At 36.1% G+C, this 559,543-nt stretch overlaps 51 protein-coding genes and 1 long non-coding RNA gene across 103 annotated transcripts; 29 read left to right on the plus strand and 23 right to left on the minus strand.

Moving 5' to 3' along the window:
- Nucleotides 1–9,307: 9,307 nt before the first annotated feature.
- LOC148167461 (uncharacterized) lies at nucleotides 9,308–16,220 on the minus strand. Its single transcript, XM_088047665.1, has 2 exons — nucleotides 16,159–16,220; nucleotides 9,308–12,548 (listed from the first exon to the last, which is right to left on the minus strand). The coding sequence occupies exon 2, from the start codon at nucleotides 12,508–12,510 to the stop codon at nucleotides 9,436–9,438; it is 3,075 nt and encodes a 1,024-aa protein (XP_087903791.1). The 5' UTR covers nucleotides 12,511–12,548; nucleotides 16,159–16,220; the 3' UTR covers nucleotides 9,308–9,435.
- A 2,684-nt stretch (nucleotides 16,221–18,904) lies between these two features.
- LOC148167462 (uncharacterized) lies at nucleotides 18,905–30,929 on the minus strand. Its single transcript, XM_088048021.1, has 9 exons — nucleotides 30,658–30,929; nucleotides 21,987–22,239; nucleotides 21,793–21,936; nucleotides 21,630–21,743; nucleotides 20,590–21,582; nucleotides 19,617–20,543; nucleotides 19,253–19,571; nucleotides 19,056–19,206; nucleotides 18,905–19,007 (listed from the first exon to the last, which is right to left on the minus strand). The coding sequence occupies exons 2-9, from the start codon at nucleotides 22,209–22,211 to the stop codon at nucleotides 19,001–19,003; spliced, it is 2,880 nt and encodes a 959-aa protein (XP_087904147.1). The 5' UTR covers nucleotides 22,212–22,239; nucleotides 30,658–30,929; the 3' UTR covers nucleotides 18,905–19,000.
- A 3,896-nt stretch (nucleotides 30,930–34,825) lies between these two features.
- Nucleotides 34,826–45,358, plus strand: stol (voltage-dependent calcium channel subunit stolid). Its single transcript, XM_088047996.1, has 25 exons — nucleotides 34,826–35,187; nucleotides 38,148–38,229; nucleotides 39,081–39,191; nucleotides 39,244–39,466; nucleotides 39,519–39,650; nucleotides 39,714–40,006; nucleotides 40,056–40,166; nucleotides 40,221–40,413; nucleotides 40,461–40,597; nucleotides 40,693–40,773; nucleotides 40,820–40,900; nucleotides 40,948–41,022; nucleotides 41,117–41,236; nucleotides 41,283–41,354; nucleotides 41,407–41,548; nucleotides 41,595–41,640; nucleotides 41,695–41,882; nucleotides 41,935–42,022; nucleotides 42,130–42,162; nucleotides 42,572–42,676; nucleotides 42,752–43,004; nucleotides 43,051–43,408; nucleotides 43,455–43,755; nucleotides 43,805–44,003; nucleotides 44,049–45,358. The coding sequence occupies exons 1-25, from the start codon at nucleotides 35,066–35,068 to the stop codon at nucleotides 44,151–44,153; spliced, it is 3,651 nt and encodes a 1,216-aa protein (XP_087904122.1). The 5' UTR covers nucleotides 34,826–35,065; the 3' UTR covers nucleotides 44,154–45,358.
- A 96-nt stretch (nucleotides 45,359–45,454) lies between these two features.
- Nucleotides 45,455–46,777, minus strand: LOC148167464 (uncharacterized). Its single transcript, XM_088048008.1, has 3 exons — nucleotides 46,272–46,777; nucleotides 46,100–46,227; nucleotides 45,455–46,051 (listed from the first exon to the last, which is right to left on the minus strand). The coding sequence occupies exons 1-3, from the start codon at nucleotides 46,583–46,585 to the stop codon at nucleotides 46,011–46,013; spliced, it is 483 nt and encodes a 160-aa protein (XP_087904134.1). The 5' UTR covers nucleotides 46,586–46,777; the 3' UTR covers nucleotides 45,455–46,010.
- Nucleotides 46,778–47,073: 296 nt separating this feature from the next.
- On the plus strand, nucleotides 47,074–47,562 carry LOC148167465 (uncharacterized). Its single transcript, XM_088046909.1, has one exon. It carries the CDS (start codon nucleotides 47,074–47,076, stop codon nucleotides 47,560–47,562), a length of 489 nt encoding a protein of 162 aa, XP_087903035.1.
- A 681-nt stretch (nucleotides 47,563–48,243) lies between these two features.
- Nucleotides 48,244–53,940, plus strand: ewg (DNA-binding protein Ewg). Of its 5 annotated transcripts, none has more exons than XM_088047997.1 (9): nucleotides 48,244–48,480; nucleotides 49,776–50,004; nucleotides 50,053–50,177; nucleotides 50,227–50,652; nucleotides 50,702–51,004; nucleotides 51,324–51,464; nucleotides 51,567–51,720; nucleotides 51,815–51,954; nucleotides 52,033–53,940. In XM_088047997.1, exons 2-9 carry the CDS (start codon nucleotides 49,803–49,805, stop codon nucleotides 52,237–52,239), a joined length of 1,698 nt encoding a protein of 565 aa, XP_087904123.1. In that variant the 5' UTR covers nucleotides 48,244–48,480; nucleotides 49,776–49,802; the 3' UTR covers nucleotides 52,240–53,940. The 5 variants fall into 5 exon arrangements, with proteins under 5 accessions (XP_087904123.1, XP_087904126.1, XP_087904127.1 ...); XM_088048000.1 differs by having other exon boundaries at nucleotides 48,245–48,480; nucleotides 51,830–51,954; XM_088048001.1 differs by having other exon boundaries at nucleotides 48,246–48,480; nucleotides 50,702–50,842.
- Nucleotides 53,941–54,033: 93 nt separating this feature from the next.
- LOC148167467 (neuroglian-like) lies at nucleotides 54,034–55,977 on the plus strand. 4 transcript variants are annotated; one of them, XM_088048004.1, is made up of 5 exons: nucleotides 54,034–54,144; nucleotides 54,753–54,844; nucleotides 55,157–55,344; nucleotides 55,394–55,573; nucleotides 55,623–55,977. In XM_088048004.1, exons 2-5 carry the CDS (start codon nucleotides 54,775–54,777, stop codon nucleotides 55,878–55,880), a joined length of 696 nt encoding a protein of 231 aa, XP_087904130.1. In that variant the 5' UTR covers nucleotides 54,034–54,144; nucleotides 54,753–54,774; the 3' UTR covers nucleotides 55,881–55,977. The 4 variants fall into 4 exon arrangements, with proteins under 4 accessions (XP_087904130.1, XP_087904133.1, XP_087904132.1 ...); XM_088048007.1 differs by lacking the exon at nucleotides 54,034–54,144 and adding an exon at nucleotides 54,152–54,210; XM_088048006.1 differs by lacking the exon at nucleotides 54,034–54,144 and adding an exon at nucleotides 54,396–54,546.
- Nucleotides 55,978–56,035: 58 nt separating this feature from the next.
- On the minus strand, nucleotides 56,036–56,795 carry LOC148167468 (cytochrome c oxidase subunit 5A, mitochondrial-like). Its single transcript, XM_088048009.1, has 2 exons — nucleotides 56,562–56,795; nucleotides 56,036–56,420 (listed from the first exon to the last, which is right to left on the minus strand). Exons 1-2 carry the CDS (start codon nucleotides 56,690–56,692, stop codon nucleotides 56,096–56,098), a joined length of 456 nt encoding a protein of 151 aa, XP_087904135.1. The 5' UTR covers nucleotides 56,693–56,795; the 3' UTR covers nucleotides 56,036–56,095.
- A 535-nt stretch (nucleotides 56,796–57,330) lies between these two features.
- Nucleotides 57,331–66,549, plus strand: Nrg (Neuroglian). 2 transcript variants are annotated; one of them, XM_088047090.1, is made up of 13 exons: nucleotides 57,331–57,648; nucleotides 59,800–59,895; nucleotides 60,323–61,061; nucleotides 61,119–61,309; nucleotides 61,362–61,637; nucleotides 61,685–61,954; nucleotides 62,003–62,284; nucleotides 62,332–62,519; nucleotides 62,569–62,748; nucleotides 62,798–63,023; nucleotides 63,074–64,336; nucleotides 64,408–64,504; nucleotides 64,772–64,863. In XM_088047090.1, exons 2-12 carry the CDS (start codon nucleotides 59,826–59,828, stop codon nucleotides 64,500–64,502), a joined length of 3,780 nt encoding a protein of 1,259 aa, XP_087903216.1. In that variant the 5' UTR covers nucleotides 57,331–57,648; nucleotides 59,800–59,825; the 3' UTR covers nucleotides 64,503–64,504; nucleotides 64,772–64,863. The 2 variants fall into 2 exon arrangements, with proteins under 2 accessions (XP_087903216.1, XP_087903215.1); XM_088047089.1 differs by lacking the exon at nucleotides 64,408–64,504 and having other exon boundaries at nucleotides 64,772–66,549.
- Nucleotides 66,550–66,650: 101 nt separating this feature from the next.
- On the plus strand, nucleotides 66,651–68,303 carry Sc2 (trans-2,3-enoyl-CoA reductase Sc2). The gene is made up of 5 exons (XM_088047922.1): nucleotides 66,651–67,021; nucleotides 67,075–67,517; nucleotides 67,566–67,782; nucleotides 67,830–68,022; nucleotides 68,067–68,303. Exons 1-5 carry the CDS (start codon nucleotides 67,010–67,012, stop codon nucleotides 68,192–68,194), a joined length of 993 nt encoding a protein of 330 aa, XP_087904048.1. The 5' UTR covers nucleotides 66,651–67,009; the 3' UTR covers nucleotides 68,195–68,303.
- Nucleotides 68,294–69,375, minus strand: LOC148167471 (pleckstrin homology domain-containing family J member 1-like). The gene has a single exon (XM_088047923.1). The coding sequence runs from the start codon at nucleotides 69,184–69,186 to the stop codon at nucleotides 68,548–68,550; it is 639 nt and encodes a 212-aa protein (XP_087904049.1). The 5' UTR covers nucleotides 69,187–69,375; the 3' UTR covers nucleotides 68,294–68,547.
- A 105-nt stretch (nucleotides 69,376–69,480) lies between these two features.
- On the minus strand, nucleotides 69,481–89,548 carry LpR1 (Lipophorin receptor 1). 4 transcript variants are annotated; one of them, XM_088047317.1, is made up of 13 exons: nucleotides 89,295–89,547; nucleotides 83,296–83,421; nucleotides 73,994–74,116; nucleotides 73,822–73,944; nucleotides 73,542–73,768; nucleotides 73,223–73,487; nucleotides 72,920–73,171; nucleotides 71,956–72,830; nucleotides 71,708–71,906; nucleotides 71,568–71,639; nucleotides 71,318–71,430; nucleotides 71,113–71,268; nucleotides 69,481–70,203 (listed from the first exon to the last, which is right to left on the minus strand). In XM_088047317.1, exons 1-13 carry the CDS (start codon nucleotides 89,386–89,388, stop codon nucleotides 70,159–70,161), a joined length of 2,670 nt encoding a protein of 889 aa, XP_087903443.1. In that variant the 5' UTR covers nucleotides 89,389–89,547; the 3' UTR covers nucleotides 69,481–70,158. The 4 variants fall into 4 exon arrangements, with proteins under 4 accessions (XP_087903443.1, XP_087903442.1, XP_087903444.1 ...); XM_088047316.1 differs by having other exon boundaries at nucleotides 72,920–73,487; nucleotides 89,295–89,548; XM_088047318.1 differs by lacking the exon at nucleotides 71,568–71,639 and having other exon boundaries at nucleotides 72,920–73,487; nucleotides 89,295–89,548.
- A 1,216-nt stretch (nucleotides 89,549–90,764) lies between these two features.
- shf (WNT inhibitory factor 1) lies at nucleotides 90,765–92,843 on the minus strand. 2 transcript variants are annotated; one of them, XM_088047402.1, is made up of 8 exons: nucleotides 92,645–92,843; nucleotides 92,452–92,542; nucleotides 92,190–92,339; nucleotides 91,754–92,137; nucleotides 91,500–91,706; nucleotides 91,345–91,440; nucleotides 91,087–91,296; nucleotides 90,765–91,037 (listed from the first exon to the last, which is right to left on the minus strand). In XM_088047402.1, exons 3-8 carry the CDS (start codon nucleotides 92,335–92,337, stop codon nucleotides 91,027–91,029), a joined length of 1,056 nt encoding a protein of 351 aa, XP_087903528.1. In that variant the 5' UTR covers nucleotides 92,338–92,339; nucleotides 92,452–92,542; nucleotides 92,645–92,843; the 3' UTR covers nucleotides 90,765–91,026. The 2 variants fall into 2 exon arrangements, with proteins under 2 accessions (XP_087903528.1, XP_087903529.1); XM_088047403.1 differs by having other exon boundaries at nucleotides 91,500–91,700; nucleotides 92,645–92,842.
- Nucleotides 92,844–95,120: 2,277 nt separating this feature from the next.
- Khc-73 (Kinesin heavy chain 73) lies at nucleotides 95,121–108,926 on the plus strand. Of its 6 annotated transcripts, XM_088048319.1 has the most exons (25): nucleotides 95,121–95,418; nucleotides 95,688–95,775; nucleotides 99,557–99,720; nucleotides 100,258–100,412; nucleotides 100,462–100,575; nucleotides 100,623–100,870; nucleotides 100,918–101,254; nucleotides 101,306–101,819; nucleotides 101,871–102,014; nucleotides 102,066–102,550; nucleotides 102,599–103,094; nucleotides 103,144–103,818; nucleotides 103,866–104,057; nucleotides 104,105–104,398; nucleotides 104,448–104,590; nucleotides 104,656–104,676; nucleotides 104,741–104,900; nucleotides 105,355–105,369; nucleotides 106,220–106,294; nucleotides 106,428–106,594; nucleotides 106,642–106,920; nucleotides 106,970–107,288; nucleotides 107,335–107,511; nucleotides 107,972–108,136; nucleotides 108,193–108,926. In XM_088048319.1, exons 1-25 carry the CDS (start codon nucleotides 95,364–95,366, stop codon nucleotides 108,270–108,272), a joined length of 5,562 nt encoding a protein of 1,853 aa, XP_087904445.1. In that variant the 5' UTR covers nucleotides 95,121–95,363; the 3' UTR covers nucleotides 108,273–108,926. The 6 variants fall into 6 exon arrangements, with proteins under 6 accessions (XP_087904445.1, XP_087904442.1, XP_087904443.1 ...); XM_088048316.1 differs by having other exon boundaries at nucleotides 102,066–103,094; XM_088048317.1 differs by lacking the exon at nucleotides 105,355–105,369 and having other exon boundaries at nucleotides 102,066–103,094.
- An 890-nt stretch (nucleotides 108,927–109,816) lies between these two features.
- Nucleotides 109,817–111,188, minus strand: LOC148167475 (phospholipid scramblase 1-like). Of its 3 annotated transcripts, none has more exons than XM_088048325.1 (7): nucleotides 111,085–111,188; nucleotides 110,969–111,013; nucleotides 110,770–110,922; nucleotides 110,503–110,723; nucleotides 110,282–110,452; nucleotides 110,093–110,242; nucleotides 109,817–110,048 (listed from the first exon to the last, which is right to left on the minus strand). In XM_088048325.1, exons 1-7 carry the CDS (start codon nucleotides 111,116–111,118, stop codon nucleotides 109,992–109,994), a joined length of 831 nt encoding a protein of 276 aa, XP_087904451.1. In that variant the 5' UTR covers nucleotides 111,119–111,188; the 3' UTR covers nucleotides 109,817–109,991. The 3 variants fall into 3 exon arrangements, with proteins under 3 accessions (XP_087904451.1, XP_087904449.1, XP_087904448.1); XM_088048323.1 differs by having other exon boundaries at nucleotides 110,969–111,022; XM_088048322.1 differs by having other exon boundaries at nucleotides 110,969–111,037.
- Nucleotides 111,189–111,262: 74 nt separating this feature from the next.
- On the minus strand, nucleotides 111,263–114,178 carry LOC148167476 (uncharacterized). The gene is made up of 5 exons (XM_088047091.1): nucleotides 114,063–114,178; nucleotides 113,620–113,837; nucleotides 112,242–113,570; nucleotides 112,083–112,192; nucleotides 111,263–112,036 (listed from the first exon to the last, which is right to left on the minus strand). Exons 2-5 carry the CDS (start codon nucleotides 113,834–113,836, stop codon nucleotides 111,842–111,844), a joined length of 1,851 nt encoding a protein of 616 aa, XP_087903217.1. The 5' UTR covers nucleotide 113,837; nucleotides 114,063–114,178; the 3' UTR covers nucleotides 111,263–111,841.
- A 158-nt stretch (nucleotides 114,179–114,336) lies between these two features.
- egr (TNF superfamily member 12 eiger) lies at nucleotides 114,337–116,965 on the minus strand. The gene is made up of 5 exons (XM_088047096.1): nucleotides 116,353–116,965; nucleotides 115,309–115,607; nucleotides 115,185–115,263; nucleotides 114,822–115,139; nucleotides 114,337–114,772 (listed from the first exon to the last, which is right to left on the minus strand). Exons 1-5 carry the CDS (start codon nucleotides 116,587–116,589, stop codon nucleotides 114,512–114,514), a joined length of 1,194 nt encoding a protein of 397 aa, XP_087903222.1. The 5' UTR covers nucleotides 116,590–116,965; the 3' UTR covers nucleotides 114,337–114,511.
- A 463-nt stretch (nucleotides 116,966–117,428) lies between these two features.
- Nucleotides 117,429–121,122, plus strand: LOC148167478 (oxysterol-binding protein-related protein 2). Of its 4 annotated transcripts, none has more exons than XM_088047094.1 (10): nucleotides 117,429–117,569; nucleotides 118,541–118,690; nucleotides 118,743–118,960; nucleotides 119,012–119,032; nucleotides 119,123–119,360; nucleotides 119,406–119,603; nucleotides 119,650–119,872; nucleotides 119,920–120,051; nucleotides 120,101–120,318; nucleotides 120,366–121,122. In XM_088047094.1, exons 2-10 carry the CDS (start codon nucleotides 118,665–118,667, stop codon nucleotides 120,466–120,468), a joined length of 1,377 nt encoding a protein of 458 aa, XP_087903220.1. In that variant the 5' UTR covers nucleotides 117,429–117,569; nucleotides 118,541–118,664; the 3' UTR covers nucleotides 120,469–121,122. The 4 variants fall into 4 exon arrangements, with proteins under 4 accessions (XP_087903220.1, XP_087903218.1, XP_087903221.1 ...); XM_088047092.1 differs by lacking the exon at nucleotides 117,429–117,569 and adding an exon at nucleotides 117,611–118,334; XM_088047095.1 differs by lacking the exon at nucleotides 117,429–117,569 and adding an exon at nucleotides 117,611–118,334 and having other exon boundaries at nucleotides 118,659–118,690.
- A 55-nt stretch (nucleotides 121,123–121,177) lies between these two features.
- LOC148167479 (trans-1,2-dihydrobenzene-1,2-diol dehydrogenase-like) lies at nucleotides 121,178–122,479 on the plus strand. The gene is made up of 4 exons (XM_088047480.1): nucleotides 121,178–121,494; nucleotides 121,545–121,836; nucleotides 121,881–122,278; nucleotides 122,323–122,479. The coding sequence occupies exons 1-4, from the start codon at nucleotides 121,293–121,295 to the stop codon at nucleotides 122,436–122,438; spliced, it is 1,008 nt and encodes a 335-aa protein (XP_087903606.1). The 5' UTR covers nucleotides 121,178–121,292; the 3' UTR covers nucleotides 122,439–122,479.
- A 205-nt stretch (nucleotides 122,480–122,684) lies between these two features.
- On the minus strand, nucleotides 122,685–126,684 carry LOC148167480 (uncharacterized). 2 transcript variants are annotated; one of them, XM_088047411.1, is made up of 4 exons: nucleotides 126,594–126,684; nucleotides 124,348–125,807; nucleotides 124,199–124,297; nucleotides 122,685–124,150 (listed from the first exon to the last, which is right to left on the minus strand). In XM_088047411.1, exons 2-4 carry the CDS (start codon nucleotides 125,769–125,771, stop codon nucleotides 123,034–123,036), a joined length of 2,640 nt encoding a protein of 879 aa, XP_087903537.1. In that variant the 5' UTR covers nucleotides 125,772–125,807; nucleotides 126,594–126,684; the 3' UTR covers nucleotides 122,685–123,033. The 2 variants fall into 2 exon arrangements, with proteins under 2 accessions (XP_087903537.1, XP_087903536.1); XM_088047410.1 differs by having other exon boundaries at nucleotides 124,199–124,303.
- Nucleotides 126,685–129,917: 3,233 nt separating this feature from the next.
- Dhit (regulator of G protein signaling double hit) lies at nucleotides 129,918–133,578 on the plus strand. The gene is made up of 6 exons (XM_088047412.1): nucleotides 129,918–130,073; nucleotides 131,665–131,933; nucleotides 132,208–132,294; nucleotides 132,482–132,543; nucleotides 132,594–132,760; nucleotides 133,263–133,578. Exons 2-6 carry the CDS (start codon nucleotides 131,665–131,667, stop codon nucleotides 133,536–133,538), a joined length of 861 nt encoding a protein of 286 aa, XP_087903538.1. The 5' UTR covers nucleotides 129,918–130,073; the 3' UTR covers nucleotides 133,539–133,578.
- A 1,177-nt stretch (nucleotides 133,579–134,755) lies between these two features.
- LOC148167482 (uncharacterized) lies at nucleotides 134,756–139,019 on the minus strand. 6 transcript variants are annotated; one of them, XM_088047156.1, is made up of 8 exons: nucleotides 138,883–139,019; nucleotides 137,941–138,099; nucleotides 137,719–137,893; nucleotides 137,538–137,677; nucleotides 137,186–137,427; nucleotides 136,961–137,131; nucleotides 135,855–136,909; nucleotides 134,756–135,811 (listed from the first exon to the last, which is right to left on the minus strand). In XM_088047156.1, the coding sequence occupies exons 2-8, from the start codon at nucleotides 138,097–138,099 to the stop codon at nucleotides 135,633–135,635; spliced, it is 2,121 nt and encodes a 706-aa protein (XP_087903282.1). In that variant the 5' UTR covers nucleotides 138,883–139,019; the 3' UTR covers nucleotides 134,756–135,632. The 6 variants fall into 6 exon arrangements, with proteins under 6 accessions (XP_087903282.1, XP_087903280.1, XP_087903278.1 ...); XM_088047154.1 differs by having other exon boundaries at nucleotides 134,756–135,805; nucleotides 135,855–137,131; nucleotides 137,186–137,424; XM_088047152.1 differs by having other exon boundaries at nucleotides 135,855–137,131; nucleotides 137,186–137,424.
- Nucleotides 138,761–139,329, plus strand: LOC148167483 (uncharacterized). The gene is made up of 4 exons (XM_088046910.1): nucleotides 138,761–138,764; nucleotides 138,860–138,899; nucleotides 138,962–139,199; nucleotides 139,249–139,329. The coding sequence occupies exons 1-4, from the start codon at nucleotides 138,761–138,763 to the stop codon at nucleotides 139,303–139,305; spliced, it is 339 nt and encodes a 112-aa protein (XP_087903036.1). The 3' UTR covers nucleotides 139,306–139,329.
- Nucleotides 139,330–139,372: 43 nt separating this feature from the next.
- On the plus strand, nucleotides 139,373–143,886 carry HDAC6 (histone deacetylase 6). Of its 5 annotated transcripts, none has more exons than XM_088047148.1 (11): nucleotides 139,373–139,457; nucleotides 139,563–139,612; nucleotides 139,662–139,888; nucleotides 140,640–140,829; nucleotides 141,077–141,348; nucleotides 141,398–141,590; nucleotides 141,754–141,813; nucleotides 141,933–142,529; nucleotides 142,579–142,880; nucleotides 142,928–143,123; nucleotides 143,178–143,873. In XM_088047148.1, exons 2-11 carry the CDS (start codon nucleotides 139,571–139,573, stop codon nucleotides 143,724–143,726), a joined length of 2,628 nt encoding a protein of 875 aa, XP_087903274.1. In that variant the 5' UTR covers nucleotides 139,373–139,457; nucleotides 139,563–139,570; the 3' UTR covers nucleotides 143,727–143,873. The 5 variants fall into 5 exon arrangements, with proteins under 5 accessions (XP_087903274.1, XP_087903273.1, XP_087903275.1 ...); XM_088047147.1 differs by lacking the exon at nucleotides 141,754–141,813 and adding an exon at nucleotides 141,665–141,724 and having other exon boundaries at nucleotides 139,374–139,462; nucleotides 143,178–143,886; XM_088047149.1 differs by lacking the exon at nucleotides 141,754–141,813 and adding an exon at nucleotides 141,665–141,724 and having other exon boundaries at nucleotides 139,374–139,462; nucleotides 139,671–139,888.
- Nucleotides 143,887–144,074: 188 nt separating this feature from the next.
- LOC148167485 (prolyl endopeptidase) lies at nucleotides 144,075–147,204 on the minus strand. 3 transcript variants are annotated; one of them, XM_088047356.1, is made up of 12 exons: nucleotides 147,106–147,204; nucleotides 146,812–146,908; nucleotides 146,557–146,764; nucleotides 146,221–146,507; nucleotides 146,035–146,174; nucleotides 145,832–145,988; nucleotides 145,579–145,779; nucleotides 145,341–145,529; nucleotides 145,029–145,291; nucleotides 144,765–144,977; nucleotides 144,396–144,723; nucleotides 144,075–144,342 (listed from the first exon to the last, which is right to left on the minus strand). In XM_088047356.1, the coding sequence occupies exons 2-12, from the start codon at nucleotides 146,875–146,877 to the stop codon at nucleotides 144,277–144,279; spliced, it is 2,118 nt and encodes a 705-aa protein (XP_087903482.1). In that variant the 5' UTR covers nucleotides 146,878–146,908; nucleotides 147,106–147,204; the 3' UTR covers nucleotides 144,075–144,276. The 3 variants fall into 3 exon arrangements, with proteins under 3 accessions (XP_087903482.1, XP_087903479.1, XP_087903480.1); XM_088047353.1 differs by lacking the exon at nucleotides 147,106–147,204 and adding an exon at nucleotides 146,958–147,084; XM_088047354.1 differs by lacking the exon at nucleotides 147,106–147,204 and adding an exon at nucleotides 146,962–147,081.
- Nucleotides 147,205–149,556: 2,352 nt separating this feature from the next.
- Dyrk3 (Dual-specificity tyrosine phosphorylation-regulated kinase 3) lies at nucleotides 149,557–152,605 on the minus strand. The gene is made up of 2 exons (XM_088047357.1): nucleotides 151,430–152,605; nucleotides 149,557–150,267 (listed from the first exon to the last, which is right to left on the minus strand). The coding sequence occupies exons 1-2, from the start codon at nucleotides 152,342–152,344 to the stop codon at nucleotides 149,575–149,577; spliced, it is 1,608 nt and encodes a 535-aa protein (XP_087903483.1). The 5' UTR covers nucleotides 152,345–152,605; the 3' UTR covers nucleotides 149,557–149,574.
- Nucleotides 152,606–153,586: 981 nt separating this feature from the next.
- LOC148167487 (isocitrate dehydrogenase [NAD] subunit gamma, mitochondrial-like) lies at nucleotides 153,587–155,421 on the plus strand. 2 transcript variants are annotated; one of them, XM_088047361.1, is made up of 9 exons: nucleotides 153,587–153,742; nucleotides 153,800–153,859; nucleotides 153,910–154,120; nucleotides 154,168–154,358; nucleotides 154,406–154,539; nucleotides 154,585–154,816; nucleotides 154,865–155,051; nucleotides 155,100–155,178; nucleotides 155,327–155,421. In XM_088047361.1, coding segments are annotated over exons 1-9 (1,152 nt in total). In that variant the 5' UTR covers nucleotides 153,587–153,685; the 3' UTR covers nucleotides 155,328–155,421. The 2 variants fall into 2 exon arrangements, with proteins under 2 accessions (XP_087903487.1, XP_087903486.1); XM_088047360.1 differs by lacking the exon at nucleotides 155,327–155,421 and having other exon boundaries at nucleotides 155,100–155,182.
- Zw (glucose-6-phosphate 1-dehydrogenase Zw) lies at nucleotides 155,409–159,320 on the minus strand. 2 transcript variants are annotated; one of them, XM_088047359.1, is made up of 8 exons: nucleotides 159,108–159,320; nucleotides 157,233–157,357; nucleotides 157,036–157,182; nucleotides 156,771–156,988; nucleotides 156,566–156,724; nucleotides 155,877–156,519; nucleotides 155,667–155,827; nucleotides 155,409–155,613 (listed from the first exon to the last, which is right to left on the minus strand). In XM_088047359.1, the coding sequence occupies exons 1-8, from the start codon at nucleotides 159,124–159,126 to the stop codon at nucleotides 155,517–155,519; spliced, it is 1,569 nt and encodes a 522-aa protein (XP_087903485.1). In that variant the 5' UTR covers nucleotides 159,127–159,320; the 3' UTR covers nucleotides 155,409–155,516. The 2 variants fall into 2 exon arrangements, with proteins under 2 accessions (XP_087903485.1, XP_087903484.1); XM_088047358.1 differs by lacking the exon at nucleotides 159,108–159,320 and adding an exon at nucleotides 157,405–157,672.
- A 178-nt stretch (nucleotides 159,321–159,498) lies between these two features.
- On the minus strand, nucleotides 159,499–160,509 carry LOC148167489 (uncharacterized). The gene is made up of 4 exons (XM_088047364.1): nucleotides 160,147–160,509; nucleotides 160,010–160,100; nucleotides 159,846–159,964; nucleotides 159,499–159,795 (listed from the first exon to the last, which is right to left on the minus strand). Exons 1-4 carry the CDS (start codon nucleotides 160,283–160,285, stop codon nucleotides 159,653–159,655), a joined length of 492 nt encoding a protein of 163 aa, XP_087903490.1. The 5' UTR covers nucleotides 160,286–160,509; the 3' UTR covers nucleotides 159,499–159,652.
- Nucleotides 160,510–160,705: 196 nt separating this feature from the next.
- Nucleotides 160,706–162,482, plus strand: CycG (cyclin G). Its single transcript, XM_088047362.1, has 5 exons — nucleotides 160,706–160,866; nucleotides 160,916–161,294; nucleotides 161,344–161,622; nucleotides 161,677–161,880; nucleotides 161,930–162,482. Exons 2-5 carry the CDS (start codon nucleotides 161,031–161,033, stop codon nucleotides 162,107–162,109), a joined length of 927 nt encoding a protein of 308 aa, XP_087903488.1. The 5' UTR covers nucleotides 160,706–160,866; nucleotides 160,916–161,030; the 3' UTR covers nucleotides 162,110–162,482.
- Nucleotides 162,478–169,304, minus strand: LOC148167491 (VWFA and cache domain-containing protein 1). Its single transcript, XM_088047352.1, has 9 exons — nucleotides 168,899–169,304; nucleotides 168,567–168,852; nucleotides 168,283–168,516; nucleotides 167,807–168,217; nucleotides 167,522–167,755; nucleotides 167,324–167,473; nucleotides 165,209–165,375; nucleotides 164,957–165,158; nucleotides 162,478–164,908 (listed from the first exon to the last, which is right to left on the minus strand). Exons 1-9 carry the CDS (start codon nucleotides 169,076–169,078, stop codon nucleotides 163,140–163,142), a joined length of 3,633 nt encoding a protein of 1,210 aa, XP_087903478.1. The 5' UTR covers nucleotides 169,079–169,304; the 3' UTR covers nucleotides 162,478–163,139.
- A 944-nt stretch (nucleotides 169,305–170,248) lies between these two features.
- On the minus strand, nucleotides 170,249–172,610 carry crn (pre-mRNA splicing factor crn). Its single transcript, XM_088047376.1, has 2 exons — nucleotides 172,467–172,610; nucleotides 170,249–172,362 (listed from the first exon to the last, which is right to left on the minus strand). Exons 1-2 carry the CDS (start codon nucleotides 172,503–172,505, stop codon nucleotides 170,389–170,391), a joined length of 2,013 nt encoding a protein of 670 aa, XP_087903502.1. The 5' UTR covers nucleotides 172,506–172,610; the 3' UTR covers nucleotides 170,249–170,388.
- A 1,211-nt stretch (nucleotides 172,611–173,821) lies between these two features.
- Nucleotides 173,822–177,298, plus strand: ttv (exostosin glycosyltransferase 1 ttv). The gene is made up of 4 exons (XM_088047088.1): nucleotides 173,822–174,993; nucleotides 175,043–175,162; nucleotides 175,213–175,458; nucleotides 175,670–177,298. The coding sequence occupies exons 1-4, from the start codon at nucleotides 173,926–173,928 to the stop codon at nucleotides 176,390–176,392; spliced, it is 2,157 nt and encodes a 718-aa protein (XP_087903214.1). The 5' UTR covers nucleotides 173,822–173,925; the 3' UTR covers nucleotides 176,393–177,298.
- A 31-nt stretch (nucleotides 177,299–177,329) lies between these two features.
- LOC148167494 (synapse-associated protein of 47 kDa-like) lies at nucleotides 177,330–181,363 on the minus strand. Of its 5 annotated transcripts, XM_088047084.1 has the most exons (9): nucleotides 181,289–181,363; nucleotides 180,991–181,176; nucleotides 180,029–180,247; nucleotides 179,902–179,987; nucleotides 179,728–179,849; nucleotides 179,402–179,679; nucleotides 179,192–179,328; nucleotides 178,996–179,106; nucleotides 177,330–178,142 (listed from the first exon to the last, which is right to left on the minus strand). In XM_088047084.1, exons 2-9 carry the CDS (start codon nucleotides 181,116–181,118, stop codon nucleotides 178,000–178,002), a joined length of 1,224 nt encoding a protein of 407 aa, XP_087903210.1. In that variant the 5' UTR covers nucleotides 181,119–181,176; nucleotides 181,289–181,363; the 3' UTR covers nucleotides 177,330–177,999. The 5 variants fall into 5 exon arrangements, with proteins under 5 accessions (XP_087903210.1, XP_087903211.1, XP_087903208.1 ...); XM_088047085.1 differs by having other exon boundaries at nucleotides 179,902–179,981; nucleotides 180,991–181,355; XM_088047082.1 differs by having other exon boundaries at nucleotides 180,991–181,355.
- Nucleotides 181,364–185,574: 4,211 nt separating this feature from the next.
- LOC148167495 (uncharacterized) lies at nucleotides 185,575–186,173 on the plus strand. Its single transcript, XR_015770862.1, has 2 exons — nucleotides 185,575–185,763; nucleotides 185,814–186,173. It is a non-coding gene; the product is annotated as an uncharacterized LOC148167495 (long non-coding RNA).
- LOC148167496 (double-stranded RNA-binding protein Staufen homolog 2-like) lies at nucleotides 186,164–193,281 on the minus strand. The gene is made up of 9 exons (XM_088047120.1): nucleotides 192,935–193,281; nucleotides 192,774–192,865; nucleotides 192,632–192,721; nucleotides 190,291–190,793; nucleotides 189,743–190,073; nucleotides 189,256–189,692; nucleotides 188,876–189,205; nucleotides 188,469–188,827; nucleotides 186,164–186,880 (listed from the first exon to the last, which is right to left on the minus strand). The coding sequence occupies exons 1-9, from the start codon at nucleotides 192,985–192,987 to the stop codon at nucleotides 186,826–186,828; spliced, it is 2,250 nt and encodes a 749-aa protein (XP_087903246.1). The 5' UTR covers nucleotides 192,988–193,281; the 3' UTR covers nucleotides 186,164–186,825.
- A 2,713-nt stretch (nucleotides 193,282–195,994) lies between these two features.
- Cht5 (Chitinase 5) lies at nucleotides 195,995–198,234 on the plus strand. Its single transcript, XM_088047168.1, has 8 exons — nucleotides 195,995–196,254; nucleotides 196,301–196,470; nucleotides 196,516–196,681; nucleotides 196,726–197,072; nucleotides 197,123–197,320; nucleotides 197,367–197,660; nucleotides 197,708–197,965; nucleotides 198,010–198,234. The coding sequence occupies exons 1-8, from the start codon at nucleotides 196,203–196,205 to the stop codon at nucleotides 198,139–198,141; spliced, it is 1,617 nt and encodes a 538-aa protein (XP_087903294.1). The 5' UTR covers nucleotides 195,995–196,202; the 3' UTR covers nucleotides 198,142–198,234.
- On the minus strand, nucleotides 198,197–203,185 carry LOC148167498 (uncharacterized). Of its 2 annotated transcripts, none has more exons than XM_088047167.1 (16): nucleotides 202,918–203,185; nucleotides 202,576–202,791; nucleotides 202,458–202,517; nucleotides 202,128–202,412; nucleotides 201,993–202,070; nucleotides 201,591–201,944; nucleotides 201,403–201,540; nucleotides 201,069–201,356; nucleotides 200,568–201,020; nucleotides 200,460–200,519; nucleotides 200,124–200,408; nucleotides 199,649–200,074; nucleotides 199,472–199,601; nucleotides 198,768–199,421; nucleotides 198,381–198,720; nucleotides 198,197–198,333 (listed from the first exon to the last, which is right to left on the minus strand). In XM_088047167.1, the coding sequence occupies exons 2-16, from the start codon at nucleotides 202,781–202,783 to the stop codon at nucleotides 198,232–198,234; spliced, it is 3,861 nt and encodes a 1,286-aa protein (XP_087903293.1). In that variant the 5' UTR covers nucleotides 202,784–202,791; nucleotides 202,918–203,185; the 3' UTR covers nucleotides 198,197–198,231. The 2 variants fall into 2 exon arrangements, with proteins under 2 accessions (XP_087903293.1, XP_087903292.1); XM_088047166.1 differs by having other exon boundaries at nucleotides 201,993–202,082.
- Nucleotides 203,186–204,017: 832 nt separating this feature from the next.
- Nucleotides 204,018–206,560, plus strand: LOC148167499 (uncharacterized). Of its 2 annotated transcripts, none has more exons than XM_088047521.1 (10): nucleotides 204,018–204,129; nucleotides 204,181–204,548; nucleotides 204,596–204,812; nucleotides 204,859–205,200; nucleotides 205,251–205,536; nucleotides 205,587–205,732; nucleotides 205,781–205,834; nucleotides 205,991–206,065; nucleotides 206,116–206,211; nucleotides 206,271–206,560. In XM_088047521.1, the coding sequence occupies exons 1-10, from the start codon at nucleotides 204,127–204,129 to the stop codon at nucleotides 206,358–206,360; spliced, it is 1,677 nt and encodes a 558-aa protein (XP_087903647.1). In that variant the 5' UTR covers nucleotides 204,018–204,126; the 3' UTR covers nucleotides 206,361–206,560. The 2 variants fall into 2 exon arrangements, with proteins under 2 accessions (XP_087903647.1, XP_087903646.1); XM_088047520.1 differs by having other exon boundaries at nucleotides 204,019–204,129; nucleotides 206,116–206,214.
- A 560-nt stretch (nucleotides 206,561–207,120) lies between these two features.
- klar (klarsicht) lies at nucleotides 207,121–260,684 on the plus strand. 2 transcript variants are annotated; one of them, XM_088048295.1, is made up of 20 exons: nucleotides 207,121–207,494; nucleotides 216,641–216,697; nucleotides 218,439–218,683; nucleotides 218,862–219,011; nucleotides 219,064–219,262; nucleotides 219,506–219,630; nucleotides 241,306–241,506; nucleotides 247,376–247,495; nucleotides 248,416–248,567; nucleotides 248,620–249,195; nucleotides 249,246–249,465; nucleotides 249,547–249,758; nucleotides 249,811–249,952; nucleotides 250,033–250,341; nucleotides 250,397–250,502; nucleotides 251,227–251,408; nucleotides 254,208–254,362; nucleotides 255,051–255,261; nucleotides 257,243–257,523; nucleotides 259,154–260,684. In XM_088048295.1, exons 2-20 carry the CDS (start codon nucleotides 216,682–216,684, stop codon nucleotides 259,398–259,400), a joined length of 3,849 nt encoding a protein of 1,282 aa, XP_087904421.1. In that variant the 5' UTR covers nucleotides 207,121–207,494; nucleotides 216,641–216,681; the 3' UTR covers nucleotides 259,401–260,684. The 2 variants fall into 2 exon arrangements, with proteins under 2 accessions (XP_087904421.1, XP_087904422.1); XM_088048296.1 differs by lacking the exon at nucleotides 207,121–207,494 and adding an exon at nucleotides 215,960–215,978.
- Nucleotides 260,685–265,847: 5,163 nt separating this feature from the next.
- Nucleotides 265,848–320,574, plus strand: trh (PAS domain-containing protein trachealess). 4 transcript variants are annotated; one of them, XM_088047477.1, is made up of 12 exons: nucleotides 265,848–266,245; nucleotides 281,586–281,618; nucleotides 286,614–286,661; nucleotides 311,637–311,875; nucleotides 316,013–316,086; nucleotides 316,418–316,507; nucleotides 316,910–317,072; nucleotides 317,456–317,577; nucleotides 317,632–317,932; nucleotides 318,001–318,148; nucleotides 318,231–318,355; nucleotides 318,428–320,574. In XM_088047477.1, exons 1-12 carry the CDS (start codon nucleotides 266,016–266,018, stop codon nucleotides 319,513–319,515), a joined length of 2,661 nt encoding a protein of 886 aa, XP_087903603.1. In that variant the 5' UTR covers nucleotides 265,848–266,015; the 3' UTR covers nucleotides 319,516–320,574. The 4 variants fall into 4 exon arrangements, with proteins under 4 accessions (XP_087903603.1, XP_087903602.1, XP_087903605.1 ...); XM_088047476.1 differs by having other exon boundaries at nucleotides 317,456–317,932; XM_088047479.1 differs by lacking the exons at nucleotides 265,848–266,245; nucleotides 281,586–281,618; nucleotides 286,614–286,661 and adding an exon at nucleotides 307,830–308,030.
- Nucleotides 320,575–321,217: 643 nt separating this feature from the next.
- Nucleotides 321,218–323,633, minus strand: Arp8 (Actin-related protein 8). Its single transcript, XM_088047443.1, has 10 exons — nucleotides 323,340–323,633; nucleotides 323,123–323,290; nucleotides 322,876–323,076; nucleotides 322,547–322,831; nucleotides 322,385–322,501; nucleotides 322,183–322,335; nucleotides 321,913–322,134; nucleotides 321,657–321,867; nucleotides 321,479–321,607; nucleotides 321,218–321,432 (listed from the first exon to the last, which is right to left on the minus strand). Exons 1-10 carry the CDS (start codon nucleotides 323,370–323,372, stop codon nucleotides 321,260–321,262), a joined length of 1,692 nt encoding a protein of 563 aa, XP_087903569.1. The 5' UTR covers nucleotides 323,373–323,633; the 3' UTR covers nucleotides 321,218–321,259.
- Nucleotides 323,634–327,274: 3,641 nt separating this feature from the next.
- On the plus strand, nucleotides 327,275–337,345 carry Sema5c (Semaphorin 5c). The gene is made up of 9 exons (XM_088047074.1): nucleotides 327,275–327,669; nucleotides 332,922–333,034; nucleotides 333,470–333,569; nucleotides 334,029–334,236; nucleotides 334,288–334,590; nucleotides 334,650–336,088; nucleotides 336,141–336,529; nucleotides 336,583–336,738; nucleotides 336,791–337,345. The coding sequence occupies exons 2-9, from the start codon at nucleotides 332,935–332,937 to the stop codon at nucleotides 337,168–337,170; spliced, it is 3,075 nt and encodes a 1,024-aa protein (XP_087903200.1). The 5' UTR covers nucleotides 327,275–327,669; nucleotides 332,922–332,934; the 3' UTR covers nucleotides 337,171–337,345.
- Nucleotides 337,346–337,353: 8 nt separating this feature from the next.
- Nucleotides 337,354–338,294, minus strand: LOC148167504 (uncharacterized). Its single transcript, XM_088047078.1, has 2 exons — nucleotides 338,062–338,294; nucleotides 337,354–338,013 (listed from the first exon to the last, which is right to left on the minus strand). The coding sequence occupies exons 1-2, from the start codon at nucleotides 338,123–338,125 to the stop codon at nucleotides 337,655–337,657; spliced, it is 423 nt and encodes a 140-aa protein (XP_087903204.1). The 5' UTR covers nucleotides 338,126–338,294; the 3' UTR covers nucleotides 337,354–337,654.
- Nucleotides 338,295–338,410: 116 nt separating this feature from the next.
- Nucleotides 338,411–340,315, plus strand: LOC148167505 (cysteine-rich hydrophobic domain-containing protein 2). 3 transcript variants are annotated; one of them, XM_088047075.1, is made up of 4 exons: nucleotides 338,411–338,640; nucleotides 338,699–338,843; nucleotides 338,896–339,106; nucleotides 339,602–340,315. In XM_088047075.1, exons 2-4 carry the CDS (start codon nucleotides 338,722–338,724, stop codon nucleotides 339,767–339,769), a joined length of 501 nt encoding a protein of 166 aa, XP_087903201.1. In that variant the 5' UTR covers nucleotides 338,411–338,640; nucleotides 338,699–338,721; the 3' UTR covers nucleotides 339,770–340,315. The 3 variants fall into 3 exon arrangements, with proteins under 3 accessions (XP_087903201.1, XP_087903203.1, XP_087903202.1); XM_088047077.1 differs by having other exon boundaries at nucleotides 338,709–338,843; XM_088047076.1 differs by having other exon boundaries at nucleotides 338,411–338,843.
- Nucleotides 340,316–340,700: 385 nt separating this feature from the next.
- Nucleotides 340,701–341,778, plus strand: LOC148167506 (uncharacterized). Its single transcript, XM_088047575.1, has 2 exons — nucleotides 340,701–341,305; nucleotides 341,352–341,778. Exons 1-2 carry the CDS (start codon nucleotides 340,793–340,795, stop codon nucleotides 341,637–341,639), a joined length of 801 nt encoding a protein of 266 aa, XP_087903701.1. The 5' UTR covers nucleotides 340,701–340,792; the 3' UTR covers nucleotides 341,640–341,778.
- Nucleotides 341,779–342,202: 424 nt separating this feature from the next.
- Nucleotides 342,203–344,329, plus strand: LOC148167507 (uncharacterized). Its single transcript, XM_088048077.1, has 3 exons — nucleotides 342,203–342,889; nucleotides 342,939–343,212; nucleotides 343,263–344,329. The coding sequence occupies exons 1-3, from the start codon at nucleotides 342,577–342,579 to the stop codon at nucleotides 343,801–343,803; spliced, it is 1,128 nt and encodes a 375-aa protein (XP_087904203.1). The 5' UTR covers nucleotides 342,203–342,576; the 3' UTR covers nucleotides 343,804–344,329.
- A 114-nt stretch (nucleotides 344,330–344,443) lies between these two features.
- Nucleotides 344,444–348,066, plus strand: LOC148167508 (protein DENND6A). Its single transcript, XM_088048017.1, has 8 exons — nucleotides 344,444–344,779; nucleotides 344,823–345,095; nucleotides 345,140–345,325; nucleotides 345,371–345,603; nucleotides 346,272–346,456; nucleotides 346,505–346,776; nucleotides 346,822–347,034; nucleotides 347,083–348,066. Exons 1-8 carry the CDS (start codon nucleotides 344,648–344,650, stop codon nucleotides 347,278–347,280), a joined length of 1,692 nt encoding a protein of 563 aa, XP_087904143.1. The 5' UTR covers nucleotides 344,444–344,647; the 3' UTR covers nucleotides 347,281–348,066.
- A 308-nt stretch (nucleotides 348,067–348,374) lies between these two features.
- Nucleotides 348,375–351,737, plus strand: ScpX (Sterol carrier protein X-related thiolase). Its single transcript, XM_088047844.1, has 7 exons — nucleotides 348,375–348,594; nucleotides 348,648–348,774; nucleotides 348,825–349,018; nucleotides 349,066–349,256; nucleotides 349,304–349,541; nucleotides 350,164–350,794; nucleotides 351,424–351,737. Exons 1-7 carry the CDS (start codon nucleotides 348,556–348,558, stop codon nucleotides 351,612–351,614), a joined length of 1,611 nt encoding a protein of 536 aa, XP_087903970.1. The 5' UTR covers nucleotides 348,375–348,555; the 3' UTR covers nucleotides 351,615–351,737.
- Nucleotides 351,738–351,856: 119 nt separating this feature from the next.
- Nucleotides 351,857–352,725, plus strand: LOC148167510 (uncharacterized). The gene is made up of 3 exons (XM_088047980.1): nucleotides 351,857–351,941; nucleotides 351,990–352,148; nucleotides 352,191–352,725. Exons 1-3 carry the CDS (start codon nucleotides 351,873–351,875, stop codon nucleotides 352,515–352,517), a joined length of 555 nt encoding a protein of 184 aa, XP_087904106.1. The 5' UTR covers nucleotides 351,857–351,872; the 3' UTR covers nucleotides 352,518–352,725.
- A 7,231-nt stretch (nucleotides 352,726–359,956) lies between these two features.
- LOC148167511 (uncharacterized) lies at nucleotides 359,957–364,134 on the plus strand. The gene is made up of 2 exons (XM_088048045.1): nucleotides 359,957–360,115; nucleotides 360,968–364,134. Exons 1-2 carry the CDS (start codon nucleotides 360,101–360,103, stop codon nucleotides 363,917–363,919), a joined length of 2,967 nt encoding a protein of 988 aa, XP_087904171.1. The 5' UTR covers nucleotides 359,957–360,100; the 3' UTR covers nucleotides 363,920–364,134.
- A 24,572-nt stretch (nucleotides 364,135–388,706) lies between these two features.
- On the plus strand, nucleotides 388,707–534,782 carry LOC148167512 (cytotoxic granule associated RNA binding protein TIA1-like). Of its 4 annotated transcripts, none has more exons than XM_088047548.1 (10): nucleotides 388,710–389,515; nucleotides 453,909–454,077; nucleotides 498,508–498,595; nucleotides 516,483–516,558; nucleotides 526,949–527,051; nucleotides 532,256–532,436; nucleotides 532,521–532,650; nucleotides 532,705–532,874; nucleotides 532,936–533,065; nucleotides 534,649–534,782. In XM_088047548.1, the coding sequence occupies exons 1-10, from the start codon at nucleotides 389,429–389,431 to the stop codon at nucleotides 534,688–534,690; spliced, it is 1,176 nt and encodes a 391-aa protein (XP_087903674.1). In that variant the 5' UTR covers nucleotides 388,710–389,428; the 3' UTR covers nucleotides 534,691–534,782. The 4 variants fall into 4 exon arrangements, with proteins under 4 accessions (XP_087903673.1, XP_087903674.1, XP_087903675.1 ...); XM_088047549.1 differs by lacking the exon at nucleotides 534,649–534,782 and adding an exon at nucleotides 534,224–534,566 and having other exon boundaries at nucleotides 388,711–389,515; XM_088047547.1 differs by having other exon boundaries at nucleotides 388,707–389,515; nucleotides 532,521–532,874.
- Nucleotides 534,783–559,543: the final 24,761 nt, after the last annotated feature.

The raw sequence follows: 559,543 nt of genomic DNA on the forward strand, positions 1-559,543 counted from the left end.
GAATAAAATCCGTTTATCGGTTTCTAAGATTTTATCACCACGATAAAAAATGTAAAATATATAATATTTAATTGTCTTACTTCTGGAATCTTATATTTTAGATATTATAAATTATAACACACAATTAATCACAGTTAAATCAGCAATTAAAGAAAATTAACATTTGAGTTATGTTTGCGATAAAATTTAGACCGGCGAATATATTGAGATAATTTTTAAATTATTAATTTTCTTCTTGTAAAACCACTGATAAGCTTGCACGATGTTTTTCACACGTTTTTCCTATGATTACTTTGATTTGATAACAAAAGAACTGTTTTGTCCCGAGTTTATTTGTTTCTGGCAAATAATCCACAATTTTGCAATTATTACAAAATGGATTTCCCACTTGTTTCTCACAAACATTAAAAAAATCACGTTTTTTATCAGAACCTATTTGTTTTACATTTTTATGATATGCTTTAAGGCTACCACACGCTACAATATCAAAAACATAATTCTGATTAAATAATTGTAAATACCCTGTAGAACAATAACGCGAGTTTGATCGTAAAAATAATGAGACGTTCATTTGTGGTTAATTAAACGGAAAATTGTGGATTAATAATGCAACTAAGTGCGTTCAAGAATGTCAAATAGTGACACGTGTACAATGAAATAAGCCAATTCAGAAAATATAGCTATTTTTTTAGTCGCGTGGATTTTAATCCGAGATGATTCAACTTATTTTTATTACACCTAAATTATTGGGACAATTTTAATAGAAATCAAAGAATGTTACCATATAGTTCTACTATTTTAGACTAGCTTAAACGATTAAGTTGTCCCCAAAGTGGAACTCGCGTGATATTTGATCTTGTCCGGTCCCTTATATTTAATTCACAATCCACAGAAACTCCATTTGAATATCTCCAAACATTTTTATAAATAAATATGTTAATATATTTTACTATTAGAACTTCGTCAAAAATAGGTTTTATCAAGATATCGATACCAAAAAAGTATAAAGTCGGCAAGACGGCATTAAAATATCTTTAAAAAGCGGAATTTTGTTTTCGTGTTGTTTATTGATAAGAATTTGAATAATGTGGCAAAATGTATTTGCAAAAATAATTTATTAAAAATTAAGTATGTATCTTGATGCAGTCCCGAAATATTGATGATAATATCATAATTCATTAGCATATTTTTCATTGTAAATAATATTATATATCGCTGTTATTTCTTTTAATACTATGACATTTATGTCTTAAAGGTATTTAAGTTATAAATAATTAACCCCAAATTCCTGCGGCCCCGAAACCAAACGCTACCTTCTATGCTAACACCAACAAATTAAGTCGTTTTGCTTCATCGATCTGGCCGACCTTATCACAATTGGATCACTGGCTAGTTATTCACTTTATACATTTTTGACAGTTCTTTGCAACAAAAAGGCACGAGAAAATACGAAAGAAAAACGCAATATTAGAATCATAAAATTTGCATAGCAGGAATTTGTTTTGTTTGGAAGTAAATGTTTTGAATCGTCAGAACAAAGACTCTTTAACTTTTATGACTTATATGCAGTGCGTTTAGTATAATCCGAAGTTTTGCAATAGATTTTTGAAATAATTCATCATTGCAGATAATTTGAAAAAATGGACTTATGATAAAATATTTGTACTATAATTAGATTTTAATCTTGATATTCGAAAGAAGAGAGTTGCTCACCTGTTTCATCTGAAAACCTTTCCTAATAGTATTGAGAGCCTCTTGAAAAATTCCATTTATGAATTTTTATTTTGATTTCAAATGGGATTTTTTCCAGCGACCTCGAATCAGTTTCAACAATATTTTTGATCAATTACAACATAAAAACACTCAAAATGCAATTTGTTTCCGTTCTCAGAACTAAATGACGTTTTTTCTTTGTTTTAGATAGAAACTGTTTTGCGCGATAATAAAAATGTACAGAATAAAGTATAGTGGACTAAAGTGATTTTATGAGGAGACAATTTTTGTTAGATCCTGAATTTTAATAACCGTTATTATACCTCAATTACATTGAAATTAAACAAATACCTTTTTTATAATGTGACAAAATTACAAGTGTCATTACAAATATTACGTGACATGACTAGTTGCGTCACTTTTGGGCTTTTCTCATAACTTCTAAAAAAACTACAAACTTTTAATTGTACTGACAAAAATTTTGAGTCGTTTTGGCAGCTTAGCTTTGCTATTATCACACGATAATTAACACTGAATTCTCCATATTTCATTTAATTTCTGAATATAAAATCTGTCAAATATTTTGACTCATCAGCAAAGCTGGCATGAGATTAAACTATTTAATTATTGTTAATGAGCACTAACAATATTAATTAAAGTTATCGATAATAATAATAAATAATAATAATAAAACTACGTTGTCACAGAAGATCAAATCTTCAAAGAAAAGTACTGAAATATTGCACTTACCTGTCGATTCTGAACTTTTTTGCTTTCCTAATGAAAGAGTTGTGCGAGGACTTGAAGCTGTGCTTTGAAAATGATGATGATATGTATAGTAAAATATTGTATTGTATTAAATTTTGAAATTTCTATATTTGTAAATTATGTTGTTAAAGATGACTGTAACAGTATAATCTTAATCAGATGACATTTAAGCAATTAGCCACTTCAGACAGATATTATCAAAATTGACATTTGAATTTACGTCAATGGCGTTGATAAAAATTACATCCACTTAACGTAGATGCATAGTACCGATTAAAGAAAATAAGAAATTTGGACGATTGTTTTTAACGTCAATGTACAACACAATTATTACGTTCTGAACATATAATTTTAGAATTGAAAAGTAACTGGAACTTTGAAGTATATACGTGTATAATTCCGTTTGGTTCAAACTTCCTGTAGTCAATATTGTATAACGTATTATTTTTATTAAATAATTGCCTTAATAGTTTGATTTGAATATCAAGTTGAATGTTTTGAATGAAATATTAATTTTTATAAAAATACTCGATGTCGGTCGGGGAAAAGAATCGTATATAGCATGTTTGTAATAACAGTCTAAATCTTTTTCTTTTTTTAGACTTAGTAAGGGTATTAATGAAACCCCCTCGTGGTGTAATTATTGTGATTTGGCCGTATAAGCAACTGATATCAGAAAATATATAAAGTGACTGAATGCGTCGTTAAAAATTAATCAAATTACCAAATTATCGTATTCTTTGGTTGCCCAAGCTGTAATTATCTGATTTGAGGTTTGTCCGACATTTATTCTCAACTTACATAATTAATATGGCTATAAGTTCTCTTTTCTATCGATTGTGCCTTTATTCTTGTTTAAATATATTGAAGGAAAAATTGCGACGAAAATTATCTCGAGCTTAAGTCGTCGACCTGTGGTCCTTCGGCCGAATATCGCATTACGAAGTCCTTACAAAAATAACAAGATAATACATTAAAACTTTGCTTCAATATTTAATACGACGTTAACGACGTATCTAATATTGTGGAAACATGAAAAAAAATCATTTAGATGATGGTTTTGTTAATTTTTAATCAAAACGGTCTTTTAATTAAATTATCGTTGTGCGTGTGTTATGACCTGGGTCGATTGTAGATTGGGGTTGTTCTAATTATCAGATAAAAATGAATGCAATATGCAACCAAGAATACTTACCTGTGTGCCTGTGTGGAGGGGACCGAGTTAAAAAATGATTTTTCTCCAAATATTTCTTTATTTTTTTTTTCTTAGGTCTATTCATAATACATAATTATTTGCCACTAAACCGTATGCTTAGCAAGTACAATACATTTCATTTTAATAATACTCATTTCTGAATATGAAAATGTAAAAAGTGTAAGTTACTACAGAAGTTACTAAATAATTAAACGGTCGAAACATGCGCCGTTTTATAATAAATTTATTTATATCACCCTTTGTATTTTATGATTAAATAAAAACTAGATTAGACTAGATCAACTACGGGCACATGGTGCGAGCGTTTTTTACATTTGATTAAATATTTCCAACGACAAGAATAGAACTTAAACGTTAAAAAAAGACGGGTTGCTATAGTTATAGGATTGACATTTCGATAGAGTATCGTCACAATTATTATGCAACCTCGACAGATTCATCAACAAAAATTCAACAATATATCTGAGCGTGGTTGCAGAATATTTGGTTGATGCGTTCTATTCTTGTTGGGTAGGTAACTTGTATAAAATATTTAACAATAACGGGGGCTCAGGTCTGTTGTTGTTGTGTAGGAAGTTCGAAAGAAATCAGGGATGGCAGTTAGGAGATAATAGTTGGTTGATACGTTATACACAGACATAACACATAAAGGATAAAGCATAAACACTTACACAATCTATTCCAAACCATTCATTGGGCGCCTTATTTAAAACGCAGAATAATATGAAAATAGTTATATTTATATGTATATTTTATATATCTGAGTCTCCAATGTAAATAGATATAATCTCATGTGAAATACTCTACAAAAACATTCTATAACTTATGTGGTATCCTAAACATCCTTAAGACTAATTTTGATTTTGTGCCTCCGATTTTATAGTATAATTATAACAACACGCCTTTCAGCAACATTCGCGCAGAGTCACTTACTTACTCCAGATACACATATACGCTATGATTTCCGTTATCGCGAGTGTCATCTTCGCGATAATGGAAACTGAGGTTAATTTGATTATAAAGCTGACAGGAACTCCTCGGTTTGCACCGTGGTCATTCAAATCCGGAAACCGGAAAGATATAGAGGTAGTGACGGACACAGCGGCTCACCCGCTTCTTTGATCACCTATCACAATTGAGATTCGTCTCGGTTCTACGAATGCACCCACGCAAATTTTTTAAGATTTTTCTGAGCGATGCTTTTCGTTAGAACAGCGACGGATCCGTTCAAGTTGTTTTGTGTGGCGTCATGGCTTCTAAATGTTTGGACTACTCAGAAAAAGCATAATCCTCAGTTTTTGATAAAGGATTACAGTTGACAATGGAACGGCTGCTACTTGCCAATTTTACCCCGTTTGCCCCTAAAATTGTGTTTATTTTATTTGTGCATTTGAAATTTCACCCTAAATGTGAAGGGAAAAATCAATTTAATCTTCCCGTTACAATTTTGAAGGATTTAACAAAAGAACAGCTTTAATAATAATAGAAAAGGACACACGTGCCTGACGATTTTGCACAAATCTGGAAATCAACATTCGGTTAAACCTGTTGTTTGTCATCAGACTACCCTTTTTTGATGAAATTCCCCTTTTGCGTAAAATACGACCCTCATTTTACAATAATTACATATTTTGATGTCATTTCGAACATCTGCCTGTCGCCACAATAACAACGGATTAAACGAAAACTTGGAAAATAGACATTTTTAATAAAAATCCACACTTTTGCCAGCTGCATCGACCCCTAAGCAGCCACCCCTACTAAATCAGAAAAACTTGAAACAATTCGTTTATTAAACACCGTGCCTTCTGAAAATTTTACGGTAATTGCGTCAAGGGGTGTGAAAGAAAGTCGTTAAATTTCATTAAGCACGGTTTGATTGTCTCGATGAATATTTTATAGAGCGAGGCACAAAACTAGAAATTTTCGCTGCAATATTAATTCACCCGCGGTAATTAATGTTTTTAGCCGAGTCAATCGAATAAAAGTGTGCTAGCCTCGTTTTTATGAATGATATATGAGCGAGTTTTGTGAAAAACAATTTAGAAGGTAGAGAAATAAATAAAAAAGGAAAAATGTGTAAAGAGACAGAGAAAATTGGAGTGATTCCCAGAAATTAAGGGAGGAAAAAGATAAATTTATAAAATAGATAAAAGACAGAGAAAACCTCGATGCGTGTTGTGAAAATTAGATTATCAGCGTCGGAGAAGAAACTGCTTCCGGCAAAAATACACTTTTTCATTTCGTATCTATACTAGCGAGATGACAAAGAGGAATTATAAAAATTGTTGTCTTGTACATAAAGAAAAACTTTTAATAATACAACGGTTTCAATTTCATAATTGGGAAGCCGGCCTATTTCATTAAGTTTCTCCGAGTGTATGACGTTGCTTTCCGCACACTGAAACCGCGCCTTTATATGTGAGTCGTAAATTTACTGAAATGTGGATTTGGAAAAATATAGGTTTATCCCATTTCTTTTATCAGGGGTGGCAGCTAAATGACCAAACAAGCGAGGGCAAAATCCATAGTCGCCGGACCTTTATTATTTTCATCGCGCTACACAGTTTTACAAAACACCAATTTTCTTTTACGACTTTCATTAAAAGCATTGAAACAAATTTCTAGATTGAATACGTAAATTAAAGAAAATCATAAATTTTGAGCCGACTCGGATTTTCAGATAGAGATCGAGTTAATAAAGCTGCACGCCAATGAAGCGACAAAGGTTCTGTGGTTTGAGATGTGCTAGAGATAAACGAATACGATAGGAAATCAATAGGACAATAATTATAGAATTTCTGTAACGTCGAAAACATTCTGCAACCTTTTGTTGCTAAGGGTTTCTATTATTATGGGCGATTTCTTGTTATGTAGACCAAACATTTAGACAAAATTATACACACTGTTACCTAAAAAAGTTGAATGAGGAACTTAAACTAAAACTAACGTAATCTGACTAGAAATCAAGGACTAGTTTTAGGACTAGATTTGTGCACAATTTTAGGACAGTGTGCTAGAAATTCGTGTAACACGTAAATTTAATCAAATCAGGTAAAACTCCAACGTGAAAACACATAAGAATAGTAGCGTAACGCAATTATAGAACCCGTATTAAAAAGTTTTTTAACGAATAAGAATTTGTGCCACGTTTCGTACCTCGGGAGTTCTGGAACATTATACTACGAACAACTTATGATTAACATGGAACCTCCGCGAGATACGAACCGTGATTTTGATTTTTGCTCATTTAATCCTAATCGAACACCTTACATTTTTTTTTGTTAAAAAGTGAGGCCTTTCTACGTGGTCGCCTGCTAAATAACAACTGACGTGCGAATAGTGTTTTATCAAGGCTCACTTCCATTTCTATGGCGTTTTGCACATAAATTATGCACGTATTGTTACACAAGTAGCACGATTGTTCGATCCCACGTGTTCGTATTCAAATTTTTTCCAATAGAAGCGCATTGACGGGATTGCAGTAATTGATTTATGCGAAACGATAACGGCAAACCCCCACTCTGAACGTTAATTAAAGCGTTTAATTAATCGTTTGCCTTCTTGGCGACGTCTATAATCGCCGGTGACCGATTTAATAAATCTTTCTAGATTGAGCATGGTTAATACGAGTTGAACAGATGCATTAATTTATACGTATTCCGTATACTTACTGTATGTATAAAAAATGTATTTTAGGGGTTTTTCAAGGTTAGCGAGGGGAGGCCGAGGGAGGCGGCCACGCGCCAAGGCAGATGTTTACAGAATTTAGGAAATGGGGACGGGGCTTCACAATAATACAAAAAATTCTAAAGAAATCACAAATAATTTGCATTCGGTCATAAAACCAGAAATGGTTGCTTTATACGGTGGCACACTGGCCGTCATCGATGTAATTACAACGAACGCTTGTGTAATTTGAATACGAACAGTGCATCGTTATAAAACATCTGTATTTTGTACCTTACAATGTAAAAACATAGATATAATATTTCATAGCACCCAGGCTGTTACATTATGAAATAGCAGGTCATTTTGCAATTACTCAAGGCACACAGCTTAGTATTATAACTAGTAATTAGCAAAGGTAGTCAGTTTTGTACTATACAACAATTCAAAATTCAATATGTTAGTTACCGGTGGAATGTTCGCCGACGTTAGCGGCTTCAAAGGAAATCTATTCAAAGTGGCACCTGATTCATCCGAAGGCTTCAAAAACAATCTCTCACTTTTAAATAAAGATTTCGTTTGAAATCGACAAATCGACCCGCTGCAACGGGCAACTTTATCGACTGGACTGAATTGGTTTTTTTTCAAAGATCGCAGGTGGACAACACCAATTTTGTTTTTATTTATTTATTTTCGTCTTCACCGCGACCGCCCGCTATTTTTTCACTTGAAGAATTGACCGATACAACATCCGTCTGTAATTGACAGCATTCGATCACTTAGTCGTAGGCACGTTAGAAATGTGGCATATAACAAGTGGAACGAAAATGGCAAATGATCTTAAAGTAATCAGAAATATGGCAGATAAGGTCTGGCGTTTGTAAAAAAAAAATGGATTGTCTTGTTCTTGTTGTCATTTACAAATTCAAATCTCATTGCTTCAAGATCACGAAGTTATAACGCGGATTTAAGGTCCAGTCTGACAAGCAAAAGTTGCCTCGTTTGCAGGGGTTGAAATCGGGGGATGCTACCGGAACGACTTGGGCGCTTATGTCTTGTGGAACGTTTAGGTTGATTCTTGCTCGGTGGAGGTTAGAGTAGAGTGGCATAATTGACAAAGTTATGAGGGTATTGATTGTACTGCGGAGGCAACGTATAACGTATAACGTATGGCGTCCAGTAGTTATTCGGCGTCACGTCGTCCGGCAACATTTTAATCTGGAGTTTATGAGGATATGGAGCGTGGAAGACGCCCGGCCGTGGGACTGAACAGAACAACGAACTAAAAAATACGAAATACGGATAAACGGATAAACGACGAGTCAGAAGAGGCGCGTTGCTGATATAGGCCGTAGAAGGGGCGGTCCTCGGTCCTCGGTCCTCGGGGACTGCCTCCCCGACGGAGACAAGTGATCATGTGAACGTGATATATCCTACTACTAGTCAGGAACTCGAGACAGGAAAACGGTCATGCCGCGTTGAGGTCTGATTGTACTCGTTTCAGCTAACCCTGAGTTGCGCTTGTCCGGAGACTCCTCGAAAAGGCTACCAAGCAAATTGACCAAAACCACGATGGTTGGTTGATCATTGGTAGTTGGATGGGCAAGAGGAGCGATTTCGATGAATTTACCATGAACCTGAGTTGCGTGGACTGGGCATGCGGAACGTTAACTGACTGTTGAGCAAGCTACATCTAACAACTCAATACATACACACTTGTGAACGAATAGTTATCATATCGAGAGATAAAATAGGAACTTCTTTAAACATCACCTAAAGCTTTCTATCGTACAAAACATCAGTATCTCGATATTTTAAAGTGAAAATCAACAGACTATATAAAATTTCACTCAGTCTTTCCGGTATTTGCATAAAAATATGTGCTCATATGTTCCCCATAATATATGAGGCCTCTTGCAAATATAGGAATACGCTTATATATACTTTTTTTTAAGATTATACAATATAATCAAATAAAATTAATAAAAATCACAGGTGTCGTCGAATCGCCATCGATAGTTTCTTAAAAAAATATGTCACATCTATGCAAACTACGTGTAGGAAACTGCTTAGGCCGGGGTGAGAGTGAATGTAACGGTGAGAGGTGCGGGCTGCTTCTGGAATACCGGCAAGAACACCACGGCCGGCACAATTCTTTTTTCCGCGGCAGCCTCCTCGACCAAAAACGCCTGCATCACATACCCCGTATCCTCGCCCCCTTGAGGCAACGCATATGCAGCAGGAACTTGCGCCCTTTTCGCCACGTCTTTCAAACTCTGTCCGACTTCTGGCGACAGTTCGACTCTTTTCCCCTTTCCTTTCTTCTTGGTCTTGCTTCCTTCGTCTTCGTCTGCGTTTTCGGACGGCTCCTTGGACGTCTCGCCAGGATTTTCGTTCCCATTAAAAAACGGTGGCAAGGGAAGAAACGGATGTTGAGCAAACATGTGATGCTGCAACAGTTCTGGCTGCAGGAAGCTTTGAGTGCACACTGGACATTTCAATGGTGCACCGTCCGTCGACATCGAATGAGATCTTTCATGTACGAACAGCAACGGAAGGAGAGGAGTCGTAAAAGGGCAATAGGAACATGGATAACTTTTTGTACTTGATTCGTCAACGCCAAACAAACTTGACAGTACATTCTGGATCCCGACTTCTTTTCTTTCTTGACCACCGTTCGGTATTTTCAATGTGGGACTACCGCGTTCACTTTTAATTCCAGTCACAGCTTTAGAATGTTGGCCGATGCTCTGTTGAAGTTGTTGTTCTAATTCGGCCCATTTTTCGGCACCAGCTTGACCGTGGTCGCTTAATAAATGCGCTTTCAACCATTTTGTACTGCGAAAACGCCGACTGCAAATAGAGCAAACTTCGGTGAAGTGGGTAAAATAGCGATGACTCAAATCGGCCAAATCGGCAGGTTTCAACGCTGGATCTGGTTCTGCGGTTATATGAGGTGTTGTGGTTGGTTCGCCTTCGTTTTTACGCGGTTGCAGAAGGCTTGTACCGTATTCGACAATTCCGTGAGTATTGTGCTTGTGAACTCTTAAAAAATATTTACTGCACAATTCTTTATTGCATATGTCGCAGATGACACCACCGATCTGTGCGCCATTCTCGATCTCTATCCCGTGCATTCTTTGCATATGCGTCTTCATGAAATATTTATTACACAGTTCCTTATTGCAAATGTCGCAATAACTGCTAGTCGGAGTCACGTTCATGCTAATTCGACGTTCTGCACTGGACACCGGTATCCTGTTAACGGTCTTTTCAGGAGTACTAAAACCATTGAACTCTTCCTTGATGGTATCTAAGTTCCCTTGGTGATTAGGATGGAATTCCAGTAAATGCTTTTTCATCTCGTCTACATTTTGAACATCTTTGCCACACAAATCGCACATAGTGTTGTTGTTTGAACTGTTTTCCGATTCAACAGGTTTATCAACGTCTGCAACATCGTCAAGTAAAATTCCATGTTCTGTCATCATGTGGGCGTGTAAAAAATAACGATTTTCAAACTCCTTGTTACAAGCATTGCAAGTTGTACAGACTTTACTAACATCGAGTTCATTTAATTGCAAAATCATTGTTTGAAGTTTTTGTAGATCTTCGCTGATTGCTTCGGCGTTCAGCGATTTATCTGCCGCAGGGTTATCTTTTTTCGATTCTTCATTTGTTTGTTCTTGGTGTTGTTCTTCTTCTTTGGAATACAGTTTCGAGTGAACGCTGACATTGTGCAGCTGAAACAGGCTCGCATTTTGGAACTTGATTCCGCATATATCGCAGCTGATGTCTGAGGGTGAGGTGGTTTTACGGTCGGTATTTGATTGTTCAGTCATTATCAGATTTAAGGGACTAGTTTGCATATTGTTTTGCCAAGGAAAAGAACTACCACCGTCGGATTTAATGTCTTTATCTTTGTCATCTGGAATGTAAATGCCATGGCGTTTCATCTTGTGGGTTCTTAAGAAGTACTTGTTGCAATATTCTTTACAGCAAATCTCACAAAATGCTTTAGGATTCATAACACCGATTCTTCTTAGGCGATTGGATATTTCGAGATCATTACCTGGAGACATTTTACTTTGTGGGATAAAGTAGATTCCGCCTTCGGAATCGTTTTTAAATGAGGTAGATTCGGTTTGTACGTTTCTAGGACTAGAAGATTCTTCAGTTGGTTGGTCATCTGGTGTAACTTTATCACTTTCACTGTTTGATGAGAAACCATTTGAATTAGGAACATTTTCATTCGATTCACTTTCATATAAATTCGGGAGATTCGGTTTGTTTGCTTTTTGCGGGAAGGATTTGTTTGAGAACGGAGTTGGGAATATGTTATTGAATGGGTTGATGATATTGGCTGGTTTTTCAGTTTTAACAGTTGATATTTCTACACTTGGCACGGAAGTTGGGAGTTTAATCGTTCCAGCATAAGAAGCAATATTTGGATTATTCACTAAAGGCTCTGATGAGGGAGGATCCGAATAGATGCCGTGTTTGTTAGCTTTATGAGTCTTCAAAAAATATTTGTTACAAAATTCTTTGTTGCACAAGTCACAATACGCATCCGGATTGAAGATTCTTATAGGCTGTCTCGGCAAATTATCAGGTTGTGCAAACTGAGGTAAAGTCATAAACATCGGATTTGCTGGGTTGAAAGGCAAGCCGTGCAAACTTGGATTCATCCATTCTTTGCCTTGCAGCTCGTTCATCCATGGTACCTCCGGCCTGTTCGAAGTCAACTCTAGAGGCGTCTCGACTCGTTCCGATGACGGATTCAGTGCAAAATCTTCCGGTTCTTTCTTGCATTCAACCGCGGAATGATCCGATACTATATGATTCTGAACTTGCTCAGGGTTGTTGAAGAATAATTGGCACACGGGACACTGCAGTTCTGGCTCGGGGGAGGTCGAACTTGGCTTACCTTCGGTATGAATGTCGGATTCGGCTGCTGAAATTCGGACTGGGGTCGATTGTTTTCTCCGCTTTTTGCATGAATCGGATAATGGTGTTACTAGACAACGTTTCACTGGACGAGGTGTTTCGAACTCGGGCTCGCTGCTTGTTGTTTCCTCGGCTACTGAGGAGTATCCTCCATGTAAGGGACCAGAAGTTGAGGGTAACGTGACGGATGTCATCATATTGTCGTGTAGGCGACATGCAATGATTCTATAGGTCCCTGCACATAAAAGAAACTCGATTTAATTTACCTTTTAATCATCCACAACAATTTTCTTAAACAGAAAAAGAAAGTTGTTTCAGAAAAATCTTACACTTGCCCCTATTGATCTGCGTCAACGTCACGAAGGGTCAAAATAGCTGTCCTTTTTATTAGATTACAATAAATTTTATTCTGGCGTGGTATCGGGGGCCTAGCGTTCTTGTCCCCGTGACCATTGCCGAATTTCTCCTAATGATCCCATCATTAAATATTTGCGCGTCGTACGAGGTTACAGTCAAATCCGTAAGGAAGTATGATTCATGTTGTTTCCCTCATTTTGGATTCTCCCCTCAGTTTCGTCAGTTTCAAGAGAAAATAGCAAAGAGCTTGGATGTGGGGTGACAATAGTCGAATAGTTTTATTAACACCCGCATACATAATTGCGAGAATTAGACATTTTATTACGTTTAGATCAATATGCAAATTCGATTAATGTGGGTCCACAAAAGTTCTTATTAATTGGTAAGCTCGAAAAAGTATTTTTTACACGACAACTGTAACACGTTTCGTAGAAATTAAATTTGACACAAAGTTTTCATGTAAAGGTAGACGGATTAGATCTTACTACAAAAACTTTATTATTTTTCCACTCCATCGAATTTTATATCCGTAATTTAGATTAAAAACGGAAAGAAAGAAACGTCATGGTCAAGAGTGAAATAAATAATGCCTGAACTTTTGTTTTTCTAAACAATAATCATTTATTTATAATAGAAAATTCTAGAAGGAAAACTCTAGAGGTTCGACTTTTCCACCGAAAATGGCGTTGGTTTAATTTTGAAATTATATCTAGCGACGGAAATATGCAGTCGTATGTTAGATAACATTTTCTAAATCCATCACGCTATATACAGTATTTAAATGGCAGCTGAAAACTACATTTCAACGTGTCACAGGCACTTAACATTTGAATACAAAGACTACAAATTTAAATCAGCAATTAATTTTTTTCTAAAAATTAACAAAAAGCAGACGGTAGGTAAATTTTTCTGTGACATGCAATCCTTCTTGATTTTAAAGTATAATAGACTTTTGTTGAGTGTAATTCGATATTTTACTAACGACACTCAACGTTTATAAAGGGAAATTAGAAGAAAATGGAAAATATAATTTTTTTATACGTTCAAGAACATTACATTATCTACATCAACATCAATCATTGTTTTATACTGTAAACAAATGAATGTGCATGGAAAATGCATTAGACTATTGACATTTTGTTTGTTGTGCTCCTAATTTTTTTAAAGTGGGCGGTAGTGATCAATTAAGTAAATGACAACGAATTTATAAAATGGAAAATATCGAAGAATTGTCCGCTCAATTAATGTAACGTCATTATTAACATTCTTGTATTGAATTAAAAATATGCCTTACCAACTAAACGAAAAATTCACCAAAAATCACCACATAACTGTCAATTAACGTGCACGTGAACCCTCGGAGTAGAGTACAAACAGAATATACTATCAATAAGGGATACACTATGACAGAATCCCCCACTACCACTACCAAATACACCCCCTCCCCTATATCAACCACTCATATTTAAAATAATTCATAGAAAAAACTTGCATGTAAAACGAAACTTATGTTATTAAAGTCAATTATTTTAATTCTCTTCGATTTAGTGAAATTTCCGAATTTGTTTGAATGGACACTGAGCTATAATCGTGGAATTATATGGATGATTTTTTTTATTAATTATGAATGTTTGAGTCCACAGTTGCTACAATTCCCACTAATTACTTTGAAAACGATCAAAAAGATAAATTAATGGAAACATCAAACTAAACATAATTTTTCATTATTTTCACTTTTAACTAATACTTTTGTTATTTATGAGAAAAAAATGTCAATTCTTATTATATATTGATTTATAGGTAACAATAAAATTCGGTTGAAGACAATACAGAGTCGTTTGTATATTTTATTCAGGTTTGTGGTTCGTTCGGTTTTTGTTGAAAAAGTAACTTTAAACTATGGTAATTTAATCAATTATTTATTTAAACATTATCATGATGTTAAACAAAATCCAACAAGACTTTGAAAATGAGAATAATGGGAACATCTTTAAATTGCCGGCTGTAAAAATCTCGTTACGTGCAAATCAATAGGGGAAAATAATTAATTAAGTTTAAAATTCTATTTTTAGATATTTATTTAGTTATTTATTATGATTAAACTTAAATAATATGAAGGTGTGCTGTGTTTTTGTATAAAAGTGATAATTTTCTGACTACATGTTAATAAGCGTCGTGGTGGCTTTTAAAATGACAAAAATAAAGCCTTTATCTTTTATCGGTGCGGATTTTATTGATTTATTATTAATTTTATCTCTAATCAGTCATGAATAATTTAATATTTAAATAAAATTGAAGAGAAACTGTGGTAAATAAGATAATATAATCGAAATTAAAAGCAAGGTACGTTGGTTATATTGATTTTTATTTCAAGTGATATTTAATAAAATAGATAAAAAAGGTCTGTTGTGGGTCGAAACCACCTGTATTTACTATTAGAAACGAAAGGGAAAACTGAAACACGCACAGAAATGCTACAAATTTTAAATAAAAACGCAACATATATATACACAAATTGTAGATTCCAAGAACTGGGGGAATTATTGATCATCAGATAAAGGCAACACAGCTATCAGAAAACATAATGACGAATGGAAACATAACGGACAGCGCAAATGAGACTGTAGGGTGAGTATATGTGTGCGTTAGATGCGTGTGTATAGTGGATCAATAGTCCTCCCACGCCGAAGACCACTGGTCAGAAAACGGCTAGTCGCGCAACTTTCATTTCAAGACATAAGGTGACACGCCTATACCTTAAAATTACTAATTTCCTTCTTGGTAATATTATAAAAACAACTGTAGGAAATTGCAACATTTGCTATAAACATGATAACAGTATTTACTGTATTCTGGATTTGTTTTTCGCATATGTCACATTAAAAAATTATGCTAATCGGCCATCTTCGGCTGTTTACTACCCAAACCTGACCGCCGACAGATTTTATTCGAAAATTTACAACGAACGATGAAAAAGGACACACTGGCGGTTAGAGATAGAGAGCATAGGTAGCACGTGCATCAATTCATGCATAAATAATTATGACGTGAAACTTTCGATTTCTGCATGCAAAAATGAGAAAAATTCATCGAATTTCATTCTACACGAACGAATCATTTTTAAAAGCAAATATCCACACTTATTGATTAACTCAATTATTACACTTCCAATGAATTGTGGATTGATACAACCAATTACACTCTATTTAATAACACTCTTAATAATAACAATACTACAAAAATAACATGTAACAACTTTATTAATCAAGCAATTCCGCCGCTAATTAATGTGACAATTTTTAACGCTCGAGGCAACTTCCACAATCCCCCTCCCACATGTCTAAACATTCTCTTTAAAAAAAAAGTAAGTAAACAAATAGGGTTAAGTTCACAAATTTTGACATGTTGCTTGAGAAATTTCTATCATGCATGATAATCCAATTTTTTTTATAAATTAAACTAATTTTTGCTTGTTGAAATTTACTTACAAAGACCACAGCCGAATTTTAGAAAATAGTCATTGCGAGCACCTAAACGACACTAGCGCGGTCTACCTACTGATAATTTAAGGGAGAGCGTCGAATTTCGACGCCGGTGCGCAACTCCATCAAATTTAGATGACAAAAGCCGCCATTTGTTAAAGAAATGCGTCGATTTTATGATTCGCGTTTATTGCGAGTTTTATTTATTTTTTATACTGCCGCATTTTTATTTTTACTTCTAAACAATAAAACGCAAGACGGTCTTTTTGATAACAGTGTACTTCGCAAATATGGTATAAATGTTTATTTTGATTTTTCCTTTCTAAATGATTGGTAAGTTTTCGAAAAACTATCGACATGACATGTTGGCTGTGTCTGGAAAAAATATTTTCTTTCCAACGCAACCCTGGCATTAACAACAAAGGAAAGGGATTGCAATAAAGAATAAGCGATAGAATTGCCTCTCAAGAGAGAGGGCCCATACCAATTTTTTACTTCACTATTACTGATGTTGACAGTTTGTTTTGGTTTCATGAATTGTCGCATTGTTACCAAGATCCTTTATATTTTTAAACTCGGATTCTATCTGATAAGAAGAATCTCGTTTACAGCCAGATTTTTTTACACGACGAATCTACACAAAAATTTAAATTGAGCAATCACACAGAAAATCTTTTATAGGATAACTACACTTTCAGAAGCTCGATCGAGTTAATTACTTTAAATTTTTAATCACTTGCTCATTTATCTGTATCGACCTGTTTAAATCAAACATATTTATTTGTATATCCGAATTTACAGTCACACAGGCTGTTCAGTCAAACAGAATTATTTATCTACATGCTTTTTTCGGGTAATTAAACAATAGCATATTCAGATCAAAGCAAATTAGAGATGAGAAAATAGATTCTGTTTCATCACGAACGGAATGTTTAACAAAAATTTTATCAAATACATTTTGTAAAAATTCCACAATGAAAGATGTTTGACTGGCTAACTGCTAACTCATTAAGATAGAAATTCTTTTGCGTGAGCGAAATGCTCGGTCAAATTTACACAAAGTTCTCATGATATAATTCCTTCAACATTTGTTGTCGTTTTTTATAACTTTGCATTGTTGAATTGTATCGAAGAAATTTTTTCCAACCGAAAGATTATTCCTTTCGGTACGAAAGTTTGGAAATGTAATTCTATAAAAAACGTATGGATATCGATTATTAGCTGCTTTCATTTAAAAAATACCGAAAACTATCATATTTCTTTTACATAACAGCAATTCTCTATTATTTTCTAAATCATTCAAAGTTAATTTAACGTTTGTATTAGTCACGTGCGTGTAATTAAATTAAAAAAAAATGTCACGCGGCATAATTTCTAATGAATCATGAACGTGTATATTCATCTTGAAATGAAATATTTTATGTACTTAAGTGGGTGAGCGATTTAAAATTAGCACTTTTAATTTTTTATAAATAAGCTTCTGAAACAAAATATACCACAACAGTTTCAAAGAAAACACTTTTATGGTGTTGAGGCAATTTTATCACAAATTGTTTACTGTTGACATCTGAATCACAATAACTCTTATCATCTTATCCTTTTTTTCAATTATTGTTCCGCGTACCTTGGTTTTTAACTTGTGATTCTTCTAGGTTATAAAAATTTATTATTTGTTGTGAAAATGAATTATTGTTTTATCTCTCGCATGTGTATCAAAAAAATAAACAGAAATAATTATGGAAGACCTTGCTAGTTTGCCGTATGTTGAGTATTATTTATCTGGTTTAATGTTAGTATGACTTGATTGTTATTGTACTCAATTGGAATTCTCCAAATGCAGGTTTAATAAAAAATCACTGATTTATCACAATGCTTTTGATTCACTGCTGTATCTTAAAATATTTCAAAGGCACCGGATGTAAAAAATGTACGCGTGCATATTACACCGATTTTTTTCTATTACTTCCTGTTGTTTATTTGTTATCAGCGCATTTATTTTTATACTTTAATAAGCGACAGTTTTAAAAAATCTAAATAAATGAATCACCAGTGAGTAAATAGGATATGATAAACAGAATCAGTAGAAACAAAAAATCGACCACTTGGAATAATCCAAACCATAATAAAACTTATATCAATTTTTTCTGTAATTATTTTCGATCATGCGAATAAAACGAATGGCCAATCCGAGCGAAGTTTCTCTCACTTGCAAAAAGTACGTTGAAATGAAATATGAAGGTTATTTAAAAAAGGTCCGATCTTCACGGGTTATAACAATAAAATTTTATTATTTTTACTTGACTTGGGGCAACGGAGATTTTTCACGAGTTCAACAAGCTTCACAAAGCTTGATTCCACGATTTGAATTACAAATTGAAGCTGATTTTAGGAGGAATCAAAAGTGATGGGAATAAAATTTATTAGACCCACAACAAATAAAGTTAATAACAATAAAAACATACAAAGCGTCCGGAAACTCTAAATTAACAATGACGAGAGACGTAGAAATTACCACTTGTTTTCTCAAGTAGGTTCTTCTGATTTAAGAATTTTCAAATTCAATTTGAACACTCAGTTTTATTATTTTATTTCATGGAAGGATGTAATGATCATGGTGGCGCCATCTGGATTCTAAAACTCGAACGAAGATGGGGTTCTTTGGGTTCACTTCCAATGTGTTAAGCTCGAGTTTGCCTCAGAAGATGGCGCGGCATTACGGAATACAAAAAGGTTACGAAATAAAACACACGAATCATTAAAAAATTATTTTGTTCTATATACATAACTGTCGATAAAATAAGTAATTGTTAAAATACATAGGTACAGGGTTAATTGACTATATAAAATTTTAAAACCTGGAACAAATCAATCAAAATTGGTTAACTTATGCCATGTAATCAGACCTTGTTATAGGAGCATATTTATTATGGTACATCCTGGGAGAGTTGTTCCTTGACTGTGAATCCTCGGAATAACTGCTTCCTGCAGATCTTGTACTTTTAACTCCGTGAGCGAAATCTTTTCTGTAATTCGTACTGCTAGTTTTATTAGAACCTGGAAAATATTCATAGACATTGTTTTTTTTTCCTTTCCAATTTACCTTGTTTCGCTTTTGGCATATTACACGTAACTTGTGGATGAACCGTAGTTTTGGTATGATTTACGTCATTCAGGTCACTTAAGTAACGAGTACTTCCAGTATACTCTTTGTATTCTCTTTGAGGATGCCTGTACTCTGATAAAACCTGCGTCACTTGAGCTTTGGTCCTTGTGTCTTCACTGCTTTCAGAGCTGGGTCTATGTTTACTAAGATGACCGTTTGTGGTGGCTTTCTTATTTTTTTGATAAACTTTTTTGGGTTGCTCGGCCGGTGAAGATGTAGCAGAAGAAGAGACAGCCCCATCAGGTTCCGGGCGCTCCTAAAATTCACTTTAGCTCATGAGAACGTGATCAAATCCCCTTACCTCGTCTTTTGGTTCTAAATTCGGAGGTAGACTAGTCCATGCAACGTCATCCATTGAGAACAATCGCAATTGTTGACGAATACTTGCTTTTTCTCTTGCTCTTTTTTTTTGGAATTCTTCTTCAACTTTTTGCATGGCTTCGAGTTCTCTTAATCTTTGTTTTTCCTTTTTTTCGGCTTCCCGAGACAACTTCTCCGCCAGTCGTCTCCTTTCGATTTGGCGCACGGTGCTTTGGAAGGTAAATCGTTTGGGTTTTCGGCTCCAGTGTTTAGCATCTGCGAAAGCCCGTGGAGGATCCTGGAGGTCTTCCGGTTCTGGTTCTGATGATGATTTAACTTCTCCATTGATATTTTCACAAGATTTAGAAAACGATGATAATTTTTGATGCGTTCTCGAGCGATCGGCGCTTTTAGATCGCTCGCGCACTTCGTCTTTAGTTTTTGACCGCGGAAGTCGGTGGTCTTGGACGTTGTCGAACTCTGGCAGGTACATCACACGACCTCCGCTTTTGGAGCTTGGCACTAACAATTGATCTTTTTCTTCGGATTTACTCGAAGTTTTCATTTCAAGGGAATTGAAACCGTTATTAAGAGAATTTGGCGCAGATTTGCTTAGAAACCAGTTGTCGCTTTGGTCTTGGGCGAGATTTGGTTGCATCATATCTTTTTTATTGCTCAAGTTGTTTAAAACACCGGATACTGAGCGTTTTATTTTTTGCAAGCCGGTGTAAGAGCTTTTTTCTGACATGTACGCAGAAAGCTGATTGTCTCTTGGTAACGACAGACTAAAAACGTGAGGTTTATTGGTGTACTTTGTTTGGCGTTTGTATGTAGAATTTTCATTGTTCAAGCCGTCCTCCATGCTGGAGTCGTCTCCCAGGTCCTGTTGCGGAGTCCAGGAAATTCCCTGCGATCTAGTTGGAGGAATCTAAAACATCCGTGCGAATTGAAGTCACAAGAATTTTGGTTTTTACCAGAAGGCTGTTGCGGCTATTCATGATTCCTTCAGGAGTGTCATCGTATCCTGCAGGTCCAGCGTCTCCAGAAATTCCGGAATCTCCAGATTTGTCGTTATTGGAGCGTTGTCCAGCTTGCATCGTGGGGGGCGGAGGTCTAGCATACTTTTCTATTCGATCTTCTATAAACACAGGAACATCATCGCTAGCTATGGTACTAGCAGCAGGATTTGTATCCATCGTCGATAAAAGTCTCCACGCGGCAGCCGGCGAAAACCTCGGAATTTCTAACTGTTTCTTCGGCAAAATTGGGCGTAGTTGTAAGTCAATACCGTTTCTTATCCCAGTGTGGTTTTCATCGACTTCGATTTCACTCGAAATGTCCGACTCGGATGAGTTTACAATTTTTTGTATGTGTGTCATCGAATGAAGATTCGATGCGAAGTGCTCAACAATGTCATCATCATTCTGTATGGGTTCATCCATTCCGAAGTAGAAAGTTTTCGGTTGCTCTTTACTTTTGTGAATTACTCGAGGTGACGTCTGCTCCGGAGATGAAGACTCTTTTCCTGAACCATCTCCGCGTATTTCGTTCGGTTTTTTCTCTTCGACGGTTTCCATCTGCTTCAGTCTTTGTCGAATGTTGTCTTTTTTATGTATGTTGTGATCGAGTGTTTTCAATTTTTCTTTGTTTCTGTTATTGATCTCTGTGACCGTGTTGTCCGCCGCGGCACGAGTGTGTCTTAAACGCTTAGTAACTTCCTTCAGTTCCTGATGGAAGTTCGGCGTGATCATTTCAGGAAGTGATAATCGATTAGGACGCAAATCCGGATTCCTGTCGCGGGTCCTAATTTGAACTACTTCCTCGTGTTTTTCTAAAGATTTATGTCTATTTACAGGACTAGAGTAAATTTTTTTAGTTTCTGCTCGCGTTTTGAAGAGGCGAGCCCGACGACTAGGACCGTTGTCGCCGCTGGAATTCTCATCCCATTCACGTTGAGACCTCTCCATCTAAAAATTGACTTTAGTTGTCGAGTCAAAATTAGCAGTAATCGTACCATTTCTAAATTCGGCGGGGGCGGCGCTTTGTATTTTTTCTTACCCCTCGATCTATCTTGGGTTTCCATTCTCGACGGCTGCCGCAAGTCCGGCTCTGACCCGAATTTCTTCATCTGAAATAACGAAATATCAGTGCCAGTTTAGACTTTTGATTAGCATTACGTTGTCTTTGAAACCGTTTTGTAAATGTTTGTACTCCATGGCCTGGATGTATCTGCTTCCGGATTTATGAAGAGGATCCCTTTGGTTGGAGAGGTAAGTCCTTGAGGGTCTTTCCGAGGAGATAAAATCCTCAGAACTGCCATTCTAGAAAATTCGAATTATTTTATGTAAAGATAAGTTTCGGGGGGTGTTACTTCACGTAAGGACAGTCTGTTGGGGTGTTGTCGTCCACTGAGCGTTCCTCCAGATTGGAGGATTTCCCCATTGTTCGTGTGACGCAGTTTTTGGCGCGCGTCTCGTTCAGGAAGGACTTTATGTTGGTGGAGACGAGGTTGCGTTCTTGGGAAAGAGTGAGCCCATTGCTCTTCTGCGTGTGGACGTTGAGTAATTTGGCCAGTTTGGCTACCGATGTTTCCCATACTTCCACAGTACTAATCCCGACATATTCTGTAAAAAGAGTAGTGTTAGACAAGAACATGAACCTGACCCCGAAAGACCTATTATGGTTACAGAAATGGATACACGCCTATTTACATCAACAGCGTTGTTTACAAAGATAATTATATGGAAATATGAAGCGAAGAGATACTTTTTTATATAATTTTATCACATTACATAACTTTATAGGAATTTTATCGACGAGCTTTTAAGAAATAACATTTGATTAATTAATTTGCACTTTCTACATTGGTTAATTTATTATTTGAACGTTTCATAAGGATTTTAGCTCGACTTCGGCTTTTACGTATTTACTTGTAATTTCTCTGCTCGAGGCATCCCTTCTTTACGTGAAATTTTCTACTAAATTCAAACAATATTTATTGCGTTGTTATTAACGTTAATTGTTCGTCAACGTATCGAGGTCAACTGCTTAACCTACATGATAATGTTAATTTGTTGCCACAAAATTTTACTAAATTATTTTGTTTCCTCTTCGGAAAAGTCAAAACGATTACAAAATAAAACACAGACTTTCATTTTTGATAAGATGACATTACGTCATATGAATTTCCTCGTTTTTTATTGCTTCAGATTTGTTAACGACCAATGTGTTATCTTTCCGGGTAATTCAGATACGTGAGAACTTGGCGGTAAATACAAGACTGTTGTTTATTTTTATTTTACAATGTAATAAAAATATACGAAATGAATTGTTTTGAATGCTTAAAACAAAGGCCGCCTACAAACCAAATCGCCAGACATTGCTTTTTGCTAAAGGTAAGATAGCAATATTAGCAACGCAAATTTTCTACTTTGTTGCCATCATAAATAAAGTCTACAGAATGAAAGTGATCAAAATAAATCGCTATCATAAAAGTGCCACATTGTTGTAACAATTACACCCACTTAAAGAATTGAAAATGGCGTAATTAAGTAACAATACACTTTCAATAATTGAAAAATTGATCTCTTCACTTTGTTGGTTGAGGCCATTCTACTGTGACGAGTATGAAGTTAGATTTCTCTTAAATACATGGTAATAGAATTTCACAGTTGGTTGATAAAAAACCGTACATGAAAGAATGCCAAAGATTTTCTCCTCGCTGCTTCAAAAGAAGAAAAATTGATTCGACAAAATCAGTGAAATAATCTGTTTTTAACGCGACTTTCACTTAAAGCCTTAAAATAGTTTTTTTCACATATTTTTCAATGTCACATTGTTGTATAAAATAAATTGTGGTAAATGCGGCAAGGTCGTAGCACCATAATACATTTTTTTTTATAAGGGGAATGCTTTGTAAATTAGAATAGTTGCCTCAGTGATAATGATAGCAAATATAATTTTAAATACCGACATATACAAGAATTGTCATTACACTGTGACCGGCAATTTAGATTTATGTCACGATAACAATAAATCGGTGAAGTAATTATAAAGAAGTTAGTATTATATAGTATCAATAAATGGTCATAACCTCATAACTAATAAACAAAAATACATATACGCGTCCTTACAATCCCTTTTAGTTGTCAAATGATTGTATAACAATTGGATTGTTCTTCTGCTTCTTTCTTGTCTTACAAAGAAAAAAAATGTAAATAAATCAACTTTCACTGCTTGTATGGAACAATTGTTCTTCTAAACTTTACTTGATGAATATTAGTTGAACTAGAAATTTTACTTTTATTTTTGTTCTATTGTTTCTGTGTGAATTTTCGCGAATGGTGGGAAAAATAAAGCTACTTCTTTTCTCAAACGTTTCATGTCTATGCACTTTTAAATTTGATTTAATTGCTTCTCTACATGACTTACAATTAAAGTCCAAATGTGAGTAAAAAAATCTTATCTTGTGACAGTCTTGGAGACGAAACGATGTGAGAAACTAATTAGGTCTTCCCTTCTGATTCGTATCATTGATATTTCAACACCTCATTATACGCATCTTGCTCATAAGAACGAAACTGATTTATATTTCAGCCTTGACATCTTCTACCGCAGTTCGATTGTCTAATTAGAGTTTATAGATCATTTTCGTCGTAGCTAACTAAACGGTGTAAGACAAAAAGTGCTCTGCTTTTCCTCACTGATTTCTTCTTGCATCGTCCTCATTAATTGTGTTAACGCATAATATGCATGCATGTCATGCAATCAGTGATGCAAGAAATTATTAACAGATCCTTTAATCTATAATTTAGAGGTCAGTTCTAGCTGATTTAAAAAATCTTGCGTGAATGTGAAATAGAGCAATGTACAAGTTTTCTATAATTAATATAAATTCCATTGTTCAAAGCTAGCACATTCTTGTTTATTTCATAACAATTAACGAAAAGAAGAAGAGGGCAAGTTACTAATTATTTTATTATTTGAAAATTCTCACCGTTTATGTGGCAATTTATTTTTTTACTGCAAAACTGTGCAGCGGTAAAAACCTGCTCTTATGTCACAGACTAGTTCCTCCACCAAAAGCCTTAAGAATTTCTATTCTCATTATGACTAAATCTTTGTCCAGCTGATGATATTCTGATGCAGCTGAAAACAGGTCCCAGTATAGCCTTGGAGTAGAAAGTGATGTGTATAACACACCGTATAAAGAAGTCGAAGGCAATGCATAGCTAGCCTCGTTTACCAATTGCAGACGTTAACAACTATTTAACGGGAAAATATGCGGTCATTCTTGTTGAAAATAACTACGCCTTATTGTCTGGCGTGCTTTTGAGAAACTTTAACCACCATAAAGACGTTGCAAACTTAGAAGTAATTGTGATAGTTTTTTTAACGAACGCACGCATTTTTCCGAAAGAGTAGAGCAGCCGGCCTTCGACTGTTCACAATTGGAAATGATTATGCAACGATCTTTCCAATCTGATTCTGAGCTAAATTTTAGTCGAATTCTTGGCTGTCGCAATAAATACTGCAGAAGAATTAACGTTGCAAAAACAATCTATAATATTGGCTGCTGTTTTCACAATTTATAAAATGTGACATAATAAACGGAATAACATTTGCACTTGTAACAGGTAACCAGTTCTATAAATCTAAAAGAAGCACAGTTAAAACTACGAGTTTTTACAACTGAATTATTTTAACTCTTATGGGGATATCAAACAAATTTCAGTATAGGGCAAATTCAATGTATTTTTCCAAACACGATTACTCGAAAACTATTTGAGTAAATTGCTTTCTGTTTTTTGCATATGAATCTGTTCAACGTGCACTATGTTGAATGCTATATATAATTTTTGTAAAATGATTCTTTAATGACTTTTTGATTAATTAAATACGTAAACTTGACTGAAAGCAAAATCATTTTTAGCATTCCACATGCGTAGACTAATTTTACATAATGTCGACTAAACAGATTTTTTTTAAAGTTAATAGTTTGTGAGAAATCGTGTTTCGAAAATTTCATATTCGAAACATGTTATCCTTGTTTAGCAGTAACATCTCTTTTCTCTGTACCAGAGAGGTCTGGTAGGTAGAAATGCGGGTACCATAAATCAATTTTGTAGCCGAAGGGATAGTTTACAACTGAAGCTTTTCCATAAACACACAAAATCTTAAATTTGCCTGAAACAAGATTTTTCTCTTTTATTCAAACTAAACGTAGCTTTGAGGATACTCATTTCAAAATTTTGAACTTTATATCTGATGAATTAGGATTTTAAATTGTTTTAGAATAGTTTTAGGTGATAAATATTTGTCTTTATCTTTATTTTTAAGGGGATCTCGAACAAATTTGAATATAAGGCAAATTCAATGTATTTTTCCAAACACGATTACTCGAAAACTATTTGAGTAAATTGCTTTTTGTTTTTTGCATATGAATCTGTTCAACGTGCATTATGTTAAATGCTATATACAATTTTTGGAAAGTGAATATTTAATGACTTTTTGATTAATTAAATACGAAAACTTGGCTGAAAGCGAAACAATTTTTAGCATTCCACATGCGTAAACTTTTCAAAATTCACACATACGTATTTTGAGAACAACTAGACAGTAATATAACGTCTTGTTGTCAAAATTATGACTTTGGGGTAGTGAAAATACTGAAAAAATTTTCGTAATTTAAAGGTTTTAAAAGATAGATCAATCACTAAAGCAACAGAATATAATTATTATATATAATTTAATTATTTATAATTATGTTCACTATTTTTTGTTACATTCACAAAAATCTTGGACAAAATTCGAAGATCCCAGTGCATCCATTAATTCTTCAATTTTTGCAATTACACAAATCCCACCTTTTCGGGAAAAATTTAATTTATTTATGAAGATAAACATTAAATAATAATAATGAGATATTGTAATTATTAAGTTTCACGGGTCTAATTTGTAAAATATCGGACTCTACTATCAAAGTATTTAAGATTTACTGGCCATGGGCAATAATAATTTGGCCATCAGTGCAGTCAAAACTATTAGCTATTGTCCTGACCACAAGATGATGGTAATAATAATCTAAACTACTCGGGCTGGGGTTTTAAGAAGTTGTTTTTATTTATGGTTTTATTACCGTAGTAAGCAGACTGACCATGGGTAACTCACTAAAAGAGTGCCGTCTACAAATAATGAGGGTTGAAGGAAGATGCTGCATTTAACGTTTGGATGTTTAAAATGTTTCATATAATTTTTCCTTTACGCAGAATTTTGAAGCAGAATTTACCGTTACAGTTTGTTAGATATCCCCTTATTATATGAACTTATTTGGAAGAAATTGTCGGGTGATGAATATGACAGATGATATTTTAATTGGTTCAAGCTTTCACGTTGTGATAAAACTTTAACGAGTGCATAATCGTGAATATATTTATATAAGGATGTAGAATATTTTGCTAATTAATGAAGAACTAAAAAATGTTCAACTTGAAACCGGCTAATAGCCGCTCTGAGACAACTCTTTGGAACGAAGAACATAAGAGAAAGGCCCTTCATCAAGGCATTCTGTAACTCCATTGATACAACAAAATCGAGGTCAATAATGGGAAGAGAAATTATGTTCAACAAATATTCACTCAATTAAATCCCACCGATTGCAATCAGCGACAAAATAATAAAAAAAAAACACGAAAAATATAGACGGAAGAAATTTTCTTAGTGGTAATTACAACCGCACGTGTCACATTATCACGATTCTAGCCTATCATTTCCTTCCCGCTCACGTCAAAATTTTGATTTTTTCCTAAATTACTACTTCTTTGTGTTAATTCAGTGAACAGTGCTAATTTTGGATAGTGATGCGCACCGGAAGTCGACTTTCTTCACTTTTACCTCATTGCTTTGTTCTGTTAATGAATTCAAAAAATAGGTGTAACAACTTTAGTCACGGGGACTTTAAATCCACATTTTCCACATGAATTGCTCCACGATCTTCAAATTTATGTATCTCGCAGCAATTTTTATACAGTTATGTTGTTTCTTTACACACTGCGAACTTGTGTGGTCTGTGTGGTTCAACACATCACCCAAAATCTTCAGACTCGGAAAAAGTCGGACTCTCATTTCGACCTGTCGCAGTTTCTATGCGTTTGAAACTGGGTTATCCTTTTTTCTGAAAAGTGAAATTAAACATGTCCCAAGGCCAGATTTTATGTCCAGATTAACTTTTCTTAAGTGATCGATATGATGGTGATGTGGGTCATATATTGCGAGTAATGTATTTCGGAACTTTCATTTGTTCCCTTAGGCTAAACACACCTTTAAGTGAGAGTATTTGGGAACATCTTTCTCGTCGTTTTGATTCCAGTTTTTTATTTGTGTCCGAGAAATTGCAGTGACACACCCTTATATTCGACTTAATTGTCTTTCTACGCGAAAGTCGCGAGAAATTCGATTAACTTCTTTAGTTGCGTGCTTTTTAGCTGATACAAAAAAAAATACGTTTTTTGCTGATTTAAGTAGGTAAGAACGCGCTAAAAACTGCACCGACTACACGTAATGTAGTATTAATAAAATTGACTAATGGAATAGTGAATTCTACTGAGAAATATTCTAAAATTTCATTGAATTTTCGGCGCAGTTAGCCGAGTATAGTGTCTCTTTTCCTTGTTTTTTTCTGTCGTAATTAGAGCCATCCCGTTAATGTCCAAAGCAAATGAAAAAGTGTTGCTCCTATTGCTGTTTATTAATTTGTCGCAACATTGGTTTTAACGGTTGCGGATGGTCTAGAGGTTATTGACGCAAAGATTTTCAAATGGTTTGCCAAATTCTTCGTGTTCAACATAGTTTTACCGATATAAGCGTAGAATTATGTACATAATTTATAACATATTCCCTTACTTTCCCAAGTAACAATTTTGTTCTTTTAATTCATAAAGTGTGTACTGCGATGTTTTCCAGTCAAGTTACTAAACTATGTGGCAAATATTTTCACTCTTAAACAAATACTGATTAAAACTCATAGTAAACAATGAGTATAATAACGTCTTTCTAAATGGATATGAAACAACTGAAAGACGAAAGTTGCACCTTCAAATTCACCTGTTATCGATAAGATTGAATCTGATGCCAACAAGAATTTCTACCAGATTCAGGTCAGATTTACTCTTTCTCGGTTTTTGGTAGATTCTGGCATGTTTTACAATGCTAGGAGAGTTCTTCTCAGTTCCACATTTTTGTAAAAAGTCATTGTTTTTACAATTGCGAAATACCGGTATTATGAGCAGTCTATAATTACAGCATCATTAAAGGTTTTTAAAACAATACTTTCCATTTTGCATATCAATCTATCTTTATAATGGTTTTGTAACACAGAGGATTTAAAACTTTGATTGAGAATTTTACAATATTAATTTGTTCCCATTCCTTTTCTCACTTTCTATAAAGGAAATAAAGGAACATTTATTATTTTTGATTCTCTTTACGAAAGCCGAGGAAAATCTCTTACGCTGTTAAAGCATATGTCAATTTCCTGGGAAAATAAGAACCACAAAAGCCGCAAAATTCTGTCCTACATATTATGCAGAGTAAATTCAAGTTGTAATTGAATTTATGAATGTATTTAAGGCAGAATGTGAAATTAATATTAACTGTACAGAACGCAGCCATTGAAAAATCTATGGATTCATTTACAAATAAAGGTCACAGATTTTTTGAAAGTAATTCTCATAACAACTTCTATTACAACAATAGTCGCGATGACAAAAAGATTTGAAAGTGAATGACACTTTTGGAAAAACGTCAACGTGATTCGATTTACTGGTCAAGATCATGCTAAAGGAAGCATGCCCAGTATAATAATTTGTATTAGCGCTTCATCTTTATTATGCTACTGGCATCTTACAAAGGAAGACAAAGGAATGCCTTGCATAATATTCTGTTTTATTTTTAATAAGTTCTTAAATGGTCAAGGTGTATTCAAAATTAACATACTTTAATATACAGAGTGATCAGGTGAAAATAAGTGGGATAATAAAAACAAATATTTGACAGAGAATAGTAATAAAAATACTAATGTTAGATGGTTTCTCTGACCTATTGAGTTTTTGTTAATGAGCACATTCGAGCATACACAAAATGAAAATAACTTTGAAGTAACTCCGTGTCCAAATAAAACAATTAGTTTCTAATGTACCTTAGTACTTTGGTTTTAACATACATAAACACAACATTGAAGTCACTTTAGCTTACATACGGAAACACTATAAATAAATTCTGTCGTTTCCAAGGTTTCTCACGTTTCCAAATCCAATATTTCCAATTTAGCTATTGGAAGAAATCGATGTATTTTCACTAACAAGAACTAAGTTAATTATTTTCACGAATGTGGCACACTCGGATCAACTTGTTTATAATTTATTACTAAAGAACACGGAATTGTTGCTAGAGAAATTACTAAAGACTTGGCGTACAAACATTACCTCCCATTAGCTCGCCTCCCTTCAAATTGTATATATTTTAACATAGAAATAACTTTATCATGACAAGCAAATTAAAGTTAAAACGAAATTTTTCTAGTTGCGACATGGTACTTTCACATTTGCATGCCTGATTTTGGCAATGTTATTATCAACAGTTATTTATATTTTTAACTGTTGATTAAAAAAAATGAAAAGCAATCCTAAATTTTTGGGTCAAGTGAGATTCGTTTGTTGGAGGCACATTGTAGAAGAAAATTACACGTGAGTTAATGCTCTTCCCCGTTAATCCGGATGTCGTTTTTTTAGAGATCTCTGATAATTGTACCAATAACTGCACTTTTGCGTTAATTTGACACCCTGCCGGTCGCCTGAAACATTTCCTGTGTTGTAATAGAAATGGTACTCATTAGTATTTTTTAAGAAACGTGGGTTGTTGTTGTTTAATTACAATGTGTTTATGGTTCGATGGTAATAACGTGCGTGGAATAGCTAATCAGGGTTTGTAGAGTCTGATTGTTGTTTGATGTAAGAGAATTTTTGGTGAAATTCTGAAGTTCTTACATGCAGCAAGTGCCATCAAAAGTGTTTTCCTCAGTACAAAGCGCACTTCTTCCGCCTTGGTTCCTCAATGATTTCAGTAGAGCGTAACTCCTTTGATTCGGCGAAGAGTTGTCTTAATTCCGTGTTTGGGCCACCTCACACACACACACACACGACAAAAATATACTGGTTATAGTATTACTGTTAACATTTTGTTTAAGTAACGCGCGACTTTCGCTCGCTCACTACCTTTACTGAGTGGGTACTGACAGGTAAAAAGTGCGGAATAGCATAGCGGTATTCAGCCTCTACTCTCTTAGATAGAGGGGATTGGATTAAGGTAGTACCATACCTACGTGGAATGCGGATTGGATTTAAGTACCTGTTTCGTTTGCAGAGGTGTTAGCCGCTGCGGCGCCACTACCCTAAAGTAACATAACACGAACATTATACACCTGCAACGGATCTTCGGTTTGACCACGCGTTCGAGCCGTTTCCGCATAGCGCGTACAACCACCAAAACCACTTTATTATAGTCATGATTGATCTTTTTTACGCGAGCGCCTGTTTTACTTCGAAAAAATCTGAATGCACAAGTAACGAGTGCTAACACGTTAGAAATTGGAGATTTAGGCCACATTTGAATTTTGAGACCAATTTTCTTGTCTACTGTTCAGAATAAAAAGAAGCAGCTTTCACAGTTCAGTTCCTTCGTTTAGCATGTCTTACTTCCGATTTTCAAATTCTATTCTTCAAGTGCTAATGAATGCACAAAACAAGTGATAGTAACCAGTAACACACTTTTGTCTTTAAATAAAAGTCTTTGTTTTTTTGTCACCATACATACAGTCGCTACAGAAACACCTAAAACTTACGTGCATCTTTTGCAAAGCAGTTAAATTCTTTATCAGCAATTTCTTTAGAAAGGTAAAATTCCGCGGTTAGAGAGTTTACTAAAAAAAAATAAGATGTAATTCATCTCAAATCGCAATTAAAGATGAAGTAAACTTAACTTTGTGTTCTATGACAATAGTAGAGTCATTATTCATTCCGTCGCCCCACAGAAGCCGGAAGTTACGTCATCCAATTATTACCTGACAAAACCATAAAGCTAAAAACTGAAATTATCGCCCACTCTAGGTGGCGCGAAATTCGAAATAAATTAATTAACTATAATTGCCTCCTCCTTATCGACAGAAACAGTCATTATTGTCAACAGAGTGAAACAAATGATTACTACTGTATTATGTCATTGTAACTCCCATTTTTAATGATCCATGATTTTTTCCTGGTTCACTGACTGAGGAATATTAAAAAATAACAACAAATAAATCGTACAGCGAAAGTTTTGCAAAAATCGGTCAAAACTTTTATTAAAATCGAAAAGTATATCCAGTTAAACGAGTGTTTGATGTCTTCAGCATCAGATTTGGCACACGTTGTCTCGCAGATTCAACTCTTACTTTTATCCGACTTTGAAAGTGTAATTAATTATTGTTCCATTTGCTACACTAAATTTATCAATAAAGGGTCGGTTTCTCAAACAAATTGCGTTTGTTAATTCTAGTGATAATAAATTTAGTATGGAGGGTTCGCATCTGTGCTTTATTGTTTATTGAAAAAATCGTCTAAAAATAGTAACTGAGACGATTGTGATAACTTGCCACAGCGATTTAAAATAAAAATAAGGGCGGTAACAAAATTATGCATCGATTCGGAACGACGTTATTAAAAATGGATTATTTTTACCATTGAGAATAAAAATCAGAGATTCTTTTTAAATAACTCTTAAGCTAATCAATATATCTAATTCTGTCTTTTAAGTCTGAAGTAACAAAGGATGCTTCCTTCCGCCTGCGCCTAATTAGCGTCTTTTGTGTGCAGTGTAAGAAATTTTTCTGTGTCGTCGAAAGTGAAAGTATTTTTCGATTTTTTGCGTTTTAAATCTAATAAGTCTAGTAAAACGTAACGTAAATGAGTAGACGGCAAGCGTAGTAATAGTGAGGGTCTCAACTCGCGTCCTCGTGCGCTGGATATTGATTTACCTCAAACTGAGTACAGCCTTCTGCAAAGCGTCCTACATATATATCCGCTTTTTGCTACTTTTGAACCTGCTGTTACTTTGTAACAGTTTTAGGTTATAATGTTAAAAGTTACACGAGTTTACCGAATTTTTAGAAGCTTTTGCAATTTTCGGTTCGATCATTTAGCCGTTCTTTATTTTTAAAATAATCTTTAGTATGTTTCAACTTGTTGATAGAACGAAAATGAGTTGTTCAAATTAATTAAAATTGAATTAAATAATTACACGCATCAGAAAATATTCATTACTTCAAACCGTCACAAAGTAAAGATACGAGGGTGTCGAAGTGCGAACCAGTAAAATTGGATTATTGCAATGAAATTTATTTGCTGAGATGTTGAGACGTGCACTACATTTACAACTTGTCGCAATAAATAAAGTTCTTTTTTGATGTATGCGAATGCGCTAATGTTACTTGTTTATGTATTCCATCCGTTTACCCCTAATTACAAAAAATTAGATTAACTGCATGTACAAGGAATTTGAAAGAGTTACTGAGTTACGCAAACATTATGAGGAAATGGAAAAGTGAGTGTGAGCCGCTTTTCCACGATTAATCACCCCTTGCTCACTTTAATTAAACCCATTCAATATTTATACATAAATTAACTATAATAGTTTACGCTTAATTACAAAATCTCTGCGATAAACCCTCGATAAATCAACTTGCCCGGAAAAACCCGCTTTCACAGAAAACTACACTTATTGTGTCCAAAACAAATATGCTTGTGTTATTAGCCGCCCCAAATTACCAAAATTCCGACACAAATACACAGAACTACCCAAAGAAAAAATTCCGAAATCTGACTAATTTTTTAAAAATGGTGGATGCGCCTCTGAGATGGAATAATCCTCTAATTTGGCCAACTGTCTGGAATAACAAGAACAGACAGAAATTAAATGCGTTTTTTCAAGTAGACATGCAACCATGCTTGCACGGTCTTTACTAAAATTGTTTTCAAGAGATCGCCTCTTTAAATGAACACAAAACCCTTTATAATTTAAGTTGGGTATCGAAAAAGCCGATACACAGCTGGAGGTTGTAAATGATAGATTTTGTTCGTTTGTCTGTCGGACTGTACGATGCCCGCAAAAAGGTGGACCGACGGATTAGTGAAAGGGCTTGAAAATGTGATCAAAAACACCAAAAGCAGCAAGGAAAACTTGGTGGAATGGAAGAAGAGTGGAACAGTGACGAAATTGTAGTAACAGCGCCCATCATCAAACGATTATCTCCGACTTATACTGTAATAACTACACGTTTTAATTTATCGCCGCGGTTAAATCTGCCTAAAAATTACATAATGCGACAATTACTGGAGCTACCCTCAGTTTCCTCCGTTCTCTCGTTTTTTCAAAGCATATTTCAGCGGCGAGATTGCCCGAGTAACTAGACGAAATAAATTCATTTTAATCAACCTGTTTTAATATGAATCAGTTGAAATTTGTTGTATCCGTTGTATCAATTAGAATTTTCCTGTCAATATTCATTCATTAATGTGGGTGAACGCGGCGCGTGTATTAATCAAGTGCCGTTTTCGAACTTCATGCAGTTTCATGATTAAACTAGTTGAACACCCACGTCTCTTGTAATTCTTTTTTAAAGTAAAAGCGTGGGCTGTGATGATGTCGCAAATTTGAGACAAATCGAAATTAAAAATCCACTCGAATCTTATTTAAACCTGTTGCGGGTCAACTATATCAAGCTGTATTAATGAAACAGTATTTATTTGTCTCCAAATATGAAGAAAACAAACTGGAAAACTGATAAAATGTCAATTTTTCAATGAAGCTTAAAAATGGTGGATGCGCCAAAAGCTCCAATTTTATGAAATGCGCCCATAACAAACTAAAAATCAGTTTTCAAAACTGAAATTTACAAATTGTGGTGCATGGGAAAAATGGTGGAGGCGCCAGGTTTAGTTCTTGAATTACGTGACTTCCTGTATGTCTTTGGTTGGTGAATGAAAAATTTGAATTTGTTGGCGGTAAAAACGCATCCTGAAAGTGGAAGCGTGTGGAAACACGCATCCGGGTTGAGGTGGCGGGGTATCGACGAAGCGCTCCGGTGCGATTGGAGTTTTCCGTAATGTAGTGAGGGCGGCGTCGGCGCAAGAATGCAACCCCCAAATAGATTAGGCCGACTCGGGGTGTGTACTACAGCCTAAACGCCACCGGTACAATTCACCCTTGCTCACGGTTCTAATGAAATTAACATGTGAAAAATAGTTAGAGTGAGTGTATGACCGGTGAAAACGATGCACAAGACAAGCGAAAATCAAGACTGATCAAAATGCACTTAACCCTCGCAGATTGACCGGAAGTAGTGTAAATTTTCCAGTGAACATGGTGTGTGAGAGTCTTGTGCGAAGTAGGACCTTCAAGAAACTATTTTACGTGATTATCGTTTTATTCGTTAGAATTTACCCGGTATTTATGGATCAAGGAGAAGACATCCCCCATAACGAGTAAGACTCGAATCTTATAACCCTCTGACGTAATAACCTGCTCAAAATACGCAATTAAAGCCACGGAGCTCGAATTTTTCTCCCGCTTTGCCGAGCTTTGTGGCTGTCCGAGCACACGAGGACAATTTTCAATTTTTTAACACTGAAATTCAACAAAACAAAACAACTTCATTAAATTTGGAAAATCTGAATCACGTGTAAAACTTCCGGATACCAGTCATCCCCCAAACGTGACAAGCTTAGTAACTGTATTTTACCCCTATAACCTAATAAAACTGATATTTGACAAGTAAATATGTACTACAATTCACCTTATTCCAATGGATGACGATTTCACCCTCTATTTTCTTATAATTTAGACTTTTCACCTTTCTATTCACTGAAGTACCCTTTTATTTGCATATTTTACAAGATACTTATTGATTTTGTGTTCTGACGCTTAATGAGGTCCTAAAAACAAAATCACCGAGAAAAACCATTGTGAGACGGTTTCTACGATTTCTTCCAAATCACAAGCAGAAATGTCCACAACACGTGATCACACTTATCGACTCTTATCCAGCTACATGCATGACCTATCCCAAAATACAACCGGCTTCAGATGAAAATAAAAGTAATACACCTTTCCGGAAAATTGATTTAAAATTAATTAAAGAAACAAATATATTTGAGAAAGAAGCAAAAAGTTTTCATGAGATAAATTGCACATACCACGCATTTTTAATAGCTGATTGTTGGCTATGTTTAATGGCAGCTATTTGCGTGAATTACCTTGTCCGTCTCCACCATTAAGACTTTTATGCAGCCACAGCAGCTATTTAATAATAGAAAAGTGTGGTTTTATAACTAGTTTTTCATTAATTGCACCTGTTTTTAAAACGTTTGCATTCTTTTTATTAAAGGTTTATTAAAGCAAATATCAGGTTTTCTAAAGGATTAATTACATTCTTTCAAGTTCTGGGCCCCACAATTACACGAAAATTTCTAAAACTGCTCAAACATTCTTTTTTGTAATAAATCATCTACATCCCGATATTTTTGCTGTTTAAGTTTCTCATTTTCACTGTTTGTTTTGGCCATGATATTAAGCTCACAATTTACATACTCATTCTCTTGAGATTCACGTAATACGTGTAATTTATCAAGTTTCACTAGGACAAATTCGTGAGAGAATTAGAATTCAGCAACTGAGAGTAAAAATAAATTTCACTTCTTAGCTTTCATTGCATCTGCTCTAAATCGGTTCTATCAAGATACACACTACACATTAACATAAACGGGTGGCCCAAATAATCGAAGAAAAAAAAATTCGAAAGCTTAATTCCAAAGGTACACAAAAATTTAGAACATTTACTTCTTTCCTTGAGAAGGCGACGAAGAAAGCCGACTTTCTGAATAATTACTTAATTACTAAAATTAATTATCCAAGAAAAGATTTAATTATGAAACAATATACATACATAATTAATTATAATTCTGACCATCTTGAGCAAATCACTTATTTGCATCAACAACGAGAAAAACCAAAATTATACCTTTTATACATTTTTTCAGTGGATTATGAATGCCGCGTATTTCACGACTATTAACTTTTATTTTTAAAAGATTTGTTCATTCAAATTAGATGAATTACATTAAAAATGTACTATTTGTAAGGTTACAATAAGTAATTTGTTTCTCCTTACATAGCAAGGTTAGTAACCCTATTAGAATATGATAGTGTCTGTTGTCTACTGTTTATAGGTAATTTCATTAAAGTGTAATATTGATCAAAAGTAATATGTAAAACATAAGCTATCAATAAACCTATAAACCTTTGTTCCACTTACAGTATTTCTCGTACAAATAAATAAAAACTGTGTTCATGTCATTGGCACGAAAAATGAATTATTTCCTCACCTTTTTACGTAAAATCTGTCATTACACTTAACTCTCTACGACATATTGTTTAATAAAAAATTTGGGCGTGTGTGTTTTACCGAAAATAATCTGCTTCTGATGTGAAAATGTACAATTTGTATTTATGGTTATTTCTTTTAAGAAATATCAGATATTTATTTAATTTAAAATAGAAATTATTTTTTCTCATTCAACAAAGTTAAAATAAGAGAAATAAAAGCATTTGATTCACCTGCGACCTTTCTTATTTTCCGATTGCAATTATAAAATTTTTACGACATCAAAGAAATGTCATCGTTTCATTTTGCGTGGGTTTTTAACGAATGAGAAATAATTTCGATATTTATTAGTTTTACTGTCAGCAATTGGAGGCCACGAGTGCACGCCTTAGGAAAGTAACATCTGTCACATCGACGACGAACTATAAGAATTAGTTTCGGAATTTTTCGATCAGAACTTTGGGATTTTTCCTAGTTTGTCTCTGCTGGCACGTTTTTGGAAAATTGGGTGGTTTATAATTAATTTTTACGTAGGCGTGAAGTTTTTTCTATTTTCCAACGGCATTCGCTGTAGTCATAAATTTACAGAGACTATGGGAAATTTATTCATTAGTGAGCAAACAGGCTCTTTATACTTTGTTAGGAGAAACTCGCGTGAAAAACCATTGACATAATTATGCCAGACTCGGCGTCTGTTCATATTAGTGCTACCCTTGTGAGTTGAAGCAATTTTGAAAAATATTGTTATGTGTCGGGTCCAAGAAGTGATTCCCGTAGGACAGCAAGGGTCAGAGCATAAGACAGGAAAGGGTATGTTATGCCAGAGGTAGAGGGTGTATTGATCTACCCCTACTATCGTTCTTGCCAGGCTAGAGGGGACTATTCTTGCCTTTTAGATTGAGAAAAGCCGTAATCTACAATTTTCATAATGCTTATACCTCCATAATTTCACGGCCTCAATCAATATCGTTTAATGTGCCTCAAATTCAACTAAAATTCGCGGCTTTTATGGATTTTTCTCGTCGAGTTCACTTTTTACGCGCTATGTTTTCTGTGTTTCAGAGTGAGGAACTGGGCGCTCAAATTTGGAGTAGATTTGTGGCAGTATGGCAAATTGTCGACAAGAATGAACGAGTTACAGAGGGTAAGGATGCTTAAACAACGATCCCCATATATAAAAGTTGAGAGATCCAATTCAAACCGACGTTTACAGCTCACCCATCTCATACAACCAAATACAATAGCTCCTATGTTTTGGCGCATTTTCCAATAATATCCACTTTTATCTTCAAATTATTGGCCTTTGAGCAATTTTTGCATCACATTGTAGATGCGGAATCATCTACCCAGAAATTTCAACCCCACCTTGAAAACAGCACATACATATTTAAAACCCCCAAATCGAACAAAACATTTTTTCGTTCGTTTGCATGTATAAAATTTAAAGACAGCAAAGCATTTGTGACGCGTGATTGCAGTCTGGTGGAAGTTATCGAATAAAAAGAAGATTCGATTTAAATGACAGTAATTGGTCCTGGAAGGTATACGAATCGAAGTTCTCGGTTATGAGCTTACAATGAATATCGTGAAATTAACCCTCCCTGAATTTAATTGAATTTCCAATCTCGACGTCGTCGCTCACCATTATCCAATGTTTTTGTCATTTTTAGCTTTGTCTCATAAAGTATGCTCACAGATAAATCTTCAAAAATTAAAAGTTTTTCAATAGAGTCACACTAATTCATCTTAAATTTAATAAGTTAGAGAAAACGCCATCCATCCATTAAGCAGACTTTGCTTTATATAAATACGTCGCAAGAGCTCGAAAGTAAATAAGTCTTTGTGTTAGTGAATAATCTAGAAATATGTCGGTAAACCACGTTTGAAGCTTCCAAAGTTCCTGTAGGTCTCAGTTGTTTTGTTATTAGAAAGAAGCTTTGCAGCTTGTGAGGATTTTATATGCTGCATAGTGTTGACTATAAAAATCAATTTCAGAAATACCACGACGAAAATATTAAAGTTGCTAGAAAGGATGGCTTGCTCCTGATCAGAGACATGGCCAAAGAGGTCCAGAATATGATGAGTTTCAAAATTGAAGCTGTTAGGGTAAGTTTACTCAACTCCTTCGGTTAAATCCCTCAACAGGACTTTTTCCCAGAGGATAACAGAGTCGGCTGAACAAGCTGCTCTGACGCCACAATCTGATAACGGACAACCCTTCCGTTACTACAATGCTAAAAGACTGAATTCGTTTGGTCCTGATGGTCGCCCGGTGGAAGGTACCAGGGAAATGACACTAACGCCAAATCCTCATTTCGACCATTTGCCAGTTAACAGTAGCCTTAGCACCGTTCTCGTTCCACCAAGTGTAGAAGAATATGGTAAGCACAACTTTACTCCAAAAAGAGTTTAGTAACAACTGAGTTCAATTAGATTCGGAGGTTTCAAGTGCTATTCAGTGGTCCGAACATTTAGACCCTCTTTTTATACACAATTATGAAGATGATCCATCACTTTCTTGGCAATTCTTTGGGAGCTCTGCTGGATTTTTAAGGAGGTACCCAGGTAAATCAACTTGGCCCTCATCGCACACTGATCCAAAAAATCTATTAAAAATACATTCAACAGGTATTGCGTGGCCCCCTGAGGATATGTCAACAGTCTGGCAACGTCCCAGAAATTCGCGTAACGTATACGATTTTCGATCCTCGGCATGGTACGTTTCTGCAGCAACCTCACCTAAAGACATAGTAATCCTCATTGACAACTCTGGCTCAATGAGTGGTCATAAATCTAACCTCGCCAGAGCCACAACTGAATCCATTTTAAACACTTTAGGCGACAACGATTTTGTTAATGTGTACAAATTCTCCGATATCACAGAAGAAACAGTTCCTTGTTTCAAAGATATGCTTGTGCAAGTAAGTTCTGACAGGCTTCGACTTGCGGAATTTAATAAATTGTTTTAAGGCCAACAACGAGAATGTTCGGTGGTTGAAAGAGTCTCTGGCGACGTTTAAATCGGAAAATATTGCCAATTTCACTGCAGCGCTCGTTACAGGGTTTGAAATTCTACATAAAGTAAGCGAATCGACGACTTTAAGTCGATTATCTGATTCGGATTTATTGTTTTAGTATAATAGGACAGGTCAGGGATGTCAATGTAACCAAGCGATCATGTTAATCACTGATGGACCACCATCCAGTTACAAAGAGATTTTCAAAACATACAATTTCCCGCATCATCCTGTTCGAATTTTCACTTATTTAGTAGGAAAAGACTCCAGCAGCGCCCACGAAATGCACTGGATGGCGTGCGCTAATAAAGGTAAACATAAAGTCCATCTGACTCAATCTGACTATCTTAAATTCTAGGGTACTACACCCGAATCGAGAATTTTGGCGAGATCAATGAGAAAGTTCTCCACTATATCGAAGTCTTGGCACGACCAATGGTCATGTACCAAACCGATCATCCCATTCAGTGGACGCCAGCTTACGTGGGCGGTCGAGTAAGTAATATTGAATTCGTATTCTTTGATAGAAACTGATAACCATCTTTTATTATAAAAATGTTTCCACTATTTCTAACTTCAAATACTTTCAGGCTGACAGCTTCCTGAACGACAAAGTAGGGCAATTAATGACGACGGTAACCACGCCAGTTTTCGATCGACGGAATCACACGGTAAAAATTTCCACCCTTAAGCAAACGTACTGATTGAAATTTGCAGATTCGTGTTGCTAACTTACTAGGAGTAGTAGGCACGGACGTGTCTGTCGATCAAATCAGGAAATTAGTTCCACCATATAAGGTAGATATTTTAAAAGGTTCCACAGATATAACTTGAAATTTTTTCAGCTTGGTGTAAATGGGTACTCTTTCATCATTAACAATAATGGGCACGTTTTGTTCCACCCCGACTTGAGACCTTTGGTAACTGTCTAGAATGCTGACGAACTGGTTACATGATTTTGTAACCAGTAGTTCAGTTTATTTGAAATTTCTTCTTGACGACTACCTTTTTCAGCAAAGTAACGAGTTGTATGAAGACACTTTAGAGCCACAGTATATCTCTGTGGATCTAACTGAAGTCGAATTAGTGGAAAATGAAAACGGCCCACGCGAGAATCATTCTGTTCTCCTCGATGTAAGCCAATTAGACGTTTCTATAAATTAGTAATCTTTTTTTGCAGCTGAGGTACGATATGATTCAGCAAAAAGAAGGAGAGACAGAATTAGCAGTGAAGATCCATTACGACAACGTGGTGAGTTGTCCATAAAATAAGTTTATAGAAACACTAATTAACAAATTTTTAGCGCCGCGTTACAACGAGAAGGCATAAATATTTTTACACCCCAATTGAGGGCACGCCTTTCTCGTTGGGGTTAGCAATCCCAGAACGCTACGGCATGTATGAGTTACTAGCGGAGCAGGAAATCAAACACAGCCAAAGAAACGGTGAGCATCCCTTTGTGACATCACGTGATAAACACTTTTATTATAGTTACAGACTATTTCAAGGGTAATAACTGGAAAGTACACCCCGACTGGTAATTACTTGCACATACAAGTAGCAATTCCGCCTAACTTTATCGTACTTAAAGGGTCTATTGTGAATATACGAGTGGTGCGTCAGGCGAACAGTGGTTTCGAACAGCAGAAGAACGAGTTTTGCATTTTTTATCCAGAAGTCGACGACCAGGCTGGAAATGGATGTCTTTACGACCACGTTCGCCCTCTCAACGTGAACATCACCACCAAACGACCAAAAAGGATAAAGATGCTTATTTTTGTAACTGCATACAAATATCACCAGTGCAAAGTACTATTTTTCTTCATTACAGGTGATAAAAATCTTCTTCAGTCGCTCGTTTTAGATGCCATGGTAACTGAAGAGTTAGAACGACACAATACACCCTCTGAAGACACTCAGTAAGTTCCGATAAGACATTGTGCATGTTCCTCAACACTAATGTGATATATTATAACGCACTAATTAGTTTTAACGAGTTAATTTACTAATTTTCTCTGCACAATAGCCCTATTGGCACACTTTTGGTACAGTTGCAAAGGTAAAGTCATCAAGAAGATCCTAGTGTTGTCCTTTGATAATTTTTAGACCATCGAAGCATTTATTAAGGCCAACAAGGCGCACACATCTGACATGGGCATACAGGGCGGAAGTTAATCAAAAATTAAAAAAAAAATAAAAGACGCCAATAGTAATAAATGCTTCATGCTACTAGCTTAGTTAATGTTTCTCTTCCAGGGTACAATATTCCTCCACTGTGCATTTAATTCTAATATTGCTAACAGGAGAAAGTGAGTATGATGTAATAAAGTGGAAAAAGACAAATTAGGTACTTGGATCATCGCGCTCTTCGCCTGCCAGTTTATAAATATTTTCGAATTTCAGGTTTTATTGTACGATTCTTTTAAAACTCTGCTCGCGGTCCTAGTCTAACGCAGGTGTACTTGCAGGCAAGGACATCAGATTTTTGGTCTCACTTTGACTTTCGTGGCTACAAGAAGTGGACTCCTTAGATGGACTGATCATGTTAGTCCTGGGGAAAAACCGCCACAACCGTAAGTGCTCAGTTTAGTTTCTGGGGTTGATTGTTAGTGGTCTTTGTAAACGAGTTTTTTTTTTATTTGTCGTAGGCATTTTAGCGATTCGAACGTGAAAGCAATGGACGAAACTTGGTATAAACGCGCAGTAGACCAGCATTCCATAGAACCAGAAAGCTTTGTTTTTTCTGTACCATTCGACAGTAACTTGCAGGAGAATCCTTTAATCACAGCAACTCATGCGGTTTTTGTTGAACATAACGGTCACAGAGCTCCTGCTGCAGTAGTTGGTCTACAGTACCAACATTCCAAATTAGCGTCTCTCTTCTTAAATATTACCTCAAAGGTAGAAATCTTGAACTTTTTGCTTGGAATAATCTATGAACTTCCAGTGTACTGAGACGTGTCACAAGACCTGTGCCAGTGAGAAATTGGATTGTTACGTGCTTGACAATAATGGTTTTGTTATTATTTCGGAAAAAACCGAGCATACTGGACAATTCTTTGGTCAAATCGATGGAACAATCATGGACTCGCTTGTTCAGGATCGAATCTATAAGAGAATAACTGTGTACGATTACCAGGGGGCTTGTTCTAATAGCAAGAGTCATTACAGTGCGGATGGTTACAAAATCAAACCATTTGATCCAATCAAATGGTTTTTCAAACATTTAGTAAAATTGGTGATTTTATTGGTGGGTAAAGTACAAACGGTTTATGGGACAGCGATCGCTTATGCACAAGATGAAGGTAAGAAATCTAATTTTTCTGTAAAATAATAACGTGATTCCTTCAGGAGATCAATTAGAAATCATTTATTCGGATTACGACACGAATTTCGATCAGTATCCCACGGGAGAAGATGTTATGGGTGAACAGGATCCCATTATTCCACCTCCGTTTACGAATACACCTTCCTTCGTCCCTCCTTACGAATCTGATCCCATGGAAGGCGTGGATATGGGGCAATTTGGTGTGAGACCTTGCGACCGAAAAGTTGACTTGTATATTCTTCAACCAGACAAACTAAATGTTAGTGGACAAAGCGATCCATTGAAGGGTAAACTGACAAACTGTCATGTGACAGCTTGTGAGAGGTAATGACACTGAAAGAAACTTTTTTTTTGTAATTTCCCAACATTGCAGACCATTTAGTGTTCAGAAAATTCCACATAGCAATTTGATTTTATTGGTTGTGGACACTTTGTGTCCTTGTGGGAGCAAGCAGTTTAGCATTGCTCCGCAAGAACTGATTTACGATACAGGGAACGGAGGCTGTTTGCATAAACCTAAGGATAGTTTATATAGAAGACGTCCACCGAAATGTATTAATTATCATCCAGAGGTAAGAAGTTGTTGCGTAATTTATGAAGGTAATTTTTTTTTGTAGGAGAGTGAAATCAATATTTGTGGTAAGGCATCGATAACTTCTGTTAGCATCGCAACTCTGATGATTATAAGCGCGATGCATTACATTTTAGCCCTTTTGTCGTGACTGTAAGTTACCTTTACATGACATACCTTTAAAACGTAAAGGCGACTATTGTTGCCCTTCATAGACTACGAAATTTCTTATATAACAAGTTCATTTTTATTTATGATCACAAATCGAAATTCTATTATTTAATAGCATAGCGAGCCGTTTTTTAAAGTAAATATATAATATATTGACAAAACTAGTTGAATTTTTCATATAATTTATAAAATGTGGAGGTAATTTTGGGTGTATTTGTACATATCAAATGTTGTACTATTTATAACCTGTGATTTTCACTGAAAATTGCAAATCCGTTATTATTTAGTACGTATTTATTACGACAATAATTGAGTCTCTTCGTTGGATTTTATTTCGAAATGTACTGATCGGACAGGGCTGTGATGGTCGGCGGAGTCTGGTGACCATCACAGGCCTGAACGACCTGTAACTATGACAATACTTATAGTAAAACTGTGAATATTGGCATACAGGTTACTTAGAGTAGTCAACATAATCTGCTGTTGTAAATAATAAAACGAGATCTGTGTGTCGTAATAATTAGTTCGAGGAATAAATTTAATAGCAGTTACGTTCGAATGCAAACATATTTTCTAATTATAATTACATATTGTAAGTGCCAGTTTTTCTACTGACTTCATTTTTTCGTTATTTAAAATATAAGACAATTGCAAACGTTTTGCTTTGTTTTGGTATGTGTCAAAAAGTATTTGTACATTATAAAAATTAGAATTTGTACATTATTAGATACAATTAATGTATGGAATTTATTTCAGGTAATGTAACATAACTATTTTAAATAATTGACATTAATTAGTCTACTAATGTACATGTAGCTAGGGTAAATTTTGTAATTAAAAGTTACTTATTTTGTAATGTGGGGTGAATGAAAATGTCAATAGTATAGTGTGTTTGATACAGCCATTTTGGTTAGATCGAATTATGCTAACTTATTTCGTAAACTTAACTACACTATACTAAAACTGAGTCTTCCAATTAAAACAAATAATTAATTGTAAGTTATTATGAAAATATAGAGAAATGTAGTACTACTAATGTATTCAATTTTAAGCAACATGTGTAGAACAGTTATCGAGCATCGTTTATTTGTCAAACGTTGATTGTCTGTTGTATGTACAATTCATACTAGACTTCACCATATCTTAAATGAATTGCATAGTTTTAATTAAAAACTAATATATTTACCAAGTGTCTACTTATTAACCCAAACAAAAATGAAAATTAGCTTTAATAAAACAGTTTCAACTTCAAGATAAAAAATGGTAAAAAACAACTCTAAATTAATATAAACTTTTATTTTTGAATATTTACAACTATAAACACGTATATATCTTAAATAAACCTGGAACAATGTCTTTTCCTGTTTTTTTACAATTTTTCAAATTGACGCAAGTGAACACGTTTGGTATTTTGTTTTGATCACAAAACACCAACTTTCAAAAAGGGTACTTAAAATTTGTTCTAACTTGTAGCGCAATGTTTTTTTCACAATACAGTAGAACCTCGATTATCCGATTTTATATATTTTGATTTAAAAAACGGTTCAAATAATTGTTGCCTTAAAACGTATGCTTATTAAACAATTCGATTATCCGTGCAGGCTTCGGTCCCGAGCAGCACGGATAATCGAGGTTGTACTGTATTACAAATCTTCTTAAAACCACTTTGATACAATTAAATAATGGTATGCAACAAAAATCTAAATCATAAAATTTTAAATATATCTCTTCAAGTTATTAAATGAAAGTTTGAATGGCCATGATCTCCGTTTTTAGGCGACAGTCGCTGAATATTGCTTAACACAATTCAATTAATATTATTGAACACGTGAATGTCCTACACTGTAATACTGTCAGAGGAGAAAGATACAGTTGAGGCTAAAACAGATTTTATTACAAAAACAAAAGACTGACAGATTTACTAACCACTTGGTGATGAATCAGTTTCATGATTGAGATCAGTGTTACACAAGTCATTTTTTAAAGCAAAAGTAAGACTTGATAGCTTTTCTATTTCTTTCTTAGAACCCGCATCTCCTGTATCCCAATATTTACTAAAAACAAAAATTAATATCCATTTTAAATGTTTCAGTACTACCTTATATCCTCCTTCAGTCTGAAGTTTTTTCTGCGTATATTAAAAAGATGATCTGAAGATCTTAGGCGCCAAGGCTTTAAATAATTTGGTCGGAAAATACATCGCCATCGTCTTCTTAAGACTTCCTTTTCCACTTTATGTTGATCAACAAATTCTCTAATTAATGATTTCGGGTCATTATGACTTTCATTTTCAAATTTAGGTGAGTACTCAAAGGTATAACTGTCTGGATAATCTTCTGTTTCGTCCTCGCTGAATTCATAATCCAACTCGTCAAATTCATCATCAGATGTGCGATCTTTTGAAAAACTCATAATCGCTATATTATTAACCTCAAGAAGCGAAAAGGTTGAAATTTTTTGTCTGAGTTATTCCTTTAAAAAACATAAAATAACGTTTGATAAAAACAATGTTCATGTTGTCTCTAAAAAAAAAGAGGTTATGTCCACGTGATGTACTGCAAGATTAAATTAATGTTATATGCGGGTATGTCAATTACCTTATAAATTTATAATAAATGCAGAAAATCTCTGTTTTTAACAAACATTAAATTTTCTGACTTTGAAGTTGAAATATAAATAAGACTCTGACATTTGACATTCCCAGACTAAAAATTACTAAATCTAGGGACTTTAGTCAAATTCGATCACAATGACATCTACGGCGTCCACGTGCATCAAATTAGGCGCAAAAATATAAATTGTGTTGGTTGTCATCAACTTAACCCAACTTTTATCAGGTTCTTTTTGTATTGTATTTCTCCGCATTTTCTTATTATTACTCAACTTTTTGTTACAGACAAATGAACGTACATAGAGCTCACTTCCTTGTTCAGGATCTGTTATCCGCAGAACAAAAAAGCGAGTATTTTCTGAAACACGAGATAATTTTCACAAATGTTATACTTTGTGGAGTAATTACAAGAGTCGAACAAATATTTGATGAACAAGATTTTTTCATTTTCACAGTTGATGATGGCACAGCATGTATTACCTGTGTGTTATATGTGGATCCAAATGATACTCAATGTGTTAACAGTGAAAAGATAAGGGAGGATGACATATGTCACCCTGAGGACTCGGTAATTAATATGATTAAATTGTCAACTCTTCGTTTGGAGCGACTTAAGAATCTTTCTAAAGATTTTAAAGTCAGTGATGACGTAGAGTTGATTGGGGTGTTAAAACAAGAAGAGGATTTGAGATACATTTTCATTGAGGGAATTCAAAAATTGGATGTTAGTCAAACAATAGCTAACAAAAAAATTGTTTTTGCTTCTACGAAGTATTAATTTTGAAATAAAATTTGGTTACGTTTTTCCTATTGTCAATAAACTGTTAAAAAAAAACGATTATTTGATTCCTAAAAAAGGTGTGTATAAGCACACAATTGATTGATGAAATTACGTCACAGTTGTATTTCGGTGGTCATTTCCGTCAAAATGGTATATTTGGCTGAAATGAAACAAAATATCTCTGTTTACGTTGTACTGATAAGAAATCCAGAAGAAAATCCGAGCGAGATGCATAAGGATGCTGTTTTAAATAATTTTTACATGCGTCATCCCAAACCTTGACGCGCCACTGGTCGGATGCGAATGGAAATTTTTCAGAATAGCGCTCTGGAGTTTCAAATTTGAACTCCTAAGCAAAAAGAAGGAAATTGTTTATTGATTTAAGCGGTGATTATTTTCACAGAATTTTTTCTGAATCGATTATCACTAAGTTGCCGTATTTCGTGTATTTCCTTGAATTTGCGTTCGTCTACTATTCGTCAGGGGGCGCAACATTCGGGGAAATCGTGAATTTTCAGAATAGCAGTGTAGAATTTGTTTAGAGAAGCAAAATCGTTTGTGGCATTGAACAAAACCTTGTAGTATCGTTTGGGAGTGTAAATGTTGGTGTAAGTAGTGAAAATTCCCGAAAATTTTTGGAAATCTCTCCGTTAAAATTCCCACAATTGTCATTGCGCAGACTCCTATGAAGTGTTTGTGAGTGAAAACAATGTCGGGCATTACCAACACTGCTTGCTTCGATCGATATCAGAGAATGTGACGTAAATTTATCTGTCATTGTGCAAGGCGAATATTTACCCATGTAAAAATGTTGTACTGAGTGTTGTGGACGTGGCAAGTGCGAGAAGAAATAAATAATTGTGAAAAATGCGGTAACAGACATGTTTTTCTGTTAAATGTGTAACATACACGCAGGTGCGTACGCAGCCGTACTAATAATTTTAACTGGGCCTGCTCCATTGCTTGGGGACGCGCGATTCACTCAAACAAAATTCCTTCAATTATATTCAAAAATGCGTTCGGATGCAATTGGGCCCGTGGAAACAAACGCGTGCCCTCCGCCGCCTTCTGGCTTTAACAAACTTTGGAAGCCATTTTAGTTAAATGTCTTTCTTCACGACACGTCTGGCGCCAAACCTCTGCCCTTTTGCGCAAATACTGTTTATGTTCATGTGCATGTGTTAAAAATAAGATGCACAAATGCAATGCATCAACACAACACACGATTTTTCGCAAATTCCTAATTCAGACCCTCAATCGAAATATTTTATCTATAGGGAATGTTGGGGGCAAGGGGGAACATCAATTATTGATTTTGTACTGTAGCATTTATACATATATCCTATATTCCAATAATATATTCACGTTATTAACTATTTCAAGCTAAATTCATTATATACTACATTCTACTGTTTTCTAACTTCTCAGAAATGATGCTAACTAAGAAAATCACCTATGAGGTAGGTTAATCTAGACATAACCTCAATAACTTGTAAATCATCCAACTGTTTACATCTCCAAGTCTAACTACAATTCAAAACCAACTCACTTTTTTAACTAAAATTATTACTAGGTAACCTAGTGCGGTATATTATATAATAACAGTGTAGTCATGTGTTTGCAAAAACCCACAGAAAATCTTTACTTCAGAACCACTGGCAATATTTTCTTCAATCAGTCAAACCGTTTTCTTCCCAATATTGTAACCACAACAGCATGTTGATCTATATGTGAATAAGGTAACACTCTTGCTACAATTCCACTTGCCTCCAATTTTCCATTGAGACAACCAGAAATTATTCTAGGGCCCAGTTTAACTAAAAGAACCAAAGCTAATCAAACTCATGGGCAAAAACGATAATATCCTTCACCTCCGAGGAAAAACGTTCCAGAGGATTTATCTAATTTTCTTATTTGAAGCTGAACTATTCTATTTACCATATTTTACTATTTGATTTCGCACATCGTCAGCAAACAAGCCGAGATATGACAAAAAATGAATGCAAATACGGTTTTTAATTAAATAATTACGTGTACCTTTTTTACCCAGTTTTGTGTTTTCCTTGTACGCCGATTCAATCTACTTTTTATCCGTGTTATATAGTCAATTTTTCTTTGCCAAAACGAAATGAACATAACGGTGGCTACATCCAGCAAATTTTGTGTTTTTATCTTCGATTTTGTCTTAATGAATGTTGCTGTTTGTGCAGGGGGCCCGTCTTCCACACTGCGGGTAAATGGTTTTGATAATGAATACGTCAAATGGCAATCAGGCCAATAGTGAGGAAATCGCAATGGTTGTTGGTTCACCGATGTCAATCCAATCCGATGATGACGATGACAATTGTCAGTCGTCAGCGGGGTCGGCCTGCGAAGAAGGATCCGACTTCATGACGGCGGCAATGGACGATGAAGTCACTGCTCAGTTAGCTGCTGCAGGTACGTTGGTCTAGTCGTTTTTGAATGAGGTAATGTTTGGATTTCTAGGTCCAGTAGGTGTCGCCGCCGCTGCAGCAATTGTCTCAGCGAAGAAACGCAAGAGACCTCATTCGTTCGAAACGAATCCTTCTATAAGGAAAAGACAGCAAAATCGTCTACTCAGGAAATTGAGAGTAGGTTGTTTTAAAAATGGAATGAAGTTGTAATAGTTGAGATTTTTAGCAAACCATAGATGAATTTGCAACACGTGTAGGTCAGCAAGCTATAGTTTTAGTCGCCACTCCTGGCAAACCAAATATTAGCTACAAAGTGTTTGGAGCTAAACCATTAGAAGATGTAATTAAAAATCTCCGTGGAATGATCATGGAGGAACTCGAGAATGCGTTAGCCCATCAAGCGCCCCCACCAGTACAAGACGATCCGTCTCTTTTCGAATTGCCTCCTTTGATTATTGACGGTATCCCGACACCGGTGGAAAAAATGACCCAAGCACAACTTCGTGCTTTTATTCCTTTGATGCTAAAGTATTCTACCGGTAGAGGGAAACCTGGATGGGGGCGCGAATCTACTCGACCACCATGGTGGCCAAAAGAATTACCATGGGCTAACGTCCGAATGGACGCAAGAAGCGAAGACGAAAAACAAAAAGTTGTAAACACGACAAGTTTCGCTTTGTTTTTTATATTTGAGCTTTTAGATATCTTGGACGCACGCGTTGCGACAAATAGTCATAAATTGTTACAAGTTTCATGGCAGAGAAGACTTGCTACCGGCGTTTACGGAAGAAGATGAAAAGGCCAATGCCACAGCTACTGCCAACGCCAATGTCAGTACATCGGTTGGTGTTTTAAAAATGCATTCCTCAGGAATAGTACCTACACATAAGATACAGATCCAAGCTAACGGGTCGCCCCAAATTATTGCTGCTTCGCCTGATGGCTTGTCAGGGTCCTCTGCGCAGGTTTGCCTCGATCCTGCAGGCTATAGTTCTGACGTTGATGTGTGTAGCAAATTTTATAATATGAGTGTTGTCATTTTATATCATTTTATTTTTTTTTCCTTAATTTTTAGTTATCATCTCTTTCAGTGATTTTATTACTTATTATTATTATCTTTTGATGCCTGCTTAGCTTGGTTTTGTTCTTTATTACGTTCAGTTTTTATTAGTACACACCTGAAGTTTATGCAAACGTGTTGTAGATTTCTACTTTATAGTGCGTTTTTGAATGCCAATTTCGTCATTTAAAAACGTGGTATTACATTGTTATACTGTCTAAAAAACCACAGTTCATTATTAAATGAGCAAGTTTTTTTTTTAGATAACAACACAATACACCCCCACGGTACTACATACAATTACCAATCCAGATGGTACTGTCAGTATTGTCCAAGTGGATCCCAACAATCCCATTATTACCTTGCCAGACGGCACAACAGCTCACGTTCAGGGAATGGCCACTGTAAATATCCTTTTATTACTTCCTGTGCAGTAAAAAAATGATACTGCAACGGTGGGGGTAGTTTTCTTTGAATTTTTTTATGACGATTGTATAAATTTGCAGATTCAAACTGGTCAGGGTGATGGTACACCAGTTCATACCATCCAAGCAATATCCGAAAGTGGCTCACAAGGTGAGGTTGTCGATTTGAATTCAGTGACAGAAGCGACACTCAATTCGGAAGGCCAAATAATATTAACTGGGGAAGATGGCCATGGTGAGTGTGAATTGGAAAGAATAACAATTTGCGTTGTCGATTCCTTTTAGTTGTTTTCTTTTTGTTTATTTTGCCTATGACCTAATCTGTTCAGGTTACCCAATTTCAGTAAGTGGCGTGATTACCGTACCTGTAACTGCATCAATGTACCATACCATGGTAGCAAATATTCAACACCTTCATACAAACAGTGATGGTACAGTTTGTGTTACACCAGTTGTCCCAGTACCAAAGGTGAGTGAAAAAATGTGTCGATGGTGTTGTTTTATGTTTATTATTGAACGGGGTTAACACTTTTAGTCTGTTAATAAGGTGGAACCAAATAATGGCGACAACATGGAAACGCTGGCCGTGACACCGAGCGGATTAACAACACATTCGATGATGATACAGAGTTCAGGTAATGAGGGGCCACAAGTTTTACAAGTTTTATCGCTAAAAGATGCCACGGTTTTAACAAAAGCAATGCAAGGTATTGCTGATGTTAAAACGGAAGAAACTATTTTAAGTGACCAATAGACGGTACTGTTGATACAGAAGTAAATATTTATAAAGTATCTTCATTAATTTTATATAAATAGCTTTTTCTTATCTTTAGCAAATCGGTTTTAAAAAAATTATTGTTGTCTGAAAATTATTATTTGACTGTTAGCAAAAGTGGTGGTAAATTCATTAGTTGAAAACTTATTAGGGTATATGTTATGTTTCTGGATAAGTGTGGTAAACCTTGAAACAATGAACATTAATTAAACTATGCTGTATATATATTTATAAATATATTAAATATAAGGTTTTTGTGCTAAATTATAACGTGTGTGTACAATTTTACATAACTGCAGTTCGTGAATCGTACAACAGCTTCTATTTCATTTTGCGCAAGTACTTAGATCATCCACAGACGGCCAGGCCTAAGTAGAGGCGGGTAACCATATAGCAAGCATACATTTCCAAAATGTCTATAATTCATGAACAACGACCTTTTTACCGTAACAGTACTTATGTGATCTTAATGTTTGAAGAACCGTGATCGTCTTTCTTTTGTACATCTTATCGTGGGTATTGTTATTTACGAGCAATCTAGTATTCGACAAATTATTTTTATTTTGCGTTTTCCCACTTATCTAAAACATGAAGCACTAATACTACGTATTTTACTAGTCACTTTTGGCATAATAACGATGTTAGTTTTATAATGAAAGATTAGTGTTCAGAGAGGGTATTTAACATGTATCAGCGTATTAGTAAACGTCTCATTTCTCGGTCAATCTGTGTTAAGTTGTAACTTTTTATACATGTGCATATTAAGTGTAAGTTTTCTGTATATTCTGATTATTTACTTTAATTTAAATTTGTTAATTATTTTTAGTTTTATTGGGTATTTTAATTGTTAGTTCACTGTGCACTAGAAAGGTTTTATGTGTGTTTACAAACAATGGTGGTTGTTTCTGGTGTGTATTGTATGGTTCCTTTTGTTATTTGTGCCATACATTTGCATTGCTTGCTTCACTAGTTTTTTTTTTATATATATATTTTGGTGAATTTCCATTTATTGTTAATTTTGTATTATGTAAAGAACCAAATATTAATTAGGCTTGGTTTAGAATTTCGTGCCAAAGGCATATTAAAGTACCTTCATTAAATAATTTAATATTAAGTTGTTTTACTCATGATTTTACGGGATCTTTGAAAATAGCTAGATCAAGTAACAATTTTTTTTTTTTGTAAAAGTAAGAACACTGTACATTGTATATTTTACAAATCTCACTGTAACTAACTTTTTGACAAAATAAATGTAATAGTTTGTTTCAATGTGGTGTGACATGTTAACTTTTAAATGTTATTTTTATGGTATGCATGTATATTAGACTTTAGATCTATATGGCCAATTACCTGTAGTGGTAACGAATTGTAGCACCATATAAACATCACACTAAAGATATCTTCCTCTTATCACCCTATTAACACAAATTTGAAGATATCTTTCTTTGTTTCTGTTTATATTTAATGTGCTGGCACAAGAGGCAGTTGTTTGTCCATAAAATTAAGAAAAGATGTATATTACACTTTACCAACTGGCCTTAAGTTATTTTGAAAAAAAAGATGCCTTTGGTTCTGCGCACTAATAACGAAATTTTAATGATCTTGGCCTGATCATTAATTCAAACTTGTAAATTTTAATAGAATTCTGTAACTACCAAATAAAACTATCAATTATGACAATAGTTATTTTCATTGACCTCTAAAAGTCAGAGAAAATATAGTATAAGTGAAACTCATAATTTTTTATTATTATTTATGTAATAATATAACACATTACATGGACTTATTAAATTAATTGTTTAGTGAATGTCATAACAGACTAGTGCAAGCTCTGGCTTGTCATATCCCAGCTCTTCAGGTGTTTCAATTCCTAACTCCGTCAAGGTGGGTCTTGTAGTGTAGTGATAAATCGTTATCATGGACAAATAACATAGATTTTGAAATATTTTGGTGAGTTTTAAAAGCTCAAGATGTATCTTGATAAGCGAGATAACGGAACTGCCAACTTCATTGGTTCATTTGTCAAATGAAAGAAATGATCAAAAATAACATATTTATGAACTACAAGAAAAGTGGTGTCTGCCGTTGACAATTCATTGCAAAAATTTATCAAATTTCGAATTTATTACTTCTTTGATGACAAGATTTCATTCTAGTTTCACTTGCATCACTTCGCTTGTTTTTTTTCAATCCTTTAGTTAGTTGATTAAACATTCCAGTTTTAAAAACGCGGTAAACTGCTAGTCGGCAAGATTCTATTACTTCACTGTTAATAACGCAGAATAGGTAATAACAACCAAAGAAACCACTTCTTTAAAAACTTTTGTTTTTTTTTTCTATCAAGTACATTCCTCGACATAGTTCTTGGGTACAGTCCCAAATTTCGGGCCAGGATCGACCTTCGGACCTCACTAGGGTTTGATATGAAGGATATATATAGAGATGTTACGAAAGAGCTTATCCGTTATTAATTGCTTCTTTTTTTCTTACAGGGCTAACTTACACATCACAAATATGGCAAATCAATTCATTTTCAGTTTGTTGTTGACGGTATTAAGTTTATCATGCTCATTAGGACAAGAAGGTGAGTGTATTATCGTGTTAATCAATTTCTTTAGTGCATTTTTCCTATTACACTAAAACTGCCGTTAGACGACCAGACCGACATTACCAGTTGAATTTGTAGATGACTGCTTCGGTATTTGTATATTTTAGTGGGGTGGTGTTAATGTATGCCATCGAATATGCATCATTTGAAAGTTTTCAACGTTGTCGTTTCATAATTAAAGTGAACTCAACGGATTTTTTTATTAAACAAAAGTTTTTTGGGCAGTTTTTACCAATCAATAATGATAAATGTTTACTTTGAATGCATACTAAAACTCTCAAACTGTAGATGTGCCCAATCCGCCCTCAATGGAGGGAGTCGAGTGCCACCCCAGAGATGCCACCATCAAATGGAAGTCAATGGGTGACAATCGTGCTCCGATTTCACATTATATAGTCGAATACAATACGACATTCACGCCAGAAACGTGGACTGCAGCGTATAATAGTGTTCCGGCCACCGATCTGAGCTTCAATGTAAGATCAAATTTATTAAAGAATGGATAGAACTTTTTACGCTTTGTAGGTACCGATGAGTCCATGGACCAATTACACTTTCCGAGTGATCGCAGTCAATAAAATCGGTAAATCTTTACCGTCGACTCATTCTGATGTTTGTCAGACTGAGCCCGATGTGCCATATAAAAATCCGGACAACGTCAAAGGTGAAATTGACAGCTCCGACAATTTGATCATTACGTGGACGGTAAGACGAAAAATTGAACAGTGTGAGATATTGAAGGTTTTTTCTTTAGCCAATGCCAAAAATCGAACATAACGCAGAGAAATTCCAATACCGAGTGTTTTGGAAACGAGATATTCCCGAAGTACCTTACGAAAGCTACTATATTACAAACTGGAAGACGAAGCGCTATATTGTCGAAAACCAACCCACCTCCCAACAGTATAGAATAAAAGTCATAGCCATAAATGCGAAGGGTGTCGCTAACGTGGCGCCGCAAGAGGCAGTTATTTACCAACCAAAAAATGATGCATTTGGTTCTGCGCTCTAATAACGTAATTTTAATGATCTTGGCCTGATCGTTAATTCAAACTTGTAAGTTTTAATAGAATTTTGTAACTACCAAATAAAGCTATCAACTATGACAAGTTTTTTTCATTGACTTCTTAAAAGTGGAAGAAAATATAGTATAAATGAAACTCAAAATTTTGTATTATTATTTATGTAATAATATAACACATTACATGGACTAATTAAATTAATTGTTTAGTGAATGTCATAAACAGACTCTAATGCAAGCTCTGGCTTGTCATATCCCAGTTCTTCAGGTGTATCAATTCCTAACTCTGTCAAGGTGGGTCTGACTTCCTGGACAATGTATGGGTAAATTTCATTAACTTTTCCTCCACATTTATCTTTCACTGCTTCAAGAATCCTAACAGCTAAAGCATAGTCATTGACACGGCGGCAAGCTTTCAAAGCAGCAATTAAGATTTTGGGCTCTGGGACCAAATCGTGACCACAAAGATCATTAATCCCTTGCCGGATTTCCCAACCATCAATATCCTTCCTGTTGAAGAAGTTCTCATACCTGAAACCAACTTTTCCATTTAAATTTCAAGCCACGCCAAGTCAACTCAGTTAAAAAAATTGGGATTTGCCAATAATAGTTCCTTTTTCCCATTTAGATCAATTTTCTTATAAGATTAAGGTTATGAATTACGTAATTTACCTGGAGTCGAATTGTTCGTCTGTTTCAGTACTGTGCGATGACATGAATCTGGTTGCTGTAATGGAAGGTTTGGAGACATTTAGGGCCCCTTTTACAAGGGAGCTCACACGGAGCGCTGTGGTGCGGAACATTTTTGATAATTCTCAATAAAACAAAATATGGCGTGAATTTACGATCAATGACAGATTGCGAGAGCGAAGTTAACTACGCAACTGCAGCGCGACTGCGTAGTTCGCATGTCGCGGTGGCGTGTCACAATAAGGTTCGGCGCGGAATTTAAACTCGAAATGAACACTTTTTTGAAGGTTTTTGTTGAACGGACGACAGAAAATAGAAAAATATTTTTATAAGAAGTACCAGTAGACCAATAACACGCAGCATTGTTGAAATAAGAGTAGGTTGATTGCAAACATATTCATTGGAACTAATTCCGGTGGGGATGATTTTTTTTAAATACAGAGACGCCGCAAGTTTTTTTTTTGCTTATTGCAGCTGAATGAGTGAGTGGGTAATCATAATATTTTTTGGTGATATAATTGGTTGATTGCCAAAAAATAATTTTCCTTCTTCGGTGATGACCTGATGACCAAAAAAAAATTGTGATACCCTGACATTTGGTAAGCAGATGAAATCACGACTTTTGCAATAAATGCATCACTCAACATTTACATGAATTTAAAATAATCAATATTAATAAATAATGACGTAATGCTTAAGGAATTTTCTTTTAATTTGTTTTAAATTTGACATGAAATGGTTTTAAAGCTCCCCGTGCGATGGCGCTGAGAAAGTGACCACACCACGCCTACCAACACCAAATGGTTTCAGTGTAAAATAAAATAAAAATGAATAGTATTCGTTGATGTATAATGGACAGTCAAATCCTTTATCTAGATATTTTTAATAGAATAATAGTTCTTTCTGATTGAGTATCTAGATATTTTTGAAGTAGTGATAGTTCGCAGTGATAAATAATCTGATTAGTGAGTGTGACGACCGCCTAGACCGCACCTATCTCTGTTGTGTGTTTGTAGTGTAGTGATAAATCGTTATCATGGACAAATAACATAGATTTTGAAATATTTTGGTGAGTTTTAAAAGCTAAAGATGTATCTAGATAAGAGTTTGCTATCTTGATAAGCGAGATAACGGAACTTGTCGTGGGTACAAAACAAAAACATTTCAGTCAACTGCCACCTTCGTTGGCTCATTTGTCAAATGAAAGAAATGATCAAAAATAACATAATGCTTCATTTTGGGCCAACGAACCGTTCGAGAATATGCGTCATGTAGCATTGATTTAAGCCCAATATTCAATATTCCCATTGTGTAATGCAGACTAAATTTAGTTAACCTAATCTGAAAATATTTTCTTGTGCAAGAACTGGATTGCTGCCGGTTAAAACTGTCATTTCCAAAATGATGTCATTTTAGCATAGCCTCCTTGATGGCCTTTTCGTTCCCAACTGCTCCAGAAAATCTTATTGAAGCGTATTTATCATAAGCCCAATTTGTTCGCCTAATCTATTCTTAAATTTAATGGATATAAATAGCACAGTTCAAGTAATTGTATTCGTAATTTACATTTAACTCATAGACACGATTGGAAGAAACGGTCGACGTGTTAAGTCCTCCCACATGTAATTATTGTCAAATTTTTCTCTGCATAGTCAGTCCCTTCATGTTTACCTACACAAGATGCTTTTTCACCCCTTTAATGGGTTTCTGAAACCGTATATTTCCAGAGAATTGTTTGCCTTTCTCTTAGAATGACTCATTCAAGGGAGATGACTCGTTTCAGGTATCAATTTTATTCTGAGCTCAAATAAACTCATTCCTAATTTTGATATGATGTCATTTTCTGGAAATTAAATTGAAATAAGTTACACGAAATTGTTGGCGTTTAGTGAAAGAAAAATGAATCCAAAATAGTTTTTGTAAAGTGCAACAAAAGTAGCGTCTTTAAAATATACAAACGTGTTGGTACTCCTGTGATTGTTTGACAGTTGGGAATTAAGCAATTATGTCATTTCTAACGTGTTCCTCATGACTGTCATTCAGTAAAAACATTCCTTAAATCTAATGGAGCTAAAGGAACAGTTTCAGTTTTTTGTCAACATTTCTATCGCTAATTATTACATTTAATTATAATTATTATAATTTTCTTTTGGAATGTATGAATCGTTTTTGTAATAATTTGATAAAAAGTTTATTTGGAGCAACATTTACTTGATGTAAAGGAAAGGTACATATCGGGAACATTAAATCGGTAGTGTTTTAACCATTTTTAATGGCTGTTGGTTATCTACATTATAAATCTTTTATTTGTGTTCCAATTAATTTTGAACTGGAGCATTTTTTCCCATTTTTTTCACTTTTGTTTCCTTGTACGATTTCTTTCTGACTCATCTCTTTGCTAGTGTTTTTCTTGGTAATGCACACCAACAATAACAAAACTGATAATAACTCTTGCGTCACCATTGGTGGTTTTTTAGGCCAGAGTAACTGCAATAAAGCGGGAAAATATAATAAAATCTTTTTGATGGTATTTAATGAATTGCTTATGACTTTGGTGCATATCTTAGTGGGAAGAATGCTGTAATGAAAATTACAACCTATATAACATCTATAATAAAATTTCTGAATTTAGAGAAATAAAAAGGATAATGAACCCCATCTGCTGCCACGATAACATAAACACTTTAAATCGATAAAATTTGACTGTTATTTGTACCACATAATGTGTAAACAAAAGTATAAATTGGAAATGGTTAAGTAAAGGTTTTAGTAAACTGTTTTTTTTAGTTGATCCCGGAAAACTGTTTTCCACATGGCTCGCTTCGCGGATGCGGAATTGACGGGTAGAAAAGAAACAAAGAGTTAACAATATTTTACCGGAAAAGTGCTCTTACAAAATTTTTAAATAATACCATCAGTCTCCGCTTATAAATATTTACACAGTAACTGCAATATTATTTTTTCTTTGCTCTCAGTACACATCCCTAGACTGTGTGCTTTTGAGCTTTCCTCCGTCTTAATGTAGTTCAATAACTTACCTTTTTGAAACGAATGAAACGACGAGTGTGCTATGACAATTGTTTCTAAGTATAGTTTTATTTTAGATATGTCATCACTAATTATAATTGGATTACGGTATTGCAACTTTAAATATTCGTCTATATATAGAGATGTTACGTATGAGCTTATCGGTAATTAATTACTTCTTTTTTTCTTACAGGGCGTAACTCACTACACATCACAAAGATGGCAAATCAATTCATTTTCAGTTTGTTGTTGACGGTATTAAGTTTATCATGCTCATTAGGACGAGAAGGTGAGTGATTTATCGTATTAATTAATTTCTTTAGTGCATTTTTCCTATTACACTAAAACTGCCGTTAGACGACCAGACCGATATTACCAGTTGAATTTGTAGATGACTGCTTCGGTATTTGCATATTTTAGTGGGGTGGTGTTAATGTATGCCATCAAATATGCATCATTTGAAAGTTTCCAACGTTGTCGTTTCATAATTAAAGTGACCTCAACGGACTTTTTCATTCCCCAAAAGTTTTTTGGGAAGTTCTTACCAATCAATGTTTACTTTAAATGCATACTAACTCTCATATATGGGAGTTGATAATTGTTTGTCATTTAAACATCTTAAACATGCATCCTGTTGAGTCATAGGAAAATGCGGTTTAACGGGACTGATGGACATTACTAATTAGGTCTTTATTATCATATCGTGTTTTTTTTAGTTCCATCTCCCCCGTATATCGTAAAACAACCCCCAACAGACGAAGTACTTTTCCAAGTAGAAAGCGGCGGTGAAACCGACAAACCTTTTTACATAGAATGCGAAGCAATAGGCGAACCTGCACCAAAATACCGTTGGATCAAAAACGGCAAACCATTCGATTGGCAAGTGTATGACAATCGTATTTCGCAGCAACCAGGACGTGGGACATTGTCAATCTCGAAACCCCAAAACGACGACTTAGGACAATATCAGTGTTTCGCTGACAATGAGCATGGAGTTGCTACTTCAAACTCTGTTTTTATGCGAAAAGCAGAACTGAATTCATTTAAGACAACACAGCCCATTTCATTGACAGGGAATGAAGGCGAACCCTTCAAATTGACTTGTGAACCTCCAGATGGGTGGCCGAAGCCTACAGTTCACTGGATTTATTTATACACTAGTTTGGGCTTCAAAACTATTAACAGCTCCAGAATGACAATTGATCCTGAAGGAAATTTGTGGTTTTCAAATTTGACCAAAGCTGATGTTACTGATAATTTCAAGTACGCTTGTGCTGCTACCTCGCCTTTTAAACACGAATATAAGTACGGAAATAGCGTTTTGTTGAATGTCGTGTCCACCGGAGTGTCTGCGGTCTCGAATAAGCACGAACCAGTTCTTCAATATGTTTCCAGAAGGAATACTGTAGCGTATTTAGGAAAACAGCAGAAGCTCTACTGTATTTTTGGAGGAACGTAAGTCACCCGGAAGTGCACAGTTAAAAGCGTCCTTCATTTTCCCCTTGTTTTTAGACCGCTTCCTCAGACAGTTTGGTATAAAGACGGTCAAGTTATACAGTCATCAGATCGAATAACACAGGACAATTACGGTAAATCGCTGGTGATACGAGTGGTAAATTTTGAAGACGAAGGTACCTACACGTGCGAGGTCAGCAACGGTGTTAAAGAACCGAAAAGTCATTCCATCGAACTTAAAGTCTTTGGTAACTAATCATCTTGAACCACACTGTCTGCATATTAACCACGACATTACAGCTGTTCCCTTCTTCACCAAAGAACCCGAGCGCGTGAACGCAGCTGAAGGAGAAACAGCAGAGTTCCGTTGTGAAGCTGGTGGAGTGCCTAAACCGGAAATAAAATGGATCCATAACGGAAAGCCTATTGCTGAAGCTCCTCCAAATCCTCGAAGACGCGTCGAAAATCACAGAATTATAATCGAAAGTCTGACGAAAGATGATACTGGAAACTACGGTTGTAACGCCACCAACTCCTTGGGTTATGTTTACAAGGATGTTTACGTTAACGTGCTTTGTATGATCTTTATTCTTAACAAACAAGTGTTTTAATTTTCATTTTAGCGCTTCCTCCGGAAATCATCGAGGCACCGAAAGATATGCAAGCGGTCGATGGTCAAGACGTGACCATGACTTGTAAGGTTTTAGGTGCACCCAAACCTTCAGTTAAGTGGAGTTTGAACGACAGAGAACTAACAGGTGGCCGCTACTCCGTACAAGCTAACGGAGATTTGCACATATCGAATATACAGTTCGATGATCGAGGAAATTATACTTGTTTCGCCGAAAATAAATTTGGCAATGTGAGGGAATCGGCTCAACTGCTCGTTAAATGTAAGAAGGTTCTTGACTAATAACACCATCGAGACATTATTTTTTTAGTCCACACTTATATTACCGATGGTCCGGAGGATTACGAAGTCGCAGCTCATACCTCCGCAACCTTCCGTTGTAACGCTGTTAGTGACGACTCGTTAGATTTAGAAATAGTGTGGTTAAAGAACGAGCAACCTATAGATTTTGAAGAAGAACCAAGATTCGTACGTTCTTCCGATTATTCGTTAACAATCACTCAAACTATCGAACTGGATTCAGGGACCTACACATGCGTTGCTAGAACTGCATTAGATGAAGCCTCCGCTAAAGCTCAGTTAATCGTACAAGGTAAGTTGATCGCAAAATTGTTCTGTATGGTTATGGTACCACTGTAGATGTGCCCAATCCGCCCTCAATGGAGGGAGTCGAGTGCCACGCCAAAGATGCCACCATCAAATGGAAGTCAATGGGTGACAACCGTGCTCCGATTTCTCATTATATAATCGAATACAATACGACATTCACGCCAGAAACGTGGACTGCAGCGTATAACAGCGTTCCGGCCACCGATATGAGCTACAATGTAAGATCAAATTTATTAAAGAATCGATAGAACTTCTTACGCTTTGCAGGTACCTATGAGTCCATGGACCAATTACACTTTCCGAGTGATCGCAGTCAATAAAATCGGTAAATCTTTACCGTCGACTCATTCTGATGTTTGTCAGACTGAGCCCGATGTGCCATATAAAAATCCGGACGACGTCAAAGGTGAAGGCGACAGCCCCGACAATTTGATCATTACGTGGACGGTAAGATGGAAAATTTACTAGTGTAAGATACTGGAGGTTTTTCCTTTAGCCAATGCCAAAAATCGAACATAACGCCGAGAAATTCCAATACCGAGTGTTTTGGAAACGAGATATTCCCGAAGCACCTTACGAAAGCCACGATATTACAAACTGGAAGACGAAGCGCTATATTGTCGAAAACCAACCCACCTTCCAACAGTATAGGATAAAAGTCATAGCCATGAATGCGAAGGGTGTCGCTAACGTAGCGCCGCAAGAAGTAATCGGATTCTCAGGTAATAATTTCTTATTATTAGTCACCACTCAACTCTTGTCGATATTTCAGGTGAAGACCGTCCAGAGGAAGCTCCTACCAACTTCACTTTGCTCAAGATTCAGGGTCCAAAAACCGCCCTTCTAAGTTGGAACCCAGTCGATAAGAGAAAAGTCCGTGGTCACTTAAAAGGCTACAAAATTAAAACTTGGAGCGACACTTCCTTACCAATGCACAATGAAATTCAAGTCCAAGGCTACGTTACGAAGGCTTTGGTCGATAATTTGGATCCATTTACCAGAAATTACGCTCAAGTGTTTGTCTACAATGGTAAATACAACGGACCACCCAGCGAGACCTTGAGTTTCGTAACGCCAGAGGGTGTTCCGGAGTCAATGTCATATCTAGAGGCATATCCTCTAGTATCAATCGCATCAAACGATCCCAGTAAAGCCGCGACATCTGCTTTCCTTCTAACGTGGAAAAAACCAGGAAAGCCGAACGGGATTTTACGAGGTTACAACATCTACTACAGACCGATGATTGATGGAACAACCAACAGCAGAATGGCGCGGAATCCACAGATTAACGGAGAAAATATCCTCAGCGCCAAGTTAAGTGGACTTAAACCAGACACGAACTACGTCATCTATATTACTGCTCGAACCGAAGCGGGAGAGTCAAAAGATTTTTACATTGAAAGAAAAACAAATCCTGTAATCGCAAGCACAAAACCTGGTATCCCCGATTTTGATTACGAGAAATATAATGTAGCGGACGATGGAAAAGTCACTGTGAGAATTTTGTGGAAGCCAGACCGAAAGGAGAATCCTGGTTCTCATTTCATTGTTAAATACAAAAAAGAAGCCGAACCGAATTACAATGAAATGCAAGTTCTTAATGAGGACTACGCGGATATTCCTGGGATTATCCCTGGGGAGTCCTATGACTTCAAGGTTACGTCAGTTGATGGTGAACACCATGTCGACAGTAGGGTGAAGACCATCAACTTGGATTCCGACGGACCTGTTATTAAAGCGAATGAGAATATGGCTACCGCTGGCTGGTTCATTGGAATGATGCTCGCTATTGCTATTCTTTTACTCATTTTGATTATTGTTTGTATAATTAAGAGAAACAGGGGAGGAAAATACGCGGTGCACGAAAGGGAACAGGCGAATGGACGCCATGACTACCCGGACGAAGGAGGGTTTCATGAATATTCGCAACCTTTAGATAATAAGTCACATGGTAGAGCTTCTATGAGCAGCGAGCCTAAAGTAGGACCAGAGAGCGACACTGACTCGATGGCGGAATATGGTGATGGAGATACGGGTGGGTATTTTACTTTTAGCCTCATTTATATTTTTGTTTTTGTTTTGAAATTTTTATTTTAATTTATATAGAAGGTATGAATGAAGACGGTTCATTTATTGGGCAATATGGTCGTAAACGTGGTCAAGGAGAAACGACGTCGCAAGGGTTTGCTACTCTTGTTTAATAGTAAGATTATTTTGTTTATTTATTTTAATCGGATACAGTGGACCAGTGGTACAAAGACCGCGCGATAATTTTTTTCCTGTCGTAAAACCGAGGGTCCACTGTAGTCGCATTTAGTTTTTGATTGGCTGTATTAAGCAGTGGTGGTGCGAGCTTGGGACTCTCTCTGATTCTTTTCTCTCTTCAAAGCAAATAACATTCTTTTTTCCGCAGTGTGATTTAAACCGTATAATTGGTGTTTTTCTCTGGTGACATTTTTGTTTCTTACAGGACGTTTTACAGAAGACGGATCCTTCATAGGTCAATATGTTCCAAGCAACATGAAGCAACTAGGCCCACCCTCAATTACGGCAGGGGTTAACAATAATGCAATGGCCACGTATGTATAAACATATGTGCCCAGTAAGCTTATTATAAACTAATTCTTTTCATTACTTTTTGCTATAGCAGTGTTGTGACATTTATTTAAATTTTATTTTTGTGTACTTGATATAGTGAAAAAAATCAAAAAAAAGTTATTTTTGTGGAGATATTTATTGATTTGACAATGTGTTCTGACTTTCTTTCGGGTACATTTAATTCGTCCATTCTTAGGTTAAAGGATTAATTTAAAAGAAGAAAATAATCAAAAGAATTTAATGTATAGTAATATATTTTTGTTTTGCGTTTCAATTTGAAAATGACCAACGTTTTTAAATTGTAACGACTCTGTTAAGTACTGGAATACTTTGTGTATCTTTATGTATTATATAGTTATTAATTATAGGATCATATATTTATAATGTTTTCATATTATTGCCCAAGGAATTACGTTCTCATATATATAACATTCAAAGAATCTATAAATTTATAGACATGTTTCATGCTTGAAGATTTATTATTTGTAAGTTAGGTAATAATCCTCAAAATTGCTTTAATAAGTCATTTCTGAATAAGTTATATTTCGACACTGCCTAATTTAATATCAAGTGACATTAATTTGGCTGACAGGAGTACAATAAGCAGGATCCAAGCGATGAAGGGCTTTAAGTCGTTTTGTCTGAATTCAGATCGTCACATCACACAAAATGACTTGAATATAAGACTTATTGTACAGAATCGCGTTTAAACATGCTATTATAAAGTAATTCAAATTAATCTAAGTAAAGTAAGTTAAGCTGAATATTTTTTTTACGATTTTCGTAGTTTGTAGATTTTTGAAAATTTACAATGCAATAATTTTACAGTTACATGACGAAATGGTAAATGTAGATTATTGCGCTTATTTTTTTGTATGAGTTAGGGAGGCTAAGCTAATGCGGAAATATCATTGTAAAAAAAAATGTTTTATTTTTGTGATCAGGAATGAGACATATTTTCTCAAAATTCGGGAATTTTGACACGAAACAATAATAACTGTGTCAATTTTGCTTCTGTAAAACAAGACATGGGTGCTAGTATTGTGGTTATTAATTTGTTGTTGCTTGTTACGTTACACCACGGCTTCCTGGGTAAAAAAGAAAATTGAAAATTACAAGCTTTTCTTTTGTAGTTTGGCTTTTGTAAGTGTATAATAAAATGTTTTGTCGCCGAGCACGAATTCTTTTGGCAGAATGAATGCACTGTTGGATATTAGGTAAGGTTCAATCTAATTATTATCAACTATTATAACTGCTTTACTAGTTGTTCTAATATAAGATGATTATAGTATTTTTTTAATGTCTTGTACAAATGGATAAGATAAAAACAATTCAGTTGTGGTTTTGTAATGGCAGTTGTATCTTTATTATTGTATCATAATAAATGGAAGTAATTGTAAATGTATGCTTTCAATTTTGTAAGCTGTAAAAATTCGTAGTGTTCTTCCTGGGATATGTAATTATTCAGTCTTATAGCCTCTACAAATAGTCCACTAGTATACTATAAAACACTTGATCGTTATTATTTTTATACACTTTTTTAAATATTGTAAATGCCTTCTATTAACCTGAGTTGTAAATTTTTTATATGATCCCCGTTTTAAAAAAATATTGTCATAATTTTTGCACTTGATAAAACTTTAATGAAAATTTTTCTTTTTCATTAAAACCCTTTCAATATTCCCGTCCTGTTTAATATTCAAACTGATATGCTAATCGGCATTATTTAAGCGTGACCAAGTGAAAAAATTCAATGCAATGCAAATGGAACATTGTTCCCACAAGCTTATTTAACAAAGAATTTTTTTTAAATTCTGTCTTTCTCCCACGCTTTGTATTTTCTATCTAGGGACTTTATTTAATTAGTTTGTTTACACACTAGACAGGTGGTAAGGTGAGTTTGAAAATCCATTTCGATTCTATTCAATTGGAAGCGGTGGACGTGGTAGTTTAAAGTTCAATCGTGTTATTGTTAAGTAATAAAAGATTACGAACATAATTAGTGTGTGTGAACAGTGTTGGATAAAATTTGACTCAAAATTTGAAGGTTATGTTTTACATGATTTGAGTCCTTGAAGTTTGGATTTCTCGTACGATAATTTGATTCAACATGGCTTTGGAGGTAAGGAAAATTAACTAAAATTTTCTAGGTGTAATGACTGGCGTTATTTTCAGCTTGAAGTAATTAAATCATCGGGCAAACCGCTGGGGAAAATTTCCATAACGAGTTCCTCGACCGTCAAAGACTTGAAAAAAGAAATCTATAAATCGTTTAAAATTGGAGTTGAAAGACAGTCTATAAGGAACGGCCCTAAAGGCAAGGATGAGAAAGACACCCTTCAAATTAGCAAGATGAGTCTTGAGAGACCAAATACAATTTACGTTAAAGATTTAGGACCGCAAATCGGCTGGGACACTGTTTTTTTCCTTGAATATGCCGGCCCTATTTTCCTGTTTGCGGCGCTTCTGTTGTATCCGCAATGTTTCTACTCTAACAAGGCAATTCTTGTGGGAAAAGGCCAAGATGCAATAGCGTTCTTCCCATTCTACATCTTTCCAGTTAAACTTATAAATGAAATGTGTGGAGGCAGCACAATTAAAGTTCAAGATACTGCCTAGTAAGTATACAAATAAAGGAATTTGTACCTACTAACCCAACATTATAGCTATGCTGGCATTCTTTGGACTATACATTACGCTAAGCGCATTCTTGAAACCGCGTTTGTGCACAGATTCTCCCATGGAACTATGCCTATATTTAATTTATTTAAAAACTGTGGATATTATTGGGGGTTTGCGTTGTATGTAGCGTACCACATCAACCACCCACTACACACGCCGCCCCCTTCATGGCTGTTTTATCTAGGAACATTCATATTTCTCGTATGTCTCCACCTGCCCCCTGAATTGGACTAATTGTCTCATTTTAGTTCTGTGAAATTGGAAACTTAAGCATCCATTTACTCTTGCGTGACTTGCGCCCACCGGGTACCAGCGTCCGTAAAATTCCGCTTCCAAACTCCAATCCTTGGACTAAATTATTCGATTTGGTGTCCTGTCCAAATTACACGTATGAATTTGGCGCGTGGATCGGATTTACCCTCTTAACTGGATGCTTGCCAGGTATAAAGAAAATGATTAAAACTGTTTTTAGTGTTGCTTTTTAGCTTTTATCTTTGCGCTCGCGGGTCTGTATCAAATGACCGTGTGGGCTATTGGAAAGCACAAGAAATATCGTTCGGAATTCCCTAATTATCCTAAGAAGAGGAAATCAATCATTCCATTCCTTATTTAAGACTAAAACGATTTTGGGATTCCGGGGATTATTTATGCATTTAAAAGTTGTTTTCTCTCTTATTTTTTATGTGGTGTTTTGATTAATAAAAGTGGTTGATTGGATAAAATTTTGCTTTTAACATTTTTATTTGGAAAATAAATCACAATACAGTAAAATGAAGCTACTTTTTGTCAATTAATACTAGGTGAAATAAATATTAGACAATGCAAGCTACACAGAATGTACAAATTTGACCTGAGATGTACTAAATTTACATACTACAGTAAGATTTATTGAATCTTTCAAAATTGCATTTAAGGCAAGACAATGACGACCGTCATTGTAATTAAGAGATCTTGAGTTTTCTTTCTTCATAATTCAATTAGATTGTCGACGGTGACATTGTTTGTTTTTACGATCTTGGTTTCGCTGTAACTCTGATAAAACGTAGACGTTTCCACATGACTGCAGAAAGTGGATTTCTTTTCTTTGTGTTTCACTTTCTTCACTTCCACGGCTTTGGGTTGAATTTCTTTTTTCTTGTTTCTCATGTGGTCTAAAATGGGATCCTGTCCCGTCTTCATACTGATTTTGGTTTTGAGAATATCAAACTGACACTTCCAATACTCATAAGAATGCACTTTTAATGTAGAGACCCATTTGTTTACGTCGGCGTCGCAACGACACGAAAATATATGTTTGGCTTCATTGTCTTTATACTTTTCGTTTATTCTAAATGTTATGGAGAAGGCAAAGGGGATTCCTCTGTGAGGTCGTTCGTAAGCCACTTGAGCGTTTTCTAACACCAACACACCAAGAGGCTGTTCTTGTTCGTTGACACGATAATAAAACAATAAATTACTGATTAATTTGAAATGGCGCTCTTTAAATGATGACTGTTGGTACCAATCAGACCAGTCGTTTCCTTGGGGCTTCATGTGGTGAAGAATTCCCTCCAAGTCTGCTGGTTTTTCACCCACTGACACTAATTCTCGGTCGTTGAAGCGCATTTTTAGAACTTGCAGAATCACACTTATTGTTGGATCTTGAGCACAACACGTGATTTGAGATGCAAGGAAATTGGCAAGAGTTTCATTGTCTGAAAATTATTTTGTAGAATAAAACATAACCAAAATATTTGACACTTGATCTCTTGTCAAGATGACATTCCAAGTCGCATCTTTGACACTTGATATCGTCAGTGTATTATTGGTTGCCTACCCCGAAGGCTCTTGTTATTAAATTTTAACATTTTTGTTTTAAAGGATGTGAAAAAGTAAACATAAAAAAAGAATAAACGAAAATATGTATTATACATATATTTAAATTGTAATAATTAATTACAGAAACAAAAGGAAAATTGAAGATGTGATAAATAACCTTAGACAGTACAAATGTAAATTCCTAGAAAATTCAAAAGGAATACAAACAATATAATCACAGAATTTTAGAGCTACATTAGTGTTATGTTTGACTGAAATATACAATTTTTTACATTTTGATTTATCGCAGGAAAATAGTTCACAAGCTTAATATCGTGATGTAATAAATAATTTAACAATACAAACATTTCTAAAAAATTTAATATATACAAACAGGGGCGAAAATAGATAAATAAAACTGAGGTACGAATTTGAACAAATAACACGGAGGGGGGGGGGGGGGGGGTCAAAATATGACTATTAAAATTACATTGGCTTGGATTACTCGCTAATACAATCTTTGGAGACAAATTAACCATACCTCAAATCTCACTCACTCTAGTTTCAGTCGTTAAAATCCCATTTTCTCCTGAGATCACACACTGATTAGTTCAAATTTTTAACAAAACTCTGTCCTGAAAGTGGAATTTTAACAAGTCGCATAGTTCTTTTATGGCGGTACAATAAACACACATCTACACAAACAGAAAAGATGACTTAAATAAGTTGTCTTTAAATTCACTGTAATAATTGAGCACTTTGAGTAAAAAAATTCACTGTTTAAACATTGTCATTTGGGTTGGCACCAGTCAGAGGCTGTTGGGCCTGAAAAACATAAAGAAATCACAAGAAATTCATTAAACTCAAACACGTCGGTGAAGACTAATCTGTGTACTCGCAAGAAAATAAAAGGCAATGTTTGATGCGAACAAAAAAGAAATCTGTTCCTCCACTAAATTGGATCCAACGAAATCTCGTTTGCGTGAAAAACGAGTTTTCGTTTTTAATCTATTCTACACCGCACTAAATCCATACAAGTATGTCGTTAGTGCGGTAAACGAAAACACTACAAAATGCCCATACTCACCAAGTATCGAATTCATGACGCGTGAAACAAAAGAAAAAATACTAACGATATTTGAATGATGCAAATGGTTAGAAATGACGTACAATTCCTTGAAAGAAAGCAGTTGCTGGTCAGCAAATGATTTCTTCAAACAAGCATTTGCTATATTAAGAGTTACAACTAACAGACTGTTATATTATATATACAACAATACAACAAGTTAAAGCACACATACATAAAATTTTACTACAAATGTTATAGAAGGTGTAGTTTTTAATTCACAGCTTAAAATAAGCTATCATGTTGGCACAGCGTTTTTATCAATAAAGTTGATTACAAAAATATTAGTTTGCAATCCAGTTAGAAGCTAATACTGATGGACAAGAATATATTACCTATTAGTAAAAATGTTACGCTATTTAACACTTTCAAGTCTTCAGTGCAGTTTTGCACATATTTTAACCTAATCAGTAATTCACTTGATTTGAGCATGCCTTTGTACGAAACTGTTTGAATTCGAGTCAAATCTATACTGGCTTTCAGTTTCCAATGGTGTAACAAAAAAAGTATGAATGACAATCTCATGCAATACTGAGTATGTTAAAAATAATTTAATGGACTGATTATCTGGATGTTATATTGTTATAATCCAACGTCAGAGCTCTTACCTCTTCACCTACTGTACTTAAATACGGCCGTGACTGCGGGTACTGATTTTTTTCTAACGAAAACTGATCTTCCGTTGTTTTACGATACACAGGATTATCGAAATTCATGGATGTCATATTACGCTTTCGGAATCTTTGGTAAAATATGTATATCACCTAGGAACAAACTGTTATTTCAAACACCAAATTAAAGTTACCCACTTACCAAACTGATTACGACTATAACAGATAATGTGATACCGATGGCTATGATGGCAATTGTGCCATCGTCTGCGGTTTCAGGGACTGCGTTGGTCGTATGCGATTTGTTAGTTGTACCTAAAATAATCCACGATTAGAAATGATCCACCGCAACCAACCCGAAGAAAAAGGAAACAAGCCAAAAAAAAGAAAAAGCAAAAGAAACAGAAAAGAAAGACCATCACCAATTTCTCAAACAAAAACGTTTTACTCACTCTCTGTGACAATTTCTGTCATTGATGAATAATCTGTATACGTTATAGAATTTACGGTGGTGGTTAATGACTCTGTTAAATAAATACAACAAAATAAATGAAACAAATCAATAAAAAAAAATCAAAAGTCATAAACCTACCGTCTTGAACACACGTTAAGCCATCTGGTAACATCCTCAGATTTTCTGGACATGCACACGAAATGCGTGGAGATTTTGAATTTATCTGAGGAGCTGGGAGACAAAGATGAGAGCAGTGACCGTTAACGGCTTGGCAGTGGTTTTCGCCATCAGGTTGACGGTACGGGTGGTATACGTGGATAACCATAGGATTTTGAATCTGCAATGAGACGTATATACATAAAATCATCCACTTTGAAGAGCTTTACCATTTCCGTAGCTGTAACTGGTTGTACGTCGCTTCCCGTAAATTTGTTGGCTCTAAAAACGGCCGCTTTGTCCCAGTCGGTCCAATATACCCAATCCTCAAAGGTAGTAATGGAAAATGGATGTCTTAAAGAATCCGGAGAGAACAGAATAAGCCGTCTGTTTCTACCATTATAATCACAGGACGAAATCACGTTCAACTTGGCGTCGACCCAATAGACCCGTTTCTTTACTAAATCCAACGTTAGACCGTTGGGCCATTTCACGTCATATGTTACAATAGCTTGCCTGTGTGATCCATCCATTCCCGACCTTTCAATTTTAGGATCGCTGCCCCAGTCTGTCCAGAACATCCAACCTTCAAGAGGATTAAGCGCAAGCGCTCTCGGTTCTTCCAACACGTCTTTGATTAAAACTTTCCGCATTTTCCCATCGAAATTCGCCAGTTCTATTGTGTTCTTTCCCGTGTCCGTCCAATAAATGTGGTTGTAAATCCAGTCTACCGCAAGACCGTCTGATGTCGTTGTATCGTTACTGATCACGACAGACCGCTCATTCCCTTCGTCTATTGGGGCTTTGTAGATTTTTTTATCTGTAACGTCGCTCCAAAAAATCATTCCGGTTCGAAAAACGAAATCAAGAGCAGTCGCTGAATTCGTTTCATTCACTATACTCGTCATTTCATGGTGATCCAAAGATATTTTGCGGATGTCTCGGCGGCGGGCGAAGAGCAGAGAGGCGTGGCCTTCAATAGCCTTACATTTGGTCAGGTCACGAGGATCTCGCATATAACCTGCCTGGCAGTCACATTTGAAACCGCCTTTATCATTGATGCAAATCTGAGAGCAGCTTCCTGGGATTTCACATTCATTTATATCTGAAAACGCGCGATTCGGAAATCAGTTTCTATATTTATAATTTCAAATAGATTTTGTCGTAGTTTCCCTAGAGCTAAAGGAAACTTACCTTTACATGTTCTGTTGTCCACAAGCTTGTATCCATGGTTACAATCGCAATAAAATGACGATGGAGTGTCGACGCAACGTTGTGTGCAACCACCATTATTTTCATTACATTCATTAATCCCACATCGACCTACAGGCTCGTCCTCGCCATCGGGACAATGCTGACGCTTATCACAAACTTGGGAAAGGGGTATACAGTTTCCACCCCCACAATCGAATTCCGTCTTAGGATCACATTTAGGGACTGGAGCGCCTGTCAACAACAAGTTTACAGAACATTTACGTAGCGACGAAAAAAACTCACCACAATTGAGTTCATCGCTGCCATCTGGACATTCAGGATGTCCAGAGCAATGTAAATGTCCGGCAATACAAGTGCGGTCTTTACATTGGAACTGATCTGCTCTGCAGGTGATATTCTGACAATTGTCAGGCGACTCGTCCGAGCCATCCGGACAGTCTCTTGTGCCGTCGCAAAGCCACCCTTTGTGAATACAAGTCAAGCGATCGCTGCATTCGTATTCCTCAGCCAGACAAAACGAGCTCGAACTCACGATTTTCGGACAACCCTAAAAAACACCACTTTGAATTGAAATTTGAAGAGTTTTTTTGAAATATTATACCTGTTCGTCTTTCCCGTCTACACAATCGTACTCTCCATCGCACCTCCATTTAAATGAAATACAGAAATTTTCGGCGCACTGAAATTCCGAATCTGGCGAACAAGTCACAGGCGGACAATCTTTCTCATCCGAACCATCACCGCAATCGTTATCTAAATCACAAACCCATCTCTTCTGTATACATTTGCCGTTTTTACAAGTGAATTCATCAGACCTACAAGTCTCATCTGAAACAAGTTCCATGGTTAAAATAATTTTTCAACTATGTTTTAAGACTTACTGCACGCTTTTTCATCACTACCGTCAGAGCAGTCAGGGTTGTCATCGCACATCCAAGTTAATGGAACGCATTCACCTGACGCAGAGCGACATGTAAATTCGTCCACACCACAAACTTTTTTTTCTATAAAATCAACGTCAACTTTTTAAACAATCCTGGAAAATCTACTTACGGCAAACATGCTCGTCTTCGTCGCTACCGTCGCTACAGTCTTGTTCGTGATCACATTGCCAATGGCCTGGTATACAACGTCCGCTGTTGCATCGGAACTCGTTTTTTGCACATGTTGTGTTTTCTGAAACGCAAACGGAGAGAACATTCAAAAAACAGAAACCATAATATAAAAAACAGATGCTGGTAGTCAAACTTCTCCGAGTTTTAGCCCAAGATTCATCCCGAAATTGGCGATTGTTCCCGAATTCCCCGCTCCATTGTTTTAACTCGATTGACCGAACTTTTATTTTACCTTGGGGTCACACCATGCCCCAATAAATGAAATGTTAAATAAACAACAAATATGTTTTCGTACACATGTTTCTAAATAACATTAACAATTCTATTTCGGTAAAAATAAGCAAGATAAGAACCAAAAAACTGTTGCCGACAGTCCTGTCATCCCTGGCAACAAATGTGAACAAACTAAGCCACGTAAGTAAATATTAAAAAACTGACCCCTGTCAATATTCAGTGAACTGTTATTTTTCTGATACGACAATCAGCAAAGTGTTTACGAATTGGTGGTCCAAAATCAATCTTTCACTGCCGATTTTAATGGAATTTGACACGGCAGGTCAAGTTAATTCATCTAAGGAGACTAAATGTTTGTCGCCAGATCAAGACTATTTGAGATAAATTAAAAATATTAACGCTACAAAATCAATTAACTACATTGACCCGAGTATCTTAATTAGTTAATTTTTCGTAAATATTCGGACGAATTCTTCAAGGATAAATCAAGGTCCGGTCAGGAAATTTCCGATCATACGACAAAATTGTGTAACAGCCCATTTATTTCTGCTTGAAATGGGAACAGTTTCACTGAAAAACCAAGAAAAAGTGACCCTACAATTAATTTAACACACCCTCAGGACCCTGGAAAAGATTCCGTTTTGGGATTAATACCGTTGAATTTTTGATGATCTTGTCTTTGTCGCGTCTGGTAAGCTAAATGGCGCTTTGTTGGTCGCCTACTTTCACAACAAATGTATTAGCAACAAAGGAGAGATTACGGTCATTTTGAGCGTGATTCGCATGTGAAAGTGTGTAATTTCTATGTACTAAAACGATGCTTGACAATACCGTGTCGACTGTATTTACACGTTTGTAAAACATAAATTAAGTTAATTAAAACCTCGAAACAAAACCATATCCAGTCTCAATTTAATTAGAATTATATGGTTAATAATATCGCTCAAACTGCAAGAAAAAAATCTGGTTATGAAAATCACGACGTTCGAATTAAAAGCTTTTGCTAAAACACTCGTGTAAAAGCTGTGTCAGGCTTATTACATTACAGCAGTTAACTGAAGCAGCAATTAGACGATAGCGCCAGTAGTTAAAAACTGACGCATAATTCCTATTCTTCTTTTAATGTATATAATTCCTCTTAACTTAGCTCGACTACCAATCGATTCGTTGGTTACACTTTAGCTTAAACGATCAAGTAATTATGAGGAGTAATTACAATAATTATAACTAAAGTGGACCTTTGTTTTCCAGTAATCAATTAATTCGTGTGTTAGAAGTCAAGTGATGTGCTCTTGATTTTGTCGGTTTATTTATCCTTGGGAATGTGACAGCTGACAAATCGCTCGGCCTGACATTCATTAATTCGAGCACGTTTTCCAGAACTTGCCGATATTGTCTTTTATATTTTATAAATGTTTAAAACAGGATCGTGAATCGTTGAAAATTTCAAATTTCATTTTCTCGCCAGTTAGTTCATCTCATATCATGATTTATTTAGTTCAATTTTTTCGGCGGTAGTGAATGATTTTTTTTTATTAAGCGCATTGTTCGTATAGACCCAGTGTTCCAAACTTTGGACATTACCGAAGTTCCAACAAACTTTTTTAAGCAGAATATTGACCAGTGATGGAAGTTCTTCCCTCTGACAAGGATACAATCAGTCCCCGGATTCCAAACCGAAACATGTCCTTGACAGTTTGTCACAAGTTTAGCGAATTATTTAATTAAAACGAACCCTCAAAAAAAAAATTAATAAACTGATACCTGATCAGTGTTTACTGGAGAGAAAAACCGAGTTACAAAAGAAAAATAATGAGAGAACATCGATAATTCAAAATGTTTAAAGAGTCGATAAATGGCTTAATCGCAAGCCCTGGAATCTGTAATTATCAAACCCCCGTTTTCTTGAACGAGCTTAGGTTAAACTGCGACCTGCAATTTGAAGTTTTTTCGAAATTTTGCTTTGTCAGATAAATAAATCTTAGGATACGAGTTAAGTTTGTTAGTCTTCTTATTTGAGTCACACGTCTTGCTGACACGGATGTTATTGTATAAAAATTGTACGTTCGGAAGTATGTGCCTCAAACTTCTTAAAGTTAAAAATACTCTCCTCTAGATCAATATTTCCGAGCCCTACATATCACACGTTTGAAATTAAGTTTATTATGGCACTTTCACGATTTTTCTATCGAGGAGTAAATTTTAATATCCGAACGTAGCCTGGAAGTTCTTCAAAATAAACATGAAATGCGCAGCAAAGTAAATATTCTTTCTGTTATTAAAGTTTAATTAAACATTACGAAAAATCGATCAAACTCTGCACTTTTCCGTAGAAATTTTAATTTCAATTTCGGATATTTGCAGTGAGCACGAATTGTATGTGAAAATCGAGCAATTGATTTTCGAACAAAACGTGCGCTCTTTGACGAACACCCAATTGCAACGAACTAGTCAATCAAATCAAATACGATTTAATTCCGATTTATATTGAGTGTATTAGCTTTTTTTTTATCGTCATAATTGCTCGATAAGCACGCTCGCCAGGAACTTTTTCAGTTAATTAATTTGTACGTTCACGAACGTAAAAAGAAAATTTTTCTAGAAAAAAAGAAACTGTTCTATAGTTGTACGTATTTCCAAAAAGATGTTTAAAATTTACTTTCGAACTTTCTCTAAAGTTTCCCTACGAATGTTCATGATTATTACTGCGGCATCAAAGACCTTTCTATGCAAAAAAAGGCAAAAGGGGTAACTTATTTATCTTTTTATATTTATATAATGTAGCACCTTACAAGAAGCAAGATAAGCAGTTTCTCGTGTTGGCAGGAATGTTTTCCAATTGAGAAAAATCAGCAGCAAATGTTGTGATGATTTTGGATATGTTACCTAATGTGCATTTTATTAACCACCGTGTTCTGTAATGTTGTGCAGCATTACGTGATTGATTGTAAATATAAGGATATATCTAAATACCTAATTACTGTTCTACTTTCATCACTTAACAGAATTTTGTGATAAAAAGTATCCCGTTTTACATTAGATAATTCACCACTCGCTTATCTACATAAGGAAAATGGATATAAGTTCGTGTTATTACTTGAGGATCTATTTTCTAGCCTCCAAATCCACGACCTCTTTCGCCTTAACCTTCACACAATTATTATTGCGTATAATAAGTGAGAAACCTTTGACCCTTCGCGGAAGCAAAACCACATCGATATCGATGCCGAAAGCTTCTTCTTGTTGTAGAAAACTTTTGTTTTAATAATTCGAAAGAAATAAAAAGTGCTTTCATCAAAACGACGCCGCATCTGCTGGACAAAGGAACAAACGGAACTTTGATGTTTGTTAGACACCTCTGACGACCCTATCGGGCGCTCGCCACCCTCAACTGGTCTGTGTTCACTTCACTGTTTCTCTACGAATCCTTTTATCTACCAGAAGTACATACTTTTATATCTACACCTGTTCAGTCACATTGCAATATCTCCGAGAGAAATGTAATATCGGGTGAATAGAAATAATAATAGAAACAGTAGTTAATTTCGGAGAATGGAGCGTTTTAATTAATTGTCTGCACAAAATAATCATCTCATGTTTTTTGATTGGAAAACAACAACAAAAATCGGAAATGGCGTTATCGGCAAAATTGCATGTGTATTAAAATACGACTGGAAACGAATTGATACAAGCTTACGATTTATAGAAATTCAATTTATAAGCGCCCACAGATGATAAATCATTTATGGAAATTTTTGAAAAAAATAAACAATATCACTCTTGCTCCTTGCAACATATAAGGCTAGAAATATCATATCCTAACATATTGCAAAATTTGATAAAGAAAGAGGACTAACCTTCGACGAGGGCTGTAACAACGTAGAAATTGAGAAGGCCCACGATGGCAATTTTGATAATAAAATCCATTTTATTGTCACAAAATGTTACTTGATGTGCACACCACGAGAGTTGTCAGGAATTTGAGTGTAGATGTAGAGTACTCCGGTTCTTGATGTTCTCCCTATTACTATCAAACCGATAACATATTGACTCGCTTCGCGTACATCAAGTGCAGAAACATAAGCTGAATGGTCAGTATAAGTGGTGCATTGCATTTCACAGCCTGGGGGCCCTTTTTCGTATCATATCTGATGTAATTCTACAACTTATTGACTTGACAATTTGTACACAAATCCACGTGGTGCACGTAATTTATGACATCGAGTACTACCTGTATCCCTTGTCATCACCGACAAATACAAGCTTAATTAGAATTATCAAAATCGATGCGTAGATTTCTAACTACGCGTTCTTAATTTAGGGTCTTAAAACTTTGAAGAGGTCGTATTATGGAAATGTGTTAAGGCGAAGAGATAACAGATTGCGCAGCGCATCACGAAATAGACAAAATTATGTTGTTATTGTTTTGCTAATAAGTATAATTGAATTTTAGCCTTTTTCGGCGTGTCAGGGTCTTTGATTAACGATGTAATTCGCAATAGATGATGATACTCTAAACGCAGCTTTATGCTAAATTTCTCACGAATGGCGACACGAAATAAAGGATGAAGTAATAAAACAACAGATAACCATATGATAAACAAGTATAATCTTCTCAAACAAAAAAAAAAAACAAATTTATATCTCAAAACTACCGAGCACCAGAATTGATTTATCCTGCCATTTTTCACACGTATTTTCGAAAACGCACCCAAGTGCACTTTGCTCCTTGACGTCGGTATCAAAGATCCTGCTCAAAATACACCACGGAAAGTCAATCATACAAGTGCCAAATTTTGAAGAAAACTCAAGTTTTTTTCGAATTTAAGTCGTTTTACAATCCTACTTGCAAAATTGGAGGAAAGTTCGCTTTTACGCTTTTTTGAATTTCAGGCACTTCTGGGAAATCTCGTACTAAATTTCCGACTTTCAAGTTCCGGAAGTTCCTGTTTTATTTATTTTAGACCTACCTCCAAATTAACCTAACAAAATAAGAAAAACTACACTGCGGTTATAGTAGCGAAAATGGGAAAGTTGCATCATTCCGAGTTCATCGAATTCGTTTTCAAGGCGAAGCACGATGCAGACGGCAAATTATCTTTCTTTTTACCTTTTAACTAGAAGCTGATGCAACCGAGAGACTACGAATATCAGATAACGGCTACACATAATTATCAAAAAATTATAATTACAATACAAAGGTTTATAATCACAAATAATTACGCCTTTTTTTCGACGGAATTTCTTGCAACTTTGAGGCCGCTTTATTACGTTAAAATCATAATTCCGGATATTAATATGGTAATATTTGCGTTCAATTATAAGTGTAATTACACGGGGATAAGAATTTAGTCCAGTTTATATACGCACATTCTAACGAAATTGTTGCGAGAAAAAACACCCTTCGCAATGAAGCGATTTAAAATTTAAATCGGTATCTCTGAGACTCACTTGTTGATTAATTTGCTGAAATCCTAATTTGACGCCAATTATGTGTTATCCCTGACAATGTTTTTCTTTTCAACTCATTAGAGGGTGTACTTTTATTTTCCCTGTGCTATTTTCTTTAAGCACTTTAAATACTAATCAAGTTTTCTTGTTGTCTTTCCCAGTTAAATTCAGAACCCTAAGATAATTAGCCAAAAGTTTCGTTCTAATAATCCTTCATATTTCCCAGGCGTTCGATTCATTTTGGCGAAAAAAAAGTTTGAATTTGTTTCTGCTGCGAAAACTCTTACAAATAACTCCCCAGCTTTATTATTTAACAATCAGATGCGTTAATCCAACCAAATTAATTAAGTTAAAATTATGCCTGGTGAATTTTGAATCAGAGAACAAAGCGATTGTCCTCATGTTCGCTGCTAACTGGTATCGTTCCAAATCTATTCGCCTAGACATTGAAAATCTGATAAAGAAACTTGGATTAATTAACATTTACGGTTAATAGTTTAGAATAAACAGATTTATTTCCGTGTTATGTCGATCCTGTAATTTAATTTATACATTGACTAATTACGAAAAACTAAATTTCCGCTCTGGCATTTCATTACATTAGCGTACCCAATTATGAAAGTTTAAATTTTAAAATTTCAACTCCAAAGATAACGCTATTAAAATCGCAAAGTAGTTCATGTTTTGTCGTGTTTATTTTCTGCATTGTCAACAACAAAGTAATTGTCTTTCACAGTTCAATTACATATGCAACCAACTTCGCTCTTTGCCGTACTTGTTGCCGTAGTGATTACTCTATTAGCGATTAATTATTCACCATTGGCGTACAAGCGTTTTCAAATTTAAATTCGTCTTTCGAATTTTCTAAAAATTCTCACAGTTGCAAAATGTCGAGGTCACAAAAGTTAACCTGCGAAATTCAGGATTTACGAGCAGCGATCAATCGATTGTTAGAAAAATCTGAAGCGGGAACCATATGACGCATTATTTGCCAAGTTTGATGATTTTTTTCTACGAAACTTGTGCCGCTTTTATCATGTAATCGAAAGTTTTCACGATAAGGATTTTCCTAATCAATAAAGGCGGCTGATATTAAAGGCATGTCTGAAAAATTGTAAGCCAATTTCAAACTATCTACGAGACTATTGTCTTTGACAAAGATGGTATTATAAAACAAACAACGCCACGTGACTTTCAGGTCAATTATCTCAATCATGCGAGGTATTACGTAACATAATCAAACATGTAAATTATGCGACGTAGATGTCACCCCTCTTTACCACCCCATTCTCTTGTCAAATGCACTGAAACATTTATTGAACTTGCAATATTAGATTATTAGCATTTATCCAATCAGCAACTTACTCAATTTAATAAATTTCGTGTCAGTCTTCTAATTTTGAAATTAGATTTGAGTAAGAAAGTGTTCAGTTTTCATTTTGCCCCCAAATTAAATTTATCTATATCAATCATCGTTCCCGAATGATGGATTAAACCAACGAAAAAAAAATCTCGAACAGAGCTGAAAATAACCGCGCATTTTTACGTAGTGTTAATTTGTATTTTTTATGAATTGGGAATGTAAAGTGGCCCAAGTTGAGCAGTGCGGAGAAAGAACAAAGAAAAAAAAACGACTGGTTCGCGTTACTCTTCCTTATCTTCACACCTTTCTTAGCTTAGAAAAATAATTCCCCATTCCGCGTTTATTTGGATTTACACGCATTCTGGGAATTCCAACTTTTTATCCAATTATGTGACCAAAGAAAGACTACACGGGTCATTTACATAATCGGGCTTTTCCAACAGTCGGAAAACAGATCATTTCACTCATTTCATTGGCCGTTAATCAACAAGCTCATTGTCGGCCATCTTGGTTCCCCAAATGCAATTCCGCTCCGGTGCTAATTAATTTGACTCAAAATGGCGCGTCTCTGCCATATATAATTAATGAAAACTTGTGTTAATTGTATTATTCGCGGCAGAATAAATTAAGCATCAATAATTTAGGCCGTAGCAATGTTAGACTACATGTTTCAATTTAAATCGAGCGAATTTAATGTTTATTAACTATGACAGCTGTGTGGAAAAGGTCAACAAAGTCAAGTACGGGAAACATTTACTAATTCATCGAAATAAAAAGAGACCACCACTTGATGGTGGAGGTTATAAGAAAATTCGATGGATAAAAGACACGACGTCTCTCTGACAGGTAATTTTATGCGGAAGAGTTTTAATTGACTGCATCCCACCATGTTAATTTCTTAATTGAATTAACAAAATCAAATTGTGTTTCATCAATAATTCGCAAACTTCACCCTAACTTCCACCGAAAAAACTTCCAGTCGACGTTCAAACACTACTGCAAATTGTACGAACCCAATTACTAAACTACTCCATAATTAAAAAAGTAAAAGTTGAAATTTTCTACCGAAAATTACAAGTTTCAATTAAATTTAAAACGACTTTCCAAGAGATAGAACTCGATAGATAAAAACACAAAGAAACGCCGAAGCCGAAAGTTTTTCTTCATCACAGTTTTAGTACCTTGAAATCTTTATTTACGCAAATATTATAATGTTTATTTACACACATTATGTAAGTAATTTCCGTTGTTCAACAAAAATAGTTCGGCATTGGGCGGTAAAAGAAATTTTGCAAGATAAAACTACGTATTTAGATAAACTGCGCAATTATCTCCGTATGTTATTTAATATGATCATTGTTTATTGAAGTACGAAGTTTATCATTTCACAAATAAAAACTGCATTGTATTTCTTGTTGTTTCGCTTTTTAAAATAAGAAGTTACTATTCGCGATTTATCCCACACGTTGACTCTTCCATTCCAATGTTTTAAGATTACATACTTTCAATGCAACTTCAATTTTGCCACGAGTGAGGATGATCCTGGATCTCAAGAAAATGAGAAGTTCGAAGGAGAAGCTATTACAAGGCCATGACTTCCAATTGAGTTGTTTAAAATTTTGTGGGAAAACGTTTTATTTCGCATTTGCTGATATTTATTTTATCGGTAAAAAATCCAGATAGTGGATTTAGCTCGTCGTCAGCAAGCTTTGTCTGTCGTCTCTGAAGTTTAAGTCAACGGTTGTTCGGTGTAATAAAAATGTCTACGTAAACAAACTATTCAAAGCTTCATTTTATAACACCTCCCAAAAACATCCTTATTTAAGTTTATATTTAGGAATGTTTATTTTTTACGGAAAATAGAGAATTTTAAGGATTTTCTATGAACGTGCTTCTGAGTCGCCTTTCAGTCTCAATCCGATGAATCAATATGGGAAAAATCTTAACTTCGCTGGAAAAGCGCACTTGGCACATAAAACATGAACGCATAAATAAAATTTCTTTCAGAGATCGGAAAAACGGAACGTTCATTGTGGCTATTAAAACTGAACTTAGTAATCAATACCACCACCCCTTTAAAAACTTCGTAGTGTCCTTACAAAACCGAGCATTTTAGAATACAGAATTGGCCCTAAATCGAAACGAACTTGGCTATTTTCCCATGAAAATAAAAAGGAATAAAAGGTACTTACTTGGGCACTGCTCAATGCCTTCGTCGGAACCATCTTCGCAGTCGTCATCCCCGTCACAGATAAACGATATTGCTATGCATTTTTTATTGGCACAAGTAAATTGTCTTAAGGAACACGGCACACCATCTGAAAAAAAACCATTTCTGGTAAATTCAAAACCGCATTTTTAAACAGAAAGAGGAAAAACAAATACAAAAACCGACCGCCTGTCCGCTCTAAACATACTCAGATGACAGACTAATTAAGAAGTTTAATTAAGTACATCAATCAAAAACGCTATTAATTTTAATCAAATGGGAGCTAAATGCAAATTTCGAAGATCTTATTAAATGACAATACTGCACTAATTTTCAGCCGGTGCTCGGAAAATCTTATCTGATTTATGTAGTAATTCTGATATTTTGAGTGTTTATACGATTAAATTTACCAACAAAACAGACTCATTTCAGAGGGAAAGGGATCCCTGAAAATAAATTGAAACTGTAAATAATTGGCGCATCCACCATTTTTATAGCATATTTAATTTTTCAAATTTGCCTTCATGAATATAAACCGAGATCCAATCATAGCCAAATTAAATATTTTTTTATCAAAGAAAGTTATTTTTAGAGCCGTCCTTTTATTGTCTGGAAAATTCTGCGTACTTACAGACTTTAATATCATGTAATACCCATCATTCGATTCACGGGGGAGTTGAACCGAGAAGAATTATTACCGAAAAAAGCAAAGCTTCCATTCTCATATAAATGGAAATGACATTATTAGAGCCAACAGGTATTGTGTCTAAGTTAAACAATAATTTTTTTTCAGTAATATTTCATGAAATATCTGGAACACAAATACAACAAGGCGAAATTGTTTGCCAGACAGATTTGTATTGGTCACAGCCAGCAAATACTTCGCCTGTCGTTTTGCTACCCTCATATATCTCAAACTGTGGAGAACAGCTTAGAATTTGAATTAGGATAAAAATTGAAAAACGAAAGAAAATCGCACTTTTAAGGTTGGCTTTCTAATACTAAAGCAGTGTATAAAATTTTAATCAAATTGACAAGGACTGCGACTTTCCCACAAATAAGCACAAAAAACTCACCAGCTGCAGTCGAAAAAAACGAATGTTTTGCGTTTACAGTGTAGTAATCCCACAGAATGTTATCAATTGTTAATAAATATTATACAATGTTGTTAAAATACCGCATTGCCAAAAGCGTTAAATAAATAATTTCATTTGAATGATAAACAATTCGGAATTAATTTGGTCCGAACAATATTCTGCAGATGTAGCGACTCAGCAATTTAACACTAGAATAAATAGTCCTAATCTGGCTAACTTCACCCCAATTATTGTCCATTCAAATTGCATTTCCAGGCAAATTCTCGCGGTGTCATCAGTGTCATTGTTTTTCGACGTCTTTTTATTCTAAAAACAACCTTATTAAATTGCATTGCGTTATGAAAATATAACACTGCCATCCATCAATTTGACGGGCAATTCCCGCCGTGTGAATCACGTGTCAGATTCGCTCCTGTTGTTTTTTAATAACGATTTTCAATAATAATGAGTTCTGAAACATTTTCCACGTAAAAGAAATTGGCACAAAATTTGCGTAGATTTTTGAAGAATCCAAATACATTTACAAACAATGTTTTCACAAAAAGTCAATGACATCAAGAGTGCTATGAATACGTTTTGTTGAGGTTCTGCTTAGGTTTTAGATTCGATTGTCGCCTTCTTAATTACACATCAATTTCCTGGAATAACCATTTCGAAATTCAGGAGGACAAGGGTAAAAGAATGCGGTTTCGCCGATCAATAGAGCACCACATACAGAATGTCGCATTTTAAAATATCTCTTGATCCTGGTTTCTTTGGAATGCTCTGATTATCCTTTTGAACATATGCACGAATTTTGAATCTTACGAGCTTAATTGTTCTTGTGTTGTTTCTGGTTCGAAGAATTCAATTACAATTTCTTTATGATGTTCATTAAATGAATGGGTTTCAAGTAAAATCGCATTATAACAAATCCCAGCGGAATATTTTGAATTTCATTTTCAGTTTAATCTTCGTCAATTTCAGCGTAAAACACGCCTTTATCAATTACACTTTTGAAATAATTCAACACAGTTAAAAATTCATATTTATCATAATTATTGCATGTTAAAATGTATAATGTAATTATGTAAATTCGCGATTTTTTGTAACTGTGGAATTTTAGAGCAATAATTGCGAGCTCTTATTAATATTCAGACAATCCGAATATACATAATAATGAAGGAAAAGGGTCAAGTATTTTCGACGGCTTCAAGTACTCGTGAGAACGGAATTTCGACTGTAGAAAACCTAAAACTATTTTCATCCGGAAAATTGCTTTCCCATTTCGAATTGAAGTTCGAAATAATTATCAATCCATCATAATTAATACCACTAAAATTAGCACAAATATTTTAGTCTAAAGCTCACTTCTACAAATTTTCATAATGGAAAAATAACATGCTTTATTTAAAAATCGATCAAACCCACGCGGAGATAAAATCAAAGTAGAGCGCAGTTTCCTACAAATTATATTTTAATACTAATATAAAATATGACATTGTCGTGAATTTAATAAAATCAACAAGAACCTTTATAATACCCATTAAAAGGAAATTGCAATACGAATTTATATCAGAGCTTTACGTTCTTATTAAAGCCTCTAACAAAGGAAGTTTGTTTTAGACTTTATTTCGAGCTATCGTTTATAAAATGGTTTCAATAATAACCACAAATGACAAACAAATTACAATCACAGTTATTTTCCAACCGTTCAAAATCCACCATCTGTTAATATCGACACAATCGCCATAATTGCTACAAATAAATCATGAGGATAATGAATTGCATTTGCTTCATTGTCAAGTACAATATTCAGTCTGCAAATCTATATCTCACGCTAATTCATAAGATTGTTAAATTATTACACAACAGATATCGAGAAAATCCGGTCATATCTCTAATTATTAATAAATTTGGCGAATCCACCATTTTTACGCATCTCTAAAATCAGTTTTAATTCCGGGGATATTTGGAAAAATCCTCGCTTCTGTGTAGGCATAACAAAGGAAGAAAAAAAATTTGTACAGAAAATTGAATTGGCGCATTCACCATTTTTCGTAAAGCTGGACAAAATCCAAAATATTGCGGGTAAAAAAATATCTGCATCCTCCCCGATTATAAATGACCTTATCTACTCAATCTGGACAGTAAAAAAATTCCATTTCGTTTTTTTTCTTAGTAATTTTCGCGATTGATTTTTTCACCAACTTCAAAGGGTCGATCGCTCAAAAACTAAAGTGCTGTAATGGTAGTGTTATTGATCACTAGTTCGTTCTCCGCCACTTTCGATCAATTTGGCTTTATAAAAGACACAAGAGCATGTTGAAAATGTGGTGAAGCGTGTTACTGAAGTAACAAGCTAAAACACAAGTAGCGCGTTGTGTAATAAAGTTTTATTTTATTTGATGAATTAGTGAACCTGACCGTTCATAAACTTATCGTAATAAATGAGGTCCACTGTTTAAAACCGTGTATTGTGTGATAACTTAACTCAATCCCGGCGGCTTAAAAAACGGCGAAGAAAATCCAATTTCATTGACGTTTGAGGTTTAATTCGCATAATAGACACAATAATCTTCATTATTAATGCTACTATTGGTACGATAGTGTTTCGAATTAATGTCTGGGTACGTCAGAGGGATTTAAAGTGAAGCGGGAAATTCAATTAATTTGGTAATCTCGTGGACGTGACCATAAACGAAATTCTAACAATGAGATTGAACGTATAATCAAATACCGGTGTTGTATTTTTATGTAATTACTATGCAGTTGTTCTCTTCTTGAATTATTCAAACCAAATCGGGTGTAATTAGTGTGGATCACATCACTATAAACTCAATTTAAGGTTGCATGAGAAATACATGTTTGTTCTCAATGTTTTTAAATGAAGCCAAGTTTAATATTTATGCTCACATTAATTTCGATTTAAGTGTAATTAGACATTTTGTATTTTCAATTCATTATGGTGTAGAAACAGTTTTAACTGCCCTTCGGGTTCACTTCAGTAAAATGAATTAGACTATTGAAAACCATCAAAACATCGTCGAAAAACAGAAATTAGTTACCTATCGGAACAAATAATTACCCTCACGATGAAGTGTGAAAATTGGAAACGTGTTTACATATAAAACAAATGTGAGTGACATTTTTTTAATATCAAAACGCGCGTTCTGGAAGTTGATAACCACGTTAATTCGAACACATTTCCACTCCAGAAAAATTATCGTTACCACAAATCCATACCACGGATAGTTTATTTCTCAGCTTGAATTTTATCGAAAGGTTATTAATTATAATGAATAATTACGCAAGTGTCAACTGCATTGTTGAAAATCGAGAAGAACCGGCGCACGGATTTTCTCGAAAACTTCCAATCTAAGTTTCCGAGTAACCCAAACGTAAAGACAATAATTTCAAATGGGTTTTATTACTCAGCTGATATGAATAATAATAAAACAAATATTAACGCTTTTATCTATAATTTTTGTGGATAAATTAGTTCCCGAGTGTGTTACCTCGACTTTATTCAAGCGAAGCGAATGGGCGATTTGGTTTTAAATTTTTTATTGTTAAGAAAAAACGAACAGTTCGGCTGTTAATTTAGGAATTTACATAGATACCCACTTTTGGATTCCAAATTGTTTGTCAGCTCTACAATGACTTTTTACTTGTGATTTTTTTTAAATTACTGTGATAATTGAAAACGTCTGACGCGTTGTACCTTTTACGCAGTAAATTTTAATAAATTTAACATCCAAGGAATTGCGACTTTGAATAATGCATGTAAATATTTTCTCGAGCTAAAAATAACGGCACGTTACAAACGAAAAAATACATCACCAATCAGGTTTCCCGACTGTAATTCAAATTTTCTATTCCCATTTAAAACGCAAAAAATGTCAAATTGTTTTGTTTATATTATAGAAAACAAGATGATTGAGTTTGAATGCAAATTCAACCGTAAAAAAAACTACTTAATTAGATCATGCTGATGTAGTATTATGAAGTATTGCTTACAAACAAAGTATTGAGTTCCATAGTATGTATTTACATTTCGATATAATTAAATCGGTTATTATTATGTAACGGTAGAGTATTTTTATCCACTTCGTAAATTGGGTTCGAAGCGAAAAATACAAGGAACAGTCACGGTTTTCCGCAAAAAGCTTGCTGTGCATCAAAATTTATAATAAATTGGAAAATATGAGCTTTTGTCTGCTGAAACTGCGCCAATTTTTGGAAATTTTAACGAAATAGCGGAACTGTCATTTTGGAGGTAAAAAACGTTTTATTTTTCGCGGGTATTCTTTTTTTTATGAGCGAAACTAGTCTTAAGAATAGTTAAATTATATTCAGTGAGTGAACCTAATTAAATTACGGTGCTTTAATGATCAAGTGCATTAACGACGAGTGCTTGAATGACAGGGTATAGTGCGATTTTAGACAACGAGGGAGCCCCCGAGGTGGATGAATATCCAACAAACTGCTGGAATTACACTTCAAAAGCAACATTTTGAAAATTAATGACTTTCAGAGTCATTTTATAGGAGCTCCAAATGAACTGGCGCGTTATTACCCTTTTGGACGAAGTGACATTATTTGCAATGCAGCCAGGCATTCAATTGGGTGTTTTGCACCCTATAATCATTAAAATTTGAAAAGAGGTGTCCATCTGGATAAACAATAAAAATTAAAGTCTCGGGCGGCATTCACTTAAGAATAAGCGACACCTTCGAGGCTATTTAAAGGTTATGTGTACGATTTTTGTGTGCACGCAGGTAGCACAGGTACACACATTGACGATCAGGTGATGTGACGTTGGTGCGCCATCGGACTGAATTAGCCCTAAGAAAAATCGCAAGTTATACCTCAACCCTGTGGGGGAGGCTCAGGCGCGACTTACCCTCATTTAACTCCGAATTGGCCCAAGAAGCACCGATTAGACAACACAAAACTAGACTAAATGCGAGTTGAGTCTCGCATATTCGCGGCAGCATTTTTGGAAAAGGGGCCCACACGTGCTTTACGACATAACCAACTTTTATAAACACCGACTATAGTTAAATCTTAGCAGAGGAACGTCTGCCGTGTGCGAGATCCACCTTCATCGAAGACTAACAGGCTCTGAGACTGCGCAACACCGCCCTGCTACTAAAAGCTCAGCGGCACAATTCAAAGGTGTTTTGTCTAACCCCACCATTAGCGATACGCGATAATGGATGCGTTTTTACCACGACAAAAAGTACAAAAAGGGCGCCCATCAAACCAACGTTCTTTCCATAAACAGTCCAAACCATGAAATTTTCGTTTTGGTCAAACTTCACCTCAAAGATAAGAGGAACTGTTTTCCATATTTTTTTGACCAATGGGAAGTGCGAACAGCAGATTATTACGGAAAATGATATGCTCGTGTTCACGTTCTTTTTGAACACCCTTCGACACCTGATTTAATTCCTTAAATTCCGACCTTTTGAAACACGACGTTTTTGTATCGATCGGTTTCCTCTCATTTCTTCAACCAAACTCTTTAGTTTTCAAAGTCATTCTCTGTTTACGTCATATTTTTCCTATCACAAAAGAAAGATTTATAAAAAGAAGAAGCCGAGTAACAATGATCACATTGAAGCCTCGCAGTGACTACATAATTACGCCGAATATACAGTAGAATCTCGATGCCATAGTACGTAATATTCGCTAGAAATCAAATTCATCGTTTATAAATCCGACACCCAGGACCTTTGAACCGGGCTGTAAACAGATCGAAGCTTATAAATTATTTTTCGTCCCTGTCGCTACTTTAGCACGCCAAGCATTTATTTATGGGAAAAGCGCCTTTTGACGTAAGAATACTGCAATGCAAATATACATTTATCTTTTACAATTACTTTTGCACTTTATACCATATCACGCGAATGAGTGAAATTAGGAACTGGCTTTTAGCTTCAGTTCTAGAGGGAATCGACCCGACTCAAGCAATATTTACTGGAATAACTATCAAGAGAGTAAACTCGCTATTCATCAGTGTAATAACTGCTTCAATCAACGTCTGCCTTCAGGCGGCCTCGACAATATTTTCGCGAATAATCAAATATTTCCGTTGATCGATTATTCAGTTGATTATTTAAAACTGACTCAGCTTCGATAAATATAAACAACAAAGCAAATGAATTCTTTCTGTATACAAATAAAGTAAAATTTCGTTTTCCAGGACTGATAAAAAGCGGATAAAAAGGATTTATGTCCTTAACAATAGATGGCGTCACGTGTAAAGTGATAGCAAAACAAGTTTGTTTATTGTTTTGCAGTAGAATTTTTCACTGATTAATAAATAATTATCTAAATTAGTGGGAATTTTTAGATGGAAAAAAACTCGTTGGTAAAATAGTTTATTCGTCTAAATTAGGATAAAGAAATTTCTACAGATGAATTAAAGCAATGCTGCCAATTTTATTAAAAGTCGCAATATCAAAAATACACTTTTATATCACAAGCGATTGTCATACAAACAGAAGCTTACACTATACGTATAAACTACAAACTTTACAAAATAGTTTTCGTATAATAGAGTTAATTTGTTGTACATCAATTTTAATTACGTAACAATATGGCAAATGTATTAAGTACTCGTGTGAATCCTACATGGACTCTGAAACAAATCCATGAAATAAAATTTCTTTTTTTTTTATTTTACTTACTGTGATGACAAAGCCGGCCGTACCATCCAGAATCGCAAACACAAGCTGCGTCAACGCAAGTCCCGTGTTTACAATTTAATTTACAACTACTTCTGATGTGTGTTTTTGCTTTGCCGATTTCGCAATGGTCGCCGCGAAACCCTGGAGGACACCTGCACTTATTGATGCCTCTACATTTTCCGCCGTTGAGACATGGAATTATGCATTTAGCTACAAGAACTGAATGAGTTTCCGTAATCTAAGGGAAAAAATACCAACAATATTCACAATGAGGACCGTAGTAACCTTTGGAACATTCGCAGGTGTCCTTCTGGACGCATTTACCACCGTTCAGGCACTTTTCGCTGCAGATTCCTGTAAGGGTAATGTTTAGAGAAGTGTTCGTTTTGTCGGTGTCTTAGGGCGCTTTATACCTCCTTCGCAGTGCCTTCCTTGGAATCCAGGCGGGCAGCTGCATCTTCCAGGCTTGGTGCAGTTTCCTCCGTTCATGCACTGAGGGTAACAAAGTGCAGTTTGACAATACTGTCCCATATAGCCCTCAGGGCATTGACAGATTTTTTCGTGGTTGCACCATCCGCCGTTTGCACATTTTTTATCGCATTCAGGATCAGGATCTATAACTTTAGATTTTTGAAAACTGAATAAAACTTTTCTATGTGCTTATTACTTCTTTGGGAGCATTCTTTGCGTAATTTGAGTCGTAGAGGGGTCCCATTTAAGGGTTTTCCCTTTCTTTCAATCAAAAGTCCTATTCCAAAGGGTGCAACCCCTGAGCTATTTCCTAAACATGGTAATAAAATACTAAATTCTTTAGGCCGTTTTGGCACTCTTCCTTTAGTTTTAATTGATATCACTGGAGCTTCTAAAATACTCTCATCAAATGACTGTAAACGATCAAAATTATATAAATACTTCTTCATCCCTGATTTCCAAGTAAAATTAACGTAACTAACTTCAGAAGGTATGACTGGTAAATATTTTTCAAAATTTGGGTCTAGAATATAAGGTGAGACGTTGCCATTTAGAATGGCGTAAATTTCCATTGACATACCTAAATAATATTTACTTAACAAACGGCTGTGTAAACAGATATGCTCACTTACCACTGAACATTTTGACTTGTTTTTCGTCAATCCACAAAGCTAGATCTCCGTTACTACGAGGATCGTTCTTTGGATCATTTCGGGATGAAACTGAGTTTACAGTCAATAAATAGGCGAGAAAGAGTGTTTTCAACATTGAAACCAACATTGCTAAAACAAAAATTATGTTAAGTTTTTAATTCTATCAATTTGATATATATTAATATAAAGCAACGGCAACAAAACTGCGGAAACAACATTAGATTAAATAAAGTAAAATTACCATCAAGAATTTAAGCTTCATTCCTCTTGGAAAGTGCCAGAAACTTAGCACAAAGTTTACAGCTACATTAAAGCAAATTACGGCTGGATTCCTATAAATCAAAGCGTTTTAAAGCATTGTTTACATTTCTAATGCTAATTCTAACCCATAGGCAAAGCAAACTATTTATAGAAAATGGTTATACAATTCTTACCTTTGATTTCTTCAAGCTTGCAGAGGAGATATTGAGAAATGGCCAATAGTCAGAACAAGATGATTCGAGTTTTGTTTGATTTCAGATAATTCTCAGAAAATAAAATGTAAATAGAATAAACGTCACTCCCTACCATCTAAAATGTAAACAGCAACGAGCTGGAGAGCTAAAAATCCCTGCCATTTGGTTTAGTGTAGTTATGCAACCAGTATTACAACTTTTTACATAAGAGCATTTATATACATATATTTATATATATATATATATATACATACATATTTACCATAATATACAGGGTCCGGCAACACTTGTGTCCACCCCCAAAATCGTCTTTCACTTTAAAGATAAACTTTTGAAAATTTGCACACACTCATAGTTGACAAAGTTCTAGAAGCTGACGCAAAAATTTGTTTTTTATCAATGATAGTTTTGGCGTCGCGACGCCTTAAAAATCTAATTTTTAGGTAATTGTGAGGGTTTGTGATATCCCCATAATTTTATTTTTTTTTCAATATAAATGTGTTAAAAATATCATTGTTGTCATTTTAGATTCAATGCAAATTGTCTTTAAAATTTGAGAAAAAAATGCTGTTTTATCAAGTTAGTTTCCAATTTCATTACGTCAAAATTGGGAACTACGTTTACACCCATCTGTCAACATCTTGTGTCACAAATGACATCTATTCATTGGTTCGCTTTAAATTGTAACAAAAGTCTTACTTGGTGAAATTGTCGCTTTGTCGATGTTAATTAACGATTTCTGGTGTCCATAAAGTGCAACATGCCCGAGTTAATCAAAATTGACCTTTATAAGAGTGAATAAAGTGACTTGTGAAATTTTGGTGTAAACGTAGTTTGCCACTGCGCTGTCATAATTTTGAAAACTAACTTGATAAAACAGCGTTTTTTTCGCAAATTTTAAACACAATTTGCATTAGATTTAAAATAAAAACTCAGATATTTACATCACAGTTATGTTGAAAAAAATTGAATTCGCGAATATTTCCGCGAAAACTCAAAAATCGCTAAAAATTATACTTCTTAGGCGTCGCGACGCCAACCAAACCGTGATAAAAAACGAATTTTTGCGTCAGCTTCTAGAGCTTTGTCAACAATGAGCGTATGCAAATTTTCAAAATTGTAACTTTAAAATTAAAGACGATTTTGGGGGTGGACACAAGTGTTGCCGGACCCTGTAGAACTATGACTAGTTTACGCTTTTATTGTTAAATGGCGCTGTAAAATTTACATATTTTGATTGTAAACTTTATTTTTTACAAAAATTTGTTAAGAAAACGATACAAATAAGAACAAGAAAAACAGTTGAGCAAACCGTATCTTTCTATCTGTTCTAGTTCTAAAGATATCAAGCTTCAAAAGTTCCGAAAATTTCAAAAAAATTGCATGTTTTTGTCACTGGGTAGCACCCCGAAATTTCAGACGCCACTAACTTAGTTATCTGTTGTCATAGGAAAAATTTTAAAATACATTTGGATTCTACGTAAAATTCTGCGTTAATAAGAATAAATACGACATATTGACATTAATAGATTTTAGTAATGGGTCATTTTCAAGAAAATCAATATTTTTGCTCAAAAACGTCGTTAAATTTGTTTGCATTTTATATCAATCGAAAGAGCAGCTCAAAGTTTGTAAGTGGGCGAAATCCTGGGGTAGCTGAAGTATTTTAGTAGTTACAGCAAAAACCCGAAAAATTAACACTTTTAGCCCTTTTAGTTAGATTTTTTTAAAAGTTGAGATAAGACTGTATTCTGTTTTTTAAGAAACAAAAAAATACGATGGCGCAAACCGTATATTTCTATTGGGACGAGTTCCGGAAATATCAAGCTAAAACAATAATCCGGAATTTCAAGATTTTTTTTGCAAATTGACAGCATTCCGAAATTTTAGTAGTTTCTAATCCAGTTATTTGATTTATTCAAAAATTTTGTCGTCTCTCTAAACAGTTTTACGACATGGTAAGGATGTTAATGAGTGGTTTATTGTTTTGAGATTCTGTTGCTACAAAATTTTGTGCTAATTAGCAGTAATCTCAAATTATTCGTACTTTTCCAAATTATATAATGGGCCGAATTCAGTGCTCATAAAAAAATTTGATTAGAAATTGGGACAGAACTACGTTAAATCGTCAAATTTTGAACTTGCGTCACGATTTTTGCATCTCATTTGTGAAAAACACTTCGGATCAATATGAAATTTGGTACTCTCATAGATTTTGGGTTGCTCTTTGGACTGACACCGGAACCAACCTGATCCGTCATTTTTTTCTTATGAAAGAGCTTTTCGATTTCAAAAAATGCTGACTAATGCAACTTTTGAACCCGTTTTTGAAAGCATGCGCAGGAAAGACCGAAGAGGATACAAGATCTTATATAATCGTTCATGGCAAGAACCGGAGGAGAAAGCTCTCTGTATGGTTGTTTCTGTAGATGGCGCTATCTGTAAAAATGCTTATTGTTAATAACTAAACACGCTAAAATTTGCGCAGTCGTCTCTGGAAAATGTTTGCTTCAGCGCAACGTCCAATATTGTGTGTTCTCGAATATGGCGAATGTAGTGAATGTCCGTGTTGTGATAAAAGCTCTGTTGTGACTTACTATGTTTGAAAATGGATAGTAACATGATTATTTATACAAAGAAAGTGTGATAATAGTGTAAATACTTATATATTTTGTTGTAACTACAAGGAAATACCAAAATGTCTACAGATAAAATAAAAGTTGCAGTAAGGGTCCGTCCTTTTAATCGTAGAGGTATGTAATTTGGTGAAATCTGCAAAAAAAAACTCTTTCAATTGATGTCCGAATTAGTCCAATAGTTATATTTTGACTGTCATGTTGTTGTTGTCCTCCGCGTAAACTTGTTAATGAACAGATGAAACATCACCGCTACAATGAATAAGTCTATTTATTGCTGTTGCAACATAAAGGTGAGACGTCATGCCAAATTGTTGCAAATTGAAACTAAGGTCAACAGCAACGTGTCCACTGTTTTCCTCAAAAATAAAACCCTTCTTTTCCAGAGCTTGAACTGGGAACACAATGTGTTGTCAAAATGGAAAAACAACAAACCATCCTCCAACAACCCACGACCCTGGATAAAATTGAAAGGTAAGAAGACACAACATTTACCTAGTCCTCTTTTAAATCAAGTTTACAAACTTGTATGATCGAAGATCGAATGTAAGCAACACGTCTCTGATAACAATCGATAACAGGTGATACTTCCAACACAACAGTTGTTTATAAAGACAATTCTAGACACAATTCAATTTCAACTCTCAAAATGGAAAATTTCAACGACGCCCCAACCAAATTAAACTCTCTTGCTCATAAGATTAACATCGGCTGTTTCAAGCAAACCTCGGTAGAAATTGAGCCCTTGATGCCCATTCCTTCTTGAATCATCCAAAAACTTTCACGTTTTGCCTAAATTTCATCGACATCACGTCAGTCGAATTTTGTGGCATGATGATTCAACCATACGGATCGCCGGTTTTTACCTTCTACGGCAGCGTCGCGGAGAATTGGAACTGGGGGGGTTGATTTTCACCTCCGAAGGGGTAATTCCTTACACTTTGCTATTCACCTCCTACGAATATGAATTGCGGTACGAGGTAGATAACCAAGTTGTAGTACGCTTTACTATTGTGCTTTTGTACGTGACGTGAGAATATAAACAGCGTAAAGTAGTTTTTTTGCATTGAATTAATTATAAGCTAATCCAAGCAACAATTTTTGTAACTTTACCACATGTTTGTTTACTAAACAACCTTAAAAACATGAAACACTGGTGGTTTGTTTTATCAGCCACGTTTTCACACATTTATTACATAAATAGATCTACACTAGTTTTGCTACTGGATTAGGATTGTTTATTTATTTTAGTCGGATGAATATCAGGGCAGGATTTTGTTACATCACAGCGCAACAAAGTTGCTGCCCATGCAGCTACAAATATGAATTTATTGTTTACTCCCCATTCTGTCAGATAAAACAATTGCGTGGGCGTGTCTAAATAAACACATAAAAACTGAACTTTATCTTTACCGAGAGTCGGATGGTTTCGAAATATTCGAGATTAATCATTTTAAGAATATCACTCCTCGTAAGCGTTATGTAATAATTTAGAGTGTTTTATATTGATTGGAAAAATCGATTTGGGAATTTTCGTTCCTGGAAGTCTGACTAATTGCCGGGAAAATCTTATTACGGTCTATTTGGTTCATTTCCCTTTTACTTGACAAAATCAAGTTCAACAACACAAAACAAAGAGCTTGTTACATTTTTACTTGCATAATAAATATTTCGCAAGAATTTTACTTGACACATCTATTTTCCTAAAAAGGAGCAAGCTCGGAGAAAACTTACATCTTACAAACATCACGCTTTATTAATTGTACCGAATGGTTTGTGGAGATAAGATTGATGATGATAAGGTTTAATGACAGTTTATTTAGAATGATTAAAAAGTCGACACGTGAAGTAAAACTTGACTAATTTCAATGGGAAATTACCGCGATGATCCAATTCAACAGAACAAGGAGACTCGCTTTGACTAATTTCCGTAAGGAACCAAGCGCCGTAAATTAAACGGACAGGTAAAACTCTTAAGAACAATAATAGAAAAACGCCCGCAATTCAGTGCCATGAAGGAGTCAATCCAACTCTCTAATTCTTGTAGACTGTGCTAATCGTCCCTGACGCTACGAAACGACAATCTCTTCCGGATTTTAGCAATATTTTTGATAATGGAGGAATTCTGATTTTTGACCCCGCCGGCGCAGTTTCGGATTTGCCACCCCTGGGAAAGTGACAATAACTTGGTTTAGTACCTACACCTTTTGACAACCTCATATTGATTCGAATGAATCGATTTATTATTATTTTACGCAGCACGTGGTAGCTGCATACATATTTTATCAATGCACTCAATTCAATGTAGTCAAAAACCGTTCTTTAAATAAACTCGACTGTTATATTTATGTACAATTTAATTACGCCTACGTACGTTTACTTGGTTATTTCAGTTCGCGGTCACATCAAGACTTCTGGAACGAGGAAAAATTGGAGAAAGTGTTCGAACTATTTCAATTTTATTGCGTGTTGCAATAATTGCTTTCACAATTATCAGTCAAGTAGAATATTGTTTTACCGATTCTACATTGCGATCAAATATCGTGAAGATAAGAAAGTATTCTAAAGATTTCCTTGACGATATTGACGTTATATTTTAAACCTCTTGCACAGAACGATTGAGTTTTCACCTTCGTTTTCATTGCGACGAATTTAAGGTGAAAACTTGGAAATCGTAGAAGAGCGAGATGCTGAAACAGTTATCGTGTTGGAGCGGGTAGTATCATCATCCTTTCAGCAAAAGTGTATTTTTAGAACTGTCATGATCGAGCTAATTTTACAAAATGAAGTTTTGACAGCTGTTAATGTTTAATTAATCTATTAATTTCCCCGCTTGCAACCGAGCCAGGTCCATTGAATAATAAATAAATGAATGCATTCAGAATTGGCACATATGAGCGTTACTCACAATTAATTGCATAAAATTATATACAATTAGAAAGTATAGCGTGTCTCGGCTCGGTCGATGATAATTTCTGATAATGCAGGATTGTTTTTATAAGTACCTACTGGAAATCTAACTTGAACGGATCGTCTAACTTTCCAGACTTCTCCGGCTCTTGTTCTGTTAAATTAGTTAAAAATAACTCTCGAACTTCAAAACCAGATCAGTTTCAAGAGCCACCGTTCAACTATTATCGGCAGCGGTCGAAAATAGCTTGAATTATCCCGAGAGATTCTTGTGTAAAGTATGATTTCATTAATTAAACCTGTGAACTAACGTCGATTGTTCGAATATCTTCGAGCTTGTTGTCAGAAAAATGATAACGGGGGTCAAAGTATGTCCTGTTACAAATGAGTAATAAACGACTTTTTCCAACTACAATTATTTACCTATTTGTTTAAAAGGGCCATTTTCTCCGGAACGTATCGAGTTTCCTTTGGCAGTAAAATTGCAAATTGCGAGATATAGTACTGAAAACATTTTATGGTAGTTGCAGTTTTGTGAAATGGACGAGAAAGAATGTTTCCGCAAAAGATTGCATGCTTTGGCGATAAAAAGTTTCGTAGTTTGGATTTAAAGAAAAAAGCAGCTGCACTGGATTTTGTCTCGAACTTTCTATTGATGCATTTAAACATAGCGAAATGTGCTGTCACGATTGGCAGAGTTGGGAACACGAGACTAATTAAAATTCGGAATATTTTGGTCACCGAAAGAAACCCATAATTCTAATTACGTCGAGCATCGAACACTAGATAAAACCAGATTCTCGTATCGATTGCGTTAAAATAATAAAAGTAACAAAAGTAACTCTCTACTCCCTACCTTTATTAATTTTAGTATCTAATCGGTAATGGCATTAATAATTGGGCTTAGGTAGAAAGCCAGCGACTCTGAAACTCTTGAATTCTATTAATAGAGACGTGTTGCCCTTCCATTAAATTACACATGAAATTTTGCATTCTTGATTTTCACTTGGCTGGACATTGTTTAAATTTCTCTATGTCTGAAAGTGTGGAATCCATCGAATTTTCCGTGTGTCATTGTCCGATCGATTTTCTTGTCCACGCAGTAGATGCTCAACAAATACCCATTTTATTAACACCGGAATCGACGAAAGTGAAGGGACCTAGAAAAAACCACTATATGCATCAGTTTCCGGTCTTCTCCAGACGCTCTCGTTATTTCCGGTGCGACTATTTTTGGTATTCCAGACGCTTCCGAAACTCGTGTGAATAACTCAATATTAATTTCTCCGACACAAAACGTCGGTTTCGCTTTAGCAAGGTTTTTCAAAGAGTTTTTCTTTTGCAGGAAACAACCAAAGACTTTTGCATTCGATCATTGTTTTTGTTCGGTGGATCCGAGCACGGAAGATTTCGCTTCACAGGACGTCGTTTTCGATAGCCTTGGGCGGGATATCCTTGATAATGCATTTCAGGGATATAACGCCTGTATCTTTGCCTACGGCCAAACAGGTAACGCGCTGACGCCATCGATAGATATTTTTATCGTTATCGATTATTTTGATTTTAATTAAAGATGGAAATTTCCATTTCCGAACACGTTCGATTTTTTTTAAATGGGGCAAAAGTCGTATTTGGGGGACTTTTGAGCACTCGTGCACTAGTGCAAGCAGGTTTATTGATTCTTTTTCATTTCGCGTGTTGTTTATTTGTCACACCCAGCTTTTATGTCATCTGTTAATTAACGTATTCCTAAGGGAAACACGAATGTTTAGTGCATCCACGAATTTTCATCGTGGCCTTGTTAAACACAAAGAGCTCTCGTGACTTATCAAACTCAAGAAATTTATAAAACCTTAACACCATTTCTCAAATGGATCGATATTGCTTTTGACCTTCGTCTTTATTTACATGCTTGTTGTCCACTTTTCGCAGGTAGAAGCAAAATATCAAAGTGAAATGTGGTCTAATTTACTAACCACTGAAATGCGAATGGCCCCTTGTAAAGTTTGTATTAGTTTTCTCGGTGATTTATGCTCCATTCTTTAGGTTCTGGTAAATCGTACACGATGATGGGTTCGCAGGAAAATAAGGGAATAATACCGAGATTATGTGACGCGTTGTTTGGCCTAATCGCAAAACAACAAAGCTCTGAGCTTACTTACAAAGTTGAAGTAAGTTACATGGAAATTTACAACGAAAAGGTAAGAGATCTCCTTCGGTTTGGGTGGAGAATCATTAGCGTCTTCGCAGGTTCACGATTTGTTAGATCCTCAAACGAATAAGCAATCATTAAAAGTGAGAGAACACAATGTCCTTGGTCCCTACGTGGACGGGTTGTCCCAATTAGCCGTTACGTCATTCCAGGTTGGCAAAATGTCACAATTTTACTCTTTCTAATAATTTATCATTAGGATATCGATAATCTGATGGCCGAAGGCAATAAATCAAGGACAGTGGCTGCGACTAATATGAATAGTGAATCATCTAGGTCTCACGCAGTTTTTACTGTCGTTCTGACCCAAACTTTGGTGGACACTCGCAGTGGAGTCACGGGAGAAAAAGTTAGTCGTATGTCTTTGGTAGATTTAGCAGGATCAGAAAGGGCTGTGAAAACGGGGGCTGTGGGTGACAGGTTAAAAGAAGGCTCCAATATTAATAAGTAATGATCTGAAAGTGTTTTGTGACGAGCTAAATAGGCTATTTTAGGTCGTTGACAACGTTAGGTCTAGTTATATCAAAATTAGCTGATCAATCGTCTTCAGGGAATAAAAACAGACAGACAGAGAAATTTGTACCGTACAGAGACTCCGTGCTGACATGGATACTAAAAGACAATTTGGGAGGGAACAGTAAAACGGTAATGGTGGCGACAATTTCCCCTGCAGCGGACAATTATGAAGAAACGTTATCGACTTTGCGGTATGCCGATAGAGCAAAGAGAATTGTCAATCATGCCGTTGTGAACGAAGATCCTAATGCTAGAATTATAAGAGAGCTTCGCCAGGAAGTCGAGGCATTGAAAGAAATGTTGAAACACGCTACCGTAACGTATTTGGGTATTATTTCGTCCACTATGATGTAAATTTGATTGTAGGGTTCCCCGGTCGGTGATATTCAAAGAGTTGATATTCACCAGAAACTGAGCGAAAGTGAAAAATTATACAAAGAAGTGTCGCAGACGTGGGAAGAGAAATTAATGAAAACAGAGCGAATCCAGAATGAAAGACAGCAAGCGCTCGAAAAAATGGGAATTAGCATACAGGCTTCGGGGATAAAAGTTGAGAAAAATAAATATTACTTGGTCAATTTAAACGCGGATCCTTCGCTTAACGAGCTTTTGGTATATTATTTGAAAGAGCGGACGATTGTTGGTGCGAGGGGTTGCGGTTCTGGCGTGGAACCTGATATACAGTTATCAGGATTGGGAATTCAGTCCGAACACTGCATAATTACCATAGAAGACGGGGGGTTGTTTCTAGAACCTTCGGCCAATGCGCGCTCTTATATCAACGGCTCACAAGTAACACAAAGAACGCAATTACGACACGGTGATAGAATAGTTTGGGGCAATCATCATTTCTTCAGGGTTAATTGTCCGAGATCCGTCTGTAAGTTCGCACATAAAAGACACTTTATTTTCTCATTAATTCATTTTCTAGCTGCTACTTCGGAACCACAAACACCAGCACAAAATATCGATTACAATTTTGCCCGCGACGAACTTATGTTAAATGAACTTATTAACGATCCAATACAAGCTGCTATTTCCCGACTGGAAAAACAACACAAAGAAGATAAACAAGGTGATATATTACTTTCAAACGTAGCCTTCGTTACTTTTCGTTCGTTTTTAGTTGCTCTGGAAAAACAGAGAATGGAATACGAGCGCCAATTCCAACAATTAAGAAACATAATGTCGCCATCAACCCCTTACCCTCCGTATTCCTATGATCCGTTGCGAGCTAATTTTGGAAAGACGACTCCATGCACGCCGACCACGCAAATGAGAGTCGAGAAATGGGCACAAGAAAGAGACGAAGTCTTCAAGAGAAGCATAGGACAGTTGAAGGAAGGCATATATCACGCTAACTCTTTAGTGCAGGAAGCTAACTGTTTGGCGGAGCTTATGGGGAGGAAAACTAAGTTCAGCGTTACATTGCAAATACCTCCAGACAATTTAAGTCCAAATCGACGAAAAGGAGCGTTTGTCAGCGAACCCGCCATCTTAGTCAAGAGAGGCAAGCAGAGCCAAGTGTGGTCAATGGAAAAACTTGAAAACAAAATTATCGACATGAGAGAACTCTATGAAGAAAAGAAAGAACACGGAGATTACACTAAAGCAAGTTTTAGGAAACTCTGCGGGCTACCACTAAACTTTTTATTTCAGGACTCTCCGGTGAAGGAACAGGACCCGTTTTTTGAGTCCCAAGAAAACCACAATTTGATCGGGGTAGCTAATATTTTTTTGGAGGCGTTGTTCCACGATATCAAACTAGATTATCACACGCCGATTATAAGTCAACAAGGCGAAGTAGCTGGGCGATTACAAGTCGAAATTAGTCGCGTTGCGGGAATGCTTCCTCAGGATCGAATGTGTGAAGCTGCGTCCGATAACTCTTCAGTCAGTAGTCAAGAGGAAGACGAGCCAGTTAGCTCTAGCATTACTTGTCGCGTGCACATCAAACAAGCCTCTGGTCTGCCACTGTCTTTAGCACATTACGTTTTTTGCCAGTATACATTTTGGAATCATCCTGATCTCATCGTTGTCCCCACTAAAACCGACGGTCATTTACCCATGCCAAAAGATTCTACGATTTTTAAGTTTGATCATGTAAAAGACTATACTGTGCCCATCACGGAGGAATTCCTCGAGCATTGCTTAGGTTTGTCGATCAATACAACGCGACTCATTTATTGATTTTTTTTTTGTAGAAGGTGCATTGTCTATCGAAGTATGGGGAAACAGAAGTGCAGGTTTCTCAAAACAACACCCAGGTTGGGAAGTCGAACAAAATCAGTTAGCTACCGCACGATCGCTGGTCGACCGATGGTCGGAGCTAACGAGAAAAATCGAACTTTGGGTGGAAATCCAAGAGTTAAATGAGCAAGGAGAGTACGCACCTGTGGAAGTTATGGTAAAGAACGAGGCTTCAGCTGGAGGAGTGTATCAGCTCCGTCAAGGCCAGCAACGAAGGATCCAAGTCAGAGTCAAACCTGTGCAGAATTCAGGGACACTTCCCATCATCTGCCAACAGATAATCAAAATTGAAGTTGGAGGAGTCATGGTGCGAAGTCGATTACAAAAGCATTTGGACTCGTACCAAGAAGAGGATCTCACCATTTTGAGAGAAAAATGGGGCGACGCTTTAACAAGAAGACATCAATATCTCGAACAACAGATCAAAAAGTTACTTGAAAAGACCAATAAAACTGAACTGGATATTGAAAGAGAACAAAGCCTAATGGATCAGTGGGTTAATTTAACTGAAGAACGCAACGCTGTGATGGTTCCCAGCCCAGGAACTGGAATTCCTGGAGCTCCGGCTGTGTGGATTCCTCCTCCAGGAATGGAACCGTACGTTCCAGTTTTATTCCTTGATTTGAATGGTGAGATTCTTTCAACACTTTTTCTTGTTAATAACAAGGAATTTCAGCCGACGATCTTACCACTCATCACTCCGGTGCTGAAGTCACCGTCGCTGGTGTTAATTCTATTCTTCCTAAAGAAGTTGGGAGTCCTTTTTACAATTTGCACATTATACATAATCTAGAAAAGGACGTTTGCGCGGTTGCTAGCTGGGACTCATCGATCCATGACAGTGCCTGTTTGAATAAAGTTACCGAACGTAAGTTTGTAGAACTTATTAAATTTAAGTTAATTTTGTTTGTACAGCGATGGAACGGGTCTATATGATCCTGAAGATAACAGTGCGCTTGTCACATTCAGCTCCAATGGATTTGGTGCTTCGCAAACGTCTCGCGCTTAATATTTACAAACGACAAAGCATCACAGACCGTATAAAACGGAAAATTGTTAGGTCTGATGTTGTTACACAGTGCGGTGTCACCTATGAAGTTGTATCTAATGTCCCGAAAGCCAGTGAAGAACTTGAAGATAGAGAATCGCTCGCACAGCTTGTGGCCTCTGGTGATGACTCGTCTTTGTGCGACGGAGAAACATACATAGGTTTGTTTATGTCGTATTTGTGGTGTTAGACTAACAATTGTAAATTTAGAAAAATATACACGTGGTGTCAGTGCTGTGGAAAGCATATTGACTTTAGATCGCTTGAGGCAAAGTGTTGCAGTAAAAGAATTGTTACAAGCTAAAGGTCAACCGTTGATGAGGAAAACTGCGAGTGTTCCTAACTTCTCACAGGTAAGCGAGAGAATAGTTGAGTAGATCATAAATTAGCACTAATTCTCTGGGTTCTTACATGCCAGGCTTTGGAAACAAAGAATGGGGTATGTCGTCAAGACTCGCGGTGTTAATTATCTTCCTGTCTTGTAACTTTTTCTTTTTTTTTAGCTAATGAGGTTAGACACTAGTACGGAATCTCTTCACATGTCGCGTTCTGAGAGTGTCTCAGAACTCAATAGTGAACTCCACGGAAAAACGACACCGCTAAGACCAAGGGCAAGTTTCGGAAAAGACAACGAAGGCACACCCACAAAGCCCTTCGGTATAGGTACGTCACAAATCGATATTTTCTTCCACTCAATTTCAAGAAAACGATAGGATCTAGTTCAATTATGTGGTACATTTTAGCGAGTTATAGTAATAGAGCTAGTTTTCAGAGTTAATAGTATGTCTGTCCGACTTTGACGCCATTGCTGTTATGCTTTGGTCTTTGCTGGTTTGGGGCAGTGTGTTCTTTCAAAACGTCTTAATGTTTCAAAATAAAACGTGCCCATCACCATGCAGCTGTTCGTTAAATACTAATTTTTTAATGTTGCAATTTTCTTGGTCATTGTCTTTTTATTCACTTTCAAAAAATTGCACAATTTCCTTCTTTGTTTTTAATCCATTAAGGCTTCTCTTTTTAATATGATGTTTTAATATTGATGTCGAGCCCGAGGCTCTTCGAGTTTTTCGATTTTTGCTTGACTAATTTGGATTGAATTTTTTTCTGCAACCACAAGGCTCCATTCTTTCAGGTAAAATGGAGGCTTGCATATTGAGATTGCTATAGGTGGATACAAATCATGACTGTTTAAAAAACGTCTGCTTGTCGCAACATCAGTTTTGAGATTCAAACTTCGAGTGAAAACCAGTTGCAGTTTGAACTACCGCTGCATTACTCTGGGTTTCTCATGGTTTTGTTTATTACTATCATTTCTTTGAGTAATTCATCTCAAAACTATGTTTCTCATGTAGTTGTTAGTTTAAACTGTAGAGAACAACATTCCGCATGTTTTGGTCTAAGTTGCCATTTTGATTTTAGCTTACCTGAGCATCAGTACTTCTACAGACAAAGTAAACTTAAAGCTAATTGTGCTGCTTAAGGTCTGAAAGAGCGTAAATAAAAGGAATTTCATTTCATTGTTACTTCTTGATTGTAATAAAGTCACAGAGACTTCAACATTACTTAATGTAATGTTTTCGGTCTAAAATGGCAGCAAAATAAAGGTGTGCTTTACATATATCAAACTGAAGCATTCTTATTCCAATCTCAATCAATCCGAGCTTCTTTTGATATAAAACCCTCCAGTTTTCTTGCCATGACCTTAGAACTAAATGTATCCTTAACAAGATAGCATCGTGAGTGAGCATGAGTAGTTTAAATTTAGATTAAATAAATAATTAGTTCCGATGTATAATTGGCTATACTGCATGTTCTGTTTTCTGTTAGATTCAGGTCTCTTTGACTTTAACACGATACATGTATCATATACTGTAGTAACTGTCCAGATAAAAATTAAAGTGTCACCTTACAGTAAATAAAAGTTAAGAGCACGGAGCAACTCTTCAGATGTAAACCAACAACTAACTGTCTTGATATTTCAGCTCGGCCGACTTTCTTAAATCTCAGCTTAAACCTCAACTCTTTACGGTTGCAACAGCCGACGGGGAGTTCGAAACGTATGTCGTCATTCCTGTATCGTTGGTTGTTTTTCTTTTTTTTTTGTACACGACAGTTTTGGTTTTTACAGCATGTTTTTATTTTTAGTATCAATGTAAAATGATTCTATTTCGGCTAAACGTTACTTTTTAGTTTTCCCGGGAATTACGTCACCAGCTAACACAAAATTGGGTCTGAGGATGACTACTCTTCACGAAGAACAACCGTCTTTGCCGCGGAAGCACTCGCTTGATCTTCTGAGCGATGACACAATTGAAGAACAGTGTGAAGACGATCATGATGAGAAGAAAGAGGATATTGTTGGTAAATCAGAGATGTTTATTGTTTTTATAGCGTTGGTTTTTAGTATACTGTGAAGAGTCGAAGGAATGGAAGACGAAATTTGCCAACATCGCGAACGCTCGACTCTTTGGTGGAACTGGCGCCTAAATCCGGCACTCCGTCCACCACCTCAAGTGGTTATGGTTCGCAAGCTGTTTCGTCGAGTAACTTGTCCACTGATGACGCCATGTCGTTACGGAGTATGAGTGTGGACGAAACTCCAGATATGGAAAATAAACCAACGTTGTCCAACGATTTGCAACCGGTTACTGAGGCGTCTGATAGCTCCAGCGAAGCATGCCAAGTCCGTCTATCTTCTGCTCAATAAAAAAAGTTAACTAATTTGATTGTAGGAGAGCACTGATGGTCAAGACCCCGTCAGTAGTGAAGAGTATAACGATGGATTTGTTACCAACGGCGTTGACAATCATTCAGAGGAAAAATCTTGTGACAACGAAGTTACAACAGTTATCAAAACGAACCTTTCACCAGGTCGCGTGGTGCGAAGGAAAAAACCATCAAAAACTCATCATTCTCAACGAGCGTCATTCCCACAAGCACGGTCACAGCTCTCAGAAAGTAAAGTTGCTCAAAATTTAGAACAAAGTCTCATTCAGACGAATTTAATACACGACGACGAAGGTTTAGACAGTTCAACTGATCGATTGGAAGGTAACTACGTCTTCAGTTGTATCAACATTCTAATTTATGTATTCAGATTTTGGGTCGAAACCTGACTTGAGCAAAATATCTGACGTCCCGGTTCCTGATTGGGTTGTGTTAGGAGAAAGTGTTCTTATAAGACCGTACAACTCGTCGGGTGTTGTTGCTTTTATCGGCGGCACAGAGTTTGCTTCCGGTACTTGGATTGGCGTTGAACTTGACGCACCTAAAGGTATGAAGTTGTGAGTAATGTTCGCCCAAAATATGCTCCCTCGTACGGTCCTGATCAATTGTTTGCCAATTATACGCCGAATAGAATTTTGACATGCGACTTGTTGCGAAACAAATAAGATTAACGTTTCGATAAAAAAAGCTATGTAAAAACATAATCGAACGCTCACATGGTCGCATCACGAATTAGCGCAACTGAGGGGGTGGGGCAAGACAATAGCAGCAGCGAATCAAGTTTTTAGACTACAAACCGATTTTTCTGTATTAAAGTCGGTTTTCTTTACACATGTTTTGTGAAATTCATCTTTGAAAGATTTAAAAGATTCACAGTACTAAACAAACAATTACATACATCAAAATATGACAGGTTTAATTGGTTTTAATGCATTTTTGGAAGTCGGTTTGCATATTTGGTTTGAACTCTGATTGGTTGAATATGTGGTCAACTTTGGTGTTTTTAGGCAAGAACGACGGAAGTGTTCAAGGCGTGCGTTATTTCAGCTGCCGGCCGAAATATGGCATGTTTGTCCGTGCCGACAAACTGATACTGGACCGCAGAGGACGAGCAATGCGGGCTTACAAGGCTGATTCTCTTGCCAACAATAATAAGTGCGCGTCTGGAAAAGGTAAGTTTTTCTAAGTGGTCTTGGGGGTATATTGTGGAGTTTTTGTTTTCTTATAGGTGAGGGCCTTCCCAGATCGCGTTCACGTGGCGATGGTCTGAACAGTGTGGGGACGAGACCCAGTTCTAAAGCCAAATAGGCACAATAACTAGTCCCCTCCAACAATCCACCCGACTATGTGTTAAACACATTCCATATGTGTAGCTGTGCCGTCCATTTACGTGGCATAGAAACTTCCTATTAAAATTTGTTAATTACGCTCTGTTGCATTGCATTGCTGTTTGTTTGCTACCAAAAATCGACTTAACTTGGCCAACTGACTAAATGACTACCTCCAAGAAGAATTTCCTATGTACCGGCAATCGTGTAAATTGGCCCATTGGGGTTAGGTAGTTTTACATGTGCCGTAGCTTAGGTATCCTCAGGCACATATCAAATTAATTTAATTGAACGTCAATGGAAATAGGATTAATCTTGTCAAAATAATCCAGTATTATCGGCTCTTCACGTTATTTTGTGAATAATGGAGGCAAGAGCTCTTCGTACCTTGATCGCTTAACGGGTTATTTGAGGATTAAATAAATTTTGTTAGATTCTGTTAGCAGTTATTCTTGGTTTTATATTTTAAGAATTTCTTTCTGTGATAATTGCTGTTAGTTTCCACAGAAGCCCTGGCAAAAGAGAAAGTCTGTGGGTTATAGGTTTTGCGTGCTGTATAGCTGAACAGATATATATATATATATATAACATATAATTGTAATAGAATGTAGTTTACATAAAGTATTTAAACAATTCTGTGTGTTTGTAGAACATTCTAGTGATAAGAAACGGTAGGTCTGTAGTGGTGATTTGTTTTAGCTATGATTTCGTCACGAGTAAGACTGCAATTAAGTTTGTCACTTGCAACTTTTTACATTCCATTGATTATGTAAATGAACATTGTTATCTAGTCTTTACTATTTGTTTGTTGCTCAGTGATTATGTTAATCACCCATTTAATTCGGGTTTAGTCGTCCAGCCGACCTACAACGTCGACAGAATAAATACTAAACCTGCACCTGTCCAATTCGAACCGTTCTGTCCAATTTTGAGATAATATTAATGGTAAACTATATACCTGATGATGTAAATTACAAGTACTTCATATTTGACATTGCTAGAAATTCACGCTTGGGTATATTGCATTCACTTACACCACATGATTGTGTGTCACTCTATGTTAGACAATGAACATAATTGTAAAATAATCTAGTTCTCCTATGTAAGTATTTGTATGTTCATCCAAGAGTGTGCCCTTTGCAATTGACGGTACTTATACTATTTCTGGTTTCATTATTTTTCTATTCATGACCGGACGTCCATAGCTACACAGGCCAGGATTCTAGCCACATGTAAATTCTCCACTGTAAATATAGATCATTTTAATATTTATCATTAACTAGTAGAACGCTTTATTGTTGTTTCATTGCTCGACCTGACTTTTTATTTATTTAGATCAAAGCAGCAATTTCTCTTTTTATAGTTAATATTTTATCTACTATGTACATTTTTGTTGTTATTGTGTATATCATTAAATTATTTTAACACATTTTGTAATAGTTTTTAAAAATCATTTGTAGCTGTGGTCCTACAAGCAATTTCAATAAAATATATATTTAAAAAAGTACGATTTTTCAAACTACATACACCTTACCAGTATTTTTTATTAAGATCTTACGTGGAATATAACGATAGATTATATCAGATACGTATAAAAATGAGTGAATAGGCGTCTTATCCCTATCCGAATACAATAATACTAAGATAAGATATAAGATAAACGAAATTCCATTCTGTCGCGTAAACAGGTTGCCTTGCGTTAACATATACAGCGGCAAAGTCCTCTTCGTTTTGAATTCTCAAAATACATGTATTCCTACAATCAAAACTCAAAATTTGTTCACTTTTCTTCCTTCTTACCAGTAAAAATGCGGCACCAAGCAACAACGCTTTATATTTCGTATTATTTTCGTGTCCGGGCATTTGCATGTATAAATTGTACGCAACTTGAACTTGATCCCACTGATGAATTATACTGCCTATTTGCGTGGATCCATCGCTGCTGAAAATCTACACAACATTTAGTGGTCTTCAAAGACGCCCACCTACCTGGAAGTTATGGTTTTTGTTCATTAAACACCCGAGAGCCGCCTCGGGCCCTTCAATTTTGTATATCACTTCATAGTGTTTGTTGTAAATAACGAAACTCGGTTTCGTCGCGCTAAATTGTTGCGAAATTTTCCCCACGTATTCCCCAGGAGAAAGCCACACTTCTAGTTCCTATAAGTTTTAGTTTTATTAAAACTCGTTTTTTTATCAAGTTTACTAACTTGTAAATATAAGAAAAAGGAACAGCAGGAGCCACAAGCGAGCCTCCTTCTGAATTGCACCGCTTCTTGTTGCGTGGGATCGTACAGTCTCATTGTGAACGTCCTGTTAGATCCGAAGCAACTCCTTTGAAAGGAAGTCGAGCTTTCAGTGGCGTAATAAATGGTTTCGCCTCTTGGAACCTTGACAGTGTAGCGGTTTTCGGAATCAAGTGTAGACATAACTACAAGAAGTTGTTACATTTCGTGGTACAATCTTCTATTTTTTACCATCGGTTAGTTCAACGGTCTGTTGGATAATAAGTTGGCTAACATCTTGGAGGAAATCTAAACCGCACAGAGGGGAAAAATGTGAAGTCATAGAGCTCTGCCAGTCAATGGTGGATACAGGGATGGGGCGTCTGGTAGCTTGGTTGAGACGCTCTAAAGATTTCTGTCTAAAAGTTGTCAATTAAGTTATTGATATTACCTTGTTCTCGTGTTAAAGGGGGCTCGGTAACCACACAAGGACTGTCTGAAAAAACTGGCATACTTATTTCTGGAACCCCAAAAGTTACTCGTTTTACACTTCATGGGGTGGCTTACCTTCAAGACTATCTGGTTGCGACGTTGAAAACATCGTCAAATTTGTAGAAATTTGGTGTAACTATATGAAACTACTAAAGTTTTTTTGTGAAATTTTCTTTATCTAATCTATATTGTTCGATAGAGATAAATGATTTCAACAGTATCACAATACGGGAGTGAGGGTAAAAAAAGTCTGTTTCAACATCAAATAAAATTGTCTATTTTACCATTAAAATATATTGAAACCGTTAATACAATTAGCGCAGTCCTTTTTTTCCAAGCAAAATTTCGATGATTGTTGATGGTGATTTCAGGGGTAGTTTACAAAGAACTGCTCTGTCAGTGTTTATTATTATATCGGTTTTATTGTCACGTTACAGGGCCGTACCGAAATCACCAAATACGCTAATCGGAAATTTGCTCATAGTAAAATCACGTTCAATGCATTCCAGTTACCAAAAAATTCGGAACAATAAGATTTGAAACCTGTACAGTTGTGAAGTTGCAGTTTATTACTTTGAACGTGTTTTAGAATGTGATGGTTATACTCGCTGTTAATAGAAATATCCCGAATAAACAAATAGAATATAAATATTTAACAACGAACTTCAGTTTAATGTCTTTTCTGAAGCAACATTTACTATGTATACATTTAATAAGTTACAATGATAAACACCCATTGAAATAAATCAAGGCTGTCAATAATATCGATACAGTTTAGATGGCGTTTGGATATTCAACCCGCGAGAGGCTTCATTGATCGACAAATTCCTATTTATCGCCTATCGGGACAAGCAAGTTCGCATTCTTCCAATGGTTCCAACCTGAGGGAGCGATTTACATCCAATAAATACCTGACTGATCTTTGGGCTTCCTTTTGACATTCTTCGTCGCCATAGCATAATTCAAACGCCTTCGTCAAAAACAAAACGTTGCACTGACGTGTGGGCGCAAACCAACTATTGTTGCTCTGAAAAGAAACCTAAAAAACAACCCAACCCGACATCTTAACTTACACATAATAAACACATCTGATGCATATTGCATGCAGTTTCGAAAACTCGTGCGTGATGACCTAGCACTGTGGCAATTTCGTTACACGCCCTCTGGACTTTCGGACACTCCTCTGAAAAAAAATTATCACGAAACCATCGTTGCGAATTGAAGATAATCACCGAAAACCGCCTGGTCCAACACGTCGGAAGGAGTTCGATAGTTCGCCTCTTCGCAGTCTTCGTCCCCTTGCGAACATTTAATGTTATTATCTCCCTCGGGGATTTTTTCTCTGTCATCATCAATGGCTTGTTTCCGTGGAACCGACAATCTCTTTTCTTCGGTGATATCGTAATCATCATTGGTTTTGTGAGGTTTTAATCGATCACGTCCTTTAGACACGCTAAGTTTGTATTCGCCCAACGCCTGGCGCATTTTCTCCAAGCTGTAAGCAGCGGCCAATCGTGAAATCACGCGATCTTTCACTTCTTGGATTTCTTCTGAGTCGGTTGTACCTTCGTGCGCACCGGTATATTTTAAAGCGTCGTCAATGATAGTGTCCTCCATATTTTTCAATTTCGTGTCCATCTCTGATATTTTCACTTCGTCCGATGTGGTGGATTCCTTTTTGCTAGGTTGGTCATGATTCTTGAACGACTGGAGAGGATATTCTGCGTTCCGTTTCAAAGCCACAGCCTTGTGATACCGTTCGATCAACCATTCGTTGTCTAATTCGTCTTCATTTTTCTTACGACGATCCAAACCGAAGTAATCCGACCAGTTGATTGATTTCTTCTGGATTTGCAAAGGCTTGTCACTGACGACCTCAGCGACTTCTTCTTTAGAATTCGGTTTTTTTCCTTTGTCTTTACCTTTCTGCTTCTCTTGTTCCTTTTTTAAAGCTTTGGATTTTTCCGGTTTGGCTGTGCTGCTCGCCGAACCAAAAATATTGCTCAAGTCTTTTGCGACTTTTGGGTCTGTTTTCTCGCAGTCTTTCTTTGTAGTTGATCTTTTGTGTTCGTGAGTGATTACATTGCTACTTCTTTTGGAAACTGGGAATCGCTTCGCTGGAGGTTTTCTGTACACGTTTTTCGCCCATTCGTAATAGTTTGGTTCTTCCTCGTCGTTATAGAAGTTTCTACTGTATAAATACGGACTGTCGCTTAAAGTATCCTCGTACTTGTTTCGCTTCCGTAGTCCTATGCTGTCAAGTCCTAATCTGGGGTAGTACGTCCTTTTCTTGTCACTATTAAAGTACACCCTTGGATGGTTGTACGAGTTCCTATGTTTTTCCCAAAGTTCTTTAATTAGATCGCTGTAACTTTCTTCGCTGTTGTCACGTTCATTCTCTAGAAAACTTTGTGCTAATTCTTCTAGTTGTCGCTCTTTATCCTCTTCCAATCGTTCTCGAAACGACGACGAGATCCTCTTTTCGTCACGATTAAGTCGGGAATTCAAATATGCTCCGTCTTCCAAATAATCTAATAAAGGGTTTTTGTCAAAATCTCGTTCTAAAAGAAAAGTGGTTTAATCAGAATTTTGGAAGCGACATTAAAATACCTGAGTAGTCGGATGGAGATAGAAAAGTAAGATCGTCAGGACTTTCCAACGAATATCCGTATTCTCCTAAATTGTCGTCGTATCTAGAAAACTCGGACAAATCTTTCTGGCGTCGATCAATTGCATTTAACGCGCTCCGAAGAGAATCCTCTTGAGCCCATGTCAATCTTATTATTATCAGTAGCCGTCCAAAAGTGGCGAAGCTCTTAAAGTTCATTCTTTAAATAAAATTCATGTGTAAATTTAAATAAAAATAAAAGAGACCTGTTGAGCTATGCAACTTAATCACAGGTTTCACAACGTCGTCAATTTTAAGCACCCACAAAACGAATCCAATCCATTACTCAAATGCATTTAATTAAGTTAATTTCTTTAAGTTAATTAAAAAAATCCCGAATTAAGTCATTTGGACAGATTTAAGAAGCAAGCAACGTCAAACTTACCTTAATCCTTCATGCAGAGTTATTTATCAAAATTTGATGATGATAAACGAATTTCCAACGAACGAATACTCTTAGAATCGAAACCGTGAATTGTTTATATACACGCAGACGCACAGCGTCCCGAGCGTCGGGTCGATAATATTTGAGTCAAAAAAAAGGATAAAATTCCACATCAACGTAGATTTATTTGTAATTTCAATATTACTGCAGCTTTAGTGCTTTACTTCAATAACGTCTCAATGATTTCGCAATATTTCGTACAAAATAAACAACATTTACGTATCAGGATTTTTATTAATATTATTGTAATAAAATATATACATTTAAATTCATTTAAAAAGTATGGCAAGCATGAATATATGGCAACAGAACCTTCGTGCTGAAAATTGTCGTTCTGTAGGTCCATTATTAATAAATTAAGCCTACTCTAATGCTTAAAGCTTTAATTTTCACTTTATTTTAACATCTCCTAGTTTGATGACTCCAAAGAAAGACTTCCCCGGTTCAAATAAGGAATATCGAGACTGCGATATGTCTCCAATGCTAATTTTATCGTTTTCATTCAAATATTCAACCGATGCTGTAAAACAGGTGTTGCCCTTTAGCACCCTTCCGGTCGAATGCGTTGTGGTGGTGCATTGCAACAATGTTTCGTTATCGTTTCTATGGACTCTAAATCCATTAACGTCGTGTTCGTCGTAGTAATAAATCTGAAAATAACGCAGATATATCGAACTGTATTAATTTTTTTATGTATACCTGCGCGTAAATGAAGTACAGTCCGGACTCTTTAATGGTAACAACTCCATCAGAGAGGGAAAAATATCGGTTCATCCCCAACGTATGGAACCAGCTACTTTCGGACCAGTCCACGAAAATTCTGTGGGGGTGGCTCAGATGACCATTCCCGTTGAAATTGTCATGTTGACCAAGAACGTACTTAGAAGTATCCCCGGAAAAGTGAGCGGCGGGCAGAGGTTTAATTCTTCCGGTATGACTCTGTTGGTCATCCAGTTCCAGCCGTCTTTGCCGATGGCGGGTGGGATTGTCACCCACCAACTCCACGTTAGAGTTCTCCTGAAAAAACTAATTGAATTTGAAGTTAAAGTCGGACTACCGTACCTGAGTTTCTTCAGGTTGAAACTCGTCTTGATAAACGTGTAATCTCCTGGAGTACAACTGGCGGGATTCTTGTGAGGAACTAAAATGCAGTTGTAAGACTGAGTCATCTTCGTTGTTTGATTACCTGGAAGGAGACATGCCACCTCTGTAATTCCTCCTGTTGTTTTTCTTCGGATATTCTTCAGCGTTGATAGGAGTTCCATCTTGGTTGTAACTGATGATACTTCTTTTAGGTCTTGGAGGAAGAGTTTTAGCGTCCTTGGTGTAGTTTTCTCCCGTCAACGGCTGAGTGTTGTTATCATCATCATATTCGTCATTGTCGTAGTTTTCGTATGACGCATAATCAAGATCGGCTTCATACTCGTAGTCTCCCAAAGAGGCATCGTTGTAGTCACTAAGTACCTCCAGTTTAACACCGTCTTGCTACAATTGATATTAATTGGAACCTAATTAAAGATGACACTCGAGTCTAGGTTACTAGTGAACGCTTGGACGACAAAATAAACGTGTTTATGACCCGTAAATTGATTATGTGTAAAAGTATTGGTTTATTTTTACGCAAAAAGGCGTGTTGGCTCCAAAATTAACAGCGCCTAGTGAATCAGTTTGAAGAGAAATTGATTACACGAGAAAATCTGCGATTTGGTATTTTTAAACCGGTAAATAAATAGCGGCGAATGCTGCTCTCTTCATAAAATTTTAATTAACTTGGCGAAAAATGGTTTGATGAACATATTTAGAAAAAGGGGAACCTCATCGTACACCAAACAAGGAGATAATATAATACACAATATCGACAGACTGCAGACTGTGTATTTTGATTTCAAGTCGTAAAATGTAATGACTTGTTATGAAAACGCTACAGATAGAGGCGGTGGTTGAAAACCAAAATCAATGACTAAGTTAACTACTCAGAATAGAAAATGCTTATCGTTATGCTTATCGAAGCATTCATAAAAGATGATATCACAGTGGTAAATTTACATTTGAATAAACAAACAAGACAAAAACTGTTAGCTTCAGGTTAAATGTCTACAAATTGTTGGTAATTAAAGAAATGATCCAATTAATCAGTTTGCGGATGTAAACAACCTAATCTCTCTAAGTTTTGCGAAATTCAACTTCCCGCAAATAGAATGACGAAGAACTTGTGACTACGAAAACTTACATGTTTTTCCTCCTTTTGTTGAAGCTTCTTAAGGGCCGCTTTGAGATCATCCACTTCCTGTCTTAATTCACTAAGGCCATTAATTGATTGGAAAGTAAATACTGTCATCAAAGTCATAGCTGTGAGCAAAAGCACTACAGCGACAATCGCAAATTTCCTGTTCAGTGTTTCAACCTTCTCTTTCCTCAAAAAGTGATGACCCTCTTGGATCGGCAGTTTGTAGTCTTTCCCTATCATTTTAAATCTGGACCGCACTTTACCACTAAAACCCGAACACTGCGAGGTCTATAACTCGCTGTTTATTTGAAGCGCCAATGCAACTTAGTCCACGATACTCAAGGACTTAAGTCGAACTGATTTCGTTTGTTATCGTCCAGTAATCATTCGGTCATTGTGCATGCAGTAACCCCTATCATCCCAATTTAGAGGGGAGAAAAGACTCCACCAATGATTTTTACCAAAGTTTCAAGTGTGGGCAGAATTAAATACCGCCAAAGGTTGTTTTCCATTGACATGTGTTAAAATTAATTTTCTCGAAACTTTAGAGGTTTCTTGGGGTTTGGACAGTGGTTAGAACACAAGAAAGTGGAAACAATGTTATTGTCAGTTGTGTCCCCATTCCCCGACCCCTGTGCATCGCGATGTTATCGCACCGCAAAGCTGAACTTGACATTGGACGACGAAATGCATTTCTCAGATAACTCCATAATAAATGACCGTAGTTACATAATGGGAAAAACAAGTTTTTGTAACGAATCGATGATTTATTCCGACCCCGATTAAAGCAGATTCATCACGAACGAGATTAGTTCAAGCTGTTTGTAATTAAGAATAAATCTCTGTTTTTTACGCGTCTTTCATAATTTCTGCGTTTTGATCTAACTGTTTTATTTCCGCATTCTGTGTTATTTTTTGCTTCAAAAACTCGAAAATAGAAATTTGCTCTATATTGGAAATTATGGTGTTGATAAAACGAGTAAACACGCGTAGTTTTCATTAAACTCGACTAGCAGATCTTGAAATTTGATAACCTTTTTGCCATTTAATTGATCCCCCTGACTTAAGTATAAAGTCCAAGCCTCGGACAATGTGTTAAAGAGTGAGAGTATAAGGAAGTGTCAATTACTGTGGAGTCCATCAGTGCATTTATTTTAAGAATTTCTCGTTTGAAATATTTTTAGCGCAAAGCTTGCTCCATTATCGCCAGATTTTGCAAGGTGAATAAGTGAAGTGAAACTATGTGAATGCTTCTGTAAAAGCAATCAAAACGTTGTAAACACAAAATCTATTAATTTATATAACGTCATGATAAAGACATCCACTACAACATCAAAGTTGGAGTTTTTTAATTTCAATTAACATTTTCAAGTGGCACAGATTCAATCATAAAGACATCATTAGATCACGGGTATTCGAAACACTGCCCGCTCAGTTTAATATGAAACGAAGCTTTATATTATTTCCTGCGTGCTAGACGTTTCGGCATTTTCTACTTATCCCATTCTCGTTATTTATTCAGCTTCCGTGCTCCCTTTCAACAGGTTCGCGGAATAAAGTTTGATTCCGATTAATTTTATTTAATAAAGTCTTGTTGTTTTGACCTTCTTTTCATCCATCGTTTTACAGAATCAAATAAAATGGCTCTTTCTCCGATACAAATGTACCCAATTAGAGTAGAAAAGATTTTCTGAGTGGCGCATCCACCATTTTCATCTCCATTTCTTAAATTGACCTAGATTCAGTCGTTTTTATGAGCGATAGATTTGTTATTTGGTGGTCTTTAACAGCCGGTGTAGATTTAACATAATACAACACTTGTTGGGACCTAATTCTGGTGCATGCGCCTTTGAAGTTGTGTTTCGGGGGCGGAATATAGGTGGAAAACAGAGAAGGTTGTAGGTTTCTGGGAACGAAGGGTGTGCTAATCGATTGGTTACATTCCAAGCTCTATAAATATGTCGTAGATTTGTGTTAAGAATCAGGTAAGTGAAATTCTAAGGAATAAAGATGTTCTATTTTCGATCAATACTGCTTGTTGTTTTTTAATACATAGGTTCATTGTTTCATATCGACGTTCGCTTGGTTTATCACCTGTCATTAAAATTTTCATGTTTGGGTCCTTTGTTGTAACTGTGGTAATTTTAATTCGACGGTCTAAGTGTTGTGTCCAATTAGAATGTTTTTGTAGGATTATTTTTCTTGATCAATCAAAGGATATGATGCTGCTTTTGATATTTTGGATTATCCTTAATTGATCGGATGTGCGATTCACTGTTAATTTTTTTTGGGGGGATATTCTCGTTTAGAGCAGGATGGAGGCAGAAAAAAAGAAGTATAGGTAGGTTTATATTTATTCCATGGTTATACCCTTTAGCCACATTTTTTTTAAGACTTATCCTGCCTGTACCCATGTATCACAATGATTATAACATTTGGTCAGTTTTAAAAAACTGTATTGGGAAAGAATTGAGCAAAATCACCATGCCTGTGGTATTTAACGAACCGTTGAGCTTCCTGCAGAGGATGGCCGAGTACATGGAATATTCATACCTGCTGCGGCTAGCGGCCCAGCAGCAGGATCCTACCATCAGAATGCAATACGTCATAGGTACACTCAAAACACTCTAATTTCAACCAATTCTCATTTTATTATGTTAAGGTTTTGCGGTGAGCGCTCTAGGTAAGTTCGCACGTTGTTCTGGCACACGTGGGATTAGAAATCCTAATCCCAAGTGCTCTAGACCCAATAATTTGACAATTAGGTTCTTAGCATCTAACTGGGAGCGACTTGGAAAACCGTTTAATCCTCTCCTGGGGGAAACTTACGAACTTGAACGCGAAGAGTTTAAAATTATTTGCGAACAAGTAAGTCATCATCCACCGGTATCAGCCTTCCATGCCGAAAGCAACGATTGGATTTTTCACGGATCGATCCACCCCAAGCTTAAATTCTGGGGAAAGAGCGTGGAAATCCAACCAAAGGGCACCGTGACCGTGGAATTGCCCAAGTAAGTGTCACGAGGTTTTTTGGGGCGTTTTTAATACGATTGTAGACTTAATGAGGCCTACACTTGGAGCAATGTTCAGTGCTGCGTCCACAACATTATTGTTGGAAAGCTCTGGATGGAGCAGTGTGGAACGATGGAAATTCTTAATCACTCCACCGGACATAAAGCTCATTTGACTTTTAAACCGGCGGGTTGGAACTCCAAAGATCTTCACAGAGTTGAAGGCTACATCATGGACAGATCGTAAGTAACCAACATAAATTGTCCATCAACTTTCTTCGTTCTTTAGGAAACACAAATTGTTTTTTATCTACGGGAAATGGACGGAATTTATTAAATGTACGGACCACGTATCATACGAAGAATATCTTAAAGAAAATTCGCACAAGTTTAAACGCGATGGAGATAAGAGCAAGAGTCCTAACGACTCTCCCTCACATACTTCCAGGAAGGTTTTACAAAAGTTGAACAGCTTGAAAGTTAGCCCTTTTAAATCTACCTCCAGCCAAGAGGTAAGTTTGCCGAAGTTGGTGATTAATTTAAGGTAAAAACTCGGTAGAGCATGGATGAATGCGCCCCTCCTGACGTCCCTGACGGTATTGTCCCAAAAAGCGAGTCAACGTATTCTATTGACATTCCGAACTCCGTGACAATCTGGAAAGTAAAACCGAGACCCATGCAGAGTAGTGACGTAAGTATCGAAACATGTGCACATTTAAGAGTAGTTGGAAGTTTTTCAGTATTATCAATTCACTGAATTTGCCATGTCCTTGAACGAGGTTGAATCGGGGATGGACAAATCGTTGTGTCCTACCGACTCGCGGTTGCGACCAGATATACGAAAATTAGAACAAGGGGATATTGACGGCGCTGCTATTGAAAAAACACGACTGGAGGAAAAACAAAGAGACGCGAATAAGCACCGCAAAAGCAAGAAAGGGACTGAGTGGCATCCGAGGTTCGTTTTTTCTTCCTTTAGATTCTGGCGTCAGTTTTTGGTTACAGATGGTTTAGCGCTGGTGTGAACCCGCATACTAAGCAAGATGACTGGATTTACAATGGAAATTATTGGAAGAGGGAGTACGCCGATAATCCGGACATTTTCTAAACACATTCCCTCCCTTTGTGATTATATCCAAAATTTTCACATAAAGTATACTCTGTTGTGCATCTAGAATCTCAATCGAAATAAATTATGCCTTGATGATGTAGAAAACGTGCTCAAGGACAAGTACCTTTGCGCTTCGAAACTGTTAGACTTATTACCTTATTAGGAATTAGAATTAGAATCAGTGTCTAATAATTGTGCCAAAAGCGCACAATACCACCACAATTACGATGTATAGGTAGAGCTTTAGATACTTCTAAATTTGGAATATACCTATACCCCTACAAATATCACTTATGCAATAATTCTAAACATGAGAATATCATTCGTGACGCAATAGGGGTTACTGTATAACTGTTGGTATTTTCTTGGTATTTTAGGGCACGATGATGGCTAGTTTTAGTTATTTTGAAAATACTTGTTGCAATTAATGACGTTGTCTGTAGGTAGGTATCTGTTAGATAAGGCCTCATGTTGAAAATTTGATATTTTTTAATTTAGATCTGAATTAGTTTGCTACGATCTTCTTGAAGCAACATAGAAGTCAATATATTGGGATCATGAATCAGTGATGTAGGTAAAGTAAGGCGCGTATGTACAATAACTGAAATTATGTTCTCATTCTGTAAATTATCAATAAATATTTTGTTATGACGTCTGAGTTAGACTTCTTACAATCCAGTCAAGTATATTTTTGGTTGCCTCTATTTCCATTTCCTCTCTATGATGACGAAATATAAATAAATCAATGAACCACTTATCAGTGTTTTTTAACATAAACAAGTTATTTATCTGATACATTAAACACATTGAAGTGGTACAACATGGTTCTCCACTGGGGTATTGCAAGCGCTGGTAAAATTAGCAATGACTTTGTCTGTGCCCTTCAAACACTGCCATCGTCGGACCACCAGCTTGTTGCTGTCGGCGCCAGATCACTAAGTTCGGCCCAAAGTTTTGCCACACAGCATAAAATACCCAAAGCGTATGAAGGATACGCAAACTTGGCTAAAGATGAGGAGATTGGTAAGAACAAAACAACCACAATTTTAAGTTTAAAGTTTAGACTATTACAGATATTGTCTACATTGGCAATCTTAACCCCCAACACTATGAAGTTTCCAAAATGATGTTAGAGCATGGAAAGCACGTTCTCTGCGAAAAACCACTAACAATGAACGAACGACAAACTCGCGCTTTGGTTGACCTCGCTCAAAAGAAGAACTTGTTCTTAATGGAAGCCGTATGGTCACGTTGTTTTCCTGCGTACATCGAATTAAAAAAACTCTTGGATTCCGGTGTCATCGGCGATGTTGTGCAACTAAACGTGGATTTCGGTTTCAACTTACAAGAAATTCCAAGACTAAAGTAAGATCTTCAAACACGTCTCCTCCCATTCATTGTATTTCCAGATTGAAAGAAATGGGCGGCGGTACAATTCTAGACCTCGGTGTGTACGTTTTACAATTTCAGCAGCTAGTTTTCCAGAACGAAACCCCAATAAAAGTGGTGGCAGTGGGTGGGTTAAACTCCGAAGGAACCGATGATTACACAACTTCAATCTGGAGTTACTCAAATGACAGATTAGCGTGTCTAAGTACTTCAGCACGCGCGCAATATCCAAACGAAGCTGTAATTATTGGAACCAAAGGAATTATAAGAGTTCCAGAGTTTTGGTGCGCTACTAAGATTATTACGCCTGAGAAAACGTACGAATTTGAGCTGCCGCAAAGTAGTGCCACTTTTAATTTTCACAAAAGTGTTGGTTTGTCGTACGAGGCCGAACATGCCAGAAAATGCATTATAGCTGGTACGTGATCAAAGTCAAAGTTTAGGGTGTAATGGTGGTTTTAGGGATGTTTGAAAGCCCGCTTATAACTCACAAGCAGTCCGTGCAGTTGGCTCATAACATGGATACTCTTAGGCGATCCGTTGGAGTGGTTTTTGCCGAAGATGAACAACAGTATTGAACAGAATTGATATGTTAATAAATGCAGTTTTTGTTGTTTGATTGTTTGTTTATAAACATGTAAATTAAATGCAGCTGTCATTGTACTGTACCTCCATATTGGTGCTCTTTTATTATTCATTTACAAATGAATCATGGATTACGAAATGTCTCCACAGATGTTTTTATTATTTATGTGAGAATCTGTTGGAATAGAAAAGGATGCAATTGGACGCAAGGTCAGTTTTTTGGTACCAACATTCTCATGGATGGTTTACAGTTTTATTAATAATAAAAAAAACACATTACATGACATGAATAATAGTAATTGTCAACAAAAGCAATAAGTATGAACAATAATATACTTACAAACATAGATGTTATCTATTTTTAATATACAAAGAACAAAAATATTGCAGTCTTTTGGTTTACAATACATTTAAAGTAAATACAATAAACTTCACCAAGTAACAGATATTGCACGAAAATTTAGTCTAATGAAAAATATGGTTGCATTTAAGTTTATTCCGAAAATATTTACCATACAAGCATGTAAAGAAAATCTTTGAAGGTCACTTTTTATAGTACCTAGCCATGTTGTCGGTGAAACAGAAAATTCAATTTGGTGGAAACGTGGGAATGATGATTGGCATATGGCTATTAATGGCGTTGCTTGGATGTATGAATGAATGATCAAAAAATGACATTCCTAATTTATGCGCATTGGATGACGCGTCAGGTACAGTAACAGTTTGAGAGTTGAAGAAATGATGGGCATCCTGGGAAGCAGGTACTGTGGAATGAATTGGTTCTTTAATAGGCACTGTTTGAGACTTAAGGATCGGTGGTTTATTAATATGCTCACGACTAGAATGCAGCACACACTGATACCGATGGCGGAAATGAAGATCACAATGCTCACATTTAAACCTTTTGTTCAAATGCTTCCAGTAGTGATGTAGAGCTAAACTACCTTTAGTATGGTACCTGTTGACACTGGAACTTTTGCAGAGGACGCAGTACAGTCCTTTGCGAGCGACCATCTTTGCTATGTACTTCTTGGAGACTTCCATTTTCGTGGAACTTGAAGCTTCATTTCCATTGAGGTGCCGTAACACTTCCACTTCGTTTAGTTCCCAAAATGGCAAAACCATCTTCTTCGGACGACTTTGTTTCCTAGGACGCTTCGTTAAATTGGCCTTGGCCGCTTGCGTCGTTAGGCTAGAATGGGACAACATATGTGCCATGACTGAAGACTGACTTTCAAACGCAAAATCACATAAACGACAACGATACTTCAAATTTGGATTGACATTCTCTTTGGAATTGTCTGACTTGGCGGGAGATGTAGAGCTGTGACGGTGCGTGTACTGATGGGTTTCAAGTGACATATCGTCCTCAAACTCGCAGCCGCACGTGGGGCACACGAACAGAGGGAGTTCCATCTCTTCACCCTCTTCTTCGTCCGCTTGGCTACCAACATCTCCCGCCTCAAGAAAATCCGACTGTATTCTGTGGCTTAAATTCACACGACTCATATCTTCAGCTCCTCGTGACTCTGATTCTGGCTCAGATCCGTCGCTGGCTTCCATGTAATTAAACAGACGGGCAGCCCCATGCTGCTTAGGCGTGTGAGTTTTCCACTTGTTATCGCTATGAAGAAGACGATTGCTGTGCTGCAATAAGGCGGCAGCTGCACTCAACTCGTGTGGTTTAAGACCGCTTTGATTTTGGCTGCAAACAAAATTATTGGTTTCGTCTTTTTCAATGTAAGAGTACTACCTGCAAGAAGAAGAAGAGGAAGAAGACGTAGCAGTACTACTGTTGAAAGACGTGTTTCTTAGGATGTTGTTCCCAGATCTATGTCTTTGTTCCAGTGGACTAAAACTGGATGTTTATTTTATTGTGTCGGGTTAAGAAGTTACACTTACTGGTGTTCCTGTTGATGGACAGTCAGTTGTCCGGGATCGTCTGCCAAAAAACTACATTTTCCGCAAGCCCTCTTGTTGTGTACTTTAAGAACGTGCGTCGCCAACCTTTCTGATCTTGCTGCTTTATAATCACAGAGACCACACACAAATGGTTTTAAATGAGTGTTCATGTGACGTTTTAAACACCAATTATCAACTCCCGACCAAGAACAATAACAACAAGAAAATCGTTTTTCTCCTTTTTTCTTGCCGTTACCTTTAGACATTCCTGATTTAATATTAGCAATTCCGTTCTTCATTTCGGTGTTATTACCTGCTCGGACATTTGTAACGTTACGTGACACGTTGTTGAAACCATTTGGGATTGACAACGAGTTGATGTTGGCAAGAGACGGTATGGTTTCTGCGGTTTGGTTGGTGGAATTGGCGTTATATTTTTGGTAATACGACATACCGGAGGCGTTCTTCGGTGGATGTCTACGAATTCTATTCAAATCGTACGGATGTTCTCGATGCATCCGAAGAAAATGTTTTTTGACATGATCGGCTCTGTTGAATTGTTTTTGACATACGTAACATTGGAATGGTTTTTCTTCTCTATGAATGTTCTCATGTCTCGTAAAAAGATCTCTTCGATCAGTAGCGTATGGACAGTACGTACAAGTATATCTTTTAGTGGAGTTTGTTGTCGCCTCGGAATTCGTAGCAATGGTTTGACCAGAAATTTGACTTGTTGAATTGGAGGCAGTTTGATACTCTTCCAGAATTTGCGAGTTGGTTTGTTTGGTACAGTCTAATTTATTTTTAAGTCTTTGAAGATATTTGGTGACTTCTTGTAGTATTGGATTGTTTTTTGACAAAGTGTCGGACGATTCGTCGGTGTTGATGTTATGTTGGCGACACAAATGCATTCTTACACATCTAGCCCATGCACTTTCGTACGGACATTGCGGACATTGAAATGCCCTCAAGTTCGAATGTGTTCCCAGCCAATGTTCCGCAACTCGAGGAAGGTAACCGACACAGTCGCATTCCGCACAACGGAATAGTTTCTGCGATGGGTTATATGTAGCAATTTTTGATTGTGTCCATTGCAAAGTATCTTCATTTGAGGTCCATTTATCTTCAAGCGCTGTCGTAGATTTGTGTTGTTGAAATGTTGAATTTAGTATTCCAGTAGTTGGGAAGCCATTTTGCATCAAAGCAGCTAAGCCAAATGCAGTTAAATGTTCTTCCGGCTTTAAAATTGGATTGTCTACGTCATAATCGATTGGAGTTAAACCGCGATCCTGGTTTGTAGGGAGTCTTTCAGTTCCAGTTAACTCAGGCAAGCCGTCTTCGCCGTAGAGCTTCCTGGTTATTTCTTTAAACATGTCTTCATAGCAGTCGATGGCAGTACCCGACATGGGCATTGCCACCTCCATGGCACTGCTGGAACCTCACTGGGGAGGCCTGTTATCCTGCGAACAATAAATGTTAGATTCTAAGGCTACAGCGGAAATAAATTCTTATGTGCAATTTGGGACCGGCAAACTATTAAGTACTCATAGAACACAGAAGGGGACTCATTTCTAGAAATGTAACTATGGAACCGACTTTAATTTGAAATTTGAGTACTTATGCTAATCAAAAGTTTGCGTATTCGGCTAAGTGGAAATTAATTCATTTAATTATGGCTATAGACAAATCTAAAAAGGTGTTTAGATTTTCTTCTAAAAAAATTCTGGAGTAAATGAACAAAGATAATTTAAGAAATGTGTTGAGAGAATGGTGAGGTGTGTGTGCGTGCGTGTGTGATATTTTTTTGAGCTGTTATTGATGTTAAGTGGTAGATCCCTTTTATATGATGCAGAAGAGTATTTAATTTGATTGTGGGGCTGGATGTGGTCGCCGTGGATGTAATTGTATGTCAAGGCGGATATCAAAATTAGGTAGTTTTACGGGGTTCATTGAATGTGCGAATTTGATCGGATGCGCGAGTTGCGCCGAGAATAGGCATAAAAATTGAAGTTGACGCTGTGACAGCAATCTGATTTTTGCTATCATTGTGTGTATGAGGGTGTTGGGAGGGATTAGCGAGCGTACGCGTGACAAGGCAACAGTGAAATTGACGAAAAATTAAGAAAAATTGCAATGAGTGTGCTTGCGCAACGAGCGCAGCGGTAAGTTGTAAGTTGCATTCGTGCAAAGCGCTTGAATGCCCTTTAGGGTCGGTGGCGTAGAATAGGCAAGATAGAGAATTTTACCACTTTTCGTGCCGTGTCGCCAGTGGAAAGCATGACAGCTTCTCCGTTTGTGGATGCACCGATCACTGCATGTCACAGAATCACTACTACTACAGACTATGGAGCGCGTAGCGAACGCATGGGACGTCTGCTTCTGCGATGTCTGACCCACCCAACACTGCGGCACCCACTGCCCGGGGCCCTCCGCCCCCGGCCCTACCCCCCCCATGCCACCCCACTATCGCTCCCCTTTCCCGACCCCGACCACCCCCGGCCCACACCACCTTCGCGGCCGTTCCAGATCTCACCCTCTAGCCTCTACACACAAGGCTCTTAACGCGAAGGACGCGACTGACTGCTGACGTCTCCAAATTTAACTTCTTCCAATTTAAACCAGCCAGTGTAAACTAATACAGTTCGAAAAAGGGCCAATTCTGAAAAGGGATGAGAAAAGAAAGCTAGTTTGATCAACTACAAGAAAGCCATCGAAGCTATCATATAAAAACTATTGCGCGAGGGGTTTCGTCTCTCGCGGGGAAGTTTAAGGGGTGGCTGGCAGGGGTTGCCAAGCAACCAGAATTACGGGAGGGTAGCTCACCGAACGGGCTCAAAAGAACGCTGATGTGGCGGAACTCGACGAACATTTATTTACCAGACTCACCTTTTTAAATTACGCCCACACCTGCTTCGGACAAGATGCTTCCTAATCATACATACTATACAAAATAGACAATTCTGGAAAACAAACCACCAAAACAAAATCAACACAAACCGAACAAATTGATTAATTACACCATTTCAGCGATTTTACAACCTTTTTTCAGGCCAAGTGACCGCAATAATGTCTTGACAATACAAGCGCTTGAACGTTTTTTCCTTTATATAATATTTATAATTTAATAACTTTACAAACAAACAAATTCGATTTAGTATACAATCTACTGCGTTCTTCTTTATGTAGTTTGTTTTGCAATAAAAAAAACGAAATACTATCTAGGAATAGTTAAATCGAATTTATATGTTCCGTATCAGAATTACTTAAATCTTTATGTTACTCACTCAGTCTTATTAATCTTTTATACTCCTCCAAAAGAAAAACGTTTGTTTAAAAAGGAAGCAACTAACTAAAAGCTAAGTCTATTATTGGAATTATGTATGCTATTGTATTATTATGTCGCTGAATAAAAATAAATTCCTCCTCTTTGATTTTCTGGCGGTGCCGTGTGTTCCTACTGTTGTTAATAACTTAAAAAAAAGCATAAATAAGAAAAAAAAATAGCTTTTCAGGGTTAAAATTGGAAGATCCGTCATTAGTGGCGTGAGTTCTTCAAGACCAACAGAGTGGAGTGTCAACAAAACAGCGCAATCGCAAATATCAATATCGATCGACGATGTAGATGTAGTGCATGTGGGTCGTGGGCTAAAACCACTGGTGTCAATGTGGGTATTGTCGCCAATCGAACTCTTGCAAATGTCTCAGAACTGCCTTTCCATAAGTTGTTTGATCAGGTGCTGGGATTTACAGACGAAGGAGTTTCCATAAACTCCGGTTTACAATCCGATTTGTTACGTGTCGAACTGGCTGGATACTCGACTATAAACTTGAGGCACGATTCAGTTGTTGCTTACAAAAAGTTAAAAAAAATATTTTTGCGCGCAATTCAGAAAATAAAGCCTATTTTAATTTAAGTACGATAAGTAATGAATGATGATTGATGATGACGATGAGGAATAAAATTGACGATACTCACAGATAAATCGATAAATGGATAAATAAATTTATCGAACGTGCTTTTTAAGCTCGGAAGGAGATGAAATATGCATCCAAAGCTAGTAGTAGATAGTACTACGTTATTACGTTTTGATCATCCGGCTTTACAAGATTTCAATATAATACTCTGCGATTCAATATTGTCTCTCTGAAAATAGTTGCATTGAAATTTTCATTTGATAACTCAGAAATCAGTAACAGGATTTATTCAATTTGTTTATCGAATAATTGAATTTTTGAGTACATTTTTAATAAAATCGTAAATTCAATCTTGCGATAATTTGTAACACGTGATAATCCCACACTAAAATGCAAATTAAGGGTTTGATTCCGGTGGTTGTGTAAAGGTGCGGCTTGTCGGGAAACTGAATGTCTGTCCAGATCATAAATTTATATAGTCATACATTCACATGTTTTATTATTGCCAAATATTTCAATATCACCTGGCGAGACACAGCTTAACTGTTAACACAAAAATGCTAATTTCGCCATTACCATACAGCGGAGTTTAGATTTTCTGTTTTCCAATCTTATTTTCAGGTTCAACTATCATCATTTTGCTAAATGAATTTAACATTTAATACATGACGTGCGTTATTAAATTAGCACATTAGCATTTTTGCAGTGATTCAACATACGCATGTAGCGTAACATGCAGCATTGAAATAAAGATGTGTACGAATTCAGGGAATAGTTAGCATTGACCCATTTCGCAGTTGCGATTTAAATTTTTTGTGGCGGCACGTGTTAGAAGGATAGCACTTAAGCACTTTGTAAGAATAATGTGGTGAAGAGTTGTATTAGAAATTTTTGAAGTTGTGTGAATTGTATTTATTTTACTGTCTTAATTATCACTATTCGCAAACAAAATTATTACGTTTTTGTACACATATTTATACAGGTGTAGATTTGTCTAACCTAATCAAATTTCATTTGTTGCCTGTTTCAATATTGATAACATTTTTATAGGTTTATTAAATATTTAAACAATTTTGAGGCCGGTTTACCCAATTTAGGTTTTTAAATTTAGCCATGCAATCAGTGGTAGACTGCAGCAGCGTGTTAGCGCTTGGTACTTTGACTGTGTTATTTTTTAGTGTAGACAAAATCTGTTTATGTAGTTTTTGTGGTGTTTGGTATTTGAGACATTGTTGTATGTAGTAAAATAAAATAGTGAAATAAAGACTGTTGGAAGGATATCTTCCGTTGAGTGTTAAAATGCAAGTGTAATTGTTCGTTTGTGGCAGCGTGCGAGTGTTGCGAGTGCGGGGGTGGGGCGTACGCCTCTGTTCGCCGTAGTGTCCAGCAGGTTCGGCGCCGCTGAGAGGTCGGCGTTGGCACCGACGCCGCTCGTGCCAGCATCGCCATGCGCCATATTGCATCGGCGCAGGACGTCGGTTCAGGACGCGTAAGCGCAAGTTCTCAGTCCACGTACGGACCGTGCGAGCGATCTGTACCCGCGCCCATCGCCTCGACGTCCAGCGTCAGTAACCGCGTCCGACGTTCCGCGATCGTTCGTCGAGATGGGTGTAACGTTCGACGGGGCAAGTGAGCGAGTGCGGCGGAGTGTCCGAGTGCGGCAGTGAACTCGTCGCCCGCCACCAGGTGACCCGGCACGGAGACCGCGCCATGGCGCGCGACCTGTAGGACCCCGGCCCATCGGGCATGGCCCAAGGCTCGGCTGCAGCGGGCACGTGTGCCAACATCTACCTTCATGGCCATTGATAAAGGTAGGCGCTGACGTCAGGCCGCTCCACGCTCTCAACCGCCCCTCCCCGGCCCGCGATCAATACACGCAGCCCGGCCCGGGAGCGCGGATCGCAACAAGTGCGGCGAAGACGACGCCATCCTCGGCGCGTCTTCGCCGTCATTTTTGAGCAACACGTCCTTACATCTCCACGTCTCTACGTGTCCACGGCGACGACGCCGGTGCCGGCCCCTGCTGCGGCGACGCTCGCACCTTCTCTTACATATCGACCTCCGGCACGAGGCGGCGCGCGGTGACCCACTTTTCGAGGGCCTAATGATTTTCCACCAACATCAACTTACATTAACAATCTTAATAAATATATTTACTCTCAACTGGACATTGTAATTACTTGCACCTCAACCTCCACAACAAATTACAATAAAAACAAATCTCGCACTATCTACAAATAAAAGAAGTGACCGACGTGAAGCCATCTTCTTTTAGGGCATGTCCTATGAATGAGAGCATTGTAACGTAGTATTTTGCATTTACACACATTTGCATCCTTTTCTAAGTTGAATTTCACAACCGCCACCCATGTAATTTGGCATTGTCCAGTTATAAAAAAAACACAAAGCCACAATACCATATCAATTCTGTAGTACTACGTATCCTCTAATAGCCTCTTCATGCTCATTTATATTTAGGTTTAGGTTTTTTTGTTTTTAAATCGTAATTGCACATTTCAAACCGTTTTGTTCGAGTTAATTGTTTCCTGAACTTGAATCCTACTGAAATATGCGGTATATTTTTTATTTTCCTGAAACTGCTTATTAAATTCCCGCAAATCGTCCACAGTTTTCAGTTATAGGTACGTAGTTAAACTACAATAATAGAAATACTAATTTTGGATATTATTACCGGATCGACAAGTTCATAAAATATGTAAACGACATTTTCATTTAATTCTTAGTGCATGATGCATGAAATATTTTACATTGTTCCTTATTTTGAGAAAAATAAATCTTATAATCCAATGATAAGAGTCGCTTATATCACCGTTTATTCCCAACAACAGGAGTCATTCTATAGCTTCATTATAAAGCCGAGTTTGAGAACAATATTACACAGTACAATGACAAACTAACTACACAAAACAGCAATTGAAAGATAATATTGTAATACCTATAGTACAAAGTTATAATTGGTTGCAATATTCGCAGATGTATTTATTAGCAATCATAATCAATAACAATAAAATATAGGTAAAGGTTCGTTTGCTATTTAAAATTTTACACCGCTGCAAAAGTTATTTATTTTTGCAATTGTGGTAAAACTGGTCTACCCATAAATGAGCTTTAAAATTATTAATAGCCAAATTTATTCATTTATTCGTTAGCAAAAGTACGCAAAATAATTAGTACAACTTGGTAGAATATTTGGAGACTGAGTGTACCGCGGCCGATGTGGAGTCAGGAGTCAGATTATAACGTTATTTTTACTACAGCAGTGTCGAATAATAAAACTGTATTATAAACCCATAAAATTCCCCATAGCTCGCCCGATTTTCATTGAATGAACTAAAATTAGAAATCGGAATGTTGTCTAATGAAGGTTGAATTTGTTTGCAGATGTCTTGTAGCGTAACTGAGCGGGTGACGGAAAACAGAGCGGGGCCTGGGGGTGGACCAGCGGCCGGTCCAGGAGCCGCAGCCGGGGCAGGTTGTAGACTTCGAGGTTCCAGCACCGCGAGCCTCAACACGCCTCCCAATTCCAGAGGACCCCCGACCTCGGCGGGGTCCCAAACCGGACCTCAGAATGGCCCCCAACCTGGACAAGGCGCTCCGCTGCGACCCAAGCAATGCTGCCTTTGCTGGTGCTGTTGCTGCAGCTGTTCCTGGTAATCACCGTCCTCCACGTCGCGACTCATATTCTCATGTGCTCCTTCTTAAACAAATAAACAAAAGCGCCTCCGTAATCCTAACACTCAAACGAGATCGCTGCATTATTTATATTACAGAAATATATTTCTTACGTAAAATCATAAATTATTTCAACTTAAACGCGGTGCGGCTAATTGTCTCATAAACAATAATTACCACAAAAATCTGGAAGGATTTCAAGTCTCAATATGCGTTGTGTTGCATGAATTTAATAACTCAATTCGCTTTCAGTTCAACCCCTGGAAAAGGAAACGATGAAAATGGCCCTACAAGAAATTCCAATAACTCAGATCTTTCAAATTATGATGGGGATCCACCGTGAGTACCTTTTTCATTGTTGGTCTTTCCGCCGGGAGTAGGATATGTGCTTTGTGTCAAAGACCCAATTTACTTTTCTCGCGATATTAATTTTTAATGTTTCGCGAGCGTTTTTGACACGTGACTGCCAAAAATATCGACTTCCGAGCGCATTGGGAAAAACTCTCATAACAAAAGTGCTTTTCAGTCCTACTTTAGAGGAAATCAGAAGTTGGGGTAGATCTTTTGATAAACTTATGCGGAGTTCCGGTAAGTGCGACCTACACCACCATTATCCATAGTAAAACGCTTTCTTTCAGCTGGACGAAAAGTTTTTAGGGATTTCCTACGGTGTGAATACTCGGAAGAAAATATATTATTCTGGCTGGCATGTGAAGAGCTGAAACGTGAAAACAACCCGGAAGCAGTTGAAGAAAAGGCAAGGATTATATACGAAGACTATATTTCGATTCTTTCACCTAAAGAGGTAAGTCAAATGTCTAGACCTACGACAATCTTCTTACATATCTTGAGTTCGATTAAGAAAATTTTACTCCGGCGCTATTTCCGGCCCAATTCAATCTGTAGTCACGTTATTGACGTTCGCGGACGTAGTTACTAAACAGTTTTGATATATCACATCCTTCCATTAAATTAACAAAGTTTTAAGTGCCACACGGTTCTATTTTAGCCAAGTTTTTTAATTATTGAAATAATAGTGTAATCAGAGTTTTCCATCAAACACGATATAAAATTACGTATAAATAAAAAACCGATACCTCTCTTATCTTGACGATAATTTTCCCCGTAATGACAGAGTCGCGTTGAACGCAAGCAAGAGCTAAATTACGATCATTACGGACTACTTTAACAGTATATGGTAGAAATGACGCTTTTGAAAACTAAAATGGTGGTTTTATGAGAAATGCAATGCAATGTGAGTCAGGGAAAAAATGTGTTGTAGATGTTGCATATGAGTGTGATTGCAGGTATCGCTGGACGCAAGAGTTCGTGAGATCGTAAACCGGAACATGGTGGAGCCGACGCCGCACACATTCGACGATGCCCAGCTGCAGATATACACTTTAATGCATCGAGATAGCTACCCGCGCTTCGTGAATTCCCCGCTGTATAGGTCGTTGGCGCAACAGCAAGCGGTGTCGACGACGTCAACGACGACGACGGCGGTGACGGGATCGTCCGAAATTAAGGATGAACGAGCGTCGGGGGCACCGGACCAAGACGGACCAGGACCCCATGGGTAGCGTCTTCCGGCCTTTGACGGCGGCCTAACGAGACTTAGACTCGACAGTCGACAATAACTCGGCCGACGCCGAGGCGGCGCTAAGGCCCGCGCCCTCTTCGGATCATTCCTCGCTCCGGCACCGCCACACACCGTCGCGAGTGCGTGATCGTGGACCGGTGTCGCCCCACGGACCAATCCCGAAATGGGACAGTGACGTTACAAACCGTTATTTTGTTACCGCGTGCATTTCATAGCAATCAGACTGGACGCCACTCGTCGCTCACTTCTTAAATATTAGTGTTGTGTAATAATAACGAAGTTATGGTTCATCTCACTTCTAGGGTTAGGAAAATGTGGCTAAGTTAAGTAATAATAAGGGCTACTTGTCTCACTAGTCAACCTATCCCATCCGCCACGACGCCGCTCGCCACGACTTACAATATGAAGATGTGATATATACGTAGCGACTCGACCACGGCGGTCAGCCCTGCCCTCATTCTACTGCACTACACCATGTACCCCAATTATAGTACACTAATAATCGACACACTGTGAATTCATATAAATAAATATCAAATATACGTTTGTTGTCTTCATTTATAATCGCTGTTTATTTTCCACCCCATCACCACACGCACGACTCGCATCTTCCCTCATTTATTTCTTAATCTGCTACAAACAAAACATTTGTCTTTAAATTTTTCCCTTCAATTTTTCAACCAATCAATACCGTTGCGGAGACGTCGTTTCTTGACATACTTGTCCTAATATTGATTCAGACGTATTTATTTTCATCGCACAGATTTTGTACAACACAAAATAGCACAAAATCTATCTCAGACAGAATGATAACATATTTCTGCCATTCCGGCTGAGATCACAATCACACTTTTTTTTCACTTATTTTTTTTTTATTTAAAACGGTCACTTTATATCAATTTTCTCGCCTGTCGATTGTTGTAAAAATGGTGGATGCGCCGGTCATGATCCCACTTTTTATAACCGGAACTTTATGGGAGCTTAAAACTGGTAAGTACGAAAGGAAAATAACAAATCGGGATTAACGCCAATGAAAATAGACATTCTCTTATGTTATGCATATTTTGCATTCATTTTGAATAGCGAAAATCTGAAGCCAGTATTGATCCAGAGCGCGCGTTCCAGCTACTTCAGCGCATTTTGTAACGATATTAAATCATTCTGTTCTACGAGAAGGATAATGAAAAAAGCTTTGTATCATTTATTTTTTATTTGCAGTTGAACATTTGAAAACTGTAACAATTCAGGAATCACAACATGGATACGATGATAGCTGTGGAGTGTCAAAACAGGCACATTTTAGATAACATCGTTATTAAAATGCATGTAGGCGGTCACGTATTCATTAGTGCCTATAAAAATACATGTATTGAAAATATATTAGTGGAACAGTACAGTTTAACAGGGAATGCGTGAAAGAAGCCCAGTTGGGGCTCGGTCAGTCAAAAAATTTTAGTGTTATTTTTGTCAAAATAACATTTCCCTCACAGGAAATAACAAATACTGTCATAATTTAACTACAATTAGAGTAAAACCTAACAACGGTTAATCAGGCCGTATTGTTTCAAAAACAACGTAATCCGAGATCATATTCACAGATCATTAGTCCGTTCCAAATACCACATTCAAATTATACTAAATTGTACTACATTTTACTAACCGATATTGTTACATAATTGATTGTGGCCCACTTAAATGATCAATAAGCACTTGGTTATGAGTAAGAAATCAATAGGAAGATGGTACCATAGTGGATGCTTCGCTTTAGGAAAACTGGGGAAGTGAGCCAACAAACTACAGTTTTTCTACGTCATCTAATCTACTATTGTCTCTACTAACCCAAACGCTACGGTTTTGAAAATAATTCTACGTCCGTTTAAATATTTAACAACTACAGGTTACTTTGTAGGCTAAAAATCTAAAGACATTGCTTTTCAGGGCACGACAACTTTCATCGCCACGCGCCTTATAGCGTGATATTATCAAAATAAACAAAATGTTCTAGTCTACGTGGTGTTTGTCTTGAACATCGACTCAGTATAAAATTATAAATATATTTGTATACGGCAAAAAATTATAGACGTATGTTGTGGGAACTCCTGTACACCTGCTTCAAAGAAGCGGATTGATCTTCCAGACTCTTCTTTAGACTGGCAATGGTGTTCATTAAAACTTGCTGTCGTAGATTTTCCGAGCTACTTTTGTACTCCTGCGCCCCAAGCCGGGTGGGGGAATACGGCGGCGAATCTGCAACTAAAATCAATAACACTTCACCACCAAACAAACCTTAACTTACTGCAAACATTTTCGTAATTGAGGTTAAACGCAACAGTTTTTCCACGTCCTGAATAAACTTTCCTTCGCACCGGTTCGCTTTGAGGACATCCGAAACTTAAGGAACCTGTTTGAATTGCGTGACCGGAATCTCTCTTTTTACCCACCCCATCATTGTCGGAATCGCTGCTTGAACTGGAGCATTCTTGCAATTTATTTTTATTTGGTTTCTTTCGATATTTAGGACTTCTTCGGTTTGGTTCGTTCCTAATGTGACTTCTGCATAGTTTCGAGGAATCGGGGCGTTTTGCCAGCGGCGACGTAGGAAGCTCTAATTCCCGCCTGAGCAACGCGGGAGAATTATTAATCATAAACTTAGTAATGTGATTTCTCTTAGGGCTAAATCGGGGACAATTAAAATTACTGGACGGTAGATTAGAAAATGGTGGACCTGGTTCTTCGATCAGTCTGTTCTTCATGAATAATTCCGGTTTGGCACATTCAGTGTTCCGTAGGATTTCCACGCGTTTATTTGCGGGGCCTGGAACCCGCCGCGGAGAGAGACCATTAGTTTTCATGCTCCGCAATATGTGTTCAGCCTCAACGATTAGTTCTCGATATTTCTGATCCGCTTCTTTATCTCTTTTATCAATAGTCGAAAACGGATCATCGTGGCTGAAGCTAATGGAGTTAGACCGTTTCTTGAGGCAATCATCTAAAGCCAACTTCGACGTTGGATGGTGCTTCGATCGACGGACGGACAAAGGAGTAGCACCAGCACTCTTAGAACCATTTTGTTGAACAGTTGGGTTTCTTTCCAACTTATGTTTCTTTTTGTTTGAACTAGACCTGCGTCTCTTCTCGCTTTGTTTACTCCGACGAGTTGTGCGTCTCCTGGAGGCTTTCCTCTGTAAGTCGAAATTATAATACGTACAATGTCCTGTATTTCGGTCCTCTCTTGGATCAATCTCTAGGTAAGAGCCGTTATCTATAAAATCGAACTCTCCTTCGACAGGTTCATCCTCATCTCCTCCATCTTGACCCGTATCTATATCCGTATCACAATCTGTCGGATCGCTATCAGTAAGAATGTCATTTTCCTTCTCGTATACGTAACTTTCGTCATACTTGCCCATCATCTCGTTCAGAGTACAATCATCTTCGTCGCTGGCAGAAGGTTTTTTAGTCTCCCAGTGGACGCTGGTAGCGCTCAACGAAGAACAAGATGACGATGATAAAGACTGTTGCCGCAAAACAGAACTGCGAACGGTCGATGGGCTCAAAAACCGCCCCGAAATTCTGTAATATTAAATAATCAGCAAATCAAAAAAAAATCTTCCACGGCTTCCTTACGGACTGCCAATGCCCGGTCCGGTTGAATTGATCTTGGGGATCTCCTGACGGAACTGGCTGGGACTGAGTGTAGCTCCTGGAAGCCACGGATTCGTCCTGATTCTATTGCGTTGTCTAGGAGAAGTTAGAACTGGGCTCGCAACAACTTCGCTTAATCTCGGAGGGGTAATCCCGCTGGTGCATTGGAATGTCGGGGTGGTGCGCGCCTGTACGGTGTGCACCCTCTCCATCTCTTGCGTCTGCTATTACTCCGCTCCAGTGAGAATTCGATTCACACATCGAAAAGCATGCAGACACTGATATTACTATGCTCGAGCTCCAACTTCTACTTTAACAACAACGAATGATTTACCATATTCGGAGGTCTGGATGGAGACACGCACTTTGGAGATGGAGGAGGCGGCTTGGATTTTATCTCAGTTCCATTGACACGTTGGTGTAAAGTCCGTAGTTGCTCGTGGTACTGTTTTCCATCTGAAAAATATTTCACACCTACAGAGAAACTTTGATAGACGTCGTTTTGCAAGAATCACCTGTACGGATATTAATGTAATAGTCCGGGGGAGCACCAGGGGATGTTCCATCAGTAGAATAACCGGTAGAGTATGCGGATTCCGGAGATGAAAGATTATTGGCGGAGTAGCGCGTGGCCGGCTGTTGAGCGGCTTCGTTCCCGGTTTTCCTGATTGTGGCTCCTTTTCCGGTTGTCTATTTACAATCAATTACTGACCATCATGAATGAGACGCAAACTTACCAATATATCGTCTTGTGAAGACCTGCAACTATTTCCCTTCTGCCAGTTCGATGCCGACAAAGGCGGAGGGTTTAAATTCTTAACTTGTTTTTCTTTCCGGTGTTGTTTCTTGCGCGGCCTCACTGCTTCCATCCATGACCGAAGTTTGCTACCAAACATCTGAAATTCGCAAGAGTTCTTCCGATTGAGAAAGCCGGATGTCATAGTAATAATTATATCATTGTTTACAAATACTGAAACTAATATTAGAATAAAGGAAGTGAATTAAATAGACTGACGCTGTACAGATGGTATAAACTGAAATATGTACGGAAAATTACGGAATCTTATACTTTGGCCACATACATCAGTGTAAGACTTCCAATTAATTAAATTTGATAATTTGAGTAGATTAAACAAGGTGATAGGTGCTGGGGGCCTAACGAAATGCGCCGAACAAATCTACCGCGACTGTGGGTGTCGCCATGGTGACCAAAGATAGATAGCGAGCTTTTAGACCTAGGAAATTATAAACGCATTCGTGACATTTTATGTGGTAAATACGTGTCTTTTTTGTTTGCTTTGTTACGATTACCTAGCCCTGTGTCAATAAGTAGCAACTTTTTTGTGCCAACTGAATAAAGCGCAAAGATACAAAAGAGCTTTTGTAAGCATTGTATTTCAGTTCGACCCAGATAAAATAATTGTATTGCTATAATTATATTGACATAATTAACAACAAACAACGCGTGCAATACAGGTGGTTCATTTAGCTATTTCAATGGGGTTTATACAAGCGAAACAATTTTGTAGTCGCTAAATAGTCCAAATAAACAAACAAATGGGTAGATCCCGGGGGCGTAATTAATTTTTTTTACAAAATCAATCGACTAAAAATACGTTTACGGCGTCAATTAAATTATATATTAAAATGGTAAAGCATGCACACTTCAAGCTACTTACCTTGAAATCTCCGCTTAGTTAGTCCCGGTCTAGATAATTAATAGGTAACAAAATTGTAACAAATAATATGGATTTTGAGCCATGTTTTCACAGGCGTGTGCGTACAACCACCAACAAATTTCTTCTGGGAGAGCATCACCTCCGGACGCCATCGACGCCGCTTCGGCAGGCGTCGCCAGCGTCGTCGCTCTCTATTTCAACGCCACAACGTCTACCATTTCATCATCAGCAACCACCTAACTTTTCCCGATTTTATGCTCAAATTAAACACAAATCGCGTTCAAAGAAACAAAAATGGTGAATTTTGGCGGAGTTCGGTAAGTAACGTTGTTACAATTTACGTAAAACTGTAAATAGCACTTTTAGAGAGCCTCGGGATTCGTTTTCTATTTGAATTGTTATTCAAATTATTGTAGCCTTTGATTTGAATTTGGTATGATTTCGCGGGCTTTCGTCAGCCAATCACAAGCGAGGACCGTTAGAAACCGTTACAATCCGCCATTTGCAAGAGTAAAGAAGACGGTTCATAGCGCAACAAGACCGCGTCGGTGTGGTGTAATTGTAAACATCAACAGGTGAGGTAATTCAAACAAATAACTTGATAAAATAGTACAATAACACTCTGTTTGTTATGGAATTCAACTTGGATTTACTGATAAACTTATAGAAATCATTTTCAGAACGTGAAATGGATAAGAAGAAGGGCAGAGGACCGGGCCCAAGCCGCCAGGTTTGTTTTCACGTTGCCGGTTACAAAACAACATAATTTACATTTATAGTCCCTACAGTCGGTAATAAGTAAGAAAAAGAAGGAAATGGAGGAGAAGAAGGAACCCGATCCCGATGAAACCATTGTCGTTGATCCTTACGAAAATTCGGAGGCATCAAGATTGGTCACAAGAGGCTTCACGGGGATTGTCCACGACCCAGCAGTAAACACTCATCGTTGCGAGTGGGATCGGGAACATCCAGAAAACCCGGAACGACTTAACAGAGTAATCCATACGTAAGTGCTTCAAGCTTTCAATGTTTTAAGAAGTTGTGCACAATAAATTGACTAACAAACAAAATATTTGTGCATGTGATCAATAAAATTTTTATTTTGGGGCCATCACAACATAGACAAACGTGCCAATGATATGTTTTGATTGTAAAGTTGTAAAAATGTTTTTCCAAAAAAAATTGACGATTGAATTATGGATATGTGAGGGCGGATTCTTAGGCAAAAAGCCACCTGCCTATCTATCTGTCTTAGTTTAGGAAATATGGAGCTCTATTTCATACAAAAGTCTGCGTAGCCTACAAATTCCGGTTCCAAATTTCTATTAGTTTCATTTTATAACGTCGGTTAAAGTGCAGAACTTCGATTTTTTTTTGTGTTTTAAAGTGATTTTTTATTAAGATAATCTAATGAACTTTTAATTTGAAAAAATTAGAATTAAGTAGATCTAAGCTTAATATGGATTTAATTAAATAGAGTAAGGGCCAGTTTGAAAAACATTTAAATGTTTCTTTAAAAATGAAGGGTTTTGTCATAGAAACAATGTTGTAACAATAATTTAAATTTTCCTTTTTTGTAAAATTGACTTTTAGCGGTTTATTTTGAACTAAACGCGTTTTGTCGCTTCTGTAAAATGATCAAAAAACGATTTTAACCGTCGTTATGAAAGTGTATGACACACAGCCGAGACTATAGTTCTCAAGTTCGTGTTAACGAGGGTTTACTGTATTAATTGTTTGACTTTGAATTTTTTTAGATGCTTGGAATACGAATATCTCGGCCGCTGTGTAGACCTACAGAATATTCTACGGGATGATATTTTTGAGCGTATCTCGAAGAAGCATTCGCCTGAGCACTTCAAAAGATTGCAAAAGCTGTCTATTTTGAACGATGTACCGTCTTTGGAAGTAGAAGCCTCAGGCTTCGACTCTGTCTATTTCAATAACGTAAGTACAGTAGAACCTTGATTATCCGGGTACGCATTATCCGTGCATTACAAAAAATCGAAAACCAACTACTTGGTATTTTTGCTTTCAATGTTAGAAAACTTAATTTCACGAGTAACAGTTGGTGTAGTTTAATGTGTTAAGAGCAAAAAGAAAATTATAAGTTAAAATTTCTGTTTTTGAATAGTAGTGTTCGCAAACATTAACAAAAATGCTTGAAATAAAAATTACGAAAAAATTGTTTTAGTTCACTTTTGAAGCCGCCAGCCGTGCAGCATCTTCTGTCGTAAATCTTGTCTTCGCCGTCGCAAAAGGTGAAGTCATGAATGGTATGGCCTTCGTTAGACCTCCAGGTCACCACGCCATGGCTGAAGAATACAATGGCTATTGTTACTTCAATAATGTGGCAATTGCAGCTGAGGCTGCACTGGACGACAAACTTTGTTCGAGAATTTTAATTGTCGACATCGATGTTCACCATGGACAAGGCACACAAAAAATGTTCTACGATAGAAAAGAGTAAGTTGAGTGTTGGGTGGTATTTGTGGTTGATTGTAAAGTTTTTTAGTGTGCTTTATTTCTCCATACACAGATATGAACACGGCAATTTCTGGCCGTATTTGCTTGAGAGCAATTTCAATTTTATAGGGCAAGGTGATGGACTTGGGTACACGGTAAATGTTCCTCTCAATACGACGGGGCTAATTGACGATGATTACCTGGCTGTCGTTTTTAATCTTTTGCTGCCAATTAGCTATGAGGTAATTGGGAGGTTTTTATTTGTTTTAATCACATTTCGCATTTACGCATTGCACTAACCCATTATTTTTGCTAGTTCAACCCTGATCTCATTATCATGTCCGCGGGATATGACGCAGCAATCGGCTGTCCAGAGGTAAATATTAACTTCTTTCTCTTTTTTAGTTTAACCCAGATCTTGTTATTGTATCTGCCGGTTATGACTCTTGCATGGGTGATGAGAAGGTTACTATTTTTAATGACTACTACTGAAGAGTTTTGGCACAGTTATGTTGGAGAGGTGGATGGTTTGCCAAAACTCTTCAGTAATTTTTCAACATATTCTAATCAGTCTTTTCTCTTAGGGTAAAATGAATGTAACCCCGGGATTTTACGCTCACCTCACGAGTCTTCTACATGGATTGGCCAAGGGGAAAATCGCCGTGGTTTTAGAGGGTGGTTATTTCCTGCCGACGTTGGCTGAAGGTGCTGCTTGCACCCTCAAAGCGCTCCTAGGCGGTGCCTGCCCTGTTTTGGAACCCATTAGAAGCGTGCACCCCATGGTCAGAGAAACTATTCAAAATGTGAAGCGGGCGCTTTTTGGAAAATGGAAATGTTTCCAAGTTTGTGACCTATTTAGCCCCGCCGACTCCAATGACGAAGAAAATTTGTACAAAATTGGCTACTTTGGAGCAATTGAGAAGCCTCCATTCCCCACACGTAACTGTTATCCGAAGAATCCTTCTGTGGATAATAAGTTCTACGATAAGCTCAACTCAGCGTTGCACGAAAAGTACTTGGCTCCAGTAAGTGCCCCGGTTTTGTACACTTTCGACGAAACCATGTTGCTTCACACTCCTCAAGTTGGAGATGTTGAACGCCCAGAAAGGCCCGAGCGACTGACGTCGATACTCAAGACATTCGACGAGTTTGGTGTTGAAAACCGCATGAAGCTGGTTCCGGTAAGCTAACACATTATAATAAGATGGTGTGTACATACTTTTGTTACAGATCGTGGAACGCGAGTTCGAGGCGTACTCTCCACATGCTCCGGGGTACTATGAAAGTATCCCTACAAGCAAGCAGACAAAAGACGTGTATGTCAACGATTTTACTCCCGGCGCCGTCCTCTACGCAGTCAGTGGACTTCTATGTCTTATCGACGAAATCATGGCTGGAAAGGGTTGTTCTGGGATTGCTTTAATCCGTCCACCGGGCCACCATGCAGAATATGATAAACCGCAAGGTTTCTGTTTTCTGAATAATGTTGCCGTTGCAGCTAACTACTTCCATATTAAATACGACTTTCAACGGTAAGAAATGCGGTGCTCATAATTAAAGATAATTTATTGAATTTTAGCATCTTGATTGTCGATTTTGATATCCATCACGGAAATGGGACTCAAAGCCTGTTTTATACCAACCCCCACGTCATGTATATTAGTATACATCGTGACGACGACGGGAAGTTTTTCCCTGCAAACTCTCCGAGGAATTACACCTACGATGGACACGGTGCCGGAAAAGGGTTCAATATCAACATACCCTTCAACAAGGTACAATCTAGTCACATTGTCATATCCATGGTTGGTTCATTCATATTTTTTTAGGACAAAATGAGCGACACTGAGTACATTGCCGTTTTCCATAACATCATTTTGCCGGCGGCTTACTCCTACGGCCCTCAAGTTGTTTTGGTTTCGGCTGGATTTGACGCGGGGATCAACGATCCTCTTGGAGGTTACGCAGTAAACCCTGAAACCTTCGGTCACATGATTGCAATGCTCAAACCCTTGGCTGAAGGAAAGATGATAATTGCTCTTGAAGGAGGTTATAATTTGACCACTACCAGTTACGGAATGGGTATTTGCGCGAAGGCTCTTTTGGGAGACCCGATTGTAATGCCGAGAGATCTTTACCAAAGGTTCTCCAAAGAGGCAATCAAGACAATCAGAAATGTGACCAAACATTTCAAACAGTATTATGAAATCTTTGCTGTTAACAATACCTTGCCAAATGTTCCCGTATTGTTAAAGCATGTGGAGAATTTTACTGAAGACGTGTATTCTCAAGAGCTTTCCAAGAAACTCGATGCCACAAGAATTGATGATAATCAGTATGTTCAAGATGAAATCAACGCTTTTAACAGTTCCAATTAACATCTAGTCTAACCTTGTGATTCTAGTCTGGAAATGGACTAATTTTTGATAGTTTTTCATATATTTAATCATTTTGTTTGTTCTTTGTTTTGAGTTACTGTTCTTATCTTTAATATTGTTTGTTCGTTCTTTAGTTTAATAATTGTTTGTTCGTTCTTTAGTTTAATAATTGTTTGTTCGTTCTTTACTTTAATAATTGTTTGTTCGTTCTTTACTTTAATAATTGTTGGTTCGTTCTTTACTTTAATAATTGTTCGTTCGTTCTTTGCTTTAATAATTGTTCGTTCGTTCTTTTCTTAAATAAACGTTTTGTAACAACTTTTTTCTTCTTTATTGAAAGGAAACAAATTTTGCACAAGTAGGTATTTATTGTTATCAAAACAAGATGTCAAGACGTTTTTGTAACAACACAAAATGGTAACAAAGCTTTCCATTTAGGTAAAAATGGCAACATTTTATAATATAGCAATATACAAACGACTTTCCTGAATACAATGCTAAAATTAAAACAAAATTAAGTTAAATGAACAAATCGATGTAATTCCGGTCCTTAGGAAAGGAAAGTGAGGTTCAAAGCCCGGGAGATGAAGCAGAACGTGTCTGTTACTTCTTCAATCTACAAAAGAAGAGTTAGCATTCGGTTTTTCAAATAGTTTTTCTTGTACATACCACTTTCGACGTAGGTTTTCCCTTTCCATGTCCAGCTCTAGTTTCTATCCGAATCATGAGTGGATTCTTCTGCGCTGGAACACCCCCAATCTGGTGTTGTAGTTCAGCAATAAACTTCAACGAATGTAAAGGTACAACGCGGTCATCATGGTCAGCAGTCATAAGAAGAGTTGCCGGATACTGTCCACCGTTCTTAGGGATGTTGATGTTGTGTAACGGCGAATATCTGTATAAATACTCGAACTGTTCTTGTTCTTCAGAACATCCATAATCGGACTTCCAAGCGTAGCCAATGGTGAACTTGTGGAAACGCAACATATCCAAAACTCTGATTCAGTAGGAATACTCTTATCATTTGACCTGACTTACCCCACTTGACAAATCGCAGCTCCGAAGAGACTTGGCGCTTGGTTAATACAAGCAGCTACGAGGAGTCCTCCATTTGAGCCTCCTTGAATTATGAGCTTTTCCACACTTGTGAATTTGTTTTCCACGAGATATTTCGCAGCGTGTTGGAAGTCGTCAAAACAGTTCTGCTTTTTGCCGAAGCGCCCGCCGTTGTGCCAGTTGTCGCCGTATTCCCTACACAATTCAACAACGTAGAGCAATTTTTATAAATAATAGTTTAATTACCCTCCTCCGCGAATATTGGCCAAGGCGTAGACGCCGTCGAAGTTCTCGATGAACACCAAACGCGACACACCAAAAGACGGTGTTAAATTCACGTTAAAACCTCCGTAGCCGTAAAGGAGGCATGGACGGCTTCCATCGTTGGGTTGTCCCTTTTTGTTGATAATAAACATGGGGATTTTAGTCCCGTCTTTACTTTTATAGAACACTTGCTTAGTTTCGTACTTCGAGGGTTCGAAATTTCCGACTTTGGTCTCATGAAACAACTAAAAAAACTCCTTCATATTTGTCACGATTTTATATAAACAATCTTACTGATTCTTTAACAGCACCATTGTCATCGAAATCAACCTTGAAGATTATATTTGGCGTAAGGAATGAGCAGAAACTGAAGAACATTTGTTTGTGGTATTTTTTTCCAGAAATGGCAGAAATAGTTCCTACGTCCAACGTAAAATCGTGGAGTTTCTTCCCGGTAGATAAATCATACAGATGCATAATATTCTAGAATTACAATTAAATTAAAAGTCTTGAGGATCTGAACAGTTCGTACTTTGACATCCTGAAGGTAGCAGACTACCAGCATATTGTTGTTGATCGCATGGGCCCAATCTAAGACATCTTTCGGGTGTTCAGGGATGAGATCTTTCCACTCGGATTCCACAGGATTTGCAAAGTCGATGCTCACGATTCGGTAGTTCGATGCATTTTTGTTCGTGTAAAAATAGAAGATGTTGTCTTCATTGGTGATATACTGAAAGAGTAATTTTAATACTAAAGGGGAAAAAAAGGGAAACTGTGGATACCTCAAAATCGGCCACAAATTCGGTGACCACTTCCGTGAGTTTCAGTTTTCCTTTGATTTCTTCCGAATTGAATTTGGCAAAATATAGCAAGTTGTTTTTGCAGCCTTTTGTTCCTGTTATCACGAGATAATTACCGCAATGGCTCACATGAGCCCCACTGAAAAAACCGCTTGCACAACTACTAAAAAAAATACACGACTTACATTCGTAGTTGTGGATCATCAAACTCCACAACCACAATATCCTGGGATTGATCAGTTCCAAGTTTATGGTAATACAACTTCTGATTTTCGTTGGATTTCGTTTCGGAACCGTCGGCTTTCCCCATTTGATCCATATAAGCCTGCAAAGTATTATTCAGCAAGGAAAGGGTTGCTTGTGAGTCTCACCCCATAGAAAAAGCCTTTGTTATCATGCATCCACATCATTGGTGAAAACTTGACTTTCTTCAATATTTCATCATAGTCTTTCCCAGTTTCCACATCTTTGAATTTGATTTCGAGCCAGTCAGAGCCGCTACTGCTCAAACCATACGCAAAAGTTTTACCATCTTCAGAAAATGCAGTTCCTGAGAGAGCTACAGTTCCATCTTCTGACAAAGTATTAGGATCAAGGAAAATATTGGCGTCAGCGTTCAGGTTTTCTTGGACGTAAATAACACTTTGGTTTTGAAGACCTGTGAAGTTCTCAAGCTCAAATTTTATCTTAACTTTGGTGATGCGTACCTGTGTTCCTGTACTGATAATATCTACTTCCATGTCTAAATGGCGTGGAATACTTGGTGTAATTCCATAATTCGGTAATTTTATTTTTGATGTTTTCTTTGAAGACACAACCATCTAAATACGGTCGAGTGATAGCGTTCTGGGCGTCCACAAACTTCTGAGTCTCTGGAGCATCTGGATCCTCCAACCATCTATAGGGATCACTTATCTAGAAGAATAGGAATAAAAAGGAGTCGTGGAGACTGTCTTAGTTACTTCAACGCCGAAATAGTTGTCTTTTACGGTTTCGTCTCGGCGAGCTTCTGGATACTTGAAAGACATATTTCTCTTTGTACAAACAGAAATGCACCTACTGGAAGAGAAAACAGATTTGGGACACACAACCTTAGAGAATATTTTACCTACTCCTAAAAATATTTAACAGAATATACATTAACAGAATGGGAAAATTGTACATGTAGCATACACGTAAATGTTAGGTTATGTTTTGATCGGCTTAGCCTGTCAGGGAGTTTTGGGCGACCAACCAACAAAAACTACCAAACTTACCATCATTGACCCAAAGAGTATAAATTCGGAAATGATCAAATTTCGCTGCGTTTACTGTAAAAAACTGCAAGTAATTGTGAAATTCTTATCAGTTCGAGGACAATAAAAACCAGATAATAAAGAAAGATTTATTTAAATCCTATTAGTTAATGATATATAAACATGACTTAAATTACATACAATCACATCTTTTCTAAATTGAATGGTTAGTTAGCAAGTTATAAGTTATGTGTACTTGAGAAGTAAAATAAAATGCAAGATTTGTGTAGTTAAAATAAAAGAACACAATAGGGTGCTCGCATTTGCACCAGAACATGAACAATAATTACACTGGAACAAGTTACAGTTCAATAAGGCCTGAGCACGAACTATCGCCGAGCTTCTACATAAAATAAGTAACATTAAAGAGATCAAGCCCTTTGCAGCAGTCAGGGGCCATGTCTGTATGTACAAGTGAGCACAACGGGCCCCTACAACAACTTACACTAACTACTCTATTTACTCAGGAATTTATTTAACTAAAATCATTAAGTAAAAAAACTATATTAATTGTGAATTACCGCACCAAAGACTTTCGGGTCAGACCATATTCAGAGTTGATCAGCGGGAAACTTATTGCTGTTAGCATCACATTTTCTATTTGGTACAAATTTGTGACTTAAGCAACAACAAACGCCTCACAGTGTAATTCGTACTTGAGACGGTCAGTCAAATTGATATCACACAATGATAAACTATTTTAATTTAATTAATAATAAATCACATTATATATAATGCAAATGTGCGTTTTAAGATTCTCGCTTTTGTATAAAAATATGAAAAAATATGAAGCTTTTAGAACTTAACTTCTTTATACAATTATGATACATTGTCATTTTGTTGGTAACTGAATATGTTGATAGGAATCTTCCCAAAGTATGGTGCGATAATGTGTGGCAATAAATTACATAAAAAAATCAGTAAAATGGACAAACAAATGTGCGTTATCTTTCAAATCAAACAACAAAACGTGTTTATATACTTAAATTTATGGACGTGGGAACTAATTCAAAGTGTTAAACTGCTGACAGATTCGCTTTTTTTTGTAACTTATTGGAGGATCTTCGTCTACGCTGACAGTCAAACAATCAATCCTTAAAAATTAATATGTACAGTAAAGTCTACTTACAAGTGCAACTTAAGACGTCTAGTTTCATTGCTATAGGCACTATCTGTACACAATCAGCTAACAATGAGACAAGTTCTTCAAATCATAAAAAAGACTGAGAAATGAAAGACCTGCCACATCATCCACCGACAATTTGTTCTTTTGTTAATATTATTCTACATTACCGAGCTTATATCATTAATCTATAGTCCTTAAATTCAATCACAGCAATTCAAGGACCTTTACATAATTTAAATAACAATCAGGCAAGCGTTTTACAACATTTTGGTACAAAAATGTCTAAATTCATACAAACTACGTATCACTTGACGGTTTAAATGTACCCAACATTGTACAGACGACAAGCAGTTTATCCGATCGAAAAAATAATTAAGCTCTTTGTCTTGATTTAGTTTATAAAAAAAACCTAAAGAAAGGCCTTTCTGACAGATCATAAACGTCGTTGTGCTCAAAACAAAACAAACTACTTAGTTAAACCCTGAAACAGTCATCTCACATGCTCAAATAGTGATTATTTTGGTCTGCAACTTCCAAATTAGACTCAGTAAATGCGAAAAAAAATTGAGCAAATAGCAACAAAATATCAGTTAACATAAGGTCATGATTCGGAAGTTTCCGCGTCTGGGTACCGTATTCTCATCGAAAAAACGCCAAGCTCGTTAAATTAGCCTAACGTAACCCTCAATCTCAAAAAATCTCCATTTCACTTTACTCTTCATTTCATAAATCATATTGCCTATTTAGCTTAAACGAGGAACAAGTCAATTAAGCAGTCAAAGTCTTGAGAAATGATCAAATAAGTGACTCTATGTTTATTTAAATTTACAACACGTTCAATAATTTATTTCTTATATGTACATGCTTCCAGATACATAAAAAAAGTTTTGATATATTGTGTTACGCACAGTTCTCAAGTGATAAAATACTTTATTAAAATCAATTAATCACGTGGTCGAATAAAACATAAATAAATTAAAAAAGTGAATAAATACGAGTGATGATCTTGAACTGCCTCGGTGGAACGAGGGGTAAGCGATGTGAGAACCAATGGTGTGTCGAAACCACGCCCACGCCACCTCTGAGGCACGAATGTTAGGTATTGCACAAGTCTAATTGGAGCATGAGCACGATGACAATAAATAAATAACATGACACGAACATAACGAATATGAGATGGAGGAATTGACACGGCGGAATGTACACATTCCACAGTCTCACAGTCCGAATTGGCAGCGTCGCTGACATATGCAATCACAATAACGCATTTCGCGATATGATTCTAACTAACCTAAAGGGCTTGGCTACGTGACTGGTGGTAGTTTGCCTGAATGCAGTGTTGCCGAACGTTCTTCACTGAGTTGTACGCGGACCTTGTTGCTGCTAGTGAGAGTGTTACTCTTTGGGGTGCGCACCCCCGTAGGCGTAGACCTAGCACCGGAGGGCTGCTCTGCTTTTTCGTTCGGCGGACGCGGCAACCTTCGACGTAACCACGCATGACGTAACGCCGCACTAGGTGTCATTCGTACCTCCGGATCCCAATGTAGACACCTTTGAATGAAGTCTAGGAAAAGAGGGTCGTCGCACCCTTTGAGCGCTCTTTTCAGGTCTTTTGAACCCGGAGGACCTCTAGGTTTGCCGCGTCGGCTGATACCCGCGCTTAATATCACTTTGCCATCTGGCATCGTAGAGCACGTGCAGTACCGGGGGATACCCTTCGAGCTGATGAAGTTTTTGGCGCGTTTGGATTGGTCCAATAGCTTCTGAGGAGGCATGCCCAACAGTTCCATTATACAGGCTAATTGGTCGGCTTCGTCTTCGCCGGGAAGCAAAGGAAATCCTGTAAGCAGCTCAGCGAGGATGCAACCCAATGACCACATGTCGATGGGCATTCCATACTTCGCACCAAGGATCACTTCAGGAGCACGATAAAAACGTGATTGTATGTAAGTGTAGACACGGTTTTGTTCGTAGCAGGAGGAACCAAAATCTATTACCTAAAACAAAATTCGTATGTTAGCAAAAACCTTGCTGGGAGGTTCTACTGTACTTTTCTGTCGCACTGTATCACCTGTCTTTTTTTAGTATACTTTCGCAATTAACTATAAAAAATTAAACAAATATTTATGCTTAAAATGAAAACTGAAATATGATAATGATATTGATAATCAATAAAAACTTGCCAATATGTACATTAATTAAGAATAGAACGTGACGATCTGGTTGACCAACTAGTTGTGCACCAATTTCTCATCACAATTTTTATCGATCTCTCGACAACGAACACTTTTCCAGAACAATTGTGATGCAAATTACATTTTTATATTTTGCAGACACGTTATGAACTTATGACAATGTTTGTTTTTCAGAAATATATCAATGTCACCACACTTTGATGAAGTTTAATTAACAAACTTCCCAAGTCTGATTGTTTTAATGAAAACATTAAAATGTGAGCGTTGTGAACCAAAATAGCGTGTGTACGTAATCAATAACTCCACATCATTTTTTTTGTTTACGATTTATTGGATCTAATCTATAAACATCGATTAGGCAATCATGTGTTAGCTAACAGGGAAATTTATTGCAGAATTTACAAACAATAGGATGAAACAATGCAGGGTGTTTTTTTGACGACTGAAAAAAGCGGCGATGTGTGAAATTTGTGAATATAACCGAAATGGGAAGCCTTACAACTGTCCTGTATCTGTCCTTTATTTTTCAGGTCAGCCATCCGAATTCTAAAAATAAATCGAAACGTGGGAACGGAGTAGCGCGAAATATAAAAAATTCAATTACAAATCTTATAATTAAATACTGTGTCATTTTTATTGTTGAACGTTTCTTTTCAATAGTATCACCTATTATGAGAAAATTGTTTCGCAATTACAACAATGACAAAATCGAAAATGACCGTGAAAGGCTCTGCATTTTTTGACATCTTGGTAGCTGCAACAACTTTTTAAATCTTTGAAGATAAAGGTAGAAATTTGTGATTCAAATATGAAACAGTTACTATCAATTTACCAACTTAAAACATGAAATCGATAATTGTTCGTTCAATAGACACCGAAATTGGTTTTTGTGTTCTGCAAATTTTTACTGAGCGTTGTAAAAATAATAGGAAAATTGGGGTTTAATATGGGAGATAAAACTGACCTTGAGTCCACTTCGGCCTTGTTGCTTAAGAAGGACATTTTCAGGTTTCATATCGCAGTGGATAATTTTGTTCCTATTTAGAGCATCAAGACATTGCAGCAGCGAGTGACTAAATTTGCGTACTAGCTGTAGACTAAAGCCCTGAAACTTGTTTTTCTTGATAAGTTCATAGAGATTGATGGACAAGAGTTCAAAGGTGATGCACATGTGATTCCGAAAAGTGAAGGAGTCCAGCATATGTATAATATTCATAGTGTTGTCTTTATCCTGCTTCCGCAGGTGTTCCAGGATGCGCACCTCCTCCTGTGCTTGACGATGAAACCGCTTCTCGTTGCGCACCATTTTGAGAGCCACATGCATGTGGTTCTTGTGATCATAGGCCTTCACCACCTGGCCAAAGGAACCTTTACCAATGACCTTGAGAACTTCGTACCGGTATGCAACATGGTCATGGGGAATGTGCAAATAGGAGCCCTGGTCGTTGTCGTATTCGCAGTTGTTGGGGTTGCCAATGATGCCGGGGCGCTTCTTCGCGTTGGCTCCAATGAAATATATCTGTGAAAAGTTGAAAATCTCGTGGTGCTCGTAAGGAGTGAGCTTGTTCATATAGAGCTTCATGACCTGGTCGGGGGTGGCCACCATGGTTTTGTGCTTCTCCGACGGCGGTCCCGGAGAGCCTTTGGAGGGACGCAACACGTGGGGCTGCATGCACTGTAAAGCACAAGAGCCTACCACCTGCAGGTCCGGCAGCCCCCCGGACGCGGTCGTGGTGGCGGGGGGGCTCTGCTCCTTGGCCGCCGGCTTCAAAGGCGGCAGTGAACCCCCCTCGGGTAGGTATGAATGCGACGACACGGAGAACAGCTGGGTGCGGGACATCGGCATCTTCACGGAGTTGGCCACTGCGGCGCTAGACATCTCTAGCGCATTTCCGACAACCCAGAGGTTGATGGCCAACCATTAGAGCGAGAGCTGAACACATTCACGCACCACTGCGATCGAACCTTCAGAACCCGCACAGAACCCTCATACACATGTTTCACCACCGATCCAGGCACCCGCTTTCCCTTGTCCCGTTCAACTTTATTACAAAAACATTTTAACTATAACAAAGAGATTTTGGTTATTTTACAGCCATATTTCCAATCAGCCACCGAGTCCTGCCAATTGGTGGCGCCACCACACTCTGGACCGAACTTACTCGGCTAACCCCGGATCTACTCGCCACATTTTTTAACTCACGCTATTGGTCCCCCAAAAACCGCTTATTTCAATTTTAAAACAAACATTATTTTATGCTCATTAATATCAATTAAAATTCACAGATCACTAACACTTCAGTTCTGAGTGCATTAAATTAACACTTTTTGCACGTCGCCATTCCCATTCCCTATTTGTAACAATTATGTACGTTTATTCGTCCTTGACTCAACAAATAAGGGTCAATGACTTCCTCGAAAGTTATGCCAGCCAATGTAATTGCGACTGTAAAACATTGCACTTACGCTGATAATCTACAAAACTTACAACTTTATCAAATCCGTTTTTTACAATCTGTTCCAACATAACCATTTCTAATCCACTTGCCATTGTTTCATAACATTTATATTATCAGATAAAAACAAAACTAAGAAAATCCGAACCCTATTCATAACATTTAATCTAACTTTAATGACTATTTTGATAAGAATCGGTTATTAGTCATTAGTATTCGTAAACTTCAAAATTTGGATACTTTCATTTTTGTATGGAATTAAATTATTATTACTCGTGTTTACCTGTTACTTTAAACAATTTTTGAAAGTTTTAAAATTTAGAAGGATCACAACAATCTGACGGGTACCCCAATCTGAGATTTTTATATACATAGATAATGATTTAAAATAAAGTCTTTTAGTTATGTCCATTTTTATTTATCTTAAATGCCTTAAAAAAACATTTTTCAAAAAATTTCTTTTACAAATTTCGACCAAAACGCAGACCACTGAAAAATGGAACTAAAAGAAATATTTTCGATTTGTAAAACTCACGTGGCGAGAGCTTCTATATTTTACATTTTTAGTCCTAAAAACCAAACGTTATTCTACCCGTAGCTCGCATACCTGCGCCGCCACTGGGTCAAACGTCACTTTAAAAGTCATTAAATGTCAAAGTGGTCAAACTGCTAATGCGCCATTTTAAGTCATCGGTAGACACGAAAATATATAAATAATTAAGTCCTAGTATTATTTTCAAGTATTTTTGTAATTTGTGGTCATAATGGCATCACGAGTGTTATTAAAAAAGCCATTAGAGCTTGGGAAAGTCCTGTTTAGAGTAAGTAAGCACCTTGTTGCATAACCTATAAACTAATTTTATTTATTCAATTTTTAGAGTCAGTCAACGTTGTCAGCTTTTGAAATTCAGCACAAAACGCCCTTGATTAAGAAGCTTGTAAGTTTATCTAATATTTTGTGTTAAAGTTCCTTTAGACTCTGTTTTAGGATGTTATTCCTGTGGCGTTATATGGGGGCCGTCATGCGGTTACTATGTTACCAGGAGGTGGAATCGGCCCTGAATTGATGGCATATGTTCGAGAAGTGTTCAAATATGCTGGAGCTCCTGTTGATTTTGAAGTTGTTGACATTGGTGATGAAAATTCAGACTTGGAGTATGCTATAACTTCAATTAAGCGCAATGGGGTTGCAATTAAGGGTAAGTTTGATCTTAAATGGTGTACACAGTCTTAAGACTTCCTTCAGGTAATATTGAGACCAAAAGTGAAAGCGCCAGTATTGTTTCAAGAAATGTTGCGATCAGAAATGAATTAGATTTATTTGTTAATGTTCTTCACTGTAAGTCATACCCTGGAGTCCTTGCACGCCAGAAAGGTATAGATATTGTTATCATAAGACAGAACACTGAAGGAGAATATGCCATGTTAGAGCATGAGGTAAATAAGTCAAAAAGACGGTCATCATATTTTACCATTTTTTTTAGAGTGTTGATGGGGTCGTTGAGAGCATGAAAGTTGTTACAAAGTCAAATTCAGACAGAGTCGCGAGATTCGCGTTCGAATATGCCAAGAAAAATGGCAGGAAAAAGGTCACAACCATCCACAAAGCCAATATTATGTAATACTTGAATTTTGCTTAAAACAGACTCATAAGGTTTTTCAGGAAACTCTCTGATGGTTTGTTTTTGGACACTTCAAAAAGGATAGCTGAGGAGTATCCTGAAATTGAACACAATGACATGATTATTGACAACTGTTGTATGCAGTTAGTGTCCAAACCTCATCAATTTGATGTCATGATTATGACGAATCTCTATGGTAGTATAGTATCAAATGTTGTGTGTGGTTTGATAGGGGGCGCAGGACTCCTGTCGGGAAAAAATTACGGCGATCATGTAAGATGTATTAAGTAACACCCTCATCACTTCATTATTTTATTTTAGTATGCTGTTTTTGAGCCAGGCACTCGTAACACAGGCACTGCAATTGCAGGCAAGAACATTGCCAACCCCATTGCTATGTTGAGTGCCTCAATTGCCATGTTAAAGCATTTAGGTCACACCCAACATGCTGAACTTATACAACGCGCTCTTGAGAAAACCGTTTGTGAAGACAAGATTCACACGCCTGGTAAAAATTCAATTTCGGATGAATGAAGTACTTAGTTGTCTTTTCCAGATCTTGGGGGCTCCGCCAAAAGCACCGACGTCGTTCAAAGAATTATTGATCACATTTTACAGTCTGATATCAGACCTTGGTAATTTTTTTTTTATTTTACTGTGTTGTTGCTTTAGCTAACTTTTAACTCTAACAATACTAACTTTTTTGCTGCAAGTCTAACAACTCTGTAAGTTGTGTTTTTTGTTGAACTTTTTTTTAATGCTGTTTTTCTTTTTGTTTTCCAGAATGTCTTCAGTTGAAGTGTTATTTATTAATTGTATAAAATGTATATAGATCGTAAACCACGTTGGAAATTGAATAAATTACTTCAGCGTAAAAATACCATTTTATTGTCATAAGTTAAAAGTTTAAAAAATTAAAATTGTGCCATAACCATTATAATTAAGTGGAATGCAGTTTGACATGTCATGGAGTTTACATTTTTGGTGCGGCCCATTTGTACGATCCCGTGTATGTGAAATTGTTATTTATTAACATTTCGTCCGCTTCTTTCGGACCACGGCTTCCATATCTGAAGACATAAACGACATAAAAAAGGGAATTATAAACAAACATGTCACTTACAAGTAAGGAATAGGTTTAATCTTTTCACTTTCAATTTTGTGCAGAAGCGGTGTGAAAATCCTCCAGGCCTCGCTCAGTTCATCAGAACGCACGAAATGCATTTGCGAACCGCAGAAGACGTCCAAAATCAATCTCTCATAAGCATCAGGTAGTTTGACGTTCTAATAATAACGAATTAGTTTAAATTAGATAAAAATAAAAGTAACATACAGCATATCTGTGCCCATATGTGAGATCTAGCTCCGTTTCTTCCATATCAAAGGCCATTCCTGGTGTCTTCACCATCAATTTTACATAAAGTGCTTCACCGGGTTGTACCCTGATGACCAATTCGTTACGTTTCGGTTTCCCATCGAAAATGTCTCCAGGGACATCTTTGAATTGGATGCGCACTTCTGCCTTCCGTTCGTTTAGTGCTTTTCCGCATTTAAGAATAAAAGGGACTCCGTCCCATCGTTCGTTATTGATGTGTAAAGCAGCAAGGGCGTACGTTGGAGTGACTGAGCCTTTAGGTACTGTAGGGTCGTCGAGGTAACCCATTCGTGCCTCGCCTTCACCCTGGGGATTCCCCGCGTACTGCCCAAGAACGACGTCTTTGCGATCTATGGCTTTGATGCACCTCAAAACCTTCACTTTTTCATTTCTGATATCATCGGGGTGGACGGATGCGGGTTTTTCCATCGCCACGAGAGTGAGGATTTGAAGGAGATGATTTTGCATAATATCTCTAATAATACCAAATTCATCGAAGTACCCGCCGCGACCTTGGGTGCCGAAGGGCTCTTTGAAGCTAATTTGGACCGAGGCGATATTATCTCGGTTCCATGTTGGATTAAAAATGCGATTGCCAAACCTAGAAACTCTTATAAGACGCGACGAAAAACTACAAAATGTTGTACCTAAGTGTCATGAGGTTTTGTACCATTTCCTTTCCTAGATAATGGTCAATGCGGTAGAGCTGTTGCTCAGTGAATAAAGAGGCCAAGTGATCTGAAAGTTTTTGCGAAGTGGCCGAATCGCGACCGAAAGGTTTCTCTATAATGATCCTTGTCCATCCTCTGAAACCAAAAGTATTACAAGGTCGAGCGACACTTTCCGACTTACTTGGGTGCCATGCAAGAATTTCTGATGTGAACAGTCACAGATTCAAATACTGACGGCGGGAGAGCTAAATAAAACAACCTATTAGCCACCGGGCCCTTTTCAGAGGTACTAAGCTCTTGATTGAGATGCTCAAAATTAGTCCTTGAGTCATAAGTACCAGAAATATAATGGTTCAAATTCCAGAACTGTTGGTACCGCTCTTCTTCAGCGGGTTTCACCTTTAAAACCAAGGTCAATTGATGAGTCACCCACATCTTAACTATACCTTCATGTACGGTTTACATTTTTCCTTTATTTCTTGAACAGAAGTCTTGCTTCTGGCGTATCCATAAAAAACCGTGTTGGCTGGAAGTAGGTTGTCTCTATACAACCACCACAAAGTAGGGTAAATTTTTTTTCTAGCTAGATCACCCTGTATATATGTGTTATAATAAAATAGGTACCAATTGTGTTAAAACTTACAGATGCGCCCAAAGTTATAAAAACGTGTGGGTACTGTCCATCGAAATGAGTCCCGTCATGATCCATTTCTTTGGATTTGAGTGATTTTCTGTATAAAGCCAAACACATTTCCGAGGTTGCTCCATCTGTAACAAAAAGACTAAAATCCACCCTAAACTTACCACTAATTTACCCTCATCGTCTATTTTTAGCAAAGGCATGATCACACCGTGGTCAGATAAATAACAGACTAAGTTAAATACACGATTAGATGACTTTCATTCGTATTTCAATAACACACTTTTTCAAGGTTGTTAAAATAATGTTTATTGCGACTATTTATAAAATTTCCCGCCATTGCTCATTTCTAGACTATTAAATGGGAAATTATGGGCTAACTTGAGCCAAGAATTAACTCTATTTCTCTAATATGACTACTGGAAAAACCTAATAAACTAATAACGACACGATGTAATTAAGTATTAATAGCAACTTTACGGTATCGATTATGTGTCGGAAACCAACATTGTCGCTATAAATTTGTATTATAAGAAAAACACTAAAGTAAGAAAATAAAAACAGAATTGCGTCGTTGGAAACTGATGGAAGTGCATATGGTAGTCATTATCATTACGTCATCGTAGATTAATTTAAATTCCTATAATAAATGCGTCGATAAGAAAATCAGCAACATTTTCTTTGTTGTCGGAAATGGACGAAAAATAATTGATTTAGAATCAAAATAAATGAGTCACAATAAAAACAATAAACAGTGACCGATAAAAATATGAAAATTAACAATAATAACAACAATAACCGTTTCAAAACATTCCAGCTCTAATTGATTTTCCTTTATTATGTACTAAATATTTACATTAAATTGATGAAGTAAAGAGGATAATAGATAAAAATTATATCCATGGTCAAATTTACTATAAGTAATTAAACATATAAATAAATCGATGGTACTTTTGATTTTGATAAAATGATAAAATCGTTACGTGTGAAGTAATCAGTAGATTTGGAGATATTTACATCATGGAAATGTTCCTAGAATTTGACTAATTACTAGATTTGACACAGGTCATAAAGCGTTACTTTGTAAATATTAAATTATTGATCTGTTGTGCTTCAGCTGCCAATTTCCTGAGCATTTTCATACAACGCTCCACTTTAATAGTATTAAGCAGTATTACCAAATTTTTAATCATAGATAATGGATTAAATATAAATTTTTATAATCCTCAAGCTAAATTTTGAATTTTCATATTATCAATTCAAGAATTACTGTTGTAATGAACAAAACTGCCATTTTTCTGTTTAATGGCAAAACCTTTCGGATCGCGGAATGTAAAATTATATAATTTCCTGCTCATCTGATTTAATAAACGATTGTTTTCTATTTCTCGGTACAACAATGATAAGGTGACTTTGACACTGAGTATTCACGCTTCAATTGCAATTGAAGTTTAAAAATTAAATTGGTCGTGGGTGTATTACTATCATTATTTAAACAAATTGGTGGTTGCCTAAGCCACGGCCGAAACAATTACACTTCAAAAAATGATTGCGGTTTTCGATGACTACGCACAATGAAATGCACTTTTTAATCGACATTTATCAGTTTTATCACGAATTTTATTTAACCTTTTCCTGCTTCGAAGGGTGACTTTGTTTCCGTTTCAAAAAATATTCAAATCTATGTTCAAAACTCTTCGGAGAAATTGAAAAAAAAAATCGGCGAACACGTGTTGCGGCTACCACGCTTTAGGGATAGTTTTTTTGGGTTAGTGGCAACGGCAACCCTTTGAATGTGGCCTTGACTTTGTAAGCCATACAAAAAACCCGCCAATTAATGTCGCGCACATTTAGAATACTAGATAAGAGTCTACTTACGTTGCGTTGTGTTGGCCATGTTGGGTTTTGCACAAAAAAATGTTTGGGATCCTAAAACAAGTAAACCTAGAAGACTAAACCCAAGTTGTTTGAAAGGTTTTCAGGTAAGAAATACAGTCGCGCTAAGACGCACGTGGTTCAAGATGATTTCGTGAAGGAAAGAGATAGAGAGTAAATAGCGTGATTTTCTAACAGGTATGATCGCACACTGTCGTCCTATTGGTTGGATTTTCATCAGTTACCCGACAAATTAAATTATCTCAAATTTTTGCCTTTTCATGCTGCTAACAACAGTAAGGTTTGAGGCCCATTGTGGGAATTACGTAATCGTAATTAAGGTGCTTGAAATATCAGTCACTCAATTAATGATACATTAGAGGTATAATCACAGTGAGATTTTAAAATTCCTTTATTCATTTAACGCTTTAACTGGTGTTTTCTACAAACAATCCTAAAAAGTATCAGCAAAAGCATCAACAAGTTCTAGAAATTAAAAAAAAAAGTATAAAAGGACTAGCTCATCTTTGGCAGAGATATTTGAAAAATTAATTGTTTTTTCTAACATGGCGCCGTCGTTTCAAGGCCCCCGCTTGTTTGAGCAGTTGCACGTTCTCGTCGTCGCAGTCAAGTGAAGGGTCCCAAATTCGCAATCTTTTTGGCAAATAAATGAGTCCCCCTAATGTGACACCTAAAACAATTTGGTACAAAATTGTTACCTTCCAACTCAGGCAAACTCACAGTTTAAAACACAGGGAAATACTACATAAAAATTTAAAGTTGCCGCGCGAAAATACAACGTTTCTGTAAAATACATCACGATTGTCACAAGAAGAGAAAAAATTCCCATACTGACAACCCTACAACTTCCTATCAAGATTGAACACATTTTTTTAGGAACTTACGGTTTGTAGTGGATGTAAAGGGTGCAGTGGATTAAAGCTAACGCTTTGAGAATTGAATAGACACCCAATATCCGTGAGGTAGTGTATTCCTCTACAAACTTTCTATTACTTTTGCTCAGACCCTTTGAACCACCTACCATCAACAAAGTCAGTTTCTGAGAAACCTTTACTCAAAAATGAGCGTTTTTCGATATAACTCCTAACGGCGGTGCCCAGATCCATGAATGCAACGAAGGCTATCCACCCTCGGAAGGCATATATCATTTTTCTATCCATTTTAAGTTTGTTTTTTCCTTATTAAAGACTCGTTTAACAACACTCATTAAAAGGCACGATAATTAGCTCAACAAACTTTCATTGTAACAGGAAAAAGAACAGAGAGATATGTTTGGAGTATTTTGTAAAAACCATCATAAGAACATTTTTGAACGGTGGGTGTTGCTGAAAGAGGGGTTATGTTGTAAGAATGACATTGACTGAAACAGTAAACAGCCGTGCGTGCGGAATCTGTAATACCGACTGTTCGTTTTTGAATTTTTAATAAATCTATATTTATGCCCCACAGTAGCGTAAAAATTGACACGAAATCCGAACGGATAACAATTACGATAACAATTTAGCTTTGAGTACATATTTACGGTACAACTCGTGGAATATTCTAGAAACCGTTGCCGGTAAACTAAAATGAAATATTTGCCGACCGGGGATGGGACTCTAGCCACCAAAAGTGACGTTTGACAGTGACGTCATTCCATTGTATTTCTTTCTCGTTTGTAAATTGTAAACTGTGTTTGTGTAATAGTTGAATCTTAAGGCGTAAAAGCAGTTATTTCAAGCGAATTTACACAAGCATCCGGGTAAGTAATCGATGAATATTAAAAAAACCAAATCTGATCGCTGATATAGGTTCTAGGCCTGCTTCTACTTTTGCCTGTTTAGACTTGTTCTATTGAGTAATGGTGAGTAATCGTTCGTGAACGTCCAACAAGAAGAATTGCAGCAAGAAAAGACGCTCAATAAGATGGAAAAACAAAGCAAAGGAAGGAGCCGGCCTATGCCGGATGCTAGGAACATAAAAAACATCACACTTCAACTCCAAGCAGCCCTAAAAAAAGAAAATCAGTTTGTCTGTACCTATTCAGACCGAAAGCCTTGGGAAGTTACAATGTCTGCAAGAGATGGTGCCGTGCATGTGATGAGATTCCTCAAAGTTTGGTTTGATCTTCCAGAGACTGTCTTTTTCACTGCTGTCAACTATCTTGATATGTTTTTGGCGCGCATGAAGGTAACGTTATATTGCATCATTTTTTTCAAATTCTTATTATTTTCTTTAGGTTCAAGAGAAGTTCCTGTCTTGTTTGTCAATAAGTTGCTTCAATATCGCGGCTACTTGCCATGGTTTTGAGATCAACACTAGTCGACTGGTCTCTTTGTCACAAAGCAAGTGCTCTGTTAAAGACATGGAGCGCATGAGTTCCATCATCGGCCAAAAATTGGAAGTTGGAACAACTGAATTCTGCAATGCTTTGGATTTATTGCAGGTTTACATGGACATATTTAGATACATTGCTGTGCAATTCAGGATTGAAGGGCTCCTTAATAGGATGCTAGAAGTACGTAAATTGGAAGTGAGAATATTTTAAGAATTTCACTTTTCTTTTTTCTAGTGGCAACAATTGTGCACCAGGTTAGAGCTGCTGCTGTGTGATTCATTGTGTGCTTGTTACAAGCCTTCCATTCTCGCTTTAGCTTTTATCCATTTTGAAATGGAGCGATTTTTGTCGCGGGAGATCCCAAGAAAATCGAACTACTATACAATGGAAATGTTTTATGTGCTGGCGGTGATGATTGAGCTTCAAAATTTGTGCAATGTAAGGTTTAGATTGGGGATCTTATCTGGTTACTTATAATTTGTTCTAGATCAATTCAAGTGATTATAAGTCTTGTTTTGAAGCTGTTACTCAAGTTCTCAAGGAGTATGACAGTAGGAAGAAAACACGACATCGCCAAAAGCTTATGTGGCGATTCTCGGTGTCCACTCATGCCTTGACGGGGTATTCTCATCACTATTCCAAGCTCAATACTGTCACAGAAGAATAAAAAAAATACAAAAAAGTCAATATGAAAATTAGGTTCAACCTGTTGTAAATGTAATGTGTCTGCAAAAACTGGTTTCTTTTGTTCTCGTTTAATTCACAGTGTTGTTTATAATTTCCGATGCCAGTTTTTTGTGGATACACCGATATGTAATTAATTGGCCTATGTTTAACCAGTGTTTTATCCAGTCCCACAAAACGTCAGTCCTCCTGACACCAAAAAAATGTGTTTACATGTTCCTTTCAGTTTTTGTAGAGAGTTTGAAAACATTCACATGAGATTCTGAGTTTTGTAAACTAGTCGTGATGTTACCATTTCTCTCAAACCGTGAATTTTGCAAATTGTAACATTCTCAAATAAAATACTTTGAAATATATCAATATATTTATTTTTTGAAAAAAGTACACAAAAACTATTTAAGACAGGTACATTATATGTTAGCTACGAATTATTGCACCATTATTAGCTAAAAACATTGGTTAATGGGAAATAATAGCTACACATAAGTTGCCAATCTGCCCCCGCGTGATCAAAAAATGGCAGTTTTGAAACTCGAATTCAGTCTTTTGACCACTGAACGGATAAATCAGTCTTCATGTTTTTAGATAAAATTGGAAGTGAACGATTATAATTTAGATGCCCAACAAGAGTGTGATAACATATTTACAATTGGTGTTTTGATTTAGATGATTGGACGATTACGACACGGAGCCCTAATGATATAAGATAAATGTAACAAGTTTTTCGGAACTCCGCTTAACTAACAAGCAACTTCGCACATCCACATTAAAAAATGCTATAGCCGATCCACGGTACATTATAAAAATATACAATAAATGGTGTTACTTACAGGAATTAACATTATCTAGAATAAATAAATTTACAAATACACAAAATTTACAATTAAGTACAATGAATAATGTACTTGCAACGCCGCTTCCAATAATAGATAAATGCAAAGCCTCTGCATAATAACAACAAGCTGAGACTTGAAACTGTAACTATGTACATAACACTACATAAAAAGCAAATGTTACGTCGTTTCCATATTTCTATGGACAGTAACCGGAACAACAATGCATTTGTTTCTTGGAATACGAGTAAACTGCGAAGGTTGATGTCCATGCGGTTTCGTAGAAACGCTGGTGTGTATAGACATACTATCTGACCCCAAGTCACTTTCTAAGGAATCTAATTCAACAGGAGCTAGCGACATGTGCTCCGATTCGTCGTGTTGTGTCATGGTGGAGTATCCATGATCGGATTCCGCAGCTAAAGTAGTTCGTTTGTAGTTACTCGAAACGCAATATGGCGAAATAGGGTCAGGTTTGTCGTCTTGAAGTAACTTATCTCGATGATTTCCAACAGTATGGTAGTTATCACTTAAATTAAGATCACTCATCCGTAAATGATTATCTTGAGTTGAAGAAAGGTACAATCTTTCGGCAGTTTGCGGAGATGTCGACCGGTGATAAATATAAAACATACACACGAGAAGGAGTGTTCCAAATATAAACAACGTAATAATGCTAATAGGCACATTGTAAGACTCTTCAGGAGTATCTAAATCGTGCAGTTTACGATAAGGAGTAACTGAGCCGATAATTCCATTAAAACAAGTGGACATGGAAGCACAAAATGGGTTTTCAAGAGGTGAGCCATCCACGTCAAACTTACACCATTCACATCCTGTGATGCCCAGACATCTCAAGTGTGTTTTTTCTTTATTACAACTCATTGGGAAGCACGACTTCATTTCTCTGGTAGATTCTTCATGGAAGTGCGCGTTTGGGGAGACATGCTCCGGGAACCAATTACAAATTTGATTATTGGTGTTGTCAAAATCGGTACATTTATTTTGTTCTAATGGACACTCGCATGGACATTCGCATTCTTTTTGTTCCATGCGGTTGCAGTTGAGACATAATCGATCTACTACACTGCACGGACAAAACGTCACCTCCATATTACAAGTGGCGTTTACTATACCAACAAAAACGTTCGTGTTATGTAAGGCGGCAATGTGATAACTAACGCAATGTTCTCCTTGAACTGAGCTGACCAAAACATCGGTGTAGCTCGTATTTAGTTTGTAAAACCTCTGAACAGTACCACCTCCATAACTATTGCATAAAACCTTCTTAATAAACAATTTGTGACTCAAAATATCGTTAGCAACCAGTGATTCTTTATGGACGATGTGCTGTTTTTCAACGGGGCCGTGACCATTCGGATCTATCAAGTTCGGGTGATAAATCAAATACCCTCGATCATCCATCATAAAACACGTCACATTTGTGGACAAGCAAAACGGCATTCTATTCAATAACAATCTGAAGATGTATCCATATGTTACATCAATCGCTACGACCACATGCTCCATTGCGTATGCGATGGTTACGATATAACCAGCACCTCCTTCGTCTAAATACGGCGGTACCATTATCAATTTTGATTTGTGTTCCATCGCTTGAGCAAACCACGGTCTTGTTGTTGGGTCCAGACCTTGGTTGAGGATACTACCAGGGAACATTTCCAACACACCATTATAGGAAGCCACGTACCGCCGAACGATATACTTAGATTTCAAACTGGACAAATGTTGAGTTCGCAGAAAACTCAAAATGTGAGCCAGAGACGCCACTTCATCTTTTACTTCTTCTCTTAAACCGGGATTTGGTAATGTCTGAGTATTGTCTTGCAAGAAGTCCATGAAGAGCTGCAGAGAGTCGTTATTTTTCGTGTTTTGGAGAGCTGCGAGCGATTCGAAACACGAGGAACTTAAATATAGAGAACCAGCGTCTGAAAAAAAGTTTCAGTTTTGAACCGTTATTAATAGTGAGAATTTACCCAACGTCGCCACTTGGTTTAAATGTCTGCACAACTTTGAGTTTTCGGTCTCATGAAGATGCTGGTAAACGAGTCTAATGCTCTGAGCTTCTGAAACGTTTAACGGCCATCTGACCGCGTAAGGTCGCGGTGAAGACACAAGTTCGCGTTTAACCACGCAGGCGATGTACCAATTTCCTACTCTTTTCCAAGACCATTTAATCTATAAAGACAATACTTACTACTACAAACTTCATAATTTTTTATACTAACAGGTAATCCAAATTGTTGCATGAGTTGAACTCCTTCTGGCTCTGTCAAGAGGCGATTCTTCACTGTATGAAAGAGTGGTACGTTTTCGAAGTATGATATATCGACAAATTTGAGTTGTTGCTTCACTGTGGCAAGAGATGCGAATTTTGGATGGATTATAACACGACCTGAAAGTAAAGTGGCCCAAAAAAGTTATTTGTGTACCAAGACCAAAAGGTGTTCCTTTTTTGGCCAAGCCTTTTTTTAATGGCCGAGACGATAGCCGAGGCCAGAAAGAAGGCGAGGGCAAAATGGCACTTTTTGGCCGTGATACACACAAGATTTTTTAGGCGACATCATAAAATTTACTAGTTAATTAATTTTTACTTATGATTTATTGGTTTAATCATTTATAACAACTAAATAATTGGAAATATTTATGAATCCTTTAGAAAAGTTCATATTTTTTTTATTTAAATTTGCAGTTTCGGCATGTGTAGCTTCACAATTGGTATGAATTAGGTTTGATGTGCTTTTTGATGTTGTTGCAGCAGCACTGCTATCCATGTTCATTTTCAATAATTCAACATGTCTTTGTTGCACTTTACAGCAAATTGTCGATTTGATTTTACCCAAATAATTATAAAATTGAGGGTAATATCGGTATCTTGATGTAATATGCAAAACTATGGATAGATGGCGCCACCATAGATCGGCCGAAAATGTTTGCGGCCAGAAAAGACTCACTTTTAGGCCGCTTTTAAGGCCTAAAAATTTCATTTTCAGTTTAAGTCGCCTAAAATAGTTATTTGTGTACCAAGGCCAAAAAGTGTTTCTTTTTTGGCCGTGATACACACATGGTTTTTTAGGCCGCATCATTAAATTTGTAAGTTAATTAATTCTTATTTATTATTTATTGATATAATCATTTATAACAACTGAATAATTGTGAATATTTATGAATCCTTCTGAAAAGTTCATATTTTGTTTATTTACATTTGCAATTTCGGCATGTGTAGCTTCAAAATTTGTATGAATTAAGTTTGATGTGCTTTTTATGTTGTTGCAGCAGCACTGCTAGACATGTTTATTTTCAATAATTCAACACGTTTTTGTTGCACTTTACAGCAGTTTGTCGATTTGATTTTACCCAAATAATTATAAAAATGGGGGTAATATCGGTATCTTGATATAATATGCAAAAATATAGATAGATGGCGCCACCATAGATCGGCCAAAAATGTTTGCGGCCAGAAAAGACTTACTTTTAGGCCGCTTTTGAGGCCTAAAAATTCCATTTTTAGTTTAAGTCGCCTAAAAAATTATTTTTTTTCTTCTAATGCATAGATTCTGACACTAGATATCGAACACTAAAATATCTAATCTTAGCTTCTAAAGTTTGCTTTTGTGTGTTTTACATCAATAAATAAGTTTTCATTGATTTTACGAGCAGAAAGTGGTAGTACATTGATCAAAACGGTAACAAATTGCATATTACAGAGTAGTGAGTGTTTACTTGTCTACCATTGTTGTAAAAACCGTTTTTGGGTATAACTGAATTAGAAAATGGCGTCAAGATAGTGTAAATAAGATATTGATACATTGTTTTATTTGCGATAAATTTATTAAAGGATAAAGCAAAAAAATTGTTGGCAACAAATTTGAAGCATTGTGAAGCTTATGAAGCCTATTTTAACTTCATAATCCGGAATCAAGGTAAACATTGGGTACCTCATTTTGCCTGACTTGAATATTCAATAACTGTAATTACTATACGGAAAAATTATCAGAATAAATCCCAATTTATCTTAATTCTCATACAAGCAAAAGAAAATCACTAAATATTCATTTTTGATATTGATTTTTTATTATTTTAAATTTGTATGCTATTATTCTTGAATTAAATAGACTCCGATGTTCAGCAAAAAAAATCTGATTGTACTTTATAATAAATTTATGAAAAATTCTTAAAAATTCGAAAAATTGCTCGGGGTTTTTAAAAAGCAAACTTTGATTAAAAATAGTTTTCCCATTGTTGGTAACGTAGAAGAAACCAAAATTTAACATTCAGAAGCAGACCCAAAAATCGTGTCGACCAGTGGTATAATAAAAAAAAATGGCAAGACGTATAAATACCTTTCATATCGATTAAAAAAGCGTAGTAATTCCTTTGTTTATTGACAAAATAACTGAGATCTTCCACCAAACTCGCAAAGTAGACGTCAACACCCAGAAGTCCGAATTGGTTATCGCCTGAACAACCAACTGAGAAGGAAACAGTCAAATCTATAAAATTACAGATTAGAAATCATTTTGTCTAATTTCTAGCCTAACCATTAGAGCTCTTGTCCCACTGTGGAAGAGAAATCTTCTTTTGTAGATCATAAGAAAAGTTGCTATTGAAAATGGCATAAAAGCGACTGAGAGCAAATCCAAGAGCCTCTGATGAGTTAACAGCAATCATCGTTCCGTTGATAACATTCCCAGAGTTAGAAATATTATATTTATTGTAATTTTGAAAAGCTATGTCTTTTAGAAACTGAGTCTCCAAGATTGTCGGTCTATTATCTAAATAAGAAAAGAGAGTATAACGTGCAAAACTAAGTATTTAATACTTACCATCAATTACAGCACAGGTGTTAATAACAAACGGACAAGTTATATTTTCCGACGCTTCTTGTATTGCTTCCAACACAACTTTTGCTTCAGTTAAAGAAGATAATAATCCACGACTAACGTATAAAATCATCACAGTTTCGTTTTGTATTTTGCTTGATTCAATAACCGTTAAAGCTTTTTGAAGGCCTAGCGTATGGTTTGTGGCACCGCTTCCTTTGTACATTCCGTCTATAAATTTGTACAATAATTTCTTCTTTGTGGCATCTACTGAGGTAAACTTTGGAACATCACTAACTACTGGAGGATTTGGCAAAAGACATTCCTCGTTTAGCTGAGGAGAGATGCAGTCGTTTGATATGGCAAGAATGGCTAAATTATCTCCTTCATTCAGACTTTCGATGACTTGTTTTGCTAGAAGGAGTTACAGTGGATTTAGATTGTGATGCAAAAATCGACTTCAGTTTAGTAACACTCACCCATTGAAGTCACTATGGCAAAGTGTCGCTTGCTAAGAGAGCCCCCATGATCCAGAAGTAAAATGATATTTTTAGGAACATAAGTGTTCCTAGTCATGTAATTATTCCATAATAACATATGATCAATTTTTTTACACTCCAAAAAAGGTGAATATAAACTTCCTTCTAAATCAGAAGATGAAATAAAATACTGCTGTTTAATACCATTTTTCATAACCATCATTTTGTGTATAACTAAAAAAATCAGAAAAAATAAACAAACGAAAATCCAGTGCTAAACTTACTATAATCTAAATTTAGGTGATTTTTTGGATCATCATCTAATGTGTAATCACACAGTTTGGCATTTTTCTTTATGGAATCTTCAGTTCTATTGTCATTGCAAGGTAAAAGTGAGGAGCTCGTTTTGGTTGTATTATCCAAAGTTTGCATTTTTTCAATCGCCCCCTTTGCACGTTCAAGAGCTGAGAAAATGTCTTCAATTTTTTCTTCTAATTTTTGCGCTATTTCATTAACTGTTTTATTAGCATCGACCATCGTCGATGTGTACTTCAAAGTGGTGTAAAATTTCTACAAACGATTCGTGAAATAATGAAAATAAAAACACAAAGATTACCTTAATGTAACTGATGGCCAATTCATCGTTTTTTATATCTCCTAAATCTTCATTTAAATCTTTCGTTATGCTTCTGATCCACACATCATTTAATGTATTTGTAAAAACACTAATCGGCACCAACGTCAGGGTTAAAATAAGACATTTAAATAAACAATTACAGGGAAAAATGGTTCTCATTATTAAAAACTTTTTGGTTATGGTTTCACACGAGCAACACAACAAATTCCGTTAGTAAGGCAATTTTCATGGTGTTTAGTTTAGAATATACTCATCCCATGTTAATTTTTAACTTTTTGTTTATCGGACTGTTTACTAACTGCCCATATTTTTTTAACCCTTTACAGAGTAAACAAACAAGATGACGGTCTTGGATTTACTCGCTTGACGTTTCAACGACACCACTTGTGTGAAGTTAGCGCTTTGATCCAGCGCTCTTAAATCCCCACAACTAAGTCCGTTGCACACAGCTAAATGTAACGTGACGACTTGTTGTATAACTGGTGGCCTAGTTCAAATGTCAATAATGTCCTGAGTTCGAAAATCTTCTAAAACTACATATGATTTTTGCTAATTGGTGGGGTGAATCTTTTTAATTTTCAGTCATTGCAAAGTGAAGTAAGTTTTGCATTTTTAATTTTGGTGTTAATAATAGAAACAAAAATTTATTTTTTAAACATACAATTTCAATTTGCACAATCTGACAAAATTCGAGTTTACTGTAATTTATTAGCAGCAATATTGAGAAAATTACTTCTTTCTGCTTTTGGAAAGATTCCAAAACCAACCTTTAAATTTTGTCCATTGTTTATCACAGTTCTTAAATCGCAGATAAAAATTTGTCAGAAGTAAAAAAAGTTTAAATTAAGCACAAACACTGTAGATTAATCTACTTTTGTATGCTCGTTATTTAAATTTAAAGCTAACTTCACTTTGTCTTATCAAAAATGCTTTAAATTAATTACTTATTGAAATGAAGAGATTAAGCCATTACGAAATTTTGGTAATTGAGTAACTGTAACTTGTATGATAATTTATCTTAAACATAAAGACTGTATTGTTGATTGTCAACCCCACAAGTTCTTCATGAGTTTATAGAGCGGTGTATGACAGTCTTTGTGGCAGAGGTTCTTCAAGTTAGGAGGCTAGGTTCACACATGTCATTCGACGTCACAATTCATAACCGCCAACTTAACAAAATACAATCACTAACTTTTGGTTACTTTTATTTAAACTTGTCTTCATAAAACGATTTCGTTTTACGATCAATTACAATAATTTGACGTGATTATGAAACTCGACTCGAGATAACCATTTTTAAATTCCATAAAGATTACTGACAAAGCGAAGTCGGGACAAAATTTTAATGTTTAAGAAAAGGGAAAATCACGTAATATGTAACCACAAGAACTATCCTTTCAAATTACAAAAACACATCTTATTTATTCATTTACAAAATATCGAATTATCTAACAATTTCCTTTACTAATTTAGTTTTCAGCATCTTTCTGCTTCTTCCAATTTTTGGCAGCAGCCAAGAACTTAAGATTAGGTTTACCAGCTTCGTCCTCTGGAAATATATAATCAAAGATTTCTTCCCATCCTTGTTCAATGCCTTCCTCATCAATAACTTTCTGTCTCTTCTTGATCCGTTTAGGCATTTTCGTGAGGACTTTTTCTTTGGTATTTTCAGTACCGTTCGCATTCTCAAAATCTCTCCAGTTTTCTAACAATAATACTCTCGATTCTTTTTCTCCGCACGATTTTAAACTTTCGTTTGCGCGCTCATAAACTCTTCTAGCCAAAGCAATGTGTATGTTATCTTCAGTTGCGTTGGTCAACTCGAACTTCGCGTACGATAACCAGACTTTAACGTGTGCCGTTCTTTCGAGAAGTCTCTCATAAAGTTGTCTAGCATTCGCGGGTTCTTCTTGGGAAATTTCAAAGTCAATGTATGCCTTCCAGAGCAGCTCAGGCATATCTAATCTTGGTTGGGCCACAGCAAGCTCGTAAATTGCTCGAGCTCTTTCAACGTCACCAAGGAGTGTTTCAAGTTCAGCAAATTTCATCCAAGTAACGCAATTTTCAGGTCCAAATTCTAGGAATTTTCCATATAGGATCCGGCAGCGATCAAACTCCCGAAGTTGGATTTCTATGTCTATGTAGCCTCTGAAAAGTTTGTCTCTAGGACATCTTCCGATAGCCATTCCGAGAATTTTTCTTGCAGAATTGATATTCTTTTGGCGAATTTCGAACTGGGCAAACAACAGCCAAATTTTTGAGAAAGTAAAAACTTTGTGAGGGAGTAATTCAAGACAAGCTTTGTAAACTTGGCGAGTACGTTCGTAATCTACAGCTTCCAGTTCTTCAAAAAGTGCATAATTGATCCAAAGGTAAATGTATCTTCTCCAGTATTGCTTATCTTTTGTTGGCGGAACATTGGCAATGGCGCGTTCATAAGTTTCTCGGGTAATATCGACTTCGCCTTCTCCTTCCACGAGTCGTAAGTAATCAAACCAAGCGTCATAATTGGTCGGATTTTCAAGGATTTCTTGTTCATACTGGAATTTACGTTTCGAGACGATAACATCTTCAATTCCAGACCTATCGCCGTATTTCTTCTCATGAATTGTGTAAGCTTTGTACAGTTCTTTAGCTTGTTCTTTTGGCATGTGCTCCAAAGCATATTTGTAAATAATCCTAGCTCTATCATGTTCTTTCTGATTCTCTTCAAATCTAGCAAAAGCAATGTAAAGCTTTTCATCTAAATGATCGTCTCCATAGAAATGTACAGCTCGCTCATAGATCTCCCTGGATGAATTAATAAATCCGTGATTTTCTTCAAACCTCGCGTACTTAATCCAATGCTTAACTTCTGGATGCGTTATAACAAATCTTTCATAAATCTGTCTCGCCCGATCAATTTCTTTATATCTCAACTCGAAGTTAATGTATGTTTGCCATGCTTGCTCGTCTGGTTGCCACTCCATCCAACGTTCAAACACAGCTCTAGCCCCAGCCACATTCTCTAACATTTCTTCCATGTAAGTGTATTTGTACCAAAACTGATTTATACGCGGCAAAATCGTTACCGCTCTGTCCCATAAATTCCTCGCATGGTTCACTTGCCGGTTTCTCATCTCCATTTCCGTGTATTTGAGCCATATTGTAACGTTTCTATGATCTACATCCAATGCACGTTCATAAATAGATCTTGCTCTTTGGATTTCCTTCTGCGACTCTTCCCAATGAGCGTATTTAATCCAATTAGAAATTACAGTTCGATTTTTACGAATATTATCCTCGAATTGTTTACGTCTGCGTAACTGGTAGTCAGCGAGCTCAGCAGGATCGGAAATCTTCTGCTTTGGAGGTGGTGGAAGAATTTCCAAATCACGTTCCTTAGCCTCGCGGAGGAGCTGTTCGGCTGTGATTTGGATCTCCGCAGGGGCTTTATTTTTCACCTGAAAATCGTAAGAAAAGCAATGAAATACTGGGCTAGAATCTTTAACTTTTCAAGGAGTTTAACGGTTTTCTTTGAATGTTTTGAGAACGTGAAGTTACTTACCTTAGCCACTTTGGGCATTTTCTGCGGTTTCGTCTCCATGGTTAGTCAATTTTGCGGATTTTTAACACCAAACACTGAAAACGCAAGAGATAAACATAACCTGTTTGCGTACCACTTTAAAATGAGGTTATGTAGGCGTTCAGTGACTTCGCGGACGTAGGTTGGTACGAGAAAAATTAAAAAAATTAAAGGATAGGGGTAAAATTTTCCTTTATTCATAAATCTATCAAATAACATGGTTGCTTTGAATAAAATGCAATTTTAGAACGAATTTAAGTCGTTAAAATAAATTTCCAGCAAATGATGATTTTTTGCATGGTCAGGGCCGGATTCAGAGCTGCGCGCTCGACAAACAGTGGCAAATTTTTACAAACTAAATGTTTACATATGTTTACAAGTTTCTCAATTTTTTTTACCGTTTCAATGAACTTAATGGCAAAAAAAGCGCAAATTTGCAACCGTTGCCAAGGTATGAGCAATGTGATTGGCGTTGCCATGTAGCAAATGAGATTTGCAGTACCGCAAGTCACACTTGAAATCGACCCCTAAGACTGTAAAAAAATTAGAACTCGTACATTTTATAGATGTATTGCTTTGAATGTTTTGAAATGTCGATTATATAGCTATGAGCGTTTTCCAATATTGTTGATAATCGAAAAACACGGATAATCGAGTTGTTAAATAAACATTCGTTTTAAGGCAACAGAATAATTTGGAACGTTTTTTTAATTTAAAATATGTAAATATTTTAACGAAATTTACCAACATCTTAACAATAACAATTCTTAATATTGAAAAAAATTGAAACTATTAACTCTTATCAGATATATTACATCAAAGTAAATATTTTGTCGTAAAAAAATCTGGTACTTTCATTTGGGTATTTCCTTACGGAAATGCTTACTTAGGAAGGTTTTCATTGCAAAAGAATTCATCATTTCAAGCATTTTTGTTAATGTTTGCGAACACTATTATTTAAAGGCAAAAATTTTAACTCATAGTTTTGTTTTGGCTCTCTACACTGACTTAAATCTACTCTACACTAACTCGTGAAATTACAAATTTTAAGTTTTCTAACATTGAAAGCAAAAATACGAAGTATTGCGCTCGTCGTGGTCAAAACTCATTCGTGTAATAATGTACTATTACGCACAAAACATTACAAATAAATCTACAAAAATATTATAAGCATTCAGGGACGTTTGACATACTAAAAAGTGAACAATGAAATCATTATTAAAAACAAATAAAATGAAAAAATTGTTGAAAATGTCAAAGTGGGCCTGCAGAATTTCGGAACCGGCCCTGTCGTTTGAACCCGTGGTTTGGCTAGGGTTTTCCGCGTTGCCAATCCACCCCTAGATATTTTTAAGATGGCCCTTGACAGTTGACGTAACGATGACATTTTCATAATGGTGTATTTGTAAAATGAATGTGATATAATTCATAATTTAAAAATATGCAAGCAAAAAAACGATACTTGCTTTTATTTGTCTCATGTGCATTCTTAGCATATTGGTACTTTGGCGGCTATCGACTGAAAAGCAGCAATATAATGGCAGAAGAGCTCCTACCCTCTTTCGTCAATCTGACTCAAATTTCCACAGGAAGCCCCCTAAAGGAAAATGAAAAATCTCCAGTTAATAATAAATTGTGCAGTATGGAAACCTGTTTCGATTTTAGTAGATGTGAACAAGGCTTTCGGGTGTTTGTGTATCCTCCTGAAGATAATTGTGTGCCCAGTCCGTCCTACCAAAAACTGCTCAATGTTTTAATGGAATCGCGATATTACACTGCCGATCCTCGATTAGCTTGTTTGTTCGTTCTGAGTATTGATACTCTGGATAGAGATAGACTCAGTGCAGACTACATAAGGAACATGCAATCTCGTTTACAGCATTTACCACATTGGAACAATGGTATGAATCATGTTATTTTCAACTTATACTCGGGTACGTGGCCTAATTACACAGAAAACAATCTCGATTTTGATTACGGCATGGCGATTCTCGCCAAAGCGAGCATGTCAGACAGCCACATGCGACCTGGGTTTGATATAAGCATCCCCCTATTCCACAAAGTTCATCCAGAGAAAGGCGGAGAAATGGGCGCTGTGGTCGCCAACAGTATGCCTTTACAGAAAAACTATTTATTGGCGTTTAAAGGAAAACGATACGTTCATGGAATCGGATCAGACACGCGGAATTCCCTCTACCATCTTCACAACAAGAAAGACATGATCATGGTGACGACGTGTCGCCACGGAAAGAGTTGGAAAGATATGAAAGACGAGCGCTGTGATCAGGATAATAAAGAATACGATAAATACGATTATGAAGTCTTACTGCAAAACTCTACTTTTTGTCTAGTTCCTAGAGGAAGGCGTTTGGGATCTTTTAGATTCTTAGAAGCTTTACAAGCTGGATGTATTCCAGTCTTACTCTCAAATGGTTGGGCGCTACCTTTTGCTCAAGTTATTGATTGGAGCAAAGCGGCGATTTGGGCCGACGAAAGACTACTCCTTCAAGTAATTTTCACTTGTTATTCTTCCCAAGTACATTTTTTTTTTATTTAAGGTACCATACATCGTGAGATCATTATCACCTTCAAAGATTCTCCAACTGCGGCAACAAACACAAGTTCTGTGGGACAGATATTTTTCTTCAATTGAAAAAATTGTTTACACAACTTTAGAAGTACGTTCTTTTGAGTTTTTTGGGGTTCTTTATAATCGCTTTTTTTGTAGATTATACGCGAACGCTTGCCGAGTGAACCCTTTAGGGACACCACAGTCTGGAATAGTTTACCAGGAGCTCTGGTCACATTACCAGGATTTTCAGACTCCACTGAAGGTTTTCCCTTTCAAGTTGATTACGAGAATGATGAAGGTTTTACTGCGATCATATACTGCCAGTTGGGATTGTCTTTAACTCCATCAGCGCCTCTGTACAGACTTGTTAATAACGTGGCTCGCAGTAAATATGTTTCCAAGGTAAAAATTAATATCGATCCCATTCGCATTTTTATGTTTATTAGTCGATTACGTTATTCACATCAAAACAAATGAGCGTGTTTATAAAACTGCAATGTTTTTTTTCCTAATCGGACCATATAAAACGATATTACGTGAGAGAACAATGAGAAAACAATCCATTGTTCCTTCCAAACCGGTGTCAACAGAGACCAATTATTTTTATTTACAGATAATGGTGGTATGGTCTAACGATAAGCGCCCTCCTAGTAAAAGTCGCTGGCCTCAGTTACCCCACAACATTAGCCTCCATGTGATACAACCCGAGGGTGAACCCACCAAGCCCAGTATCTCCCAGCGATTTTACCCACACTCTCAAATCGAAACCGCAGCGGTGCTGTCTTTGGACGAAGACTCCGTCCTGACCACGGATGAAGTGGATTTTGCTTTTACCGTCTGGAAGCAATTTCCCGATCGCGTGGTGGGTTATCCTGCACGATCACATTATTGGGACGACACGAAATCCACTTGGGGATACACTTCAAAGTGGACGAATGACTACTCCATCGTTTTAACAGGAGCAGCTTTTTACCACCGATATTACAATGTTTTATATACGGAGTGGTTGAGTCCACTCTTGCACAAAACCGTTGAGCAAAGTCAAAATTGTGAAGATATTTTGATGAATTTTCTCGTCAGTCATGTGACAAGACGACCACCGATCAAAGTTACACAAAGAAAACAGTACAAGGAACAGCCGACTGTCGGAAGTTGGTCGCCTTGGAATGATCCCGATCATTTTATACAAAGACAGACTTGTTTGAATACTTTTGCTGCCGTGTTCGGGTATATGCCATTGTTACGGTCGAATTTAAGGCTAGATCCGGTGCTTTTTAAAGACCCTGTTTCGAATAAAAGAAAGAAGTACAGGAGAATTGAACTAGTGGGCAGTTAGTCCTTGGTTAAGCAGTGATATCTGCAAGGTTGGCAATACATTTTTAACTGTCTTGGTTCGATTGTATGTATTTCTGTTTTATTGTCTGATTGTTGAAATTCCAATTTACGTAATCGTTGTTTTATACGTTATATACCAAAGACATGAAAAACGTAAAGATTTTATTTAAATACGTAAAAAGTACACATATTGACAACAAAAACATATCTTTTTTAGTATCAACACACAAATTTTCACGGCGAAATCGATACGACCAAAGATATGTTTCTTTAATTTTAACTGTGATAATTTCCCTTCAAAAAATTCTAATGGAAACTTGCATTTTTTGTTTTTATAGGAACATTGCCAACTGCGGTGTAGGTTTTTCAAGCTAGAATGTTTAGATGTAGTGTAGTACAATAACTTTTATATTTTGCCACGTTCTGTGTTATGTAGTGGTACTAACGTGAGACGTTTCTTATATTTTGTGTAAAATACATTATACACTCCACTTTTCGTACTGTGTGCAATTTTATATTTTCAATAATTTTACTATTTGCTACAGTTTTGTACTTTTGTATAAAGATTTTATAACTGCTAACATATTTTGGAGAATTTCAACAATGATTCAAATTGAATGCTCTATGTTACGTATGTTTGTGTAGTGAAGAACGTTGTATCCAACACCAAAACGCTGCTTGAGAGCGCCTACATTTATTTCATTTCCGAAAAAACGTCTGTGTTACATTCATCGTGGATGCAATGGAACACTCACAAGTTTGGTAATAAGGTGTAAGGGATTTTTACACATATCTAAAAAATATGGCGGTGTTTGGCATTCAGATCTGTTGCATCCTTGCATATGAATAATGTATTATGTGATTCGATTACTAAATCCTATGAAAATATACATTTTTATGAAGGAAAGTGTTTTAATTAAGGTGGGGAAAGAAAGTCGTTTTCACTGGGCACAGTTGCTACATTTATTTAACAATTTTATGATGTATAACAATTAGAATACAGGATAAACATGCGTAACACACATAAGCTACATTTTAGATGCTATGACATTAACATTAGAAACGAACTGCAAAATAATATAAAATTTAATATCATTGGCAACACTACAAATAAACTCTGTGGCTTGTCGCATTAAATTTTGCCAAGTTTTACTTGGATATTTGACACATCTACAAGAGAGCTCGCTTGTAGAGTGACTAAATATTCAAGGATAAAAATAGACTTTCTTACATATATTTAAAATAAGTATACAAAGAATCATTGTACTTTGACTTTGAAAATAACAGTAGCTACGTTAAGAGTGTTGAATGATTATTTACACAAGTACCTAGTTACTAAAAGGAATGATTCGAAACAGCCTCCATAGCAAATGCACACAATTTTATTACATTTATTTAGGTGATAATAATTATTGTATTTCTCTCTTGCAAGTTTAAGATGTAGACCCCGAAGTTTACCTATCACAAGTCACATAAAATTGAGTAATCCCGGAGAAAATCATTCCCAACTTTGATAAATAATGACTAGATCAATAAAACAAGATCAAAACGAATGGAATGCCAAATCAGTCGATCAGATATGGATAGAAGCCCTAAATATCCACACGTCTACTTTAGATCAGTTCCATCTTTCAGCATTTCTTCAATCTCTTCAATTTCTTGTTCCCAGATGTCTCTTTTTCCGTCTGGTTTTTCTTCAGCGACGACTTCGTAGTCGTGAAGTTCGGCCACGAGTTCGCGTTCCCACTCTTCTATGTGAAAAACACGAGGGATAAGGAAAGGCACAAAATAAAATAAAATAAAACGGGTTACTTTGAGCAATCTTGCTTGAAATATAAACCAGATGCTCAGAGCGTTTAGTTTCCTGTTTGTACACAAAATGGTGGTCAATTCTGAGCAACTGGCGGGTCCACACCGTAAAAATTGAATCGCAACTATAACTGTCGATCCTGTTAGAGTTACTTGAATACAATTAAATTCTCTTAACACTTGACTATATTACAGCTGACCTTTCCAGTATTGTCTTAGTAAGCAACCGAAACTGTGTCCTTGAGGATAATTTTAGGAAGACACATATAGTAAAACCTACAGTTATATTGCCAAAATACACCACATTTACAAGAGATTTAAAACTTGTCGACAAAAATTATTCAAGTGACACAGTTTAGCCGACGTTCGATATTTTGGTTGATGTTCCAAAAATCGCGCGCAAATTGGTGCTCAAATTAACTAAGTAACAATTGCACGAGTTCACCTAAATGTAGCAGTTACACCACCATAACTGATCCAAATTTAGACCATTTCAATAATCACAAATCATTAGTAAGGAACTACGCATCTTCTAACAACTTACTTAATTATACAACTCGAATAACCCATAAAAACAAAAGAGGAAAGACTGGATATGAGGTGTAGAAAACGAGACAAAGGGAAAGAAGGATAATGGAAGCTAGAGTTGACGGCGTTCTTCTTAAGCTGCGACAAAATCAAACAGGAAACTAACCACAGCTCTTAGATTAGTCAAAAGTCTACTTTCTCCGCGATTTCAGAACACAATGTTCTAAAACCCGCGAAGTTTCTACACCAAAAGCAAAGCTATCTTACCCTTCGGTTGTAGCACTGTTTTCATCATGCGCTCGGCTACTTCAATAAAATCTTCACTGCTAGCCTGTAAACTATCTGACACAAATTCTTCCACCTCGTCATCGGAACTAGCTACCGCCCAAAAATCAATGAAAACTCAAAATAAAACGCTACTCTACGACAGGCATGATGCTGCGGATGAAGATGATGACCTTACCTATAGGTTGATCAGAAGTGACAGGTTTTGTGGCCGACAGACTGTCACCATCGCGAGACATAAATGACAGCTCATTTGCCTGGCAAATTAGGCTCACGCGGTAGAAATAATTCCTCCAAAAGTTTTCTTCGCTTATTCTAAAGTAAACACTAATTAGTTACGTATCAACAATATTTTTGTCTAGTTAAAAGCGTTTTTCCACCAACTTACACTTTAGGCACAAGTTCATATCGCATTTTTTCCAGATTAGGGTCCTGTTCCATTATGGCCATTGCAATGGGGTAAGAAACTTGATAGTCAAACTGGAAGTCAATTCCAGCTGGAGGACTACGAACGAAATTCTTCTTATCGGTCGATAAGCTGAGGCACTCTTCTTTAAGGGCCTCTTCGTTGGAGCAGCCGGCCCATGGTGGAAGGGCGGTGGCTGTATTACCAGCCTGATCTTTCATGAACGCTTCCTGCTCCTTATTAAACTCCCCAAGAATACTCTGCAAGAATACCTTTAATCTAAGATGGTAACCAGAAGACAAACATACATTTTTTTCTACAGTTTCTTTAATTTTCGCACTTGCTTCACTCACGGTTTTCCCCGCTTTGTTCACAGCCGAATACAAAAAACTTCCAAATGACTTAGCCCCTGCCAAAGCCTTGCTTTGCACTGTCAAACAAAATTATAATTACAACCTCTTTATTTAAAAAGCAAAAGTTACCATTTCCAAATTGACCTTCTTTTTCTTCAGTTGGTGTTTCAGCGGCAGACTGTGGTCCAGAATCTGCACCTCCAGTGGCGCTAAATCTAAACATAAACCTTCAATTTCGCACAATTTACAAACTCACCTGGAATTGTCATCTTCATCTTTATGTTGCGGAGAACCTTTGACGGACTCTGCTGAAGCTGGCGTGTTACTTTCATCAACACCAGCTGGTTGCTCTTCGCCGCCCTCTTCGCCCTTTCGCAATTTTGGGATACTAGAACCTAACCAACCGCCGATTCCCTCGATTTGGGACTTCACGTTGGTTAACATCTCCAGTCTACTGCCGGTAGGCTTCGTAGGGCTGAAGGAAACAGTCAAGGATTACGTGTGGATTTTTATTCAACGACAAAGAAAAATGTTAAAAAATTTCACAATTCCTCCAAGGTGACAAAATAAAAAAATGGAAATAAACGAGAAAAGTAGCCAAGTTTCCGAGAACTTCTGCTGTCAGCGTAGAAGTTTTAAATAAAATACCTTATAATCATCATAGACTAGCAAACTTTAAGTAAACGCTCAACTACAAACAGAACAATAAAGAAAAATAAAAAGACGAGTACTAAAAAGCGTATAAAGTCAACAACACGTCGAGCTTTTATCAAGACATTTCATCTCTTATGCAAGTTACTTTTCTTTTACGTGATTTCCCGGTTGCAGTATTTTATCATACTTTTTTTTTGTAATTATTTAGTGAAGTTAAAAAAAAACTCGGAGAAGAGAAAACTGGAAAAATAGCTCATGTCTGAGATTATAACTCTGATTTTTTTGTCATGTCTTAGTTTACTTTGGTCAGATTCTGATCATATCAAACAAGAGTTGTCATGATTCGACAGTTCCGATGCCTACTCCAGTTCGAAATTTTGTGACTGACACGGAACAACTCCTGAAAAAACGATGGCAGAGGGCAAATATGTCTGGAGAGATGGGAATCGGAAGAAACAATGTTAAAACTAGCAACGATAAGAAGTGGCTATCGACGGATGTAAATACGTGTTATCGTTTTAATTTGCATATGGTGATCGATAAAGATCACTTAAAAATCCTCACCTGGCGTCTTTTTTGTCTGGACTTAGAACCACATTTCCCTCTTCGGTCGGGGTGGGCACTTTTTCCTCTTGGTCCCCTTTCGCGGAACCCATCCAAGATGTGACCTGATTAGTAAGTCCCGAGAACATTTTCACTCTCTTTGGGACACACTACGACACGAAGACCAAATACAATGGCAGTGGCGTCCTGAAGCGCGTTTAAACGTCAAATGAATACATATTAAGTGTGGTTAAGGTATTTATATTATTGTTTAAATTCCAAAATCAAGTTACACTCTACAATTTGGTGTCTTACTCACTCCACTTTGCCGTCTGCTACCGCGATTGCGACTGCCCTTTGCCTGCGCACGCAACTCGCAGCTCTTAACACCACAATATAACCAGTAATGTCACGGATTTTTAACTTCCATAAGAAAGCATTAGACGGCCTTGAGTACCAGATTCTGACCAATAGCGTTGAGTGAGGCGGGCTAGTCCTTGACAAACGCTTGGAACTGCTTGGCACAATCTAGTGGAAAAGTTAGTGATATTTGTCGCGATGACCGAGCCAAGCTGTCAATACAAAATTTCGAGACATTTGGAGGTTATATTGTGGTAGTGGTAAATCGAAAACGATGTTCGCGCTAATCAGCTGTTAATTCAAAATTTAAAGGTTTTAAAAAAGTAAACAAATTTGTTAAGTTATATACAGCAGTGTTTACAGGAAAGCTTTTTATTCATAAAGGAACTTTTATAAATTGATTATAAAGGGAAAATATAGTTTCAATTAAATCAATAATAACTTACAGGCAATTGGAGTATAGGGAGTATGTAATATAATACTAAAATTTAATAGCACACATGTGTATTTCTGATAATAATAAGGAAACTGCATATCTAATTCAAAATTTAAAAAAAAAGGTATAAAATGTAGACGCCTGATAACATTGTATGGTTCGGGGACTGAAATACCGTGTTTATGACTTAATTGGGGTACTCACTGCACAAAGAGGCGAAACCACAAGATAAAGGAATCTTCAACGGTGGTGGTTTCGTCTCTTTGTGCAGTGAGTACCCCAGTTAAGTCATAAACACGGTATTTCAGTCCCCAAACTATATTAATGCTTACGTCGATGAGAAATGTTATTGCAGGCCATTTTAAACTACACGTCATATAAGCGCTGAGATAAAACGGTTGAGGCGGGCCGTCAGGCCGGCAGCCGTGTCACGCTAGCTGAGAGGTGGGCCATTTTAAATTTAGCGCCGAGAAAAAACCGTTGAGGCGGGCCCTCGCGCATAAGGACTGGTATCGCAAATTATGGGCCCGTGACATTACTGGTTATATTGTGTTAACACCGCATGTCATATCAAAAGTGGAAATTGTGAACACCGATTTTTCCCCACTTCCAACCAATGGCGCCGCGAAATCAAACCGCCGAAGTTGCAATTTGAAAAAACTACGCTATTTCAATGTCAAAATCATTTTTTACACATTTTCATTGACAGTATTCACATTAACCTACAAACTCTGACGTTTAATCCAACGCGAACTGTCAGTTTAGTAATTTTTTTTCCTTTTTCCTTGCAATAATGCAAGGCGCGAAATTCAAAATAAGTCCAAAATTCACTGTACCAAAATCAAAAGGAACCCAATTGGTTATTTTGAGCTACAGTCATTATAACACCGTTTATGAGACAAAAATGAACACAAAATTCAATCAAATCCGATAATCCACCAGAAACGACTTTATAATTCGTCGTAATCTCCTTGTTTTTTTAATTTTAAATAAAATTATACAGGCGACAAGTTTAAATTTCCAAGCGAAAGTTATCGTCGCCTTCATTTTGACCCGTCTTTCGCACCCTAATTCGCAGATAATTATCGTTTAGACAACATTTTTGTGGTGACGAAAAAAAGATCACGAAAATTTGTTACATTTCATTTCATTTCATTTACTACAGCTACTAATAATTTATATAAGCCTTACAATTTATGTTTTTTCTAATCTTATCTAAATCTTAGACTTAAAATAAACTGTGCAAACTGTGAGTGGTTAAGGAAATAGAACCTGCGCAGGATGCAGTTTTAATATTACATAATATTTGCATCAAAAAGGATTATGATTTTAAAACCCTTTAAAATAAATAATTAATCAATTGGTATTAGTGTAAATATGAATTTGTATCACGGAATTACTTATTCAAAGACCCGAATTATACTTAAACCACGTATTTCTTTGTAATTCAAATTTTTTGAGTGCTTGATAAAAGAAGCTTATTACTTACTACCAAATTTATATCGTTACATTAATTCGGATTCTATTTGAAATTTAAATAGACATTTACACATTTCAGGGATCTGAAAAAAGAATAACTGAAAATACACTTTTTTAACATACGCGAAACATTAAAGATGTAAACGCAAAGAATTGGGAGTGAAAATGTGAAATCCTTCCCTGATAATACGATAAACTGCATTAGCTTCACTAATTTACATCTATTAGAGTCACCCTTTTTATATGTAAATGTATAAAAATGGTGGATGCGCCAGGAATGTAAAGTTTTGCAATTTTATTTTTTTTATAGACTCCTATTGTGTTTCGCAAAACTATCCTGCCAATAAAACAGATCCACAAGTAATCCCCGTTGGATACTTATAGTCATTCAGTTTCTAAAAATCTCAATTTTTCCAAAAAAACTTTATTCTAATCTAGGAAGCTTTTACAAATGTTTTATAATTGCCCACCTTGCAACCAATCGTACTAGAAATTACACGTCATAGCCTGTTTTTCGACTGCAATTCGACAGATTTTCAGGTGAAAGTGATCCCGTTAGTAGGCCGATTACGGATTCAAAACAAAAACAAGTTTTTACTACAGTGGGGCGACATAAAAAACTGGTATGTGACCTTGCAGGTGTTTATAACTAGTAGTTGCGAGTACAAGGGATATAACGAATGAGTCATGAATGAAATACGTTTGTTTAGTTTCAAGGTGGCCTTTGGGATTTGGTTTCTGTTGGCACCTCTGTTTGGTCTCTCCATGTCTCGTCTGATAGTTTCAAAAGTTAATTAACTGATTAATTATTTGATTGTGATGCCACGAGAAAGATAATTTTGGATGAGTTTTGTTCTGTATTTTAAGTCTAAATGCATAATGCAAGCATAGGAAGTACTATCAAATGTGTACATATGTCTAGCAAAAACTGAATTTTTTGCGAACTGAATATTTTTTGGTTGTGAAAACGGTGGCGCGCCGATTATTTTTTATTTGTGGAAAAAACCCTCAAAGGCAAAACGAACTTTGTTTAAAAATGAAATTACATTTGACGAAACAAAACGTTTATACTGTCATTTAAATTTTGTTTTATGTAGGTATTTATAATTCTTTCATATAAAAACGTTGACATAATTTGCTCACCTTTGTGTTTTATATTTGGGATTTTTGTTTTTGATTGCAACAGGAATATGACGGAAGCAGCAGCGGTTTCAACGTGCAAACCGCATCAAATTTTTTGGTATCTGACTACATACATTTCGAAATTTCAATCGCTTCTATTTCAGTTATGTGTTGGAATACGACAATCTCAACGATTGATTTGGATTCTACGTAAAATTCTGCGTGAAATAAGTACGCATTACGTAATGTTTACCCTACAAATAAATTATAAATTGGCCGAAATAATTTTCGGGGCGAAATCGCCATTGAAAACCTTTGTACTGTAATAAATTTAAGTATGTATGTATTACTATTATCGATAATAAATAATCCGACGATGATCTCGAAAGATTTTTTTCTTGTCATGTATACAGGTCAAAACACTCGTATTTAGGTCAAATCTTTCTAAAATAAATTGCATAGTTAAGGGTAGGCGTCTGCGCAACGTATTGATCTGATTTTACTCATCATAGTAGAATTGATCTTCATTTTACTTTCAACCTATCTTTATTGCCTCTTATCCTATAAATAATTTTTCTTTTATATTCCATACCTTCAGCAACATCGCTGTAACCTTTTGATTTAAAAGCTAAAATAGAGTTACAGTTTTACGACGTCGTGCTACAAATACCGAGAAAAATATAATTATTGATTTCACTAACAATGTAGAAAGGAAGCAGCAGTCACATCTATTGTAGAAACATACAGTGATGGAACAAAACGAAGGGAAACTTTTTATGCATTTGGCTTAGGTTTGTTTCTCTAGTTTTATATTGTTAGGTCATAAGTATACGAAAAATTAGATTAAAAATTGACGGTTTTTAAATTTCGCGCCAAAATATTAAAGAAACACGTCTCGGTCATTCATTTAATTGTGACGTCGAATTATTTAACATAAATTAATCTAAATTACGGTAAAAATTAGGCATGTTCATTAAGTATTTAATATATGAATATTAAACACGATCTGATAACCTTATCAATATTATTTTATAACCGTTGCGTGTTAAAAATTCATTTCATTCATTCAACCTGGAATTTACTTTGCATAAAAAGGTAAGAAGAATCAAAAAGCAGTCAAATGTTCGCGGGGTGAAGAATTTTATTGTAAATTTAAATATATGCAACGTTATGCAACCAATAATACACGTAACAACCATGCGCAGAGTATTTAAGTGCACACGCGCAACCACCTTCGTTCATTTTCAAATTCTTTTGAAAAAGTTAGTTGGTTAGTCACCGCGTGGTCGTTGTAAGTTGGTAGCACAACTGTTCGTTCTCTCACAAAAAAGTTCTTCTCTGGAAACTTAAAGAAGTTGTTTTCTAACACGTTAATTCAATCTGTGATATTATAAAAAGTGAGGTAAAGTGTTTATAAAGTTTCATTATTGTAAAAAGGGAGTTTTAGCTCAAGATGTCTACTATCCAAATTGGTTTGCCTGAGCACAATGCACCCAAAAAAACCGGTCATCGAAGTGCCCATACCGATATTTTCGGCAACGGTGCACCAGATGTGCCGACACCGAAAAAGAATGCCCCAGCATCGACTTTGCAAAATCCCACAGTTGAAGAAACGGATGGTGGAAAAACTGAGGATAAGAAACCCCAGAAAGAGAAAGAGACTGAAAATGGCCAGACTGAACAACCAGCTGGGTTCCAACGCGTTCGTATGCCGCCAGGTGGTTTTTCGTCTGCTTTGTGGTGATTCTTTTCTATCTTAAAGCACCTTGTATTTATGTATTTTTGAAATAAAGTCAATTTTGCTTAATGTTTATTGATTTCAAATTCAATGGAGTCAAATTACAATATTTAGATGGTCTACAATAAATACAGTTAATTTTAACTTACTCTTGTAAGTTTTACAATGATAACTAAAAGTGGAAAGGTTCTAGAAGTAAAAAAGAGTCAAAAATAAAAGTTTCCAAGTGTGTTCTGTAAGTCTCCTGGAATACTGAAATCAATCTACAACAAATGAAACAACCAGCAGATCAGAATTGCATTGATTCTAAAAAATAGCAGCACTTTTTCCAGTTAAAAAATTTGATACGTAAACAAAACGACTAAATATAAAAACGATTGGTTTGAAATCAATTCTGAACTACTGTGGTCCCATATTCGTTTTCTGCCCTTGAAAACGAAATGGGATAGCACTGATTTACAAACAGTGCAAGCAATAACCAGAATTACACAGATACATGAAATCATTTCATATAACATCATATGTTAATGAAATCACATAAAACGAAACAATAATTCTTAGTTATTAATATGCATACTTGACATGGCCACATGGAACTCTCGTGAGTACGTGTCTGTATCAATGAAAATACAATAAATATGAGATTTTTACAATTTGGTACTTCAACAGTCTAATCTTAATTTTTTTCATTGATGCAGGCCATAGAGTTCATAGTTTACGTTTACTTCTTGACTCCGTTTTGGATTCCAATCTTGGAAGACCCTTGGGAGGTGGTACTGCAACAATTATATACGACCTTATTTATGCTACAACACCCACGAGAAAGTGAAAACAATTACACCAACGTGCACATGTTAACAAAATGTATCATTGACCGTTTATGGACACATAAAAACTTCAAAACAACTGGTTAAGTGTTGAGTCATTGACCGGTAAAGATGTTAAAACCAAGGTCACTTCCGAGAATCACTGATAACAGACAGACTTATCTTTTATTTATACCATCTAACGGAAAGCCTTCGAAAAAGCACGTCTTGTTCAAACGCATTGTTCCAAAGACGATAAATTCATTATAACACAACCGCAAAAACTCCTCCAGTCGCATTCAAAATGCGAATTTCTATGCGAAGGTCGCAACTGGGCGAAAACCTTTTCCAACACTCAAATTATCTAGTTTTTCACCTTATAATCACATCTTAATATTCAGTTTCGAAACAGCATAAACATTAGCAATTAATTAAATTCAGAAACTCAATCCGTCGAAGTGGGAAATTTATATTCATCCAAAAAGGAAGACGAGAAAAGTTCAATGTCTATCCCACGTGAGTAACAACTAGTTCAGACCATAAAGACGCAGATCGATTAATTTGTACATATTTGCAACTGCGAATTAATTTTTAATTATCCAGTGAAGCAAAACACATTTGATTTTCAGCCAGAAGTGATCCAATTATTCCTCGAACACTACAAGGTCGTTTTATTTAATAATAATTCTCAAACTTTTTTATATACGGCGCGGTAAAAATCACGTTTACAACATCACAACAAAGAAAGTTAAATAAAACACGAAAATGTTCCAATTATTTCCCCAATATCCCGTCCCCTACGTCCTAGAATTTTCATAGCGATAAGATTTTATTCCCGCTGACGCAATCATAAAAATAATAAAAACATTATTAGACTTTGGAGCCCTGGTCGGTTAAATTAGATAACAAAATTTTGCTGGATTTTCAAATTTGACCGATTAACGTTTCAGGTTTAGCTATTGATTACGCAACATAAAACGATTAGATTAGTAGAAATTCCAAGATTGAGGAACACCCACCGACAAAAAATATTGATATAATCCTTGGAACACAAATAATACAATACGTGGGCCACCAAGAATTTATTTAAAGGTGTTTGTCAATCGAAATCGATTTTAAAGCTGCATTAATAAATAATAACGTTTAAAAATCATTAATTTAGATTATAAATAAGTTAGTTGGTGAGTATTTTTAACTAAATGGGTTATGGTTCAAAAAATGTTCAGTGAATGTGCATAAAAGCCAGACAAGTTTAGCACCACCACCGGAGAGGCACCGCTGTGTTCCTTTTTCTTAAAAATAATACACAAAAAAATTCACACTGTATTGTAAGAATTTTGTTCAGGAAAAACGCTCCAATAATACAGAAATTGTGTATTTAAACGAAAAACATTGAAAACAAAGAACATTCCAAACGAAAAATACTTCAAAAAAGAACACATGAAACGGAAAACACTTAAACAAAAGAACTCATGAACAAAAACAATGTTATAAAAAAATAAACAAAATGAATTAAGCTTGTCTTCATGCTACCCAATGCCCAAGCAGTCAAACCTACATTTCGTTACCGCCTTCTTTGTTGGGGCCAACGATGTCCAAACCCAGCTCTGACAAAACTTTGAGTGCTTCTAGCGCAGCTTTTTCATGAGAAGCCTCAGTTGTGGGACCTTCTCCATGACAAACCTGTGGAGGATTGGTGCTTAGAGACACCAGAGTTAAATACATCTCATGATTAGCCTTAGGAAAATCAGAGAACTGAACTTGGATGTTCATCAGTTGTGCCAAGTACAACAACTGATCTTTAGAACGAACACCTTGAATCGGCTGAGGAGGAGTCTTCATCTGAGCCTGACCAGCCTTCTTAGTTTCACCACAAGCACCGGAATTGTTATTCATAATACTTTCCTTTGGTTTGTTCTGAAAATCAGTGCCGTAGATAATGAATCAGGAAAAAATTTTACTCACTTGGAAATTAGCAGATTGATCACCTACTAATAATATTCCAGGGACTAATTGCCTACCGCCGGTTCCACCAACGGACGGGGTCGATTCGGATTTCTCTTCGACGAAAGTTACTTTGCGAGTTTTATCGCCCATCTCAGATTCTTTCTCAGTTTTCAAAACCGGCTTTGGATTGGAAGGTGCGTTACCATAACCCAATTGGTTCAATAGAGCCTCAGCGGCGTTGCGTTTTGCTATCTTTTTATTAGGACCTACTCCAGTGCATGAGTGCCCGTTCACGGAGGCTTCTATTACAAACTCGCGGCGGCGGGGAGCACCGCGCTCTTCCAACACCTAAAAGCACAAGGATTTTATTTGGCGCATCCACCATTTTCTATATTTACAGTGTAGACCGGTTCTCTTTCCTTGTTTGCCTGTTGAATCTGGATCAAGCGTGAAATTGGGTTAATTTCCTCTTGAAACTCGTTCGATTTATCCATGTTAACCTTAATCAAATTTCTAGTTTTCTTCTTGTTTGTGACCCTCTTCCGTTTAAGATGCACCATGGTATGCATGTTGGGCAGTGGCGGCAATTTCCCTAGCTCTTCTAGCATTTTTTCAGCAGCTCGTTTCTTGGAAATTTTCTTTCCATTTCCTTCGCCTTCTGCAACGAAATTGCCAACGCGGCATTGAGTTACAAACACCTTCATGTGTGGTGGACCCTTCTCGCTCAGCACCTCAAAAATGACATTGAGGTTTCTCTTCAAAGCGATTTCGTGGACGAGTGAGATTGGAGATTTTAATTCCGTGTTGATATCAGCAGGTGCCCCTTCAGCTATGGCTGAAAAATCTGCTTCAGTTACAATATTACTGTCGTTGAAGGTAAATTACCGGTTTGTGGAGCGCCCGCTTGGTCAGTGGTGTCACCCAGTGCTTTGATGTCTTCTATTGCTTTAGCTGCTGCATCATGACGAGCCGCTTGGACTGTATAACCGACACCCGGATATTCACGATCTCCAACTCTTAATCTCACTGTGTATGGATCGCCAGGATTGTGCGGTCCAGTTGGTCTATATTGACCATAATAGCGATTCTCATGGTATGGATAATGAGGGCGCATGTTCCGACGAGCGTCATATCCATACCTGGGCTGGTTCTGAGCACCATACATGTTCTGGCGAGGATAGTAGCCGGCCTGACCAATATAACCCTGGTAGGAAAACTGAAAGTTATTTATGATAGACGGCGGAACTGAACAATCAAAATATAAATAAAAAAGGAAAATATATTAAAAAACCTGCTTGCGTAAGATATTGTTTGCATTTCCGGTTTTCCTTTGAATGGAACAATTAGAAATCGATAACGAAAGAAGGGTGCAGACCCCAAGTAGTTTATTCAACTTTACAAGATTCTCATCAGTACAGAGAAAAAGACTTTACCTGTGAATGATGCGGTGGCGGATTTTCCACGATGTAGACCGGCCTTTCGCCTCGTTTCATGGCAAGAGCATTTAATTCTACAGTTGGGGTCATCACACCGGGATTTGTAGCTCTATTCCCTGGCCGATTTCTGACTGTCTTTGAAGGCGGATGTTTGAATTCTGTCTTAGCTAGTGACTGTGCAGCTGCAGAATGTTGTGCTTTCTTAATACTGGGACCTTCAGATTTATATTCTTCATTGCCCAGTTTTAGAGTTACGGTGAATACTTTCTTGTGTGCTGGTCCTGTTTCCTCTGTCAGCTGATACTGGTGTTGGATTTTATTGTACCTTGCCAATTCATTGACCAAGCACATTGGTGTTTTTTCTTTTATGTTTGCCAAAGTAGTATTGGGCGGTGCAGACGAAGTACTAGTGTTCGGACCTGATGGATGCTGCGGTTGGGTGTCGTTGTTATGTTGAGGTTGTTCCGTTTCAGATGCTCCCGCATTCTCGTAGTGATACACTGAAATTTCATAATCATGATGCCTCCTCTTAAGTATAGGTTTCATCTTAGAAAAATAAATAAATGAATTTTCTTCTTTAATTTAATTTAACGGAAAAACCTGTAGTTAGATGCACTCAGCCGGTAACTAAAGATTTTGTTTATGATAAAGTTGGTATCATCACCCCCGAAATTATCAATTTTGACAATTTTGTAGCGGAAAATCATTAAGAAATATTCACATTGACCAAATTAACGCGATTGTCTTTTGTACTTCAAAAACGGATTAATTAACGCTGCACGTGTCCATAGTGAATTGTTTATTTAATGTTGCAATCCTGTTTTTTTATGACAAGGTTGGTACTACTCTCGATCCTTAGAAATCAGTGTTGACAGTAAATTTGCCGTACATTTAGTTTTCATTACAATTAGTGCCTTAGAAAAAAAGGAAAGTTTATTAATACGCGTTCACATTACCATGGAGTCTGTATAGATTAAAGTGCCAATTTGTCCCGTTTTGACCGTCTCGGAATACAAACTTCGTCCCATTTTTGAGAAAGTTCGCTTGATTCGACGAGATTCGATAGAGAGAGCAAACGAAAATCTGCCCCCAGACGTGATCTTTTATAGGTATGTTTGGTTACTACGCCTATTTTTAATATTTATTGGGGTGGTACCTAACAAAAGTTAACATCAAATTGATACTCCATTACTGTAATTTTATGATTTTTTTTCCTAAGGGTTGGTTTACACGATAAGTTAAATTTAGTTACTCTTGCGTCTAACTTAACGATTGTTGCCCTGTGATTGGCGGAAAAACAGTCACATGTCGTCCCAACGTCTCCAAAAATGGCTGAAGGACACAAACTTGTCCCATTTTTGAGAAAATTAAGTTGATTCGGGGTTAAAAATTGAGAGAACAATCGAAAAATCTGCCCAAGACGTTTTTTTGTAGCAATTTTTCCTAATGCGACATCAAATTGATACCTTATTAGTGTAATGTAAAAATCTTTAACCCTAAGGGTGGGTTTACACGATAATTTATTTAAAGTTACGTTAAACTTGCGTCTAATTTGACGATTGTTGCCCTGTGATTGGCGGAAAAACAGTCACATGTCATCCCAGTGTCTCCAAGGACGGCTTAAGGACACAAAATTGTCCCGTTTTTGAGAAAATTCGGTTGATTCGGGGGGTGAAAACGGAGAGAACAATTGAAAATCGGCCTCAGCCGTTTTTTATAGTTTTGTTATTAAATGCGACATCAAATTGATTAGTGTAAGTAAAAATTTTTAATCCAAAGGGTCGGTTTACACGATAATTTATTTAATATTACGTTAATTTTTCATCTAATTTGACGATTGTTGACATTTTATTGGCGGAAAAGCAGTCACATGTCATTGTATTTTAGTTCAAATCATGAATTTGCTTATTTATAATGGACCAAAGACCCGTTTTGAGTGACTATATAAATGAAATGAGCTGCGATTTAGATTAAAATCTAGTGACCTTAGACGATTTTGTACCCCAAAACCCACCACCCACCACCAACCTTGCAATAAATTCGCAACGATCTCAATGGAAATTAAAAAATTGTGACTTGTTATATGAACAGACTGTATATAACAAAATGACGTCACAGTGTTGTTGCCTTTAAATGTTTTTATTTACAATCGTGAAGACATCAATTAGCAGCGTCAATTGTGGAAATATTAAAAGTGGTTTTCGTATTTTCATTGTGTTGTTTTAATAAAAACATTTAGGCTGAGAAAAAATAAAACTAACCTCATTAGAACAAAAAAAAAATGTATTTGAAAAAAAAAACAGTAATGTTATAAATGTGACTTAAAAAAAGGACATACCTTGCTGTAGATTATTCTTAGGCTGGGGCTGTTGTGGTATAGATGGGGTTGAAATAAGAGTAGATCCTGGTGGCATTGAAACTAAAACACCTAGAAAAACCCTTCAAAAGTGAAAGTTTCTCATGAAAATTTAGCAAAATACCTGCATGAGTGGCGGGCACAGGAGGCTGGATGCTCATAAGCATTGGTTGGTTCCTATGGTTAGGAGGAGGCCCCATTTGTTGCATTCCCATCCTGCACCAAAAAGTGTAAATCCTCAATGGAACTGGCAGAAAATGAGCCCAATGCTGGGCAAGACTTTACCTGGCATTCCTCTGCATTCCGTTTTGTGACATGTGGTGATGTTCTTGCAGCATTATATAGTAAATAAATTCGGTTTCTTCTTGTGGTTTCAAAGGGAGGAGTTGAATCAGAGACCGGTAATGACGTCTTAGTCTCAAAATTCAGTTGGCTAACACTGTGTTTTTACGATTGAGCATTTACAGGACAGTCTAAAGTTTGTTCAGATCAAGTCTCTAGCCAAACACCACTACTAAATCTTTGTTATTACGTTGGCAAACAATAAAGAAAATCAGTAACTAACATGCGGCCATGTTAGAACAATCGCGGTAACATGCAAAAACGCAACGCAACGCAGCGCGGATTGTACGCTTGCGCATACGTAGACCACAGACCGCATTGGTAGCGCGATATTCAAAGGAATATCAAATTCTTCAAAAATTAGATCAAAATGTAGAGCGTTTTTAATTTGGTCTTTGTCATGTTACAGCAAATACTGTCATTTCTTTGATATCAGAATTTAGTTTCTATCTATGCCGCGCTCCTCTTCAATTTCCACACCACTGCAGTTTTCATAATTTTTTATTACTGAATATGACTAAAAAAAGCTAGCCTATCTGTAATGACTAATAAACTAAAATAAAAATGCCACTGAATTGCTCTTTTTCTCAAACAGATTTGTGGAATTATTGAATAACTCTGTTAGATAGGCAATCCAAAATACAACCGCTTGATTCGTGGCCAGACAATAATGATCCGAATACATAATAAAGGGATCTAGAATGGTTCATGTGCAGCTGAATTATTTATAATGCATTGCTTTACGACTAACATTTCCCTCGAAACTGAAACTCTGTGTAAAATGAGCTTTATGCTCCAAAAACATAGATGTTGGTATTTTTTTCGGGACAAAAACGAAATCTAATATTTTTGTTCTTATATCAATAGAAAGAGCAGCTCGAGATCTATCATTTGGCTAAATATTATATTGTTCGGTCCAGTAGTTTATGAGAGGCTGTCAAAAAAACGAAAAATTGAGTTAATTTTTTTATCGTTTGAATGGTTTTTTTTTTCGAAACAAATCGACTATCGAATTTTGTATATCTGCAGATTCTAATGAACCGTAATTTTTTATCTGTTGTTGTTTCGAAGATACTGAGAATTGAAAATTTCGAAAATAAAAACTAACTATACGAAACTTTAATATACAGGGTGAGTCAAGCTTGTGTAATCCTTTTGTGACGATTTTATGAATAACTAATTCATATTTTTGAGAACGTGAATAAATAATGAATAAAATTAATCCCAGTTGTCAGAAGTGCACCACTTTTGCAGTTTTAAATAGCGTTGTCAAGTTTTAAATTTTTTTAAGAAAGTTTTTGAAGTTGCAGTGTTCGACTTAAAAATATACGGCACCATTATCTTTCGAGATATTAACACAAAACTTGACACGTTTAATAAGCAAACTATGCTTTTTCTCTTGATTTGACTAGAAATATAAAATAGTTATTTACTCACTTGTATATAATATAACAGTTATAACTCAGATATTTGTTGTCGTACGTGAATTTTGAGTACGGATTTAAAATCTGCATGAAAGAGTACCATATAACTTTAGTTATAAAAAATAAGCGAGATACCGACCAATATTTACATACAATTTTGCTTAAAATTAACGAGAGGAATAAAATACATTGAATATTTTCAATTTTTTGAGAGAAATCGAAGGGATCGGGAGAAAACTTCAAAATATCGAGGTTCAAATTATCAAGAGTTTCCTGTATGTAGTTTTTAACGAGATTTTTTTTTCGAAAAAATTACACGTTTGAGTTTTGAAAAATGTAAGAGCAAATTCTCATCAAACAAAGTGACGAAAATTTCATCTCTCCATCTGTCGTAGTTTCCAATATCTGGAGCACCGAAAATTCAATAATTTTCCGCTGAAACAGATTTACATATGTAGTTCAAAAATTAAACAATTTTTTTAATTTGGGACCAAATTCTGAACAATAAAACATAAAAAATGCGAAAAAAACTATTGTGCAAAGCCCATTTTTTTATTTGTCGTAGTTCCGGAAAAATGGGGCCCGAAAAATTCCGGAATATCGTAAATATAAATGGAAATTTTCTAAAATTTCAATCGATTCAAATTGGTTGTAACGAATCTGTAAGAAGAAAATCATGCTAAAGTGCCAAGTGACCGCCTGGAAAATTTTTAAAGTCGCTGTGCTGTCTTAACTTTATCGTCCAATCAATCAGAATCATTTTATCTGTACAGATTGTTCTAACTGTAAAAAATTCGTAATGAAATGTGCAACTCAATCTCCTCCGACATTACAATGCATACCTTATACATCCCACGGGCAAAAAGAACGTGATTCAAATAAAAAAACTATTTATTGTTGTCTTCCAAAGTCAATAAACTTTTAATGCTCGCGAAAAAAAGTTGGTGGTTTTATTTCCACATAAACCACACGTTGGTAATAGGTCAAGGAACGATGGTCAAAACATTTTGAAAAGGGTCTAAGGACATTATTTTTAGGTCCAATAATTGTAGCAATCGTCAAGAATTTGAGGACTCCCTGTGACGAAGAACGGTACCTTGGTGTTGTAATATTCAACAATTCGTCTGCATTAATTAACATCTTTCTTTCTTCATCCAATCCATTTCTCCTTCGGAATTAAAAATAAACCAGTTATATTAATATAATACTGTACTATTCCCTGGGTCAGTGATCTCAGGAAAATTTGATCACGGTCAAGGTAAATAAAGATTGTGTAAATTGCATGTTTATTTTTTCTTGTAAATGCAACGGAATTTAAGTTGTACAACCCAAACCTTATAAAAAACCAAATATATTTCCTAATATCATAGGAAGTAATAATTTATTCCCAACACATTCCCAATGATTTATACTATCAATTTAAGGACCAATGCATCGAAGGTTTAACGTTTGTAGCATACGCATTAGCAGGAATAAATTACGAAAAGTAATCACTCCAAAAAAGGCACCACAAATACAAAACCATTTATTTTAATGCGGGACCGTTGAGAGTCGTGTATCCACCGTAGGGGGGTTATCATTAACATGTGGTACTACAAATAAAAACGGACAGTGCAAGCATAACTTTATGATTCCGAAAGACGTCTGCTGTCTCTTGGTCGATGACACATAAAAAACGATCAAGATCTACCGCATATAAAAGTTGAAGGAGCGTCAGAACTAACATTTATTCAAGTGATTCCGTGCCTGTTAAGACCGAAGAAGAGCTAACGGTACATTCAGTGAAAATGAAAATATTTTTTTCGGTACTTACCGCGCTGGTGCTCCTGCACTCCATCGGTAAACCCTCAAGTTGTTAAAATACGTCCTAAAAATTTTTTTGTAGACGCAACTCCTGCTAGGATCGTTTGTTATTTTAGCAACTGGGCCATTTATCGTCCAGGAATTGGAAGGTACGCTCAAGAAGATCTTCCAGTAGATTTGTGCACTCATATTGTGTATTCTTTCATTGGAGTTAACGATGCCGATTGGAGCGTCCTCGTCATTGATCCTGAGGTAAATTTTCTTTTTTTTGTCGGACAAATCACACTGAGTTTATAGTTGGATGTCGGACAAAGCGGTTTCCAAAATTTCACAAATTTGAAAAAAACCCACCCCAAAGTAAAATTCCAAATCGCCGTCGGTGGTTGGGCTGAAGGAGGCTCCAAATACTCAGCAATGGTCGCGGACAAATCCAGAAGAGACGCTTTCATAAGAAACGTCGTTAGTAAGTTGTAAACATAATATGAGATCACATTAACACGACCTCAGGTTTCATGAACAAATACGAATTCGATGGTTTTGATTTGGATTGGGAGTACCCTGGAGCAGCAGATCGCGGTGGTAGCTTTAGCGACAAAGACAAGTTCTTTTACTTCGTTGAAGAACTTCGCCGAGCTTTCGATAAAGAAGGGAAAGGATGGGAAATTACAATGGCTGTACCCATTGCCAAATTTAGGCTCCAAGAAGGTTACCACGTCCCTGAATTATGCGAGTTATTAGACGCGATTCATGTCATGTCGTACGATTTGAGAGGAAATTGGGCCGGTTTCGCCGATTCGCATAGTCCTCTGTACAAACGTCCCCATGACCAATGGGCTTATGAAAAATTAAACGTCGTACGTGTCGGATTGTATACCATCTAAAATCACTAATGAAACAATTCCAGAACGATGGGTTACAACTATGGGTAGATTATGGGTGCTCTCCGAAAAAACTGATCGTCGGAATCCCGTTCTATGGCAGGAGCTTTACTTTGAGTAGCAGCAACAATAATTATAATCCGGGAACTTACATTAATAAAGAAGCCGGGGGCGGCGACCCAGGCCCATACACTAACGCAACTGGATTTTTAGCGTACTACGAGGTAAATTAAATTTTTTGGAAATTTTATTTTACCACAAACTTTCCAGATTTGCCCAGAAATCTTGAACAAAGAAAGTGGTTGGACGAAGAAATGGGACGAACATGGGAAAGTGCCCTATGCTTACAAAGGCAACCAATGGGTGGGATACGAAGACCCCGAAAGCGTCCAGATAAAAATGGACTACATCAAATCTAAAGGGTACGGCGGTGCCATGACATGGGCTATCGACATGGACGATTTTCATGGACTTTGTGGGCCCAAAAACGCTCTAATCAACATTCTTTACGCTAACATGAATTCTTATTCCGTTCCGGAACCTACGATTTCGACAACGCCACGGGTAAGATTCTCATAAAAACTTTACGGAGATACGGTATTGTTTTTCAGCCTGAATGGGCACGACCTCCCAGTACACCATCAGCTGATGGTTCGAAGCCCGTGGTGACGACTCCGAAACCTGGTCAATGGGTTCCAAGTCAATCTTCGACGACGCAGAGAACCACAACGACACAGGCGCCATCAAGTTCGAGTTCCGTTCCAGCGTATGTTCCTCCTAGCTCGACTGAAGGGAGCAATGAAGTAAGCCAGTCTGTGGAACATAAGGAGTGCGACCAGGATTTCATGCCACATGAGCGTTGCGATAAGGTAAGTTAAAAATGTGTCTATGGCGTTGTAATTTTCGTTTTCAGTACTACCGTTGTGCCCACGGTCAACTCACTGAATTTTCCTGTAAACCAGGAACCGTCTACCATACTCAAAGTCACATTTGTGACTGGCCTGACCATGCAGACCGCGGTCAATGCAGGAATATACAGGAATAATTGACTGACTCTTGACTTAGATTAAAGTAGAATCGCATTAAGTTCATGTAATACGTATTTTTTATAAAATTTAATAAAAAACATACAAAGTTATGATTTGTTGAGATTAAATTCGTCTTGTTCTTCGGGTTTAGAAATCCAAGTCCCTAGGTTGGCGCCAAGAAACGCGCCATACAAATGGATTTTCGTCATCTACAAAAAAAACTCTTCCTTACAGGAAATCACAATCATTTCCTCACCTGATACGCAGTTGCTGCCTTTTTCACCTCACCGTAAGTCTTCAGATTTCTATTTTCGATGTCTGTGATACTTGTAAGCTTTTCACAACCACAAAGTTTTACAAATCTGTTTGATAGCTCCCGTTTCGACAGTCCCGAAATTCCGTTTTCTGGTTTCCCTGTGGTGGTTTTCACGATTTCGGGTTTCTTGTTGGGTATGGACCAGTTGATGGAAAATTTTGGCGGTCTTCCAACCTGTCTTTTAGTTTGTCGCGAGGTCAAAAGAAACATCGAGGGTTTATTGATACGGAAAGGTGGTGGTATATAGCCGAGTTGGTCTTCGATCCGCCCACATATTGCCCTAGGAAGTGATTTTTATTTCTTCAATACGTCGAAGCCGTTTCTTACCGATATAAATGTGTTTCGTGCATAAGATTCCCCAAAATAATGGACTTTAAATAAACTGGTTCTATGAAATGCGACAACAGTGCGCCCTGTAATCCTACAACATTCCATCGACAAATCTTATCAGAACACGACATGGTTAACAAGTGTTCTCCTTCTTGTATTCCATCCCAAGTTTGGAGTGAATTCCTAACACAAGTTCCTGCCAAAGCCTCGATTTTCACCCTTAAAACCCCCCGATTTTTTTGGTTCGTCTTTTTGTTGTTGTCGTAAGGACCAAAAATTCTTGCATCCCCACAAGGCGCTGTGTTAATAAACAAATGAAACTCTATCCCGTTTTTCAGTTTATAGCCTCTGCCATTTTCACGTAACATAAAAATTGAGTCACTCCCTCGAGAATTTGCAATGAGATCAAGTTGATCGTAGAAAAACTTCAACAGACATCTTCTGGATAATATTTCTGCGTGCATGTCATTGAGAACAAATCCCTCCATGCTCATATGTCCACCGGATATACATTTTGTACCCGTGGTCACCGAAATCACTTTAGATGCAGATAGATCTTGATTTTTGACCATTACAATTCCAGCAAGGACTTTGAACTCTGTATGGGCGGAATCTCCCACCATCAGAGATTTAAATTTGTCGAATATTAATCTACATAAAAACAGTTATAAATTACGACAAACTGATAATGTTTTACTAACCTTCCTATGTAATCGGCTTTTTTTTGGTCATTTGACACATGGATTGTAGTTTCAGGAGAAATGTTTGGAGCTGTGATTTTCGCTAACGCTTCCTCCGCTGCCGCGTGTTTTGCGAGCTTTTTACTCGTGCCTGTAAGTTGACTTTCAGAATTTAAAAGCAAAAAGTTACGGACAAACCTGTGCCGAAAAACTTCTTGTCGCCGATTGTAATAACTACATTGAAACCACTTCTGTTTTTGTTTTCCTCACACGTGTATATGGCATTTGGGTACAATTGATTCAAAGGAATTGCAGGTTTTGAACTCCTCTTTCTTTTCCTTCTCTTCCTCGATGCCTTTTCCTCAGAAACTTGGACATGCTTGTTCAAAGACTGTAAAATTTTAGAGGCAACATTTTGCTTTGCACCTTTTTTGGAATCTGCTTCCGCTTCATAAGTATGGTTATCCATCTTAATTGTCGCTTTAAACCTCTGTTGACTTGTGGTCCCAATATTAACCACTGAATAGTATAAATTGGGGTGTAGTGCGTTAAGAAGGCAAGTTGGCTTTTTCTTTGGAGAGACAGGAGCAGACACTTTGGCAGGTTTGGGTTTAGACGTTTTACCTAAATAAATGAACGTTATTCTAGAATTGTTTTGATTTTAATTACTGACTTGTTTCTTGTTGAGTTGTTGCATTTTTGTGTGTCCCTTTTGCCCTATTATTTAAGAAAAGTAACACTTGTTCAGCAATATTTGCTTTAACAGTAGCTTTTGATTCTCCTTGTCCTTTGAAAGTACGACCTTCAAACTCAACACTTGCTGTAAATTTTTGAGCATTTGCAGAAGCGATCGGTTTAACAAAAAAACTTATATTAGGTTGTACGCGATAAAGAAAGCACAGAAGTTTTTTTTTGCGATTTGATGTTGAAGAGTTCAAATCTTGACGGAACCTGTTGACTGAAAGCTTAGTAATAAAAAGCTTTACAATTACAGATTTTATGTTCTTACTTAGAGCTTCATCCGTCTTTGTGGTTGTAGTTGAAGTTGATCCATTTTGCAAAATTGTGCCTGAAAAAAATGTGCTCCTATCGGTTCTTTTATGTGCACCTGACGTACCTTTTACTGTAACATTCTTAGATTGTTGGGCACAGTAGTCTTTGACTTTCTGAACTGCTTTCTGTTGGGCAAGTTTTTTCTTTTTCGCTTCTGCTGTAAAATTTCGACCCTCAAACACGACAGTTGCTTTGAAAACCGGAGCATGTGCAAGTCCCGTCTGTTCCACAATACATGTTACATCTTTTCTTAAATCATTAAGAAAACAAGTGAAACGTTCCTTTTTTGTAACAGACTTTTTGTTAGTTTTTTTTGCAATTTCACCAGTCATAATATAGTCAACACCACTTAGAAATTCTTCAGTTTTGCAACATGTCGTAGTCAGTGCATTGAGAAGCTTATTTTGTTGCTTAGAAAGGTCATCATTCTCTTCAAACGAGTTGTCTAAACTTAATGCACCGTCAACAAAAGATGTACTTCTCTTTACGTCCGACTTTAAATCAAGAGACGTTTTACCTGCAAAATTCAATTAAATACTGAAACTGTCAGTAATAACAAACTGACTCGATATTGTAGAGTTTGAATTCGTTCTTTGTAGGAGGCCTTCATCAGGAAAAGCATTAAGAAAATGAAGAACTTGAAAAGCAGCACCTTCTTGAGCAAGTTTCTTTTTGCTGCCTTGTACGCGGTAAGTACATCCATCAACTTCAATAACTGCTGTAAAAATGGGTTTGTGTGATGGACCCATTTGAGAAACTGAGCATGTCAAGTCAGGACGTAATTCGCCTAAGCGAGTGAAAAGTGGTCCATTTTTCTGTTTTTCAGCAGATTTTGGGGTGACTGACGACGAATCTAGAAAAATCATAGTAATTACCGCAAATCGGATAATTCCACTAACCGAGAGTCGGGTTAGACAACACGGTTTTCTCTTGAGATGTTGATGGAAAAATATTTGAATCTTGTAACCAATCTACATGTTCAACACTACCAAATTGTTTAGTTTTCTCTTTTTCGAGAATTTTTTGAGTACTCTTACCTACAATAGAAATGGTAATTTGTTACGAACCTACAGAATGAATAACGAACTTGAGTCTGGAGATATTTTGAGAAAATGTAAAACTTGTTCCGCAACTTTCTCCTTTGCAAGTTTTTTCTGTTTTCCTTCCGCTTGAAATTTTCTATCATCAATTTCAACAGTTGCTATAAAAACTGGGCAGGTTTTAGAACCACCTTCTTCAACTGAAAATTTTAAGTCAGGCCTTAAATTACTAACAAGTGTACGAAATTTGGGAGCTAATTTGTCTTCAGCCATTTGTTGTTTTTTAATTAAATTATCTGTTAAAAAATGTTCATTGTTTGATATGTCGGTTTTACTACCAAATCCTAACTGATCAGTAGATTTTTCTTTTTTGTTAAGAAACCCGCAACCAGCCACCGTATCTACAAAATAAATCTTTAGTTAAAAACAGTGAAACTCAATTTTCCCACCATTTTCCGTTATTTTGTCACTAAATGTTGGTACATCAGATGAAGACGTTATTTTCGTTGCGTCAAGAGACGTTTTGCCTACAAGAATACCTTCAGTTAATTTCTAATACCTACTGACTAAAATAAAAAACAAACTTGATATTGTTGAATTTGAATTCGTTCTTTGTAGGACGTCTTCGTCAGGAAAAACATTAAGAAACTGAAGAACTTTATGGGCAGCATCTTCTTTGGCAAGTTTCTTTTTTTTGTTTTCCGCGCAGAAAAAATTACCGTCAACTTCAATAACTACTGTAAACATTGGACAATGTGATGGACCTCTTTGGTCAACTAAGAATTTCAAGTCGGGTCGTAATTCGTTCAAACGATTGAAAAGTGCTCCATTTCCTTGTTTTTGAAGAGGTGTCGGGACAACTAACAAATCTACAAATTTTTTCTTAGTGCTTAATTATTCCGAATTGATTTTACCATCAAGTCCAATTGTATTAGGAATAGATTCTTTCGTTTTATTAATCTGCAAAATTTGTTCTGAAATAAACAACACGTCTATTAAATATACAGGGGGAGAAAACTCAAATTTTCGCACCACTTTCTGTTGGGACTTCAGCATTAGAGAATTTCTTTTCAATGAATAGTCCTAGTTTTTGGTTTATGGTTTCAAAATTGTTATCAAAATATATTTTCTGAGTTTCTAAACTCTTTTCAATTGTATCTAATTTTTTATGGATGTGAAAGGTCTCAGTCAGAAGCTGATTTAACATTAAATTTTCAAACTTATCCGCGAGGCTGGCCATTTTTCAATCTGCAAAAGAAAACAACAATTATTAGATTATTACTTATATCCATTGAATTATCGTAAATGTTTCGAAACGTGGAATTTGAACTTGTTTTGTACAATGAAACGAACCTGCTGGAAACCGATACTTACCTGTAAAGTGCTTATCAAGCACTTTCATGAGACAGTGATTTTGAAACACACACACTTGTTACACTAATAGAATAAATTTGGCAAAAAATAGTACGATGACAAAAAACTGGAGCAAACGGGGGGATCCCACTATTACTTAGTAAGTAAAAGGGAGGAGAATTGTGATAAATTGTTCAAACCAGCTAATCAGCGACGACTAGAGATAACTCTGCGATTAAGCACAGTTTACTCTACAGCTGTAGCATAAACGTACACGAATAAAAATACCTCTCTTGTGTTGGGTGGGAGAACCACCACTATTCAGGAAAGTGGCCTTGACTTCCAAATGATTAAGAGGAGAAAATAAAACATTGATAAATAGGGATTTTTTTTATCAGTAATCTAATCACTAGAATTCGAACAAAACTAATATGCAGTTATCGCAACAAGATCAACTAATTTTTTCTCTACTGTTGTTTTGTCTCGCTTTATCATAATTGTATTTTGGGCCGAATTAGTGTACTCACATTAATTATAATACCAACAAAGAAATGTTAGCTTTTAAGTAATATTTTATACATTTTCATCACATGTTTTTTGTATAAATACGGCAAATGAACCAGACCAACCAGTTTCAATTTGAGAAACAAATCAGAAGAAGAACCACAACAGTACATATATACTTTTTTTAAACTATATTAATCACACAACACACTGATTACACTGTTAATTCTTACTTTATTAATCTTAGGTACCATATTAGCATTACTGATAAATTAAAAAACGAGTTTTGAAAATGAAAGTCAAATTAGATAAATTAAATAGTTTCAGAATTGTATAATTTGACAAAAGTAAACAAGAAAACAACCACTTTACTTTCATTGTCTTATTACAAAAAAGGTTCATTCAATTTTTAAACTACCGCCACAGTAACGGGGTTGGTGCTTTTTTCCACCAACCTTGTAAATCGTAACTCACTAAACTTAAAAATTATTGTGTTTCGACTTTTTCTTTGCCTCAAAAATAAATTTATTACAATTTCTCATTTGATATGCAACCATTTGTAAAATCAAATACTTTTTGGAATTTATTCCAGCTTTTCTTGATCGATTCAACTTAAAATTTAGTGACTTTACTCCATGGCAATTGGCTGCACTTTTTTAGGTTAGGTTATTTGTTTATGTTTATGATTGAGTGTGGTGCTTTGAAAAGTGAAAAAGAAAATTAAAAATGGTAAGTTTATGAAGATATTAGGAGACGTCTCTATGATAATGTAATTTATAGACACCAGGTTATGCAATTGCACTAGTGTGCAAATCTGGTTTAATTCTCGACGAGGATTTCGACTTGATTATTTCTTATTACTCAAATGATGATGAGTTTTCTCCAAATAATACGATCTATCTTGGTCAGACATTGTTTTCGGGGGTTTCAATTGCCGGCATCATTTTCCTGTTGAAATGCAAGTTTTCCAAATCATACATTATATGCATGGCAGCTCCCTTGGTATTTGTTGGAACATATCATTTGCGAAATCGTTTATATCGAAGACGCCAGAGACAGGATGTGGAAATATTGCTTAAGACTGTTGCAGATATTTTAAAGTTGTTGAAAATTATTCTAGAGTACTTTAAATTAAAGGATTCATTGAAGTAAGTTTTGGATGGGGCGTAGATGGTTGTTAATTATTTTGTTTTAGTACTGATGAAAGCCAGTTTACTAAACCTCATCAAAATTTGATTGAGGTAATTTTTTCTGAAATTTGTCTTTACATAGATGGATATGTCGGTTCTATCAAGCAGTTTGGACTTCTTGTGCCTTCTCTAGCTGATTATGTTTATCTGGAGCATCTTCAACTAGAACAATTTAATACGTCTAATGTAAATGGGGTTAAAGACTGCATTAGCTATCTCCAGGTTGGTATAATTTTTTTTGTTAGGTTTTTCAAATTATCAATTTTAGAGACTCTGTGATATTTTCATATTGGTGTCTTCCAATACTCTCACTTGTGTGGCCATAAGTCTTTGCACAAATGTTAAGACTAAATTTAATATTAACACTTGCGAAGTTTTCGATGTGATGGTCCCTAAATTGAAAGCAATGGCCAAAGCATGTTATGTAAAAATTCATAAAGAATTTGAGGATGTAAAATATCATAATTTGAATAAAAGTGCAATTATAAAAACACGACAGGAGCTACTACCATTCAAACGTGGGAAAATATACATGGGAGCTACGAGAATATTGGTGTACACATCAGAAATTCTGGAAAAATCTGATACTGTTGTCAGGCAACTGGAGAAGGTAATAACTTTTTTTTCAGCTAAAGTTATTATATTTTGACATTTTTTCAGCCCCATGCCGACAGCGTCTCTGAAAAAGAAGAACTTCTTGTTGTTTTAAGTCAACTGCGAAATCAAGTTTTTGAGTATTACGAATGCTTAGATGTGTTACATAAAATAGTTGAAATCGATCTTAAAAATGTGAAACCATCCTTGACACATTTGAGAGATCCACTAGGAACCAATTCTGATGCTTCTGACAAATCCTCTTCAATTGTAGTTGATGGACAGTGTGATGAATCGAATCCCAATCCCATTGAAGGAAGTGACGATGAGGAATACGAGGCTTACGTTGGCGGTAAAATTTGTTATTTGTTTTTTATTAATTCTCGGTTATTTTTTATGTAGCTAATGATCCTCCGGAAGAAGCGGCCGGATTTTCTTACTATGAAGAAAATGATAATCGTGAATATGCGGCAGTGTTGGGCCAAGAACTAAAAACAAAATTGAAAAGTAACTCCGCTTTCGTTGCCGCGAGAGACAAAAGAGGAATTGTATGTGGAATTGTAAGATGTTGACATTTTTTAATGTTTTTTTTTTAGGTTGATGAAAAACCTAAAAATGCTGAAGCACTCGATTTTCCTTCGTTCCCAGAGGTATAAAATCCCTTCACGAAACATCTCATTAATCATTCTCTCCCAAACTAGTATGAGTTGCCACCGCTACCGCCTCCGCCTCCATTGCCCCCGTCCTTTCTTCTCCGAGTAAAACATTTTTTCACTTAACTTATGAAGTAAATTTTTATTTTTCAGCTTGAGGCTATGTCTGTTCCTTCTTTTCCTCTTCCAGTTGCAGTTCCAGATCCACTACCAAATTGCGATGATTTTGTAAGTTTCTGTTCCTAAAATTCTAACATGACTATAACTATTTACTTTAGAATGTCAGAAATCATATTCCACCACCACCGCCGCCCCCACCGTTGCCTCCGATTGACTTAGGACCTTATGGTGATGGAGCAGTGTCGTCTTATACAGTAGTATTGGTCACAATCGCCTGCTTATAGACTTATACATCACCGGATTTTTTTTTCAGGTTGACAATTTCCTGGAGGCAATCAGGAAGATTTCATCTCAGACATCAGAGGAAGTGTTTGAAGATACCAGCGAGAACGAAGCAGAATAGTTATAATCGTTCAACAGTTAAATTGTTCTTATTTTCTCATTGTTAGTTGTTAATAATTGATATTAATTCGAGCATGCCACTGTTTGTAAGTTATTTATTATGTTGAAAGTTTTTCTGATTTTTTGGTTTTTGTTTTTGTAGTTCTTTTGTTTTGTTTTGTTTTTGTGATGTTATGAAGTATTAAAATTTGATATTTTTGATACTGTCGTATTTTTTGTTTATTTAACATTCTGCGATGAATAAACTCAAAATTGTAGTTTTTTTCATTAAAATCTGAATTATTTTTTCATGTCAAAAAATACGGACTTTCTGAAATGAAAGCCTTAAATTACCTACTTTAATATATTTTTCAGATATTATTGCTGGGGCGGAATTTCATTTGAAAATCAGTTTTTTAATTGATTTCTTGTTATACTAAAGCTATAAAAGTCTAATAGTAATAACAGAAACGTTACAATTCAATATAAACATAATATTTGCAATTATTGTTTATAGGTGATTTAAAAGTGTGAAAATCGGGTTTACAACAATATTTAATTTTATTGTTGTATAAGGGGTTGCCTACGCTGAAGAATTAAAAAAAATAAATAAATACAATTAAAGATGAGTTTTATTTTTTAAATTCCTTGTCTTATTATTTGTTGACAATATTGTGCTTTGGTCTCATAATTGTTTGAACGAATGCTCCTTTGAGTCCAAGGTAAAAAACAGTTGAATATTTGAACTGATGTCTTCATTACTTCAGTGGTGGGGGAAGTGACCGTCGTGAAGTTGGCAAGATCGGTGTGAAGTAAGTGCTTTGAAACAAGCAGAACAGAATGGAGTCGACGATGTTTCGTAGATAATGTAACGTAACTTATGTTTAAAATAATAAAGTGAATAACACGTGTAAACACAATAGGGCATATAATGCCCCAAGACGAAACAAAAAAAAGGCAGTGCAGGAAGTGAAGTGTAACAGATTTGCGAATTAAGTCATGAACAGTGTGTATTACAACATAACCAAACTTCAGTCCACATTATTCTTGTTTAATGAGTGAATCATGAATGGTTTGTGCAAATGTTTAGCGGATATTACCATGCCCATTGGAACGGCAAACAATTTGGGAAACCAAGAAACCATCACAGTCTAAGGTGAGTTTTGGGGTTACTTCAAATGACATCTTCATGTATTGCTACTTTCAAACTGGTACAAAGTCTTAGAATCGACTCTAATTAATGAAATTACACCCTCATGTAATAAAACAACAGTGGTAGTTACCCCCCTTTTATTTACTTACTAAGGAAGTTGTAAATTCTAAATATTGACATAACTGTCATCTATTTTTTATCACGAACTTTTGAGGGTTGGTGTTTTTATTACTCAACAACGTTTCACATTATCAAATTGTTCGATTTTCAAGGAACTACTCCTAGTAATAAAATTTAATTAGTACTATGCACTCTGTACTGCAGTTATATCATTACAACATTAATTTAATAAACGCTTGATATAGCAAAAATGGTCATTGCGTGGTTAATAAACGGTTGAACCAAGTGAAAGGCCTCCTTTATTACATTTTTTCAAGGTGTATCAACACTAGTCTCAACCAATTGTTGATTTTTTCCTCATTGCAAAATTTTAGATGTACTCTTGAACCTTCCAAATATGTCAGGTGCAACTTGTTTGCAACTTCTTGTTACTTTAACAGGTATTGCAGAAAAGTAGTCTTGAAGCATTTGTGTCATACTGGGCGAAAGAGAAAAGAATTCAATATCAAATAGATATTGTTACGTCAGGTCACATAAATAATAATAATGTACCATTAAAGGAGTGATTTAATAATGCTTCTACCATATTTGGTTTCAAGAAATGGTAGATGGTTAATAAGCCCTTCATCACGCCAGAATAAAATGATTGGTATTTTTCAGAATCAATTACACTTCAGTTAATGTTTTCATTATTGCACTGGGATCGAAACACTTGAATGAAAAATGATACATACATGCATGTTTGCGGCGAAGGAAGTGCAGCATACTTCGGAATTCTGCTTATGATGAATCACCAATTTATGTCTTATTGAATTGATTTTTTTATGGTCTGTCTATAAAAAAGTTTCTTAGGAACTCTCACGGTTCTGTGGAGAACATCGATAGATTGCTAATTCTAGAAAAAAAATTATTTGTCTTTCTGCAGTATTTTCAAAGAGACAAATTTCTTGATTAAAGACAACTATGTAGAACGTGGACAAACAGGATACTTTCCTGCATACATTTGCAAAATTAGGTTACATTTAAAAGTAAAGCAACGAGGGATATCCTAGAGCATTCGTTTGAAAAAAGGACCTCAACGCACAGCTCCTTTTCAAGATGATGATCAGATCATACTTAAGTAATAAAAAACGGTCCTCTTCAAAAGATCGTTTTCAAAGCGCCGGCACAAACGAAAGTGGCATTGTAAGTTTTAGTTACAATGAAGTCTTTGATCATGTGGGTGTCGAGAGAAAAACAGTTTCACAAATATATGAAAAATAACTGCACGGTTGTATCAAACATTTTCATATAATCGTAGAAATTTATAAGTGTTGACATGCCTGTTACAGTTAATTACGAGAACTTCTCTATTTATATTCAGTTTATAAATACTTGGTCAAAGAAATGAAGTATTTGACACTTTACACCAGCAGGAATCAATTTTATTACCTATCAGAAACCTATAGAAAAACCACATCTACATATCGATACAAAATGATCAGTTGTCACAAAATATAAAACGTACATTGACCGTATATTTCCTACCTTGTTTTCTTTTATAACTCGAGAAAGCCTCGGGAGATTTTTACCGTACATCGAATATTTAAATCACCATTTAGTAATTCGTAGCTTTGTTATTTCGATCGCTTAATGATTATAACAAAAAAGATGAAACGTAATTTGCTAGATTAGGAGTATACGTCATTTTTTTAGCCCAATAATCTTTCTAAATATAGCCATAGATATTACCAAAACTGACTTCAATCCGTTTTTGGGCTGTCACCCCCGGAAATTCGTAAATTAATTTCAAAATTGACCAAAAAGCGTGAGTTAGAACAGGTCGTACATTAAACCACTTATATTTTTCCAATTATCCTATGGAGCTTCAAGCGAATTTTTGTTGATAATTGTGGTGTTGAGTGAAACACATTAGTTGCGGTTATTAGAATTTGGATCACTTTTACAAGAATTGATATTAGTGTCATCTTCACTTTTCTCAGCTTGGTGAAATTTGCTGTTATCGGATAAATCTAAAAGAAATTTCGAATCGATGCGGTGAAAAGTTTAATTGTTTGTTTAAATTACAGGAATGAGGTTAAGAGACAAAATTTTCATTTGATTGTTAGTGAAGTTTCAGTTTTTTATTGTTTGTTTTCGATTGGAACTTTCAATTAACATTTTTGTCGTAGAAAAGTTAGTGAGTCATCACCATGAACGGTTTTAATCATTTCCTTCGTCTCTATAAATGTACAGAAAGGAAATTTAAAAGAACGTATTTATAGTTTGTATTTACATAATTATTTTTGGAAATTGCCGGATTTAAGGGATTGAATATCATATAAAATCCGGTGTAGAACCGGACGTCTGAGTTATGCCAGGGTTATTATTAGATTTATAAATATTTTAGAATTCTGATGTTTACTCTTTGATTTTTTGTTTTTCTTGTTGGAATTGTGTTGTCTAGTGCTTACTCAAGCATGCCACCAAAAGAGTAATATAACTTTTTTTGCATAACCGGTGTGGATTATTCAAGAACCGGCTCAGTTTTTAACAATAAACAGTCAGATTTTATTATATAATTTTTATTTCTGTGAGAATTTACATATTATCTCATTTAATCTCAGAATTTTACATATCTGTGCAAAATGACACATGTTTAAGAGACAGGTTCTTTCACATCGCTCTTCAACCATTCAGAATTTAAAAGGAACGTTCTCAATCTTTGTGGGAGGTAGAATGAGGTTTTTACTTGCTGTAGTAGATTTTAATTGAGGACGATCATTCTATAAATCGGTCATAGCAGCCGTTAAAAAAAATAATGTCAAGATAGTGTTGAAATGTAGGGTATCCAAGACGTTGTCGTTATTAGGAAACTTACAAAGCTTGATGTTTCCCATCCTTTACAAAAATCGCTTCCTTCCAAGTCCGTTAGTACCGATCTGGTTTTTAATTATTCTTAACGGAAACAAAGTCTCTAAATGTTGAAAATTAGCGTGGGAGAGTATAAAAGAATAAATTGTAGTGTTCCTTCCGATGAGACCTACTTTGGTATGAAACACTTCTTGTCAAACTTTGTTTATTTTTTAATTCATTTTTCAATTTATGTTCATTTTTTATAGTAGATTTCTACTTATATGCGAATCATTATTATGCCATACATTAATAAATTATAGGATAAGACGGATGGTTGTGTTTCTGAAAGTAATGTTGTTTATCATATTTCTGTTTCTATATTTTCTTTTTTTGTCCGTTGTAATAAATAGCAAGATGGTTTTTGTCGAAAGCGGAATAACCCGACATAATTAAGTCCATTTAATTATCACAATTCCATGCGTGTCGTCCTTTTTTCTTCTTGATTTATGCGTTAAAGTAGTGACGGAACGATATGCGTTCACACACATTCTTCTTAATGTTACGTTATATTATCATCAAGGACAGTTCACTTTTGACCTCTGATAAATCTGTAACCGAAATGCTATTTTAATACGACTAGGAAGTGGAGGCGCTTGGACAGCAACTTTGAAAATTTAAATTCAAGCAGGAAGCCCAGTAAATTTATTCCCGTAAACTGACAGTAATAACTGCCGCAGAAGAGAAATTGCGTTTTGTGGTGTGCAGTTTGACATTATAATATGGGAAAGGAAAACGAAAGGGTCGAAGATGGTGCCCTGCGGGATTTCGATTCAAAGCTTGACTGTGGATTTAAATACAATACGACGTGATTTATATCCGGAAATTTACTGTATTAGCGAGCGATAAAACGATAAATTCTTGCTGATAACACAGGATTAGCCTCTCAGAATTCAATCATCGATAAAGATCAGAGTCATAAAACTCAAAAACACCTTTACAAGCACCTTTTAGAGTGGAAGCGATCTAATGATGCATCAAAATTTTGCAGTTTTTTTCCTTTCTAATTGTTTTGTTTATCCACGCGTTCGTCGTACTCAAATCCCACTGTAATTAAATTTGAAAGCGTCCACTCTGTCAATTTAATTATGAATAATAAGCTTTCAATTAAATGTAAGTAATTGCGTTTTCATGTGGTGAGATTAATTGTCTTTATTGGGAATTGTCTATCTTAACGTGTCAAGTGTTAGAGTAATTTTATGTGTAGAGGAAATACGATTTTCAAAAGACAACATTTACAGTACGATCTAAATTGAGTGCACCTAATTGTAAAAGCGTCAAAAGAATTGTCCCAATGTTGAATGCAAGGAAATTAATTTCTGCTGCATTTTAAGGTGTGTTGGCTTCATTGTATAAAATTTGAAATGGAAATGAACTTACCGTGTAAATTGTCATTACATCATATTAACAATAAATTCTATGATAATTGAAAAAAAATGTGTGGTCATGAATGCTTGACATAGTTGTAAGATTACTGCACCTGAGTCAAAATATTCAAAGTTTGAGACATGCATGCATTTTCCAGTCGAAATGCTTTATCGATTATGTGAGTCACCCACACGTTGCACGTGCTGCACCACTTTGTTTTAGTCACATATTCAAAGATTTTTCGTGTCATGTGGGATCTGAAAATTTTGATGCAACAATGTTTCGTTTTGTATGATTGAACATCATCTCGGACTTGTTAATTATAGTGGCACGTTTTTGGTCAGAGTTCATATTTTTCGGTGTGGTAACTACAAATTAGTGGACACATTTTGTGAGTGATTTCCATTTAAAAGTTTGTTTCGAAATTTTTCGTTTCGTGACAGAGCCAAAAAGAAAGGAATTTGAAAACTACAGTGTGGAACGATTTTAACTGTACGTTACACCTAAATAGTATGTATTTTGTTGCTATTTTTTTTCGAATGTGATATCGGTTATTATGTTAAAAAAAATCTAGTTAGTGTGTTGCCTATGGTTACGTCCTATTTTCTTCGCTAATGATAGTTTTATCAAATTTAAATGTTGCTAGAACATTTATGAATGAATCAATTAAGAAAATTAGAAATTTCAACCAGAATCTATGTTAGATTTTTTACAATCAATCGGTATCAATTACTCAACAAAACCAACACGTTTCTAATTGTTGGAACTGAATTATCTAAATTGTTATTCTTACTGCTAGCTTCAAGGATTGCACGTAGAAAAACCGGCTCCATTTTGAAATTGCACGTTGGTAGTTGTGAATGGAGGCAGTAAAAACTGACTCATTGGGTTAATAAATTATCGCAGAATCCAAATAGTAGGTATTAAAATTTAAATTCCTTGATAATCTAGTTAATAAGCCGTTTTTAACCTACGCGTAATAACTGTGAATTTTAGAAAAACTTGACAACTGGTTGTAGACAGGTTTCGCAGTTTTGATATCACAAGGTCTCAAGTGGAAATACGAGAAAAGTGTTAAATTTAAATAGGAAAGAGGTGGTACAGTAATAATATATTTTTCACAATCGTTCCGTTATATCCCATGTGTGTAAATTCACGCGAGCTATAAACGCGTCAAGTGAATACAATATTTCTAACATTCAAAATACCAATGCTGATAAATTAGTAACCTATAATTCTGTTGCGGTAAGATAAAATATGAGGTGTTGCCGTACATTCTTGGGACATCTTTCATCGCTTCCGCATTCATTTCTGTTAAAAAACACCTTTATCAACTTTTACAATTTCTAGTTCAGGTGGAAAAACTATCGCTTTTTGCGATTATAGTAGTTATTTTTAGGTACGGTCATGTGGGGGGTCTTACTTTTTAATCACCGTAATGTGTGACTAAACATGCAAAGTGCGTTATTATTCAATTCAATCCGAAAAGAATTTAAGATGCAATAAAAAGAAACCAACACGAATGCTATCAGCTGTCTTCTTCTGAAATTAATTTAAGGATATTATAGTTCCATATGTTCTTTTTTTCATTAATAAACACGATCCTTTTAACTTCCAAGCAGTGAAGGCATTATTATACAATTTTTGTGTGGGTTAATATGTGTATTACACCTCCACAGGTTTGTTGTGATGGGTGTGTTTTAATTTAGTACTACTGTTAGTAACATGGAATTATACAACAAGAAGCAAAAGATCTAATTGTAACTTCTAACTTAACCTTTCTCTACAAGAGGTTAACAAGTAAATGTTAACAGAAAGTGTAAATTTCCGTACAATTCGAAATTTTGGGAAAAACGCAAACAGCTGCACTGAAAAATAACAGTATTAAGTAGAAGGTCATGATTCTAAAGTAATTCGAGCTGTGAATAAGCAAATATTGCTATGAATTTATATTCATGTATGTGGAGTACAGTAGTACAGACTCTCAATCATGGCAAAAGCAAGTCTGAAGCCGGAAAAGGCAACGTTCCTGCTTTCCTAAAACTGTATTTTAATTGTATGTAAGTTTGAAATTTCCCGTGTTAAATAATTAAACACCACATGACTTGTACCAATACTAATGCTGTTAATAAAAATAATAGGCAACAGTTGCAGAAGAATAAAATAATGTACGCAATTCTTGAATGTGCATTAATGAGTAGTATTGACGTTAATTTTTAAGACTATTACAAAACGCCTACGCTTCAGTGAATGGAGAGATGCACTGACATGTCCACAGTTTTTATAGATTTATTCATGCATTAAAATTTGGCACAATTTGATCCGCTTGTACTTTGTAATTACGTTTATTGTTGACACAGTAAACAGTCTGAGATTTTCGTGTGTACTTTTTTCGGGATTACAACATAAGTGGGTGTGTTTACAAACAACGCATTTACTCAGTCTGATTCTGAGCGTAATCTTGAAGAGAACAATAAAGTTCGTCCACAAAAGCATATATTTGGATTTTCTTCCCAGCGGAAACCGTTAGATTTTCCGAATAAATGTAACGAGGACTGTTTGTTTGAATTCACTTTCATTGTAATTATGCACTTCCAAATTCGGAGACAATTTCTAATTAAGTAGGTGAACATTCGCAAGTTGTGATAAATAAAGTTAAATGCGTATGGAATGAACTGGCTGCGACCGTGAAATTCGATATTCTCGTGAGGTGTGATTTTCTATGCGAAAGAATTCAGATGTTGATATTTTAAAACGTTCACATATTTTTCGAAGTTCACCTTCGGAATGAAAAATAAGGAGCGAGAACACATAAACATCCGTGAATTTTCGAAAATCTGACCAATTAAATATTGCAACTGAAGCGTAAGATCCAAGCCTTGTGCAAAGGCCACGCTCTGGATTACCATTTCAATGGAATTGTTGTCTATCTTTGGTTATGTATGTCACACTTGTAGGGACAGAGTGAGGACTTTTTTTCCAAATGTTTCGTCTAAAAATATTGTGTGCAGAGATCATTGCCTTCGGAACAAGTAGCGATTAATATTCAATGTAGCCAACTGGCGGAAGTTGCCTCAAATAATTAAATCTGAAGTGCAGAATTGATTGGAATATTCATCACAGTCGGAATAACTTTTACTGATTTGGCCATAAAATTTCACTATTACGTGCCAAAAATGTTGGAAGCAGCCTCAGACGCCGCTGTCGACGATCACATAATGAAGTACGTTCACATCCTGTAATGATCTATTCTAAAAATAATAACTTCAGATCCGTTTTATTTATCCTTTTTAAATTCTAATTATGTGTAGACTTCGAATACGTCTCGATTGAAACGCGTCGCAAGATTCCAACTTGGTCTAAAATAATACTTAACAGCAAGCAACACCAAATTTTATCGATCAAACTGCGACGGATAATTAACTCATTTTCTGATAATAATCGATCGATTAATTAAGTGGGGAAAAGTTATTTCGTGATTTTTACCCACCTGGAAATAAAACGACGAAAATGAATAATTAATGGCACTTTCAATTGCTCCAAAGACGTTGGCCAGGAAATTAATTCGATTTTTGTTTGTTTACAATACATTATACTAACTTGATAATTACAGTCTCCGGTCGAGCAATGTTTCTTTTGATATTTCTGTCTCCAAAAATACGCGTTGCATGAACCTGCACGTGGTGCACTTCCTTTACTTGGAAAGCGCCAAGAGTACAGAGGAGTGAAAACAGACATCTTACGAAAGTATGAGCAGATTTTTATTTATTTAGGAACAGCAAGAAAACCAAATTAACATGATTGTTGCCTAATTGCTGTTTGCTCCGTTAAATTAAAAGTACACATTTGGTAATGTTCTGTTGTAACGATATTTGATGAAGGATTATTTTCTATTGACATTCTTCCTATGCTAAATTTTTCTTTATTATCAGCCTTTGATGTTTTGGTTTCATATTCTTTATGTTAGGAAGACCGAGATAAAATTTCATATTACGTAATAAGGTTAAGAAAACACGATGACCAAATACGTATATTATTGAGATAGCACATTTTCTTGTAGATCGTTGTACGAGTGTGCTGCAGTTAGAAAAATATGACCCAACAGAGGTAGGTAATAGAAACAGGTTGCGTTTAATAGGTGTGTTTAGTACCTCGTCAAATATCGTACTTTGTATTTAATGTAAAAGTGTAAAAGTCCATGGTCTTCACCGTTATTAACTGTGTCACCAGTGACTATTTTAAAAACGTTCCTTCATTTTGAAAATACCTCGGCCACATATTTCTGAGAGAAAGGAGCTAAAATTAACGACATTTTGTAATTCAAGTCGAGGGATGCAAAATAGCTCAGCTTGAAACTGCCTTCGTTAAAATTACCGCAATGCACACAAAGTTTACGGCTATTTTTTATACCTTTCTGGTTATCAATTATCATTTTTTGTTGGGAACTTTACGACCACTGTAATTTAGGATGCATCTCTCAAGTGGGAATGTTGCTTTTTCAAGCAATCAGATAAAATTAGGCAAGACAGGTTGAACTCGTGGAGAGGTAATGTATGAACTTTTAGAAGATTTTCTTCGACAAGATGTATTATGTCGACGATGTGAACGATCGTTTTATGGTGATTTTTTAATGCTAGTGTGGAATTAGAACATGTGCTGTTCGCCATAATGTATGCACATGGCAAACGCCGTTTTCACCTTTTCATTGATTATATTGTTATCGAGTACAAGTAATAGGAGCGAACTGATTCTTTTCCATTTTCTTGCAGAACGTATAACTGCTAACCTCCAACTTCACTAAAATATCAAGATGCCTGTCGGAACAAGTGAGTACAATTTTTTATTATCATTTGTAATTTAATCATTGTTTTGTACGGCGACCATTCTTATCAACATGCTTTAATACTGCTGGAGCGTTGTGGGAAATAAACTCGAATCACACGCAGATTGTTTTACTGAAATTTATTACTGATTTTATCTACTTGTTATTTTAGAAACTGCGGATTTTTTCAAATTTTTACCGGTGAAATCATCTCTTATTTACATAAATTTGTTAAAATGCTAACAATAATTTCTAGCACTTGCAAATGTAAAAAAAATCTTTTAACTATTCTTTAAAGTTGAAAGTCCGGTGACATTTTTCACCGTTGTGAAATGTGAAGTTCGCAAAATCCGAGCAATACAAGTAAAATGTTACGCGTTTTATTTCCACGAAGTTTAATAAAATTTCTACAAAATTAATTTTTCGGAGAGTATATTGTGGAATTTGTTCGCAGTAAAATGAAATATGTGAGTCTCTGGCAAAGTTCCGTATTTCAATCGTCAATAAATTATTTGATTAATGATTTATTAAACTGTTTCTTATCCAAACCGTTCATTGTTCCATGATTAATAGACGTGAACTTTTCGAATTAAAATTACTACATAACAAAAAGAAAAGAAGTTTTGAAAATAAAAATTTTAGTTATGTAAGTGAAAAAAAAGTTCATTCCGAACGAGAAGATCATCACTTTTGTGTAAATTAATTTAATTGGTATGAATTTTCTGAGAAATTAGTTGGATTTAATTAATTGCAATGAGTACTGGATTGCGGAGACTGTTACATAAGAACTTCAAAAATTTATTATAAAAAGTTGGAAGATTATCGTAAAAATGTAAATATTTAGTAGCCTGTTTGGATGATAAGGTGACCATTATTTCAAGGTTTTGCTAACTAAAATGTTTCGTTTTTAATAAAATTTCAGTGGATTTAACAATAATGCACAAAATGTTTAAAAATGTTTGACGATGGAGATAAAGTAACAAATGATAACGTTAGAATACATCTGGAACGACAATTTCTATTGAACTTGGCAGACTCGTAATTTTATTTTTAAACCAACTTGAGTGAGTACAAGAAGTGCATATTCTAAATGAAGTGGAAGAACAGACAGAAGATTCTATTTGCAGATTTCTCCACAGAGTTGATTTGAAAGCAAAAAATGTCAGTTATTTTTCTTTGTGTTCATCGGTGATTATTGGCAATAACACCTAGACCATTTGCCAGCTGATGGTTCGTTATGTGATTATTTCTCATCTACAGGTGTCAAAATAGCAATGATATAATTTTCTTAGCATAATACTTGGCAATGAACGATGTTTTTCTTTTTAACTGTTTTATTGTGAAATTGTAACTTATCACTTTCTTCCATATATTTAAATATAACGAGTTATAGTATTGTTAGAATAATTATACCCAAGAACGTGCTTTCAAGGTATTTAAAAAATAAACTGCCGTTAGAAATAATAATAAACGGTTTCCTGATAGTGTCGTATCGAAAGAAGCTCTTAAAGGTTTAAATGAATCCGGTAATCGTGCTCGCGCTTAACAATTTGCAATTTCATGACTGTTGCATATTCGCCATGTTTGTCGTTATATTAATGGCCTTCTTTCTAAAATGTCGATAGTTTCTTTATAAACAATTTAGTAACCACCTTCGCATCTCGATTAAAATTTTAGTACAAAATGAACGAATTATTGCGTGAGGTTGTAAAAAAACTTTCTAATTCGATTTTTATATTTTCCAGGTTTCGAAAATTCTGCAATGAAGACCTGCTTCTCTTTATCTTCACTACCTGCCACCGATACTACTCCCGAAAAAGGAGTAGTGAAACCTCGACTCTACAGCAGTTTGACAAAAAATCGAGTCAAAGCAACAGCTGTCAGACGATCGTGGGGAAGTACAGCTAGTGAACATAGAGAAGACTTCTGGTCAGCACTTCAGGCAAATTATAATTACATCATGGATAACCAATTGATTGATAAGTGCCAAGTAAGCTGCAATGTTTAAAAAAAAAAATTTTGTTTCTAAATTACCTCAAGTTTATTAGTCATTCTTAAAATCAAAAGTTGATTGCAAGCCAAACGGGCAAAAAAATTAACATCCGTTGTTATATAATGACTAAATATAATCCAATTAACAGTTTTGGCTAAAATTGTGTTTATTTCAGGAAGCAAATAACGATTTGGGTATCGACACTGGGACATGGTCTTTGAAAGAATTTTACGCACAGTTCTCCGAGCTCTATTTATGGTTGAATAGCGTTCAGGAGACGATTTATGGCAAAGAAGAAAACATCACAGACAAGGCTTTGCGTGCAGTATGATATTCTCGAGTTTATGTACTTTTTTTTCCTAACATTTTTGTTCCAGCATTGTGTCAATGTGGTTCATGAAAAAAGTCCTTTGCTTGCACTATTTAATGATCAAGCTAGTCAACTTGTGCAAATACACCCAAAAGTACAAGAAGAAGTGGGATGGCGTGTGACGCACTTAAATTCAAAATGGGACTCCATTTTGAGCATTTTAGGACCTTCAGAATGCGAACATTGCGAGCAGGACAGTTGTTTAGGTAGTTATTTTTTTCATTGTTTAGAACAGCCGAAGCAGAAAAATTATGGCTGTACACATATCGGAATTTAATTAGTGTTTAGACGAATTACCGAGTTTTGTATAAAGTTAGAAGTAGTGGACTTTGTACTCTGCTAAACCGCAAATGCTGTTATAATTTTGAAAGAAAAAAATTACAAAAAGCTGTTATAAACAGTTTTTTGTATCATCTTATTAAACTTATTGTTATTTTGTTTTTTTATAGATATTGATCACGAGATTAAGTGTCTGCGGAAATGGTTTAAAAACTTGGAATCGTGTTTGCAGCCACTCAACTTTAGAACCAAATATACAAAGACTGAAATTGAAGCTAAGGCTTTAGAGCTAAAGGTTAGTACTGTGATTGTAAAATATAGGTAGACTAGACTAGACCGTTTGAAAATACTGTAAAGAATTATTGTTAATCAAAGTTTATGGGATTTAAACTTCTGAAAGATGGCAGTTTCAGATTTCAGTTTACTAGACATATTAAATTAAAAACCTCAATATCTATTTTCTGCTGTTACATTTAGCTCAAGGATTTTCACGTTTTCGGCAATGTTCAGTTATGTTGTTGCTTCGTGAGATAAAAAGATATTGATTTTCTTCCAGTGAGAGCTTCCAGTCGGGCTCATAGATGGCAGGCTAATAAAACGTTACAGGTTTCTACATTAAAACCATGCGCTTAATTTCCGAGACCGTTCCTAGATGTCTCTGCGAACGTTCATTTTAAATCTCTCTTGAATTATGAAATATTTTAACGGATTCTGAACCGCGTACGTTATTATTATGGCGGCATAATTCTTGTAAGGCGATTTTTTTAAAATAAACAACTGTAAATTGTAAAGATCAATAATCGATAAAATAACATTGGATAGAAAAAATAACTTCTGCTTCTAGTTTCTCGTTTTCCACACGTTCATTATTGGAATGTTTATTGATTTGTGGAGCTTTTTCTTTAGGATTAAAAAATCTACACAACTGCATACCTCGTGATTAATTATCAGAAAGAAAATGTTTGCGCTGACCTTGTTTCGGTCGTTTTCAAAATGATTGTTTCAATTTAATTAAATAACTCCTTTGTTCTGAGCGGTTTTATTATATCACCGGTGTTGCAATGGAGACTGCGAATGTTTTTATGAGTACTAGAATTTTCTGTATCGATCGAATATCACTCAAATAAAGAAATCTTAAATACAGAAGTTTTTTATTTTTCTTAACTAATCGATTCGAAAATATCGCGTTTAATGCCGCTTTCTCATTGATAGAAAAATTCCGATTGATTCTACGTTACAAAAGATTTCGTGTGTGAGCAGAACTTGATCGAATTTGTCACGATGACTTAAAGCATTCAACGTTCGTTTCGAATGTGAGACTTCTGGTTTGTGGGTGGAAAATGTCATTCTTATCGTTTTATTACCGGCTGCGTGTCTGAACTTTCTAGTTTTTATTGATAACATCATCGGTGAGCAATCATGTTTTTTATAACGACTAAATAAAGATAAATATTTTTTGTTTCAATAAAAAGTGTTTGTTTTTCGTATGCATTTTGTGGATTCTGAAACGACGTAATTAGTTGACTTTCTAATTAGCATATAAGCTAGAGTTATGAATTATGATCTTATTTAATTATTAATTATAATATGTAGGGGAATTATTGATAATTATTTTTGTAAATTTATTGATGTATCCTTTCTAATGTTTTTCTTGGAATATTAAATTGATACGACAGAGCAAAAAATGTCACTAAATGTAATAACATAACAGAAGATCCACAAGAAGTTAATTAATAATATTAATGCAGAAAATACTTATAGACTGCCATATTAAAACGTATTTATTGGGGTCTAAATTTAAATTAATGTAAATGAAGTTTTGTAATTAATAAAACAATATTTAAGTAATAAAACACGCTGCTTCGGAGAGACTTTTCCAGTGAGTGATTTACTAGAAGTAACTTCAATGTTAGAAAATATTTTTATTTCAAATCCCTGGGAAACTTAATTGGATATTTATTTGAAGAATTGTCCATGTACGGATGTATAGCAATTAACGTGTCGCAAACAGATGTAAGTTGCTTTTTCATCATAAGAAATTTTCTTTATTGCATACAAAGGATAATGCTGATAATATCAAATAAATTTCACGTTTTATATGGACTTAGCGTTTGCATAAATTATCAGTTTCTAATTCCATCGTAATTTTTGTGTTTTCACTGAAATTTACTTAATTCCAAATACGGTAATGTTTATAAAATTTGGAGCTCACATTTAGTTAATTACAAGTTTTTAGTGTTTTTCGCAATATTTTTAACAGCTCTTGATTTAATTGGAATAGAACAGTAGTCCTTTCAGAAAAATAGAAAGTAATTAAACTAGTAGATTAATAAAATGGTTGGTCCTAGGATTTACTTCCTAACATGAAAAACTTTCATTTTTAATCTGAAATCTCATCACAACATTGTACACAAATCTTTTTATCTTAGCTCATGTATCGCATATTTTTATTTCCGATATTAATTATATCTGTGTATAACTAACAATGAGTTTATTGTTGAAAAGAGAAAGCTTCCTGGTAATTGAAAAACATTATTCTTTTTAATGAAATAACTTAACTTTTTCCTCAAACTGCTCCTTTCGTTCCATAAATTGTCAAGGGAAATTTGAAACCATACCATTGCATGCGGTACCTTCATTAAAAACTAGTTCAAGGTGTATAATGCGTGCAATTTATTAATATTTTGCATAAAAACAGACAAGCTGAGTAGCTAAAAGCTCGAAGTTCCTGTTAGTAAAGCCTTCCTCGGGCTATCTTGGAAATTGATAGTTGAACGTGAAAGGATTTCATGTACTTTCTTTGCTGTTAGTCACCCCAGTGATTACAATTATTAACGCCTCGATAAAATCTATTACATCTAAAGCAATTTGGATATAAATGGATGATTTCTATAGTTTAAAAGTCAATACATCGGTTTAATCCACTGCCGGCTGTGAAAATCTGTATTTTTGCAAACGAGTCTTGTCGGGAAAGTTTTACAATAAAATAACAGTGCATATGAAATGTTTCAGCATATTTGTTCGCTTGAGATTTTTTCCCATCGCTTGTGTTATGCCGTGTTATTTAATCATACAATTAAAATTCCAACCATTTGCGAAGTTCATAAAATGTGTCCTCTTGCATAAGTTCGACTCCCAAGTGTGAATTAAGTAAACAAACGCTATTTTAGTATCAATATAAATTTCTTCACGTTTTTTTATTTACACCGCAATAAAATCATGTAAGCAACGACTGAAAATTTGTTTTTATAAGAACTGAGGAATCCTGGATTCCTCGCGGAAACTTTAACGTGTATTGCACATGATTACACTTAATTGCGCTTGAATATTTCAGCTGCATTAAAATTTTATTGACGTATTAATATTTCAACTTGCAAAATATTACCTCCTTAGTGGCGGATGTTAAGGATGGCCAATGGCGAAGGATTTAATATTTCTAGTTGTCTTCCCATAATAATTTTAACTTCGAATTGATTTTTTGTGCTGGTGCTAATTAATTACCTCAATCATCCTTGATGTCCATGAAAATTTTGTAAAGGCCGCAAAAAATTGTTTGAAAGATACGAGTTTGGTTGTGTCTAATCTTAAATTAATGCTAAATAACCGACAAAATTCAGTGGGCGTCGCATCGATTATTTTAAACGATTTTACCCACACGCTTTTTTTTTCTTTGGTGATAAACTGATAATGATAAATAACCAAAAACGCGAGTCGTATAGTAAAATTAATTGAGGTTGACGGTAAAGCCACAAAGAAAATGTGTGTTTTTCACATTAACATTCATTAATATTAATTCCCAGTTGTATCAAAAACTCAATTGAGTTTTACGCAAATTACAGAAAAAAATGCGGGAGCTTTGTTAATATTTTCGAATTTGGACAGACGTTGGCGGTTGAGGCCATGTAAATAAAGGAGTACCCACTTTTTCCTTAATTTTGTCAAATAGCTTTGATCTTAACAAGTGTAAACTCGGTTTGCAAAGTAACTTGTAACTACTCTGCAGAGGCGTTTTCCCTTGTTCGCGGCAAGGTTAGTGTGGGCATTGTAACATCTTCTAAAGCGAGTTGACACATCGAGGAGTGGCGAAATTAAACAAATGTTGCTATAAAGGCATTGCCGTCGTTTCATTCCACGATCGTGATTAATTGCGATCAGATTTATGTCCAATTGAAATCGTGTGGAGAGAAGCGCACGCGTCCCAACCCGGAAACATTTGAGTATTTGCTACCAGAATTTGATGATCAAAGAAGAGAGCTTTTGGTAATGGACCGCTAACGGGGACACACGAAACCTTTTTTCATATAATTGTGGTTATTTTGTGGCTAACTGTTTCTAGGTTTTAAATCAAAATCATTTGTTTTCAGACTGTGAGTAGACACGACATTGTCATAAAAATCGTTATTAAATTGAAATTCTCTTTATGGGAATGTTTTGCTTCTAATTGGTTGTTCTTTGTGTAATGAAGTGGCCATTTCGTGGTTGTAAATCTGAAGTTGCCGCGAAATGCCACTCAACTTTGTATTGTTATAGCTTCAGTGTGGGGTTTCTTCACTAGACTTCAATTGCTTGTGAAATTTCTTGGAAAGTCTGTTACTTTGGCTTTATCTTATGTCTTTCAGAACGCCATTTCTAACGATTGAATGGAAATAAAACTTTGCTTCGTTCGTAAACTTCTCAAAATATTTTCTTGGCTGGAAATAACCGGACCGCGGTTTTGGTGAGGCCAATGTTTATTTTCTTAGTCTGCTGGAAATTTGTGGATTTAGAAATGAATTGTAAAAGTTCCATAAATAATTTTAATAGCTTCTTTTCCAATATGTTGTGTTGATTGAATGTAGTCATTGTAAACACAGAAAGAGGGGCTAAGAGAAATGAGGTTTGCAGCAACACGCCAGGAAAATTTTACCTGTTAAACGGTCAAGATAATAAAAAGTTAGGGTTTAAAGTTTTACAAAAGGAAGATAGTCGTTGTCATTTTTGTTTATGGATTTTACTTTGGCAAGGGCTATAAATATTGAAGTCTATTTGCAAAGGGATTATGGAGTAAAATTACGATAATTTTTACCTGAACTTTGGTATTTAAATTTGAATACTTGTTCGTCATGGTGCACGTTGGATCTCGATAATAAATAAATAGAAGTAGATCAAAAGGGAAGATACGGTCTCCGTGATTAGATCTTGACTTGATCATTATTTAAATCAGTTCTGATGTGTTATTTCAATTTTCATCGCTTCTTCAGCGGTGTAATTTAAAGTGGTCGTGGTTCGTTGTGTGTTATTTCAGAATTTGGTGAAACTGGGAAGACGATAAATTACAAGAATTAAATACACCACGAAGTCGAAGGGGAATGTCGATACCACATGAAACCTAAATACCAAACGCGGTTAAGAAATAACGAGCAAATTACCGCTGTTTAAGTTGTAACCGATCATAAATTGCCATCTTTTACCAAAGTAATGAATTCATTTCTCTTCGTAAGTGGATAGTTCTCTAGTTAACTGTTTCAACAATGACGACGCCCGATTTACCTGTAATTAGCTCTATCTTCTGCATGTAACGTCTCTATGGTTTATTCATCCACCATTTCAATAGTCACTGCATAAAATTGGACAGTGGAGAGTATTTTTCATTTCGTTATGCTTTCACTCACGGTTATCTATTATAAATAATTACCGTCAATCCACTGTTGATGTTGTTTAATTGTGACCACACTTTTTTTTGTAGTAATTGCTTTGAACTTTTAAAATTGTCACTGCGTAAAACGCATTGAAGATTGATGGCGCGGTACAATTTTTGTCGCTGCTTGTAAAGAAAATTTAAAGTCACCGGTTGTAATACAGTTTCATAACCTTAACAAGACTGGAATTATTAAGTGTAATAATCGATAAGATCTATAGACCATTCAACATGCATCTGTGACTAATTTAGATTCACAATTGTTGTTACAGTATCAAATGACTTGTTGTTTCGTGCATAACCCATTGTAGAAATTCCCGTTAAACTAAAAATAAAACATACAATTTAGTGTAATTGTTTCAAGTTGCGTACTCAATTGAATAACTCCAATCAATACACTAAAAAAATCAATTGCTTGTGTCACGATAACATAAAAATACTTCGTGATTCCGTTCACTCCCAGAAAATTAACCCTCGAGTTCGATGCCCTTTTCTTACTATTTAATTCACATTTAATCTTTTCAGCAGTTAAAAGGGTGCGGTAAAAGTTGATCGCTTATGACATCAAAAACATTTCATGCTAATTGCACCGTTCAGTTTAATTTTACATGACTACTGTATTTCTACAAAGACGCTTCCGGTCGCAATTTTGACTAATTAATTTTGTTGCCCACTTTTTTACAGTTGCCCTCGATATAATTCCGCAATTTAGGCCATAACTGTTTTTGCCCAAGGAAGTACACATCAAACCGGTTGCTAAGGCAGTATTGACCCTTATTGTAATTTTCATATTTTCAATTAATGGAAAACATGTGTACGTGAGGTGAGCGCGATTGCAAATGCACCTGGATTTACTTCCCTTTGAAATTAACGTGCTTACTCCACTGCGACACTGAGATAGGGTTACGTGTTTCCATGACATTTATTTTTTTTATTTGATTACTTTGTTTATGTGTTTTGTTCTGTGCAATCTTCGGTAGGAAATAAGTGAAAGTTGGAGGGAGTTTGATGCTACTGGATTATTTCCGTTCCACATTTTCCACCCCCAATTTATATAGAAAATTGCTTTCAAAATGAAATCCAGTGGAACGTATGTCTTAAACAATATTGGAACTACAAACAAAACCAAATACAGTAGACTCTCGATAATTTGAAGTTTTTTCCCGGTCTCCTTGATTTTTCTCGATAAATTGAAAAATTTCAATGTATTTTGGTCCTCTCATTAATTTGAAGTAAAATAGAGAACTTTTTCCCGCCAGCACTCTGTAATTTGAATTTTTTTTCTCTCGAACTCCCGTTAATTTGAAGTCCCTCGTGTGGGTGGACAAGGAAACAGGAAACTTCTGAACAAGCCATTCTTAAAAATTATATCGCAGCTTTAAAATCAGATTTTACATTTTTTTGACTTTTTTAATAAAGGGTTTTTGGAAGTACATATCGTCGTAGCATAAATCTGTTTCACCAGAAGAACTTATAACTTACAAAACAAAGTTTTATGATATTAGGATTTTACGCTCTCTTTTCTGAACTCTCGTTTATTTGAATTTTTCTTCTCTTTATCTCGATTATTTGAATCACACTATATTTTGAACTCTCGATAATTTGAACTTTTTGCCAGGTCCCTTGAATTCCAAATTATCGAGAGTCTACTGTACAATGAACATAAAACAATCGTTTGTAGTGAGACAAGTATTTCTTTATTGTAAGACAGTTACACTTCTTGGTAACGCGCCATACTGAAATGTTTTCATCGAATCACACGTGGATCAAATGGACTGAAAAGGGAGAATATCACCGGATCCACTTCTCAGAAATGAATATTTCCAATAAAAGCGTAAATTGTGAGTTTATTAGGTTTCCTCAGTTTTAATTACAAAGAAAATTCTGGATGACTTAAAAAAATTTCGTTATATCCGGCCTCTCGTTATAGCGGGGTTCTACTGTATACCCTAAACACAAAATTCGGTTGTAAACTGAATCTCTGCCATGTAATGTAAACCGAAATAAAAACCTGAAACCTACAATAAAAAAGGGTAAACCAACTGACCAAAATTGGAAGCAGATCTTCAAATAGTTCTACACGCCTGAATTCTAATTGAGCACCTTCACCAAACCTAAGAAGTTGATTGATGACAGACCTAAAGGTGGAATCGATAATTCTCAAGTTATGCTACATTAATTCCGCGTAGTTTTTACCAAAACAATTGGAGGGTGAATTTAAAAAATCTTTAGACATAGCTCACGCAAACTTCTCATTAGAAACGGTTGGTTTGGCTCGTTTTTTGGCGAAACACCCAACGAATTTTTTGTTGCTCATTGTTACACATGAGCAATGGTCATATTTGGTTAACCGCTGACTACGCGAATGTTGATTTTTTGGCTTAACTTTTCTTAATACCAATTTGAAAGGGAGCAAATTGAATGTCGTAACAGTGTGAGGCTTCCATGGATGAATAAATCCGAAGTTAAAAGCGGTAGATCAATCACCGAAGACACGGAGGGTTGATACAGTTTAGGAACTTTCTTTTCTATTTAGCATCGCAAAATAATATGCAAAAAACAAGATTCCAGTGATGCTTACTTTCACTCGTGCGTTGTGTCAAAATCCGCAACTTTCATCGAATTTGAGAATTGAACATGTTTAGAAGTAAATGACTTGGAGATGCTGGAATCTCCTTCGAGTTGAACAGCCAATGCTAATTTTAGAAGTTGTAGTGATGTCATTTTAAAACCGTGTAATGTAAAACGCTCCACAGTGTACCGTCTAGGTTTATAAGTCGGTTAATATCGGCGTTGGTCGGACGCTCAGCCAACAACTTATTGTGGAAACCATCTGTACTTGTATTCTGTATCCATCCACTCGGCTCGTACTTTACACAATGCAACCAGTTGGTAGTTGGTGACTGAGCGCGTTTGTGTGTGGCGTTGTGTTGTTCAGGTGCTTGTGCAGGTGCGATATATGTACTACAGACCATGGCTGAATTTTGCAGATGGTTCTCTTGCGGACCGACCCACTGAATACTACAAAACTCAACAGCAAGAAAAATTGAGTTAGTACAATTTTTTTCAAAATTTTCACCATTTTTAGAAATGACCAAACTGGTTAAATAAAATCATAAAACAAACACTACACTTTATTATTTTCACGCTCTTCGGCTGTTGTCTTCCACGTTTGCCGTATTTAAGGTTATGTAAAGCAATGCGGTGAGTTTGAACTTGTTTCTGTCTTGCTCTTGACATTTTCATGTTTTTTTTTTAAGAATGAAAATAAAAAGAGACGTCGCAGTCACAGAAATAGATCAAACTACGTTGGTTTACTTTATATACCGACGTTTTCCGTCATTGATATTTGAATGCGTTCGGTTAATTTTGGCCACATGCTTGAGTTTAGAGGGTGTTGTGCATTTCCTGTTATTTTCTGTTAGTCATAGAATGAAAATTTCCTCATTATTGTCTTTTATCAGTGTGCAAATAAATTGCGAATCTTACTCATCTTTCAGTACATAAGTTTATCTTTTGAGGGCCTAAACGGAGCGAGTGTATTAATAAATGATTGGAACAGTCTCTCCAATTTTGACGATAAAATACCATTCGATAATAAATTGCGAGTAGTTTTTCGAATATTGTAACACATTTGAAAGTGTTTGGTTTTAATGCACTATTTACCGATTAATTTATTTCATCACTGATTTAGAAACACGATTTCTTATAAATGAATTGCAATTTGCTAAATTGATTCAACTTCTATTTTAAAAGGTTGGTAAAAATGACACTTCCTTAAAAATTCGGTTAATTTGACTGAAATTTAAAGACTCGACGAATGAAAATTCCAGTCGTTTTGTTGTTTTGCTACGCACTTTTTGATTGAGCTTATAATGGTTATCACTACTTTCTCATTGTTCTCGTTTCGTTTTATATTTGTGGGACATTCTTAGGATTACTACGGTCTATTATCCTGATTCCTGTTAATCAAAAAAGTCGTAAACTAACTTCCAACTATAGTATCTCAATGCTTTTATTAATGGTAATAACTCGAATCACATTATTATCTAGTTAGATCACACGATTGCTTTATGATCCGCGATGAGGTAGCTGCATTTAGAAACGACACATTTATTAATATTTCATCAAAAAATGTTAATTGTTTGTGAAAGTACAACGCAATTGTTCGAAATAAACATGTTATTTCGTTCAATTTCAATCTTAGGGAAAGTACATAGCATCGATATAGCAAAATTTAATAGTTCCCATCGAAATGTGGTGCAATTTAACATCTGCCGTTCAATTATTGTATGCTACAGTTTGTTTGTCTTTTTTTTCCTTCTGATGAATACTTCAGAAAAATCTAGCGTAACATGATATTCCTATATAATGATCAAATAATGAATAACAAAGGATTAGAGATTTCTAATAAGCTTTCTCGAATCACAGGGGATCTGAATCGAAAAAGCCACTATTATGTCTGATCAGAGAAATCATAGTGCCAGTCGACATGTAAAAATTTGAATAAAATGCAAAGTCATGATGGAATTGATTTCGATTTTTACGTCTATTTGGTTGTTTTGACATCAGCGTCCGCTTATTTTTGAAAAAATCCTGATTGCTACCATTACAGTGTAAACTGATCTCAATTTGTAATTAAATCGCGGTGACGCGTTGAACTTTCGATTCAACGGTAGAAACAGTGAAGTGATCGAAGACGAGTATTCATTTTCCGCCAAAGCGTCATTCTCATTATTAATGCACGAATTAATTATTTCTTCCCTGTGTGTTTTTCATCTTCGTAATAAATCACTCGGAACTAAAAACCGCGTGGAGTCAAATTTAATTAAATGGACCAAAATTAAAGTTTTTCAGTGTGTGGTCTTTAGAAAACAACGTCCTCATTTTTCTGGCGCAGAGTTTTATTAATTTATTTCGCATTTCTTGAGCAACGGCACTGAATCATTCTATAATGAGACTTAATTAGTGCCCTTGTATAATGTTGCTATTTGCTAATTAAAAAACGTGAAAGTTGTTGAATATGAACGAATTGGAAAAATATAAATCGATTGCTATAAGGATATTTTACTATTAAAAATATGATTTATTCTTCAAGGTTAAAACAATTGTGTTGTCGTGCATCATACTAATTTTACATCATTTCGCACAAAGCTGAGTTCGTGGGTAATTAACCCGTGGGGTTTTTTTAAAACCATGACATCATCATGATGAACATTTTGAGGTTAGCATTTTTATCCTTTCTAGTGTATTACCATTCTGTTGGCATCTGTGGGTCCGAAGAGTCATATTAATTTTAGAAGTCGGAAGATAAAACACTGAGTCAACGGATGTCCTGTATGATACGACTTTTCAAGATGCGGGTCATATCATAATTAAACTCTTCAAGTTTCAAAATGACACTTTTCGATAAGTTGGGAAAAGCTACAGCTTCAGCTTGTAAAACGGAATGAATTTGATCGTTTTGTTTAGAATAAATCGCGTTTTTGTCATCTCGTCAAGAGTAAAAGCTTTGAACATTCTTTCGCGTTTAACGTTAGTTTTAAAAAGTTACAAGTCACACCCTAGTTATTCACACGCAGCTAATTTCTGAAAAGAAACTACAAATGTTTTAAATTTCACGCAATGTGTTGTAAATCGGAATTGAGATGAGATTTTTTTAACTGCCATTTTAAAATGTTGAAGGTATATAAATGTTTATTAGTTTTACTAGTAGTCTGGAGACTTTCAAAATGATTGTTTAAGACAGTCGTGTACACCATGAAATTGCTTTTAACCCACACAGTTTCTACTTGCGTTTTTATTTGCGTCACACTGATAATAATTTCTTTGTTTCAGGTGAGTAGATGTGAGCCTTTCGTCACATTCATCAAAACTGGCAAGTTATAGCTTCTCCGCGTTATTGTGTCTCAATTACTTGATTTTCTCTCCGTAGAATTTTTTCGAATTCACACTTTGTGGGTATCTAGGAATATGATGGATGTCTTTTCGTGCGTTATCTGTTGAATAGATTAAACAGATGTGGCCATGTAAAGGGCATCAGCCGGGCTCGTCTCTATTTTTCTTATTTATTAAGGCGAAGAATAATTCTCTACTTAAAATCGCCCACGATGTCCATCTAAGTAGGCGGCATAAACAGCCCAAGTAAATCGGTTATGTATATTGTAGTTGTCGATAAAACCGAGATGTTACAACATCAATGTTTCTTCTTCGATCGTTTTAATGTAATGACGATAATAACAGTAAGAAGTGTCTTCAAGAACCGAATGATGGTAATAACCCTAATAGAGGGTTAGAACTATAATCAGAATTTAATAAAGTACCTTGTATTGTATCCGGTTAAAACCGTTAACTACGTTGGTTTATGCTCAGCCGCCATGATTTCCTACAAGACTAAATACTTTAACTAAACATCTGATAATTGAGTCCGTCATTACGACAAATAAGGCACATAACTGCGCTTGGTTTTTTCAAACGTACACAATAAAACTAAAGAGAATTTTGATAGAATGAAGTCTCAATTCTATTTCAGTTAGCCTAGTTCTAGTTGTCAGATGGCAAATATAAAGTATTTAGGTTGCTCTTAAAATAAGTCCTGGAAATATAACGAATTCGATTCAAACAAGGAAGAAGAGTGCAACAGCATACGCAACCGGACTAACCCTCTAGAACGAAACACGTGTGCATCATTATGCGTAACCCCAGAATGAAAGAAATAAATGGGTTATAGAATTCGAAGTAATTATCATCGTAATTGCTTTGTTTAAACGACTCCGAACATAAATATACGTTACAGGGTTCGAAAAAAGTTATTATAAAGCGACTAACACGAAAGAATAATTACCAAACGAAAACACCCTGTAATTATAATAGATAAGCGCCCACAGCACCGTTCGAAATATCAAAATAAATCGACTTGTGTACAAATTAATATCCAAATTATTCGTGCCTGTGAGGTAGTTTTTTCTACACCACGAACACTCAAATCATTCTTACGTCATCGCTATTTATATTTGTACAATTGCATTAGACAACAACTTCCTATGCACTGGATAATTATGTTGCGAGGGTTTTCTTTAGACTAGTTAAATGGTTTCCTTCGTCAGTTTGATGGAAGATTTGATATTTCCTTAATTATCACTGCGATTATAAATGTAGGGGAACTAAGAAACTTGTACAGATCCACTTTCAACGTAATTAACTCCATTTTTAACTATTGAGAGAAGCACCACATGCTGGTAATTAGTAAACTATATATTATCCTTACACCGAAAGTGCAAAATTAGCCGTGAGAACAGCGATTTTTGATTGATCTTCACTCATTTTTGATTGCTTTAATTTGTGGTGCTCAAATGATCTGAGTAGAAAACGCGTTTCACGTTGAATAAACACTTTCTCAGTTTAGATACAATTAACACCTTGACACGTGTTAATTAACGACGAAAATGTTGTCAAAACATTAAGGGAAGAATTGCTATTAAAAATTCATCTCATGTTTTTGGTTAAATGAAAATGGAGGTCATTTCTATTTGTCAATCTGCTTATAGAAAATTTGAATTTTTGCCACCTTTGACGACTCTCTAAACAAGCAAATCTTGCCTACTTTTTCCAATTTTTTTGTTAGAAATGTGAAGTTATGCAATAAGTCATATTGAAGAGATTCGTTGCATGCTTTTTTCTATTTTAGTTCTAAATATATGATCGTCGGTGTGTTGACGCGCTTGAACTAGCATTCTCATTTCTTGCTGTTGATTTGGAATTCTATTTTACGATTTCGGATTTCCGGCTTACAATCGCGGATCAAAACGAGTCAGAGAGTAAAAGTAAAGAAAGTCAAATGGATTTTGGTTTTTTTCCGGAAGCCTGAAGGACATGCAGATTTATATTTTGATTGATCATGTCCGGTATATCTATCTATTTAATAAAAGCACTAGTCGTGATAGAAAATTTTTGAAACTATTTTTATTACTTCCTATAATATAAAGTTTAATTTAATAAAGCGCTAATTTACACGTGACAAAATTAAAAAAATCAGTCTGTAGAAACTCAGTTTTGTTTGTATTAATTAATCTGACGTGATTTCATACGTTGAAATATCAATGAAGATAACAGTTTTCGGTCACTGAAAGACGAAACCTTTTGTGGTTAATTATTGAGCCTTCATTGACATATAGTTTTACTTGGTTTAATATCAGTGAATCAACTATGAAAATAATATGTTCATTAAAATGCAGACACGTGCAGGAAGCAAATATAATATCCAACGTTCAATTACATGTAGGTACACCTCTTTGACACCGATTTTTGCAGTGGCAATCTACGTAATATTGCGACAATATTGTGGAGGAAAGATGCTTCGAGACTTAACAATAAAAAAAAGTTACGTTCACGAATTTGCATTTCTTTTGTATATACATAATTGGATATATTAAATTTTTTATTGCAGTTGAGAACATATACCTTTGAAAATTTCCCAGTGTAAATGGAGACCTCGTTTTTAAAACTTCTAGGTGTGCGGTTGGTTATGCATGTCCAACAATAAAATTTCTTTCTCTTGTCACTTTCCTATTTTCCACGAGTGAAATTTCTTAAAATACCGTGCACACTTTTCATAATTTAATTGTAATGGCGAAAAAAAAACAGCTTTCCTAGTTCCTTTACCTTCGATCCGTCATTTTCTTCTATTTATTTCTTATCCCCCCAGGATAAATATCTCGGCGGTAGTTGCTTGAAGGTTCTAATACATTACTTGTCGTCATTTGCATTTCCTTTACTCGGTAATCAGTGTGGGTAACATCGTTAAAATTATTCTAGGTACCACAAACATTTCCAATTTTAGTTTTTGCACAAATCAAGAAGAAACCAGTTAACGGAGAGTACCTTGAAATTGTCGAAGGCAAAAATTCTTTCTAACGGTTTTTAAACCGTGCTGTGTCTAAAGATGAATTTGCAAGTACGTATGACCTTGTGAGTACAATCTTTTTGTTATTATTACAACCGAGAAGACTGTAATCGGTTAAATAGATCGATGCTAACAAGAGTCGTTTTGGACGAATTGGTCTAGCTAGTTCCAAAGAACCACAATGTGCACACCTTTACAAACCGGTTCCACTCGCCAAAAGTTTGGTTTTATTTCAAGCTTGGTTCGACCAAAAAAGACAAAAGGATTTCAACCCGTCTGTTTCATCTGCTGAATTTGTGGAACAATATTATTCTAGTGATGGTACTGATCGGGAACAATACGCGTAATTTTGTGTTTTGATGTAAACGTTGTTGAAACATCCTGTATGATTCACTTGGATTGTTCTTTTTCACGAAAAACGACAAGGTCAATGATTTCCAATGTATTCACCGTTTGACAGGTTGCAAATGTTTGAGTCATGTCTAACGGGCATTGTTTTCAAGAATGTTGCAGTCTAGATTTGTAAAAGGGAAAATGAGAAGACTTGCAGGAAAATTGTAAAGAACGTTTCTCTTGTCACATAAATCAACATAATACAAGCAATAATGTAGAATGTCAAGCATACAGCCAGCAATTCTGGTAAATAAACATTTGCGTACAGCAATTTTCAAGAAAAACGAACTAAAAACGTAAAAATACCAACATTAATTATAATTAACCTAAACTGTCTTGACATTCCCTGCCTTTATGACTGTTAAACCATGAAAACATTTCGAGATAATTACAAAAAATGTTTTTTTTTCCTGATGCATCTGGAGAAATTCGGTTAAGGTCTCATGTGTGTGATTAAATTTGTTCTGCTCTGATTCCATTTTAAAGAAGCTGAGACTTGTTGGCCTAAAATTAAATAATAGTTCTTAATGAACGCGTGAATTGATGTAATGACAGCTGGTGATTTGCCAAATTTCAAAATGATCCCTGATTAAATTTGGACAATGGCGACAGGAAGAAATCTTCTTCTCCAATCACCATAAAAACATAACTGTTGTGCGAAATTCTATGAAGGTGAAACGAATGAAAGAAAAGAGGAGCGGAATTTCCGAGTTTCATGATTAGATTGGTACTGATTAACAGTGATGAAAATGACAGCTTATTTCACTTGGGTTAAAGATAATGAACTTTGACTCGTCAATTTCATTTTTTCGGGTCATTTTCAACTTGAAGTAATGATTAGTAGTTGTCACAAATTAATCATGTTATTTTGTGATGAGATTTGTAGTGAAACGCACGCAATTTTACGAGTTTACAATAGAAACGACTGATTTCATACAAACAATGCCTTCAAGTAATTAACTGATTGTGCTGAAAAGGTTTTTGGACAATGAAGTAGATTAACTCTGACGATCTGACTATTTAAACTCCTTTAATTTGTACTTTTCAATGTTGTGACAGGTAAACTATCACAAATGCAAATTTTTGCGATAAATCACAATAGAAAAGGCTGATTTATTCTTGGGAACGTACTGCCCTGTTTACTATTTTCAAAAATAATGAGCTCTTACGAAGTAATTACTTGTTTGTGTTCGAATTTCGAAATTTAAATGCAAAAACAATTTTGCTTTTAATTAATGATTTGAAAAGTCACGAACTTTCCACGCTCTTTAAGGATTTTGATCTGCTGCAAAAATTAATTGTGGAACGAAGAAAACAATTCAGTGTTTGATCATCAGGTATTTGAATCTATCATAAATCAATGAAAACATTAACACCTGTGTTTCGTAATTTGTAATTTACAATCTCCGGAGTTTCGAAACGTCAGATTGATTTTATGAAAAAAACTACATGCCGCTTCGTTAGTTAAAAAAATGCGTTTCAATACTTTCTGGGTTTATTGGTCATTGTCATCAATAGCTTTCTTCTGTGTTCATAAATCGCGTTCTTGCATTTTTCGGTGTCCAAACGTGGTTTCACAAATTGATTTTTTATTGTTTTATTAAATCTCCACGAATATTGAAGATCAGTTTCTTGACATACTTATTTCTGAATACGTAATGTTCCGTGAAATAAAATGCCACATTTGTCAGATTTAGGTGTTATAACTTGTTTTATTTTGTTGCCATAAAGGTACTCGGTACTTTCCTCTTGAAATGCGAATCGATGTTGACATTAGAAACTGCACAATTTGCTTTGAAAACACCAATAGAAGTGATTTTCGACGCTATTGTTCGCGGTCATTTCAAATTAATTGATACTTCTCGGTCATTCTATTAGAGTATTGTTTTCATGATTTATTCTTTCTGTTATGCGGCCTTGAGCAAGTCGGTTGTACAGGTGTTCATAATTGATATTACCCAAATCCGCCCGAGAAACCAACTTTTCATTCACTCTATCAGTGATTTTTTATTTGTTAATTAATTGAGGTATTGCTTGACTAGCGGGAGTTTTATTGCCACGAGATGAAGTGATTGCTTACGGATTTTTCAACCCAATAATTTACGCACTAGCGTTAATTTGCTCGAGGAACTAGTTAGTTTACTACCCAAATTATAAACTCATTTACTATGAGATCTGAAACACAGTAACGATGTTATTCTAGGAAGACGAACACGAATCATTGAGAAATAAGCGGATCACTATTGACATACATAGAAGTAATAAAAAACAAATCAAATGAAAGGAATTTTGGGAGATACAAAAAAGCACAAGTGTGGTAAACCATTGTTGGTCAAAAGTGGAACGAAATTTAGACCGAACTATTTTTAATACCTTGTTTTTAATAAACTTCTGAAACCAAAAATGTAAAATCCACTCTGTGATTATAATAAAAAGCAACATTTCCGTGTATAATTAAAGCAATCGCCTGAGGTTTCGGTTCTTCGAATTACAATAAGACTCCTAACTAAACTAAATCATTAAACCTGTCATGTTTTTCTTACATTTAAGATGCTTCTATGACAGTCTTAAAGGTCATCTAAAACTGAACCGTTATTCGTTATATCTGATTTTTAACTTGAAGGCGGTACCAATACCAATGCGTAGTCTTGTACTACTTTTTTTGTAACAGAATGAGCACGTTTGAAAATTTAATTACTAATCCTAGGTAAGATATAACAAGTGTCGTGAATAGAAATTTGAAGCTATCGATTGAACTGTAATTAAATGAAAAAAAACGAAATCTAAGCTTCATTGAATTGAGTTACTTCTAAATTTTTTTCGGTATAATGTGATTAATGTTCCTTTGAACGTGCGTGTAGTTTTTAAAGAGCAACGAAAATTAATAACGGAGTTTAATTTAATTTGACTAGTTTTAACAGTTTAGAACGTTGATATAAAAACTGAGAAAAATAGTGCCGTTAATTTAACTGGGTTTGTTGTCAGCAAAATTGCGAAAACTGTACAGATGTCATTGATAAATTATTGATGTAACCACTCTCCTTGTACGACACCCTTTTTTAATTTTTATAATGAAGTCGTTTGTCCAAATTAAAACCAATTTGGGCGTAGATGAAGCTATTAAAGATAACATTCTTATTTGATGAACATTTATTAATGAATTACGAGAGAGTAGCCATCTGGGAAGTATTGAATATTTAATATAAATGCATGTTTAATGCATATCGTGTGTCATCGCTGCCGCTCATTATGGAGTAAAAACAAGAATGTTTTGAAAATATACCGTAACTTTAAAAATGAATTTATTTGAATAATTTCTCCATCAAAGAGGATGGTAAAGCGGAATGTAAATATTAATCATTCTTAATTCTCTACAATTTAATAAATTTTGACTTAACTAGACTTTAATTACTACATATCAAGAATTATTCCACTTCAATACAGAAAAGAGATACGCTAAGAGCTTTTAAGTTAATAGCTTTCTGTTTATCTGGGTGTGATCGACAAAAAATCTTTTTATGATGTAGAGTTTTTTAGTTGATATCTCAACTGTCCATCTCCAAATGTGAGAATTGAATTGTATTTGTTCTAAAATCGCGGTGTGTGGTACAACCGCTTACCATAAACTCAATCAAGTATATCCATATTGATTTTCTTAAATTTATAGCTCTCCCATCGGTGCTTTCAGTTATCGCAATAAACTAATAATTATTGTAATGTAGATCCTGTAATCACTTTCTGGCCTCTGGAAGGAGTAATTTTTTCCTCGGTGGACGTTGGTAATTAAACATTAATTTTTTCATGTATTTTATTGCAAATCTCGTAGGTGTGTCTGAACTGAAAATATTACAACCTAAAAGCAATCTCCAACAATGGAGTTTAATTTAACTGAAACACACCTAAAAACGCCCAATGCAAAAGATGGAATATTTACCCAACAATAACGTAAGACACTAAACATCACTTATTGAGGATAATTCTAAGAATCGTCTACAAATAAGGATGTTTTAAAATTATGGTAAGACTTGAGACAAAGGATTTATTAGTGACTACATTTGTAAATGGCACCCACTCGGTTTGGTCTGGCACGAGATCTGTTTTTGTTTTCTTTTATTTCGAGTTGAATGCTGGAACAAGTGTTAAATAAAAATTAACTGCGTTAATATTAATAGTTTAGTTCTATATCTTTGAATTATAAGTAGTGTAACAATATGTGTCGGCCATTATTCACTTGCAAGCTCCAGGCTATTGTAATTTAGGTCTCAAACTTTTGCACAATATCATAAAGGGGAGATTTACATTTTATTCAAGCTCTTTTTTTGCCGTTCCACTGTTCTTGGTGAATTCAATTATCACCTTGAGGCACTAACAACTCGTTACAAACAATCACAACCACAATTTAAGCGTTGAAGAAATGATGTTCTCAGTCACTAAACACAAGTTCATTGTTTTTTACTGCGAGCAAGTGATCGAAATAAAAATGGTTCCAAAAACTGCAGACAAAATAATACGTTGTAATTTTTTTTGTTTGGAACCATCTGCGCTTTTTGGGATCGGTTTACACATTATCGATTTTAGCACGTTTTGTGGGTTTCTCGGTGAACCAAACAGTACTGAAACACCCTTGTTTTAAAAGGGTGTTTTAGTATAACAGTTACTTCCGATGTTTACCATGACACCCCTCTGTTAAAAATTTTTTGGATACTGCTTTGGTTTATCTGATGCCGAGATAACATGTCAACATCTATCATCACTGAGTTGTCTGCTATTTCTTCCGTTAATTGGCCGCAATGGTTTCATATTAAATCTAATTGGAGGCACGGTGAGATCTAATCTGTAATCTCTAAACATTTGGTGATAAATTAACGTTTATCTTAACGGACAACTTCCGATTTTGATAGATCTGCACTGTGTTATCTGTGTTTCTCGAACTAGACCAACTGGTTTTTCAGCGATTTGCGAATGACAATGGATTTCCCTTGTGCACAGTTTCAAAAAAACTAGTTAGACAGCGAACTACTTCTCGCTAATAAACAAGAAAATCAATTAAATCGTAGCAACTTGTTTAATCACAATGATATGTTGATGAAAATGAAAGGATGTAATTTTTTTCTCTAGTCATCCAGTGTTGCAACTACAATCATTTTTATTCGTTATGGTTTCATAGCCTTTTTCGATGCTTAGAAACGAATAACCATGGAATTTCAATGATGATTTGGGAGAGTAACCTAACCGATAATCGGAATTTTTACAGACGTTGTGTAGACTTGTTTGTTCGACACAAATAATGACTTTTCTGTGTTCAGATAAGTCAAAATTTACGCCGTTATAAAGGAAACATTGTTGTGTAAACAAATGATTTGAATGTTGGATTTTAAAGTGGTGTTAATTAGTTTTTTAGAGCGTGGGACTTTTTGTTGATCTTGTAAAATAAGCTGTGCTAAAAGTAGAAACAACACATAATTCTTACGGTTAAGGTATTCCGGTGCACTTGGTCTCAAGTTGACATCACCGGAAAAGTATCACACTAATTGCTGTCAAGGTAATTGTGCGGTAATCAGTAGTAGAACTAGTATTACAAGTTCAAAGGTTTTTAACATCGATCGCCGTAATGGTTACAATTTTTTTATTGTGTTTGTAAAACTAATTTCCCAGATCTGTTTTCGAAAGTTTATTCAACTTTGTTCGAGTTGCACTTGCACAGGAAGTACAATATCAACTACTTTAATATTCCCATGTGTAGTTTTAGTCTTTTTTGCGAAAAAGCCCCCAATTTTGCGGTAACATGTGGCAAACAATAATTTCAAGCTCACAAATAACAGATGTTTGAATATCGTGCTTAGTCAGTATCGACATTATGAAATTCATCGAAATGTGACATCGACGTCTCATAAACATTTCCTGACTATGGGCGATCGTTATCAAACTCCTTAGCTTGTCTAGAACGATATCGAACGTGATGACACGTGATTGAAAGAACGTGCATGCTCACTGTTGTAGTCAAAGAAAACGTCATTTTTTGACGTTAAAATCAATGTATGTATAATTTTCCTCTCACTCGTTTTTTTGAAGTTTTGAACATTCGATCGCAGTAATTACCGGGTTTTAGAATACCACAAAAATTGATTGAAAAGTAATTACAAGCGAGACTTTCCACAATAAGTCCGGGGCATTAACCTTACAACCATTAAATGTTTTATTATAGTCGAATCTTACGGGGGAATGTATTGTACTCGAGGAGTATTTTTGGGGTGATCATGGAAGGAAAATCCGGTAATTATAAATGGAATGTTTTATTGATGCGAGATTCGATTCGTGGTACAGCGGATTAAATTACGGAAAATAAGCTCACTATTTCGAAATTTCGAAATTCATATTTGCTTCCACTACTGGTGTTAAAAGCTGTTTTAATTAATTTCGCACAAATGAGCTTTTATTACGTGATCAGATTTATCTGATTGCTTTAGATGAAATATGTTTATGCAAACGAGCGTTTATGAATGAATAAATTGCCATAATTGTTGTTTATAAGTCGATGGTGTGAGCTTATTAATTTATCAGGAAGCTTTTGAAACCTTACATTTGCTGGCGACCTATATTAAATTATTGGCATGTCCTTGGGTTTGTTTCCGGTTGAGTTAGTTTTAAAATTTTGTAATCTTGAAGAGAGAATCGCTTCCTAATTAATCTAGAGAAACTCACGGTAGTTGAGCCAAAGATGGTAGTTAAACTTGTATTAAAATAGACATTGCGACTAAGCAACGTTTCTAATATATTATTTAAATCACAATGATCGGTTGCAATGTTATAATTTACTAATAAGTGGAAGAAAGTAATAAGTCCAAGTCCTACGTTATTCGCAACAAACGATTACCTCTTCGGTCACGATTTTAATAATAAATCTGCAAAAGCTGATATTTAGCGTTTTGTTTTGGTATAAATTTATGGCGGTCGCGACCTTGTTGTCAATGAGAGTTCATTTTTGCTATTTGTTTCAGGTGCTGCACCGGGATATTGAAAATCACGGTAAAATTGTAAGTTCAGTGGTAAAGTTGTGCAAGAGACCCGATGCAAGTTGCAACACTGTCAACGTCCGGCGAATTGCGAATGGCCTCGAAAGGCGTTGGCATCTTCTGTTCTTGAGATCTTTGGAATGGCAATGCTACTTGGAATCCTTATCTAAAAAAGAAAATTGCAGGGTAAGTAGAAAAGAGATAACACTTTATTTCCCAAGCTTTTTCTGAATGACAATATATCTAAAAGCGCAACCAAGTGTTCATCACGATTTGCTTTTGTGATCTTTTCAAACAGCCACTGTAGCTTTATTTGAATCAAGTCAATGACTTTGAATCGCTATTGTTTGGCAATGTGTTATTATTTTTTGTGTGTTGCAATTGCTTAAACTGTAAAGCCTCATTTCCACGGTCCGTTCTAGAGAGAACAGAATTTGATTTACGATGGAATTTGAGTTATTGCACCATATTTTGCGGTCCGAAAATTTGCAAATCCTATTGCACCCTTGGTTTACAATCCTCTGTTCCGATTCGGGCGGACAAGCTGGTTGAAACGCCGACCCAACACACGGACTAAACAGTTTTAATTACTCCAATTCTTTTAATTTGAACACTAATTTTTTATCATAATGTTAATAAGGTAAATAACACGTATAAATGTGGATTAATTTTAATAAAGATGGCGACAAATGTAGATGAACCAATTTATTTCCTGCATTGAAATTTACAGAACCATTGTATGAAAACAAGCGGGAATGAATGCAGCTATGTACGTTTCTTATCTCTGTGAGTGGATTAACCTTTTTGAAATAACCGACAAGTCTGTATTTTTGTGGATTTGGTTATTACCTGAGGATTTGAATTTTTAATTTCGTTCTATGAATTGAATTTTTTGGATATTAGTGAAACTTAACCATACATATTCACGTAATAAGTAACTTGAAGTATAAATAAAATGAAATAAATTCATGAACATTCTGTTCTGGTTCAAACGAACGAACCATCTTGTCTGTTCGACATCGGTTCGGCGGACATTTCAACACAGAACCGAACGCACCGGACAGTTCAACACAGAACGCACAGAATCATTGAAATTAGACGCTCCTCTAGAGAAAACTTTGCAAAAAATCAATGCATTTCAGAATTTTTTTATAATTAATCTCGTTAAATAGGATAGAAATTACTGGATTAGATTACTGGATTTCAGTTGATGATTCCTGGCATTATTTTACTGGTGGAAAAGTTATTTTAAGATTAAGCTAATATTGCAATAAAATATACAAAATTATTGTATGAAAACAGGCTAGAATGAATGCAGGTAGGTAGGTTTCTTATCTCCGTAAGTGTATTTACCCTTTTGGGTAACCGACAGGTAGTATTTTAGTAGATTTGGTCCGACTCATTACCTGAAGATTTGAATTTTTAATTTCGTTCTATGAATTGAATCTAACCTACAATACAAAGTTTACTGCTTCAATTGAACGAACTATTTTGTCTGTTCGACATCGGTTCGGCGGACATTAAAATAACTTTTCCACCAGTAAAATAATGTCAGAAATCATCAATTTAAATTAAGATTTTATTTATTCCTACTTAACGTGAAACAAAAATTCTAAAATGCATTGTTAATTTGCAAAGTTTTCTCCAAAGGAGCGGCTAATTTCAATGATTCTGTGCGTTCTGTGTTGAACTGTCCGGTGCGTTCTGTCCTGGTTCTGCGTTGAAATGTCCGCCGAACCGATTCTGTCTTGGTTCTGTGTTGAAATGTCCCCCGAACCGATGTCGAACAGACAAGATGGTTCGTTCATTTGAACCAGAACAGAATGTTCCTGAATTTATTTCATTTTATTTATACTTCAAGTTACCTATTACTTGGATATGTCTGGTATGTTAACTTTCACTAATAACCAGAAAATTCAATTTATTGAACGAAATTAAAAATTCAAATCTTCAGGTAATAACTGATCAAATCCACAAAAATACAGACCTGTCGGTTATTTCAAAAGAGTAAATCCACTCACAGAGATAAGAAACGTACTTACCTGCATTCATTGACGCCTGTTTTCATACAATGATTCTGTAAATTTCAATGCTGGAAATAAGTACGTTCATCTAGATTTATCGCCATCTTTAAAATTAATCCACATTTATATGTAGGTATGTGTTGTTTACCTTATTAATATTATAATAAACAAATAGTGTTCAAATTAAAAGAATTGGAGTAATTAAACTTGTTGGTTATTATCAAATGTCCGTGCGGTGGTTCGGCGTTTCAACCAGCTTGTCCGCCCGAATCGGAACAGAGGATTGTAAGCCAAGGGTGCAATAGGATTTGCAAATTTTCTGACCGCAAAATATGGTGCAATAACTCAAATTCCATCGTAAATCAAATTCTGTTCTCTCTAGAACGGACCGTGGAAATGAGGCTTAACCGTTTTCCAATTTTTTGTGATTATTCATGGTGCCAAACTTTTTCTACTTTTTAATCAAACGTTGTCATTGCCATCTAAACTATGTGAACTTTTTACGTAAAAGTAGAATTTTCTGTGACGGCGAAGTAATTGGGTACGTACGCTGGTAATCAACAGTTTTTGCACATTTTTATAAAATGGATTGATCGACCTCGATAAAACAGTTTTTTGGAGAAGGTGCTTGGGGAAATAACCGATTTTTATTCTAAACATTCATTGAGACGAATGGAATGAAATTACTATTTTTCTTTGCTACCGAGAAATGATATTACCATCACTGCCGCACGTGTTAATTCAGTAGCTCTTAATTTAACTTTTAAATTTTTGATAAAACATCATTTAGAACTGGTCGGACGAAGCTCTAAAACTAAATGGTCATTTATGATTGCCTTTACGCAAGTTAATCCAATAATTGAAACACTTAAGGGATTATTGATAAAACAAAGTTTCGCTCGATCAGCTATTTATTTATAAATCTTACACTTATGAATTGCCAAAATTTCATTCGGTGAATCCGCGGCCTCCACAGTTTTAGCATCGATGACACCAACCTTCTAGTGCTATAATTAGTGGGTAATTTTCCGTTGGACTTCTCAACCTTGAAACTAATAATTTTAATAATAATGAGGGTGTCATTTTTGAGTAGTACGTTTAGTAATCACCGCGAAAGAAGTTTTTTTCTATCGTCAAATCGTTAGTAAAAGAGACACGTATCAGGTAGTGTTTGTAATTCGATGTTATTAACTTGTTTCTTATTTGACTCTTATTTTGAATGCAAATGAAGCAGATGCATTGACTCTGCTTGCTTTCATCAACATAATGTTGGAAGGAAGATCAAGATTATCATCCTTTTTTTTCGTGTTAAATTGTTGCAATTTTGTTGGTAAACGTAATTACGGCGACCTTATAATCCGAAAACCGATTTTGTGACCTGTTGAGTTTAGTAGTTCAGTCGAAAGTCTCACTAAAAATCTCAAGTTTTTTGGTTGTTAAACGGAAGAAAATGTTTCTACATTCAAGTAACTGATGAATCACGTAGTTGTAGATTTTTTGTTCCATTTCTGCTTTGCAAAAAGTAAAAACTTACGTGAAAAGCTTTTCACTCTCTGGTCTTATTAATCAAAAGTAAAGAAGGCAGCTGCATTTGCCTTTTAAATGAGCATTTCACTGCAAGAAAAGTGGGAGCACACAATTACTTCTTTCAAAAGTAATAATCAGTGCGGAAACAGTAGTTAATCAATTAAATAAACCGATTTTTTTCTTTGCGAATTTAGTGATACAGGGTTATAGACTTCAATTCGCACCGCTGCTTTTTATTCTTTTTGAAAATTCAGATTTAACAGGAAATGATCTCATCTCACATTGTATAAACTAGAAATTATTTTGTAATAGCCAACTGATCGGAGCACAAAACCACTTCAGCCTGAATACCAGGTTTGTGTTAATTGAATTCTGAGTTGTTTATTTGAAGACTTGATTTATAGTAGTGCAAATTAATCACATCATCGAGGCTTCGATTTTTCAATTAAAGTCGTACCAGTTGTGTAACAGTTCACCAAACCTTAATAAATTAGTTATGTTAAAAAGACAAGTGCAGTGGAATGGTGGAAATCATTTGTAATATCACTACAAATTGTTACAATTACAATAATTTAATTTTATTACAACTTCCTGTTCATTGTTATTTTTTGATGTGCCAGAAGCCATAAATAACAGGAGTTCGTGCACGCAAATGCACTTGGATATAGTTGAGGTACTTGACTTTAGTGTCGGGATGACACCTATCCGAATATTGATTTCTATACTATTATCGATGTAATTGTACAAAAATTTCCCACTTTCACATGTGAACTCCTAATTTATGTACCGCTTTCTGTTTACCATATTTAAATGTCACATCTTTGTATTCAGATTTTATCTCCACGATTATAGTCAAAATATCTTCAAAAGAATCTCAAATAGTCGATCATTTTATTTTCTACGTGTTTCTTTCCGGCAACAGTTCAAAGACTTCTCAAAGAGAGTCCAAATATCCTGGAGGTCTAAGCATTTGCATATGAAAATTCTCCAATGCATGCCAGAGGTTTTATTTGAGTGGCTTATGTAAACAAAATAAAATAGAAATTTTCATAGTAAAAACGATCTAAAGAATTTGTGGCACGTAAATACATAATTTTAATTTATTTAAGTGGCTACTTTGAAATTCGTTATGCTGCCTGCAATTTGTAACGTTTTGTGGCAGAAAGGCGGCGGCGAGCAATTAATTTTCCAGACATCATAATTTGTCGGAATTGAATTTATCCGCATTAATCAGGCAATTATAATGAGGTGCTTTAATTAACACGGAGTTGGATACTAATCGGCGGAATCGCATTTTGCTTAGTATATTTTGTTTATTTGTGGTATAATTTTTTGCATTAATTGTTTTGTCCGTGAAATCTCGTTTCATGCGTGCTGATTATGTATGTATTTTTAATATGCTTTCATGGTCGAACTATTTTTTCATGGCGCTTTAAATCTGAGAACGAGTAAATCAAGCTGTTCTCTTTAATTCATTAAAATTTTTAAAATAGCGCAATGTAAACAGATATTTTATTTTAGTAGTACACTGCATCATGACGAGAAATACATAACTTTTTTTTGTTTAGTTTCCGGTGTCTGTGGGAACACTTATTTATAATTCATGGACGTAATGTATATTTAACTGAATATTGTAAGCCTTTGACAGATATACACCAACACCTCGTGTTTAGCAAAGGGCATTGTCCGACGTATAAACAAAATAAAATTTAATGACAAAATGAGGGTCATCCCGAAAATAATAAAAAGTGAGTCACCGATGGCGTTAGTTTCTCTAATTTTAGAACTGAAGCCGGGAAGAAAATAACGAGTTAAATTTATAGGAAAGACGACGTTTGAGTTAATGAGGCGTCTGATTAAAGAGATCACCTTGAAATGCTTTTTTTTATCGATTGCAAATGCTCTTATCAAGCGGTAAACGTGATAGATTGCGTATGCTGAAATGCAACTGTTTTGTTAATTTCGCGTGAATAATTGAAGTTATTTTATAAAAGTAGAACGGGAGCTTCATTAAAGTTCAATTTTACCACGTAACGTCACATTTAGTAAGTAATTAAAAGCGATGATTGTGAAGGAAGTAATTCTATTCATTTTCCGAAGAAAATCGCTTAACTTCCATAATAAAATATTGTAATGGCTTTCTACTATCGCCACGTTTTTAGTCACCCCTTTTCCGGTGATATTACTGTAATTTTGTAGCGTTCCGCACAAATAACGGAAACCTCATTGTTTAGTTCAAAAGTTCACATTTTTGTTCCGATTCAAACGAGAACTAAATTGAAAACATCTGTATATGGGAAGTTGATCTATCCGATTTCTTGAAAATCCTCCCACTTGCTAACTGAAGCAGGTCTTCGGGTAACAATTTCAAACTCAATTCAACTTTGAATTGCAAAAGTGCATGTGCACAAAAGTCATGCCTATTTAAGTCACGAAAGCCAATTTTTGCCGTGCAAAAATATTGATTTTATGATTATCCGTCCTAAATTGATAACATATTCCAGAATACATCCACATCGTCTGATGACACTGACAGTGATTGTTATGAAGAACCAGTCAACAAATATCCACGGCTGAGCAGCAAGGAGCATTCGTACAACAACGAATACAAGACAACGATTGAGGTAATCATTTATTTATTGTCTTGAAAGGAATTTTCTTCTATTATCTGATGTTACGACATTGTTAATTTTACAGTGATTGCTTTCTTGTTACTTTCAATTAATAACAAAACGCGGTCTTCATTGCCAATTTAAAGGTTTAATTGAAAAGAGAAATGCGTTTCTTAATGAAATTAAATGACAACAATTCTAGTTCTTGAAGGTAACATTTTTTTAAATACCAGAATTCTAACTGAATTAGTCAGCAATCGTGAAACAGGCAAAATGGGAAAAGATAAATATCTATTATACATTTTTCTTTTTGCAATGACGTGATTAATATTTTTAAGTATGACATAACTAACGAAAAAGGTTATTCAGTTTCATTCTTTTTTTAGAACGTTAGTTTGTACCGTTTTTTGTTGATGTACTTGTATTTTTAATAGTCGTAAATTTTCCTCATCATTGTTTGTTTATCTGATAATCTTATCAATTGCGAATTCTTTATCACTGACAATTTATGTCAAAAATAACGGCCGCTGAGTTACTATTTTTGTTTACTTTTCACTAGAGGGATTATCGATAGTATATCTAAAACTAGTTGCGCTAAAAATTGACAGTTTTAGTATCCATTGTGTTAATAAAGTTTAAGCTCAATATGAGTCACTCAATAGATCTCTGATTAGCCCAACATGCTGCAGAAACATCCACCAGCGCTCATAAACAATTTTTATTATCAACGCTGCAATTTATTTAATGGAGTATTGTAAGTACTAACTGTTAATCAACTTATTCGTAGTAAAAATTGAAGAAATACTTACCAAATAGCACGTAAAATGATAATGGTCAAACGAAGGAGGAATTAACCTTTTGGGGTCATTTAAATCTTGCAATGCTTCGTGCTGCGTTTTATACCAAATCTTTATAATTTTTTTCTTTCCCAGAATGATTGTGGTCTTAACCAGGAAGCCCCAGATCCGCCCATAATATTCAACGACGTAATGAACAAGAACGCCAATCATTTCGCTCATACTGGTGGAGACACACTTGATGGTACTTTATTCAGGTTTGGTGAAGATACGTCACAGTTTACAAAGTAAGTTGTAGCATAAATATTCTCCAGCAAAATCAACATTTTGTTTTTGTAGGTCTAACCGTAAAGCACCAAATTTAGGAACTTATTACTTCCGCCACGAAGACACAGACTCGGACATGGAGAAGATCGAGCAACATTCGTTGAGAAACGAAGTACAAAGTACAGTTGAAGAGACGTCTGAAGAGGAATGGACATACACGAAAAACGAAGAAATGGATGTTAACGAGTTGCCAAAATCAAAATCAGTGCCAGAAGAGACAATCAGGAAACTTGTGCTAGAAGCAGAAGAGTTAGTGAGTCCGGATAAATGCCGCAAAATCGATCGGATTAACTCAGTCAATAAAATGACGAGAGTGAAGAGATGGTTAACAATGGAGAAACCTGACGATAGTTGCGACGCTAGCGGTGAAGATGATGAACGAGAATCGCAGGTTTCTGAAGATTTGGAAGAAAGCACCACAACTTTTCGAGCTACACAAGGATATAATTCGCAGAATACCTCGTTTACTGAATTGAACCATGCGGAATCTACACCGAAAGTTAATCTAAGACAGAGAAAGTATAACACTAATCGACCGTGGAGTGTTTCTTGCATATCACAATTAGACCAGTCTTCCCCGACAAAAGTGTAAGTACGCGTTTTTTGATCGTTTTAAAATGATTACACTGAAATTGTAGGATTCAAAATGATATAACGAACTTTTCTATATCTGAATCCGCTCTGCATAAACTCGCCCTCACTTCAAAGAACTTGGAGCGCCTCAATGCCCTCAGTGCGAATAGTGTTGGGGTCAATGGAAATCATTCTACATCGTCGACAATGGAAGAGACTTCGAATTTACAGGAAAAGGCGTCCCCCAACAGGAGGAGACGACTTCGGTTTAAAAAGAAATCTCTGGTAAGAAATTGGTGGTGTTATAATCTCTTGCGGTAAAAAATGGATTTAGCACAAACTGTAATGAATGTATGTTTGTTTCAGAGTGGCAAAAGCGACGTCCACGCCCCATACAATCCAATATCTTCAAACAAAAATCGCAACTTGAAAAAATCCGGTTCTTTCTCTGGTTCAGCCACAAAAGTAAACTACAATGAACGACACACTTCAAGCGACCCGCCTGCTATATATTCGTACCACAAGGGTATATATGAAACAACCAGTGGCGCAGATAGTGAAGAAGATCATAGCAAGCGGTATGACGAAAAACTACCTTGAATCTTCGAATTCTATTATTTTGGTTTTTAGGATGCCATTTTTTAAGTTAGGATCTAAGACGCACTACCTCAACTCCAATCTTAGGAATTCTAGTCCAGGCAAAAGTAGTTTAAATACGACAGAAGAACAGAGTAGTTCTTTGTCGGAACAAGCGGCATGGGACAGTTATCAGGTTTGTTTTTCATACTTTATGATGAACGTTATGGTTTAACCCAGTTGTTTTTCTGGTGTCTTATTATGAATTTTTTGCAGGAGAAATATCTCTCTGAAGCGTATAGTGAGACTCACGATTCGGACGCTGCCAGAAGACTTCTGGATTTTGGCGAGGACTACAGAAACTTCCTAGACAGCAGCCAATCCGATTGGTCGACAAATCCAGATTTTTCGCCAACTTTCCGAAGGCGAACTTTGGTAGCTTTTACGTCTCCTGAGTCTGATAGCGATACTGAATCTCTTCGTCAATTACTAAAGAACTCAAGAGATCAACTCAACTTTACTAAAAATATTTACAAACAACAGGTTTCTTTGGGAATTAACGATTACTTAGTGGCTAACGAAATTGTAAGTTTTTTGAATGTGGAAAGAAGTGTGTACTTAATTTATTTATTTTGTTTAGGATGAAATGATTTCGACCTGCGATCGTCACATCGATTCGTTGAACGACGTGGAAAAATCTTCCGATGAGTTCGCAATGTCGAAAGCTGACAAAGGGATAGTGGCAGGTAGGAACTGGTTTCCTAATCCATTTTCCTACACTTGGAGATCCTTATCTTCTTTCCTGTTAAGAAAATTGTTAGGATTTCTCATTTATATTTTTCTTAAAATAGGACAGCTAAGCAAGCTGAAAATTCTGTAGAATTGTTTTGTTTTTGCATGGAGCATATAATTTGTATCATGAATTTATTTTGCAATTCTTGCCTTATAACAGCATGATTTTTGCATTAAATTATTTTTTGCTTATATACGCTTTTTATGCTCCTGAATCCTCTCCTTTTCTTCTTTGGACACGTGGTGAAAAAGTTTCTTCTCTGCATGAGCTAAGCTCTGATTTAAAAAAAAAGACAGGAAAAGCTAGGAATATATTTAGTGTGATCGTGAGAAAAAGGATAGCACACATGTTGAAATCTTGTAAAGTAAATTTGACGCCTACAGCTATTGCCCACAGACACCAGTTATAAACATTCAGTTAAACACTAAACTTACAACAGTTTGGAGGTTACCAATGCTGTGGTGACGATTTTCGTGGATTGTGTTTTTTGTGACCAGTGACATCAGGTAGGTTAATTTTAGCTATGCTTTTCATTCATTGTATCCTCACAATGACACAATCTAATCATACCATTGTTAACAGTTGAATAATGACCACAAGAAATATATTTTTTGTTTTTCCTGTACTAAAGCGTAGCTCGTCTAACTCATAATTAACACGAAATAACTCGTTTACAGAACTATTAATGCAGTGGACTAGCCTGAGAATGAACGTAATGAAAATGCAGGAGTACCGCAACTTACAAAAGGACATCATTCAAATGAAAAATTCATTATTAACAATCGAAATTCCGAGCTCTGACTGCATGCTCAATTTAGGATCAGTCGATGATCTTCCTAAAGAAGTGGATTATTGCGAGGTGAGTGAAAAACCGGTTTTCTTACGGGATATCAATGCTAAATATGTGGAAATTATTTGCGTAAACTGTGACAAGAAAAAAGTGACTCACCGACTATCTTTTAATTTACATATTATCGCGCCTTGGGCGCCGATTGGACTACTTCTCAATGGTACATTCTAAACTTAAATTTAAAACCAATGAAAGTCTGTTTATTTAAGAAATTTCGGGTCTGGTTCCTAAAACTGTGCTAACATCTAATGGGTCATTAATGTGACTATTAATCCAAATGTAACACGCGATGATTTCATTTCTCTGGACATTTGATCATAAAATTATTTATAACTGCAGTTTATTGTCTTAACTGGCCGCGTCAAATTAACATCATTGACTTGAATTCGGTAATTTTGTTCATCTTCTGCTAGAAATTTCGAAAAAGTTTGTTTCGGGGAAGTACAGAGATGCCACTGTAGAGCTGTGGTTAGCAAAGATATCTGTTTTCGGTTTGCGTCCAGGCTGAGTTTGATGTTCTTCAGAAATTTTCCTTTTATTGTTTTAACTGGCCGTATCAAATTAACATCATTGACTCGAATTCGTTGAATTTTGTTAATCTGCTAGAAATTTCAAGAAAGTTCGTTTCGGGGAAGTACAGAGATGTCACTGTAGAACTGTAGTTTGCAGAGAAGTCTGTTCTCGGTTTGTATCCAGGCTAGTTCGACGTTCAGTTCAGAAATTTTCCTTTTCAATGATAGGCGGCGCCACGTACACACCTCGATAATTTCGAATATTGAGCCAAAGTTTTTTTTGTAAATAATTTTATTGTTGTTTATTAATACGGAACACTGGACGCACTATTTTCACAAAAAATTTTAAGAGAATATGGATTCAAATTTGCATAATTTGTTGCAAAAAATCGTGGGGTTCGCGGGGTTCGGAGATAAATATTTAACGTCGGCGTAAAGAAATTGGAACAGTGGATATTTTATGTAGAGCGAATTTGAATCGATATCGATCTATGTACGTGGCAAGAAGTTGAAGTCGGCATAGGAGGGCAGCATTTGTACTCTGTACTGGTGGTGCAAGATTAAGACTTGGACGTGTCTGCAAGCGAGCCGTGATGGAGGCCCTACGTCGTTACAGAGTCCCGTCACGTACTCAGCCGTAGCAGTAGCGCGACACGGGTACGCTTTTATCGTCATTTCAAACTGAAAATATCACACACCACCAGTTTTTAGTTTGAAGTATCGTTTAATTCCAGACGCCGTAAAAACGGCCTCTTTTGAATTAATACAAAGACAGCCGCAAGTGTCTAAAAAAGTATAGTTAGCGAATACTGGAACGCACATTCTCATAAGGAAGATGTGCAATTTTTTCCTCGACTAGTGCGGAGACCACGTCGTTTACTTACCATACTTCACTATCAAATTTGTAAATTCGATAACCGCAATTTGGCGCAGGGCTTGGGTAAATACATGGCCCTACAACACGACCACATTGGTATGCCGCTTGTAAAACTTGCTGCAGACACGCATTCCAATGTAATTCAATTTACAATCAACAGCCAATCAATTGATTCGAATTCAGTACAGTTCTGTACAAAACCGAGAGTAATCGACGCTCTTTTTACCTTTGCTCCTATTTCGAGATTCTAACAACGCAATTTTTCTTCACCTTGCACCATATTCGGAGAAGAATAGCATTTTTGCTCTATTGTCAACGAGCTTCTATAGGATGCGGGTCAGGATATTCTCTTCAAGATCATTAAAATTCTTCGTCGCATTGAACTCCCTAATAATGTTTATCTTGCATTGCAGAATGCAACGACGTTGCATTTTCATGTTAATTCAAACTCAAAATGACTGTGTTATGTACTGCATCGGCTGCAAATTTCTTAAGAGAATTCTATTTAATATACGCGGTATGCCCTTTTTTTTATCAACATTTCAAATGAGTTTTCCATGAAAATAAACATTAACTGGATAAAAACAAATCCACTTCTAGGTCAAGATTTTTAAGATGACTTGCACAACTACATTTATTGGTTCGATCTCGTGTTTACGTTTTTTGTATTAAAGTGAAATTTAAAATTATTTATTAATTGATTTTGGGAATGATGATGATGGGTCGATTGTGTTATTTATGCGTTTTTTGAAGAAGCTCATACAATTTGATGATCGTAAAAGTTACCCCTTCGTTCGAAATGATTCGGAATCTAATTAGAGCATTGGGGTTGCTGAAGGGCTTATGTGGTGTGTATGGTATGAAAAAGCCCTTCTAATTTTTAGGGTGATTTTTACAACAATTGTGATTGAGCAGGAATCTCAATTTAGTTAATGCGATTCGTGAAATAAATTTTGCAGCGTCTCGTGAAATAGCATTCGCTGTAAGAATTAAAGATTTGTATTTGTACGTGGTGCGTTTCTAAATAATCTATTTTAAGTGGCTATAAAAATAAATAATTGAATTAATTGTTGTTTTGTTTCTTGGATTGAATCTAGAGTTTGTGTCGCGTGTAAAATTCTTGGTGATGCTTTGAAATATTCAAGGGCAAGTTTGATGATCCTTGCAGGTCACCACCTTCAGTAGAGTAGACTGTCCGTCTTGTTATCCCCTGAGGGCTTTCAAGAGCAGTTCCTTTTCGTCCAACTTGCAACTGCCACGGCGGTCATATATTCTATGTCGTCGTCCAGCGACATTGATAGCCACATGTATATAAATTACTCAAATTTATGACCAGACTTGGACACGAGCTCTGTTTATATATCGGGAAATGAATTTTTGTGGTACGAAGGGGGTGTAACGCGTTTGTTTTTCTTTCAGAAAATATTGCAAGACGTTTATGAGTATAAGAAGAAACTGCTCGCTCTCAACGTGGCAGTACATCGTTTTGTGGTGGAAAACAAGGAGTACAACACTTCCTCCCTGAAGAACGACGTTTCCGAGCTGTATCGCATTTGGGACAATCTGTGCACCAAGTAAGTATTGATTGTTTGGTTCTCACGATTGTCCAGTTGGGGCAGTGTAGGTGCGTATGCAGTAGTACCAAGTATTTTGTAATTAGTATTCTGGTGTTGAAAATCTCCCCCCTGACGCCCCCCGTTGGGCGACTACATGACGACAGCTGCACCCACATATAACGTGGTTTGTTTTACAAGTATCATCAAATCTATTTTACAATGTGACATTTTTACCGTACGTCAGCGTGATTTATTTCGGAACATACCTGCGTCGAGGTGGGCCCTTGCATGACGCGCCATTACATCTCGTCATTTTTATTTATTGTCATAACTCGTTTTCACTATACGTCAAAGTGCAAATTCATCAGTGAAAACACGGAAAGCTCGACGTTTCAGGGCGATATAATAAATGATTCATTAAAGTGGGGAATATGTTGTGACCTCCGCCTAAATAATCTCCCGAGAGCTGAATGATTATTGCCCTGAGCTGGATACACCCCTCACGGACGGAATTCATTTCTTGAACAAATGTTGACCTACATCACCGTCCACTCACCATTGGAAACTGGCAACCCCTAAGTAATTGGTACCGACGATTTCATCACCAGAATGTCGCGTCGACTGATTGATTTGTCAATAAAGACTGATTTACTCATAATCTCTCTTTACTACTTTTTTTTCCTCCAATTTCGCTTTCTTTTTATAGCACAAATGAACGTCTAGCTCAACTCAAACCCCTCTTACAACAGTGGAAAACGCTCGACAATAGACTGGAACAGTTACAAGTGGATTTACGAAGTGATGAGAAAACATTGCATCTTCTCGACACTGCTCTGCAGGGAGGTGCGCTATCAGATCAAACGGCCACTTATGTTCGGGATGTCGCCAAATTGCTCTCAGAAACCACAACCATACAGGTACGATACCACTTCCTACACCAAAAACATTCAAAATATTTTCTCATATTTCTTCTTATCAATATTATGTAATTGATTTTCAAAGGAGCGCAGCCGAAAAGTGGAAAAAGCAAGCACGTGTTTTTTATTCTTGTACATAACTGCCGCGTAGCAGGAAAAAAGAACCGGAAAAGTGCGAAAACGACGAAAAATTGAAAATTACGCTAATCGCAGCGACTAAAAAATGCCATCGTGACAAGGTAGCGGGCAAGGATGTCCAGCGGTGATCTGAGTGGGCGTTGCATAATTCAGGGGTACTTACGCGGCGGAAATAAAAAACTCCCGAGTCGGGAATATAAAGTTTTATTTACATGTATGCGGCCTCTTGCCGGTCCTGAAATATAAAGTGATACAATATGTATATGAGTAATTTGGTCGCAGGCTCCATGATGGCAGACAGGATGCTTTGCGACGCCGCGGATGGGTCTGACCAACGTAATGCTGCTGTTTCCGGATCGTTAATCGTGCTCCTGTTGATTTTCTGGTCACGTATCTTGAATGTTCCACGGAATCAGCGTAAAAATACAAATTTAATATCGGATCGGAGAGCTTAACTTCGGCCCGGAGGTCAAGCTTTACTACATGCCTACAGGATAGTCAGATTATTACCCACGATTTCCACCGGCGACCTTGCGGAAAACCCATGTTTATGTAAACGAATACTGCCTACCCAAAATTTCTTTAAACGTCCTGCGACCAGGGCATCCACGCCCCACAATAAACGCCAAATAAATCAATTCAGACTTCCAACACACGGAACTTTCGATATTGCTCCGGCCACACAGGGGCGGATTCAGGAGATCTTCCGGGTTTTTTACAAGGAGAGTGTCCCTCAAAGTTCGATTTAAGGGTCTATTCTATTTTCTATTCCTTATTAGTGAAGACAATGTATTTGTTTTTATCACCTATAAATCTATTTCAGCAGTACAACCGTTAAAGTAATTGATTCTGGCGTGCAAAAAGGTGAAGTAAGGCCGTTGTAAACACGTCTTGGCTCGGTTGTAGCGTTATAAACAGTATTTTTACTTGTCGTGCTTATCATTGTGTGACTACTGTTTTTATTATTTATCTGATGTCTATTAGTTGCACTGTTATTAGTGTCAGCGCGGTGATAATCGGGGTCGATGTAATACAAGGCCGGGAGTCATTGGTATTTTAGCGATGATTTTCGCGCGTAGTGACATGGTGGCAGCCGGCAGATGCTCCTGCCTTTGCCCATCACCCCTGAAATCTGTTTAGTATGCGGCGCTGTGCTTTTCATTACCGGAGCCGAGCGTCGAGCGCTTCATTCCTATGTGGAAGTGCCGAACCGGCAATGCGCTCAAGTGCCGAACTTACACTCGTTCTATAGCACTGTCCAAAATATGTTAAGTCCACTCTGCTGCACTTGAAAGAACTGAATCGAACATTGGGACTTTTGCCCACAATACCGGGAATAATCGATTTTGAAAAGCTGTAATTTCTAGCAACACCTAAAGTTGATGTAATATACTGAGTTTTTTTTAATTCGTGGCACGATGAGGAATAAATATTTAGTGCTGTTTTCATTATAATAACTAATAAGGATATTTGTATGCACGTGTGCGACTGTTGTGAGGAAACGCCTATTAGTAGACTTGACATTTCTATTATTTTTTTACCATTCATTGTTCAGGGTTAAAATCTAATCAAAACAAAATGGCCGCGATGTACTCAAAACTCACCCATTAGCGAAAAATTCATTGTTTTTGTACGATGTAACGCGTGCTTTTCTTTTCTTCAACTCCACTAACTCGATGGTTCTCCCCTTGAATATCGAAACAACTTGTTTTTTTGCGGAACGCAGTTTTTCCCATTTTGGCTCGCTAGCTATGCCCAGTTCAAGAACAAAAAATGCTTCTTGTTCCGAGCAGCGAATGTTAAAACGCCCTATAAATTACTCTGAATTAATTATTTTTTTTAGGGTTGTAAAATTCCGGAGCTTTTCACGGAAGGAGGTTCTCTGTCGGACAGCGGCATTTCAGATGAGGGTTCAGAGCACGAGATCGGCGAGCGTGAACGTCGTTTGGCGGCGATCAGGCGCTTGGTGCGTCAGCTGGAAGTGGTGTTGGCCCCAGACTGCAAAGCTCGCGTAAAGATGGCGGAAAGACTAAATGCTGCTGAAGAGGAACTCAAAGCTTTGCAGAAACGTTGTCGATCGTTGATCGCATGCACTGCTGCGTACTCTCTACCAGTTCGGACTAGGTGAGCTACCACTTTTTCTTCCCACGTGTCGACAACATAAACTACTGTCTATCAAACACAAGTCGCTTATAAATTACTAGAAAATATTTCTGACACCATGTTCGAAACGTTTTTTTGTTTAATCACTGCCGTTCTCACCTAGATGTTGGCAGCATCCAAGCGACGACTACTAATGATGTTTTCATGCAGTTTTTACTATCGGAGACTTAATTCTTTTAATGCTTTACGTTCATACTTCTTAATGCAATCATAAATTTATCGCGGATTTATCGGAATAAAATGGAAGCTTCTGTCGATAACAATCCTTCCTTAAGACGAGACTAACCGCCTCATAAAGTTTTATTGAGAAATACTGGATACATCCATTAAATTTTTTGGTTCGGAAAATCGATTGTAAGAGATCCAACGGATATCTTAAATCACTTCTTCATTAATCATTTTTATAATGTACGAATTGTTTGCACCTTTTTTACCCCAAGCAAATCTCTCAACTTTCCTCATGGGAATCGATAAAACGAATGTTGCGTATTTCGTAAATTTTTGTTATTTATAGAATAATTCCATTGTGCGACATTCTCATTGTTATCGAATGCCGGTCTAATGCGCTTTACGTTATCAATTTGAAAAGAGTTGCACAGACATGGCGAAGTCCGCCGGTTTTTGATGTGGATGAAGTAAACTGTAAGCAGGCCATTCATATGCAGTGCGTGTAGCAGCGTCGTGGGCCGCCATTACTGCCTATTTAGTTGTGAAGCACCAAGACGCTGCCAAGACATTGCTCCGTTGCTCTCATGGAAATTGTTACGATAGACAATCATTCATGTTCACTTAGCGGGGAGATTAAAGCTCGGAAAGGCATTGTCACGTCGTTTAACCCCGAGATTTGTAAACATAAATGCCGACCCTTTTCAACCACTTCGAATCAGGTGATCGGCATTTTTCATGGAAAGGTCTCACGATGGATTTCCCAATTTTGACGTCAAGAATCAGATAAAATTTTAAATGGATCTCATATCATGGCGTCATCCGCGTTATATTTGAAAAATGAACTTCGATATGTTAAAACTTGAGGCAATAACAAGTGGATCTCCGCAGATCGCTCTTCGTAGCACAGCATGCCCGCTGGCTCCAAGCGATCTCTTAAGATTAATTGGTGTTTTACCGACCCGTGAGCGAACATGGGACTGCTTTAATTAATATTAACAAATAAACAACAAATCTCTTATCGCAGTCATGGGCCGCAACAGATTAACGAAATATATCATTTTTAAAGGAGCTTCTTGCGGGTGACAAGAAAATTGATAGATATTCCAGGAAATAAAAGTAGCCTTTGACTACAGTTAATTACGAAACGACTTACATGGCATAAATTCAACACTACAGTAGAGCCGTTTTACTAGGAACTGTCAAATAACATGATGTAACGTAAAGGTTATGCTATGTATTGAAATCTTGGCGCATCCGGTAAGTAATACAAACGCGCTTTGAATGACGATAACGTTATTATGTGAGCAACGCCTTTTCTTTGACAGTAATGCTTGGAATAAAAATCACCACACAATTCCAATCGTCGATTACCATATTTTTTGTTTCTAATGAAATTCAATATTAACTGTTTGTTTCAATGTAGTGAGGAACAAAGAGAAGTGGAAGTTACAACAAAAGATCCAGACGACGATGACGATCCTGGCAACGAACCAAGCACTTCCTCTTGGTTCAAACGTGTGATGCGAGCTTCAGTTCCTTTTCAAGTCGTCATCATTACTCTTTTGTGTGTGGCATGTTTGTTAGAACCACAATGTTGCGACAACATGAATAATTTCGCGATGTCGCTTAGCCCACAATTGCGTTATATTAAGGGACCACCGCCGATTTAAAGTAACACTGCCTGGGTACTTGGTACTTATAGCACAAGGGAATCATTTTCGATTTTCTTGTTCGTTCGGAAAGAACGTAGCATATTGTTATTTTGTATATAACGATTTTTTATAGTAAAAGATGCGTATTTGCAATTAGCAAATGAAAAAATCAATTTATATTCTTAGCCACTACTAGATTATATTTTTTTGAGGAGGTAGTCGCTAAAACACGGATCGTAAAGTATTATATACGAAGAAGGAGATAGGAAGTGAATATAAGTTTCGCTTCCGATGAGATGACCTGGCAAGACTATTTTTTTTATTATTTCCATTTTGATAGTGTCATGTGCCTTATAACGGGCGCCTTGCCTTCGTGGCCTTTGTATCTCTAATAGAGTATAATATTACGTTTAACACATGAGGAAATGGTGGTTTTTCTATATTCTAAAGGGCTCCGAGTCGCGTCATTTTTATACAAAGCGACTCTAACGAGCGATTGTCCACGTTGTGCAACAGGGCACACGTAACAATAATTATTTTATTTAAACTATTGCATGTTAGTGTTAACTAGGTTTGCATTTTGCATGTGTTTACGTGATTCTGGCAACATCGGTGTTTGAGTATTTATGTTTTATTTATTGCGATGACGACTGGAAAAAACATCGACGTTGTCTTTCAACCAACTGGATGTAATGGTTGAATTTACGTATAATTAAAGTTTGATTGACAACTGTAATGTCGGGATGTCGTCAATCTGGTAGGCATTACATTGTCGACAAACTTATTTTATTTAAGAAACTTTCAACGATTTGCTTCAAGTTGCCAGTATTTTACTATTTTTGCGATAACTTGAAATTCATCGTTGAATTTTTCTGTATTTAACACAATTATTTATGACAATATTGGGCATTTGCGTAAGTTATTTTTAACGACCGCGTAAAATGATTACTGTGGTCTTCCTTGTTTTAAGTTTATGTTAAAGTTTCAGCTAAATCCTAATGTCGCACTTCGCTTAATGCGGCAACTTTCTTATGGTAAGCTCGGTAATTTGAGTTAATCTTTTTACTGCGGTTTTATAGTTTGTACCATTTGTTCTAACATAATTCAGTTTTAACTTAAATTAAGTTTATTATAAGTCAAGTTTCTTGGTTGCATGGTTCAAATTTCCTCTTAACGCATTTGCCAACGTCTGTATTTCTCCAATGGTATTGTTCATAATAATGGAGTTGTGTAGGTCTTGATTGCTTAGTGTATTACCACTTTGTGGAAACAAGCCGCATTAAAATAAAAGATTTCTAACGACATTTGTTTTTATTTCTTACACTTCCATCATGCGCCACTTAGATCCCATAAATTAAAGAAGAAAATTATATAATTAGAAGAAAATAAATTATTCATACCTGTGGCAATAATCCATCATCAATTTAATTAATATGGGATTCTTAACGGGATCTATCATTAAAATTATTAACAGCGACTTAAGTATACGCTCATTTGATTACACCTTTTTGTTCAATAACCAATAATTTCAAGATTCCTAATGCTATGGTGGTTTATCCTTTTCACCGGTAATTATTGCCTTTTTCTGCGTTCAGATCCAACGCTTTGTTTTAAAACTTCCGTGGTTAATTAGTGAAGCACAGGTAAGAGAAAAAAAGTTATCCCGGGAGAACATGACCACCAAACAGGTAATGTATCTTATAAAAAGTTGTTGGTAAAAACACGAAAGTGGTCATAATCCGGTAAAGTGAAAAATTGCGTTTTTAATAAAATTACCAGCTTTTTATGTTATGAAAAATACTGTATGACGAAAATATCAAAAAACTGCGATCGTGTAGTTCTTTAGTTAAGACGAATGAATTGCAATTTGTAGCCTGACATCTAATAACTTTATCAATAAGTAAAATTTCACATGGAGGTCTTTTTACAAAGCCTTAATTCTCATCATTCCAATGCAATTTTGCACAGTTATAAGTCATTGTAATACAACAAAATCTGTATTTCCAGCGTGAGCCGTTTGATTTTACGGTTTACCATTAATTCCTTAGGCGAGTTGTGTAGGTAATTTCATTTTCGTTGGGCATATTACTTGAATAATAATCGTGAAAAGTAGATAGTATATGGTTTATGATTATAGTTCGAGAATTGTTGAAGCCGTGGAAATGAATGTCGGCCCGTATGGTATAGTTATGAGTATCCGCTCACACTATAATCAAAAGAAATGTTAAAGGTACCGGTACCAAGATGCCGGGGACAACACCATGAAGACACGCGGTGAGAGCCGCGCGATACACGTTCTCAAAAAAGATCAAATCGAAAAATAGCTTTAATCGCAAGCCGAGGTGAAAATAAGTGGCCAACACAATGCAATAACAGCTATTGTTGCTGTAGTCTTACAGGGACGGACACCGGCGGGAAAGGCGCGCACAGGGACGCGACAACAAGTTTATTTATTATTTACGGGACAAATTCAAGAAATAAAATGCACCTTGTACTGCAAAAAATGACAGGAAGAACAAGAAAAAATGCGAAGCTACTTAAATTTGAAAGCCATGACGTCATGACAGCATTCGTCAAAAACTAAGAGAAGTTGAGAAATTCAATGAAGAAAATGGTCTTTTCCCGTTAGTTCTCATAAAGGAAAATCTAAGTGGAAGTGAAACGATCAGAATTCTGTGGCATTTGAACAGTTGTGAATTTTTGTGTTTTTCTATTAAAATCGATTTGTTTGCGGCAAAATTCCTTGTTTTTAATAAGATAATCCGGCCCTGTACGTCGGAATACACCTGGCAGGTTTGACGGTCGGACGCTAGCTTGTTATTACCGGGCCGATATTATTACACCCACTACTTTTGCCGCTATGGTATAAGCTCAAGAACAGAATTTGTCGTGTGATTTTTACCATAGTAGGTACCTATTAAACATGAACAATTTACCCTTGAACATGCTGCATTCACGACTATCATAATTTACTACTACCAAAACACCCTAAGGACCTAAATAAATCACATCTTCATCATCTTGTTATTTTGACATAATTCTTAGCTTAGTGTTAATAAGCTTTCTATTTTATAATAGGACAACGTAATTGTCGACAAGATAAAAGCCAGGATGCCCCGCAATGGGACCACAGAAATTGTTTTAACCAAAACCTAGAGTCAGGATAAGCGAAAGATTTTCGCCCTTTTTCGTTCCGGGATTGAAACGGTTTGGTATGACGTGCTACAGTTTTTCTACGTGTCTGGTCGATTTGGGCAGTAGTTGCAATATTTGATGGCAATACATAAGCAACAGGTGACATGTGATGGCGGAAAGTTGTAGCGGGTCGTTGAGGGGGTGTTGGTCGAATACTTGTTAACATGCGCCATCCGTAGTCTGTGGAAACGCGTATATGCAGCGAGGGTAGCGGGAAGAGACGCACAATGAACGTTTGGGACGGGACTCACGGGACCCGCATGTTAAATACTTTAATACGTGATGCGTACAGGTCGTACGTCAGTACTCTGTGTCACTGCACCGGATGTTTGATTCAGGTAGTCTTGTGATCGACTCTCAAGTCGTCTGTCCAAAACTCTTGGAAGTTTGAGGAGCGAGATGTATCGATTTGTTGCGATGTGTTACATTCGAAAGACGGTCAGAACGGTTTCGGAGAGAGGATATACCTGAGAATAATCCTCAGTTGTTTTTAATTAAAAACATGCATGATTTATTAAAAGTCACCATGACCTTTTGTGCAAGAAATGTAGACACGAAACGTATAAATATTAGACAGTTATTTCAAGTTGTTAAACAAATAAAGTGTATACTGATTGTAATATAACTATAATGACTGCAATAAAGATTCCAGCTTATTAAGAAGCTTCGATTGATTTGCGGCAACAGCTCAGGCGGAACAAGGACTCGTAAATCTTTTCCCACACACATGTCATTCACGCACATGCAAAGTACGAATTTAGTCTTGTTCCTTCCCCCATGGGAACGATTTCCATATTTTATCAAGTTTTTTTTCTTCCAATAGTGGTTTAAGGACGGAATCTTAGATAGTCAATTACGAAGTTGGTGCATCAGAGGCAATATTTTACCAAGTTAATTTGACGCTTCACTGGAATCTACCATACCATTGTTTTTTTTATTTATTTCCTAAACTACACCTTACTGGATTTTTTGCCCCGCGGGAAGCGTCTTCAGGTGTAAACCTGTTTAAGACTTAGCTACCAATATCGATTACAATTACAAATGTGGTCAAAAGATAAAATTACAGAGAATAAACTTATCTAGGAGATTTGGACATGTCCATCCATAGCAACGTGGTGTAATTTTGGCGCCATTTGTAAATTATTACCGCAGCGAGGCGATTGTTTGTGACCCTCTCCGTTGCTGAACAGCAATTAGAGAAGTCGACCGAATAATTACTATTCTATACTCAACTCCCACGAATTTAAATCGAACATTTCGGATTAGAAACTTTCTAAACTGCCCGTGAAATAATTGCAAATGGCGAGAAAAATACGCGAAAATCACAGAAGAATGCTTCCTTCCTCCGTTTTTTTTTTTAGAAACCATAATTATCCACAATAGAGCCTACTCTGTATTCGTTGTATGTAATGCAGTTTAAGAGGCTAGTCACGGATCCTTCTCGATTCATATTTTGGAAAAGTGAATGAAAGGAGTATTGTATAAATAACTCAAGAGAAGTTGCCGGTACCTGCGTTCTCTTCCCCTCAAGTGGACTACACGTAGACGTGGTTTATGGTCGCAGGTCGCAGCCATCAAGATAGCACTGCGTTGTTTCCCGTGTCCAAACTGTTTGTCCGATCTAACCTTCCGCTGCGGCTTTCTTCTCCAACCGAAATATCAAAATCTTTAATTCATTTACTCTTCATTTAGATTTTATCGAAATCCTCCCTTGATTGTCAACAATTTTACACTACATTGCCCTTGTATTTTATGAAATAAGGGCAAGTACCATTCATAACTGGAAGCTTCATTAAATTGGTCCTTGTACACTTCACTCATCAATCATGGCACCGCAATGACAGAAGCAGGAAAAAACTGAACCTGTTGTTGATTGAAGTAACTTCTTGGTACTTTGTACGAGATTTCTTTTTGTAATTATTCTAATTGGGTACTATCATTATTCCAGACCGTCAGTCATGACTAGTTAGCCCAAAAATGTTCTTTATAGAGTCTACATGACAACATGAGCGGGAGCAGTAGCCACAGAATCTCACTGCTTGTTAGTTGTCGTAACTCTGAGATGACACGATAAAAATGTCCTTTCCTCGACCGCATCTATAATTTGTCGTACATCAACTTTATATAACTATTCTCTCACACTCCTAGTACGTCCGCAGATAAAAATAGTTTCATTCATAAAATTAAATTATATTTTCATGTGGATGTGTGCCAGATTTATGAGACGCGACCTGCGAATTCTCATAGGAACCGCTACACCGCGGTGGTACTGAATTTACGTACAAATATCAATTATTGAAGATGTCGTGATATCTTCACTATGATGGACACTAATGAAGCTATAACAAATTGTTCTGGTAGTGTGATAGTAATCATAGTGGATCCGATCAAGCGTAGCAGGAATGTCCGTGAGTACTGATCAGTACGGCACATGCACTTTAGATTCGCGCCATAACTAAACACTAAGTATAGATATTTGCACTGTGCATTAATATTATTTTAAATTCTAGTTCCGTTGTTGTGGTTAACCATTATTTTAATCAAAAACCATACAAAATTCCGAAACTTTTACCGCAAAAATTTGTGTTCTAGGATCGGAACCACTCATAGTTGTGTTTTTACGCATCCAGTACTCTAAATATTCGAATTTGTTGTTGTAAATGCATATCAACCAAGAAACGAATGAATGACGATGGAATCCATCAGTAGGTTTTTGCTTTTATGGATTTATGGTATGTGGGATGTGTGACTGTGTTGGTAATGTAAGAATAATGTTTCTTCAATGAGGATTTAAATAATTTCTTGAAAATGAAGTGTATGTATGTAATTGGATAGATGTTGAGACAAATGATTTATAAATGTAATGTGTAGCGTTATTAGAGTAGGGCAGTGTAATTTTATCCTGATGAGCAAATTTCCTTCCCTAGTAAATAAACGAAGGGTAAGTCGGTAGTGTGAAGGCCGCGTGTCTTGATCGATAGGGGTGATAGTCGTTTCGAACCGAACCGAAAAGATATAGGGCAGGGGTGAAGCAAAGTCGTGCGGTTTGCTAATAGTGGCGCGATACACCTCACACTCGCACCTTGGACTGACAGGTGAGCCTCAAAGGCTCAGAGCCTCATGCAGTAATTAGATAGTATAGTCGTACGTATCGGTATCTCGGCGCAAACCCGCCTCGAGTGGGAGTATCGCGGATAGGCGGGCTAGGCGTCGGAACCAGTAAGCGGCTCCTCCCGCCTTGTCACGTGACGGTCGGCCACGCACGCGAGCACCCAACTCCGCCTCCGTTAACTCTTTCCTCATTCAAGTCCAGGTCGGACTCCTAGGAGTCCGCGATCAATGGCCGAGTGTCCGCGCTCGCCGACGCACGTGTGACGGCTACTACGACTATAGTGACGACGGTGTACCGGGATGCCGTTGGTGTAGTGTTGTGGCTGCATGCACTTAAGTGTCGTGGAGAGGTGCGCCTTCGAGCTGGATCATCCAGGAGGGTTCGCGTCATCGCCCTGGGCGGCCGTCTTGGGGCACCACCACACGGCAGCAGCCGCCGCCGCTGCGGCCGCTGCCGGGACAATGATGCAGACAGGGGATCACCACGGCTACGGCGCCGCACACCATCCGGCCGCCCCCATGGACCTACACATGCCCCAAGCCTTTCCCTACTACCGGTGAGTCCTACCTAGACATTTCAAATCGGACGCCACTTGTTGCTCATTTGCATTTGGGCTGCCACGTGATATCTCTTCCTGGGCACGTGCTGGCCGACGCTTATGCTTCATCCTGCACCACGTTCAAAACACCAAAATATTCATTCATTCCCCACACACCAAAAACACAAATACAAATCATTCTGGATCACCAATAAACAATACTTCTGAGTCTATGCCAAAAAAAAAGTTGGATTCGATTTTTTTTCAAATTTTTCCCCAAGATTCAAATACAATTTTCTTTGGATTACTGCTCAAGAGGCAATAAAAATTAAAGTGTGGAAAAATAACTAGAAAACAAAATAATATTATGACAAATAGTATCTCCTAATTTTTATAAATTTTAACTTTTCAATTAAGAATATTGGGGTAAATAGAGCATAAAAATTCGCATATACACTACAAGTTCATTTCGAAGTAAAAATTATATTTTTTTTTGGAATTAAAACTAAGCATTAAATTTTGAAAGTTATTTTGAATTTATTCTGATATTGCAAATATCCAAATACGTATATTTATTGTGGACGTTATCCTTTTTCCATTATTGAAGAAAAGTAAAGAAAAGAAGAACTTGGCAGCTTTACAACATCATTCAGGACGAAAATTGAAATTTATAGTTTTGTAGTATCTTCAAGATCTCATTCTAAACCACAAATAAGAATGAATGAATAAAAATAAATTCGATCGATGCGTTATAAAAAATATTTGAAGTATTTGGCCCATTTTGTAGTAAATTTGGGCCTCCTTACCAGCTGATTTAAAACTGTCGATTTGTTATGGTTTAGCAGGTCTATTACTAGTAAATTTGATTCGGAACAAAAACTCTTTTGTATCTGGTAAAGTGTTAATTCTTCGTATAAGATTTTCGATTCGGCGCTTCAGAAGTAGTGAAGTGTCATTTTTCACGAGATGAATTATCGGTGACGGTGTTGTTTATTTTTGGTAGAGGTAAACCATAATTGAAATCACACGGACATACCGCATGGTGCATGTTCTTCAGCGGGAAGCCAACTCCTGCCGGTTGAACTCCATCATCCTATCCCAGTCCAAATGAGCGCTTATTTTTAAGCGGCTTCTTGTCGCAGCGGGCGCTACCTAATCTACACAGCGTGCCTAACATATTCACACCAGATTATTTACACACATACACACACCTGGAGACTTAGCTCAATTTGTTTGAACCAACTTGGCTGTTGGTTCCGTGCTGTCTGCCACTTAATCTCCGTCTAATTAATTAATATCTCTAATCGCCATAATGCGATACGCCTTCTGACTGGACGTTTTATTTAAAATTCAATGAGTCAGTAGACGATCTATCGGTTCGATGATTAAATTTAGATGCTTTCTAAGTAGCTCGAACGTCACACGACACAACAACAAATCAAGAATAATTGACCAGTTCCTATCTTCACCGTGGAATTGCTAAACAATTTCATAAATGTAGACGTTTTGTGCAAATATCTGATGCCGCGAAAGCCCTCTTCAGCAAGGTCAACGCTGCAAAATTATGTTCCCACATGAATTTGTCCCGTCTTCTGTCGTAAAACAAAATCGTGATCTTTTCAAATATTATCGCGTATCTTGACAAATGCGCAGCAACACTCGGATAAAAAGTGGCCTTTAGTACCGCGTTGGAAGTTGTAAGCGAGCCGTTTGTTTGCTTACATCAAATATTGGAGACTTTGAGCACCTGTTCTAACTAGGTTCCTTCCTAGAAGATGCTTTCCGCCACGTAAAATATGGTCTTGCTGACTTGCTCTGTATCGGTCAACATACATGTTGATTTAACACAATCTGCCGTTAGCGCACCGTTTCTCTTCGAACCGTCTTGTACTAATAGTTTACCTACTCATCTTTCAAAGCAACAACTATAATTTAGCATTAACCGGCTAATAGATGCCCAATAACACCTATTAAGCAACCCCAAACACAAACACACTTTCAACATGCTTATATTTCTACAACCATTCCAGATTGCTCTTAAAACGCAATTTTTCAAATTTAGAACCTGCTTACTTTCTCGTGCTATATTAAAACTAAAAATTATGATTAAGCGGACGTGCAATGGATGTTTCATGTCCACATTCTACCTAGATTCTCAACTCGGCCATTGTTGTTGCAGACAGAACTAACTGTCCTGACTTTCCTTTATCGAACATAAATTTCTGACTCGACATGTAGAAACGATTTAATAATCTCTGGCAGGTCTAATGTAAAATGAGCACAATATGAGTTCGTCCACTTCGCGACTTAAGTCAGTTATTGTGATAAGATCTCACTTTGAGCATCTCCAGTTTACAATAACTGACCTAAAAGGCACTTGGTGGTGGGAAAACAGCAAAAACTTTTGCGCAAACAGTTGTGTCTTAAAATTGAAAATTTCTGACTTTTTTCCCCAAATTTAAAGATTTATTAAATTAAATTATTAATTAATATTATTAAATTCAAAGGAAGCTTTTTCAACAGATTGATTCTTTTTAATGTTAATCAAAAGTGGCTTTGCATATTAGCACGTAGGTCTTAGCGAATTCCCCGAAAACAGGCGAGCGACATGAATTGAAAATGAAAACAAATTTGTTTAATGGCGAAATGTTGCTACATGATCAGCCAATGCCTCCAAGGTAACTGTCATGAATCTGTCATCTGTCAAATTTAATTTTCATTCTTTATTTGACGGATTGCAACTATTGGAAGAAGTTTAAGCCTTATTATTAAGCATCTATTAATTGTGGTTCAAGACAAACATCTCGACAACTTTTATCCCTTTTTCCTATTTGTGCAAAATTGTCGGGTGTAAGAAATAATCGAAAAATTTCAATATTTTGATTAATATTGAAAAGAATTACCCTGTATAAGCAGAACTGGATATTTTTCGCCCACGTAATGTTGTTGCGAATTTGTGTGTTTGTCCAATAAAAGCAGTATGTTGAAAATTTTGTGAACCCTTTCCGTCGGGAACTGCACTTCCGAGCTATAAATTCATCAAATAATAGCATCACTTCCTGTGTGTTTTCATTAGTTTGAGAAACCAGAACAAACAGATGACATTAACCCTTCCAAAGGCTAAATTGGGGTCGTGAAGAGCCAAAGAGGGGTTGGTGTTGATTTTGAGGTAGGTTCGTTGAGATTACCCTTGTCTATGAATTCTTAGGATTATCAATCATTGTAAGTCTGTATGAAAGTGCGCTACCTCAATTTTTTTCAATGGTCCATAAAAATGTCGGTGGCAATAATTTTTAAGTAAGTGGCGTATGCAAATGTAAAAAGTGGGCGAGCACAATATTGAGCAAAGTGCTTGCGAACAACTGTTTCTATAATTCTCCTTTAATATAAATTCGAGCATACGACGTTTTAAAGCAGGGGTCGAACGGTGTAAATGTAGGAGGCTAATGTCTTTACGGACTGTGAAGGGGGCAATCAAAAATTTGCAAGTCTGATTTTTTTCCAGTAGGGGTATGCACTTGATTATTCTTTAAAACAGTAGATCCTTTACTCCCCCTTGCCATTCACTTTGTTAAAGTCACGGGAAAAGTCATCGAGTCAGAAGTATTTACATTAATTTGTGACTGTCACAACAGCTTGTAGGAAGAATTTATTTTTTTACCCCTCGAGCTTGTACTTTTCATAACGAAGTATTGGTGTGAAATTATCGCTATTTCCTAATAGCCTCTCATTAATAAGTGTCTACGAGATTTACTCACTACTTGAATATGTTACTAATGCTGACTGCTCAATTAATTATTTTTAAATTATCAACGCAAAAAGAGATTCAGATAATTAGACACCTGCGGGTTTTTAACAAAATACGAGAAAACTCGATCGGCTTCCTGACATCCATTAATCTATTCCTAGTAATATTGATGAGAACAAATATGTTATTAGTGCTTTTGAACCTACTGTAAACATACCAAGATCAATAACCTCATATTTTATTTTTCTATAATTTGTTAAAGCTTTCACTAAGAGTAGCATAAATCAATATGTTTGCTTTAACAATTTCCAAATTAATCACAAAAAGGAAGTTATTACTAAGCCCAACAAGTTACTATGACCGGAAGTGACACCATTTTAGGGCTAATTTAGCATATCTCATTTATGTTAAAGTTTGATGATTTTCCTGCGACGAAAACCCAAATAGCAATTACTAATTCAGCAGAATCTGCTTGTTTAGTCTGTTGTGAAGTGCAGTAATCTGATCTACACAACATTTCTTTCTTTTTAGAAAAATGATACATTTTACTTGTTTGCAACTTGGAGCAATGCAGAGCCTCCATTAATTTCCATAATCAGTATATCTGTAAGTAATTAATATTCGAACAGAAACGCTCGTTCATTAGCCGGGAATGACGGAAGCCGTCAAAAGAAGAATGAGAAAAAGTATAATGTTTACTATGGTGTAATAAATAGCAAATAAAATGATAATTAATTAGGTAATTAATTTAACTCCAACGACATAATGACTAACGATTAGAATTTATTGCAAATAGCCGGATTATTTTAGAGCCGGAAGCAATGAAGTATAAATTTTTATGTAGAAAGGAGTTTAAAAAGTCTACCGATTCGATTAAAACCCTCCGGTGATCAAGAGTAAGTTAGAAAAATAATTTATGCATGTAAAATGAAAACATCAAACTTCAAATGTTAACAAGTTAAACAGAATGTTATTCACAAACGAGCTTATAATGATCATTTAAAGTGTAAATGTCTGTATTAAATTTACATCAATTAAGATTTAAATAAGATAGGTGGAATTATATAACCGGCGGTGTTTGAACTAATTGATATATATGTCGTGGAGGTGGGGCTGAATTTTTAAAATTTGTAATTTATCTACTTTGGTATTCATAAGAATTCAAATGAATTCAAAAATTCGCGTTACTTACAGTGGCGAAATAAAAAATCCAGAGAGTTATGATTTATACATGGTAGCTCTTTGACACAGTTCGTCTTTAAGGGTTTTATAAGAGAAGCCGTAACGTATTCATGAGTTGAATCAGGACGGAAAGAAAAGCACTTTGATTTTTACCCCCACAAATATAATATGAATATGATAACACCGCAATGGGGGTGGACTAATCAAAATGCATAGCTTATGCTTACAGCGTTCTATACTAAGCCCAAATAAGAAGAAATTAATGGAAAACTTTTCAAACCGATACCGCTAATGCCAGGAGGATGAAAAAATATGTCTGACATGAAAAATTTTTGACGGAATCCGGGAACATCTCCACCTCCGATGCCGGCGCAAATCGAAAGGAATAAAACGGGATTATATTAGAGTGCAGCGAACGGATCTAATCGATCGGAAGAGGCATCAGGTAATGCAATTTTAAAGCGGCAGGTCTTCGCCCCTTAAATGACTCATTTGGAGCTCTCATACGCAAACAGGAGATCCTAAACGCGATAGCGCCTGCCAAGATGGTTATAGTTCCGGTCGTTCCAGCACCACCAGAAATCTTGCAAATGACGTATGCCGACGCTGATGAATGGGAATAATAGTGATTGTTTGCATTGTGCAATTTCCTTCAAGTGACATGTATCCGGAAATTGCTGCCAATCTCGGGGGAGGCGCAGACGATTAGATATCGCACAAAAGGTTGAGACAGATTTAATAAAGCACTCGACGATTGTCCGATTTCAGGCGATGCCTTCACGCTTCGGTTCACTCTTTTGCAGATCAAGACAACCACTCTATTGATATGCATTAGACTTTTGCTGTCAGCGATCATCATTCCTGTTGCTCCGATAGTCCCTTGATACCAACATTGCACCCGCTTCGATGCTCATATTCACCTAAAAGTCTTTCAAACGAAACAATTCAATTCGCTAAAGGTACTTCTTTATTCCAGCAGTTCTACAAAATTCACGCCAAAAATTCTATTTTTTACTTAGCAGATTTCGGAATTACTAAAATATAAAGTCCTCAGGCTGTTAACAATTTTTTTCCAGGGTCTTAGATTACTAGCAGGATTAAAAGTCCATGATATAAATTGTATTGCTAAATTATCCTTCACATTTTAAATTTGGTGCATGCAGGAAATATATGCTGCAGGAAAATAAACTACCTATAATTTGGTCACCTTGCAACTTCTCTTCGTTATAAACTTTTTTAATTGCCCCAGATTTCTGTTGGTAGTTTGTTGGAATTGTGCTGCGTAGGCGGAAAATTCTAAATTAGTTATTCCAAGAAATTAAATCTGAGGTAATAAACATTCAACGCAAAATATCAACACAAATTAAAAAATTTTTGCTGCTTATAATAATCAATAAACACAACTGTTATGACGCAATTCTATTGTATTCCAAAAGTTTGTAAATTACGTATTAAAACATTAATTGGTTAATATGCTATTGTTACTATATTCAAAATTTATAGGTTTTACGTGTCTTTAATTCATTCCTCCTATATGATCCTGTGTATGGAAAAAACTGTCAAAATCTGAAAACTGAAATTCCGTTCTACATGAAAATCGGTATCACTGGTAAAAGAGGAATACAGTTGAACCTCGATTATCCGTGCATTACAAAAAACACATAAATCGAGGATATAATCCTTCGTATTATTGCTTCCAATAGTAGAAAATTTAAAATTTAGAATTTCACAAGTATCAGTTGGTGTAGATTAATGAGATTTAAGTCAGTGCCGATAGCAAAAACAAAATTATAAGTTAAAATAGTAGTGTTCGCAAAAATTAAGAAAAATGCTTGACATGCATTTTTTTGTGATGAAATCCTTCATAGTTAACCCATTAACGCCCGCTACCAGAATTTTTTTTTTTTCATAAATTTTACTTATGAGGTTTAGTTTAGATACCTGAGTGATCCTACATAAAAAAATTGAAAAAAAATGTTTGTCTTCTATTTTTTCTAAGCTGTCCTATATATAGGACATATGGGTGGATTCATGTAGACACTTCATTAAATAAATAGAGGTAATATATTTTACTGATCAATATAACATGACTCAAAACCTTCTATGCTGAATTGTATATTTTATTTATAACAAAAAATTTTTTTTTCATAAATTTTCCCCTCACCCCTTAAGTTAGGTGCAACCCCTAAAGTCTGAACTTCATAGTTTCGCAACAATTCTTCGAAAATCAAAAGCGGCAAAAATTTTGTGGGATAGATTATATAAAATTTGTGTATAGATGATTGTTCATCTTTCATTTTCTAATTTGAATGGAATATTTATCTGGTAAACAGTCGTATTGTTCAATCCCTCTCATAATTGGTAAGAATTTTTTTAATACATGATTGGAAGTGTCCGGCTTTTTTTCTACTACCTCTAGCCTTAAAAGCTTATTTGGAAAAATTTGAGATTGAAAACTTGCTCATTCCATCAAATCGGTGATCATAAGTACCTTTTTGCAACACCTTATGGCTCTAAGTGTAATAAATTTTAAACTTTTGCGACTAATAAAGTTTTTTAAAAAATGCTACGAGTTACATTAGACATTTGGAAGTATTTTTGATCGACCAGACTTGATTTTTGCTTTATTTTTATGTCCAAATCTTACCCATGTATGTCAATTTCTAGGTTTCCAAGTATATTATATAATCATCCCCCCTCCCCTGTGAAGACTATCAACCCCTTTATAGCTAAGGATAAAATTGTTTGCCTTGGTAAAGCAATATGTAAAAATTCGACAAGAAAAATATGCGCAGACATACTTCTGTAAATTTAACGAATCCGCCCAGTGTCCTATATACAGGGTCCGGCAACACTTGTGTCCACCCCCAAAATCGTCTTTAATTTTAAAGATAAAATTTTGAAAATTTGCATACGCTCACAGTTGACAAAGCTCTAGAAGCTGACGTAAAAATTTGTTTTTTATCACTGATAGTTTTGGCGTCGCGACGCCTTAAAAATGTAATTGTTAGCTAATTGTGAGGGTTTGTGATATCAACCCCTAATTGAATTTTTTTTAGTATAAATATGTTAAAAATATCTGAGTTATTATTTTAGATTCAATGCAAATTGGTTTCAAAATTTGAGGAAAAAATGCTGTTTTAACAAGTTAGTTTCCAAGTTTATTATGTCAAAATTGGGAACTACGTTTACACCCATCTGTCAACATCTTGTGTCACAAATGACATCTATTCTTTGGCTCGCTTTAGATTGTAACAAAAGTCTTACTTGGTGAAATTGTCACTTTGTCGATGTTAATTAACGATTTCTGGTGTCCATAAAGTGCAACATGCCCGTGGTAATCAAGATTAACCTTTATAAAAGTGAGTGAAGTGACTTGTGAAATTTTGGTGTAAACGTAGATTGCCGCTGCACTGTCATAATTTTGAAAACTAACTTGATAAAGCAACGTTTTTTTCACAAATTTTAAACACAATTTGCATTAGATTTAAAATAAAAACTCAGATATTTGTACCACAGTTATGTTGAAATAAAATTGAATTCGCGTATATTTCCGCAAAAACTCAAAAATCGCTAAAAATTATACTTCTTAGGCGTCGCGACGCCAACCAAACCGTGATAAAAAACAAATTTTTGCGTCACCTTCTAGAGCTTTGTCAACTATGAGCGTATGCAAATTTTCAAAATTTTATCTTTAAAATTAAAGACGATTTTGGGGGTGGACACAAGTGTTGCCGGACCCTGTATAGGACAGCAAAATTTACGACCTATTAATTGCTATGAAAAAAGCAGAAAATATGTACAAAATATGTGGCTTTGTTAAGAATAAACCTTACATGTAATAATCCATAAGTCAAATTGTATATTCAGTTTATCATTTTACAGCAAAAAAATTAAATACGGTGAGGTGACAAATGCACTGAAAACCGAGGTTTTTCAATATTTTTTGCTAAAAACTGAAACAACCATTTGCTTGAAAAAAAATGATTATGGAAAGTCAAAAGGCAGGAGTTTATGGTAAAAATTAAAACATACAGAAAAAACAATTTTAAAGTACTTTAAACAAATTGTAAACTGGCTGTCCTATATATAGGACACTGGGCGGTAATGGGTTAAGGATACTAAAAACTCGAGCGACAGAGAAAATTTTGGGACCTAAAAAGAAAGAAATGAATGTACCAAATTTTTTTTTCTACAAAATATTTACTTTTAGTCGATATGTCTGAGAATACTTGCTTGTTTTTAATTTCTTTCAATATTTTAAAATTGTTATTGTAAAGATGTTGATATATTTTGTTAAAATTTTTATATATTTTGAACTAAAAAACGTTCCAAATAATTCTATTGCCCTATAACGTATGTTTATTGAACAACTCGTTTATCTGTGTTTTTAAATTATCCTTGCAGGCTCCGGTCTCGAGAAGCACGGATAATCGAGGTTGTACTGTATTAGATTTTTTCCGTAGATCAATCAGAACTGCGGCATTCTTCCTGTGGGAAGAAAGAGTTTTGTTTCTTTTATTGTCAAACTGTTTTTACTGATGAACGAGATATTTTCCATAGCGCCATACCCTATTTATAATTTTTTCTCAAGGTGTGCCAGTCAGATTATCATCTTAGTCTTTTGCGGGGCAGTTCCTGAAATACTGCGGCCCAACTAAGATCCAGCAACATCGCATGTTGCTTGATGTAGTCTTATGAGAGGTTCAAAGGTGAAGGTTGACCGGACAGAGTTCTCATGACATTTTTACATGCGATGAACCCTCGACATCTAAGTGCATTAATCTGTGTTGTAATTAACACTGCTCTCATTTATTAAATCTGAAGGGACCACGGCGTGACCGTGAGACAAAGTTGTCTTACTTTTGCCAATTTGCTGGCTTCATGTGTGATCGCTCATCTCATCATTCATTCAAGTGTGTGGGCGTTGTTGGGTGTAAAAGGGCACGGAAGCGACTATTCATTGATAGTTTGATAGAACCTGTTCTAACGCTACTATCTTTCGTTTGGGATCAGGGGCGTTATCCATATTTTACCAGGAAAAATTGATTGTCTTAATTGAGTTTCATGATGCGCCAATATACAGATTTATAGAAAGAAGCATGTATTAAGTTGTGGTAAATCAATTTGATAGCATCTCTTAATTGCAAAGCATGAATTTTCTCATCATATATCTTTCATATTTGCTCAATGCTCACTGGAATTGGCCAGCACAACTTCTCTTCCATGTCCAACGTACAGTTTACTATACTTTTTTTATGTTCGTTTGATGGCTACATGTCGTACGAACGATGACATCAAGTCTGGTCTAGTACAAAGCTAATAGCTCTATCCATGTGTCCTCTCAAGGCTGCAAGTCAAACTTGTCGGTGTGTATTTATAATAATTTTTTACTACCTGCAAACATTCCGTGAATAAAGAGTGAATTTGAACAACCGTTGAAGGTATTTCAATTCTAAACATTGACTCAAAATTTTTCGTTGTTTGGACTGACGTGAAAATGTTATAAACAATTTGTCGCCGGTCGACCGGATTGATTAATTTGGTCTTGGAGGCAAGTGTTTTTCAGCACGATGTTAGTTCTCATGCATTTCACAGCTGAGTTGTCCATTACTCATGTAGTCGGGACTCAGCACTTCACACCCACCGGTCTCGGCTCGATTCGGACCTAAGTCACTCACTCAGTCACGCTTCACCAGTGAAATCTTTTAGGCCCATATCATAAAAACTCACATCTAATTTGTTGTTTAGAAAATGAGATTTCGGCTCGAAATTTTTTCTTCTTGGAGTTCTGCATCTTGTTTTGTATCAAATCTTGATTCTTAGTATTACTTGTTATTATTAACATTTTCACAAGGGCGTTCGGTTTTTGTTGACAATTTTCAATATTGACACCATTTATAGTCCGACAAGAAACTGAATATGTTACAGAACATTTATTTATTGCGATAAAATTACTGGAGAACAAAAAGTTCCGAAGGCATTTTTACCAGTTACTCAACAGTGTAACCACAACACAATTATATCCACTTGTTTTTGTTGGCGTTGGTATTATACATACAATCTAACAGTAAAACTTATTTTTTATTATTTTTCCACTATGTTGCACCAAACCCAATTGTAATTGTACTAAATAATAGATAACAAACCAACTGAACCGCGCCGGCTACTTTTTGCATTTTTGTCTTTTACCCATCGAGCCTTTATCAAATTTATATTATTGGAATCCTGTGTGGTCCTTCCCGACTTAATCAAAACTGGTTTGGTTAAGTATAAATCGAAATTCTATTTAAAAGAGAATCACCAAATGGGATGCTAATCCAAATGATTTTTGATTATGCTCATTCTTCGACCTTATTATACAACGATTTTTATCTGAAATCTGATTCTAAATCCGACCATCGGCTTATCTGATCTTGTAGTTTCAACCCAGGCATGAAAACTGTGCAAAGTTTCGTGTTTTTAAAGAACGAATCATTCTTCCTACTCATCCTTAATTAAAATAATCAAATTTCTTTCTCAGTTCCATTCGATTAGCAGTTACCGACCGTAAAACCAACCAGTTCCTTCGGTGAGCTGCTGCCACAAAATAATTTGTTTATAGGAACAAAGATAAAAACCAAGCGATAGAATGGGTCCTAGAGCGGACCTCTGGGTAAACCCAATTTTTTCCGCGAAAGTTATCAAAGCCTTTTGCAATGTCCGAATAAGATGCTAAGTGAGATGAAGACAATTTAAATCAGTCAGCATTTAGCGCTTGCGTGTCGCCCGCCGTGTTCGTGTTGGCATAATAATCAGCAGCGGCTATAAATCTGTAGCCTCATTATTAAACGTGTCGTTTTAATTGAAATCTCATGTTTTGTTAGGCAAAGCGGCAAACTGGCCCCTATATTTTCCACACATCACCCTCTTAGCAGCGGTCATCTTCTGGCGCCGGATTCAGTGTTCTTTACGACATACCACCTTGAAACATTCTTTTTACCACTCGTGCCGTCTAGTTTCATCTAAAATTTAAATAAAACATCCCTAGCTACTTCCTTAAGATTCCAAATCTAGAGCAAGACTCTTGTTTTCTTATCCGTAATAATGAGTTTTCTGTTTGGTTTACTGAAAGGACTCTAATGGAAGATAAACACGGAAGCGGTGATTATAAACATGACTCGTCAACTCTACGAGTCGCTTCATTGAAAAGATCAAAATATTTCGACAAACAATAGAGTTTTTGATGGCTTAAGTAAAATTGAGCGTTTTGACTTGAATGAAAGCCACCACGTGTGATAGGTACTAATAAAACATCCTAATAAATTTATGACTTTACGTGCGGTAAATACAGTACATGTGATGTAGAATTTGCTATATAAATCATTTAAGTAATGAAGCAAAGAGCTGGAAGTGCATCCTCACGACTATTATAATTACTTAAAAGGGTTTAGTACGCGTTCCTATTGCATCGCCGTTCTGGAACGTGACCTACATCGTTTTAACACCACAATATTATAAACTATAAAGAACCAAACTAGAAAAATTTAGTAAAAACTTCAATTGCAGCAGCACCAATGAAAAGAAATTGTTTTTTAATACGAGACAATCTCAAATCACTTAGAGAACAAATTTGTCCACAGGATGTGGTAAATTTGATAGGCGGTAAATTACCCAATTGGATCGAAATTGACGAACCATCGACAAAACTCATTTGATCTAATCACTAAAAAATTCTACGAGTTTGTTTATACAATTTATACACGGTTACAAGTGTAATAATAATAATTAACCACAAGAGGATGTTCGTCCATTAGAGAATTTATCGGTTGCGTTGCGTGTCTGCACTATTATCGAAAGTGAAACATCATTTTCCGTTCCCGCAAATTCTTGCAGTCGATTAAGTGATTTGTACTGAAGTGCTCTAATTATTCGCTCGTCGATATAATACCAAGCAGGAATAAAAAAGTCATCACTCACGCCGTGGAAGAATGTTATTGCACATAAACACGAAGCAATTTACTTATTATAAGAACCCTCGAAAACTGATTACAATTTATCAAATACGTAACGAGATCGTTTTTGTTGCCATACTAACAAAAGATTCAAAGTAGCCGCGAACGTCACGTTTCGGAAAAAACAGAGGCGGCTCGTGACCTGCTGAGTCAATGATCAGAGCAGACCGATTATATTTCTGCAGGTCTAGGCAATTTTAAGACAAGCTTCTGATTTGGAACATTTTTCCGGCTTATCGTTTCTGCTTATGATAATTACTTGGCGCTGCTGGAGGCGCACCTGTAATCATTTTTGTCTGAAATATGGATAGAACGTGCAATGGCAAAGATTTGTCTTTGGAATAAATTTATGGACGCGCGTTCCCCTTAAACATATCTGGAGTTTTCCCTCATTTGGGCTAAACGGAAATTTCGTTATAATAAACAACCTACTTTACATGCTCATTCTGAAGGTCTGTTGCATTTCAAAGGCATTTTCCCTTCCAATATATCACCTACTCACTCAGGTTGAGCGGAAAGCAACTTGACAATGCTACCTCACATTTTGTTAACTGACTGCGAAATATCGCGCAACTTACGAACTCTTTGTCAAAGAAATGCGTTTCTTTTTTAATTTCCACGCCCAAAACGGGAATATTGACATTCCTGCGACAAAATCTTCCTTCAATTTTTGAAATAGTTTGTTTTTGTGAGTTTCTTTGCATTCTTTCGGCTCAAATAATTCATTGTTATCTCTATAAATTGTTTACTTTTTTCGGTGTAATGTAACAATCGAGCGGATCGAATCGATTCTACTTTGAAGCAATAGAAACAAAAATTAATCAATCGAAGCCGAGTTAATTCTTACATTCTCCAGTTTGTTTAACAGCATATATGCGATTTTTCGACAGTTAAAATTGGCAAGTGTCAAACTTGTGGGTATAGAAATTTAGTCACGTGTAGTCGTTGTAAGATTTTTATGATAGCGCATCCCAGAAAGGCTGCCGTGTTGTCAAATACGGCGATAATGTGACGTTAAGCGACGAAAACTCGGTGTTTGTTTTATGTATAATAAGGTTGTTAAAACTTGGTTGCAGGAAAGTAATAAGCGCTCCGGTTTTATGTTTCACATCGCGATATTAGGTGTTGTAGACGGTACAAATAACAGCTGTCTACGATTGGCGCAGTTTCATTTGAAAATTTGGCGTGGGGCATTTTTGCAGGGGGTGTAAAACGATGGCAAGTGTAATAAAACATGTTATTCAAAAAGACAGGCTTGCTTTACGAGCAAATCTACAAGACACAATATAGGTGGTGAATGGCGGGTGAGTATTTACAGTGATGGCACGTTTAGCGATAGTATGCAAAGAGTGTGGGGTATGTCATGTAGCGCGAATAAAGCAGCAACCCAAAGTGTAACATGTGGTTTGAAGTGGTGCTCCTCGTAAAGTTGTCAGTGGGCATGTGGTGGTAACGGTCCCTACTCGTACCGCATTTCAAATGAGCGACCTCTCGAACACGTAATGACAATGTGATGAGCCCGTCGACGTCGTCAGTCACGGCTTTCCACAACTACTGTCGAAATTTTACTGCCAAGCCATTGACAATTAACCCTCCCGATACAAGAATGCAATTAAAACAAACCGAACCACAATGCGAAGTTTTTCTGATTTCCACTCAAAATTTATTGTGGAAGCGTTGATAATAATTTTAGTTTGTTTTTATCCCTCGGTTCGTGTTGTTTCTTATCGCGATACACTTCTAGAGCATGTTTGTCCTCGCAAAAACATTTGAATTATATTGCGAAAGTTTTCGGGCTGGTCGGCATCGGTCGAGCTGTCGGAAGGTCGGTGCGATCCATCGGTGAGCGACTTATCCCTCTAACTTGGAGAAACTACTTTTTACTCATCCAAAGACCAACTAAAACGAGCGTGCAGCTGCATTGAGGAAAAAGTCAGTTTGAGTTGAGCCGACAATCGGGGGTAAGTTCATAGAGCGGGGCATTATAACCAGACATGTCCATGTTGGGATCAAGGTGACTGTGCCTGGTAGCTTTAGCTCACTGTCATTGCCACTGTGGATTGACTTTGCTGATGGACGACATTTACAGTCGCGGATGCCCTTTTTGTATGGTCTTTACAGAATCTCTTCGGATTGCAGACTTGGAGCAGTAAACGAATTTATTACGAAAACTTACGTACATTAAATTCATGAGTCACGTCAATTAAAGAATCATTTTAGAAGCGTGGGTCAGGTCATCCCGTAATTTTTTTATTATGACCGTGCGTTTACATGAACTTGTTTATATTTAGCATTCTCAGAACAACACACCTATTTTTGCACGTTTATTACCAAAGAAATTTTATCCAGATTGTCTTCAGTTTGAATATATTTAATTAATATACGCCATCAAGTTGTGATTAATTTCGTGCTATTAAAGTTCTTTTTGTTGCAGGTATAGGGAAGAAGCGTTGTGCTGGACGGAGCGGTAAGTAATCTAATTTGCCCTGTAAGTGGGAGTCGGACATGGTAGGCGCTTGATAAGCCTGAATAATGTGTAGGTGTAAAGCACCGCCGAGTTCTTGTAAAGTTCGCCGTCTTCCCAAAGTTCGAGTCGATGAGATGGTGGCCGAAATTCGGATCAATTTAGTTCGAAACGAGTCGTCAGTCAAGTTTTTGTTTTGTCACAGCCATTATATAGACAGGCATCGATACTGGCCGAAGGTTTTTCTGTAGGATCGTGGTCTCGCGGTACGTCGGTTAATGAGGGTGGCAAATAAAACAAGAAGGTTATAAATTATCTTCCAGTCGATTAGCCCGAGTCTATCAACCTTAAATCGAAACCTGTTATGAAATTACTGGACATGATTACTCCTCCGATGCTGGCGGATAATTTGCTTGAATAAGTGAAGGTCTTGTTGGTGTCAGAAGTTCGACCGCCGACCGAGCACATCCCAACTCTACCAAATTACACTGCGGTCAGGTGTTATCGATATCTTCGAAATAGTATCAATGTCAAAACATTGATCCCGAAGACTGTAAATTCATTAGAGGGTGGTATGATGGATGAGAGTAAGGTTTTAAAATTGACACAATGGGTTGGTGATGTTGTCGGCAAGCGTTTTGACGTGCTCTGAAGTTTGAAGGTATTATCTGTTGCGTTTCCGTTCGTATTTTTCGTCGATACGTCGGAGTAGACAAAAACGGACCCATTGTTTGAGAGTCATGCTCCCTTATTAGGAGATTGCATAAATTAACGGTGAGTTGGAGGGAAAGGTCCAGCCCGACTCGGCCGGCACTCGTCACAATAGCGGCGTGTAGTAACGAACTGATGTACCTTTAGATATCTGGTCGAATAAATCTCCCGAGTCCAAATCAAAGATGATTTTTTGTGCGAAAATATACAGTGCAGTTGTATTGTTGACCAGATAGATGCAATATTTATTGTGTCCAGCAGGCAAGCAGAATGCGACGGCAGTCAGTCGAGTTGCATTTCCACATTCTCAACATACATGGGTTTTAATGAGCAAATCCTACTAGTTCTGCCGTGCGCTCGCCCGCAGCACCAAACGCACTCCCTGCTTTTTATAAGAATGAAGAGAGACCAAAAGACCGCCAGAGCAACAGCGGCCTTCTTTGGACATTCTGTCATTCTGTAGGCCGACGCAAAACCTCTCTCGTCTCGAGTCCATAGCCCGCTTCTTGTCGCGCGATGACGTTTCGCCGTCCAACTCCGGATTCCCTCTACAATTGGAATTATTAAGAAGGGAGATAAATCGAATCAGACCGCATACCTCCCTGTGGTTGTGCTTAACGTGGTTTTGATGGTACCGTCCCTCTGCTGTTTTTCAAAGCGAGCACGCGCCACCGTGTCGTTTCCAAGAGCAGGGATAGACCTCCTAGTCGATAGAGGATTTATTAATCGCCCGAATAGGGCCGCCTTTCTAATTAAAAGTGCATTTATTAAACGCTATAAATAAGAGTTCAGAAAATCAATGTTCTTTCTGAAAACCAATTAGACCATAATTGGTAGTTGCGGATTGCTGAAGGCTAGTGACATATATGGAGTTGTATTTGTTTCAAGAAACGATTGAACGGTGGCCGATATGATATTATCGGTAGAGGCGGCCGAAGACCGGCTATCGAAGACAAGAGAGCGGCTTCTCAGCATCAGCACACCGTCAAACCCGAGAGTCTGCTTAGGTAGTAAGGAAGGCACGCGAGCAGAACGCGCCCTAAATGCTCGGATGCTGATCACGAGAAGGCTGCGACCGGCTAGTGTTGTACACAATGCAATACAACTCGATAGTGACCATTAATCTCCCATCTGAATAATGCATGTCGTCATGCGTTACCGTATGGCGATTCAACCAAACTAACTTATATCACAAGATAACCATTCTACAGCGCGTGCTGTATAAACACCATTAACCCTTAACTGGACAAGCGTTAAAAACTACTTACAGATCACCTAAATTATTACACACATTTATGTTCTTTCACGATCATATCAAATCCACTTATACCTTCATTACATCGCAAAAACAAAACCATAATACCCAAACGGTCGAAACGTAAAACGCTTAAAGTGCTAATGATTCTCTTCACCTGAAGTAACATGACATTGAAACTTTGCAGACTGCTTAGTCAGTGCTTCAATCGCGACAGACACCAATTTCAGAAGTTTCCGTTCAAAACCCTTTTTAATGTAACGTTTAACAAAATACTATGAGCTCGATTTCTGGTAATTGGAGAAACATGACCAAAATTTACCGGTTGATTAGCACGACACCACGACGTCGGTTCCTCGCCTTTAACGGATTGACTGCTCCCCTTAATTACACGCGTTTTCGGTGGGGTGTTGATTTATAGGGTAGTTACAGATCTCATAAACAGCACATGGGCTAGCTGGAATGCTCGCTGTCATATTTGATGGGACGATCGCGCATTCTTTCTCGTCGTTCATCTTTTACTTCACTCAAAACCACTAGCCTTCATTTGGCGCTTCTTCATCATTTAGGAACGCATAAGTAATGAATCTATTATCTTTTTATAGCCGTTCTTGACCTACATATTTCTTCCAAAATAGAAATTCATTCAATTTTTAGATTTGAACATTTGATCGGGGTTGCTTTATTTGTACCCATAGCACATTCTAGGTTGTGTAACTGTTGACCACAACGTGTAAAGTGTTGCATGCAATTATGATAATTTATTATTTGCCACGTACGCGAAATAATTAGAATGGGATATGATTCGAATTTTTTATGTTAAGGCAGGTCGTAAATATAAATTTTCCTAAATCCTTTAATTGTAAAAAAATACTATTCATTATTAGGTACAAGATATGTGTTGTTAATAAAGCCGCTAAGAGGGGACCACCTAAGTACTTCGACTCATTTTACGACTTAATGGTGGTATTAAACACATCATTAATAGATTATTCACGGACGTTATTATAAGTATTTGCTTACATTCTAAAACTAATAACATCTTTTATAGCAATTATTTATGTGCCTGTGAAATTTTTCACGAAACCACAGACATGCGAGCCCATAAATATAGTGAAGACGATCAAATTTCACACACCGGCCGCTATATCTAAGTGGATGAAGATAACTCGTTTAGGGTGACAAATTGTGGGAGGTCGAATTGTCAATCCAATGAATATGAATAGTGTGATCCTTCATTTCATTATTTCTAGAATTCAATCGTGGAGTCGAAAATGTTGTTACGTATAAAAATTTAATGCCGCCATTAGAGAGGTTGGAAGAAGAAACATTCTGGCAACGTAAAAACAATAAAGAATCCGGGTATCCTTACATGACATGCACTATGGAAAATTAGACAGACGTGTCCCCACATGGCGTAAATAATACAAGGATAATGCCACTAGGATATGCGTTCCACGATCGCTGAAACTACGGGGATATAATCCCACCTCGGTCACATTTACTAACACAATTATAATCTTGTTCGGCGATTTTTTCCTGGTCGAGAAATTGGATTGCATCGGTGAGGCTTTTAGGCCAGCAGTTCTCGAAAGAAATTGCTAATTGCCGATCTAATAAAAAATCGCCAAGAATGTTAATGTCAATTGTGGTTAATTAGTATTAATTAAGCGAGTGATTTTGCTTTCCGACGTGACCGACAGAACTCTTTCTACTTGAGTACGGTCTATACCCAATAATAAAACAAGTTTTAAAGTGAAGTTTATCTAATCCGGTATTACCGCGCTCATTTTCATTAGAAACCGTATTCAGTCGGAATTACGGATCCTTTTGGCCATTGTACTTGAGAAGTCATTCCAACGTCGCATTGCTATCTCCCATCTACATTACTTTATGTGATTTGCTATTAATTGGCATACGCTTAAAGACCAGCCTTATTTGTGACAACACAATGAAATAAACAATTTTATTCCGCATCTAAAATCGCCGCTATAAATTCAATTACTATTTGAAGATGCACAACGACGATTGCGCTCTCTTTTTGAATTAATTTAATATCTCCGCTAATTCAAAAACCTGCTGTCAAATCCCATTTTCCTACAAAAAAGAAGAAAAAACCAAATTACCATCGCCGTAATCGACTCCAGCATAATTATAGTAATTGAAGCGCAAACCAATTTCCTCAAGTGTATGAAACTGCAACAAAGTGAACATTTTTAAAGGGTTGCTTTTTTCACGATCGCAAAAGAAGAATCGTCTCCGGGAGATTTTATGCATGCTAAACTTCTAACAATTGTAAATTGCCGCACGTCTGAACCATAATCGCTCGCGCTTACTAACACTTCCATTAGCCATTAATTGCTATTAAATTAATCATACCTTCGACCAGTGTTATTAGTTGTATCTTAAGTAGCGCCAGCGAGAAGTTTTTGATCAGCTATGCAAACATCCGCTCAAAACAAACCATTATCAAACTCATCACGACCAAATTTACATGTGATCAAACGGCAATGAGACTTAATAATCACACATTTCGTATAATTCCCAAACAAATTGGTTCATAGCAAAATGATCTCGACACCTTGCGAATTTTAATGGGATCTTGATGATCAAAACAAACAAATCATTCTCATTGGTAGTCATATGAAATTTTATTTATCGATTAATTCGTGTCGGTGAAAGAGAGAGTGGTGAATGAATACTCCTCTCAATTTCGCGAATGAGTTTGCAAATGCAGTGACGGCTGCTCATTTTATTAGTTTTTCTTGAAAAGCAATCCGTTATCAGTATTTGGAAAATGAAGTAAGGGTGGGAGTATTCTCCCATATTAAGACTTATTTAGGGTAGCATGTAGAAGGGGATCTGAACGACAAGGGCAGTGTCAGATTATAGCACCGGCAGTTGCATTTTCAACGTTACGCGCGTTTCACGTCAAATGAAAGAGACTTTACCATCCGACTCCTACACGTGGTTAATTTAACTGTTGATATGTTGTACGGACTAGCTTATCCAGAAATTTGTTTCTATTCCAGGAAGCCCACAGTCGACGATGTTGGAAATCCCTCATCAGTCAATGCACGGTAAGTTAATTTTATTAATCCTCTTCCACTTTTGAAGATCACGTTTATGTATGACTACGTTATTTGCACATAAACAAGTGCATGTTAGCTTCTTGTTAACGCTTGTGGTGAACTATTACGCACACGAACACGTTTTAATTTTAATTAATTTAATTAATAAAAATTTTTGTTATCAATGAAAAATCTGTTTTGAAGTGCAATTTGATATAATCTCAGCAAAGATGTCCTCGACTCGGCTCATTTCTTGTTACTATTAACTTTCCGGTAACCATGGGTCATCATGATGGGTAATCACCGTCGGTTAATGCAATTTTAGGAGATTGCGCCGTAAATCTCGGACCATGGTCCTCTGATCGCTACCTACACCTATAATTTAATGGCTCCGATCACTCCCCTAGGGAAATAAGATTTTATGCCGGTGGAAGCGCTGCCGAAAACAGGTGCAGAGCTTGGGACCAACATATTTTTCCATACGCGCACCATTGTCGCTGCTATTTTATTAGAACGTTATGTACGGCAGCATAATTTTAGAATTTTTAATTTACATAAATTACCCTATGGACTTTATATGGGTAATTAGTATGTCCATCAGAGTTACTAATTGTTCTGTTGGTAGAAAATCGTTTCTTTAAAAGGACTAAAATTTGCTTCAGCGGTCTGGTGAGTGTATTGAGTCGGTTACGTTGGAGGTAAGACAAGTTTTCAATTGTCATCGGATGTGGTTGTGGGGCACTTCGTGCCGTCTGGTCGCGTCGGAAAAATTTGCGAATCCCGAGTTGGGTGGTTCGAGGAAGTTGAAATTGGAGGCCGTGATCTGGAGGTTTGCGATCCGAAAGGCGCTAATATGAGACCAGTAGAACCCCAAACACGTATGCAGACGTGACACAGCTGTACCGCAATATCTGGCTCTGATGACCTATAGACTGACGTCAGACGACGAACCTTCGTGACTAGCGTACCCGGGACGCTCACGTAGGGCATCGTGGCGTGGCGTGCCGGCCGTCGGAGGCGTCGTCTTCTTCATTACTACCACCGATGCGGTAGAACACTAACCGAGCGTACGTTTTGGGTCAAACACGTACTTGATGCCATAGAAAACGTTCCTTCAACAGAGATGATCATATCACACGGGACCGCGACGCCTCTTGGTGTTATTCAGGCAGTATTAAGCGCTTTTTGTGAAGAGTTGCCAAATCACGATGGGTTTAGACAGGCCTGCGACGCGGTTAGGTCAGCAATCTCATGTCAATGAATGATGCATAACCGAAAGTTGGAGCTTACATGGGACAAAGCCGCCGACCACGACAGACAGACAGGGGCCGCCGGCCAAACCTGCAGCACCGCTAAACAGGCGTCCACGTAGAAAAGATGTCACAATAGAGCACAAAGTCGCGAGACGATCTGTTCTCTAGGTGGCCTTTTTTGTGCAACAGATTGTTGATTATGCTGATGGTTTGTTGATGAGGTAAATAACACCCCGTGTCGCTCAGGTTGGCTTGCCAGATTTGGGCTTGGCCATGTGCGGGTTGTCGGTCGGACATAGCCAGACACCCATTATTTCGAATTTTTGCTTAGCAAATTGGTTTTTATGGGTCTGTCCAGTTGCGATAGAATCATCGGAATGTGGTAGTTGTCGAACAATGGGCATTGAATCTCATATTTACTGATATACTCAAGATCCGGTCGTGGTTATTGGCGATGATAGTGGTCATATGAGGCTCTTTCTGATGAAATCGTGTAGAGAAACTGGATTACAAATTCGGGTATACATCTAGATGGCATCTGTATTCGTTACACGCGACTCAGTTAGCCGTGGTTAGGTCAGGGATGGGTCCATCGTGAATGCCGAGCAGGCGCGCCCGTAACGGGACCGCAACATAGAAGCTTATACATATCTTGTTTTGGACTTCGTACGACATGTAGAGCACCCTTACCCGGTGATCCACGTTTTCGCTATTAACCCTCGCTGATATCAATCGGCGACCGTCCGGAGGAGTGCGTCGCGCCTCCTTTCTTTGAGACATGTGCGAGGATAAGTCTTGCCCTTCTGCATGAAAATTGTGTATTAGTGTCCTAAATCCGAGCCGCACAAATATCGGTAAGCCGGGTCTGATTGGAAACCGCAGCGGAACATTAAAAAGTAAAGCTCGTACTAAGTCCCATGACCAATGCTTGGATTAATGCGAAATAATGTGCGTTCCATCTGCGTGTGTCTGGCGTATCGAATTTCCTCGCACCCTGTTGTGAAATCCGGTTTAATTTAAGTGAGATTGTAGGGGTGAATGGAAGCCAGTAGCCAAGGGTCAGTTCTTGTAACATCCACGGATTCTGTTCCCCTTCGAAACGGATTATTATTATTTCAAGTCAATCATAAAATATCACTGCTCTTTCTATCGATGACATTTCCATGAATTCTAAATATACCCTATCACACTGGACGTTCTTTGCTCTGCGCACACAACCGACTTCACGTCCGTTTATAAAGATTGATCTCCACCCATGAACATAACCATTTGTCAACTTCTGCAGCCGCAGTGCTAAAATTGCATCATTTATGTTTTAAAGTCACCCATCGTCTACATTCGGATCAAAATGCGAAATCCTGCCTCCATTATTTATCACACTTCAGGAAGTATTCCTAACACGTGAGCAGGTTACACGATGTAACACCGGACTTTGAAATTTTTGAATTACTTTCCCTAAATTAACTTTAAACAAATCCGCGATGATAAATCTGGAAGACTGGAAGACTTGTATCGAACCTACTAGTATATTGTCGGGTTTGAACAAATGTCCTGTCAAGCTTACACGTTATTGGCACAGCAATACAAACGACAGGATTCCGGGATTAGGTGTTTGATGAGATGCAGAGTTCTCCACCCCCAGCGGGACTCAGTTTTAATGACTAGCATGTCTCGCGCTCTGCCAATAATTAAGACAAACACTCATGGGATATAACTTTACTTCCTGCTGCTACATCTTGAAGCACTTGGAACGAGATTTTTGCGAGTCCTCGTCCTTCCAAAATATTTTAAATTTAATCTACCGACATAATTTCATCAAAATATGTAATGGTGCAATGTTTAATTACTTCCAAGAAAAGTGAGAAGATTTTTATGCATGTCTAACTGTAAGGTAACTTCCTTGTAGTAATTATCCGTCCGTATTGCGTTCCCTTTGACCTCAGAATGAAAAGAGCAATTAAGTTACATAAGGAATTATTCTAAGGTAAGACGGCGAATAATAAGTAAATAAATAAGACGTAACAGCTTCCGAGGTGCTACGTTAAGTGGAGGAAAGAAAGGTAATTTTTCGTGTTGCAGGCAGATATGTGTTGTAGATAAGTACCATGAGAAATGGGTCCCCCGAGACGTCAGAACTTGACGTGAATAATTGATAAACATTCAGATTTAACATTTCGTATTCCCGTATTATGTGGCTTTTCCAATACAACAGAAGCGATTCCGATGCGGTCCCGCTTCAATTCTGCCACTTCGAATGTCGTTCTTACTTGATTTATATGTTGGCTGTTCTATATCTATCAATTTTATATATCCCTAGTGTGGCGTGTTTCACTCGGAAACAATATCCAAATCATCTGTGCTTGCTCTATTAACTAACTTATTTGCATTGCAATAAAAACGAGGATTTTTGTTCAAGAGGAAGAAGAAAATTCTACAGTTAGGGAAATATAATGTATTAATGGTGCATGCATTCGGAATGTCATAGCCGCTAAGATAATAAGAAGGAAGAATTCCGTAAAGAACGATAATGAAAGAGTATTCGAGACAAATTCGAAACAATCGAGTTCTTCTCTGTTATTCTACATGCTAACATTTCTCGCAAGCCGTGGTGGAGCTTTTTTTATTCCAAGATATTTCTACAACATTTAACACGATATTAGTCGAGTTAGTTCTCAATGGAGCTGCTTTGCAATTTGTAGAATTTAAACAAGTTGAAATGAAAGAAATAAAACAAGAAACAGCCGAAATTAAAGGGTAAAATGTGTCGGTTTAAAATAAAGAAGAAAAAATAAATGGTTCGCTCGTCGTACGAATCGCAAACAGGGACTTGTAAACAAATTGCAAGCAAATACCTACCCTTCTACGCCTCAGGAAAAAAACCCATAAGTTCTTTTAATTAGCGCAGAGTCTGAGGGTGAGAACGCGCCTCTACCTTGCATAATTTACATGCTCAGACCAATCGCGGATTCACTCAAAACAAAAAACTTTCATTAACGAAATTTACAGATGATAAAACGCAACATCAGCGAGAGATAATTAAAAATACTGCCGACAAGAGAATTATTGCTGTTCGCACCCCAACCTGCCCAAGGGGTGCCTTTTGCCTTTTTTATTATCAAATTTAACCTCGCGGAAATTACCGTTTTACAATATTACTTCTGTTTGCAAATCGGATCGCGTGCAAGGAATGCACTTGGCCCCGTCTTCTTAATGCCCATTTGCTTTAATTTGCAGCCCATTCTATTAAATGCCAATTTGTATAAGCACTCTATTTTTACACGCTCTCGCGAATTTTTTACATTTTTACAGCGTTATGGTCCTTGAACAAACGCCACTCTCGTTCCTTCTGTAGTTTCATTTAAGTTTTATTGTCACCAAGCGACGACACAACTGAGGGGCCTTGTCGTTGCTATAATTATCTACGTGCCCTTTCGTCCCACCTCAAGCAACAAAAAATGTGTTCGAATTAACAGTCACCCTTCAAGTAATTACATGACAACGGGCGATCTGCTCCTTAAAAAAAATGCAGGAAGGGTGAATATTTATTATATGGACACGGGGATTTTGTTTCTTGTACAGTTCGGTTGTATGATAAGAAAATTTGATCTTCCGCGATGGTTGGCCCTGAGGCAGAGGGGGCCGGTCCATGGCGACTTGATTCAATAAGTTCACCTCAAGCGACCTTTGGTCGGCTGCCCTCTCGGTCGTCTTCTTGTTTACATAATGACCGTCGTTTAGCTGGACAGCGGTCTGTGCCCCTTTTATTTCACCATATAAGTGTCCCAAAGCTGTAATCGATTCTTCAATAATGTCCGTCCGGCCCTCGCATGCCGTCCTGCGGCCGTCCATCTATACATAAATATGCCGCATACGGCACGTGCAACGTTCACTTGCTTTATTAAACGCGATTTACGATTTGCTGTTTTACATATATACACCGAATTCGGGATATTTTGTTCCCGAACTTACAATAATCTCGGAACTTTATCACTGGACACGTTCCTGCTTCCGGACAGTTCGCATCAAATTTAGGAAATAACTTAAACACTTGCTCGACTTATGGAAATCAGCTCCTTGGAAATGAACGAAATTTATGTTGAGCGCACTTTATACAATTTAGAGCATTCGCCTAAAAGCCTACGAATGTTTTTAAATAAGTTATGCACCGCTAGCACTTATTTGAGCACAGAAAACCCCAAAACATAAAAGAAACATTCAATAAAACGTGAATTATGCTTTATGCCCAGACCCCATCTAATGTAGTTTTACTGTACACGATTCAACTCCCGCATTATTATCAAATTATGGTGAATTAACTCGACGAATTGACATAATTAGACACGCTTGTTCACTCTTATTGATATGTGAGCACAGGCACATTCTTGCAAAAAGATCTGAAAACACCACATTTACTTGTTACAATGTAACCAACTCGTTTATGATGCGAGTATGCATCAGTCAGTTAACTAACAATTTAACTTCTGACAACCGGGTCAATGGTTAATTTAAACGTTTCAGATTCGTTATCCTGAAAGTTTGTGTCAGAACTCGCTTCATCCTCCCAAGCCGGTCCTGGCTTGCGTCAGTGGCTCGTGTACCTATAACGTTGATCATGGAGACGAAATAAAGAATACGTGGCTTGTAATCATAAATTTTCAGGGAGAATAATGAATCTTTCATAAAGGAGATGCGCTTCCGCTTAGCACTGTAAAAATGTTGAAGTTATTTTATGTTGCTGGATGTAACATGTAACAACAGCAAAGCGACCTACCTCTATACGCGTCTTGGTACTAACGAGTTTTGACATTTTTACTGCCACGAGGGATGTGTGAATCACCAGTTATCGTGATATTAGTGGACTAGTAGCATTTAGATGATACGTGGTGTTAGTTACTACTGTAGTATATTGCGTTTGCCACAATCGCGGCTGTTGCTACAAGTATTGCGCTGGCGATTTATATTAGGGTCGTGTCCAATCTGTCGTGGACATTAAGACAATAAGCTCGGACTTTATCGGGTTCGTTGGGCGGCGAGATTTACGCGCTTATTATTTATCTGCGGGGTCTTCTTACAAATAATGGACTTATTATCAATGGGCATAAACTAATTTCACGTCAAGCTGTCACTGACCCAATTTCTAACACTTGGTGGTCACCTTGCATTGCGTAACATTGGAATGTATTGTAGTACTACAACCGTCGAAAAAATTCACATTCATTTTATTATACTTTCAATTTTCTACGCTAGATTATTGAAATGAATTTTTTACAGGTATGTATGTAATAACTTTTTGTTATTGTTTCATTAAGAGAAAGCTTTGTTTTTGTTGGTGAATTTTTCGGAAACTTAAAGGTCGATAATAATAGTTTTCGAGTGTGAAATTCCCTTTAGGACTGGGCGATCGGAAACCGTTCTTATAAATAATGCCATAAATGACTGGGCCAGTGAGTTGTTGTTTAAAAGTCGGCAATAAAAGAGTGCAATTTTTAGCAATATAAAATATAGTGAATACCAGGCGAAGGATCAGCATCACAATTGGAAATTGAAATGATGCTATAAGTTTGGGGCTTATTGCCCCTGTAATAGGGCATTTACACGTTGATGGCGCGGCCAGATGGGCCTTTGCAGAATGATAGGGACTCTTACTTTGACCCCACAGAGACTGACCGCTGACCGCTAGCCGCAAACCACTCAACCGCGTTCTGGACCGATGCTATATTTCATTTCCTCGCGATATTTAACAGGTTATGGTTACATCAATGAATTCATTCTCACTGTTGGAGACGGTCCGATTTATTTAAAATATTAGTGACATTGTCGCTGAAACTGCTGCGAAGTGCAAAAGAACCGAAGAGAATTGTCTTCTAATAAATGATTCAACGACTGATCGGACGTACGGGTCCACACGGATCGCCTAAACGTCAGCCAGCCACTTTTACGACACTCTCTAATGTCGCCATTACGGTCCGATAAGACCAAGCAATGACCAGGAGCAGTTTTCGGATCCAAAACCCCCAAAGCCATTTAATGATCTTTCTATTTTTACGAAATTAATATGAATCACCCACGCATATAAAGATTTTCAAGTTTTAACTTTTTAATTTAGCACCTCGGAAGACCAATTTATTACGTTTTTAATTAACCAAGAGCAAGCGAGTGTCAACGGGGACGGAAAATCGGATAAATTTCGTTCAAGTGTTTATGTTTACTGTAGGAAGGAGTCTTTAATTCATGGCACTTCCAGGCATTGGGGCGGTTTAAGCTATCAGGATTTAGCCACTCTCGGTAAGATTGAGGTTAGCAAACAGCCTCCAGGTCCGTCATAGTGTGATAGTCGCTCGAATGCCAACGGATCATAAATAATGGTCTCTTGGCTCTACGTACATTAAAAATGATTCATTAGCTTCGTTGAAACTCAAAAATTAGTTGAGCAGTGGAACTTTATTAAACGTTAATGTAGTTAATTATACTCCACTAAAGTCTTGAGTTATCGATCATTTTCAATAAGCACTTACAAATAAAAGGAATGAAACCCAATTATTGATTAGTCGGTGTGGGAAATTAGGGCTTCTCGCGAATATTTTTGTATGCTCAACATAAATTATTACCTAAAAACCCCACGTTAATTGTGACTGCCAATAACAAATCTGTGCCTAACGAGCCAGTCGACGTATTTTTTTACAACCATGCGAGCCTTAATGTAATACGTAGATTAAAGATTCGTGAGTGTTAGACACGAGCATGTAATTATTTTTAAAATTACTAACATTCTACGCATAGTCAAAGATGACGGATCTTCTAACAGAGTATTATAATGATGAAGATTTAAGTAATGAATCTATTAGACCAGCACGATATTAATTTCAAAGTGTACGCTTGGAAAGCCAAAATTGAAGACATACCGGTTCATACGATTTGCAACCTACGTAGCTAGAAGATCGATGACCATTTCACCCAAATTTAGACGTACCATTAATTGATCATTGATAGACTGATTGTTTTCAATGGGACCGACAGGTGAGTTACCGTCCAAAGATGTAGTAAAGTAGTCGAGAGAGATAACTCCATCCATGACGGCTTTTTTGAAAAGATCACATAATTTCATGTGCGGAAAGTTAAAAACAGAACGTTCCCGCGGCGATGTGCGAAGATAACTTTGATTAGTGGAATAACATTTATTCAGCTGGCGATGCGATCACGTGTGTTTAAGAATGCCGTAATAAGGAAGAAGTTTGTTAAGATGCAGCGGCGGCTCGTGGCGTCTGTATATTTGAAGTACCTCCGTTTCCAGTACTAAGCAACTGCGGGGTCACGTTGTTTTGCTCATGTGACGAAATCATCGCCGTGGGAACGAGAGGTCGACTCATAGAAACCGCCCGCTGATGATGATACTGATGGAGGTTCTGTGTCTTGGCCCGCAAACGGATGAGAAAACAACACCCAGCACTTTGTGGATGCTGTAAGATTATACATCATAAATTATTTTAATTAACATTTTCTTCGGGAAGGTGCTCGCTGTACCGACAGTTCTACAAAGTTATGGACATCATTATCAATGATTCTACTGAGGTAGATCAATTATCAAAAGTTTTTTCACACGGTTGTGTCCTTTTTAACGCCACTTTAATTTGGAAAAATGTTCGTAATGAGGCCGCGCCGAAATCGGATCGAAAGAAAATAGAGAAAAAAGGCAAAATTAATTTCACACATAATTGAGCATATTTTCGTTATAAAATAAGAAAAAACTTAATCGAAATACTGACGATGTTGTCTGGAGTAATTTTCTTAATTCAATCGTGGATTGCAACGAGTAGTTTAGGGTTAATGTACTGCTCTCTGGAGTTCAATTTAAATATTAAATATGTGGAGATGCCGCATGCCAAATGAGATTACTAAAATCGCCCTTTCTTATCCTATTTCTAAAATTAGAGAAACTCAACATTAATTACCGTGTGAAGACAGGATTTAATATTTGTAGGTACATAGTCTATGAGATGTTGTCTTAACGACGTCGATAAATAAACGAGTGGTAGTAATAAATTTATGGTTTCACAAGTGATTTTATTCCTTTCAGGAGCCAAACATTGGAAATAAATTTTACACTTGTGTTTTAAGGCCGGCTTAAAATAAACCCGTTTTATCTTCTGGTCGGTGAGACGCACAATGTAACATAAAAAGAGCCGTTTCAGCTGAGTCAATGTCTAAGTAATCGAAAACTTCGATTTTGGATCAAGGTAAATACAAAAAATAGTAGAGGCGCAATATTCATGAACACAAAAATTACAATCGAGAAACACCTCACGGTAATAAAGCACTTCATTTCATGGATGTTTAGGGATAAAAGCCACACAAAAACCATCACTGTTTCATTCTATACTTAGAATTCAATTACACACTATTAAATATTTGATTTTATTTCTACTCGAATGAAAAAAAACACAAATCACACTTTCTTTATTCAATGCGACCACTTTTACTAGAAATTTATAAATTGATTAATTTATCAGCTGCTCAAGTTTTTGTGAATTCGTTATTGTGAAATTCATGGTTGATATGGTTGATACGCCAATTGCACTTGTTTTCAACTATTAAATGAAAATAAGAACTAGGGCTATGGAAAATTGACACTAATTTATTTAATTTGATTTGTTAAGCTCCAGTTCATTATACCTCTATAAATTGAAACCACAAGTTTTTTAATCCAACACGGTGTATGCCTTCCATTATTTAAATAACCAAGTAAGTTCCGCAAAATTATATGTGCTGCAACCATTTGACAAAAAATCCGAAAATGACCGCAGCTATTGTGAAATAACAACAACCTGGTTCTACATATGGTTAGAAAATAATTTCCAAGTCGATTTTTTTTTGCAAAATTGGCATGTGCGGGTGTAATTGCACGTTGTGTTTCGATTCCGAGAAATTCGTCTGGGTGACGATTGTCTTTGGTTTGGTTGAGTGTAGATATAGCCTGCATATGTGGATTGGGAGAAGTGATTATTATCTTTGCATATAAAACCTGTGATGACAGTGGGCTCTCTGGACAGAACCAGGTATCGGCGGTTTCGTGGCTATTAAGCAGAAGAAAGTGGTCATATTTTAAGAATGAGGACAGGAGGGTGCCAATCCTGGCCGTTTTTAACGTCTTCAGTGTCGCCTCGTGGCCGCTAAGAGATTGCTGAGTGCAAACTCTTGTTAACTTCCCGAGTTATTTCTCGAGCTTATAATCCGTAGTGCAAGGGGAGACGAGGGTCATGATTCTGGGATGGCGCGACGCCTATTTCTTCTTTCCCAACGGGTTAAACCGCTAATCTGGAATCTAAGAGTCTAAGACGACACGTCTTGTTTGCACCTCGGGATCTTATTATGTCGCCCAGAACAGTGCTAACTGCTTAACGATGGCATTAGGAGTTGAGTAAGTTGCACAAAGTCGAGATGGTAAACAGTTGGCGGAGACGGCGTAATGTCGACAAATTTCCCTCGTAAAAACTTACGTTAACAGCACTTGCGGCCATCATTCGGTAATGACGCATCGACCGGTCTTAAAAAGTTATTAGTGTCGGGATCCTTATTCGATTAGGCTCCCTCAGGTACATGGCAGGTTGCTTCTGGAATCCCTTGCTCTGGAACTTGCAACTACCAGCACCCCGCTCGACTCCTTCGAGATGCACGCTACGACCACCCAGGGATTCGGCCCGACACGATTCCCGATTTATTGCACCATCAAAGCTATTTATGAATACTCGTGAAATTGCAATGATACATATCATTGCGCACCATCTTCCGGCCCTTTGAACCCATTGTTCTCCATATCTTCATTCCGTTTTTAAAAACTCCTTTTCTTCGTTGGGTTAAATTCTATTTGCAAATTTTGTGTCGGGGGTGTAGTTGTAGAAAGGTTCCCATCGGTTCAACGCTCCAAGGAGCAAGAAAGACAATTGATGTTTCATCCCATTTGCACAAATTGATTTTGACCAAATCTCTAGGTAACCTGGACTGTATTTTGGTTTATAGCCCCAAATTATACGGTCCAAGTTAGTAATTGGTTGACAGCGAGCGGACGACGGTAAGTGACGGCCTAAGGCTGATTACACGCCAGCGGAGCTCGGAATCGTCGGAATCGGATGGGATGAAAGATGAGAAGCGCGGTGGCAATGGCAACTGGTTGACGGTAATCCGGAGGGGCATCGGCATCAGCGATCGTCGATCGGCCCTTGGCCCACTTCCCGCAATATAGGGGCCCAAGGGCCGACACCCGGTGGCCGAGCAACCGCCCGGCAATATGTTAGCCTCCATAAATCATTGTTAGAATGACTAACAGCCTCCGAAGACGCGTCTCGCAAAACCCCTAGCTCCCGCCCTTCTTTCCAGAAATATGATGTAATTTATATGGAAATGCATCGAAATCTTTGTCATTTGGAGATATGAATGAAAAATTCAGTGTCCTTCTGCGGCCAAATTCGGGCGCTTGAAGCATGTGTTGGAGAAGATAGCGGCCGCCTACTGATTTGTCAAGTTATCTGTCCTCGTTGTTGATTTTGCGTACGAAATGCCATGATTTATGTGGCGGACCTCTTGTCCTATCCTCTCTTTTATGAAACATGCCCTGCAATAAATGCGTTCCTGAAAAGCAGTTTGTCACTCCCAGTGCGAACTGGAATTCGTCCATCACTTCAGATGCAATGCAAGAAAGAATTCTACAAGCGCGCTCTAATTGCGCCGCCCTATTCTTATTCATTCACATTCTTCGCACACCTCGCGAAATGTGAACCTAATAAGATATGCACGCTGAAGGACCGCCACAGAACCGAAATCAGCCCTTCGCCGAGCGCCAAACTTACGCATTTCATCATTATCATGTCGACACTTCTATACATATTAATAACAACACATCAACTTTTTTCCTCTAAACCCCTCATCTTTCAAATATTCCACCATTTATCTCTCTTATTCTTTTCCTCTGACATGCCATCAGAAATCACCATTGACAAACCCAATCAATAAATACATGATAAAAATTCGAATTGACGAGGGTGCTAATTTTGAAACGCAAATCTCAATAACGCCGCCAAGCAACCAACATCTCTATATCATTTTCTATTATATACCTTGCAAAGACCGCGCCTTAGCTTATACATATTGCAATTTGCATGTTAACTAGATACCATCTTCAAATATCGACAGGAACAAGGGTATGCAAAGACGGGAAGCTGTTACACTGTCGCGATATCTTGTCAAGACTTGATGATCTGGTCTCGACGAGTTAATCATATACATAACCACTAGAAACGACCATCAAATTATGCACATATTTACAAAAAACACAAGAAAAAATTTGCAATCATTATCATGAATTTCCTTTCATTGTTGATTCGACAGTGCGGCTCATACCGTAACTTAAATCGACGCATATGAAAACATTTAGTCGTAGCTAATTTGCATTTAACACCCCCTTTGCTGCTGTCACTCACCATCAGTTAACGCCACTTTCAACCCCCGTTTTGCCATACTTCATACTGACTACGTTCTCATTAAATTGGGCAATGAAGCCCGCACAATTAGCAATATGTTCCCAATTACTCATCGACCGGAATCCCTTCACACTTTAGGTTGCCATTCCCTCCAAAGTGCAACCTGTAGCCTCATTTTATTCATTTTTAACAAAAAAAAGTTGATCGCAGGATTAGCTGATCACGCGCTACTCCGCCAAACGGCCGCAGGCCACACTACGAGCTTTCCAAAGCCACGTCGAGGTGGCGCTGCTAGCGAAGTTCAAAGCTCCATCGGAAAGCTTCACGGGAAATCGTACCCAGGCAACAATTTAGAATTTATTTCAGAAAGCGCTTCAGTTTAGAAATTGTCAATTATGGAAAACTAATTTTTAATTATAATATAATTAATGAGAGAAATAAAGCGGGTACATGACTGCAAGAAGTTTATTTCTTCCAACTAATAATTTTACAGCACATTTATGGTTTATGGTCTATTGCAGTTTATTGCAAGTTTTAAAGTGTTGAAAAGTTCTGTGCTGTCGTTTTATTTTTGGGAAGTGCGGTATGATTCAGCATTCGCGCAGTGTTCGCAGGTAAATAGGGCGCTATAAGAACCGATCCTCAAGTTTTATGACATACGTTTGCAATCCCTCAAGAGGATAACATATACTCACTGCTTATTTCGACAATTCGAGATCAAAGTAGATCTGACGTGATTTAGTTTTATTATACTGCATTTACATATTACAGGATTTACATTGGTGGGCTTTTCGCTGGTGAGGAAAAGAGGAATTTTTCATCATCAACTGCGCACTGCCATAAACGTATCAGTTTTATTAGTTTAGGTATTTTTGGCACTTGAGAGCAATTTCCGGTTAAGGCAAAGCGCGGAGGATTTCTCTTGTGGCCAATGTAGATGCATATTTAAAATGAAATTGCTCTTTTAAACCGTCAGTAATTCGAAATTACCGCGAAAAATCATGCATTTGAGGCGAATAAAGTAACCCTTTTATCCTTCTTATATCCGCGCGTTATTGTGTGTGAAATTGAAACGTAAATTCAACCCTTAAAAGACAAACAAATGCACTCATTTAGAGTTAATTTTGCATCTTAGATGCGACGCGACGGAGTCAGCGGAGGACCGGAAAAAGGGGAATCCTCATCCTCACTCCTTTATGACACTTTGCTGTTTTCATTCTAATCGCTTTTTCAACTAGAATTATCCTTGGGCGAACGAGATCGTTTACAAAACAAAACATCCATTCAGGAAGATTTGCTGCCTTGTCTTCTTTTGATTTGAATCATTTCCAAGGTAGTCGCTTCGTGTAATGGAGCACAGGATTTAGCGTTCCCTCGAGTCATTTTCTGCGATAATTTAAAAGCCATATTTTCTTAAATAAATTTTTACAGTACATATTTCCTGTCACATGCTCGTTACATTTTATTGTTACAGATTGACTATTTCTGTATGCAAATATGATTCCCTCTTTCCCATTAAGTTCTCCATTTAACCAGACAGAATCGGTCTTGAAAAATTCTCGAATGATAAAGCTTTTATTCTCTCCATTAATCGCTTGAATCTTTTACGTACTAATTGACTCCGCCGAAACACTCGAATGAAATTCTAATCGCCCCATAATAATGTTATAAAGGGAGCACACGCATCATAAAGTAAGTATGTGGTTGAGTTGCTCGACACCTTTTATTAAATGATTTGCATTTTAGTACGATACATAGAGAACTAGCGAGATTACGGCAGTTACGTCGTGTTTTGTAGATTTAAATTATCTCGGGGACCCATAAGTGTAGTGAAGCTGAGATGGGGTCTGGATTACATGCATTGCTCGACGTAAGCACACATAATTTGTGCAAAATGACTGCTACTATCTCCCTTCTACAGTTTTAAAGCTACATTTCAATACTCAAGTCAAAACTTAAAATTCAAACTATATATAAATGAGAGAATTAGTACTTGAAGTTTTCGTGTCATGCTATAGTTGCCAAAGTTGGTCTTTATCACAAAACGAATCAGAATAGGCGCAATTTAATATCAAGTGGTTTATTATATATGAAGATCTGAGGGACAGGAGTTATGTTTTCATTTAAATGGGCAAATAGCCGATAAGAATCAGTCGTTAAAATGAGAAAGTAACGGAGTAAGAGATATATGGCGACAAGCGGGGTTCAGCAGTACCGAACGGAAGATGAGGCCGAAGCCGCACAACCCTCGCGTTACCTGATGCCTTCGCGTGATTCATTCGCAGCATTATACTTGTCAAAGCAACATTATCTGATAAGTAATTGTCCAGTTCTTGAAAAAACGCCGCACCCGTCAAAATATAATTCCAAGATTCGTCCTTCCATGAAAACTTGTCAACGTAATTATCTCGTCGCCTCCGTTCTACTCCGACGAAATTGATTATGTAAAGGAAGTCCTTTAAAGGATCATCCCTTCTTCAAGAACATGCAGGAGATTTATCACTCACGGTCATCTTACGTTTGTAATGCAGATTACAAGTAATTCCCGTAAGGAATGTGAAGGGGTGTTGTGCGAATCTGCTTAGAAAAACGGTGATCGAAGCTCGCATGGTCATCTTAGTGTTACTCAGTCCTGAAGCTGACCCTCCTGCTTTTCGGACGCTTTAGCTGCAGGCGCGAAACTGCCACGAGGGAATAGACATTCAATACTGCTCACCAGCCAGGAAACCTAATCAGCTACCATTGAGACTGCCATTTCACGATATGGAATTAATTTATAGCAATATCGGGTCCTCATTCCACTGAATTCCGGAAAGTTTTGGATTTTCGCTAGTCATTTCGCTAGTGTGATCCACCTACATATTTGAATTGACGGAAAGGTCGAAAATTATTGTTGGGTAGATGTGTGCACCTGGCACGAGTCCCCGGTTGTTTACACTCCCCTAATAATTATGATGGTCGAAATTTGTTTTTTCGAGCTACCTGTCAGTTAGAGGTTTCGGGCTAACTGCACAAGACAAGATTTTATCTGTCACCACTTTAGGGAATAGAGTTATCGTAGTTAAAATATATTTATTTCGTTTCATCTTATCTTGCGGCAAAAAATTTGAGTCGTGTAATATTTCTAGGGTTGAACCTACACGGGGTGTAGATGGTAAGCCATGATTTGAGGATGAGTTATATTATTGTTAAAGTTAGTGCAGAAATTTCATTTGAAGAAAGAATTCTAAGAACTGGTGTCCTAATGTCTAGCAAATTTCATTTGTGAGGTTTTTATCGTGCCAAACTGTATACTGTATTGTTAATGAAGTTCGGCGAGAACGTTCCAGTGTTTCCTATTTAGTCTCAGTTTTCTTTCTTCCGTTTTCTTTGGCACGCTCGGTCTGTATCGTGCACTTCGCATCTTGTACAACATTTTTCACTTGCTTTATCGAGATTTTAATTAAAAAATCATTATGAATTATAATCTTGAATCGCGTCGGGGAGTTGTGATTAATGAACCCAGACAAACTCGCTTGTTTATTACCTCGCTATTTATAAAATATTCTCTGAAAATATTTATCTCCCGACATATATCTTAACAATATCTAAATTACAAACGAACTCGATCATTTGTAAGTGTGCAAATTTAACATGTGGAGTTCTAATATCTCGGAATATCATATTTTCTTGGTCGAGGGTTGAGCAAACAAATTCATTATAAGAGTGCGACATTAATATCTAGACTTTTGTTAATTCATTTTTATTATCATCGGAGGAGTAGTGATAGTAGTTAATCGCGAACCCTCCGGTGCTGTATAAATATTCCCGTCGTGTCTTCAGACGGAGATAAGTTTTGTGCAGTAGCACGTACATCAACCCAACAGTCCGGCTCTTTCTATCCCTTTTTTCAAACCTTTTCGCCTTGTCATTGTTTTATTTTTCTTCTTAGACTCTAAATTATTTTGTGCAACGTCGATAAAAGCTCGAACTCGTTCTTCTGAAGCTGTTGGACAATTAGGATCGTATTGATCTGGGGATGAAATATGACAAAACTGATAGTCGAACGATTAAGTTGAAATTCTTTTATCAAAAACATATGTTGGAACATGTTTTAAAATGCAATTTTGTGAGATAATGCGAATAAGCACGACCCCAATATTAAAGAAATAGGGGGCGACAAAAACAAATGTGAATTGCATTACGTATTCATTCGAGCGTGTACATAGAACGCGATGAGGAATGTATCGCTTTCTCGTTCTTCCATCATGATTTCGACTGCAGAGACCTAATAAAACTATTTATGACAGATTTGTTAAATTACTACCTTATGCGAACATGAATGGAGCGAGCAAATAAGCTATCATTTGAGTTGCAGGGGTTGTAGACACCCCCATGTCGATTATGACGATGTAAAAGTCAGGTAAGATGTCAATATATAATATTAGCTTCACGTTCTCTGATGGGCCGATCAATCACCCTTCCTCTGTTGGGGTTGAACGAGATTTCGACGTACATTTCGATTGTGGTATGTATTGGTTATTTCACAGAGCATTGCCCTCATTGCATTTCTGTACAAAATGCGCGCCCTAGCGAAATAGACTGTCCATCACCCAGTCCATCAATTTTGTGCAAATGACACTCAATATGCTCGATTATACGTGAACTGCGTCTCAAATCCACAATTAATTTATGCCCACGACGAATCAGATATGATTTAATATAGAAAACGAAAGGGTGAGAGAACCGTCGTCGTCGTCTTAATACACACCCTGCAATTTCCGGTTACGCAAAGGGTGAAGAAGCATCTTCGATTAATTTATGTCGGTGATTCACGAGAGGAATTACTACAACTTATTAACACATTGATGAAGACCGTAAAAACTTGATTGTTAATTAATGGAGCAAAGAGATGAAGCAGTTTTCTCGATCAAGCTAATTAATTAAATTTCGATTAAAGGAAGGAACTGGGGACCTAATTGTGTAATGATGAAGAAAACGACAAATTGATCAACTTATGTTTTTAAAAATGAAACTTTCGGGAAGTTTTCTGCACATTATCTTCTTCCCCTCGCCACAGTTTCACTGTCATGCATAATTGGAAAGACAAATGTAATTATAATCGTTTAATGAGAAGAGGGAATAAAGACGCGATACCACTTGAGGAAATTGGAGGGTTCAGACAGCTGCCATGTTTACAATGTAGTGAAATTCATAAAACACATGTCCGAATTAATCGGTTCATTATCAGATTTTCTTACCATTTTGCTCTCATTTTTATTATTAAATCTTTTTGCATTCAGATCAGCTCTGTTCGTTCCACTTGGGTTGTTCCTTCCGTAGTAGGAGTTTAAAGGTTTCGAGTGTCAGAATTTCCGCTTTATTAGATCTAGCCCTTGTGCCCTACCCTAACATTTTTTTTCGATCAGTGGTGATGACGAAAGTAGCGCATTTCTGCTGATTCTGTCGTCTTCGGACTGGCACTATAATTTCACACAGAAGACCGCAGGGGTCGTAGGTTCGATCTAATGAACTTTATGATTACTATGTATTTACCTACTTACACACGTTGGGTGGAACTGGGGGGAGAGAACACGAGCAATCATCTGGTTGAGAGAGAAATTAACTGTAACCCTCCTTATCTGTCAATATTGCCTCGAAGTGGTAAAATTTAGACCGAAATTAATTCAAGGCAATTGTTGGCTTGTTGGCGTTTTCTAGGTGATGGGGATACAAGTCTCGAAAACCGTACAGAAATTAGTCTGTTCTCGTATCAAGCGACCCGTCTTATCTCACGTATCACCATAATTATCGTCGTACTAATCAGGCCAAATAATAAAAGAACATGTGAGCGCGCATACCAAGTAACTGAGCTTACGTACACAGTCATACATGAAGTCAGCTATGCAGTCACATATTCGAAGGGATGCAACTCGGGGTTGGTTTGGTGGCAATAAAGTGCGCGCTTGAGAATAGATAAGGTTATCTGAGGACCACTAATTGAAAGCTAATTGAGCAACTCTCGCAGTTAGAAGAGAATGAACGCTAGCCCTGTGGCATAATGCAGATTTAGTGGCCCGTGTGTAACACAACTTACTGCCCTCAGGTCTTGATAAAGTGCTAGTTACTATCGAAATTGCCGCAGCGATCCAATTGTCTGAAGATTTAACCGTTTCACAAATTACCCGTTTTTGCAGTTAATTTCACTTCAACCGATTTACTGCACCCCCAGAAACTTGCACAGAGACGTGATCATTTAGTCACCAACTAATGAAACAAATACTGCAATTTGGTCATATCGTACGGGCTAGATAACCACCTTTAATGCAATAAGGCTCTTAAATAGTCAATCAAATATGACAAATGATCGATTTCTTATGTCCGTTTTTTCCTTAATTTATTTTTAATAATCTGGTTGAAATGAAAGCAGTAATAGATGTCTATCAAGAAGATATAATGGCTCAATCAGAATCAGTTGGCATCAAAATTATAGATCACTCTTCATAACGGCAGAGTAAACATACCAGTATGCTAAGAGCGTACACGGTAATTATAATAAGGGTACACGCAATTGCAGACCCCTTAATTGTCCATTTGATTCGAACAAACTGTAGGCGATAAATAACATAATGGGGGTAGTAAAGTCGAAATTTGAATATTAGCAAAGTCTTGTTCAACAATCAGAAAAGTGCGGAACGGTCGGCAATAGAGGTCGAAGATCAGGGTGGCGATAGGGTGTATCGGAACCCCATTATCGATTAGAACAGAGCTGTTCCTATGGAGTTTATTCAATAGGATTCGTTAGGGCCAATTTAAGGTTACTATTTTCTCGATAAATAATAACATGGGTCGGACTGTATAGCCAAGGAACTTGACATGGTCTAATACAGTCTGATTGCCGCCGAGGCAAAATTTGGGTTATTCGGAGCGACGTCGTGAAATACTGTTCAGATTATTTTTAGAGAAGCGTATATCTTGTAGTGAATTAGCAATGCTGGAAGGGGATATCAGATCATCAACAGACCGTTGTAGTATAGGAACAGTAGCAAATGAAGACCAGAAGCAGGGGTCGGGGTTCTTGTTACGCGCGTAATTAGAATATCTTAATTTGTATCTCAGCTATCGGCTTGACCCTCGTTTAATATATTCCATGACTTTTAATTTATCTTGTATAGTGAATGTCGCCACTAAAATCGCCAGCCTTTGCAATACCCACAAGTCCAATACAAAACATTTTCTTTTCCTTTCGTTCACACTAATTTATATGCATTGCTCAACTGACTTCAATTCAGACTTCTCCAGAGAGTTGACAAGATATCTTCTAATAATCCCAGCATGCTAACGTTTTGTCTAAACGCCACATTGTCGATGCTATCACAAGACCAATAAAAAGAAACGATTTTTTTCGGATTTTACAAGCAATCAACAATGGATAACTGTCGCATTTAATTTAAGTAAATGCTCGTAAAAATTGATTATTATCGCCAGAAACTTTTCTAAACCCTTTGAATAGAAAAATGTTTCATTTCTAACAAAAACATTCGCTCCCGATTCCATTCGAGTTTATTAGCTTTCATCACGTGTCGTTACTAATGCTATTATAAATTATGGATACATGTTAACCCCGCATTATTTAATTAACGACATGATTAGCGGGTGTTCAGCAATGACACGGTATTAAAGGTGTAATTATGTTAATAAATCGAACAGGTGTAAACAATTTGGAGGGAATAAAAGGCAGTTTTTACTGTAGGGGTTGGTTTTTTAAGCCGCCTGTAAAATAGAATTAAATTTTGGGGTGTATAAATCATAACCGGTTGCGATGTTGCTGTTTGTAAGATTATCGAGTGCGAAAAGTCAAAGTCAGTTTTTATAGATGAGGTTCCGCTGTCATAAAACCTGAATAATTCAGGCGAGAACGTGCCCCAGTGGCGTGCGTGCGGATAGAGGGTCGACCCTTCAAAGAGTTGCAGTAGTTGAACTGCCACAAATAACCAATAAGTCGGAATGTTAATTCTTAGATCATTATTGACCTCTTGGTAATTTTGAATTGCGACTTTTTTTTTTTTTATGACACATAGTATATCTGCAGTTAATCGGTCGAGCAATATATTTGTTGCGCATCATGCGACCAGAATGCAGTTGTAGTAATGATTTTTTGCGGGCGGCGTTTAGCCGAGTTAGAGGGGCTCGCTTTTGGAATTTGCGGCGAAGCGATGAGACAATGAGATCCACATAAAGCAGAGAGCGGCGCACCGCCACTGCATCTCATAGATTAGCCGAGGTTTTAGGTGACGGTGGTGGTGTATTGGCTACTTGTTGCTACTCGGCGGGCGCGAGCGTGGCGACGGCGTGGGGGCGGCGAATAGCTTCGCGGTAAATAGCACAGCTGCGTGGCCGCGTCCAACCAGCGGTTCTCGCTCCGCCTGCTCACGCCCACCGTGCCGTCACTCGTTACTACTGTCATTAGTCACTTGTTGGTAGTAACGGCAATAGCTTAGCACCGGGCCTCCGCGACTTGGACCTCGTGTGCTGTGTGTGCTGTGGGTGATTTCTTCAGTCATGTTGCCTTACCAGGCGGTTGCCATGGACTACGCCGTTTCTTCGGGCTTCCAGAGGCACCAAGCGCCTATTGGCATCGGAGTCAACATCAACCCGGCGTTCACCCACTCCTGGTTCGTACCAGCGGATATGTGTGTCTCCTACAAACAGACTCCTCTCCTCGAACCAGGGCATGTCAACTTATATTTTCTGATTAAACACCTATATTACTCGCTCGTTACCGTCACATTTCAATCAACCACCCCCGGCTCTCGAAATCTTAAGTATCAATACCATAACAAAAGCAGTATAGCTGAAATCTCATATATGGCCAGCTATCAATTATCAAACGTCAAGTTAATAGTTGCACTACTCTAAATGTCAAAATGATCAATATCAATATCATCCATATCTTGTATAGAGAGCATTTTGATTACCGGAAGACTGACAATCTTAGCATGAATATTTTTGATATTGCAATTGTGTATTTTCTGTTGTGATTTGTATTATTTTTGCCATTTAGTTGTTGATATAAAATAATATAATCCACAACTGCCAATATTTAGCAACGAACTGTTACAATGTCTAAATTTTGATCGATTTTGAACCGTTTTTTGATCAGAATTGACTTGTAGTGGTTTGTTGTAAAACTACTCATTCTATATTATTAGCATTAGCACTGCATTTACGGATTGAAATATCATTTTGATAATCCGTATGAATAAAAATCGAATATCAATATCATATACTCGTATGGTCTAAAACATCCAATTCGTCATCTGTTGTTTTTTCTTACATTTGTCCGTCCATTGTGGTTACACTTTAAACTCTCATGCAAATGTTTCTGATTTTTCGTGCGTCAGATATGTCTGAGTGTAAAATATTTCCCTTTGTCTTTTAGCAATCGTATTGATAGTTGATGTCCATATTGCCACAAAACCTGACGATACATGAATATTAAACAAACTGTGGCCAAATAAGCTTATATAACGTTTATTTATAGCAGCAATTATATGTACGTGTATAGTTGCAGACAATTTTCTTTGAGGCAAATGAGTAATGATTCAATCAGATAAGCAAATTTGATATCATGTAAATGAACATGCAATATTTTATGGGTTATGAGTTTTATGTGGGAAAATTGCAAATCTGTAATATGGAAAGTTGTACAAAAATCTTCACTGTATTCTAGATTTATTAGGGTTTTAGAGTTTTGTGCTCCTCCAAACTACAATAGAAATAATAAATTTTTAAGAAATATTCTAGCGGTGATACTTTACATGTAACTTTTCCCTACACATACATTTTTCATTTGAAAGTTAAATAATTAAGAACTCGACTACGCTTTTTGCAATATTCATGTAAATTTATATTTGTAACTAATCGTTTAAATTAAAATAAAAAACGCATTTGTTAAGTAACAATAATCCCATATTTCTTTTCTAAAATTTAGAATAGTCTGTACTAATGTGTTTTAATATAATCGTTAATAATTAAAAAAATACAATTCCGTACAGATTTCGCACAAACACAATTTGTAAATAAAACTGTTATTTTCTTAGGAAGATTCGCTTTTTATTTATCGCCTTACGGAAATATTATCCAGAAAGTATTTTTCCATGATGTGGTTTGCTTGTGGTAGAAATAAAATGTTGTTTGTTATTTATGTGAGACAATAAATATTTGCATTTAATTAATAACTAAATGACACTTAAAAATATGATAATTTGTGGATTGGTGGTTATGAGGTGATAAATGCAATTTTAAAGAAGTGTAAAAATGTGAAATTGGGTATGTATGACATGATATGTCGTGTTGATAGAGGGTGCGAAATAAGCTTGGGAGATCAATGTAGTGATTCATTTACATTTGGGAAAATCTCAATGTGTGATTGAAAGAGCCACAAGGGGCCAAAGAAATTACGCTGAAGCAGCGAAATCAACAAATCCAGACCGTCGCGCCGGCAATTGGAGTTGTTTTCATTTTATTTTAGTACACCCCTATAAAGCGGCATTCCCAATATAATCGCATTATCTCATACTACCCTCCTTTAGTCCAATAAAACGAAAAAACTATAAGAATTGATCATAACAGAACCGCAATAACAGAGGTGGCGAGTAAAAGCGACCGCTTCGCCGGACTCCGGAAGGAACGGATTCCGGTCTACGGGGACCGGAGCCGATAATTGAACCAAAGAATTGTCTCTGTCGGCATCGCGTCTGCCCAATTTACGGCACTTGCGAGGGGCAGCGTGTGAAAACAAAATTAAGGCGAACTTTCGACGAAATTGGTAGAAATTGGCCTATGCTACTTCAACCGTCATTTTGCCCCCCCGGGACCCGGCCCTCAGCCGCCGATTATTAGGTTATCCGGCCGGGGGCGCATACCTGGCGACACCTCGGCCCCCACTGCCCGTCCCCAGGGACGGCGGTCGCCTTTCATCTCTTCCAAAGTGCAAGATCCCTTGCATAGGCGATTCCGGCGAGAAATAGCGCACGTCGCATCACTGCCGAAAGACGTTTTCTTCCCGGAATGCTGACTGGCAGCCGCGGATGGTCCGGTTTATGACCGACCTACGTGCGATCGTATGTCGCGCTAATGACCGGACCTCCCGGGGGACCCACACCCGGACCGACATCAAAAAGCTTCCGGATCTAATGTTCCAACATGTTTACGCTTCCCAGTTCCCATCAAACAACACTGGAGAAATGCTATCTCCGTTTCTTACCCAGTCACTTCAAAACACTTCAAATCTCACAGTCGGCTCTTCACAATAAAATAGCAAAAATCGCTTTTAACTTACAATTATTATCTATAATATAAATTGTTTAAAATGACTATCGGTGGTTTTTATTCTAGTAGAGAGTTCGTATTAGTAAATAATTCCAATTTTCTTTTCTTGCTTTCTCTTTTCTATGATATGGATCAATCTGTAAGTATTATTAATTATTTGTATATATTTTATGGAAATAATGGGAAAGTCAATTTATTGTATTCAAAGTGTCTTTTAGAGCTAAATAAAATCAAATTCTATCAAAATTAAGACATCGCGTGCACTATTCTTGTACATTTAAAAATGGTGGATGCGCCAGGTTAAAACTAATATTTGATTATTAAGAGATTTCAGCCGTATTTGTTTGTTTCCAGTGTCAAAATATTCAATGAGAGTGCAACTTGTGTAGGATTTTTTGTAACTTAGAGCACATAGTTGTCGAAGAAGAAAGAAATCGGAAATTTGAGTGGATGATTCTTAGTAGGTAGTCAAAGTTTAGATCGTGGTATTGCAGTAATCGAATGGGGATGCGGGGGTGGCGGCAATCGGTAGATTGGCGTTGTTGTACGTGTCGTGGAGCGGTCGCGCTCAGAAGGCTCGTTAACCTGCCCCTTTCCGTCCGAGTTAATTCTTCGAGTAGAGTTTTCGTCTACTGGACGTTTCATTTTAGGATCGCCTAATCATCACCGTCAGCTTTCCGGCTTTCGTATTTCCCCGATCCGGGTTCTGATCCGAGTGCGTTACTTTTCACTTTTATCCATCCTCAGGGACCGTTGTCCGGCCCGATTTCCGCCTCTTTTCATTCGCGACTTTTCCCTTTGGGAGCCTTGATTTCAATACGGACCTGAATATCGCCGTGTTTCCCGATAACACTTAACACTTAAATTAAGGGTAAATAACGGCGAGAAGTTTTAGGCCGTTTTCAATACATTGTCCTCTACTAAAGTTGATTCTTCTTTTGTTACAGTATTCTTGAACTTAGGAAAGAGAAAAGTAGAGACGCTGCACGATCGAGGAGAGGAAAGGAAAATTTCGAATTCTATGAATTAGCCAAAATGCTTCCGCTTCCTGCTGCCATCACCTCACAATTAGACAAAGCTAGTATCATTCGACTCACTATATCCTATCTCAAACTTAGAGACTTCTCAGGACATGGAGACCCCCCATGGAGCCGCGATGGACCTCCTCCCAATAAAACGCTCAAAGGTAAGAATACATTTTACCCAGCAAAAATGACAAAGTAAGAACATTGCTTGTATGTTAGCTTAAGAAGCGCAAGAAGTAATCCGTGATTTATGCATCTTACAACAATGAAAAACCCGTGCGTAAGAATTCTAATTAGATTAGAAAGTTGAAATCTACATAATTAATTCCTTTATGATCTTGCCCCAAGCACGTATACACAAATTTTACTACGAATCCTTGTATAGCAATCGGACAGTAATGAATTTACAGTGCTTTCTAGGTACTTTGTCGACGAACAATGAGGTTATGACACTACCCTGGATTTACGTTTGTGACTACGGAATAATAAAATCGCCGACCATTTTGTTTTTATTTAGTTAATATTTTAGTCCATTCGCTGGTACGCTACGTGATTCTGAATCGTAATTTGAAATTTTGCTTAATGTTTATGTTGTTGAGTTGCATACTTAACCACAAAGTCAAAAGCAGGAAATGACAAACTAACGCCAACAAACCATTCAGTCTACCGACCGTATAAAATCAAAATAGAGACCTCGATAAAATATTATCGCCGATAAAAGGGATTAATAGAGGCCGTTCCCATTTGCAGCTGCAGATGGGAGCAACATCTTTCATAAAAACAATATTGAGGCAGTCGAGGACCTCTCTGGAGACTTTTCTTCGCCTGGTCAGCTCGCCGTGTATACCAATCTCACCCCTAACATGCCGCCGTGACCAGCGGTCACTATTCCTCCACCGAGATAATTCAATAACAGACCTTTAGCTCGTCAGCACAGGAAACGCACGCCCTTTTTGCTCAGTGAATCATTAATCCGATTTTTCATAAAACGAACGAACACAACGATGAAGCTTCTCGTTATTTTATTACCTTTGTTGCCAGCAGTGGCCAAAAAAGCTATTTAAGGGTGTTTTCATCAAAATTATTAGAAATCGTTTCTGAATGTTGCTGTGGATAATTCAATAGTGTGAAAATGTGAAAAACAAGTTAGCGACATTGTGGGTGTGTATCTATGGGATGGCGGCGGCGGCGGCGGCGGCACAAAGTTATGCAAATGTAATATAATATCGAATTTGTGTAATTCGCGGTTTGAGTTGTTTGAAGAGCGTCAGTAGCGGAAGCAAAGTAAATTTCATTTGAAAACTGAAACAAAACCCCCTAACCCTCTAGATCAATGTCAATTCATTAAAAGTGTTCAAGTAAGAATGTTCAAGCGCGGTCTAATTCTCCATAATTATTTCACTTGGAACCCTCGCTGCCACAAGTACACGAATTACGGCTGTGAATTTTCCGAGTTTGGTTTACAATAAGCACCACCTAATTTTATCATTCTCGGCCGGGGATAGAATTGGATTTGCGAGTTTAACAGCGAGGGTTCATGATTAGATTTACATGTTGTAGTTAGGGGCCCACCGCTCTAAGCGGGACCGAGTTAGCGTGATGACACACTTTCAATCAAGCCGAACATACACGTCAGATTGTCACAGTGTTAGTTAAAGACAACCCCGCTTTAAAGACAACCCCACATGTACCAACTTCCACAATATTACCATACATGGACGTGAACAAATTTCGACCGAAACTTTCAAAAGCCTTGGCGAATATAACTTTCTACAACTATTGATGTTTTGTCGCTTTTCCACGCTTTTGTAGAAATTTTTAAGATACATCTACGCAAAAACTGCAGTGAAATATTACTTAAAAGGCGATTTAATCTGACGGCAGATACCATCGTAAACAATTACGGCGATTTACAAAAGATTTTCCTGTCTTGCATGAAAACGGAGGTAAGAGGTCACTTTCTCATTCCCAGAAGACAAATTTGCGATTTATTTTTAACTCCCACGCGTAATTACACTGGTCTGCAACGAAATCCTCCTTCAAATAAAAAAATGATAAATACTAAGAGTTTAGGGTGCTAATTATAGATTTGCATTTATTTTTTTACTATCATATATCATATCATATCATATCATTCTCACGGAAACAAAGCTATTATAGCATTCTGTGTCGAAATGGAATATTATAGCATTGAAAACCAATGCGGAATTAGCGGAAATAGCTTTGTTACAAGAGCAAATTAGGAAAAATAGTATAAAAAAAACTTGCCATGCCGCTCGTTTCAAAAACTTCGTGCCTTTAATTTTGCCTTGTGAAACTCGGTGTTTTAATATACTAGTTTAATCTTTTTTTGTGTCTTAAAACGAGTATTTTTTCAGTTATGGAATTTATTTTTTCTACTTTGCGTTAACAATACTTTCATTGTGAATCGCAAACGCGTTTCACAATAAAAACAATTGTTTTTATTATAGGACGCAAAACAGTAATTTTTTTTAGTTATGTTGGCTATGTTTTTATGCCGACACTTAAACGTTGAATCAAAACCTCAATGATGATCATCATCATGATCACGAAAATGTGAATTTAGGAATAATGAATCAGAAGAAAAGCAAACGTTGTAATTCCTAATTTTGCAAAATTAAACAGAAAACGTCAGAAATTTTGTTAGACAAATGTCATTACCTCTTTTGTCACCAACCTAACTTGTCAAAAATCCCTAATCGAAAATAATTTCTTTCAAATGCAATTTTTAAATTTATTTACAATGCAAAGTAGAAAAAATAGTATATTACACTCATTTCATAAGACGACTTGTAGCACTCATTCTATTTGACCACTCCTCGCTGCGCTCGTCGTGGTTAAAACTCATTCGTGCTACAATACTCGCCTTATGAAATACGTGTAATAATGTACTAATTTAAATTTAAATCAAAACATGAGTATTATTTTAAAAAAATTATACGTCATACATATTTTTTTTTAAGATATCTTTATTCAGGAGTAATTAAATCTATAAAAAACATGCGTAATAAATAGAAGGAGAAAACAAGTTTTTTTGCAGACCAGTGTTATTGGAGCCAGAGATCTGTCAGAACAAAATGGAGGATCTCATTAAATTCCGATTAAAACACACAAAGAATTAGTTCATTGGCTGTCGTCTCAGTTTTGTAATAAAAAAGGCATAAAACAACCAAGTCGAGTATGAGCACTCTTTGCACTTTTTGCGCAACTTTTCATTGGCTAGATGCACACAATTGCTTATTGGATGAGCACAAAAAACTCTTCGATTTGCAATCGTAAAATTATGAATGTTGATAGGGTAGTTTAAGGGATTAGAGAAGCTATTTAAAATCTAAAAAGTGTTTGCTTTTGTTAGCGGAATGCAAGTCCCCCTCTGATTAGCTCTAATTTTGAAGCAGTGTCGGTATATATTGCATCTAGGTATTTACATTTGTGCCGTTCCTCAAATCCGATTAATTCAAATTTTGTTGACATGTTTTAACTAGGGAGGTCGTCATTAACCCTATCATGTCAGTAAATATTGACATATTGGCTTTAGCTAATTGTATGCGTCGGTGGTAAATTGGTAACAATTTGTGAGATATGAAGAGGATGTATAAAATAAAAATGTTGGTTGATCCCTATCGTCGGCGTGAGCTCTTTACTCAGTCTATTAGCAAGTTGAGCACGTGCTTTCATTATCACGGAGATCGATGTAGTAATGCTCGGAAAAGCTAAAGAAATACTTTCAATTAATTAAATTTTCCGTTGTGGTAAAATTTTGAGTACGTGAGATAGAAGATTAGTCGAGTCATATAATGACTGGGGTGAGTCAATCGGATAAGTCGCAGGAGTACATTTCCGGTAACTGTCTATAAAGTTAGGTATAGGGCGGTAATATTTTACAGATGACATTATATCCAATTTATTACAGGTTTTGGGCCTGTATCAGACAGGGAACGTCTAGTTTCGTGCGAGTCTCATATGTTATGTCGCAAGTATAGATTGTAAAAACTCCAATATTGTAGCAAATATATCACAGGGAAATTAATATATCAGGAAAGCCATTCTTCACAACTATCACAACAATCATTTGTTTTATGAAGATCAAAATAGACATAAATGTCAATATATGGCCCGTTTTTCCACCTTACCCCAAATATTTGCGCTTAATTTATCATCTGGATCTAGATAGAGAGATAAAAACTGGTGGAGCAGTAAATCCCATTCAGTGTGATGATATTCATAGCTTTGTTACCCTTTGCTTGGGTTTGACTCATCTATTAACTTTGTTACAGCTGGAAGGAGTCGATCTGCGGCGGGGTTAGCGATGGATATTTTCGAACAGCATCAAGGCACGCATATACTTCAGGTGAGGGATTGCAGAAAATCTTCATATCGCATTATTTATACAAGTATTTGTCAAAGAATATCTTCGAAATGGCAAAAAGTCTCAAAGCGTCGTGAGACAAGTTACTTATTCCTGTCATGTCTTGACGGTCATTCTTTATACACCGAAGGGATCAGACTTCAGTCGGGGAAAATTGGGTGGAAGGAAGTAAAAGGCTTGACGAAACGAACGGTATTAGATCAGCAAGTCTTGTTGTAATAAACGACTTTGTATGACTCATCGTCATGGGTTGATTTGTTCAAAAAATGAATGATTGGGTTATGAAAATTGAAATGTTTTTTATCTTTTTCAGTCTTTGGATGGATTTGCGTTAGCTTTGGCATCGGACGGTCGATTCTTGTACATTTCTGAAACGGTGTCGATATACCTTGGTCTTTCTCAGGTAAGTAACAATGAGACAAAATAGCATTTATCGAAGCAAAAGTAACTCGCGACAGTCGACACTATGCGCCTGTTTCTCGCTATATTCTATCCGCCATCCGCCACCCGCGGCCGACCGCCCCGTTGGCGAATGCTCCTCACGTAGTCCTCTGCAGCAGCGTGCCTGCCATTCATAATAGGACTGGCGGGTTCCACAATCAATAGGGTATTTGCAACTGCGGGAACATGGCAGACCTTAGAAGAACACGTACACGTTATCACCTATACTCGCCTCGGACAAACATCTTTATCCTTCAACTGCCTCAAATCACCCATTTGACAAAATAACACAATACCCTCGAATATAGCACGAACTTTAATTCAATTCAATGAAACCGTAAAATCATGCAATGTATGTATTTAGGTGGAAATGACTGGCAGTAGCGTTTTCGATTACATTCACCATCAGGACCATTCAGAAATGGCAGAACAGTTGGGTTTAGGACTCACCCAAGGACAGAACTTGGCATCTCCTGGCAGCGGTTCAGAAGAAAGCGCTTCCACAGCAGGTACCAATAATCCTGACGGTAAGAACGATTCAACTACGCGTCCGTTTGGAGGATTTTCTAATTGAATTGGAATTGACTTGGTGACTTTCGAGTCGATGCAAAAGTTGGATGCAATCGTATGATTCCGACAGGAAATAGTGGTTAAGCATGCAGAGGCTGCCTCATGTACGTGGTCAATTGTTATTCTGTAGTGGTGTTATGTGTCACGCCCAGGAATGCTGCGGCAGAGCCTGTATGTGTATACCACTGGATTTCATTCAATTGCTTCACTGGACACTCTAATATGCAACCGTAACCTCGATCATGGCCAAATTACCGAAAGCGTGACTCACCAAATTATTTCAAAGATATTTACTCCAAACACTATCGGATTCTTGTCAATTCCACGCTTTTAATTACAGTGGCGACGGTCATGTCCATCGGAACGAACCCTACTTTCAAAGGATTAGATAGAGCTTTCTGTGTTAGGATGAAGTCGACATTAACCAAACGCGGATGCCACTTCAAATCGTCAGGATATCGGGTACGAAATTCATCAACAATATCAAACAAACTTTTTGTAATTCCAACTTTACAGGTCGTGTTAATGTTATGTCGGCTACGACCACAATATACCTTTTCACATTCTCGAAAATCTCAACCTCCACTCTTAGGAATGGTCGCATTAGCCATCGCACTTCCACCCCCTAGTGTACATGAAATTCGATTAGAATCTGACATGTTTGTAACTAGAATCAACTTCGACTTTAGAATAGCACACTGTGAGCCGAAAGTTTCGGATCTCTTAGACTACACCGCTGAAGAACTAACTGGTAGAAATTTATATACGCTGTGCCATGGTGAAGACGCTAATAAACTAAGAAAATGTCATATCGACTGTAAGCTAATTTTCACGTCTTTTCTATTACGGCATCCCTTCACTTATTGTCTGTTTCCATTATTGCAGTGATAAACAAAGGACAAGTATTAACGCATTACTACCGACTAATGAACAAAAGTGGGGGATACACTTGGATGCAGACCTGCGCTACAGTAGTATGCAATTCAAAAAACGCAGACGAACAAAATATTATTTGTGTAAATTATGTAATAAGGTGAGATAATTTTTCATACAATTTCAACTTTTTTGGATTTATACATTTCCTGAGTTTTTCTGCTAACTTCTGGTGGTTCTAGCGGTCGCGAGTACGAGAACATGATAATGGACTGCTGTCAGATGGAGGACAATACTCATATGGTGAAACGGGAGGAAGCGAGTAGCAACGACCCCGAGAACGGCTCGCCCGACGCGGACCGTGGAGGTACGTTAACGTACCACCAATGCTAGTTATACATTGTATTTGAATATAGTGTTAATCTGATTCTGTGGTAAGATGGCCGAAATAGCGGAGGCCCGCCCAATCCGCCCCAGGATGCAACGCAGAATCTGGAGGATGCGGCGAGCACGGCTCCGGGCAGCGGCACCGGCGGGACCATCGAAGAAACGGGCGATCTGCGCACGCGTCGTTTGGAACACGTTCCTGTTTCGCAACTCCAGACGGCTCCGACGGATCAGAGAAAAACCGTTTCGTCGCGACGCCCTTCTAAACGCAAGAACACGTCTTCGGATGACGACGAAGAGGAAGAGCAATCGCCAGCTCATAGGAACACCGTGATGAGTCCCGCATCATCGTGTCATTCCATGAGTGCGCATCCAGTTGCATCGGACTCATCCGGAACAAGTCCGAAGAACTTGGAAGAGAACGTTAATGGAGGCGGCGGCGCAGGGGGTGGTGCGTCTGTCAAAGACCTGGAAAACGCCATGTCGAAGCACCTGCCGTCGTGTAAATCGCCAGCGCATCAACCGACGGATTTCAGTACCGACGCTCTTCTCAAACAACAGCAGCGCACCACAATACAATGGATTGGAGCACATCACCAACAGCTACAGCAGCAGGGACCGCTGCCGGCGTCGGCGTTGCTGCGCCAACTATACGCGAACAGAGAGAGCGTGATCCGTGCTAATGTTCACGGTATTACAAGTGCAACAAGTCGTTCTAGCAGTTCGGCCGGGTATTATCCTGGGGAAGGACAAGTTGGAGTGGGTCCACTGCCCACGCCTCCCGGGAGCGAGGGCTCGTCTTCGTACAGTGAACACCAATTTCTTTTATCGCAACACCAAAACTACCCGACGAGTTACTCGATGGACTATCACTCTGCGATGACACCTCCGTCCAGCGTTTCTCCGCGTGACAAACATCAGCAGTTGCACGGAGGAGTTCCGTTCGATACTCCTGTGCCCTACCAAGACGTATTGCGCCATCAATATCCCGATAGTCCGCTTCCTCTCAAACCGCAAGTGTACTCTTACGTGGAGCAGCCGCAATTTTACCACCATGGAGCAGCTGGAGCTGGATTTCATTTGTACCATCCAGGGAAGAGTACCCCCGCCGCTCCCGCCAACTGGTATTCCCCCTCATAGTGTAAATATGAACTCGCAGTGAATTTGACTATGTTCCTTATATAATTTATGTGAACAATTTATAATTGTTAATACTGATGTGGTACTATTATTTTTACTGCTAGTGTAATATTAGTACTGTTATTGTATTTTTTAAATGCAAACAAACTTGAAATGTAGTCGGCAAATTAACGAAAGTGCTCGTTTAACTATTTTTAAACCAAAGAAAATAATATAAAATGACATGATTCAATTTTCATCTACATTATCCAAATACTACCCTGACATATCAGATATGTTAAGAATTTTTAGTTACAATTTTAGAACAAAACCATCAACTTTTATCATGTTATTTCGTATTATTTACCATTCACAGTGTCATTGTCACAATTGTTTTGTGAATTATTTATTAAGATTTATTATATCGGAGTTTCGTAACCATACTTTTTGCCGCGTAAAAATCAATTCAACTTAAAGATAAATGATGTGTCTGGAAAATAAAATGACTCCTATATAGTAAATGTGTTGTATAATTTGATAATGCTGATGGTACAGCATACCAACTGGTATATTATACTATGTACATAATTTTTAGATAGCTGTATGTATATTACTCTTTTGTTGGGCATTGGTGACAGTATTTTGGGCTATTTACATTGAAAAAAAAACACTCTTGAAGATACAAAACGGATCATATCTACATTCCAAGTTTTGATCGGTAAATAATCAAATTTCTGGAGATGTGAGTGTTTCAAAAACAATGCATTAACTTTACGATCACGAAAAGGTGCTGACAATGTAGGAATGTGATATTCTCTTTAATTTGTTAATTTTTCTTGTTCCAGATGTTAGAATTAGTTGTGTTATGTTGTCACATGGTGTTCAGTACAAATTTAATATGTGAATTATGACAGCTTCATGGATATGTAGCAACATATTTATGTGCAATATATACTTAATTCCAATTTTGTTTAATAAATTACCTTCACAATTTAGTTAAATGTGTAATTTGTGACTGCTCAATTTTTATATTTTTTATTTTCTAAATAAATTTTAGCCATTTTGTTTGTATGAACCAAAGTTTGTATTTTCATTTAATCGAATTACTTATTACAAAAAACACCTTTTAGTACACTGTTCTACCTCGAAAAAATTATGTCACAAGCTCGGATATTACGCATATTTGTTATATTTGATCAATTTCATTGTACATACACATTTTTGGCAAAAAATTGTCAGTTTTATTCATTTTTTTTCACAATAAACCACATACATAATTAGACGTATTATTTTACAAAAAAAGCTTTGAGTTACAGTACAAACAGAAAGTTTCTTACAAAAAATTAATTGTATTATTTTGTTCGAGTTCTACCACTTTTTTTTTCAAATTTCGCTTTGGCAAAAGAACGGATAATCGAAATTACATTGTGGTCGAAAAATGAGAAAAACGGTACCAGGCGCGCCATCTGTTAACAGTTATCAAAGTCGATATTACAGACGACAAATTTCTGGAATTACCTTCTTACAAACAGCATTTAAATTATCACGATTGGAAAAAACGTTTCAAATTCGCTTAAAATTGCATTCAGCTTATTATAATATGACAGTTAATCAATAATAAAATGGTATATTACAGAACGAGGACCAAAAGTACGATATTTCACACATGTGGGAAGTTTGATACTAGGGGTGGCCCCTCAAAAATTCGAATAAAAAACGTAAATACTTCGTAAAAAGTCTTTATTATCAGTACAAAATTTAAATATCACCATGTGAAAGGTGCCCTCTCTCTTAATATTCGCACTCCATATTTCTCCCACTCTGTGGATAAAATCCACAATTCATGAGCTGTCTCTAAACACGACATTATGCAAGCTCCTTTCCAAGCTACCATAGCTGGATCCATATCTCTAGGATTTGTTATAATATCCAGTTGCTCTAAAAAAAATACCAATATGATCAATAAACTAATTCTTTGTTTTACCTGCTCTGTATAAGTATGGAATTTGTAAGGAAATTCTATTTTGTAACCATGTACCGATTCCTGAGAATTTCATTCCTCCGCCAACAATTAAGATACAGCCGTACATCTTCCTTTTGAGATCTTCATTAGCTGAAACAGTACCTATAGTTTTTTAAAGACGAAATAATAGGAGATTTACGGCATCTATCAATGCTTTGTAAGACCGCTTGGTCTAAACCAAGAATCTGTCCAGGAGCTATAACAAACTCTTTGTCGCAACTAGGAGCAACAGTATCAATAGCGTCCACTACAACATCATCTTCATTTGTAGGATTCTGTGACTGCTCTAAATATGATTCGTTAAGTAAATCCGAAGTTGCTTGTTCCATGTTGTCTTTCATTCCTTTGCGCTAAAACACAAGATTATCCGTGGAACCAAAACCATAAAACTTTACTCTAATCTCTCTTAAATAAGTCTCATCATGTGAGTCTTCAGGATCACCAGTTGATGGTTTCTGTGTCCTTATCGTCTTCGGACCGGTAATCCCGAAGAGTTCAGGACTGAACATACTAAGAGGTGCAACAATGCATTCGTCACCAACTTGTATCGTATATCTTAAGATTGGTTTTCCAGGTTGTTTTAAAATGAGGGTTTTTTCTTGGGAACCACAAATATCCTAAAGAATGGTAGGTCAAACGAAATTAATGAGTTTAACAGGACTAACCAGATTGACGTGACAGAAGTCTTCTTTCAACTTGCGTAAAAGCATAGTATCTAGTTTATTTTGATCGCTACATTCTTTGTACGGAAAAGCACACTTTTGAAGAAGCCAGTAGAAGATTTGGGTGATATCGCCACCACCGTATTCTAATCTGACCTAAAATTAATAATTAATAAATTATATTTGAAGGGTCCTTCCAACGTACCCTTGTGTTGGGGTGACAAATTCCATCTTCAACACAAGAAACTGAAGTTTTTTGGTCCCCCACATCAACCACGCAACCGTAACTTAAACCGGAACCAAAAGTAGCAGCCACATGATCCTAAAAATTGTTTTAAAATGATCGTAGTTCGGATTTATTTCATACTTGGACAAGAAAACAGCTCCCGAAGCCCATTTTGGTCAACAATAAGTACATCAGTTCCCGCAAATAAGTTCTATTATAAACATCAGGTATAATAAGAACAGCTTTATGGTGCTTAAAATCCTTCTTCTCAATTTGGAAATGCGTCTCTAGAACGTGTGTCCAAATTGTCTCTAAATCTGCTAATACTGCCGTCATGGAGCCCCCAGGCCCTGAATGTATATTAAAATCGCCCCTTTTAAAAGGAAAATGGATGTTAAAAGTCTCTTTAGGGTCCAGTTTCAAGATCTGGAAAATGTCGTTATTACGCGAAATCGAGTTTTACGCCATACATCATTTCCTATGACTACATCTCCGTCGGTTTTCAACCACTCGCCCCCACTTGGACCAACAGTTTCTGCAGTGGCTCTGCGATTAAAAGCCGCAATTTGCTGTGGAGGCGTTGCGTATCTTCGCCTTCCGTCTGATTGCAAACATGACTGTAACGTGTGAGAGACGGAAAGTCTAGCATCTTCAAATTCTTGCGGTTGGCTCTAAAATCAACCATTAAGAATATACCAGAGGTTTGGATAAATTTACTAGATCAACTCTTGGTGGAAGAAACGAGTCTCTATATTGATACTTCTTATTCAAACACCTCCTGGCTATTGCATGTAAAATCGTTAATGGGTTCAAATCAGAAGCCCGTCCTATTCTGAGATTTAAAGATCCTGGATGGATGACTATGATGGTCTTGGATTGTAGATGCTTAAATAACGACAATGAGGTGTTTATTGGGTACAAAAAATTATTTTACCTCTGGAGGAGTCTCGCAATATGTAGGCATCATTCAAATAAATGAAGAAAAAACGAACAAAAAAGATTTAAAGGTGAACTTCTAACCTTACTTCTCACAAAAACTGAGAATTTGAGATGGATTACATGAACTGATTCAACGTCATGTTGTTATTTTGTCAGTTTTATCCAGTTTTATTTAAATCCGCGGGTCGTATTCGTTGTTTATACCACTTGAGACATTTAAATTTAAAAAAAATAGCAAACAATTCTAACCTATAAACAACTGGGCGCAAGCGCTGCCATCAGCTGACCAGAGATTGGAGGTAATTTCGGTAATTTCAAATTCGCTATATATAAAATCTAAATCTTTGCAAAAAATAGTGAGAAAAACGATAGCGTAAACCGCATTTTTCTATATGTCGTAGTTCCGGAGATATGGAGCTTTAATAATCCAAAACTTCAAACGCTTCTAATTCGGTTATTTGTTAACATTTGTGAACATTGCATTCTATGTAAAATTCTGCGTTAAATGAGCACCAATAACTTTAGTTTACTTCACAATTAAACGAGATATCGTTTATCGAATTTTTCAGGTTTTTAGGTCTTTTTGAAGTGATTTTTAAAAAACTTTTTTGGGGTGAAAGCGACGTTTCATAACTTTGAATTATATATCAATTGAAAAAGCAGCTCGAAATCTATCAATTGGCCAAATCTCAGATCGGTAGGCTAAGTAGTTTACCAGCGGCAATCAAAAAACAAAAAATTCAATTTTGTTTGTCATCACTTGAGTTAAAAAAAAAATAAACATTTTGCATATCTGAGAACGGTTTCTATCTACCTTTCTATCCGTCGTAGTTCCGGAGATAAGGAGCACCGAATTTTCCGGAACATCAAAATTTTTCGCTCTAGCTTCAACACAAAATTTCAAACGCTTCTAATTCGGTTAGTTATTAACTTCTCTTAAAGGTTCGCACAGATTTGGATTTTGCATGAAATTCTGCGTTAAAAGACCACCAACAATTTGAGTTTTCTTTTCAAATAAAAATATTGAGAGAAATTATGAAGGCAGCACTCGCGCCCAACTTCACATCGGTGTTTTATGAATTGCCTAATTATATCAAAAATAATTTTGTGAAGAAAGGACTAAAGGAAAGAAAGAATAAACAGAAAGAGCTTTGAGCTTGTCGCTAAATTTAAACAATTTTTTCCCGGCGTTTATTTAATTTTTAAAATTAATTATATAGCTGAATTAAGAATTTCCGAGTTAAGACATTCAATGGCGTCATCTCATTTGAGCATAAAAATTTGAAACATCCGGAAAATGCAGTAAAAATGATCTAGTATTGTTATTATTCACAGTTTTTACCCGATTTAGAACGTTGTACGTGACCAAAACAATGGACTACATCTCAATTTCAAAGTGTAAAACTTGCTAAAAAATAAAAACAATTATATCTACTCTTGAGAACAAGTGATAGTATCTAAAATTGAATGCTGATCATATCGTAAAATCACAAAAAAGTCTATTAAAATAATAATAACAAATAAATAATCTTCACAACATTTTATTATCTCTATGACCGATAAACCTGACAGGTAAAGTACAATAAAATGAACGACAATTACATGATATTCGTTCCATCTAAGCATAGATAGATTTAAAATTTATGAGAACAAATAAATAAAGTAATAAATTTAGCCATTTTCAAGCTCCACAAATCAGTGGAATCAATATTGTGCTCCAATGAAGAATAACGAAGATTTAACCGGAAATGCCTAAAATTTTCGAATTTTAAATTTAACATCTGTTAAGCCATTTATAAATCGTGTTGACGTTTTTGGGTTTTTGAATACTGAGACGGATCAAAGAGAAATCGAAAATGCAGATAGCCCAAATTTCTTTTGTTTACGGGCAAAGTGTGAAATTCCTTATGTAGTTACTGTCTGGCTTTGAATCACTTGTGTTCAATTATAATCGCATTATTCTCTCTAATAGTCTTAATTTAAAGTAATAACAGTAGTAAGGATAAATATTACGTTTGAACGTGAAAGTATTACATTTCATGTACCTAAATGCTTATGGGTATATTCAAAGCAACAGACATGTAAATTAATTATAAAATATTATCTGCATAATGGCAGTTAGACATGTAAGATTTCACGGTTGCTTAACAATATGTAATAAAATAATAAATTTCGGACTTCCACGGTAAATAAATAACAATATGAAAAAAGAAATTTGCGTACATTTTACCGCTTGATTATATCAAATAAGTCAGTTCACGGTTACAGGTTTTGTACTTATGTTATACTCCTTATTTCATCCAACTGGTTTGTTTTTTTTTAATCCCACGTTCAATTCGCGACAGCAAACACATGGCTCGTTTATTAACCATATTGTTGCAAATCCTTTGTTTTAGATGATTTCTTAAAACATTTCGCTTCTCATCATCACGCAAAAAATGATACAAACTAATGATTCATGCATCAATGAAGATTTTACTGACAATATGTAAATCATAGGTAATGTACGTAGGCGACCTTCTTTTACTGACCTCGGTCTGATCTGTTTTGTTTTTGTTAATTTCAATCGACACTAAAAGAATTTTCTATTTCACGCCTTGTACTTTCCAAAAAATATAGCACCAATTTGGATGAGAGGAAAATCTCTCCAATCGCCAAAAATAAATTTATCTCCTTTTATCTAATCACTGATTTTAATATTATTGCGAAACAATGGTGGCAACGTGACCAGGATCACCTACAGATATTTTGTACTGATAGGGTATTAGTGCACTAAGTTTTAAATACGACCGTCCTTTTAAACAATGCTGATGGCATCAGAGATTAAGAATAAAATAATTGAGATGAAAGTCAGTTTTGCAATACAAAGAAGTGCAACTAAATAAATAGTGATATTAGAAAGCATTTTAGTCAACATTAGTATCATAAGAAAAACCACATCATAAAATTGCGCCAGTAAAGAAGACAAATAAAGTGAGCTTTAAAATTCTGATTACCATGACGTCCATAGGTACATTTATTTAATTAATTAATCATAATTGCTCATTTTAACAGGATGTTTTAAGTAATTAATTACATGATTTCAAAACTAAAAGTAAGTTTGAGATCAAAATAAAGCACTTTTCTTTTTATTTGCCAATAAATAATAAGTGTCTAAGTACACTTGTAAAATGACGCAAGGTCGTTATGACTATCACACGATTACTTGTGAAATTAAAGTCAGATGATATAAGATAATGATAAATAAAAGATAAATGATTCTGCGAATTTAAAACTGCCAGACTTTCCGGAGCGTCAAGAAATAAATTTTCGTTATGTTCAATAATTTGTAAATAATTTTGATAGGTTCATGAACTGGCAATTTTGATTATGCATGTTAGAGATAACAAAGTGAAAAATTTTACTCAAGTTTTAAAAACACTCAAAGTACTACATAATAATAAATCGATCTGACGATAATTTCAAGAAAAATATCATTTTTTTGAGAAAATGAGTTCTCATATTTTTGTATAAAAGTACCAACATGGACTGTTTGATCGAAAATGATGTCAACAAGTAAAATGAGTAATTATTCACGAGACAGTTTTGAAAAATTGTAGTTTCTAAATGGTTAATAAATATAAACAATATAAAAGGTTTATATGAAGACTTTCTCTAAAGAAAGGTAGTTAATTTTTTTGAAGCAAAATCCCAAAAGTGGAAAAATGAAAATATAACAGTTTTAACAGGATCCATCAGGATTTTTTTGGGAAATTTTGGGAAGCTGTGGGTGCCCTCCTCTTCAAAACAGGCCATAAATTTCCCTGTTCATTTATCCGCGGTATGCGGTTGTGCGGTTGAAATGATTTTTTTTCTAAAATCTCTAGGTAGGTAATCTAATCACGGAGCCGCTTTCGTCTCGAAAGCTACATCGCCATAAGATGGAGTTGCGCAGAGGATAGGCTAAAGCCAAGCTGAGAACAGTTCTTTAGAACAGTTCATAACACACTCCAAGTCCATGCAATCGAATACCGTTCATGCAATGAACCCAAACGTTTCGCTTCACAGAAAGGCAACACAGTGTTTATACCCAAACAACCTAGCCAAGGTCGTTTAATAATTTCATTTATTTGTGGGCATCTGTGGTGTGTTTTCACGCAAGTTAGTCATTTTTTGGGTGGACAATTCGACTAGTGACTGTGATTTGTGTTTATCATGGACATTTTCAGTGATATTTGCAGATTTATAAACAGATTTTTGATGTGATGGAAAGTTGGACGATGTTTTGCCGCTCTCCCCTCTATACTGACCTGTCTACCCAGCTATGAACATAGAAAATCAAACTTGTAAGTTAACAAAATCTTTTTAAATCAGGATGTAAAAGTTCCGCTAGTTTGATTTTCGGTACCATCATCAAAAAGTACCACTCTAAATCCAAGAAGAGATTTTTTTTCTTGAGGTAGATGAAGCGTAGCGGTATTAAATTCCTCCATTAAACGATTCAAATCATAATTTATTTTTTGGTTTTCCACGGCGATTCCTCGGGCAAAAGCATGATGACAATGCAAAACAGTTTTTTAGATGATCCAGTAAATTTTTAAAATAGAATGGCAATGAACTCTTTTATTTCCTACTTACGAAAAACAAACAAAACTTGATTTTAATTTTTAAATAGACTACAAGGTTGCCACGCAAAAAAATTATTTCCAACTCGCGTGCATTTAATGATCAAAAATCCGGCTCAGAAACAAAAATCATCTTATGTAACGTGTTACAACAAATCTAAATGATAACTCTGAAAGATTCATCTTATTCACAAAAAATATAAGTGCGACAGTAAGGCGTTAACGAGCTGTTGCACCATTAGCTCGACCTGCTATTACCATGAAACCACCAGAATTACATTTTACGAGGGGTGCTTAGTCACTCATAGTCTGCAAGACACTCCTTTGAGACCATTATTGTTTTTTTTATCCGCAGACAGTGTGGCGTACGAGTGATAAAACAAAGCGTGCAATCACAATTTTAAAAACCAAACTGAATAATAGATTATGGGGCGACTTTTTGTTAGACCCTTGTCAATGTCACTCCAAATGGTCAATTTTCAACGACCCAACGTCTCATGGACACAAAACGGACGTGGCCAATATCGATTGCTAATATTTAGTAATTTATAGCGATAAATGATAATAATTGAAAACGTGACATGTGACTAAAAACTCCACTTAAACTAATGTAGATTGCTAAACACGTACTGTGTATAATCGAAGATAAATTTCAATTATTCTAATTTTTTCAAATTTGTGGGAAAGTTAAGATGTCGGCTATGAAATGTATTATTAGTGCGGTCATCTTTATGGATGCTCACAGTTGGATGTCAATATTATACGAATATTTTAATATAAGACACACTAATCGTAGAGAGAATTTTATTTTAGTAGTAGCAGTATATCAGTCGACGATAACAGTTTTTATAGTGTTACAGTTTCAAGTGCTTTGTTTTTACACCTGTACAAGTAATAAAATTATATTACATAAATCTTTGATTCCACAGGTCTCATTTTAAAATTGAAAAAAACGGGCGAAAAATTGCATTTCTAGTTTTCAAAAAAATGGAGAAGCTAACGCACTGTTTGGAATTTCATTATTTGGACTGGCAACAGGATGCGACAAAGTTTCCGTAAAGATTTGTCATACTTTCCATTTTTTAAATAAACATTTAGTACGTAAAATAGTGAAGCTTCGTCAAAAAGAATCTCAAAACTTTCTGGTTGCACTTTACCGCCATCTTAGATATCGCCGAAATTTCGTGTTGTTGGAAATGAATTAGTCTATAAAACAAATATAGATTAAGAACCTTGAAAATACTAAAAACCAACAAATGCAGTCGTACTCAGAACGCTAAAAAACAACTTCTGCCCACGGTTTATGTGGACACCAAATCTGAAGATAAATTCTCGAAAACAAACAAGATCCCCACAGTTGCTTGTTTCGAAACCAACTTGTCAACTCAGATCTTGATAATTTCTTGAATTCTGTCATCTTTTCCGTCAGTTGTCTAATGGGGTATCGTGCATCTGATCATTCTCCCGATTAGCAGCTCTTGATGAAGTTTAAAAGCAGCAACTTTAAATAACTGTTAAATGGGTTTCAACACTTGGACCATGTCCGTATTGATAATAAAACATTACGAAGATTCGCAGATGTTCAATTAAAATTATCTTTCGTGATAGTAATTTGTTTACGCTCAAAAATTTCTATTTTCTTTATGTCCAAACCGCATTGCAATGAAGCAAAGAATAGTTTATTAAAAACTAGTTACAAAGTAATCCAGCCTTCACAATCAATGATTGATTATGACAAGTTTTATCGGTTTCAAAATTGTAGAACATGGAACATAATCCCTGTTCTATTTAACCAAAACAATTTCCAAACAGACGAAAGTGTTTATTAGCGATTAAAATTAGTTTAAATTGAACATGGTGTTTGTATGAATAATTGTTACAACACATCATTCACTATAAAATATGTGACTTCAATAAAGAGTTAATTGCGGACTGCTACGAAGTCAATGCATTAAATATTCTTCGGGTCAAGAGGTTATAATCTCCGCGTTCATGCCGTTCTTGAGATAATCTACTATAATAAAACGGAAATATGTAGTTTTTCCAAAAACGAACGAAAGATATCTTTAAACCGTCAACCATATTTGTGTGTTAAATACAAGTTGTTCGAAAAGTTAACAAGTGAAGTGTCTGGTTAATTTATTCGTGTTGACAGCCGTTACAAAATTGGGACACTCGAGTGCATTTAAAGAGTAATTTTATATGTCTGGGGCAAAGAGATATTTCAGAGCGACCGAAAAGAAAATTCAAAACTCCACTCTTTATTACGCAAAAAGTCTAATCAAGGCTGAAAAGTAAACAAACCTTATAGCGCTCCAAAACTAGACGTTAATGATGTTGCCCAAATTCGTGAGTTTTACGCAAGTCTTGAGTAGTAAATTTCAGAAACGCAGTTTTCTACATACAAAATTAAGATGACTATCAAAGTCAATTAGCTCACACAAACAATTTCGCGAGGATGTAATCAATTAATGTGAGGCATAATTAATTTTTTAGACAAATCAGAGTGACACCACGATGTCTGCAAAACTGATTAACTGTAAAGAGAATCCTACCTATGATCTCATCTTAAATATTTAGCAGCAATTAGTTAGATCGAAGTACAGCGTTATCTTAAAATGATTTGATGACGTCATGTAATAAATTGTTTAATAATGAAGGAAACCAAGAATCTCACGGATATTGGGTATATCAAAAAGCGAAAAAGACAAAACGCTGAACAACCATGAAGAAAAATCCGATTACACTCCTTTCACCGGAAAGAGCATAAAACCCGGACTTGCAGCGAAACGGTTTAACTTGAACTGCATTTTTTCCGTGTCCAAGTTGGATTTGGGCGAAATTTTCGTCGATTGTTGATAAGTTACGATAATCTAGGGTTCATTTTTCCGCGGCACGTGACGAGGAAACGCACCTGCAGCATTCTAGTTATAATAGAGCTGTCATGAAAATGCATAGAATGTTCCTCCGTTGCTATGAAGACCCAACAATGTATTGTAACAGAGCAGAGGCGAGAAAAAAGGCGTATTAGCTCTCAAGTATGTGCAAAGCTAATAAATCCGAGGCTCGGTACTTCGCCAATTTGAATTCCTCCAATGCCGAGGTTAAATAATGAAGGTTTTACGTTGTCTTTTATAATTGACCCTGTGCAAGAAACTGTGGTCTCGTATTGTATTCTTGACAAGGAAAAGACTCGAAAATGTGAGGTTTCTTTGTATTTGGTTGCGCCCATCTTTTATTTCGTTACTATAATTTAGATAGCCTTGCCGGAGAAATTGTTAATGATACTATGCTTGCATTTATGGCCTTTTTTATGTGTACAATCAAATAAACATTACCTCACGGCATACAAATTGCTTTAATAGTCGTACATGCACTAGTGCGGAGATATATTAAGATAAAATTAATTTAGCACCTTTCAACGCGATTATTACCGCATAAAATAAATTATTTTGAGTTTATAATAAACAATTAGGTGAATATGCAACTACATCTTGTGCGGAGGAGAAATGTAAGTGGTTTATTACCAGGAAACATGATCCACACTTAAAATTAAAGCGAGAGGAGAGTTGTGGTCATTAGGTGTACATTTGTCTTTTTTACCACACAAAGCTTCTTTTGTCTGGCACTTAAGAGATGATACGGGCAGACATTCTCTCTTTAAACCGGATGCTGCTTTTTGGCGCTTTTTCCAAAGAAATTGTAGTAGTCGATAAATATCGCCCACTTTACCTGAAATGAAACAAGACTTTTATGGAAAACAACGTTATGTAAATTTGACGATATTTCTTAATAGACGTTTCGAAATGGATCCTGAAATTCGATACTTTCAGGATTGAGGATGAAACCCGTTGAAATTATACTTAGGTTTCAGTTATTACAGTAAAAAGTGTATAATCATCATTTTTTGCTTCTTTATTCATCAAGGAACTCGCAATCACGTTTTCTACAACTTACTCCTGGGGCATTCCATAGTGACGCAAGTTATACAATTGTTTCCCTCACGGAATGATGGAATAATTATAAATATTAAGTTACTACTATAAATTAAGATATAATAAACATGTCGAAATAACAAGAAATAAATGAGTGTCCACCAGGCGCCTTCGCGAGTTTTGCAATCAGCCTTGGACCGCCGTTTTTGGATCAGCTGGTTCTTTACCATTTAGACGATACAGGTACAATAGTAACACGATTTACATTATTATATAATTACAAGCCTTTTAGAAATCACTTAATCCTCATTGTTTATTTACTTGTGTTATCTTCACGTCCTCAATTCGATGATAGAACCAAAAAAACCTTAAATACTATCTATAACTATGTTAACACATGGATCATCTCAGTGATAACAAATTTGGCGCATGGGCGTTCAAATTAAGTCATCGCAGGGAGATACCGTCAACTACTTAATTCATTATTGATTCCAATCACCATCTTCCAAAACGTCTTGTTTAGGAAGTAGCACAAAAAACAGAACTTAAGTAGGTGTCTTCATGTTTGTTTTTCTGAAATTTGCGGTTCTTCGAAGCTGGACTTGAAAAACCACGCTAATTAGTTTCTAGCAATTTTCTCTTCTAGGAACAGTTGAGAGCCGTGCTTTAACAGTTGTCAAGAAATGAAATAAAAAACGTGAGTCACGCACCAATCAAAGATTAATACTCCTAATTATATATTTGAAAATATAAAATTATATCTGGCATTAGAAAATTACAAAGCGCCGAGAAACAACAAATTTAATCATCCTGTCATATTATCTAGACGAGGTTTAGCGATCAAAAACTAATTAGACTGAGAAAATGTGAATTTTCGTTTTCTTTATCAAATATTGACACCATGGCGGAGTTTTTAGCGTGACTAAATATTTTTTTTTGGTTTTAAGGACCTTGAAATGTTTGGGCAAAACCCCATAAAGTGGTCAATAAATGTTTTCCCTGCACATATTTTACAACTACACAGAGATTTTTTTGCAGAGAATGCGCAAGAATGAAGCCCCATGGAATTTTAGCGTTGTTACTTGGTCTGTTCGTTTTGCCACGATTGACCACACCAGAGGAGCATGATTTTCGATATATTTCATTCCAAGGTAAGAATGTGCAAGATATGTGATTTTAACGTAATGTTGTACATGACCGTATCCCGTACGTGAATTTAAATAAAACAATTTAAGACAAAGTCACAAAACGGGTATTTAGACGCTGTCTTGGTGTTTCGAATTGTTTGTATGCTGTTTATTCTTTGATAAGAAATAATCCGACTCAGCTTACAGGTAAATTATCAACTTGATATTCTGAATAAATGTTTGCTTCGTCGAGAAAACAGTACGTTTGCTCAGTTACCACACAAGAAATATTTGTAGAATTAACAACATAAAATCTACTATTTTTCCAAAAGTTTTCCAAGATAATTATAAATCTCTTTTATCAGATGAGCTAACAAACAACTCGTCTAAAAAGGTCATTGCAACATTACTTCCTTATTAACTTTGTTTCGAAAAATTATACAAGCAACTTCCTTTTAGATCTGCAACAATCGTTAAATAAATTTTCACAAGATGAAGTTATTTCGTACTCGCAAATGTTATTCGACGTGGCAAGGAACCAAGTTCTAGTTGGAGCTAGGTAAGAGGATTGTTAAATTTAATTAAAACTGAAAGGGTAATCGACAAAGAACTGCGTCAATACCATTCAATCAATAATAAAAAAAGACCTTGATACACAGAGAGGAGGAAAAATTCGTGGATTATGACACACTTTAACTCCAAATGTGCAACAAAAACGCTTTTGCTGAAAGGGGAATTTACAAAAGGCGTTTTGTGCCGGAATTGCAGATATCGTTGTTGATATAATCTAGAAAATTCCGTGATATCAAGTATGATACCTCAAGAAACGTAGACGCGAAACTTGCAATAATATCCGTCTCCGTTTCGCAACAATGTAAAAATGATTGAAGTTTTTTAAAAGGCGTCGGGTTTTCACTTAATGAATATAAATCTTACGGTAATAAAATAAAGAAACGATCCATAAATACATAAACCGAAGCCATTATTGTAGCTAATAATTCTGTTTTACAACTTGCAGAGATGTGTTGTTTCGGCTTTCTTTGCCAAAACTTGAACTCTTGGAGTCTGCGGAATGGCCTGCGTCCAACACTAAAAGAAGTCAGTGCACATTTAAAGGACAATCCGACGAATCTTGTCATAACTACGTCAAAATCTTATTGACTAACGGCAAATTCGTCTTCGCCTGCGGTACCAACGCCTTTTCCCCGCAATGTTCATACAGAAAAGTACTTGTAAGAACGACTTCTTGGCGTCGGTATTGATAAGTTCTATTTTAGATCGAAAATGTGTCTGATGTGATCCACTGGGTTGATGGTCTGGCGAAATGTCCGTACAATCCCAACGCAAATATTACAGGATTTATGTCGGAAAAAGGAGAGTACTACTTTGGCGGTCCGACTGATTTCTCGAGTTCTGATTATGTCATCTCCAAAAACGGAGATGCTGATACCACCATCAGAACCATGCAGTATAACAGCTTCTGGTTGAACGATCCGCAGTTTGTCGGGTCCTTTGAGACGGAAAATTTTGTTTACTTCTTGTACAGAGAAGCGGCGGTGGAATACATGAATTGCGGGAAGGTACGTGCATTTTTTTCAAAGGAATTATATTATAGGATGTACATTTTTTATTGTTGCAGGCTGTTTATTCGAGGATCGCGCGCGTGTGCAAGAACGACCCAGGAGGTCACACCATATTGAAAGACAACTGGACGACGTTTCTAAAGGCGCGTTTAAACTGCTCAATCAGTGGCGAATACCCGTTTTACTTTGACGAAATTCAAAGTATGTCTTACGTACCTGCGGAAAACTTAGTTTACGCCACGTTTACGACTTCCAGTAATAGTATAGCCGGTTCTGCAATTTGCGCTTTTAACTTAACCGCTATAGAGAGCGCGTTCGCAGGCCCTTTCAAATATAGAGAAAACATGGATAGTGCATGGGGAAAACAAGATATGAACCACCGGGATCATTTTAACTGTAAATCATCCGCGCGAAGTAGTTATTTATTAGAGATTTCCAAGTACCAACTGATGGATAGTGCAGTGCAAGCTACTACTTTAAACCCATTACACGTAGCGGAACTTGAACGATTCACTCATATAACCATCGATGTTCTTTCGACGAAGCTTCATACTTCTGTTCATGTTATTTACGTTGCAACTACGGAAGGTTTGGTGAAGAAAATATCCATTTTACCACGAACCCAAGAAACGTGCGTTGTGGAAATCTGGCAAACTGTCTTAGACGTGCGAGCGCCAATCCGAAGCATCCAGTTTCTCAAAGAAACGAAGTCCGTCTACATCGCTACAGACAACGCTGTAATGAAAGTCCCCGCGGACCACTGCAATCGTCACACTTCCAAAGAAAGTTGTCATAACGCGATGGATCCGTACTGCGGATGGAATGAACGTATTGAATTGTGTTCAACAGCCCCCAAAGGAGACCCTCTGGACAAATATTGGACACAGGCTGTTACTGCTTGTCCTGTTCTAGACGCCATCATCGACGGTGGCTGGGGAAGCTGGTCGTCATGGAACCCATGCATCCAACAAGACTCTTCCGACAACTGCTTGTGTCAAACTCGCGAATGCAACAATCCAGCACCGAAAAACGGTGGTCGTAAATGTGTCGGCACGTCCATTGCGGTGACAAACTGCACCATCCATGGAGGATGGTCGGACTGGTCGACGTGGTCTGCATGTTCTGCGACGTGCGGGACAGCTGTTAAAACCAGAACACGGAGTTGTACCAATCCAGCACCTGCACATGGAGGAAGAGTTTGTGTTGGACAGGATGTTGCAACGGCTTTCTGCGATGCGGAAATTCCTCCTTGTCCGGTTACACCACAGGATGGAGGATGGGGACCATGGGAAGAATGGACAGACTGTTTTAACTGCACCACAGGGTGCAGAAAAAGAGTACGGAAATGCGACAACCCACCCCCGAAATACGGAGGGCGAGACTGCGAAGGCAACGATGTCGAATATGAATCGATGTGTGTGGAACATCGAAGGTACATCAGTTCGCCTTGGATCACCGCGTCCAACGCTACTGGAGACTACAGCAAGAGATTCAGGTTTGTTAAAAAACCAAAAAAAAAACGTATTAATACCAATAGTTTTGTTTAGATTCACGTGTAGGGCACCGGTAAGACAATCTTCCATCAAAGTCTATGTCAAGGAAGAAGTTTGTGTTAACAACAATTGCGTTACGAAAGAAAGTGAACATCCCAAGTGGGGTGCGTGGGGACCGTGGGAAGAGTGTTCCGCCCCCTGTGGGGGTGGTTTCCAAAAGAGATTTAGACACTGCGAAGGGGGTAATTGTGCGGGACTTTCCGAACAAACCAAAGACTGCAATAAACATCCCTGCCAAGGAAATTGGAGTTGTTGGTCGGATTGGTCTCCTTGCAATGTTTCATGCGGCTGGGGCGTCAGAACGAGACATCGAGATTGTCTTAGCGACAATTGTACTGGTTCGCATTGGGAGAAAGAGGCGTGCGATAACGGCCCTTGTCACTGTAAGTACTAAAAATGAAGACATGTTCAATGTTATAATGAATCTATTTCGCAGCATCTCTTGGTTGGAGCAACTGGACAAGTTGGTCCTTATGCGACAGAAACAATGAACAGCACAGAAAGCGCCAATGTCGCACGTTAGCCCCTGGCCCAAAAATGTGCCAAGGCAGCACCGTCGAAACTAGGATGTGTATACCCGACCAATCAAACGGTATTTTTCTTATATAACTTCAAATACCAAATGATTGATTATAATTTTACAGACGTAACGAGTTTACCGTCAGAATCCCCCAAGCTCTCCTCTGCTGGAGGAGCAGTTCTCTTTTTCTGCCTCGGTGTTTTGGTGGGTACTCTACCAGGAGCAGCAGCGATGCATTACTACCAGAAAAAGAAGCGGATCACAATTCCTAGTTCGCCGCATTATATGAGTTCAAAACAGAATCCGTATATTTCTATGCCTTTACAAGAACGGCCGAAGAAACACAGTGCTTCGACTTCAAATAACATTTTAAATAATGGGACGTTAAAATCGAAATATAATAGTGATTGCGAATCGGCGACTCTTAAAAGAAATAGTCACGCGTTGAATAACGGCCATGTGAAACAGGACTTACTTGATGATGACAAGTATTATTACGACTGACTTTCCTAGTGAAAATTTAAATGTGATACGCAAATTGTTAAATGTTTGTACCTGTTGTAGATTTTTAAATAATGTTGCTTTTTAATTTAAGTTGTAACAGTTTTGCCATACAAATGTAATAATTTAAATATGTGGAATTGACTCATATTGAGTTACAAATAAATTTTTATACAATGGAATGTCTTTTTTTTAAGGTAGCACTTTATTTATGACAAAAACTATTCATTTAAGCATATTAACTAGAATTTATAAATAGTATATCATACATTACATATAACATTTATATACTTTTATACTTAGCTTATTTGCTTTATGATCAGTGTGTGACATAATATACTTATAAATAATCACAGACTAAAATGCTTGGTGCTTGTTTGGTAGAATAAAAGCATTGTGCAGTTGCTTCAAATCAATGAACTCCACAACGAAACATTTAATCTAATGAAATCAGCAGAACTCTTAACTTCACAACAAAAGAACACATTCACTTCTTCTTAATTTTTGGAGAAGTTGATTGAAAAACGCTAGAAGCTGACATTAAATTCTCAATATACTGACCCAAAACTTGGTTTTCAGATCTCAGTTTGAGATTTTCTTCTTTAACACTATCAACTCGTTGAGACAAGTCATCTAGAGTATTCTGTAATTCCAAAACCTGAGATATTAAACGAGCTTTTTCTTCTTGTTCATCAGGACTGGTGTCAGGTTCTAAACTGTTATGCTGAGGACTAGAACTACCATTTGTAAAAGTTGATTGGATTGAATCCATACTTCTGCCGTGAATCATACTGGAGGAGTTGCCGTCAGATATAGAGTTTTGCTCCGGTTCATCGTTTATTATAACTACAAAAGGCTTAACCTAAATCTGGGCAATCACAACAAAGGGCTTACCTTGAGGATCGTCGTCAGCTAATGGAATATTGTTTATATCGTCTTGCAATTTCGCGCCTGCCATTATAACTTATCCGATTAATTAAACTATTATTCTACGAGACATCAATTAAATTTAACAAATAATTAGGCTTGACAGGTTGACAAGTTTGACACTTCTGCAGGTTGCCAACCACCTGGTGTCAAAACCGTAAAAGTTTAAAAATCAACATTTTTTTTGGTTAATGACCAAATTAATTAATTTAACCACTAAGTTACACGATTCAAATTCAGATATTAATAATATTGAAACAAAAGTTTGAATTAAAAAAAAATGTTGATTTCGGGACTTTTTGTTTACACAGTTGGAAAAAAGTAGCCATGATTTGCAGAATGACAGTAATGACATTTGTGTAGATGGCGCACTGGTCGCTGTTTTTGTAGAAAACGGTGTTGTACTATAATAAAATAAACCAAAACCATGTATGTTCCGGAAATAGAGAGTAAACAAAGAATTCAGATCATCCTGTTTAAATCTTGAAGTTAATCGGTATCACTCAGTTTTAATCGTTGCTGTAATTCCGTGATAAATTCGAATCCGTAAGTCTGTTACAAAATAGCGTAAACAGTTCATGTGCCCATTACAGTGATAAAATAGCTTTATCTAGATTTTCAAGACACATGGAAGGTTTCGATGCAATTTACTATGAAGAAGAAGAAGAAAACGTGGAGGAACCAGAACCAGCAGATGTCTCTTTGGTTCCTGACCCTGTGGTCATTCGAGGTGCAGGCAACATGACTGTGTATGCTACTTTTTCCTTACAATAAAAAAGAAACATAACAATCTTTTTATAGATTTGGACTGAGTAACCGATTTAGCACTGAATTTCCTAGCGGGCTTGTCTCGCGTGTCGCTCCTGAAGAATTTAAGGAAACTGTTATACGCATCAATGCCATACTAAAAAAGACGCTTCCAGTCAATGTGAAATGGCTTTTTTGCGGATGTCTCTGCTGCTGTTGTACTCTAGGTTGTTCATTATGGCCCGTCATTTGTCTTAGTAAAAGGGTAAGCATAGGATTATTCACATAACCTAATGAGTCTCATGAGAATAAAATACAACTCAAAATACATTTTACATGGCTATCTGAATTCAAAAAACGACTTATTGTTTTTGTGCCAAGGTCATCTTATCGAAAATCGTTAAGTTTTATGACATTTACAAACAAGAAACGCTACAGGGAACGATAATGTGGTTTAAATTGTAAGATTTCACTGATAACAAACGAAGACTTCGTTTACAGAAGCTAGTTGCAAGATTAACGTAATTTCAATTCATTTATTATGTGAACTTGCCCTAAATGTTTGAACTGTAATTTTTGATTATCTTTGGCCTATCAAATGCAAATATGTTTATTGATTCCATCGCAATACTTCACACTTCTATTACAATTGAATTGATTGACCATTCACTCATTACATAATCTGTTACATCATGTTTTTTGTCTTGAAGCCTAAAGTTTTTTTTTATTGGAAGTAAGAACGGCATCTTTTTTGTTTCAGACGCAGCATTCCTTAAACAAGCTTTTAGAATGGGAAAATAGTTACCTTTATAATAAACTGGGATTACATTGGCGTTTGACTAAGCAACAATGTGATTCGTCTTCAATGATGGAGTACGTAATTTTAATAGAGTTTTTACCAAAAATTCCTATATACAGACCCGACTAGCACACATTTGTCTATTTGATGTAAATATCTGGCATTATAGATTTCATCGGGAATCTCTATTACTATTAATTTTGTATATATTGCAATATATGTGATAGTAGGTCATATGAATATTTTGCTTTTCTTAGTTAATTGATCATTACAAAATTATACAATAGTACAAATTTTAATGAAAAATATTTTAGTATCAAGAGCGTAAGATGCTCGATCAATATTTTCCTAATCTGCAAATTAAATTTATTTAAAATAAGAATTGTAGTTACTGTGTACAACTGTTAGTTGCTTATGTAATTAATTTTTAATATTGTAATTCTTTAATTTTTGGATAGGGAATGTTAGTTTTAAAGTTGGTTGATCCATTTCTCTCAGAGAAATGCTTTGATCTTACTTACTTTGAAATTCATGGAGGATTTGAATGTTATTTTTCGAATTGTTTGAAACGTTAATTGTAGTTCTAATAAATTGTTAATGACAGATGTTTGTTATTTATCAGACTTGTTTAACGTAATTTTGTAAGTTAAGTTTAATTATAGTTGATTTTACCAACTCCTGCTGCAGCTTTATTTTCTGTAGAGTAATCAGTGAAAAACATGTCGGGACAACCTACTCAAAGTTAGTTATGTATATTTTTTAAGTATTTGATACAGTATTTTATTAGTGTTGGTAAATAATAACGGTAATATGGTAATTTTTAATAATTACTGCATGTTATGTTATATGTTCCAAGCATATCAACTTAATCTAAGTAGTTCTAAGTGCTGGAGAATATTTTTTCATTAAAAATTATTATTTTGTAAATGTAATGTGCCATTAAAGTTACGCCAACACGTACGTAAGGAATGTAGTTTAATTATTTTTTTTAAACTTTTCAGGGTTTTAAAACGGGCGCCTTGTTGGTAGGCAACCAATTTAACGCGAACATCTGTTTCATGTCATGCCAACCTAACGCCCCCCATATCGAAATGTCATATTTACGTCAAAAGTGAAGAAACTTCCGTCCTGTTCCAACCGTAAAATCTTCCAATGAAATCAATGTTTCAACAAAAAACGAAGAAAAAGCCACCCCCTAGACCTCCGCCCCCAAATTTTATGAAGTACAAGAGTAAGTCATCGTTCAATCTCAATCAACCTCCTGTGAATTTAATTGATTGGAGTCCTCCAAATTCACCAAAACCAGATCACTCGCATCCGTTTGGCGGAAGTGTTTCTAGTTCGTATAGTAGTAGTACCAGTAGTTTAACTTCAAGTAAGAAGAGCCTAGAAAATGATAATTCGTTATTTAATATAAACTCTGCGACCCTGAACTGGATAAGCAATAATTCCAATGTGCAAACAAAAGAGAACTCAGCTGCTGTAAAACCAAGGATCATTCGACCAGCGCCTCCAAAGAAACCAATTTTGAATAAAAACGATTCGCTTCCCATGCCGAAAGTGCCTCCACCGAATTTACCACAGGGGCGCTATGATGTTGTAACTCCTTATGGGGTTGCTTTGTTTGATTTTCCAGGGTCACAACCAGGAGATTTAACTTTGCAGGTAAGTACTAACTTGAATCTTTCTAGTCTTTAAAATTCACTTTCAGACCAATGATGTGGTGGTAATAATAAGAAGAGTAAACCAAGAGTGGTTATATGGAAAAGTATGTGATAAAGAAGGAATTTTCCCAGAGAGTTTTCTACAGATCCAAGTGCCTCTTCCTGGAGAAGATAAAATTGTAACTGCTTTGTACGAATTTCGGCCACAAATGGCGGGCGATTTACCATTAAAACCGGGCCAAAAAGTCAAAGTTATTAAAGAAGTTTCAAGTGATTGGCTCTATGGGGAAAGTGAAGGACAGACCGGGCAGTTTCCAAGAAATTTTGTCTCATAGCAGCGTCGAGTATTAATATGTGATTATCTGCACATAAAATGTGATAACTTTGTGCCTCAATATGGCTACAATAGTTCATGTTGGATAGCTAAATATTTTTTTAACGTGTACATTAAATTTAATACAAATTTTACCTCCACCTCATTTTTATTTTAAGTCAAAATTTGACCATTTTAACTTGAATTTATGGGCTGCCTGCCACTGGTACTGCTATTTACAAACGATAATCAACTAATTTGTGCGGCTGCGCATTATGAAATTTTTAATACACATCCGTTTGTTTTGATTATATTTAACTTTCACGAGCTGTATGTATGGAAATCTTCAAGTTCTTGTATCGCATTTCAGTTGTTTGTTCAAAGGCGTGACCTTAGAAAGACCCAATTTTTAGAGGGCGTCTGATACATTTGTTACAGAAATCTATTTTGTTTAAAAATTAAATAAACTAAAAAATTCCGTCTTAATGTTGTTTTATAAATAACGAAATCGTAGAAACACCAAGTATTTATTACTTATCCTCGTTGAAACTAATTTGAATTTAAAAAGACTGTCAATTTGACAGTTACATAACGCAACAGATGTCACTAGTGACGTATAAATTATACGGTTGTCGTTCTGTTGTTGTTTTTTTGTCGATTCCACCTGTCAAAAATGGTGAAAATGTAAGAATTTGCATCGCGTCCAGGTCAGAAATGGCTTCACTACCCCCTAAATCTGTTAACAGTTAAAAAATTTGTGTGAAAATGTGTAAGGTTAGCGTGAATTTTACAGTTATCCGGCAGTAAAATTGTTTGTTAAAGTTGGCCATGCTGTTGTTTCCCTCCAATTTGTCGCGCCATCTTCAGTGGAATCGGTGCAATTAGTGATTAAGGTTTGTTTTGGTTGGCGTTGTGTCGTTGAAAAAATCGTAAAAATAGTGAGTTAAACCTTTTAAATTATGTTTCGTACTCCCAAACGCGGTAAATTGGCAATTAGTAATGATGATCATGTGAATGTAACTCCACCGAACCGAGTATTGAAACCCAAGATATTAAATTCGTTGGACAAAGGACCGGTTAACGGTAGCTCGAGTCCAGGAACTGAAAATGTTCTTTCGCCTGGCGAGACAAGAAGAGGTCGACCGAGGGCTGAAATACTAAACACTCTAATTCAGGAAGGATCTACCTCTCCAAGTTCAATTAAATGTACCTATTGCAATCGTGTATTTCCGAGAGAAAAGTCGTTACAAGCTCATCTAAGAACGCATACAGGTGAGTTGTTATTTGAAATGAAAATTCGTTAAAGTTATGGTTCGCTCAGGTGAACGTCCCTATGAATGTGACTATCCAAGATGTACCCGAAAATTCGCCCAATCAGGTCAACTGAAAACACACCAAAGACTCCACACAGGTGAAAAACCTTTTGTATGTTCCTCTCCTAATTGCGACAAACGATTCACCCATGCTAACCGCCACTGCCCGGAACACCCAGATAAGCAACTCAAGCGGTTTACGTCACCTGGAGGTAGTTTTGAGAAGAAATTTGATGAAGGACACAACGCTGAAGTTAGACAGTGGCTAATGAAGTTAGAGAAGTAAGTATGATCATATTATCAAACTCCACCTCATTGTCTTGTGTTTCCAGACGCAGCAATAAGAGATCCAACAATCTTGACCTAGAAACAACCCCTAAAAAGTCGCGGATCAAACGAGAAGAATCCTCATCATATAGCACCCCTAATTCAACCTACAGTCTCTCAAACGACGGAATAGAGAACTCGCCAAAATCCGAAATTGATGACAACATTTCCGTCAACTCTGAGAATTACGAAAACGGACAAAGTGTCTCCTCTCCGCGGACTTCCCTTCACAATTTTGAATTACCGCGGGGGCCGAAGAAACGTTGGCTTCAAGCCGTACAGGACCAGCAACTCGCCAAACCTTTGAATTGGGGTGAAGATGCTCCTAGTTCCGACGGTGACGAAGTTAAAACTGAACCCGTGACTCTTGCCGAATACGTGGAGCCTCCTGTGGTTGCTGAGAACCAGAAACGTCCCACTGTTTTAGTCTGTGTGCAAGGGGGGAAGAGCAAACAGATTACCAGTGATGATATGCAAGGTGCTATAGCGTTGGTAGAGTTGAAGAATGGACAAAAAAGTTGTGTTAACTATAATTACAGACTTTGAGGAGGTTCTAGTTCTTTTTTCTTTGTGATACATGTGCTCTGTTCTGTACTTCTGGCAGTTTGGTCTTTGAGATCGCCGTTTTTGCTTTTCTATGCTCTGAAGTTAAGGATCATATTATAAAGTTGTAATCGTCTATTTTATTGTGTTCATTATGTTTTTTTTAATTTATGTTACTAATTTTAAGGGATGCACGGAAATTTTTTCAGGAATTGCACAGACTTTCTTAGAAGTACAATTAATCGCAGGTTACACTGCAGTACAAAGACAGTTTACATCCATTGCGACTATCTTCAATTCAAATGGATTGTAAAAATAGTCCAAAGAGTAGGAGATGTAGTAGATCGCTTGTAGAGTAGCCACAATCCTTAACTTGAAAGTTTTATTGTTATTTATGTCTAAATTAATGTTTATGCTTTAGGAAAGAGATGTGATGTGTTTATAACAGTTATGAATGTTAAGTATTTATTAATGAAGTTAGGTATGCATTGATAACATTTTTTACAATAAATAAACGGTTTCCCAATAATTCTGCTTTTTTTCCTCGAAAATTACGTGTGTGGCTCACATCCTTTAAAATTTAAATAGGAGGGTTTTTAAATATTTAAAAGTCCAAGGATTATGTCGATTTCACAGTGGGGATTTAAATCTGTTGTCGTGGCGTCACTGGTTGCATAACTGCTTGTTGATATTTTTGACATATGTTTTTGTTTTGGGGTACAAAATTCCTTCGATGTTTAGAATAAAAGCATGTGACAATAAGTTTGTTTTTCGCGGAAATTTGTGATAATTTCACCAGAATATGATTTCCAATTAGTTCGTTTCCAGTTACTGTGGTTTCCTCATTATGTCAAAATTAGCAGTGAAAACAAGCAATAATGACGAGAAAGTTGAAGAGTACACTTGGGAAAATTTCGAAAACTGGATTCATTGTATTTGTATTGTTAATTTTGACTTAGAATTAGGACAAGCGCTTGAGGTAAGACGCGATCCTGGTGAACATAACCTAAAAATTATTCTAGGGAATTTACCCCCGACATGTGACCCTCACGAAACAAGAAATTTCCAACATTTGCTATCTAGCCTTCCCTGATTCTAATTCGGGATGTATGGGAGACACGACGTTTATAATCAGACTTCCAAACAGCCCTGGGAAAAACACTCGCCGGGATGAACACATGCAATATAACACGAAATGTGTACCTGTCTTACAAATCCACTCGTCTTATTACTGGGGTTACGTTTATTTTAGACAAGTTAAAGACACCACGTTACCGCGGGGTTATTTTCAAAAGGTAAAACCCAAAATGTTACCTCTAAAACTAACTCCATTTCGTAGAGCGTCGTCATTTTAACCAGACTACCTTTCAACAACCTGTTTATGAAAATTTGTGATTTAATAGCGCCTGAGTATTTTGAACATGGAGAACTAAGTCTGGAAGCTGCTTGTTGTAATATAGAAAGGTGGCCACCTCCAGCCCCTGGAGAAACCCTCAATCTTCCTTTATTGGGCTATGTCTTTCAGGTTGAGGGAATTTTTATTTAATCATCGACTAATTTTGTGTTGTAGATTCATATTCCTCAGTCTAACTGTAATTCTCCAAGTCGCCAATTTGCTGCACTGACTGAACCCACAGAAAACCAAATACAGACTTCAGTTGAAGATCTGAATTATTTTGAAATTTTACAACCTGTTTTATCACACATTCACATGTTGTGGGAACTTATGCTAACTTCAGAGCCTTTGGTTGTTATGGCCACCTCTCCTACGCATTGCTCATCTATGGTGCTGGCCCTAACAAGGTATAAGACGGTTTTATTATTTTTTGGACTTAGTCCAGTAGCATTGTCCTGAGGCGCTTTTTTATTTATTAATCTTTCTTAAGACTTGTTAGCAAATCTTTATATAAAGTTTTGAATTTTTAGTATGATGAAGATAACAAGATAAAATAACAAATATTGTTAGATATGATGATAACAGTTACAAAATTTCCATTGAAAACATAAAAATCGCTTAACTTTAATTATTTTATGGGGAAAAAACGGTTTAAACTCATTGCACAACCGCTAATTATACAGTTACGGGTCGATTTCAAGTCACTGCGTTAACGCAAATTTGCAACCGTTGCCAAGGTATGAGCAATGTGATTGGCGTTGCTATGTTGCAAATGGGATTTGCAGTAAGGCAAGTCACACTTGAAATCGACCCCTAAGAGCCTAAACTTATCGATTTCCGTAATCTCAAAAGTGCACGTTTTTCATAATTTTATAATAGTGTTATCTCATGTAAAGAAACCTTTTTTATGTACTGCTCGACAATTGTAATAAGGTAACTTGGGGTAAATCCGAACGTGGAGTAAACGAGGTGCACAAAATTCTATTCAGTAGAGACAGAATCCTCAACTAGTCTAAATTACGTTCTAACTTGCCCCAATTCACCTTACTTTTCATTTTAATTCTCGAATTTTTAGAATAATTTCGCCTTTGAAGTTCTGCGGCGACTACCGCCCATACTTTACAATCCACGACAGTGAATTCAAGCAGTTTACAAGTAAAGTACAAGGACCTCCGCCAGTAGTTTTAGGTGTGACGAATCCTTTTTTTGCTAAGATTCTTCATCATTGGCCTCATACAATAAGATTAGGAAATGACTTAGGTGGGTTTCACTGCTGTTAAAACGATTTTCTAGCGATTTATGATTTAGGTCAAACTCAGAAATTTAAGCTTAAGAAGAATGGTAACACGAAAATGTTAGATAACAGTCCGGGAGTATACACGACGTATAAACCGTTTTTACAAAAGGATAAGAATATTATTAAGAAGATACTTTCTGGGGTGACTTCTAAACGACCTTTTGAAGTTCAGTCGGCCTTATTAAGAAGACATCTTTTGGAGCTTTCTCAGAGTTTTATGATACCTTTAGAAAGGTATATTGCTAGTCTAATGCCACTACAGAAAAACATATCACCATATAAGGTAACTAAATATGATTTAGTATTGTTACTAAAAAAAAACTTGCAGGCAGCCCCGACTCCGTTGCCTTTCAATCCTGACGATTTCATTGCAACTTTAGAGACGGCAGGGCCCCAACTTACTACGGGAATCAAAGGCGATTGGATGGGGCTGTATAGAAAATTTTTTAGATCCCCCAATTTTAATGGATGGTTTAACATGCGATACACTGATTTAGCATTGAAGTTGCAAGCCTTGCACCTGGAAGCGCTTTCCAATGCTGTAAATATCACCTAGAGACACTATAATCATAATAATTCTTTCTTTTAGGACTTGAAAGACTGGGTACAGGGTAAACCGGAAGTTGAAGTTGTCGATATGATGTTAAAAATAAAAGATAAAATAACGAAATGCCACGAAGTTAACATCCCCGTAAACGACAGAGTTAAGGAGAAACTGAATCAAAGACTACAAGATATTATTAGCTCTCTCCCCGATGATTTGAAAAACGTTTTCCAAGTTACATGATCGGTTGTGTTCTCCCAGTTTTAATCAGATCGATGTATATGTAATTAGTTTCTAGTCGTATTTTAATACATTTTATGTTTATTTCGAGCTTATCCAGTTATATTTTAATTTCTAAGTTATTCTTAGTCTTCGATATTTTACATGAGGGAGATATGTTGGTTTATAAGTGTTTTGTGCGACGAGAAGTTGCATTATTTTTTTACTGTTTTTATACAATCCTGAAAATTTTATAACTTGTTGAACAAAAAGAGTAACTAGAAGATACGTTTCTCGTTTATTTGCATTTATATTGTTTAGATCAAAAAACGAGCGTAACTGAATGTGCAAATTTTTCACGATTTGGTTCATTGAAAGACTCAGGGTTTGCACAACAGTTAGCAGTTTCAAATTAAGAATGTGCCAAAATGGCCTTAACTGCCAGTCAATTTCCATCCGATTATTATTGTGAGATATATTAAATTAGTTTCAGTAATTTTCGTAGTGATTTGTAGTTTTACGATAAGTCCCTTTACGTCAATTATGTTACATAGTTTAGAAGAAACGATTGTAGTGTATAAATTATAATATGATGATGTAGAAATTTGGTTGGATTCCAACTTCACAGCCTTCATTGCAGCAATAAGTAGACAGATGATTTAACTATGTTTACTGAATTTTTAAATTTACTTTATGTTGTTAGAATATGGCCAAGATGTGAATTATTTTTTTAAAAAATTGAATAACTTATTTATGCTTCAAAAACATGTATAAATTAACTGATTGTAAAAATAAAGTTATTCTTTATCAGTGTATTTGTTTTTATTCAATCTTTAACCTTGCTTGAGACATTTACAACATAATAAAAGTTTCATTACCGAATAAAACGAATTTAAATGTTTTAATTGAACGCAGCCATGTGATTGGTGCTCAATGACATCATAATAAAAATAATTTTTGGATCACTCTGTATATTTCTGTTAACACAGAAGATATTGTTTCTGTTGTAATTCTAAATTCGTTTATCAAACTGGCTACCACTTGTATTGTAATAAACAGCATAAACAGCAGTGATAAACAGATTACAAAGGTGAAAGTCCCCTAATTACTGTGACAGTCGTGTAAACTCTCTTTAGTGAAATTAACCAATCACAGTCGCGCTAGAAATAAGGAGGTGAAGTGTCAAAGTCGACTTTCAGCACTTATCGAACAAAAAATTGTTTTGTAAATTTGTTGTTTACGTCAGTTGATTCGCGACTTTACATTGTTGTTGAGTAAATTATCCACAGATCCGTAAAAATGGGACGTGTTTTTGTTGTTGGTGTTGGAATGACCAAAGTAAGTAAAACATGGTTAACTTTCAAAACACTTTCAAATTTTTTGAAAATTAGTTCGAAAAACCCGGAAAAAGGACCGATGACTATCCGGGATTTGCTAAAGAAGCCATTTTGAAGGCTCTCAAGGACTGTGGAGTTAATATTTCAGAAGTTCAAGCTGCCGCTTGTGGTTATGTTTATGGTAAACACCTCAAAATGTACCCCATGGAAATGTAGCAAAATGTGTCTTAGGTGACTCTACTTCTGGGCAAAGGGCGATTTACGAAGTTGGAATGACTGGAATTCCTATTTTTAATGTCAACAATAATTGCTCAACAGGTTCAACAGCATTGTTGCTAGCGAAAGAATTTGTAGAGTCTGGAAAACATGACTGTGTCTTAGCTGTAGGTTTCGAAAAAATGGAACGAGGCAGCTTGACTTCAAAAGTAAAACCACCTTTTGTTTGTTCAATTATTACTAATAACAATTCTAGTTCATGGATCGCACCAACCCCCTTGATAAGCACGTTGAAGTCATGGCAGAGCTAACAGAAATGAACGAGTCTCCTATTACAGCCCAAATGTTTGGAAATGCGGGAATTGAGCACATGAAGAAATACGGAACTAGACCTGAACACTTCGCTAAAATTGCGTACAAGAATCACAAACATTCCGTTAACAATCCGTAAGTTTTCCCTCATCACACCTTCATATTTTTAACGGAATCTTTAGTTATTCTCAGTTTCGCGATGAGTACTCTTTGGACCAAATTAAGAGCTCTCCATCTGTTTATGGCCCCCTTACCAAACTACAGTGTTGTCCCACAAGTGACGGTGGAGCCGCTGCGGTTGTTGTTTCAGAAAGATTCGTGAAAAGTCACGGATTGGAAGGTCAAGCTGTTGAGATTTTAGGGATGGAAATGGCAACGGACCTTCCATCAACCTTCACGGAAAATAGCTGCATTAAATTGGTAATTGTCTTATCAGTTAGATTGTTTTTATATCGGGACAAACAATGAATTGCTGTTTTGTTTATCTCAAATATTTATTAAAATGCTTGACTTGAAACAACCGGACATTAAGATGTTAATGACGCACACTGTGGGCTCAGTTTTATACTTTTGGATCTGGGGTCAAATACGAGGACTTTTTAATGCTCAATCATTTGATGGCGTCATCGTTATGAATTTGGTAAAATTAGCAAGAAAGTTACATAATTTACTTATTTTAATCTCCGTTTCTAATTAACTGCTTAACAGAAAACTAACTCATAAAATTCATATAATTTAGCGGTAGAGCAACACTAATTAAACAAACTTATTTCCAAGTAATTAAAATCGGCCTTACGAAACCCAAAAAAACTCAAAAAATACTTTTTATTAGTTAACTAACTCCTGACACCCGTTGTAGACAAAACGTGCTAATTCTGATTGTATTGTATAAAAAGCGCACGATTAATTTTTTATTTGGTAATTTAAATAAATTCCAAGTTAATCTTTTTATTGAAAATCAGAATTGATGGTCTCGTAATCCCCTTAAATCTCATATTATCGCAGTTCAACAACCACTTGGCTAAAATCGTATTATTTTTAGGTTGGATACGATATGACAAAAACCGCAGCCGATCGCCTCTTCCGCAAAACCAACACGAAACCCAACGACGTTCAAGTTGTGGAACTCCACGACTGTTTTTCAGCCAACGAACTAATAACTTATGAAGCTCTTGGTCTGTGCCCTCCTGGCAAAGCAGGAGAGTTAATCGACCGTGGAGATAACACCTATGGAGGCAAATATGTAGTGAATCCAAGTGGAGGTCTCATCTCTAAAGGGCACCCATTGGGAGCTACTGGTTTAGCTCAATGCGCGGAGTTATGTTGGCAACTGAGAGGCCAAGCTGAAGCTAGACAAGTTCCAGGAGTTAAATTGGCGTTGCAACACAATATAGGCTTAGGGGGTGCTGTTGTTGTGGGGTTATATAGGCTGGGATTCCCTCAAGCGGTGAAGAAGCAGAGTAGTGCGAATACCTCTGGAGCAGGACCGGATGATTTTGTTGTTTCACCTTATTTGAAGATTTTAGCTCAGGCTATGGAGCAAGATACGGAGAATTTGATTGAGAAGCATAGAGGCATTTATGGGTTTAAAGTTAAGAAGCCAAATGGAGCTGAGGGGTACTGGGTAATCAACGCCAAGGTTGGCAAAGGCACCATTGAATTTAACTCAAAAGGTAATGAAACGCACTCTTTTAATTTAATCTATTTTTAATAACTACACTTTTTTGTTGTTCATTTGTTCTTCAAACGGAATACATGGTGTTTGGAGATTTGCCAGCCAAATTTTAAGTGGCAATCTTGACTTACTGAACAAAAAATGTAAATAATGCATGGATTTAAAGTTTAGTTTAACTGATAAAAGGACATGCGACCACTGATTGAGAGCCCCTAGCACTTACCTTACAGAAATGCTCCAGTTCTTCCAGATTCTGAATTTAATCAGGACGTTGTGGACCACACACACACCAATTCCGACGAAAAACTGCAATTAACTAAAGAATTTATTGGTAGTTATGTCAGTTCTCAAAGCAAAAAACTCATCCGAACTAAACAAAAGGAGACCCTTTTTTGCAAGAAAATATTGACGCTAATGTACGAATTTTCTGATCTCGATTAATTTATGAATATTTGTATCAAACCCGTTGTCTCCAAAAATTGAAAGTCGTCTAGTTCATTAACGACTGTTCAAAGCTAAAAATGCTTTAAATGTTTTTTACTCAGATTTATTTGGTAGTAAGAAATCCAAACACCCTGTATAAAAGCTGTAACCTTCGAAATGTACTAATTAACATTCCTTTTTTAGTGAAGCCTGAGGTGACGTTCATCGTGAATGACAACGACATCGTCGATTTAATTACTGGAAAACTGAATCCTCAGAAAGCCTTTTTCCAGGGTAAAGTGAAAATCCAGGGTAACATGGGTTTAGCACTGAAATTGGCAGAGTTGCAACGTACTGCTGCCAAACAAATCGCGGACATTCGTTCTAAATTGTAACTGTTATATTGTTGGTTTTTGTTGTTATAAATGGATATATTTTTACATTTATAGATGGTTTTGGACTGATTCTGGTTTAGATTATATACTTTTGTATAAAATAAAAGTTGGTTATGAGATTAATTGTGTTTAATTGAATGTTGATGACGAAGGTCAACGCTGATTACTTTCCATAATTAAATGTCTTGATGCAATGATAAAACTGTTATTAAAACAGGATGAAACAAGAATATTTAGTATTGTTTCAAAATTCGAACAATGACTATTGGAAAGTTGGTATTGTTAACTTTGGCGATCATAGCCATCGCAAAAGTTCTGGACGCTGTGGTAGATAAACCAGTTTTATTTTTGTTGGGAACTAGGTCATAATTTTAGCGCCCGAAAGCCATCAGAATTTTCAAGTTTGAGGGGGTATGTGAAGGGCACGAGAACATCCCTTTGACTTTACGAGATATCCATTTAATGTATTCTAATAAAATACATTTGGTATCTTTGAAATCGGTCGCAACGGAAGACATCCCAGAAGATTTAAAGGTAGTATGGGTTTTTCTAAGTTATGATTGAAAGTTATTGTAGATGACGCTAGAATTAAAGAGATGCCAATCTAGGGAAGCTCTTGACACTTGTGAATCGTACCAAACCATTCGTTTAAAGAATTTATGTAGACTTATTAACGCTGACAACAAACCTTGGTCACCACTTACGAAAATGTTGGAACCACGTATGGAGTGCCCCATAAAGAAGGGTACCTACGTGGTCAAAAATGGGACTTTGGACGCAGGCCCGTTTTCCCATTTCCCAATAGCTGGCTGGTACTGGGTGGTCAAAGTTCTTATTTACGGACAACAATCAAATCAATTGAAATTATGTGTTAACTTCGAGGGACAACTCGTCTCCTCTTGATTTAAATTCCCGCCTGTGTAGTTTTGTCCCTCCTTCCTAGATGTCGCATTATGCGACTTTTCTTGATTTCTCCCTCAAATTGGAGTTGGATTTCTGGGTTCAAATTAGCATGCACGTAACTCACAATACAATAAATTTTGTATCGATTAAACTTTTTTTTAACCGACGTTAGAGTAAATACGCGTCAAATGAAGAGTGTTGAGACCAATCGCCCGTGCCCTCATGACATAGATTCTTGCAATGACCTGTCGTTTCTGCAGACGTAGGTCAATGGCAAATTTTCTTTTATTTGTAAATTGTGTGTAATTACCAGTATCATTGAATCAATGGAGCTACTCTAGCGTGGCGCCTAGCCGACGACTGCAGACAAGAACTTTTTATGAGAACTTTTTTTCTTGATTTGTAGTTCCGCGCTGCTGGTATTATATAATGTTACATTAAAATATACCATCAAAGACTGTGAACATTAACTTTTTGCCGCTCTAGTCGCACAAATTCGTGACAAAGGAGTTGCGTTTTGTATTTAGTTTTTTTTGCTAATTAAATGTAATAATGGTAATGTTTCAGTTTTATTTTTCTTTGCAGTGTGAACTTTTTTATTCAACTGGTGCATTACAAGTCTGTGTGAAACAAATACGAAAAATTATAAATTATTACACAGCGCAACCAAAATTTGTTCCTTTTCATTTGATCTTAGTTTCCGCTAAAATACATTAGTTTAAGCATGTTTTAAGTATTCATTCATCAAAACTATCAATTTTGGAAAAAATATTTAAGAAAACGTATGCAAAATTTGTTGTTTTTATCAATTTTGGCAGCTATTTTTTTGTGTTATTAAAACTAATATATTTATAACAATATGTTCGACGGATAGCTTCAAGCTTCTAGTAGGTGCACCCAGCAAATGAAACATTAACATGATGGGAAAAATTCTAGAAAAATCCTCTATTTTTGAAGAAATTGAGTTTACTTGTATTTTCTTCAAAATAAATCATAATTTGACAATACAGTGTGATTCAATTATAACTAAGCTCTTTTAAATATTATCTTCTACACCAGAATAGGTAAAACAGAAAAAAAGTAAAATTAATGATCTGTTAAAATCGATGTCTCGATAAAATAGTTGGTATTATCTGAATCAGGTAAGTTTAATTTGTCAGAAACAAAACCAAAAATTCAGAGGCACAACTTTTTAAATTTTTGTTACACTGTGTTATAATTTCTGAGTCCTGCAGAATTTAAAAAACAAAACTTTTCATTAATTTGAGATCTGAAATGAAATTCTTTAGAAGTTGAGATGTGCGATGGTAGTTTAACTTTTAAATTAAGGTGTTCAAATAGTATGAATGCAAATATCAGAGAATCTAAAACGGAGCCTTGTGTAACTGAGGTCGAAAAAGGAATGTGCCTTATGACTGATTTGATATAAAAATTAGTTTTGTGTTGAAATTTTTGTAAGAATTACAAGATAATTTCGTAAAAGAGAATCCTCCATACTCATCCAAAAGCCTACTTGTTCTCATCATTGCTTAAAAAATCAGTTTGGTAATTTACATCTTGCAACATTTAGCTGTCCAGACAATTGTTACAGTGCGTAATTTCGAAAGAATGTTTGTTAGGAATTGAGTTTTGCAATGGTAAAATTCGGATATTTGCAGCATCCTATTCACGGTATATGAGCTTAAGGATAAACAAAATTTTGTTATGTGGAGAAGATTTCCATAGAATTTGCGAAGTGTGTCGGGCAATTTGCAATACAAATGGAAATTGGTAAACAAAGAGGTGGGTTGCGGATAACGCGGTGAATAAATTCTTTACTGGTGACATACACTTTGCAAGATGATTTCTCATGACCACACCATTAACAAATCGAGTACGAATCCGGCGTAGCACTGTTTAGACTCGAATAACCTGATGGGAGAAAGCGGAACCTTGAATAACCATGTTGAACTTGACTCTGTAGCCTCTGCATTCTTGGGCAATACAGGTGGGATAGTCGCTTATTTTAATACATCCGTTCCACGATATTTCATCTTTATTATCAGTACAAAAACTTATCAACAACACGTTTTACATGGAAATGACGACAGTGCGGTCGTAAGTCCCGGAATTAATTAAATAGCTTGGAAAAGTTAAACGAACTTTCCCGACATTTATTTTATTACTAAATACTAAACCTGTGTATAATTCGGTTTATTTTATTTTTCCACTTCTGAATGCGAACAAAACTACTGACCCGTAAGCAAAATGTAATTAGACAACCTAGAAACAACGTCCCTTTAGGGACTGACACTAAAATGATGCAGTAAAACCGTTGGGCCTGGTTTTTTAAACTGCTACATTCCAACCACAACCAACGATTAATCTCTGCTTCTTTCGGTTTTTCATTTATTCTTACAGACGAAATTTTCCAATGTTTCATTTAAATTTGCGACACAAATTTTCACCGGACAGGATGAAAATCCGGTTCCCTTGGCCATGTCACTGGTCAGTGGAACGAAGTTAAAACGCAACAATGGTCATTGTTGCAATTTTTATTGCTACTTGTTTTCTTTTAATTGAGATGTCTAATTTCAGCTTGTTAAAAATTCATCGTTATCGAATTTCTAAATTGGAGAATGCACCGTTTTTTTAACTAGTGAAAGTTCAATGATATATAATGCACATAGTCACTTTAGATGGAGTAAAAGTAAAAAATTTTAAGTGAACTGGAGTTTTCCAATTCCTAAACAAATGTTATCACTTATAACAAGTATTTGTCACACGGCGCGCGGTTTATTAATTTCTGTACAAATTAGTCCAATTAATTACAAAACCCATCAGTTTTCCGACCAATTTGTCACTAGTACAAGATTAATTGTAGACATTTTTCCCGCAATTTCCGCGACTTTTTAATTTTAATTAAAATTCGTAAAACCGTGACCTGTAATTTTTTATCTTCCTCCTTATTAACGATTTTCTATTTTCTTGTTAATTGTCGTTTACATCATAACAATCGATTCCAGTCCTAGTCGTGTCTGGGAACATCAATCATATATAATTTAACCGTCAATAAATAATTGCTGCTGCACATTATCCATCTATCAAAAATTTTTCAGTTAGATTCCCGCAGGATTTTATTCTAGTGACATTTACAGTTTTTGCAATTTATTAAAAAAAACACGCACACATCCATTAGCAGGACGTGACCGTGCATTTTTTTTTAGTCTGAAACAGAATACTGCTGAAATAAAATTGCCTTAACTTAATTAGACCACATATCAAATAAACTGTGTTATTTTTTTCAACAAACTACTCCATGCTCCTAGAAAGAGTCAGATAAGACCTCTCCAACTTCTTCAAACATTTGATTAGTGTAATTTTCCGAAAGAGACTACAACACTGTTGTTTTCTGGAGCCAATTGAAACTTATTATTACGCGCCACTGACTGCCTTTAGATTAAACTCCCAAAATTTAAAAAAAGAAGGAAAGAAACGCGCTCGTAAAATTAGAAGATCAACAGTACGACAGTAAATCTAACTTTCATGATCATTTATTATTTTATAGCACTTACAATCGTCTGGATTAGTTGCACATCACAATCAATCTGAGTATTACTATTAATACTGAGCGTCAGAATTGATTATCTAATTCTTGATACGAAGGACGAATCAAGTTTTGATTTATTTGGTGTAATAATAAATAATTACTGAAATTCTCACCGTTACGACAATCATTTTAACCATTACACGACGACAAAACATAAATAGCGACGAAAAGAAATAAGTTTTTGCGTTGCCTTATTGAGTAATTCCAACCCCGCTGTAACTCCAATTATTTTTAATGTGGAACATTAGGGTACGTTTTGTCTTGTGCCTCACCCATTTGGCTTTGAAGTATTCAATAAATATAAAGTGACTACTAAAGTTTGCCTGGGGAAATTACCGAACCCGAAATATTTTCAATCAGATTTTGATACAATTGTGTAATTAACAATGGATTACATAAAATTTTACTCAATATTTTTTCTTTTATCGTCTGTAATTTTCGCAAAACTTGAGAAATTTCTAATCACGAAAATATAATAATAGTGCTGACGTAACCACGAAGAAAATTCAGATTATGAGGACACAAACACATTCTGGCTATTTTATGCAAACCAGGAGTCTTCGACGACCTTTACTATTTTCGCAAGACTCGCCTTCTGCTTTTTCTGACGAAAACAATGCATGCGTTGTCAAGGATGTAACATGTTCTTAATTGCGGAAAGAAAATACTTGGTCACAGTTTAGCTGGGCGTCGAAGAAAGCATGTTGTACCCTTGAGGTAAATACCTTGTCTGGTCAGAGATGAGAGAAAGTAATGTATGCCAAGAGCATTGTGTGTCACAGTTGAAGCAAATTGGTTTATTTTCAAAGCCGCCGTCATCAACAGATTCAAATACTTTTCATTTCACGAGTTCACTGGTATCTTGAGACATGAACAAACACCGGAACGTTATTACCTGTTTTCAAATTAGGAGCTTACTTTCGATGACCTATTATGTTATTTTTCGAGATGACTTCGTAAATGGAAAATACCGAGCTGACTAAACATTTCGTAATTCGAATTTTCACTTTGCGAGACACTTAAGTACCGGATTTGACTTTTTCTTGTGCAAATATGAGGATCACCTATAAACACGTGAAGAATTTTTCAGATTTTCTTTACACCATTTTATTAATGCTGTTTATATTGGGGCCAATTTCTATTTTATCGACCACAAACTTAATAATTTAAATTGAAGTCCTTTTGTTTTAAATGAATGGAACAGTAACCAAACGTACAATAAATCTATAAAGTTCGCATTGAATACAAAAGAAATTTCTCCATTTTACTTTCGGTAATACATACTCCAATAAACACTGTACTCATGACAACGAGCTAATTTTTAAGATTCCGTCTTTAATTAGAGAGACAATAAAATACTAATCCGGTGATTCGCTTTGTTGAACAATTCTCTCAAATATGTTCCACATTTTACCCACGGGCTGCGACAAATTCAAGGTAAATAAAAAAGAACGTTAAGAAATTAATAAGATTTTATTTTATCCCCACTGGAAAATTGCAAAATGCTTTTGCGAGTATTTATGTCAGGCCAAGAATGTACGAAACATTTTCTGATCGTAAATAAAAATTTATTGGATAAAAAAGACGAAATTAGTTTTATTGCTTCACATCGACTTAAAAGATAATATCAATTTCATGAGAATAAAATTTCAGTTTCGTATTTTGTAAAAATAACTTTTGGGGGCGCTATTGATTGTCTTGCATATTTCATAAGCGACAGGAAACGACGTTTTTTCTAGCCAAGGACGTGAAACTTAAATAGCATCTATTTAAGATTCTGCAATAACAACGAATTTCTTGGTCCTGTGATTTCATCCTTTTCAAGGGTTTACTAGTTTTTATAAATAGAGAAATGTATAATCGCTTGCGACATGAGAATGTTTCCTGTCTTCAGCGACAGTTTTTGTTTTGAAAGAAAGTGACTTAGAATTCTAATTAAGGAGTCAATTAACTCGCCCAATCGCCAAATTCATTAAAATTCAACGTTCACAGAATGATACAAAAAAATTTCAGATTTTCACTTTTGGATAATGCTGGAAAACATTTAATAACGACAATAAACTATTACAGTTAACAATTTCACTTTTCCACAAATTCGCGTGATATTCATACAATCATGAACCAAAACTTTTACGCATTATTTGTTTGTTCACTCTGCTTTGGAAAAATAAAGGCAATGTGTATTTTATGACTTTCACTCTTTCGGGATGTAATATTGTGCTTAAATTTGTACTTTGCAAAGAAAAAGTTTTTAGCGGAGCTTGATTACGAAATGCACTTTGCGTTTTACATACTGGCAAAAATACAAAGTGATGAGAGGGTAAGTAAGAGTAACGTTTCTGGCAAAACGTAATGTTAATCAAACAAAATTCCAAACATTTTATCAGTGTTTTAAAGGGAAAACTCAAATATTTTATTTTTTGCACTTAAGTGAAACTTATTTGAAGAAGCAAAGATAATATTTTCAGTCGTATTTTACTTTCTTTTTTTTACAGGTTCGTATTTAACAAGATCAATATTTAAAATCAATTTGTAAGTGTTGTTTTGCGAGACATGTTGATACAAAGCTATTCTATTACTGACAGCATTGTAGTTAATTACTGCTGTAGTGCGTTACGCAATTAAAATTAAAATTCAATTGACTGTTTATTAGCTCTTTTATCTTCGGAAAAGTTGTTGTGCACATATATGCAAAATAATTATACCAACTAGTTGGTATTATTCTGATTGAAACGTTCATTATTAATTAACTCGAATTTTCGTGGATTCTTATTAGTTAAAATGACATCTTGGGAAGCTTGACCGTGACAATTTCCATTAGCTCTAAGAATATTCTCTTTCACTTAGATTTAATTACTGTACTAGTTTGTTTACTAATGGGATGAGTAAGTACTATTTTGTTCCACCTAGATTTGTGCAAGTAATGAATTAAACTGCTTGAGAATTAGGCCAGTAGTAATGAAGATTAAATTAATTGTTATTACAAATTACAAATCAATATCTTCCTTACGACCTAATTTAAAATTTACAAAACACATAAGTAACAATGATTTAATAATTAGAGCCTCATTGCGCGTCTACATGTTTCGCTGACTTGCATAAATTAAAAATAGTGTTTTGAAATTAAATAATGTGCGCGTGTATACAAATTGTTCCTAATTGTTAAATTTATTTAAGATAATAAGAAAACAAATTATGTAATTCTCTAAATAAAATATTTAGTTATAAGCAGCTGTGATTTACTGTCACGTCCAGTTAAAAGTATTTGAATTTAAATGGAAATGATTACTATTTCTCTTATTAAATACGTTCACCGATTATGCAAGAAAAGTGTGCGTATTATTATGGAGTTAATAATAATGAGAAACATGAAACAAAACGTTACATGAAATTTTTTAATCAGCAATTTCACAGGCTGCGAATTTATGTAAATGCAGTTGTACAGATTAAAAGTAGCTCTTTGATGAAGTTTGCCGATTAAAATTGCATTATTGTCACTGTAGTGTAAATTTGACTGGAACACTAATTGAGTATTTTTGTGCCAATAGAAATTAACTGAAAATCTATTACAATGTGTTTTTATTTTACAAAGCTGGTTCGCTTTGATAAAAAATAAAATGTCCTGCGATTTATGATTTGTGTGAAGATGAATTTTAGAATGTATTCTAGTATAATTCATGGGCAGATCACATTGCTTTGTGATACTTATTATCAGCGACTACTTTCATCATCCTACTTTCTCTGTTGGCTGTCCGTTTGGTGCAATCTTAGCTTCTTCGGTGTCCCTACTTTTCCAACTCGTGCTTCACACTTACCACGAAGTGGGGGCTTTATCTCAACTTCCACACTGAATGTATATAACCTAGTATCCTTTTTACACCGGAATTATTTTTGAAAACGCACCGATATGCTCGCACCTTAGGTTGTAGTGTAGTATAGTGTTGAGTGAGTGTTGACTTTTATTTAAGGATAACCTGGACTTACAAGGATTACGATGACGGTACAACAGGTCAGTCATGCGAAATGCACGATTTCAAATTAATAAAGCTAACTGAAGGAAATTTCAGGCCGTAGCCCTTTTGTTAGTACTTAATTATAACGATTAAACTCATCATATTATTCTACGCTTTGGATTTCATTTATCATCGCTCTCTTAAATTAATTAAATTCGCTCAAATCGATGGCAGGAAAACAATTTTTGAGGAAAAATATTTCGTTTTAGTGCGCAATTTAACGGGTGTCAAGTCGCTAAAACAACACAACCCTGTGACAATTTATTATATAGAAAAATATTTTATAAATCATCCGATCTGCGCAATTAGTAATTCATTTCATTGGGTTAATGAAATTAGCGCATTTTCTGAATCCGAATTTCGTGTAATGAACTTGAATTAGTAAATACCAATAAACAGTCGATTGAATTTCAGAAACAGTCTCAATTATGTACACACAATCTACAATTGAAACCAGATCAGTGGTCGTTGCACATAATAACTAGGTGTTCAGTATACGGTGAAGCATAAGGTATTCCCGGGTGATCGAATCATTATGTAGCATAATATGTTGCACATGGTGTTAGTCTAACACTGTACGCTCTCAATGGTAGCATTTAACAAATCCCTCAGTCACAATACCACTCAATGGGAAGCTGTCACGTCCTCAATTAACTTACAAGCGATCGTATTTGCATTGTCGTAATTGACCTAATTACGGACGTTGTCAGAAAATTTCATCCACGTTCGTTACACATTTTAAACAAATATTTTGTTTTGTTACGGTTATTATTGTCCACCGCAACTAACTCACTTAAAATTATTAGACTGTGCCGAAAACCACAATTAATACTCTTCTTCTTTTGCAGATGTTTGTTGCATACTTGTGCATTTTATTGGCAACGCAACAAATTGCAGCTGTCGTAAATAATCCAAAGAGTGCGAATGTAGACGAAACCACCGATAGCAAAAACGTCAGCAACACTAATACGAAAGTGGCAGATGCAGTTGCGGCTGCATCGGAACAAGAGGCGAAAAGACGTGAAGCGCCGATTCTTGCCATCAGTGAAGATTATGGATTACCATTAAGTGGAGGTGGTGTCGATTCGTATGTTCCTTCAGGTCCTAGCAATCCTTCTCTTCCTCTTCCAGTCTATGGCGTTCCTGACGCACCCTCTAATAATATTATATACCCAGCACCACCTCCAGATATTCCGCCACCGCTCCCGATCTCTAATTATGGACCGCCTTTGAAAACGTACGGCGTACCACATTCCGACGGTTTTGGATCTTCTCATTCCGACGGTTTTGGATCTTCTCATGACGGTTTTGGATCTTCTCACGACGGTTTTGGATCTTCTCATAACGGCTTTGGATCTTCTCATGACAGTTTTGGGTCTTCACACGTGAACTTCATCCCGCCACGTCCACCCACGAAGTATTTGCCGCCTATAAAGTCACATAAACACTTTGGAGGATCAAGTTTTCACGGAAAACCTCTGCGACCAAGACCTCAGTATGGACCGCCACATAAACCGCTTTTTGTGCCGAAATTGCATAAACCGAAACCAGTTTATGGTCCGCCGCCACCAAAAACCCCATTGTTTGTGCCGCAAAAGCTGAATTTTCCACAACAAGCAGTGACGATTCTTACCATTCCAACAGCTGAATATGGAGTTCCGGGATTGGGGGGATCACCACCAGAGGCTTTGGGTCCGTCATCGCCAATTTCACATTATGGACCGCCAGAACCTATAGCACATGGACCTCCACATCCTGGAATTCCTGCACCACCAACACCGCCAGATATTAAATATGATGGATGGCAACCTATTCCCGGTTTGGTATCAAGACCTCCTTCAGATTCGTATGGAGTTCCTGAGGGAACTCACCATGGAACTGCCGATCTTCAGGACAACTCTGACTTTACTCCCCCGCCTGTTGGAAGTGCTCACTTATCAACATCGTCGCATTCTGTTAATATCGGTTATAGTCCTCCTTCACAAGGAGTAAGCGATTCTTATGGAGCGCCATTGAACGCAGTCACGGGCTCTGGAGCAATTGACAGTTCCTCTGGAGACGCCCATCACGACGATCAATCACTATCTCTTGGTCTTTCGGCTGCCGGAATTAACGGACAGAGTCATCTCTCTGTTGTTAAAAGTATAGAATATGAGCTTTTCCCGAATTCTGGATCTGTAAGTCACAGCGGTGACACATACAGCTCTCCTCCGTTAAGTGCGTACTCTCCAGATGGTCCATACGCTGCGGCTCATTCTCATAAACCCAGTGGTTTATCGTTTGGTTCATCCATTAAATCCCACGGACATGGCCACGGTCATGGTCACGGTCATAGTCATGGTCATTCTCTATCATCCTCAACTATTGGTTTAATTCCGCCCAGTGGACTCTATGGAGCACCACCTAGCAGTCACTACGGAACTCCTTTGTTGTCAAAACCAAGTTCACAGTACGGCGCTCCTCTAAACGCGCTAAAGATAAATCCACCTAAACATCCCGTCGTGTTACGTGAACCGGTTCCTGCAGGTTTAATAGAGTCAATCGGCCAACACACAGCTCATAAAGATGCGCACGGGATAATTGGAAGTTCTCATTCTGGTGGATATTCTTCAGGTCCAACTTACATTCCGCCCCCGATCCCTGATCTGACAAAACCTGTAAGAGAAGAAGAGCCTCCAGCGCCGTCACATTTGTACAGTCTTCCTCATTCATCATCCGCAATTTCATTCCAAAATGTTAATCACGGGTCTTCTATTGCTTCACTTGGTCTCGATTCTGGACATTTCGGTGGCGGACATGCACTGACAAGTTACACAGCGCCTTTAGGAAGTATCGACGGTTCTTACAGTTTACCTCTTCATGCTGGTCCCGGATACTCTATTGGTTTAGATAACGGACATTCCGGAGGGTTAACGGTGGGCATTGATAATTCACTTCCTCCCGTATCAATTGACTTAACTTCCTCTACCACCAATGTGGGCCATTCTATCGCTCAGTTACCTCATGGTTATGTCCATGATTGTAAATCGCACGGTTCTCAACCTTTGCCGTCTTTATCTTATGGAGTCCCATCAGCTAGTAGTTACACAGCTGCGTTGTCTTCTTTGACTACAAATATCGGAGGAGCATATCAAGGACCAATTCCTTCCGGTTCTTACGATCTTGACTCCGCGCATTCGAAAAGGATTCCCATTGTCGTACCCTTAAATTCTCTAGACACCCATGGGAAATCCTACGGGAAATCTTTGGCTCAAAAATTTGGTCCAGACGCGGAACTAGTACAGTCTGACAGCATTGATATCAACAACATCCCAGTTAAAGGATCCTTAGGGAGTTACACCCTTCAAATTCAATCAAGTGATGGTCCGAAAACCAACCCCGACATTTCCCACACTCAAGTTCTGAATGGAGGCCTTCTTCAGTCTATTCTTGCTGCCATAGAACAACCGGAGCGCAAAGAGACGACTATATTAGGACGTCCCTTATCCCATTTGCAACCCTCTGATTCCGAGGGGCAGAATTCCGTAACGAATGCAGTTGTCGTACCGGCGCCGGTAACGGAAGCGACGTCGACGACGACGTCAGCCCCGGATTCTGACACCGACGTTTCTCTACCATTAATAGACAACAACGAAATCGCTTTATACTTCAGCAACAAAGCACAAGAGGATAAAAACAACACAGAGAGTGTCCGAAATGGTCAACAATATGGAAACTATGTTTCGTTCAAAACGCCGAATGCCAGTTTCGCTTATGAAACAGTGCCCAACGACAAGGGGCAAGAAACAAGAGAGGATTAGTGTGTCGAATCTGCTCAAGAACTTTTTAGTCATGAACTGAGTTTCACTTAAATAAAGTGGAGTTCGGGGATATTTATGTGCGGTTCACTTTCGAGGCAATGCCTCCAAAGCGATCTGATATTATTAGTGATCGACTTAATTTATTTTATTAATTGATACTACCTATAGAGTTAACTACTTTGTACAAAAATTTAACTAATAAAACAGTCTGAGAAGTTTCTTGTTTCATTGGGATTTCGTTTAACTGGACATCATTTACTACTTGTCGAATCCGTCCTGACAGATCAGGGTGCGAAACCAATTATTGAGTGATTAGGGAGTTGGAATGGAGTCGTGTTACAACTTGAATGGATAATCCATTAACAAATAAAGAAGATACGAGTTGAGTAATCTGTTGAGTTGATGAACGACTATTTAAGACAGAGGTAATTCTATATCATTACCGTCTGCTTTAGAGATTAAAAATAATCTTGGTCACTCCTTCAGCGCGAAAGGAGGCCACAAATTATTCGATTTTCGTACTATTGTTTCTGTGCCAACAAGATTTGTTCGATTATATCAGCACTTTTAGAAATTTCAAAACGCTCAAACTTACAAACAATAAACAAAATATATCGTTGTTTAAAATGAGTGCATTAATGGTGAACTTGTTCACCGTAAAGTTGGTAATTGGTTGCTTAAGTGATATTTCGAGTAGTTGTTGAGTGGTCACTAACACTTTGACCCAGCTACTTTCTCCATTCCATCGACGAAATTCTCGTCAAGGTTGTGGTCATCCTCATTTTTATCGGATACAAGCCGATGAACTCCAGATTATCAAAAACACAAAGAAATGAAAGTGTAACAACGTTTGTACACCCACGTCGAGAATGAAAGTGTCATCAATCATGCAATTTTATTTTTTAATATTTCTAGGACATGCAAAGTAGTTGCGTAATTATTTCAAGATGTGACATTGCCTTAGTCAACTAGAGTAAAGACATGGGGCGATTTCTCCCGGATTTGGATTTTCGATGACGCCGTCGCCAATTTTCTCATAGAAAATTCCAACCCACGCCCCAGTAGAATAAATTTCTCGTGGAAATTAGCGAATTACGACGAACAACACCAATATGTTGTAAATCACCTGTTTTATAACGGATGCCCTGCTTTAAAGCGACTTTATTAAGACGTCTTCAATATTTAAACGGAATAAATAGCACAACTGTTAGAATGATATGTAATGACGAGCAATCTTTAATTCAATACTCGAATAAGAGGGTGAATAATCGTTCAGATTCAACAAGAAGACGAGATATTTAAAACATCTGCCTAGGGAATTGACGAGACAAAAAACACAAGAGGGTTGAAGCGTTAATAAGATCCCAAAAATAGTGTAGGGGTAAATTGGATGAAACAAATAAAACTAACGATAAGCTTTGTAAAAATGTAGTAAAATTTTTAAACACTATTATTAATTTTGGGGATAATACGTTATATTATATGGTTTATAATCTCGAGGGCATGAAATATATTGGATGGATAACAGGATGTGGGGTTTATTAGAGGCCAACCTAAAATGTATAATGAAATGCGGTGTAAAGCTTTTTGCAGAATGGACAGTATGGATGAAACATGTACATTTATGAACGACAGGGGCATAAATGAACTACTGGACATTATTATTTGTAAAGGCTACTGTTTGATATTTCATTACATTAGTGTTTGTTCCCTGTGTTGTGTAAACTTCGAACTCGAACCAAAATTTCGAGAGCCCTCAATAATATAAAATAATCACCAGTGTCCTATTTTTGTAAAGGTTTCTAGACTATTCTAGCCCGCATATTTATAGATAAAAATATGAAATCATAAAATTAAACCCAAAATTTATAGCCATTACGCATTGATTATGGATTTACGCTTTTTTTATTTAAAACGTTTGTAAACAACGAATTTATTTTGTGTTGTTTAGTTCCGGTGGCAGCGTGACACAATGGACTATTTTAAATGAATGAATAAAAAGATAAATGTTCGCAAGCGAAAAAGTGTTAATGTTTGCGAATAGCATTAGCGTGTAAATACACGGAAACTATCGAAGTCTTACAAAGTCGACAAAATCGTAAAGTATGAATTATGATATAAAAGCCTCTTGCCTGGAATACGCTGCTGTGATCAAATACAGAAAATCCTTTGTTGCAGAAAATTGAATGGAAGTAATTCAATGGATACAGGCTCCTTACTGAATGCCAAATTGATATATTATTGAGAAAGATAAATTTCATGTTGTTGTAAAATAGACTAACAATCCCGATGTTCATTCTGAAAAATTCTCCCTCACGAAATAATATTCATTTGCTTCTCTTGTTAAAGCATTGCTTTCCTGAAACTCAAATTAAAGGAGTTTCCAAACCATTTATACTCTATGATTTTACCTAAATTTGTTCTTCACTCTGATTGATGCTCGCTAATTTTAAATTGTACTCATTAAGTTTCAGCCAAACTTTTACGCGCTCCAAATAAGAAAAACGTGAGCAACAACATCAAAATTTTGCTTCATTTGTAATCACCGTTTTAAAGGCTAATTGACTACATTTATGGTTAAAACCCTGTAATATTCTAACGCGAGATCATCCAAGCGATGAATTACAAAACAAACTCAGAATGTGTGTAATTAAAGATAAATTACGTCCAACTAATGAATAGGATGAGCCAGAACTTCATGCTTTGCAAATTTACCTAGTGTATAATTTTAAACTTAAATAATAATACTCCCTTGAGTGATTTGTTATAACGAAGAAAATAAAAGTCAACAAAACGTGCACGAAAAAACAACAACGTGTTTCAGTTATTTACTTACAAATAGTTTTCGCTTTCGAAGTTATAAATATTGGGAAAAATGACTGTATCTTCATATGTACATACAATAAAACTGTTAAGTATATTATGTTACGCCAAACAAAACTTTTATCGATTCCTAATACCGCACTACTTTGTACGGTATTTCATACAATTCGTGTTCAAGATTTAGCAAATATTCTTGTCATTTTAAGCAACAGTTAGGTACTATCCATAACAAATTTCTTTTCAAACCTTAAGCCACTTTGAATACTTAGAACCAACAAACTGGTCTTTTTCTTTTTACTTTTCGTTTCTTTGGAGCTAGAATAAAATTTATTTTGTTATTTACATATTTATATCTAAAATCGACCAGCAAGCTTCCGTAAAGTCTTATTGAGAATATCATCTTTTTATCGACGAGCCCTGATTTTGCTCCGCAATAAAATTTATAAGACAGCTGGGACTCGCACAATGTTACCATCAGTTAGAAAGTTCGTTTTTTATAGTTCCGTCTCGGTCATATTTAAATTGGAATAAAGATCAAAAAAACTACAAAATTACGTTGAGACAATTTGCTTAAATGTTTATCAACGGAAATGTAATTGTGAGTAGTTCTGTAAAGTTTAGTTAGACCGAACTACGAAATTGATTTCTCTGTATGAAAACAAACCGTCGGGTAATGTTTGTTTTAATTTATTAATTATCGGTTAGGTTCTGTAAACTGGGATCTTCTCAATCCCAGTTTGTAATTTATTGGAAAAAGTAACAAAGGATAATAATACAGAAAGTGATAATAAACGTCCGTTCCCGCTTGCATATATTAGAGCTGTCATTCATAATATGAGAGATGAACTTTTCTCGCACGCAACGAGCTTCCTGTGTGGGATTAAACTTTATTCACAACGAAAATTCACTTGGGATTTACTTCCAGATTTTTTCAAACTTTGCTGTCTTCGTGGCGCTGAAGTAATTTCTCGACTTCTTTTTAATTGTTACAATCGCTAAATTATGGGTACAATAGAAAGCCCTGATGATAAAGTTCACAGAAAATACCATGAATATGTAATGCTTCACTTTCTATCTTAGTCATATCAATGAAAAAATGGAACGAAAGTTGGTTGGCTTTCGACTATTATTTCTTCAAAAGCGGTCTTTTATTTGATGACATCACCTATTTTAAACCACGTCGGAATACTAATTTACCAAACCATAATTGTTCTATGTGAAAACCAATTGTGAGGCTTTTTTAACAAAAAAGCCATAATTTAACGTCTGAATGGTAAAACAAAGAACCTCAAAATTTATGACTAACCTTTCTATGTTAGGAAACAATAACCAACAGTGAAGGGCCGATTTACTAATTATAAGTCGATTGAGATACTCGATTTTAGTTGCGTGATAAAATTCTTCGTTACTTTGTATTCCCAGATTTAAAGAAGTTCGACAATCCATAAATTTTTTAGGAACATTTCTTTATTTTATCATAGCAGATGTTTAATATCTCATGAGATATGGATTAAATATATTTGTTGGAAAATAAATAAAACTCTTACAGTTTTTATATTTTTATTTATTAGGTGTCACAATCTAACAAAAACTTATCGTATCGATTAGAAATCAGTTTTTGTTATGTTATTACGTTAGTTTTCAACACTGTCTGCAAGCTAGTGAAACAGACACGCGTTTTATTCCTGTTGTAAGCGATTATTGCAATGTCAAATTACAGCTTTGCGCCCCAGCGAATGTAATTTATTAGCGTGAATAACACGAGACACAGACAGAAAGAATTTTTCTGATACATCTTTTGTTGCCATGAAAATGGTGGATGCGCCAAAACTCTTTCTAAATAAAAACGAAGTGTTATCAGTTTATAAGTGCAATATTGTCGATCGAATTTAAAATTTTTTGTTACAATTTTAGTCCTCCGGTCCTGGAAAATTTTGCACCTGAAAATCCGATTTCGTGAACGTAATAATTTAAAAACTGGCAGTCTAATCGAAAGTTTGATTTAGTTGACACCTTCATATCTGTTTCTTTATCGGTTCAACTTTCTCCGGTTAAAACAAGAGCGTGTTCTTGACAATCGCGCCCAAAGTCAATGTCGGTGTTCGGTCTGAAATGCTAAAAAGGGAAAGCCCATTATTGCCAATTTGGTAAAATTATAACTGCTCAAACTATTAAAATCGAATATAAAATATTAATGATTCCAGTCACTTCAGTTTTGTAGTTTTTCCTTTTTTTCGGAAAGGACTAACTTAACCACATCATACGTGCTTGGCGGTGCAAATTTCTTCTATCAAGAATGTTGCCTGTGTTCGTTTTATGTTGTTGGCGGGTTTATTTCTCAAAAATTACACATAAAAATATTTGCAAGCTTGTGCTGGATTTGACAGTTTTATGACTCCAGATGTTGCAACGATTTGTATAATTTGCGGAAAGAAAATTTAATTGAATTAAACATAGGTAATCATACTGATTTTACCCTAATTAATATTAATTTCTTTGAAAAGTGAAACTGGATACTGAGAATAGTTTGACTTATATAAGTCACTGAGATTATGAAAATAAGACCAAAAACGGTTCTCTTTTAATTCTCTTTAAGTGTTCATTAATAAGAAGCAACATAAGAAAGTGACCTTGTAGTTTCTCTATTTTATTACAAGATAAAACAAGAGATTATGAATGTAATTCCATAGTAAGGATGGCAACTTTGGTTAATTAAGTGAGACGGGATTCAGAAGGACATGAATATTTGTCAGTAATATGTGGGATAGTAGTAAATGTTTATATAATGTTTGAAACTAGTGCTATCCTGGTGTTAATGAATCGAGTCGTTTCGAAGTTCTTCGGAAGATGACCTCATCATGTCCCACTTCCTGGGTAACTTCCCTAAGGCTAGGTTTCTCTTGTTTCTCATGTGGAACACATCATTGAAGAATTACGACGATTAAATAAACGAAGCGAACATTTACGTTTATTGCGCTATAATAATTGTCTTTTTTCTTATTGGAGGGGTAAAACGATCACATAAAGTCCGTCCGGGCTGAACATGGTCGATTCTTTGAAAAGAGTGTAAAAAGTTCTGCAGAGGAAATTTTTATTGTTGTCGTGAGAAGGGAAGTTGATGCAACACGTATTTAGTAAACGACGGTATAAAACGAAATAAAAACCGATACTCCTTTAACAAATCTAACATCAAAATAGAATCCAATAAAAGTTAACAAAAGAGGGTCCCCAATCTATTTGCGGCAGACGCTGAATGGCGTCCCAAGTCTCGAGGGCAATCAGCCGATCACTAAATCACTATTTTAGATGTCACTCAACCTAACAGCCATACAAATGATATCCCTGATAGAATTTGACCGGTACAAAAAAACTTTATCCTACATTTTAATCCAAATTCTGTTACCCCTTGACTGTCGAATATTTTATTGCGATATTTTTTATTGTTTGACAGTTTGTCAAAAAAAGAGCATTCTTCTTTCAACGGTTATATTTCAGTTCGTTCTTTCGTTTCAGTTCTTGGTTTTACGTATGTTACTTTCACGTGTTTGGTGTATTTAGCGTTGCCTAACAAAGCGGAAATATTTACGGTTTGAATTTTTTCGTAAGAATCTTTGTTTCATCACGAATTGATTCTTGATTTATCTTCGAAAAAGGTGGCTGTAAATCTGATGCTACGCCCCTGTTGGTAGAAATGTAAATTGCGTTTTGTTCAAACCTAAAACATGAGAGTTATTCTATTATTTCTCTGCATATTTTTGTAATCCGAGCTAGCGTCGTCCTTGTACTTTCCTACCCCATTAGCCGAATTTAGACCAAACTGGGAAGGTTAATTAACTCTAAAATACGAGGCAACTTCTCACGTCCATATATTTGAGTCCAGTTGTTATAGTTTGCGTGAAATTCGAATTCGTGTTGACTGTCTGTGATTAAAATACAGGGTGTTTGGGGTAAAAAGAAATAGGAGCAATTATTCCGAACCACCAGGACGTTGTCGGGAGTAGTTGACGAATTTGGTGATGTGTAAACGTGAACAGCAAGCCGACTCACACACTCCTCACACTCTATTAAATTGAAATAATCCGGAGGAAAGACCGCAAACACCCTGTATAGGTTGAGATTGATGAGACGTACCGGCAAAGTATATTAATTTGTTAAAGCAATTATCTCAGGGGGTTGACATGTGATGTAATTACGTAACAATAGTAAAACGCAGTATGCTCTAGTTTTGTGAGGTAGTATCACGGGTTGGCGAACCGAGTGGCCTTGCTCACTTCCGCCTTATAACTTTATTACATCCGGAGTTGACCACCCTGTTTCGACCGTCTCCCATGCACTCCACCATCGTGTTGATTTTATGCTTAGCAGTAAATTGAGTTGCTTGAGAATGTAAAAAATTGGATTTGATTGCAAAGATTTTTTTCTAAAATTAGTTCTTCTTTGTTGTCAAATAGTACGGAAAGTACGAGCTTTGTTTATTGCTTCGGAGGGTTGTTTTTTTGGCTTGAGTATTATTTACAATTTGCGCATTCGAATTGAGTTAAAAATTCCACGCAAGGGTAGCATAAACAGAGTGTTGCAAATGATAACGCAAGTGAAGTGCTTTTGTCACGACTAGGAACACATGTAAAGCAAACATTTTGAGTAATATTAATGCGAATTCGTCCACATATTCAATAAATCATCATATGTAGGGATGAACACCCCTATATATCAATCACAAATTCATGGTTACATTAATAACTGTGTACTCAGAGTTAATCGGCATGATGTATTTTTGCCGTAACCACTGATATTATTCACGTTTTGTGTCGAATCGCCCCATCATGTGTGTTCTATTAAACATTGAAATATATTTACACAGAATTTAACAAAAACAAATTATATAAATTGTTGGAATTTGTAAGCCTAATTTATTGCTTGTAATCTACGCATTGTGCTGAAGATAGTTTTGAAACAAAGTATCGATAACAGAAGTAAGCTGTAAACTGCAAATAATGGCATTTACACTTGGCGTCCGATGCGGTCGTATATGGAATCGTAATATAAAACAAGGCGTCTGGAGTAGCCAAATGTGTCATATGGTGCAACGAGTAGTTACGCTACACTGAGTAAATTCTTTAGAGCAGCATTTCCACCTTCATTGTGGTCTTAAAATTGCGAATTTCAAAACAAAACTAACCTTGAATTAATGGGAATTGAGCTGAATAGTGTAGTTGAAGGGGCATCAACAATATAAGACGGTGCTTGTGTTAAGTTTTATTGATTCTAAAGAAGTCTGCGTATAAGATTATATTGCCACTTCACTTTGTTGAAGAGGCTATTTACAACAAACCTAAATAGTAGCCATAAATTAAGCTCCGCTACCTGCGAATTGCCACTTCAAGTTAAAGTTCTTGTGATGAAGTAGCACATTTGCCTGCTTTACATATTAAGTGACGCCTTGTTTTATCCTCAACGTTAATCACACCTTGTTGATTTTTCAATATAAAAAGTTATCAGTTGAAAAAGGCTCGCAGTCACAGGATTAATGAATGTTTGTCTTGGAAAAAGCAGACTTAAATTATATGAAGTGTGAACAAAGCTTTATGCAAATAAATGAACGCAACACAAAAGTTTCGAGCCTGAAACAAAGAGGACAGAGAGCGCGCAAAATATATTTTTTAGAAAGCGAGTTAAACTTTTTATAAGTAACATAGTAGCAAGTAAAAGAATTCCAACGAAGATTTATTCAAATCAAGCGGCGTCTCCAATTCCCAGCTCATCCTCTAGTCTATATAAGTTTGCAACTTCCAAAAATTCCAGATAACAATACTGAGTTTCAGCGCCAACACGTTTATGTAATTTAAGTCGTGCAGATTGCGCGTCAGCAATAATAATACAAGCGTCAGAAAGGGATGATATAGCCATTGAAACGTTCTTCGCAATATGCGCAGCCTGCTGCAAAAATAGCTCGATTCAAACCATTTCGGCGCTCCCTCAAGCTCGACACCCTTTTCGCACCCCCGCGAAATTCCCGTCCTTCGCGCCACAACTGTTGCATTGTGGTCACTCAGCTACGTTCTTACTCTTCACCCCGTCAAACAGTTCTCTAATTAAACTCGGATCAAAACTTCAGAACGCCAACTCGCACCTTTTTCCGTTTCCGTCGTGGATATTTAAAGACAGGTTTCATTTGTCTTAACGACTTTAAAAGAATTCCATGAACATCTTACTGTAAACGCGAAGGAAATTTTAATATAAACTCATCCCCAGGACAAGTTTTTGTAAGAATAAACGATAGAGCTGCTTTATATTTTTAGTGCACTTGAGTGAAACTTAGATTTTTACCTGTTAGTCACAATGGTGGATGCGCCAATGAACCTAAATGTTTTTCTTTAAAGCTTGAAGATTTTAAATAGTATTTGATAGTGTTTATCCTGATGACTGAAAGTGTTTTTTTCTCAAAACAGCAAAAACTGCACTTAGCAGCTCTTTCACGCGGACAAAGTAGACAAGTAATTTCAACTTTTATTAATTTAACGAGTTTAGATTGCAATTTTTATTTCCGTATTTTTATTACAACTAACTTTGATCATGTTGTGTGTTTTAGACGTGTTATCTTATGGTTTTACTTTTCTCTTTGGTGGTGAGTTTTTAATGCCGATTTTCTGGTGTATTCAAATGTGCTGGAGTTGACGTCTGCTTTCCAGGTGAGTAGTTTCGAGGTTCCACCGAAGGTGGAAGAATGGAATGTTTATACATACGTTTATTGTGAAAGTGGCAATTTTTGTCGGTGTGATCGAAACGTGAGTATGTACCTGACTAGGGTAGAGAGTAATATTTCGCAAGAACTGCAAAATGACGCAACATAAATATTGGTCATGGCATAAAATTAATATAGGAAGATATCGTATCCATCTTTGCTCGTATATTCACATATTTATGAAATATAGTTGGGCAATGTAAACATTAATCAACGCTAATACATGTAGCTGAATTATCGAGTATTTATATTTGATATATTCATATACTGCGTGCTTTTAAATTATTCATGGGCTATGTAAAATACAATCCTATTCCCGTTGAATTTAATTACGTATTCTCGCTGCGGGAAAAATGTTCCAGCAGCTGTAACTACAGAAACTTTCAATTTACAGAGATCGCTGCTTTTTCACGGTTGAGACTTCAAGGGAGGGAGCCTATAACTATAGATCAGCTGCCGGGGTTGTATCATCGCCTAGTCAGAAACTAATAATCTCCGTGAAGCAACGACTTTATCACGCTCAAGTCGAAACAGCGAAAGTAGGCTAGCCTTATCACTTTAAACGTGTACTCTGCCATGACTAGATCGAAACACCCTTAACTTTTTATTTATACGACAAGCATGGCCGCTTTATAACCTCACATTTAGGTATATTGTTTTTATAGCTGTTTTATGTTTTATTTAATGGAATAGCAAACCGGTAATACTTTCACATACTCAAACTTTACCCATTTCAAGCACCGCTAACAACTTAGGAACTTGTGTTGCTCAATCTATTTTTCTTATTCTACTCTCACATTCGCACCAGTAAATACGGAATACTAATTATATACCAAACGACACTTTTCTGATCTAAGCCATCGAAAATACGCTTTTTTTTGTCTACTTGTAGGAGAGAAATTTTATTTCACAGTTCGGAAATAGGCGACATAATGACATGAAAAAGAATAACAATTAATAAGAAATGCAAATGCGACTTAGGAAATATGTGATGGAGCGCTGCGCATCGTACGTGTAAGTCTGATTAATTTTGCGAGCCTTTGTCTCGTTCTTATCTTTGTCTTGGTGTTTTGGAAGGACCAAGCAGTGGGTACGTGATACGGGTTGAAATCTATTGAAACAATTCAATTCTCCTCTAATCTTTTTAGCTGTAATTATTTTTTTATGGAAAGCAATAATTCAAGCAGCTCCCTGTTCAATTTTTAACAGTTCCGTATGATATATTTGCAGTTTTTCTCTCCCTCGCTTTTCGTTGTTGCTATAAATGAAATTAGCGCTGTCACTCTAGGTGCCTTCTGACTTTATGAATCGTTGGAGAGTATTATTAATCTCTGATTTTGGAATGTTTGAGATAGTTGTGCATTCCTTTGAAGTACGAGCATCAACGAGACGGAAACTGCAATAAGGGATGCAAAGCGAGTCCTGTGAAGGGTGAGCAGATTGCGGAACGCGATGGGATTCGGGGGTATGGTGGTACAGTGGTCAGCAGTGAGCAGTGTAATCTACACATGTGACGGCGTGTGTCCGACAAATCAATAGCCGTCGCGACCCCAGCTCCCAAGCACGTCTCCGAATGAACACAGAACGTTCGCCGTTGGCCGCATGGCGTTGTTTTATTCCCTATATTTCACCGGAAGACTTTAGGGCGAGCCTTGGAAAGTGAAAATGCTCGTTTGTGGTGGCAAAATTTACTTCGGAAAATGTCATCGGGGGATATATAGAGGAGTGCCTGGACCATAGTCTCAATACTCCATTTCCTCTGTGATGGCCCGTCGGACCACACGAAGATTTCAGACTCCAATTACTGTCGCCGACGTTATGCTGCTAACGTCTTGCAATAACACTGCACCACAATTTATCTCCACTTCTCTACACATACAGGGCGTTTCATAAATCTTGATAAATTCAATAAAAAAACACACATTGTTTACATTATTTGTTCAGGATGTCTACGTTTGGCAACCAAAATTACCTAATAAAGGTGCAGAAAAAACTTACTCCTAATAAAAACAGACAAATTTATCCTTTTATTTTTGAAATAATTAAAATTGTATCGTGTAAGTTTCGGTATATGGTGTCTAGACTATTCTATATAAGTTTAAGACCTAGTAAATGCCACATATTTTCTATGGGCTATAAAGCAAAAGATCGATAGAGTTTTTTTTATACTGTACATTTTTGTACAAAAAGTGCAAAACAAATGGCACATATTGATGGGTGAAAAAATGGTGGATGCGCCGGGAAATTAGACGAATAAAAATGCGCAACCCTAAACGGGTTAAATGTATTTAAGTTTTCCTTTAAAATGAAATTCTTCCAGTTCAAATCACACAAAGTTGGCACGTTTTTTTTGCGATAGTAAATGGAGTAGGAGGGTATTTTTATTGGATTAGTCTGATTTACGATCTCACAGTTAATTTTTAGTGCCGGATTTATTGATGTTTAGTGAAGCACGTTTGAAGCCTTTGTAGTCATAATTACTCATTTCTTGTAATGTGACACATAAAATCAATCAAAGCGGCACCTCCGTGCATTCATATCGCTGTGAACTGAATTAAAGCAAGTTTCAAAGGCTCGTTTTTCATCGTTCTAATTAAAGTGTCAGACACACATATTTTATAATTGAGCCAACAGTTGGTGTAGTTGCTGGACCAAAGTGTTAAGTTTTATTTTCGTTTGAACAGCAGTGTTGTTTCTGGAACCCTTCTGTGTTGGTTTAGCGGCGACCCTCCGGTTCCTCTGTGGTCGTCAAGGTTTTCCACTTCTTGCCGACGCCGACGGCGTCAATTTTAAAACGTAATTAGAAACGAACGTAGCTCGTTATTTTGCAATTGTCGTTTTTAATAAACGCCAAGTCTGATAAAGAAACGATCGAACTTTTCGTCTCATCAGCCTACAAGTGGCAAACGGCGTGCCCGCTAATGGTGTCTAATTAGCATCCATTCATCACGACCACCGCAGAGGTGCCATCCTTTATCACCAGGCATAAATAAATCGCCTCGAGGCTCCAGTTCGATTCTTCTAATTAAAACTCTTTAATGAGCCCTATGTAGATCGTGGTATGATATTTCAACCTACTAGCGCGAAATTACAAGTAATTTATAAAAATATAACTCTACATATTACTTTACACGATCCGATCTGATAACACTGGAAACAATAACTCAGTTAACAAGCAAATTCCGATATTGTTGTGGCAAAAAGTTTAAATGTGAAATTGATAAGACGGTTTTCAAATGTTGCAGGTTGGCTTCCGCGCTCGCGTGTAATATGAAGGTAGATATCTGCGAGACGAAGCTTATGAAGTAATTGATGTGTCAGTAAAGAGTAGCCGAGGGTGATGGCTGGTCCTTTATATTTACATATAATAACGGTAAACGAGCCTGATGAGCTTGATGAGCTGGTTGTGGAACTAAGGAAGCACTTCGTGGCGATATCTTCGCTCTGCGGCTCTGCCCGGTACAATCTACTTTGCAAATGCTCTAAGAATTGAAATGGGCCTCATTTGCATGTCTTAATGAGCATCTTTGAGAGCAAGGCACGGTCACACGCCCGCATCTTTCCCTAGACGATACCGTTTCAACAGCTCACTTTTATCAAACTAGAAGCCGTCATCAGCAAATTGACAACAAAATTCAGCTTTGTAAATTAAGACGGAACTGGAATAGTTGATAAAGTAATTTTTTTATCTGTTGTCGCCTTCAAAAGAAAGTCGCTAGATGAAACGAATCCGACACCATTCCCACTTCTCCCCAATACCTGATGTTATTCATGTGTTGTTCGTGTTTTATGAATGAGCCATTTGTAACACGCGCACGTTCGTTGTCGCACCGCTAGATCGGCTTATACCTCTACCACCGTCACCATAAAATGCGCGAGGATGTCAGGTGCTCGGTCCGACTTGAAATACCGTTCCAAATCGTAAAATTGCAATTTGTAACTTACGTAATTACAACATTTTTCCGGGAAAATGAATTAGATCCATAAATTGCTAGCGTGAGACATCAAGAAGCAACGCTCAAAATTTTGATTAGGGGAAAAGTGGCGCGATACCAGCGAATTTGTATTCTCACAAAACATAACAATTTTTGCTACAATTTGTCGAGTTTAATCCTCAAAACATGCCCGAATGAGATTAACCAGTACTGTAGACAGAAATTCGCAGTTGATGGCGTGCACTTGACCTGCAACTTGTGAATTAATATTGCAATGCCAGCTATTTAAAGAAGAGTTAGGAGTTCAAGCATTGTTTTGCGATCTCAAAGCTCGAGCTAATACTCTCCTCCGGTAATCGAGTTAAATGAATAAAAAATGTGATTCTTGGTCTCATCGCTTTTTACGTTCAATCCCTCCGCGTTTCTAGAAAATGCATTTATGAAAGTCGATGTAGTAAAAAACATTTACTACCCAGCTGTTGTTTGATTTGATTAGGTGGAGTAATTGGAGGGTAAGTGAAAACAGCGTTGGCTGGTAGCGAGATTATAGAAAGTATTCTTCAGTGAGGCAGAATATGACGCAGGGGTGACGAATATGCACTCGAGTGGGTTCTGAAATGAAAAACACACGCCATCCGGTTATTTCCTTCACAGTCGTCCCTTATAAATTCTATTAAAGCTCTCTGCAAACACGGAGATATTCCGGCAAGCGACAGACAAAGTAAATAAAGAGCGTTGCTGCAGTAATTAGCGGGAATGGTAGTCATCTCGGTTGTGGCCGTCAAAGATCAGTTAAGTAACGAATATACTCTGGTAACTAGCGAAGCTTCCCAAGTAATATAGTGCGTCTCTAACGAAGTGTGATGCGTATTGTCGCCGTTCTTGTATTTCCTCCCAAATAAGATTGAAATTTTCGTCAATTTATACCAAAGAAGCGAAAAAGCCAGGAGTTTTGTAATAAACCTAGCTCTGAATCACAGGGCGGAGTAAAGGGAAGTCGAAGACGTAATGTCGCTAATTAATAGGAACGACCTTGCGGCAATGCGCCTCTGGCTTCATATCTTCTTCCCCCGAGGGCCATTGTGCGCCCGCCAGCCTAAACCAACTGTGTAAGTGAATTAAAATATTTATTAAGGAATTCACATACACACGCCTCAAGGGATCCATGCTTAATTAGTGCAGCTACCGTCTAAGATATTCTCTGAATAATTAAATTTCACGTTTAAGTGACTATCTATATGTATTACGTTATGCGTTTAAAACGATTGTGTTATTACAGACGCTTCAAAAATCATAGCATTATATGCAAATCTTGCACGAACGGACGGCACGAACCAGCTTTGATGTCCTTTTAATAAATGCACACGCTACGGACTAGATCAAACATTTGGTTAGTTCTAGTTTTGCTATGTTTATATTTGCATTCTCTAAACTTTAGATTTTTAGTCTACGGTTTACATTACAACAAACAAGACAGATTCCCAAACTGGAAGAACTTTTCCCCAGTTCTATGATTAATAGCAATTATGAACAAAGTTGGATAAATTTCTATGTGACTGAAATACCAATAATCAGTACTAAAATCGTGTTAATTAATTTGAGTCTTTTACAAAAATATTTTAGCTTGCTTGAGAGATAAGCAGCAGACGTCGCAACCCTTTTCTAATTTAATATGAAGCAACTCTTTAGATGTATTTTTATTTTTAATATAGTCTAGGCAGTGGATTAATCTCCTGAAAAGATCGTCTTCTAAAGCATCCTGCTTGGTTTATTAACGTCTTGAAGCTTATCTATTGAAAAAGTTTACTTGAAAAATATCAATAACGGGCGGTGGACAAGATACGCATTTCAACATTTTGATATATTCTTGGTGTGTATAAATACGAGGCTAAAGTTACTGTAGCGAGAAATGGGGTATTATTCACCATATGCGTAATCCTGAATAATTCCCAACCTCCACACTTTGTTCAGATAATTACAGAATATACCGCTGCATTGCAAACACTGTAATTATTAGTTTTTGAGTTTGTTTTGTCGATTTACATTTAATTGACTGTACACAACGAACGCTAGTTAAAATTTTGCGGGAGCTCGTTTCTTCATTCTTCAGTGTAGCTAACATTTCACACGGCCATTGTTACATCTGTGATGTTTACATCCTTATCTAGACGTGTCCTTAAAGCCGTTTCTTGGATGATTAATGGAGGGCATGTAGTAAGAGCAACGCGGAAAGGACTCCTCCACAGTCAAAGAGAGAAAGAGATATTGAGTACTGACCAAAAGCATCGTCCATCAACTTCTTTCTCTTTCTCTTGCGAGGACATCACAATCTGTATTGTATTATGTGTTTCATCTCTCTCCCTGTCCTACTATCACAACTTAATTACAACGTATAATACCAAAAAAGTGAAATAGATAAAGATGTGATGTTTTCGGTTGACGTTGGGTTGAAGAGATCTCTCCATCATCGCGTTGCAACGCAACTACTGCTATTATTAACTACTTGTTTTTCTCAACCCTTCTTAGGTTTAGAACGACGGTCATAGTCGTCAATTATATCAAATATTCATTACCCGAGACACCTCCGGCATGAAAACATTTCGAGTACTTTCAGGTTATACATGAATTTCTTATTTAAGTAATAAGAGAATAATGAATAATATTTGTTCAAGAAACTTTGCGTTCATCTTCATTTTCCTCAAGGGAAGTAATTTGAAACGTTTTTAAAACTTCCTTTACTTTTTCATATGCAACTTATAATTAAACAGTCATTCATTTAATCATTTAAGAAAGTATGCAATCATGATTATATTATTATACGTGAGCGGGGAATGAAAATCCATGAATATCAAACTTGTAAGTTCCGTGAAATAAATTAGCTGCTGAAGGGGAGTGTTTAAATACATTCGAAATAGCGAATTGAACAATAAAGGCAGGAACGTAAAAAATCCTCCATTTTCAGCGCAAAGAGCATTCGTATGAAAGTATTATATCTAAATTAAGCAGGAAGCGTCATGAAATATGCAGTTTAATTAGCAGTATGATTCACCATTAAACTTTTTAATTAAATTCTAAATTATCTGAATCGATACCGAAACATATTTAGTCAGTTGAATACCATAAATGGAACAAACATTCTTTAATTGAAGTTTGGCTTTTGAATAAAACAATAATAGGACTACTTCAAAAAGATTTTAGTTGCATTGTTCGTATCTTTCTTATATCATATTCTTATATAAATGTTCACTTTTTTCTACGTTCAATTAGGCAGAAACGAAGCGGGTTTTGATCCTTTTTGACCCTTTGTATTCTCAAAGCAGCAATTTGCGTGAAATGATTTTTTGTGTTATGCCTACTGATATGAACTGGAGTGGTATTTTTGCATTAAAATAATATAGGAAGGGTGCATACCGCAATGCACCCTCTTCGTTCGCATCTGTACGAAATCAGCTCGCGTGCGAATACACGTTTTAAGAAAAGTCTAAAATATGAATAGGACGAGGGAATCAGAAATGGCCTATAAATCCCCAATATCTAGTGAGCGCTATATTACAGATCTGTTGTAGTGCAAACATGATATATACAAGGTTAAATTTGATCCGAATATTCGTCTATATTTCAGCGGTCCTGAATATCTCATCGTGTTAGTCTCGGGTCCTTTTCACCGTTTCTTTCAGATATCCTGCGCCCGGGGGAAGCTCCCGTGTTTTTAAAGCAGGAAGGACTTTATCTTGATTTACTGATTGGAAGTGAGGGAGCTTAGTCTTAAGTAAACTTCAAAAAATTTTAAATATTGCCACTAAACCAGAGAAGGGATTTTCCGAAGTGTGCAATTATTGACCTCACGGAGAGAGCAATTATGAGAATGCTTCATAAGAAAAATTCACGCTCATTCAAATCAATTTCAATTTACTGCCGGAAAAATAATCTTTTAGGGTACTTTTTATGATTATTATTATTAAATTGGGTAGCAAGTTTAGTCAGAAATGTGTTTAGTAATTTACTAGAAATTTGTTTTAGTAATTAATTAAACACGAAGTGTGGAAATAAATAATAAGCTTAAGATATTAAATATTAATGTATTAAATGTATAATAAATTTATCCACAGCTTAAAATAGAGATTGGTGGTAATTTGAGTGATTTGTTCTTGATTTGTGATCATTTGGGGGTATTGGAATTTCCCGATAGAATAGAATGAAGTCAGTTGGTGTAAGATCGTCGATTTTTTGCCTGCCCCAACTTGTCGCTTGGATGTCTCCGGCGTTTAAGCGAACACAAATCGTCTTTGTAAATGGTAATTGTCGTTTGGAACGACAGAATCAGACTCACGTCCAATCAAGGTTTCTGCGTAGACATTTTAGAGAGAGCGATTATTATTCAAGCTCCGCAGACAAAGAATGATTTGGTGTGGCTTAGTAGTTTTAATCCGTGCTTAAAAATTAATTTTGTTTTGGAAATTCCTGTTTTGATTGAATTTGGGTTATAATTACGAAGATCGAATGTTTGTTATTCGCGATCCGTAGAGCAAAATCCGCTTTAAGCCTTTCTAACAACACGTTCTCTGCTTCTATTATTAGTCGCATGTTGCACCCTTTCGGTAAATATCGATGACGAAAAATCTGAGGCATTTTAATAGGTCTTGGCGTCTGCCACCCCTAACGTCTTTGATGGGTAAATCCCCACCTGTTCCAATCGAGACGGTTTCATTGAGGGAGAACGAGAGAATACAATTGGAAAGAACACAAACCAGGTGGCGCACATTTGACGACCCCGCTTGTAAAACAAGTAATTGATTATTCATCAATTGGGAAAGAATAAGTCTACATCGAGTCGGAACAGTCGAGGGCGCCTACTTTTTATTCCTCAAGATAAATTAAGAATTGAACGGTTCGTTGCACACGCTAGACGTAATTTTTATGAATTAGGCATCACGACAAATAATCAGCAATGAATTGTTTCCTTCTTTGACTATGCGACGACTTTTTTCACTCTCTATTTTACTGCTTTGCCACCTTTCATCCTTTCACGATAAATTACTCGTACCCGTTACAAACATTTCCAACTCTTGTTGATCGCACAATGCCGTTTATAAAATCAACTGATGGGTTTACACAATTTTAACTTTTATAAATATTTATTATATTATAGGAAAATATTTACAAACTAATTGATTTAGAAGTAATTTATTTGAATAAAAATACAATATTTCAATTTTTTTGGAATAATTTGCCAACAAATTTCAGTATTTTTCAATATCAATTAATAACTAATGCACTTCTTCAAGCGGGATTATTATATGCATCGGTTAATAATTAAATCGATGTTATTGCATTTTTGGTACAATTATGATTTATTAACAATTAATAACACTATTTGTTGCGAAATATCGAACTGTATTTCAATAATGTGACAGTTGCCATTATTACAATGATTTCTCTATGGGACATATTAAATTTTAACAACTTGTTACTTTGTTAACAAAATTGCCCCTATTATAATATATTAAAAAATCCAATACTTCATGTTTTTGTCATTCGCGACATTAATTTCAGTTTTAATTATTGTTTCAAACGAGAACATCAATCAAAACTAATAATGAAGCACGCGGCAAAAAACTTTTTAACTGGTACTGTTTGTTTGGATTTTGTTGCGGAACGTCCTTTGCAAAAAATAATACAACAAAAACTTTATAGAAATGCCTTGAAAATGAGCAGTGAAGAAAACAGATTAAAAATTTAAAAAATATTTTTGGTGATTGTTGACTTTTCAGTGCAATTACGTATCTTTTGATCAAAGAAATGCACATTGGTGTCTTTCAGTATCGGAAAATTCTTATTCATTTATTCGCCGAGTAAACAGCATACGTTCTACAAAGGAGCCCGCCTTTAATGTCCATAAACGTATTTTATCTGAATTAGAGATCTATGTTAGTAGTATATTATTTCATTTCTGATCGTCCCTAAGAATCGTTTTCGCTTCATTGCATCTCGTAATAACCGGAAATAGCTTATGATCGATTGCGGTTCGAATTTCCCCTTTTGCTATAACATATGATCGAGAAATATAACAATAAAAGCAATTCTTTTAATGCGCTATTGGCTTTTTTCAAAAATGATTAGTGGAGCGGTCGCTGCATAAAAGCTAGGTTATTATTTATGTGGTAATTAATTATGTCCTTTCGGTACGTCTCGAAAGGATAAAGAGTAGGAAGTGCTTTTTTGCACGTGTTTGTCTTTATTCGGGGACCAAAGCATTCCAGATGCCCAACGCCGTTCTGAAAGATATCTTATTATGACAACAGATATGATTCATTGCGAATACGCAGCTTTGGACCCAGTAACTTAATGGTGATGGGCCATAAAGCGAGACCGGCCACTTCAGCCATATTGTCGACATGCTCGTCGGAATATGGAACATTAACTTGCGAGCGTGTGGCGATTATGGCCATAAGGATATGTTCCAATTTTATTTTTGTATCTTTTCTTTCTGTGTTTACTTTTGTCTATGTATTATACGGAGCTTTCTTTTTATTGGCTTCACGAATGGTTTTCTGTTGTGGATTTTATATTAGTTTTTTCTTCAAAGCCATAATGTCTCCCTCATTTTTCCATAACGATAGACACAATGCAATTTCACTGAAAACACCACACGTCTCTTTGTCACCCGCTTTTCCATCGAACGACGTAAGATTGTGCAGTCTGTGAATTTCTACCGAAATTGCTTCGTCCTTTCGAATTTTCGCAACTGACGTACACACCAATCCCAAATTTTATTTCTTTATTATGTAAACACAACAAACGCGACAAATAAATAGCCATCACCTGCGATTTCAGCTGAATTTTCTATTCGATAAAAACTGAAGCTATAAATATAGATTAGTTACGGGCCGTATCCTTATATTGCTTCCTCCAAGAACTGTGTACATCCTTTTTACCACAATTGAACTACAATCGCAGGATCTGTATTCTTATGCAAAAACGGCAGATTTAATGTTCCAGGTTTACGAGCCACAAACTGCTTCTTTACCAAAACCTCGTTCTTTCACTAACTTCTGTACAAAACCTCATTATATAAATTATTTATTAGGACGTCCATAGTAGGTCTGTTATTAACAGCTTTCCATAAAATCGGAGAACGAAGGTCGAAAAGCAAATTGGTTGCAGATGTACTATAACCATTATGTGTTACGAACATAATGGGAGCGGTGCTACACCACGACGCTAAATCGCGTCCGACTATTAACTATAATATTTATTTGATCTTCTGTGCGATTAAAACGTTCATAAAAAGGACATAAACAAGTGAAATGGAATTTAGGTGCAGCATTAAAAGTTAAACTGGAAATAGTTTATTTAAAGAAAGAAGAGGACACTTGTTTTTACGACGAAATACGTCGTAAAGCGCAAAGAGGCAAGTGGAAATTTGAATTGCGCGAAACTTATATTGTCGCTTAAATATTCAGAGAAAATACATAACGAAATTAAGTGATGCACAATTTTTTCCGTGTCAGCTATTAGTAGTTACACGATGGATTTGCAAAGAAAACAGAGCTAATAACTTTCTGTTGTTCCAGTTTTCATTCTGATAAATGGCCCTGCTATTGTAACACGTCCCTATACAACTAAAATTTTATTTAAACGATTGGTTCAATCGACACCAATTTATCAAATTCTCATTTCCGTTGGTTTTACGTAAAACGTTCCATTAAGCTAATGATATTGAAAGAATATAAAAATTTTCTAAAGATAAAATCCAATTTTGACGCGAAGTTAATAATGCACGACTTAGTACATGTTTACAATAAACTTTGTCCTGAACAATGTTAGTTAACGGAACCTGCGGGAACACTCGTGGGGTTAAATTCGGCCTGGGAGGTGGCAGGGGTGAGTGTACGGAAACCTCAACTCACGACAGCTCAAGTGAGCTTTCAAGCCTAGTGCAAGTCACTTGAACTTGCTCGTAGGTGTGGTTACACATTTATTTTACATCTGTCATGCTTCGCTTTGATCTGACAACGTGGTCACGTATAGCATTTGCCCTAATTTTATTCAGTATAAACTTAACAGTATACAGGATATCCTTGGTTATCCTCAACCCCCTTTAGATTTGTAATTTCTAGTTTCAAGTCATCGGCGTTCCTTTGAACCCTGTACACACATGCCATTGAGTGTGAATTTCACGTTGGCGCACTGTTGATAGTTTATGAAAGTCAATATATTGGCGTATAGTGCAAGACAGGAAGCAATGAATTTCATATCCACTTAACATAATCGCGCTCTACAAAAACGGGAGACCCTGAGGGAAATCAAGCAGCCGAGGCCGGCAGTCGGCAACGGTGCCCGTCTGTAGGAAGAAGTTGGAGGGAAAGAGGGCTGTTACTGAGGAGGGCGACAGAACTGGTGCCAAGTGGGGCCAAGCGGCTGGGGAGCACATCAAGATGCTTCTTTCAAGATTTCTACTTAAATGGTTTGGATGTTTCAACGTATTAGAAATGGGGGAACTTGCAGTGAAAAACTTATTTTGAGAACATCGTGGGAGTATGTAATATTGTGTCAACAAAAGCTCGCGGTTGTTTCAACAATTGCGTATTTCTTTCAAATTGAGAAAACAAAACCGTCCAACTTAATGAACTGCACAATATTGCCAATGAAATCTCAGTCAAGAGTAATAATTCAACAATCAAACATCAATTTATTGCTTGTGGCGGCTGCATTGTTTGGAATGCAGCTGTAGTTTCCAAGCAAAAATTAATATAACGCATTACTGGGCGACGCATCGCTCTAATTAAGACGAGTAATGATATCCTGGTGTAAAAGGAGCAAGTTGTATTCTAACCGTTACCGTGAAATTATACTATCAACTTGAGATATTTAATGACCTCTGCAATGATTTTCTGAGCGGAATTTTGTCACGCAACGTTCAAATTGATATATTTGTCATAAGACAAAACACGTTAATTGGGACTCGGGTTGTTATCGTTTTTATTCGATGAAATATTGCCCCGCTGAGAAAATGCCTACAATTTCCTCATTATTGTTCATTGTAATATAAATAAATATATTATCAGTTATATAGTAAATGGGGATAAAGTTTGGTTTAGAATATCTTCTGATGGATGAGCGTCTTAGGAAAAAGAAAACTTTCGAAATGACTACATGTGTCAGTGGGGTATATTGCGGATTGGGTTGATTCGCAAGCAGGCAGCTGTAGGCAAGAACGTGGTCGCGTTATTGCAGGAGCGCGTCTGTGGGGGATTCCCGGTCAAAGACGCAAGAAACGGTGGCAGTGAAGGATCACCGCAACGCGTTTACGATGGTTCATCGATTAAGTCCGGCAATTTTCTCCATCGACGCGCGTGGCCAGTGTGTTTGCACAACAGGTCTAGTGCTATCGACAGCTTGCGCTGGTCTGATATACTAGGCCGGTGCGGTCTACCAGCTGTCCATCCAGGAATATACGTGTCCTGCACACACTCGACGCGGCACACCACGATGCGGCTTCGTGCATGAGCGCGTTAGGATGTATTTGCTCTAGCAAGAACCCCTCAAAGCTCACCCGTAATCCGGCTTTTGTTTATTCATTTTGTTTGCACAGCCCCTTCCATGATAACGCCGTTGGCCGCTGCATTCTGAGATGGACCAAGGCTAGATCGTTTTCTTTAAAATCCTCCTCGGATTCCAACGAGAATTAATTTGTCAGATCAAAGTGTCGGAGGTAGATTCAAATGCGTGCGATGTTAAATTGCAATAGTTACGCTCATTTGAAGCTCATTTTCCTCTTCATTTCATTGCAACAAAGTGGTTTCACGACCCCGCTTTCGCATTCCGTGGCAACTTTCTTTATAAGGTGCATAAATCAAGTAAGATACTCGCAACATGCTGAGCCTATCGCGCGTTGCTACTGCTTCCACTCACTTCGCCTGTATTCGACTTTTAGTCACATATACACATCATTTCCATTCATACCGCCCATATCAAGCACTGACAATGCTTTCCTGGAAAATTCGCTCTAGCTTACCCAACACGATTTGTTTTCCAATTCAAGTTTTGCTTGCCCATTTTGCCTTGCAACTTCACACATTAAAACAAAGCACGCATATCACAGTTTTAAATAAAAAAATCCTTTCAACGCCACCACAAAAAACACAGCCCAAATAACTACAATAAAATTTTTCCTCTAACAAATTGCTTTATTCGCAAAGGTTTAGAAATCCGGCAATTGAACTCTGGTCATGCTCAAGACTCCATTTTATCCTCCGAATGACGTTTTATAAAAATGCCACGTTATACACCAGCGTGTATGTTATTATATGTTATTAACTTAATATGTATAAAACGTAATGTCATAAACAGCTCGTTTGCTTTGAAGTTATCAAATTTTTTCCCTGTAAAATATGTAAGTATTAAATTCTCCCGTATCCATCAACGTATTGCTGTACTCTTTGTAATTGTAATGGCGTCTAGTATACATGTGCCCTTAGGCACAGTTACGGCGAGCAAAGCAAAGTGCGCATTCATTTCTGGGAGTAAACAACAAATATATATTTGAATTTCGTGAAATGTTTCCAAACAAATGCATACGTTTTTAAGGGTGAAAGGTCAAAGAGAAAATCCACAGGAGCAAAATACATTTGCTGCTTTAGTAGGCATGTTGAGGACGCAAAAAACTTATATTTTAAGCATTGATAGAAAGAATTGATCATGTATAGATTCGAGCAGATAGTTGTTTCGACAAAATTGGCTGTCTGTTCTGAAGTTGGTGCGCTAAAATCAGCATATGGTGACGCGATTTAAAGCTGGAATAAAATTAAAAAGTCGGAGAGGTTGGAAATAAAAGAGGCAAATTGATTGCAATCGTCGTGACAGCGAGTGAAGACTTGCCCCAACTGAAATAATAAATTGTGTGCGCCGTGAATAATTTAAGGCTGTTAATTCTTCTCGACGTCGTGACTTTTCTGCTACAAATTTAAAATATTGGATAAAAAGAAGATGGTTTATTAGGAGAACGCGTACGCGTGGGGAAGTTGTCAAGGGAGCGTGGTGCGGTTTCGCGCTCCCAGTTCATTCATAATGGGAGGTATTGATGTCTGGTGTGGATTTGGGTAGACGTGGAGTGCTAGGTAGAAGAGTTCGTGTTCTCTGTACTCTGTATAGTGTCTGTATAGTGTATATTTCATTGATTGCGCTGGCGTTGGGCTTCAGGGAGCCTGCGACACGCCCGCCGCGCTCATCCTAGCGAGCGCGCGTTGCCGCCTCCGGCCTCTGCCGTCCGAGCTGTTCTGTAGCTGCTTATTTATCGGGCGGCTGCGACCTGAAACGCGCCGATCCCAACCTGATCTAGAGTTTCTAGCACAAGAACGAAATTTCGGCAGTAATCGGTGCGGCGGCCGCGACATGATCGATTTCGCGCCCAACACTCCTGCTGCAACTGCTTGACCACGTCGTGTCGACCGACACTGACAACACCTAGTCTGCGCCGCGCTCCACGTGTCATGATCAACACAGTGAACACGCATCTTCGTCGACGCATTTTGTTTGGACGTTGCCGGCCGGTGCCGCGTGTGTGACGTGTGACGTGCTGTGAAGTGCGGCGGCGATGCTGTGAGCCCTCCTTTAGCTGAGTTTATTCCGGCGAAGAGCTGCACATGCAGCCGGTTTTCGTGTGAGAGGACACAGCAAACAGTTGCCTTGGCTCCAACACCGGTCCTCGTGGGCTACAGCCTGGTCGGCGTGTACCCGTGCGCGGTGTGGAAGCCGCATCGCGCGAATAGCCCGAACGCCAACTCCACGGGGCCCGTCCGCACCAGAGTGGCCGCAGCTCCACGGCCCCAGCCGTATCCGCCGCAACCGACTCAACCAACACACCACTGTCAAGGCCACCAAGAGCCCACAACCACCAACACGGCGGCCGCACGAGTCCAGCCTCCGCAGCTACTGGTCACGGCCTGTAGCTGCAATAATAACAACACCACCACAGCCGAACTTCAAGTCGCTACGAACACCACTCCTATGGTCTTCGTTCCATTCTCCATGCCCAGTTATGCCCCGCCAATGGCGGCCGGCGCACTCTACACCAACAGCTGCAGCCCCTCCAAGGTAACACTCACCCTCCTGTTGCCTGCTCTTGTTAGGCGGCTATGACCAATGGCTCGCAGAAATTTCTTTTGGTCTGCGTCCCACACGGCCTTGCCAAAGTTGACTTAAATAATCACGTTACAAACTTAGACGTTCTTCAACAACCCTACGCCTACTTTACATATAGTAAACAATAAAACACGCATGCGTCTACGTATCCCATTTGACTTTCCAACATCTGATCTGTCAAAATAATCAAACACCAAAATGGAAAAGATTTCTTCCAACTAGCTTTCGCGACAATTTCAAGTTAAAGGGTAGCTATTAAAAATGGTGTTCCCTCTCTATGGTTTCAATTAATTCGAATTCAAAAGCCGCTGTTTTACGACTAGTCATTTTAACGTATTTGCATTTGCAATTTAGAGTGAATGTGTAATCTTTTCGTCGGCACGGCGCTCATCAAAGTCACCACATCGTTTGATAGGGTAGAAATTCGAGAATTATCGTTTGCGATGCTAAAGGAGTATGTTAAACGGCCAGGTCACGGACGTTTTGAAAAAGCAGGTTTTCAAGTAGGTTACGTTTGATTTAATAAATATTTAAACGTCGGACAAACAGGAAATTGAAGTTGTGAGCTTTCTTCCGCGGAAGCAAAAAGTTTGCGGCGTCAGAAGCGATTTATTGGATTCCTTGTTGGTATAGTGAAATCGGTTAATGTCTCATCTCGCAACTTAAATGCACCGGAATCGCATGAATAACCCTCCAAGTGTCGTAGAGTTAAACTACATGGCAAAATCTAAACCCTCTCCACTGCTGAAAGGAATACAAATTTCAACAATTTCGTTAAAAAGTTAGAAAATTGCCACGGAGTTGCGGAGGGATCCCGGTTACTGTCTTAACTTTTAGCCTTTTACCGTTCCCTAACAGTTTAACGACGATATACCAGGAACATCTAATAAATTTATAAACTAATTTACAAGCAGATGTTTTCATTAAAATTTCTTTTCAGATTTACTCGAAAAATTGCTTTTTACCGCAGTCGGCTCGATTAATCAAAATAAATGTTACAACTTTTGTCGCATTTTAATTAAAGCAATATTTCTGCAGCATTTGAAAAACACTTCCGAAAGAAAAATAAAATAAAGCAATTAATTTGCATAGTCGCCTGGAAATTAGTTGATATTCTCTACAAAACTTTGAGCATTCACTTTTCTCCTGCAGTGACTTTCGACTCATTTCTTTAACAAGACATGCCGTCGCATTTGCTCGTATTTTCGCAAAATGATTCAAATAATGGGGAACCAAAGGGGTGTGTAAAATGCCATTTTACGAAGTGAAGAAGCTGTGAGATGTGAGCTAATTCAACTTTATTGGCTTTTAAGACGAAACGTAATTAAAATATAAGGGTTCCAAGTTGTTGTTTGACGCTAACGTCTGCCGGTTAGCTATAGCAAAAACTTAAGTAAAATGCCGCAAGCTATTGCATAGACCCCACTTATTATTACTTGAATTATTAGTTTTTAGACGTACCGCCAACTTAAATCGCATCCTTATCTTCTGTTATTTTAGGAAAGTCATCGTGTACTTTCGAGGGTGAAATATTTGCAGTCTTCTTGTTCTTCACACAAAATTGAACTCGAGAAATGATTAATAACCCGACTAATCAAGCGGTTCGCTGATTTTCATTAATTTCGTTTTGTATAATCAGTGTTGATGAGTATTTGCTTAACGAAAAACAAACGGAAACTCTTCGTTGACTCAACTATTCGTTGACATTGTGTATGCCGCCAGAAAGTCGGAATTTTAGATTGACAGGCTTAACTTACCTTTGATTATCAATTGTGGCTAATCGCCGGTTTTTATTTACTCTGTAAAAGAAGTTGGGAAAATTTTCAGCGCGTGTTTCCTTAATTGAGTCATCGGTTGGATTAGCATTTAAAATTTCAGTTAACATGTCTGGAGTGCTTCCTTGAATCAAGATGAAGCGAATCGGGGTTAGCGAATCAGTTCCTTAGAGATAGGCGGATGACGGCAAATAGCACACTAATTACTAGAACCCTAACCCTAAGCCCTTGACATTAGGTGTAAATAGACGTACGTGAAAGACCAGCTAAAGGGGTAAAATCGGTTATAACTTGATTAATTTCACCATCCAGAAAATTTCTTAAATGTTTATTAGATTAAGTTTGGTCAAGTTTGCTGCGCTATTGGTGGTGGTCGTTGTAAAGCGTCCCCATCAACAAAAAATGGCATGTTTGTTTCTCGGACGCCATGAATTGTGGCGCTTGTATCGTTTGCCAGAAAACCACAATGGAAGCTAAGGGATGTGCTGTTGGATGACAAAAACTGTCACGCAAGAAACAGCGTTTGTACTTTGAGATATATGGCCTTCGGACCGTCGAAACTCTCCCTCCAAATGGCTATACACAGACATGACACCAATAAACCGACCAACTTCAATTTCTCTTCGGTCCATCTACATAATTTACGCATTTTGATATCACGTCGATGCAAAATATAAACTTTCAGTCATACACCTTTTTGTGAACTTTGTTATACACGGAATGCTGTATATAACATTCTTGAAATATTTGCGTTTAGAAATATTAATTCGTAAATTTTCCCTGCAGATGCCACTCGTTGATGTTAAAAGTTAGTAATTTAAATCACTAATTTTAACAAATAATACAACTGAAAACGAGACTTGACTTTCGACAAATTTATCCAATTTGTCAAGTAGAGTTGTATTTATTGATACTTAAAAACATTCTCATTGATTGTACTGCGTGGAACTAGTAAACTTCAATACGTGTTTTCACCTTTAAATGGGATTTTATTGATAGCAGTTAGTGTGCACTGCGAAAAGTTCGAATAGTAGTGCAACTTCAGAAGCACCAGCTGTACTTTGCAAAAATAATACAACTTGATTGTTTGGTGAACGGTAACAATATCCCATTAACAATAAATCGAATTTTTATTAAAATTGAAGTTCAGTTCCTGGTTTTAGGTTCATTTTTTAAAAATCACTCTTGAGAGTTTATAGCGTCTCATTTATACTTGAATTTAACAAGAAGTTTATCTTGTTAGAGCCAAATAAAAATAGGAGTTGGAATTGAAGAATGTTTTTGTGATGAGATGAGAATCGAACAACACCCGCCAATAGTTTGGGAGTGAAATGAAAGTTTAATTTAAGCTTTTATTATTTATTTATTTTTATTCGCTGATTGCAATAGGGACACGTTTTTATTAGCATTGATCATTTTATTTCTATGTATGATAACGATTTGACGTCAATGGTGGACGTGCAAAATTTTTTATCTTGTCTATTTATTTTAGTAAATAGCGGGTACCACAGAAAACTTATGTTTAATTTAGCAGTGGCAAGTTAGGACCAATTGATTGTTTTTGGTCGCGTGTGGAGGCCTCCTCTCCAGCCTTCTGCTTGTATGTTCTTGTTTGGTGAAGACCTGAGGCGTGTCGCACACGAGTTGCGTGTGAGGAAGCGTGTTTTTCTATGTCGTATCGTTACCGAACCCCAGTTCTGTTGCCCAAACTGAGTAAACACAGATAGGCGCGCGTCACCATCATTGTTTGATCATGCAAATTGTAGATTAAAACCAATTTCGCATTCAAAATTATTCGGTCATATCGGACCGCATCGCAGGAATGCAACTGCAATGATGGACCAATCTCTTTCCTCTTTTTCAGGGGGGTTGATTAATGCCCTGCAATTAGCTTACCGCGGTGTATGTGTAAGAATTTAAAATTAACATTTGCATTCTTTGCATGCCTCCATTTACTTTGCTTTCATTCTATTGGAGCAATTATCAGAATTGGGGAGTTCTGTCAGCACTTAATTAGTTGCTGCGGCTGGATTAAGCGGCGCGATAACGCCATTATAACCATGAAAACCTGATTAGAAAACAGTGCGGATTTCTGACTTTCGATGCCGATACAGTTTGTTCGGTCGCGCAATTTCGAAGCCACTGCACTGCAGATCTGTGCAAAAATGCGCTAAGTGTTGTTATATTCAAGCTATTGTTTCTAAAATTATTATTCAGAACATGTTCACCGAACTACGTTCAGATTACTTATACTTTTATATTAATGTCACCAATAAAGACTGGTGCTCTCGAACTTCTTTGCTCACTTCCCATCCACTGAATACATGTTTACCCACTTAAAGGATGACCTTTAAACTCGTTTCGAACTTCCTCACTGCCTGAAACATCAAGTTTGTATATTTAAGCCACTTATAAGACACCAACCGAAGGCCGTTCGTATGCCCAATAAATTTATTTGCAGAGATTGAAGATGTTAAACGTTTAGATTAACTAATTTCACTACTTGCTTTAAAGCTTTTTGTATAACTTGCCACCTTTTTTAAGTTAAAAATAAAGAAAATTTAATTTTTTAATTTATTGATCCTGGCGCATCCACCATTTTTGAACAGTTTGTGTTGGTCCAATCCTATGAAAATGCTTATCGTTGGTGGATCACGCTTCGAATTTTAAACAGAGGTGGTAAAGGATTGAAAAACGAATTCGTACCACAGCGTGAAAAAATGTCCAATTGATGTTGAATAATTAGAATATTGTTGTTATAGTTATTATTAATAGAATTCGTATGTGTTTGAATGCGAATTTTGCTTTTGAAGGCAAGAATTTGAATAGAGCGTGGTTGATATCGCTGGTTGTTTCAGGGCGTGCTTCACTTTTATTATCAGCTGAATCGGCCACACTTATACACACAATCAAAATTCGAGCCCCCTTCACAAGTTCTCACCCCTCATTTCCATAGCGGGAGACTGTCTACCTCAGTCTCCCATTCAGGTGATTCCACAAAAGCTCACACATCTCGTAAAATTTAATGCATACATGAAATGAAGATGAAAGGTGGTCAGTTTCCAATCTCTACAAACCAGGGATTGTTCGCTTTGGGAAATTATTCATAGCTCGGCGGCTATCAACTAAACTGATCTGCTTCAGTCGATTTTTATTAATAAAAGCCAAAACTTGTCTTGAGTCCCTTTATAGGGCAATTTTTCATAGACTGAAAGCGGAAGTAATCAGTGCGAACGGACGAGCCGGCGGTAACTCACTAATGGTTCGAAGCAGATTTCTTTATCTTGCGAAACGATTAGAAGTGTGTAAAGAAGTCCTATTGCAGACACTGTAGTTTGGATAGGTTTGAATAAAATAAATGATTGTTTCGCCGTCAAACCGCTTTATATGACGATAAAGGTGAGCGTCATTGAAACTTGCTTCCAATCAATAACGTGCCATGTGAGCATCGCTGTGAACAAGGCAGGTACATCAATCATTATCGTTTGCGGCTAATCCAGTGGTCTTCTGAAACGACACTCGCACAATTGTCTGTAGCCTTAAAAAACGGTCAAACTAGTCAAATATGATTTTTTTGTAAAAGGATCAATACATCGTACAAAGTATGGTTTAGGACAGGAAGCTTAATTTTACCCAGTATAAGTACAGCATAATTTATTATTCATTTATATAAACGCCCTATAAATATGTAATTTTTGGGTCAATACCGCTACACTCCCAATGACGAGGTTTCTTTGTCTTGAAATTTCAAGAGGACAGCATTTCATTGTCTCACATCCAGCGTTCGCCATTGACCCATCTCATTTATTTCGTATTTGAGCAGTATGAGTTTGCAATTTTGTGTCATTCGGCTCTTTATTCTTTTGCGGTCGTCGTCCCGGCTGTTCCCGAGGGAATGAATAAATTAATAATGTCCCGCACTCACCCGTTCTACAGCCTAAACGCGTCTGCATTTATTTGCATTAAACTCTTCTCTGCTGCTGCATTTTTCATGGGGTTGAGGCTAAGACATGGCGTGGTGGTGTTTAACTGTACTTTTTGTCTGTAGATTGTAAAATAACATTGCCAAACAGCAGCTTTTAAGTTTATCATGGATTAAAAAGCTGCGTGATGAGGAAGCGGTTAGATGAAGGAAATTTGACATCGCAGGGAAATTTTAAATGATGGAAACGAGAGATTCGTTTTTGATCAATAGTGGTTAGATCTAATGATGCAATAAAGACAACACGAGTTGAAGGTAGATATCCAAACTAAGCCAAAATTAGAAATCAATAGGATATCATTAGTGCAATTAGAGAGCGATTTGACTATAAATAAGTTGTAATTTAGACCGAAAAGAATAAGTATATAATGATAAGTATTTGAGTTAAACGACAAGTTGCAAAGTTATCTCAAATTTAATAGAGGATCGAGCTGGAAATTTTAAAACATGAGTTTGGAGTGGTGACCACGAAGGCAGCAGCACATCTGGTGTTAGGTGGAGTGAGATTGCCAACAATTGCCCTTTGAATAATGAACCCGTATGAACTTTGAGAAACGAGCGCTGATGTCTGTAAATGAGTTAATTATCAAAGTCGGACTCTGTTCCATTATATTTTGATTACCCTAACGGCGTTCCTTCTTTATTATCAGCCATTTGTTTGGCGATGTTCTGCTTCTTATTTCGGGTATAAATCTACGAGTCGCGGTTCAGCGTGCTAAGCTGACGATGTGCTGTAGATCATTGCGTTGAACTGCAACTCAGCCTCTGTGGAAATTGCGAGGTGCGTTTCGTGTTCCACATCGTATAAATTAGAGCCGCGAGACTGCCTCCAACGCGGGGGCTGCCAGAGGCGGCCCGCCCCCAGCACACCGTCGTGGCATAGCAACAACCGTCACACGCTGTTTCACCAAAAATGATTTTTTCATATAACTGTTGAACCCACACGAAAGAAAATGCGTTTTCCGCGTTCGCCTGTTAACATTACAGTCACAGAAATGCCTCCGTTTATTGTAAATTACTTAACAAATTTATTTCCTGTTTTTCGAGCCGCCCCCGGACGAGCCGCCACTTTGTCGTCTTTTCTCTAATCTGCGCAGCGAGCCGTTTTTCGTCGTTTGTCGTTTGGTTTTCTATTTCAGGCATCGCTTGCCTCATTTTTCTTTCATCTATTACCAGCCATGAATATTCAAGCCGGGCCTTGGAGCCCCCAAATCGCGGTCTGTGTCGTATTTTTAAAAGCTACCCCCTTTGGGAACATGGATTCGGTTGTTGACTGTTTACATCGATATTTAGGGAAATTTATTGACATTCATTAAAAGGATTTGTGGTGACGATGGTATGGGTGTTTCATTACAGACTAAAACAAAGGGAATTATTACGCCAACTGCGGCAAGAATAAATCAAAATCTAATTGAAAAATGGGTTCTATCTGTCGAAGAGGTCTAAGGTTAGAAAAGACAGCTCTCTCGCATTCGAATCCGGGACAAATGAGGAAAAAATGGAAATGACGCTGCCATAAAAACTCGAGACTGCACATATAATAGTCACATCAAAAGTACAAAGGAACTGTAGTAATATCATATCTTAATAAGGAATTTCTATGCTTCCAGTCTTCAGACCATCACTTATTTCACCTCTAACTAAAAACTAAAAGTGATGAAAGGAAAATTAAGAATAATTTGCACATGTAATAAATCACACAGTAATTGAAAAATCTGGATAAGTGGTAAGAAATGGAAGTGGGGGAGGGTCGGATTTGGAAGAAGCTATCAATTCTGGCAAAGCAGGGACGAATGTGTAGTTTGGTCGGTAGCCGATGATCGTTTGTGGTCCGCCGGATCAACAATCGCTCTACAGGTTTTCCGTTGTGGTTGAGAGGGCTGCAACTTTCTGATATGAGAAAAGAAATATTCTTTTATGAGGATTTTTAAGCTGGGCCCGGTCTCCTGGGGGTACGTCTTGTTGGTTGCTTTTTTCGGACATTCGATATGTCTTATCGCGTCCGAAATTGTATCTTGTTTTACGGGGGACAGCGAATCTCCATATATTAACCGTCGAAGGGGATCCTCCCTCTTCCATAATCGATACGGGATTGTTTCCTTGTCGAGAAAACTTGCTACATTCATTACCACCAAACTGATTGCATCTGAAACGACAAACCCTGCTTTTTAGCGCAAATAATGTTATCTCATTTTCCTTTTGTTTAATTTGAATAAAGATCTAACTGATCGGGGTGTTGATGTTGTACAACATAGCTTAAGTGAGGGTTTTTGTTTTAGGGCAACTAGTTGAGCATTGTTCAAACTGTTTGGGATAAATCAAGTGTCACGCTCGAATTTAAACATTGATCCCGTTTTGAAAAGACCTTTATTTTGTAATCGATCCGGGGGATTCAATTGCACAAAGCTTCACAAGCCTCATTTTAAATCAAACAACAATGAAGATGAAATTAACAAAAGTCAAAATATCTACAGCGATAACGCCAGGTCAGGGCTTAACAAATATGAAATACGCGAAATTCTTCCAATTCCGTGGAAATTAAGGACATAAAATGTATTTTTTTACGACCAAAGCCACGGTGTCTGCCCAAGCTACAATACCTGTTTAAGTGGAGACTTTTCCGCTTTTTAATTGCGTTGCCTAAACCCTCCCCTTCAGTTTGGGTATAAGATGAAAACTCGTATTCAATAACGGGCGCAAGGGAAACAATGACAGTTTCACGACCCTTGCACAGTTCCAATTTTAAAAGGTACTATAATGCTTTTAATACTTGATTTTAGAGCTTTTTTATAAGGAATCTTGTACCCTCGCTGTTCTAAAAAGGGCGTTAGAACCACTAGAAATACTCAACTATAAATTTCCTCAACGATTTTTGTTCAATTTTGTTAAATTCGTACCACCCAAACGAGTCTTGTTGAGTTTCTTAGTGTTATATAAAAAGAACGGAAACGAGTCAATGAAATAACAGCGATCTCAATTGAGCTGCGATCAGTCCTGCCAGTTCCGACGCAGGACAGCTGGCGCCGTACAACTAATTACTTGATTTTCTGGTCACGTTCAAAACGGTCTAATAGAAATACCATGTTGGCCCAGCTCCCGTTTATTTTATTAAAAACGAAAGGCACGCTTTAGTTTTTTTTAGCAAGAACTAAATTAAATACCGTACAAACTATTCCTTTATTATACATGCGATTCTCAGAATGATACATAACGTATTGCATAATTAAGAGTATTACGATAAACCATCGCATAGCGGAATAAAATTCTTTCTCATGCGACACTCATTAGGAACATGCATGGAACATTTTGTTCAGTTGGTGTGCAAATTATTTGCTGCATGATGGCGTATGGTCAAAATTTGATGTGGATTCTGTCGCGCTGTCCAGAATGTTAAAATTTTTCGGTTGTGTGGGCATCGAGGTGTGATTCGCGCAATGACAAGTTGTAAGAGTTAATTATGAAGGGGAGGCTAAAATACTTACACAGTTCGCGACATAACGCGACAGACGACACAAAGTAACGAGGAAGATATGCAAATCGTATTCATTAGGACCTCCATTGTCTCGAATACATGTTCGCTAAATCATTTCACTACTGCGGGTAGCGCACAGCGAGTTGCAAAGGAGTTAGCATCGCTGTCGTTACGCTACACATTCATTAGAGTTTTTTTAAGGGTAAAAGAACGTAGCGACAACGTTAAGTGCAATCTGATAAGAACTACAGATCCGCAAAAGTATTACAATGAAAGTTAAGTTGCACTTGAACCGACAAATTGTCATTTGAGCTGTCGCTTTGTCGATCGTGTCGCTGCAATTCAATTCGGTTTTTTGTCGAGACACATCGCCTGTCATTGAAATTGTGAACGAAATCAGCACATTTTTGCGATGGGGGATCTACAACCTGACCGCAGACGACACTATTGAAAAACTGTCTTTGACATGCTTCCGCCGCCGAGCGGCTGCCCTCGCGTCAGCATCCTTCAAAATTACTCATTTTTAAGGACTCGAACGACGGCTGCATTCACCTGAAAAAGCCAGGAAAATGGGCCGGTCAACAGCCTCGTTTGTGCTGTTACTGTTGACATAATCCAATCTGACAGTCGCACTTAGACAAAATGAAAAAAACTACGCCAGATACGAATACAAGGACAAGCGGGAGGCGTCGCTTTTTTGCTTTCACTGCCACTAAATGGCAAAAGACCATTTGTCAATACGATCGTTTTTAACGCCATCTACAAGTTTCTAAAAAGGGGACTTCTAAAAACACTTATCTTGTCGCAGCAAACGATACCTACGCTCTAATCCAAAAAAATGACACATGAAAAGGGTATTTTAAATTTATTTCGAGCCAACAATTATTTAGTTTCTCTATTGCAAACACAGTGAGCTATATTGGGACACTAGCTGTTGGTGATGTGTTATGAAATTATCGGCAACTAATTGATGAGAAAGTTGTTATTGATTGTTCGCAAAGTGGTTGTGCGTAAGAAGCTCGAGTAAGAATCTAATTTGATCTATTTAATATTTGCAGACCCTTAATGCAGTCTGTGGTAAATAATACATTAGTACGGTTCTAGTTAACTCAATTTGATACCTAAATAGAATAGCGACTGTCACCCTCTTTGCGAATTCACCGCTTTTACCCACTCACTTCATTTCCGAATAACAGAATAGCTTTGTACGTAATATACTAATACGAAATTTTGTTAAGCTATTGTGTAAGAGCTTGGACCGTTTTTGATACGAGAGGCTTCATAATAGAGCCCAACTTTAGCTTATTAAAAGGGGAACTTTAAGTAGAATCAGTAATAGGTAACATTTTTAAATAAAATCGCGCCAGCGCAGTGATTTGTCGGTGTTTGTATAGTAATTGTTTTGGTTGCAAATGCTCCATTAAATTTTATCTGCTTATTATTATTGTGTATAAAAGGCAAACTAAACATTCTACGTCGCATTCCGCTATACACCATATTCTTATCAAAGTGGGTTTTGTTCTCTTAACATATTATTCGCATTCCTCTGTGATAGTAAAACCACCACGTTTAAACGCTTATTTCAGCAATAAAAAGCAAATTTATTAACTGCATTCGCGAGACACCTTAAGAATAACGGACGTTGAAATCTGGACAAGCGAGCCAGAAAGAATTTGGAATCTCTTTGTGATATCGATTCGGTGTGTTGTAATTTGACAGTAACGGACAGTGGCGTATGTAATTCGTTTGACAATGCCAAAATCGCAGTACTTAATGTGAGTATTTGAAAAGCACAACGCGGGGTTGGTTTTAATTGTTAGTTCTATCAACGAATCGGCACTGAAATAAATGCAGCTGTGGGCGATGCGGGATATTTATTCATTGGTGTATTGTGGTTTTGCATAATAATAGCTTTTCGAGATTTGTTATTAGTTGAAAAAATAAATTTAAACGAGTAATTTTCTTGCAAATGTTTAAGACATCTGAGACCCGAGCAGTTGTCGTTTTATTTGCATCGTCATGGTAAAAAGTTTTTCAGGAAAAAGCAGAATTACAGTTTTATTGCTATAATTGATTGTATAAACGAAAATATGATAATTGTGGGCAAGGGAGGCAATTTTAAGTTTGAAATTATTACCACATTGTCTTTTCGATTTGCACCGTGAATATTTATGTTAATCATTATTAGGAAAGTTTAGTGAAAGTTATATTATACAGGGGAGTGAGGGTTGAAAGAAAAGGAAAAGAATAGAGGGTGATGAGCGAAGCAAGCCTAATTTAATAAGGGTAAAAACGGAGAGAGTTCAATTTTACTTTCGGTCTGGCGTTAATATATTCCTTAAGACTGTTAGTCGTGGCTGCTACACGTTAAAAGTTTTACACCATGCAGTTTCCACTCTTGAAAGACAGATAACTTTAACAGCCATTGTTTGCTTGGAAAATTTTCTAATTAGAGATTCTTTACAAATGTTCTTCCCTACACAAATCTGTTGAATATTTTAAACCTGAATATCTTCTTGTTTCAACAACTTATTTTACTTTTCCCTTCATCTTGTCCACATGAAAAATTTCTTCTGATTTACCTGGGACTTCATACAGACACTTACAAATAGCCCAGACCTCATAACTTAGCATACGTGTCATGTAAAACAACAATATAAATGTTGTTTCATTCATCTAAATCTTATCTTAAACTTTATCAAGGAAGCGCTTTGTTTGTTCCGACTTTTTATTTCTAGTCCATGGACAAGTAAATATTCAAAGACAGTCGGACCAAAATGGCCCTGCTATATTTTACAATATAAATCAGACAAGTTCTCCAGAAGTTCATACTCTATGGCGAAACAAACTCGAGTAAAATAAACATGTGCCATTGCCTAAAGTCGGACAAATAAATAAGTTTAACAAGCGAATTGAAGATCGATAGATAATGTAAATATGTTATAGCTAGAGCCAAAATTGGGATTGAACCAGAATTAGAAAGACACAATAATGTTATTTATTAAATAGTACTAATCAAGCAAATTTAATTATTTCGGGTTATTTCCGGAACGAGGACCATAAATATGAATTGGGGTGCATTTATGTCTTTTATTAAAAACCGGTGCTTCTTACTGGTGGTAAAATTATTTATTTTGGTCCCGTTCGATAGGGTTAATTGGGTTTATTTTTACAGCATGTTCGCAGAAGTTGGCGCAGAGTTATAAAACGTTAAACGAAATGCGACCATTTGGATGAAATATAGTATGGGAAGCGTTTGAAAATATTTTCAATTGACTTATATCTGGGACATAATATTATTCAGAGTGCAACGTATTGTATAGAATATTTTGCGGTTTATATAGAAGATCTAAAATATTTGGGAGCAAAGGAGCGTATCTCAGCTGATACATCAAGAAAAATAGTCGTCATGGGTGCTGTTTCGCCGGTAGTACAGACTTCACGTTGGAAGAAAGCACCGAACAATAGGGAGGGAAAATGTCGAATATCATAAAAACTGCTTGTGTAAATTTTACTAAAAACTGCGGGAAAAAAATTCACGTAATCGTAATTGGGAATTCAAGTTTAAATCCGATGTTCGCTGTCTTAGAAAATTAAAGTGGCATTAGAGCAAAAACTAATTACCCTCAAACTAAATATTACATAATCTTAAACAACGTATAAAATAGGCAGTTATCTAAATGAAAAATCTTAACGCTGTTAACGCTTATTTGGAACGTTGTATAGATAATGCAGACTTTGTCTGCCAAAACTAAACGAGCGGAGATAGCAAACAATACTTCCATAATTTCAATATAATAATTAAAACGGAGCAGTAAATCGCGATTTATGCGCTAGATTAAAATCTGTTTTATTAAATTCATCCATACGTCATGTTTGAAACAACGCCATGGAAACTCACACATAAAAGTTTGCCGAAAAAAACTGTCAGAATTGATGTGAACACATAAAAGCAATATGGAATAAGGAACGGGCATAAAGCGAATACGGTAAGTACTTTTGCAAAAAGAACGCGGGAAAACTATCTGTCACCATTGAGTGATGTTTATCGTTAAGTATTTCCTCAGGCTGATATGAATATGATATCGGCGCACCATGTGGCAGCCTCGCTCTGAAATTCCCTTTCTGTGACGGAACTTATGTTATAAATATATTATTACCTAGCCCCGTTTCGAGCACTTTACGTCAACTTTCTTTTTGTATAGTATCTTCAACACTGTTTTATTCCACTCAAATAACATCGCCACCAAGGATCACATTTTAATTTTACTGCAGTTGAACACTCAATATCAATACAACCACAAAAACAAACAAAGGAATTAGTTGAATTATCCCGGCGCATCCACCAAAACACTACTTTTGTAAAAAATAATTTCCGCTTTAGTATTTCAGTGCAAGTAGATTAAATTTTGCGCCCTTCTTGCTGTTGAATAAGCGATTAAAAATGCCCCTTGAAAAATATTTTAATTTGAATATTTTTGTGTAATTTACGGGCTTTGTGTTACGCATTTATTTTTAAATTCATTTGTGGAATTATTGCTCGTAACCAGCTCTCGTTTTTAATGCACGGGTCATTGTCAAACAAAATAAATAATTCTAAAATTTACACAAAACGTAGATAATGGATATTTCCAAAAATATTTTCCGGCGAAATTTCGAACGACGCGCTTACATTGGAATGAGCGTTCGTCCTTATTTTTACAGTCTTTTCATTTGTGAGGTTTATTCTCAAGACTTGAGGACCCTCGAGCATTGTATCAAGTTTATAGAAGGGAAATGAGCACGTCAAATGATAATAAGACAATTTAAAACGATAAGTTTTTCTTTCCGGTTTGAACATCCGTCTTTGATTGAAAAACTACGGTGATCGAAAACGACGAGGCTCGATTAATTCAATCTGCATCTGCTAAATAAAAAATTAACGGCCTTAAAAGACTTTTCCAATTACAAAAGTTATTTAGGGTTTTTAATGTTATACTCAATTTATTTAAAGTTTAAAATTTTCATATAAATGGCTTTTACTTTTCAAGTCCCACAGAACAAAAACAAACTAATTTTAGGCTTCAGTGTAGCGGAGTCGTTTCGAGCAATGCTTAATGACCACTCAAAAATTATGCCGAAATTTATGCTGGAGTTTTGGGTTGACGCCTGAATTCATTATAGAAATGTAATAAATATTTTTAATTTAACCTTTGAATTCGTTTGTCTTCATTGTGTTTCCGAGCTTGTTGATTCATATTTATTTTTTTGCCTTTGCACGTAATGAAAGTTTTAGCACTTCACCGGAAGATGAGTAATTTCATTTTGTTATAAGTTACAAGGAAGCATCTTTATGAAATTTTGCTGTGATACAAAAGAAGCGCAAAGTTGGTGAAAGTATGGAAAGCGAGTGTCTTAAAGACCTTATGAGTTTCATTTGGGAATACATCCATCAATAATTCAAGCGTTAATCTCGGTAAAGTTCGTAAAATATTTTCTGTGATGGCGTAAATCACAAAAAATGTGGTCAAATATGTGCGAACAGTAAAGTTCGTTTTTGTTGAAGTAAAATGAATCCCGCGAGAATAAAAGAGGCAAACTAGATAATTAATTCATCAAACATAAGTTTTTCGTCGAGAAGGCAACGATTGAAGTCGTATTATGTTTCAAGGTATACAAACTCTGCTTTCTTAGTTCTAAGTTTGGGAAGAGTCGCTATGAATAGGAAGAGGCGATTAGTTTAAGGATTTTGGGGTGAACAAATCTTTGTTTCTGATTTGGTGAAGGCGAAGTCGCGAGATGTAACGCTGTAACTGGATGGGTAAAAGAGACAAGATTGAAATGTTCTGTGAAGCAAACCGAATGAACGCCAAATCGATACACTATGCACGAAGCCGGAAAGGCAGAATTGCGAGTATTCTTTTTAGAGTGGTCTATTTGTCAAAGGCCCGATAACGATCCACCCCCTCCCTTATTCACCCTCCACCAATTATTAACAATTCAGGAGCACGAATAAATCGCAATTAAATAATTAAAGACGATCAAACACCGACCGATATACTTATTCCGTAAATATTTGGCGCTCTATGCTCCCCTGATTCATTTCAAAGGAACCGACTGCTGAAGAGTGATGCTTAACCTTGTCAATATTGAAAGAACCGTTTCAATTTGTTTGAAATCTCTTTACTGCTGAAAATCCGCCCAATCTTTATCTTATTATTTCCCTAAGCCGTTTGTCGCGAAATATTAAAACCTTTTTCGTCATTGACGTTCCTCCTTCAATTTAATTGCCACAGTTTCCCGATTATTGGATCTATACAATATAAGAAGAAAAAGTTTTAATCAACTCATTTTCACTTAGTATTAACTCAGATTGTTTATATATGTGTATATACAGTGTACATAAATAACGTTTATCCCCCCAGTGAACTTATCGTAAACATTGTGTGTAAGTTGAGCCCAAATTTACAGCGATTGAGCTTAAATTAAGCGGTTTATCGCAACAGACAGGTTTTGGTGACCCTGTTTGGGCCCCATATTCCAAGACATTTTAACCGCAAAATCCTAAGATTCGCTTAAGCTCCAGACTAGGCGAAAAAGCGCATGGAAAAACTAAATTAATATTTTTAGTCCATCGAGTTAAAACAACTTTCAGATTGAAATACAATGACGTTTATTGCGGTTGTTCCATAAATGTTGATCTTAAATTATAAGAAATCAATTTCAAGAATAATTTGCTGAAGAGCTTAAACACCATAAAATATTTTGCGTCACCGTGCACCTTTTCTGGTCGCTACATTAAACAAGCAATGGTGCGTGACACGAACCAGTGCAATAATATTTAAAAATAATGAAATAAAAACAGGCTTTTTATAAATGGATTTGGTGTTTTGGAAATGTTAAGTCACATTTCAAAGATTAAATTTTAAGGTGCAGCCCGGCGCATCCACCATTTTTGACACAAGCTATATCTCTGTCTATATCTCTTCTGATTAAAATAATTGGTTTATTAAAACTGCTCTTATTTTGTTTGTGCCCTTGAGTCGTTATGTTGCAAGCACTTTGGGTTGCACCCCTCAAAGTGCAGAACGCAAAAAATCGAATTAAGATGTCGAGAACAAAACAGATTGACTTTTAAATTAATGGTTTTATAACGAAATTGTTTTGACTGAAGCTTATTAATGGGAATATTGAAATGTTGTAGCAGGAATGTTGTAAATTTAAGTATCTTTAAAGGGCCATTAGATAAATGACTAAATCGCAAGGGAAGAACAAGGGTCTTGGAAAACTGTAATGATTAATTACTTTATCAATCAAAATTCCCTGCTTCGTGAACAAATTGTGAAACCGGCTGCAACGTTGACTCTTGTTTCTAAACTTCGTCAAAACCAAAAATAAAAGAAAAAAATTGTATGCATGACTGTGGATGAACGTGACAAGCCACTAATTTTATTTAGTCACGTATGTGACTGTTGGTTTTAACATATAATCGCACGAAAATGTATGTTAAACTACCAAACAAAGCTAGTAACCGAGTGATTATGGCATGTCTTTGTTAACCGACGTTTATACTTACAAACGCAAATTAATCACCGATTAATGGCGTGATTTATGTCACAGCGGGTTCGAAAACAACAGTCGGGTTTATACACGATAATTCTGATCATTGTTCGTTTTCCCTCGTTATAGCTGTACTTTTCCGCGCGGTGAAAATGATTATATTTAAACTTGCGTTTCGCAACTTTGAGTAAGATTTTTAGATTAATAATTTTGCAGTCTAATTTGGATCCGGGACTTGGCATGATTCTTGAGATGTGTTTGATTAATTTGCGGTCTGGGTTACAAATGAGTTGAATCGCACCGTGGTAGTAACTAAAATAATACGTAGCAGGGAACGTGTTAATTAAACCATTGAAATTCACGATGTCTGCTTGAAAATGTAATCAAATGGAGGTAGCGGCATTTAAGACAGTTCTTTTGAATAGCAGCGCGTTTGACAAAATTATGCTCTTACAACGTTTCAAATGAAACAAGTGAAAATAGCATGCAAAGTCTTTAGACTTTGACAATCTTGAAACGCTAATGTGTTAAATAATATCAACTTAGAGTTCGAATTTATACGGCTTGTTTCCATGTCAGGAAGCAGTGTGTTTTGAATCGGAGATATTTTAAGAACGCAATTTTAACACTTAACTTTTGTGACCTCATTGTCATATGAAACTTTGTCAAAATGAAATCAATTGAGCCAACACAACTTTTTTTAATTTCCGTAACACAAGGATCGACTAACTTTTAGAAGTTATCCACTCCTTAATTATGTTGTTGCATGGCTGAACACCAATTTAAATTTTGAATTATTAATAAGTACAGTCTAGACCTGGGGCTGCGCTACGACGACGTCGCTGCAAAATTTCGAGTGAATTTTTGATTCAAGTTTCACTCTGTGATTAATTATCACCGATGAGGTTTTTGATCATATCTCGGAGATTGATTTACTTTAGAGCAAACAATGGTAATTGGGTATAATTACTTAATATTCCCTTATTGTTAACTAGAAATTCAAAGGAGCTAGGTTTCATGGTAGTTAGTAGTTCAGCATTCCATTAAAGATCCCATTTCAGCGTATTGACATATTATAAATTGTATCTAATATTTGCGTTCGATGAAGGTTGGTTTTGTTTTGTTATGACGTTATTGAGATAATTACAAAAGAATTATATTTTCTATAAATAAACTGCTTAATTTAGGCTTTCCACCGTTTTATTGAAAAATCCGCGTTCTCTTTTAAAGTGTACTGCAGCGAGTATAATACATAACGTGTTCAGTTTGACAGTAATGAGGCTTTGAGAAATACTTACTCCCTCTACTTTAGCAACCCTGTTAAATAATTTATAGGAAATTTATTTCATTGCAGAAGTGAGAATGTGCAAATGTAACAGGTGCATTTGATTTATTGCTATTGCATACACATAAAACCCTATTTGAATAGCATGCCATGTTTCCAAATAGAAGAAAAATTTCCAGTCAAAGTTCAAAGTCATCTAAACACTTTGCCGTGTTCCAATATGATTACTGTTTTCGACCGGCTACAGACGAGAATCCATTTTTATTCCTTATTTTTTACTTTTTCTTATTATTTCGGTGCATACGGTCTGTTTGATAATCCTCAACGGGCGTATCGCCGCGTCTTCAAATTCTCAAGTGTATTTTACTGTATTCACACTACAATCGTTAAAATTTTATGCAGGAACATACGTATAAAGTGAAAATTTCTTCGCGAGTTTAAGTAATTAGTCTGCAGTTGTGTTTTAAGTTTTCTGCAATACGAGAGGTATGCTAGGGAAATAACGGGAATTAGCCAACTTTTATTATGTGATCAGCAAACTTACAATAAGTTAAAAGTTATATTACACGTTATTTACATCGCGACGTCTCATGAATGGTTTATACACCCCAACACTTCTTAATTACTTTACAATATGCTGTGAAAACTTCAAGTTTTTTATTTCGCATTTACTATTTGCACAAATATTCCAATGAAATTAGATATACCTAGGGATGGGTGTTTTAATCATAAATTGTAACGTGTTTTTGAGCGCTTTCGAACTTAATATGGTAAAAATTGAGCGCCTTAATCGAATTAAAGAAGAATCCAGAATCGAGTCGTTGGAAGGGTAGTTTTTCGTTTTATTCCATAACATTTTTTCACTTCCCCCTTTGTATTGTCTGGTATGTAGGGAGGTTAATATAATTAGGAAATGTTCCTTCATTCATTCTTAGAATTGGGAACGTTTGCGTCCTGAATTTCGATTACGGTTTTAGAATTGCAGAAATTTATTTGGTAGATGGACTCTTGTTTTTCTCCGTGACTATAATAACTTAAATTTGTTGACGTGGTTATCTATATTTTTCATCGATATAATCGAGAAACACTTTATTCGATTTTAATTCAAATTCATTAAAAAGTAATTTGTATTGGATTCAAGCGGTTCTCGTAATGTTTTAATTACGGAATAAATGCATGAACACAGACCGTTTTGTTATTAAACCTTTCATTATCAACAAAGTGGAAATTGCGTACATATTACTGGCAATAATTAAATTATTTCCAACTTCATTTATAGTAATTACAACACATGACAGAGGTGTCGGAATGTAACACCCTTTTACCCCATAGTGATAATACCAATCAATCAAAATCTGCCGCTGCATTTTTCAAATATTTATGTTTTAATTCCCTTGTCTAATGCCTTCTGGCGGTGTTTCCTCGTTACAATGCAAGAAGCTGAGAACGACTGAAATGGAAATGGGGGCCGTTTATAAATTTTCTGACATTTGTTTATACAAAGAATCATTTCCAATCTACCGAACTCGTGTAAAAACATCTAGATAATCATGGAAACAGTTTTCTTTGAATTGAATTGTACTCTATCGAGAATAACTTTTTATGCAAAGTGCAAGTGCAGTACGATTTGTGTTCATCTCAGTCGAAAAGAATTTTTGAGGGACCAGTTGTAATCAACTGTATTGTTATCTAATCAGAGTCAATGTTGCTTTTTGCCATTTCCCCACTTGAGGCATGGCCTGTTATAAATTTGTTACAAATGTGTTACGCAAAAGACAAATTGCGCTATTATCGTTGAACGTCATAATTCTGAAAGCCGTCATCTGTCACCTTAATTATGAATAATTCATACATTACCGGTATATTGGACAGTATCAAATTAATTGTTTCTATGCTAATTCAAGTTGCAAGGTTAAATGCACCCCCTTAGGACGAAAATTTACAGTTAAAAATTGACCAATAAAAGCTACTATCCGGTATTAAATATATCAAGTTTCAATTGCCTCAGCCTCAAGAAAGTTATGTCCCTCGTGGTGAAAAATAATGTGTGATGAATAATTTGTGCATCAAAAACGAGTGTCTTGTTCTCTGAGAGTGGCGATTATAAATTGAAGGTTAAGTTTGTGTGTAACCTGTGTATTGAATATTCACTTTAGTTTCCGTTTGGGTCTGTGACATGGCTTCCCCTGCACTTACCTTGCTTCCTCGGTAATGTTTCGCTTTCAAATTCGTAAATTAAGGAATATACGAGCGGACTTGGACGTGTCATCCGCAATTGCTATTGGGTGGACTGAAAGGCGCCTCGACATCAATTATGAGGAGTTCCATTAGAGACAGTACCGTGAATGACGAGCAAGAGAGCAATATTAAGGTACGTTTCCAGAGGGGGTTATTTGACGTTGTAATGTCAGCAAATGAGTCATTTGTTTTTATGGATGTAGCTTTTTTGTGACAATGGGTCTTGTTTTATCTTTATTTTTGTTGGAAATGAACGTTATAATGATATTTTATATCAAGAGCTAGGCCTGGAACGGGCCGGTCGGAATATTAATGTCAATCGTGTTTGTAAACTTCTTTGTTCTAAAAATGAGGGTCTCTTATCGAACCTTTTCAATGTTTTTATTGCCGAGGGGAATTGCAATCGTCTTTTTCTTCCACCCTGGTCGATGTAATTCATTTTGTTTTATTTGCCATCTAATTAGTCAATTTGCAAGTTTATCTAGACCACCCGACCCGGGATAAATTATAGCCCTAAAACTCACTAGAGTTGAAAAAATCTACTGATTTTGATAAAAAAAGGAGCGCTAATATTAAAAGCTTAAACTGTGTCACATCCTCGTGGAGTAATTAATCTTTTTCCACGTGTGGCGCATTAAAAACCTGTTAACTCCCACGTGAAAAGTGCACCTAAAGTGTTAAAACTAACTGCGCATCAAAAGAACACTCAGTCCCATTCCTGCTCCTGAAACACCTCCCGGACTCGCTCCGGCAATTTAATCGCGTACGTGGTTAAATTTTTATTTTTTAATTTGCAGAGAAGGGTAATCAAAAAAGACTGTTTAATTAAGTAGATTAAATCAAAGCCTTCATGCTATCTTTTTATACCAACACAAGTATTTTCGTTAATTTACCACAAGTAACCCGGCGGTATACGCTTCTCTTTGTAATTTATGTCTCAATAATTAATTTCATATTCTATTGCCGTAGCCAAAAACAGGGAAACTTTAACCCTTACGTCTCGCATCGAAGAAAAATTCGTGCAAAAGCCGCCGGTTAAAGCGCAAACTCCAAGGTCTTCCAAATCGATTCAATATTAAAATGCATTAATCCCTCTGATTATTAACAAAACTGCTGCACAGGTTGGCTTAAAGGCTTTGCTCAAACCTTCTTCGATGACCAGGCAATTTCTTAGTGGGAAATTCGACAACCAATTAGAATAAATTGTGTTGTCGGGCGGGCCCAAAAACGGTTTTAAAAATAAAGACGTCGTTTGATATATCGACGAAAGGTTTTGTCAGCTAAAATAGCGAGCAACGATTCCCACTTTGAGGCTGTTTTGAATGGCTATAGGGCGGCGTTGGACAAAGCCTGCCATTGTACTCAGCAGCTGCACCAGACTCAGTCTTTGCCAGGACGAATTATGACCACGTTGCTTTTGCATATCCTTCATTTTCACCTGCGCACCGACGTGAATTTGTTTGCATACATGAAAACGAGATGTGGAACTTCCAAGTTACCGGTTGCCAAGGACAAACACTATCTACAAGACTTGTTTATAATAAAGGAGTTTGACCTAGAAGAAGCACTTCTGCAGGAATGATTTTATGATATAATGTTTCCAAAGCTCGTGCACCTAGTTTCTCAACAGTTTTAAAGTTTCTAATTAACTGCATGAAAATCAAAAGTAGTCTAAATATTTTAACAAATTTGAAAGTCAGTCACCAATTATATTAAGAATTTATTCGTCATATAATAATAAATATAACAGTAATTTGCATTGACAGTATGAATATAATTCTAAATTATGAATTATAAAGTAAAATGAAAATAAATAGTTATATAAAGTGATAATATTTCAATAAACTGTTAAATTAGAGATTTAGAGATATACTACTATAAATTTCATATCCTAAGAGAAGCATAAAGATTAAATAAATTTTATCAAACTTCGTTAATTTGAATGATTAATTTTTCGAAAACCTTTCGTTTTGTATTTTGAAAGGATACAAAAATTTATATTCAGTGAATTCCCAAGAGAAAGAATCTGTCTAGTGTTAAATATTATTTGCGCGATGATTTAAATATTTGAAACGTATCGTTGAAATTACTTATCGACAAGTCAATATGTTCATCCCATTTCATTTAAATTCACTCTGACAAAATAGTAATTGCGATAAATAAATTGTTGGCAGTTGAAATGAAGATTATTAATACATTTTATTTAGAACGTTGTTAATTTTTTGGTGGGTGTAACAAAAGGTATGAAAATATTCGGAATGTTAATTATGAAAGCTGTGGACACGTCAGGAATTTGGTGGATGACGGAACTGGTGAGCGGCATTTTCATTAATTAACTCAGAAGTAGCCAGCAACGGTGCATAATAGAGAATGCGAGTAGAAATTTCGCAGAGGGGTACTAGAATATTTTTGTCCGCGAATGTACTGCAGCATGGTAATATATAGCTGAAGTTGGCGTGAATGCATTCTTTTAATAGTTAGACTAATTTGAACAGCGAGACCAACCGACTCGTGTAAATGCCGTTAATATCGAACTTCATGTAATTAAGTGAATTTAGTTTCTGAAAGAAAGCATGCATGTATTGTGGTAATAATGACGAACATGTAATTTTGCGTGTAATGATTAAATCAATTATGGTTATCAATGGACAACAGAGGGTCCGAAGTAGACCCCTGTGGGATGCTAGTGTAAACGATCCGAGTTGAATTAGGGTAAATGTGGATATTTGCAAGTGGTTCGTATTCGTTTGGACATCGCTGCAGTGGGCGAGAGTCAAGTGAATTTCACGAACAATTTAAATTTGAAGTAAGTTCCCTCTTTGGTCAGTAAAATGAACAGGACGGGAAAGAGGCCGTTTCTTCCGAATGAGCGAGAACAGATAAACTGTACATGTTTCCCGTGCTGCAGTATAAACGTATATAAAAGCGGGCAACCGTCTCTCTGTAGCGTGTTCGAAGCGAGACTCTTATCACGATTCATAGGACATTACCCATGGCCCCAGCAAAATGCAAATTATCCGCCGTTATTGGCACTCGCGTGATACCCTGTACACTTGATGCAAAATATATATCGGTGTTTTATAGCCACTTTTAAATAGCCCCGCACTAATCCACCGCCCTGTTGTCTGCGCCACCCCGTTCCAGTGGCAGCCTGAAGGCAAATGGAAAATATAGCCCAATTCCATGAGTGATTACAGATCCAAACCGATACAAAAGCGGACAAATCTGTAAAGGGGGAAACGAAACAAAACGAACTACATAACAAAATTGTCCTTTTTTACAGCAACATCTAAATTATCCACAAAAAACGAATATAAAAGTGACACAAATCCAAAGTTTTATCGACGCCACCAAACAGTTATTTCACCTTTGATTTAAATTTTGGCAGTGTTGAGCACTTTTTTCGCCTACTAATTTTACAATAGAATCTGCAAAACTGTAAAGCGAAAGATAAAATTGCGAATTCTAAACCGTCTGATTTTTAGACAATGTTTTTTAAGTCGCAATGTTAAAAACAAGTTTTTCTTGAGTGATTAAAATTGTTTGTAAATAGCGGGAAGTTGTTTTGATGCAGCTCTCCATCTTTGTCTCTACTTTTAATTCGTCACGTCTGAAAATCTCCGGCGTGTTTATAAATAGTGGAATCAGAGATTTTGTCGTTTTAAATTTTAAAATCACAATCACGGGAACGTGAGCTGAAAAATCTAGGATTATTACCAGAGTAGATCTTAGGGTTGAAGTAACCTTTACAATAAATCAGGCGCTGCACCACGAAGGAACAGCCTCTATAAATGCAGGCCTAAATCACGGTCTGACAAGCTGATACTGAAAGGGATTCAACTTCAAGAGGCTCTCTCTGCTTCTGCCTATCGTATACTGAAGAGCGAGGCGTTACATGTGTAGAGATATGTAGCAGCATTTGCTTCGTTGCCATCTATTCTTCCCCTACTGGTTCCGTTCGATTGTTTCAAATAATAAAGGGAAAACATATCATCAACATTTCAAGCATTCACCACCCTAACCAATAATCGTTCGGAATTAAAATTTCACCCTTAGGTGTCCCAAGACTCGATTCTACTCCGACAATAGCTTTTCAACAGGATCAGGGCTTTGTTCGCCATATTTACACGAACTTCCAGATTATACAAACATTTACTTCTTCAAACAATGGAATGCATTTAGAAAACGCTTTTTCTATACCCACTGTCGAATTATCCGATGTAGACGGAAGTCTTCAATTTGTGTTCTATTTTAGATCCTAGACTCTGCAATTTATACTAAAGGATTTCGTTTTTACAGCTTTAATTTGGATTCATGGCATTCGAGCTTGTTAGAATAACTGTTAACTTTATCCGTATCTGCATATTTTATCCGTGACTGAATATCCCGCATTTTGAACGAGTCAACCATAGAAATTTACATATACGTACATATTTATTATCACAAAATGCTATTCTGGTTATTAAAACAAACAGTCCTATTTATCTTATTTCAATCAACCTTCGTAGAAATGGCCCTGCTATGAAAATTCTATTTTGTTTTTTTATTAAATGTTTTAGACTGAAGTGGCATAAAAGATGGAACGTTTTACACAAAACCCGATTATAACGCAACGTTGATTTAGTTGATAAGACTGCTATTTATTTTTTTTTTGTCTACGGGTGGCAGTTTAGGTTCGTTTATTTCGTGAGTTAATGTGGTTAAATTTTGTGAAAACTCAGTGACCTAAAACGATGATTTGAGAGATGCTGTCGTTAACTGTGTAGGTTAAAGGGTTGAATTCCATGGAAGTTGCGTGCTCTATATAATTGTGAATGGTCCTTCTGGCTATATCCGCCTTTTTACGGACAATTAGAAAAGTTTTATGGCTGGTCCTAACAACGAGGAGCAATAATATAAAGTAATTCATTGAATAAATTATTAAATGACAAAACGGTAGAAGGCCAACTTTTTATCGAATTCCTTGGACATTCGCAGTAAAATTTAGTAATTTAAAAGTAATGACACTACGTTTGAACGGCGTGGGGTAAAATAAATAATCAAGCTTTATGGTGTATTATGTGCGAGCTTAACCTTCCGGTAAAACTCACGTCTAAGATCATACTATAGACAAGTTGGTATATAAAGTCGATTTATAGAGCACGCCCTGTGGATAATAATAGGGCGGTGGTTTTGAGCTCCTTTAGCCACTTCACAACGTTTGGAAAACATTAGTAACTTGACGCAGATTTTCAGTCTTGTCACATGGAATTGATCATTTCCACCCCATAAAACCTAACCGAGGAGCTAAACCTAATCGTTTGCTCAAAGGCTTCCTTGTTATTAAATTTTCTCCATTTCCGAAGGTTGTTTGTTTTATTTAATATAGCCGCACCTTGGGTTATAGCCAATTAAAGTAAAATTCACGCGATATTCCTTTAGTTACGGTTTGGGGATAAATCGGATTTCTCCTTGGAGATTACGTCTGTGATTTCCATTTCTATTCTAAATATGGAAATCGAGCTGATATTCCTACTTAAAACTCAAATTCTACGTTTCTACACTAGTAAATAATGACTAGAAATCCAGAATTGGATACAGTCGACTCAGTGAATAGTTTTGTAATATTAAAAATATTTGAAGTCGTTACATTAAATCACTCTTTTTTAATTGAAGATACAAAACCTTGTAGGCAATTTTTATTCATTTTAATTTATGCTGTGTTTATGCACGTATGCAGCCTGTTTTTCTCGTAAACCAGTTTAGTGTTTTAGTTAAACTAGTCGACCTTGCGAAACTGGTACGAGTTAAGTGAATCTAGAATCTAGGACGAGAAGAACTTATTTCTGGGTCAATTTTTGTTGGCGGATGAGCTTTGATAAAATTGTATTAGATGTTCTAGTCTTGACTTGTAAATAGCTAAAAGACGCCGCTTTCCACTTTCTCTTCTTTTTCAGTATTTTCCGCGATATTTTACGGTTAGTGGATTATGCCCCACAATATGTCTAGAATATCTGCAGTGTGTAGTTTAATGTATGCATGTTATATCCATAATATTTCTTACTATGTTGGAACATTGGAACCAAGATAATTTTGTGATAGTTCCAATGGTAAATAATTTAAGAGAGACAACAAAATAGTGTCGCGAATTTGATTGTCCATAAAGCTGTCAACGGGGTATAATATAGGTGCTCTCTCGAGGCTGAAGTAATCCAGTGATTCAAGTGCAGTAAGGGCAAAATCTGCGTGATGTATGCATAGCTTTATTCTGAGTCTGGGCAAAGGTAGACGTTGAGGTGCGAGGTGAGCTTACTGTACACACCATGATTTACAGCCTTGGTGGATATCTGTTTAATTCGTAGGCTTCTCTGGGGATTGAGAGACGGCTGCTCGTTTCACCGGGCCATACGACAAATTAGCTACAACTTCACAACGAAATACGCAAATTAATCGCTTTTATTAAATGCTGCGGTCTCCACCACTGTGAATCAACCTTTCACCGATTTTACTGATCCTTATTTTTCACCTAACACGGAGCAAAACCTTTGTTTATATCCTTTCGCCCATACAGTCATCTATTTCGTTTGTTTATTTCTGGGTTTAGGAAGCCGTTTTTATGACTATTTATTTATGGTTTTATATTTTAGCTTCTTGGCCATATACGTTTCCAAGATAAGCTCATTAAAATCCTTGAACACCTTAAGCGTTTTATTTACAACCCTGTCTACTCGGACCACCTGTTAAAAACAAAGACTGACATAGCAAAAAATTCTAAGAAATTTTTATTCCCTTTGTAAAATGTACGGATAATTGGACACAAAATTTGCCAGCCCCCGTCGGATTAGCAAAAATCTTGGTTATAGATATAATCTAGACTTATATGTATGTAATATGTGTTACTGAAACACCAATAATACATAAACCTGAATACAGTCCCTAAAAATCCGGAAGTCCCTAAAAACCGGAGATCAGAAAAAACTCAAACAACAATATGTTTCTCCTAATTTAACTGACTGATTAACCTAATACATAATCAAACAGTAATAATTTGTACAAAAAAAACAAAATGCCTATTTATTACACAATAACTTAGGTCACCCCTTTTTTAGAAAGTAAGAATAAAATGTATTTTAGTGTATATGTATTTTTCACTGATTCGGCGCAAACGACTGAAAGACTTCTAAAACTGCAAAAAATGCAAAAAATGTTTTAACTTCACTATACAAAGACGTGCTTCTACCTAACACTAACTGAATTTATTAGGATGCTGTTTGATTTTATTTAAGAGTACAAGTTTTCAAAAATGCTTAGGTAATTTCCCAGGCATTTTAAAAACTAGAACTAACACGAAACGCGTGGAGTTTAATTCTTATTCGAGGGTTATAAATTCTCGTGTTGTTTATATTTTTCTTCTCTAAAAATGCGGTTTATGTTTTATTTTATTGGAAAATGCCAGGTTCCAGAACATTCTCTTCAGATTATGAACCCAAATAAACATTTTCACCTCAATATTAGACACCGCTGTAGATAATGATTCTGCAAACATTTGAAATTAGAATAGGGCAAAACCCCTTTGGATTACCCGTTATTCGACGCTTATGGCACTAAATTGAACAACTGTTTCCCAAAAACTGTAAAAACCGTTCGAACAAAAAACTTTACGCTCGCTCTTATCATACTTGTTTAACCTAATTACTGGCTTTGAAAAATTGCCTATTACGATAAATTAATTTGTTTGGAATAAATTGGGTCTTCAAAAGCGCCAATCTTTATCTGGATTGGTTTGTAAGGTGGTAAGGCGATATTTCCCAACCCGCTTCGTAAATAAAACCGAAAATTTAATTACATAGAAACAAAATAAAAAAAGTTACCTGTCGTTGTTACGAAAAACGGTCAAATATCCTCCATTGTTCAATCCAATTCAGTTTCACCCGCACAGAAAACACTTTTCAAAACTTTAGGTTCATCACAACACTTCTTAAAACACCACAGGCAAAGAATAAAAAAGATCTCATTCAAAATAATCGAAATTCGAACAATGCGGCACTGTAAAATGCATGTTTCTCTTACCACGATTATTGCTAAACTGATGGGAACTCCGATAAAGACATTTTTGCCACTTGTTCATTAGCGTTTTTATTCCTAACTTTTTGATGGTCTGTACTCTGCCATAATGACTTTGGAGTGTAATAATTTTTTTCCGAAAATGGTATAGGAGGATGACAGGACACTCCTAAAATGCGAAAAAAATGTAAAAAAACACAATCTCTCTTTTTTAGGTAGAACCAAAGCAAAATAAAAAACTCTCAACATTTCTAAACTGTGCACTTAGTAATTTTAATTTGTTGTACGTTATTATTGTTTCAATAGAACGATGCCACATTGATATCGCTTTGGTTTATTCAAAAATTTTGTTGACAGCTTTCAGCGTAAAATTCCTAAAATTTTTGATGCAGCGCGTTGTTTTACACAATGTCTTTTCTATCACAAATACATTGGAACGTCAAACAGTTGCACAGAAATATCTTGCTCTGAGTATCTTTTTCATAATGGATTATGTTGCTTTTTTTGCAAAGGTAGTCCATTCGGTAGCTTCCAGGCACAATAACATTATTACGGTAAAGTGCGGATTACGGACATCAATATGTCCGATTATGAAAACAACATACAAAGATCATTTGATTATCCAAAGTGCGAATTAGGCGTACATTACTGTATTAAAATCAACCAAAATTAGCCCCAAGTTATTGATAGACAATAAGTAGGCTTAAAAAGCATTAACATAATGCCATAATACAAAATAATATACCGACGCATCCACCAATTATTGCCACATTTGTAAACAAACACAACTAATGTAGAGATTTCCGCAAATAATACAATTAACATTACCGACGAAAATCATGTGATTATAACAAATTATTAAATATTATCACTCGACTGGATTCTCTAAACTCTAAACAAAGTAGAAATTTCACATTTATGTAAAATCCTTTAAGCTGGTCGACCTCAACATCATTAAAAATGTTAAAGCCTTCGGCACTAATTAAATAACTGCCGGCCCTGGTTCGCAACACTGCGAATTCCAGGAGATTCTTGGAGGTGTGGAAGAACGTGCTCCGGAAGTACATTGTTAATATAATAACATTATGTTGGATGGTAAAAATCTCATAAGCAGTTTAAATTTTTTCCACCAATGTATGAAACTAATTGTAAATGCAAAATGTACATGTTAAATTGATTGAATAAAAATGTTTTATTTTAGTGGTCTGCATTCAGATGATTTTAAAAATTTATTCTGCTTTCGTTTGTTTGTAAAATTCATATATTTTTATTTAAGTCTATTTACTCTGTGTATGGAAAACAATACTATTCCAAAATTGGAAGTTGAACAAATTTAAAATTCAATCCTATTCCAGTAGCTACGATATTTGTTATTTATTAGACATGACGTTTTTTGGTACGGTTTAGAACCACCCTGTATTAAAATTCTAATAAAGTGTGGTATACTATATGTTTAAAATAAATGAAATTTTCTCATTTGTATATTTTAAAACGGAGGACAACAATAAGAAGAGTGTAACTGCGCTGGTATTCCTGCCGTCAGCAGGCGGTAAAGTAGCAGCAGGAGAAACAACGTGACGGCATCACCCCCACCCTTGTTTATGTTTACGCCGGCAGCGATACACCGCGCTGTACCGCTGCCGCTGCCGCCGCCGACCATGCGGCGGTTTTCACATAACGCCGGCTATTAATTGAGATCTTTTTATTGTCGATCACTTATTTCTTATCAGTGATAAGCTTGGGGGCAGGCCGTCGCGATGCTAGATATTCTGACGTCAATGGGGGCGTCGTGGAGCGCCCAATACGCCGTTGAGGGAGTGGCAAGAGGTCACTTTAATCTTTTTATGCCATTCAAATCCTGGGGGTGGTTCATCCAAAATCCTGCGCCGCGCCAAGATGCCATCTCATAATTTTCAAAGATCGAATAGCCTTTACTACTTTCGTCACTGTTGCTTCAAGAGCAGATCGAATTGGCGGCAGCTGCATCACACGGTAAAAAATCTAGCTATTATTGCCGAAAGATACTAAAATGGCGGTTCTGGCTGTGGTTTTCGACGTTACTTGGCGATATTAATGTTATCTCTGCTACACATTGCATACACGTAGCATTTTTGTTGCCGTTAATGGCGGATTCGAATAACAGAGCTTTGCCCGTTTATTGACACTGCAACACCACGAAACTTTTTATTTCTACACATAAAAATAAATTATTTCGGTCAATTTGCAAGAAATAATCATAAAATTAACATAAACCTATAAAATTCTATCTCATTAACATTAACATATTTATACTACTTTCACGGAACTCAAATGAGCTCTTTTGTCAACCCAACCCATTTAACATGTTAGCTAAATGCGTTCCCACAAATAAAACACTCTCTGGGATTTTTATAGCGTTAAAACGACACAAAGAATTTACTGGAACTGAGCGAAACAAATCAATCTTACTCGCTCGAGCTGGCATGCAACATACATAAATAATAAGCAGATTTATTCATTTTCTTTGATTAATTTCAATATTTTTATAAAATTATTCTAAACATAGATTTCAGCAAAAGACAAAAATTTGTTTCCCGTTTTAAAAAAACTTCGTACGAATTTTAAAGTGGCCTGAGAACTGAAAAAACTGGGTATTTCATATACATAAAATTCCAATTTTCGTTTCTCTCAACTCTAAAGCGTTTAATTCTTTAAAAAAGTTCTTATTTCTCGCTATCGTGCCGAATTCAAATATGTTTAAATCTATATTAAGCTGCGTCTAATGTGAAATTCAACATTTTGGAAATTTTAAAATAATTAAAAGAGCTGAGCGTTGATCATTTTTTATTCTGACAAAATGAAAGACATGAATTGGCAATCTCTGCCTTCAAACTTCAGTCTTGATTACAAAGAAATAGAAAAGCTCTGATGAACCCGGTCAGCTTACAAAGGTGAGTATTCTCATCGAAAGAATGAGCATAAATTTAAGCCTCATTGGGTTTCATCGGAGTTTCCTTGGTTCATTTTTTACCATGTTGTTTAATAAAAATTACTCAAGTACGAAAACTTCCGAAAATTCTTTTAAAACTCCCTTTAATAGTTAATTTGCATTTATTTGTGGTAGCTAGCTTGAATAAAAACGTCAAAAAGTCCAATCCCGTGTGGAAGTGTATTGACCTTCGAAAGTTTCAAGTAAGTTAAACTTTATCTTCATGTAGTGCCTGTCTGTAGCAAGTCGATTTAAAAAGTTTCCTTATCAAGTTGTATCAAAAGAGTTGAGATTAACTTGAAAGTTTTTTCAATTTTGGAGTATATTTCTATAAAAAAAAATGTTGCGTTTTGTTAAATTTTAGCGAAGAAACGAACCTTTAATTTGGCACAGTTCGCTGTAAAATAGAGAACGCTTTTATATCGATTATGTAAAGCTGTGCTTTTGAGAGTGAGCTTTTGTCCGCCAGAGCGGTGCTGTGCAGCAATAGCGCTCGTTACATTATTATGGAAGCCTTGTAATAGTCGTAAATAAACCGAAAGAGTAATTGATTTTGTGATTGTAATTTTTCTTGGAAGCTTAGAAAAATATCAAGCTTAAATGTCGCGTGCTTTTTCAATTACCAGAATTTTTATTAAATAGCTCAACTCACAAAGGGGCAGAATTTGTAAAATATTAGTTTTACGGAAGCGGAGATAACAATATATTACGTATAGAGAAAGCTATATTTTAAACTAGAAATGAAAAGCTTTTATTGCACAAATTAGATGCTGGTGATTTATGGGGTTGGCTGTTTTGTCTTATTTTCGCAGAGTAACTCCTATAAATAACTAACGCAAGGTTTTTCTGAGATTGTGAGTTTTGTGTTATTTATTAATAAGGGAAAGAGTGAATTTTAATCAATTGTGATGTTACATGACATGGAAGAGCGTGCTAATAAAAGGGCGAGTGGGGTGGCAGCAGGAGCAGCACAGGGGAGACCGGCGCGCACCGGTCTCATGGGCCTGCAGGCTATTAAATATGCAGCCGAACTAGCGAGCAAACACTCAGCACAAGCAAAAACAAAGTCACTACATTTTTAATGGTTTATTTGACACAGAAACTTTTAAAAACATGTACTTTGATACTTATCAACATGCATATCTGTGCGCCATTACATTTAAAAGAACGAAATATCTCCGCATATAATTTTCATTTGAAATTAATAATTCTACCGTCTGCACCGGAAATGAGTTGCATTTGTATCCCCTGGCACGAAATCCTCTCAATATATAGCGGACCGATGCAGTCACTCGACACTAAACGTTAAAATATAACTACAGAACGAGGCAATCTGCCTATTTTATTAGCGCACCCGCAAACTCACATTTCAAAATTTCATCCCTAAATTCAATTCTAACACCATTAACGACGCATTTCCTAGCCAAGGCGCTAATTTTTCCTCGGGCTTTTTTAATTGCAACTGCAGCGATTCACATTCGACTCTAATGCCTGGAATTTTCATGCAACGCTCTTTAAACCACTAAAATAGATTTTCGTACCTACATATGTCCAAAACCCTTTTTGGCACATTCATTAAAATCGTTGCATGAGCTACCCCTATTGACGAAAAAAGAAAAAAACGACTTCAAAGCCTCGTTCTCTAGCTGCTAGTTTACAACACATAAAATTCCGCCCAACTTGAACTGCCAGAATTATCCCGATTATTTTGATTGCCTGAAATTTAATGAGGGACAATCGACGATTGGATCGTCTTTGCTAGTTCACTTTCTTTGTAAGATTATGATTGGGCAACCGCATACGGTTGCTCCAAAACGGAAACGGAAGTCCCAGCGCCAAACGTGCCTTCTTTAACTGCCCGCCACATCTCTGTGCCAATAAATAAAAATGCGGTAGTCGAATACACTTCGTTACGAATCCATACAGGACCGCCATATTTCCTCAGGACACTTTAAAGCAGATCGGGATAATATACAGTTTCACCCCAAAAATTATCATTAGAATCTAGGGCTTCCTTGTATTATTAAATCGGTGTCTTTTGGTATGTTAAAGAAGAGACTTTTTAAATCTATAAAGGGTTGGAGATATTGCTAACTCATAAATTGTTGATTTTAATCTAAAATGCTGAAAAATTGAAAGCGTTTCCGTTTGAATGGCTCAACTCACCCCAAAATTGTCTATTTTTTCTACCCTTCACATTCAATAAACTTCAGTTAATGAAATAATATAACTGGCTATTAAATTTAATATTCAAAATGCAAACAATTAACATTAAAAAGCTCGATTTGGGTAAGCATACATTGTTTATATCATTGTTCGTTTATAAAATGTTTCTATCCAAATGGGAGTTGTTCCATTAGCGCATCGTCGTCCAAATGAAATTTATTAAAATAGCGTGGTAGCAAATACAGTGTAATTAGTGAACGATATAAAAACGATATTTCTATTATCTTCCTGTGTGTTTTAATTAAATTTGATGGCATATAGAGCTTTGTCTCGATTTGGCCGGAAGCTAAGTAGTTTGCAGTAATTAAATAATAAATGATGCGTTTGATATACCCGCTGACAACAAAATAAACAACATTTGTAAAGCAATGTCAATTGGAAATTGGAAATAATCTACACAACAGGCTATAGCAAATAATAAAAAATCATATAAATTACCGGATCGAGCGATGTTAATTCAGTGGTAGTCGGTTTGATAAAGAGCTTTGAGTGTATTAGTGAATAAAATTGACTACAGAAAGAAGTAAAAAGAGCAATGTACTATTTCTCTTTAAAGTCGATTAAATGCGTGAAATGATAACATTTCCGGTGGTAAGAGGCGGCGGCGTTTCGTCTGGATCTCATGAAAGTTTGTATCTCAGAAATATTAGTTTCAACAAATTGGGGTGTTTGTTATCGTAAGTGTATTTGTAGGTGGTGCGAAGCGGGTATAGCGAAGTAGGCGATGAGGGAACAGCTGGGAATATTTGAACCCAGGCAGGAATTCCCTGCACAGCAGCTTCATAGAACGTAACCTCAGGCAATGCGGTTAGCGCGCATTGTTACAATCGCACATACGTTAGCTTTAAGAGTCAGGGTGCGTTGTGTTTAATATTCCGGGTCTCAGCTCCAGGGGGCGCACCTGACGGGTCCGGAGTCCGGAGCGCTCAACCGAAATATTTTTTATACTCGTAACGTTTTTAAGTAATGCCCCTGAATAACGCGAGAAGGCGCTCCATGTTTATGGTAGCTCGTAACAGCGTAACACCGACGATCTCGTATTCTTTGAATGCTTTTTGGTCTTCCGGCAGCGCCACCTGAAGATGCTTACTTCCCTTTCCTTTTAGCGCACGCGAAACCTTTAGCTGCCAACCGACACAAATCTTGAATGAAATATTTTATAAAAAATTTATTGTATACACTACCGAAACATAAGACCTATGAACACAAGCCACTAAATAAATTATGCTTATGGTGCAAAACAAAACAGACGCGGCTTCTTATTTCATACATTATTAAACATGTGACCGCATGTGAATATCTACGACGGTTCTTTAAAAACCTAACTGTTTGACCGTGCCTTTAAAACTCTTTTTATTTTTAAGAAAATCGTACTATAATTCCTAATAATATGGGAACTTTGGCGAACATTAAAGACCAGATAATTAATTAACCACTAAAAGGGAGGTTTAACATAATTAATATACAGCTGATACCGATAAAAATTTAACGTGGTTCGCTACCGTTTATACAATGTTCGTTGTCATTACAACGACCGTTCATTAATATTCACCAAAATAAAAGCTATGATGAACACTCCAGATCCAATTATTGCCAAATAATTTTGGAATTGTTTCTGTTGTCGAACGGCATTTTAATTTTTTTTTAATTGAATACCAATAATACAAAAATATTATAAACCCACCACATCTATCGTAGCAAATGCGTAAGATAAAGTGATACAAATATAGACAAATGTTCCGCTTTCTCGCTCAAATTTCGATTTCTTGTTTATATTTCTTATTATATTTACGTGGCAAATACAAATTGATGTCATTTCCGTCGTGAGCCGTGAAAGTAATTCCGTTAGCGTGGTCACCTATGAATGACGGCGAGCAAAAAAGCAACTCGTGAAAAAGCTAGAATATAATGCACCACTTGTAGGGGAGGAACAGGGCTTGATTAATTACTGGCGATTAATAATTTCAGCAGAAATTAAACGGAAGTCTTTGAAGACGGATCGGTTCACCCCTTCATCGTGTCAAACGATGGATAAGGTTACGTTCTCGTCTTCTCGTTGCTATTCGCACCAAGCTAGAATGAGTCATTTCTTTCAACTCTTTGATATCTGATAATCTTATATAAAAAGCTCTTTAAAATTTGCTTTGACGCTATAATACGCGTATTTTTAGAATGAACGGAGATTTTAATTCGTGTATACAAAAGAGAAGGCGCATTTTCCTTTAAATGAAGGCGTAAAGTACACACGAGATTTTCACTTTTTATCAATTCGACGCGGACGAAATTCACTTCAATTAAAAGATAATTGTATCAGGTGGGCTTAATAAATTCAAACTTCTAGGATTCTTATCGATTTTCCAGAAACCAACGCTAAACATCTTTTTCTCATGAAATTTCGCGTGTTTTTTCTAATTTAATACATTTTTCAAGACAATAAATTTTTCTACATTGCTTGCAGAATGTGCGGTTAAATTAATTCCGGACACAATTCGTACCGCGGTATAATATATTTCAAACAAACATTTTTTTTTCGTGGAAAGAACAATGATATCGAAAAGCCTCAAATCATCTCTCTGAGAATTGCATTTGATCAAACTGAGATTATTGCGAATGTGCGCTTGGCGGGTACCGTGCACATTTTTCAGGCAGTAATAATGAACAGTTGGTCTTTTTAATTACAGTGGAAGAAAAGTGTACGTAATGAAACGAAGACAAGCTTGGCAGACGAATGTCTACCGGAAAGATGGATTGCCATGTTACTTATTGTCTAAATACCAAAACTTTTCGTTGACGCAAACTCTTTAAATTTCAACACTAAACCGAAATGCCTTGTTTCCTCGTAATAACAAATAAAACGCGACAGCAACGGAAAATAAAAGAATTTAATTAAATTTACGAAGAAGCATTTATCAGTGTGAAAATTGTGATTGCAAATGGTCGTAGTCTTATTATTAACCTGTGCTTTCGTTCCGCGATAGATTGTATGCTTTGTCTTGCGTTTCCGGCGGGAAATTTATTATAGGTTTGAAGGGACATCGATTCAATAAAATGTGTGGGACTTTGCTTCAAAATGACGCAGTCATGTTGGAATTATCGAGAAATTTTCCTCAAAATGAATGCATTTTCAAAGAAATTGCGTAATTTACAATTGTTGCAGTAATTAAAGCAATTAGTTTGGCGCAGAGAAGACACAAAAGTGCCACCAACAAAAACCAGTTTCATTTTAATTTCAGTCCGAATTTCAAGAATCAATAATTATAATTTGTTAGATAAATAAATAAAGAAACCGGAGGAATTTGGGAAGTGGTGAGTACATTTAATTTCATATATCTAAAATCAGCTCATACGTTCGCTTAACATTATCGAGATCTGATGGATTCGGGTTTATCTGTTCGCTCATTAAATCAGCGTGAGGACACTCAACTGATGTATAATGGATATCAAAGCCTGTACTATAATTATGTTAGTCATAAGAGTACCTATTAGAATCGGTAGAATTGTGATGGGCGTAATATATAATATAATAATTAATTTTAGATACCACTAATCGACATTCCACTAATTATGGAATTAACAGTAAATTGTTGTAGTATTTGTATACCGCAAAGCTTTGAGGTTGAATGAGGATTTCACTATAAATTCTTGGTGTACCCACGCAAATACGCGTGTTAGCAAAAACTGAATTGACCTAATTGCATAAAAATGACTTTAAATAACAGAGTTGGGGTGACATATCTATGAGGTTGACGGCGCGGCGGTGGCAATCAACCTGAGACGTAAAGCTGTTAATCCGCGAAACTCCCCTTTAGCTTCTGTAGCAATATGAGACAAAAACATCGACACGCATAAAGGGCAGCTCGCTATTCTCTGATTATTAAACCAATATCCCTGGCACGCATTGTGAAAATCGATATATGCAAATTGGAAATCTTCTGCCTTAAGACCTATTTATTTTTATTGGTTTCCTATAATCTAACACGAAATCACATTACATCCCCTCTAGATACCGTAAATAAAATAATTTTTAATGAGTTTCCTATCAGATACCCAACACAACATTTATATAAGACCAATAAAATACGTTTTAATTCTGTTGGGGAATTGGGAAACTCAGATACGCATAAAATCCCAAATACACACGAACTTTCCTCTCAGCTGCAACAGAAATTAATTCACCAATACTCCCATTATTCTAATTTCATTTTCCGACCTTTTCCCCAAACCAAATCAACTAATGACTGACGAAATAGTAAAAAACTTCAAGTTCAATATTAACATTGTCAGTGCAACTTTTCAAATATAGAATATAAAACACTTCTAAATACACATTTGAAAGCACCCACACTCCGCCGAAACTCTCAACTGTTAAACGAATTATCTGAATTAGAGAAACTTTGTTAGTGTTAAGTAATTTCACTGCTTTCCAAAGTAATTAATTCAACACCACTTTTTTCAGTATTACACTCGCGTGCCAGGGAACAAATCCAGGCGCAATATTGAAGATAAACAGACTTGGAATTATTAATTTCGATCGTTTTTACTTGGTATAACATTGAAAAATCAAGTTTGGTTTTAGTTCAAACTAGCAAACGTTATCGCGGAATCGGCGTCTCTTTTTGATGGAATATAAAGTAGATGTGATTTTGGACGCGGCGTGCATTAGTCGGATATTAGAGAAAATCGAGTCGATTTAAAATAATATGAAGTTAACTCATTTAGCGTGAGTAACAGGATTGATTTTCAGGCAACGTGACGTTCTCCGGTTTGCGATCTGGGTTGTCGTAAAAACCAACAATAGCAACGAAGGAAATAACAGTTAAATTAGAATCATCCGACCAGATTAACTCTTGATAGATACACGAAATAAAAATAAATATTAGGGGATTGCGGATTTCTAAATAAATGCAATTAAACGCAAAACCAAATAAATCAGTAAGCAATTACAAGGTTTTGTTACTGATAAAATCGTTTCAGTTACAATTTAGCTGATTCGGTTTGTTACTAACTGAAACAGATTAAAACGATGCATCGACATTTTCTGCGACCTGCATTATACATGCACTCTAGCTAAGTTTAGAATATTTAGAGAGTTTAACGACTTAGAAGGAGTTAACGTGAAACTTAATTAAAATTTTGCACACGAGCGTATATGAAACAGCGTATACGCAAGTTTTAGCAAATAATGTCGGTTGAAACAAATTATCGCGCTGGTTGAATTTTTAATATCTTTCTTATTCAGGGTTTGTGTTAGACAAGTAAAAGAATTATAATTTTTAATTAGAGATGGATGTCAGGTGTTCCAGGGTCCCGACGCACATTTCCAGTACAGAGACGGAACCAATTATTTAATTTTGATTGTAAAACTTTATTTTAATTATTAAAATCTTTACAAAGAAATTTACAAAGGTTTACCTTTGCTTTTTTGGAGGGTATTGTGGAAGTAACGTGCCCTAAGGCATTTTCCTTTTTCCATTTTCCTTTTAATTTCGACGTACTTAATAATTGCGTACCTTAAACATATTTGTTAGGCGGTCTTTCTTATTTCACGCTTAATTATAATTATCAAGATTCTCTTATAATTAGGGGTTTTACTTGAGGGGGAAAACATAAATAGTGGATAAACTTTCTTATACTACAAACCGATCGAATAAGAAACAGGTTTAAAACTTTTGCTCCAAACTAACTAATTATGCAATTCGCTTGGTTTATTCCAAGAATAGGCAATTCCACCACATCATGTTTCTATTTAGCTCTCTTGTAATTTTCTCCAAGCTTCATTTGATTTGATTAAATTAGTAACGCTCAAAACACACATTTTGTAAATCATAAAGCACATTGTTAACATTAACAATAAATAGGTGTTTTTGTAGAATTAAATCTGTTGATCTATCCTGAATTATTCACAAAATCATAATTTATACAGATACTTAACACTCGATAAAGCTGCTTATTTTATCCCTTATTTACTTTGTAAACTTGAACCTACATAAATAATTTACTACAAAGACAAAAAACTTGAGTTTTTGTGCGAACAAAATTCATGTTTTAATTTTGAAAGAGTGACTTCCTATGCAGGTGTATAAGTTTAAGATTTTAAGATCTCGTAGCTTGTTGAACATTAAGGAAAGAGCGAAATTGGTTTTAAGATAATGTCAAAGTTATCACTCAGTTTGAATACTTGATAAAAGCATCAGCGGATTTGCTACCGCACAGCAGCATGTAAACTATGTATAGTTCAGAAGATGCCTTTACGCCCCTGATTAACAGAATCCGTTCAATCGCTCGTAGTTGATTTAAGAGCTTTACAGTCACCGGAAAAACATGTTGTAGGTTTTTAATACAGTGACGATAAAGCACCTATAATACACGATTCATAATTAACAGGGTTTTGGAATTCGTAAACCCGTAAAAAGAGACAAAATGGAATAAAAGCGATGGTGGAAGTTGTAAATCTGTGGGAATTGTTGGCAGTGGGTTCGAGTGTGACGCATTTTCAATGCGATGACCCGCCCGAGTGGAGTACAAATGTCAACTAATGAATGGCAATCTATACTCGCCATCGATACACATCTCAATATCCTCAACCTGCAACGTTAAGTCGACACAGATGCCAAATTAAACCGCCGTTTACACTCAATAAAGGGCTAAATTACTCTTAGCGAGTCCGCTCCATCACCTCCTCGACTAAATTATTACATCGCGTATCTTGATGGCGTCCTCGCTCTATTCGCTAGCAAACAAACAATTATGCCGGGGATTTGTTACATTACAGCTGCATTTGTCTAAAGATACTCAATTTATATTAATGTTCCGCCTGCAGCACATATTTTGGATCCAGATTTAATTACACTACTAAAAATTTTATTGCAAAGACAAGTCCGAATATAAAAGTTTCTGTTGAATCGCAGCATACTATAAATGGCAAAAAACAATAAATAATGTGCATATTTTTTCTATCTGAACGGGTATTCAAAAAGCAGGTTTTGAAAGTCAATGAAACTAAAAATAATGCACCCTAGTTGTTTCAACTGGGAAAACTTTTTTATTCTCATGTAAGGGAGACTACTATAAATACAGAAAATTGATGTTTTTACAACAAACTTTTACCAGTTTTTTTTCAAGTAGTTAATAATATTTTTTTCAAAGTCGAAGAACACGATCCTCCACGTGTAAACTAGTTCTAACTTTAAGAAACATGTATTTAACTATAGCTGCCATGTTCCGGATTTCGAGGTATAGCCACCAGCAAATACATCCGATCTTGACAAAGCCGAAGGTTTAAGACAGAAATATCTGTATATTTTACCTTTATTTTCCAAATGATCGTATTTCCAAACATCCATTGTTTGATTTCTTAATTAAAAACTAATACAAAGCGTGACCCTTGTTGTTGTAATATTATAAAAGCATCCAGTGTGTTTATTTGTTTTGATGGTGGTTAACGAGCTACTATTTTGAAATAATGCGGTATCGGTTTGCCAGTTCTGCTGCCGCCGGCCCTGCCTTAATTGGTAACATGTTTCTAATTTGTGGGACGCTTAGGGCATACAAGACCCGCTGCTTTTGATGCCGTGTATCACGAACTTTGAATTCACCTTTTACAGAGCCGCATTATATTTAAATTTATATCATTGCGGAGAACTATTTAGTAAAAACTTCTCTAGATGTTACTAGCAAAGTTCTATATTCCACATTGACAATGAGAAAAATACAAATATTTCTTTTATAAAATAATTTTCACAATAACAAAGGTAACATTTTATTTAACAAAGGAGGTTTAAGTCCTAAACAAACCTTTCCCTTGCTTTAATGTATATTAAAACCCTATGGCTACTCTTGTGTAATGTCGGCATTTGATCCTTCATGTTATTTTGTCACACACATTAGCATACGTATTATTATTTGGAAAATGAAAGATAATTGTGTTTTGAATCGTTTTGTTAAACAAATTAAACTATTATAGTAAAGCAAGCCCAGTTACCTTTTCCTGACATACCTAAAAAAATCTTCAGTAGATGTAAAAACGCATGAGATAATAACAAACGAAACATAGAAACAAAATATCTGCCCCAATTAGCGATTTTCAATTGTATCTAAAATAAAACTTTATTTTGGTTATATGGTGCAGTAAAATATTTTTCATGAATATTGTAACAGGGATTAAATTTACGTGTAAAATTTTGACAGAATGTTGAAGCCGCTTGTACAAAATAAACCATTTTTAGCTATTGGTGGTTGTAAAATGCGATTATTTCCTTTTTAAACTGTCTTCCTTCAGTTTGATATGAAATTTCATTACTGTATTATGACAGAGAACATGATTGTTAAATGTCGAAAGTATTAAAATGTAGATAAACTAGAATACACAAATAAATTTCGTGTTGTTTCCTGGGAATTATCAAATTTCAACTCGAGAATTTTCTGGTTAATATGACTGGTCCAAGACTAGATACGTAATGACTAATGAATTTTCCATTATAAAATTCGAGTCTGTGACACTGATTAAGTTCAAGGGATTCGTGAGAGGTTCGCCAATTTGCTCTGCGGATAAATAGAGTATTGACTTATCGGAAGCACTAATCAGTTAGAACAAACCCCAAAAGCTGAGCGAAATTGCCGTTTAAATGGGGTTTTAAATGCTGAACGTTTAATAGCCTGTCAAAATTCTTTGATGTATCCATACCGGCAGTCGACTTAAACTTTGTATTCAACAACTCTTAATTAATCATTTAATTATGGATAATGCTATCTCAAAAATTGGACTCACTTATAATTCGAGGCTTTTCATGGAGCCTCCGCTCGCACGTTTTACCATCTAAAATTTCTAATTATTTTTGTTGATTATTTTGCAGTTTCAAATTTATAAGCCAAATTAAACGACAGATTATTCCGCTCATTGGGACAATTACTCTAAGAAACAGTTTTTAGAAGTAAAAGTGACGAATGTTGGCGTTCGCTGGAAATTAGAAGCAGCGGCGTAGTTGAACTTTGTGACCATTTGTGGTGTCAAAACTTTTGCTTTTATTCAAAGATCACTCTCGCCTCGAGGGAGAAATATCTCCACAACTGAATTTACTTTAAACGTTGATAAACAATTTTTATTTTAGACGCGAACAGACGTGACAGACTCGATGCAGCAATCCAAGCTTTTGTCCGGGGAATTACTGTCTTGGCTGTATTAGTTGTCCCACTTGGCCGAACCTTTGAATGCCACAACTACATTCGCTGTGTCAACGTGAAAGACTTTGATCCGCTACACTTTACCACTTACCATCAAGTGGATGTGAAACTGTTTGAGTTGGAAATTAAATAACAAAAGTTTTTCCAAAATAAATTTCACTTTTTCGATTGGTCCCAATAAAAACTTCCGAACTTTCGCTGCTAGGGCTTTATTATGCTGTTATTCGTTTTTTATTTACAATAAAGAATTGAATTTTCCTATTTCTATGTAGAAACGTAAATTCTCTTGAGATGTTTGTGATGACAATAATAAATTTTAAAACATGAAAGAAAATGGGATAGTAGTGGTAGGTGGTATAATTTCATGCCACAAGAGCTCGAAATAGTAAATATTCTCTGTATACCAGAGTTTGTCTCGAAACTTTTCATAAAGACGGTTAATTCTCCATGAGGTCTGCACTTTTCACAACTTCCAAACTTACAATCTTATCAACATCGAGATGATTTTGGTAGTTACAAACTTTTAATATGATAGAGTCAAAGAACAGATCCAACAACCCACAAAGGACATTGTTTGTGTGACTTACTGACCTTGTTTTAAAAATTCACGACAATTATTGTTCCCAACCATTAATGTTCGACCAAAATGTAATTATCCTATAATAAAACAGTACGTCATTATCATTACCATTTCCTTATTTTAAATAAACTTGTGCTTCGTTTTCATTCATGTGGGAAGTAACTACACTATCAGCCCCATTAGGTTCACTCATAACATCACTACAAAGTCAATGACGCTCTGTGATAGCACCAATAAAAGAAAACTCATCGTTTTGTATTTTACTGTCACACGGCGCGGAAGAAATGATAGATGTTAGGTCTAGTACAATGAGCAAGATCACAAATTACAGCTCGAATAAAAAAGTTTTTTTTACAGGAGTCGCAATTAAATTATTGGAAATTCGTAAAGTTTTGCGATGAGAGCAAGAGATGTTAAATTAATTACATTGCTTTTAATAATAAATTGATTTGAAACAATGCCCTACGGCTAACCACTCCTATATTTTAATAATAATTATACATAATTAATTAACAGTGAACTTTTTGAGGGATGTAGACAAAACAACATTAATAATTCCATAACGAAGTGGTGATTGGAAAACAACACGAATGATTATTTAACGTTGTTAATTAGAAAGCAGTCACATTACATCAAATATTGTTTTTGTGACCTGGCGGCAATTTTAACATGGGTTTAATGGAATTCATCAGTGAAAAAAGCAAGAAATCATTTTTTCTATTTAAAGATAGTAACATTTTGTTGGTGTAGAATTAAACCGGAAAGGCACGAGAATCCAAATAACAATATGTACACGTGTGATCCTGTGGGAAATCAAGACAGAACGCGAATAAACCTATCTCACTTATCACAACTTCTTTGGACTAATCTGGCCTTCACGAGAAACTGTTTTGAATACCAACCGAATACCAACGGAGTCCATTGTTTCTTAATTTCTTTTCTTGGAATTTATACAAAGTTTCTGTTCAGATTGGTTCTATTCCTTAGGGTAGAAGATTATAAGGATAGCATTGTCCTGGAAAGTTGTTTTTATTCCCAGATTTAATGTACATTTATACCAGATGTTGTTCCTTAACACACGAGGCATTTTCTCTTTTTTGCAACGAGGAACACGCCATAATAATATCAAATCACTTTTATAAATGAACAAATAAACGCATAAATAGCGCTTTTTACACAATTTTCGCTGTTTACTTCACAGCACCTGCCGCTTCCATTTAATGCTGTGCTTAAGTCGTTATTTTGGATTTTACTGGACCAAGCCGATTTATTCCGCAGATACTAATAATTATAATAACCACCGACACTGCATTGTTTGCACATGCAGCCCATCAGCACATGAGCCTGATTTATACCAAAATCACCACTAATACTTTTATATCCGCGGTAAACAAACACAACCACCAAAAATGCAAAAATTATATTACCTCGTCGTTCGTTGTATTTTTACTTTTATTATATTTTCCGTTATGATCCTTTTTATTATTGTATTTCAGTATAATTGACTTAGTTATTAAATATTAACTGTTTTTTTGTTGGAAATACTATTTTGCTTAAACTGAAAATTTGTTTAAACGCAAATTGGCTATAGTGAACCATTAACTGCTGAAAATTCGTCTCCAACATAAACGAATTTTCGTTTTCCCAAGTTCGGTAATGATTCGAAGCAAAGGCAATGTCATAATTAAGTCTCGGCAAGAGCCCGCAGTCGCAGCATGTTGCCCGAAGTTGGAAAGAAGTTCAACACAATTTTTACGACGCTCTCTGAAAATATCCACACGTTTATTAAGCCTCTGTTTTAAAAAACGTTTAAAATTCGTCATTGTGCAGACACCGGTTTGGTTATAAACTCAAATAGCGGTATCAATGGATGTTAATAACAGTTGTTTTTTGGTTGAAAAAGTGAACGTTTCAAACATGTTACATAGCGTCACTCGCGGGTTTACAGATTATAAATCGGTCATCAGTAACTGAAGGGTCCTTTATGATGTATTTTTTATAGTTTTTTTGTATTGATCACACGGTCCTGAATTGCAAACGTCTATTCATGAAAAGGTTTCGCTTTTATGGTGTCAATAATGGGGCTGTTATAGAGATTTGTGACTATATAAGCATTGCTTTATTTGTTATTAATTCTGTAATGAAAACGTCCAACGTTTTTACGTTTCCCTACCATTATTCCGCTGTTAGTCCTAGTTAGATTAATTTTATGTGTTTACTTTTGCTCGCGTCCACCGTTTTACACTGTTTGAAAGCCTGCTGACACGAGTTTTACAATTTTTATGGTGGTTATAACGCTGTCAGTTGCGCTTTTTTGTTTACTATATTATTCAGCGAGTTTTATTTAGCTGCTTCTCTATGCACTCCATAATTTGATATCTTATGCATAATGAGATCTTGTCAATACAGACATCTGTCTAATGTTACACATACTTACTTTTAATGTTTAAAAATGTAATTAGGGTAATTCCGTTCATCGATTTTGCCTGTTGATGCATGCGAAAGTTGCCGCTCCTAATAATAACGCTCTATTTCAGACTAAAATAAAAAATTATATTACCATTATGTAAGTTACTGGATACTGAGTAATGCTTTTTTTTTGGTAAAAATAGAGAAAATGCAAGTCATTCCTCTGTTCATAACACAACGTCATGTATTAATGTATATACAGATTTACTAGTATAGTTAGAATCGATTTACTTTGCACTATGAGGAAATCAAGTATATTTCAAGTTATTATATATTATGGGAGAGTATTTCCTAGTGGAAGTGGAATTTGTGGATGAATATTTTTGCTAAATTCTGGCTCGTATTTGCTCTCGCTTTGTATAATTTAGACCGTGTTAAATAACGTCGTGTGTAGTTTCTAGCATGTGAGAGTTTGAGGTAGTTAAAAGTTGACGATAAGGAAAAGAGAATGCGCCGGTATAAAGAATATCGAACGAAAGTTGTGCAATATCTTGTTCTGCTATGGCAGGGTATTAAAATATTAACGTGCTAGTCCTTTGCCAACATTAATCTAATCCATAATAAAACAATGGATTTTGCCAGTTAAAACGAAAGTGAAGGCCTTTGTCGCGCAAGTTAATTTTAAGCGAATAATATGGGTGGTGAATAATTAAAGGAGGCTTATGCATTCTCTTTCAATCCGTATCGAAAATTTCTGTAGGAATTGGTCGTTTTGTAGCAGCGGCTGATATAGTGGAGAAAGTTACTAGATAAACTATCACTGCCCACAAGAGGAGTCCAGTCTTTTCTTCGGACAACGTCTATTCCAATTGAGTTATGTCTAGGTCATAAATAACAAGAATGGATATTTTATAGGTTATGATTGCTTTATTAGTTTGAGTTTGGCCAGGGCAGTTGAGCGTATGCATGATTATGCGGAGAAGTGGCCAAGAACGGCTGGCAAACGTCTCTGTTCTGATTCCGATAGCCACGACGCTTCCATCCTTGACGCTTAATCTATCCTCACTTGCCGTATAACGAGGTGGCACTTAAGTTGCGATCTTGCCTCTCGCCTTTTATCTTCTCCTTCTCTACGTCTCTTTACACCACATAAACACCCATATCCATCACTCGCCACTCGAACAAGACATCGAGATGTCGCCGCGCAAATATCGAACAGGACGCCATTTGCATCGCCTATGGCATGTTAGTTAGCCATTTCATTACATTATGAACGTTTTGAATAAGGTTGTTTTTTTTATAGAATAAACGCTTCGCGCGCACGCTATAGCGCCTTCCAATCCCCTAGATTCCTCATCAGGGACATCGAGTTTGATATTGGTGACACCTCGAGATTAACAAAAAACCCAATCTACCACTCACCTTTCAAATCAGTGATGATGCAATTTGAAAATAAAGCATGTAGTCGGTCTCAACCTTCGATCGTAGGGCTCCAAAACCAATTACTCTGCTGAGGATTAACACCACGCAGCTTCCCACTTTTATACTCTTCCAAGAACCGTTAATTCTAAATTTCATGTAAACGGAACATATATTCAGTTTTGTCATGCAAAAGGTCTTTGTTCTTACCTTGTCAATTCCAGAAAATAGCAGAAAGTTTAATATTACAGTGTCAGTGGAATTAAATACTTCCAACGGACGTGTTCATTAAAATAAAAAACCTCTTTGGTGAGATTAAACGGTTCTCTATTAGCTATCAGAGCATATTACTTGCCCTGTATTTTAACTTCCGGTTAAACAGGAAGTGGTATCAACTTTTTTCTCAAGCGTAATACAATGCATTACTGCACGTCATTGCTTTCGTTCTGCAATAAATTCACCTATTTTTCCTGCTTTTTCAACAGAAAAATAAAGTATTAAGCCATGCTCGTTGAACACGGTGGAAGTCCAACGGGACTTAAATATTGACAAACGTCTAAAGTATTATATATAGAACACTTCTTTACCGTTTCGGAATACAACAGCAGATTTGTTTGGATAAAACAACATAAATAGTGGAAAATATGAGCAAATTATCAAGTTACTGTGAAAAAAATCTTGTCAATGAATGTAAAAGAGACGAGAGGTCTACCGGATTATCCGAGCTTTAGTAGCAGAATTTAAACGAAAGAAGATGTATGTGGTCCGAATAATGAAAACCCATCTGAAGCCTTAATTGCGATCGTCAGACGTTGGATTTTCAAGTGTTTCGAGTGAAAATAAATCTAAAATTTAAGTGAGCAGTAGCAGCTGAATAGAAGAAACATTTGTGTTTATTACCGGTCAGACTATCTGGTTCTATTACACGAGTCGTAAAGCCTTGTGTTGTGGTTTGATAAAATACAGAGTGAATATCCAGCAATAAAAGATGCACTGCATAGTAATTGATCCGCGTTTGAAAATCTCATTGTTATTCAACGGTAGGATAAGATGATGTTCACCGCATTGCACCGATATTCCGGGCGTTGATATACTGTTTACCATAATAACATATAGCTATCGCGTTTAGGGCAGCAAACAAATTGCATAACAATGCAGCGACAACATCAGACCAATACGAAAACAAAATCCATAAAAAAATATAAACACTCCACGTAAAAAGTGAACGGTAATTGTGTAGATTTATCAAGGATTCTAATGAGGAGCAAATAGCATTAGCTGAGAGTATCCAGTTAAGTTGGTAGAGAGAATGTAAACAAAGGCGCTGCAATTGGGTTAAGTTTCAAATAATTTTAAATTCCTTTTAATCGTGTTGTGTGCAAAACTCACAAAGGATAATACTTGATTTAGCAAACTCGAGTTGACTGAAAAGGAGATGAAATTGTCGTGGTCTTTTTGAAACTGGGCCTCACTTTACTGCGTTACGCGTACCACATGTGGTAAAATATAGATTCTCATCGTCGTAGCTTTGTACAGGTATTCTTGTTTCGGAATGTCGAGCTCTCTGGAAATTACGACACAAAGCGAGGTCGTGGAACTTCAAGGATCTCCTTTCATAAAAAATTTAAAGTGTTTCACCCTCTCTACCGATAACGCCTTAGCCGTTGAATGATGATAAAGACGAGCATGTATCAAATGGATCAAACCGCAATCATAGCATTTAAGTAAAAAAAATACGACTAAACGGACAAGCTAAAGAAATCAGAATTTGTAAGCAAGGATCAGAGGGTTCTTTCTCAAGCTCAAATTGCCACTATTGAATTTAGTAATTCCTACATTATTGCTTTGACAACTTGTGTTTCAAACCTGTCATTGATTAGTTTATATCTGATGGAATTTAACTAGACTATGCCTGATTAATAAGGCAAATAATTTGATGAAATTTAAACACAGTTTTAGTTCATTACGTCAAATGGTAGAATTTACACAATCGAATGTATTTATTATATAGGCTTTTGTTGAGGTACACTGTCGGTTAGTTGGGGTTGTTTAAAATTTGAGAATCAGTGTTCATTGAACTTTGAATAGTGGAAGTAGAATGTGGTCAGCTGATTGGGTTTCCCCGCGGTATAATTCCATCTGTAGCTGCGATTTGTTTCCGTGCAGCACGTAAGTTAAGGGGGTATAGTGCCCGAAGTTCCGCAGAATGTCTCAAAGGGGCTAAATAGAATAAAAAGCAGTTTTCATTGCGACAGCTGCGGAAGTTGGTGGTCCTCTCGAGAGAAGATGATGCGTAGCTCTGATGGTCGATACGCAACTTCCGGTGCCCAGTTATGGAGTTAGTGATTATGGTGGCTAAGGGGATTCTCCAGCGATTTGACCTGGCGCACCTCTGCATTATGGGACACGTGAGCCAAGGGGCGCTCCCCCTTTAGCTTCCGTTGTTTGTTTTGTTCTCGTTTATGAAAAGATAACATCGGTGTCGCTATTAATATTAACTGATGCAAAGTAAACGCGTAGATTCTAATTCGTGTTTTAGAATCACTGACATGCCGCAATGTCGCGACATTATCGCATTTGTCCTGCATTCTTTTTCCATGCATCTAGTAATACAATTCTCCAAAATCCTCAACACCCGATTTTCTCTTTCGTTCAGTGCTTGCGATCGTCGTTTGAAGCTTACAGATGTGTCCCTATACAAAGACATATTTGAATACACGATCAAAGTTCTGACTGAGAGCTCAGAGTATCACGCATCAACTACCAATGCTTTGTTTCTTTTGATTATCACATTCTTGGAATTGTATTGAAAAGGCGGAATATGACACTGCCTTGCGACTCTGAATACATTCTCAGAGACAAATTCGCCTAATTTTTTCAATTATAACGGTTAGAATTAAATATCCCCAAGATTCCGCTCGATCTAAATTATCTACACGTCTTTCTGTTGCGTGACAACCACGACACCAGCAAGAAGGTGAGTTTGTCGACTGCGGACTTTTAGCGGCAATCTCATGCACCTGTTGCAAACTCTTACCACAACATCTGACAAATAAATCAGTTTTTTCCTTCATTATATTGCAGTGCTCTTTGTTACAATGACGATGGCCCGTTTCATATATTTTATTTGCTTCGTGAGAGCACAGTATCAAACTTCTTCGACGCCAAGATGTTACTTGCACCGCTGACACGTATTTGCTGCACTCGAGTCTTGTTGAATCGACAAGATGCCATTTCGTTGTTCAAACAACCCAAAGTCAAACTGACAGAAAAATAACAACTGATAAGAAACTCGCTTTTAATTTTTAAATTCTAAACTCCCAAGGGATACTCGCTGTTTTAAGTAATTAATAATGTGCCTGTAGAGGCTATTCTAATATGTATTGTATGGGACGAGCGATTGTATAACTTGTTTGCCTGTCTGTAATTATAGCGGAAAGCTATTTACAAGGGACGATTCTATTTTGGTTGCGAGAGAAATTTAAATTACAGCAGTAGGTGAGGTAAAATGATAGACACTAGGTAGTAATTACATCGAACAAGGGCGGTGCATTATGACAAAGATTATCTTGATGAAGAAGAACCATATTATACCAGGAATACAACAGAGTTATCTGTCATCTATAATATGTGAAACGCTGCTAATGCTTGTTCACTAGAGTTATTATAATGAGCGGAGACACGTGTTTAGGTAATACCTTAGAGAATCCGGAAATTACATTAAATTTGGGTTATGTCGAACAACCGGTGGGGTTGTGATGCAAATATTGGGGGCGAGCGCTTCGATCAGCTGATGGGACAACGGAGGTAAAACAAATCTCACTTTCCCATCAGGAAAACATTGAAATGCACTTTTAATTTGTGTTTTAAGTCCATTTTGTAAGGAAAAGCGCGTGTATATTTAGCAATTTTATAACTAAATTTAAAAAATTTACAAGCTGAAACCATCGAAACTTCAATTGCTTCTAATTCAGTTATTTGTTGATGGACCCTAAACACTCTGTATGTATAATAATTCTAATTATCAAGAACATTAAATTGCAATGTTTATTTACGAATTTATTCTTAGAAACCCACCAATTTATAAAAATTTGAGTGATTCTGCTACATCTTTTTTTCTTGGTATGACGTGGAGCCCAATTGAGAGACTACACCGTGTCATATATTTTGCCATGCGCAATTATTTCTATCAGTTTCAAAAATCAAAAAACACAAAATATGAAGTTATCTTAAAACTTTCTTTGCTAAATGTTAAATGACAAAATACAATTAACTAGGTGGCCCTCGGAATTCTGTGGATCTCACTTTTTTTTGTGGATTTAGCTTTTCCAAGGCCTTTTTTGTTTCATAGTATAACAAATAAGCATTCCCAAATTAATATCCAACGCCACGGAAAAGCGAGGTCCACGAAAATAGCGAGATCTACAGATTTCCGAGGACCACCTAGTTTTATAACTAAATTTTAATAAACTACAGTCTGACAGCCAAAACCATCCGAATTTTAATTGATTCTAATTCAGTTATTTGTTGATGTACGAAAAAAAATAGAACAGGTTTGAATTCTGCGTGAAGATAGATATCGACCGAAAGGGATTTTAAAAGGGTGTTTTTGAGGTTACTTTAAGCAGCTTTTTGGACCTAATATTTTTGAGTTTATATCAATTGAAAGAACAAAAAAAAAACAATGGCGCAAACCACATCTTTTTACCTGTCGTAGTTTCGAAAACATCGAGAATTAAATATTTAGAGCTTCAAAATTTTAGCCACTCAAAATTTGAATGCTTCTAATTCTGTTATTTGTTGACTTACAGAAAAAATTAGCACCGTTTTGAATTGAATGTGAAATTCTGCAATACAATAACTTAAGTTTGCTCCAGAAATATTGAACAAATAATTTTTTTTCAAGTTAATTTCAAGGAGCATTTTTGGATTGAAAACGACGTTGAATATCTTTGAATTATACATCAATCGAAAGAGCAGCTCAAGATCTATCAACTGGTTTAATCTCAGATCGGTAGAATAAGTAGTTTATGAGAAAATTAATTTTTTTTTTGAATATCGAGACTGACTTAACTAAACGCTCGCGGCCAATTGATCTTGTAAACCGAGAAATTTTCTAATTGAAAACGCCGTTTATTTACCACGACCACAAATATTATGTCATTACAATGAAAAACGAATCCTGTTGAAAATTCAGTGCAAAATTTATTTAGTGAACCCAAGGGAAAAGACTTGTTGTGTTTTTAATAAACACAAAACTAATAACAGTTTCATTTCGACAAAAGACCAATTCAATTTTTGCGCTTGTATATAAAGCCAATTTCTCCAATTAGTTAGCTAATTTTAGTCAAATTGCATTAACTTAACTGTTTTAGACCATCCGAATCTCGCATTAAAAGTTAAAGAAATAAAATTAAGTTGCATTAAATGCAAAAGTTTCTCTTTCGTTTGTTCTTGAGTAACAAGTCACAATGACGCTCATTTCACTTCAGGCAAACTGGGAGAAATTTTTAAAACTGTGACTTTAGTTAATTACGTTGGAGGGAAAGACGGGAATACGTTTACTGCACAATAAATTCATAGACCCATCTTTAATCATTCAACAAGTCCAATTTTTTTTCTGCGACATTGGAACAATTCAATAAAACAAATCTCTAATAATCGGACATGTAAATTTTCAAAGCCATTGTGTTTCATTAAAACCACCAATTAACGTTGCGCTCTATGCATAATTACGCGGAGGGTCCGAGTTCTTGAGTTAATTTAATTACTGCAACAAAATTATATGTGAAGCCTTTATAGAACAGGATTTGTTGAATGGGAAACAAAACCCTGCTGAAAATGATACACGACTTTTGAATCGTTGCTAAATTGGCTAAGATGCATAGGTGTAATTTTCTAACAAAATTAAAAGTAGTTAGAGGCAGTTAATTAGAAGCAAAAATAGAGAAAAGCGCGATAGGAGTAGCATTTTAAACAATTCACTTCCGTGTTCTCATGCATCGTTTTTAACCGGACATGTACCGGTGGTGAATCGTTAAATAGAACATTTCGCAATGCGGATAGCAAATTCAGGCGGTTTAAAGTTTTTGCGAAACAGAAACACCAATAAACGGTTAAAATTAGATGTCGCTAGAGAAATTTAAAGTACGCTACAAATGCAAAACTAATATTTTGCCGCAATTACGTTCTTGTTCGAGTTAATTAAGCTTTACAACAATCAAATTTGGTGCATTAGTAATAGTGTTATATTCAAACGTAATTTTAATAGAGACTATTATTCGGCATTGCAGGCGATCGATGACCGTATTTGTTGTAAAGTGCATGTCGATTAATAATTTAACATTAGAAGTGGTTTCGATTCGATAATTAGTAAGTAAACAAGTTAATCATGGACCTCTCAATTAACATTATGACTACCAAACTACAATCAAACATGTCGAACATTAACGAGTACTGATATTTCATTACTGTGATATAATAAATATCTAGTGAACATTTTTTGCTGAGATTACAAGCTGCCGAATGAATTTGAAATTCTCTAGAAATCATTAAAACTCGAGTAAAAAGTTGTCGCTGTGAAGTAACCATTAGAGAGGAGGTCTCCACAGAGACATTTAATAAATATATTAGTATAGTTCAGATAAAGTCGCTAGTTAATTCGAAAAGAAGTCAAAGGAAGCAGTGCAGAAACTGCTATAATAATGGCCACTAAGAGGATTTTCATTTTTATTTCTATAGGATAGAATAAAACTGCTTTTATACACATAATGTGAGAAAACAAGTTGAAAATCTAAAATCTGTTGTTATTTGTTATTGTAGTAAGCAGTAAATTTCACTTGATGTAGAATTAGCTTTTATTGCGTTTAACATTACAAGTAAATTTGATCATCCCACGCTAATAAACGCTATAATATATTGTTCACGCCTTTGTATTATTGAAAGTGTTGATATTACCCAACTTCAAAGGCATTTCATATTTTCTGCAATAATTAGAGACATGAAATTCGAAAGGTAAATGTAGTAAACATTAACCGGTAAAGTGCCGCGAATAAATAGTTAAATCCGTTGTTTACTAGCCTAGAGATGTGAAAAACCCTAGAGACGGAATTCTTTTCAAATATAAATGTTTAATTTATCTAAAATTGACGTACTGTTTCCGTAGCACTGCGGACGTAATTAAACAACAAGAAAATGATTTGATAATTGGTCGTAATATTTTATTATCTAGAGTAATTATAATGTTATCAGCAGAGTGAATGAAGCTTATAACTTTTTACTACTGATACCGCTGTTTTGTGTTTAATGCATGAAGTTTTGGTGTAAAATGGCAAATTTTCCACAATCGAATCTCCGGCTAGTGTGAAGCTTTCACGTGAAGTTTGCTTTTGTATTAGAAATTTTATATTTTAAGAGTGTAAATGGGTCGCTTATATCAATATTTTCGAGTGAGTGGTCACCAACAATGCAAGCTTCTCCATTAGAGCAATTACATTAGCAGACGCGGAAATAAACTAGGCTGTTTGTTTGTTTAAATCAGGTCAGAAGAACTGTAGAAATCATAGGACGGGTAAGAAAGTGGAATTGTTGAGTGTTATCGCTACTTTGTTGCGACGATCTAAGCAAATCGAGCATGGAAGCGAACCAAGATATTGGGAAAGCATCCCAACGTAAAAAAGAACTAATTTCCGTTTGGGCCGGGGGTTAAGACTAAAATCAGTAGAGAAGTTAGGGGACAGACGATTCACATTGCTCGCAAACTGCGGTCACTGGAGATCTTTGATAGATTAAAAAACACGTTCACTTTAGTATAATGGTCTTATTTCATTAAATATGTAGTATTTACTAACTGTTCCATGATTATTTACAACCTCTGCCCTATTGCTCGTTGCTTACAATAAACAACGACAAATTGCCCTCGTAAATAACCGAAAACCCCCACACTTGTAGATTAATTATTAATCAATTCGACCGCAGCCTCCATTCCAATTTTGCTTTAACTACAGTAATAATAATTAAAAAAATAATTACAATCGAAACGATTTCCTCCGAATGCTCTCATGCTTTAAAATCACCAGTAGTATTTTCTTTAATCAAGTTTCATGTAGTCACTACCAAGTCGTAAAAGTTTTTATTGATCCCACTCAGTTTCACAGCAAAAAGAAAACACATGTCCACTTTTCCACAGCAAAACGAAAAAAAATTAATTAATATAGAAACATCATGAAACCCTCGTTTTTTTACTACCGTTAATAATTATCGTTTGATGTTTACTTTTTAAATTGATTCCTCGGTAATGGAAACCTTTATTAAAGTCCCACTCAGTGCAACCCGGAAACCTTTCGATAACTTACACAGATTTGCATCCTAACTGAAGTTAAAACATCTTTTTTGGTGTTATCCGATCTTCAATTTATCTAAAGTAAATTCGGTTTTACACAATGTAGAATTCCACAAAGTACGGCTTATTCCTAGATTTAGATACACCTAATGCATATCTAATTCTCATTCCGAAAATACAAATGCAAAATTTCAATTTGGAGGAGGAGGAGCGAAGCGACAAAACTTCAGTTTTCCACACAAAACCAATATATTTGTTATAGGAGGATACAAGCAAAAATTAAAGTTAGCGAGGTGGCGCATCCACCATTTTTCTGAAGTTTTCATAATTCTAAATACATTTTATTTTTGTTATTGAGTATTATTTATATTACACTGAAACGTTATTTGCATTTAAGCAGCGCAAAATCTTTGCAGGGGCAATTCAAAACACGAGAGAATAAGCTCTGAGAAGTATAAAAAATATATTAAATTTTAAAAAGCCGCGACCTTTGAGAAAATTATTTTGCGTTGATATCTTGCTGTAAACAGAGCATAAGACCCGAAACAAATTTTATAAACAAAAGAAATCTTGATTGCTTTGTTGTGAGAGTTAGAATAATTTAAAAATTTCTGCAAAGGAAACGTAATAAGGTTTTTATTTAATACTTTGGTACTGTTTATGAAAATTCTGATAATATATGTATAAAATTCGAAGACGCAGGGGATAAGCTTTAACTAATGTTAATGGGAAAGTTGTTTGTGGTTGTGTAGCACGAGAATTGTAATTTTCATGAAACATTACATTATTGACATTGCGACCTTAGGCGTCATATTACCGTGAAATATTCGCCAACAACGCCTTTGGCACTGTATTGTTTGGTCCAAGTTAAATAAAAGCTATTAATTCCAATTACCAAAATTGAAATACATTAAGCAAATTGCACGTGTTTGGCGCTTTCGGGTAATTTTGTCAATTATACAGACATCAAATTAACATTGTCTCAAGCTTTGACCACTTATTTGTCTATGGCATATAACTAACATGTGCGAATGAACCAAATTCATCATAGTGTTTATTCTGAGTTAATTAAATATAAATTTACCGGTTAGAATAGGCGCATGGTCCGTTCTGCAATCCATTATATAGGCACGCTTAGTTTGCTTACGCGAGACTTATTTCATCACACGCTTGGCCGATTCAAAACACTTCCCGTTAATTGATAAATTTTAATGTACCTACTAATTTTATTAAACACCCTAGATTGACCTTGTTTGTGGACCTTTCCCAAGAATGTTTATTTTTCATACAGATTTATCGTCGACCACTGACAGCTTTAAAGCCGAACACCCGCGTCAACCCTTCCAGACCAATAACGATCGAAGTGTAATGACAGATTCAACGTGGTCATAATGGACGCCTGCTAACAGTTACAAATGCAAAAGAGAATCACGCACGGATTTTTTATCCTTAAATACCTATTCTACCTTTCTATTTAAATTCACTATTACTACGAACCAATAATAATCGTACTTTGTGTAAATAAACTTTGATTTTATTTTTATTAAACAAACAAACCAATTAACGTCGGATGGAATAAAAACAGAACCGTAATATGGATTTTGATAATATGAAAACGTGTTCTTTATTGAATTTTACGATTATAACTTGATCGTGGCTACAGGGTGAACACAAAATAATTATGGTATTTCAATGAGACTGCGGGTAAACGTTATTGAGATTTGTGTAAAAAATCGTATTAATTATAAATAAAATGAAATTGGGGCGGGCAAGCATATGGTTGCCGTAATTGGCTGTTGTAATTCTTGAGAGATCCATATAGAAAATAATTCTTGTTAGCTGCCGAGGATAAAGAACATTTTTGTTTAGCCAAGACTGTCGTTTGAGATAAAAGGCGGGTGGAAGCCACCCCCTGCGGGTCTCGGAATAACTTGAGGCCGCCGCTGGCCTGGGCGTCGTTTTCAAGGTTAAACAATGTCGAACATTTTGATGAATTTGGCCGTAGATAACTAACAAGAGGTGAGGTTTTTGTCGATGTAATTGATTTAGTTGCTAAGTAGGGTGACTTCGGGGCAAATTGTGTCGGCAGGAAATTGTTTGATGGTTGATCGATGGCGCGGTGAATTTGCGAGAGTGTTGAGCTAATTGGGGAATACCGCGCGAAAATGTCTTCAGTTTTCCGGCGAGGGGCAATCCAATTAAAATTTATACCTCCGCAGTCTGAAAATTTGGCAATGTAGCGCGATGTATTATTTTTGAATTCTTAATGTAAATATTATTCAATTCATTAGCAGAAGTGAGCGAATTCTCGAAACGACTCCCTTGGCAATGCGATAACAGCAGCATTAGGGACTCATTCATTAACTGATGCCTCGAACGCGCCCGCGTCAACTTACTACAGTACTACATTACTACATATTATGCTGCAATGTGTTGCGTCACGCTGCGTTACCTCCAAACGGACAAACACACTCCAAAAAATCACAACCAGCTGCATGAACATTTTAAAGTAACGGCGTTTCCTTTTATTCTCAGCAAATGAAATAAAATTACATATTCTCTGATTTATCTTTTTATTTCTTTTTTCTCTTCTCTTTACCTTGCTTTCTTCTCTATTATGTTTCATTATTAAGTCATTCCAGCGCCTCTAAACTTTTGCTTAAAAAATTTTTAATTGTAAAAATGGTGGATGCGCCAGACAATCAAATCTCCGAAAAAAGTTGTGACTAAAACTATGCGGTCGACATCTCGCTTATTCCTGGGGGCAAACTTGCGTTATTTAGACTTATTTACGCAGAATTTCACGAAGATTCCAAGGCCGGGCTCAAAATCCACGTACAACAAATAACCGAGTTAGTGCCGTTTAAAATTTCGGATAGTTGATTATAATTTTTAAAATTTTTAATACTCGATATCTTTGCGCCATCGTTTTTCTGCTTTTCTCTTTTTGAATTCGCCCACAAATACCCAAAATTCGATGATCGGTTTTTTCGCGAAAAACATTTTCGACTCAACCAATAAAAATTTTTCAATTTTCAATGACCTGGCCGCTTGTAAACTATGTGACGTAGATACTAATCTAAGATTTGGTCAGTTGATAGATTTCGATATGTTCTTTCGACTGATGTAAACTCAAAGGAATTAAGCGACGTTTTCCTCTCAAAAAAAATTATTAAAAAAGACCCTAAAAAGCCCCTAAAAACAAATTTTGATTAATGTCTTGTTTATTTGTGAAGCAAACTCAAGTTATTTGTGGTCATTCAACGCAGAACTTAACGCGAAATCCACAACTGGGCGAATTTTTAACGTACAAATAATTTTTGGGTAGTCGCTAGACAGCGAAATTAGAATATTAGAGTGCTCAATATCTCGGAAACTACGACAGATAAAATGAAACGGCTTTTGCCATAGTTTTCGATTTTTTACTTAAGAATTCGTTCTTAGATTTTCCGAAAGTCAAAAATTTGATATCTATACAACCAAATGAAATAAAATTACAGATTTCACCTTATTACTCCTTATTTCTTCGTTTCTCTTTGTTTTGCTTTGTATTTCTATTGTAGTTTTATTGTCAAAAATTGTTATTGCTAAAAATGGTGGATGCGCCCGAAGTAAAAATCCTAGCAAAAAATTTAAGATGGATGAATACTTATCGCCAATGTGGCACGAGAATTGATACAACTGATCGAGATAAAACCTCAATTTTATGCCAGTAACTATTTTCTAGACAAAAGCAGAATAAAATCAGTTTTATTAATTTTATTACGTATCTTCAAGCGCTTAAATCCATGAATAGTCTTGTACAGTACGATTGCGATACACAGCAAATAAAATAAAACTACAGATTTTATGATTTATGACTTTATTTCTTCTTCTCTCTTCTCTTTTATGTTTTATAATCGAGCCATTTCTCGTGAAAAAAATTCGCTAAAATTATTTTTATTGGTTAAAATGGTGGATGCGCCGGGCAAACGCTTTATTTTAAACTGTGTTTTTACAAAGTTTTTGGCGTAAAAAATCTGAGAAAGAAATTTTAGAACTCTGAAAGCACTAATTCTGTATTTTCAAACAACTGTGGCACGTGAATTGGTACTAACTCGTCGAGATGGAACCTCGATGTTCCGCCAGTGGCTATTTTCTAGACAAAACCAGGATAACATCAGTTCCATTAGTTTTATTACGTAGTTCTCAAAGCGATCAAATTCATGAATAGTTTTACGCAGTACATTGTGATTTTCGAATTAGACCTGTAAAAGAATATCGAGCGTTTTTCTAGAAAGTTTGTAGGGGAGAAGATTCAATGGGTCAAAAGTTCGTGCGAGTCTTCATTAGCATTAAGTATGTATTTAGTGGGTAGATAATACTCAACATCAGTTTCTAAGTTGGATCAACTTTATTTAGTTGGGGTTAACTTTGCGTAGTGTAGTTACGTTACGTTGCGTTTTAGCATGCCGTCGGCCAGCGCTAGTTCACATAGTTGTGAACTAATTTAAAGACTAGGGGCAGGTGAGGTTCGGTAGCGCTGTTCCGACCTGAGGCTATGAATATTTTACCCGAATTAATTTCTATTTTAAATCGCTCAAGTTCCACAGCTTCCACGCAAGCTTTGTCTTTTATGGCCCGAATTAAAATTGCAGTGTGTGAGTGGCTGTAAACCAACTACACTTGCAAATTTGAATTTCATTCTTCTAGTGTCGTTTTACCTACTGAAAAGACAATTTATATGTATTACATTTTCGCACCTTTATAACGACATTTGAGAATTATGTTTTAATCCTTAAACTCTATCGCTCAAAATGAAAAGGGGTGCGCAACCGAGGTTCAATTAACTTTTTTACGACGACACACTTCGACCCCTACACCGAAAACTTGTTACTTTTGCACAACATGCCGAGCCAATTATGATGGGAAACATACGCCCTATCATTTGCACAATATAAATAAAATCCTTTCACTTATTATTATTCCAACCTGGTCCGGGGCGCATATGTGGGAAATATTCTTATAACATCTCAATAAGTTTGTGCAATATTTACTAGTCGAAGCACACGCTTTTTAGATTATTTATTCAAAACCATAAAAACCGTGTAATATGCTTTAAAATCCGTGATTTAAATAGTAACTTAACGTCAGTGCCAATTCATTTTCTCACACAACTTCCAAAACTCATTTTCAACGACTAAATATAATGACTCAAACTAAAATCGTTAACTCCCGACTTTTCTACCATTGTTCCCAACGCTTCCATTAATATTTAACTTCTTCACGTACCATCGGTACAACAAATAGACGTCGTCCGTCGTCACGCGCCACTGCAGGGATAATCAACGCTTTATAGCTTTTACACAAAAACAACAAATATTAATCAACTCAAATTCTGGACGGATATGATTAACACTAAACTACAACGCCGAATACACCCAACATAATTTTGATTGTCATCAGGATTAAATTAAATTCAGTTTTATTTTCCTTTACGTGATGATAGCTTAACTAGCAAAATCCACCCGTCACTCCAAAATACTGTTTTGTGGTTTTCATGGTCTGAATCAAATTTCATCAATATCACCAGAAATAATTTGATTTTAATAAACACAGAAAACTGAAAGTTTTTTTCAGAATTTTATATGTCGAACTGAGACTATAAGATGTGGCAATGTTAATTTTAGTGTGCATATTTAATCGCATTACCGCAATGCAAGAGATACTATTAATTTTCCCCGATATCTCTACCATTATAATTTGATTAATTACCCACTCTAAATTGCGCGGTGTTTATTAAAATGAATACACATATAAATACAGGAAATGTATATATTAAATTAGCAAATAATTTAATGAGATTATGTCGACAAGTTTATAGCTGTTAATTGTAATTGGGACGAATGAATTAACAAGTTCTACAGGTTAAGCACTATTTGTAGTCGCCACTAAAGAGTCGACCATAAATTCAAATTGATTTTCTAATTTGCATGTATATGTAATAGAGATTGTGTACATATTTTTCAGATTGCGGTTGCATTTTAACCCATTTCCATGCAACGCACCTTTTTTTATCTGACAAGACAGGTCGAGTTGCACGCTACTGAACGTGTTCATATTCTAACTTCATGATAACGACTGTCAATAATAATTATGTATTCCCGAAACTTGTTATTTGATAATCTCACCCTTTGAATAATTTATTGCAGTGGCGTGAAATAAACCCTTTGGACAGATCAGAAATTTAAAAGTACGTTTCGGAGATTTTATTTTTTAAACCAATGGACGCCGCCGTCCCATTTTGAATCTGTCACATCTTTCTGATTTATCTGATCAAAATTTCCATACATCACTTCGAAACAATAGTAAATCAAGCACGTAACGTTATAAAATCAAGAACAAGATTATTTGACGTGCACAAAATAAAATTGTTTTAGGAGGCAACCCTGTGATTTTTGTTCCGTAAAAGCTGTATCATATTTTAAAGGTTTTTTTGTTTGTTTTAGTTGAAATAATACTCTGTAGAGATAGCAGCTCACCATTATACATAATGCACATCAAAAATGAAAACAAATATAAAAGCGAAAATTAAATAAATAAAAAGCATAAAGCTTGATTTCATATTACATGAACAAATACCTTAAATTTTCAAGATAAAAATGTTTTATGAAAATGCAAAATCAGAAGATTTGCGACTCGAAATGTTTTGTTTTACTTCCGGTAAATATACGTCTTGTTTCAGTTTATAGAAAAGTTAGAATTTTTATTTAGAACACTTTCGACTAATTGTTGCACTCTCTATCTACAGCGTGACCCCAAATAAAGTACTTAAAAAAAAATTTTCGAAAATGGAAAAAACTTTAAACTCATTGGGAACCCTTTCAGCTTTGTGTTTGATTCAATTTCTCCCTGTATAAAGCTCAGTGCTTGATTTTTATTATCTATAAAAGTTTTAGTTGATTTTAATCCATCGCGAATTTATTTAATCAAGGATTAAAAGGGGATAATGAATTTACGTCGTATTAAAAAGCAAATTTGGAGCTTTGACCGGTCTTTGTCCCCCTTGGTCTTGTAATTTTTCTTTGGCATTGTCTCTAAATTTTAATTCACCGCGACTTTTGAGTCTTTGTACGCAATAATGCCGTGGGGGCCTTTATAAGGCACCGGACCCCAAAACGTGTATGGTGTGTTGACATAATCACATTAAAATAGCGCCATTGTTTGATAAAATCGATAATTTCGCAGCGTTAGAAAACTCCTTTTGTACACGAGCGTGCATGTATCCCGCGAGAATATTTCACATATTAATTGACTTGTACATTTTCGATGACCATTAATTATTTGTTTAGCACGGGCTTTTTGGCGCTGTCCATTACAAAACGGTAATATACGCAGATACATATATCGATAAGGGTTAGCTCTGTGCCAACTTGATTCCCGAGTGGCTTGTTAAAATCGAACCACAGATCAGTATTTGTTGGATTGTCGGACGGAAATTTAGTATGCGGTAGAGACGTACGCATGCGTATCTGAGAAGACGACGTTTTGTCTTCGTAGAAGGGTTCTTCAGGGTGAAAATATAGATTTAAATGACTTAAATGGGGTGCAAGTTAAACCGTAATAGTCGAGTTACGATTTCAACCGGCATTCTATCGAGTTTGACCGGTTGCAGATCGTATCTAGAGGTAATAAAGCGTTCGTCAGGCGACGTCGCGTGACAAACCATGACAATATAAAATACAGTCATATACCCTTTATTCTTTTCTGGTGTATTTCTTTACCATTTTTTCGCTTCCATTAATTAAACAAATGAAATATGTATATGCATACATGCATAATGAATTTTGGCGGGACGCTTTTGATATGCATACTTTTGTATTGCGACAATTGGAATAACTTGTGTTGCTTTTTGGATTCATCACTTTTACACAGAAATGAGCATTTCGAATACGGCCTGCTTCACGAATTTGCATAATATCTACGTTAATTTAAAAGACTTCTTTAACAAATTTATTAACTGAACTGAAGCGGAATAATATCTCTTGAAACACTTCCGTTTGCTTTAGCGTGATGATGTTACTGTTGCAGACTATTTATTTATAAAACAAAGCTGTGACGTATCTTGTTTAAATTTAATTTATATTTAAATTGTTTCCATTAAAATTTTTGTGCCAGGGGCAAATTCAGCAGAAATTAATTGGCATATTGCGCATAGTTGCGCTATCAGATGACTGCTACAACACAACCGACAAATAGAATTCAATTAATTGTTAGGTGGTAATTAACCCTAAATTTAATGGCAATGCGGCTCAAATTTCTGTCCTCTGTGATCGACACTCCGAAGATAAGAATCCACTGAATTCGGACGCTGGTGGCACAAAAAGCAATGCAGCCGTAAATCAAAGATTTCCCAACAAAACGCACGTCTCCAAACCTAATTAAATTACAAAAACGTCACTCATTTGAACTAATCTCTCTAAAACTCCCATTTTCCCCCTAAATTGTATTTATTTATTGTTCTCATTGTTTATCAGGTAGGTAAACTTCGACTATCCATGTCGAAGTATTAACTTTTATTATCACCCCAAGTACCTCGTTGCTAGTTTAAGTGCTCAGCTATATATTTTCCGGCACTATAAGTAATTAAGACTACTCTCTGATCTAGTCCTAGTATTTATCCGCTCTGCATAAAATATCCACGTGAAGGATCGCGTTTTGAAATGCATCGCATCTAGTTGTAATTTGATGGTCCTGGGGTTGCATCGGACCCCGGAATGCATGAGGAAGTGGTCGTCCGGTTAACACCGGTGCGCCACCTCCAGCGCTGCTACCACACCACCGGGGCACGCTTTTGCGGTGAGCTGGCTGTAAAGTGCACTTGATTAATGTGCGGTGGTTGTTTACAGGACATGAAAGGTGGGTGGGCAGCCTCGCCGGGGAGCACCGCGCCCGTGAATCCTCCGACCCTGCTCACTCTGCAGCCTTTGCTAACTCAACCCAGCACGCCGGTTCAGACCGTGCCGCCGACCACCACGACGACCGCCGCCTCCACGCAGCCGAAACAAGACACATCCAGTGAGTACCTAGACAATATTTGCCCGAGAATTTGACTGGGGACTCGCGCCGCAAACACGGGCGCTAATAGGGTCAAAAGTCGACTCCAACTTTCCCAATAATTTAGGGAAATATCCTACAAGTCTTGCCATAATCAAAAGACTTTTTATGCTCTTTAATGTCACTATCTATATAAATAATAAATGTGTGACCTTAAAAATTCTAGTTACTCCGACTTTACGCAGCAGTAAATGTAATTTTATCGTCTTAACACATCTTCTTAAGTATTTCTAAATCGGTGTTTAATTCTCATTACACTTAAGAGAGTCTACTTGGCGGAACTTCTGTTTTAGAGGTGTCGTCGTAAAGTTTTTCATCAAAAATAATGTTTAATCTAATTAATTTAGATTTGGATGTGGCGCCCAAGTCGTTTATTGCGGAAGTGTATAACCAATAAGCGTTCTTGAAGAATGTGATGTGATAAACTTAGGCGACGTGGTTTTGTTTTTAGAGTATTAAAGGAACGTGATTCCGTTGATGAAATATTTCTTAGAGACGATGGAGTGTGCCGGAACGTGTGTATTCTTATCTTGTAGAGAAAAGTATTTGCGGAATAGGTTGGGGGATGTCGGCGAGTAATAATGAACAGGACAGTCGAATTCTGGTGGGAGAAATTTTGCGGTTGTGGGTACTGTTTGAGCTCGAAAATGTAAATGTGTTCGGCTCGTTTGAATTGTACATATTTAAAACACACGGGAAATGTGAACCGGTATAAACCGATGGCGGAAGTTGTCCTCGATATTTAGTAGCCGTGGTATTGTCATTAAATGCATGATTAAATTCTCAATCACAACAGAGCAGCGGAAATTTAGGGATTACTTTATGAATTAAACAGGTAGCAGTTAGGGTAAACAACGTCGGATTTTTTGGGGATGTGCTGCGAGTCTGGACTTGGGTCTGGGATGTAGGAGCAACAAACGCGGAAAATAAACAAGGGATAAATACTTGTAACAAAAACACTTTGAAACAAAGAACATCAGAGATTTGCTCGGTCGATGCCTGCTTTGTATTCTGTGCGATGAAGTGACATACGGGGCCAATTGTGTGTTCGATTACCGGCCAACGAGGGATGAACGGAGCGACAGACGAGCTGCCGCCTAAAATGGGAACCCCAATAGCGCGGAAATGAATGGTTGGCGTGCCCCAAACTACGCAACTAGCCCTTCGTTAATGCCGAATTGCCGGCAAACCAGAGTTGGGCGCTTCTTCTCCGGAAATCTCCCGCGGTCATCATTAATAGAATACCTGTTTCCGCCGTCTTTTCTCTTCTGATATGTCCCTTTCTTATTTATTAACTCCGGTCGAATCCAAACCCTTACTCTACCTCATTCTCACCCTGTTACGTTTCTTTCAACCCCACGTATACTAAATCCCCTATAATTACTTTCAATAAAAAGTTTCTTCTCCGTGAAATGTTTCAAACATTGCTTTTTGACTTAATGATTCAATTGTTTTGTCACGCTTCTACTGAACGCGTTCTAAGTAGATCCGGACTTGTTCAACGCCACTAGGGACTTGGAAGGAGGCATGCAAAATCTCGACGCCGCAAGACTGGAATTGGAAACTTGTCACCGCTCCTTTACTCGTACGTTCGTACAGCCATCATTATCATCGCCACAAAATCATCCCCAATCAATTACTTTTTAAACATTTCATTCAAAAACACTTATTGATTTGAGATAATTCAAATGTTGGAAAAAGTCGCATGATTAAAAACTTCTCGAAACGTCATAAATTAAGAACAAGCAAGTCAAAGCCAGTTTATGTAAACGAAAAAATAGGGAAGCCTCGGTAATAAATCAGTGGGAAGTTTATGATGTCATCGCGGCTTTTTAATACTTTCGTGAACGCATACATAAAACAACAACACCATCAAAAATAAACGCTTGAGTAAAAAATGTTCTCCGCTCTATTGATAATAAAGAGTAAAGAAAATTGCAGGAGAAATCAAAACAGATAAACCCACTCTTACGAAAACATTTTTCTATAATGCACCATTTCCGTTTCCTTTTCGTCAAGTTCTCGTCTCAGCTTGATTTATTAATAATTTTATCTGTTTATCGTAAAGTTTCGAAGAGTTGTACCAAAACAAAACCTCTTGAAGGGTCTGCGCGATTTGATTCTAATCACAGCTTTTAAATAATTCCCCAAACAGACTAGAGTAACCCTGACTATTGTGCTTCTTGTTACCTTATAATTCTCCTGAAATCACCCCGTCTTTGTTCCAAATCACGATAAACATTACTTTGCTGCGAAAGGGAACAACGATGTCTTTGAGAAGCAAAACTCGCTTCTGGCGCGGTTAGTTGCGGATAAGTGGGTTCTAGCCGAAATTTTAGCATATTAATAACAAACAGCACAGAGAAGCTAATAAAACAATGTTATTGCTTATATACTTAGTTAGGGCGACTTGTTATCGCTTACTAATAATTATCGATTTCCAGCTAAAAGCCACAAGAGCGGAGATTACATCAAAAGTGAAAGCTGCCCATTAGATATCTCTCTCTAGCAAATTAGCGACATAACTTTGTATCTAATATCCAAAGAGATTTCCATCTTCCACAATGCGTTTATCTAGATCAATAATTGCTATTTTCGACAAGGTAAAAAGATGTGACAACTTCAAATTCAGTTTTATTCCCAAAAAAATAAGGTCTAAAGATAGAAATCGTTATTTGAGAAAGATATGGAAACTCAAAGTATATCTGAGTGATCGTCTATGAAGGCTTGGTAAATCGCGGTTCGAGAAATCCATTCTGTGCTTTTATACTTAATTTGGGGTTCTGATAAAAAGACGCGAAATTAAACGCATCAAAGGTACAAAAAGTGAATAGTCGAACTCGTCTTCCAGTTGCGGAAATTAATTGTTGCATATAAAAAATTGGAAAAGCACCAATGTGAACATTAAAACTGATGAAATAAACTTTTAAAAAGTACTTAAAGATTAAATATTAGACGTTTTCCTGAAAAAGCTTGTAAAAATCAAATTTGAACACTCAATTCAAGTACTTTTAAACGAGAGCAAATAAAAGGAAGAAATGTACATAAAGCAGCAAAATTTCTGAAATTTAATGATTTATTTTAAATTAATTGTGAAGAATTTTGTGATGGTTTTAAAAGCTTATGCGTCATATATTCATGTTAGCAATTTTTTGTCTTCGTGTAAATGTTTTTAGAAATTTTACGATTTATTGTGGAAATATAGACATGAACGTGAGCGTTCCGGACAATGAAAAAATTAGCTAGTCACATCTGGGATGGTTCTTAAATAAAAAATGTTCTTCCGGTTCTCCGTTAAAGTATGGTTGAATTACGATGAAGTAATATCAAGTTTGTTACGTATTTCTATATAAAGAACACTTGAGTTCCTGCTGAGAGTTTAAAAAATTCTCGTTACTTTTTAATCATAAAACATTCCTTAGGGTATCAACGATTGATGCCCTTACCTTACATAATAAATTTATGTGAAATAATAAAAAAGTTTGTGTAAAAGTTGTGGATTCTCAACTTTCAAAAATCCGCTCCGCGCTTCCCGTTTCAATAAGTCGAGCCTATACGTTCATATTTGGTAAGAAAATTGCGAATTTAAACTTACTTATCGTAAAGCTGGGACCTGGAACGTAACGTGTTTTCTGATTATTATGCGCCGCGATATTGATAGTTTTTGCTAGAGTGGGTGTTGTAATTTACGAAGAAGGTTGCTAAATATGATCTTCTTGAAGGTTGGGTGTAAGTAAGTTGGGAGATGTATCAGCTCTACAATATGAAAAACAGCATAACAAGTAAGTCGGAGGTGGCTTCTAGTCTACAAGCTTTTGCGTGTTCTTGCTTTAATGGAAGCTGTGTTATAATTACGAGAGGATAAGCACAATGTAATAGGGGATGCTTTGCGAAAAATTGAAATTCCCTTCTAAGTTATGGGTAAGTAGTTTTTACTGATCCGGCTCGAAGGACCATTTTTTGCGTAGTCTTAAATGCAGTTACTGACTTCATTACGCGGGTGTTGAACGTGCTCCCCTCACAATTCCTGGGTGGAATTCGGCGCGCTGCTCACATCGCGAAGCAGGCTCCAATTAAATAGCATAATTGTTTATCAAAATTAATTTAGGCAGCCATTGAGCCGAAAAGGGATGTAAGCAGGTGGTAGTCTGAGCAGTGTTGCATGTGTTTGCGGAATGTTACCTCTTTTTACAGTAATTGAAATGGTTTGTTTGCATAATAAAATTAGTCCAAAGTGAATTTAAATGCGGGTCCTTATTAGGAATGTTGTTAACAAACAGCATATAAAATGTACAAAGTAAAGCGAATTACAAAGAAAATTAGGAAAAGGGATAACAACGTAAAATAGAAGTCCCCATCAAAATTGGATCGGACAGAAAGCAACAGCAAGATATAGAAGGCAAAAATAAAGTAAGGATTTGAGCTGTGCTAAGCAACTAAATAGCCCGAGTGATTTGTAAATGCCCAGGAGACATCACCCTGCTAATCACCGGACCTCTACAAACTTCATCCCTAACCTACAAAGGCATCCCTGCATTGTTTCCACTTATTTAAAAATTAAAAAATAACTTTACCTGGTTTGCTTTTACTCATTTCTAATTAATTAACATACTCTTCAATAAATAATTAATAAACATCCAGAGAACTCAACAAATAATTCAAACGGGAAAAATACCTCAGCTACTTTGAATCTATCTCATTTTCGAGCACATCATGATTAGAGAACTTCTCCAGCTTTATTTATTTTTAAACCTTTTCAAACAAAGACTCTTCTTCCTCCTCCAATAAAAGATTCATTGATGTATTCTCTTGGACCGTTAATTATTTATGAAGGTTCTGCTATTGGATTTTTTAATATTAATAATGAATAACACAATAAGCTATCTTTAAAAAAAATTTCCGCACAAACTAAGAGAAAATTCATTTTACAAGCAACGTATGTTTACAAAATAAAAATTCCTAATTGAAATTTCAAATATTCAGGAGCCATAAATTAGTTTAGTCGACCTTGCGAGAAAATAAAAATAGACGAGGATAGGAATAATTAATGTAGCGTTTTCACATGTTTTATATTAGAAAAATTCACATTTTTACCAGTCGGAATAAAAGCAATTAATAACCCGACAGCGAATCGTGTTTTTGTCGACTTAGCGTCTTATAGTCAAACATCGTTTGCTGCTTCACTGAAACAAATCAATAGATTTGACACAAATGCGTTAAGTTTTCTCACACAAGGGGCGTTTGATCGAGTTTGTCACCGTATCTTCACTTACTTCGAATCCCACTTTCCGCATCTTTTTGCCATCTCAATTAGTGTCTCCTTTTATCGTCGGGAGGAAATTTCTTCGAGCCAAATTTACTCAAATTATTATTGCTCTGCGATTATCATCAGAGGTTAAAACGACGAACGAATAAATAGTCTTTTACTCGTTCCGTTCACATTGAAAATTTTAGTTTTTAGTACTTTAATTAATAATTAGTTCTGTTTTCTCTTTGCTGTCACCGCTATTTTACCTCTATATTTTAACATGGTTGATTGTGTTGAAAAACTGGATTTGTTTTAGTGCTTAAAAGGCTTTTATTCGGTTTTTAAAAAGGTTACTTCTATTTCGCTTTGAAACGGAACTTGTTTTCATTGCAATATTGTTTGACCGTGGAAACTACACAGAAAAATAAGACCTTGAATTGGAGGTGAGAGTGTAACAAATTTAGAGCTCCTCCAAAAAATAGTTTTATTCGCAAAGTGCATTGCGCGATGGGAGAAGCGGATTCGATGACTGCAATGCGACAAGATAACAAATTCTCAAAATGGTTCTTGACGGCGGCGACAACAAAGAAAATTGTTTCAATGAGTTCAATGCTGGAAAGGCGTCGTGAGTGATCCGGCTCCATAGACCATGTAGACATTTGATCTCAAAGTCGAATTATTTGGTCATTTTTCTTCAAGCTTTGTCACATGAGTTTTCACAAAAAAGTTGAATTTTTCAGGCGTAGCGTCCACAAAATTCCAGGTTAGAGACTCATATACGATTACAAAGCTCCTACTGGATCTCTCGAAGTTTAATGTATCACTACTTTTACAAAAAAGTCGCTTGTATTTTCAGGAACCGTTTTTGCGGTATGACGCTGATCTTTTATGAATTTTCAAAGCAAAGTAGAAATTGTTTTAATAATAATACCCAAAATAAAAAAACAACATGTATGCGCACGTTATTACTCCGCTTGTTACCTTGAGGCAGATTCGGCTTTTGTGTTATGAAAACTGCACATTAGTTTTTCTGTTTCTTCAACTGATGTTCGTTTCAAACAAAAAGTGAAGTTTTTTGTCGATACAGTAAAATTCGCAATTCTGAAGAGCAGAGAACGAGAGCGGTCGATTGTCATTATTACTGCAAGAAACATTAATTGCTATGGGATAATAACAGGAAACAATTCGAATTGATCTCACCAAATATAAATTAAGCTCTGGGGGGTATAATCTACATGTATCGACATTAAAAAATTGGTTACAACCCACATAAAGTTGTGGATTGTGTAACTGCAGTTCAAAAGTGGCGGATGCGCCACGTTTTTTATTATTTACCGATATAAATAATTTATAGTTGGGACATTATGGATGAGTGCGTTGTTTTTCGAATAATAACGGAGCAGTTATTAATGCAAATTGAACATTATTTATCAATACAAATGCACGTCGTATGTTGTGTGTATCAGTAGCGATTTATTATTATTTGTCTATCGCTCAACGTTGGAATTACAGATGAATAGTATTTATCAATAGTCTTTTATATGTGGAAAATTTGTTTTCTAATTATAAAATTTTGATATGATGTGATTACAAATGAACAGCAGTTATCGACAATATGTTGTTTGCATTGCGAATTCCGCACATTCTTCGCAGGGCGTTAAGAAAGCTCATTTCGCGTCGGCATGGAGTGTGACTTGACAGGACCGAAAGCAACTAGGTTGACAAGTCGGTGACGTCCGCAAATCCGACTTAGCTGGCAAACGCGAAAACTCAAAATCCTACACGCTTTACTGCCACCAGTAGACGTTTACACAAGAATTTCGCTCCGCACCAGTCACTTTTATTAGCGTCGTTTTACTTTAAACTTCCCCTAGAAGTGCACTCTTATCAGGTGCTCTATATTCCTCGAAATGCAAAACCAACACAATTAAACGCAAAAATGTATCACAATAGACAATAAAAGTATTTTACAGAAACAGGACTGGATTCACGTGTTGTTTCAATCATCAATGCTAATTAAAGATGCGGTTGTTAGTGCATTCATCAGCTTCGATAATCAAAAATGTTATTATGAATTGATATGATCATAGAAAGCAGCAAAAAGCTTTCAGGTAAAAAGCTCCGGCTTATTTTTTCAAACTCGTGAATTTACAAATCATCGCCACGTGCCCATTTAATTTAGAAGCAGACTAAAAAGACAACTGAATATAGTCAAAAAACTAATTTTAACTTAAATAAATGCTTTTTATAGACTTTGGTTTACGCAGATAATTTCAGAAATCAGCATCAATACGAGGTTAAAAATCAATTTTTTAATTTACAATCAAAATAAATTGTTATTTGTGTACAAAAACCAAAATAAAATGAGCATTTTCATCCGCATAAAAAATATTATATTCTTGTTTATTTAGTCAGTTTTAAATTCAATGAGTCCCTGAATAAACATGTTCAAGTTTACATTTGCTTAAATAAACAGACATGTATGTATGTACGAGTATATAAACATTTGTATTCTAACGTTTATGTGCAATTTGTATAAAAAAAGTTGCAGATTTTAAATCAGCTAAATAAAATAATATCGCAATAAAAAGCCAAGCCGGTTAAACTGAAATTCGTTTGAATCTAATCCTTTTTAAACGTGCCAACATATTGAGTCAGCCCTGCGTAATTAAATGAACTTGTACCGAGTGTTTGTACGGAACACCCCTTTCACGAGATGAAATTTGCACTAAAACATCCACTATGGTACACTTTATCTTCTGATTAAACTTAATTACTTTACGGGCAAATTAATAATTCTTTGAATTTATATTCGGATTTTACGAAATAAACAGCATTTGGGTGTGATACTACTAAGGAATTCTCTTTATGTGCTCCGCCCTGTTCATTTCGACTTCAGCAACGTGTATTTAAATTTATTTATGAACATTCTTGAATTATAAATTGCCAAGAAATTTACTTCGTGAAATTAAAGAATTATTTTGTTTGAAGTCAAAAATTGCAAAATTTTACATTCTCGACAAACACACAAAATGTTTTTAAATACCATGAATAATTTATTTTTAGCGCAAATTTATACTCAATTATCCATTTTAATGGAATGTTGCTTCTAACGCTACTACATTGATGAAAAAATAAGACCATTTGTAGTTATTATGTCATATAATTTTATATTATCAAAAATGAAATTGTAGAGAAATATCTGTTGGTGACGTTTCTAAATTGATTTATGCATGTTTACCCCACAATATTGATTTTCCACATTGGAAAATCAAAAAGAAACTCTACGAAACACAAATAAAATTTTAATATAAACTCCCCTCACATATTTAAAACGTTTCTGAATATGTTATATAGGTTTGTTTGTTGTTTGATGCCATGCCAATTTCGCTACACAACCAAAGACAATATAAGCTTTAGGCACTTTAATTCAATCTCAACCAGCGCTAAAAACTACCTCATTCTGTTATTCTGCCACGCATCTTTCTTTTATTTCAAATAATGTAATTTTAATATGTTTCCAACAAAAAATCCCTTTCATTGCATAGGACACACAAAAAACACGTTGCGACCAAAATAGATTTATTTATTTACCTCTAGTTAATTAAATTTGTGTACTTTAATAATAAATTAATTTATTTTAAAACTCAATAATTGTGAGTCGCATTAATTTAAACAAACAGATAAAATGAGTATTTGGCCGAACAAATAAACTTTTTAGTTTCATGGAACAAATGGGAACTGTATTTACCATTCTCACGGATTGTGTGTAGTTCATTAGAAATTTGGCAAAAAACGTTAATTAAAACAGCATTTGCATTTATTACAAACAATCATCTTGTAAAATCAACTATAACATTCAAGATACTTGTGTAGAAAGTTGGTGATGCCGGCAAACTAATTTGTGAATGTTTTTAAATTAGTTAGGCGCAAAGAATTAGCCCAACAAGGCTTAAGGCTGCTCAATGTTTGCATGAACGGGTTCGGGAAATTCCGAATAATTTTGTTGTTCCAGTGGTTCTGATTTAAATAAAGATGATATCCCAAAATTGTGTATATTTATATAAATTTGTATATTTTTGCATAAGGTTTAAATAAAAGGTCGATCTTGTCTAAACTTTAATTATATTTCTGAAGTTGTTAGATAACTCGTCTACTTGTCGGAACTTTTGTTTAATTAAAAAAATAATCAAGCTTAGTAAAGTAAATACATCCAGACAAGTTTAGCGGAAGAACGGGAAAAATAAAAGTTTGAAATGGTTGTGGTAGGTTATTAAGTTTCCAGAAATTAGTTTTAATAATAGCGTCGAGAATTGCAAAAAAAATCAAAAAACAAGACATGTTTAGTCTGTTTTAGACTGGAAATAACTCGTGTATAGATATTATAAGTTTTGCAGATAAATACGTTCATCTAAAACAAAATTCGCATTTTCTTTAACTAAAGAAAAATTTAGAATATTTGCCGTGACTGTTATCTAATTTCAGTAATGCATGTTGCTACCGGAGAACAACTTTACCCTTCTTTGATAGATTGGTTTAATATCAAAAACGAACAAAGTTTCTGTTGGCAGTTATTGAAATAGTCTCTATAAATTTTCGAAAGACATCTTCGCGTTTCATGGTCTTTGTTTGCAAATTTTCAAATCGCGAATTTATTTTCAATTCCCATAAAATTTCCTGTTAAAATTGTTCTCACTAAAACGTAGTTGTGAGAGTGAATCATTTTTTCCAAACACCATTCATGTTTTTCGGCTTTTGAAATGTTGTTAAGTGAAGCCTGCAGACCATTGTTTTTTACGATGTATTTATGGTTTTATATTTTTAAAGGGATATTTTGACGGTCGCTGTTATTTTTGGTTTTATATTGGAGTTTTGGGATGACAGCAACAGCATTTGCGTCAAAAAGAAGCACAACCGGTCGTGTTAAGCGACGCAATTATCCATGCAAAAGCGCGTAAATGAAAAAAGGTCTGGAATTGGTTAACGCTTGTTATTTAGAAGAGGTGATGGCGGCAGTGTCCAGTGGAACTTCGTGTCAGCACTGCCCGCACCAACTTTGCTGTGATGTTTGCGTATGTAGTTAGGCCCGGTCTTATTATCTAAAATAGTACGGACCGGAGCATTAATCAAATTGCACGAATTCAATGTAATCTAGAGTTCGGGAGAGTAGTCGACTCCGGGGCTCCGGAATCGGCCTTTGCAGCATCTTGCATCATCCGCAGGATGTTTATATTAGGGCCGTGATTAATAGATGAGCAAGCGGGGACGTCCGTTTGTTAATTATTTGTGAAAACAAGCATGTACAATCAGATAACCGCTTTTCACTGTGACCGCTTTTCTTTTATGAGCTTTCTTTAAATTGCTTCTGGAAGTGAATTTCGCTTTGTAAACGTTCAAACTAATGTCGACTTCATTCTTTGAATTCCTCGAAAAATGGTCTACAACAATTAAAATTCCCCAAATGGGTCAAATTCCTTTACGATACTAAGTATCCTCTCAGTTTATCGAAGTGGAACTTCTTTCATGACCATGTTTCTACTAGAGATAAACAAAGAAACCCAATTTTTTAAATGTCTGAAAATACGTAATTCTAGTTCTCTCTTTGGCTTTTGATCGATAAACGTTCAAGTTTATTTACCGGAAACTTTGTCACGTATTTTCAATAATTCTGGTGTAATATTCTTTCCGCGGTTCTACGTGATCTGATATATTTTTAATCTCATGTAATTTTTTGTTCGAAACTGTCAAAAATCAAACTTTGATAACGGTTTACTAACTAAAAATTTTATAACATGTTACTATATTGAAATACTTTCAAACTGTTTTGTATAAGAGATATTGCCTTCAAAGAAGAAACATTGCAACATCCAACTTTTTTTCTATTAAAGCATGAAATACATTTTGTTCGCGGTGTAATTTCAAATATTTTCTAATAAGAATTGATAATTTTAATACATGCATTTCTGTTGTTCAATAATATGTATAGGAGTTTGGGTTCCTTGATTGAAATTTATAGACATCGGTTGACTATGGTAATAACTACAAGATTTATTACAAGCCCTATTCAATATTTAGCCCAGGATTTGGGTCATTCATATCCCATTAGCGTTAAGTGATTGACATAATATGAACTGAGAATAAATTCATTGAATCTTAAAATCAAATTGTCGTGGAAAGGCAACTGCAAGTGTCATTAAATCTCAAACGTCAAATTGAACAAATCATCCATAAATATTGGAATAAATTTTATTTGTTTCCCTCTTTGTGCTGTAAAAAACTCCATTTTTTGATACTCCTTATGGGGATTTTGCGATATAATTTAATATTTACCTCAAATATTCTGCAATTCTTTTGTAACATTATACAACAAAAAGCGTCTTTACAGATACACAAACTGGAAATTCTTGAAACACAAACCAGGAAGCACGCTTTGTTGTTGTTTTCTAATCACGCTTGCATTTCCTTCTCGGTAGTAAAATTTGTCTCATCAATATTGTTTTGATTATTGGTGCAGTGACAGGCACGAAAGTGAGTTGCAAAAATTGCACAGCTAAAACATTATGACTTATAGGGTCGCTTCAATAATAAACTAGCCCGTTTAACGAGAGTTTCGCGAAAATTTTCCAATATTGATTCCAATGTTCAGTATGCGGAACAATCCACCACAAAAATATATATTTAGTACACAAGCAGAAGCACTCGTTCCGTGGTTTTGGTACGAAAATCCCAAAATAAATTTTAATTAACACTTTCTAAATTGTACTGTAAGTGCTTTTTATATCCTTTAAAATTTTGTGAAGCTTTTGGAGATGGAATTTTCAAAAAAATTTGTACTAGTCTCGTAATTTTCTGACGATAATGATGCACCACCACAGTGGGATTAATTTTTGTAAGAGGCGAATTTGCAGGAAACATTACAGCAAATAAAATTTTTGCTTGTCTACCTAGCTTACACAAAAGAGCGTAAAGAAAAGTAATCCACAGGTATTAACGAGGCTAATCTCCGAGCATTCAAGTGAATCTTGTGAGAGTTTTTACGTTTTAGATTTCAATTTAAAAAAAAAAGACCCCGCCAGCTTGTGCCGTGGATTTTCGACTCGTTATGTTTTCAATGTTTGTGTGCAAAATGATTAGTAATCGGCGGCCGCGGCATAAAGAAGCCGGTCTGGTTTCGATACGTTGTTTATACGAGAGTGAGGAGTTGATTAGGTTTTCTCTGAATCGAATGTGCCATCTCTGAGTATTGCAGCACCGGATTCGGATGTGCTCCGTAATCCTCTTTGGAAGCGCCTTCCGGGACAGTTAATAGTTGATGGTAATGCGCCGGCGGCTAATAGCCCTATTCCTATGCGCCCATTGCTTTCTATCTGTAAACAGGGCGGAGGCGGCGATGGGACGACGATGGGCATCGGTGACGGTGCGAGACCGGGACGGGGCGATAAGCACCGCTCTGCAGCGTCGTGATAGCGACATATCTGACCCGAGTCATAAACATATCTTGACAAATGATTTCTTTGTCTGCACCGCTCACTGTTTACTGCAGACCCAACGGCAAAGCAGTTTTATTCAAGCTGCGCCAGATAACGCCGTCAACTCAAGACGTTTGCTACGGCTTATCTGGTTATAACGCAATAAGTAGATACAAAGACAAAAGATGAAAGATACATCGCATGGGTTGCCACGCCTGACAAATTTTAACGCGTAGTCATCGCGACGTTACTCGATACCTTATTAAGGGTTTGCTTGGTCGCAACGAAGACTTGAGTATCCAAAGTCTGAATGGCATTCCTGACACGACCTGCATAAAGCAAATTGCTACCGACCCGACTTCCAACTCCTTTCAACGATCCGATTCGAATCATCATCTGGACCCAATAACCAAAACTAAAATAAGGATAATATCAAGCACCACCGCACCCAAAAATTTCGAGCATTCGGTGGTTTGACAAAACGAATTTGATTACTAAATAATCATCAATTATAACTACCAATTTATTCAAAAAAGAATGCTTTTACAATTTTGACTATAAAAACAGGATTTTAGCAATAAAAAGGAATTATTACGTATACAAAAAGTGAATTTTAATCCTTCATATTTTTGCATTCTGTACGTTTTATTAGCAATCAAGATATAGTATGTGAATACCTCAGTTTTTTTATCCCTCGAATTTATGTATCAATAAAATTTTGCTGATCATAAGCTGGATAAAAAGGTACAAGACTCTCAAAACCTGCCGTAAAAAGATCGACGTCTTTAAATCTCTAAATCTGGCAATATTAAATATAGTATACACAAGCAAATAAAATAGGGAATGTAAATCTCAGAATGAAAAGGCGTAATTTCGTCAGAACGGTACTAAAATATTTTAAATCACTATTGCAGCGTGTTTTAAAAATGAAAACTATGTCAATGGATTTGGGTTGTAGTGTGGTTTGGAGAATACATTGGCAGTCAAGAAAACGATACATCGCAGAGGGAACATTCACTGCAAATGTGCAGGTGGTATACTGCATTCTAAACAAGCATCATCTGCATCGAACGGCATTTTAGATTTTTCTCGGATAACGCAATATAACCATAAACACCATCTCATGATTTTTAAGCAACATTGCGAAGTTTCTTCGCCCGACTGAGACTTTACCACTCAATAAATCAGGAAATACAGATCGGATGTGAGCGGAAAAACGTAATTAATGTATGGGAATGGGAATAAGTCAATTTTCTGCCGGATATCAAACATTTATAATTTAATTATTAATGAATTCCTAAACACAAACAACAAAATTTGTAAATTCTTGCTTTTTAACTGCTAATCATTGTCTCAAATTTAATTAAAATGTTGTTTGAGAAGTAATAATTCCAACTGATGAAAGGGTAGGTGAGGATAATTTAAATTAAACGCATTGTGAAGTTTACAGGGAAATTGAACGGTGAATGGTTAAAAGTTAAATTCCGTTTCTTAGGAATATGACTAATAAATTTGTAACACTAACAAGCCAGAGTTATGTGAAGAATTTGCATTGTAAACATGCGAAGATCATCTTGAATTTAACTAGTAAAGCTTTTCATACAAAAACTTCACTTTACACCAAATTATTAGTAAGATAACAAGTCCACAAGTTTAAAATTTAATAGATGAAATGAAAAAAAAGAAAACGGTGTCTTGAACTAGTTTGAAAAATTGTTTCAACTCTGAAGTGTCGCAAAAAATGTTGGATGGTAATGCGTGTTTTTTATGTCTGTTGTTTTTCTTCTTATTGACATTTACGACAAGCAATATGATAAAATATCGAGCGTGATGGCAGTGTACCTGCACAGTTCATTCGTGGCGTTTAATCAGTTTGAAGAGCACAGAGTAAAGAGATCGTGCGCAGGCTAATCTTCGCTGAGGTCTAAGAACGCTTAATAAAACTGTTTCCACTCAGTATTCAGGGCTGGAATATAACGTAATTATTCGGCATCACATGTTACGGAATTACCAAGGGGTTAACATAGTAGAAGCATGAGCCCGTCTATTAGGCTGGAACATATTAAGGATAATTAGTAATAATTAAAGTTACGTGCTCTGCAAATAAACGCCGAAATTGAACAATAATAAATTCATATCAGAACGAGCAAACAAGAGAGAACGGGGCCACCAGCACAGCGGCGATAATCTGGCCAGAGAAAATGATGATTTAGCTATCGAATATTTGGGGACGCTTTACCAATATGGCGATATGGGACAATCGGGTAGCGACCACGATCATTTACTTTCAGTTAAATTATCGATTGGGTAGTGAAGCGACCAAAGCTCGAGCTTGTCTTGCCGCTTTCGTAGATACTCTCGCAGCTCTTTATAAATATTTAATTATACCTTTCATATATTTTGTTTAATATAAAGGCTAATGTATTCTTGCTGCTTTCCTTCGCTTTTAAAGTAAGAAAGAACTCGACAATATCGGGCCCCTGGGCACTTTATATTTTTAAAATTATTTACATAAAACACTCCCTCTTATTTCAATCTAAATCCAGATTGCTAAAAGGCTGAGTGCTCCCCTAGATTTCTAAGTAAAAGACTAAACTGATAGCTTTCCTATTGAATCAATTAATCTGAAAACATGTCGGAAAGCACATCCGGAATTGCAAAACGGCTTATTTAAAATTCGTATCGTTTTACCGTGTTTACTTAGACATCCAGACGTATCGCTCATATTTATTTTAACGATTAAAAATGTCCACTAAAATATTCTCATCGACAAAATATTCTGAGACAGCAAACGGTGCATTTATTCATTAGTATCTTCTAGCTTCCACACAGGGAGGCTGTGCGGCACAAGGGAGTTTTCGCTGTTCAGGAAATAATCCCCGAAGGCACCTTGTAAAGTTGTGCACAAACATGCAGACGATTTAGCAGGAAAGATATGTAAAATGTTCGCTATAACCTGATACTTTTACTGCAATTCAGTAAATAGCATCAACGGTCGCTACTAACACCTCTCAGGTAATAGGCTAAAGCAAGCATCTAAACTTAAATTAAAGGGAAGTGACATTGAGTATAAAATACATGTTTCCATGGCGCATCGAGATCAACCAGAGCGATACTGCACTAAGTAATTCGGAGACGGCACGTTAGCAAAATTGGTTTTGTTTAGCACTCCCCTAACGTCACGTTGAGGTACTTGCGGCGATATTTTTGTTTGCTACATCGCTCATCCCTCCAACGATATCAAAAAAATTTCCTACAGAAACTACATCAAAAATAATGTGCTTCAAATTGTAAATGTTTCCAGTAAACTCATCCGGAAAAATATACAACATTTTTGAAAGCTCGTATTATATTTCTCACAATTATTTAACTTTGCAGCAAAACATGCTTTTAAATATGCGTTGTTACTTTAAAATACCCTTAGGTGTGTTTTATATGGAAAACTGAACCATACTTCACATTACGCTAAAGCAAAATATCTGCACGGCTAATTAACAATACCACGGTTGAATATTTACATATAGGATTTTGAAACAAGCTTTTGTTTAATACATCTGCCTCTAGAAAGCTAGAAACACAAAACGTTTTATTAAAAGCTATGATATAATATCACCAATCTAATATAGATAAATATTCAGAAACTGTTCGTTCGACCTGTTATGAATAAATGATACCAAATATGAATCTACGTAGAAAACAGAGTTTTGTGCTACACAAAATAAAATTTATCACGCCGACTAATCGGTTTAATTCCATTTATTTTCCTAATTATCACATGCACACACAGTTGGGACCAGCATTTCAATATTTTAGTATAAACAACACTAATGTAAGAATAAAAATTTATTTTAACATTCTTGAGTGTAATCCTAATCATGTAATTTAATTTTTTTCTCCTATTTACAACCCACGTAAGTTATTAAAAATCAATAGATGTTTTACAAAGGGTTTAAATAGCTCGCAGTTATTTTGCCAAAGGTATTGTTTAAAAAGTTTAATTAAAAATTCTAATAACCATTTAACCTGAACAAAAATTAATTATTGTTCGAATTTAGTACTACCAAATTTGATCAAACGACTTTGTGTATATGAAGTGAAAAGTTTTCGAATTATCTTCATGACTCCTAAAATTGCGCGTAAATTTTGAGAATACCAAATTTTTACGATTGTCATCGAATAAATAACAATTCAAATTACAGCAGCTTTTATCGTACATTAATAGATTTTGTGTTTATTTCCGAAATTTTCAGAGCGTGAAAGCAATTTTGCTTAAAATCCAGTTCCCAACAAAAATGTAGGAGTAGTCAGGGGAAGCATTCAGAATGAAGAATATCCGTAGAGAGCAATGTTTCAACAATACGAATGAAATTAATTTTGGGACAGGAAGTAATTTGGATTAACTGTAGTAAAACATTTAAATTCGTTGCAGCAAAATTTGAATACGTCCAATAAATAACAGAATGAAAAATAATTAATTTCAGTGTAAATGAAATTTTTATTTAGTGTTTATAGCCCCGTTGGCGATAAACTTCAGTTGGGATTTTTCGCTTTTGGATTAGAGCGATTCTCATACATCAAGACATTAATACAGTTGTAATTAATATAACGATAACATCAACACTTGCTTGACACATTACTAGGACAGGCAAACAGAACCCTATTTTAACAGAATGTGCTATATACCACTGCAATGGGCTACCAGAATATATATGTACCACACGCAAAGGTAGAGCAAATTATTAATTACTGAGAAAGGTCTATACTACTCCGGATTCCCGGACTCGTGTTTTGCGGCTCGCTCCGGCAAGAACCGCAAGACCCGATGGCGGTTCACCGAAAGAACAAAAAGAATAACTGCCCAGCCTAATGCCGTTTAATTACGCAAATCGAGGGGTAATCACGTCCGGGATTCCTGAGAATTCGCCCGGAACAGAGGTCTATCACCGCTGATGTCGAAAAAACGCCGGCATTTAATAACGCACAGCACCAACTTGCGAAAACATTATTCCTCTCTCTCCAGAGTATTTTCTAGTAAATCTTTGGTAAAACTGTAATTGCCAAAAGTTGTAGAAAATTTTGGAAAAGTGGGGTAAAGTTTGCAGGACGAGATTTTGTGTTTTGGTGGTTGAATAGGTTGAGAAAGTACACAGTTAAAAAAAAGTAGTTTGAAAATGTGACCTCCAGGGCGTAAATTATCAATGTCCTTTGATGTAAGGGTAAAATATTGTTTATTGAGTTTGTGTATGAATTATGGAAGAAGGGTCAACAGGAGAAAGGAATGCGTCGGATCCTGCTGCAACGTGACATATCCACTTCCGCTATCCAGTGCAACGACCGGAAGTGAAACATTGCGGTGGAGTGACGCGTACCGCAACATACTATCCCATTAAGTGTAAAACTATGCGTGCTACATCTGCAATGTTATTTGGTGGTGCGTGTCTCTACCAACCCCCTGGGAGCTCCACCCGTCGACATCCCGACCTTGCCTCGCCTTGGTTCCATATTTTTATCACCAGCATTTCATAATCCTCCCGTAAATATTTAAACTAATTCATTACCCTTTAAATAATTAAGAGTCCCCCGCTAGTAACGTGATCATATTTTTAAAATTTTTCTGCAAACCAAGTGCGTACATGTTTCTCTAATTACCACCATTTTTAGTTAATAAATTTGGCCCTCCCTCTCTAATGTAATTAAACAGGACCCGAATTTGCTGCTCCAGTTTCTTCACTTTTGTCCTACTCTGTACATAAAATAAGTAATTATTCCAAGTATTTGTATGTGCATGAATTTTCTTCAACGTACAACAGATTATGCGAATACATTAACACAACTCCGGTCACGAAATAACCGACACTTGCTATGTTAAACCGTTTATCTCGCTTATTATTTATTACTTAATTTTAAATCTTGATTTCTCTGCGCTAAAGAAATTATCGCTTTTACATTTTAATTATTATTATCGATTCCACCAACCCTTTCACACGCATTTCTTACCAGACCCTCCAACTTGCGACATCTGAAGCACCCCCCCAACAGAAATAACAATAATTCTCGTTAATTTTTTGCCTCAATGAAAAACGCAATAAATTTAATAAAAACAGCTCCGATTTGTAAACAAACAGTGTCGATAGGTTACAAAGTTAGAAACTTTTTGTAAGGTGATCTTTGTCGGCGTCGCAATGAAATGCCGAATACGACTTCCCGCAACCCTAAAGTACACTCCACACGCCTTTTTCTTCCGCACAATTCACTCCAAGCATACATCCTGACAAAATGATCGAAAATTTTTTAGGCTCAAATTCCCGCATCGTACATATGGGCCGTTAAGAACCTTATATTAATGGCCAATGTCGTTTAAAACGATGCCTCCCCTAACCATAATTGACCCTCAAAGGAAGACTCGGTTATTATCCAGAAATCCTCCCTCACACGCCATAATGCCATCGTTGTTTTTCAGAGAAAAACAACTTTTGCCACGGTCCAATGATGTCTGGACAGTTCTTTCGGTAGTTTAACAACACTCAACCGGGCAATTTTTAATTTGCGATGATAGCCGTCTGTTTGCTGTCTCAAAAAATTAATTAGGGATATTGCTCGAGCTGATATTATCAGAAGTTCCAAGTCATATAATTTTTCCTTAAAGGATACACTTCACATTTCTGAAATTACGAGTAGTAGTGCACTGTCGTTTACATTTACAACAAAATTGCTTGCGACTGAAAAAAAAAGGCAAACTGATTAAAGTTTTTAAGCCAATTAGCTTCCAAATTATCTTATAGTGGATTTTAAGCGCTCATACTAACTCCACTCATAGAATTTACATACATCTAAGAAGTGGTTTTCTCCGTAAATGTAAATAAATGTAAAACAAGTTACTTCTAATATGACTATGTTGACACAAATTCTATTTATACCTCGTTCTTTCAAAATTCTAAACTACCGAATTAAATGAAAGTGATCGAAGAAGCAATCAATTCACGACCGTACTCAATTATAAAAAGCTTCATCGCCTGTTTGTTGTCTCTTCAAGGTGTTTCAAAACAACAAACTTTAAAGCATTGTTGTGCAAGATAATAAATAATACTAAATAACTGATTGTAAAATCCGGCCCCGAAAAAGTAAAACACAATCTGCCATTTTAAAATATGAAGTATATAACAATGTTATTACTTTTAGACGTTCTAACATGCACACAGCTGTGAACTTACAACAAAGAAACAACTTCATACCATATATCTACCTTGAATATTACTTCCTAAGCGAAAACACCTCCCACATACAATAATTTTCTTACGAGTAAATCTCCCACGACTCATCCTTACTCTATCGGTTTCCTTGCTCTTTATGCTGATCTAAAATTAGTGATCATGCTTTCCGAGATATGAAAAATTATTGAGAGTTTTACAATTGACGAACTTTTATTATTATTGTAAACAGTTCTCATAGAATATTCCAACTACTTCCACTTATTTTTGTTTGAAGTCAAATGTTGCGATCGTGCATAAACTATAGTTTTTTCATTATTCTGATCTGCTCTTTGTAAATATGTAATAACTATTTTTGAATAAAGAGAACAATGCATGGTTTCGTTCATGGATCATATATATTTATATATATACATATGGTGTGTAGAAGCAAGCTACCTTTCAGTATATTTGGAAAATAGAGCTTCGAAACGTTCTCTTTCCATTGTATTTACCCAACTGCTTTCAGTTTAGCTCACCTATTCGCCCTTTGTGCGTTATTGTTTCATTAAAAAATGTTTATTTACTGTAATGGAACGCAGGCAAACGTAAACAGCGTGTAAATATTTTATTGTGGAGTTTTTGCAAAAAATGATGACAGTTAATTTCAATAGAGTATCGATATACGATGACGATAGCGTGCTCAGGAAGTATTGTTTATAATTGTGCAGTCGCTCCAACTGTCCTGGCTCCGCTGCGATGCGTTGTTTATAGATTTGCCCTTTGAACGCATATTCAGTCTGGCATGCAACATCGATCCAACCAGAAAATCCTGAATGACAACCCAAAGCTAATACATATTTCGTCATAAAGCAACTAATAATGCAACAAATAGAATCAACAAACATTGTACATTACACTATCACGGCATTAATAGTCATCATTTTCGAAACTCTGAGAAATAGTAATGAATGAATGCGCATTTTTGGACGGTGGTATTACTGTATCTACAGTTTCCACTTGATGGTGAAGCAACAGAGAAGCACATCTCGTCGAGAATCTGATAACACTCATGTCCTAGTTACCTCTCAGCAGTTTAGCTTCATCCTTTCCCACTCTAACGTTGCTAACGGAGCATCCTTTGATCTGTAACAGGTCCTAGTTTCTTTAACCTTAAACCCTGTGCTCCTTCGACATCAAACAAATTATCGAAGAGATTCGGTTAAACTTAGATCGCTCCCCACAGTTATCCATCAAATCGCTTCAAATATTACAGCAAACATTTTTAAATATCAGAGACAACTTTTTTGGATCTCTCCGATTAAAACCCAACTCTCTATCGAAATTATCTCGTTGCCGCCCCACGTTAAACACGCAAACACGAACAAGTTGATGCGCACGTTATTCAGCCGGTTGCCTGTCAAGACAGTAATTGTCAATTATATACACAATTATTTCACTAGTTTGTTAACATAGTGAAAATTTCTATCTTTATGTTGAAGGTCAAAGTTTACGTTTTAATCCAAATTGGTGTTTCCACCACCGCAAATTTTTAACGCAATTAATAGTTGGATTGAATGTTATTTGTGTCCACAACTTTCGGTAATAAATTAGTTTAACAATACTGGAAATTAAATTAATATAAAAAAACAAACTAGCTGGAGAAGCGTTGGTATAAAAAAAAAACACAAGAAATTGTTTACCTGTTTACAATATTAATTAAAAATTTGCGGCAAAAATATTTGCGAGGTGTAATAGCTTTACGCACGCTCTAATTCCTGCATGAATGCAATGGAGTGTATTTACATGGTTGTATGCATGGGATGAGGCAAAGCTGGGTAAAAAAGAATGTAATTTTCAGCTTCACCCGATTCGAATTGTTTTGAATTACTTGTATACAGTCAAATTTTGCATGTGATTAGTTCTCGTCCTAAAAGGACGAATGAGTTAAATTTTGCTAAAATCCGTTGGTACACTATTTGAAGGGAGTATCGGCGGGCGGTTCTCTGTTTAAACTAACAAACTCAAATGGATAAATGCAATTAGTATTTTTTCATGAGAGCTGGGAATGAGGATAAATGAGCACGTAAAGTCACGACAATGAGGACATACGAGCGAAAGCAACAACAGCCTGGGCTCATGCAGGTTTTTATTAACACGCATTAAAGCTCATACGGTGTGCTCTGTTATGATACATTGGATCATCGATGTTCTTGCTCGGCCTAATGGAATATGCCAAATTAGCCTCGTTTTTTAAGAATTACCTCAACGAATATTTATGGAGAGCGAGGTGAGTAAAAAGCGCATAAAATTCGGCCTTAAAACTGGATGAATCCTGAGCGCCTCCTGAAGATACATCTATAAATATCAAATAAAGAAGTATATAGGTAGATTGAGGGCGCAGATGTTGAACGAGCGTCTTGCTGTAACCCAGCGACAAATTTTGCCAGAGACACCTCAGAATTGTGAATACGCAGAAACAGAATGACTGCAAACATTTACCAATTGCACTCAACTTGCACTGTTTACTTGGAATGGCACATTGAAAGAGTTTGATCCCTTGTACCGAGGAGAAATTGACACGGACTTTTTACACGAATTGCGATCAAATAACATCAGCTTCTCCTCGTAGAAACTTTTCATTTTCTTTTGCTGGTTTATCATTTCGCTTACATAATATTTACACTCCGTTCCAGATCCTACTCCATTTCACTTATTTAGTCCAATAAACAAACAGCCATTAAACATTTTATGTACAGGGATTTTACGTACAACTTCGTTTTTAGACGGCATATCTTACATCCCCAGCTTTCGACTCCCAACTCTATAACAAGGTTCACTGAATTTTTAGGATTACTGCAAACTCTAACTTCATTTTCAGCCCCGATGAAAACCGCCACTCCGTGAGCGCAGATTGATACATTTCTGGTCAAATTACTAAAATACACAGATCATACGAAAAGACAATATTTCAATTCGCTTTGTTCTGACATTGAGAGACCAATCTGTATCCATGAATTATTTTGTAACGATGACAATAATTACAACTTGAAAGTGGGCGAGTTTAATTAATATCGTCTCTTGATAGCGCTAAGACGCCTACTAAACTGCTACAATTTCTAGTAAATAAAGTTAACCTTGTGATCTAATATCCAACAAGAGAATTAAAACATGTATGTCAGAAATAAAGCCAGAAACAAAGCACAGCAACTGACGTTGAAGAGCACTAAGCTCCAAAGAAAATTAACCAAAATAAAGAGTAGCTTCTTTAATACTGCAATATCTTAAGGTAATATGAATTTATTCGCTGACATTTTTGATATGAACGGTGGCGTGCACAAAGGAAACTTTTTTAAGAAACATTTCAGACAGTTCGCGGTCAATGTGTGTTCCACCTGAGGAATACATTCAACATGTGCAAAATGCGAACCCGTCTTTTAGACATGAGTTGACTTAAAGGCATCAGACGTCAGTATAACGCTGTCAGTTCGTTTAAATATCAAAGGGATACGTCTTTCTATCATTTACAGATACTGCCTGCTTGCATTTACGCTAGGAATTATTTAAAGCGGAAAAAAGGAGAACATCATGACATAATTATTGTAGATGGTTATAGTGAGTTTGGGTTATAACCGTCATCGTTCTATGTTTGTGTAGTGTCCTATAAAACAATATATGCGTCATTTTGACACAACATAATCACAACATGATATAACTATGTCATTAAATGAAAACATAACCACGTGTCACGGCTCTGTGCTCCACCTGCACTGCGCAAAATACCGCTACAACAATAACTAATGTGAAATGACCATGGTACAATACGTTACATTCGAACTTATCAAAAGTAATGGATACTAGCTGTACGCTTTCAAAACTGAATTACACAGTCTTAAAAACAACTGTGATTAGCTTTTTCATCTCTTCTTTGTACGTATTGTACAAAAAGGACAATACAGAAATACCGCTGCAATAAATTCCAATCGTACAGAGCATATTGTGAAATGACCCTAGCCGCTCTTTTTGACATTTTTTAAACATAGTGTATAGCAAAAATACAGATCAAAGGAGGAAATTACCATAACAGTGAGCGTCATACAGTACAGATACTTTGCTGAAACTGCTCCTACACAGCATTAAGTTTGAAAACGAGCAATCGCAGCGCTCCTTAAATAAAACATAGCGTATTTTGCATTTGCTTCTCTCAAGTGGTCGTACCTCCGCAAGAAATGAAAAAAGAGGCGTAAAAAAGCAATAATTTTATAGTTGCTTGTTTTATCTATATTTAAATAGAAGGTGGAGAGGTGATGGCAAACAAATCGAGCGAATGCAGGTGCGCCAGCGCTCTTTGCATAATTTACTGACACTGGACGAAGCAGATTAGATGTGGTTTACCAAGCAATAAGGTGTGTGCCGCATAGCTGGGGCGAAAGCTCGCATATTCTCGTCTAGTAAGCTGAAACTAATGTTTGGCTTGGCCACTGATTGGCAAAGACCTATTAACGACCCTTGTTTACCATATACCTTATCCTCGATAAGAAGCCTTAAATTGCCAAGTGGGAAGGACACGAGTACGAGTTTATCCGATTACATTAGTCGCTTTTCCGTCATTTTACACTCGAGCGTTTTCCCGTATTTGCGAAATGAAAAATTAATTAGCTTGTCGTCATTCTTTTCTTCATAACATCAGACCCATCGGTTTATGTTCACAATAAGGAGGCATTAAATCACCCAAATTTACTTAACTCGCGTCTCATTTTTGCTCAACGAAATTTCGGAAACTTTTTTCTTTTAAATCTTTATTTATCATTTATTAGAACTTCTCGCATTGGTACAATTTAGCCAAACATGAAAAGTTACGTTGATTTTATCAACAAATCTAAATAAATAATCGAAATACTGGGTGTAACAAAAATTAGTACATTAAATTAAGGTGGTAGATCTCGATAAATCAAACAACTTTTTTTTCTTCGATTTTCCAATACTCCCAACTATTTTCCAAAAAATTTGCACAATTTCGAACGCAATAACTTATCTGTTGAATTCACTTTCCTTTGCGCATTTAAATTAATTAATTTATTATTATTTCCTAAATTATGGACAACAACAAATTTTGTCAACGCGATTTTTAAACATGTGTCGTTTTTATGAAAAATTTATGTACTAATTTTAAACAGGAAATAAGTAAAAAATATCAAATATGTCTAAGAAAAACAAGAATTCCTACCTTTTTTGTGTTGATAAAACTTCTCCAGTCCATGGATAAAATTTAACAATTTAACAACACTGTGCACGTCTCAAAATTTTTTCCATATAAAGCCTTTGAGCCCGAGCAGCATTTCGTAAATCAACACCACACGACGTTTGAAAAATTTACCATTTTTTGGAGATTTAAACACTTTCGCGCTCCGTAAAACAATGATCTGCTTTCAAAACCGGCAAAATTACGACTAAAATAATTTAGGAAATCAAAGGATTAATCGACAATAAACGTTATCTTTTTTACATGACTGCGACTTGCCCACTGGTTGGCAAGGTTTACATTTTTTGTGCATCTTACGAAAGATAGTCATAAAAACTGATCAGTTACCTAAATTATTAATACATTTCTCGAAACTGACCTCGAATTTTGGAAAACCGCAAAGGAAAGATCTACCACCAGTTTAATTTAATGTACTCCCTATATAATTAATTTCTGTTACACCCTATATATAAAAATCACTAAAATCTGATTTTCTTGGAACATGAAAACGGTTTTTTAAAATTATCATGAGAATTATGTACTGACTCTAGCGATGAGTTTTATAAGTTGTTGGAAAGCTTATTAAATTGGTTTTTCAAAACACTGTCAAGCAATTCCACAGCTTTGCAAGTTTTCAAGAAAAAGTTAAGAAAAAAAATTTTTGTACAGTAAAACAAAAAAAAATAGGAATATCTTTGAATCCGGATCTACTATAGAAATGATTTTTCACCTCTCCAGTACAAATTTGTATTCAAAAATTGTTAACTAATGTTATGTTATGCAAAACTGCCACATTTCGTTTTCTGCATACCTACCCCTCAGATCCGGATTCAATAATGCAATGTAATCTATTATTTCGTTTCACAATTCAAGACGACGCAAATTTTATTTAAAATCTCGGTTGCCTTTTAAAACACTTTTGTAGGCGTTCGTTTTAATCACCGCAAGTCAAAGTTCAGATGTTTTTCTTTCCTTAAGTTGTTAGCTATTGACCGACCCTGAAAGCAAGCAAACTTAAAAAGTAAAGCGAAAGTAATTTGTTGACCGGCAGTGTAAAGATTTTTCTTGTCGACATAAATACGAGTTTCCTTGGGAGGCCGTAGACCCATAATCACGTTAAAGCAAAGTTATGCAAATAATTAAATTTGTCTTTAACAAGTTGTCATGCATACGAGCAACTTTTAGCAGATATATTGAAAACGATGAAAGTAATTACTAATATCCTTAATGAATATCTCAAGTGAATCCTCTTAGAAGCGAATCTTCCAGCTGAACCGTCATACCAAATTAGAGAATTTCCACGAAGAGTACGAATGTAGTATATAAAAAATTCCTAAATTTGAATAGAATTCCGATATAGTTTATCCCTGAGCACTTATCATGCACACAAGGTTCCAATACCTGCCGAAGTATAGACATTTGAAATTGACATTGCTACGCTAGCAGTGGGCAGAAGACCTGATTCTGTATTCTGTTTGAACGTAGTGGTAGTGCACCCCTGGCTTTCAGCTCTTGCAGAGTCGATCCCAAACCGACGCGCCTACAAAAGCGCACGATAATTACACCCAGTTATTGTGGATGTACGCTCGAGCTGCTATGAAATTGTAAATCATTACATATTTAGGTTCAAATAAATCCCTTTGTTGCAGCTCCTACCAGTTATAACATAACGTGATATTTTTCGTTAATTCGTTTAAGTAGCGATTAGAGTTTTATCAGAAATTTGTATTACTATTACTACTACAACCAAGACATTTCATTGACTGATGTTACAAACACAGTTCAGAAATTGATTTTGTGCTAAACTATTTCTGAATGTGCACGGAATGTAATTGGAGGTGGCAGCTCTCAGTAGGTTCATAAATATCTTGTGTAGAGCTTTCATTGAAATGTCATAGACCTTCACAAACGTGAAGAATTCCAAGTGTTTTAAGCACGGAAACAAGAACGTTTTCGCTGTGATGGCGAATGTGAGCTTTTCAAGGCAATATCTTCTAATTACCGAAATTTCTTAAGTGGATTAAATACGTGTACCAATTTTCTTAGCGGTATCAACGTTACAGATAGACTCACAACAATAATGGTGATTTATATTACACGATATTCAAATTTAGAGATGAATCTTGATGTGTTGCGTGCAAGATCAAAAACGTTCTGTTCTATGAAATTGGAAACTTTAGCAATAAAATGAGGTACGTACTCGAAACTAAATATGGAACATGATATATCTACAAATTGTAATATGCTTCAAAGGCGAACCATAAGAGGTTCTTCTGAAGGGTCCAGAATTGATGATTCGATGATTCACCTCCTAACGTTTATTTTCGAATTGTATTTTCTTCCCCTTAGTCCAGAGAAAATATAAACATCGGTAATTGGAATTTGGTGGGAGGTTCCGTGGACTGTGGATAAATAAAAAAACGACGTAGCATGGAAAAAGAGTGTATTCGTATGTAGATTCGAAGAGTTACAATATAAATTTGGAAGGTTGAACGGAGAAAGTTTGAAACAAGTCAAGTTATCTTCATATCTGTAAATATGAAAGATCGCATCGTTTATCCTTTGATGATTCGGATAATGGATGTAGCCTTCTTTCAGTGAAGTAAAGTTAGTTGGTCGGTGTTTGCTTTTTGTTAAGAAAAGTTTTTCGAGATGCGTTGGGAGAGTTTATAAGGTGAGCGTGTATAATTATGCGGAATGGAGATATGCCTAGTCGTGTGTCGGCCACCTGTTACGTGGCCACCTACACGTATGCGCTCGGTTAACGGCTAAGATGGGCAAGCCAAAGCAAAAACAAGTAGATAGGTGATCGTGTCGTGTCAAAATTTGATCAATAGTCGCCTTTAAAGTCGAGTAGAAGAAAAAAGGGACGAAACGGCGATGAAACGGCGAAACGACATCTGTTCTCTCGTCAGTTTTACGTGGATAGAAGCGTGACGTGTGACAGTAAGAGGATTCCGTTCTGTAGCGGATCGAGAGCATGTAATGCCTTGAATGTGACAATGCGGTGGATCAGCCGCTGCGGCACAATACGTCGCGAATACAGTGTGGGGGGCAAAGGTGCAGGTTCTGGAAGGTCCAGCAGAGACGTCGTCCCCGTGGTGTGCCGGATGAAGGCCCCAGCGACTTCGGACGGGGTCGGGGAAGCGCGCGCGCCATCCGGAGGCAGGCAAGTGGCGCGCAGGAAAGCGCCGCCGCCGGGCCGCAGTTGGCAGTTGGAGTCGCTCGCCGCTCGCGATCACACCGCCAGTGTAGCGTCTACTCCGCGCCCTCGCCCTACCACCCCCGACGACGGCATGAGACGAGCGCGCGGCCTCCAGTCTTCGAGTTGCGGGCCACGCGGCTGAGCGCGTCCGGCAGCGGACACTTAGTGGACACAACATGTCGATCTAGATCAGATAGTGCAACACTTCAGTGAGATTTCGTACCTGCAGATCACATAGAGTTATTATAACGTATACACCTATCTTACTTTAGTAAAAGTAGACGATCGGTCGAGAGCCTTGGGCTCCAAGAAGATGCTGACTATGTCGACGCTCATGATGCCGGCTCCGGCTATGACCACGATGTCCACACCAGCACCTTTGCCGGTTCCTGCCAAGTTGGAGGCAACCAACAACAAGATAACAACCATCAATAATCAAAACAATTCGAACAGCACTCCTTCCTCTAACAACAAACAAGGTGAGTTTGAATGGACAACTCGGACGCACCACGCTTCTTCAAAAGTCCAACCAACGAATTGTCGCGCCACTTAATATGACGCTACACAACATATCGCGCGCACGACGTGTCCGCGGCGCGACAGGTTCCTTGAGACACGCCGCAGATTACGTCTGTGCTCCGTCTAGACACCTGCAGCACGCTCTGTTTTCTTCTGTTCTGTTCTGTTCATTTCTGTTCATCGGAAACGATCGAACAATTGCCAGTCGACTCGTCGATCCCTGACCTATCGATGTATTAACTCTGCTGATCTCACGCGCTCTTCCGCAATTCATCAATGTTAAATGTAGCTGTCGACGTACTAGGGTCAAAAGCGTAAAATGTTTACGACTTGTTTTCACTGGATGTGATTTATTCATTAGATTACAACCACAAGTTTCCAACAAAATGCACTTCCACAATTTCATGTCTTCTTTTCGTTTTCTTTTCTTTTAGATTCCGAGCAGATTTTACAATCTCTTATCTTTCCGAACTAGTTCTTTCGTTCTTACGACGAAAACAAAGCAGAGAATATTTCATAAAGCCGTATTAGCAAATTTCTAATTCCGTGATAAACGACATTCTATTACGTTCGGTCGGTATTTTCTTCCTTCAAACCCATAACGTACGTGCACTGAGCTGCAACTTACCGAATTACGACAAACAGCGACAGGGTGGGACGAGACGCGCATTTGATACTGCTAGATAAGCCGAACTGAGATCTGGAGACGAAAACGGACTCGAAGAACCCGAGAACCCGGGGCGAAATTGAGGCACTCAGTAATAGAGGCCCGGCTCAGGGCCATCATTAGCCCATTGCCTGGTACCGTGCATGACGTTACCTCCCTTGATCTTCGTTTCATTATACGCCGGATCCTCCAACTTGCACATTTTCTCTTCTCCTCGTACCGCTTCATACCGCCACAGTTATAATTGCTGAAAATGGAATCGACGAAAAATCCATTATGAAACCGGATAAAGGCGGAAACTGTCAACTGATGAACATATAGCATGTTGCGGACTTGAGGGTTACTCGTCGTTGTCGCAATCCCAAGACAATATTTCAAAGGGGTCAGACGTGCAGTTATATAAACTTGCTCGAGGCGTTAACAGCCAAATTATAATTTCTTTTTCTTTACAAGGAAAAAATTTAATCAATTCGTGCCAACACAATTCTATTTTACATTACGTGTAACATTAAATTTTCTTTGTGCTAGAAACCTTGTTCGAGGTAAAAGTAAATAGATATCTCTGTTGCTTCTGGCATTCGTGTAAACTGGGGAGCTATTTTCTAATGCAACTTGCATTCACCACATTGCCCAATATGCTTTTCCTACTTCAAAACTCTACCAAACTGCTGCCGAGCTTCATTCATTACACACAAAAACCAACAGTTTTCCAAATCGCACCCAATCCAAAACTTGAAAAATCACTTTTTATGCCAGATACTTGAACCGGATATCATTTTTCACGCAATTATTTCCTTAAGAAAACGTTTCTACATAACGTCGCCCGACTGCGGTAGCTTTTTGTGATCGAAATTTGCATTTAGGAACCTCGACCCGACTAACTTGCAGAATTTGCAGTTTACGAACGTTTTTAAATGATTAATACGAATTCAATATTAGACCTTCCGATCGCAAGCACACGTTCAAAAGTTCACACTCTAACTTACATCATTAATAGTAATTAGAACAGATCGCCCTCCTAATTTTATTAAAATTGACATGTGCAGGCCTGACTTGCTAGAATTGATCTCTGTCATGAAGGTGGGGTGGCATCCGGGAAACCCCGTTATGTGCGTGCATTGCAGAGTGGGAACCATTAGACAATTAGATAGGTGTGATACAAGCCGGTATCTGTCCAAGTGCAGCGGGACATGAATATTAATGCAGGCGATCGTTTGGGACTTGTAAACCCATTTGGCAATGTTACTTTGCTCTTTTTTTCAGACACACGGCCACGTTCTTTTAATTAGTTGAGTACGCCCCTAAATGTGTGCTCTGTTTTATTTGTTTATTTTATATTTGCACTATTTGGCAGTCAATTTCACTATGGTAACTTTACAGAAAATGCAACAATAGAAATCGATAGGTGCATGCATTATAGATTCGATTCTTTTCTAAACTACCATTTGTACCGGTTTTCATGCGACTTTTATACTGATCGTTAATTAATATTTGAAGTTGTCGTAATGGCTTGTTGATTGTCTTGTTGAATACTTCAGCTGGGCCAACCAAGACAAAAAGACCAAAACTGCTGATTTGTGTACACATCAGCCTTTGATTTCTGATACATCGAGAAATTGAGTAAACATTCATAAAAAGACGTATTTGCATTCAGACCTGTCCGCTAATTAATGCACAATCGTACGTTTAACGACCGTAAATACATCACGACTGCATCAGAGACGTCCGCTCTTCAAACAGCGTTATTAACTTTGGATATGTCACAGAGTCAGCAATTATATTAACCGGTTATATCAATTTCAGTGCACATCAAAGTCGGGAAAAAGGACGAACAATCTCGGAATGGTGTTGGCACTCTCCGGTTTGAGTTCCTAACTAGACGAGAAGAGAACCGATTGAACGGTTGCAGACCGAGACCACTGCTCAAAACAGTTCGTGCCAAACACGTTTCAGCACGACTGAAGTTTATGCGACCGAGAAATCTGACGGCTGAATTTATTGCTCACCGGAATATAATATTTGATGTGAACGCAGCACTGTGCCCGCAATAATAATTATCGTTTGCCGAGCAAATATTGATTTACACGAAATATCCACTAATCAACATAGCTACTTGCTGAGTCCACCCAATAGACTTTTTATTCACTAATTCAGCCTCTCTGACTTTCAATCAGAAAAAACGCTTTACTCTGACCCGGCGCCTCCACCATAATTCACAATCCGTTTATTCTATCGATTCCTAACAGGGTAATTAAACAAAAATTAAACTCAACGCCTAATTAATTACAATTAAGAATATAAAGGTTAATAGCGAGAAACAAAGGTCACCAGATCTGCAGTTGTATCAAAGACCTTTAACGGTTGCCGCGTACGCAACCTTGCTCTCATCAGTTACATTTTTGACCACAAAAAAAAATTAGAAAGTTTCAGTTCGCTAGACAAGCTCCAAAGCGATGCATACCTTCTATAATTCAATGATCAATTATACTTTGATACCAAACATCCGATTGCTATTTGGCTCTAATTACACATCGGAATTTATTTCCGGAGTCTAAATATAGCACGAAGTCTGCTTTTGACTCGAATCTATTTTAGTTCTCTTATTTCAATACAAACCTCACTTTTCTAGTATGGTTCAATAAATAGCAATAAAACTTTAAATTTTGCAGTGGGGTTTTAACATAGTACCATCAATCTTGTTTCTTATTTTATGACCATAATTCCTTAGAGGAAGTTGCGCTGATCTTACGAAGCTTAAAATGTGTACTACATTGTTAGAGATAGAATTTATTACCTGAAAAAAAATCCGTAATTATAGATGCACACAAATGGAGTATTAAATCTCGGACTACAATGAATATATTCAGACTTTGTTGCATGTCATCGATTATTTATGTTATTTTGCCTCTTTATAATTAATGACAAAGTTTCAAACTATCTCTGTGTGATCAACAAGGCGGCTGATGCGAGCTATGAATAGCGATTCTTTTAACAAGTAGAGAAACTAAACAAGTTTTAATGAAAGCATGACGTGACACGAATAATGTAAATTTTTGGTTCCTAGTTTTCATTATTTGCAAGAGAAAATAGGAATTATTTCTAGTATTAAAGGAGTTTAAAAACGTCAAAGGAAAAATTATATCCGAAACGATATGAACAAAATGAAAAGTAAGAAAAGGAGTATCTGCCATTATTAATACGTCGAGTTGACATTATCAAACTCAGAAGTCAAGGAATTTTAATAAAATGCGATTTATTAATGACAATATCTGATGTTTGAAACATGAATAAATTTAAACCTTTCTGCACGTCTTAAGAACAAGTAACTCACATTTAATGTACGTCTTATTAAAGTCAGGATAGAATAGTAAATGCACTTTTTTTTCTTAAAAATTAATAATTATTAATATTGCTGCAATAAAATTGAGTCCGAAAAGTTAAGATTTGTAAATGAAGTAAGAAAAAGAAACAAAGTTTGGCTTTCTTTGTAAGTACCTTTTAAAAGTATAATGTAATTAGAATAATTGGAGAAATCAAACTTTGAGAGCTTAAAAGATCGTTTTATTTTTATTTCCGAAGACATTTATGGTCAAATTAGATCAACATTAATCATTATATCTATTATCAGATAACAAAATAAGATCAAACAGGATAACGTAAAAATACATTATTATAATCTAACATAAATTGAAATATGAAAATCAAATTAATGGTGTAGATACGAAAAGTTGAAGCACTTAATTGATTGTACTGGTCACCTAATGAAAGGCCATCACGGCATTATGACCCTCATATCAATTCGAGTCGCGATATTTATTTAGTTAATCCATTCAGATTGATAATTTTGATTCCTCACGTATGTTCATATTTAGCACAAGTTTTTGTGAGTGAACGTATTGATTTATAAACACCCACTTGTAATAAATGAAATCAGCGAAATTATTAAAACTAGTCTTTGATTTAGTTCGGGGAAAATAACACAAACAAAGAAGTGGAACAATTTTGAGGGTTTAATTTTGTGGGATTCATGCATCAAAAAGCTGCGTAGTTTCATCGAATCGTTCGTCTAGCGCATAGCGTCAGTGGCAACCGATTTTTTAATTTGAGATCCGTTAAATAAATGATTGCGATGCAATTATTGTACTGTGGGTTTATTGAATAGTAAATATTAATCGCATAATGGCGGATATTACTAAAATGTCTATAAAGTCAATTGATTAAATCAGAAGCTCTGTTTTGCCATTACTTGCAAGTGTTGCTAAGTATTGAGAGAAAACTGCTTAGATGGTGGCGTTGATTGCGTTGATTTATAAATGAATTCTGCTTTCTGTTTTTTCACGGTATTGTTCTGCATATTTTTATTGATATTACCACCCTTCACATGCGACGTTAGGGTCGGCGGCACGTTTGCGTAAAGTTCTTTGTTGCAAGTAAATTAGGTTCGGCAGTAATAATTCAAGTAAGTGACGTTTAGGAATATTTAACAATATATCAATCGTTCCAATGGACTTGGCTGTCGTTATCGTATACGTACATTATGTCTCCAACGAGCTTTATTGGGATTATAGGCAACAATAGATAGTGACAAGCATGACCGCAACGTCCTGTCACGGGTTAAAAATATGTAAACAAAGGTCCTTATTTGACCTCAATTTAGTAGACTCGCATTTTATAGAACATTAACTCGAAAAATGAATTGGAATGAAAATTAATTGCAAATTGGGTCAGAGGAGATGAAATTTTTAGTTCACATTAGTTAAAGTGGCTATATCGTGTCTGGTTTTATTAAATATGAAGTGTTTTGTATTCGCCGGAGTCTCCAAGTCTGAGGAATATAGAATGTATGTATTGTCGCTAGCATACTTCTTAAACCAAAATACAATACAACTCCATGCATATTTAACGGGTCTGTTTAATTGCCTTATGAATATTACAGTTTTTCTTATCTTTAATTATATATGCGACATCAAATGCAAAATTTATCGCCACGGACGGCTGTAAATTACAGTGTGATAGTGCTGCAGGTTCTCTTTTGATGCATTACGATTGACTGATCTGTGAAAACAATTTATAGCGGTCGGGACTAACTCAAGAATTGAATATTTTAACCCTCCGAATATATTTTACACTTCTAAAACAATTTATACAATATGTTCTAAAATGTGTCAAATAATTTCAGCACACATAACTTAAATTCATATCAGTTATGGAGTGGTTTATTGAAATTATCTGCATTTTGAATATTTGTTTTGTTAATAAAAAAAGTGCCCAGCGAATTAATAATCAATAATCCAACAAATGCTATTATTTGCGTTAGTTTTGGTATGAAATTTGGAGAGATTTAATTTCATTTAGTGAACATTAATTTCTGGATAATTCTAGTTTGAGCGAGTTATATTTTTATGAAATGAGGAAATTGGAGTATAATCGATGAAAAGTTTTAAGCATGCGACTTGGTAGTTTCTTATTATTTGAAAGGTATAAAAAATCATTAGCGAAATGTGGCAAACGATGGCAAATTGTCTTAGTGACAGACAAGCATAGTGTCCCAAAACAGGATTCATTATCCCCTTTGAAGGCGCTTATAAGTTGGCAACTAGCACGCTAATTAATTATTAGAGAACAGCTACACAAGCGTTGGTTCGATCGCATTCCTCATAACACAGCTTTAACATGTTCTTAACACAGAGCTCAAGTTCTTGCACCATTCGAGCGATCTTCAACGCCTTGTGTAAAGTTTTTTGTTCACTAAAAGCTTTAATAATTTACTCAGATTGGCTAAAACGTTTCATAAATAATAACTCGTTAATTAACAAGAGTAGCCTTTTGCAATTTTGACAGCACGTTTTGCTCTAAAATTAGACTTGAGTTTGTGTTAGATTTGACTTGACAGAAGGAGTTTCTTTAAGTTTGATAAATTTATTCCGTGGTGTAGCTTAGGGCTTTTACTTCACATTTAGAATAAACAGGTTGGGACAGGGTTTCTTATTGCTTAGATAATCCATATGGGTGAAACCGTTGAATACCGCTGGAACAATATAGCATCGACTAGAGAAACCAAAGTGAAATTTATGACCGCATATGATGCTAAAGTCGACTGCCTTAATGTTAGGTAAATTCAAGCATAAGCGCGTTTGCCCTGTGCCTGACGTTAACATTTTAAAAGAAGCGTCGCGACCACAAAGGACAATGTTATCTCTTTGAGGCAAAAATAAATTCACGACAAAATGTTTTAAGAATATTCACCGGAAACTGAAAATATTATTACAGTATCGTTATTCTCCAACCCCCACGCTTCCGATGATTACAATTTCCGTCAAGAAATCCGAATACGTCCCTCACACATTGTTTAACGTTTCAATTATTAAAGGAAAATGATCCGTAAGATCAACAAAACTGCGTCGAATAGGTTTTACTCAAACAGAAACTCGACACAAGCACGCAACGAAGATCACTAGTAAAATCCAAAAAGTCGATAAGAAGTGTTTACAGGCCAATGTAAATATTAAAATCAATTGGGCAAGTACTGCCATTGCAACACCTGTTCATATACTTACCTAAATAGCAAAGAACAAAACCGTTCCGCAATGTAAGTGAAAAGCTTTTTATTTCTTTAAGCACAGTAAGCTTTTATAAAAGATCAAAACCAAACATACATGCAGCTTACAAACCTCCACGTTTTTTACTCACCAAGTAACGACTTCTATTGTGAGAAACTTATCAAAAGATAGCCGCCAATTGCAACAAGTAATTACACACAACAAAGACGATTGTGTGTAATTACAAAAATTGTTTCAGGAATTAAAGTTTGAATACGATCTTAATTGGAGTCAAATCAAATCAAAGGTATCAAGGTAAAATATACACTGCTAATCTACTAATTAGAATTCGAAGATAATTAAAAATGTGTAACTTTCATTTAAATTTCCTCTGTACATTTAGATTTGTTTGGGACAAAATGACCCCTTGGTAGTAACTTTAAAATTTCCCATTGTTTGCTTTGTTCTTTGACAAGTTTCGACATCTATAAACTAAAACTAAACAGCGCGCTGTTTATACGCCAAAAACTTTTAAACCTTTATAAACTCCAGAGTAGTATCAATTTTTCTCGCTTGTTATTTAACGTGAACAAGCAAATTTCTGATATTATTGTTTTGTAATAGCCGCTAGACATGAGTAACTAATAATTTTTCCCTACCTGCACTTTTTTATGTTTATGATCCAAGCGAGCGAAACCTGCAAAATCTGAATATCTAAATCGCTACGTTTTTAATTAACCTAATAGTAGCAACATTTGTGTAAGTCAAAACTGTGGAATTATTCCACGAACGATACTTTTTTATACAACTTAGCAATAACTCAACGCAAACAATTGCCATGCCGGCCACGAACGTTCTCATTCAAATATTTAACATTTATCGCTACTGAACTAACAGAAATTTAAAATAAAAATAAAAAGATACATACGATGTATTACTCTTTTGTCAACACTTTTCTACAGAATTATAAATATGTAACAGTTGAGTTACCTTGGAAGTTTTTTATTGAGAATAATGTAAATTTGGGCACGTAATGTTTGTGTTTTAGAGAACTTTCGCTTTCGCGTGGATACTGGTCGACTTTCGGTTATTAAATATGATAGGTCTGTGGAGAGGGGTTGATATTGGGTTGTTGGGTCGGAAAAATTTTGATATAGAGCCTGATGCGTGCATCTGTGCGAATTTTGCATGTCGAAGCACTTGTCGATTTCCGATTTAAGAAGGCAGTTATTAGATTATTTATGAAAAAGGTCAGCTTTTTCCAAGGGTTGATGTTTCTCGATTTACCCTATCATTACAAAAAGAAAGAGAATTATTTATTTATTTTTGAGTCAATCTGCGGTGAAATGGAATCCGGAAACTTAATTCATGTTGATTTTTCCGTGTTTACCTGTGGGTCTGATGTAAAATACAGGAGAGTGCGAGTTACAGATAAGCAACGCTAACGTCATCGATTGGAGAAATCCAACGTCAGGAAGAGTTTTACTCATAATTGGTGATTTACAGTAAGGGCTGAGTTTATTGAGGAAACCGCACAGTTTATGTATGCGGGGTTGGCAATCCAGCTTCTACAGAAGGCAATGGAAATCACTTACGTCGATAACAAAGCCAACTGTAAAATACTTACACTTTAGCTCTCTGAACAAAAAATCTCATTACATCTGCTTTCATTCCAAAAATTTTAATAATGCTGAAATTTCAGTTCTGAATGCTTCCACCGGACACTCAGATTTCAGACGCACCTGTTATTTGAAAAAATCGACCAAAATGCGGCTAGTCTAATCAGCTAGATCATAACTAAAAATAAATTAAGTGCATCTATGAACCTTCTTGTTCCTTTTTCAAGATAGTACATCTCTAATGTATGCCATTGGTCCGGTAGTCTGGCTTTCTGCCCATTTTAGGCTGCCGTCGCCAACGCGGTCGTCGTCTACGAGACCAAGTCAGAACAAATAAACCTAATACACAGCATGCACGACTATTCCAGCGCTGGCTAACGCAAACTCGACAGAAATTTAATTGCCGCTTAACATAGCCAAAGAAATGTTCCAATAAAAATCCATCGTTGACAACTCCACAATTAACACCAATTTTTGTAGTCGCTTCGTGCTCCTGCATAAAAATTAAATCAACTGACAAAAGAACGAAACTAAATAGTTACATTAACTAAATTATCCTGATTTATCTACCAAATATTGTTAAAGTCAATCTAAACTGTTCTATAAAGTTGTCGTGATTTATTGGGAAGGATTTTTGGCGCACTGGTTTATAGTTTGTATGTCATATGCTGATTAGTATCAGACATTGTAACTTTCTGGGGCTGAGATATGTTGCCAGTCTATATCTTTTATGGATTCAGAGCAATCTAAAATTTTTACGACACGGGCGATAGCGTAAGGTAATTTAACTTTTATTAATCTAGTTAATTATTTACTCAAATTTACTGTAAATTTTTAAACAAAATGCCGGTTATCATTTATTTATTGTTTATTACTCATTTTTAAATACCTTAAACATGTTAGACAGCTTTATTAGCACTTTTCTGTGACACATAAAATACATACAAAAAGTCTATAAAACTAGGGCGTGTTTTGAAATATGTTGCATTACAATATTTTTTTAATTTTAAATTATTTAACGCGACTTATAATAAATTTTTATTCATACATTTAGTTGTTTGATTAATGTAAGTGTAAGCGATATTTTTTGTTGTAAATGTGGTTTCAATTTATTTAAATAATTACATTTGTATTGAGAGTCAGATAGCAGCCGAAACGAAGAAACTAATGCGAATTATCTCAATTCTAAACCTCATTTAATCCATTATAAAAATTAGGTAGAAAAATTAACATGTTCTAAATAAATACTTATTAACAAATTACGACAGAAAGTACGGGCAGGAAGCTCAAAATTTAGTATACCTAAATATGTAGTTAAACAAAATACCAGTTGTTATGTATTTTTGGTAGTTATTCATATTTAAATATCTTAAACTAGGTAAACAGCACTATTAGCACTTTACTGTGTTAATTTCAAATTATTGAACGCCGAACATAATAAATTATTATTTGAACATTTGATTGTTTAATTAGTGAGTTTGAGTGATATTTGTTTTAGTAAACGGAGGCTGAAGTTATTTAAATAATTAAATTTTTTGTGTGCTGCGAACTGAGATAGCGCCGAAAGGAAGAAAATACGACGTCTAAAAACTAATGCGAATTGCCTTAATTCTAAACCTCATTTAGTGAATTACATAATTTAGGAAGAAAAACCGAGTTCCTAGTGCGGACACAACTTTCATTAAAACCTAATAAAATTTCCTTTCTTACGTATAAAAACGACATTTTCAAAAATTAATGTACAGACAACAGATAATTACGAGAATTAGCAGGAAATCGTTTTTCATTTTTTTGTTAAAGAACGAATTAATACGAATCCACTGGTCCTGAATAAAGGAAACGGGAGAAAAGAGAATGAAAAGCAGAATGTAATTTTGCATACAAGATTCCTTCGCATTTCAAATATTGGAACCCTTCTGAACCTTGCGCTGCGGACACGACAACGACCCACCAATTACTATATCAGCAACGACTCCATCGCCCAAATACCCTGTATATATTTTCTGGACACGTCCCGCTAAAATGTGTCGCCTAGGGAATCGCTTGTTTATTTGCCGCATATGAGAAACGCTGTGTCTAACCTTCCCCTATCGGCTCCCGGTTTATCCTGCTCAAATTAGTGACGTCACGTTCATACCTATTACTTAGCGATGTACGCAATGAACGGCAAAAACCAGCAGATTCAGACACGTATCCTAAAACCTCTGATTTTACAGTTGATCCTGCAGGAAACCTCGTACATGCAGTATTGATTTAAAAATAACGATTAACATACCGAGGTTATCACAACCTGCGAAAAGAACCGACTCTTGAAAATGATGGAATTAAACGACCCAATTTGTTTAAATGCGAAACTCGACGGCAATAGCTTAATCTTCATGTTGACAAGGCGAAGTGAATAAGAGTTAGAAGCTGGATCTAGAATTAACGGATTTAACGGTAAACCCGAAGATGATTTAACGACAAACCCTCGAAATTTGCACAAACCTCACAAATGATTTCATCTGCGATTACGTCCGTCGGCTTCACAAAAACATTACTTTCGCTGCGAGAAAATTCTTACGTCAACGAATATCTGCGTAAATGTGATGTAGGTGTAAATTCTCCTCTTTACGGGCTCTGATTTTGACATCATGTTTTTGGAATAATCGTTTCGTAATTGCTGGCGAGGGCAGGAAAATACTTGGCTCCATTTTCTGTTGCCGATCAGTATGCCACACACGAAAACTTGTGCGAAAAACACAAAGAGGGAACCATTTTTTAACGGTCGCTGCTTTACTAAAAACCAATTTTTCGACAATGGAATTCTTGACTACCACTAAACCGGTTTCAATTTTTCCGGAGGAGCAGTGATGTGGTTCTGTAATTCCACTTCTACGTGCTAATGAAACTTTGTCTTTTATAACGATGATATTCGACTGCACAAAGCGCCAATAACTTCTTCTATATGTATACCACCTCCTGGTTGTTTACGATATGAAAATATAAAAGTGGAAAGTCGCATTTTCAGCTAATACGGAAATTGCATCTTTTATGCCAACATGATTAAAATAAGATATTGAAAAAAAAATAAGCATCCCCCTTAACCTAAATATATTAAAATAATACATTTAAAAACACCTAACAGAGAATTTCATGACTTAATCTTTTAATTTATGAAGTGCTATTGCTATCAGAGTCGTAAACTACAACATACCTCAATTTACATAACATTATCGTATTGAAGCAATATAGGAGACGTTTTGAATAAATCGCACCAATAAAAGTTTTTTATTGTTGTAGGCACATAAATTTGTTGCAGCATGCAATAAGGAATTGATGTAACGTCCTTAAGTAGTTAATTAATTACTCCACGATTGTATGTGTATGTGCCTCTTGTTGAATTCGTCGGGGATAATTATAACCATACATCGACTACCTGCTAAACTTCAACTAGCAACGCTTTTGAAGCTAATCAATCAGCTGCAGCTTCACATTACCCTCTATAATTCGCTTTAAATTGTATTAACTGAGCCAGTTCGGTTATCATCCAATAAATCAGAATGAAACTTAATCGTGGAGACTTAATTAGGAGCGCAGTGTTTCCTAAGCTGAGCTGAAATTGGGACGTTGCATGCTACGACCTTGTAGATATGTTTATATACGTAATCTTGGAACAAAACATTCTTTTTCCACGAATTTTTCCAATAAATTCGTGTCTTTTTACAAGTTTGGCCATAATCGAATCAATTACTTGCAGATAGTTGTCAATTTCGCAATCAATCTTTGTCATTTCCGAAGTGAACCGTAGAGTCTATTGTCTATGTTGTAATTTATCGAGGTGATCGACAAGTTTTGTTATAGGAAAACGAACTTTGCTTCATGACTAATGGTCCAATTAAAATCGGGCAATTGGAAGCAACCAAAGCAAATATTTTCTGGATAACAGACCATAGTCATAGTTATCGGAAAATAGTTTGATCCTATCTATTGTAAAAAGTTTCGGGTGACAAATATCGCACAAACTTAAGTAGAAGGCGTTTGCGAATATTTATCTTGTCCTCGCCACCAGAAAAACTTGAAACTAGCAATAAAAATACGAATAAATCGCCGCAATTAATCGTGAAAAGAAACTTGTTTGATTGTGAGCAGCAATTCTCTCAAATTACCGTATTCAAGCTTTGTTACTACTATATCGTTTTACTGGTAAGAAACCGAAGCGTCGGAATTACCTTTATAAGAAATAACTCCTGATTTCCGTCAGCTCAAGAACGATGTCAAATTGACCCTTAGGATTCGACAACTATAATAGCGACCAGCAGGATACAACCCGACTTCAACTAACGACCTCCAATCATACTTCACACTAAATTATCTTGTATTCCTGGCAAACCTGAAAAAGAAAACGACAATTTCGTACCATGCGTTACTTTATCAATTCATCGTCGGGAAAATAAATTCTCCTGCTGTAAAATCAGTCACGCGTTCTTGTGTCTCCGGTAAAAACTGCAAATCGTGTAATTCATTGCCGCAATCTTATCAACATTAATGCCAACATGCAAAACTCCGAAAAATAAAAATAAAGGCAAATTCTCAGTACGGAATAATCTGACATTTCATTAATCGTGCAAGAATTTCTTTGTTTTACTAATTGAAATTTGACCTTTTAGGAATTTCTTCGTTGCAATGTTGTCGAGTGGAAGCATATGGAGTCGTTTATACAGGGTGGTAACTATACTCAAAATAAATCCCTGGTGGTAAAACTGCACGAATATTCAAATAAAACTTTATTTTATCTCTGGTTTTAATGACGCTATAACCCCTCGGATGGAGTATGGACAAAATGGCTTTAATCACGGTTAATTCTGAAACTGCGTGAAGTAAAATTTACAAGTTTTCCACAAATCCTTATTTTATTAAGATGCATAAATTAACATAATGTTGGCTGTTTAAAATGAAATTAGAGAAGGAACGAAACAATTTTGCTGTTTCGTATTTTATGGAGGATTTCGCGGTCATATCTTAGAAAAACTACTAGAAAAAAGTACAAGTGCGGTGTCAGGAAAATTCCTGCAACCTGATGACTTTAAATTTCCTTATCGTCGCATTTAAAACAAACTATGTCAGTTTACGCACTGCCAAGCCAAAATTCCAAAATTTTATTATAAATGGTCTCACGAGTCACGCGATGAAACAGTTTTTTCAGCCTTCCATTGAGAAGGGTTGTTATGAATAGAGATAAGACAAACTTCATTTAAACTTCCTTATTTTCCTTCCACCTACATTTAATTCATTAATTACAAAGTATAATTTTTTGCGTTTATATGCGTTAACTCCATTCGACATTTATGGTCGAGTTCTAGTTCCTTTGAAGATTAATTATAATATCTGCAGGTATAATAGTTCGGTATTAATTAGTTTTATTAGCATAGCAAAAAAAGCCGATAATTAATCGTCGTGCACAGAGAAAATTGTTTTGAAACTTATTAAGTTGCTCAAATTCAAATTAAATGGTAGTAAAAGTGGTTTCCCCAGTTCGCTCTTTACAAAAAAATCAATTTCAGATTCAATCGGACCGGTAATACATTCATTTCCAAAGAAACAGGAATTCTAAAATAGCCGGATTTCACCATTGGTGAATATTTATGAAAAGTAAAAATCGAAGGGGGTTTATTTAGCCTTCTCCGGAAAACAGTTTCATTTTAATTAGGGAAGGGAATTTCCACCTACTAATTATACCACATTTAGACTATCATTCGTAATATAAAGGAGATTTTGTTGTTACTCGGCTTAATGCAGGCGTTGCCATCAGAGACGGATTTTTTGTAATGTTAAAGTAATCCTTTCAGAGATGACAAATGGAATTGTACAATGATGACTGCAATCAATAAATGACATTACTAAACGATTATTCTCTTGAGCATCTCATGTGCAGAATTCAGTCTGACGAAGCCTCATTTACATTTCATCTGCAATGTTGTGGACTTGGTAGAGATATCTAACATGTATACATAACATATCTAGGGCAACATATATTTTAACGTGATGTTAACGTTAGTGAAGGCAGTGTCTGGTTTGAAGGCAGAACAGGTGGAAACTCGTTGTTGTTCCGAAGTGTGCATAAAGTCAGTTTTAGTGTTTGTCTCTAATTAATTTTTATTTGGGAGTAGAGAGTGTGTGACGGCGGGCAGTCGCAAGGATAAAGTTGTCCTGGCATAATCCTCGGTTCGCAGTTCGCTGCTGTGTAGATCGATAAACCGCCTCCGATCAGATCACACAACTTACACAAAGACTCCAGTTGCTGTTACTCTTGTCGAAATGAAAAGTGCTCGAAGGATGCACTACATCGTAACGACTTAACTTCAAAAAAAATAAGCAAAGCTCGTTAAATTTTTATCGAATTTTAATGAATTAACGGCTGAAAATTTTCATGAATTCTGAAATTGCAGGATTTTGGGGAATGTGAATTTATAAATAGTAGCCATTAATTGATGACGCCATCGTGAACATTGCGTAATCGCGGAATTAGAAACTGTAGGCATAATTGATGCGGAAGGGGAAGTCTGCGCCAATTGTGCGAGGGTGCATAGTGTTGGTCCAGGATCAGGCCATTCTAAAACCAGATTACCGGTTAATTTATACCTTGGAGCGACCTGCTAGTTTTGTGTACATTTCTGCCTTTTGGTCTTTTAATAATTAATGTAATTTTCTTTCCAGAGCACCACCACATTTTCGTCGGAGATTTGAGCCCCGAAATTGAGACGCAGACGCTGAGGGAGGCTTTTGCTGCTTTCGGCGAAATATCGTAAGTCCATATATACTAATTATTTTATAATCTCAACAAAATTAAAATTCTAAATAATGCGACCACACAAAAAGCTAAATGAACAATCTCATTGCGTTTTAACTGCTTTCTCGACGTGCTATTTAGGAATTAGACATATTTTCCGCTCGTTTGCACTGCAATTTGCAAGCTTAAATAACCTCATTTCTCCTACCAACTCTTCCAAAAACTCAAAGCACCTCTTTGAATTAGGAACCTCAAAACTATCTTCAATGTTTGATTTCACAGCGAGCGCAATGATATAAAGCCGCAGTGAATAAATTAACCATTGGGTCCACCCCATTGAATCTTTGCGCATTGTTTTTCAGAAATGTCCACTGTCCCTTTGCTCTATTCGATAATAAAAGCAGTTCCAGCTTGCATACCAAACAAAAAGCAAACGTTTCAGTCTTTCATTTCCGAGTTTTTAATTCTTTATGATGTTGTTTTACACTTACACAACTAGCTACGGTGGCAATTTTTAAGAAGCAAATGCATGTTTAGCGATTTAAACCTGGCGCCTCCACCATTTGTAGAAAATATGGAAATCTTCGTGTACAGGTTGACTGTATTTTTACAAATGGATAAGCTAACATATCGAAACAATTCAATTTTTTAGTGCAGTAAAACATGCCAGTAGCAGTTGCAACAAAACTACAACTAAACCAATTTCATCAATACCTGGTTTAACGTAAACCACAATAAAATAAAGTGACAATAAATAAATCAAACATTAGCCTCATATTACCAAATGTTATTCGATACGTTCAATAGTACATCCTGTCATTTAATTCTTGTGATTTGTAATGGACCAACAACGTTTTTTTCTTTGTTTTAAATTTGTTGGTGTATGCGTAATTGGCATTTTGCACCGATCTAGATAGAGGTTGTGCGTAAAAAATACCCACGTCCGAAACTGTGGGTTAGGTCGGCGAGTGCGTCCCATTTTAGCTGCTTTTATCCAGGCACACAATAAGCTTAGAAATGTCAAATTTATGCGGTTATAAGAGCAATTATGTGCACAGGTAGGAAGAATCGAAGTGGAATGATCCAGTCGAGTTGGGATTTTTCAACGTTCAAGACCGATAAAGTCGAAGCTCTAACACATATCAAATTTGTTCCAAAACTGTGTTGTCGAACAAGTGAAAGATAAAATCAGAATCCTCGATAACCACCACTATGCACGTGCTCTAGAAAATCTCTGACGTCAAAATCTCGAAAAACTCACAAATAGCGCATTAACACACAAACATATATTTCCTGCGCTGGAGGAAATATTGCGTCTCCATTTCATGCCATTTATTACAGTCAATGCCCGAATTATATACAAGTTTTCCAGTTTGTCGTTTCTCTTATTTCTCACCAGAAGTATTGATGTTTCTTTAATTCGTGACAAGCACAAAGATTAATTAACTGTTCTTTTAATTTTCTATTATAAAAGTTGTCGTGTCAGAGCTATCACCTTAATAGACCAGTTTCGTTGTACTTATAGTGAAATATAAAACCGGGTAGTAGAACAGAAGAAAGTAGTTTTTAATTTCGCTTTATTTTTATGTTTAAGTGCAATGGAAGCGTACCGTTAAAAGCCACATTATGTGCTGTATTTGCTTTACAATTTTTTATAGGCAAGCATAAAGGCACATGGAAGCGGATGCAGAATCAGAGCGGGTGAAATATGTATATATTTAGAAATTTTATTAAAGAGGTTTTATTGGCTCGAGCACGTTCATTCATTTTCACATAATAAAAGTGCAATAAACTTTCCCAAAGCAAATATCGCAAGCGTGTTACTTATGAAAAAGTTTTATGTTGGTAACCGTGCAACTGCTACGCATTCTGGAGCGCAAAACATGAAATATTTAAAGAGTTTCACGTTGTCCTGCTATAAATATTACGGGAGAGAACAAATAAAAATCCACTATTTACTGTCGAATTTTAGGGCGGTTTGGGATCCAAAGTGGGACTAGACTAATTTCAACCACATGAATTAATTATGACCGTCGCACCGACAGGCGTTCGTCAAACTACGATTATTTATTTCACCATTGAACGCCATTTTCTAATTTAACTGTTTTGTGAAACATCACGTGTCGCAATGTCATAAATAATCGATATTATACCTCTTGAATGCTATTTCACAATTTTTACTATTTCATTGCAGTACTGATGAAACCCGTCTCATTACATCCAGCCCACATAATTTCTCAGCCCTAAACTTTTATAGGACTCTATAATGCAGTCCCGTCTACATCAGCATTCCAATGGAGATATTTCGCATTATACATCGGTTTGCTACATTCCTAACGACTTAGTTTACGGACGCAACTACTTCCAAACGCAACCACACGGATTCAGCACAACTACTTGCGCCGAACTTAAGAAAATAATACGTGGACACATAAACTTTACGACCACACCGTAAAAGATAGTTTTCCTAGCTTACGTGCGGCGAACTTCACACCACCTCTTAACATAACTTCGTTTTTTCATTTAATTACTCTAATATAATACATTGTCTACACAACCCTATCTTATTTACATAAAAATCATAAATGTAGCCCTAGTTAGTATTTATTGATGGTCCCTAATATCGCGTTTGATCTAGCTTAAAACTGGTAAGGCAGAGTTCCGCGCCAAAGGCGGCGTTTTCATTGTATCGATAATTATCGTTTAAACGGCAAACTTTTGCAACTTTTAACCTTGTGCAAGTTTTGTTGGCGAGTTTGTAATGTTGTATTGATTTGATGTAGATTTGCAAGAGTTTCGTAGTTAAAAATAAGAAAGAGGTCTTAATCGCGTGCATTTTAGAATTTTTCTTGCATGCGCGGCGGTGATTTTTTGGGTGAGTGCATATCGGATGTTTTGTGAAGGTTTTCTATACATGCACAAATTCACGACGCGTATTTTCAGAGTATGTTAATAGCATGGTATTGTTGCTAACAAAGAGAAGCTAATTAGGGCTGTAGTATTGTGTTTGATTTAGCCGGACCAGAAACATAATAAAATGTTTGTAAAGCAAGTCCTTTGTTTCTTTTTTTTTGAAAACCCGCCGCAAATCTCGAGATATTCAAGGAGATAAAATCCGAGCAAAATCGCGTGATGGAATAAAGCAAGAGAAATTTTTCCGTCAGTTTTTATAAGAAAATGCGATTGTAAAGAAGTAAACAAAGGAGAGGAAACGGTAAACAAAATTATGAGTTTACAGAAGTATTTATGTTAGTGTTGACTGGGTGTGCAAAGTTCTGAAAACCGCCGCCATCAATGAGAAAATTAATCTTACAAGCGATTATTGAGCCAACTTCACGGCCAAAACCGTTAGATTTATGTAACTGGCGTCAACTGTGATGGCTGTCGTCCTTTTAAAACTGTCCAGGAATGATCAGGGTCGGATAAAGCGTAATTCCGTTTGCGAACGAGATTTCGACACATTTACCTTTTTTCAACTAAACTCAATTTTCTCATATAATTGCGTCAATTTTGCCTAATATCACGGAAATGTTCGCAATTCTTTTTTGCCCTCACTTTTACGATCGATATCACCACTACTATTACGTTACGTCAACAATTATTGTTTGAGAAGAGGTCCTTGATTACCAAATCAGTCCACAAGTATTACCAATCATATCAGATGTCTACGTTGGATTATCGCCCTATAATAGACCAAAGCCCGACGTTGAATACAATAGCAAAACGGGAATATCCTGATTGGCGACTCCACAAGACAGGAAACAACCGATTTATGCTAACAAGAGTATATCGTATTTGAACACAAACTCGGCAAAATGTCAATCACTGTCGAACTAGTTTTGGTAAAGCCCATAAATCCGCTTACTGAAATATTTTACACAATTCTTAACAGCCTCCACCATAATTACCTCAGTTTCAAAGCCAAATAATATTTACATACGTAATTTTGATTACAAGTTTTCTTGTTATGTAAATCGTAAACACACATTATCAATTCCATTTGAACACAAATTGAAACTGTCAATCACTCCCGAATTAGTTTCACTGACAATCGTACATAGTATTTTCCACCAATAATATTACCATTTTATCAAAGTAGCCTCTAAGAGATTTTTTATCTGTTTAACTTTATTACAATTTATACACGACAAAAATTAAATAAAATTTCTTGTATTAAATTATAAAACGGAAATCATAAATTTATGACAGTACAAGTTATAAAGTTGTGCAGACTTATAAAAGAGCATTACGTAAGCGTATGATGTTAAGTTGGCTTCCGTTTTAAAAGAATTCTATATTGAGTACGAAATGGTTACCCATAAACATGTGAGTGCACATCTGATGGATTTTTATATACCCACTTTTATGCAGTTATTATTTTTGATCCAAAAAGCTTATGTTATTATCTTTTCAAATAATTTCAGAAGCTCCAGTACTAGACAGATGTACAGACATTAAAACAAGATAAGCAAATTTCACTGTGCTTTTGGCTCGTTGTTGTTTTACTACCCAGTGCTGCAGAGAAAATAGTGGATTTGTTGATAACTGAAAATGAGAGGTTTATATTATAATATAATACGGTGGGTGACAGCGTGAAACATTTATCCCTAGAGTGATCTTATTACTCACACTGTTTTATGTGTTGCGCTAAGGCGTTGTCTTAACATTTTATATTTTAATAAATCCAAGTGTCGGGGAACAAGGTAAAAAGTTTAGCCTGGCAAAAAATTCCTATATCAATCATAGAATTCGTGAATAATAAATAAATAATTCCTGATGTACATTTACGTAAGGCGATTTATTTTATAAACCTATAAAAGGCATTAAAAGGGCTCCTCTCTGTAACTACCATATTTACAACGATGCACATAAACATATTGATGTGCGCATATTCAGGAACATTTCTTTTCATTCTCACTATTACCAAGATTACCTTTATTATGATTTATTTCAGCAGCACCCTTGGATTTATTAAAGAAATTTTCGCTACCTTTATGAATAATATACTGTTTCTACGGATGTTAAAATGCGTAAGCTACTTTACAGATATCTTAAAAGCGCCGCCTTACAGATTACGTTTTCCACGTTAATCCGTGCAAATTATTATAAAGTAGATAGTGCTGCATATTTTATGACTACAGGTGACGTCATCAAATTTTCTTAACAAAACCGCCAGCTACCTCCGAAATCATTCTTACAAGCCGGCGAGCTTTCCCCCCTTTTGCTATATGAAAATAAATTCCGAAACATCTTTCTCTTGTTATCTCCACTGTCTCTGCAGATTTAGGCTATGCAGAATCCGCTCCCTAATTTTAAAATTATTTCGTAAAAAATATCGCGCAAATATCAATAAAGAAATAACTCAAACAAAAATAATTAAAGAACGAAGCCGGTGAGTGGGTCGCACCTGTGAGTAAAAATTACAAACTAAAAATGACAAAAACATCTTTAATCGGCCGCTCCTAATTACAGCAATAAAGTACACGCTGTTACTTTATGAATTGCCGTAAACTGGAGCTTGAAAGAAATAATGTTGGTATGTGCTCGTTCGTTAACTTAAAATATTTTCAAGCTATGAGGAAACATTGAAATCGTGTTTCACCTTGAATTAAAAGCAGGATTTTCCACAATTTTAATAGAACAGACGACACATCCAGATACGTATAATTTATGAAAATTAAAGTTGACGTCACATCCAGATAAACCGAACTGACTATCCTTCTATGTAAATGTGTTATTGCCGTTAACTTTCTCTTGTAGGAAATTGCTTCCAACAAAACATTTCAACGACAGTAATACTAATTTAGAACCTTCACTTCATTATTTAACAGAAATATACTGTGAAGAAACACGTCTTATAATAATAAATTATTGGCATCAAGAGGTTTAATTGCAAACTTCCTGTTTTCTCTCCCAATTTGTTGTGATCTTATACAAAATACTTGTAAATTTAATTTGATACGTTTGAGCAAATAAGGGTAGCACAAGCATATCAATGACGTCTTTAAAAATATACGCATCCATCAAAAGTTATTGAGGCTTTGTAAATGCAAAAATGGTGGAGGCGCCGGGTAAAAAAAAATAAATTTCCTACTTTTTTTAATTGTTACAATAAAATTCAAAACGGACATTTTTTTATGAATATCCTGTAATTTTTTTATTTGCTGGGAATACTGTATTTTACCGCGGGGGCGTTTAAGTTTGCAGAGTACACAGGAGATCTATTTGATGTGGACAGATTCGGTGGAAGTCTCAAGTCCGGCGGTGATTTAGTGCGAAGTGGCTGAAAGAATAAAATTTAATCTGGTGACACATTCTTTCCGAAGATATCACTCCATATTAAATCGGTCGGGTTGTTCCGAATAGCCCTTTGTGCCATAAGTCGTCCTCATAATGATATGTTGGCGGAGTATATTGAGACGAATTTACACAATTCTTTGTTCTATGTTGTAGTGTATTCGGCGACTAACAAAGCTGTGGACTTTGTGTCGCGGCTGGACTGCATTAATGCGTAGGCGCCGAAGCGACTCCTCCAAACAATTGTTAACAGTTCGAATATTCGACTAACAGTTGCGAAACTTATTCCAGTTTCTATTATGAAGAATCTATTGAAATTCTCAAAGCTTCGTCTTTTAATCTAAAGTGTACCGGAGCCACAAGACACCGACAATGCCACCTGTCGACAGATCAAGTCTCTGATATTTTCGGTGTGTAATCGAAAATGGAAATTCTCACCCTAAATGATAATCTACACCGTGTCCCTGTACTACTTAGCCAAGTCTCAAATACGTCATACTTTCAATTCGACATTTTATACACAAATTAGGATCCAATTATTATTATTCAATATGTAAATTCAACGCTACTGGGAATTTTCAAATAGAGCATGAAACAATTTATTTTGTAACTTTTTCACGGTTTAATTTTTAACGCCTCATTACCACCCGCATAATAACAAACGAATTTTTCAAAACAAATATTAAATTTATATTAGGACATCCCTTTTCAAAGCTAATATTTTATGATGATGAATGATTTCCTTCTTCCGCAAGCCGTATATCCTGAGAAAATTACTTTACTAACATTTTGATCCATCGATAGATTGCATGTAAGTGAATTTCCAGTAATTGGTGTAAATTTTCATGTCGTGAACGATTAGCACGTTTTTTCGATCCTCGTCAAAATTTTTCCACGCAGAATTTAATATCATGTCTCCGCTTTAATTAATACTCAAGTCGTTATAATAATTCAATTAAGTAATTAGTTTTTGGAAATGCATTATAAACTTTTAGGGTCCTGTTACCACGGTCACAGATACTGGCGAAATGGATCCTAAAAACAACCAGAATAACAACCTGTTTTAACGTACATGCTTAAACGATTAGTTGCAAAAAGTAAAAGTTTAGAAGGATTTCGATTGAAGATGGTGGAAATCGTTTGCTTCTTTTATTAAACTGTTTTCATGCATCGAGATTCGCGAGAAAGGAAAGTGTAAAAATGAGTGATATTGTCGTATAGGTGTCGAAGAAACAGTAAATAAACATAAAAGTCGTTGTTATCCTTGAATTTTATTAAGTTCCCAGTTTGGCGTAGTTTTGCAAACTTTTTGAGTGTAGTTGGAATGGCAATGAATGCGAAGTGTCCGAAATAACACTATCCGCGTGATAGGAATATCAACGACAATTCCGTGTCTACGCCAACTCGATATTGAAACATCAAGTACGACCTACGAACGCTGACGCCATCAGTGCTGCATTTCGACATTTTGACGCTTTTATTGTGTATAAATTCCCGCATATAGATGTGACGAAATAAAATACGAATTCTATATATGTTTTTCAAAATGGCAACGCGTTTTAAACTTTATGACTAAGTCACCGTTTTCGTGTTGCCATTCTCGCTGAGATTCCCTATTTCCCAGTTTTCACCCATCAAACGGAATCATTGCATTTTACGACGCGGCTATAATTATTACTTTCTCTTTCTTTTCTGTGTTCCGAGCAAATTTTAAACTCGGAGATGTTGTCCAGGTTGTGCTTTTCCAATTCTTTCTACTGTTGCTTGAAAAAATTTGGTTCCAACAGTGCAAAAAACATGACAGGCAAAACTTAAACATTACATTAAGAGTAAAAAAGTAAAGTGCCCCAGTTACGCGACAAAATCCACTTTAACAATTAGAGTAGTAAATGAATTCAACTTTTCTTCGCACGTAGTTTACGTACTTTCCATGTCTTTTGAGTAACAAATTGAAACCAAAACTTAAAAAAAAAGTGTAAATCTAAGAGTCAAGCAATTTTTAACGTTACTGCGTTACATTTTATCTGATATTCTAAACGGGGCAAAAATTGTTAGGATCATACGATACAAATGACGAAGAAAAGAGCATAATTACATGGTGACTTCAAAGGGGCTCTTTTGAAGAAAGACTCGAGTGTGCTTTGAGTGGATTGTCTGACATTGGGTCTGTATAGCTTCAGGTAATCTGAATTTGTAACATTAGTAACAACTTATTATAAACTAGCGTTGTTGTGAGATTTTTCTTCCTTTTGTAGAATAGTGCCCAGGCAATATTTTGTGGAGAATACTGAACAGTCAATTATTTAAATGGCGGAAACCGTGATGGCATAATCAAATGCGTCCTTTACCGGTGGCTCGTAACTGAAAAACCCTTCGGCATGTGCCCGTTTTTATAGTGTACCTTCGTTTGCCGTCAAATAATGTCGCACAACATCGTTGACTAGAACAGTTTATTACACCTAAAATGCAATTTCTACAGTCAACTGGGAACAAATACGCGAGCCTGGGAAGAAGATTTTATACAATCATAAAATTTTCGAATTACTGTTGCCCCAGTAAAAGCATCGGGTTGCTATTTTAGTATTATCATCTCGAAATGGCTTGCGCTTTAAATATTCGCTGCATTCCAGCAATATAAGTCGCATTTTTTTCTTTTCGCAATCTCTTACACCTCTTTGTCAACAATAAGGCGAGCCACGCTCTAGAGGATTGTACAATTGCAAAATTGATGTTACTTTGTTGCTCGGTTTGTTGAGTTAAATTGTAAGTGACTTGACAAGACTTTATTAGTAGTGAAATATGGCCGAGTTCGTGGGACAGAATAAATACAAAAAAAAACAGGACCGGTCACAAATAAAAGTTTTTGCAGCGACGACGTTAGTAATGCATTTTTGTTGTTTTTCGATATAACTGCTTTGAATTCAATTTTTATGACTTTCTATTTTAACGCTGAGTACTGTGGTGTATTTTTCAAGCTGACTATAAAAATATTACAACTTTTCATATTTATTTTACGGCCTTTCAGTAAAATCAATATAATTGTAATCCGACAATACAAAACAATCAAAATAGAATTATATAATATTTATTTTCGCCTCCATGAAATGTACAAAAGCTGATGTTACTTTTCAACTGCGACACATTATTTATTTTGTCTCTTTCATTGTCACTCCAGATTCGCTCATATACGTTTTTCAATTCCCAGCTCCCATTCAAGAGAGTCAGGAATAGTGTTTGATATTTTGAACTGCACACAGTAAATTGAGCAGCTTTAATCATTTACATTGACATTTATTCACTCTCTAACCCCTTTTAGTGATATTCACACCCAGGCCGTCAAACTTATTTTACGTAAAATAACATGAATAAATAAAGAAATAACACAGCAGATGAGTGCCGTTTCCGACAGTACTAATTCCAAATCTGCACTCAGTTTTTTCTTAAAACACGTCAAACTGTCTTTTGATACAAAAATGCTTCAACAATGCCAAAAATTAATATTTTTTGAAAACGGCTCTGGCCCTAAAATTCACAGTTATAGCTTTTCAGACATTTTTAATATACAGGGTCCGGCAACACTTGTGTCCACCCCCAAAATCGTCTTTAATTTTAAAGACAAAATTTTGAAAATTTGCATACGCTCACAGTTGACGAAGCTCTAGAAGCTGACAAAAAAATTGTTTTTTTATCACGGTTTGTTTAGCGTCGCGACGCCTAAGAAGTCTAATTTTTAGCGATTTTTGAGTTTTTGCGGAAATATTCGCGAATTCAAATTTTTTTCGACATAACTGTAACAAAAATATTTGAATTTTTGTTTTAAATCAATTACAAATTGTGTTTAAAATTTGCGAAAAAAACGCTGCTTTATCAAGTTAGTTTTCAAAATTATGACGGCGCAGTGGCAAACTACGTTTACACCAAAATTTCACAAGTCACTTCATTCACTTTTATATAGGCTAATTTTGAATAACACGGGCATGTTGCACTTTATGGACACCATAAATCGTTAATTAACATCGACAAAGCGACAATTTCACCAAGTAAGACTTTTATTACAATCTAAAGCGAGCCAAAGAATAGATGTCATTTGTGACACAAGATGTTGACAGATGGGTGTAAACGTAGTTCCCAATTTTGACGTAATGAAATTGGAAACTAACTTGATAAAACAGCATTTTTTTCTCAAATTTTGAAGACAATTTGCATTGAATCTAAAATAACAACTGAGATATTTTAAACATATTTATATTGAAAAAAAATTAAATTAGGGGTTGATATCACACACCCTCACAATTACCTAAATATTACATTTTCAAAGCGTCGCGACGCCAAAACTATCAGTGATAAAAATCAAATTTTTGCGTCAGCTTCTAGAGCTTTGTTAACTGTGAGCGTATGCAATTTTGGAAAGTTTTATCTTTAAAGAAATAAAAAAAATAAAAGATTAAAAATTAAAGATGATTTTGGGGGTGGACACAAGTGTTGCCGGACCCTGTATATATTTATATTTGCCTCGTTCTTTAATATAAAAATTTCTAAAATTTCTTGTCTTTGCTCCAGAATTCTGTAATTTGGTGCAATTAATAATCAAATCAATTTCAGTAATATGTCCAAATTTCATTCTCCTAGTGTTAAAATTACCGGAGTTACATTTTATTATAAAAAATTTAAAAAACTTTTGTCGGTTTTAAAACGAAAATTTCTATAATTTGTCTTTTTTGCTCTAAAATATGTACTTTGGCACATGAGCAATTCAACCAAAACAACTGACCTTGAATTTTATTGTTCTGGTCTTAAAATTACCAGAGCTATAACTAATCAGAAAGATTTGATAAATTTCTGTCTCGTTCTTTAATAAAAATTTCTAAAATTTGTCTTTTTTATTCTAGAATTTTTTAATTTTGTACAATTATCAAACAAATCAATCTCAGTAATCGCTCCAAATTTCATTCTCCTAGTGTTAAAATTACCAGAGTTACATTTTTTTATAAAAAATTTGAATCTTCGTTGGTTCTAAACAATAAAAATTTCTAAAATTTGTCTCTTTGATCTAAAATGTTGTACTTTAACAGAATTAGCAATGACTCAAAACAACTGACCTAATTGAATTTTATTAATCTGGCTTTAAAATTCGCAGAGTTATAGCTTTTCAGACACATTTTCAAAATTTGTATTTTCTCCTTTAATATAAAAATTTCTAAATATTGTCCCTTTTACTCTAGCATTTTTTAATTTGGTACAATTAACAACCAAATTAATTTCAGTAATCTCTTCAAATTTCATTCTCCTAGTATTATAAAATTAGCAGAGTTACATTTTTTTATAAAAAAACGGAATCTTCTTCGTTGATTCTAAACATCAAAAAGTTTGTCTTTTTTGATCTAAAATGTTACTTGGCAGAATTAACGATTAAATCTAAACCAAAAATAGAAATTTCAAGCACTCACCGTCTTCTAATTCAGTTATAGAAAAATTGTAAACATAAATGGACGTGAAATTCTGCGTACAGTAACGAAAAACTGCATTAGATTGACCCTACTAATATTGGCGCCAATACCGAAGAATACAATGTTTATTTTAACCTAGCGCTGGTCACAGTGACGTAATTAAGTTATTAATTAACTAAAACATTACTCTGTAGTGTTAATTTTAACAGAAGAGCAAACATTTGATGTGACAAAAAATATATTTGGGTGGAAAATGGTCGAAATGATATGCACCAAAAATCAATGAATGAAAAGTATCTGACCTGGAAAGCAGCGTCAAATTTAACTAGAGCAGATGTTAGTGTCAGATGTAAAAACAATTTTTGTGTACGTTTAACGGCAACAGTTGCGTGAAGCGCATTCGATATGGAAAAGCGAATAGCTAACATGGCTAAAGCTCGTTTACAATTATAAGATGCTTTATTGCATTTTAAACGTCGAGCTACTCTCGAAAGTCAAATAAAACTATACGGTCCGTGCTTGTATTATTGCTGCTGTAAATTGAAGTTTGTTAGCGCTCCGCACTTCCAATAATTCGTTTCGTCCTAGCGTGCATAGCGGTGCTGTAGACCTTCTCTTAAGTGGAAATGTCTTCCCTTTTACTATTGTTTGCACCTGACATGTGTGTTATGTTAATTAATGTTGATCTGGGGAAAACGAAACTAAAAGAAGTATTTGTCTAAAACGCAATAAACAATTTGAAGAAGGAAATTTTGCTTTGAAAATCAAGTTGCCACTAGAGCTTTGTTGTCGACAAACTGCGATCCTTTGTAACCAAATCTAGTGTCCAAGAACAGTAAATAGTATCGAATATTTTCCACATTCTTTGGTATCGGAATTTGCAATGAAACCACATCTCTGATAAGTGTTTTTGACAATTAAACAATGTTATAAATGGACAGAAGTAGAGTTTTAAGGGCTACAAATCTTTCTCCGGGTTGTATATCGAACTTCTTCGAATTTTTATGTCGTCATTAATTCCAAGATAATTGCACCTGAGCTCGTGTTAGTAGCAAGCTGGGAATCAGTTAGGCGCGTAAATAAGTAGTGATTATTCAAAACAAACCACACACAAGGTAAAATGAAATTAGACTATAAATATTTTGAAAAGCAATTTCGGAGTCCCCTTAGAACGGAAGGTATCCCGAACGGTGAGATCAGTCTCTAGATGGGGAAAGGTGAACTCGGCACTGTAAACAGTAACCGGTTCCCTCAGGAACCCGTCTGAGGAATAGACTAGATTAAAGATTGAACATAATAAAGTCATGAATACCGATTTGTATTGTAGCTCCGTTAAATAATTTAGCCCACAATGAACGCACATAGGACAATGTCGCTGGAAACCGGAGTAGGGATTATTCGCTAGGGATGGAAAACATTTGCGAACCCAAAATGTGTTACATTTCCTCTATTAATTGTCATGCGAATTGTACTGAAATTTTAGTCCACAATGTCGTCTCGCGGCCTTATCGTATCAATATCAGCCTCAGATCGACAACATTTCAAACGGGCTTATTCAATTTTCCACTAATTTCCCACCGCCGCTATCGTACTACTTTCATTTAATTTTATTTAATTGTAGGTAATTAGGTGGGTGATTATGGAAGTTACTATTATGCATGACTCTAATGCGTCTGGCACGTTGCCTGAAATTATAATATCCCAGGCTAGGTTACGACAAAGTAAGGCTTTTAGCTTCCAGTTTCAAGGAGATTGCCACCAGACCAAAATCTACTCAACACCAATATGTCTAATTCTCGAACACACGAACAATTACCACTTCCACACTTGCATCTAAATATTTAAAACCATTTAACCACCAAACTCTCCTAATCCAACCAACTTGCAATGCTTTGCAATAAAACTAGCACGTGGATAAAGCACTAAATAATTTGAATTTGTGTTCTTATTCTAAAAATAAACACGAAGTACATGTGAAGTGTAAATATTAAAGCTTATGTTTGTCAATGGAACGATGGAAACTTTTTAGTATTCGCTTCGTTCCATTTATGGCGTATTGATTTTATATTATTTAATAAATAATTTATTAACGCATTCCAAAATGTGCATAGCGGCAGGTTTTGTCTGGACGAAAAAAATCTTTGGCTCGTCTGACAATAAAGCCCCTGATTCTGTCAAACTGTAAAACAAAGAATAAATGGTTTTATTATCCAATGTAAAACAGTTATTAAATTCAACTTGACCCGTTTCGTATTTAGTACGTCGACAGTGTGTTTTAAACAGCCAATTCTATTACCAACATTTACAAGTGGGATTAACCAGAAACATTATTGCCCAATACCCGACGGTTGGAATTACGTTATTTCATTCAAAAACGATATCGCATCTGATTTAATCCAGAATTTTCTGCGAAAAAAAGATAAAACCGCATGTATAAATATCAATCAGTATCCCTGGCATTTAGATCATATTAAACTAGGGCATAAATGTTATCGAATAGGACCATAGCATTTGCTAAGCCAACGGTGAATGTGTGGTCGCAGAATTAATAAAGCCGACGCTCCGACTATTCACGCTTAAGTTCCCTTCATCGCGTAGTTCTTTGACAGGATCTTGTTCTGCTTTTCCGGGATTATAGAAATTGCTAATAGACCCGCATATGTACAGACAAAAAAACGGATGTACCCGAAATAATCAACGCTGTGGATGTCGTAAAGCGACGTGCTTAGATAGAATACCAAAGTGAATGAGTGGGCGCTGCAAGCTTCGATTTCAATTAAATTTAATGTCAGATAAAACGAATGCTTGTCTAGAGTATAAATTATGACTCATCAGGTTGGCAGGGACAAGACTGTCATAACAACACACGATATAAAATTTTAGGAGATTTAGAGTCGAACCGTGTAAAGGTTCTATCCTTTCCATAAAAAATGTGTATATTTTGTCCGAATGTTGTATGGCTGACCCCTATGAGGTCAGTCGATGTCAGGTTGATATCTAGATTATACTAGAGTATAGACTCTGGTATTTTGCGCTGTGAGGGTGAATGTGTGTGCTCTGTATAAATTAATGAACACTCGAAACGGCACCGAAATCCACCCCTTCTTACAATTGAAAGCTTAGGCCGCATTCACGGTAGCACAAGTTGAAACATCACGCGTTTAATTAGCCCAACACAGTTGCAATAATTTCGCTGTAGGTTTTTGCAGTCCCGCATTAATCGCATGAATAACAATGCGCCAAAGTGGAACCCTCATCTTATCAGAAGTGGTATAGTACCCTCATTTTATCAACGGCTTTTTTCGTAAATAAGATTCGAAACGGGCTTCGGCGTTAGATCTCTTTCACCTTTACTGTTGTTTTTACGGTTTACGGTATTCATCTCCGGCATCTCTGTGTAAATTAATACGTAGCAAATAATAATAACGTCTAACATCCACCCGTAATGGATTCGAGCGAGGGGCTTAATCTCCGGGGCGACATAAGTCCGGACCTGTGCAGAAGAACACGATAACGCGTCATCATAAACTACGCTTTTACTGGCGGAAATGTGCCTTGCTAGGCCTTCAAACTAAGAATGCCTCGCGCTAAGAGGCTGATACACTCCGCTTTAAAGCATTCCTTAATTACGGATTTTAAAACTTATCTTGGAAAGCCCTCCACACTCGAGATTTGCGTCGAATCGGTTTTAACATATCCGCTAAAAACCAATGGGACTCGGAAACAATTCAATTGCTTTTTTAACTAAACGCACTTTCAACGTACATACATTTTTAAGCGAAACGGCACACACAACACACATAAATTTTGCGCCAGGCTGCGTTTCACACATCAAAATAGAGCCAATTTTAGCTTAACTGTGTCCTCTACATACACACACACACTAATTTGCAAACCGACGACAATTGCCCCAACCACTACATTATTAACGACGAGTGCAAAATTCATATTATTACTTAGGCAGATTCTGCATCAACGCTTTATTACAAATTTCATCAAAAAATAACAGCTCTATCTATATTAAATATCACCACTTTACACCACTACTAGAACAGAACTGTGTCTGTACTATGATTATTCATGCCTGGATTCAATAGAGCCACCAGTAGATGTTATATTTACATGACGGCCACATGTAGCTGATGAATTATTATGTCATGGAAGGACTAGCTAACTTTTGAAAAACAAGCGCAAGGATACAAGAAAGGATACTTTTCCAAGTAACGAAAAATGATTTATTTCCGATACGTGTCTACATTTACCTTCAGAATACCAAACAAATTCTATCGTTGAGCACAAGAGCTTACGCCACAATGTCACAAAGTAGAATGGTGTCTATACGTTTCCGTGTGCCTAGTTGCAAAATGTACTTATGTTTTCACGAAGCGACACTAGTCAAACAAAACAATTGGAATTTACTGTCGCATAAAGGAACAACGTATAAATCTTACTAAAATTACAACAAGACCTCGGTAACACGAGCCGGTTTATATTATTTATTCTTCAAGTTTACTTACCCATTCAAAACAGTGATTATGTAAGTTGACTTAAAAATCGATCAACAAATGGAAATAATAAGATTGAATTTTCGGCTGAGGTCTAACGGTCGAAGTTTATGATTGATAATCGTCTTTTAATGCTTAGCTGGCGAAACGAATAAAAATAAAAGTGATCGGCGACAAGCTACTACAATCAGTAAAAAATTGAAAAGAGGAAAGTAAAACGAGCATCGCAGAGAAACAACGGAACGAGTTTAATTGAGCACGCAAAGCGAACTTAACGGAGCAAGCACATCTAATTATCTTTAAATAAATAAAAATGCAAACAAAGCGAGGTTTCTACGAAAAATAATAATAAAAATATAATTCAAGTTCAAGTTGCTCTGGAAAATATACGTTAAGCTGTCAGAAGTGGAAGTTGAATGTCAAGTGAGAAATCTATTGGCCTTTAAAGGGTTAAGATGTCGTGTTTGTACTTTTGGAAAGTTTGTTTGTCCCCGATGAGAGAGGAAATATTCAGGATATAAGTTCGAGAAAGTTTGATATCTTTGAGTTTGTCTTGAAATGATCAGTACGAAATCGATAGGAGCCTAGTATCAATGAACGCACTTAACTTACTGTGCTTCGACAGCGCCTAATTGAGTTGGAAGAGCTAACAGCGTTCAGTAACGCCACTAACTTTGCATACTTAAGCTTGTTACCCCAGCAGGATTAAAGCAACTCTTCTTTGTTATTAATAAGAAGCTGCCGCATCATTGATTAGTACAACTGGAACTAGAAAATTGGTATAATAAACAGTGGAATTATTAAAGTAACAATAAAAGATGCTCAAATGTTGTAATTAACTTGAAATTGTGACCCTCCAAACCGAAAGTCAAGTACTTTCTTAATTGAGATTAAAGAAACAAAGCTTTTTCCTAAACAATCAGCTCGGATCCAAATTTGCTCGAATTTATATTCAAAGGGTCTACCTCTTCCATGTTATATGATCTCTATAGTTTGCAAGTCTGGTCAACGAGATCCATTCGAGGTGTGGACCGCTAACACCCCCCAAAAACAATACCTTCACAAACACGAAACCGCTCCTACCCCATCCGCTAGATTGGACTTATCATGTCTACGCGCACCAGTTTCCAAAACGCCATATTAACTATAAAAATTCAATTTTATACCGATTGGAAAAACATTTATCGCTTCATCAGAACCCATTCAAACTCACGATACAATAATAACATCAAATGTTATAGCAAATGCTGCAAAAACAATGCATTTCCATAAAACTCAATTGTGCCGTTAGAAGATACGTTCGTGGAGCATTTGTCATTTGAAAGTTGCCCCCGATACGCGAACAAATTTTATCCCCTTCAGTTAGAACCGCAACTTAATCTTCATTCACGCAGTGCACGAAATTAAGTCGTGACATTAGGTCAGGAATATGAGAGTTGTCTTCAATTCGGAACGGAATGTTCCCGACAAAATGTAAACGTTGAGTTTGCCCCACGTTTCATACCTCATTTTAATTCCAACATCAGCCCTAATCAAGATTTGTTAGGTTTTAGAGGAAAAGCGAACGCAACTTGAAAACATTTACAAAAAATTATTGCGAATTGCGTCGTCTTAGTTGTGAATAAGTTATTTTTATGATTTAATCTTTTACAGAGATTGCCGAGTGGTGAGGGACCCACAAACACTGAAATCAAAAGGATATGGGTTCGTTTCATTTATTAAAAAGGCGGTAAGTTTATTGATCTTGCTGTTGCAAAATGTATGCTTGTTACGGTGAAATTGTTTTTTTATTAATTGTCTAAGTGTCAATTTTTCAAGTCATAAAAATATAACGGCCGGTGCGGTAACTCCAGAAAGGAACGAAGCAAAGGAGGATTGTTTAAAAATACATAAACCTACCTTAATGCTTGTTCGTGACTATATTTACGCTCCATAATCAGGGCCACACCTATACTGCATGCAGACCCAACTGGGAAATCATAACACCTAACATAATTGTTCTTTTTTTTATATTATAATCTAACTTTGGCGACCGTCACTTTCATGGACCCCTATAAATCTTTTTCTATAAATATTTGATACGGCAAAGCACTCACTGATTTATGGCGCGCGTTCGACAAGAACTCTATAAACTACAAATAGAAAATCACTCCTATGAGACCAAAATTAGTTTGAATTAATGCTTCGAAATGTTTACGCAATGCATTTTCAATAATTCATCGAATAAAGAGTTTTGCCTTTACGTGTGTATGAATACTGAGAATTCTAAACATATTTTGCGGGTTTGGCGGTATCACTTAGTAACCTAGAAGAAACCTTGAAAACAACGTTAATAAAGGAACGTTTCCTGCAAATTTTTTGATGTTCCTTAAAACGGAAGAAAATTAATGGAATTCGTTATTAAAAGGGTTTATTTTTTCTTTTTTTGCTTTGAAGGTTGAATGCATTTTTCGTGTGAATACAATGCAATTTTTAGCTAACAATGCTTGGCTTTCTTTTCCGAAATAACAATTATACCTGTCAATAACCAACGTATGGGAAATGCCAACGTTTTTGGCAGCGAAATCATCAATGTAAAAGGTTTATGAAGCAACATTTACAGTCCCATATAATGCGTGTGCAAACTCGGCATGAAGCATGAGTTGTGCGTAGTTCTGGAAATCCAAGTGGTTTTTCGTATGCCTCTGGTGTAATTCTTGGTCTTAGCCGGTTTTACGGTCCGTGGTGGGAGTGTTGTCGTAATTGGTGAGGTCGTAAAGAAGTTGCTTTTGGATGGTTGAAGAAGTGGAATTTTTACATTTAGAGTAGAGTGATTAGAGTCGGTCGAATGGATGGGGGTTGATTAAGATTTTAATTCGACGACATTGTCGACATTTTGTCCGGTCGCGAAGCAGTAATTTTATGCGAATAAAGTGAATTTGTCGACAAACGGCTTCTTGTGTTTTAGCTCTAGTAGCGAAGTACAGAGTGCGGAATGCCATCTTATATCGTTCCGCACAAAGACCTTACGCTGTGGGAAATGCTCGGAACGAGGGGGTTTACATTTCTACGTTATGGATCTCATTTCGGCCAAATGGCCGGTCATCTCGTTGGAGAGTTGTTGGGGTTGTATTGCGGCCATCGTACTTTGCATCTTTGCTCGAGCGTAGTGACAGTGATTCGACGGCGCTATTGCTTCCTCGACCGCGTCGAAAATACTACAGGGGCTACCATTCCCAAAACTCCACCAAAAAACAACCAAACCTAATTGATTATTGTGCCAATACAGAAAATAACAAAAAACGTATTTTATTACCTCCATTATTGAAATTTAATTTTATTGTAATTTGATGAATTAAATTATTCAGTGGTGTTCAAAAATCATCATAATGTTTCACCGGTTATGAATATTATTTCAGTAATAAATTCATCAAGGCAACGAACTTACGTAATTTTATAGCTGCTCGGTTTAAAAGAACCGCCCCAATTACAGAACACTTTACGATTTTAGCATCACCCACTTATTACTTACTAGTCATAAAAGTAAAGAATTTACTTTTATGGTCGCAGTCAGTTTTCAGTTCATTACTGTCACATCACCACTCACGAAGCCTACGAAAACGTTTTATGCTCATTTTCAACGATAAATAAGTTTTCTTTTTTGTTGCTAATTGCACTAATTATTTATCCGAAACGTTGATCTCATTAAAAATTCTCGTTCCTTTACCAAGATGGTACTTATTAAAAACAACAAACAATTGTAGTTACCCCAACACAAAGTTTTAATGTTTTTTAAATTACTTAATTAACAGAGTTTAATGTGAAGATACGGTTATAGGTAACGGTGTTATTACAGGCTTTTGTTTTTGTTGCATGTTGTAAATTAAAATTAGTTTCATCCACAGTACTTGTCTGCTGGCCACGGATTATCGATTTTCTGGCAACAATCAGGCGAGTGTCGACATAATTTCAAAGTTGTTGCATTATCGTCCATCGACAATAAAAAACGTGATATATTGTTAGGTAGTGCAGCATTTTTCCTTTGCCTGGAAACTAGAAAAGGTCAGGAAAGTAAACCTTGAAAGCTTGCGATTGAAGTCATATCTTATTAATTTTGGTTGGTACTTTAAAAAGACGGTTCAGTTTCTTAATATAAGAAAGAAAAAGAGTAGCTATCAAAAATGTCACTGTAAAAATGAGATAAAAGTAAATAAACGAACAACAAGGGAGTAATAGGGTTTCTGCAGCATTAATTATTATCGGCGGACTTTCAGCTTCCACGGTTAATTAATCTTATAGAGAAAGGAGGTGTGTTTTTCTTAGCTAGTTGTTTTATCTCCATTGGCGTCTCGTCGCGTTTAAACTTGGCACGAGCCGTCACTGTTCACCATTGCAAAATCCTAGAATCAACCAGCATCAGACAATGGAAACCTCTACACTTTATCAGATTGGCAAAGTTTCCTGCGCGACTGTATCCATTTATCCAGCAATTTTCAAATGACAGGATGCCATTGACACAATGGGTCGGTCTGATGCTTAATTAGCTTGAAACTTATATAAAGCGGCCAAGCTTCGACTAGTTTGAGCTTGGCAGATTTTGCAACTTAATTGTGAGCATCTTACCTGCGAGCTGTAATTGCTTTAAGCTGTGCGTCAAAATATCCTAGCGAATTAGCTAAAAAAACAGATGAAATTTTAAATGTTTCATAACATCTAATCGGATATATTCCGGATTTTGTTGATGCATGTAAACACAAATAAAAATAGTTGAACGTGCGCATCCACTGGAAAAATTTCGATTCAATATAAATAGAGAGCGAGAGATTCATTCATTCTTCGGTTTTTCATTCAATGAGACTGCCAGATATGGATCCATTCATACCTTTACACATTTATTTTACTCTTGAGTTTATACATTCACAGTTGTCGGGATAACAAGTCATCGTCTCTAAGTTGTTAAAAAAATGCGCTAAACTCGCAAATGGAAAAATTAAAATCTACATGTTTCCATTGGATTACTGCATTAAGTTTGAGGTCCCTTTATAATATGTAGAACAAAAAGTATCATGAGGGCTATTAAGACTGTAGGGAACCAGAAGCGTGTATAAGCTCGCTCTTTAGAATTCCCTTTTAACGTTCTGTGGTTGAACGTAGCTAAGTCAGTCGACAGAAACAGAGGGTTGGATGGCACACGTTAACTGTATGTAGCCCTCGCCTGAGGCTTTCGGTAATGTAACGAAGGGATGGATGGTAATTAGAAAGACTGCAGTTTCGAAGATCTAGCGTTAAGAAATATGTCAGAACGTCTTTAGCCAAGTATTGCGCTTTCCTGCGACAAACAACTAAGGTATACAAAGCTGGAACACCGTCGTGACATTCATACTTTTACGTTATCATTACCCTCTCGCTGTTACACTCTATTTCCCACCTGCATTACCTTTATTCTCGTATTACTACTAAATTAGTACAAACAACGAAACTCGGGATGAAATTGCGCAAACGGCTCCCTAACCACCCCAACAAAAAATCTATTGCTTATTTTTATTATATGGGGGAATATGTTCAACCTTTCCTTATTTTCTTACGGTTTTATTTATAACTAGTCACCGGCTCCACCGGCTCATCACCGTCTTTTCAACAAGAACGTATTGCTCACAATCTTCTTCTATATCTCCTCATTTTAACGGTAGCTCCCAAAATACATTTTACGAATATCGTCATTTTCCCGAACAATAGAATCTTAAGTGTGGCCCGAAAATAAAAAGACAATACGTGGCAATTTCAGTGATATACACAATCTTATTTTATTTGTGATTCGGAAATAGGCTTATTTTCTAAGAAAATTTGCTCGATTAATTATAAATTTTAAAACATTGCATCGCTGGAGAAATTATTCAAAATCCATCTGAGGTTTCATGGAACTTAATCAGAAATTTTGTTGAAAACTAGGAGAGCATTGGGATTTCGTGAACTTTTCAGACTCTTATTAAATTATGCAATACTTAATACTTTAAATTCTTTCAACAAACTGTTGGAAAGTTTACATAAAATTCTACTCAACATTTGTTAAATACGAATTGATTGTTTATACTTAAAAATATCAGAGCAGTATTCTCAGAAACAACAACTTGCAATTAACAATGACGTCAATGTTGCGCTAACCTCTCGGGGGTATTAAACCAGTTTTATATTATTATAATTTAGTTTTAGCAATAAAAACAAAAAGCTGATAACGGAGCTTTCACAACTTCCTTCAAGTTTAAAATTCAATAAAATCCTCATTTAATAAAGTTACTCTATTGGTGTTTTAATTAAAATTCAATCAGCATTGTGCATGTTACAATTACATCAGAGCCACGTATCACTCTCAGAAAAAAGTTGATATATAGCCATTAGCTAGAAAGAATATTAAAGGACTTCTCAAACACAATTTCCAATCGTTTTATCGAGTTGAACAATATTTAATTAAACGAGAATACGCGAAATTCGTCCTTGCATACCGGAATGCAACAATTGCATTCAGATTCAATTACGTGTAAGCTAAAATACTACAAAAGTTCTTTTTTTATTAATCCACAAATTGATGAGGTTATCAAAAAGTGTCGCTATGAATATAAAAAAACGGTATTTCAAACCTTGTTGGAGTGGTCCCCATAAAGGCTTAAATTAATTAATTCATTTGTAGATCAAAGACCGTTCGCAAACAGTCAATTAAAATCGGATTTTATTTTTTAAAATGATCGACCAATTACTATAACGCTGTCGCGGCACTTTTATTAATTGTCATAAATGATGAAAATTAAACATTAATACTGATTTATAAATGATTAATTTCACCGGAAAATGTATGCCTGTTTTAATTATTATTATTTAGATTATTTCCCCTTAAATTCGCATTTAAATTGTGGAATCATTTCATGGTCGGTAGCCATTTTCAATTAGCAACCCGCACTGTAATTTTTGCAAATAAACTAGATAGACCGGATAAACTTAAATGATTATCCTAATCAAAAGTTAAATATCTTTAGTAAACACAAGCTTTTCATATGAGAATGAGCGGCGTATTCACCGCAAAGTTGGAAAACGTGAACGTGCGAATTCTCCGAAGCAAAATTCCTATCAGAAGACTCGCTAAAATCTGTGGACTTTCCCAAAGTTGTTTATATTAGCGAAACTTGCTTCACGGAAAGTGAATTAAATTTAATAACACTTACTTCATATGCTCGAACCTATTATTTATGTTGAGCAACTCTCGTGAGGATTGTATATCTTCGCTGGGAAATTACATAGGGAAATAAGTTTAATTTTTGGTTTAGGCTTATTTCAATTAGTTTACAAACTTTAAATTTGTTATAGTTTTATAGGGGTATTTATTATCTGTATAACAAAATCTTGGCGTTGTGAAATTTTGGCCTACTGCCAAGGTTTCATTCCAGCAAAAACACATCATTCAAGAAAAACTATAGCTTTTTTTTACTTTCGTCTTAAACATATTACATTTTATATAAGAAAAATAGTATTACACTCTGGAGAGAAGTATCGACTTCGTTGCAGCATAACGACAATCGTCACCTCCGCACGTGCGTATTTTTTCCCTCAAATAAATATAATCAGCTTTGACATTAAGCTTTAGGAGGGCAATCTGAACATATGAAACGAAAGTTGAATAACTCGTAAACTCACCACCACGTCACATCATTTCAAGTGGATTACTAGCTCAAGCTTCAGATCAATATCTTTATAACTAAACGAGTTATTTGGAAAATAACTAAAATTAGAGGTTTTAGGATTGGTTGATGATACGAAATCTTTTCTAATAATAAAATTACTACAATATTTAAGTAGTTAATACCAAAATCAATTAAGGTGAAAACGGGTTTGGTTGTAGTGAAAGTGGTGGATGCGCCGGTTCGCTGATCGTGTCGATTGCGGGATTAATTTGATCAATAAGAAAAGCAAATCTTGTAAAACAGACCCGGTGGACTGACGTTTCCCTGTAATAAAATAACGTGACGAGGAAAAAATGAGAAGTCTAGAAAGCATATCGACATCCGGCGTGAAGTTCTCGATGAAAGGAAACTCTGCGAAATAGCAACTGATGAAGTTCTCTGCTTTAAAGCGTTAATTTGATAGACGTGAGTTTATTAAAACACGCTGTACGTCTGCAGAGGTAAAAAGTAATATAAAGCAAACAGGCGCCGTTAGGCCCAACCTTTTCCGTTGTTGGCTAAACGAAGTCCCAATCCTGATGGCATGGTCGAGTGGGAACGTGAACGCGTTATGACGTTGACGTGGAATAATCGATTCAGGCGAAACCCTATGCAGATTATACCGACCGCATTATAATTAATCAACAGCAACGATAACTCCGTGTGTAATATATTAACACTGGTCTGCAGGACCACTGCGATGCTATTTTCCGTTAATTATTAACATGGGCTCTAAATATAGGCGATACCGTCAATTAGCTCCGACTCGCTAAAAGGCCACGGTCTTATTCAAATTGCACCCACTAAAATAATTGCTTACTCATAAATTATTCATAAAAAATGGTAATCACCAAGCTGCATGCCCGCACAATCCCAAAACCTGTGATCACATCGCATCGATTCGCTGACACTGGACTATGGACAAAAAAATCCCTCAAATGCTCAACTTAAACGCTCTCATTATAAAATTAGACCCTACTTACTAATGGACACATCCTGATCTTGCCAAGTAGCGTTTTACTGCGATCGCTATCACCAGGATTTGGGAAGTAACCCGACAATCACGAACTTCCACGCTCGGCCACTGTCATTAAATGATTGTTGTTTCCTTCCCAACCGCACCCGCACCTTTTCCAACGCAATTCAAACGGACCATGTTTAATCCTCAAAATTTTAATCAAATCATGTGGGCGAGTTTTTAAAAACCCACGTCCTGACAAATCTTTTAACAATATAATTCTCACTCCAACACCTCCGTTAACGTGACGCTAATCCACACCGACCAAAATTGCTCGATTTCTTCTTGGCATGTTTTCTCTGTTTTTTATGCTCATCGTCTTGTGCACTCTTTTTCGACGTAATTGTGTTCATGTCTGTTTCAGTATTACAATAAAAAAATAGTCGCACAAAAAAGAGGTTTTGTTGATTTTCACGGTCAAATTAAACTTGTCACAAGTGTTTGTGTTTACCTTGGGTTTCGGTTTGTTTCAATAATTTAAACGCTGTGAATGATGAAAGAGTGGACGAAAATATTTTCGGAACGTATTGAAATTTATCCCAGTCGCTGGTAATACCACACGAGCTCTTAGATTCTTTAACAATGAAAATAAAAACAATCAACTGCAGCTAAGAATGACACGGATTTTTAGAGAAAATTGGTGTAAGCTATCCAGAGGCAACAACAAAGAGGTTCTAGAAATTCAAGTGGCGGAGATTTTATTCTTGGTCCGCAACTAAAACTTTGTACTAACTATAGTACTTAAAACGTGTGGTTTGTTTGGTTTTGATAAGCGTTGGACAGTTCTTAACTTTATTAAATACAATAAATCCAAAAGTAGAGAGAAATTACTGCGTCATCATGTGTGCCGGCAGCAATAAATGAGTCGAAATTAGAAATAGCAACATCCCGCAATTATGTTTTTGCATGCGATCTAAATTTCAGCAAAACTTTTCTAATTTAATTTTCCCTGTATCGTAAACTATTATACTTAGCATTAATTTTCGTTTCAGTCGACATTTAATCGATGTACAACACACGACTTTTTGTGATTTTTGGTGGGTGAACAGACAAACTTTATTTGTTCAAAATAGGAAACAGGTGCTCCACTTGTTTTTTCATCAACAGAGACATAAGCACTCTTCAATGCGAACTGTTTGGGAAAGCATTAGGGTAAAATATGAACAACACTGTATCAAAACAAGTTCAACAGGGTAGTCCGTCTAATCGGCTTAACCTCAACTATTAACAAAATCACGTGGAAAAACACGCACACACACTTAACTCCTAGTTTACTTGTGTCAAAGTTGGCGGAAAAACAATCATTTTATCGTGACCTGTCAGGATTTTTTATAAAAGGACGTCAACACGAAAAGCGAATAACTAACGGATCATATCAAAATAAATAAACAGATAATTATCACCACGGATATGGATAATACAATATACAATTGATTTTTCAACGTGATTTGATTGAAATTTGGAGCCGAAGAAAATACCTGAATTAATAGTAACTATTAGTAATTACAAATAACTGGTTTGCATGACAATAAAATACCAGGTGTCAACGGAACATTTTATTTATTAATCAATCTTAACAGGAACTGACAACTTTGAATGTTTGTTGTTTTGTTATTAGCTGAACCGATCTTGCTTTTATGTGTGTTTGAAGCCGGCAATAACAATTATTGAACACAAATATTTGATAGAGGGATAAACTACCGTTCAACCAAAAAGAACCACTTTTGGTGGATAAATATCATGCAATTAGTGCTTTGAGTTCAATTCGAATGTAACTAGATGTAAAAAAAATTGCATGGGTGGCAATTCTTTTGAGCAATAACAATGAAAAAGGTTTGTCCATTTATAGAATGTTCGTCGATCGTAGTTTGGTGTCGCGTTGTCGCTTAGTGTAATCCCGAATTGAAGTGTAATTGTATGCAATTCTAAAGATAAGCCCGAATAAGTGTGTTCATCCAGCTTTGGCTAAGTGCAGCCGTTGTAATGTAATGGTAGTCGGGAATTGTCTGATCATCCGAAAGGGAAATTGTTGATTCGTCGTCAATGACATGTGCGTATGGCAAGGGAATATCTAAACACATGTTCACTCGGCAAGCATCTTATTTGGCTGATTGTCGCAGAACAGTTGAAGAAATTGCCGGGGGAACAGCAATGTCATAACTCCCCCACCTTTATCGGAAGCGTGTAATCTGAGAACATTTCTCCAAACCGCAACGGTACGGTTTTGCAACAAGTATGGTGTTCCAGATAGAATTAAATCGCGCTACCTATTTGCGAACGTCGTTCCTTTGGACGTTTCATTTGCGCTTATAGCCGCTTTTATCTAGATTAAATGACATTTCTATAATAAAAAATAGACCCATCGGAAACATACGAAAACAGGACTAAACTTACAACACAATTTACCGGGCAATTGCACTTTCAACCAAGAATCGTTAAAATAATTATCATTTTTCTCTGATTTTCCAGTTAGGCCTTTTAAAACACGAGCTCATTGACAGAACGTTCTAAATTTTATTGCCGCGTTGAAAAATCTATAATCGATTGCAATAAGTGATTTGCAATTAATAATTTATTTCTCGTTTACATAACAGGCATTATTATTTGTCTGTGGATTTTATTGTTGATCATCTGACGGCTTGTCCAGTGTGAAAATTATTTAAGGGGATTCTGTTAGAAAGAAAACAATAAAATTGAAAACCCAAAACGCTGTTTCGAAGATATGGAGGAAAAAAATTCTGAAACTTAAATCGCTTCTTCAGTTTTGGATTGTGCTTGAAATTCTGCGTAAAATCAGTATTCTATAACTTAAATTTGTTTAAAAATAAGCGAGATATTAACCATAGTATCTTTACATAGTTTTAGTCAAGAACTTTTATTAAACATTCGAAAATCTCTGTCGCAATTCCCGAAATTCCGGTTTAGGTACATTGTTAATTGAAAGATTGGATTTTGACGTCAAGTTTGTCTAAGTTTAGACTACGTTTCAGTTTCAAATTTCTAGACATATAATAGTCTGTTTGTCCTATAATTTGTAGAAATATGTTAAAACACTTTCCAACAGCTTTTGGGATCTCTCCGCCTCTGTTTCTTAATAACCCCACCAACTGGCGCTCAACGCCTTGCGCCTAGTTGCCACTCGATCAACCTAAAGAGATTACAAACACTTAGATAATTATTATTGCCCTTATTGCGTTTTTCGCCCCGTTCACTCTCATTATCTTTTTAACGGTGCTTTTATTAAAAATACGTGTTTTATCTACCGAAAAATTCTACAGTCCTTCAAAGTCGGCTGGTGTTGTCATTACATTTTCGTTTTGTTTATCTTTCTAGATTTGCTTATTTGCTAAAACAATACAGTCTGCTTCGAGTCCTTTTTAACTGGTTTTAATATGAATAATGATTTTTTATAGGAGGCTGAAAGCGCCATTAACGCAATGAACGGGCAGTGGCTAGGAAGTCGAAGTATTCGTACCAACTGGGCGACAAGAAAACCTCCTGCACCTAAATCTGAAGGTATGTCAAATTACGATTTTCCAACCATTGCATTACGCTGAAATAACACCGAAACGGTTGAGTGTAGCGAATTTCTTGGCAGCCAAGTACGAAATTGCTAAAAAATGACTAGCAACAGACGTAGGTAAATAACTGTTTGAACTTTGACTCTACAGTTTAAAAAACGGAATAATTTCAAACTTATTAATTAACCACATGGAAAACGTAAACACAAATCAACTTTCATGTTATTTCAGTTTGTTTTGTATGATTATAATTGACTCTATTTGGATCTATTTTCTCTCAGTTTATCTTTGCCATACAACCAAATAAAAAATATCAAATTTTATACGCTAAAATTGAAATATGTTTGCAACTTTATTTATTTTTGTGCAACGGATGTGTTATTTACTGGTTGGTTAATTTCAAACGCCACTTTCAATTTATTATTTTCCTGTTATTCACGTTATTGCTGTTTTCTTATTTCACTCGGTTTTTACTAGAATGGCGTGTTATTTTTTCGCTCTTGTCAGGGCGGCATTCCTAATTTGCATAAAAATTAAAGAATATGCCCCAAAATTTCAATACGCATAATTTTCCTGTTTCTTATCCGAAATCAAAATGAGCAACATTCGTACTTGGAGTGAGTCACTAGGCACGCATGCAAAATAGGCATTGATTTTTTTCTAAACACACCTGTCCACCTGCTATAATTAATGTATGGAATACAAACAATGTTATATTTTTATTATAATTTCACGTGTTGCGAAAAAGACAAATATTTCAGGAAATATCGCCGTAATATTTTAATGAATAAATCTGAATACGGAATTCTATGATAGAGCTACAAATTTATGGCCGACTATCCCAGGTGCACGCAGGCTTTATTCCGCTTTTAGACTGCAAAAAGAAATTAATCATTTAAACTCTTTTTTTATCGTTGAATCTGTAGTTAGTCACTTTGGTAATTTTTGTTAAGATCCCAAAAATCCGAGATGTTCTCGTATATTTCGATGACAGAATAAAGTAACAGCTCACATTAATAGTATTCCTATTGTGAAATAGAAACTTTGAATTTTGTTAGAAGCTAATAAAAATAAATAGGAAGTGTGGAATCTGCAACATGGTAAAAGCTTTGGAAGCACCTTCTGTCATTTCGAGGTGGCAGTAAAATGCGATGGAAGATAAGCAAGAGTGCATCGGATGTTTGTGTTTCGAATTGTCAAATTGAACGCGCATTCGAATATATAGCCGAGCTTAGGTGTGTTAGCGTTGTTCCATTTCCATATTTTAACGCGGACAACGTCGTCCATACTTTCTTTGTTTAGGTTTGATAGCACCCGAAATTACCGCTTGCGCGTTTGGTAATTTCGTAAAATAAACAAAAACTAATTCAGTATGATACCGTATGCGCAACTCCAGAAGTAAGGAGCGTATTTGAAGCCTCAATTATAGCGGAAGAGCTTTTGTTTTACTCGACGTGTTGGGTGTTATTTTGTCGCGTAACAATATTTATTTAGAATGTAATAATACTTGGAGCGAGAAAGAGGACTTATTTGTATTCAAATGGTAAAAAACATTAAAGTTTGTTGTTTTCTTGGAACGTATTTTTATAAGGGCGGGATAAAGAGCGCGCAAAATAAAATAAAGCAGCAAGTTTGATTTTCAAATAAAACCACTCCCGTCCCTGCTATTTTACTTATACCCCATACCCTATATATACCCCATACATCAAATCAGAAGTTTCTTTATTCTCCCGACCGCATATGTGAATATGTAATGGAAGAGCGGTCGCGGTCGCGCTTTTGCCCCCCGCAGGTATGTAACTCCTGACGGTCCCGGAATCGTTTCTTGATTGGGTCAACGCCGAACTTCCGACTGCCGCACTAGCTCTCCTCTGGGATCCAAATTCCGCATCTTGACCGTCCCCTTTCTCCCGCGCTCTTTGTGCACCCCCACGTCCCCCGTTCCCATCGCGCGCATAATCTCCAAACCGACAAGTTGTCACTTTATTGTCAAACTGAGTTAATGGCATCCGGACTTCCCAATAGCCCGTCACCGTCCGTTCCGTCGCTCCCACAGGTGACAGCAGATTAAGAAGACGCCGAACCGGACATTCAACGCCAACCTCTGTTTTTGTTTGACCCGCTCAAATCATTTCACAACTTTTCCCATCTAACTTGCACAAAACGGAACGTCCTTCCGTTCGGTTTCTTTCTCCTCGTCTTCTTCACAAATTACATCTTGGTATTCATTTAAATCCGAACGGAACTTGAACCGCGACCATTCCTCGCCATCGATTCTAAATATTGCGTTAACTCGACTTTATTTCGGAGAAACCCTGGCTCATCTTCAAACCGATAATCCACACATGAATCGCTTCAGATTTACCCTCTTTTTTCACTCGGTTTTGTCTTGGATCCGCAGTCACAAATTTTTTTTGCTCCACTTGTTCATTGATCCTTTGGCCTTGTTTTCCCAATTTGAATAAGCACATCAGACGGACGCTCGGAACCCACCAGGTGACAGAGTGTAAAAGAAAATTGTGCTAAAAATATACACCACTGCACATCACGCTCCAACTCACCTCTTTCAACATGAAATCTAATTAATTTTCCAAAAAATATTTAAATGGAGTCATAATTGAGTAAAGTCAACAAAGTTCAATCATCTCAGCGGTATTAGTTACTTTTAAAACTAATTTCCTGCGTTCATTAATCAGTTACAAGAAATTTACTCGCCAGTGATTGTTATTGTTAGCAGGATGTTTTGTGTGTGATTTTTCACCCGTGAAACATAGGCCCCCGATCATGTATTATGAGAAGCTGCTCGCTTCTTCCAATTCAGAGTCACAATACGATACACTAAATTATGCACCATTGGTATTCTAGGGAAGTTGGAGTACAAAACGAGCTGTCAAGTAAATCTTATTTATAGTCACGATACTGTACCTATAACGCGCTCCAGATTTGATTACCGGCGCTAAATGGCCGTTCGTTTCGATGCCGATCGCGAATGCGTATACGTGTACTAGCGTCTACCTATCCTCAAATCTTGACTTTTTACCCTGACACCCCCATTGGGCAAGGCCAACGAACCAAATTCTGAATTCATAGTTTCAACACACTGTTGATCCTCCAACGGTCGTGGACGCTCGTTTTGATTTGAATAATTTACCACGTCATCGTGTAGTTTTTGCACGGTAGTTTACTGGACCTTGACACTGACAAATAATGTATCAATTCCACGACACAATCAACAATCGATAATAAGAAATCTATAACTCAACAAAACGAAAATGCGAAGAGGGGAACTCACCATATCAAGATAAAGGAAGTTGTTTGTTGATTATTTAGAAACGAATTGAATAATTTGAAGAGGAACTTTTTAGCACGTTGGTTGCATCTAGCTGAGCTGGGAAGAGTTTTCTTAGATGTTACGAGTTTGCTTTATAATTTTTATTTGTGACATTGTTTGAGACGATGTAATGTAATGATGCTTTTTTCTTTTATCCTATCAGCAAGACTTGAGCTTGACTATATGAAATTTCTTTGTCATAATTTGACGTGTATCACATCAAAGGCACCGAATATTTTAAATCCTGGCTTACTCATTACATTACTTTGAAATATCAACGACATGTTGCTCTTTCCAGTATATTCTGCATTCACAACGATTATATTTGAGAATCAAATAAAGAGGTGAATTATGTCAGTGTGTTATTCGTGCGAATGTATTGATTATATTGGTGAGTATCGATAAAAAGCGTTGTCACCGTCCGCGACGCGGAAGGAAGCAGTGTCGTTGTTGGTCGGCGTCCGCAGTGGGCACCCGCAGCATGTGCGTGTTAGGGCCTTCGTCGATGTCACGAGAAACCAACACGCGACTAAATGTTCATTTGGAATCGTAATCGCACTGCAAAATACTCGTTAAAGCGGGATGTACTCGGATCAATCTTATTTATTTCAGAGTGTCCTGGTAGTTTTTAATGGCCCATCGTAACTTACAGATATCGTTTTATAAGGTCATTTGATGCAATGGGACCTCTTCTACGTCGTTGTAAATATATAAAGTTGGATAAAGCTCGACGTGATTTAGAATTGGTAGTTTAATGCGACCCCTATCGCTCGTTTCGATTAACGCACCTCTTTATTTTTTTAACGGACCGTTTGGAACGCTTCCTGTGCCCATATCGAACATAGTAAATATAGATATAGTGTATTACGATAAAAAGATTTCGTTCCCACTTTCTGATTTTCTTCTCGTTGTTCATTTCAGATGCATTCGCAATGGCATTCCTGTAAGTGATTTTCGATTTCAATCACGAGATTTTATATCATAGGATATAATTGAATGTATAATTTAGTATTTACAATGTTAGACTTGCCAGTGTGTTCCGCCCAGTGAACAAGTTAATTGGCTAACCTGTCAAATCACATATGCAACTCAGAATAAAATATGAAAAAGAAATACGTGCACCACCAAACCTCGCAGTCTCTCTTGCCCACCGAACTAAATTAAATCAAGAACTAAACACAACTTGAAAGCGACACTAACTTTATTTTTTGACACGCAACGAAAAGTCGGATGTTTTGTTCGAAAAACTCTCCTTAGGACAATGATTACTTCCTTAACTTACGCTTTAAATTGTGGTTAGTTTTTGTTTGATGTAGTTATCCTTACTTTGCGAGTATTGGTTTTACTTTTGGCAAGATTTGGAAGGTTAGCTGACAAGAGAAAATTTATTATCCATATGTTATTACATTTTTATCCTTTAGTTATGTTGATAAGTAGTATATGGTTGCGTCAACAACTTTAAAAAGCTCCTTAATGATCGCAATATTATATGTAAATATATACAGGGTGTTTATGCGCAATTTAATAGTTAGTGCGATGCAAGAATTAAACACACTTCTCATATTCGCAAGTAACGTAGATGCATGATTTTTTATATTTATATAATATTTGGTATAACCATAATACAAAGCTTCCGTCCGTCATGTTTCTTCTTTGATTGTTGTACAGAGTATATCTGGCGATCATGAGTTTTTAATTGGCATGGAAAGTTTTCCTAAATTTTCTTTTTTTATGAATATCTGCGAGGCACGAATGCCGTTTGCTACTTTGTTGACTCACTTGTGTATTGAAAGATGCCGTGTCCTTTAAATAACACGATTTATACGGAATTTTCTAAACCGTAATTCTAAAGGTGATTCGTTTTCCAGCAAATTCAAAACCGATGTCGTTTGATGAGATTTACAACCAAAGCAGTGCTACCAATTGCACAGTCTATTGCGGCGGCATTACGAACGGCTTGTGTGAAGATTTACTGCAGAAGACATTTCTTCCTTACGGGATAATCCAAGAAATTCGCGTCTTTAAAGAGAAAGGCTATGCGTTTATTCGGTGAGTGAAATAAAATAATCTGCTGTACAGATATTTTTCCTTGGAAAAAAAAAGTAACCCGGAAATAAATTTCGTTCATTTCAGTTTCTCCACAAAGGAGTCGGCCACTCACGCCATCGTCGGAGTACACAACTCCGAAATTGGTGGTCAAACGGTTAAATGCTCGTGGGGAAAAGAATCCGGCGATCCAAATAATGCCCCCGCGGCCAGCCAGGTAGCGCTGTCGGAGGATGTTCAGAAGAGTGCGCTACAAGTTGGTTTGTTCCAGGCACTCACTAGCACTCAGTACCCATATGGAGCTTATGGGCAGCAACTGGGGTATTGGTACCCGCAGAGCTTTCCTACAGCAGCTGCAGCGCAGATGCAAGGGCAATTTTTGCAGGGCATGCAAGGCTACACGTACGGCCAATTCGCTGGATACCAACAATCATACGTAGGGTAAGTTATGAGAAAAAAATTTAAAGAAACAGAAGTAAAAAATATGGTTTTTGTTTCACAGGATGGGGATGCAAGTTCCCGCAACTTGGCAAGGAATTCCAGGACAACCACAGCTCCCCGCTCAGCAGATGGCAGCTCCAAGCGCAGCTCTTCAACAGCCCGGTTTGGTGTTTCCCATTCAACAGTACCAAGTAAATATCACCAAAGCATGGTAGAATTAAGTGACGTGCATGGCATGGAGTGGTTGAATAGAGGCGAGTGTGGTAGCGGAGCATGCTACAATAGTCTGTCGTGAATAGCCAATGTCCAATGCGACTTATTAGATCATGACCAACTCCATGTTTCGTAAGCAAACAGCATTATTTAACGACAAGGGCACTGACTTTCTTCATTGTCTAGTTGAAATAAATTTATAATCAAAAGTCGGACATTTCAGTCGATTCTAACCAATTGAGACAAAACAAATGTTTTACAAATGCAATCAATTATCAAAGTCAATGAGAACACGCCTTTTAAACTTAAGTCGATAAAAATCAAATATTTACGTCAATACGACTTGGAGGTTCGATATTTGGTTATTGAGTGTAAATACGAGATGAGTTATTTTCAATCAATGTCTATTTGTCTCAACAAATCACGGAAACCACAAACCAAAAATGCACAAAATTTTACTAATTCGTTCTTGGTATGTGGGAATGTGAGCGGTTGAACAATTAAATAATAAGGATTATCAAATTAGCAAAACAAGTAATTAGATCCGTTTTTTATTCATAATCTGCACGCATCTACCTAAAAAATAATTGTACAGCAAAGCATAACTTTGTTCTTATATAAAATACAAAAAGAAAGAAGGTTGATGCCTTCAAATTGTTAAATAACCAAATTGCGATGTAGATTTTCGTGTTGGTCCATATAGGTGGTGAAATCGTCTAGTTGGGAGTTGCGAATGGTGTAAAGACGCTTTGGGCATTTAATACACCTTTGGTCACCCAACCACTTAGCCGGTGAATCCAGCATCATGTTCTAGTTGCTTTTTTTTTTCACGTGCTATGTGCGACGTGCCGCCACATGCCATATGCCACATGCCGCCTTTAGTCCCTCAGAGATGTTAAGTGTGTTTGTTTTGAAGTAAATGAATGTAATTTTCGGTTTAGAAAACGTGAGCGTATTCGACGGTTCCGAGTTCGAGCATGAGTCTCGGAACCGTTCCGTGTTGGCGTTATTTTGATGTCGTAGTGTGCTTGATACTTGGTACTGTCGATGGACGCGTCGGCCGACAGCTGTTGAAATGCCGGCGGCCGCGTCGCCGTCGCATTGCGCATTCTAAAATGGCGTTTTCTTTCTTTCAGGCTCAATGAAACACACACAATTGCCACCAACTCGACATAGTGATATTTTAATACAATTTAAGATATCGTACCGTAGTTAATCGCGAATTTGCAATTGTTCGTGCCAAATTTCAACTTAGTCACACAGAATCGAACTTGGAGTCCAAATGTCCATCCATTTTGATTAGAGCTGAGGAGGACTAAGGCTGCAGACTTAATGACTGATGGCTTAGGTGGTATGGTTGGGATGAATGGTGAGAGGATGTGGATCTGCGACCCTGCACTGTCGGCTGCCGCCTAGGCTAGCGCCTAACTCACACTCCCGCCCCGTTAGATACATTGGTTTCTGGTTTATGGTTTTTGCATGAGTGCGTGTCCGTGGCCGAAGTCGGGCGGCAAGACCGTGCGTGTCCCCCCGCTGATGATCTGTGACGTCTGTTTGGCAGTTGGCGGAGGAGGACTGGCTCGCTCCCAGCCTCTTAGTCTGATGGTAATAATGGTAATGCGCATCGAGGCTGTAAGTGGGCACTCTGCGACCAGTGGTCAGTTCTTCAGTCCTTCGATTCGGCTCTACACTCCCGTCGCCGTCTGTTGCCAGCTTCCTTACCGAACAATCATTTACAGTAAACTTTCCACCTTAGTTAATATTTACTCTTGCAGTAGTGTTATCATACATGTTGAACATGTTTAGATTATAAGAGTTTATATTTGTAAAGAATTGCCGGGAGGCTTTTGTTTTCAGTTTGACCTGTACAAACACAAGTAAGCTAGCTAAGTTAAGATAGCTACGCTAAGAAATAGTTAGATAGATAGATAACTCAATAGATAGGTAGATAGGACAGTAGATAGTTATTTAATCGAGAATGACACGGAGTGACGGCAGTTTGCAATTGTACACAACGAGCGCGAGCACCACGGTGTAGGTGTAGAAATAGTAGCGGTAGCTTAAAGGCAGGCTGACCACGTCAACGCTGCCCAACATATACATACTGTATATTAATGTACATACAGAGAGTTATCGCAACCATGCAGACATGTGATGTCAGTAGTAGGATTAGAAAGTACTAAGTCGGGCTCAGTACTCGCGCTACGCGAGCTGGCACTCGTCACCGTGCTTAAGTATTACGTACGTATATAGAGGTATATATTATATATACTATACCCAAACGTTAACGTTAAAAAAATATAAAAAAAGAGCGCGAGCGCGATACCAATACACATAGCCTAACGTGATATCGCAAAATCCGACGTTTTATATAAAAATATAATGTGAATGGAGGAAAGTTTTGATACAAGATTTAACAAGTATAACGCAGAATAAACGTAGAAAAAATAGAACGACGAGTATTATTTAGCATTTATATATAATTATAAATAGCTATATGTTCGTTAATGACAGTATATAACTTGCACGCTAAACTGTAGGAGCACCTCATATTTAACGGCTGTATTAGTGTCTAAGTGTAAAGGAACCACTCGCCCAGTGCCCAGCACTCGCCCATTGCCCCGCAACTCGTGTGGTTGTTAAACCCCGGCACTCGTGCAACTGTATGAAACTCGCACGTCCTTCGGCTGACGACTCTTCGGTCTTCCTGCGTCGCGACGCAGAAAGAATCTGTTTTAGAATCAGTCAATTACGGAGCGTTTAAAAACGCCGATTTTTCCCACACCGACAGAGTCGTCAACCACAATGACCGAAAACCTGACCTAGACGGCCGACGAAATGAAACACGAAACGAAAACGTATATACTGTTCTTTTGGTACTCCAAAAACCTGTTCTTTCTGCATCCGACCGGGCACGAACCACTTTCGAAACTAGCTAACAATATCATATTCTGTGATAGTCCCGAAAAAGTAACGGAGGTTATTGTGCGTCCTTCTCTGTCCTCTAGGTTCTGGTTTATTTACAGCTAACGCGCACTTGTTCGTTCGTTCGTTTGTAAGTTCCATCGTCTCGAAAACGCATAAGAACATATCAAACTTGACTCTAATTTTGACATGTTTGTTGTACCTTTTGCATCCTCGACAAGCATGTTTACTTTGTTGTTCTAAAATATCAAGCCGTAATGAACTTGTTACTCCTCGCGGTCACGTTAGCTGCCCAAGGACGTGCTTTTTTCTTTAATTGTCAAGTGTTACCAGATAACTGTCAATAATACGTTAAGTTCAAATCGCACCGGGTAGTGTTATCATTAGAGATATTTATTTTTATCAAGTCATTTGTTGAATTTTTTTGTTATTTTGTTTTATAATGATGTTAGTGCTATTAGACAAAAGGAACATCGATATTGTTATTTATTTTCCGCGGATAACGCATCAAAATGGGCCAAAGATTATTTTTAAAACGACTTTTAGTGAATAATGTTCAGAAGATGACGTTATTAGAGGAAAACAAAACTTTACCATAATAGAGAATTTAGGTTTTGTACAACACGATTAGTTCTGTAATTATTTTACTTCAGCACATAGGTATGAAGGGACAAAATCAAAATATTTCTCTTTGTTTATTTAGGAATCAGAGTGCAAAGCCCTAGAGTGATTATTGTAAAGATTAGCTAGATCAAACGGCACTTTGCACCCTTGATACCTCAGTTATAAGTTCTGTAAAGAGTTTTATATCACTGGCTGCTACGCATGAAATGGTATGCGTGCTTCAACACGCCAAATATTAATATACAAAACAAAAACAAACCTAGATTATTATATAGTAGAAAATGGAATTGAAATAAAGACAGTTACTTGATGATTTGTGATCATTTTGTGTCATTTATTTCACCCGCATCCTTCCTTTTCACTACTAGTGATGTAAACTGAAAAACTCTCAACCGAAGAAACTTCTTTTACAAAAGGTAAGTGATTATCAGCGACCACTCATCACGCGTTCGCTTTAAATACGCGTCAACTTTCCAATTAATTCAAAACATTACAAGTACTTTGTAACGTACAGATTCGTATAGGGCAAAAACGAGAATTTAATTTGTCATTTCATTAAAAGCCTTTATTGTTTTGAAAACCTTTCGGTATGGATTAAATCTTATTGTAATTCGGTTACGAATAAAACAGCCACCGTCAAATCACGCCCATCGTAAAACGAGCAATTTCACTTTCCCATTTAGCGTATAATGTTCTTTTTCATCTAAACTTTCCAGAAAATATTTCAACACGACAAATATGTTTCATAATTTCCATGGCTATGTAATGAACTAGCAAAAGCTCTTCAAGAGGGTGTAACACACTGGGGAATGCCTGCTCTCTGCTCATTCCGCTGTCATAATAATTACATACTTTTATACTTATACCACGCTGCCATTATATCTTACTTGCATTAACACAACAGTACTCTGTAATTTACATATTATGTCTCATTTATGGAAGCGGGAATGTCGACACATTAGCCTAACAAACGCTACAATTTCGTGAAAATAACATCTCCCATATATCTACAAATCACGTTATTGTTATTATTATTAAAGTCTGTCATCTAAAAGTAAAGTTATTTCGATCAAGGAAACTTTAGATGATCAAAAAAGCAGCAGCTCGAAAGGTCAACAAAAAAGCCAGCCATAGTGTAATCACGGTTACAATTAAAAATAAATTGGCATAAAGCGAGGGCCCTGTAATTGTGAGCGACGTGTGCTGACAGTTTAAAAAAATGAAAATAAGACTTCACGGTTTGTTTGATTAAAAAAATGAATTGATAAGCTTTTATATGGTACAATATTACCATGGTGAATAGTGCAGAGTTGCATAATCAGACTATTCACCTACATCACTATTAATTTGTGATATTTGAAATTAACTGACTAACTTGTCCACAGTAACCGGTCTAGCTATAACATATTGCGGCTATGCAACATATATCTCAATTTAGTTCAAGTGTCAGCTTCTAATATATTGAACGATGCATTTCATTTTGAGCCATTCTCACTAAACTAATTCTAGACTGCATCAACTTACTCGACGATCATACGCTGCTATTTATAACATTATTAAATTTGTGATAACTGTGCTAATTTGCTCACGCACACCGACGTAATTGCTAGGCTGGGCTTTAAAATATGAAAAGCCGATGAAACTACCAACCAGCTACAACCGCGTTTAACCAAATCGGCCACATTATGCATACATACGTTCAAATAAAATATGACAAGCACGAACTACGCCCTTAAAATACTCGGAAACCACCTCCGTACGCACAACGGCATGCTCATACTAAGCTAAGTGAGAGTTGAATATTACAAAAGCTTAAAAACCAGCCCACATGTTCAGAGTGAAAATTAACGGAAACCGGAAAGTGACAAATCGGTGACTTGAACCGTTTCAACTACGATAACGCTTGCAAATCCTGATTTTCAAATCGATATGTTTACGTAAAGAACACTTTTTTTAATAAATATCTTTTGTGCTCACGCTTTACCAATTTCCAGCTTGGCGTCAGAAATAATTCACTCAGGTCTCTCCATGCGTTTAATTTTCGTGGACACATTTTTAGATGAAGCATCTTATGAAACTACGTTGCTGCATTTTGGGTGTTCGCAACTTAAAATGCACGACAATGTTATTGACAAGTTTCAAGCGAAAAACAAAGTGAAGAAACGACTTAAATGTAATCGCATTTTTATGAGAAAATTCACAATTCTTCCCTTCTTTTTCAATAATATAAACGGAGCTTTTCCATGAAATTTATTTTTTTGGAAAAACACCCAAGTTAAATATTTAATGTGTGAAATTTGTTCTGTTATCCAGTCCATACCCAAGCCATAAAAGCTTTCATCTCTAAAATCCGCGCGTAAGAATAACGCTTTCATTTTTTGGAAAATTTTTAATTATCAACATGTCACAAATAATTGTTAAAAAATTTGGTTTTTAATTTTATTTGCAAAACTTGATTACCTCACCAATTTATAATTGATGTTTTAAATTTTTCTATAAACAATATAGTTAACCCTTGCCGATGTCTGTACAGATTCCCACGGATAAAATTCTTTGCTGGCGGCGTTCGCAATTAGTATTCATGTTTATTTGAAAGCGAGTGTAGAGACATGTGTAAATACGAATTTACAAATTAGAGGAAAAATACGGAATTAAACGATACAACTAATTTTCTGGTAACTCTATTTTGCTCTCATTCGTTTAGATGAAAAAACCAAATCGTTGGCCACAAAATAAATAAACACTAATAACTAATCCCAAAAAATCGACTGGGGAAGTATGCTAACTCTCGTTATACTTTATTTATAAACAGTTGGAATAATTCAGAGGAAGGGAAATAAAATTCTGCGGGTAGTGGCCAGTCAATGGGAAATGTTTATGAGGCAGATGCAATATCACACCTGTATAGCGCGCCGATAACAGTAATTTATGATATTGCAGATACAGCAAGCTCAGCAGGGTTTAAATTCAAATGAATTTTGGTAAAATGCGTGCTAAACGCATTTCGAACAGATAACTCGCAAAAATGTTCAAATATATAAATCATAAAACGATTAATGGAATTTAAAGGCAATTTATGGGAAAAAATCGCACACAATCGCGTTTTATCATTCATTTTACTTTTACATCATCATTTCACTGCGTGACAAGGTTTTAGCACCATAAAAACTAAGGTGCAATAGCCCACATTTTTTTATAACGCCATGCCGCCAACCGCAAGTTTCCATCAAGTCACAATTTACCAATTTTTGTATTTTAGAATTTTAAACTTTTTTAGATATTTTTCATTTGTTAATTTATTCAAAATTTTCAAAATATACACTCAAAGTTGTTGCGCAGTGTTATCAAAACAAGAACCGAAACGTCGAAAACAACACATTTTCTCGTCACATCCACAACTCACAAAAATGGCAACCTATGGGTATCAATACACGTCGCCAGTAAAGATTTTTACGTTTTTTCTAAACCTCCAAATACTAATTTACCCAAGTCAGCTAAAGCTGAAACCAGAAGTTTATAAATCTATCAAGTCGTGAACGTTTCTTCCAACTTATAACAAGTTTTCAATGGATAATGTGATGTAAATTTTACAAAACAAAAGAAAACAATACTCGTCACCAAACATGCTCAAATTTGGACATAATTATTCGCAATGTATTAAACAAAGTTGCTCAATGACAGCTATAAAACTGAAATGGTATCGAGAATGAATAAAAGAATCATAGGATGGACGTCTGATAAACAGAATAAATAACTTGCAACTCGATCTTTATAGAGATAGAACGGTATAAATTTTCCGAAAAGTTTCACAACATATACACTTATCTCTATAATAAGACAAATTCTATTGAACAAAGAGTACAAATTATATTGAATAAATGAACAGTAAAAGGTTACTTCCGTCTGTTGTAAACATGGCAATAATTAAAGGCATTGTGTGCTACGCAAGCGAATTACCTTTGCCGCCTCAAGCGTAAATACACATCTATTTTAATGTAGCCGCTACCTACAAGAGTGTTCCTTATATTTTTATCAAGCTAATTAAGACATAAAGCTTTATTAACCAAAGCGTAATATTCAAACTTTCCGGATGTTTTTTTTTCTCCAAAAATTCTTTTATTAAAAGTTTAATATTCAATTTTGTTTCTGATATATCAGAGTGCTTTCGTAAAATGTTTGTTCATGTTCAAGAAATAAATATTTATAAAGTCCCCTTAGGCTCCTTGTAAATTGAAGAAATTCGCTTTGAGAAAATTGAACTGATACATCTGGGCACACTATTAAAATTACAATTGTGTTTGGAAAACAAGAATTTATTCAAAACAAAATAATAATAATCAGTTTATGTATACTGCTTTTAGATAAGCTGTAAAAACGTTTAAACGTGCGATAAAAATAAAAAACTTAAAAGCAATTAAAAATTAAACTCTACTTTTACTCTTCACCCGGCGCCTCCACCATTTATTTTTAAAAAAGCCCTAGCATCTGTTGAGTTTATTTTTAAAGTTCAGTCTTTAAACAAAATTCGCTCGCTAATTTACTTAATTTAGTCGTTTTTATTTATATGTAAATTTAAATGTGATGCAGCAGTCTGAAAAAATCCAATCTTTTTGAAAAAACGAACTTGAAATTTTGGTCATTTCATTACAGTTGCCAACAAAACTTTGTTGTCGTAAAATAAAACACGACTATTAAAATGAATGTCTGCGTGTTTTATTATTAAGGCAAGTTTTTACCGTGAAGTGTCACATTCAAGAAAAGCGTAGCACAAAGGTATGTACAAAGATGCGACGGATCAAATAATGATGTTTTAAACTTGATACAAAGCGCTCGGCTTAATAAAACATAATGATGAATTATTAAGTGTAAAATATTTTAGCTTCGGTTGTAGAAAATGAGGTTGCGATGGAAAATTAATTAAAAAACTCTTGTAAAGCTGAGGGCTCAAAATTAAATAGTAAAGTAATGTTGCGGCAAAGTCACACTGCAGGATAGTGAGAGCTTCAAAACTGATAAATAAAAAAATCTCAGCTTTTATGACAAAAGAACGAGAAACTTTTATGCGTCGGCAATAAATGTGAAAAATTATCTGCCTTTGTTTCGGGAGCTTCGACATTTAGCAAATGAAGAGTTTGTTGGAGAACAACGCTTCCTCACCTAAAAATATCACTCAAATCGCCGCTTTGTTTACTCGTATTAGAAAAAAAATAAAAACGCCCATGTTTATAAACGGTTCTCTTGAAAGGCATTTTCACTTTCTAATGTTTATTTTAAAAACTGGGGAATAATACGCTCAACTGAATTTTTAAATTGAAATTGCTGTCCAAAAGAAACAATGTTTAACGAAACTAAGTTTTGTGAACTTCAATCAGTTTTGATCACAGTGTATTAACCGCTTCGACGTGCATCTTTTCCGAAACAAATTTCCCTTTATTACTTCCCGCTATCTAGCACTCCACGACTTCGGTCTGCGTTTTGGCAATTTAAACGAACTGCTTTCGCTTTCTCGAGACTCATATTTCAAAAGGCAGAAATCTGCTGCAGAGTTTGCCAATGATTTTTACGGTTCGTGTGATTAAAATACACCAAATTACTGAACGATTCCCTTCGAAATTTACATATCTTTAATACCCGTAAACATTTCCTACACCAGTAAGAATCTATTTCAGAAACCAAATATAAAGGGTAATTATTATTTTAATAATAAATAAACAGAGAATTTATATTTTTTTCAAACTTTTCGCTAAACCCATTTATCAAACTACAAAATAATTGTTTGCAACTGAAAACTCCCAACAAAGTGCATTTTCACTTTATGCTAATCCTTTAATGTTTATTATTACCAGCATTAACACATTTATTATATTTCATTTAACATTACATTTCAGTAACATTCTATAATCAACAAGTATGTTTAAATACATTTTAATGATAACCAAAATTGAAAGTGAAATGTAAAACTAAATTACCTTTGTTAGCATAAAGTAGTTCATACAACATCCATGTGAAATGTGAGTAGTTTTATCTAAACAAAATACTAATCAAAATAAAATTAATTGGCAGTTTGTAAACTTCAGCATCGCAAATCAAACATTTTTGTGATTAGGTATTTTTATACATATTTACAAATATTCAGAATAATCTCTAAAATTAGAGTCGTCACAAATTCGTGGACACAACTGATTTGAAAAATTGGTTGTTTCGCTACATTGAGCATCAAAATAATACATTTACTATCAGAATTCTTTAATAATTTAATAAAAAAAAGTAAAGTAGGTGAATATTCAAGTCATTCATTCAATATACAGTCGCCGAATTTATAAAAATATATTTTTTCTGTAATCTAGATCAAAAAAGACTTTTTTTGGAAATCCCTAAACGCTTAAAGTACTGAAGAGTTAATCCGTCAGCCTCTATATAGATATTCATTTAATTAATATTTTGCATTTTAAATAAAATAAAATGCTTTCGGGTTGTAAACCAAAGTTCCGCCGATTGTTTTTATGATTTTATAATATTTTTTTAATATGGCTTAGTCCGATCTTCAGGTAATCCAAATCTTTTTATGATGGAAGCATTTCCGTCTAAATTTTAGATAGATTTCCTATCAAAAAAATAATCACGTAGAGGCAAACATAAAAATATAATCGTTTATTAAAGTTCAATTTGCTCTAACAAATTCTTAGAAAAGTTTCATCTAACTTTTCTAACAAAAAGTGTGGAAAGTTAGCTTACGAAAAAAATGCGGAGAAAGACAAGTATTGCCACCTGTGCCACCCTTTCTCTACTAATTTTCAAATTTAAAAATATTTACTTGTTTCGCCGGTAATTAAATAGTCTTAAAGTGATTTTTTTCGAATCTGTGACAAGAAAACCACTAGTTTGGCTACAATTTATTGAGATTGTTTAAATTTGGAATTGTTTTTTAAGGGTAGTAACACTTATCGTGGAGAAGAACCCTCACTTTCGCTATTACCACCCTGTAGTCGAGTTACATGGCGCCCTCATTGTGCTATTAAAGCTGACACGAACTAACAGTCCTGCGAACGATCAATACGAGCATTGCAGATTTTTTGCTCGTAAATTGTAAAAGCAGTTTTGCCAACAGATGGCCTCGCCAAACAGGTTGCTTTTCAGGATAAATTTATTACTAGGAAGGAACTTATGAACGAAATCAGTGTATCTCACTCTAGCTTTTTCCATTAATTGAAAAAACCGACAATAACAAGTCTCTTTTTACTTATAGCAAACAGGATAATGTGAAAGAGAGCTTTTTCATATTTGAGGTGTTTCCAATGCGTATTTCCGAGACGAAGGACGATAAGAAAACCTCTTGAAGTGTCGCGCCCATCTCTAACCCCCAAACACGAACCCCAGAATTTTGTGAATGAAATGCAACAGCTAGTCGTTCAATACTACCATCGGCCGATTTAAAGCTTTCATCTCTCTTCTCGTGTTTCTTTCTTTTGAATTAAATACCCCTTGTGTTGCTCAACTTAAACAGAATACTTTCCGATCGAGTCATCTACTAGATAAATGAAATTACAAGTTGAATTACCAAGTGTTTGCTTTACGCTGTTCTCCTTTTATCAATGAAATAATTCACGAGTCTCGAATCAATGAATGGATATCAGACAATTTTGCCTTGGTGCGGATCCAGGTCAAATCGTCTCGCGTTCATTCCGCACTCATTCCTGGGAGAACTTAGTAAAGAAAACGAGGGCAAATCAAATTTTTATGCCTTTGATAAGATATGAGGTGAGCATCAACATTTTTATACAATTTAATACAGTTCGTATATTTTGAAATTTGATTAAATTAGTTTGTTCGTTCATTGCAATTTCACAATTAACTTCGTGTCTGTTGCAATTTCTATAATAACAGTTATAACAGCATTTGTGTCACATGAAACAATTTGATTAAAATTGAAACAAAAGGAATCTCGCATACGTGACGGCATTGAAAATGTACCTTAAGTAATTTGTGAGAATCATCGACTAGGAAATGTTTAAATGAAATGGGAAGTGAGAACAGTCTAACCTCTTAGTTCACGAGGTTATTTAGTGTCTCTCAGGATCAAGAATACGCCATTGTTCTTAGAACATGGTTGTTCCTGAAATAGTCACACCCACAAGCGTGGAATAAATAGCACGTCAAAAAGATAATTGCTACAATGATATATGAAATTAATTTTAACCCCAACGACTATAAAATTGGTTTGATGAAAAACCAGTATGAGAACGAGCGATTTAAATACCGGCTGATACCTTTGGCATTTCCATAAATCGCCTCAAACATAATGCTTTGAGGAATAAATAAGCTTTCAAGCCCTTTGTAAATGTCCACTTACGCAGCTTTGGTGAGACAAAAAATAACAAGCTTTAATGCCAGACCGTTTCTGAAAAGCCACCTTTTTGAATGAGTTCGCTAATGACGCGTTCGCCTCACCCCAAATTAATTGCGAAAACACTAATCGAAATTTCAAACGAAACTTTAAACTACTTCAAGGCAATTCTATATTTAGCTCAACGTTGAACTGTCGATATTGCCTCCGGACGGTGCTAAAGAATCACATTCTACTTTAACCCGATGCAATTTTTTACGAAAACTACTCGATTCGACCGACTCACTGACCGTCATTATCAACAATGCTTGGTTTCGTGATCGCCTGATTTAATTCGAGATTAAACACAAAATACAAAACTTTAACTAACTATGAAAGAAGAAAAATTCTGTCAAACTATGTCAGACTACAAATTTTAGTCCTAACTACACAAGATGGTAGCCATAGGTACCTATATTTTACAATATATCAAATTACGCAAGTTCTAACTTAACTTCGAACGTCTCTAGGGAAAAGAGTCAACTGCAGGCTAAAATAATGCAGTTAATTTCAAATGTGCTTAATTGAACTGGAATTTTGATTGAAATATAGCTTACTGATATCCATTCAAAAACGATATCGCCCGTACTGAATGTTTATCAATTTGATGTATTCAAAAACACTCTGATTTTATTTTACAAATAAATTATGATTTTACAAATGGTGGATGCGCCGGGATAATTATGTGCTAAAATAATGTTAACTACATGTTACATGTTTAAATTTGTAACCCTTTACAGAATGTCAATTTGCATTGATTAAAACTGTTTAAAAAGGACTAAATAAATATTACACTGAACTAGAATGTTTCCCCGAATTCCGTTAAAAACAACATTCAGTATTGACATAAACATAACACACTGATATTTTTAAATATTTAATTTTCCCAAATCCGATTAACATGGATTTATAGTTGTTAAAAAGCAGAATATTATGTACATTTGAATGTAATAAAATAGGGAACGCAAAACAAACAAAAATGAAATTAATTACAAAGCCAAACAGTGTGGAAAGTAATTATAAAAAACAATGCAGTTTTAATGACTAGTACAGTGCATAATCTACCCTAATAATTAATTAAAAAAAGTTGGTTGCTGGCACAGTAAAAGAGATAGCAGTTCAAATGGTCTTTTACAACCTTTGATTGCGCCCTAGTTTTTTATTAAAGAAGGTGCTCGTTTCAACTGAATTCTTTATGAAATCTACTGTGATGGTTAAACCGGATAACCAAACTTGAACGATAAATTTATCACTGGAAGAGGACGTTGAATTTCTAATGACAGGAGCTACAGAATTTGAATATAGAGAGAAACGTTCAAAACTTTTTCAGATCAAAAGAATATTTTATAAATGACGTCAACAACTCATCAGTGGAATGCGTTCCCCTATAAAAGCAAAATTCAATAGTCACCTTCTCGTTATTTAACTAGATCTCAAAAACGTATAATTTCCATTCTATTTGAAAGTTTCACGTCGCCTAGTTTGGAATGCGACAAAAGTTGCATCAATATTCTGTCTAGGTGTAGATTACAAGTGAATTAATAACAATGTACGATGGAAGCAAGAGAATTGTATTAGAATGCAATATTATGCAAAAGAGATGCAAATGCGTGCGCAGGTTGTGGGTGGAGTTGCCCATCACTAAACATAATTAACTTTTAATTCAACTCGACATCAGTGACCTGTTGACCTGTGTACAGTGACTTTTAATTACGCTCAGCCTACACTACTTTTATAATAAAATTCATTAATGCAATGCTATTCGTTGGAGGATTAAAAACCAACTCAACAGAAGGATGCTGGCAACTGATGAATGAGTGGAATTAGGAACAAGTGTAAAGTATCGATCGCGAACATTTGTCCACTTTTTGCCTCAAACTTTCCTAAAATATGCAAAAATTCATTCAGCTTTTTTTCTGGCTTTCCCAGCCACACTAAATGAAATTTACATTCTATATAAAATCCTAGTTGCAAGTATTCTAAGCACACACTAAAGCGTGATCTTTACAGGCAAGCAAAAAATCTATAATTTCTTCGTGATGTTCTTTGTAGAGAATCCGTTTTATTCGAACTTTGTAGCGCTGGCCAAGCGAAGCATTTATATTGTGCTTTGTTCGATTTCGACAGCCTTCTCAATGGGGTAATACAGACACTACAGAACTTCTAATTGACGATCTGTACCCATGAATGAACTTTCGAGAACTTTGCAAATAAATTACTTCGTATTCTTTTTGAATTCCTAATCGTTCGCAACAAAATAACTTCTACTTGTCAAATAAAAAAACAGAGGGAATATTCTGCAATTTTAACGATTTATCTCCATCTTATTCCCACTTGACCTTTTTCTCATTACAAAATTGTGTTTCGCTGGAAATTAACGTGTTGGCATTATTTTAACCACTTAAACAACTCGAAATGGGAAAAGCACAAGACTACATATATTCCATTGTCAGCAAAACCTCTTTCTTTTTTATGACCTTTAAAGCAGACAAACAGAGCCAATTCTTTCCTTCTATAAAAGAAAATTTGTTAAAAACTCCCAAAACGTGCAAAGTTTCTTGTTTTCGAATCTATTTTTACATACGTAATAATAAAAAAAATATTTCACATCACGCTGCAATATAGAAGAATTAATTCACAATTTTCAGTAAATGGAAATTTCGTTTTACACAAAATACACTATTTTATTAATAACCGGAATATTACGCTTCAGCAATATACACATATGTAATTAATATCTTTCTAGTTTCAACTGCAAAAATAAATTGTTTTTAGACTATATTTTTAGACTAGTATTAATTTACTAATACTCTTTAAAATTATTCATTGCTAATTAAATTTTAATTATGGAACACAGGTGATACCAAAAACTGTAATAATTTAAACAAGAATACACGTCAACCACAGATTATGGAATTTGGAATGGGAATCAGCAAGTCCCAATGCTTTTTTCAATTCGAAAATATTTAAGAGTTTATGATAATTTTTACATTAGTTTATATTCTATAGACAACAAAATGCGTTTTCCATAAGATTACTGCTGGAAAATTGAAAACAAAACGGATAATATTGAAAACAGCACGAATTTTGGTAGACGAGGTCGACTGTGGCATAAAAATTATAATAGAAACTTTATTTGCATTTTTCGAAGGTTTTTCACAGATTTAAAAGATTTCTTGGTAGGATTTAGCTATTCTGAATAAGCATACAAATATAAAATTTTCTTAACAAACAAAATTCAATAAGAATGTTTCTTAATTTACGAGAAAAATTATTACAATTTTGGATTCTGCGTTAAATTCTGCACTAAATGAATACCAATAACTTAAGTTATTCCCCAAAAAAACTAGATATTAACCGAAATTGATTTTCATTGTTTTTAGAGTGATTTTTAAGGTGAAAACGACGTTTAATGCCTTTGAGTCATATATCTATCGAAAAACTAACTATCTGAGCCTTTAATAGACTTTTTTAACTTAATCATTTGTTGTCGTACGTAGATTCTGAGCACGGAATCTGCGTAAAATTCTGCGTAAAGTGAGTATCTTCTAGCTAAAGTTTGCTCTTAAAATAAACCAGATATTGACATTAATATAAAAAAATTTCACTTGGTTCTCGAAGTGTTCTGTTATAACTTGACATTGCACTTCCCACGACTGGAATCCTCTTAATAGAAAATTCATAAACTGATTTTATATTATGTGATTGAACAATCAATCATTTTTCGATTAGGCTATCATTTTTATAATTCAATTTCACTGAAGCTTCTCAATCAATAGCAATATTGATATCAAGTCATTAATCTAAAATACATTTTGAATAATAGGTAATACGTTAAAGAGTAATGAACAGTTTGCCATATTGATAACTATATGTGGCTGCGCTCAATATCCATCAATTAACATTAGACTAGTCATAATAAATTTTTAATACAGGGTGTAACATAAATGGGTACATTCAATTAAACTGATGGTAGATTTCGATAAAACAAACAACTTTTTCTTCTTCGGTTTTCCAAAATTCTCAAGTACCTATTTTCCAAAAAATTTGTGAAAATTTAAGTTTTTATTTTTAAATTTGAATTAATTTATTACTATTTCGTAAATTATGGACAACACATTTTGTCAACGCGATTTTTAAACACGTACCATTTTTATGAAAAATTTATGGACCAACTTAAAACAGTAAAAAAATCAAATTAGACTAAGAAAAACAGGAAATCCAATTTTTATTCATGTTGATAAAACTTCACAAGTCCATGAATGAAATTATAAAAGGTGTTTAAAGTGACTACAATTATTTACACAACAACACTGTGCACGTCTCAAAAATGATCTGTATATGGAGTTACACCCTGTATATGCAGTTATTATTTGCGACTTTAAAATCTGAAAAAGTTATTTGAAGTTGTTTGTTCGGTTGCAGCGTTGACTTTGTGCAAAATTAGAATAAAACAATGCAACAGAAAAGACTTTATTGACTTAAGAAATGTCGGAGATCTTTAGTGAACTTTAGCTGAAGCAAACTTCGTTCGGATTTATTAATAAATTTGTTTGTTGTGCTCTGAATAATATTAATGCAACCAAAAGGGGTATTTTCATTTGTTCATGACATCTTTTAATATACATTTATCCTCTTAAGTGTAATTTGAATCCGAAACAAAATCTCAAGAATCCGAATAATTCGATCCTGTTTGCGAAGTGGATGAACTAAAAAGGTTCTGACACAAATTTAAAGTTCCTTTCATGTCGAGATTTTCTTCGGTAATTCAGTAAATTGCCCACCACTTGTATTCAATTCACAACTAAGTAGAATTTATAGAATTCGTTTTCTGTGGTTTATTCAGACCAATCGAAATTTCAATCAAGTAATTATTTTCTCAATCTATTGCAATTAAATAGATTATATCACTGGATAAGGCGACTTTCGTCTGAAATTAGTTTACGAAGCCCTGGATAACCGCTGGTCGCACTAAAGCCTGTCATTTACACGCTCCAGCAGCCTGAATACTTATAATTCATAAGCTATGAATAATTACAGCCACGGGACAATCTCAGCTCCGAATTACGTAAAAAAAAGGATATGCTTCACGTTCCACGACTGCAAAGCTCTACATAAAATCAAAATAATAGTTCCTAAAAAAAGGGATCAAAATTTCCTATGTAATAAACCACTATTATAAATTCAATAAAACCGGTAGGGATCTAATCCCAGTCTATATTTTCATATTAAAGTAGCGTTCTCCACGAAAAATCCACATTTTGTACACGTTTTTTAAGACTTGTAGAAAAAAAATCCATCCCACAGACACGCCGCAAAGCATGGAATTTTCATCTTTATTGGAAGTTTTATAGACTTATAGAGAAGCTTGCAGATAGTTCGTATTCGGTAAGTACTCGGCTGGTTTATATCACTCAGTTTTCAATATCTTCGCCGTCTGGAAAACTGTCCAAAACCTAATAAAATAGACACCAATTTTATTTTCAAACACAATAATATTTGACCCATCGCTTCGGAAAAGAAAATACAAACCAGACGAAAGCTTATTATATTCACATCGCAAAAAGACTATCAGTACATCGCTATATTAAGTTATAAATAACCTCAAGAAATAACACAATGAACTTCAAGAATTCAAAGTTCCTTTGTGTGCAGATTTTATTTTGTCCTCTCGATTTACAAAGCAAGTATCATTTTGCAATTTCCATATGCATAAGTTTCTACTCTTCTTCGACCGAAATTTCTTATTTGAGGTCGTAATCTATTATTAGGCTTTACGAGAAATATCGTATTCAGTTTCCATAATAAAGGGAGTATATATTTTTACAATTTCCTTCTTAACAAAAATGTTATTAGGTGATTTCAACTACCCTGGATTTATTCTTGGGAAAATATGGTGGTCTCACATCAGACGTATCTATAATTACAATCACAAAAGAACAGTTTGTAAATTTCTAATATCTGACTTATTTTGAAGACCACAGATAATAAAGAAGAAGAAAATAAAGAAGTCAAGCGAAACAACTACTACGGTCCGAAACCGATTACATTATACGCTAGAGTAACCATATCTAAAATTTATTGATCTGTGTCCAGTGAATTGTCCATCTGTTCTAGTGATGTGGGCATATCAAACCGAAATTTCGGATTGAGTATTCTGAAAGCTGTTTATTCAAAACGCGCAATCTCTGATTATATCACCAAAGACTATGGCGAATTATAAGGGTAGCTTTGATATAAGATATAAGTTTAGATATATCCCTTCCGTGATAGTAAAACCTAAATTCTATACCACCGTAAATTAAATAAAGATCTCCAAAGGGCAACGCTGTTGGATGCAGATAGCCTTGTCATCGCTGCATTAAAAAAAATTAAATCCCTCAGAGATTTAGTATAATGAAAATAAAATACGTTTGTTAAGATTTCATGAAATTAAATTCACTAGAAAATCAGTTCATTTAATATATAAAAATTAAAAACTCCTCGTCCAAAGGAAGTTGGCAATATAATAAATTAAAAGTCGCTTTTCAATACGCAAGATTTAATTAAAGTTGTAAACACATTCCTTTTTGCGGGTTAAATTCCATGGTGAGAACAAAAGTACAGCGCTGCATGAAAAATAAACTAAAATAATTAAAACGTTTCTGAGGATTTGATTCCTCTCGAAAATCTCAAAGAACTACACGAGGAAGCATTGCTTTAATTGTTGACAGCGTGCCTTTTAAGCGCTTTTCGCATAATAATAGACATTGTAGTAAACATTTCAATTTATAAAGTAGCCACTAAATTAAACTAAAAGATGACAGTAAACTAACGCGTCGTATGCCTGCGATCCTGTGAAAGCATCGTTGTCCTCTGGACCGTTAAAACAGATTTACATACTTTCCGAGGTATTTATATGATATAAATTTGCAGTGGCAATAAAGGTTTACTACTGCTAGAATTTTCATTTAAAACAGTTCTTCCACTAAAACATTATTTTATTTATGAGTGATCCCAAAAACTTTTAGGCTGTCAACTCAAAACAGCTTCGTTCATGCAAGTGGACCCTTAAATATTTCAGTTTGTTAACTTTGTTCGTTTTAAGTCTGTCGCAATATATTATTTTGTCACAGTAGGAGTTGGTTAATTCCACAAAGGACAAGCAAGTTTCCAACTGTCCTCGTCGCGTCGTAGGAAAGTTTGCTCTTACTAAAATAATATAAAACCTTCTATCTCAGTTTTGTGGTTTCTCTGAAATGACGTACTTCCAGTCCATTCGTAAATTAGAACTGTTTGTGTCAACATTTCAAGTTTTGAGGAGAGTCGGCGTTTACTATTAACTCCAATAGATTGAATAATTAAAAATGAGCTTATAAAGCTCCAAGCAAATCAAAGCAGTGCTTCTGGTATTCAATTATGCGTGGCATTTCGGGGCAAAATACAAAGCTGTTTATGTTTCTTAACTCCGCATTGCTTTGCTAATATCTAGAATTTCACTCGTTCCGGTTAATAACTTATTTCATTTTCAAATGAATTGTGAATTTAACAATAGGATCAAGTTCTCGAAAATTGTGATGGCTGAAAATGCACGAAGGTTCTACGTATAAAAGAAAATATGAAGATTCAGGAAACGTTTGTTAGATATATTTATTTCCAACGAATTTTTAAACGACTGTCACTTGAAATTCAAATCTGAATTGAATGATTAAATTTAAGCGCTAGACGGCTCAAGAGAAAACATGCATTTGAATAATAAAGATATGTCGACTTACACCAAAAATGTGATGTAAATTTTGCAGTTTCGACGACCAGCATTGATTTAACTACTTTAAATTTCACCTAAAAATAACAGAAGTGAGACTCCCTCAGAATATCAAAAATTACCCGGCGCATCCACCAGAAATTGATTGGATTTCGGACTCAAAGAACTTTAGCAATTAAAAGGGATATTAGAAATCAAAATAACAACCGTAATTTCCAACATCGTAAAACGACCAATAACGGAAAATCGCATTCTTCTTTTATTAAAATTCGCTGCTTGGAAAACTCTGTTGACACGAACGATGCGAAAAATCAAGAGAGTTTTAACCCACGCACTATTGCTTCAACTTTGTTCACGCTACGTTCTAAGAATTATTTTAGGCTCTGTTTCGCAACATTTCCCAGAAAAATATTTGAGAAGTTTAACCTCTGAACTATGAAATTTTCCCTACGAAATTGGTGACTGTCGTTATTTAAATTTTAGCTGACATATTATCTTGGTACGATGTGTATAACCAATTTGTTCAGCAATGTTATGAAAAAACATCTTTTTTTGATCGGATCGATACTTTAATAGCTCCACTTTACGTGCAAGAGGAATGGAAATAATCACCAAACTCGGCAACTGTAAAATACGTGCAGATTATAAAAGCGACATTAAAATAACTGCTTCCACTCTACACCGTTCAAGCTAAATTCATTTAGACTTACATTTATTTTAATAAGACAAAAACGAACATAATGGAAATAGACTAGGCGCGCAGTTTTAAACAAAAAAGTTGGGATCATTTTTCATTCGGTCATTTTACATGCGATAGTTTTTTAAACTACCAGTTATCCCAAAGAGCTTACATAAAACATTTAATAAAGTTTCAACTAAAATTTAATAGTTACTAAACTGAAGCATAAATTTTCATGGCATACATGAATTCTAAACCTCGCAATATGATATTAAATATTTACTGCATAAATAAAGTCAGTCATAAAAAGAAAACGACTAAATGCTATTTGCAAACAATTCTCATTCAATAGTTTATATCCCCTCATTACGAGATATCACGTAAAAAATAGAACAAACCAACGATTGTTATTCAAAGACCGTTAATTCAATTAATTTAATTAATTTCGTTTAGTGCAAGTGGTGAAAGTTTATTTAATTTAAACCGAGTGCAATTTAATCTATATATTCTACTTAATTTGATTTAAATATTATTGGTTCTTGTTGAGAAATTTAAATCTAAAATCTTGTTAACACCGAGACATTAAATTCAAAAGTGATAAATAATTGAATGTATAAATTAAAGTTATTTTGAGTTCCTGTGGTGTGTGCTAAATTTAGCTACTAGGAATTCTCTGATGTTATCAAGCAATTGAGATAACAGGACAACCAATTGCATTTATTGATTGAATAACTCTGCTGAGAAAAATCACCCTCCCACCTGGTATATTGATTACATATCCTCCCAGTAAGCGACAGTTTCTAGAATTAAACTTCCCGCGCAACTGTTCTATTTTTATTATCTTCCCACTTATCTTATCAGTTAGTTTGTTTCAGTGGTCCGATGAATGACTACATTAGCCACAATTTAAAACTTAGAGAGAAAGCTCGTACAGAATAGATAATGTTCCCCACGTTAGCGCTTTAGTTCTCTTGCAGATCTAAATAAGTTATTACAGGATTCAATTCAAGATCTTATTATTAATTTAAAAAGTAAATTCAAACAGAATTTCCCATAGGATGGCAGGCTACTTTAGATATAAAAGAACGGTAATAAAATAGATCGTATAGAAAATGCAACAAAGGACAAAACAATTTTCAATGATTGGTTAAGAACCCCGGGACTACCTTCATATCTTAGAATTTGTTTTTGTTAATAAAAAGTTGGGCCAACTGCGCCCCTATAAATCTGAATGACGGTGGCGTACCTTGCAGAGTCATCTTTCTTATAGATTTTAGGTGTGGTGTCACTCGACATGTGGGTATCAAATTTTTTCTCCACAAAAGAAAGCGGTAAAACTTCTGCCGGAATTGCATTCCTGGGACAATGCTTGTGACTATAATTTCACAGTGGCGCAGCAATTTATTACTGTCTTACTTATGCAAATCAAAATCCATTTTCGGCAAATGTAACAACGGAAATCTTCAGAATAAAAGATACAAATGCTTCATGTCAGTTGAATGAAATTAATTTATAAACGAAATATATTTTATATAATAATAAGATTTGGTGTTCGCCTCGATGCGGTGTAGCAATTTTGTCGATTTATATTTTAAAGGCACGCCACCACTGGTCTGTCAGCGCTGAAAATTCCGGTGGACAAAAAAGAAACGTAATTAGAAAATACGTGCTATAAAAAGTGGAGCGAAATGGCACCTTTCAGTGTCCGTTTAGGTCAACCAACATCACACAGGGCGGAAAATGTCGAAATAAAAATGAAATAAAGTTATTTTCGGCACAAACCCCCATTGATTACAAAACACATCACGAGCAACTTTGATCCAGAGTGCGAATGTCCAATCTGCGGCACTGTGATTGATAATTCGGCAGAAAATGTTTTTATCTCAAAAGCGACGGTCAGTGGTTATAAAAGCAGTGATCACTTGCACATGTTCCTTGAATGCAGTGGCGGCGCAACAGATTGCATATTAAAAACAATTTCGATATAAGCGGTCGCAGCGATGAACGTATTTCATGAATGACGCCTACGTAGTAAACGTCACGCAAGCCAAACCGAATTAGAACGGGGTTGATCCGCCCACGCGGTGAATAGTGCCGTTTGTGAGAGGCGGCGGGGCGGCAGTCTGCCACCGTTTACGAGAAAATTCGCCCTCTCTCATATTTCTCGTTGCATATGTGCGGTTCTCTTGCGCGATTATACGACATGCCCTTCCTAATAGTCTTTGCAATTATCATTTCTAGCTGGCAATTAATGTTTACAAAGCATCTCGGCTGTTTTTGCGCTTTGAACTTAGAACTCCGTTATTTAAAAATCTCGGTAAACAGATAACCGAATTTCCGGGAAAATACTTCAGTTGACACATAATTAACTTGTTGAATGGATCGTCGCCTTCAAAGTTGTCTAGACGTGCTAGCCATACAACTTCTGTTAAAAAGTAGCTGGCTACTTCTCAGAAAAACAATGTCAAGACAGCTAGTTAAAATGGATGGTTTTAGATGTGCGAAGACAATTAAAAAACAAAACACAAAATGAGACGCAACAAAGTAAAAAATTGTTGTTTTGTATATCCCCATTTATCTTTTCCTATCAGCAAACATTCCCAAAATAACAGTCTTTAGAACAACCACCAGCCATCATCCTCAATGAAGATTACTGATAACCCAATAAAAAAGCATCTTATCTTCAACAAAATTCAAACAAAGAAATGAAAAATCAATGCAGTACGATAGACATTTCAATTTGAAGTGGGTAAAGAATTCTTCTAGATTTGTCAACCACAACAGAATTTTTTGAAATGGGACAAGCCTGTTAAGTTAAATCAATTCTCATTAAAATCGGAGATTTATAAGCGCAATTTTCTATGTACTGCAAAATGTTTTGATATTTTCTTCCAACATCTTTGAAATATAGGAAACCTTAGAACAAGATCAACAGAAAACAACATGAACTTTTTCATAATTCAAAACAAGCAAAAACCTTTCCAAACAATTTTGTGATGATTGAAAATCGAGTTGAATAACCGGAATAACGTAAAATCTGCCTATTCGCAACCTAAGACAAACACGAAGAAATTTCAGGAGATCTATGCAAGTTATTTACAGTATTGAGCTACCATTCTGACATATTTAATCGTATTCGATGTCTCACGAATATTTCATCGAATTTCTAACTTCCGGGTCAGTCTCCCCAGACACCCCAAAAATGATCGTGATTTGAAAGGGATTCTTGGAATGTTCATGCAGCTATCTGTGGCGTTTGCAAATATACGGATTAAACGGTATTAAACGTATTGAAATTGAAATTTGTGTAGAGTTACTACTAATTTAATTAGCGAACAGTATCTTAAGCAAGAAATTAGTGGGAGTCGCATTCAAAATGCTCGTTTAATTACGACCGCTTTCTGTCTGGTATTAGTAGTCGTACAACGATCTAGATTTTAATTTTTTTTTTAAAAAGCACGTTAACATTTTTCTGAATGCAACGGATTTTTAATTAGGTAATATCATATTTCATTTCAAATACAAAAGATAAATTTCTTACAAATAAAAAGTATGTATCAATAAAATATTTCCTGGATACAAATAACCCAAAAATGATAACAATCGTTTTGAATAAATTTTATTTTCCTCGTAGTGCATCAAATTATTCCAGTTATTTCGTGTTTACTGGTAGTTTCTTTTTTTCATTTAATAAAAAGACGTGGGAGAGATTTTATTAATTTCCAAGAAATATTTTGAGATTGTTATCGACGTTTAACAATACAATTTTAATTCTTCATAAAATCATTTGTACATCGTTACTTTGAACGTCTTTAAAAGGATAAAGCTGACCAATGATCTGTGCTTTATTTTACTGAGAGGAAAATGTCAGTTCTCGAAACTACAGTTCTGCGAAAGGATATTTGTCAATAACAGGCAGAAAAAGAACACTATAAAACTAATCGCTTCCACGAACACACGACGCGAAAAGGCAAAACAGCAAGAAAGTCTTTTTGTGTATTTTGAAAGTGAGCACAAATCTTTCGGCATGCATCATTAAAAGAAAATTATCGGTCGTTCTTTATTACGTACGATATAATTAATAAGTTACGGCGTTTTTTGACGATTTGCCTTCCGACTAATTTTCCGCTGTCATCAGCTTCAAATTACATCTCACGAATGCTGGCTGCCGCATTTACAATATGCTCCACTTGGCAACAAAAAAGATTTCTCGTACTTGCTAAAAATAGATTTAATGAAACATTGAAATTCGGAGTATTTTCACCCAGTAAAAGAATTTATAAAGTTTTTACGGTTAAACATAAACTTTTATTATTGCTGGAACAACGTGAGATAGTGATGTTCAAATGAAGATGAGGTTTGAAAAGATTCTCTGTACTGTGTGACAAATAAAAAATAAAATGAAGGTCTTTAGAGGGAATAATTACAATTGGACGTTTGCAATACTAAAAGTTCATCTTAAATTTGTATAGATGTATCTTTTATGCAATATCCTTGGAATATTCTGAATTTTAACACAATATTACATTATACGCTCATATGAACGTGTGCTGTCATTGAACTCAAAAATCAATATTTCCAATACATTATTGTGCTGAAATATCTTCCATTTATGGAACTAAAAATACATGCTTGCTTTGCAGAAAATCCTATCCCTCATTCTCGATTTTACGATATTCAAAACTGTATCAGTGTCCTAAGTTTATAATTTTATGTTTTCCGTTTGAATAGACTTGCCAGTAACTGCGTAAGCTTATACGTGTAATGCTATAGCAAAGTCAGTGACTAGAAAGAAACAATGTGATGGGTAAACTGATAAGTTCAAACCCTACGCATCACATCCTTCTGTGCCATTTAGAAATACGCGCATTACTTCCAAATAAATACATAAAAACAAATCTATTTCCACACTAAATAGTTCCAATTAAACTAAAGTAAGTAAATTTCGACTAACAGAACTAAGTCGAACTAATTTGTACTAAATAGATTTAATTGTGCTAGGCTAACTTAATCCGGACTAGGTTTAATCAAAATCAGTGGCGCTAAATCTGATTAGGTGACACTAAATCCAGACCTTCGGACCAAAGAAGGGATAAACCCTTTGCATCTTTCCTTTTCAACAGTAATCCTGCTTGAAGTATTGAGATTCAATATGTCTTAGTGAACACTACATCAAAAAATACAGTGACATTTAAAAATTCAAATCTCAGTCATGCAGTCTGTAAACGTTGCAAATAACGCGCAGTAAGACAAATAAAGTTCAAACAGGTTCAAATGGCGATTTTCATTTAGGTGAAATGTTACGCAATACGAAATGAAAATTAAAAGTCGCAGAGTTTTCTAAAATTAACAATCGCTTGAAAATGTTATCTTAAGAGACACGCTGCTAACGCAAGATTAATTATACTACTTACAAAAATTATTAACGACCATCACGTGGAGTTGATGAAGTGACACCAAAATTTCAATAGAATTACTTCGAAAAATGATCTTCGTAGTGGTAAAGATAGTATGAATATATACAGGTTGAACCCGAATAAAGTAGAAAAATTTTAACTGCAATATTAGCTAGCGATGTAGATAATAATTCTGCAAAAAAAATCGAAATTCGAATTTAACAAATTTGTTTAACTTTTACTTAATAACTGATTTTAAAGGGAAAACATATTAAAAAATTGGGTATTGCAAAAAATTAATTTGTTTGAAATAAATGGCCAAACTTTATTTTGGTGACTTTTTCCGATTCGCTTTGTGGACTAAACTGCAATTTTAATTAGAAATGAAATAATGATAGTTACCTGAAGTTATTACGAAAAATTACCAAATGCCCTCCACTGGACAATCCACAATGTCATCAGGTAGACAAAAACTTTTTATAACTTAACTTAACTATAACAACACTTTTAAAGAAACCAATAACAAAGAACACAAAAATCTGACTCAAAATATTCCAAATTTAAACAATTTAGCACTGGAAAACCAACATTTCTCCCCCACGATCATTGCTAAACTGACGGGAACTACAATAAGAACAATTTTTTGCCACTTGTTCATTAACGTTTTTATTCCCAATTTTCGATGGCTTGGTTTACCCTAACACT

This window comes from Gnatocerus cornutus, chromosome 10, assembly GCF_029298725.1.
Source record: "Gnatocerus cornutus isolate USDA-ARS CGAHR chromosome 10, icGnaCorn1.1, whole genome shotgun sequence".
Taxonomy (NCBI): Eukaryota; Metazoa; Arthropoda; class Insecta; order Coleoptera; family Tenebrionidae; genus Gnatocerus; species Gnatocerus cornutus.

Excerpts from the sequence above, each read along its gene's own strand:
- LOC148167461 (XM_088047665.1), bottom strand. The coding sequence starts at position 12,510 with ATGATGACATCCGTCACGTTACCCTCAACTTCTGGTCCCTTACATGGA.
- LOC148167462 (XM_088048021.1), bottom strand. The coding sequence starts at position 22,211 with ATGGGAAACATCGGTAGCCAAACTGGCCAAATTACTCAACGTCCACAC. Across the intron at positions 20,544-20,589 it reads ATAGCCGCAACAGCCTTCTG|ATTCCTCCAACTAGATCGCA; the intron begins GTAAAAACCAAA and ends CGGATGTTTTAG. Across the intron at positions 19,207-19,252 it reads TATGCCAAAAGCGAAACAAG|GTTCTAATAAAACTAGCAGT; the intron begins GTAAATTGGAAA and ends AATATTTTCCAG.
- stol (XM_088047996.1), top strand. The coding sequence starts at position 35,066 with ATGGTGTGTGAGAGTCTTGTGCGAAGTAGGACCTTCAAGAAACTATTT. Across the intron at positions 38,230-39,080 it reads GAATGAACGAGTTACAGAGG|AAATACCACGACGAAAATAT; the intron begins GTAAGGATGCTT and ends AATCAATTTCAG. Across the intron at positions 43,005-43,050 it reads TCTTAAATATTACCTCAAAG|TGTACTGAGACGTGTCACAA; the intron begins GTAGAAATCTTG and ends ATGAACTTCCAG.
- LOC148167464 (XM_088048008.1), bottom strand. The coding sequence starts at position 46,585 with ATGAGTTTTTCAAAAGATCGCACATCTGATGATGAATTTGACGAGTTG. Across the intron at positions 46,228-46,271 it reads AGACTGAAGGAGGATATAAG|TAAATATTGGGATACAGGAG; the intron begins GTAGTACTGAAA and ends TTTTGTTTTTAG. Across the intron at positions 46,052-46,099 it reads AACTGATTCATCACCAAGTG|CCTCAACTGTATCTTTCTCC; the intron begins GTTAGTAAATCT and ends AATCTGTTTTAG.
- LOC148167465 (XM_088046909.1), top strand. The coding sequence starts at position 47,074 with ATGAACGTACATAGAGCTCACTTCCTTGTTCAGGATCTGTTATCCGCA.
- ewg (XM_088047997.1), top strand. The coding sequence starts at position 49,803 with ATGGTTTTGATAATGAATACGTCAAATGGCAATCAGGCCAATAGTGAG. Across the intron at positions 50,005-50,052 it reads TGCTCAGTTAGCTGCTGCAG|GTCCAGTAGGTGTCGCCGCC; the intron begins GTACGTTGGTCT and ends TTGGATTTCTAG. Across the intron at positions 51,005-51,323 it reads GCTATAGTTCTGACGTTGAT|ATAACAACACAATACACCCC; the intron begins GTGTGTAGCAAA and ends TTTTTTTTTTAG.
- LOC148167467 (XM_088048003.1), top strand. The coding sequence starts at position 54,703 with ATGTTACGAAAGAGCTTATCCGTTATTAATTGCTTCTTTTTTTCTTAC. Across the intron at positions 54,845-55,156 it reads ATGCTCATTAGGACAAGAAG|ATGTGCCCAATCCGCCCTCA; the intron begins GTGAGTGTATTA and ends CTCAAACTGTAG. Across the intron at positions 55,345-55,393 it reads CCACCGATCTGAGCTTCAAT|GTACCGATGAGTCCATGGAC; the intron begins GTAAGATCAAAT and ends TACGCTTTGTAG.
- LOC148167468 (XM_088048009.1), bottom strand. The coding sequence starts at position 56,692 with ATGTTCCGCACCACAGCGCTCCGTGTGAGCTCCCTTGTAAAAGGGGCC. Across the intron at positions 56,421-56,561 it reads GACGAACAATTCGACTCCAG|GTATGAGAACTTCTTCAACA; the intron begins GTAAATTACGTA and ends AGTTGGTTTCAG.
- Nrg (XM_088047089.1), top strand. The coding sequence starts at position 59,826 with ATGGCAAATCAATTCATTTTCAGTTTGTTGTTGACGGTATTAAGTTTA. Across the intron at positions 59,896-60,322 it reads ATGCTCATTAGGACGAGAAG|TTCCATCTCCCCCGTATATC; the intron begins GTGAGTGATTTA and ends TGTTTTTTTTAG. Across the intron at positions 61,310-61,361 it reads CATCGAACTTAAAGTCTTTG|CTGTTCCCTTCTTCACCAAA; the intron begins GTAACTAATCAT and ends ACGACATTACAG.
- Sc2 (XM_088047922.1), top strand. Across the intron at positions 67,518-67,565 it reads AAAGTTCAAGATACTGCCTA|CTATGCTGGCATTCTTTGGA; the intron begins GTAAGTATACAA and ends CCAACATTATAG. Across the intron at positions 68,023-68,066 it reads CTTAACTGGATGCTTGCCAG|CTTTTATCTTTGCGCTCGCG; the intron begins GTATAAAGAAAA and ends GTTGCTTTTTAG.
- LOC148167471 (XM_088047923.1), bottom strand. The coding sequence starts at position 69,186 with ATGCGCTTCAACGACCGAGAATTAGTGTCAGTGGGTGAAAAACCAGCA.
- LpR1 (XM_088047316.1), bottom strand. The coding sequence starts at position 89,388 with ATGCTGCCGCGAATATGCGAGACTCAACTCGCATTTAGTCTAGTTTTG. Across the intron at positions 73,945-73,993 it reads CGAAGACGAGCATGTTTGCC|AAAAAAAAGTTTGTGGTGTG; the intron begins GTAAGTAGATTT and ends TTGATTTTATAG. Across the intron at positions 71,269-71,317 it reads TTATAGTCGTAATCAGTTTG|GTGATATACATATTTTACCA; the intron begins GTAAGTGGGTAA and ends GTTTGTTCCTAG.
- shf (XM_088047402.1), bottom strand. The coding sequence starts at position 92,337 with ATGTTGGTTTCAATGTTGAAAACACTCTTTCTCGCCTATTTATTGACT. Across the intron at positions 91,441-91,499 it reads AGGAAGGCACTGCGAAGGAG|GAATCTGCAGCGAAAAGTGC; the intron begins GTATAAAGCGCC and ends TTACCCTTACAG. Across the intron at positions 91,297-91,344 it reads CGGTCCTCATTGTGAATATT|CTAAATGCATAATTCCATGT; the intron begins GTTGGTATTTTT and ends CAGTTCTTGTAG.
- Khc-73 (XM_088048316.1), top strand. The coding sequence starts at position 95,364 with ATGTCTACAGATAAAATAAAAGTTGCAGTAAGGGTCCGTCCTTTTAAT. Across the intron at positions 95,419-95,687 it reads CCGTCCTTTTAATCGTAGAG|AGCTTGAACTGGGAACACAA; the intron begins GTATGTAATTTG and ends CTTCTTTTCCAG. Across the intron at positions 103,819-103,865 it reads TTTATTCCTTGATTTGAATG|CCGACGATCTTACCACTCAT; the intron begins GTGAGATTCTTT and ends AAGGAATTTCAG.
- LOC148167475 (XM_088048322.1), bottom strand. The coding sequence starts at position 111,118 with ATGTTTTCAACGTCGCAACCAGATAGTCTTGAAG. Across the intron at positions 110,243-110,281 it reads ACAAAAACCATAACTTCCAG|ATTTTCAGCAGCGATGGATC; the intron begins GTAGGTGGGCGT and ends AATGTTGTGTAG. Across the intron at positions 110,049-110,092 it reads TTGGTGCCGCATTTTTACTG|GAATACATGTATTTTGAGAA; the intron begins GTAAGAAGGAAG and ends TTTTGATTGTAG.
- LOC148167476 (XM_088047091.1), bottom strand. The coding sequence starts at position 113,836 with ATGAACTTTAAGAGCTTCGCCACTTTTGGACGGCTACTGATAATAATA. Across the intron at positions 112,193-112,241 it reads GTTGGACCAGGCGGTTTTCG|AGGAGTGTCCGAAAGTCCAG; the intron begins GTGATTATCTTC and ends ATTTTTTTTCAG. Across the intron at positions 112,037-112,082 it reads ATCAGATGTGTTTATTATGT|AGCAACAATAGTTGGTTTGC; the intron begins GTAAGTTAAGAT and ends GTTTCTTTTCAG.
- egr (XM_088047096.1), bottom strand. The coding sequence starts at position 116,589 with ATGATAGGGAAAGACTACAAACTGCCGATCCAAGAGGGTCATCACTTT. Across the intron at positions 115,608-116,352 it reads AACAAAAGGAGGAAAAACAT|CAAGACGGTGTTAAACTGGA; the intron begins GTAAGTTTTCGT and ends TATCAATTGTAG. Across the intron at positions 114,773-114,821 it reads TGTACTTCATTTACGCGCAG|ATTTATTACTACGACGAACA; the intron begins GTATACATAAAA and ends CGTTATTTTCAG.
- LOC148167478 (XM_088047094.1), top strand. The coding sequence starts at position 118,665 with ATGGAGGCAGAAAAAAAGAAGTATAG. Across the intron at positions 119,033-119,122 it reads TTTTGCGGTGAGCGCTCTAG|CATCTAACTGGGAGCGACTT; the intron begins GTAAGTTCGCAC and ends TTAGGTTCTTAG. Across the intron at positions 119,361-119,405 it reads GTGACCGTGGAATTGCCCAA|ACTTAATGAGGCCTACACTT; the intron begins GTAAGTGTCACG and ends ATACGATTGTAG.
- LOC148167479 (XM_088047480.1), top strand. The coding sequence starts at position 121,293 with ATGGTTCTCCACTGGGGTATTGCAAGCGCTGGTAAAATTAGCAATGAC. Across the intron at positions 121,495-121,544 it reads GGCTAAAGATGAGGAGATTG|ATATTGTCTACATTGGCAAT; the intron begins GTAAGAACAAAA and ends AGACTATTACAG. Across the intron at positions 122,279-122,322 it reads CAGAAAATGCATTATAGCTG|GGATGTTTGAAAGCCCGCTT; the intron begins GTACGTGATCAA and ends TGGTGGTTTTAG.
- LOC148167480 (XM_088047410.1), bottom strand. The coding sequence starts at position 125,771 with ATGGAGGTGGCAATGCCCATGTCGGGTACTGCCATCGACTGCTATGAA. Across the intron at positions 124,304-124,347 it reads GTCCATCAACAGGAACACCA|TTTTAGTCCACTGGAACAAA; the intron begins GTAAGTGTAACT and ends ATAAACATCCAG. Across the intron at positions 124,151-124,198 it reads TCCTCTTCTTCTTCTTGCAG|CCAAAATCAAAGCGGTCTTA; the intron begins GTAGTACTCTTA and ends TTTTGTTTGCAG.
- Dhit (XM_088047412.1), top strand. The coding sequence starts at position 131,665 with ATGTCTTGTAGCGTAACTGAGCGGGTGACGGAAAACAGAGCGGGGCCT. Across the intron at positions 132,295-132,481 it reads AATTATGATGGGGATCCACC|TCCTACTTTAGAGGAAATCA; the intron begins GTGAGTACCTTT and ends AGTGCTTTTCAG. Across the intron at positions 132,761-133,262 it reads CGATTCTTTCACCTAAAGAG|GTATCGCTGGACGCAAGAGT; the intron begins GTAAGTCAAATG and ends GTGTGATTGCAG.
- LOC148167482 (XM_088047151.1), bottom strand. The coding sequence starts at position 138,099 with ATGTTTGGTAGCAAACTTCGGTCATGGATGGAAGCAGTGAGGCCGCGC. Across the intron at positions 137,894-137,940 it reads CTTCACAAGACGATATATTG|ACAACCGGAAAAGGAGCCAC; the intron begins GTAAGTTTGCGT and ends GATTGTAAATAG. Across the intron at positions 135,812-135,854 it reads CAATTACGAAAATGTTTGCA|TTGCAGATTCGCCGCCGTAT; the intron begins GTAAGTTAAGGT and ends TATTGATTTTAG.
- LOC148167483 (XM_088046910.1), top strand. Across the intron at positions 138,900-138,961 it reads TACCTTGAAATCTCCGCTTA|CCATGTTTTCACAGGCGTGT; the intron begins GTTAGTCCCGGT and ends ATGGATTTTGAG. Across the intron at positions 139,200-139,248 it reads GTGAATTTTGGCGGAGTTCG|AGAGCCTCGGGATTCGTTTT; the intron begins GTAAGTAACGTT and ends TAGCACTTTTAG.
- HDAC6 (XM_088047148.1), top strand. The coding sequence starts at position 139,571 with ATGGATAAGAAGAAGGGCAGAGGACCGGGCCCAAGCCGCCAG. Across the intron at positions 139,613-139,661 it reads GACCGGGCCCAAGCCGCCAG|TCCCTACAGTCGGTAATAAG; the intron begins GTTTGTTTTCAC and ends TTACATTTATAG. Across the intron at positions 143,124-143,177 it reads TCAACATACCCTTCAACAAG|GACAAAATGAGCGACACTGA; the intron begins GTACAATCTAGT and ends ATATTTTTTTAG.
- LOC148167485 (XM_088047353.1), bottom strand. The coding sequence starts at position 147,013 with ATGTACAATTTTCCCATTCTGTTAATGTATATTCTGTTAAATATTTTT. Across the intron at positions 146,175-146,220 it reads ACAAAGGCTTTTTCTATGGG|GCTTATATGGATCAAATGGG; the intron begins GTGAGACTCACA and ends AATACTTTGCAG. Across the intron at positions 144,724-144,764 it reads GCTGCGATTTGTCAAGTGGG|AGTTTTGGATATGTTGCGTT; the intron begins GTAAGTCAGGTC and ends CTACTGAATCAG.
- Dyrk3 (XM_088047357.1), bottom strand. The coding sequence starts at position 152,344 with ATGTCTAGCGCCGCAGTGGCCAACTCCGTGAAGATGCCGATGTCCCGC. Across the intron at positions 150,268-151,429 it reads AAGGCCGAAGTGGACTCAAG|GTAATAGATTTTGGTTCCTC; the intron begins GTCAGTTTTATC and ends ATTTTGTTTTAG.
- LOC148167487 (XM_088047360.1), top strand. The coding sequence starts at position 153,686 with ATGGCATCACGAGTGTTATTAAAAAAGCCATTAGAGCTTGGGAAAGTC. Across the intron at positions 153,743-153,799 it reads TTGGGAAAGTCCTGTTTAGA|AGTCAGTCAACGTTGTCAGC; the intron begins GTAAGTAAGCAC and ends TTCAATTTTTAG. Across the intron at positions 155,052-155,099 it reads AGACAAGATTCACACGCCTG|ATCTTGGGGGCTCCGCCAAA; the intron begins GTAAAAATTCAA and ends TGTCTTTTCCAG.
- Zw (XM_088047358.1), bottom strand. The coding sequence starts at position 157,432 with ATGCCTTTGCTAAAAATAGACGATGAGG. Across the intron at positions 157,183-157,232 it reads TTATAACTTTGGGCGCATCT|GGTGATCTAGCTAGAAAAAA; the intron begins GTAAGTTTTAAC and ends ACATATATACAG. Across the intron at positions 156,989-157,035 it reads AATGTAAACCGTACATGAAG|GTGAAACCCGCTGAAGAAGA; the intron begins GTATAGTTAAGA and ends TTGGTTTTAAAG.
- LOC148167489 (XM_088047364.1), bottom strand. The coding sequence starts at position 160,285 with ATGGATAGAAAAATGATATATGCCTTCCGAGGGTGGATAGCCTTCGTT. Across the intron at positions 159,965-160,009 it reads CTTTACATCCACTACAAACC|GGTTGTCAGTATGGGAATTT; the intron begins GTAAGTTCCTAA and ends AGGAAGTTGTAG. Across the intron at positions 159,796-159,845 it reads ATTTCCCTGTGTTTTAAACT|GTGTCACATTAGGGGGACTC; the intron begins GTGAGTTTGCCT and ends AAATTGTTTTAG.
- CycG (XM_088047362.1), top strand. The coding sequence starts at position 161,031 with ATGGAAAAACAAAGCAAAGGAAGGAGCCGGCCTATGCCGGATGCTAGG. Across the intron at positions 161,623-161,676 it reads TCCTTAATAGGATGCTAGAA|TGGCAACAATTGTGCACCAG; the intron begins GTACGTAAATTG and ends TCTTTTTTCTAG. Across the intron at positions 161,881-161,929 it reads AGCTTCAAAATTTGTGCAAT|ATCAATTCAAGTGATTATAA; the intron begins GTAAGGTTTAGA and ends AATTTGTTCTAG.
- LOC148167491 (XM_088047352.1), bottom strand. The coding sequence starts at position 169,078 with ATGAGAACCATTTTTCCCTGTAATTGTTTATTTAAATGTCTTATTTTA. Across the intron at positions 167,474-167,521 it reads GTGGGACAAGAGCTCTAATG|ATTTGACTGTTTCCTTCTCA; the intron begins GTTAGGCTAGAA and ends GTAATTTTATAG. Across the intron at positions 165,376-167,323 it reads TTTTTTAATCGATATGAAAG|GTCGTGTTATAATCCATCCA; the intron begins GTATTTATACGT and ends CTTTACTTTCAG.
- crn (XM_088047376.1), bottom strand. The coding sequence starts at position 172,505 with ATGGAGACGAAACCGCAGAAAATGCCCAAAGTGGCTAAG. Across the intron at positions 172,363-172,466 it reads AAATGCCCAAAGTGGCTAAG|GTGAAAAATAAAGCCCCTGC; the intron begins GTAAGTAACTTC and ends TACGATTTTCAG.
- ttv (XM_088047088.1), top strand. The coding sequence starts at position 173,926 with ATGCAAGCAAAAAAACGATACTTGCTTTTATTTGTCTCATGTGCATTC. Across the intron at positions 174,994-175,042 it reads ACGAAAGACTACTCCTTCAA|GTACCATACATCGTGAGATC; the intron begins GTAATTTTCACT and ends TTTTTATTTAAG. Across the intron at positions 175,459-175,669 it reads GCAGTAAATATGTTTCCAAG|ATAATGGTGGTATGGTCTAA; the intron begins GTAAAAATTAAT and ends TTTTATTTACAG.
- LOC148167494 (XM_088047084.1), bottom strand. The coding sequence starts at position 181,118 with ATGTTCTCGGGACTTACTAATCAGGTCACATCTTGGATGGGTTCCGCG. Across the intron at positions 179,988-180,028 it reads GATGAAGATGACAATTCCAG|ATTTAGCGCCACTGGAGGTG; the intron begins GTGAGTTTGTAA and ends GTTTATGTTTAG. Across the intron at positions 179,680-179,727 it reads AAGAAACTGTAGAAAAAAAT|AGTATTCTTGGGGAGTTTAA; the intron begins GTATGTTTGTCT and ends GTATTCTTGCAG.
- LOC148167496 (XM_088047120.1), bottom strand. The coding sequence starts at position 192,987 with ATGCTGCAAGAACATCACCACATGTCACAAAACGGAATGCAGAGGAAT. Across the intron at positions 192,866-192,934 it reads GGAATGCAGAGGAATGCCAG|GATGGGAATGCAACAAATGG; the intron begins GTAAAGTCTTGC and ends TTTTTGGTGCAG. Across the intron at positions 188,828-188,875 it reads ATCAATCTGCTAATTTCCAA|AACAAACCAAAGGAAAGTAT; the intron begins GTGAGTAAAATT and ends ACTGATTTTCAG.
- Cht5 (XM_088047168.1), top strand. The coding sequence starts at position 196,203 with ATGAAAATATTTTTTTCGGTACTTACCGCGCTGGTGCTCCTGCACTCC. Across the intron at positions 196,255-196,300 it reads GGTGCTCCTGCACTCCATCG|ACGCAACTCCTGCTAGGATC; the intron begins GTAAACCCTCAA and ends ATTTTTTTGTAG. Across the intron at positions 196,471-196,515 it reads TCCTCGTCATTGATCCTGAG|TTGGATGTCGGACAAAGCGG; the intron begins GTAAATTTTCTT and ends CTGAGTTTATAG.
- LOC148167498 (XM_088047166.1), bottom strand. The coding sequence starts at position 202,783 with ATGGCCAGCCTCGCGGATAAGTTTGAAAATTTAATGTTAAATCAGCTT. Across the intron at positions 201,357-201,402 it reads GTTGTCTAACCCGACTCTCG|ATTCGTCGTCAGTCACCCCA; the intron begins GTTAGTGGAATT and ends TGATTTTTCTAG. Across the intron at positions 198,721-198,767 it reads CACGAAACACATTTATATCG|GGCAATATGTGGGCGGATCG; the intron begins GTAAGAAACGGC and ends ATCACTTCCTAG.
- LOC148167499 (XM_088047520.1), top strand. Across the intron at positions 205,201-205,250 it reads TTGTCAGGCAACTGGAGAAG|CCCCATGCCGACAGCGTCTC; the intron begins GTAATAACTTTT and ends ACATTTTTTCAG. Across the intron at positions 205,733-205,780 it reads CGAGAGACAAAAGAGGAATT|GTTGATGAAAAACCTAAAAA; the intron begins GTATGTGGAATT and ends TTTTTTTTTTAG.
- klar (XM_088048295.1), top strand. Across the intron at positions 249,466-249,546 it reads GGTTTAAAAAGAAATCTCTG|AGTGGCAAAAGCGACGTCCA; the intron begins GTAAGAAATTGG and ends TGTTTGTTTCAG. Across the intron at positions 254,363-255,050 it reads TGGGACAATCTGTGCACCAA|CACAAATGAACGTCTAGCTC; the intron begins GTAAGTATTGAT and ends TTCTTTTTATAG.
- trh (XM_088047476.1), top strand. The coding sequence starts at position 266,016 with ATGCACTTAAGTGTCGTGGAGAGGTGCGCCTTCGAGCTGGATCATCCA. Across the intron at positions 311,876-316,012 it reads TCCCAATAAAACGCTCAAAG|CTGGAAGGAGTCGATCTGCG; the intron begins GTAAGAATACAT and ends ACTTTGTTACAG. Across the intron at positions 318,356-318,427 it reads GCCCGACGCGGACCGTGGAG|ATGGCCGAAATAGCGGAGGC; the intron begins GTACGTTAACGT and ends TTCTGTGGTAAG.
- Arp8 (XM_088047443.1), bottom strand. The coding sequence starts at position 323,372 with ATGATGCCTACATATTGCGAGACTCCTCCAGAG. Across the intron at positions 323,291-323,339 it reads ATTGCGAGACTCCTCCAGAG|CATCTACAATCCAAGACCAT; the intron begins GTAAAATAATTT and ends TCGTTATTTAAG. Across the intron at positions 322,832-322,875 it reads ATGTAGTCATAGGAAATGAT|ATCTTGAAACTGGACCCTAA; the intron begins GTATGGCGTAAA and ends GACATTTTCCAG.
- Sema5c (XM_088047074.1), top strand. The coding sequence starts at position 332,935 with ATGAAGCCCCATGGAATTTTAGCGTTGTTACTTGGTCTGTTCGTTTTG. Across the intron at positions 334,591-334,649 it reads AATACATGAATTGCGGGAAG|GCTGTTTATTCGAGGATCGC; the intron begins GTACGTGCATTT and ends TTATTGTTGCAG. Across the intron at positions 336,530-336,582 it reads CGATAACGGCCCTTGTCACT|CATCTCTTGGTTGGAGCAAC; the intron begins GTAAGTACTAAA and ends TCTATTTCGCAG.
- LOC148167504 (XM_088047078.1), bottom strand. The coding sequence starts at position 338,125 with ATGGCAGGCGCGAAATTGCAAGACGATATAAACAATATTCCATTAGCT. Across the intron at positions 338,014-338,061 it reads AGCTGACGACGATCCTCAAG|TTATAATAAACGATGAACCG; the intron begins GTAAGCCCTTTG and ends AGCCTTTTGTAG.
- LOC148167505 (XM_088047076.1), top strand. The coding sequence starts at position 338,722 with ATGGAAGGTTTCGATGCAATTTACTATGAAGAAGAAGAAGAAAACGTG. Across the intron at positions 338,844-338,895 it reads GGTGCAGGCAACATGACTGT|ATTTGGACTGAGTAACCGAT; the intron begins GTATGCTACTTT and ends ATCTTTTTATAG. Across the intron at positions 339,107-339,601 it reads TCATTTGTCTTAGTAAAAGG|ACGCAGCATTCCTTAAACAA; the intron begins GTAAGCATAGGA and ends TTTTTGTTTCAG.
- LOC148167506 (XM_088047575.1), top strand. The coding sequence starts at position 340,793 with ATGAAATCAATGTTTCAACAAAAAACGAAGAAAAAGCCACCCCCTAGA. Across the intron at positions 341,306-341,351 it reads CAGGAGATTTAACTTTGCAG|ACCAATGATGTGGTGGTAAT; the intron begins GTAAGTACTAAC and ends ATTCACTTTCAG.
- LOC148167507 (XM_088048077.1), top strand. The coding sequence starts at position 342,577 with ATGTTTCGTACTCCCAAACGCGGTAAATTGGCAATTAGTAATGATGAT. Across the intron at positions 342,890-342,938 it reads TCATCTAAGAACGCATACAG|GTGAACGTCCCTATGAATGT; the intron begins GTGAGTTGTTAT and ends TGGTTCGCTCAG. Across the intron at positions 343,213-343,262 it reads TGGCTAATGAAGTTAGAGAA|ACGCAGCAATAAGAGATCCA; the intron begins GTAAGTATGATC and ends TTGTGTTTCCAG.
- LOC148167508 (XM_088048017.1), top strand. The coding sequence starts at position 344,648 with ATGTCAAAATTAGCAGTGAAAACAAGCAATAATGACGAGAAAGTTGAA. Across the intron at positions 345,326-345,370 it reads TATTGGGCTATGTCTTTCAG|ATTCATATTCCTCAGTCTAA; the intron begins GTTGAGGGAATT and ends TTTGTGTTGTAG. Across the intron at positions 345,604-346,271 it reads ATGGTGCTGGCCCTAACAAG|AATAATTTCGCCTTTGAAGT; the intron begins GTATAAGACGGT and ends TCGAATTTTTAG.
- ScpX (XM_088047844.1), top strand. The coding sequence starts at position 348,556 with ATGGGACGTGTTTTTGTTGTTGGTGTTGGAATGACCAAA. Across the intron at positions 349,019-349,065 it reads GAGGCAGCTTGACTTCAAAA|TTCATGGATCGCACCAACCC; the intron begins GTAAAACCACCT and ends TAACAATTCTAG. Across the intron at positions 350,795-351,423 it reads CATTGAATTTAACTCAAAAG|TGAAGCCTGAGGTGACGTTC; the intron begins GTAATGAAACGC and ends TTCCTTTTTTAG.
- LOC148167510 (XM_088047980.1), top strand. The coding sequence starts at position 351,873 with ATGACTATTGGAAAGTTGGTATTGTTAACTTTGGCGATCATAGCCATC. Across the intron at positions 351,942-351,989 it reads CAAAAGTTCTGGACGCTGTG|CGCCCGAAAGCCATCAGAAT; the intron begins GTAGATAAACCA and ends TCATAATTTTAG. Across the intron at positions 352,149-352,190 it reads ACATCCCAGAAGATTTAAAG|ATGACGCTAGAATTAAAGAG; the intron begins GTAGTATGGGTT and ends AAGTTATTGTAG.
- LOC148167512 (XM_088047547.1), top strand. The coding sequence starts at position 389,429 with ATGGTCTTCGTTCCATTCTCCATGCCCAGTTATGCCCCGCCAATGGCG. Across the intron at positions 532,437-532,520 it reads AAAGGCTATGCGTTTATTCG|TTTCTCCACAAAGGAGTCGG; the intron begins GTGAGTGAAATA and ends CGTTCATTTCAG. Across the intron at positions 533,066-534,648 it reads TTCCCATTCAACAGTACCAA|TTGGCGGAGGAGGACTGGCT; the intron begins GTAAATATCACC and ends TCTGTTTGGCAG.